This window comes from Molossus molossus, unplaced genomic scaffold, assembly GCF_014108415.1.
Source record: "Molossus molossus isolate mMolMol1 unplaced genomic scaffold, mMolMol1.p scaffold_m16_p_7, whole genome shotgun sequence".
Lineage (NCBI taxonomy): Eukaryota > Metazoa > Chordata > Mammalia > Chiroptera > Molossidae > Molossus > Molossus molossus.
This window is the reverse complement of record NW_023425401.1, coordinates 110,535,817-111,106,615: the sequence shown is the minus strand read 5'-3', so window position 1 is coordinate 111,106,615 and position 570,799 is coordinate 110,535,817. Positions and strand designations below refer to the sequence as shown.

Below are 570,799 nucleotides of genomic sequence, written 5' to 3'. Positions count from 1 at the left end.
TGAGCAGCAGAAACCAACGTCCGCGGACCCGTCCAGGGGACAGTCAGACGCTCCTGGCAGGACGCGCTCTTCCCACCTGGCGGACGGTCAGCGATGCGTTTGGTCGGCAGCCTAAAAGCCCGAGGAGGAAATTCCGGAGCCCTTCTTCCCGGGACCTCCGGACAAGCGGGGTCCCTGTCGGGACCCTCGTCAGAACCGGCGGCGTGGCGCCGCGGGAGACCCGCCAGCAGGTGTCTCCGCCGTCTGTGTCCTCCTGACGCGGTTTCCGTGAGGACTGGCGTGTCACCTGATGAAAGGCCCCTCTGTTCCTGATCCTCCGAGCTGTTTACTCACCTGTCAGCGGGCGGCAGTGGCTTCAAAGGCGTCACAGTCACCAGAAGGGTTTCCGCCCTCTGCTTCCGCCCCCAGCATGCTGCCGGTCTGCCCCCGAGACGTGGGACGGGGCTCATCCTGCCGCGGGGAATCGTGACCGTGCTGGCGTGGCCAGTTGACATGACACCTGCAAGAACACGTGGGTGGGCATGATGGGCGTGGACACTAGACGACCAAGCGGTCAGCGGTGGGGCAGAACCAACTGGCACCGGCAGCCTCTGTCCTCGCAGACGTCCCCTCAGCCTCAGCGACAGCTGCCTTCGCGGTGGTCACATGGACGACCCCGCAGTTTGGGAGGTCCGGCTCCCACGGGGGCCTGGCCGGGGCAACCTCGGGGTGCTGGCAGGGCTAGCTCCGCCGGCACTGCAGTGGACAGTTGTCTCCTGGCCTTTCCGGCGTCTGGAGGCGCCCGTGTCCCTCGGCTCGGGGCCTCCTCCGTCCTGCAAGCCAGCGGCAGCATCCCCAGCCTGCTTCTTCCTGACCTCTCCCGCCGCCCTCCCCGCCCCCCGCCACCCTCCCCTCCCCCCCGGCGTCAGGCCCCTTGCGATTCTGCCCATGGAAGGCCGTCTGATTGGCACCCTTTGTCCCCCGGTGCCGTCAATTCCCTGTGCCCACGAGCCCTACGGTGCTCCGTTTCCGGCATTAGCACGCGGACGTCGCCAGAGGCCACTGTTCCATTGACCCCAGGGAGCAACCTCCTGTGAGCCGACTGGGTCCCTGCTGGTCGGGACAGAGACGCCACGTGGCTGGTGGAGATGACGGTGTGTGGCCTGCACTTGGGGCTCTGGTCAAGCATTTTGTTCCTCCTCCTGGAGCGATCCCCAGCCTCGGGCCTCGTGTTCAATCCGCTGGGCTGAGTGCCTGAGGCCCCGGTGCTCGGTCAGCCGGAGTCCTGCCGCACGAGGGTCTCTGTGGCGGGGCCAGGGAAGCGCCGTGTGCACCAGCTCTGTGTGAGTCCCATGCACAGCGGCGTGTAGGGACCAGGTGGCAGGGTCAGTGCACTGAGAGATGCTGCAGAGCTAACCTGGGAGCGGTGTTGGTGTGGGTCCTTCAAAAAGCCCATGTTGTCCTGGCCACGTAGCTCGGTTGGTTAGAACGTCGTCCCCATACGCCAAGTTGCAGGTTCGATCCCCGGCCAGGGCACACACGGGAATCGACCGATGCATCACTGAGTAGCACAACAGATCAATGTCTCTCTCTTTCAAATCAATTTTGGAAATCCCCCTTTTGTTGGGTCTTTGGGTCAAACGACACATTCTTCCTTGGTGACAACCACACGTGGGAAGGATGGTCTGTGGGTGATGCTGAAATCCACCCGGCGCTGTGTCCCTTGCTGTCTGTGATGGACTGTTTTGGGCGGACACGGTTTGGGACGTGTCAGGATCCCGGAACGTCGCTGTTTCTGTGGAGATCCGCGATGTGAACGCCACCAAGTGGTCCTCTGGGTGTGAATGACAGACGGACGGCGTGTGGGTTGGAGGACACGTTCCAGGCATGGATTTAGTCGAGTGGCGAACCAAGCACAACTCCTGGGGGGACAGCCTCTTAGCTCCGGGGTTGGGGCGGGGGCGGGCAGACTTCTGCAAAGGGCCAGAGAGTCGAAGTGTTAGGCTTTTCTCTGCTTTCCCACGGGTGCACGGTCTGAACAGGGCCCGGCGGGGGGCTCAGCCCACCTTCAGCTCCCCGGGAAAACCACTGGTCCACCAGCATGGCTGCTGGTCGCTGGGCTTTTATTAATTTCATCTGTTTACTTTGTGAACTGAGATGTAATTGCATGTAACATTGTGTTCGTTTTAGGTGCACAGCTGGTGGTCTGGCATTTGTATACTTTGCGACACTAGGTTCACTGGACACCCAGCACCCACCTGGTTACAAATGTAATTTTTCTTGTGACCAGAGCTTCTGCAGCCTCCTTGCTCAACGACGTTCAAATCTACAGTACAGCACCGTTACTATGGTTACGCTATACACACATTCCCAGGACTTTATGGTCTTACACCTGGAAGTCTGTACCTTTGACCCCTTCACCCACTCTCCCCAGAGTCCCTGGGGCGCTCCAGGGGCTGGGAGCTGCCGCGGCAGCGGGACTTGGTGGCGGATTGTTCCAGAGCCCAGCACGGGGCCTGTGATTAGCTCCTGTGGGTGGAGGTGTGAGAGTCTGTTTCATGACTGTCCCCCTTGATCTCCAGAAAACCCCAAATCCCCCCGACAGCCCCGGCTCCTCTCGAGCGTCCACCACGCAGGGAGGCCCGCCCTGCCTCCCTTCGCCCGGCGGGCAAGTCCTCCATACGAACTCGATTTAGTCCCGAGACCTTTGGTTGAAAGGAGGGGACACTCCCCAGACGCCTGGTGGGCAGCCTGTCGCAGGAGCAAGGACTCGGGAGGAGCCTGGGCCGGGAGCTCGCCTGCTGGTCGGCCTGGGGTCAGGGAGTCACAGTGGACCCTCCTCCTCCCCCACAGCCAGCCGTCCCCTCCCCAGGGGCGCTGTCCTCCCATTTCTGGACATTCCGAGGTGGAATGAAGTCTTCCTGACATCTTCCAGGTGATGTTTATTCATGGCCGTGCTGGACGCCTCCTAGGCTTATTGCTGCCAAGCCCTGAGTGACCATCCACTGCTTAATTACCCTGACTAATCACGGGACATCGAGTGGGTAAAAATAGCCTCCAGGGTCGGGGGTGAGGAGGCCGCAGGTGTGGGCTGCGGGCCGGGCTGAGGTCTCCCCGCTCTTGGCAGCAGCCTGAAAATGTGGCTCTAATTCCATAAACCACCTGAACGGCTAGAAGTGTGCAGACATCGTGACACTGTTGTAGCGTCTCCACTTCGAGAGGAGCGGGAAGAACATGGGAAGAAACGTCTAGAAAAGGCTTCACGTTGTTTCTTTCAGAGGGGTGTTCCCGGAGCGAAAAGGCTTCCCTCTGCTCCCTGGCCTCTCCAGTCTCTGCCTGTCTCCGTCCCTCCCTCTCTTGTTCCCCCCCCCTTTGTCTCAGTGTTTTCTCTTACGACCAAACTTCTGAATCAGACTTCTGATCTGGATGACTGCCTACAGCCTCCTCCTCACTTCAAGATGTTCTCCCGAGGCCCACCGCCTGCAGGAAGGCCTCCGGGATTACTCCCGCCTCTCTGAGATGGATGGGGCCTCGTTCCCTGGGCCCTGGGGCAGTCAGTCCGGACCAGTTATTCTGCTCCGACCAGCGAAGCCCTTTGTAACCGACCTCAGAGGCTTCCGAGGTGTGTGTGTACTTTTCCCCGCAGACTGTGCTGTCAGGTCTGAGGCTGTCTTCCGTTTCTCTCCTGTTTCCCCAACCTGAGCTCAGGTCCCCTCCAAAGGGGCACCTTCCCCTGGAACCCTGGTATCAGCCTCTGAAGTCAGTTACAAAGGGCTTCGCCGGTCGGAGCAGAATAACTGGTCCGGACTGACTGCCCCAGGGCCCAGGGAACGAGGCCCCAGGGAACGAGGCCCCATCCATCTCAGAGAGGTGGGAGTAATCCTGGAGGCCTTCCTGTAGGCGGTGCCATCATCTCCCAGTGGCCCAGGCTTGAGACTGCCCTGTAGGAACCCGGTTACCCCTCACTAAGCTAACTCGTCCTGTCCCGAGCACCAGGTCCCGGGGGTCAGGAGCACTTGTCCGGTCCAGCTGGCCCAGGACAACACCTGCTTGTCACACCCCACACGGCTCCTGCCCTTTGAGAACCTCAGGAAAGCTCCCAGCCCTCTGAGAACCAGCGGCCAGAGCGGCACCCCTGTCCCGAGGTAACTGGGGGGCTTGTCTCAGATCTTGTGAGCATGCCGTCCAAACTCGGCCAGGCCCCCAGAGACGCTCCCCTGCCTCCCTGCCCGAGAGCTCTCCAGGTTCCCGAGTCCCCACAGTCCGCACAGGTCTCCTGTGACCAGCCGAACATGAGTGGTTCCCAGGATGTGAGAGACACGGGTCCGGGGCATGGAGCCGACACCCTTCCGGGGGGCCCAAGGGGACGCGGCCAAGTGTCCGAGTCATCGGGGAGAACCACCTCGTCAGGCCACGGGGACGGGCTTGTTCCCGAGATTTGTTTCATCAGCATCTCTCACTGCTGGTTGGAACTGGGAGCAGACGGGACAGGAATGATAACAGGCTGTGCCACAGGACGCCAACCCGGCAGGCCACCGCCCCCGCGGCCAAAGGGACCCACCCACCCACCTGGTCCACACACCTTTCACCTACGGACAGACATGGCACACAGCGTTGACCGGCCAACCGCAGTGCTGCGTGGTCCTTGGCCCGAGGGCACTTCTCCATATTTTGTTCAGACAGAGTGGGAGGGAGGGAGGGAGAGAGAAACATCGACGTGAAAGGGACACATCGAGTGGCTGCCACCCGCATGACCCAACCGGGGACAAACTGCAACCGAGGTACGTGCCCTTAGTGGGAACCAAACCGGGGTCTCTCTGGACCGCAGGCCAATGCTTTAACCGCTGAGCCAAATCAGCCAGGGCTCATGTTTTTTTTTTTTTAATCCTCACCTGAGGATACTTTTTTCTTATATCTTCAGATAGAGGGGGAGGCAGAGAGAGAGAGAAACATCGATGCGAGAGAGACACGTCAATGCGCTGCCTCCTGCACGACCCCAACCAGGGCTGGGGATGAATCGCAACTGAGGCAGGAGCCCTTGACTGAAATCAAACCCGCGACTCATTGGTCCTCGGACAGACCTTCTCACCGCTCAGCCAAACCGGCCAGGGTTGGTTTTCATTCTTTCCATAGGAGGTAGTAGAGTGCTGATCTGGGGTCTGTCTGCGAGGGGCCCGAGGCCAAGGTGAGGTGCGGAGGCTCCATGATGCAGGGAACTTGCTACAGGGGCCAGACATCCGGCTCAAACTCGGCTAAGCAACAAAGCCTGGGAGGTGTCAGGAGGCCTCCTTGGCTCTGGGCGTGGCTGTGCCCAGGGCCCGGTCACCTGATGGTCAATGGCTCGTGTGTGCCTCTTGGAGCCCACCGGGCAGAACTAGGTCTTGGTCACGTTCTATTGGCCAAGGCGAAGCACAGAACCAGCCCAGGTCCACGGTGCGGAAGCAGATACACCCGTGGGGAGGAGCGCCAGGGAGGGCAGTGGATGGGCAGGTGGGGGCTCACTGTTGCAACCTGGCGGGTGTGGCCCAGGGGTCTGGGCACTGGTCCCAGCAGGACGTGCCCAGCACAGAGGCAGCCCCTCGCCTTACCTAGGTTTCTCCCTGCAGCCTCACCTGGGGAGGAAGCATCTTGCTGGCCTGTGTCCGTGGTTAGGTCGGCTCCACGTGTGCGCGTGTCGAAGGCCCTGGTTCCATCTGAGGTCCACGGAGAAGCCTCGCCCACCTCCAACACCTCCCGTTCCCTTCCAGTGGGGTTGCTGAGGCCCGGGATGCACCTTCCCGACCGGGAGGGGGTCCTCGTCCGCGGCGGCCTGTCCCACGGACCAGCGCACCCAGGAAGTGAGCTGGTCATTTGCATGAAGAACATACGAGAGGGACAAGCTGCTGGAGAGAGACACGGACCCCTTCGCACGGTGACCCGCCACTTTGCTGCGTCCCCCAGAAAAGCCGTCTGATCATACCGAGGTTTGAGAGGCAGAGAGCCTTCCACAGTGTTTCTGGTACCAAGTGCCCCAGAACATGACAGTATTTGGAGATGGGCCTTTAAAGAGGTGGTTGAGGTACAATGAGGTCATGTGGGCGGGCCCTGGTCCAGTGTGAGGCCAGGGCACAGATGGCAGGGAGGTGGGGTGTTTGCTTGCTGGAGGGGCCGAGAGCGAGGATCCCCAGTGTGGGGCTCCGACATTCAGTCCCAGGATCCTCCACGCTCGGAAGTTACCGAGGACCCACAGAGCACTCGGCTGGATGGTGGTTACAGTGTGAGAAGTGGCCAGTGAGCAACTCACCACGGTAGGAAATAGAACCCAAAACACTTGAAGATACGTATTCATTCATTTAAAAATAACAATAATCGCCCTGGCCGGTTGGGCACAGCGGTTAGAGCGACGGCCTGCAGACCAGAGAGACCCGGGTTCAGTTCCCGCTAAGGGCACGTACCTCGATTGCAGTTTGTCCCCGGTCCCGGTTGGGGTTGTGGGGGTGGCAGCTCCTCGATGTGCCTCTCTCACATCGATGTTTCTCTCTCTCTTCCCCCCTCTCTCCCTGCTGCTCTGTCTGAAGATAAATGCAAAATTGTCCTCGGGTGAGGATTAAAATAAATAATAATAATAATAACAATAATCTGCCCTTTATATATATTTATTTTTATAGTTGGCACTATTACAGATGTCCCCCCCCACCCTGCACCCCCGTTTCGCCCACCTCCACCCAGGCCCTGCCCACCACCTCTGCCCTGGCCTCACCGCACTGGGTCTGTGTCCGCATGTATGTCCCCTGGCTCATCTCTTGACCATCTTTCATCCACTCTCCCCATGCTCCTCCCCCAGAACATTTGGTCTTTGAACATAAGTATTTTATGACAAACGACTCTACTGACATGTTTGAAAATCTCTTTACTGTTCGGCTGAACAGAAGGTGAGCAGGGATTCGATCGAGGCCGGCCTCGCTCCAGCCCTGGGCCGACCCGCACCCCTGAGCGGGTCTCCGCGTGCCGGCGATGACAGGCAGGCCGGCTTCCCTGCAGCCCGGGTCCTGTGCGTGAGCATGGCCGAAGACAAACACTGGGACAGTTGTCTGATAGCGTTAGACCCCTGGCCCCCGTCCAGCGCCCAGAAAACCCCAGGCTCACACAGACCAGTCCGTGGGCGGCCAGGAGATGGCGCTGGCGCATCTTTTTGGCCGTGGAGGCTGAGCGCTTAGACCAGGGAGCTGAGAACAGCCTGCTGGGGCCTGTTGCGTGTCTGTGCATCTCCCAGGCTCTGCAGAGAGATGGGACACAGGTGTAATTCTGTCGCTGTTAGGAACGGCTCACATGACTCTGGAGGCTGACAGCCTCCGTGATCTGCCCGCCGTCTGCAGGTGGGAACCCCAGGTGTAACATCCAGTCCGGGTGCCGGAGAAGACGGTGTACTCAGGCCCCCAAGGACCTGATGAGGCCCACGCACCCGGGGAGGGCACATGCTTGGCTCAGTCTGCAGATTCAAATGCTGATCTCATCTGGAAAGACCCACCTAGACACACCCCACGTAACATCAGCCCGAACATCTGGGCAACTGGAACCCAGCCAGGTGGGTGTGTGAAATTAAGCCTCACCTGCTGCCGAGGCTGCTCAGACCCCTGCCTGGCCTGGGCTCACAGACTGTGCTCAGCCCAGCGCCAAGGAGACACAGCTGCGTGTAGGCGGCAGGGGCTGGTCCCAGCCCCCACCTCGGTCCTCAGTCTCAGTGGCCAGAGGGTCTGTCCCCCCCCTTCCCCCCCCTACCGTGCTGACCAAGGCTCCTTCTGACTGAGAAGCATTGCAGGGCACTGCCCCCCCCACCCGTGGGAACCCTAACCCTCATCTCCTGGGTCCCACTGAAAGGCCTTCTAAGTGTTTTCATAACTTGCATAAAGTCAGGGCAGACTTCTTTTAGTCCATCCGCGTGCAAAACCGTTTTCTTTCAGAGGGATTTGCACTCGCCGATCCGGGGCAGCTGCCTTCTCCCTGGGCAACGGTAGGCTCGTCACATGGCAGGAAGGAAGGGAACTCGGCACCACACAGGACACTGAGCCCAAGGATGGGACGGAGAGGCCGCAGTCCCAGCCAGCGGGGCTGTGACGTTCCCTCCAGCAGGCCCCTCTCTGCCAGGCTGTCCACGCGAGGTCGGAATGAGAACCCGCGCCAAGCAGACGCCCATGTCCGAGACCGGCTGGGAGCTTTATTGGCGTCAGAGGTGAATACGGACGGTCCTTAAACGCCCAATCAGTCACCTGCAGGACGCGGCAGCCTGCGCGGGCTTCCGTGGGCTTCCGCACACGCACACTCCCGTGTCTGCGTCCGAGGGCCTGGCTGTGCGCTGGCGCCCCGTCTCTGCAGGCCTCAGGGCCTCGCTTTCTGGATGTGCCCAGACTGGTCCTGGCAAGGGTCCTGGCAAGAAGTCCTGCCGCCGAGAGAGGGTTAGTGGACCCTGTGAGACTCAGAATCTGGAAACTAAACCAGCGCGGAACAAACCAGGAGACCGGCTGCTTTTTGCTTTGTTTGTTTTTTTGTTTTTGTTTTTTTCATCCTCACCTGAGGACATTTTTCCATTTTTTGTACAGATAGAGTGGGAGGGAGAGAGAGAGAGAGAGAGAGAGAGAGAGAGAGAGAGAGAGAAACATCGATGTGAAAGGGACACATCGAGTGGCTGCCACCCGCACGACCAACCAGGGCCGAGGACAAGTACGCGCCCTTAGCGGGAACCGAACCCGGGTCTCTCCGGACCGCAGGCCGACGCTCTAACCGCTGAGGCAAACCGGCCAGGGCTGGTTTTGTTTTTTGTTAATCCTCACCCAAGGCTATGTTTTCCATTGGTTTTTAGAGACAGTGGAAGGGAAGGAGGGAGAGAGAGAGAAACACTGATGTGAGAGAGACACATCAACTGGTTGTCTCCCGCACGCTCCCTCACTAGGGCCGGGGATCGAGCCTGCAACCCAGATACCTGGGAATCGAACCCGTGGCCTCCTGTGTGCGGGCCTTTGCTCTGACCACCGGCTACTAATGCGGCGTTTGCTTTCTGCAGAAAGTCCACCTGGGAGGAAACAAAATTTCAGCCGGAAACGCACCTCATACCTACAACCCTGCCAGCCTGCCCTTGGCCGTGGGTGTTGGCGGGGTGTGTCCGGAGCACGTGCCTGACCTCCTGTGTGTGCTGCCACAGCGCCCTGGGGCCCGGGCACAGCCCGGCCACCGCCACCTGCCCTCCAGCCTTCTCGCCGGGAGGGAAGAAAGTGCTGTTGACCATTTGCTTCTGAAGAGCCCTGGCCAGTTTGGCTCAGCGGTTAGAGCGTCCGCCTGCGGTCCAGAGAGACCCGGGTTCGGTTCCCGCTAAGGGCATGTACCTCGGTTGCAGTTTGTCCCCGGCCCTGGATGGTCATGCGGGTGGCAGCCACTCGATGTGTCCCTTTCGCATCGATGTTTCTCTCTCTCTCTCTTCCTCTCTCTCCCTCCCACTCTATCTGTACAAAAAATGGAAAAAGTCCGAGGGTGAGGATAAAAAAAAAAAAATGCTGCAGCAGGTGTCCTGAGGCTCAGGAAAGGATTATCAGCCCAGGCTGGTGTTGCCCAGTGGTTAGAGCATCGGCCAGTGGACCAAAGAGTCTCGCGTTTGATTCTGGCCAAGGGCACCCACCTCGGTTGCCGTTCGTCCCCAGCCCTGGTCAGAGTCATGCAGGAGGCACCATTTGATGTGTCTCTCTCACATCGATATCTCTCTCTCTCTCTCTCTCCCTCCTACTCTATCTGAAGATAAATAGAAAAATATCCTCAAGTGAGGATTAAAAAAAGAGAGAAAAAAAATTAGAAGAAAAAAGCCAGAACTCCAAGTTGGGCTATTCTACCCATGAACCTTCCCCCTGTGATTCAGGAAAAGGTTGACATTACTCAGTTTTTTGTTTTTGTTTTTCTTAAATATTTTTTTCTTTATTAATTTTAGAGAGAGAGGAAAGGAGAGGGAGAGAGAGAGGAAAACATGGATGAGAGAAAACATCGACTGGCCGCCTCCTGCACGCCCCCCCTGGGGATCGGGCCCACAATCTGGGCATGCGCCCTGACCGGGAATCGAACCGGCGACCTCCTGGTGCAGGGTCGACGCTCAGCCACAGAGCCTCACTGGCCGGGCTGCATTCCTCAGCTTTGAAGGGGTGCCCCCCGCCCGTCTCAAGCAGCTCCGGCAGTGTCTCTGGCACCCCCATGCCCTCCCTCCGGGGCAGATGGGCGCTGAGGCCAGGGAGCCGCCCTCGAGGTCATGCCCAGGCCCAGCCTCTGCTCCAGAGCTGTCCACCGAGTGAACTGGAGCCGGGCAAAACCGCTGCCGACCTCTCGCCCAGGGCCTCAGGTGTCCTCGGATGGACTCTTTAGAATGGTCCTCTGACGGCAGGACTCACGGACCCGACCGACGTGGGGACGAGAGCGAAGGTGCCCCTGACCCCGCTTGCACCCCGCCCCGCCCCCCCTCGACCACCCCCGCCCAGGGATAGGCTGTAGTCACGCATGCCTGTGGAGGAGGGTCCCGGCCCACCCAGGAGACGCGGCGTCTAACTGCCTTGGCAGCGTTCCCATAGCAACCGCATCTCCGTGGTAACTGGAGACGGATCTGATGGGGCCCAGTTACAGTGCAGCGGACCTCAGAGGTCATCGGGGTCCACACACCCCCGTTCGGAGGTGAAGCCAAGGCCGGCAGAATTTGTCTCCTCGATGATCGTGGTCACCGGTGGAGCTGGCCCTGCCTGAGTCCTCAGAGCCCAGAGGGTCTGGGGGGCAGCCGATCACCCCCCCCGCCCCGTGGGGCACCCGATCACACCCCCCCGCCCCGTGGGGCACCCTCTGTCAGTGCTCCCGAGGAAAGTAACCCGGAACAGAAGCCCAAGGAGGGATTGGGGCTGGGGAAGGACGGAATCTGATTTATGTTTTTAAAAGACCTCACGCAGGAATTGGGGGACCCACGGAAAGCAGACAGACAAGGAGGGACAGAGAGAATGATAAGGGAGCTTCCGTCCTGGGCCCGGCCCGAGGTGTGGGCCCCGCGTCGGGGCTGCCGCTGCGGCTGGGAAGCGGGTTGGTTTTGCAGTCAGCACCGAAAGGACTTGCTTCTCTGCCCTCGACCTGGAGCGTGGAGGGAGGAGAGACGGGACGCTGAGGTCTGGGTCCGAGCACTCGGCTAAGTGGGGGCGCCTTTGTCAACCGGCTCATCCGTGTCTAGTTTTCGACACGTGTTCCAGTGCATGGGGCGGACAATGTTTCTGGAAGCTCATAGGGCACGGGGGTGAGCGTTTCACATGGAGAGTCGATGTCCTGAGTTCAATAGCACCCCGTGAGCGGTCAATCCGCCCTGACCCTCTCTCCTTATTGGGAAACGGGGTCTTTGCAGGAGGAACCGAGTTAAAATAAGGTCACACGGGGTTCGGGAGGGTCCTAAATCCAATGGCTGGTGTCCTTGTGAAGCAAGAGACAGAGAGACTCAGAGACCCACAGGGGACCCGTGGGGGTGGGGCAGAGACTGGGGTGATGAATCCCAGAGCCCACAGCAGGTGCACGACAGCCCGGCCGCACCCTGATCTCGGACGCCTGGCCTCCAGAATGAATCTCCGTGGTCCACGTGCCCACGTTGTTCCTTCCACCTGTCACAGGAGGCCGAGGAGGCTGATACGGTTGCCTTGGCCGAGGCCAGCTCGTCCCTGCGAGTTCCCGCCAGCCCCTCGGGGGTGCAGTCTGCGCTCCCTGCCGGCTCCGGAGGCTCAGCAGCTCTTTCTGTATTTACTGGGCAAAGGTCTGTTATTTTCTTCTGGTTGCCGATGTGCATCTTTTGGTCCGTTGTTCTTTCGGGTGGTCTGCTGGTTCGTTTGTAAACATTACGTATTCGTCCTCACGCCAAGACGGTGTTCCCCTCTCGGGGATTCGAACCTCCGGAGCGTGTGTTTTATGTGGCGCTTGAATCCGTCTGGAAATGACCGGGGGCGTGCGGGGGTAAGCGGTTCTCTGTTTCATTTTCCAAATGGAGCCCCGTGTTCCCAGTACTGTCGACTGGAATGATCGATCATAATCTCGTTGGGCGTCTGGCAGCAAAACGCCGAGAGCTCGCATACGTTTAATTCTGTTCGACGAGCGTTTCCCCTTGTCCATCTCGATCGACTGAACAGAGGGAGATGTGGGAGCCGGCGCACCTCGTCCGGGCCTGCTCCTTGCTAACCACGTTCCTGCCCAGGAAAGAAGCCCGTCTGCCCTGGGAAGCTGTCAGCGCGGAGATTCGAGGGGTCCGGGACCCCGCGGGGAGGGGCTGAGCTGATCTCACGGAGACAGGCCCTGATGAAGTGGTCACTGCCCGTCTCTCACCGCCATTAGGATGGAGATGTCCCATCAGAGCATCGGGGTGTCAGGCAGACACCACAGGTTTGTTATGGCAGCGGGGACACCTCCGCCAGTCCCTGGCGGTCTGTGAACCCCACCCTCCCACTGGAGATCGAGCGAATAACAATAATGCCACTACCAGCCTGCAGCAGCCTTGGGAAGCGCTCAGCACAGTGCCCAGGGAGCCTCCTCGCCATTACCTGGTCTGTGTTTTTAAGTGTTAACACTTTTTCTTTGCTTGGGGATTAACCAGCTTTTGTTGTTGTTGTTGTCAAGATGGGGTGGGAGGGGGGAGGAAAAGGAAGGGGGGAGGGAGAGAGAGAAACATTGATGTGAGAGAGGCACATTGACTGGCTGCCTCCCAAATGACCGCGACTTGGGCTGGGGATTGAACCCGAAACCCAGGTACGTGCCCTTGACTGGGAGTGGAAACCTGTCGAACTCTCAGGTTTGAAGGCCGACACCTGGACCACTAAGCCACGCCGGCAAGGGCTCAACCTCGAGTTTTGTTCCACTACGATTCGAAACTGTTTTCTACGTTATTCCTCCTTTTCGAAATTAGAGTTATTCTGTGGGTTATCACTTGGCCAATTTTGTGGGTGAACGAAGTTAGAGCCACGGAAATGGTAGACACTTGGGTACACAGAACAGAGTCGTCTTCTTAAATGCATTAGAACATGTATGACCATTAAAAGCAAATATTACAACATTTCCTGGGCTTATTAATTATGTGATGCAATAGATGTGGCAACTGAGACACACACAGGGGAGGGTAAAGGGACCAGCCGGGCCCTGGCCAGTGTGCTCAGTGGTTAGAGCGCTGGCCCGTGCACCAAAAGGTCACGGGTTTGACTCCCAGTCAAGGGCACATACCTGGGTTGCAGGTTCAATCCCTGGCCCTGGTCAGTGTACCTACGGGAGGCACCAATAGATGTGTCTCCCTCACATGGATGTTTCTCTCCCTCTCTCTCCCTCCTCCCTTTCTCTCTCTCTAAGGATGAACAAAAAATGGGACCAGTCTGGTTGTAAACCCTCTATGGTTTACTTGAGATGGTAAACTATTCACTCTCGTAGACTGAAATGTAGGTAATATGTAATGCCTGGAGAAACTGCAAATAAAATACTACAAACAGATACAGCCCAAAAGACAATGACTTCGTGAAATACTAGAAATTATATTCACAGAACCTGAAGAAGGCAGGAAAGCGGGAACCTGACTGGGGGGACACGCAGAATCTCCTGTAAGTCAAGCCGCTGTCTATGCTCTGTGCGTTTTGCTTTTCGAAAGTTTCTCTTCCAACATTTCGTGTGTTCATGTTCACCACGGCGACCTCTTCACGGAGGATTGAACGCGGACCGACGGCTCCAACGTGCGTTTCTGTTATCCCATTTCCCGTGGTTTTTCTTTTTTGGCTGATAAAGCACCTCAGCGCGCATTACGATGAGACCTCTGCTTGTTTTCATGAGACCAGATGGCCCTGGTTGGGAGCCGCTGGCCTGAACCGCTGGCGGGGTCAGAGCCGCCGCGTCCGAGACGAACCACGGTCACACGCATGGCCTGTGGTCTCGTTCTCCCCTCCCGCTGTTATCGATATTATTGCGATGTTCCCACGGTGACACATGTTCCCTGGCCGGCATCAAACACCTGGCTCGGTCCAGGCTGCATTCTCCACACCTGACGCGCCCCCTCCGCCGAGCCCTGGGCGGGCCACGCGGGCGGGACTCGGAGGGGCGTGGAATCCCTCCCCCGGGGTCAGGCCCACCCGAGTCAGCTCTGTTGCCCCCGACGGGACAGCGTCAGGAGGGGAGACACAGTTCTTGGCTTGTTTCTCCAGGAAAAATGAGGACCACCCTCTAAATCGTTCCTGGTTGGGACTCCCCAAAAGAGCAGCTGACCTTTGTGAAGCTGCGCTTCCTCCCGGGGCTGAGGGCTGAGTCCGGCACGCGGGTCACCTGTCAGGCGGTAAGGCACCGAGCAGATGAGTTGTGGTGTGAATAGAAACACTCAGGTCCGGCCGGCCGGTGTGGCTCAGTGGTTGCGCATCGACCCTGCACCAAGAGGTCACAGGTTCGATTCCCGGGCGGGGCACATGCCCAGGTTGTGGGCCCGATCCCCAGTGAGGGGCATAGAGGAGGCGGCCAGTCGATGTTCTCTCTCATCCATGTTTCCATCTCTCTCCCTCTCCCTTCCTCGCTCTCTCAAATCAATAAAGAATAAAAACACCCCACGCATTTCGTCCCCAAGCACTCAGGCTTCCTGAGACTGTGTGGGAGGAGGAGCTAAAGGAGAAACATCTGTAATAAAAATTGATTAATAGAAAAATAAAAATAAAAAAATAAAAGGAGTCTTGCTGCTGGGGGCTCCGCCTCACAAGGTGTCCCCCCAGACTGGCTTCAGGGCCACCAGATTCTGTAGTGCCGAGGACGAGGCGGCAGGACCCAGGCCGGGACAGTGAGAGGTGCTTCCGGCCACCTTCACGCGACCGCTCAGAGCCGCACCATCTGCCTTGGCGACTTCCCTCCGTCACTCTCCTCGCTTGGTCTCTGGAGCGGCTCTGCGGACACGGCGTCACAGCACAGTGTCCCTTCTCGGGAAATGAACAAAATGTGGACCCGAAGAGAGAAAGGCTGGAAGACAGTGACCGTGTGTGTTTGTCAGTCCAGGCTCAAGCCCGTTCCACACGTCTGCGTCCGTGAAGGGGCTGGGGGCTCGGAACTCGCCCCGGGTTTTGGAGTTGAGGACGCTCTGCGGTTTGGAAGGCGCAGGAAGGCTCGGCGTGACCCCCGCGTGGGCTGGTCCGCTGTCAGGGACCACACACAGCCTCCGGTGGAGTGCTTGCTCCCGTCCCCATGTCTGGGCTGGCCTGTTACCTGCTCTGGGCTAGGAGAGATGCATTCGACTTCCTCCTTCAGTGACCAAAGCTGGTTCCCACCAGGGACCCCTCGTCAAGGCCAGCAGCTGTGTGAAGTCTGACCACCCGAGGGCGCCGTGCTGGGAGGGAGCCCAGGCTAGCCACAGGGGCAAGGGGGTGCCAGCCAGCCCCCTGGGGTCCAGCCCACCCGCGGAGGCCCAGGCAGGTGCGTGAGCACATCAGGGTCCTGTGGCTGCTCAGCATGTGGCCACAGACCAGCTCAGGTGTGAAGGGCGTGGGCCTCTGTGGGCCTCACTGTTCAGCTTGCTTCGTCATCCGGACGGACACCTTCACCGGACTTGCATTTCCTACTGATCAGGGCCCAGACGTGGTGAAGTTACATGTTCATTTGTGGGTTTTTTGTTTTTAACAGGAGGGAGAGAGGGAGGAAGAGAGAGAAACATCGATGCGAGAGAGACACATCGAGTGGCTGCTACCCACAAGACCCCAACCGGGGCCGGGGGCAAACCAAAACCAAGGTACGTGCCCATAACGGGAACCAAACCCGGGACTCTGGTCTGCAGGCCGACGCCCCAACCGCTGAGCCAAACCAGCCAGGGCCTTTTGTGGAGTTTTTTCTGTGGTGATACCATGCCTCCTGTCTGGTGGAGAATTTGACTCCAAAGGTTGCCTTCCTATTTCCCTGGAGGTCGGTGGTCACTGTCACCTCTAACTGAGAGGGCACTGTAGCCCACCCAGCCTCATGACATAAAACTCTGCTCCTCCGAGCCTTGGCCAGTTTGGCTCAGCGGTTAGAGCGTTGGCCCGCAGACCAAAGAGCCGAGGGTTCAGTTCCCATCAAGGGCACGCATCTCAGTTGCCGTTCGATCCCAGGCCCTGGTCGGGGTCGTGCGGGAGGCAACCAATCGATGTGTCTCTCTCATACCGATGTTTCTCTCTCTCCTTCCTTCCCTCCCACTCTGTCTGGAAATCAATGGAACAATATCCTTGGGTGAAGATTTAAAAAATAAAAACAAAAAACTCTGCCCCTCCAATGCTCCCTGAAGCAACTGTGCCATTTGACTGGCTCCTAAGCTCGGGTACACGGTCCCCCTGACCCCCGTTTTCTCCTGAGGCCCCAAGAGCAAGCCCTGTGTGCGGATTACACAGTTCTAGCATCTCAATGCAGATGCTAACATCTCAACCCCTCAAGGGGCACGCAGTGCTCCCGAGCAATAAAGGTGCATTCAAAGGAGAACTAACAAGCTGGATGGATTGAAACGAAGAGTTCGGTGCAGCTTTGAGAGCCTGGACCGGGTGCCGGCTCCCGGGACGGCCGAGCTGCGTGTGGGCGCGCCCCCCAGTGGCCGTGCCTGGCAGTGCAGGGTCCTGCCTGAGACCCAACCCGGATGTGAACAGTTGTTGAATGGATATGGATGAACATTTTGGGGGCGGGAGGGTAGAGAGAGTGGGGGACGTAGGGCTGTTGTGTGTGTTCATTCCAGCTTGTAAATCGCTGTCGTGACGGTGGGTGGCGTTGACAGCGATGTCTCTAATGAGCCACCTGCTTATGGTAACTGTGACCCCCTGAACACCCCCAGGCCCCTGGGCTCCCTGAGGGCCGCGAGGGGCCTTCTTTACCAGGATAGCCTGTGCCCTGCCAAGTGCCCAATGCCAAGGAAGGCGGAGGAAGAAGTCACCCCACACTGGGGAGAAAACAATGGCTTCATTTGCCTAATTGCTTAACGTTGTTTTTTTTTAAATTCTCACCCAAGCATGTTTTTATTGACGTTAGAGAGAGAGGGAGAAATATCCGTCGGTTGCCTCCCGTACACGCTCTGACGGGGATGGAGCATGCAGCCTGGGTCTGTGCCCTGGTTGAGCATCGAACCCGAAATCTTTTGTTGTCGGGGATGGCGCTCCAACCAACTGCGCCACCTGGCCGGGGCCCAATTGCTTAACTCTTGATGCCAGGGGCAGTTTTTCTAAGAACCTTTTTGAACAAATATGGGACCTGCTGTTCCCCCATCAGCTGTCACCCCCATCCCTGGGGAGTGTGACTTTGTCACCATGTCGATTTGATTAAAAACCTACCGCCTCAGAGAAAGCTCGTGTCCACAGTGCTGTCACCTGCAGGGTGGCTCTGACGATAGCCGGGTCGAGAAGGCGACCCCGCCGCCGCCCCCCAGGCCCGCTCTCCTGGTGGCCCAGGAGCCTGTTCCTTAGATTCCAGGCGGACCAGCTCCCGACCTTCCTGCCGCCCCTTCGGTGGAGCTCGGCTCGGCGTCCCCCGTGCCCTCTGCAGCCGACGCCTCGGGATTAGCAGCATTCCCGCAATTTGTGTTTGTTAGATGCATGACTACGCGTGAATACACGCGCTCCTCCTGCCTGGCAGGGCTGTCACCAGCCTCCAGGGTTGCGGAAAGACTCAAACAGTGACAAGCTTCTGCTTGTAGGACTGCGCCAGGCTGAGTCATTCTCGGGGGGGATTCTCTGCTGTCACGGGAAGGAAAAAGGAAGAAAGAAACGATGGTGGCGGCTTCTTCCCTGGATCACTCGAGAGCGGGCGCCGCTGCAGGGCATCCTGGGGGCTCCTGGCCCTGCTGGGACTCTCCTCTGAGCCCCAGGGTGCCTGTCTCGCTTTGCGGTGCTGAGTGGGGAGGGGGGACATCTGGGATGGAGACCAAGGACCAGAAGAGAACAGTGGCCACCGCAAGATGCCAGGAGCCCAAGGAGCCCTCTGGGACACCTCCCTCCCTCAGCCCGATGCCATGTCTGTTTTCATTAAAGGGGGTTGTTTGATCACCTCGGAGCAGGCGCCGACGCTGCGCCATCTTCAGGATTGGAGTATTCGTGCAGGTTGGCGTTGGGCTCACTAGGGCTGAGCCGGGCTCACAGGCTGGGCCTCAAGCTCTTGCATCCTCAACTTGGCCCTTGTCAGTGTGCCTTGCCCGCTGTTAGAAGCCACAGCCCCACGCCAGGGTCAGGGCAGGGATGTAGCCATCCGCCGTCTTTTGCCACCTCAGGCATGACCCCTGTGTCATGTCTCTGGTCCGGCTGGACCCAGACTCGGCCAAAGATTCTTTCTCCAGCTCTGTCTCAAAAAGGGGGGCTCCTGGCAGCCCCACCAGCTGAGGGGTGATGGGCTGCAGGCTGAAGTGCGGGCGTCTTGCACTGAGGTTCCCTTAGGGTGACCGCGGCATCCGGGGTGTTTGTGTCCAGGGCTGCCGGGGTAAATACCACAAACCACAGCCACGCTCAGAGCTCTGGAGGCCAGAAGCCTGAAATCGAGAGATTACAGGGCGGACTGCTTTTGGAGGCTCTGAGGGGGACCTGTCCCTTCCACCTGCTAGTTCCGGTGGTGGCCCACAGTCCTCGGTGTTCCCCGGCCTGTAGACTCCTCGCTCCGATCTCTGTCTCCACCCTCACGGGGCCTTCTTCTCTGCCATCAACCTCCTTCCTTGTAAGGACACTTGTCACTGGATTCAGGGCCTGCCCTAGGGCAGAAAAATCTCATGTCAAGATCCTTGAATCAATTGCATCTGCAAAGACCGTTTTCTACATGAGGTCACTATGCAGACTCTGTGTGGACATGTCTTACGGGGATGCCACCCCCTACAAGCCGGGTCCGCGTGCTGCTCAGGGGCAGCGGACCCTAGACTCAGAGGTCTTAGTGCCCTTCTCCCAGGTCTGTGGCTGGTGGGTGCTGGTGTGGCTGGGCCTGTGGGCCCGGCTCCCGGCTGTGGGTGCCACAAATCTCTTCGTTTTCCCTGGGCCAGCATCTTCCCGGGTGTGTTCTCCTAGGGAGGATGGCTTGGTGCACAAGAGGTGAAGACAAAATCCTCAAGCTCATTCGAGCCTCGGCGCTTGCTGTGCCCTTCATATCCCACATGCTGAGGCAAGTCACCTGGACGAGCCTGGTACTGTGCGGGGGGGACCGTCCCACGGGGCAGGGCGTGGCCATGTGATCTGACGACTCTCCCTCTGGAACGACCTCCCAGCCAGACCCCCCCAGCACGCAGGGGCACCCACACTCGGCTTCCCCGGTGGAACTCCAGTCAAGTGGGTGTGAATTGTTATCGCAACATTGTAACCTGTGTTTCTCTGATTGCTGGTGGCGGGAACACTATTCGCTCTGTGCCTCTGGGGTTCCTTTCCCGTTAGTGAGCCTGGGGGCCCTCGGCCCGTCCTGACGTGGGCAATGCCCTTTCGTTCCCACGGCGAGAATTCCTTGCCGTCTTTGTCGGCGGGGTGCTGCCGCATCTTCCCTCTGCCTGCCGCGCCGGCCGTGTCCTGCGCTCGGGGAAACCGTTGCTTTTGATCTCATCACATCGGCATGTTTGCGTGTGTGCTTTATGGTGCTTGATTTGGAAGTTTTGTTTAAGAAGGTTTTCTCTCTCTTTCCGGCTGGAACCCCACCTTCCAGGGACTCGCAAGGGAGAGGGGTCCTTTCAGAGAACAAAGCTGTTCCTTTGGCCGCAGACACGCGGATCTGCAGGAAACCCTACGGCACAGGCCGAGGGGATCGGCGCCGCCCCACAGCCATGCCCCACCCTGTCCCCGCGCGGAACCGGGGCGTCCACGGGGTCCCCCATCAGGCGCGGGCGTGGGGAAGGAACAAGGGTGAGGTCCTGCCAAGGGAGTGAATGTTCGCGTTGAGCACGTGAAACACGCTAAGAGCCGAGCTGGCTTCCCGCAGGGGTGACGGGACGTGATCAGGAAAAGAGGGGAGTCTCAGAGAGGTGCTGGGTTCTGCGGAGCACCGCCTGCCCCCCGAGAGCGCCCGTGAGAACCCAGGGAACAGCCTGCCCCCCGAGAGCACCCGTGAGAACCCAGGGAACAGCCTGCCCCGGGAGAACACCCGTGAGAACCCAGGGAACAGCCTGCCCCCCGAGAGCACCCGTGAGAACCCAGGGAACAGCCTGCCCCCCGAGAACACCCGTGAGAACCCAGGGAACAGCCTGCACCCCCGAGAGCACCCGTGAGAACCCAGGGAACAGCCTGCCCCCTGAGAGCACCCGTGAGAACCCAGGGAACAGCCTGCCCCCGAGAGCACCCCTGAGAACCCAGGGAACAGCCTGCCCCTGAGAGCACCCGTGAGAACCCAGGGAACAGCCTGCCCCCGAGAGCACCCTGAGAACCCCGGGAACAGCCTGCCCCCGAGAGCACCCGTGAGAACCCAGGGAACAGCCTGCACCCCGAGAGCACCCGTGAGAACCCAGGGAACAGCCTGCACCCCGAGAGCACCCGTGAGAACCCAGGGAACAGCCTGCCCCCCGAGAGCACCCGTGAGAACCCAGGGAACAGCCTGCCCCCCGAGAGCACCCGTGAGAACCCAGGGAACAGCCTGCCCACGAGGAGACCCTAGAACCGGGACAGCCGCCCCCGATGGCACCCTGAGAACCCAGGGAACAGCCTGCCCCCGAGAGCACCCCTGAGAACCCAGGGAACAGCCTGCACCCCGAGAGCACCCGTGAGAACCAGGGAACAGCCTGCACCCCGAGAGCACCCGTGAGAACCCAGGGAACAGCCTGCACCCCGAGAGCACCCGTGAGAACCCAGGGAACAGCCTGCCCCCGAGAGCACCCGTGAGAACCCAGGGAACAGCCTGCCCCCCGAGAGCACCCGTGAGAACCCAGGGAACAGCCTGCCCCCCGAGAGCACCCCTGAGAACCCAGGGAACAGCCTGCCCCCCGAGAGCCCCCCTGAGAACCCAGGGAACAGCCTGCCCCCCAAGAGCACCCCTGAGAACCCAGGGAACAGCCTGCCCCCCAAGAGCACCCGTGAGAACCCAGGGAACAGCCTGCCCCCCGAGAGCACCCGTGAGAACCCAGGGACCAGCCTGCGCCCCGGAGAAGCACCCGTGAGAACCCAGGGAACAGCCTGCACCCCGAGAGCACCCGTGAGAACCCAGGGAACAGCCTGCCCCCCGAGAGCACCCGTGAGAACCCAGGGAACAGCCTGCACCCCCGAGAGCACCCGTGAGAACCCAGGGAACAGCCTGCCCCCTGAGAGCACCCGTGAGAACCCAGGGAACAGCCTGCCCCCGAGAGCACCCCTGAGAACCCAGGGAACAGCCTGCCCCCTGAGAGCACCCGTGAGAACCCAGGGAACAGCCTGCCCCCGAGAGCACCCCTGAGAACCCAGGGAACAGCCTGCCCCCGAGAGCACCCGGGAGAACCCAGGGAACAGCCTGCACCCCGAGAGCACCCGTGAGAACCCAGGGAACAGCCTGCACCCCGAGAGCACCCGTGAGAACCCAGGGAACAGCCTGCCCCCGAGAGCACCCGTGAGAACCCAGGGAACAGCCTGCCCCCCGAGAGCACCCCTGAGAACCCAGGGAACAGCCTGCCCCCCGAGAGCACCCCTGAGAACCCAGGGAACAGCCTGCCCCCGAGAGCACCCCTGAGAACCCAGGGAACAGCCTGCACCCCGAGAGCACCCGTGAGAACCCAGGGAACAGCCTGCACCCCGAGAGCACCCGTGAGAACCCAGGGAACAGCCTGCACCCCGAGAGCACCCGTGAGAACCCAGGGAACAGCCTGCCCCCGAGAGCACCCCTGAGAACCCAGGGAACAGCCTGCCCCCCGAGAGCACCCCTGAGAACCCAGGGAACAGCCTGCCCCCCGAGAGCACCCCTGAGAACCCAGGGAACAGCCTGCCCCCCAAGAGCACCCCTGAGAACCCAGGGAACAGCCTGCCCCCCAAGAGCACCCGTGAGAACCCAGGGAACAGCCTGCCCCCCGAGAGCACCCGTGAGAACCCAGGGACCAGCCTGCGCCCCGGAGAAGCACCCGTGAGAACCCAGGGAACAGCCTGCACCCCGAGAGCACCCGTGAGAACCCAGGGAACAGCCTGCACCCCGAGAGCGCCCGTGAGAACCCAGGTACCAGCCCAAGCTGCGGAGCCAGTCCCCGTGAATTCATGGCCTGGTGGGTGTAGAACAAAGAAAAGACCTCTGTGCTGATAAAAACATTTCTCTTAATTGAGTAGGAGTGTGGTATACCTCTCCCCTGCCCCCCGAGTAATTAAGAAAACTTTGTGTCCTTAAAAAGGAGAACGTTTTTCTCCCCTTCCCGCCCGCAGAGGCTCCCGAGACTTCGGCCCTGACCTTGAGGGTTCATCATTCACAGGCAGGTCCCCCATCCGCCTGGCCCACCTGCAGGTGCAGGACGAGGGCGGGGCTCCGCTGCTCACTGGTCTCCAGGAGAATCCATTTGAATCCCCTTTAATTTCTCAGCCGCCCCTGGGGAGAGCGTTCCCCTTCCGATCCACGTAGGTTCATTGTCCTCTGGTACCGTTCTTTGCAACCAACCAGCGTTCTTATAGCCGGTAGCTGCAATTTCTTGCGAAAATACAGTGTCAGCGGGTGACCCAGCTGCGACACAATAAACGAATTTTAAAAATTGATTTCCAGCCTGGTGGTCGGAGGGACCATTAAGCTTGACATTTTGTTCTGTTTGAAGTCAGAGCCTTTATGAGAACTAAAGAAACTTCCAATTCCCTCCCTGCCCTTTGTCCAGGGAGGGTGGCTCATGGCCTACCCACGAACAGGTGCGAAGGAGGCATTTCCCGTCTAATGGCCAGGACGTGATTTTATCACAAGAACCACGGGGCTGCGAGTGACTTCCTTTCCTTCTCTGTCATGGGTCCTTTTACTGCTTTCAGTAAAAATACTGATTTTAATCTCCCTTCTCTCTTTTTTTTCTCCTAGACTCAAACGCTCCCCCATCCCCCAATTTGTAATTAATTGCAGAAAATGGAGAAATGTGGGTAAGCAAATATCTGATTGACTAGTTCTTGCTTTTCACTCCACTCAATTTAATCAAAGTATAGCAAACATACAGGAAAATGCCCAAATTGGGATTTCACAGCTCAGTGACTTTCAGAGTGAACACATTGTGTAACCAGCTCCCAGACGGAGAAACAAAAGGGATGGACGTCTCAGCCGCCGTGCTGGCCCCATTACTAACTGCCCCTCCCCCAGGGGGCGCTGTCCTGACTTAAGCCCCAGAGTTGAGTGTTTCTGCTTTTCCAACTTTATCTAAGGAGAGTCAGGGGCTGTGTCTTTCTTTCTACTTGTCTCCTTTCGCTAAATATGTTTGCGAAATTCACCCATGATGCCTCTCATGTCAGTATTTGAGGGGACATTCCTTGGGTGTGTGCGCTGTGTGTATGTGCTGTGTGTGTGCTCATGTGTGCTGTGTGTGCATATGTGTGCGTGCACATGTGTGCATATGTGCTGTGTGTGTGCACGTGGGTGTGCTGTGAGTGTGCACGTGTGTGCATGTATTGCTGTGCATGTGTGTGCATGTATGTGCATGAGTGCATTGCTGTGCGTGTGCATGTGTGTGCATGTGTGTGCTGTGCGTGCACATCTCTGCAAGCAGGTAGGTTTCACTAGGTTTGTAGGTCGATTTCATTAGATTCTCGGAGGTCTGAGACAACCCTCAGAGTGTAAGGAACACCACCTTGTATAGACACCCTAAATCACCCTCCCCAAGTATCTGTAGGGTGAAATGCTGAAGCAGTCAAGGGTCTGATGAGCCCTTCTTTTTTATTAATTAATTTATTTATTAAATTTTTGTTTTCTTTTTTGATTTTAGAGAGAGGAAGGGAGACGGAGAGAGAGATAGAAACACTGATGAGAGAGAACATCGATTGGCCACCTCCTGCACAACCCCACTGGGGATCGGGCCCACAACCTGGGCATGTGCCCCGACAGGGAATCAAACTGGTGACCTCTTGGTGCATTTGTGAACACTCAACCACTGAGCCACACCGGCTGGACAGAGCCCTTCTTTGTTTAAAAAAATTGATAATTTATTTATTTTTAATTAAAGAATTTGTTTTTGTTTGTCAATTTCAGTTGGCATTCCATATTATTTTAGATCAGTTCAGGTGTACTGCGCAGTGGTTAGGCCTTTATGTAATTTACCAAGTGATCACCCGGTAACTCAGGCGCCCACCTGGCACCGTCCCTGTTATGACAATATTAGTGATTCTGTTCCCTATGCTGGAACGTATGTGCATTTGAACACTATCGCCCTGGCCGGCTGCTCAGTGGTTAGAGCGTTGGCCCACAGACCAGAGTTGCGGGTTCGATTTCGGTCAAGGGCAGGTACCTTGGTTGTGGTTGGTCCCCGGCCCTGGTTGGGGTTGTGCGGGAGGCAGCTGGTTGATGTCTCTTTTTTCCTCTCTCTCTCTCCCTCCCTCCTTCCCACTCTATCAGAAGATAAATAGAAAAAAACAATATCCTCGGGTGAGGATTCAAAAAGAAAAAACAACTCTGCCATTTTACACGTCTCCTTCCTTCTCCTTCCCACCCGGTTGGTGGGCCCTTCTCTACCCATGAAAACCACAGCGGGTATCTTAGGGGTGGGTGGCGTGGAGGGGGTCCTTGATCTCCAACGACCCGACTGAATCGGGCACTCCTCCTACGGGACCCCTCGCAGGACAGGCCCACGACTCGTCCTCCGGACACCCAGAGCACCCAGCAGCCGGAGGAGGCGAGAGGTTGTGTGTCACTGGGGTGAGCGGCCCGGGACAGACCTGGAGCACCTGCGGACTCAGAGGTCAGCGCTGGGGTGGCCGGACCCGGCCTGGGCTGGGGAAGGAGCCACTGAGGGAGCAGGGCAGGCTGTGTGTGGGTGGCGATGTGAGGTCAGGGCTCACCTGGGACCCTCCATACATCCGCTTTCCACACAGAGCTAGTGATTCCGTCACCGGTGAGTCCACCCCACGGGCAGGACCCACTGGGAGCTACATGCCCACGGGACCTCGGCTCACACCGAGTCCTTGCCCTGTGCGGTTTTCCTCGTTCACCCCTTCAGCGTCCTGAGGCTACAGCTCTCACCGCTGCTACTGCTTCTCCGAGGAGGACCCAAGGACACGCCACCAGCCCAAGGTCACCCACACCGCGAGGGCAGGCCCAGGCTGGAGCCCGGCTGTGCCGGCCGAGCCGGCAAGTGGTCGAAAGGCCCCGGGCCCCAGGAGGTGGCGTGTGTCAGCCCGAGGCCCTGAGGTCTGCTTCTATTTTTTGTTTTTCCATCTGTTGGCTCCAGCAGCTCTGGCCAGATGGTGACGTCAAGTCCTGTGCAGGCTCATTTTCTTCTCGGGAAGGGGTGCTGATACGCCGGCGCTGGCCATCGCGGAAGCACAGTGGGGCGGGCACCTGGGGTGAGGGCGGTGGGGCGCATCGGGGGCCGCTGTGGACACACGGTATGCGGCGAGGAAGGAGAGGGAAGGTCAGAGACAGCTGGGATCGTGAGGCTAAGGCGGGTCGGGGCAGATTTAGGATGAGGGACCCAGGCTCCCAAGCCTTTCTTTAGCCCGTGTTCTTCCCCGTGGACACCCGCACGGTCTGCCATCAGCGACACAGCAGACCGCAAGGGCCAGGCCGGGACGAGACTGGCCTGAAAAGATGGCAGAGCAGCCGCCAGCCACACTCCCAACCAGGAGACGAGTCCAGCCGAGAGCTTCCAGCCTGGCAGTGGGCATCCCCAGCTCCGTCCCACGTCCCACATGCTTTGGGGCCTCAGGGAGGCCCTTGCCCAGGCCGGGCCCCAGACGCAGGCTGCGTGGGAGGACAGTCGTGACCAGGGAAGACAGATGCTAGTGTTATAACCCAGTCATTCTCCATCTGCTAGAAGAAGGAACCTCTCCTGGGTTCCTTGAGCCCGAGTTGTTTTTGCAAAAATTCTTGAAGAGGAAGGTATGCATCAGCCATGACCACAAGGGTATTGACCATGAGCTTAACTAATCAGGAGATGCCAGACGGGACAATGAGGCATTCAAAGCTAGGGTTTAGTAAATGTTAAGAAATAGAAAACAAACAACTTGTACAGCTACTAGCTGCTGATATCTGCTTCTGTACACACAGCTTGCTTGCTCTGCTAAACTCTTGAGTAACCCCTGTGCTATATAAGCAACCCTCCCCCTGAGCTCGGGGCTGCAGTTCTCCTCTGTGTAGGTTGGCTGCAGTCTCTGCGCAGGTAATAAAGCTCCTAATATTCAAAATTACTTGATGTCTGAGTGAGGATGACTCTCCTGGGTTACAACACTAGGGTCTGGGGAGGCAGCCGCTCTGCCCACGTGGAGTCTGTACGCCTGACAGTCAGGGAGGTGGGCGTGGGGTCCCCGGCCAAGGGCGTGCTGGTGAAGGTGGACAGTGGCTCGTCCTGACCTGGCCCTCGCTGCTCTGGGTTGGAGCAGGTCCGTGCCCCGAGGGACCCCGAGCTCCCCAGCTTCCTTCTCTCTTCCCTCTCTGAGTCCCTCTGTTACACCTGGCCGTGCCCAGGACTCGGGGTGGGCACCCAGGAACTCGACCGGGCCTGCCTTCTCTGCGGCGTGCCTCTCGGGGAGCCCAGTGAACAGCTCCAGCGACGACCATCTGCCTTAATTATCAAGGACCTCTACCTGTGCCTGGGGCTGGGGCTCACCTGCTGGACAGGTGAGGAGAGACAGGGAAGTCCGAGGGCTGATGGGTCGGTGGGCTGGTCCAGACAGGGCCAGCTCCAGCCCACGTTGCTTCACCCCCTCGGCGTGGCCCCTGCGCGCCGGCTCAATTATGGTGCATTAGATGGTGGGCGGCTCGGGGAGACGCGGTCCACGTGACACCTGGTCTAATCAGTCCTTGTCATTTATGTTCTCTCAAGTGGGGCTCTGGCTCAAAGGCTGTGATGGCCAGCGGGCAGGATTCGCAGCTCCCCGCCCCTCCCAGCGGCAGAGCCGGCCGCCAACGCGAAATCACCGGCTTCGCCCATAATTTCCCACAATCAGCCGAGGGCCGGTGGCTCTCCCGCAGGCGTGCGCTTTGATGGAGCCTGGGCGCTGAAGGCTTAATTTTCTCAGGGACTGCAACATTGTTGCAACGTCGTCGTCTCTGCCTGAGACTATGACAACCGTCACAGTGGCAAAACAGTCACCTCTGATTTGGGGGCGGCGAGGGGGTGCGCATCCGGGTGGGCCTGGGTCAGCGTGAGGGAGGGGGAGAAGGACAGGCCAGCCCTAGGACCTCGGGTTGTTCCTCATCCTGGTCGGACACGCGAGGACCCCAGAGGGGCCACCCAGGAGCCAAAGGAGCAGGTGGGGCCCATTGTAATTGGTAAGAAAATGTTGGCCCCGGCCGGGGTGGTTCAGTGGTTGGAGCATCATCGGGGACATAGAAAGGTTTCGGGTTTGATTCCCGGTCAGGGCACATACTCAGGTTATGGGTTCAATCCCCGTGCTGGGCACGTAGAGGAGGCAACCGATCGATGTTTCTCTCTCACGTCAATGTTTCTCTCTCTTTCTAAAAAGCAGTAAATAAAAATAAGATAAAAAAGAACTTATCGGGCCCCTGAATAAACCACCAGGAACGGTGTTGGGATCAACACGAGGACAATCTGTTAGGGAACCTGTCACAGGACCACAGCGATTCCCACGTATCGTGGTTCAGTGGCACTTTCTCGTACATTTTTTAATTTGGAAACGGTCCAGTGAAACAGGTGGTCAATCCAGACCGGAGGACAGAAACCCGCCAGTATGTGAGAGAGGACCAACCTAGCGACCGGATCCATCGGTCTTAGAGCTGAAGGGACTTTCCACAGGTTTTTATAAAACATACAATGAAGAGGGAGTGGTATTACTTCGATGAGGAAGAAGGACACCCTCATGGTCCTCTGGTTCTGTGGTTCTGTGACGGGACAAACGCAGCAACAGACCTGCTCAGCACGCAGCCCCGGGGGGCCGCCGTCGGCGACTAAACCACGGGCCCTACTTCCCACGCACATGGGTAGGAATCTAGCCCCCATCTGCCATCCTCCGCAGAAGTAGTATCACAGAAAGGAGGCAGATACGGACTGTTCGGTCTTCGCTTTGGAGAGCAGAGAACACCTTACGCCATCAACTCACCGAAGGAAATCAGATTTGGGATTCAGATCTGTTGTGAAAACCCTTGCAAAGCTGTAGAAACATAATGGGCGGTTTCGTCCTAGCAGTGTCCCTTACATTCATTGTGGGCTCAAGGCGATGGTGATGTTTGCAAACTCATCATCAGAGCCGTGGGAAAGTAAGCGAGTGGGTCCTGAAATCAGTTCCGGCCTCAAAGCCGCCGTCATCCGAACAACCGGGAAGGATAAGGTCAGCGGGAACCGTTCAGGAGGTGCGCTCGGGCTGCCGCAGAGACCTGGGCATCGAGGCTGTTTGTCCCTTCCTATCCCGGGTGGTGACCCCTCTGCTCCAGAGGGGCCGGGCTTCAGGTGGTCTCTGCCTGGTCCTGGGTTCCTCCCCTCAGTCATTTGTACCACACGCAAAGCCGGTAAGTGTCACATCTTCTGAGTGTGGTGTCCTGAGCGAAGAGGGGTGTGTGCGTGTGCGTGTGCATGTGAGCGCACGCACGTGTGTGCATGAAGTGGTAAGAAGTCAGTAGTACAGCTAAGGGCGCTGGCAGTGTTATTCTCGTGGAAAAAAACCTCCGCATTCTTTCTGCTATGTCTACTGCTCGGGTCCACTGAGCTGGAGCAGTTAAACGTCCGGGAAACTCTGGCAATGGGGGCTGGGCGTCCCCTTCCATAGTGCTCGCTCCGGCGGGTGCTGAGCTGATGGCTGGCGGTTGGTGGGAGGCTGTGTCCCTCACCACAGGGCGTCTCCACAGGGCTCTTGAGTGTCCTCCTGACACGGCCCCTGGCTTCCTACAAAGCCACCACCCAGGGCAGAGCCAGGCAGAGGCAGCCCCTCCCTGATGGCCGGGTCTCAGAAGTCACACCATCGCCTCTGTCACCTTCTGTTCGGAGGGAGTCCCTCAGTCTGACCTGCCCACCATTGCAGGGAGGCGCGCAGGGGTTTACGGGGGAGTCTGCAGCTCAGGGAGGCAATCCGCAGACAGCTGCGAGCAATTGCGTTGGATTTGTACCGCACTCCCCATACCAGGCTACTTTCCAAACGGATTAAAGACCTAAATGCAAAAGTAAACCCTTAAGTACTAGCAGAATCGGTGGGAGAGTCCTCTCCTAGCCGGGAGCTGACGGAGCCTCTCGGCGCGTTAAACCCAGAAGCCATACAATTGAAGATGAATAAATCTCGGCGCCTGTGGCGCTGATCCCAGCAGAAGCTCGTTCCTTTCCGTACCGCCAAAAAGACAAAGGGGGGCACTCGCGCGAGGATCACCCCGGACAAAGGGTTCCTTTTCCTAAGATAAGAAAAGGGTCTGCAGGGGGATGTCAAGACCCATGACGCAACTGAAAAACGAAAAAAGGCCCTCAGAACAGGGAGACCCACAATGCTTCTGAAATGTCGATCCTCTCCCCTTTGACCTCAGAACTCTACCTCTAAGCGGCGTAGATCATTATTGTAATATACACGCCCACCCATAGAATACACACTCTTATCGTAAAGAATACCCACCGCACACGCGCACATGCACACACTCACACTCACAAAGTTGGAATTCTTTCTGTGCTGATGTCAAAAAAGCACCACATGTATTAAGAAAAAGAAAGAAAGAAAAGAAAAAGCAAGTAAGGTGCAGGTCCGTGTAAAGGGACTGTTCTTTGTAAGGGGGCAGGTGAGGGTCATGTCTGACTGTGTGCGCTCATGGACACGGTTTCCTTGATTTCGTCAAGGATGAGAAGTGGCCCTGTGTCTGTAAATTACCCCTCGTGTCCTCTGCCACTTTTATTTCTAGACGAGTGGGAGGTCCTAATAATGATCTCTCTGTGAGTGTCAGGACACGGTCTCACTGGAGACCTGCCCAGCTCTCTCCAGAATGAATGGTTAATTAAGAAATGTGTTCTGCCCTGGCCAGTTTGGCTCAGCAGTTAGAGTGTCAGCCTGTGGACCAGAGAGACCCGGATTCAGTTCCCGCTAAGGGCACGGACCTCGGTTGCAGCTTTTCCCCGGGACATGTCGCTCTTACGTCGATGTTTCTCTCTCTCTCTCCCTCCCACTCTATCTGAAGATACATACAAGAATGTCCTTGGGTGAGGATTAAAAAAAAAAAAAGAAATGTGTTCACATCGATCTCTGAATTTTATTGGTTTATTTATTTAGTTATTTTTATTCCTCACCCGAGGATATTTTTCTACGTATTATCAGATAGAGTGGGAGGGAGGGAGAGAGAGCGACAGAGAGAAACATTGATGTGATAGAGCCATGCCAACTGGTTGCTTCCCGCACGACCCGACCGGGGCCGGGGATGAACTGCAGCCGAGGTACGTGCCCCTGACCGGAATCAAACCCGAGACCCATTGCTTCTCGGGCCGACGCTCTAACCGCTGAGGAAATCTACCCAGGGCCTATTGGTTTATATTTTGAAAGAAAACAGAAAATGCCTATATTCCCAATACCCAGAGATAATCATTATTAACATTTTGGCCCATCTTCTTCTATTTCATTTTCTACGGTGTGTACATATGGTTTCTCTTTCAGTTTTTAGTTTTCAGTCACAGTGGACATTCAATAGTGTATTAGTTCAGAGGTCCAGCGTCGTGACGAGACACTTCCATAACTTACGAAGCGGCCCCCCGATATGTCTGGCACCTGCTGGGCCCATATCTGTTTACAACACCTTGCCCGTGCTCCCTGTCCCTTACACCCGCGTGTGTCTCCGGGTTTGCGACGTGGCCGCAATGCCAGTGACCGCGCGCTGCCCAGAAACCAGTCCTGAACTGAGGAAATCACCCGCCTCCCCCTTGTTCCCCTGGTGGGGCCAAGGGTCACCTCCAGGGCCCCGATGGCACCTCTCTCCACTGAGACTGGGCTCAGACTCAGGACTGCTGTTACAGGTGGGGAGCACGCGTTTCGTCCGGGGACCTGCCGTCGGAGTCTGGTGTTGGTTAAGTCATCAAGGGTTGGCTGGAGGATTTTCCCCTCTGTGTTGTGATGGACTTGAGACAATGCAAAGGAAGACCCGCTACGCAACAGAAAATGGGCAAGAAATGAGAAAACTCCGCAGGCAGGCGAGCAGGGCCCCGCACCCGCGAGGGGGTCAGTGCTGACCTGAGCTCGTCCCCGGGTCCGTCATCAAGTCTGGTCTCTCAGCCCAGAGCCCCCTTTGGTGGGTCCAGATAAACGGGGTTCCTCCCAGGATTTCCCCTTTCCAGACAGCTTCATGGACAACTCCGCCAGCACAGGCCGAGGGAGGCACTGGACACGTGGGTGTGAGGACTCCGGGGGCTGCCCCACCGTGGCCTGGCCCACGGTCCTTCTGCAATGTGGCAGCCTCAGCCTGTTGGTCACTTTTCTGCAGGTCTCTCCACACCTAACCAGAGCCCCTGGGTGCCCCCCCAGCCCTCACCCACGTGGTCCACTGCTTGTCCATGGCTCAGACCACACCCGAGGGGGCCGTCTGGCCGATGCCGGGTGCCCAGGGCACCCGGAGACTCCTGCAGCCCAACACAGAGACAGATGCACAGAGGCAGCCGGTCTGAAGCCATGAGCCTCTCCGTGGACGAGAGACGTGGATGGGGGCAGAGCGACTCCCTAATGCTTTGGAACTCCACGACGCGCCTGGACTTCCGGCCCAAACCAGTTCACGTGAAACAAATGATAATAAAGCAGTAGTGACACGAGCCTCCCGCTGCAAGGGGACCACGCTTCTGAAGTTAGCGCCTGGTCGGTGAGGGCTGCTGGTCGAGCCCCGGCCGCCCCTGAGCGGACACAGGGCCCACGTTTCTCCTCCTAAGAGAACGGCCTGTCTGTCTGATGGCTGCCTCAGCACCAGGGAGAAGCCCCTCTGGACTTTTCATTGCCCCTTTGGGAGTGAGCCGCAGCTCCCAGAAATGTCACGGAGTCCTGAATGGCCAAAGGAATGACTGATATTGTCAATTTACCCTCCTGCAGCGAGAGGAGCCCTTCACGCTTCAGGGCGGAGCCCAGAGCACTGGCGTTCCCGGGGACATGAGCCGGAAGAGGAGGCGGACGGAGACCGGACCCACGGACGAAGTCTGCGGCCCCTCTCTCCGCCCCGCGCTGGGTGAGAACTTGGAACGTGGATCTGGAACGCCGGCTTCCGCTCTGGTACAAAGGCCAAGGCAGACAGAGACGGGCAATGCCCCTGCCCCGTGCTGTGGGCAGCAATGGACTCTCAGGACAGCAAAGTAAGAGCTTTTTACTTTATTTAATTAATGTATCAATTTCAGAGCGAGGAAGGGACAGGGAGAGAGAGAGACAGAAACATCGATGATGAGGGAAACATCCATCAGCCGCCTCCTGCACGCCCCCTACTGGGGATCGAGCCCACAACCTGGGCATGTGCCCTGAGCAGGAATCGAACCGGGACCTCCTGGTGCAGGGATCTATGCTCAACCACTGAGCCACACCGGGCGGGGCCTCCTTTCCCAGACGGACAAGTACCCTGCTCAGCGGTTAGAGCATCGGCCGTGGACTGAAGAGTCTGGGGTTCAATTCCAGTCAAGGGCACGTACTTCGGCTGCGGCTTGGTCCCCAGCCCTGGTCAGGGTTGTGTGGGAGGCAGCCAGTCGATGTGTTCGCACCCTGAGCCAGGCTGGGTGTTCACGCACTGCGTCCAGGAACTTGTCCTCCTTGTCACGCTCCGGCCCGGGGAAGGAGAGCCGGGGTTGACAAGTTGTTCCGAGCAAGGAGAGCCAGGTTGACAAGTTGTTCCGAGCAAGGAGAGCCGGGGTTGACAAGTTGTTCCAGTCGGTGAACTGTACTTTTCCTGCCTTACACAGAGAATCCGGGAAACAGATGTACCCCCTTGAAAATTCACGGTCTCACAGCTTCCTCCATCAATAATTCATCACGCGGAGGGCTGGCTCCCCATCACGGGGCCTCGCGGGCAAGGAGAAGGGACAGAACCCGTCGCCCTGCCGTCTGGAAGTCGCTGCCTCCGGAGCGACCAGATGGGCAGACATATGCCTTGTGTGGGTCACCCTGGGAAAGAGAACACACGCCTTGTTGGGATTTCCTGTAAGGGACCTTTGTCACCCTAATAAATCACGGGCAATCACCAGGATAAAGGCGTCCAGCCCGACCCCTACGCGGGTTGCTTGGCGTGCTTTGTCCCTGCGAGGCCGGACACTCCCCGGGTGGGCGTGGGTTCAGCTGGTCCGGAAGCTTCCACCCCCGGCAGGTCAGCGTGGTCTCCGCTCCGAGCTCGCAGAGCCGACCCCCTGGTTTCCGGACGCAGAGGGTGGCGGGTTCGACAGGGGCTGCGTTCCCTGGCCTTTGCACACGCGCACAGCGGAATGGCCTCTCGGTACGCCGCTCAGTATTCACACTGCGTCCGGGTCTCCCTGTCGTCGAAGACACTGCTGTGACGAGCAGTCCTGGGGCCATGCGTTGTCACGGGGCTGCTGTCCCTCGTCCCCGTCTGTGCCACAGGTGTGACCTCCCTGCTGTGAGTACGGAGCGAGTCACTGATGGTGGCGGCCACCCAACGCCCCTGGTTTTCCTTCACTGTTCAGACACGGGGCAGAGGCAGCCAGTAGGAACAGAGGGCGGGACAGCCACGCCCAGGCCGGTCCCTGGGGGCAGGGAGCCCTGTGCCAGGAAAGAATGGACCCCCCTCCCCCCCACCGTGGGCACCTCCAGGAACCTCTGGGGTGGGATTGTTTTTTAATTGGGAGTTTTGAGCTTTGGAGTCCAGCCCGTAACCCCTGGATTTTTTTTTTTATCCTCACCCGAGGACATTTTTCCATTTTTTGTTCAGACAGAGTGGGAGGGAGAGAGAGGGGGAGAGAGAGAGAGAGAGAGAGAGAGAGAGAAAGAGAGAGAGAGAAACATCGATGTGAAAGGGACACATCAAGTGGCTGCCACCGCACGACCAACCAGGGCCAGGGACAAACTGGCACCGAGGTATGTGCCCTTAGCGGGAACCGAACCCGGGTCTCTCTGGACCGCAGGCCGACGCTCTAACCGCTGAGCCAATCCGGCCAGGACAATCCCTGGATTTTGAGGTTATAATAAGTGTTCCTGAGGTGGACTGTCTTCTCAAGGACTTACATCAGAGAGAACGCCCAGGACAAGGTCACAGGAGCCCAAGACAGGCCCCGAACAAGCCCCAGCTGTCCTGCCAGCTCCTTCTGCCCGGTGTCCGTCTGAGACACTGCCCCCCAGAGACACTGACCCCCGACCCTGCAAGTCATGGCCACCTCCAGGCTGTGGGCTCCCCAGCCCTGTTCTGAAGGCTTTATTTCCCCCCGGTGTGTTTCTCTTAAAGGTCAGGTCACCTCGCGGTGGCCACAGTGCACTGGCCAGGCACCTGCACACGCAGGCCTGCCAGGGACCAATGCTGGCTGCTTTTCATATTTCGAGGGCGTCCCAGCCCGCACCCCCACCTCCTCCCAGCCCTCCCCATGGGAAGCCTCCGGGGCTAGGGCTTCAGTGCGTGGACGTGTGTGTGTGTGTTTGGGGGGGGGCGCACTGGGGTTTGCAGCTCAGAAAATAACCTGGAAACAAGGCGCAGGAAACAGACGGGGACATACAGGCGGGGGCAGAGGTTTTCCGGGGTGAACTGTGCGCGTCTTTCCTGGGAAGCAGTCCCAATAACCATTACGGAGAGTGGTTTTCAATTCGTGGTTGAAATGTCAGCGGCTACGGTTTATTTCGCTTCTCAGAGAAGGCCGTTGCTCTTGCTCGTGCGCCTCGTTCACAACAACGGACCCGTGGCTTTGAAGGCGGAGACGCCACGGGCGGGCGAAGTCTGCGGCCCAGCGCGGCCTCCTTACCGCCCGGCGCGGGCTGGGTGTGCGGACAAGGGCCCCGGGGGCCGCGTCCCATCTGCAGCGAGGACCCCGGCTCGCGGCCGCCTGCCCTGTTCGGGGAAGTGGCCCGAGGTCCAGCGCGTGGGCACACGCGTGGCCTGCGGGAATGTTCTCCGAGAACAGGGGCGGGCGGGCGGGCCCTGCCAGGGACTCAGGTCGGAGTTGAGCAGGGGTCCTTGGCATGGGTGTTGGCATCGCTGGGCCCTGCCCTCCGCTTTACTCGGACACCACCTCGGCGCTTCCATGTGCTCAGCAGGACTCTGCAGCTTCCGGGACCTACCCCTGTGCCCCTGACTCCCCCCTCCCAGGACCTACCCCTGTGCCCCTGACTCCCCCCTCCAGGACCTCCCCTGTGCCCCTGACTCCCCCTTCCAGGACCTCCCCTGTGCCCCTGACTCCCCCCTCCCAGGACCTACCCCTGTGCCCCTGACTCCCCCTTCCAGGACCTACCCCTGTGCCTCTAACTACCCCCTTCCAGGACCTACCCCTGTGCCCCTGACTCCCCCCTCCCAGGACCTACCCCTGTGCCCCTGACTCCCCCCTTCAGGACCTACCCCTGTGCCCCTGACTCCCCCCTTCCAGGACCTACCCCTGTGCCCCTGACTCCCCCCTTCAGGACCTACCCCTGTGCCCCTGACTCCCCCTTCCAGGACCTCCCCTGTGCCCCTGACTCCCCCCTTCCAGGACCTACCCCTGTGCCCCTGACTCCCCCCTTCCAGGACCTACCCCTGTGTCTCTGACTCCCCCCTTCCAGGACCTACCCCTGTGTCTCTGACTCCCCCCTTCCAGGACCTACCCCTGTGCCCCTGACTCCCCCCTTCCAGGACCTACCCCTGTGTCTCTGACTCCCCCCTTCCAGGACCTACCCCTGTGCCCCTAACTACCCCCTTCCAGGACCTACCCCTGTGCCTCTAACTACCCCCTTCAGGACCTACCCCTGTATCTCTGACTCCCCCCTTCCAGGACCTACCCCTGTGCCTCTGACTCCCCCCTTCCAGGACCTACCCTGTGTCTCTGACTCCCCCCTTCCAGGACCTACCCCTGTGCCCCTAACTACCCCCTTCCAGGACCTACCCCTGTGCCTCTGACTCCCCCCTTCCAGGACCTACCCCTGTGTCTCTGACTCCCCCCTTCCAGGACCTACCCCTGTGCCCCTAACTACCCCCTTCCAGGACCTACCCCTGTGCCCCTGACTCCCCCCTTCCAGGACCTACCCCTGTATCTCTGACTACCCCCTTCCAGGACCTACCCCTGTATCTCTGTCTACCCCCTTCCAGGACCTACCCCTGTGTCTCTGACTCCCCCCTTCCAGGACCTACCCCTGTGTCTCTGACTCCCCCCTTCCAGGACCTACCCCTGTGTCTCTGACTCCCCCCTTCCAGGACCTACCCCTGTGCCTCTGACTCCCCCCTTCAGGACCTACCCCTGTATCTCTGACTCCCCCCTTCCAGGACCTACCCCTGTGCCTCTGACTCCCCCCTTCAGGACCTACCCCTGTGCCTCTGACTCCCCCCTTCCAGGACCTACCCCTGTGCCTCTGACTCCCCCCTTCCAGGACCTACCCCTGTGTCTCTGACTCCCCCCTTCCAGGACCTACCCCTGTGCCCCTAACTACCCCCTTCCAGGACCTACCCCTGTGCCCCTGACTCCCCCCTTCCAGGACCTACCCCTGTATCTCTGACTACCCCCTTCCAGGACCTACCCCTGTATCTCTGACGACCCCCTTCCAGGACCTACCCCTGTGTCTCTGACTCCCCCCTTCCAGGACCTACCCCTGTGTCTCTGACGCCCCCCTTCCAGGACCTACCCCTGTGTCTCTGACTCCCCCCTTCCAGGACCTACCCCTGTATCTCTGACTACCCCCTTCCAGGACCTACCCCTGTGTCTCTGACTCCCCCCTTCCAGGACCTACCCCTGTGCCTCTGACTCCCCCCTTCCAGGACCTACCCCTGTGTCTCTGACTCCCCCCTTCCAGGACCTACCCCTGTGCCTCTGACTCCCCCCTTCAGGACCTACCCCTGTGTCTCTGACTCCCCCCTTCCAGGACCTACCCCTGTGTCTCTGACTCCCCCCTTCCAGGACCTACCCCTGTATCTCTGACTACCCCCTTCCAGGACCTACCCCTGTGCCTCTGACTCCCCCCTTCCAGGACCTACCCCTGTGCCTCTGACTCCCCCCTTCCAGGACCTACCCCTGTGCCTCTGACTCCCCCCTTCCAGGACCTACCCCTGTGCCTCTGACTCCCCCCTTCAGGACCTACCCCTGTGCCTCTGACTCCCCCCTTCCAGGACCTACCCCTGTGCCTCTGACTCCCCCCTTCCAGGACCTACCCCTGTGCTTCTGACTCCCCCCTTCAGGACCTACCCCTGTGCCTCTGACTCCCCCCTTCCAGGACCTACCCCTGTATCTCTGACTACCCCCTTCCAGGACCTACCCCTGTGCCTCTGACTCCCCCCTTCCAGGACCTACCCCTGTATCTCTGACTACCCCCTTCCAGGACCTACCCCTGTGTCTCTGACTCCCCCCTTCCAGGACCTACCCCTGTGCCTCTGACTCCCCCCTTCCAGGACCTACCCCTGTGTCTCTGACTCCCCCCTTCCAGGACCTACCCCTGTGCCTCTGACTCCCCCCTTCAGGACCTACCCCTGTGCCTCTGACTCCCCCCTTCCAGGACCTACCCCTGTGTCTCTGACTCCCCCCTTCCAGGACCTACCCCTGCGCCCCTAACTCCCTTTGGCGTGGCCTCGGAGAGTCACGGAGGGTTGGCACCTTCACCCTCTCCAAGAGCGCCCCTGCTCCCGGACTTCCCGGGCCGTCTTCCGAGGCGCTTCCCGGTTTTATTACAATTACTTTGTCTGGTTTCCTTTGTCCTCAGAACCTTCCAGGGACCACGGAGGCAAATAATGATGACTTGTTGGTGTTTTTGTTTTTGTTTTTTGCAAATGTAACCGTTCAATTAGAGCACGGAGGCGCCCCAAGAATGGCGAATAAAGTCGGTTTATTATTTTTTAAAGGAGTCGGCCCACGCCAGGGAGACAGTACCTGCCCTCCCCACGGCCTTCAGACCCCACAACGACCGCACACGGAGGGGAGAGATGCTCAGTTGTCAGAACCTCATCACCCCAGACGCGTCCCATTGGGGGCTGCAGAGCAGAGACACGGGGTTCGTGCCCCTTGTCACCCAGGAAAGGGAGAGGGAACCCACTGGAACCGACCGTGTTGGTATCTGCCGCTCAGAGTCTTCTAGAAAAACTACGGGCCGCCCGCCTGCAGGGAGGTTCTCAGACTCCCACCGCCTGGCACCCAGGGGACAGAGTGGGTGTGGCTTCCTGCAGGTCCGATGAGTAAATACAAAGTCAGGGACTGGGGTCTGTTGCGAACCAGGTCGTGTGCGTGAGAGTGTTCCAGGCTCTGGTCCCTCCCGTTCACAGGACCCCGCACCAGGGGCTGTTTCAGTGAAACCAAGGACGAGAGGGGCAGTGGTTGCATTTATTTATTTTTTAATCCTCACCTGAGGACACCTTTGCATGTATCTTTAGAGAGAGCGGGAGGGAGAGAGGGAGGAAGAGAGAGAGAGAAACATCCATGTGTGAGAGACACATCGAGTGGCTGCCACCCACACGACTCCAACCGGGGCCGGGGACAAACTGCAACCAAGATACATGACCTTATCCGGAACCGAGCCCAGGACTCTCTGGTTCGCGGGCCGACGCTCTAACCGCTGAGCCAACAGCTGGGGCTCAAGCTTCTTTTTTAAGATGACCGATACTTTGGCCCTCAAGTTCAAGAAGGAACACGTATGGATTGCTGGACAGAAAACTATATCTAGTTTTGTCTCCGTCTTTTAGCCGAGAAGAGGGGTCTCTGCAGGGGGTGTTTGCAGAAAGCAGACAGGACAGGCGCATCCGTGTGCGCGGGGTCCCGGCGGCTGGCTGGCTGCTCCTTAACGAGGAAGGGGAGACCCCAACGGCACCATGTCAGGGGGCGCTGCTTGTAAACCCTGAGAAAAACCCTCCTGATTCCTAGTTCCTGTTTGGAGAGCGCCCGGAACCCGGGTCCCGCTGTTCGAGGTGCCACTCCGCTGAGGGTCTGTTCAGTCTGCGTCTGTGTTTGTCCTTCTGCTTCTCCCGGGAAAGAGCCACGGCAGGGGGAGAAGAGCCAGCGGACGAAGCCGCCCCGTCCAGGAGAACAGTGCCTGCTCGCTGGAGCCGGAGCTTGTCCCCGGTCCAGGGCACGGAGTCCGTGGTGAATCCCTGGCTGGAGATTTGAAGGCTCTGACTCATTTTCTTCGGGGTTGAGGCCCCACGCTATGTTAGGGAGCGGTCAGAGGTGGAGGGGTTAAAATCTCCTAAAAGACACCTTCTGTTCTTGGACAGGATGACCAGCGTCGCAAAGGGGACCCGTCTCCCTCACCTTAACGTGGGCGGTTAGACACTTCACACGGTTCTCATAAAGACGCCAAGCAGGCTGTTCCGGAGCTGGGTGGGATGACCCGTAGTCACCGGGGAACGGCGTTCGGTGACCTCAGGAAACCAAGCCGGCGGCGGACAGAACGGTAGCCTGCGACCGGCCTGCGTCACACAGGCTCCGGGGCCTCCGTGGGGGGAGGGTGCGGTCCTTGCGCATGAAGGGAGAACACCACGGGGAGGAGATACTGGAACCCAGAAAGAGGGGGCACCATGACTGGTGACCGGGTGACGGACAGGCGTCGGCCGCACCTTGTCTTCTGCTTCCAGATGGGGTCCTACAGTCACAGACGCCCGGTCGGCCCTCTAGCCATTGGGACATTCGGCAGCCTTGTTGGGTGAGCACATGATACAATATACAGGTGATGGACGACATAATTGTACCCCTGAAATCTATGTCATTTTATGAACCAGCGCCACCTTAAAGCATTTCTTACACATTTAAAAAGAAAAGTGAAACCACCAAAAAAAGTTGGCAGCCTTATACATCCTCATACATCACACACACACGTACACACACACATGCACACACGTGGACACACATGTGCACACACATGCACACACACATGCACACGCAGAGTCATCTCCGGGCTCCCGTTTTTACCGTATTTCCAGGGACACCAAGAACCCTCTCTCCCGCCTGCCTGCTGGCCTTGTTCAAAACCACGACCAAGTGGACAGGACAGCCGGGCTGCCGTCGCTGCCCCCGAGACGGGGCTGTGACCTGCCAGCACTCGGTCCAGCCACGAGGAGGAGCTAGGTCCCTAGACCAGAGGTTCTCAACCTGTGGGTCGCGACCCCTTTGGGGGTCGAACGACCCTTTCACAGGGGTCGCCTAAGACCATCGGAAAACACACATTTCCGAGGGTCTTAGGAACGAGACATCGCTCCTCTGTCCGTCTCCAGGCGGGCCCCCCCACGCGCAGATGCGCCCACACACAACACGAGGAATGTATTAAAGGGTCGGGCATTAGGAAGGTTGAGAACCACTGGACCCGCCCACTCTTTGACCTCATTGGAACGGGAGATTACCCCAAAACACAGAAACAAATGTCGGCTCGTAAGACAAACTGTCCACTGTCAAAAAGATTCTGAAAGCCAACACTTGGTGACCTTGGGAGGCAGCCCTTGGCCACGGAACCTAAGGGAGCACGCTGTCAGGGGTGTTCCTGTGGCCTGTGCTGACCGGCTGGGACCCCTCCCGGTGGCGCAGCGGTGGGAACACTGAGTGGCCCAGGGAGACCACCCACCTTGAGGGGCCAGAGGGGTGAGCCAGTGAGAGAGGCTCCCTCTTACCCCCTCTGGCCCCTGCTCTGAGCTCCCTGCTCCGTCAGGGGCAAGACCTCCATGCCCACTCACTCCGGGTCAGGATGGTGGGCCCTCGGCGAGGGCATAGGCGGCTGCTGGTGCCTGGCGGGAGGTTGGGTTTGTCTGCCTTTGTGAACCAGACCCCTTGTCCTTCAGCTGACCTTGGAGCTGTGCCTCGCGGCACGTCGGGAAGGTCACCTGCAGGGCTCCAGCCTGCCACCCTTGCCGCTAAGGCGAACCCCCGTATCCGTGTATCACCGTCTCGGCAGCCGTACCGAAGCTCCGCACACCGTCCTGGATTCTCGCCCCGTCCTGGAGCCTGGAAGTGGGAGCTCGGGGTGCGGGCAGGGCTGGCTCCTCCGGGGCCCCTCTTCTGGTGGACACTCGGCCGTCCCTCTGTGAGTGTGTCCTCACCTGCTCTTCTTATCGGGACCCCAGTCAGGTTGGATCCGCGCCCCCTGTGCCCTGGTTGGACCGTTACCACCCCTTTAAAGAAAGACCCGTCTCCAAATACAGACCCTTGCGAGACACTGGGGGGTGAGACGTTCAACGCGTGAATTCTGGGGGGACAGACTGGGCCGTGACTTCCCCAAGCTCGGCTTCCGGTGGAGCTGACCTGAGAAGACGAGCTCGGGGGTCCGAGGTGACCATCACTGAGCGTCATGCCTCAGAGTTCACCTGCCGGGCCTGTGTCCCGCTCTGGGCACAGAGGGCTGTGGGGGTCGACCTACAGCAGCCAGACTCGGGCCACCCACGGAGGACATAACCCTCACCGGAGCCGTTGCCCGCTGCCCCTCCCCCCGCCCCGTGCACACAGAGGGAGCCCAGAAGGGGATCACCAGCCCCGTAACAGAGAACGTGTCAGGAGGGCTCCTTGGGAGCTCCAGCTGAAGGGGCACATGGCTGGTGGCGGAAACACAGAGGCAGAAACTGGGGGAGCAGGTCCCCTGAGAACTGGGGCAACAGGGCCCACTGAGGTGACTACGCTCTCCGAGCTCGGAGGAGGAGCTCAACGAGCTGTCCTGAGACCCCCGAGGAGGAGTGTGCTGCAGGGGCAGTGAGAAGGGGAGGGGGTGTGGCTGCTACCCCAGGCGCCGGGGCCCCTGCAGACCTCTGGGCGGCTGGCAGGTGCTGCATCTTTAAGGGACCTTCCGAAACCAGCAAGCGGAACCCAACACTCTACGGGAATCACCTGGGCGCCCAGGTGAAGGGCCAGGTGTGGTGATGCGGGCAGTCTCAGGAAGCCCCTCCTTTCTCGGGTCTCAGCCTCTCCCTAGTCCCCCAGGGCCGTGCCTGCCAGAGAGGAGGTGGAGGAGCAGAGCTCGGGCTGCGGTCCTGTCCCCGCAGAGGCTGGCTCAGCGAACCTCGCCGAGAGGAGCCGGTCACAAGGCCTGAAGCCCAGCGGTTCCCGGGAGACGGGCACTGTGGCGGAGGTGAGCCGCTCTGCGCGTTAGGGGTGTAGGCGTCGGTCTCAAGTGTCTTTCCTCCTGGGCCCCGGGGGGCAGGTCATTCTACCAACAGTCTCTTCAGGGGTGAACGGCCCGGCCCGTGCGGGAAGCTAATGTTAGAGACCCGACCCAGACACCGGCTCCCCCTGAGCGCGCCACCCCGTAGAGGGGGAACCGAGAGCTGAGCCCTGCTGTGTGTGTGTGTGTGTGTGTGTGTGTGTGTGTGTGTGTGTGCATTGCTCATCCTCCACGGGCGGCCAGGAGCGAACGTGATTCACAGATATTAGAACTGCACCCTCGACACTGTCAGCACTTGCGTCGTGTGATATTTCTTACTTAGTCACAACAGCTCTGGGCACTGGAATGGAAGCTAAGGAATTAATTGCTACTCCTCCCTCCGCCCAGCCCAGCGTTTGGCTCTGGGTGTCTTTTGCAGATGGTGTTTATACAGGGTGTGTGTTGAGCGACATCTGGGAGGTGTTGGATACATGTTGAATAATAACAGCAATGAAACTTAGTTGCCTTAGGAAACTATTAATAACCCCCGTTGGAGATTGACATTAATATTAGAAGACTATCTATCTCCAGTAAGGCGTGCAGAATCCCGAGGGGAGGGACCAAGGGGAATTTGAGGCCAGACACGTGTGACCGTATCTGTGGGACATCTTCCTGGGGTGTCACCGGACTGGAAAATCGGAAGGGACTAAATCCTTCTTGAACCGTAAGACAGACGCTGAGATGATGGAGTAGAATAAATAAATTTAAAAAAGGGGTGTGGCCTTGCAGCAGGAATAGACTGTTTAAAATGTCCCCCTGGATTCTGACGCCATCGCCCCGCGGGCCCCGCGCTGGCCGGGGTTTGTCCGCCGCGCTGGGGCACTGAGTGACGTGTTGGAAGCACCGTTCTTGTTCTAACACCAGGAGGTGGTAGCAGCCTGTTGTCTCCCTGGTCCCTAGAACCAGGGGGGACGCCAACGCAATAGCAAACAGTCTGTGTTTTGAGAAACGGGGGGTGTGGCACTGTGGGGGACAGAGAACTCTCTAAGGTGTTTCCGGAGAAACGCACGGATCAACGGGCCTCCCGAGATGCGCTGCCTGTCTGCACGGCCGTGACCTGTCTTTCCCTGCTCACTGCAAGCCAGGACCACGTGTGAGCACGCTGTTCCGTGTCTGACATCCTAACTGATATGATTTATTATCTGCAAGAGAACGCACAATTACGTGTATGGTCGTGGCCGCGGAGGTCGTACTACCTGATTTTTACGTTCACGCCTTCCAGATTCGGAGGCAGAACACAGACGGTTCTGTCGCGTGAGATCGTTTTAAAGGTGGGTGCCGTGACCCGGGTTTTATACGCTCACACAAACACAGCGGCGTCACTTACCGGCCGCAGGAGTTTCACAGGGGTGTCTGGGCGGGGGGGGGGCGGAGACCACATTTTGTCATGTTTCCGCCTTTCTCCTCGGTTGCCGGTGACCTCATCACTGGCACACACACACCAATAAATAAAGAGCAGTAAGCACATCAGCCCGCTGTCCCCCCAGAGGGCCCGTGTCTGGTGATCGTGACTTTGCTGCCCTCGCTTCTAAAACTGGAGCGAAGGAGTCGACGGTGTTGTGACAACTGCTTTCCTGTGAATTCACGATTCCCGCACGAAAGGTCTCGGTCCGGCAACATCCGAATCCACGTCGTACGACAAAACCACAGCCTGTAGACGAGGTTGACAGATGCTACGGAACGGGTGCCTGCCTCCGTGCGCGGGAACTGTTGCACTGACCTGGAAGGGGGCGTTGGATCTGCCTTCTGGTTCCTATTCCAGGTGGGCGGGTTGCGTTTTAGGATAAATTAGCCAGTGTGAGCATTTGCCTCGCCCATACTTGTGTGTGTGTGTGTGTGTGTGCGCACGTGTGCGCGAACAAAACCACAGAGTCGATGTTCGCTGGTCTTACAGAGAGGCAGCTGTGGACTTTATTACATTTAGAGACAATAGTTTGTGGTCACATACTAGAACACACACGAGAACTACTCGGCGGAACTCATGAGGACCGTGGGAGGAACGTGTGAAATGGGGACTCTCTCACGACACCGCGGAATGATGGTTCCGAGACCCGCCCCAGACCTTGCCATTGTCACTTCCTATGCGTTCTGCAAACCCTCGCGCACCCTGCCCAGATTGTTTTGTTGTCTCCCTCTCTCCTGCCCTGTTGAACTGCTCAGGCACAAGGGTGATGGCCATGCTAGATTTGGGAGAGGGAGGAGCACTTGGCGGGCAGCGGCGGTAGCTGTTAGGCGCAGAGCGGCAAACACGAGCTCAATGAGACAAAGAAGGTCGCCGAACGGCACCTTCCTAGCTAGCGGTGGGGAAGTGGGGCATCAGGGGCCACCCAGGGGAAGGTGAAGGACTAGTGTCTCCTACACGGTGCTGGCTGGGGTGGGGGACACAGACCACACTGGACACTTCACTGAGTTACGGAAATAGCCCTTTGTCATCCCAGGCGCTGGGACTCAGTGCTGTCTACAGAAGAAGTTCTTGAAGGCGGTGTTGTAGTTCTTGTTGAACGCCGTGTAGATCAGGGGGTTGAAGAAGGAGTTGGAGTAGCCCAGCCACAGGAAGATGCTCTTCCAGATGGCGGGGAGGTCGCAGGAGCAGAGGGGGCTGACGAGCTCCGTGGTGAAGAAGGGGATCCAGCAGAGGGCAAACACCCCGATGAGAATGCCCACCATCATGGCCGCTCTCTGCTCCCTCTGCTCCCTGTAGGTGTCGCCTTCCGTCTGGAAGGTGACCGTGGCGTTGCGGACCGTGAACAGCGTCTGGGGCTCCCGAGCAGGGACCCTCTGGAAAAGGTAAGCAGAAGGTTTGTGAGGAGCCAGCAATGCCCTGTCCCACTAAAGTTCCAAGAGGAATGGTCTATATTTATTTTTTATTTTATTTTTTTAATCCTCACCCGAGGACACTTTTGCATTTATCTTCAGATAGAGCAGGAGGGAGAGAGGGGGGAAGAGAGAGAGAAACATCAACGTGAGAGAGACACATCGACTGGCTGCCACCCACACGACCCCAACTGAGTCTGGGGACAAACCGCAACTGAGGGACGTGCCCTCAGCAAGAACCGAACCCGGGACTCTGGTCCTCAGGCCAACACTCTAACTGCTGAGCCAAACCGGCCAGGGCAGGAATGGTCTCTGTTTAGATGCGGAACAACACAGCTTATATGGGTGTCTCCGTGCCTTCCATACAAACAGGGGAAGGACAGATCCTTCAGCTGAGGGTGTTAGTTGTCTAAAGAGGAGAAAGCACATGGGCTTGTAGTAAGTTCACAAAAAAATTCAAAACAGAAAAAATTTATTTTAAAAAACATTGATTAGCCCGGCCGGTGTGGCTCAGTGGTTGAGCGTCGACCCCTGCACCAGGAGGTCGCCAGTTCAATTCCCGGTCAGGGCACATGCCTGGGTTGTGGGCCCGATCCCCAGTGGGGGGCATGCAGGAGGCAGCCAGTCGGTGTTCTCTCTCATCCATGTTTCTATCTCTCTCTTTCTTTTTTTTTTTTTTTTTAATCCTCACCCGAGGATATTTTTCCATTTTTTGTACAGATAGAGTGGGAGGGAGAGAGAGGAAGGGGGAGAGAGAGAAACATTGACGTGAAGGGACACATCAAGTGGCTGCCACCCGCACGACCAACCAGGGCCGGGGACAAACTGCAACCGAAGTACATGCCCTTAGCGGGAACCGAACCTGGGTCTCTCCGGACCGCAGGCCGACGCTCTAACCGCTGAGCCAAACTGGCCAGGGCTCTATCTCTCTCTTTCTAAAATCAATAAAGAAAAAATCTTTGTTTTAAAAAGATTGAGTGTACCAGGAGGCAAACGAAGGACGCAGTGTGTGGTGTACACAGTACATTTTTAAAGGCTTACAGGGAAGTCCATGTTATTTAGTGGAAAACTTCAAGCAGTGAAAATCGTCACCACTCCTGTGCACCAACTTGCAACTGAGATTTCCAGATTGTTATTGGAAGAGCAGATTTTTAGTTTCTGTAACACACCTATGGGTTCGGGGGGGGGCGGGCGGGCTCTGCTTCCACAGAGAATATGCCACTGTTCTGAGACAGGACCCCATTAGCTGAACATACCTACGCGGTGTGTCATTCGAGACATTATCGGAGAAATGGCAACAGCCCTTGAGTCCGCAGGCAGATGCGTGGGAGCGAGATGCATGAGAGCACACATTCATCCTCCGTGTTGTCAGGAGTCTGCCTTTTCGCACACATACCCCCCATTCTGGGCCACGCTCTCGGTGGATTAACTGGACCACGTGGTCCCCGGCCAGGGAGACTAGCCTCTTGAAGCCCACACCTCGAAACCTGCTAATCGAAGCTTTGTCTCCTGGCCTCGGCAAAATGACAGGCCTCCGTGAAATCAGTGCACACGTCCTCAGAACCTACACGAAGCCTTTCAGTTGTCCATTGCATGCAGAGTAGGTCCCCGGCGCTAACAAAACCCACCCGGCATTTTTCTCCTGGTCGGTTCATTGTGACTCATCGCCTCGTCCTGCCTCTCTTATTATCGCCCACCAGTCGAACAGCGCATGAGTCACCGTATAATCCGTGACCAGCGGGGGCGGGGTGGGGGGGGAATCTCATGATTGTGTGTCTGTAATTGAAGAAGTATCTTGGCCCCAAACAGAACCCTGACACTCTGGAACCAAACCCTCCCTTACTATGGTTTGTTGATGGGTATTCTGTTAAAAGCAAAAGGGGTAATACCAGATTTGACACACAGTTTGTCCAGTCTCTCTGATAAAATCCAATTTTTCAAAAACAGAAAGCCAGACTGTTCAGTGACGGAGCCCGTAGAATTGGTAAGCAGGTGGTAAGCACAGACACTAAGAGCTGGTATGTGTCAGAACCCTTCACCTCTTTAACGTGCTGGAGAAACATCATTTTCGGGTATTCTTTAAAAAAGAATGAACAACACATGTATGTTCCTTGATGCTTGGATGCACTCTGAAATAATCCTGAACTGAGGTTCTTCAGAGAGCGTCCCGGAGCAGAAGCATGGATGCGGACAGTTAAACCAAGAACCCTGGGATGAGCAGATGACCCCGCGGAGAGGTGACTGTCCTGACAATATACCTAGACCATACCTGCAACTTTGCCAAAGTGGACCACCTCTCTTTTTTAGAAAATGTGTTTTTATTGATTTTTTAGAGAGAGAAGAAGTGTGTGAGAGAGAGAAACACTGATGTGAGAGAGAAACATCGACTGGCTGCCTCCTGCACGCCCCCTACTGGGGACTGAGCTGCAACCTGGGCGTGTGCCCTGACGGGAATAGAACCGGGACCTCTCAGTCCATGGGATGACGCTCAGTCCACTGAGCCACACTGGCCGGGCTGATCACCTCTTGTTCTGGGTTCTTCGTCCTGTGTTGGAATCGGGCTTTTTCGTGTCTACCCGGAAAGAAGAGTCAGTGTTCAGCAGGACCATCCGTGAGGTCATTCCAAAGACGAACTCTCCAATGCCCTCCGTGAACTACATCTCCTTCCAAAGGAGTCCGAAGAGCCCTGGCCGGTTTGGCTCAGCGGTTAGAGCGTCGGCCTGCGGTCCTGAGAGACCCGGGTTCGGTTCCCGCTAAGGGCACGTACCTCGGTTGCGGTTTGTCCCCGGCCCTGGTTGGTCGTGCGGGTGGCAGCCACTCGATGTGTCCCTTTCACGTCGATGTTTCTCTCTCTCTCTCTCTCTGTTCTTCTCTCTCCCTCCCACTTTACCTGAACAAAAAATGGAAAAATGTCCTCGGGTGAGGATTAAAAAAAAAAAAAAAAAAGGAGTCCAAAGAGATAACCTTCTTTCAGGGAAAAGATCCCCGGGGAAAGTGACCATCGGGGGAGTTAGGTTTTGATGTCAAAGAAAAAAGGTGGAGAGTTACCTGATACAGCTTGAGCTTGGGGGCCTCCGTGTGAGGAGCTCCACCCAAGTGGTCCTGGCCAGTAGGTCTTACCTCGGCCCACCAGGGAGGCGTCTACCCCAGGGCAAACACTTCATGCCTCCTGAATTCACGCTACAGATGAGGCAAAATGATCTCTTTGGGAGCTAAAGAAAAGGCCACCTGGCTACCTCGGGTAGACACGGGGAGCTTGGGACTTCCTGTACTGATCAGCACCGGAAGGTCTGGGCTCGTACCTTGGGAGACCATCAGCTCTTCCCACAGTGCTTGTGGTTTGTCTCGGAGTTGTTTGGAGTGCGAGTGAACCTCCTTCAGGGGGCGCCGCACGCCAAGTCACGCACACTCCGTGGCTCCCTCCAAGCTCCGCACAGCTCTGTCCTGGCCAGTGATCTGGCCGCAGGGCCCACGCGGTTGCTGACCCTCAGCCCTCCCCACGGCAGGAGGAAGAGCTGCCCCATCCCTGGTGGTCTCGCTGGAAGCTTTGGCTGAATGAGGACCAAGAGTGAGGGACTGAGAGCCCTGGCTGGTTTGGCTCAGTGGTCAGAGCGTCGGCCCGCGGTCCAGAGAGACCCGGGTTCCGTTCCCGCTGAGGGCACGTGCCTCGGTTTCAGTTTGTCCCCGGCCCTGGTTGGGTCATGTGGGTGGCAGCCACTCGATGTCTCTCTTTCACATGGATGTTTCTCTCTCTCCCTCTTGCTCTATCGGAATAAAAAATGGAAAAATGTGCTCAAGTGAGGATAAAAAAAAAAGAGCGAGGGACTGAGGACAAAGTGTCCCCACAAACCTAGGGCAAGAATGAGTGTCCTGTGGCCCAGAGCCCATCGAACCCACTCTGTCCCTCAGGACAAGCCATCCCCGTGGACTTGCTTTCGAAAGCCGTTTCCCAGGGCCAGCCCCTCCCCTCTGACAGCCAGGTGAGGGGGGAGGGACCAGCTCCAGTCATCTCCCCGGGAGTAGCGACCGGCTAACAAAGTTGCCCACAGGGGGAGGGCAACCCACTCACACCTCGGGAGGTCCCCCCGAGCCTGCACTCCACTCCTCCCCCAGTGCCACCTAAGAGCTGCAGAGCTCGGCCCAACCCCGGCTCTCTTGTGCTCGGGGGAGCAATCAGTTCAGTGTCCCTTCGGTTCTGAGCTTCAGGAATGGCCTCATCGCCCCGTGACAAGGGCAAGGCCTGTCTGGCTCACGTTTTCCACCCCCACCTCGCTGTCTGACAAGGGTTGGGCGTTCGGGGCGTGTGTGCGTGTGTGCAGAGCTCAGCCGACGCAGAGCAGGAAGTGCTGTGTTCCCCAGGTAACCCAGCGAGTCCGTGGTAGGACTGCATCGGGAAACTTTTGCACCTGCTGCCAGGGTTTGTGTTAACCCTTCCCATGACACGAGGACAGACAGCCCCCTGAGACAGGCAGGGTCCCTCAGTGGCCTTGCCAAGCCGAGGGGTGCATTTTCCCCAAAGTCATCTGGCAGAGAACAAGGGGGAGGGGGAATGAAGCCGAGCTAAAAAATAGATTGAAAAGCACAAAGATGTCACAATGCTTTGCTTCTGTTATCTCCGAAGGAGAGCTGTCTTCCTTCCCAGGGCACCCGGAGACACCACTGACTGCTTTCCCCTGGTAAAGTGTGTTTGGCACAGACCGGACACTGTCTTGACCTGCGGATGGGCAGCCAAGGGTCCCTGGAACAGGGGTCTTGGAGGCAGTGGGCCTCTTTTCCTGACCCGGAATTGGGGCGAAGGGGGGTCTCACACACAGGAGCTCCAAGCACTTCGGTGCCCTCTTGCCCAGTTAGACATCGAACAGATCAGGGTTGCCCACACCTGGCGCTGTGGACATGCTGGTCTGAGTGATTCTCTCTGTGGGGGGCACTGTCCTGGGCCTTGGACCAAGTTTAGCTCCATCCCTGGTCTCCGCACACTAGGTGCTATTAGCGCCCACTCTCCAAGTCCTCATCATCAGAAATGAGTCCCAGGATCCCAAATGCCTCCCCGGGGGGGGGGGGGTAAAATCACCCCTGATGGAGACCACTGTTTTGGATAAAAGGACAGGTAGCTAACCCCCTTTCCATCTTGCCTCTTGAGTGATGCTGTCTCCTTCCTCCCTAACCTCCACCCCTGGTCCCTCTGGGCTTGACTGGCTGCTTAGGGCTGGACCTGACTCCTGACGGTCATTCTGGGACTGGCAGGAGGTACGCACGTCCTTCCCTAGACAACTCTTCACGACAAAGATGACGTCTTCATTCTTCCATCCCTTGCGCCGAGCACAGACGTGCTCAGGGTGCTTAATTGAATGTACCTTGTTCTCCCAGAGCCGAGGATAGGAGAGGGGGCTGCATGGGTCTCGGGTCTATTTGTGTATGTTAATGAGGTTGCAGGGACCATCCTTGGCAGTGAGTTGGGGGCCGGGGGAGGACGGTCCACAGCCACTGGCTTCAGTCCTCGTACATTTGGGGTCCCAGGGTCAGACTGCTAAGAGTTAACAACAAAAATGAGAAAGGAGCCCTCCCTGTGGTGGTTGCAGTTGCCACGTGAAATGCCACTTGTGGAGGGCGGGCGGGTGGCATGCTTTGGCGGCCTTGCGCTCTGCTCCCCGGGGGCACACACAGCCCAAGGGGTCGTGGGGCTGGGCCCAGAGCACAGCCGGGGCTGCGGGATCCCGTAACAAAGGCCGGCTCCCAGTCCGGTGTGAAAACATCTTTGATCTCGCAGCTGGGATACAGCCGTCAGTGATCCGGGAGAGACCACAGTTTGCAAAATTAGTTGCTGTAATTGGCCAAGAAAGAAATAGTCTGGGTCGAAAGAGTAATCTGTGTTGCCTGCTGCATGGTCATCTGCCTGCAAAATCATGTCACCCTCCGGCCCTTCCCTCCTGCTCGGAACCCCACCCCCACCCCCCAAGGGCAGGAAGCTGCCAGTTTACCCAGGATTAGCCCCAGGCACGGACTTCTTGCCCTGTTCTAAACGTTAGAGCCCTGTGGGGCCTGGAGAACTAGGTGGTCCAGACCCCCTGCTTTGCAAATAAGGAAGTGACCCATCAGAGGTGATTAAGGGCATCTATGGCCTTGGGATACTGAGCAAAGTCAGTCTGATGCTTGCTTCTGGTCTTCCACCCAGCCCCCCTCTCTTCCTCCTCCTGCACCCCCCCCAAAAAAAAAACCCTAAAAAGTTCCACTTTCAACCAACTCGAGGGGAGGTGGACTGGGGGTAAAGCCTGCACAGGTGCTAGCAAAGCGTGTTTAAGGGCCCGCAACACCCACCTCCGCAGCCCTCGGCGCGGGATAGACGCTGTTCTTCCTGAGGCTCAGCCGCAGCTTGGCGGCCCTGTAGATCCGGCAGTAGACGAACAGCACCACGCACAGGGGCACGTAGAAGGCACTCATGGTGGAGAACACGGCGTAGGAGGGCTCGCGGCTCACCTGGCACTGCCGGCTGCGCTCGGTGTAGGTCTCCCCCCAGCCGAAGAGCAGCGGCGCCAAGGAGATGACCGCCGACAGCGCCCAGGTCAGCGCGATCATGACGTTGGAGACGCGCTTGCGTGTGCGCAGCGTGTACTCCAAGTGGCGGGTGATGGACCAATAGCGGTCCAGCGCGATGGCGGTCACATTCCAAATGCTGGCGGTGCAGCAGAGCACGTCACACGCGATCCACAGCTGGCACAGCCGCCGGCCCAGATGCCAGCGGCGCCCGGACAGCTCGTGCACCAGGCTCAGTGGCATGACCAGAGTGGCCACCAGCACGTCGGAGAGGGCCATGGACACCACCAGGTTGTACGGGACGCGGTGGAAGGTGCGCACGCGGGCAATGGTCGCCAGCACCAGCACGTTCCAGGCGAACGTCGCGGCCACCAGTAAGCCCAGCAAGATCACCACGAGCACCCCGAAGACGGAGAGGTGCACTGGATTAGGGCGCGAGTCTTCGGTGCCCAGGCTGAGGTTGGTCTCCAGAGGGGACGGGGTGGAGAGGGAGAAGGTTAGGTTCCCAGGCGAATCCATCTCTGGGTCAGGAGACCGGCTCAGGGTGCGTGCAGAGGGGGCGTTCAGGAGGACATCAGGTGGCCACTGCGCACGGAGCCCCTCCGGATGTTTGCAACCTCTGGCCAGTGGCAGGGTTTCTGGGGAGCGCCTGTGAGCATCTGTGGGAGATGGCGTGACGAGGAGGACGGCGTTGGGTTACAAGCAGAGGCAGGTCTGAACCCCTCAGAGGCGAGGAAAGCAGAACCAGGGGCTGCGTCTCTCAACCAGGGTTCGCCTGAGCTGTCACCTGTCCTGGGCTCTTCACCTTGGCGGAGACAGCAGTCTGGTCACCCGCAGCCGAGCATCTCCCAAGTCGGGGAGAAGCTGGGCGCCCCGGAGCGTGTGGGTGTCTTAAAAGAGTGGTGCGTCAGAGCAGGACTTCCAGGAGCACTGCCTGAGTGCCCGCCCCTCTCTCTAGGCGGCCGCCTCGGCGGCAAGCGGGGACTCCAAGCAGGGACCTGCTTTCTGGGACCTGCCTTCTGCTGTTCTCCCGTCCCCGCCCCACCTGGTCCGGGGCTGCAGCTCCGAAGAGGGGACCCTGGCGTGCCCACCGGACCAGCTTTATCAAACTGGGGATCCAGCCTACGTAAGACATCAGCTGATAAGCTCGCCCCTCCCCACCTCTCGCCCGGAGCGCGCGGCGCTGTCCGCGGTGCTGCCACCTCTCCGCACCGGAGCGGATCCCCGCCTCTGGTGCTGTCCATGGTTCTGCCGCCTTCCCCGCAACCGAGTTCCCCGAGGGGAGCAAGTTCCCCGAGGAACTTTCCTTGAAATCGTCCTCTCGCCACCCCCTACCCACATCTTCCTAGGGGTGGTCTGGGAGCCCCGAGGGGGTTCTCATTTTTGCGTAGCCGTTTGTCTTAGTGCATGTGTTTGAGTTTAGGGTCTGAGATAATATCGCTGGCCTTTCTTCTCTGGAAGCTTTCAGTCCATGATTGCCTCCCTCTTACACCATGCCACCTCCTCGGCGCTTCCCTTAAAAGGCTGTTTTCCTTTAAGGAGAAAAGGCAAGATAGTAGTTACTGCTGTTCCTAGAGAGGCTGAGGTGTTGGAGCCAGAACACGGAATCCACTTCCCCACAGAGAACCTGCACACACTCTTCAGTGGGCTCCACTCAATTTGCTTGCAGGGAGGGGACATTTGGGGATTGTCCTGAAAGCACCATCTCACGGAAAGGGGGCGCCTTTAATTCTTACCCCCACACATCTGCACACAACCATGCACACATCCATAATAACTGAGAATATCGGAAGCTCCTACCCAGAAGTTAGGCTCCCCCCCACAGACACGCGATAGACTAAGGTAAAATGAATGGGAATGAGGAAAATGAGAAAACACAAAGAAAATACAATAACCTTAAGCTTTTTTTTTTTTTTTTGAAGGGCATACCAGGGGTGTCATGAAATCCTGTGCATTCACAGTTGACTGGCTGCAAATTTGGCCAGAAGTCTTGAAGCTATTCGAAAAGGAGAACCCTGGCCCGGCCGGTGTGGCTCAGTGGATGAGCATCGACCCATGCACGAGAGGTCGCCGGTTCGATTCCCGGTCAGGGCACATGCCCAGGGTGTGGGTCAAATCCCCAGTGGGGGGCACGCAGGAGGCAGCCAATTGATATTCTCTCTCATTGATGTTTCTATCTCTCTCTCTCCCTCCCCCCCTTCTCAAATCAATATAGAAAAGAAATTTTTTTAAAGTAGCACCCAGTCTTGTCAGAAGATTTGGCTTCTAGTGGTGTAAAGAGAAGACACTGAGGACAGAGGACCTCCTGTGCTGGGACCCAGAGGAGAGGATGCTGTTGGGAAACGTTGATGAGAATGTTATTCCTTAACTACGCGATGATTGGCAGTGATGCTTCCCCAAATATCCCCGAAAAAGAGCGGCTGGGGGCTGCCTGTGGGCACCGCTACTGTGTGCCTCTGGCCAAGGGCAAGTCTTGTGTTGAGTCCCAGCACATCGCCTTCTTGGGGTCACAGAACCAACTGGAATGTGATGTAAACGACAAAACCTCTTCCTGGAAAAAATTAAAATGCTGTGAGCAATTCTGCCGGGGTTCGTGTTCAGCCCCCCCGCCCCCCGGAGGCGCAGTGGGTGAGCCACACATCCGGCTCACAGGCCTTTTCGATGCTCTCCCGGTGCAGATCATCAGTGGCATCGTGAGCTTGCAATTATACTCCCACCTGAGCTGCGTGGTGCAGCAGCCTTATCGACAGTTAAGTGAGCAGGAGTCTCACAGGGGGCCCGGCCAGGGATAACTGAGCATGCTTTGTGAAAATTGGAGTGTCATAAAGTTAACAACTAAGTAGAATGCTCTCATAAAGAAGGCGTGCATGGAGCTCTTCCAGAAGAAACAAGTGTGTGGAGAAATTCTGGTGCATCTCATTACAGTCACAAAGGAAACATCAGATGTTCCAGCTTTGTATCTTCAAGCAGAGCCATCATTTTAGCTTAAAAAACAAAATGTAGCCCTGGCCAGTTTGGCTTAGCGGTTGGAGCGTTGGCCTGCGGTCCAGAGAGACCCGGGTTCGGTTCCCGCTAGGGGCGCGTACCTTGGTTGGTTTGTCCCCGGCATGGTTGGTTGTGCGGGTGGCAGCCACTCGATGTGTTCCTTTCACATCGATGTTTCTCTCTCTCTCTCTCTGTTCCTCTCTCTCCCTCCCACTCTACCTGAACAAAAAATGGAAAAATGTCCTCGGGTGAGGATAAAAAAAAACAAAATAAAAAAACAAAAACAAAATGTAAGCAGGTACCCCCCCCCCCCCCCCCGCACACACACAAGCTTCAAGGGACACAGTTTCTTGGCTTACCACCTCTGGGCTGAATCGGGGGTGAATTCTCCCTCAAAATTCATACGCTGAAGTCCTAACCCCCGTGCTTCAAAGGGCGTCTGTGTTCGGAAATAGGGTCTTTAAAGCGATGGTTACATTAAAATGAAGTGAGTCAAACTAATGGCTTTAAAAAAATTTTTTTTTTTTTATAAAGCATCATTTTTACTTGAAAGAACTCCTGGCAGATAAATGGTCATGATTCAGGCTTAGCTATCTGGCGGGCATTTTCTCAAGATAAACGAAGTGAGCCTTTACTTCAAAGGAGACGACGGACAGGATTGGTGACCTGAACAATTGGAGGCTTTAAGTGAAAATCCGAATTTTGGAAAACTCCTATTTACCGCTGTGACTTGAACATAAAGGCCATTCTGATGAGACCGGTGGTGATGATAACCAACGCGATTTTTTTTTTTTTTTTTTTGATCCTGTACAGGGACGTGTGTCCAGATCAGGAAAGTCTGGATTCTATATTATCTGGGTGATTCAGGGATGCTATAGTACCCAAATGACCAGGGTGTGATGCTACAGCATCACAGAGGATGAGCGATCCATCTCAAAGGGAAAAACAGACCGATGGATTTTTAACTCCACAGAGCACCCCAAAAGTGCATGTGTTGAGATTCCATACTGCAGAAACCCTTGAAAAAATGACCAATTATTATTATTTTTTAAATATGTTTTTATTGATTTTGAGAGAGAGAGAGAGAGGAAAAGAGAGAGAGAGAAACATCCAGGTGAGAGAGAGAGAGACATGGATCGGCTGCCTCCTGCCTGCCCCCTACTGAGGATGGAGCCCACAACCCGGGCATGTGCCCTGACTGGGAATTGAACCGGGACCTCTCAGTCCCTGGGACAACGCTCAATCCACGGAGCCACCCTGGCCGGGTGAAAGGACCAATTACTATGTTTTGAAAAGCCATGCCAGAAAGATGTCTGTAATCATCTGAAAAGACTATTGAAACGCTGCTCCACTTGTCAGCTGTGATTTCTGCGAGGCGTTCTTCGTAAACTTACACGCATCACAGCAGATGGGGCACAGAAGCAGACACCACAGTGCAGCTGTCTTGATGAGACCTGCGGAAACAGACAGAGCCCCTCAACCGTTCTTTGGAAATGGTTATTGTTCATGAAGACGTCACGTACGTAAACATGGAAGGGGTTGGCTCTCTTGTTTTCAACGGATTAGTGCACGAAGACGTTTCGAATGTTCCCGGTTCACATCCATGTTCCAGGAAATGTGTGTCGCGAAAACCCATGGAAACCAACCCTCTTTGTGATGCTCAGTGATCAGGACGAACGAGAAGGAGGCCAGGGAGCACAATGTTCAGTCACCGCTGGGCGGGCGTTCTCCCCACATCCCCCTGGGCCCCTGTGCGGATGCGGGGTGTTCACGGAACTGGCTGAGCAAGTCTGTTGGCGGCCTTGGTAAGACACGTGAGCTTGAAAGGGAGGGAGATAAACCCTGGGGAGATTCGGATTCCAGCACCCGCCACGTCAGTGGAGATTAGGGGCCCCGTGGTCGGGGGCGTGGCAGGGTGTTGCTTACAGTGGAGGAGAAAATGATTGTCCTGGGGACTTCCAGCCACTACAGGGGAAGCACGTGCTCGGCTGTCACTTTGGCTGGCACCGGCAACACAATCCACACGCAAGGATACCCGGTCCAGCGGCCCACTTTGGGTGGAGAAGAGCAGGAGAGGGCTCTGCCAAGGGTCCTGCTTGTGGGGAAGAGCACCCTTCAGCTTGGGCCTGGAGACTTGGCAAACCTCCTGGTTCCAGGGGTGCCTGTGATGGAGAAGATTCTTTGGAGGTTTTATGGTGAACACAGTAAGAGAGTCGCAATACAGACTCCCAGGTTCTGGCTGGAGTCACGCCATCTGCACGGGAAACGTTGCGCCGTGGGCAGTGCCACGTCTGGTGTGCCCGGCTGTGAGGTGACGGTGGGCTGAGACACAGCACCACGATCGGCATCCTCAGCCCTCCCCCCCAAGATGGGCTCCGGGGGGAGAAGCAAACGGAAGCAGTCACAGCAGGGCGGGGGGCAAGGAACCCCACAAGCAAGTAGCCTGGACCACCTGGTCCCCTGTCAAGGGTGAGCCCCTGGCCCTTGGCTCAAAGCGGATCGGAAGCAAGACAGGGTGGGAGGGGTGCCCAGGTGAGCCAGCTGGGGTGCTGGTCCGAGCACAGGAAAGCCGGGGTTGCATCAGGCCCCATCGGGGTGGCCCTGATGGACAGCGCCTCCCAGTGGGCAGGCTGTGGGTGGTGCACCTCATCATCCACTGCGTGCGAGAGAAGTGGTCCCACCAGGACGACATGATGACAGTGTCCTCCAGACAGGAAGGTGGGGTGTCGGCAGGAGGGAGTCTGTGAAGGAGGCGTGTGGGTGATGGACCAAAGGGAACAGGCATACAGTACATTTGAAAACAAAACACACACACACGTATTTAATATCCTCAGGGAGCATCCTCCAGACTAGAACACTTAGGACAGAATGACCAGGCCAGTGGGTGGCTGTCACCGGCCACCCTCGTGCAGGACAATGGTGGCACGTGTGGGTGAAGTGTCCCAGGCACCCTCTTGTCTTCTTCATTTTGTCTAACTCGATGGGTGAAAAGTATCAGAACGTGCACGGCTGGTGAGCGTGTGGCGGAAGGCCCTCTGTCCGTGGCTGGCGGTAATGAGAAACGCTGGTGGGAAGATACGTAATCCGGGGAGGAAGTCGCCTGGCAGGACCCGTCGCAGTGGAGCAGGTGCGCGTTCTGTGGTTGGGCAGTCCTCCGAGGCTCGGGGTTCGAGCCTACAGGACTCCAAGCCCCAGCTCTTGGCCTGGAACACAGCCGTCTGTGCAGCGGTGTCTGTGGTGGCGAAAATCAGGAGCAGCTGCAGGCGGGCGCTCGGGTTCGGGTCCCGCGGATCATGGTAGAGCCACGATGGGGAATCCATGAGATGATTGTCTGTTTTTTGTTTTTGTTTTTTTTTTTAATAATTTTTTTTATCCTCACCCGAGGACATTTTTCCATTTTTTGTTCAGGTAGAGTGGGAGGGAGAGAGAGGAACAGAGACAGAGAGAGAAACATCGATGTGAAAGGGACACATCGAGTGGCTGCCACCCGCACAACCAACCAGGGCCGGGGACAAACTGCAACCGAGGTACATGCCCTTAGCGGGAACCAAACCGGGGTCTCTCTGGACCGCAGGCCGACGCTCTAACCGCTGAACCAAACTGGCCAGGGCTGGTTTTGTTTTTGTTTTTCAGTTAGATGCATTGGTGTGGAGGTCTGGCAGGATATATTCGGTGGGAACTCATCGTGTAATTGCATTTTTTAAGTAGAAGGGGACAGGAATACTTGTGATTCTGTTGGCGTGTGTGTTTGTGTAGAGAAAGGTTCAGAAGAGATGCTGAGTTCCTCTTCCCGAGAGAAGCCCCGTGATCCCGGGTCAATGGCATCCTCCGCTCTGGGCGGTAGTCAGGGGGTGGGAAATTGAGGTGCTGGCCTACACTGGGGTCACTGGGAGCTGCAGAGCCTCTCTCATACCCCCACGGACGATGGGAGGAAGGACACGGACCCGCGGTGACTTTGCCCCTTGAGAGCGAGGTGCAGTGTGGGAGAGATGGTGTCTTCTATGTACGCTGCTGGCTTGCAGGCTGCTTGGATGCTGGCGCCCGCCTCCCCCATTAATTTTCCTCACCTGTCAACAGCTGGCTCTATTCCTGTGCACACCCCGCCTGTGTCTGGTTCCACTGCAGCCGCGTGGGACTCCCATGCCATCCCTGTGGTCCCTGGGGATCCAGGCTGAGGGACGGTTTGGACTTTAGAAGGTGGGCATGCTCAAAAGCTTTTGGGGAGACTCAAGGAAGAGAGGCGGGATCCGTACCGAGACAGAGCAACCAGCAGGCGGGCTCCCGAGGGTGCAGGCAGACGGGATGAGATTTAAGACTTGGGAGAGTCAGAGGTCAGTGTTCCTGTTGGCACATGCTTGTGACTGCGTGCATCCAAGATCCCGATTCTCGGTTCAATCAGAGCAACTGGGCAGCACAGTCTGGGATACACATCAGTCCCTCCTTGTAGGGGGTGTCCTCCAGGAGATGCTGCAGGATGTGAACACAGCCCTGGCCCAGGAGGTGGAGAAGCAGCGGGAGGGCCCAGCCACCGCTGCCGGGGATGCAGCGCACATGCTACAGTGTGAGTGCTGCCACGGGGCCACGCGTGGGCTTCCACGGGGCCACGGGCCCCTGCAGCAGCCTTTGGGGCATAAAAAGAAAATGCCTTCAAACCCTGGGCAAATGTCCCTTGTGGCCTCCGCGAACCCAGAGTGTGCAGGGGAGAGGATTCTGGGAAATGTAGTTTCTACTTTGCTCAATCAAGACAATGCCACCATGCTCCACCCTTTGCCAACTTGGCACCCGTAGACACGCTCTTAACCCTCCTAAACTTCCTAATCAAGACAGCAGAGGAGGCTGCTCCCACTGCCCTGCAGCCACGGAAAGCGTGCTCGACCTCTCCCCGGCGAGGTGCAAAGGTCCTGTATTCAAAGATGTTTCCTGCCCTGGCTGGTTTGGCTCAGCGGTTAGAGCGTCGGCCTGCAGTCCGGAGAGACCCGGGTTCAGTTCCCGCTAAGGGCACGTACCTCGGTTGCAGTTTGTCCCCGGCCCTGGTTGGTTGTGCGGGTGGCAGCCACTCGATGTGTCCCTTCACATCGATGTTTCTCTCTCTCTCTCCCTCCCACTCTACCTGAACAAAAAATGGAAAAATGTCCTCTGGTGAGGATAAAAAAAAAAAAGACGTTTCCTGTGGTCACTGAGCCAAGTCTCACCTCTGCTCTCCTGGAAACCAGACGCTGACATAGAAGGTCAACTCCGCCTCTTTTTGTTGCTGGTGTTAATCCTCACCCAGGGATATGTTTCCCATTGATTTTTTTTTTTTTTTTTGCAGAGTGGGAGGGAGGGAGGGATGGGGAGAGAGACAGAGATAGAGACATTGCTATGAGCAAGACACCTCGATTGGTTGCCTCCTGCACGAGCCCCGCACGCGGACTGGCGGCTGGAGATCGAACCTGCAACCCAGGTTTGTGTCCTTGACCGGGAATCGAACCCGAGACCCTTTGCTCTGCGGGCCGACGCTCTGACTGCTGAGCCACACCGGTGGGGGCTAACTACGCATCTTGTTAGGTAGTAGGAAGGGGAAGGGGGAAGACACAAAAATATCGCTGATGCATAAATACAGTCAGGTCAGAGCGAGGGAGAAATACTCGTAACTATCAGTCCCGTTTCTGCAGCGGGTCACGTGGTCATGGCTGGAATTCACAACCACATCTTCCCACGAGGTCCGGTCCATAAGCCCCTTGCCCTTGGCAGCAAGCGCTGGGCTAGGCACGGGCTGCCCTGGCTCCCACCAACAGGGCACCCCACTACCAAGGGTCCCCTGTGTTCCAGACAGAAGTGTGGACGAGTAAGAAGGCCCATGTGCGGGTCATCTCTAAGGCAGCAGCAGGGGGCCCCAAATTATCACGGGGTGGCACGGGAGAAGAACACGTCTGGGGACACGACACAAGAATAGACGCCCGTCAAGAACTGTGCTGAGTGGCGGCGCGAATACGTAAGAGTCCTTTTTGCCAGTAGAAATGAATCCCTTCGCAAAAACGAGTATCTTAACAACATGTCTCACTGCTGCGAACTGAACCATGATGGCAGGGTGCCAGGTGCAAAGGGCCGTGGATCTGACGTCGACTGCCCGAGCCAAACCTCCCCTGAGCGTGTCGCACTTGGCCAACTGCAGCTTCTTCTGGCCCCTGTCTGAGCACCACAGAAGTGAAGAGCAAGAATAACGCTGAGTCAAGCGGGGCGGGAGAATGAGGAAGAGACAAGGGGGGAAATTTGGGGTGAAAGTATGGAGGAAGGGAGAAAAGATGATTCTGGGCACAGATCAGCCCAAGACCCTGACAGCCCCGGCCGGTGGGGCTCAGTGGACGGAGGGTCCTCCCATGGGCTGAGAGGTCCGGGTTCCATGCCAGCCCAGAGCACGTGCCCGGGTTGCGGGCTCGATCCCCAGTAGGGGGCGTGCAGGAGGCGGCTGATGGGAGGAAGCTGGCTGATATTTCTTCCTTTCTAAAATCAATAAAAACACTTTTAAAACATGAGAGACGCTGACGAAGTCTCTCATTTTCATTTGCCGTTTCGGGGGGGCGGGTCTTCATTTAGCGTTACGGCGGCTGGAATGAATAATTTTGTACCTGAAAAGATTTGATTCAGGATATAAGCACTGTTCCTAAGGTGGGTTCCGGGCAAGGACCCCCGGGAATAACAGGCTGCGGGACGCGGGCGAAATGGACGGACTGACATTCAAGTTGCCCAGCCGGGGTGGATGTGCTCCTACCACTGCTAACAAGTATGAAGAAGCTTCGCTCCGGCTCGGAGGAACCTGGGGTAGAGAAATGGAATGACGTGTACACACATTACGAAGCCTAAAGTAAATGTAAATGTTTCACTTTCACGATGCTACTTTCATGTTCTTGGAATGCGCCCGACCCTCTGATGTATCCAGGCTTCTGGAAACGTTCTCATGATTGTTGCAATCTCTCCCCCTGGGAAACATGTTAGGACTAAGCCAGAACTCCACTGAATCATGGAGTCGCTGGAATGGTCACCCGGGCAAAGCGCTATGAAAATACATCGCGACTGCGTTCCCCGAGGTTGTCTTTTTGGCTTTTCAAGGTCGCTGTCTCCTTTCCCTCGGCAGGTCCGGAACGGGCTCTTTCCTGCACGAGAGTGTGGGGAACAGCAGCGAGGCGACACCAGTGTCTCTCGTTCACCCCAGTGAGACTCCCCGATGTCACGATGGACGGAGCGGAGGGTCCTGGCCACCAAGCCGAGCGTGTCCACGGCTTCCTTCCTTCGCTGTTCTTGTGGTTCGCCCAGTAGCCTTCCTGTTCCCGACTAGGAAGACTTTCCTCATCGTCTTTGGCTTTCTAGGGGGCGGTGTTTTTTTTTTTTTAATCCTCACCTGAGGACATTTTTGTATTCATCTTCAGACAGAGCGGGAGGGAGAGAGGGAGGGAAAGAGAGAGACATGGATGTGAGAGAGACACATCGACTGGTTGCCACCCACACGACCCCAACCAGGGCTGGGGACACTGCAACCGAGGTACTTGCCCTTGGCGGGAACTGAACCCGGACTCTCCGGTCTGCTGGCCGGCGCTCTAACCACTGAGCAACCGGCCAGGGCAGGGGTAGTGTTCTTAAGTTTAAAAAAAAAGAAAAGAAAAGGAGTCCTGGCCAGTTTGGCTCAGTATTTAGAGTGTCAGCCCTTGAGGGTCTCGGGTTCGATTCTGATCAAGGGCAGGTACCTGGGCTGCAGGTCTGATTCACAGCCCTGGTTGGGGTCGTGCAGGAGGCAACCGCCGATGTGTCTCTCTCACATCCATGTTTCTCTCTCTCCCCCTTCCTCTCTCTCTAAAATCAAGAAAAACATATCCTTGGGTTAGGATGAAAGGAAAAAAAATAGTATATATTAGTACCTTAAAAAATGTGTTTTCAGAATTGAGTGACACCCTTTTGGGGTCACAGTCCCTAAATTTGTTCTAAAGTTAAAGTTCAAAATTATTGGTCGTGCCTGGCCAGTGTGGCTCAGTGGTTGAGCGTCAACCCATGCACCAAGAGTTTGATTCCCGGTCAGGGCACATGCCCAGGTTGTGGGCTCGGTCCCCGGGGGGGGGGGGGGGCATCAATGTTCTCTCTCGTCTATGGTTCTCTCTCTCCCTCTCTGTTCCTCTCTCTCTCTAAAATCAATAAAGGAAAAAAATTTAACTATTGGTCATGTAGAAGACAAAAAAATAAATAAATAAGAGGGAGAGAGAGAGGTATCTGAACTTATTTAAGAAACCACACACCTAATTTAGCGACCGTTTTCTGCTGTGAACATCCACAGAAAAGGTCATCGCATGTTGAAATAACTATCTTTTTTTTGGTAATAAAAAGGGTTTTTATTTCAATAATGGCCACATCAAAGACATTTATAAAATGTTAAAAAAATAATTAAAAAAAAGGGTTTTTATTAATACCTTGGAAATATGTCTCTAAAATCCCTACAGTTATCTCAGTAGCCTCTGGGTTGTTTTAACTTGTTCGATGAGAGCTGATGTTTCTTTCCGTGAACATCGCTGCACAATAGGTATTTATATTTGATATGCTACGAACGAGTCTCGCTAAGACTTTATCCATTCTCACCTGTGTGGTTGCTAATAAGCCTCAAATTAAACAGCTCCATCAAGATGCGGCAGCTGGCACGGAGCCCCGCTGCGCATCCAAACCGAGAAATGATTATTTGGGGAGGCTTCGTAATTATCCGAGATGAAAATGTTGGCAGCCAGGAGATCCATACTTTCCAAGATTCGAGAGAAAATTTAATGAAAGTGCCACAAATATATTACTTAGGGTGGTTGTTTGCACTTAATATGAGGCCCTGTTCTCTCCGGATTTCAAAGTCTGGACTAATTAATTAGCCCTAATTCCCCTGTCTTCCCGATGGTCAAGCATACGGACAGGCCTCCCGGGATTAGACTTATCGCAATGAAGTAAAAGAGGGACCCGGGTCAGGTACACCTGTTGGGGGTTAGCCGTGGTTTCTTCCATGTGCGTGTTCGCGACCCTGGGGGCCCCGAGCAGCAACCTGGGGCCCGCAGGTGAACTCTGGCCGCCGCCCGTCTGTGGGAGTCGAGTTCTGGTGGCCGGTATGTGTGTTAACTGTGGCTGTTTGCACTGCGACAGCCCTTCAGAAGCCAGAACAGACACCCGTGAGCCAGACTGCCTGACACATTTTCTGTCTGGCCCTTTACGGAAAACGTTGGCTGAGCCCTGGCTTAACGTCTCTGAACCTGCTGCCCCATTTATGAAATGAAATGCGACAGTCAAAACCCAGCGACTTCGGTAGGAGAGGTGTATTGTTGTGTTTAATCCTCACCCAAGGATATGTTTTTGTTGATTCTTAGAGAGAGAGGAAGGGAGAGGGAGAGAGAGAGAGAACATCCACTGGCTGCCTCCTGCACACCCCTCACCGGGGATCAAGCCCACAACCTGGGCGTGTGCCCTGACCAGGAATCAAACCGGCGACCTTTGGGTGCAGGGTCGACACCCAACCACGGAGCCACAGCGGCCGGACCTGTATATTTTTATAGGGACTTGTCATAGACACATTCTAATCTATGAGAAGTGCGGGTGGTGCTGGTTTCTCCGTGCAGAGGTGTACCCCGAGGGTCCTCAACTTATTTCCTGTTTGTCTTCCATGGCTCCCCCCACGCACCTCCCTCCAGACAGCCTGCTCCCCGGCCTGCCTCTGGCCGTGTTCATCCCCCGCCCAGGTGTGACCTCAGCCTACTCCTCCACGCAGCAGTGGGTGTCCCCTCTTCTCCGCCATCCTCGGGGCCCTTTCAAGACTCACCTCCTCCACGAGGCCCTCCTGAACCACCCGGATCCCCAGGCTGTCTCCCCTCTTGGAGATCCATCACCCCATACCACTCACGCTGCCATTCAACATGCGCCTGAGGAGTGGAACCGTCACTCCGTGGTCCGGCTTGGTGGCCGAGCGTCCCTCTCTGCCGCGCGCCTAGGTGCTCAGTCAATGTCCCATGAATGTGAATTTCCTACCATCAGACTGCTTCAGGCCACTAAACGTGTTATGTTTGGTTTAAAATGGTACCGACACCCACGCTTCCCTCGAGAGCCCCTGGGCAGATCTGGGTTGGTCCCAGGAGGCCCGGTGCTGCGGATCAGAGATGGACACTGTGTGCTGTCTCTGTCCATCTCTGCCCTGCAGGGACTGACGTTCAGATCGACAGAAGATACTTCACAAGCGGGGGAAAGGCAAATGTAGGCATCTTCTACATGCAGCCTCTCTTTTGTTCTCGAAAAAAGTAATGGTTTGATCGTTTCTGTACGTCATGAAAACACAGTTATCCACCAATGTTTACATTTATACATACGTAAACACAAGTGAACTAGACCTGTTTGATTTCCACAAGCCATACAGATAGTAGGCTTATGATTATCATACTAAGTCTCCCCAAAATGTCAACTGTTTAACCCGTGGACAAGTCTGAGGGAAAACTGAGTCTTTTATGAAGCCGTTTATACCAAGTGATGACTTCAGAAAGTTTCCTCTAGTTATAATTATTTAGTGGTTTTCAATGCTTCGTGGTTAGTTTATTGTCTCTGACTAAGATAGTCTGATAGGGCTACTTATTATAAAATGCTGGGTTCTGCCCTGGCCCGTGTGGCTCAGTGGGCTGAGCATCATCCTATGCACGGAGGGGTTGCAGGTTCAATTCCAGGTCAGGGCACATGCCCAGGTTTTGGGCTTGATCCCCACCAAGGGGTGGGCAGGAGGCAGCCGATCGATGTTTCTCTCTCATTGATGTCTCTCTCTCCCTCTCCCTTCTTCTCTAAAAAAATCAATAAAACATATATTTAATCCTCACCCAGGGATACTTTTTTTTTTTTTTTTTCCAGTTTTACCTTCAGATGGAGTGGGAGAGAGAGAGAAACATGGCGTCGTGAGAGAGACACATCGAGTGGCTGCCTCCTGAACCACCTTGACCAGGGCCGGGGACGAACCGCAACCGAGGTACGTGCCCTTGACTGGAATCAAACCCGTGACTCTCTGGTCCACAGGCCAACGCTCTAAGCACTGAGCCAAACCGGCCAGGGCAATAAAAACATTTTTTTTATTTAATTTTTTATCCTCACCCGAGGATATTTTTCCATTTTTTGTACAGATAGAGTGGGAGGGAGAGAGAAGAAGGGAGAGAGAGAGAGAAACATCGATGTGAAAGGGACACATCGAGTGGCTGCCACCCGCATGACCAACCAGGGCCAGGGACAAACTGCAACCGAGGTACGTGCCCTTAGCGGGAACCGAACCCGGGTCTCTCCGGACTGCAGGCCGACGCTCTAACCGCTGAGCCAAACTGGCCAGGGCAATAAAAACATATTTTTAAAAACTAAACAAAATGCTGAGTTCTAGGATGTCTTTGAGCCTTAAATAAAAGGTATATCCATTGGGTTCTAATTTGGTGAAGATGACTGACTCCCAACCCCGTTTTCACAGGCCCCGTGTTTTGAAGCAAATGGGAAGCAGCCCCGGGGTGTGTGCGTGTGACATGTGGCCCGGAGTTCCCTCCTCGCCGCCCGTTCCCGACACCCTCGGACAGCAGCCAGGGAACAACAGGGCGACGTTCCCTCTTGTCATCAGCTTTCCAATTATTGAAAATTAAGTGACTCCCGATAGAGGAGAAATCATTAAATATAGAGTCAATAATGAGGTTAATTAACTTAACCCTTCTAATTAGGAAACTAATTAAATCAGAAAATTAAAACTGACACAAGACATTAAAATCGGGAAGTCCTGAATTTAGATCTAAAAATTATCTCTTGGTTCCAAAAGGGACATATGGGCTACAGAAATACAGAGCGGTGGCCCTGCTCAGCCCGGCGAGGTGCGCGCTCCCTGCCGTACACGCTGTCTGTGGAGAGTCACCCTGTTCCTGCTTCTAGTACACACGGAATTAGTCTGAGGAGGAGGGGAGTTGTCAGTTTATATATTTTTTTAAATTTATTTTTTCAGTTACAGTTTATATTATTATTATTATTTTTTATTAGTTTCAGGTGCACAGCATAGTGGTTAGACACCTTTTCTTCTTTTTTTAAATCCTCACCTGTGGATAATTTTTTCTTCTATCATCAGATAGAGTGGGAGGGAGGGAGACAAGAGAGAGAGAGAAACATTGACATGACAGAGACACATCGACTGGTTGCCTCCCACACGACCCAACCAGGGCGGGGGACGAACTGCAACCGAGGTACGTGCCCTTGACCGGAATTGAACCTGCAACGCATTGGTCCGCGAGCCGACGCTCTGACCGCTGAGCCAAACTGGCCAGGGCTGGTTAGATACCTTTCAATTTTTATTTATTTATTTATTTAATCCTCACTCAACAACGTTTGTGCATTTATCTTCAGACAGAGTGGGAAGGAGAGAGGGAGGAAGAGGGAGAGAGAAACATCGATGTGAGAGAGACACATCGAGTGGCTGCCACCCACATGACTCCAACCGGGGCCTGGGACAAACCACAACCGAGGTATATGTCCTTAGCGGGAACCGAACCCGGGATTCTCCAGTCTGCAGGCTGATGCTCCAACCGCTGAGCCAAACTGGCCAGGGTCAATTATTTTATTTTATTTTTTTAATGAATTAGAGTAAGCCCAAAAAGATGGATTTAGACCAAATTCTGCTCGTGACTGTGAGCTCTCTGGGCCTCGGTGTTCTCGTCCTCAGTATATTCCCTGAGAGAACTGAGGTTCGCCCCCAGGTCCTGGACATGGGAGCAGATCAGAAAGCTGGAGGGAGGGCGGCTGGGAAAATGTCAGTCTGATATGGTCCAGAGCCAGGTCCTAGCTCAGGGTCTTCATTCATCACTTGGCGAACGTCTGAGGCCAAATGAAGAATGTATCTTGCAAAGAAGCCCGATTCTCTCCGAGCCTAACTTCTGAGCCTGCCAGCATGGTCTGGGGATGCGCGTTTCTTCCCTCGGGAAAAGCCTCGGGGAACAGCGCAGGGGAGTAAGGCTGCCCTTGCCTGCGGGGCTCTGAACTTACAGGCCTGTCCAGGCGGGGACCCCGCTAGTTCTCGGCCGTCCCTCCTCGGGACATCGTTCCCACTCTCTGTGCAGAGACAAGGGCCCGCGCACCATGGCTGGGCCCTCTGTGTTCGCTCAGAGGTGGGCCAGCGTGGACTCCCCAAACCCAGCACCGGAAATCGTTCTGCTGAAGAGATCTCTGATAGACAGACGCCTGATCGCACCTCCGCGCAGGTGGGCAGCCCGTGTGCAGGGGCCTCCTGAATCTCGGGGCTCGTGCCCCTGGAGGTACATCCTGTACCTGGCGCAGGTGGACAGGGACAGAGGGTAAGGGTGGCCAGTCTGATCACGGTGGCACACAGTGAGCAGTGCCCGCGGCGGCGCCATGTCACCCCCACATTTGAATGCTCGACTCTCTACGCAGACGTGCTCCGGGTCCTTGGTGTGTGAATGCTGCCGGGTGCTGGACACCCAGTGATTGGTACCACTCGATGCTGATTTTATTTTTACCACTTCAAAGGCCACAAAGGCTGCCCTGGGGCCAGCCTCTGGGATCAGCTAAGCAGTCTACCCCAATTACCACAGCTACGGAATTATCCTGTACCTCAAATCCGAACCGTGCTCCTGGGACGCCCGGATGTTCGCGTTGGGACACACGGGGGGGGGGGGGCTCTTCTCTAAATCTCTGCTGCGTTTAGGACTCATTCCCCCAGGTGTAGGCTTGCAGACCACGCATGGGCTAGTTTTTCGGGGGCAAGCATGTCTTGTTCGAGGGGAAACACTCTCCATGTCCCTGTGGGGTTCCGTGTCCATTAGACGGGTTAGGGTCACGGCTGGGGCAGCACACTCAGGTTAGGGCCACTTGGGAAAGCTGAGGGAGGAGGGTGACCGACAAAGGTTTGGACGGGGCGCGTGGGAAGGTGTGAACCTGGGTCTCAGGGCGGAGAGGAAGGGGAGACAGAACTTCTCAGAACCGGGGACTTCACCCGTCCAAGGCAACCTGACGGGAACCGGGGAGATAAGCCCCTCGCCCGCTCTCCCCTCCCCTCTCACTCTGCTGGGTTCCCTACCCCCTAACTTCACCTGGAAGCCAGAGTCCAGGGGAGTCTGTGTTTATCATCCAGGCTGTTTACATAAGCCAGTGGCTGGGCCTGAGAACAGGTGAAGCTGGACCGTGGAGGGACGGACGGACGGAGAGACTGACGGAAGGTGCCCAGCACGGCCGTGGCAGGCCTACGCTAGGTATCTGATTGCTCTGCATGAAGAACACTATTAGTCCTTTCCATGGAAAGCCAAGCACCCCAAACCCAACAATTTCTGGGCAGCAGCTATGTGCAAACATGGTTTTTGAAATAATCTTTAAGAATTTTTTGTCGTATGTTCTATTGCATTCTCTAATCTTAATTTGTAGATTAAAAAAAAAACGAAACTAAACTAAAAAATAGCAGAAATTACCGAGAAGCCCTCCATCCCATATGCCTTTTCTGGACACATAGGAAGACTACATTTCCCAGCCTCCCTTGCGGTTTAGGTCGGCCCCAGGAGACCAGGTTCTGGCCAAGGGAAGTGGCTGGACCGGGGTGTATGCTGTTCCTTCTAGTCGGGGCTGGGGCCTCCGGAATGGAACGTCCACCTGCTCTCTCCCGTCCCTCGGCTGGAAGCCAACAGCTCTCCCACAGGAGCCCCGAGTGCCTCTTGGGAGGGAAGCTGAGCGGCCACCAAGTTGAGCGAGAAACTGTGTTTCAGTCCAATGAAATGTGTAGTTGGCTCCAACAGCATCCTAAGCCAGGTTTCTCCAGAGCAGTCTCGGTGACATTTTGCACGGGGTGCCTCTGTTGTGGGGGCTGTCCTGTGCATCATAGCTTCGGCAGCCTCCTGGCCTCGACCACCAGATGCCAGTAGTACCCTCTCCCCTCTAGTTATGACAACCAAGTGTCCCGAGATATTGCCAAGTCACCCCTGGGGGCAAAACTGCCGGTGGTTGAGAACCGCTGACGTAAGCCTTCTCAGCTGTGTGCTGGGCCTGTGCCCAGGGGGGAGGGGAGGCATGGGACAGCGCACCTTGCAGCAGGGACCCGTGTGATACATTTCACAGTATGCTTGCCTTCAGAGGACGGCTCATTGCTGCACTGCACTTGGAAACAAAGTGTAACAACAGACTGCATTAAATTAAGGCTCATGAAAAACGGAGCCTTCTGTCTCCATTAAATGATGCAAATCTATTATTCACCGACACGGAAGGACCTTCTTGGGTTTGGTTTGGTTTTGTGATTAATTTGTTTTTAGAGAGAGGAAGAGGGAGAGAAACAGCCATGAGAAACACTGACTGGCTGCCTCCTGCACGCCCCCTACTGGAGATCGAGCCCGCAGCCTGGGCATGTGCCCTGACCAGAATGGAACCCGTGACCTCTTGGTGCCTGGGAGGAGGACACTCAACCAAGTGAGGCACAGCAGCCGGGTAGGAAGGACATTCTTGTTTTTTGTTTTTGTTTTTAAAGCAACAGAAGTATGTGTGGTGTAACCTCTTTTTTAAGGAAAAATATATCAATATTGGAAGGATTTCAATTGTGTTGTTTCTGGGGACAGAACTGGGGTACTTCACTGTTTTGGCCTGTTTCTGTTTTTCTGCACTGAAGAGCCAGATAACTGCTGGCGGCATCTGTACCCTGTGGGTGGTGGCTGCGTGTTTCCCATGAACAACACCCTCGAAGTTTCCAGCTTCTCCTGTGATAAAACCTGGGCCTGTTTATGCCTCTAACATAAGTATTCTTTCCTTGCGTGAAAAGGTTAAAGGCTGTAGCCTGTAAACTCAAACTAAAGGTTTCCCAAGCAGAGAATGTCTAATCTCCAGGGGTGTGTGACCAGCTGACCAGAACAGAACACGTGGGAACAACACTGAGATTGTTGTACACAATACCGGGGTGTTTTCTAAAAAAGCCATTTGGAAATACCTAATAACTGCCTCAGATTCTCAACAGGTGGTACAGTTTAGGTTAAATAACCCCAAGTTCTACTTTTGCCTTTTTAAATTTCACACGTTCCCCCCTCTAGCCTTGGAGTATCTAATTTTGCATGGAAAAAAAAAGAGTATTACTCTATTTATCAAATTAGCTTAAACAGGCTGTTTATCCTCTGAAGGTTGATTAGCAACAAAATGATCCTACTTTGAACTTAGTTGGAAGAAGTGTAAGTGTTCATGCTTAGTGTTACATTTGGGTGTGTCTGCATCAAAGTCAGAGAATGCAAAGCTTCTTTTTAATGAACTGATACTATTATCACCCTAATATGGGTCTTCTCAGTACCACAAAAGTCACTTATAAGAAATACCTGCTGCCCTGGCTGGTTTGGCTCAGTGGTTAGAGCATCGGCCTGTGGTCCGGAGAGACCCGGGTTCGGTTCCCGCTAAGGGCGCGTACCTTGGTTGCAGTTTGTCCCCAGCCCTGGTTGGTCATGCTGGTGGCAGCCACTCGATGTGTCCCTTTCATGTCGATGTTTCTCTCTCTCTTCCTCCCACTCTGTCTGAACAAAAAATGGAAAAATGTCCTAGGGTGAGGATAAAAAAAAACAAAACCCTGCTTATTCATTAATAACACACAGCAGTCTCAATATGGTCTTTTTTCCTGTAACTTTGTGAATGGAGAGTTTACAGACCATCACTTTTTTTGAGTTTTGGTGCTGATTTTTTGTTGTTGTTGGTTTGTTTTTGTTAATTCTCACCTGAGAATATTTTTTCATTGATTTTTAGATAGAGTGGGAGGGAGGGAAAGAAACGTCGATGTGAGACACATTGATTGGTTGCCTCCCTCATGACCCTGGACAGGGCTAGGGATTGAACCTGCAACCCAGGTACGTGCCCTAGACCGGGAATCAAGCCCACAACTCTTCCGTCCACGGGCCAGCGCTCTAACTGCTAAGCCGAACCAGCCAGGGCTGGCGCTGATTTTTAAGAACTGAACTACCATCTTTAAGTCTTCCGGTCATTAATTCTTCATGATGCAGGTTTTGCGGACTTCCTCAGAACACCCATTCTGCACATGAAATTCGGTTTCACCTAAAGATGCTTATTTCTCATCACTGGCAAAGTTGCTGTGTCTGATACACTCTACGGAGTGTTTTCCTGGTGTGAGTCTGCCCCCGGGCCTTCCTAATGCTGAAGCAGGGAGGCCCTCCATGCTCCATACTAACCGTACCCAGTTCGTGGGTGCGTCACACTTTCTGACAAGGGGATGAGATTTTGGATAGCAGATCTCCTAGTCCCAGAGTCTGCCTGAGTTATCAGCACTCACAGCAGGGTGAACCTGTCCTGCTGAAAGTTATGAGTTCTTTTTTAACCTACAAAATAAAATACCCCTGGAGGTAGGTTTTGATAAGTCTTTTAATATAACTTACATACTTAGTTCATGTTTAACCAAGGAAGAGAAGAGCTAAACAAGTGTTCTCACGCAGGTCAACCAAAGAGCCTACTTTCTGTTCTGTATTTAGAACTAAGTTGCTCTGGCCAGTGTGGCTCAGTTAGTTGGGTGCTATCCCATACACTGGTAGGTTCATGGTCAGGGCACATGCTCTGGTTGCAGACTCCGTCCCCAGCAGGAGGCATGCAGGAAGGAGCCCATGGATCTCTCTCAGGGATGCTTTCTTTTTCTTCTCTCTAAAAAGAATCAATAAAAACATATTTAAAAAAAATAGAACTTATTACACTATCATTTCCGTTTTTTTTTTTTAATAAAAACATATTTTTATTGGATTCTAGAGAGGAAGGGAGAGAGAGAAACATTGATTGGCTGCCTCCTGCATGCCCCTCACTGGGGATTAAGCCCACTACCCAGGAATGTGCCCTGACTGGGATCAAACTGGTGACCTCTGACCTCTTGGTGCACAGGACATGCTCAACCCCTGAGCCACACTGGCTGGGCTACAATGTCATTTTCTTAACAGTGAATGTGAAATGTCATAATGGTCAATACCAAATATATTCTTGCGTATTTAAAGGAAGGGGCGGTCCATTCTTCCTTAGGCAATCATTCAATATTTTTATTATCTGTAAAAGAAATTCGTTCGTTTTCGAATAAGGCTATTTCACCCTGTTCAAAAGAAGAAAAATGAAGAACACAAAACATAGAAACAATTAGAACGATAGAACGCAGGTGTAATGAAAGGGCTCCCTGGATGTTCTCTTTCTGCCCATAGAAACATCACTCCTTACACAGGTACAACAGGAAAGGCGACCCAAACCGTGTTCACCTGGTTGATGAGCCAGTGCGGGTCCAGAAAGGACGTGTGAGCTTTCGCTTCCGGAACTTCCCTGTGGGCACAGACTAAAATCGATCACGCCTTCATGGCACCTGAGGATGTCACAGTAATTGTCTTGCAAGGTATTTTAAAGTGACTTAAAAACGGCTTTCTGCTTAGCAGGCGGCAGCAACAGTAGGTCGAGCCTTAGGACACCTGGGACCAGAAAGTGGTCCGCAGGATCCCAGGGGGCGGCTCGGACTTGCTGGGGGGCGGCCCGCACCCCCACTGCCCTCCTTGGGCTTGGGCTCCAGGCGCGGGCAGCGCGCACCAGGGCCCACGGGCTGCGTGCAGGGCTGTCTACGCCTCCTCCAGCGCACGGGATGACGTCAGAGCGGGATCACGCCATCGCCCTGCGAGGAAGATGACGTCAGAGTGAGACCATGAAAACCGCCGTGCGGGCCGCATGACGTCAGAGAAACGTCACAGCAACGTCACAGCGGTGCAGCCGGGAGGGCGCCAGGGAGAACGCACGTCACACGCGCGTACAGGGTGAGGGGCGGCCAGAAATGGAATACATCCCCACCTGGCAGGAGGTGTGACGTTGGAGGAGTGACGTCAGGGCGGGGTGACATCAGGCGGGAACGTGTCACTGCCATGTCGTCTGAAGCTCTGCGGGGAGATGAGCCGGGCTGCCGCCCACCGCGCAGGTCCCGGCAGGAGTGGGGTTCGGGATGACGCCCACCGGCCGCGCCGGGCCCCGAAGCACCTCGGCCGGCCCGTGGCGCTCGGACCCCGACTGGCGCCCGCTCTCCGCCGGGACCCGGCCTTCCTCCGCCGCAGGGGTGAGGCGTTACCTCGGGCCGGTCGGGCAGCAGCGGCGACGCTCCGCTCCTCGGAGCTCGAGACCCGGGTCCGAAACCCGAACAGCGCCGCCGCCGCCGCCGCCGCCGCCCTCCCGGCGCCCCGCCCCCACGCCGCGCGCATGCGCCGCCCGGCGGCCGCGCGTGCTGACGGGAGGGGCCTCGCGGTCCCAGGTTCCCGGACCGGCCCACTGCGGCCGCACGTGAGGGGCGCGCGTTTCCCCGCGTGCCCTCGGCCGGCTCCTGAGGAAGCGGTGGCCACGGAGGCCCCTGCCCCTGGAGCGGCCCGGGAGGAGGCCCTGTCCCCGGGTGCGCGGGTCGCAGCAGAGGCGCTGGGCGGGGGCGGGGGGCCGCCCGGCCCTCGGCGCACCCCCCCGGCGGCCCGCGGATGGTGCGTCCCGCAGGGCGCGCGCGGCTCCCGCGTTTGGGCCGCTCGGCGCGGGCGGGGGCGCGGAGGGCGGGGGCGCGGAGGGCGGGGGCGCGGGTCCGACTTGCTGCACCGGGCGGGGGCCGCGCCGGAGGGGACTTGGCCCCGCGGGCCGGGGCGGGAGCCGCCGCGGAGCCTTCCGGCCGCCGCGACCATGGCGGACCAGGCGCCCCAAGTTCCCGAGGACATGTTCAGGGAGGTCAAGTACTACGCGGTGGGCGACATCGACCCGCAGGTACCGCGCCGCCCCCGCCGCCGCGTCCCCAGCCCGGCCCCGCGCCCGCTCGCGCGCGCGCTCGGGCGCAGAGCGTCGGGCCCCGCCGCCCGGTGCCCGCTGGCCTGGCTGCTGGGCCGCCTGGCGCCGAGCAGGCCCGGGGCGGGCGCCGGGGACGGCGGGCACCTGGGGGTCTGCGGGAGCCCGGGAGGGCGGGCACCTGGGGGCGCGTTCGGGACCCGGGGAGGGCCCCTGGGGGGCGCCTCTGGGACCCGGGGAGGGGTCTTTAGGACTCTCAGGAGGGGACCTAGGGGGCTCTGCGGGACCCAGGAGGGGACTGGGAGGACACTTGCGGGACTCTCGGGGGTGGTGTTTGGGACCCTCGAGAAGTGACTTGGGGGGTCTACGGGACCCAGGGAGGAGACCTGGGAGGATATTTGCGGGTCCCTCGGGGGGGATTTTGGGACCCTCGAGAAGTGACTTGGGGGGGTCTACGGGACCCAGGGAGGACACCTGGGAGGCCATTTGCGGGACCCTCGAGAAGTGACTTGGGGGCCTCTACAGGACCCAGGGAGGGGACCTGGGGGGTGTTTGGGACCCTGGGCTGTGCCCAGACCCGGGAGGAGGGGAGAGCACGTGGGTGGAGGCCAGCACCGGAGTCCCCGTCGGTGCCCCGCGAGTCCCCGCTCGGCCCGTCCTCCCCTGTCGCAGGGCCGGGCCCGGCGCCGCGGCCTCGTCTGCAGCCGCACCTCGCGCGCCTTTCGGCGGCGGCACTGGTACCGGCCCGCACCCCCGCGCTGCCGGTTGGCCGCGGGGCCTGGGCTCGCGCAGCGGCGGGGTCCGCTCGCCCGGCGCTGTCAGCCTCCGCCCCCCGCCTGCGTGCGCCGCAGGAGCGCTCCGCTCCCCGCCAGTGAACTCGAACCCCTTGGTTTTCCTGGCGAATCAGGCAGGCGAGGCGGAGAGTACCCGGTGGCCCTGTCGCACTCAGCCTTTCAACTTTTGCAGAAAGTTAGGGTGGCCTTGCCCGAGCGCTGTCTTAGGAAGGCGCCGGCTCACAAGGCCGCAGTCTTCCTCCGCGTGGGAGTGAATCCTCGTGGAACAGCCTCTTCGGGTCAGTGGTGCGATACTCCCCCTCTTATCTCTGCAGTGTTGCGGCCTGGGCGGCTCCTCCCCAGTGAGGGCTCAGCCTGGAGGAAGGGCGAGAGGAGCCTGTGGAGAGTGGACAGGGGCTCAGCAAAGGGGGTTCAGCAGAGGCACGTGGTGGGGGGGGAAGGAATGCTAGCCCAGAAGCAAGCGGTCTAGGGGCTGTGCTTGGTGTCCTAGTAACTGGACTGGCCTGGGTGACCCCCAGGTGAACCTTCTGCTGTACCCTTAGCTTTGAACATCCACAGCTTCGGAACCCACCGGGAGAGAAGGTGAGCCTTTCTCGGTGCGGACAAGTCCCCTTTCTGTCTCTCCAGCCTCCCCCCATCTCATTTGGGACTGGGCACTTACAAGGGACGGGAACCCATGACTATTTAAAACTGGAACCAGCTGATGTCAAACCCTATTTCCCCGACTGTAAATCAGATCTAAGGGCTTAAAAACGTCCTTCGCAAAACCTCCTGGATTTGCAACAGTTCATTTTCTAAAACGTTCAGAGCCAGAACGTCCGATTCTCTGGCTCCTGTAAGTCTGACTCAGAAAGTTGACGTGCTGGGCTTCCAGTGCCCGGCAGTCACAGGGGTCCAGGCGCAGGAGAGATGGATCTCAGGAGGCGGTGGGCGGAGCAGACCACACACCCGAGGGCGCTACCCTAGGTGCCACCCTGGGTGCTGGGTGCCTGAGGGAAGGCACCACTGAACTGTTTCAGAGCAGGTGTCGTTTCTGGTGGGTCCTGCAATAAGCAGGAGTGGGAAGAGGGTGCACGCTGAGTCCGTGTGTGTGGGAGACGTCAGATGACGGTGTCTGTGGAGCAGGGTGAGCTGAGGTTCGCCTGAGGCTGAGCTGGGCGGTGTGGAGACTGGACAGGCGAGCGCTCTGGGCGTCCTCATGGTCCACGGAAGCCCTGTAAGTACCAACGTGAAGCTGTCGGAGAGGCCGGGAGGGCGCGTAGAAGTGAGGATGTGAAGGCAGAAGGGCTGCCTGTTGTTTCAGGACGTGGGCATTGAAAGGGAGCGCAGAAGGGCCAGGCGTGGATCTGTGTGTGCAGCCTGTGCGTGTACACGACACAGGCGGCTTGGTGCTTCGTAGGCGTGGGGAGAGGACGGAGTCTCCAGACTCATAGCGAAGGCGGTAGGATCCGGAACAGACTGGAGGGTAGATAGGAGACAGGTTGAGTGTGTTGAAGTTAAAGATGCTTGGAGGTCAGGGGGAGACCGTGCACGGGTCTGTGGCTCGTATCCATGGTGTGTTCATTTGTTAAGACGCGCATCGGCATCTCTGCCGGTTCTATTGACCTCCGGTGACGTGTCCTGAAGAGTTTGCCACACGCGTGCGTGAACTCAGCGGTGTGGGCACTGGACCCCTCATGGGTGGCCTCCATCGGGTCCGGGTCCGAGGGCTCTGCTGCAGATCCCTGCCCTCTGGGAGGTCTGGCTGCCACCTGTCTAACCTGCCGAGAACCCAGCAGGTGGGACCAGTCTTCCTAGACAGCACTGGTGTTTGCAGCTCTCGCACAGACACCCGAAGCGGGGCCTCAGCAGACTTCCTTCTCGTCCTGCCCCGGCCTCGTGCGCTGGCCCCTGGATGGCCCTGGGCTCCCAGCACTCCGCTCTCTCCTGCGCCTCCCGCCCCTGGTGCCATCCTGGAGGTCGTGGCCCTGCCTCTTCACCTGGTCACGGAGAGTGGCGGTGACAGTCATCCCGGGAACACCTGCTCATGCGCTTACCTGCTTAAACCCCTCCTGCCTTCCCAGAGACAGCGCCTTCTGTGTTAGAGTAAAGCTGCGTAGCACGCAAGGAGCATGCGCGGTGCGGTGTGAACGCGGCTCTCCCCAGGGTGGGGTGTACCTTTTGGCCTTGCCGATTTCTTTAAATTCACATGGATTCCACTCATGTCTAGTCAGTCCTCAGCGTCGTCAACAGGTTCTTGGACCAGCATCAAAAGGACAGTCATGGAACCAGTTTTAGCACTGGCCAGTTGACAAACCAGTGTCCAGTTCCTGTGGCCTCCCTTCCGGAGCGCTTCCCCCTGGCAGCGAACACCGCGCCAGGCCGGAGCTGGTGTGAGCACGCGGGGCTGCGTGCAGGCGGTGGGTCCCGTGCCCAGTGCAGAGACCCCGTCCTGCCCCTGGCTCACGTGGCCTCCCTCCCGCTCGCTGGGTCCGCGGCCTGAGTCACTACTTCACGTTGTCCGAATGTTCCGCTGTGACTCGGCAGGAGGCGTGTGCGGAGCACAGCGACCTGTGTGAGCAGCGTGACGTGCCGTCTTTCCCACTTCTGTGTGTCGTTTCTCCAAGGTGATCCAGCTGCTCAAGGCCGGCAAGGCCAAGGAGGTGTCCTACAACGCGCTGGCCTCGCACATCATCTCGGAAGACGGGGACAACCCCGAGGTCGGGGAGGCTCGGGAAGTCTTTGACTTACCTGTGGTGAAGGTCGGTAGCAGATACTTCGTGATGCCCCTGAAATGAAGTTTGTATGTGGTAACGTCCCCTGATCTGTCACGTATGTCACGCGTACGTGCGTGTTCGCGCCTGTGTCTGAATCGCCCAGACTGGAAGGTGAAGGAGAAAAGAGGAAAGTGAGTGATGAGCGTGTCCTTCAGCACGAAGTACTTGGCACAGCGACACCAGGGCCGGAGGACCCTCAGCTGGCGCCTCCCGGCCCTGTGACTGCGTTCCATGTACAAGCTGTGTTTCCGGAAGACTCAAGCGTGAGACAAGGCCGTGTACGGAGACCCAGTGCCCAGCCTGCGGTCCCCACCCCTGGGCCCTGCAGCCACTCTGTCCCCCGCCCCCGGCTGTAGGGCTGTGGAACGCCCCAGCGTGCAGTGTCCCATCAGCCTGGGACCCCAGCCCCTGCTCGCTGACGGCAGCACCCGGGTGGCGAGGACGGCCGTGCTGCAGGGGGAGGGTTTCCCAGCTGCCTGGCGTCCTCATGCAGGGAGGGGACCCAGCAGGCCCCGCACGGGGTGCGCTCAGCTGAGGGGCGAGGGCTGCTCACCTGAGCCGCACCCCTGGCCTTGACCTCAGCGTTGCGTCTGACACGTGAGCTTAGAGCAGGCGGCCTTCCGCCTGGGGCGGTGCCCGTCTCAGGACTGGGACCGGACGGGCGTTCATTCAAACACGCTGCTCTAGGCACTAGCACTTCCGTTGTTTTTAATTAAAAATGTTATTTTTTTTTATTGATTTTAGAGAAAGGGGAAGGGAGAGGGAGAGAGAGAGAAACATCGATGAGAGAGAACATTGACTGGCTGCCTCCTGCACGCCCCCCACTGGGGATCGGGCCCACAACCTGGCCATGTGCCCCGACCGGGAACTGAACCAGCGACCTCCTGGTGCTGGGTCAACGCTCAGCCCCTGAGCCACAGCGGCCGGCTAGGCACTAGAACTTTCAAATCATGTTTTCATGGTTTGCTGTGTTTATTAGCATTCGCCTTCGGGCGAAGTAGCTCCCGATTCTTGGGGTTCCCTGGTTCTCCATGTCTGCTTCATCCTGGCCCCTGCGTGAGCACAGGGTGGCCTCAGTCCGGGGACAGTCTCCAGGGCGCCTAGTAGCTTAAGCGGTGATATATGAGTAAACCTGGAATTAAGTTTTTAGTCATGATTGTGGGCTTTTCTCCTGGGACGTGGACATCGAACCTTTGACCCGAGGCCCCTGCGCCTGGACGCCCGGTGCGGGGACCGGGCGCTTCGTGGCGGTCACGCCGAGCCTGCACTGCAGCGGCGCTGGCCGAGCTTCGCCACCCTGAGTGAGCTGGGAGCAGCCGTTGACTGAGCCCGTTCTCTCCGCAGCCGTCCTGGGTGGTCCTGTCTGTGCAGTGCGGAGCGCTCCTGCCGTATCCTTTCTGGGGGCCGGGGGAGGGGGAGGATGCAGCCATCATCACCGGGTGAGGCAGGGGTTGGTGGGACAGTTGTGCTGTGCGCCCCTGTTCCGCTGTCTGACCTCTGTCCTGACCCCGGGGAAGGGAAGCGGCTGAGCGGAGGCAGCTCCCGGCTGGGACGAGCTACCTGACCCCAGCCGCTGCTCTCCTGACCTCACCGTTCCTGTCTGAGACGGGTCGTTTCTGAGGTGTCCAGTGGGGCGGGATAGTTTTAAAATTCTAAGTCTCCGTGAACCACATGGTGGATTGTTTGAAGACGGGACGAGGACGAGAACATGTTGGCTCGACAGCATCGTCGCCACTCTTTGTGGGGGTGTTGGGGCGAGGTTTGCTCGTCAGTGCACGTAGGCTGCCTGCCCGGGCCTGGGCCCTGCCCAGAGGTGGACAGGACCTCGGTCTGCCCTGCAGCCCTTCTCGAGTGGGACGGCACGCAGGTCCGCCCGCACGGGGCCAGCTGCCAGGCCCCAGGCCCTGCTCCTGCCTCACGTGGAGGGCAGGCTTCCCTCTGGGGGCCAGCCCCTCCAAGCAGGGGCTGGCTTTGGAACCCACTTTGAAGGGTGCCTTGGGCGTGTCAGTTAGGATGCTGACACTTTGACCCAGGAAGGAGGTGATGTCCTGCAGCCCCCGTCCCGCCACCGGGCCAGGCCATCCTTGCAGACGTGTTGATTCCTCACTGAGTCGATGCCGACAGAGGGCACACGTCACGCTAAGTGTTTGTGGGCCCAGACAGAGCGGGACTCTGTAAGCCGTTCTCGGACGGTGTAGAGCTTCAGCAGGTCCAGCTCAGACGTTGATCTCTCACTCACAGTGTGAGAGTTAAAGCAGTGGGTTCTGGTCTGCTTGGGGGGAGTTTGCTTTCCCTGTGAACACAGCTGAGAAGGACGGAGTGGGCACTTCCGCAGGGAAGAGGCCAGTCCTGTGAGTCAGACGCCCTTGCAGGCTCTCCTTCGGAAGGCCCACCTTGGAGCCCTCACTAGCCCACCTGGGACGCTTAAAGGACCAGAGAGGGAACACTGAGACCCCCTGAGACACGCCCCCCGGCTTCGAGGGCCCTGGGCTACGGCAGGAGCTTGGGGGGAAGGCTGGAGGCACGGTGCTGGGCTCTGCGGGCCCTGCAGTCAGTGCACGGTCTCGGGTTCTCGGTGGGCCTGGGAGGGAGCCTTCCAAAGAGCAGTCGTGTGTCCAGTCCGACGGCTGAGCTCACCTGGCCAGCTGGTCTGCTTTTCTCCGGAGGGACAGTGCAGACACCCCAGTCTCCAGAGAGGCAGCGAGCTTCGGCTGGGCTGTGCTGCGGCACCGAGCCCGGTGTCTGCTCGGGGACAGCCACGTGTCATGTGGCTCACAGACGCTCGCGTGAGGGTCCGCAGAGCTTTGGGAAGAGGGTTGCAGGCTCCAGTTTTAGCAGAGAGAGCGGAAGCTCAGGTGGTGTGGCCCACGTTCAGTTCGTGGTGGCATTGACCCCGGAGCTCGGGCCTGCGGGTTGCACGAGTGTGTGTGCGTGTGTGTGCGTACGTGTGCGTGTGTGTGTGCGCGTGTGTGCTGGCTCTCGGGCAGGTGCTGGCGAGTGCCACGCCCCCTGGCATTGGTGCCCTCAGAGAGCCTGCCGCTCGCCCTGTGCTGCTGCCTTCTCCCTGTCCCTGCACCTGGTCAGCCCGGTGCCCCTTCTGGTGCCTGGGGGTCTGGGAGTGAGACCCAGGTGGCGCTGACCTCGTGGCCTTGCAGCCTTAACTGTCCACCAGAGTGAACGGCTTTTCTCCAGAGTCCTGCCAGACCTTCTTCGGAGTCACCGCCTGCCTGTCTCAGGTAAGCGGCGGCAGGCCCGTGGGCCCGTGTCTGCGCCCCCCGGGACTGCTCAGCACGGCAGTGGGCACGCGGCTGTCCTGGGTGAAGGGTCTTTCTATCTAACCAACTGCCAAGCTCTACAACTTGAAAGGAAACGAGGTTATAAGATGGCCCGGAGCGTTCATCGGAGAGAGAGGACTCTCAGTGGAGGCTCGTCGGGACCGGGAGCAGACGCAGGCCCGCGGCGGGGGCGGAGGGTTCACAGCCCTGAGGAGGGGGAACTGGGGGAGCAGGGGGAGCGGGCAGTCAGGCCCATGCGCTCCGGCGGCGGAGGCCGGTATCCCTTGGTTTTTAACCCTCACCTGAGGATATGTTCACATTTATTTTCAGATAGTGGGAGGGACAGAGAGAAACATCGACTGGCTGCCTCCCCACGCACGACCCGACCAGGGCCGGGGGCAAACCGCAACCGAGGTCCGTGCCCGTGACTGGGATCGAACCTGCGACTCTTCGGTCTGAGGGCTGACGCTCTCCCACTGAGCCACCCCAGCCAGGGCAGAGGCAACCGTTTCAGTAGCGGTGTGGTAGCTTGTGGCCCTTCCGGTCTGTGACAGTGGTGACAGCATCCGTGCTGGGGGCCGTGTGGCCTCCCCAGCCATGTCAGCATTCCCAGTGCTCACTGCCCCGCAGCTCTCCGGTGGTCAGAGGGTCACCCGGACGTGGGAGCAGGACGGGTTGGTGCACACGGGCTGAGGCGTGGCGCTGCACATCTGCACAGCGCCCAGCGTCCCAGGGAGCCGACTTGGGGATGTTCGCAGGGCTGGGCAGTGGCCCTGGCCGCTGGGGTCGGGGGAGCGTCGGCCTGCGGACAGAGGGTCTCGGGTTTGGTCTGGGTCAAGGGCGCGTACGTGAGCAGCAGGTTTGATCCTGGCCCCGGAGTCGTGTGGGAGGCAGCCAATCAATGTCTCACATCGATGATTCTCCCCCTCCCCTTCTACTCCATCTAAAAAAAAAAAAATCAATGGAACAATGTCCTTGGGTGGGAATTAAAAACAACAAAAAAGACATGAGACGTGTTGTGAGTGGGAGAGGATGCAGGACCCCACATGGGGGCGCACAGCAGCCTGTCAGGTAAACCCAGCGGACCTGCCAGAGGGGGCGGATGTCGGCCCTGAGTCTGGGCGCTGAGGGAAAGGAGGGACTAGGGCTTTCTCCTGTGTTCTGGCCTCATCCCCCCACTAAAAACACCCTCGAGCTGCAGAAACGGTTGTAGAAAATCAAGTTGCTGTTACTTAAACTTTAAAAAAAATTACACAGCGGGATTTGCTTCAAGTGAGTTGTTGGACGGTGACTCCGAGCGGCCCTTGTGCTGGAGCCCACGCCGTCTCTACTGTGCCCGAGGACGGCGTTTCTGAGTCCAGTCCCGTCCCGGAGGGAGCCTTGGGAACGGCGGTCAGGGCGGCGGGCGAGATGGGGAGTTTGGGTTGTAGTCTTGCTTTTTAAGAAATGCCTTTTCAGTAGACGATTGTGGAACCAGGAAATATCTAGTTTGAAATCGTGAGGTGATGGGCCAGACAGCTCTTCGTACAAACTATCTTATTTAAGCAATAAATGAGCTTCTTTATGTAAGTTTACTTATTTATTAAGGACTAAGTAAGCTTAATTATGGTTGTGGTTTTTGTCTGTGTCTCCTGTAAATTCTGGAAGTTCTTAAAGATTATAAAATCTCTGTTTTTTTTACATCAGTTTAATAGAGGTCCTTGAAAAATTGGCTTTCTCGTAAGAAAAGGAATTTTGTTGGTATTTGTATTTCTCGCATTGGAGCTATAAATCTATCTTTACACGATGATCTTCAACGTTGGCTAAAATAAAGCCTTTTAGTGGTGGTTTCTGTGGTCATGTCAATGTTACTGTCTTCCATACATTTCTTCGTATGTTCCAAGTTGACAGTAACTTCAGGTAAGTTTGAGAAGGGCCTGTGGCTTAGCTGGGCAAAGCGCCCGTCTAAGGGAAGGTGAGTTTGTGTCACTTGTCACGCAGACACAGTGTGCCCTAGCCAGGGCGTGGGTTCCTGCCGAGTTGTTTGTGGCGGCAGGTTTCTGGGTCCAGCTCATCACGCAGACACAGTGCGCCCTGGCCAGGGCGTGGGCTCCCGCCGAGTTGTTTGTGGCGGCAGGTTCCTGGGTCCAGCCTGTCAGAGCCCGCTGTCCTGTCCGCAGCGCCTGCTGCAGGGCGAGGCGCCTGGTGGGGGGTGTCGGGTTGAGGGGCCTGGAAGGACGGGCAGAACCCCAGTGAAGATGGGGAAGGGAGAGGGTGTTCCAGGCGGAGCAGGTGGGGCGACAGCAGGGGCCACAGGGCTGGGTGTGGGGGAGGCGGGGATGGAGTGTGCACCGGTGAAGGGGCCTGGGGGCTGCGTCATGATGTTTCCTTGGTGGTTCGGGGTCACAGCTGTTCACTGAGCATCTGGAAACCACAGGAGCAGAAGAGAGTTAAACCCCTGTGACCTTGGAGGGGCGCTGGTCTGGGCTGTGAGCTGACTGGCAGGTGGGGTGGGCACTCACGGGAAGGGCAGTCCCCGTCTCGAGACCAGACGAAGGTTTGGGTTTGGGTCTGCCTGTGGGGCCAGCGAAGATGCGCTCGGACCCGAGCCAGGTGGTCAGGCCTCTGACAGAGTGCTGGCGGGCGGCGGGGGAGGGGTGGCACCCTCCCTGCAGAGATGCCTTGCCCAGGGAATCCTGGGTCAGGTGGCTCCTGTTTGGGTCAGGCTCCGGTCAGGGGTCGCTCCTGGCTGGGTCGCTCCTGGCTGGGTGTCCAAGTGGAGCTGGTCTCTGAGCGCAGACGGGGGCGGGGCGGCCAGCGGTCCGTGTGGAGGGCGGGGCCGTGCTGCCCCCCCCAGAGCTGGGCTAGCGCCCCAGGAGGATAGAGGCAGTGAATGGGTCCTGGAGGAAGCTGATCGGGTCTTTACGACCCAAAGCCAAGTTAGACTTGCAGTTTTGTCTTCACTGCTGGGAAGTAGCAGCCCCAGGTCAAGGTGGCCCAGGACGGGCTGGTGGACAGTGACACAGGGCTGTTGGTGGGCTCGGGGCTGGGGCGCAGGCTGAGGGTCTGGGCTGAGAAGGCGAAGGTGTCACGGACGGGGAGGCCGTGGAGAAGACTCCCTCCTCCCGGAGCAGGCTGCGCACCGCGGTCTGGAAGTGGCCGGCTGCCGGCTGCGGAGGGGGCCACCCGCCCCGACGCTGCCTTAGGCGTTGAGGAGACATCCAGGAGACAGTAGAGCTGAGCTTAGCAAACTGCTTCAGAAGGAAAGAAAGGCGCTTTTCCCAGTCACAAAACTTGGAGAATACAGAGAAGTATGAGAGGAAAGTGGAGACGTCCCCGTGACCCCGTCAGCACAGGTCACGCCGTCGAGTTTGGTGTGGAAAGGCCCTCCTTGTGACACTGTGCCGACACAGACTCACTGAATGGGCCAGGACGGCCGCCTGAGGCCACGACCCACGGTCGTGGAAGGAGAAGTTGTCCAGCCAACATGGCAGCTTCTGAGACCACGGGATGACCCCGGTCTCCCTCCCTCCCATCTGATGTCTGATGTCCTTCCCACAGCGTCTCGGCACCCTGGTGGGACCCACGAGCCGGCCCTGCGGCGGGCCCTGCAGGGTTAGCGTGAGAATCACGGCGCTTGGTGAAATACGACTTCACCCACGTGGCCTGGTGTCTGTGATAAGGGCACCTCTGGGTTATGTTCCTGATTTCATTCGCCTCAAGATCATATACTGACTCAGTGGAGCATCTGTCCTGTCCTGGGACTGAGTCTCTGACGGGGCCGCGGGGTGTACATGTTCTCGTGAACACCTCCAGCAAACATAATCTTTTGATCCAATCTTCTGAAACGTGGTGTGACTTCCTGAGTTAAACAGATGTAAGATAATGAAGTTGAGCGTTTGTGCTACGAAAGTCGTGTCAGTGTGCACAGAGCGGTGGCGAGTGAAACAGCATCTAGAGCTGTGTGAGGCGGTGACAGCGGGAGCAGAATGCAGATTTCGGGCAAGCCAGATAATGGCACTCAGAAGGAAAAAGACATGCTATTTACCAATTCTTTAAAAAAAAAAATTAACTTGAGACAATTCAGAATTCTTTTTGTTCTTTATTGATTTTAGAGAGAGAGGAAGGAAGAGGGGGAGAGAGATAGAAACATCGATGAGAGAGAACATCGACTGGCCGCCTCCTGCACGCCCCCCACTGGGAATCGGACCCACAACCTGGGCGTGTGTCCTGACCGGGAATCGAACCGGCGACCTCTTGGTGCAGGGTCGACGCTCAACCACTGAGCCACACTGGCTGGGCCAGTTCAGAATTCTTAATCATAATCCTTAACTTATAATGAATTATCTAGAAAAAATTGACTTGCTTCAGTGATATTTTAGAATTAACATAAGCACCCTGGCTGGTTTGGCTCAGTGGTTAGAGCATTGGCCTGTGGTCCAGAGAGACCCGGGTTCGGTTCCCGCTAAGGGCATGTACCTCGGTTGCAGTTTGTCCCCGGCCCTGGTTGGTCGTGCGGGTGGCAGCCACTGGATGTGTCCCTTTCACATCGATGTTTCTCTCTCTCTTCCTCTCTCTCCTTCCTACTCTACCTGAACAAAAAATGGAAAAATGTTCACGGGTGAGGATTAAAAAAAAAAGAATTACCACTAGCACCTTTATTTTTCTTAGATGTGCGTGTTAGACTGCGAGGTTCTGTTCACTAGATGCTGTTTTGGTAGCAGCTGCCCTTAGGGAAGCAGCACAGACAGTGGGGATGTCGTCCGGGCCAAGACCTGGGCCGAGTCCTGGGGGCTCACAGCCAGCTTTTCCGATTGTTGTTCGTAAGTCTTCGTCTCCATATCTGTGAAGTGGGGTCACACCCCTGCTTCCCTCAGTGGGCGAGGGTGAGGGACAGGTGGAGGCACAGTCCTGGCTGTTCACGCTGCCCCGTGAGCCCAGCACCAGCCACCAGGCCTGCAGCCCTCGCCCCCCCCCCCCCCCGCAGCCCGCTCCTCCGCGGGGGCAGCTCACTGGGCGCCCTTCTTCTTCTGTCTGTGTTAAAGGTGCTCGCCCCCTGAGCTCGCAGACCAGTGCGTCTCCCCTTTCACTTCCCCGTTTACATCATGTGAGTCCGGCACAGTGACCACGGGCGTCTGGGGCGCAGGCTCCCTGTTCCACGTGCCTGAGGCCACCGGTGGGGACGGAACGAGCACTGCTCCCCCCATGTCTGTCGCAGAGCGGCGTCCTCCGCGCTGGGTGTGGACAGCGCTCCTACTCGGGCCGGGCAGAGGACGTGCTGTCTGCAGCCCCCTGCACGGGGGAGCTCCTCTCCTGTGCGCAGCAGCGAAGGCGCGTGTGTTCCCGCCCGAGCTTGTCGATTCCACTCGGCAGGGAGGAGCGTGGATGAGCAGATTTGTGTCAGGGTGTATGTTAATGCCCACGTGGATGGACAGACGAGCGCAGACGGACTGTGTGACGAGCCTGGTTTCTGTTTGTCAGGTGTCCCCGGAAGACAGGAGCGCCCTGTGGGCCCTGCTGACCTTCTACGGGGGGGCCTGCCAGCTGAGCCTCGACCGGAAGTGCACGCACCTGGTCGTCCCGGAGCCGAAGGGGGTAAGCACCTGCACCCTCCCCGCGCCTGCCGGGACACGCCTTTCCCCAGCTGCTCCCGCTGGAGGTCAGTCTGCCTTCAGTCCCAGCTTGTCCCAGAGGTGGGGGTGACTGTCCGTCCCCTCAGGAGCCGGGTGGGCCCTGCACACACAGTTTGGGTTCATCTTGTGGAGAAAAGAGGGAAGTGCTCTGAGTGCCTGGGGTCTTCACCTGACGCGCCCCTTTCCCCCGTGGGGGTGGGCGTGCTCGGCCCTCGCCCCCTTCCCCCGTGGGGGTGGGCGTGCTCGGCCCTCGCCCCCTTCCCCCGTGGGGGTGGGCGTGCTCGGCCCTCGCCCCCTTCCCCCGTGGGGGTGGGCGTGCTCGGCCCTCGCCCCCTTCCCCCGTGGGGGTGGGCGTGCTCGGCCCTCGCCCCCGTCCCCCGTGGGGGTGGGCGTGCTCGGCCCTCGCCCCCTTCCCCAGTGGGGCGTTGGGGCGTGCTCGGCACTCGCCCCCCTTCCCCCGTGGGGTGGCGTGTGCTCGGCCCCGCCCCCTTCCCCCGATGGGGTGGGCTGTGCTCGGCCCTCGCCCCCTTCCCCCGTGGGGGTGGGCGTGCTCGGCCCTCGCCCCCTTCCCCCGTGGGGGTGGGCGTGCTCGGCCCTCGCCCCCTTCCCCCGTGGGGGTGGGCGTGCTCGGCCCTCGCCCCCTTCCCCCGTGGGAGTGGTTGTGCTCGGCCCTCATTCTGTTTAGAAAGGCCTCGCCCGTGTGTGGCCATAAATGTGTCCAGTGACTTCCCTGTGATCGGGAGTGTGTGGGACCACACATCTGGTTGTCATCCCCGGACACGGGTGGGTCCCCAGGTCAGTGGCGGTGGCCTCCCCCTGGGACTTGTAGACCTGCAGACTGTCCCCCGCCTGGCCTCCTACGTCAGAGCCTGGTGAGGACGCCGGGAATCTACCCAGCCCCCCCCTCCCTGCCCAATAGCCGGTGCAGGAATGTTCCAGAAGGCTCTGCGGTGGAGGTCGGCCCTTCCCTCCCACGGCAGCCTGACCAAGGAGCAGGGGCGGTGTCATGGCTGACGCGTCTTGGACGGGTCCCCTTCTCCACGCACCAGTCCTTCCCTCCAGCTGCTCCGTGCGGGCGCGTGGGGCTCGTCTGAGTGCCTGGCTCGGGAGGCGAGCAGGTGGCCGGCAGCACCCGCAGCGAGCCGGAGGGTCCCTGCGAGAGTCTTGGGGGCTGAGTGGGGCCACCCCAAAATGCCACTTCTCGCCACACTCATTCCCTGGCCACAGACAGAGCTGGGTGCCAGCAGTTTGGTTGTGACTTCGTAAGCCACACTTTGCGAGCAGACAGCTGCCGACACCGGGAAGGGCCGTGGTCCCGTGGTGGGCTCTGCTTGCACCAGCACTGACTGACGGTTTGAGTGGGCCAGCTCACTCCTGCAGCTGGTGTGCTGGAGGATCGCGCTCGGCCAGCTCTTTGGAAGCAGGCGGGTGAAATGGCTCGTTAGCTGACCGCTTTCACAGGCCGCTTGGCCGCGTCCCTCTTGTGTAAGATGTCTACCCCGCCCATGCTCACGCCTTGGTGCTTGCCCTCTGATCGCGGTCCGTGCCCTGCAAGGAGGCTGCCCTGGTCCCTTCCCCCACCGGCCCCATCTGCTCTCGCCCTTGCTGCTCGTGGTCTCGTGGGACAGAGGCTGTGCGTCCTTGGTGCCTCGGGAAGGCGGTCGGTCAGCACTGGAGAGCGAGGAGCCGTGCTGCCTGCAGGCACCCTGCCTGCGTCCCCGCCTTGAGCCACGGAAGCCAGGGCAGGCGGCACGCGTTCACGGCCTTTGTGTTGGAAGGTTGCGCAGGATCCCTGTCTCTGCTCCTGTGCCGGCTCTCCCCCTGCCGGGACCAGTGCAGCAGTGAACTAGCACTCGCTGCTTGGAGTGAGTGGGAGCTTTGCAAGGGAGCAAATGCTTCAGATCTTTGGACGCAGTTCCATTTATTTGCAGATTGGTTTCCCCAGGTTATAAGTGGATTGATGTCAATTATTTCCTTGAGGTGGCACCTCTGCAAACCTTTTTATTCGAATGCAAAAGAAGCACTCAATGCAAGCAAGGCCATCTTCCTGCCTATCAGTCAGACCTGTCTGTCCACACACACACTTTGATCCTCGGCTGGCCAGGTTGCGAGAATGTGTATCACAAGGTTACAAATTGTCCATCTACCAACTCCCTAACCCCACACTCTTGTATCTAAAACGTCCTTTAAAAAATTAGTTTTAGCCCTGGCCGGTTTGGTTCAGCGGTTAGAGCGTCTGCCTGCGGTCCTGAGAGACCCGGGTTCGGTTCCCGCTAAGGGCGCGTACCTCGGTTGCAGTTTGTCCCCGGCCCTGGTCGGTTGTGCGGGTGGCAGCCACTTGATGTGTCCCTTTCACATCGATGTTTCTCTCTCTCTCTGTTCCTCTCTCTCCCTCCCACTCTACCTGAACAAAAAATGGAAAAATGTCCTCGGGTGAGGATTAAAAAAAAAAAAAATTAGTTTTATACAAAACCTTTGGGTGAGATGACTGTCATAGGTGTAAGACTGTCCTGTGGCCACAGATAAGGGGTCGTTGGGGGGGTCACTGAAATGGGGACACTGGGGGTCCACTAGGATGGGGTTGCTGGGGGGTCACTGAGCTGAGATGGGGGCGCTGGGGGGGCACTGTGACGGGCACTGGGGCACGTCCTCTGCAGAGGGGAGTGAGCACTTCTGTGGCGAGGGCCTTGGCGGGTGCTGGACATGAGCTGCAGGACCCCGCTGACCACACGTCCCCACTCTGCTCTGTCCTAGGAGAAGTATGCCTGTGCCCTGAGGAGAGCAAGCATCAAAATCGTGACCCCGGACTGGGTGCTGGATTGCGTATCTGAGAAAACCAAGAAGGACGAAGCGCTCTACCACCCTCGCCTGATTGTTTACGAGGAGGAAGAGGAGGAAGAGGAGGAGGAGGAGGAGGGCGAGAACGAGGAGCGCGAGTCCCCCAATGAGGGCAGCTCGGACGACAAGTCAAGTCCTGCCAGCTCTCAGGACGAGTCCCCCCCCGGGGACCAGCCGTCCTCGCCCAAGCCTCACACCGAGAGAACCCAGGGCGCGCTGATGTTCGACGACTCCTCAGACTCATCCCCGGAGAAGCAGGAGCGGAACCTGAACTGGACGCCCGCCCAGGTGCCCCAGCTGGCGGCAAAGCGCAGGCTGCCCACCGGCAAGGAGCCCGGCCTGATCAACCTGTGTGCCAACGTGCCGCCCGTACCCGGGGGCATCTTACCTCCCGACGGCCGCGGGGGCGTGATGGCCGCGGGGCCACCCCTCCCGAGTTCCGACAGGCCAGACGTGCTCGCCGCCTGGAGCCCCGGCGTGCGGACTCTGAGAGCCCTGGGCGGCAGTGCGGGCGTCCCGCAGGTGAGCCGGCTCCGCACGCGCGAGTCCTCGCAGGTGTGGCCGCCTACGTCTGTGCTCGGACTTCCAGTGCTTTGTGTTGTTTTGGGGTGCAGCACAGTGGTCAGACAGTCACGTGCTGCGCACAGTGGGCCCCCCGGTGTTCCCAGCACCCACCTGGCTCCAGAGTCCCTGCAGTGTCGCCACCTGCGTTTCCTACGCTGTGCTCCCCCCCAGCCCTGCAGCCACCAGTCTGCTCAGTGTGCTGCCTGGTTCCCCGCCCCACCCCCTGGAGCCCGCAGCCTGTCCTCCGTCGGTCAGTCTGTCTCACGCACCAGCTCCTTAACAAGGACGCAAGCATGGCCCTGGCCGGTTTGGCTCAGCGGTTAGAGCGTCGGCCTGCGGTCCAGAGAGACCCGGGTTCGGTTCCCGCTAAGGACACGTACCTCGGTTGCAGTTTGTCCCCAGCCCTGGTTGGTTGTGAGGGTGGCAGCCACTCGTGTCCCTTTCACGTCGATGTCTCTCTCTCTCTCTCTCTCTCTGTCTCTCCCTCCCACTGTATCTGAACAAAAAATGGAAAAATGTCCTCAGGTGAGGATAAAAAAAAAAGGAGGCAAGTGGAGTTTGGAGCTGGTCTCCGGGTCTGTCCCGATGCCGTGGACGCGATCGTTTCTGCTTCAGGACGCTGACCGTGCCCTCAGTGCTCGCTGCGAGAGCGTGAGCCGTGTGCACACGCGTCTCCACGGAAGGGCACGTGTGCCGGGGAAGGCCCAGCCTGCTGGGGGCCGTGGTGGCTGCTCGCCGCGACGGGCTGCCCCTTCCTTAGCGTGAGGTTAGGTTGGTGGCAGGAACGGACTTGGCCGGCGGCCCCTGCGGCTCACGCGGACTGCGTGTGGGTGGGCGACAGCGTTCCCAGTGTCACGACCGGAGCTCGTCCCTGCGGTGGGCCTGGACGCTTGACGGCTGTTCCTTCGGCACAGAAAGGGGCTGGGTGGTCTGTCGGGCCTGTGGGCACCTGTGGACACTGGAGGCAGACAGTGGGTGAGGAGGACATGCTCCTCCTCTCCTTCGGGAGGCGAGAACAGCTCTGAACTGAAGGGCTTCTGATGGGTGTGGGCGTGGGGGCGGGGAGGTCAGGGTTGACCAGCAGGGAGGCCAGGGGAAGCCCCAGGGAGAGCGTGCCAGGCAAAGGGTTGGCCCCTGTGAAGAGAAGGATCGTGCATGTACTGTGTGGTAAGGGGTCAGTGGGCCTGGAGCCGAGGGGAGTGAGCGGGGAGCGAGGGCCGAGGGGAGTGAGGGGGGCCGAGGGGAGTGAGGGGGCAGCGAGGGGGGCCGAGGGGAGTGAGGGGGGAGTGAGGGGGGAGCGAGGGCGGGCGGACCACGTGGTCCACGCCATGAGTGCTATTTCCCGAGGAGTCTGAGGACTCGGGTCGGCGCCTGGCACACACTTCCTGTTAGGAGTCTCAGGACCGCAGTTGGGGTAACAGTGGTGGGGTTCAGTCTTTGTCGCTTAGACACGCGTAAAAGCGTCCTGTTCCTCCCCCTGCCGCGGGTCGGCCTGGGGAACTGACCGTGCGTGTTCTCAGGTGCTGGGAGGGCGGGCGCCAGGTCCAGGGGGCAGGCGAGGGGGGGCGTCAGGGACTGGACGAGAGGAGGGGTTTGGCGCAGTTGATGCAGAGGTTCTGGAGGGTGGTGTTGCCACCGTGATTGGAGCCCAGCGGGCCTGTCGCCATGGCCACCGCCCCTGGCCACAGCAGGGCTGCTCAGGAGGGCTCGGCGGGGAGGAGGGGCAGGTGTGCTCCCCTGTGACTCGGGGGTGTGCTGGCGGGTCCTGCTCTGCCCGCATGTTCAGTTTGGTCCAAGTGTGTTTAGGGCTATTTGCCCAGCATGTGAGACCGTGAAGGGGCCCACGGCCTGTGGAGGAGCACGGGGCGATGGTGCTGTGTGGGGTCGGGTGCCTGCAGGCATACCCCTTCGGGGTGGCCCCCTGCTCCGCCTATCCCTCTATTCCATGTGGCCTGCTGGCCCCGAGCCCGGGAGGGTGACTGGGAACGAGGAGCAGGGCTTGTTGTCCAGGTGGCATCCGTGCTCGTGTGCAGGGGACGAGCACCCGGCCAGTGCTGGGGCCTGGATGCCTGTGCAGGACGGAGGCCCTGGGGAAGTCAGAGCGGAGAGCAGAGAGGGCCAGGGGCAGCCTGGGGCAGGGGCCTGGGGCTCCACCTGCGTGATGTGTCCTGTGGGGGCGGGACGTGGGCTGGGCTGGAGAGGCTCCCTGCCAGTCCCAGTGACCTTGTGTGCCCCCGCCCCGTGGTTCTCGGTGCTGGTGTGAGATCCGCCCCCCCCCCCGTGGTTCTCGGTGCTGGTGTGAGATCCCCCGCCCTGTGGTTCTCGGTGCTGGTGTGAGATCCCCCCCCCCCCGTGGTTCTCGGTGCTGGTGTGAGATCCCCCGCCCTGTGGTTCTCGGTGCTGGTGTGAGATCCCCCCGGTGGTTCTCGGTGCTGGTGTGAGATCCCCCGCCCCGTGGTTCTCGGTGCTGGTGTGAGATCCCCCGCCCCGTGGTTCTCGGTGCTGGTGTGAGATCCCCCGCCCCGTGGTTCTCGGTGCTGGTGTGAGATCCCCCCGTGGTTCTCAGTGCTGGTGTGAGATCCCCCCCCCGTGTCCTCAGTGCTGGTGTGAGATCCCCCCCCCCGTGTCCTCAGTGCTGGTGTGAGATCCCCCCGTGTTCTCGGTGCTGGTGTGAATCCCCGTGTTGTCATGCGGTGTGAGATCCCCCCCCGTGTTGTCAGTGCTGGTGTGAGATCCCCCCCCCCCGTGTTCTCGGTGCTGGTGTGAGATCCCCCCGTGGTTCTCGGTGCTGGTGTGAGATCCCCCCGTGGTTCTCTGTGCTGGTGTGAGATCTCCCCGTGGTTCTCGGTGCTGGTGTGAGATCCCCCCGTGGTTCTCGGTGCTGCTGTGAGATCCCCCCGTGGTTCTCGGTGCTGGTGTGAGATTCCCCCCCCCGTGGTTCTCGGTGCTGGTGTGAGATCCCCCCGTGGTTCTCGGTGCTGATGTGAGATCCCCCCGTGGTTCTCAAACTCTGAGCACCACCAGATGGGCCAGAAACATTATTTTCAAATGGAGCGGATCTCGGTTTGCTCCCTAAATTCGCTCTTTGGATGTAGTAGTAAAGTGATGTCCTTTGAAATGGTGAGTGACCACAGCGGGGGCAGGCGCATCTTTGCAGGCTGATGTCAGAGGACGGACTCGTCCCCCTGGGTGCCTGCCCCCCGTAAATGGGAAGGCCCGTCCAGGCACTGTGCTCGGGACGGGTGGGGTGCTCACGCATGGAGCCGGTTGCAGAGAGGTGTCCTGAGCTCTTTTCAGCAGCGTGAGACCAATAGGACATCTGGCTGCTGGATGTGAAGACGGAGTTTCACAGTGAAAAGCTCTCCCCTGAGCGGTATGTGCCCCAGCGGAGAGTCCGACATGTTGGAGATACCAGACCGACTCGGCATGGAAGTGTGTCGGGAGCCGGGGAGGCAGCTAGTCATGGAAACCCCGTGTGAATGGAAAGGGTTGCTGGTCAGCAGCCGTGCGGTGCAGACCATAACTTTCTGTGTCAAGAGCGCACGTGAAGCCCGGCTGTGACGGAGGGACGCTCTCCGCCTCGTCACACGAGAGTCCCGTTCCCCGACTCCCCAGGACTGACTTGTCTCCAGAGGGGGGCGGAGGGTCGGGGCCGAGTGGACAGTGGTGGTCTCAAGGTCGCCCGCCGCGGGCCTGCGTTCCAATCAGACTCCTGTCTTGAACGGCGGTCCGCTCTCGCCCCCACCTCCTCGGCCCTCATGTGGCCCCCATGCCCGGGGCCGACCCCGCCAGCCCTGGTTCCAGGCACCCGGCTGTCCTGACGAGAGCTCGTTTGTGAGGGTCCACTTAGGTCTGGAGTTGGGGTACAGGGGCGTGGCAGGTGGCAGCCGCGGGTCCGGCCCCCCACTGTGCCTGCTGGCGCTCATTCCCTCGCCCTCCATCAGCTCCCCAGCGCGGGTTGTCGCTTCCGGGGGGAATGTACGGCGAAATTAATAGTTGAGTGGCGCCAAAGGCTGTGCAGCCACCAGCTCCCTCCCGGGATCGGCCTGCACTGGGCAGGGGTGTGCTCATGGCCCATCCGCAGACACGAAGGTGTCCCCACCGCCCCGCGTGCCTTTTCCTGGCAGCGGCTCCGGCTGCTGGGGCCTGGGCTGTGCTAGGGTCACGTCCCCTCTGTGCTGGGCACTGGGGCTACCTCCAAGCCTGGAGAGGAGAGAGTCACCTGTCGTTCACGCTTAGAGCGCAGCAAGGGTCTCTGAAGCACCGACAGAATCTCCGTAGGGGACACCTCACCTGTGAGATCTCCAGGCGGGGGCCCGCCTCCGGGTGCATCTGGGCTCAGTTTTACACCCGTTCTGTCATCACTGAACCCAGAGCTGTCACGCTTGTGGCTGAGCCTCTGCGTGGGGGAGTCAAGTGGAGGGCACATGTTAAGACATGTGCGACATGTTTTTTCAATTAAAAATTGTTTTTATTTTTTAAATCCTCATCTGAGGCTACTTTTTTATTTAGTTTCAGATAGAGTAGAAGGGAGGGAGGGGGGAAGAGAGAGAGAGAGAGAGAGAGAAACATTGATGTGAGAGAGACACGTGGATTAGTTGCCTCCCACACAACCCCAGCCAGGGCCGGGGACCGAACCACAACTGAGGTACGTGCCCTTGACTGGAATCGAACCCACAACTCTCCAGTCCGCAGGCCAACGCTCTTAACTTTTGAGCCAAACCAGCCAGGGCCATATTCAACATTTCTGTATAGCTCTGGTTTGCGTTGAAATTGAACTTCTAGAGTTTTATTTAAAAGACTGGTATGTGCCTGGCAGGTGTGGCTCAGTGGCTGAGCGTTGACCCTGCGCTAAGAGGTCGCTGGTTCAATTCCTGGTCAGGGAACATGCCCAGGTTGTGGGCCCGATCCCCAGTGAGGGGCGTACAGGAGGCAGCCAATTGGTGTTCTCTCTCATCGATGTTTCTCTCTCTCTCTCCCTCTCTCTTCTTCTCTCTCTAAAATCAATGAAGAAAAAAATTTAAAAAGAAAAAGAAAGGTGTTCTTTTTATAGGGTTACATTGTATAGACTGAGTTTCAGTGAACTGCTTGGTCCCCATTGACCGTGAGAAGTTGAGTTGGGACAACCCGTTGTGACGTGTTTTATTCACTGGGAGGATAGCAGAGTCACCTGTCTGCCCCGCCATGGGGCCTGGTGGTCTCCCGCAGTGCACCCCCCCCACCCCCGCGTGCACGAGTCCTCAGCGGCCCGTCATCGCGAGGCAGCGTGAACCCCAGGGATGGCCGGCCCGCCGGGTTCCCTCTGGGCGGAAGCACGTGCCTCAGGCTCCCGGGCGGGTGGAGGAAGGCCGAGGGCATCTGTTCTGTCCCTTGGTGCTGTGCCCAGAGCAGGGCTCTGCTGGGCGCTGGGTCTGGGGAGGCTCGCCCCGGGCTAGGTCTTCATGTTGATTCTCACGGGGTCCGTTTTTCTGTCGGCAGCTGTAGGGAGGAGGCGAGGGGGAGGCTGAGTGGCTGCAGGTGCCTGAGCGTCACTCCGGGAAGCCTGGGGCGGGCGGGCCTGCCGCACTGGGCAGGTGGCCGGCCAGGGGGAGAGGGGCACCTCTGCGTGGCCCCTGCTGCTCGTCCGGCTGTGCGGCCGGAGCACGGCCTCCACGGAGGTCTGTTGGCTCCTGTCTGTAGCTTCGTTCATGTGCTCGATCAGCTTTCGCTCCAGGCAGCGGGACGGGACCAGCCCCTGGCTCTACTGAAGTTGGGGTTCAATGAGACGAGAGCAAGGCAGTGTTGTGTTGTTTTTTTTTTATCCTCACCCGAGGATACTTTTCCATTTTTTGTACAGATAGAGTGGCAGGGAGAGAGAGGAAGGGGGAGAGAGAGAGAAACATCGACGTGAAGGGACACATCGAGTGGCTGCCACCCGCACGACCAACCAGGGCCGGGGACAAACTGCAACCAAGGTACGTGCCCTTAGCGGGAACCGAACCCGGGTCTCTCCGGACCGCAGGCTGACGCTCTAACCGCTGAGCCACACTGGCCAGGGCGGCAGTGTTGTTCTTGAGGCTCCCACGGGCCTGCTGCGTGTCACCGGTGCAAGAGCCGTCCTCACCCTCGATGCCGGAGCGTCCAGGGGCGGTGGTGACTCCCGTCTCTGCTTCCCAGATCCTGCAGTCCCTGGCTGCACCTGCCAAGCACCTGGAGCAGCAGGTGGGCCACGGCCCACAGGCCCACGCGAGCGCCGGTGCCGTGCTGTTCAGCTCCGCGAAGGGGGCCCTGGAGCCGCCGCCCGTGCTGCACCTTCCACCCCAGCAGATCATGCAGCTCCAGCCGCCGCCACAGGGCCCGCCGCCACCCCCGTTCCCGCAGCCGCAGCCCGTGCCGCCACCCCCGTTCCCGCAGCCGCACCGCCCGCAGCAGCTCCAGCCCCTGCAGCACCAGCTGGCACAGCTCCAGCAGCTGCAGCGCCTGCACCAGCAGCAGCAGCAGATGCAGACGCACGCGGCACAGCCCCAGGCCCCGCCCCCGCAGCCCCCGCAGCCCCACCAGCCGCACCAGCAGCACCAGCTGCACCAGCCGCACCAGCCGCTCTTCGGACACGACCCCGCAGTGGAGAGTTAGTAATGGGCTCCTCTCTCTTCCTCCTGCACGGCTCGCACTTGCTAGATGCTCCGAGAGCGTTGAGCGTGGGTGAGGAGCCACCCCAGAAGGTTCCTGCAGCATGGGGACCTGCCAGAGCAGAGTTGTGGTGGTGGGTGTGGGCCGGCGGACGTGTGCGGGAACATTGGTGCCCACGGAATGCCAGGCCACCCCGGGCTCACGAGCCTTCAGCGCCTGGGCTGACTTCGCGGGTTCCTCTGTCATTTTATGCAGGCGGCAGGCTAGTGTATCTGTGGGGTGGCCCACCTGTGCCCAGACTGCTGTGGGCGCCTCCCGCCACGGTGACCGGCCTCATGGTCCACACTGAGCTCACAAGATGGGCCTCGGGCTTCGGTGCTCCCGGCTTCACCGTCCTCTTCTCGTGCGTTCCCTCTAGTTCCCGAAGAAGGCTTCCTCCTGGGCTGTGTGTTCGCCATCGCCGATTACCCCGAGCAGATGTCTGACAAGCAGCTGCTGGCCACCTGGAAAAGGGTGAGGTGCCGGGAGCCCCGCAGACGCTGTGCCGTGCCGGGCGCACTTCCTCCGTGGGCCCCCCCGGCCTGGGCAGAGCGCCTGCCGGCTTCCGTCCACGGAGCTGTGAGGGGCGCGCTGGCCCCGGCCTCCCAGGATTCCCTCCAGCTCTGTCGTCGGGGCCGGTTTCCGTGTGCACGGCGCGGGCTGTGGACTCAGGTTAGCGCTCGGCAGCAGGGGTAGAGACCGTCCCCTTCTCTGCGCAGGGCCATCTCCCCGTCCGCAGAGGCGAGTGTTAGAAACCCCGACTGCGGTGAGAAGGGGCCCCAGTCTGCCAGCCCAGGTGTGGACTGCAGCTCATTCACCCTTTCGCATGGCGGCCCCTGAAGGGACAACAGCAGACACCTCCTGACAACGCACGCGTCAGGCTGAGGGAGACGTTTCTGGGACAGCGGGAGGGGTGACGTCAGACCCCGCGGAGTCCGGGCAGGGGCAGGGCCCGGGGATACACGTCCCGGGAGGGCCCGAGGAGGACACTACCCGGCGGGTGGCAGGGGTGGGTAAAGGAATGCCCGCCGGGGGCTCCGGAGTGCGGTCTGCAAGGGTGAGCCGCTCAGGCAGCTGTGTGCCGTGGGAAAGTGCACGCTGGGGGGGGCGCTCAGGACCTGGGGTGGGGGCAAAGGCCAGGTCGTGTCTACTTGTCCACGTGCCTTGTCACGGAAGTTTTAAGGGGCAAAGGTTAGTCCGAGAGGTCCAGCGTTCAGCGGTGAGGTCTGGGCACTGTAGAAGCAGCACACACCTGGAGGGCGTGGGCAGCACAGGGCAGCGGCTGCAGGGCACAGGCGATGAAGTCCTGAGGGTGCTGAGGGCTGGTCTCCAGCAGCAGTGCATCCGGCAGGCAGAGGGCACTGGGTTGGGGTGTGTTCTGCTTCCGTGGCCATCGCGTGCCTCGCACAGCTGCTCTGAGGACCTGGGCCGGAGTGGGGCCTGGACAAGGGGAGGGAGTCCCAGGTGGACTCTCAGGGCCTGGGCAGGAGTGGGGCCTGGACAAGGGGAGGGAGTTCCAGGTGGACTCTCAGGGCCTGGGCAGGAGTGGGGTCTGGACAAGGGGGGGGGGGAGTCCCAGGTGGACTCTCAGGACCTGGGCCAGGAGTGGGGCCTGGACAAGGTGGGGGAGTCCCAGGTGGACTCTCAGGGCCTGGGCAGGAGTGGGGTCTGGACAAGGGGGGGGGGAGTCCCAGGTGGACTCTCAGGGCCTGGGCAGGAGTGGGGTCTGGACCAAGGGGAGGGGAATCCCAGGTGGACTCTCAGGGCCTGGGCAGGAGTGGGGTCTGGACAAGGGGGGGGGGAGTCCCAGGTGGACTCTCAGGGCCTGGGCAGGAGTGGGGTCTGGACAAGGGGGGGGGGGAGTCCCAGGTGGACTCTCAGGGCCTGGGCAGGAGTGATGCTTGCGGCCTGCAACCCGGCGCTGGCCCCTAGGGTGCCACCTGGGATGGGGGGGTGTCCAGGCTCAGGCATCGGTCCAGGTTCTGTAGTGTGTGGATGCATTTAACATGTCACGTCACATCTGCTGAAGCCTTTGGGGGCGAGAGGGGAAGGTGTGCAGGCAGCGGGGCGGCCAGGGTGGAGCAGAGCCCCTGGGTTAGCAGGGCTGGGCGGCTGTGTGAGGTTGGGGAAGAAGGTGGCCCCAGGGCAGAGGTCGTGGGCGCCTGGAGGGCAGCACAGCACGGCTGGGACGCTCCGCTCTTGGTCAGTGCGTGGCCGCTGGGGGGAGGCAAGCTTTTCCGCGTGCACCTCACCGAACCGTGTGAGTTGCTTCTGTGCAGGTAGATGTTGGTTCAGGGGAAACGAGGCCCGTAATGCGTAACCCGTGGCTGGGTGCCCAGTGCCCACTGCAGCCAGGGCACAGAGCGGCTCCCTCGCCCTGAAAGCTGAGTCTGTTGCCATCATCCCAGGGGCAGGGTCGGTGCCGCTGACCCCGCAGGAGGCCCCCGCACCGCCGGCTGGCCCGAATGTGTGGGGCCGGGCTGAGGAGCCTGTGTAATGGGCTTTCCACCTTCTTCCCGCTGTGAGCAGTCGACGCCTGTCTGTACGCTGGGGAGACCGCTGTGGCGCAGGGCGGCTCCTCAGAGCCCAGCGCCCCGTGCTGCCCTGTGCCACTGACTGTGCCCTGCTCTCCTGCAGATCATCCAGGCGCACGGTGGGGAGACCGCTGGGGCGCAGGGCGGCTCCTCAGAGCCCAGCACCCGTGCTGCCCTGTGCCCCTGACTGTGCCCTGGTCTCCTGCAGATCATCCAGGTGCATGGTGGGGAGACTGCTGTGGCGCAGGGCGGCTCCTCAGAGCCCAGCGCCCCGTGCTGCCCTGTGCCTCTGACTGTGCCCTGGTCTCCTGCAGATCATCCAGGCGCATGGTGGGGAGACCGCTGGGGCGCAGGGCGGCTCCTCAGAGCCCAGCGCCCCGTGCTGCCCTGTGCCCCTGACTGTGCCCTGGTCTCCTGCAGATCATCCAGGCGCACGGTGGGGAGACCGCTGGGGCGCAGGGCGGCTCCTCAGCCCAGCGCCCGTGCTGCCCTGTGCCGCTGACTGTGCCCTGCCCTCCTGCAGATCATCCAGGCGCACGGTGGGGAGACCGCTGGGGCGCAGGGCGGCTCCTCAGAGCCCAGCGCCCGTGCTGCCCTGTGCCCCTGACTGTGCCCTGCCCTCCTGCAGATCATCCAGGCGCACGGCGGCGCTGTGGACCCCGCGCTCTCCGGCCGCTGCACGCACCTGCTCTGTGAGAGCCAGGTCAGCGGGATGTTTGCACAGGTGAGTCCTGGGGCTGCGGCTGGGTGGAGACGTCGTGTCCGGGAGGACGTGTCTACCTTTAAAAATAGTTATCATCGCCCTGGCCGGCGTGGCTCAGCAGTGAGAGCGTTGGCCTGCAGACCAATGAGTCCCGGGTTCGATTCCAGTCAAGGGCACGTACCTCGGTTGCAGTTCGTCCTTGGCCCTGGTCGGGTTGTACGAGAGGCAGCCAGTCAGTGTGGCTCTATCACATCGATGCTTCTCTCTCCCTCCCTCCCTATCTGATGATAAATAGAAAAATATCCTCAGGTGGGGAATAAAAAACAAAACAAACAGTTTTCACCCTGGCTGGTTTGCCTCAGTGGTTAGAGCGTCGGCCTGCGGTCCAGAGAGACCCGGGTTCGGTTCCCGCTAAGGGCATGTACCTCGGTTGCAGTTTGTCCCCGGCCCTGGTAGGTCACGTGGGTGGCAGCCACTCGATGTGGCCCTTTCACGTCGATCTTCCTCTCTCTTCCTCTCTCTCCCGCTCACGTTATCTGAACAAAAAATGGAAAAATGTCCTCGAGTGAGGATAAAAAAAAATTATTTCATCGCCCTTGGTGGCAGGTGACTGGGCACCAGCCTCTTACGTCTTTGCCCCGGAGAGAGGTAGGGTTCGGGGGAGTGTGAAGCGTGGTGAACCTCCCACCCTGCTCTGGGCGCCGCGAGTACAGGGTGTGGCCCTGGACATCCTGCTCCCCAGGGGCCGTGTCCGGGCCGCCTCTTGAGCCCCCTCCTGAAAGGTGTCCTTGGTGGCCAGACCCATGTCCATGCGTAGGTGACACGTGGCCTCCAGGAGACCCTCTAAGGGGAGAGCCATTTCCGGGTCTGGGCCCGTGAGGCAGACACAGTGGCGAGGGCTTAGCCTGAGGGTCCATTCCTCATGAGCTCTGAGGTGAGCTTGCCGGTCGCTGGGCTCCCCCGGCAGGTGGTGCTCAGGCGGTGCTGGGTCCGCTGCCGTAGCGCACGGGCGCTCGTGTGGGGTGACGTCCCGAGTGGTGGTAGACTCGTTTGCTCCTGTAGTGAACAGAGGTAGATGTCACGGGAGTGTTTTGTTCCCGCGTGGGACTGTAGCCTGGCAGCCTTACCATCTGGGGCCCGGGACCCTCTGCTGACGACCTGTTCCGTGTCGCAGGCCGTCCGGGAGAGGAAGCGCTGCGTCACCGCGCACTGGCTCAACACCGTGCTCAAGAGGAAGAAGCTGCTGCCCCCGCACCGGGCCCTGCACTTCCCCGTGGCCTTCCCACCCGGAGGCAAGCCCTGCTCCCAGCATGTAAGGCCACCGTCTGGCTCCGGGCTGTGGGCTCGCCCGGCCCGTCAGCGTCCCGCCCGTAGATGTTTGCCTGGGTCCTCAGTCTGACACTGTTTACGTTCTGAAGTAACCCGAGTGGTGTCCCAGAGGTGCTCTCTGTCGGGCAGAACTTTGTTAGAGGTTGAATGTTCTCCGCCCGAATCATCTGAGGACTGGTCAGCAGAGGGAGGGGAGCCTGGCCCATGTGCGCCCAGGCGTCTCCCACGTCGCCCAGGAGGTGGACGCAGCGTGTCCACGTGAGATGGCGCAGACCTGGACGAGTCCTGCACTAAACTGCACTGTCCTTCTCCGCTTCCCCCCAGATCATTTCTGTGACCGGGTTCGTGGACGGGGACAGAGATGACCTGAAGCTCATGGCCTACCTGGCCGGGGCCAAGTACACGGGCTACCTGTGCCGCAGCAACACCGTCCTCATCTGCAAAGAGTAAGCGCCTGGCGCGGCCGCCTCCCTCCTGGGCCCCGCGCAGCAGCTGGCCGGGCAGCGGGCGGGAGTCGGGACGGCAGAGACCTCGCTCACGGTGACCTGTGCGGACAGAACTCTAGGAGGAGGTTTGATGAGTTAGTGAGATGTGAGCTCCGTGCGCTGGTCACGGGAATAAGGAGACGGAGTTGGTGATGGCGTGATCCAGCGTGACCTTGGAGGGGCGCCCGCTGCCCGCCGCCCGCCAGGGCGTCCCCGTGGTCTCTGACGCGGTGTTTTTACCGGCTTTCGTAAATTGGACCAGTAGCCCGCTCTAACGTGTGACAAACGTGTTCTCTCCATCGACAAAGGCCGACTGGTTTGAAGTACGAGAAGGCCAGAGAGTGGAGGATCCCCTGCGTGAATGCACAGTGGCTGGGGGACATCCTGCTGGGGAACTTCGAGGCGCTGCGGCAGGTCCAGTGCGCGCGCTACACGGCCTTCAACCTGCCCGACCCCTTCGCCCCCGCCCCACAGCTCGTGCTCGGCCTCCTGGGTGAGTGGGTCCCAGACGCCCTCTGTGGGCCGCCCGCCCGCCCGCTCCCAGAGGCCGGGCTCAGCAGGGCTCCTTAGCGACGGAAGGACACTCGGGAGCCCAGTTAGGCCGTGTCCAGTGGTTAGCGGACCTGCGATGCCGCAGGCCCAAAACGTGCCCTCTCTCCCTCCGGTGCAGTTCCAGCCGGGTCTGCTGGGCTCTCCCTGGGCTGACGGTGCCGAGACGGGCCGGCACCTGCGCCCCTGCTGGGCTCTCCCTGGGCTGACGGTGCCGAGACGGGCCGGCACCTGTGCCTGCCGCATGGTCACCGCAGTCAGTGTCAGGCACTCGGGCTGAGCTCCCCCGAGGTCCTCCACCCTCTGCTCTGGGACACTGCTGTGAGGCTCATTTCAGTGGCTTTGACCACGGACATTCGTGTCCAGCCACGGTCTGCTTCCTGAGACAGCTCTGAGGACCGTGGTGCGTCCTGCGTATCTGAGTGTGGCACTACACAGGGACACGTGCTGGGGCCTCGGGGTCAGCCACCTCCCGTCACATGGTCCGCTGCAGGCCACACCAGTTCCCAGAGGGCACAGTGCCCCGCTGTCCCAGGGACGCCTGCCCCTCCCCCCGACTGGAAAGTGTGACTTGGCCACAGTCCCTTGTCTGCCAGCTGAGCCCGCAGCTGTCCTGGCTCCAGCCCCACAAAGCGCCCTTCCCGGGCTTCTCTGTGCAAACGACGTGTCTGCTAAAGAGAATGTGTTTCTTCTCTCTAGACGCGTGGAGGGTCCCCGTGAAAGTGTCGGCAGAGCTGTTAACGGTAGGTCACGTCGGCACCGTGCGTGGGGCGGCACCAGGTGGGCGGTCGCTGCCTGTCACCGTGACAGGCTCCTAGCGTGGCTGCGGTGGTGCCTGGCCCTGGGCTCCTGACGGCTCAGAGGGCACCAGGCTGGCGCTCGGTCGGGGACAGGCTGTGGCTCCCCCCGGCCAGGGCACGTTCTCCGCGGGGCAGCCCTTTCTGTGCAGGTGTCTGGGCTCCGCTGGGAAGTGTGGTGGGCAGGACAGTTGTCACGCTTCCTGACGAACTGTCCCATGTGGCCGTTGTGGTGACTCCCCCGGGCTGTCCCTTTCCCTGTCCCCGAGGCAGCCCGCTCTCGCTGTTCTCGCAGAAGCGTGACTGAAGGTGGAGGTGCTCAGACGCTGTGCTCCATGACGGATGCGCGTGTCCTGTCTGGCTTCCCCGCGTCCCTGTCAGCTGCACAGGTGGTGAGGTGCTGGGTCTCCCACTGACAGGTGGGCTCCTGCCAGGGATCCGGTGCTGCTCACGCTGTGCTCAGACCTGATCCGACCAGGGAGCCTGTGGGCACTGGCTGCTTCCTCCTGCCGTGGCCACATGGGTCCCCTCTGCTTGAACTAGTCACTGGGACAGGGTCCCCTGACCCCCTGGGACACAGCAGTGGAAGGAGACCCCTTCCCCCGGTCCATGGGGCTAAAGGAATGTCCTGGTGGCTTTTACGATGAAGCTGGGGACGTGATCGCCAGAGTTCCCCTCCCAGACCCCAAGCTGCGGTTCTGAGACGGTTCTGAGACGGCCCTGAGATGGTGTCATCAGGATGAGAGGCTCAGCGCCTCGAAGGCCGGTCTCCGTTGCTGGTCCCTCGCCGGCCTCTGTCCTTGAGCCCGTGAGGGGCTCTGAGCCCGACTGACTCGGGGAAGTAGGGTTGAGGGTCGAACCTGCAGGTCGGTGGTGAAGCCCGAGTCTGCATCGGAGGGCGGGAGGTTCCGGGTCTCCCCGCTCTGTGTGCCGTGGTCGGGTCAGCGCGGTGCTGAGGAGATGCGGCTGGTGTGTCGGGTGGGAAGTGAGCTCGAGGGGCAGTTACTTCAAATAGCAAAGCAAAGGGAGTGTCTTTGTGGAGAAGGTGCGGATTCTAGACGGGGACGGGGCGCGTGGTAGCCGGGTTCAGAGAGCAGGGTTCGGGGCCCCGTGCGGGGTCCAGGAGCCCTTCCCCTTCTGCGGGCCCTGGCTCTCACGGTGCCGTCGGTGAGGCTGCTGATCGCCCTGTAACGTCTGGACCCTCGGGTGACATTTCTGGGTCTGGGCTCATGGAGGCTTGTTTTTGAAGAGGGTGTAATCGCATTGAGTGTGTCTTCCAAGTTCCAAGTCGGAGGACGAGGCGAAATGCTCGGAGTCAAAGTGGGGAGGTTCCGAGACGTGACAGGAGGCGGCAGGGTCTGGGCTGCCCGGCCCCCTGGTTCCTCCGGCCCGTGGCCACGCTGCCTTCCCGGCTGTCGCAGGGTTGACAGGCCGCAGCTCTGTCTCGGGTGCTTCACCATTCGGCTTGTCCCTGGGGAGCCACCGCGTTGCTTGGGAGGCTGATGGCAGTCATTGGTGTTCACGTTCCAGGCTGTGAGGCCGTCCCCCAAACTGAAGCAGAGCGAAGGGACCGGCGTGCAGCCGTGCTCCAAGAGAGCCAGGTACGCGTCCCCGCGGCTCCGGGCTGCTCAGAGCCGGCGGGGCCCGGAGCTTCCCGCGTTTCAGGGCGAAGAGGGCTTGGGGTCTGCTTTCTGCCCCACAGCTCGGTTGTCTCTCACCTTATTGCTGGAGACAGATGGTGGACGGCGGGCTGGGCACAGCAGCGAGGGCCCAGTCAGCGACAGGTCGGCCTTGAGGGCCGGCGGCGGCGAGGCAGCCTGTCACCACCCACAGTCTGGAAAGCTCTTTCCTTCCAGATGTGCCAGGGACGCAGGGCGGGGCCCCTCCTCCTCCCTCCCTCCCACACAGCCCGGAGTCGCTGGGTTTCATAGTGAAATCAGAACTACCGAAGTGCACATACAAACTTAACATTTCTTTTTACCTACACTGACTGTCTCAATGAAAAGCTAAAGTAGGATTTTAAAATTTAAGGAAGTGAAAGGTTCAGGTTCAGGTTCAGTGTGAAGTGCCTACATCAGAGCCTGGCTGGGGCTGGGCGGGGCTGGGCGGGGCTGGGGGTGGGGCAGTGGGGCTGGGCGGGGCTAGGGCGGGGCTGGGCGGGGCTGGGGTGGGGGCAGTGGGGCAGGGTGGGGGCAGTGGGGTGGGGCTAGGGCGGGGCTGGGGTGGGGGCAGTGGGGCAGGGTGGGGGCAGTGGGGCGGGGCTGGGCGGGGCTGGGGGTGGGGCAGGGTGGGGGTGGGGCTGGGCAGGGTAGAGCAGCAGCAAAGGGGATGGGGAAACTTGGGACGGGACCACCTTGAACGTTTGCCTCTCTTTACGATCAATTAAATAACTGTCAGTGAGGTGGGGAGGGGAGGGGACCGGTGAGGCAGAGGAGACTCCTGTGAGCCTGGGGGAGTGGTCCTGCCAGGCAGGTGTGGGCTGTCTTTGGGTGAGTTCCCTAAGGGGGAGGAAAGGACAGGCCCCTCCCCGTGCCCCCTTCAGGCAGGGTGCCAGAGCCATGGCCGCCTCCAGACCACTGCTTCCAGGGGGCAGTGGGGTTGGCATCTGTTTGTTCTGCAGAATTGAAGACGTGCCGCCGCCCACTAAGAAGCTGGCTCCGGAGCTGACGCCTTCGGTGCTGTTCACTGGGTTCGAGCCTGCCCAGGTCCAGCAGTACCTCAAGGTGACTGTGCCCGCCCGCCCGCAGGGCTGCTGCTTGCTGGGGGGTGGTGAACGCCAGGCTTCCCTCTGCCAGGAGCTGGTCCACACTCACACGCCCGCTTCCTTCTTGGGGAGAGGGGCTTCGGGCGGGCACAGCCCTCTGCACAGTGCAGGCTGCCCAGGGCCCGTGTGGGGCTGTCCTCCGGTCCTCTGGCCGGGAGCTGTGCCGGCAGCTGTGCTGGTGCCCGGGTGTGCCGGTGCCCGCAGTCCGGGTGTGCCTGTGCCCGCAGTCCGGGTGTGCCTGTGCCGGTGCCCGCAGTCCGGGTGTGCCGGTGCCTGTGTGTGCAGTCCGGGTGTGCCTGTGCCGGTGCGCGCAGTCCGGGTGTGCCTGTGCCGGTGCCCGCAGTCCGGGTGTGCCTGTGCCGGTGCCCGCAGTCCGGGTGTGCCGGTGCCGGTGCCCGCAGTCCGGGTGTGCCGGTGCCTGTGTGCGCAGTCCGGGTGTGCCGGTGCCTGTGTGCGCAGTCCGGGTGTGCCGGTGCCTGTGTGCGCAGTCCGGGTGTGCCGGTGCCTGTGTGCGCAGTCCGGGTGTGCCTATGCCAGTGCCCACAGTCCAGGTGTGCCTGTGCAGCTGGCCACAGCTGGGGGAGGCGGGCTGGGTCTGTGACCACCTGTCCTGCGGCCTTCATGCGTTTCACTCGGAGTTGTTTTTAAGGAAAGGAAATGATGATAAATGCTAGTGTTACGCATTTACTGTGATTTCACTTTTCTACTTTTAATTCTCAGTACAGTGGTCAAGACCATTTGTCATGGTTGTATCTGTTCATGCCGTCGCTGTTAAAATAGAGACGGTCAATGAACTGTGCGTCTCCAGACCACGCATTTCAGCCCAGGTGGTCTGGGTGTGCTTGCCGCTCACCACGGACGAGCAGCCCAGGCCCTCCTGCCCACAGGGCGGCGCTGTTGGCCCGACACAGAATTTGCATTAGGTCCCGAATTATTGAAACGGGTCACAGAGACAGGCCCTGTGGGCCCTCCTTTCACTGCTGAGTGTGGAGTCGGGTGCGCCGGGCCTGGGCCTGTGCCTGGGCCTGGGCCTGGGCCTGGGCCTGTGCCTGGGCCGTGCTCCTGAGCCTGGGCCTGTGCCTGGGCCGTGCTCCTGAGCCTGGTGCGTGCTCCTGAGCCTGGTCCTGGGCCTGGGCCTGGGCCTGTGCCTGTGCCTGGTGCGTGTGCCGGGCCTGGTCCTGGGCCTGGGCCTGTGCCTGGGCCTGAGCCTGGTCCTGGGCCTGGGCCGTGCTCCTGGGCCTGGGCCTGTGCCTGGGCCGTGCTCCTGGGCCTGGGCCTGTGCCTGGGCCGTGCTCCTGAGCCTGGGCCTGTGCCTGGGCCGTGCTCCTGGGCCTGGTCCTGTGCCTGGGCCGTGCTCCTGGGCCTGGGCCTGTGCCTGGGCCGTGCTCCTGAGCCTGGGCCTGGGCCTGTGCCTGGGCCGTGCTCCTGGGCCTGGTCCTGGGCCTGGGCCTGTGCCTGGGCCGTGCTCCTGGGCCTGGTCCTGGGCCTGGGCCTGTGCCTGGGCCGTGCTCCTGGGCCTGGTCCTGGGCCTGGGCCTGTGCCTGGGCCGTGCTCCTGGGCCTGGGCCTGGTCCTGGGCCGTGCTCCTGGGCTGGGCATGTGCCTGGGCCTGGGACCGTGCTCCTGAGCCTGGGCCGGGCACTGTGCCTGGGCCGTGTCCTGGGCATGGTCCATGGGCTGGGCCTGTGCCTGGGCCGTGCTCTGGGCTGGTCCTGGGCCTGGGCCTGTGCCTGGGCCGTGCTCCTGGGCCTGGTCCTGGGCCTGGGCCTGTGCCTGGGCCGTGCTCCTGAGCCTGGGCCTGGTCCTGGGCCTGGGCCGTGCTCCTGGGCCTGGTCCTGGGCCTGGGCCTGTGCCTGGGCCGTGCTCCTGGGCCTGGTCCTGTGCCTGGGCCGTGCTCCTGGGCCTGGGCCTGTGCCTGGGCCGTGCTCCTGGGCCTGGTCCTGGGCCTGGTCCTGTGCCTGGGCCTGGGCCGTGCTCCTGGGCCTGGTCCTGTGCTCCTGGGCCGTGCTCCTGGGCCTGGGCCTGGTGCGTGTGCCCGGCCATGCTCCTGAGCCTGGGCCTGGTGCGTGTGCCCGGCCGTGCTCCTGAGCCTGGGCCTGTGCCCGGGCCGGGCGGGCTCACTCCTCTCTCGTCTGCCCGTGACCTGCAGAAGCTCTACATTCTCGGTGGCGACATTGCCGAGTCCACGCCCAAGTGCACGCACCTCATCGCCAGCAAGGTGACACGCACGGTCAAGTTCCTGACGGCTGTGTCTGTGGTGAAGCACATTGTGACCCCCGAGTGGCTGGACGAGAGCTTCAAGTCGCAGAAGTTTATTGGTGAGCAGCGGTGGCCTCTTCGCTTGTTTGTTTTGTTAATTCTCATCCGCAGATGTTTTTCCATTGACTTTTTTTATAGAGTGGAAGGGGGGAGAGGAGGGAGGGGAGAGAGAAACATCCATGTGAGGCAGACACAGCAGTTGGTTGCCTCCCTCGGGACCACGACCAGAGCAGAGGATCAAACCTGCAACCCAGGTACGTGCCCTGGACTGGACATATACCTGCGACCCTTTGGCGTGAGGGCCGACTCTCTAATTAGCCTCTGAGCCACAGGCCAGGGTAACACTTTAGTTTTTTTTTTTTTATCTTCACCCGAGGACATTTTTGCACTTAATCTTCAGATAGAGCAGGAGGGAGAGAGGGAGGAAGAGAGAGAAACATCAATGTGAGAGAGACACGTCAACTGGCTGCCACCCACACAACCCCAACCGGGGCCGGGGACAAATTGTAACTGAGGTACGTGCCCTTAGTGTGAGGTATGTGCCCTTAGTGGGAACCGAACCCAGGACTCTGGTCCATGGGCCGGTGTTCTGACCACTGAGCCACAGGCCAGGGTAACACCTTGGTGTTAATGACAAAGACACTTGAAAGCTTTTGTCCTGAGTTCATTTCCATGCAGCAAACATCTCTGCTTCCCTATGTGGGTTCTTCCTCTTCCCACTGACTGCCCCTTGGGGAGCTCCCTGCAGCTCCGGCCGGCGCCCTGGCTCTCCTCTGTCCTGGAAGTTTACTTCTGGACCCTTCCCTTCGGGGGCGCCCGCAGGAGCTGCCCAAGGCTCTGCTTGTGCACTTTGTAATCCCCCACTTTCTCCTCCTGCACAGACATTCCCGGCGTCCGCCTCACTGCCCTGGGCTGGCTGGTGGGCTGGTTCTGTGTTTGTAGGAATCATTAAGCTCCATCCATGTGCCCCGTGGTTACAGTGCTGGCCCGGGCACCAAGGGTCGCAGGGTTGATGCCTGGTCAAGGGCACGCACCTGGCTTGCAGGTTCCATCCCCGGCCCGGTTGGGGTCGTGCAGGAGGCAACCAATTGACGTGTCTCTCACATCCATGTTTCTCTCTCTCTTCTCATCTCTTCCTGCCTCCACTCTATCTAAAATCAGTGAAAATGGGGGCAGGATGGGGAGCAGGGTCCCTGACAGCAGTGTCGCCTGGGCGGGCCCCTCCCTGTCGCGGGCCTTGGGCGTGTGCGTGGCCGGCTGGACCCCGCGCCCTGCTCGGTCGTGAGATGAGGGCAGACGTGTTCACAAGGACACGCAGACGTTCGTGGTCTTTAACTCGGCTGTTTGCGTTCACGCGCAAACTGAAACGAGTCCATTAAAAATCCTCAGAAGTCTTCAGAACTCGGTGAAACTGTTCTTTATACATCGCTGTATACTTTCATGTACTTCAAAGGGGTGTGTGTTTTGGTAAATCGATACCATTTGACTAATCAAGTCGAGTGTCCCTGGGGACCTTGGGCCGTTCACAGGCACCAGGACCTGAATGAAGCCCCTCACTAGGCTGGTCTTCCCTGGGCGTGAGGGGTGGGGGGCGGGCGCAAGGAGGGGGGAGGGCGGAGGGCGGGGTCAGGGGCGAGGTGGGCGTGGCTTCCAGTGCTTCCGGGGGTTAAGTAGGCCCTGGCCAGTGGGGCGCGCCTGCCTGTCTGGGGGCGAGTGGCCGCGGGGGGCGGGACGGCGGCGGGACGCGCTGCGGAGGTGGCTGGGCCCTGCGCTCCGCTCCACCCGCGCTGAGCGCCCCGTCTTGTCTTGCAGACGAGCAGACCTACCTCCTCCGGGACGCGGGGGTCGGGACGGCGGGACGCGCTGCGGAGGTGGCCGGGCCCTGCGCTCCGCTCCACCCGCGCTGAGCGCCCCGTCTTGTCTTGCAGACGAGCAGACCTACCTCCTCCGGGATGCCGAGGCCGAGGTGCTGTTCTCCTTCAGCCTGGAGGAGTCCTTGAAAAGGGCGCACGTCTCTCCACTCTTCAAGGTGACTCGGGAGGAGGCCTGGAGAAGTGCGCGGACGGGGCAGTGGCTTGGCGGGCAGCCGGCGCCCTGTGGCAGCCCGGGCCGCGCGCCCAGGGCGCCCTCTGGAGTGGAATCCGGAGGAGGCCGTGGCGCTGAGGAGCAGAACTGGAAATGGCCTTGCGACGTGCAGGGCGCAGAGAACGTGCTCACGACTCGGTGCCGAGGCCGCCCGCCTCTGCCGGGAGCGGCGGTGGGAGCTGGCGCAGGGCCGCCTCCAGCGGGGCAGGCGTCTGGGCTCGTGCACGGCCGCGGCGCTCAGCCGGTCCAGGAGCCAGCTGGACACCCGGATGGCGGGCAACAGGGAGGGTGCGCCGAGCCTGAACAGGCCGGTGCTTCTAGAGCTTGAGTTTCCCCGGGAGTCGCTAAACAGAGGGTACTTTGTGGCCGCCTTAGGAGCCGGGTGCCAGACAGGGGCGTTGTCACCATCGTCACTTCTTGGGAGCCCCCGAGATGTGTAGACAGCAGAGGAGTCCGCCAGCCTCGTCCGCTGTTGGGCGCAGAATCGTGGGGGACGGGATGCCAAGTGGGATTTCATAGCAGTGGACAAAAGGGTCTGTCCTCTGGCTCACGTCACAGAGCGCTTCCAGTCCGTCAGGACCAAGCGCTCGGTTCCTCTCTGTGCCGCCAGACCTGACAGGAACGCGCTTACCTTCCCGTTGGCACCCCGGGTCCCCGAGGCGGGGCCACGGTGGGACATGGTCAGAATTGCCAGGAGAAACAATTACGAAAAATGGTGTGCTCTAAAGGTCAAAGGAGCCCTGCCGTGTGGCTCAGGTTAGGGCGTCGGCCCGCAAGGGAGGGTCTTGGGTTCGATCCCCAGTCCAGGGCATGCACCTGGGTTGCAGGTTTGAGTCCCTGGCCCCAGTCAGGGTCGTGTGGGAGGCAACCAATCGATGTCTCTCCCTCCCTCCCTTTCACTCTGTTCTAAGAATCAATGGAAAAATACACTCTGGTGAGGATTAACTAAAAAATGAAAAGTCCAAGCATGGGAAAAATATCGTGCCCGTATTTTCACTTTTAGGCAAAGTATTTCTACATCACGCCTGGGATTTGCCCCAGTCTGTCCACCATGAAAGCCATTGTGGAGTGTGCGGGCGGAAAGGTGTTGTCCAAGCCCCCGTCCTTCCGGAAGCTCCTGGAGCACAAGCAGAATAAGGTGGGCGCAGCGGAAGGGCGGCCCCCCGGCCTGCGGCCCCGCCCAGCACCGACACCGCTTTTCTCCCCTAGAGCCTGTCCGAGGTCATCCTGATCTCCTGCGAGAACGACCTCCACCTGTGTCGGGAGTACTTCGCCCGCGGCATAGGTACGTGCGGCGGGCGCGCGCGCGGGGTGCGCGGGGTGCGTGGGCACGCACTCCCTTCACGCTGCGTGTTTCCGCCGCTTTCAGATGTCCACAACGCAGAGTTCGTGCTCACGGGGGTGCTCACGCAGACGCTGGACTACGAGTCATATCCTTTGTGGGTGCCGGGCCGACCCCGCCCTGCCCCGGCTGTGGGCGTCCCGACCAGGGGGAGGAGAGCGGGGCCCAGGGGCTGTTTGCAGAGGGAGCCTTGTTTCCACTCGTGTGCGTCTCTGCACACTCCTCCCGCTCACGTTCACAGTGCGGGGCGCTCTGTGTTGCCTTCACTTGGGGGAGTTGCCTTAAGAGGGATTTGGGGACTCGGGGTATCATCTCAGGCCTTTTTCATCCCTGTGGCCTGAACACAGCCAGATGCGCTGTGCCGGGTGGGTGGTGAAGGTGGGGGGGTGGTGAAGGTCGGGGGGTGGTGAAGGTGGGGGGGTGGTGAAGGTGGGGGGGTGGTGAAGGTCGGGGGCCAGGGCCCGAGGCGGCTGCGCCTGGACCGCTGCTGCGCACCGCGGAGGGAGGCAGCGCGCCCTGGGGGTGGGGCGGAATGCGGAGGAGGACGCAGGTGGCCGTCAGGACCCGTCTCGGGAGGTGGTTTTCCTCAGCTGCTTACGTATAAATTCAACTGACTGTCCCCGCGGCGCCCGGTCCGGAGCGCAGGGTTTTCCAGCTGCAGCCACAGGGACAGGCGCGTTCAAGCCGGAGAACAGTGACGATTATACTACATCTTTTAAGATGTGTGATTTTATTGAGCAACATAAATTATGTTTTGTATTAAATGACTTTTAAGAGCCACATCAAGGTTTTACGATTCCTTTGCCAGGTTTTTAAATGTTTTCACACTTGATGGAGCCGAGCTGAGGGTAAAGGGGTGTAAATAAGACTTGCTCTCCCTAAATTATGGATTTGAAGATTCGAAGTGTTTTGTACTTTGATTGTTTTTATTCCTTATAAGCTTTCCTTTTATATTGATGTTCTGACCAGATTTTAAATAAATGTACTTTTGAACTTAGAACTGAGTGATTCCTTGTCATCCCATCATTTTTGCATAATGTATATGACCCATCAGGCCGGATCAGTTTTAAGTAATTTCAAGGCAAAATATTTTCTAGTGACCCTTGTCCTAGGGAAGGGTGTCTGGGAGGGACATTCACGGGTCAGCCGGCACTGCTCCGTGGGAACCGCGCGTCCCGCCGCCCCGCCCCGCCCCCTCTGCCTGCTCCCAACGGGAGCGGCTGCGCGCACAGGCCGCTGAGTCTTCCCGCTGAGTCTTCCCGCATCAGCCGCGCGCTGCCTGTGACCTCGAACTCACAGCCGCTCTGCCGCGCGGACGCGCTGAGCACACTGGACCCGGCTGCCGGGTCGAGCGGCGCTCCCGCGGCGTGGTCGCCGGGTGCATCTCTGCAACTGCATCTGCTTCGTGACCCAGTTTCTGAACCGTCTGCCTCGAAGTACTCATGATCTACGCACGAGTCCGTCCTTGCAGCGCACCCCCACCATCTGACCCCCGAACACGCTTTGGGAGGTGCGCATGTTAGAAATTGTTACAGAATGAATCCCAGGCCGGGAGGCGTCAATGTCCATGTGGGGCTGCGGCGCAGTCGGGACCTCGAAGCTTTGCGTGTCTCTCCCCTCGCTGACGCCCGGGCCACGTGGAGTCATTGCCACAAAGGGCAAGGCAACCGCCACGCGAGATGTCTGAAAAGGAGGGGCCAACACCCTCACGCTTATCTGTCCCATGCTTGACCCGAGCGTGGGGATTTCACGGGAGACAATGACCTGTTGAGCTCTTGAAAATATGCCTTGACGGCAGTTTCTTTCAGTCACCACCTGCTGCTCTTACATGCATTTTCTCCTTTTTAAAAATTGATTTGAGAGGAAATGAGAGAGACACACATCCATGAGAAACAGCATCACTCGTCCGCCTCCTGCCAGGAGGCAGACTCCCTGCTGGGGATCGAGCCCCAAATCTGGGCATGTGCCCTGACCGGGGATCAAACCCGTGACCTCTTGATGCATGGCACAACGCCCAGCCAACTGAGCCACACCAACCGGGCTACGGGCTTCATGCATTTTCAACAAATGGCCTCAAACTGTCTTCTTTTTTTTTAATCCTCTCCACACACACACACACACACACACGCACGCACGTGCTTGCACACACTGTTCTACTCACACACGCTCTCACACTCATAGCCTCAGACACACGATCTGTTTCCCCCAAACCGGTTTGAGCTTTTGGTAGTCTCTCTGCTTGTATATAAAACAGAACAAAGTTATGTTCTGAGTTTGGGTACAATAGTGTCAGAGCTTAAGAACGGGTGACCAGATTGCACAATTCATGGCGAAATTGCGAATGCCCCCTACAGTTACAAAATTAGCTCTGGAAAATTAGCAACGCAGTGGCTTTGGGCATCCCTGAAGCGCTTGGAACCCAAGCAGCCTCTTTGGAATAATCCGAGGGAGCCAGGTAGCTCAGGACGATGCTGCCACCTGCCGGCGGGTTGGCTCCCCGCGCCCCCTGCTCCCGGGCCCAGTGGGGGTGGGGGTGGGGTGCTCGGCGTCTCTGATTGGCTTCTTGCTATAGCTTGTGGACCTAAGAAACGTCCACACCTGTGAAGAACCGCTAACAAGAGTTTATTTGAGCCAAACTAATGACCTAAGCTGGGGAGGAAGACGCCAGTAACATTCACTGTTTCTTTTTTTTTAAATCCTCACCCCGAGGACATTTTCCCATTTTTTTGTTCAGATAGAGCGGGAGGGAGAGAGAGGAAGAGAGAGAGAGAGAAACATCGACATGAAAGGGACACATCGAGTGGCCGCCTCCTGCACGACCAACCAGGGCCGGGGACACACTGCAACCGAGGTACATGCCCTTAGCGGGAACCGAACCCGGGTCTCTCTGGACCGCAGGCCGAGGGTCCAACCGCTGAGCCAAGCCGGCCAGGGCTCACCGTTTCTTTTATGCAGCTGAGACGAAGGAGGAAACGTCAGGGGGTGGGGGGTGGGGTTACGGGGTCGCTGAGGTTGCGAGCGCTCCTGGGGGTGCTCACACCCCCCAGGGTATTACTGTTCGCATCTCGGAGGTGGGTGAACCCAGGTGCCTTGGGCTGGCTTCAGGCAAAGGTAAGCCTTTGAGGGGGAGGGGAAATCCGTCGGGGGGAGGGAGGGGAAACCTCTGTAACCAAAATAAATTAATAAAAAAATAAAAAATAAAAATCAATTAAAAAACAGCTTCTCATATGACGTGAAAAATAAAAAAGATGGAAGAACACACACACACACACATAAGCCTTTGACTCACAAAGTTACAGACCTGGGTGAGACTCCCACCTTGAACCCAGGCGGGAATTTATGAACAGGTCGCCCTGTGAAATGTCCCCTTTTCCGTCCACAAGCTGCAGCCGCGGACGCTGGAGGCGGCGGCCCGCGGGCCTGAGACCGAGGGCTGGGCGCGCGCAGCGGCCGAGGGGCGCCCACGGGTTTCAGTGGTCATTCCAGCCCCTCCCACCGGGACGCAGCTCTGAGCTTCCCCGACCTCCGTCCTCGGTTCTGCCCGCCTGTCACTGGAGTTGTCAGTCGCCTGCCCCTGAGCCCCTTGGCCCCGCCCTGCACTGGGGGACAAGGGTCCTAATGTCCGCTCCAGGCTCCCTGACACTCCCGCATGCAGTACCCGGCCTCCCACGGTGGCCTCACCCTCGCTCCCGGGACCGAGCTCCAGTCCCAGCTGCCGGCTGGACATGGCCCTGCGCTTGCCCTCTGCTGGCGTCTTAGAGAGCAGCAAGGGGACTCTGGGGGTGGGGGTGGGGGTGGGGGTGGGGTGGCCGAGGCCCTGCATGGGACCTGCTGGGGTCCTGCCTCGCTGTGCATGGCCCGGCCCTGCGCCCCTGTCCTGACCCGGGTCAGGTCTCTGTAAAAGCTGAACTGCCAGCCCGCGGGGCAGCATCGGAGGCCCAGGAGGTTGCTCACCACACTCTTGCTTGGCTTTCGAATTTGTCAGCTGGTACCAATCCCTTCTGGGCACTTTCATTCCCTCAAGCGAAGCCAGAAAGCAGAGCAAAGTCCCACAACAGGAGATGTCTTCGCTGTCAGACACCGGGGACAAGGGGGAGACGGGAACGGGACCTCAGCGTGATCTGGTCATAAATCCCTTCCTAGGCAGGTCATGGGGGAGTCATGCCCCAGGCATGTACGTCTCTACTAACGGGGTTCTCTTCGCTCAAACCCGCCCTGCCCTTGCTTCTGTGCACCGATGAGACACTGTAACCACCTCGGGAGAGCACCCAGCCCTGTTAACTGTCCCCAGGTCCAGTCCCTGCCGCCTCCACGTCCCCTCCTTCATCCCCAATGCAGGAGAGAAACCGCCAACTCTTATTCTCGGAGCATTGGAGATCTTACTTCCCGACATTGTTGCCAGTTTGGCTCCAATAAACTTAAAAACATTATTTGTACTTATTGATGTGAGAGAGAGGGATGTTGTTCCACTTCTCATGCATTCATTTCATTGGCTGATTCTTGCATGGGCCCTGACCGGGAATCAAACCTGCGGCCTTGGTGCAGCGGGTCGATGCTCTAACCACGGAGCCACCCGGCCAGGGCCTTAAATAAGCTCCGGTCACAGTTCTCTGCAGGTGTGGATGTGCCTCAGGTCCACAGAGACCCAGCCATCCGGAAGGGCTCTCAGCAAGGCCACGTCTCTCCGGCCGGGGGACACGCTTTTTCCTGGCCTCGTCCCTTGAGGCCGGGGGTGGGGGGCTCACCGGGCTCAGACCTGCCTGACTGCTTTCACCCCACTGGCCCCACAAGGGGGCTCTGATGGCAGCGAACAGGTGAGGCCGCGCCTGCGTCAGGGTCATGGCTGGTTCCTCCCGTCACCGTCACCGTCACTGTCCTCCCTCCCTGTGAGGGTCGTGCCAGATGGAGCCATCGGGAAGACTGGTATCAGGGAGGCAGTGGGTGGCTGGCTGGTGGCGAGTGCAGGGGCTGCCATCCCATTTCTGGTTCTGAACCCCGGACACACAGGAGAAACTGCCTGGGGCTGGGGGACAGCTGGGCACTGCCCCTTGCTGGCCTGGCCCCGCACTGAGGCCCATCGGGGACCCGCGGATGTATCTCCGCTTTTGGGGCTGGAGTTTTACTCTAATAGAAGGCCCCCAGGTCTTAGGACCAGCTCCAGGGGTTCACGGGGCCAGGAGGCCCCCCAAGACAGATGCCTGCGTGCTGTGCCAGGGGCTCAGGTGACCCGCGGTCACACCTGCCCCCCTCCTCCTCCAGGCCTGTCCCTGGGGCAGAGGGCCGGCCCGGGGGGCGGGGATGCGGGCGTGTGAGCACGCGGGGGCACATGCAGGACGGCGTGTGTGGGGGCACTAGTGGGAGGTATGTCTGCCAGAATAAACTGGGACCTAGAGGTTGTGGGGTTACAAGTGGTGTTTAAGGGGTGTGGACCCTGGCCCACGGGAAGCAGGAAGTGGAGAAGCCTCAGAGAAGTAGCTGGTTCTGGAGGCTTCTTTAGTCCTGTAGAGAGTGAACCCTGGATTTAGATGTAAAGGAAGTTCAGGGAGGGAGGGACTGTGGCGGAGGCCGTGGAGGCTGGTCAGGGCTGAGCTGGTTCAGGGACCGGCTGGAGCGGGGCAGCCCCTCTCCTACTTGTCTGAAATGCTGCCATCCAGCGACCTGGGATTTCTTTTCTTTTTTTAAAAATTGATTTTAGAAAGAGGAAGCGCGCATGCGAGAGAGAGAGAGAGAGAGAGAGAGAGACATTGGTGTGAGAGGACCATTAATCGGTTGCCTCCCCATGCACCCCGACCAGGGATCAAAACGAAACCTGGGTATGTGCCCTGCTGGGGATCGAACCTGTCACCTTCTGGGGTGCGGGATGGCGCTCCAACCAACTGAGCCTCCAGCCAGGGCCAGAGGCCTGTTCTTAGCATCAGAAATAGTTGCCCAGGATTCCGAATATTTGGGGACCAAACACTATGCCTTGGGGTCACCTGCTCGGGTTCTGTGGTGCTGGAAGGGGAGGCAAGCTCAGATGGAGCCATGGACTTCCGTGTGGTGCTTCTCGAACACGCGTGTGTGCACGTGTGTCATTGTGCCGGGGCCTGGGGTCTATTTTACAAAGAGCCAGGAGGGGCTGACGCGGGCCCCCGTTGGAGGGCCGTGGGTGTAGCGGTGAGGCCGCTGCGGCCCGTGTCCGCACCAGCTCGCGGGTGCCGCTGGGCCGATTCGCGGAGACGCCCTAGAAAACAGGCCTGACGCCACAGGACTCGGAAACCTCCGCAGCTTTGTTGCTTGTTCACAATCTAGACCCTGACCCCCCTTTCCAGCTAGCCTGGCTCCACGTTGGCCCCGATGCTGGTGACATGAGAACCCCAGGGGGACAGTCTAGACCTGGAGGCCCAGGCTGCAGAGGGAACAGCGCAGCCGGTGGAAGGGACAGGCGGCGGCAGCTTCCTGGGTGATTTGGGCTGACTCCCTGCCTTCGCTGGGCTTTAGAGCTAACCCGTCCGTGTGTGTCGGGGGGTGGGGCGCAGAATTCAGATGGTGACGGCTGGTTCAGAGCTTGTGGTTTGCAGAAGGAGCCAGGCCTCTCAGGACCAGCACCCAGGGGGCTGCCCACCCAGACTCTGTATTGATTCCTGGCTGAGAAGGGGGTACGGTTCGGGTGACCCCAGGGTGGGCACTGAGCCAGTTTCTCCGAGGGGCCGTCCGCTCCGGGTGCCGGTTCCCCCGCTGAGCCCTGCTGTCCGCTGGCTCTGTGCAGAGCAGACTCACTGAACCAGCACCAGCTGGACTGAGTGTTTCCGGCAGGCGCGGGGTGCTGGTGGCGGCTTGGGGGGGCAGTGCCGTGGCCTGAGCGGAGCCCAGCTGTCCTCTGGGGTCGGGACACCGGTCTTCGCCCTAGAACTCTCCAGGCGGAGCTCAGAGTCGTTTTCTCGGACAAATCTGGGCTTCAGGAGGTCTGGCCAGTCCTGTCCTGTCTACAGGCACTCGGGGCTGGTGGGTGCCTCTGCTCGGCTCCGGGGGACGGGCAGCACCTCCGCCAGGGCCCCGCGGGCACCTGAGACGACCCGAGGCTGCGCTCACTCTCTAAGGGGCCGTGCTGGAGAAGAAAAGGGCTCTCCGAGTGGTAAAATAATGTTTTATTCCATGGATGAGCACACGCGCCATGCCACATTCTCACGCCCCTCCCACCAGGTCTCCTGGCCGGAGCTGGCGCCCCCTTCAGACCCACCGAAACAGCAAAAGCACGGCCAGGTCGCTTCCCAGGGGTCCCCAGGTCAGCAGGTCGACGCTCTCCACAAACACCACGGAAGGAAACCCAGACAGGGGGTCGGTCTCTCTGCTGAGGTGCCGAGGACCCCGCGTCAGGACCAACATTCAGGCTGCAGACGAGCCCAGGGGCGCAGCCGGAGTGGTGGGTTCCCCAATAGTGCTTGTGGAGAGCGGACCAGCCAGGGGGGGCGCAGGGTGGGAGCCTGGGAGGGGCCGGGGCACAGGCAGCCATGCCCGTCTTTATGTACAACAAAAGGAACACACAGGGCACCCTTGGCATGTCTGGTGGAGGAGGGCACCGTACAGCATCACGAGGCTACTGGAGGGCGGCAGGACGGACGCCAAAGCGATGCCCACACAGGCCCACGCCTTCCTCAAGGGTTCCCGTCCCGAGCCCAGGGGACAGGCCTGGGGTGGAGCCAGCACTTTGTCTATGTTTTTTTTTTTCATTAACCAAATGGCATCTAACAGACTTGACAACTCATCAGGGAGGAACAGGACCGGTTTAAGGACATTATGGAAACGGACAAGGAGACTAAGCCGAACCCTAAGGCAGCGGGCCGGAGAGAACTTTTATTGAGGCGTGTCCTCGCTGTAGTAAATAGTATTGGATCTCCGCAGTCTCTCCCCGCTGCCTAAGGCCGACCTTGAGGGGCCAGTTAGCTGCTTCCCGTCTGGCTCTCCATCCAAACAGGCGGCGCTCACACACCGGACTGAAGAAGACAAAGCAAAACCAAGGATACAAACCAACCAACCAACCAACCAACCAGACCCACGGGCACCGAAAGAACCCACGACCGCGCACGGCGTCGGTGACAACCATGGAAACACCAGCGGATGCCATAGGCTAAGCATTAGCGGAGCGACAGCCAGACGGCGCGCAACGCCGCAGCTCGGGGCGCGGAGGGAGCGCGCCCCGGAGCAGGAGGAGCCCCGGAGGCGGCAGCGCCCTTGGAACACTTGGGCTCTGCTCGTTCCCAGGCCCGGGTTGCAGCAGGCAGGACGGCTGGGCCGCGGACGGCGCTCCGGGCGGGCGGGGTGGGTCCTCACTGCGCCTCCGGGTTCCCTGGGGCGGGCGGGGTGCACCTGCAGCTCCGCGGCCAGCAGGAGGTGCTGTCAGGCCGGCCCGGGCTCCCTGGAAGCCCTGGGGAGCCAGGGGGCATTTCCACCCGGGAAGGAGCAAAACTGCCTTGGGGACCGCGGCGCACATGCTAAGGACCGGGAACGCTCCCTGCCCCCCACCCCAGCGCGGGCGGGACGGGGGGCGGGGTTCCCAGCCCGACTCTGGTCCGGGGAGAGCCCCGCGGGCGCTGGGCTGTGCTGGGGCTCAGTCCTCCTCTTCCTCCTTCGCCGGGGGTGCTGGGGTTTTGTCCTGAACCCTGAAGCACTCCACGAAGAAGTTGATGATGGCGTGGTGGAGGTGCTGCCTGAGGGGGGCGCTGTGGAAGTAATGGCTTTCGTCCGGGTAGATCTGCAAGGAAAGGGGAGAAGTGAGGGCCCCCCCCCTGCCGGCGGAGCGCGGGGCGGAGGCGGGAGCAGAGCCTCACGCAGCCCGCGGGCAGGTGGGAGGCACCGCAGGGTGAACGTCCCCCAGAGCCCAGCGCCCGCTCCCCCGGAGGCTCAGCCGCGCGCTGGGGCGCACTCGGCGGGCTGCGCTGGAAATCACTGGGTTGGGGGGGCGGGGGCTCCGCACGGTCTTGAATCTGCAACATGAACACGTGCGCGGGACCCAGGTCTCCAGGGACCGCGGCTCCCACACCACTGGCCAGAACTCGGAGCCTCCCTAGAACCCGCGTGGGCGTGGGAAGCCTCCCACTGTCCTGGGCCACGCCCTGCTTTGGCTTCCTGGCTCAGCACTCACGCCCCGCGTGGCCGTGGATGGGTACCGTTCCGGCTGGGCCAAGCGGAGGTGACCCCAGAAGAGAACCTCGCTTGGACAGTCTTGTGGGACTTACACGCTACAGCCCCGGGAAGCTCTGAGCATGAGGCCTGGAACGCGGGGGGCGCTCACAGGGTGGGAGCTACTTCTTCCCTCGCCAGGTGTAGGGACACCTCCGGGACCCTAGGGGCGCTGCGCCACTTCCACAGAAAGGTGCCTGTCCCAGCCGATTCAAGCCAAGTCTAAGGGACCCAGAAGCCCTGTTCTTTCCATGATACCAGGATGCCCCCTGTGTTTTGAATTGTCTTCCTTTTCATGTCTTTGAAGGATGGCCTTCACTTCATTCTAGAGTATCTATTAATGACGTCATGGGGCTATCACATGTCATTTAAACTTCTAAGAGTCTAAGAGGAATATATTAGAAGCAAAAGAGAATTAGTAGGAAGTATGTCTCCTGCCCTGGGTCCCCAGGGCTCCTGCTACCAGTTCACTGAGGACCTGCTACGGTGTCCGTGCCTACGAGTGTGGCGTTGTTGTGGGTCCCTTCCATCACCCCGAGTAGGGTCTGGGGTGTGCACAGCTCAGCAGCTGGCTGCTTTAGCCTCTGTCAAGGGGGTGGTCCATGTGAGCCACAGACACCTCCCTTTCGTCTGCCATGAGACATCCTGTGTGTAAAACCACCCCGGCACCTGCCAGGTCTATGTGACCTGCACATGTCACAGGGACGCGTGTGTAACACTCACCACGTCCTTCCTACCCAGTCATCAACACCTGAGCCAACACCTGGGCGGGGAGCGCTCCCTGTCCCCCAGCCCACGTGGGACCCTGCGCAGGACGGCGACGCAGGGAATGGGGAGCGGAGGCAGGCGGGGGGCATGCAGGGTGCTCCCTGAGGGACAGGGTGTACAGGAGATCCCCCCCTTATCCCTGGACCCAGAAAGACATCAGGTGACACCTGTTTTACCGAAGGAACAGGGTGCTGCGGGAAGGGGCCTGGGCTGTGAGTGAACTTGAGGCCAGAGAGGCGGCTGAGGGTGGTTGTGGGAGGCGGCCGTCTTTAAGGACAGCTCAGCCACAGGGGACTCGGGACCACCCGACTAGCACGTAGTGGACATTGGCCAGAGGGTGCCGGACAGGAGGCTCGGGGCCGCTAAGGCTGCCCTCGTCAACGCTGGGGTCACATGCCAAGGACAGCGCGACCTCACCGTGGGTGGCACGGCTGCTGGCTGGGGGAGGGGGAGGGCGAGGGGCGTTCTAAAGGGGTTTAAACTCCTGTGTGCAGGACCGAACTATCGTAACCACTAGAGCAATAAGCCGGTGCTAATCTGCCTGTGGGATGCTCCTGCCCGTGGCCCACCCGGTGCACAGGTGAGTGGGCGGCAGAAACGGGCTGGCGGGCGTTCCCTCTCCGTGGGGAGGGCGGCCCCTCTCCGAGCGGGGACAGAGCAGGTGGGCGCACTCGTACCTGTAAGCTGTAATTAGCCTTTGCCGTGATTAGCTGCGTAATGAGTTCTGCCGTGTGCTGGAAATGGATTTTTTCTGTTAAAAAATAAAAAAAAGGAGGAAAGTGTTTGTGCAAACCCGGAACACCAGGAGGGCTGCTGCTTTCACGGAGCTCGCGGTGAGTCCCAGCCCTCGGTCCTCACCGTCGGCGGTGGCGTGAATGATGAGAAACTGCTGTCCTTCCAGCGCCGACACCCGATGGGCCACCTTGGTTATCTGCACAAGCAGGGCGAGGGGACAGTGAGCGGGCGCACCGCGGGGGCGGCGTGTGCGCGTGGAGGCCCCTGAGGAGAAGGGCAGGGTCCCGGAGCAGAGTCCCAGGCCACCCTGCTGTAGTGTCAACCTCGGGCCACCCTGCTGTAGTGTCAACCTCGGGCCACCCTGCTACAGTGTCAACCTCGGGCCGCCACTCTGCCCCTCAGTACAACCCTCACTGTGCCCAGGTGAAGGCATGCGTGTGGGATGTCCCCGGAGTCACTGAACAGGGTGACTTAGTGGGAAGCATCACAGGAGTTTTCTGTCCCCCGAGCAATAGTGGGTTCTCCCAAAGCAGAACCAGGCTCCCCAACACCTCCACCCCACATCTGAGGACCACGGGACAGACTCCTCCGTCCAGCTTCCCCACTGTCTCCCTTGTCCTCCAAGTTCCGGAATGGAAATAACACCAACCCGAGGGGTCACAGTCCCTCGGTGCACAGAGTGGTGGAAGGGGGGTGGGAGGAGAGGACAGGACCCACAGGTGGGAGGGAGTGTGGGTTCGGGCTGGGCTGGAGGTGGGGGGCGAGGAACTCTGAGAAGAGGTGACCGACTTGATGAAACTCGCCCTTTGGCCAAGGGCGGCTGCGGAGTGCCTACCTCGTATGCTCTGTTGTCAAGTCCGTGGAGGCCCAGGTACCTCTCGGAAAATGCAGACGCTGCAAACAAGCAGAGGAAGACAAGGTCACCCCGTCTGTGCAGGGCGAGGCTCGGGGTCGCCCCGAGACGGGGTGGGCTGGGCGGGCTCACTGGTTGATGCTTGCAAACATTTGTCTTTAAAAAGGCAAACTCGTCCTCTCGGGTCTTCACTCGGAAATCAGATGGTTACCTTGGTAACATCTAAACACGTTAGCGTTGGGGACTGGGTTTCAGGCGGGAAGGCGACACGTTAATTAAGCAAAACCTACTTAGTCTGAATCCTAAGGAAACAGGACACCCACTTCGTTTCAGCATGTGGGACAGAGAACACACACCGAGCAGATTTCCACCAGGATTTCCTCATGTTCTGAAGTCTCGGCGCATCTCTGTTTCACTCCGAACCCTGGACCCGGTCCAGGCTCTGGGTGAGCATCTGGGTGACCATCCGCAAAGGGCTCCAAAGAGTGCCCACAGGTTTCAGGGACACCCCAGTCAAGCAGCAGAGACAACACGGTGACGTCAGGAGGGGCGGCAGCGTCTGTGTGTGCTCCCAGCCCGCAAATTCGAAACGGCGTGATTACAAATTAAGAAAGGCCCGGGCCGTGTGGCTCAGTGGTGAGTGCCAACCCTGCACCAAGAGGTCGCCGGTTCGATTCCCGGTCAGGGCACATGCCCAGGTTGTGGGCCCGATCCCCAGTGGGGGGCGTGCAGGAGGCGGCCAGTCGATGTTCTCTCTCATCGGTGTTTCTCTCTCTCCCTCTCCCTTCCTCTCTCTCTAAAATCAATACAGAAAAGTTTAAAAAAAACTAAGAAAGGCTCACTGAGTTTGAGCAATGTGAAAAATACTACCTGCGTTCCCATGGGAAAACGAATTTAAAGGAGTAGCGTTTTGAATGGAGAGTTCTCAGACGATCACACGGTGACATTTGCACTGCAGCTCGTGGTAAAGGTCAGCGTGGTGAGCCTTTGGGCTGCTGGGCGCTAGGGGCTGTCTGGGCCCCTCTGTGGGGTGCCCGGGTGTGGGCGTGGGGCACCAGGAGGGTGCAGCATGGGAGCTTTTGAAAAGGGGTTAATATCATAAAACCCCTTCAGAGAAAAGGGGCTGGCCGGCCAGAGGGAGGAGGATGGAGGGGGACTCAAACCTAAGACAGTGCCACATCTGTGCCCACACAGAGGTCTGAGTCCCACAGAGGGAGGTCCGACCTGTGTCTGGTCCCTGCAACAAGGTATCCTGACACCTGTCCCTGGTCTCTGGCCCCTCTTTCCAGGGCCAGGCGGGCCAGGTCCCCGCACTGCCGGGGGGAAGGCAGGCAGAGGGCAGAGAGGAGCTCAGCCCCCAGCTCTGCCCCCACGGCACGGTGCCGCACTCTCCGCCGCCCATCTGCCCACCTGATCCCCGGGACACAGAGCCCGCGGGGGCCTGCCCACAGGCTGGCAGCAGGGAGGCCCTCTGGGGTCTCAGCGCACCTCCACCCCCTGCCAGGGTTTCCTGCTCCCACCCCCACGAGCTCAGAACCGCGGGCTGACCCTTCGGTTGCTGGCCGAGTACGCGGGGACATGGTTCACGGGCACCAAGACAGGCGACTTTGAGGCACCCCTCTCCGTCCCCAGGTCCTGTCTCCGAGCTGTCCCGTGAGCCTTACCACCCCACATCATTCACTATCGACTGTGGGTGCCTGAGGTGGGGGCAGGCGGGGCGGCGGAGCTGAAGGCTTTGGGGTACCCGGGGAGCTAGGATGTGTGTGAAGCAAGAGCATTACCATAGAGCTTGAAGTCCGTGATCGGAGAGAGGGCAGAGCCGCAGGCGAAGATGGGACCTTGGTTCTCACCCTTTGCCGGGAGAATGTACGTGCTCAGGTACCCACCGTAGTCCTGGGAACAAGAGGAAGACAGCTGGGTGGCAGCAAAGTCAGTAACTCAGCCATGAAAACAGCCTCGGACATAGCAGCCACTCAAGGGACCTTCCATGTAGCGGCTTTAAAAAAATGTAAACTTTGCCCGGCTGGTGTGGCTCAGTGGTTGGGCGTCGACCCTGCACCAAGAGGTCGCCAGTTCGATTCCCGGTCAGGGCACATGCCCAGGTTGTGGGCCCAATCCCCGATGGGGGGCGTGCAGGAGGCGGCCAGTTGATGTTCTCTCTCATTGATGTTTCTCTCTCTCTCCCTCTCCCTTCCTCTTGCTAAAATCAATAAAGAAAAAATAATGTAAAGTTCACAGTTTTAAAAGGGGGCAAGAAAAGCAAAGCAAATACCATCCCAGCTCACTATTAGGTGAAGCTAGTCTCGCCCTCTTCGGGCTGAGTTTTGAGCCCCGTGAAGGTGGAGGGGCGTGAACTGAAGCGGACCCACAGCACGGAGGCCGTGCGGCGCAGGCTCTGAGCACGCCCTTCCAAGGCCTCTGTGTCCTGCTTCCGGCCGACTCTGTCTACAGGCGAAGCCAGGCCCTTCTGGGGGGTTCCCGAGCTTCTGAGGGAGGCCGACTAGGACCCGGGTCCCTAGTGTGTGGTGACCCGCTCAGGGGCCACCAGGATGGCTGCAGGTGTCCCGTACTCGGGTAAACCCTCAGATCCCTGCACTGCCCTCACCTTGGCGTCGACATCGAAGATCCCGCTTCTATGTGGGCCTCCCCGAGACAGCCAAACTGACACACTACCCGCCACGCGCCTTCAGACCTCCTCGCACAGACGTGCCCTGGTCCCCTCAGGCCCAGGGAATGGACACAGATGTGGTGTCCTGAGGAGGGAGGGGGCAAAGGCCCAGGACAACCCGGGTATGGGGGCCGTCAAAGGTGTGAGTGTGTGTCTTTGTGTCTGTGTGTGAGTGTGCATGAGTGTGTGCACATGTGTACGAGTGTGTGTGCATGTGTGTATATGTGAGTGTGCACGAGTGTGTGCCCACACATGTGTATGAGTGTGTGTGTGTATGAGTGTGTCTGTGTGTGCACGTGTGTATATGAGTGTGTGTGGGTATCTGTGTATGCATGTGTGCATATGAGTGTGTGTGGGTGTCTGTGTCTGTGAGTGTGTGTGTCTGTGTCTGTGTGTGAGTGTGCATGAGTGTGTGCACCTGTGTATGAGTGTGTGTGCATGTGAGTGTGCGTGTGTGCCCGCACATGTGTATGAGTGTGCATGAGTGTGTATGAGTGTGTGTGTGCATGTGTGTATATGAGTGTGTGTGTGTGTCTGTGTGTGAGTGTGTGTGTCTGTGTGAGTGTGCATGAGTGTGTGCACCTGTGTATGAGTGTGTGTGCATGTGAGTGTGCGTGTGTGCCCGCACATGTGTATGAGTGTGTGTGTATGAGTGTGTCTGTGTGTGCATGTGTGTATATGAGTGTGTGTGGGTATCTGTGTGTGCATGTGTGTATATGAGTGTGTGTGGGTGTCTATGTGTGTCTGTGTGTATGAGTGTGATGTGCATGTGAGTGTGTGTGACGGTGTGTGCTTGTGCGTGTGAGTGTGTCAGCACGTGAGTGTGTGGGTGCTGCTGTGGAGGGCGGGGCCGAGAACCCACACACCTCTGGAGAGGGTGAAGCCGTGCCCACTCCATGCCTGAGTGTCGTATCATAACAGGGTTCCTTCAGCAGAACAGGAATATCTCGTCTTAATGACAATCAAAGATCTTCCTGGTGTCTGCCACATCGCTGTGCAGTCGGAGGGACCCACGGGTCCGGCACACCATCCCGCAGTCGGTGTTTGCCAAGCACTGCCCGACCCCCCCAGTGCCGCGCGGGCCCGGGGCAGGAGGTGCTCCGCTCACTGTGGGCTGCCCGGCCTTCACCCGAAGGAGCTGAAAACGCGTCCACCCAGCTCCCGGCTTGCAGGTGTTGGCAGCTGCTCTGACTCACACTCGACAACGTAAAAGCAGCAGGGGGCGGGTAAATAAGCTGGGGTCCGTCCAGACGAGGGGCCGTCACTCTGCGCCGCCCAGAAATGAGCGGTCGGGCCGAGAAAAGACACGGGGGATCCCGCCATGCCCGCTCCTCAACCCAGCGTGGCGCGGACGCGCCCTGACGTCCGGGGTGATAGAAGTTCATGGCTTTGGCATCTTCATCGGCGGTAACGTTAACAGAGCGAGTCTCCCCAGATTACTGGTGGAAAGACGTCGATTCTCGCGTGTTTGTTCTTTGGCTTAAGTGTGACCGTCTTTTAGGGTCTAGTCGAGAGCAAGGAAATGGAGAAGTCGCCCAGGGAAGGGCCAGAATGCACAAGCCCCCCAGGGGATCCCACCATGTGACTTTCTGGGAAAAGCAAAACCACGCAGACAGGAAAAGGTCAGTGGTTCCCGGGGAGGGGGGGGAGAGGAGGGATGTGGGGGATGTGGCGGGGAGCACTCTATGATACTGTGATGATGGACACGCCATTATACATCTGTCCCAACCCAAGGAAGGAACACCACCGGCGTGAGCCCTAAAGTGCGGCCTTTGGGGGACCATGACGTGTCAACATAGGTTCACCACTGTAATAAACATGCCATCCGACGAGGGTGTCGATAGTGGCGGGGCGGGGGGGAGGCGAGCAGGAGAAAATCTCTGTACTTTATTCTCAATTTAGCTAGAACTGCTCCAGAATGCCAAGTCCACTGACTCTGTTTCCTCGACCACCCCGCGGCCTACCAGGGTTTCGACGAGAGCCCTGTCCCGGGGGCTCCTGCCGCCTGCAGGCCTGAGTCCGCAGACCACACGGGCGGCTGCCCCTCTTCGCCCCTGGACACCTGGGAGAGGCCACAGCTCCACTCACCGGCTCCTAAAACATTGCTCGCGCACCAGCAGACCGGAGACAGTCCCGGCAAACCAGGACCGGCCTGGGGACGGACCCTGCGGGTCACAGTCGCGAGAGGGGTGGCGATCGGATCAGGCGACTCACCTTTCCGAACACGGCCACGCGAGTCTTGTCGATGTACGGCTCCCTCAGCAGCGTCCTGCGAAGCCCAGGGAGAGGGTTAGCCGCAGCGGGGTTCGTGTGCACCCCCAGGGCCCAGGGCTGCGCTCCCCCCATCTCCAGGGCGGGGCCCCATTTAAACCGACGCTGGGATTCCGACGTGCATCGTTCCTGCGTGCACCTCGCTGGCGGCCCACGTGAAAACTCCAGGTGTCCTCGAGGGGACCCTGAAGGAACCCAGGCCTGTAAGCTTGCCCGCTGAGAGCCAGGCTGTTCTGGGGGCCTCCAGGCCCTGCCGGGGTCCCTGCCCCCTGCTGTCGCCGCCTTCACATGGGACTCCCAGCCACCCCAGACGCTGGAGGGGTGCACCTGGGTCAGCAGGGACAAAGGTGTCCCATTCTGTGCCTCAGGGCTTGGATCGGGAGCTGGGACAAAGCTGCCCTCTGTCCCAGCTCCGGGAGGGGCCCCTGTCATGTGCCCGTCGGTGGCAGAGGCACCCCTGCCTTTATTCCCTGCTCCCCGAATTACCCAGTCAGTGGGTTTCTAGCCACACTGACACCTCCCGTCCCCCGACGGCCCACCACACTGCGCCCGGCTCGAACCCCAGCCTGGGCTTCAGCATGTTCTGTTTGGGAATGTGTCCCCCATTTTCTCCTGGTGAGGCCCTGCCCATCTTCGGGAGTGAGGTCCTGCCCCCGCGGCTCCTCGAGGTGGCTGTTCGCTCCTGTGCCCTGGAACTGTGTCTCCCGCACCACGGTTCACAGACCGTCCCTCCCCCCGCGGTGGGACTTGTCACGTGTCGTGAGAAGTGCCCCCACAGGCTCCAGGATGCAGACATGGGGCAGAGGACAACTGGGGGGCCTGAAAGGGCAGGGAGCTTCGGGGAGCTGGGTGCCGGGCCGGCCTCGTGGGTTCTTCAGCGAATGAAAGGGTTTCTGTCTCATGAACGAAAGCTCAGGCCGGGGCCTCAGCCGGCTCAGCAGAGGTCCCGGGTTTGAGCGGAGCCTGGTGGTCCGCGTGTGGACGAACCGTGTTCTTCCCTCAGAGCTTCGGGGGCGGAGCGGTGGCGACACTGATTCTTTTCCACAGCAGGTTCTGCTGTTTCCCAACGGATGGTGGCCCGAGTCCTCGTGTTCCGAAAGCTCCGCAAGTCGAAGAGGCCGCGGCCCTCTTGTCCCGGAGCGCAGAGCTGGAGGACGCCGTGTCCTTGGGGACCGGAGAGGCCCCTGTGTTCCAGGGGGAGGCTCAGAGCAGGGCGAGTGAGGGCCGGACAAAGCAGGTGGAAAAGCCACTCAGGAGGGACAGTCAGCCCTGCGGGGCGACCCCACGTGGCTGCTGACGGGTGTCCCTGTCACTGCTGAGCCTGACTGACATGTCCTCCTGGTGGATACTGCTGGCTGCTGCCCTGGAGTCCACCTGCTCCTCCTCCGTCCTCCTCCCAGGCCAACTTGGACCCACCAGTTTCAGGGTGACCGCCCAGACGTCCCTTGTAGGTTCTGGGTTCCGGAGGGGGCGGGAGATGCAAGGAGAGCTGTGGTGAGTGCCTTGGGGAAGCTCCTCCCTTTCTTTCTGGAAGTGGTTCCTTTCTGAACCTGCTGGCAGTGAATGAAGAAGCATGCGATGACATGCTCCTGGCAGCCACTCTGTGCACATGAGGACAACCAGCCCAAGATGAGGCCGCTGTGATCGGCTGAGATGGAGAAATGCTGAGGGCTTGGGTCTTTGGCGACATCGCTGGGTCTCTGACCCTGCTGCCCCAAGTCCTGACATCCCTCTGGACTTCCAGATCCAACATCGTTCCTTATCATTAAAACACGTTTGACGTTGTGTGCGTTGTCAACGTCCAGGCAAAAGCATCTCACCCATGTGCCTTCCTGGACTGGAGGGTCTGCAGGAATTTCTCCCTCATCTGGGTCTCCTGCCTGGCACGTGGGGCTCTGGACATGCTGCCTGTCCCTCCCCCACCAGCTCCCAATGCCCTGGAGGAGAGGGGGCACATTCTCTCGTGAGCCATTTCAAAATCCTCGCCTCTGCACACACGGCGCGCCACCCATCTTTGTAAAACGAGGCAGAAAACGTTTTGAAAAGCCAGTGATGTGGAATCTTTTCAATCTGCAGCCACGCCAGCAGGAGACGGGCTGCCAGGCTGACCGTCCTCCGGTCAACAAGCACGTCCCCATTGGGCTCCGGGCGCCCTCTCCGCACCAGCCAGGGCCCAGCGTCGCGCTCGGCGGTTCACAATGAAGGTCGTCTTCAGGTCTCTGCTGCTGTGTCCCTGGCCCTCCGTCTTGAGTGGGCGAGTCTGTGGATTCGGTTGAGTGGGCATCTCAGTGGTCGGTCTGTGAGCACCGCCGTCTACGAAGACTCTATTTACCCAGTGAGCTGGCGGCCAGGTGCAGCCCAGCACAGGTGCTTGACGTCTTTTCTCCTGGGCAACAGTAAAACTCAACAAGTAGCTGGGAGCACGTCCCCGGGGGCTAAGCCACCTGCTCTCCGCCACAGTCCGCTCCCCGACGGCCGCCTGCATGTGCATGGTGCTGTTCCCAGGCACGGGGACCCGTCGCGGGCTCCATCCACGCTCACATTCCATCTCCTCGTGGAGGGAGCCAAGGTGTGTGGACGCTGGCCCAGGTCTGACGGTCTCCGCACTGCGTTCGAATCGGCGAAAGAGACAAGCGACCTCGCTGTCGGAAAGCCACGACTGTTTGGGAGGACGCTGCTGGGGGACATACTCCCTTTGGACCATTCTGCCGGCAACACGTGCACACTGACCAGAGGGCCGCGGGGAGACGGCGCGGAGAGGGAGGCGCCTCCCTGCCCTGCCCGGCCGTGCCCGGCGGGTGGTTCTCACCGCACAGCCTCCAGCTGGTCCCGCTCCTCCAGGACGCCCAGCCGCCGCCGCACTTCCTGCAGGAGCTTGGTGCCCTGGAAGCCACTGCCTCGGCCGTCACACTTCAGGACCACCGCCCCGTGGCTGCTCACCATCACCGTCTCCCAGCTCACCCCGAACTTCTCCGTCACGCTCTGGCTGCCCGGGGTGCCGTCCCTGGAAAAACGAACACAGGTGCTGCGGTTCTCGCTTGGGAGGGGCCGCTGCCCCTGGCTGCCACCTGCTGACTCCATGCCCGGTGGGTCCCCAGGGTGGGTGAGCGGCATCGTCGCAACCCGGGGGTGATGAGCCTGAGGCCTCAGACGGCCACTCGAGGCTCGTGGTTGGGAGTCACCAAAGGGCTCTGCGTGGGTGAGAAACTTTCGAGAACACTCCCCTCTTCCTGGGGGCTGCCTTCCCCACAGTGGGTGACCCCTTCCTTCCTCCTGGTCCTGTGCGCCTGAGTGTCCCGGAGTGTCCCCTTCCTCAGCCGTCACCTGAGTGACAAGGACGTGTTTGCTCCTCTAGCAGAGCCCCTGGCTGGAGACATTCTCCTGTTTGGGTAACTCAGAAGAAACAGCGCCCACACCCATCTGGGTGGCCCGTCTCGTTGGCGTGTCCTGGGAAGCCAGGCGGCCTGTCCGCTCGGAGACGGTCTCCGGAGCCACCCCCCGCAGGCTGTCTCCCTGACCCCTGCTGGCTGGCAGCACCGTGGCATCTACACCACGGGCACCGGCCAGCGCCGCAGACAGGCCCTCGTAGGAGGAGGCCTAGAAGCTTGGCACTCACTGCACACGCGTGGGCGTGGGGGTGGCTTCTGCACGCTTTCCTGGGGGCGGGGCAGGACCAGCAGGAGGGAAGGCCAGGGCCTGGGCCAGCTCCCTCCCAGCAACAGCAACAGATGGTGCCCCCTCCCCCGACAGACAGCCTGGGTGGGCTGGTCCTCCCTGCAAGGTGACAGCCTGAGACCATGCTGCCACCTGGGGTTTCTGCCAGGATAGGGGAGGGCGGGCGGCGCATGCGCGTGTGTGTGTTGTGTGTGTGTTGTGTTGTGTTTGTGTTGTGTGTGCAGTGTCTGGTGTGTGTGTGTGTTATGTTGTGTTTGTGTTGTGTGTGTAGTGTGTGTGTTGTGTGTGTGTTGTGTGTGTGTTGTGTTGTGTTTGTGTTGTGTGTGCAGTGTCTGTGTTGTGTGTGTGTGTTGTGTTGCAGTGTCTGGTGTGTGTGTGTTGTGTGTGTTGTGTTTGTGTTGTGTGTGTAGTGTCTGTGTTGTGTGTGTAGTGTCTGGTGTGTGTGTGTTGTGTGTGTGTGTTGTGTTGTGTTTGTGTTGTGTGTGTAGTGTCTGGTGTGTGTGTGTGTTGTGTTGTGTTTGTGTTGTGTGTGCAGTGTCTGGTGTGTGTGTAGTGTGTGTGTTGTGTGTGTGTGTTGTGTTGTGTTTGTGTTGTGTGTGTAGTGTCTGGTGTGTGTGTGTGTTGTGCTGTGTGTGTAGTGTCTGTGTTGTGTGGTGTGTGTGGGGTTGTGGGAAGAGCTGTAACTCGTGCAGACAGTGAGGAAGTGGGTCAACTGCAAAACAGAATTAGATCTGGGATCTGCACCCGGGCAGCTCTGGAAGGAAGCCTTTCCGTCCCCCCCTTCCGTCCCCCCTTCCGTCTCCCCCTTTCCATCCCCCCTTTCCGTTCCCCCTTCCGTCTCCCCCTCTTCCATGCCCCCTTCCGTCCCCCCCTTTCTGTCTCCCCCTTTCCGTCCCCCCCTTTCCTTTCCCCCTTCCGTCCTCCTCTTCCGTCCCCCCTTCCGTCCCCCCTTCCGTCCCCGCCTTTCTGTCCCCCCTTTCCGTCCCCCCTTTCCATCCCCCCCTTTCCGTTCCCCCCTTTCCGTCCCCCCCTTTCCGTCCCCCCCTTTCCATTCCCATCTTTCTGTTCCTGCCGCTGAAGCCCCAGGACCCAGGAAGGAGCTGGGCCAGGTGAGCTGCTTAATCAGGTTTCCTGACACTGACAAGGTGGGCGAGTCACTGTGGTCCCTGAACCGCCCAGGGCAGGCCCGGCCCATCCCTGCCCCTTCCAAGTAAACGGGGGGCTGGCCCTGCTTTCCGGCCCTGAACGACCAGGGGGGAGGCGACGAGATGTGCTCAGCCCTCTGGGCGGCACCTGCTCTGAAAAGTGCTTCCCTGCAGATGGGGGTGCAGGTAGCCCTCGGCACCCTGGGGAGAGCGAGGCGCACGCTCGCTCAGGCGGGCGCCCTCACCCGACGCCACACCTTAGAGCAGCTTCAAGAGCTCTTAGGGAGCAGTTCTCGAAATCGGAGGCAGGGGGCCGGACTGTCCAGAGCACGGAAGCCCGGGCATGACTCTGTGTTCCCAAACGCTCGGGGTTCGAGGCGGCTCCGTTATCTGGCCAGCTGGGCAGGCGGTGGGCAGGGGCCTCCGAGCACACCTGTCCTGCCGGGCGCAGTCTGACTTTGCCCCCCGTGTCCCGGACCGTGTCTGAGCCCGCAGTGACACACTGCCCTGGGGGACACGAGCCCGCCGCCCTTCGACGTGCGGGGTCACCAACAGTCACGGAAGAACCTGACACTGGCTGACGGCTATCCTAAGTTTTCACTTTGCGACATCATTTCTCCCTCTTGTCCTGTTCTTAAGAGTTCAGTATTCGTTTATCACGGTGTCACTGAGGCCCCAGCTGGCACCCCGAAAGGAAGAGGCGGGGATACTCACACCACCAGGAGCAGGGGGTAGTGGGTGGTCTCGGTGAAGGTGGCAGGCTTGAGGATCTGGGCAGACAGGCCTGGGCAGACAGAACACAGGCAGCCGGTTAGGGACCGAGGAGGAAGGGCACGGAGATTTTCATCCCCACGGGGGCTCCCTGTCACCCAACAGCTCTGAGGTTTCATGTCTGCCCCGGGAGCTGAGATCCCGTTTGCAAACAGGAGGGGTTGGGACACCGGGAAGAGCTTGCCCACGGAAGACTCCAGGCTGGAGCATGAAATCCTGAGGGCGGATGCAAGTGTGATTTAGTGGAGGAGGGATCCTGGGGAGTCATGAGGATGAGGACAGACATGGAGGGGCAGGTGCTGAGGCTGGGGGCGGCAGCCTGGGGGGGGGGCTGAGAGCCACGGGACTCTATGCAAAGCCGGGGGGCTCTGCACACCTACCATTTGCAGGCAGGAGTTGGGCGTGTGTGTCTGCCCGTGGACTCATACGTGGATGAGACGGGCGGACGGACACGCACACACACACACCAGGGAGGGAGCTGGTGCAGCCCAAGGCCACCAAGATCAGGTCCTTGGCAGTGTGGCGTCCAGCGAGGGGGGAGACATTTCCTCTCCCGTGCCTTCTGTCCTCCCCGAAACCAACCTCTCCACCCAAGAAAGAAATTGTTTATCGATGTTAACTACAACCCAGATTAGCAATTAAATCAGAATTATCAGCTTTCCCTGTAGAATTACTACAGACGCCCCAGGCTGGGGAGCCTGCTCGGACCAGGGTCTCATTCCGACTGAATGTTAATGGCTTGCAAATTGGATCAATGGCCCGGGGACCTGCAGAAAGGCAGGCTCAGACTTTATCACCGAATATCCATAAAACATGGTCTGGGCTGCTCCCTGCCACTGATGATAAGCCCGGGGGCAGGACTGGGCCAGGGCTGGCAGGTCACTCCCGAGTCTCTCCAGAAGGCGGACTGCTCCAAGCCGAGCCTCAGAAGGAAACCACAGCCCGGCCGAGCTCTGCAGCCGCAGGGACACCTCCCCACCTCCCCGACTCTCCGTAGCAGCTTCACTTCCGCCGGCCGCGGAGGACGACCCACACTGGACACAAAGCTCACGCGGCAGGAGGGGGAGGCTGTGCTGTTTCCAAAGGTCTTTTCCTGCACTTTCTGAGGAGGGGACAGCGTCATGCTTAGTGCCCTGGGCTGTGGGAAATGCCCCCGTGACAGCAGTGTGCACACTGGACCGGAGAAGGGGGCAGTGGGCTGAGAGATGAGGAGGAACCTCACAAAGGTATGCGATCTCTCCTCAGAGGCTGAGGGGAAAGCAACCTGTGTGAGAAAACTGAGAGAGGGTTTTGGAAAACCGGTCGACCAGTGGGCAGGGGTGTGTCAGGAATCTGAAGTCTGGCCATGGAGGTCCACCCGGCTGGCTACCCAGCACGTGACCTGTGCAGACACACATGGCCCCGTGTAAGGGTCTTCTGTGGGCTTACTGCTCTGCTGTCGTAAGAAACTGTGAATGACGTGCCCCGCACTCTCGTTTTCACTGGGCTCTGCTAGTTACGGGGCCTGTCCTGAGGTCTGCAGACAGACACGAACGTATGGGGGTCAGAACAAACATGTGGAAGTTGATTGTGTTATTCAGCCATCTATCTATTCATTCTTCTATCTATTCATTCTTCCATCCATCTATCCATCCATCCATCCATCATCTATCCATCATCCATCCATCCATCCATCCATCATCCAACCATCCATCCATCCATCCATCCATCCATCCATCATCCATCCATCCATCCATCCATCCATCATCCATCCATCATCCATCCATCCATCATCCATCCATCCATCCATCCATCCATCCATCCATCATCCATCCATCCATCATCCAAACATCCATCCATCCATCCATCATCCATCCATCATCCATCCATCCATCCATCCATCCATCCATCATCCATCCATCATCCATCCATCCATCCATCATCCATCCATCCATCCATCCATCCATCCATCCATCATCCATCCATCCATCCATCCATCCATCCATCCATCCATCCATCATCCATCCATCCATCCATCATCCATCCATCCATCCATCATCCATCCATCCATCCATCCATCCATCCATCCATCATCATCCATCATCCATCCATCATCCATTTATCTATCCATCATCCATCCATCCATCCATCATCCATCCATCCATCCATCCATCCATCCATTCATCCACCATCCGTCCATCCATCCGTCCATCCATCCATTAAACCATTAAAACATCCACCCATCTTCTATCCATCCATCTATCCATCATCCATCCATCATCCATCCATCCATCCATCATCCATCCATCATCCATCCATCCATCATCCATCCATCCTCCATCCATCCATCATCCATCCATCCATCCATCCATCCATCCATCCATCCATCCATCATCCATCCATCCATCATCCATCGTCCATCCATCTATCCATCGTCCATTCATGCATTAATCCATCATCCATCCATCCATCCATCCATCATTCATCCATCCACCCATCTATTCTTTCATTCATAATCTATCCATCCATGATCCATCATCTGTCCGTCCGTCCATCCATCATCCATCCATCCATCCATCCATCCATCCATCCATCATCCATCATCCATCCATCCATCCATCCATCCATCATCCATCCATCCATCCATCATCCATCCATCATCCATCCATCCATCCATCCATCCATCCATCCATCCATCCATCATCCATCCATCATCCATCCACCCATCTATTCTTTCATTCATAATCTATCCATCTATCCATCCATGATCCATCATCTGTCCGTCCATCCATCCATCCATCTGTCATCCACTAGCAATCCAACACTGTTTTGTTTTCTGGCCTTTTGGTTCTTCCTTACAAAAGAACAGCACAAAAATACATATCCAGTTAATGTGAGGGTTCTCACAAGTTTGGATCTGAACCTGGCCTCCAGGTTCTGTGTGGTAGTTTGAATCAGTCAAGGACGTCATCGATGGGGGTGGGCTGGACTTTTCTTTGACGTATTTCTTTGGAATATAAAGCCTTACCGATTGGGAAAACACCTCAGCGGGGGGAGGGGCATGGGGAACAGCGGGGCCATTTCAGAGCGGACGTTTGCCCCGCACTTACTATAGTCGTCGATCTTGATCTGCCTGTACTCCACCTTGGGCATCTGTCGGTCGTTGACGGCCCTCTGCACGCGTTCATTGGTTTCCAGGTCAAACAGTTCTGAGAGGGAGAGAAAACAGAAAGCAGTCAGATTCAGCCACGTGTACTGAAGCCACAGGTTTCCATGTTCCACACCGCTCACTCCTACACCGGTCCGGGAGGCGACCAGAGTAATTTCTACCACCTGGCCCAAGATGCGGAGACTTCGATACCTGGCTGACGAGTCAGGAGCCTGGGTGGATGGGAGATACTTCCATTGTATTAAGTTCCCTTTTCTGTTGAAAAATTTTTTTTTCAAATATTTGATTTTAGAGAGAGAGAGAGAAAGAGGGAGAGAGAGAGAGAGAGAAACATCGATGAGAGAGAACATCGATTGGCTGCCTCCTGCATACACCCCACTGGGGATTAGGCTCACAACCTGGGCATGTGCTCCGACCGGAAATTGAACCATTAACCTCTTGGTCCATGCATGGGTCAACGCTCAACCACTGAGACACACTGGCCGGAATGAAGTTCCCTAGTCCACTACACCATAGTCACTATGGGTTAGGGTATGTTTGATCTCCAGACTGCTGGTTTGGGAAAACAAATGACATATATATGTTAGGACAACGTGGTCTCGAAAAACCATGGTCACATTATCCAAGGGAAGAATGGAGAATAGGAATATGATCTTTATTAAATTTTCCTGAAAAATTTAAGATTCACATTTCTTACCTTAATCGTAAGATTACTTGGCATCGGGGTCTCTGTACAGATGAACCTGTCAACTGTCAGACAACCCAAAACGCTAATGTAACCCTAAAGTAACCCTAACGTAAACCTAACCCTACCCTAACCCTACTTTAACACTAACCCTAACCCTAACCTAACCCTAACCCAACCCGACTTTAACCCTAACACTAACCTAACCCTAACCCAAACCTAACCTAACCCTAACCCTAACCCTAACCCTAACCCTAACCCTAACCCTAACCCTAACCTAATCCTAACCTAACCCTAACCCTAACCTAACCCTAACCCTAACCTAACCCTAACCCAAACCTAACCTAACCCTAACCCTAACCCTAACCCTAACCCTAACCCTAACCCTAACCCTAACCCTAACCTAATCCTAACCTAACCCTAACCCTAACCCTAACCTAACCCTAACCCTAACCTAACCCTTCTGCCGATGTGTCGCAGGGCCTCACCTGACCTGTGCCAAGTCTGCTCCCTAGGCTGTGACAACCAGACATCCTATTTCTCCAGTCACAGGAGCACCCCTCATCCCCCCACCTCGTTAATCTCCCACTGAAATGGTCTTTCCACCTCATTGCAACACCCAATATGTAAGAAAACCCCGACTTCCTTCTCCTTTCTCACGTTTAGCCTCCACGTGGGGACTATCTGTGGTCCGACAGGAAAGGGAATTTATCTTCAAGAGACTCTACCTTGGGCTCATCAAATCACGTCGAAACACTCACAAACGTCTTTTTTGTTGTTGCTAATCCTCACCTGAGGATATTTTTCTGTCGAATTTTTTAGAGAGAGTGGGAGGGAGGCGGAGAGAGAGAGAGAGAGAAGCATCGATGTAAGAGAGATACATTGTTGCCTCCTGCATAATCCCAACCAGGGCATGTGCCCTCGACCCGGAATCAAACCCGCAACCCCTTGGTCTGTGGGCCGGCACTCTAACCACTGAACCACACGAGCCAGGGCCACGAATGTCTTAAAGATGAAAGTAGAAGCACACACTGAGTTACAAGGAAGAACCATAGGCACGCCCTGGCTGGTTTGGCTCAGCGGTTAGAGCGTTGGCTCATGGACTAGAGAGATCCGGGTTCGGTTCCCGCTAAGGGCATGCACTTTGCTTGCGGTTTGTCCCCGGCCCTGGCTGGGATTGTGTGGGTGGCAGCCACTCGATGTGTCTCTCTCACATCCATGTTTCTCTCTCTCTTCCTCCCTCTCTACCCCCTCCTGCTCTATCTGGAGATAAATGCAAAAATGTCCTTGGGTAAAGATAAAAAAGAAGAAGAAGAAGAAAAAGAAAATGAACCTTAGGCAGTCACTCTCCAGGGACTTCACAGAGGCCCCCAGCAGCCTCAACCTTCCAAGCCCTGGGGTCTTCACCTCCCCTGTGACATAACCCAGGTGTGACAGCGAAGGGACCTGGAGGTGTACGCGTGTGGGTCACACTCGGGGAACAGAAACTCACAAACATGAGCAGCATCAGCAGGAACACGGGGGCCATGTCCTTACCAACAAGCACAGAGATGGGCCCATCCCCTTCGGGGAACAGCCCCACGCTGCTGGGAAGGCGGCCATGGCCCAGCCGACCCCACCTGCCGCATGTCCGAGTGACAGAGGACTGGACGGGGCCTCGACAGGCCTCGACAGGGTGCCCCTCTCCCCACGCGTGCGTTTGAATGTGCTGCAGCAGCCCTCACCCAGCTACCTCCAGTGTGGACCCCGGAGGAGGATGTGACACTCAGGGGACACGTTGTTCGACTGGCCCGGAGTTAATGAGGACACAGACTTGCCACCGAGATGCCCGTGTGCAATTCCCGGACCCGGAGCCGTGGCGCCGCGTGGGGCGCCGCAGGCTAATTGTTCCCGGACATGTCGCCTGCGCCGGCGTGGCGCGTCCCCCGCTTTGAGATCCCACCCCTCACAGACAGGCACCGAGGCAGCAGACTATTAAATTTAGTTAAATATTAGATTTCTCGTTTAATGATTGCTCACACAACTGGTTTTATCAGCAGAGAGCTGGCTGCCCCTCAGGGGAGCGGAGTTAAGCCATGTTATTTGTCCCCATAATTGCATTCAAAGAGGGCCGGGCTCGGCGGAGGAAATGGGAAGATTGGCAAGTGCCCCGAAGGACCCCGCTTTCGACGTGGGGGCCGCCGGTGCCTCCCGCCCGCAGCCTCCGAGTGGCCACTCCTTAATTAAACGTGAGCCCCCGCGCACGCTGGGTGGAATTAGCTATTAGCGATCCCAGGAACAAAGGCTGGTCCCCAGGCCCGCCTCCTGGACGGTGCCCAGCAGGGACGCCGCGCAGCCCCCGGCTCTTCCCAGACCCCGTTGGTTTGGGCGTTGGGACATCACCACCGGGCTGAATTTTGGGGAAATTAGTGACCAGAGTCTTAGGAAAGCCAAAAGCAAATGAGTCAAGGAGAGGAGGGCGACCTGCTCAGTTCCCTGCGTTGTGTAGGAGGTTGCGTGTGGGACTGTGCGTGTGTGCGTGTGCACGTGCGTGTGTGCGTGTGCGTGAGCCCGCGTGCCGGTGCGGGTGCAGAGATCCCCCGTCGTCCAGGCCCGTCCTGGTGGTCGGACGGCTTCCTCACGCACAGAGCCCTCCCTGCGGAGTCTGGACCCTGCCTCCCGTGTCCCTTGACGGGACACCATGGACGCTGTCCCTGCCCCAGGGCCACGAGGCTCAGACAAGTATGGTCCCAGCGCCACACTGGTGCCCTAGACACCACGTCCCAGCTGGACCCCTCCTGCCTGAACCCCCGCACCGGCTGGCTGAGTCGGTCCACTCAGTTCGGGTAATTACTCTCCTCTGCTGCGTCTACTTCCTCGCTAGCCGGATTTCAGGCAACTTGAAAGGCAGGTCCCGTAAGTTAAGTCCCCTTCGGTCCCTCTCAGCCTCAGGTGTCGTGTTAGGAAGGTGACCTGGTTAGTGACAGGGGGTCTGTGTCCCCATTAACTGAGGAACGGGGCGGTGGTGGCAGTGTGGCCCATCCCCCGGCGTCCTCGGAGATGGGAGGCCCAGGCCAGTGCCCGAGGGGCGGACACGCCGTCAGTCTGCTCTTCGTGTCAGCCGGACGCAGGCTCGCCCACCAGACGCACGGCCTTTGCTCCCGAGTGAGCCGTCTGCGGACCTGCTGTCCACCCGTCCGTCCAGAGGGGCTGCCCGTGCTGGAGCCCTGGGGCCCGGACCTTTCTAGACACAGACGCCTCTGAGGGCTTGAGGGGACCATCGCTCCACGCTGGCCGCCACCTCCGGGCACCTCGTGGGTCCCTTCCTACCTGGGAGAAGGGGTGATGTCTGGTGGGCGGTTACTCAGGAAGACGATGGGGAGGGGCAGGGGGCTCCCCGAAGGGAGCACTGTGGGAGCAGAGACACGCCGAACGGACCACGTCAGGACGATCTCACCAAGGCCGCGGAGCCCCTGGGCAGGGGGAGCTGGTTTTACTTCTTTACAAAACTCGACGGAAGAACATGGGAGGGAGGGACCCTCTCTCTGAAGGTCACATCTTAGCGCTGGTGACCATGCTGACGAGACGCTGTGGGGCTGTCCGTGGGCACCGTCACACCCGAACGCCCAGCCCAGGTGCGTCTAGGGAGACCTCAAGCCGAGCGGTTCGTCCCAGAGCAATGCCGGTCCCCTGACGCCCAGCCCCCGCACCTGCCCGTCCACGCAGGGGGTCACGGGGCCGTGTCGGACTTTCCACCCCGGCGCCGGGCTTGTCTGACTCCCAGCACCAAACGGGGCGCCTGGGTCCCACCCACACTCACGCTCTCCAGGGGCCCAGCCTTTCAGTGATTTGGTCCCAGCTGCGAACACCCTCCGGGCTCTGTGTGTAGGTGAGATTTTCTAAGGGAAAGATGTCCGGCCTTCCCAGGTGGCTCTGGGGTCAAGGGACAGGGCAGGAAGGACAGAGAGTTCTGAGACAGGAATTTCAAATTTCAGGGCAGGGCTGGGGGAGAGCCAGAGCCCTCACCCCTGGGGCCTCTGACTACCCGGAGGTCCCCATGGCCTCTGGTCTCGGGGTCACACAGCACCGGCCGCTCGTCAGCTGGCAGGCAGGTGGCCCCGAGTCCCCTCTGTCCTGTCCACTCCCCAGGGCCAGTCACCACAGCCTTCCTGAGTCACAAGGGGGGTCTGCGCCCTGTTCAGACAGCGTGAGCGTCAGACCCCGTCAGGGACTTGGCGCTGCATCGGCGGAAACCGGGGTTGGTGTGTGGAGCCTTGATCGGAGAGGCTGTGGTCATGGTCACCCGGAGCTCCTGGGGACTGGTCACCGAGTGACAGTTCGATGGCCAACTGTCAAATACTTCTTCTTCTTCTTCTTTTTTTTTTATCCTCACCCGAGGACATTTTTCCATTTTTTTTTGTTCAGATAGAGTGGGAGGGAGAAAGAGAGAGAAACATCGACGTGAAAGGGACACATCGAGTGGCTGCCTCCCGCACGACCCAACCAGAGCCGGGGACACACTGCAACCGAGGCACATGCCCTTAGCGGGAACCGAACCCGGGTCTCTCGGGACTGCAGGCCGACGCTCGAACCGCTGAGCCAAACGGGCCAGGGCTCAAATACTTCTTAAAGACACCTCTTTGTTTAGGGAGCTCCCAGAGAGCACCCCAATGGCCGCCTACCCTCGGTCTGCCGACACCGAGAGCCGGTGGCCGGGTTAACGCTGCTGCCAACCAGACAGGTGAAAACCGGTCGCTCCATTTCCCGGCAGGATCAGGGGCATCTCTGAGGGACGCTACTGTCACACTGCCGGAGGGCATTTGGCGAATCCTCGTGGGAGCTCTCTCAAGCACCTCCTGCCCCCAGCCGTCCCAGGGAATTTTCAGAAGTGGCGCATGGAGCTCCTGCCGCTGCCCCCGGCGTCCCCCAACAGCGACATGGTCTGTCTCGCGTGCCAGCTCTAGACCTGGGGGGAGCGGTTTCGCCACGCGTCATACTCCGTGTTTCGTGTTTCGGGAGAGGAAACACTTCCTCAGGCAACGAGCTACGTAATCCTGAGTTTCAACAAATATTCAACACGAAAAAGACCCATTTTCTTCAGAATAAAAGACGCCCCATGTCCACCTGCGTGGGGTCTCTCCGAGCAAAACAGAGGGCGCGTTCCTCCGCAGCCCCCGGAAAGCCCAGGCCTGCAGTGGCAAGGGACTCCCCTTCTGACACCCAGGTGCCTGCACCCGGAGGACAAGGAGCCTGGAAGGGCCCCAGGCTCTGGCCCTGCCCCATGGGCTGTGTAAGTGAAAACATGCCCAGCAGGCAGGTGCTCAGCGTCAACACAAATACGAGGCAGTGTGTGGCCTGGGACGGCCTGTAGGTGGCGGTGTGGGACCTCCGGCCCGGGACTCAGCCCTCTGCTCCCATCACACCTAAGCGATACTGGCCATGGGCGGGGTGCATTCTGAACTTCCAGGACCCCCTCTCTTGGGCTCCAAATGGGAAGAACGTGGCTGGAGTATCGCACGGAGCCGGCGGTTTGTCTCCCTTCTCCCAGGTGTCAGGAAGGTGTAGGAAAAACCAAAAGGCACTTACTTTTCTTGTCTGTCGTGTTGTGTACGGTCACCGTGGGGACCCCAGGACCTGCACCAGGCGAGGGGAGGAGCCGGAAAAGAAGCAAAGACAGGCTGTTAGTGGATCTGAGCACAAAGGACAATTGGAGCCTTGGTCACCACGCGACGTCCGTCAGTGAACTCTGGCCCGGGGAAGGGTCAGCACGGGGCAGTCGGTTATGCGGCCCCACAAAAGTGCAAATATTTAGAATTACTGAAATAGCATAAAAACATCATTTTACACAGCATCACCCGCGTTCTATCACGATGACGTCATTTCTACTGTCTAGACAGAGATCCTACACGGGCTTCCCTGGGTTCTGGGGAACCCCTCAGGTCTCGGTCCTGAGTCACCTTTTGGCCACCCTGGCCGGCTCCCCCAGGAGACGTTCCCTCCACGGGCCCCTCGGGACACTTGTGAACATGGATGAGGGTAACGGGATGACCCCGGAACGTCGAGCTGAGTCCCAGTTTCCCCGCTGTCGCTGCGGTGACAGCCCTGGGAGTGTGACGGACAGGTCCCCCCGGGTCCAAGTGGCCCTGGTCCCCTTTGGTCTGCGATTGCCTTCTTTAAAAAAACTATTTTTTCTTTACTGAGTTTTAGAGAGAGAGGAAGGAAGAGGGAGAGAGAGAGAGAGAGAGAAACATTGATGAGAGAGAACATGGACTGGCCGCCTCCTGCAGGCCCCCCACTAGGGATCGGGCCCACAACCCGGGCATGTGCCCTGACCGGGAATCGAACCAGCGGCCTCTTGGTGCAGGGTTGACGCTCAACCACTGAGCCACACCGGCCGGGCCTAAATCATTTTTATGTCACCGTGAAAGCACATCAAGAGGCAGGCGTGGTCTCTCTCACCACACCTCTGCCCTCCTCGGCCCTCCTGCTCTAGCTGCACGTTCTGGGGGTCCTCTGGACGCCCCGCTTGTCCCCTCGGGGCCCGTCCTCCCTGACATCTCCTCCCTGGACACCAGCAGGACTTGTCTTTCTCTTAAACAAAGTCTTTGCTCAAACGCCTTCTCCAAACACCCAACCCAGAACACCCTGCGGGGCCGCACCGTCAGCCTGCGCCCCAACCCGCTCGCCTCGCCTCGGGACGGGGGTCACGGCCACGTGCCGTCACGCTGGCCTCGCAGCACGGATCGCCGGTGTGTCTGCTCACTGTCCTCCGCCCTGCGCCGAGAGCAAGCGCCGGGCTGCGCGTGGACCAACTCACGGCCATTGCTCCCGGCATCTGGACTAGCGTCCGGGGCACAGTGGGTGCTTCGTGACATTGTCCCGCAGCAAATGCTGTGAGTGATCACAGGTGCACAGGGAGGAGCAGGGACAGCCGCCCCTTGGGTCCTGGTGGCCTTGGGAGCAGGAAGGGAGAGAGAGGAAGTGGGAGACAGGTGGGCAGGGGGAGAACGGTTGGGGACCCTGTGGTCAGGGGTGCGGCTTATTCTGTGCTTCGAGTTGGGGACTCTGGGATGCCAGGAAGTGACACGGGGGGCGACATCTAAGCTGGAGGACATGTACTATTTGGGTAGCAGGTTGGCTGGAGCTCAGCTTCCTGGGTCCATCACCAGGACTTCTCGCTCGCTTCCAAGGGCCGATGATGAGCAGATGAGTCCAAGCCCCACGGGGTCTGCAGGACCACCGAGGCAGGATGGGGCCGGTTCAGCCAGGGCTCCCCACCCCCAGAGGTCCAGGGCCCGGTCCCCACCATGCGCCCCTCTCCGTCACCCACAGATGGGCTTCCGAAACCAAACGCAGGTACCCAGCGACACTGCACCTTCGGGTAGACAACACACCTCTTTCAGTACAAATGCGGCCCTGCTGGTACTCGGCACGTATTACTAAAAAATTATGTGCCGTTTACCAGAAACCAAACGGAACCGGGTGTCCTGCCTGCTTTTCGCGAAGCCCGGCCTCCTTCCTGGCCTCCCTGAGGGGTCAGGCAGCCGTGAGCAGAGTCGGTGGGTTTAAACTGGAAACACAGCATTTCCTGGGAGGGATTTACACGTGGGCTGCGGGTTTCAAGTATCGAACCCCACTGTTCCCTGCCTCGAAGACCCTCTTTCCCCCAAGGGAGCGCGTGCGAAGAGCAGATACGTTGTGGAGAAGTAAAGAGCGCACTCCGGGGGGCGAGCACATTTGCGAACACAGCGCCTCCTCCGCCCTTATCCCTCGTGGGAGCCACGATCCCCTCCCCAGCGCCTGCGCGAACGCCGTGTGCGGGGTGGGCCGCTCGCGTCATTTCTGCCCTCGTGCAGCGTGACGGAGGGGCCGCTTCCCACCGGGGTTTACGGACGCGGAAACGACTCCGAGCGTTTTCAGACATTTGTCTTGTCCGCACAGTAAGAGCGCGTGGGCCCTGGGTTATTAGTCCCGTCTCATTTTTTTTTATTTATTTATTATTTTTTATTATTTTTTGTTCAGGTAGAGTGGGGGGGAGAGAGAGGAACAGAGAGAGAGAGAGAAACATCGATGTGAAAGGGACACATCGAGTGGCTGCCACCCGCACAACTGACCAGGGCTGGGGACAAACTGCAACCGAGGTACGTGCCCTTAGCGGGAACCGGGTCTCTCAGGACCGCAGGCGGACGCTCTAACCGCTGAGCAAAACTGGCCAGGGCCCGTCTCATTTTTAAATCCACGAACTCGATACAGGTTTCTGAAAAGAACCCGGACACTCAAGAAGGGGACAGAGAGCCCAGAAAGGGGCATTCGTCACCACCTCCCAGAAGCAACCTGGGTTTCTTCCAAGCCGTCCCTTGCCCCTAACGGATGGGATGCGTCGCTCTGGACACGCAAAGCCCGGGTCACTGGCACCTATAAGGCCCTCACTCTGCCTGTGCCCAGACTGACCGAAACCCGCAAACTCTTGCTTTTTGCTTCATGGGTGGCCGGAAACTCGCAGGACCCTCCGACTGCTATTCGGATGTCTTCATTTGCATGCGGTTCCCTTCAGCCATCATATACTGCGACCCCACCACGCAGAAGGCACAGGGTCCGGTCCCGGGGACACAAACAGAAACGCACAAAGTGTCTGCCGGCAGGGAGGGCGCTCGGATCGGGCAGAGGAGCCGTGAGCACAGAGACGGGCTTGGCTGCCTCCAGAACACAGTTGCCGGCAGGTGAAGATTCAGCGGTCAGCCCTCCGGCTCCCGGGTGTAAGGATGTGCTCAGGGGGCTGGCCCCACCACCAGCTCCTCTGTGGTTCCAGCTACGCGACTTCTCGTCTCTGGGTCTGGACTGGAGAAAGCAGGGTCGTTAGGGTGTGTTCCCAGGAGGAGGAGCAGACTCGGCAGGCTCCGCAGCGAGGCCCGGCTGACGGCATTCCCGGTCCCGGAGGTTAGCGCCCGGGATGGACTCTCCCTCTGGAAGGTCACATGGGCGAGGAGGTCAGGCCACACCACCCTGAGGGTGATGCTCCTGTCTCCACAGAGCTGAAGACCATCTTCTGGGCACGGTGGCTTCTCCGCCAGCCCTGCCGGCATCTGAATGTTTCTGTCTAGTCTTGGGACACAGTGTGTCCTTCCCAAAGCATGTCATTGTGCTTCACTGTAAACTGCTTGGCCAACAAGGTCAGATATGAAATTCTTCACTCTGGATGTACATCCACTGGCAGGCTCTCCCGTGTACACCCCACAGGCGCGTGAGCATGCCTATGTACACAGATTGCGCGGACATAATGTCGTTACGACCGTCTTTGCCCCGTCCCGGTGTTCTGCAGTCCCTGGGGGGCAGGCCCGTCTCCGCCGGGGCCTGTGGGAATATCTGAACCTCAGCGCAGACCCTCCTGGTCCCCGACGGCGTAAAGGCGCTCAGTCTGTGCTGGTAAGAAGATGACGCAATAAAAACAGCAGGCCTTGCAAACTTGTCCAAGTTTCAAACACTTGGGTTCGTCACAGAGACGGTTTCGGCTCTATTTAAATATCTGACTTCCACGTTTACCTTGTTCCTGAGCAGGGAATAAGCAAACTGAAGCTAGTGAATGGACAGCCCGCACGGAGGGTTTTTTTTTAAAAAAAATAAATATATGTATATTTTTATTGATTTTTAGAGAGGAAGGGAGAGAGAGATAGAAATATTGATGAGAGAGAACATTGATCAGCTGCCTCCCGCACGCCCCCATGGGGGATCGAGCCCACAGACCGGGCATGTGCCCTGATCGGGAATCGAACCGGGACCTCTGAGTCCACAGGATGATGCTCAATCCACTGAGCCACTGCAGCTGGCTGGAAGGTTTGTTTTGTTTTTTATCAATAAAGACCCTGCAGCCAGACAGGAAACATTCAGATGGAAAGGGGAGGGAGGATTTGCGTTACACACAGACCTGCAGAGAGAAAGCATTCACTCCTGCATCTCTGGTTCTCTCTCATTTCAGAACATCAGACTACACCTGCTGCGGCTGCCCTGGATGGGGAGACCCGGCCGACGAAAATGATTACAAAGGACACGACGCTGGAAAGATGTCTTCGGAATAGATGAAAACTTCAGAGTGCTTGTCCTCAATCCCCTCATCTGGGTCCCCTGAGGGCGTCAGTGCAGCAGACAATTTCCAGGCAGATGCCACACGCAAGGTGTGCAGACATGGAGACCAAGCGGTGTCCTCACCTCCGCACATCTGGGCACTGACGGTGTTAAGGTGAGCCACTGCAGGGTGGGCGAGAGGACGGCCCCGGCCACCCGAGACACTTGGCCAGGGCTCGGGGCTGCCACACTGCAGACCACCATCCTGGTCAGTTCCTGGACCCCGCACGCCTGACCCTCAAGGTCTCGACACCGAGGAGAGTCTCAGGCGGGAACGGGGAGCTGGCCTCGGTGCTGAAACCACTCCAGGGATTAAAATACCATCCCAGAGTCGGTAATTCCTATCAATGCCGCAGACACACACTGTGGCCAACTGATTCTGATATCAGCCTGAGATCTGGGGCTCCCCGCTGCGCCCCCACATCACCGAGTTTTGTGTCAATCCACTTTTGTGTCCAGGGGCCTTGAGAGGGATCTCACGTCCCACGCGGGGGTCTAAGGGGCGCCACGCAGCGGGGTCACAGGAGTGGCGGGTTGTTGGACAAGCTCACGGATGATGATGATGAAGGGTGTCTCGTTAACTCTGTACAGTCATCGTAGGTTCCTGCTCTCGAAATCGCAAATGGCGCACCGGGTGCGTGACAGGCACTTTTTTGTGTTAATCCTCACCCGAGGATATTTTTCTATTGATTTTTAGAGAGAGTGGGAGGGAGGAAGAGAGAAACATCGATGTGAGAGAGACACATTGATTGGTTGCCTCCCACATGTCCCCGACCGGGGCCAGGGGTCAAACCTGCAACCAGGTACATGCCCTTGACTAGAAATTGAACCTGAGACCCTTTGGTCCGCAGACTGATGCTCTAACCACTGAGAAACCAGCCAGGGCTGACAGGCACTTTTAATAAGAGAACCCATTTCAATGTAAAACAGTAAGAGGCTTTGAGTCCTAGCTGGGTGGCTCAGTTAGTTGGAGTCTCCTCCCACGCACCAAAAAGGTTTCGGGTTCGATTCCCGGTCAGGGTATGTATCTATGGGTTTGATTTCCGGTTGGGGCGTGTATGAGAGGCAACTGATCAATGTTGCTCTCTTACACTGATGTTTCCCTCTCCCTCCATCCCTTCCACTCTCTAAAAATCAGTGGAAAAAATATCCTCGGGTGAGGATTGACAGAAAAAATATAATAAAAATAAAGAAACGTGAAAATGTCATGCTTGCAGTCTACACAGCCAAGTTCCCTGCTGCTCCTTTTGACTGAGGTGACAGAGCTCGGCTTTCTGACAGTGAACAGCAGGGGAGGGTTTCAGGTGGGGCTCAGGGGGACTCAGGTGGGGCTCAGGGGGACTCAGGTGGGCTCAGGTGGGCTCAGGAGGGGCTCAGGTGGGCTCAGGAGGGGCTCAGGAGGGGCTCAGGTGGGCTCAGGTGGGCTCAGGAGGGGCTCAGGAGGGGCTCAGGAGGGGCTCAGGTGGGCTCAGGAGGGGCTCAGGTGGGCTCAGGTGGGCTCAGGTGGGGCTCAGGAGGGGCTCAGGTGGGGCTCAGGAGGGGTTCAGGAGGGGCTCAGGAGGGGCTCAGGAGGGTCTCAGGAGGGGCTCAGGTGGGCTCAGTGGGGCTCAGGTGGGGCTCAGGAGGGGCTCAGGTGGGGGCTCAGGAGGGGTTCAGGAGGGGCTCAGGAGGGGCTCAGTGGGGCTCAGGTGGGGCTCAGGAGGGGCTCAGGTGGGGCTCAGGAGGGGTTCAGGAGGGGCTCAGGAGGGGCTCAGGAGGGTCTCAGGAGGGGCTCAGGTGGGCTCAGTGGGGCTCAGGTGGGGCTCAGGAGGGGTTCAGGAGGGGCTCAGGAGGGGCTCAGGAGGGTCTCAGGAGGGGCTCAGGTGGGCTCAGTGGGGCTCAGGTGGGGCTCAGGAGGGGTTCAGGAGGGGCTCAGGAGGGGCTCAGGAGGGTCTCAGGAGGGGCTCAGGTGGGCTCAGTGGGGCTCAGGTGGGGCTCAGGAGGGGCTCAGGTGGGGCTCAGGAGGGGTTCAGGAGGGGCTCAGGAGGGGCTCAGTGGGGCTCAGGTGGGGCTCAGGAGGGGCTCAGGAGGGGCTCAGTGGGGCTCAGGTGGGGCTCAGGAGGGGCTCAGGAGGGGCTCAGTGGGGCTCAGGGGGGCTCAGGTGGGGCTCAGGAGGGGCTCAGGAGGGGTTCAGGAGGGGCTCAGTGGGGCTCAGGTGGGGCTCAGGAGGGGCTCAGTGGGGCTCAGGAGGGGCTCAGGAGGGGCTCAGTGGGGCTCAGGTGGGGCTCAGGAGGGGCTCAGGAGGGGCTCAGTAGGGGCTCAGGTGGGGCTCAGGAGGGGCTCAGGAGGGGCTCAGTGGGGCTCAGGTGGGGCTCAGGTGGGGCTCAGGAGGGGCTCAGTGGGCTCAGGAGGGGCTCAGGAGGGGCTCAGTGGGGCTCAGGTGGGGCTCAGGAGGGGCTCAGTGGGGCTCAGGTGGGGCTCAGGAGGGGCTCAGGAGGGCTCAGTGGGGCTCAGGAGGGGCTCAGGAGGGGCTCAGTGGGGCTCAGGAGGGGCTCAGGAGGGGCTCAGTGGGGCTCAGGTGGGGCTCAGGAGGGGCTCAGGAGGGGCTCAGTGGGGCTCAGGTGGGGCTCAGGAGGGGCTCAGGAGGGGCTCAGTGGGGCTCAGGTGGGGCTCAGGTGGGGCTCAGGAGGGGCTCAGTGGGGCTCAGGAGGGGCTCAGGAGGGGCTCAGGTGGGCTCAGGTGGGCTCAGGAGGGGCTCAGGTGGGCTCAGGAGGGGCTCAGGAGGGGCTCAGGTGGGCTCAGGTGGGCTCAGGAGGGGCTCAGGTGGGCTCAGGAGGGGCTCAGGAGGGGCTCAGGTGGGCTCAGGAGGGGCTCAGGTGGGCTCAGGTGGGCTCAGGAGGGGCTCAGGTGGGGCTCAGGAGGGGCTCAGTGGGGCTCAGGAGGGGCTCAGGAGGGGCTCAGTGGGGCTCAGGTGGGCTCAGGAGGGGCTCAGGAGGGGCTCAGTGGGGCTCAGGTGGGGCTCAGGTGGGGCTCAGGAGGGGCTCAGTGGGGCTCAGGAGGGGCTCAGGAGGGGCTCAGTGGGGCTCAGGTGGGCTCAGGAGGGGCTCAGGAGGGGCTCAGGAGGGGCTCAGGTGGGCTCAGGAGGGGCTCAGGTGGGCTCAGTGGGGCTCAGGTGGGGCTCAGGAGGGGCTCAGGTGGGGCTCAGGAGGGGTTCAGGAGGGGCTCAGGTGGGCTCAGGAGGGGCTCAGGAGGGGCTCAGGAGGGGCTCAGGTGGGCTCAGGAGGGGCTCAGGTGGGCTCAGTGGGGCTCAGGTGGGGCTCAGGAGGGTCTCAGGAGGGGCTCAGGTGGGCTCAGTGGGGCTCAGGTGGGGCTCAGGAGGGGCTCAGGAGGGGCTCAGGAGGGGCTCAGGTGGGCTCAGTGGGGCTCAGGTGGGGCTCAGGAGGGGCTCAGGAGGGTCTCAGGAGGGGCTCAGGTGGGCTCAGTGGGGCTCAGGTGGGGCTCAGGAGGGGCTCAGGTGGGGCTCAGGAGGGGTTCAGGTGGGGCTCAGGAGGGGCTCAGTGGGGCTCAGGTGGGGCTCAGGTGGGCTCAGTGGGGCTCAGGTGGGGCTCAGGAGGGGCTCAGGTGGGGCTCAGGAGGGGCTCAGTGGGGCTCAGGTGGGGCTCAGGAGGGGCTCAGGTGGGGCTCAGGAGGGGCTCAGTGGGGCTCAGGAGGGTCTCAGGAGGGGCTCAGGTGGGCTCAGTGGGGCTCAGGTGGGGCTCAGGAGGGGCTCAGGAGGGGCTCAGTGGGGCTCAGGTGGGGCTCCGGAGGGGCTCAGGTGGGGCTCAGGAGGGGTTCAGGAGGGGCTCAGGAGGGGCTCAGGAGGGGCTCAGGTGGGGCTCAGGTGGGCTCAGTGGGGCTCAGGTGGGGCTCAGGAGGGGCTCAGGTGGGGCTCAGGAGGGGCTCAGGTGGGGCTCAGGAGGGGTTCAGGAGGGGCTCAGGAGGGGCTCAGTGGGGCTCCGGTGGGGCTCAGGTGGGCTCAGTGGGGCTCAGGTGGGGCTCAGGAGGGGCTCAGGTGGGGCTCAGGAGGGGCTCAGTGGGGCTCAGGTGGGGCTCAGGAGGGGCTCAGGAGGGGCTCAGGAGGGGCTCAGGTGGGCTCAGTGGGGCTCAGGTGGGGCTCAGGAGGGGCTCAGGAGGGGCTCAGTGGGGCTCAGGTGGGGCTCAGGAGGGGCTCAGGAGGGGCTCAGGTGGGGCTCAGGTGGGCTCAGTGGGGCTCAGGTGGGGCTCAGGAGGGGCTCAGGTGGGGCTCAGGAGGGGCTCAGAAGGGGCTCAGGTGGGCTCAGGTGGGCTCAGGTGGGGCTCAGGAGGGGCTCAGGAGGGGCTCAGGAGGGGCTCAGGTGGGCTCAGGTGGGGCTCAGGAGGGGCTCAGAAGGGGCTCAGGTGGGCTCAGGTGGGCTCAGGTGGGGCTCAGGAGGGGCTCAGAAGGGGCTCAGGTGGGCTCAGGAGGGGCTCAGGAAGGGGTCAGGAAGGTCTCAGGAGGGGGTCAGGAGGGGCTCAGGTGGGCTCAGGTGGGTGTCAGGTGGGGCTCAGGAGGGTCTCAGGTGGGCTCAGGTGGGGCTCAGGTGGGGCTCAGGTGGGCTCAGGAGGGGATCAGTGGGGCTCAGTGGGGCTCAGGAGGGGCTCAGGTGGGCTCAGGTGGGTTCAGGAGGGGGTCAATGGGGCTCAGGTGGGCTCAGGTGGGTGTCAGGTGGACTCAGGTGGGCTCAGGAGGGGCTCAGGAAGCGCTCAGGAGGGGCTCAGGTGGACTCAGGTGGGTGTCAGGTGGACTCAGGTGGGATCAGTGGGGCTCAGGGGGGCTCAGGTGGGCTCAGGAGGGGATCAGTGGGGCTCAGGTGGGCTCAGTGGGGCTCAGGTGCTGCTGGGCTCAAGCGGCTCCCAGGCCTTTACGCGAGTTCTTGGCAGTAAAAGGAAGACTTGGTTAAAACTGCTGAGACGCACCCACGCATGCTAAACGGGAAAAGACTCATCTGAAATGATGAGAACTCTGATTTCAAGAGATGAAAGATGATCTCTGCCTCTTTCAGACACTGTGAGAACGGCCACCTGCCCAAGGAGGGTAAATCGCGGAGACGGGCGGCCGGAAAGGCCCTGTGTTTCCAGGAGTGGTGTCTTCCGCAGAATCAACACCCCTTCCACAGCCTGATTTGTTGCTTTGTTTTCTTTCAAGAAGGCTTTCTTTTTTCTTTTAAAATTTTGACTCAGCTCAGCCTAACTTTCCAGTAACTGAACCAGGGCCTTCGTGGTCAACGGGGATCAAAGAGAGGCCCCTGATGTCCATCGAGCCACCGGGGGTTTCAGGGTCCTGCATCCGGCTGGGGTCTGAGAGCATTTGCTAGGAACAGTCAGGGGCAAGCGGACGTCCAGGTTCCTCACTCCATTCGTCCTGAGGTCCTTTTCATCCGGTGACAGGTGAGCAGGGGGTGGCAGCTTCTAGCTCGAGAGGCTCCCCCGCGGGCTGCTGAGATCCCCGCTGCCCCACGCCCAGGGACGGCGCACGGTCCTTGACCCTCTAACGGACGTAAATGTCCAGGTCGCCCCCCTCAGGACAGGACGATGATTACACATGAAGGTCCTCCTACCTGAGTCGGGCGCCCAGCTCCGAGCTCCGGCAGATCGAGGCACCAGGGCCCAGGCTCTCCTGGCGGAGGATGGGAATGCCCTGCGGGGGGGGGGGGGTTGCGTTCCGTGAAGGCGTCTTCACGACACATGTGAGCGGCAGGCTCGCACTTTTTCCGGGTGAGCTGTGCGTGCCAAGTCCGTGTTGCAGGCCTTGGACCAGCACCAGGGTTTCCGTCGATGGGACTGCGCCCTCACCTGGAGGGGCACGCCTCTCCTCCTCTGTCCCTTCGCTTTCCGACGGAGAAACTGCACGCTCAAGGTCAAGCAGAAGGTCGTTGTGAGCGTGCGGGAGGTCAGGCGGCAGATGCTGAGCCGGCTGTGTGGCTTGGCCGGCTCCTGCTCCCGCCTGCTCCCGGAGGTCAGGGTGGCTGGGGCAGCACCCACCGCTCGCTTCGGGTGGACCCGCATTACATTACCTCAGGGAGGAGTGCAGGTACGGCTTCAGGGGCGACGTCCACCCCCTTTACAGACGAGGAAACCGAGGCCAGAAAGGCCGGCCTGGGCTGTGCTCCAGCTTCCGGGGGCTGCCACCTCCGATCGGATCTGGATCTAAAATTCTGGGAGCGCCACCGTGAGCGTTCATGTTTCGGCGATCCCGTCTTTTACCAAACGTACGACATGCTCCAGTCTTCGCTTTTCGCTCTCAGGGTGACCCATGGACATGTTTACTGTTCAAACGCCCTTCCATTCGGTTTGGTTCGGTTCCCGGGGTGCGGTTTACTTTTTACTTGGAGGTTCCCCTGCTCGGGAAGCCGCTGCACAGACAGAATCTTTGGGGGACAGGCGCCGGCAGTGAGGAGCCGTGGGGGGGCTTAGGGGGAGGTTGGGGCGGCAGGCTGACAGTCGGGGTGCCCCTTGCCACGGCGACGAGGGGGTGGGTTCCACAGTCACCTCGATCGTGCTGAGTGGCCTTATTTATTTTCAGGGACATCTCCTGTGGGACACAGGACACGAGCTCTCACTTTGCAGAGAGGCTCCGGGCATAGCTCGAACCCTGGCCGGGTGGCGGGGAGGACGTGAATGAGAACGTGACGACGCAGTTTCTTTCCCGCGGGGCACGTCTGTGTGGCTGTCACCGAGGGGCACTCGGGCGCCTGCGGGGGGCTTGCAGGAGGTCTGGCTGCACTGACTGGAGCTCAGCATCTTCCCAAATGTTTGTGTCATTACAGGGACGCAGCCTGGCCCGGGGGCCCTCCCTTGTCCTCGGGACCCGCAGCCTCACAGGAAACAGGTGGGCTAAATACTGTTTTCCAAGGCCCTGGCCGGTTTGGCTCAGCGGTTAGAGCGTCCGCCTGCGGTCTGGAGAGGCCCGGGTTCGGTTCCCGCTAAGGGCATGTACCTCGGTTGCAGTTTGTCCCCGGCCCTGGTTGGTCGTGCGGGTGGCAGCCACTCGATGTGTCCCTTTCACATTGATGTTTCCCTCTCTCTCTCTCTTCCTCTCTCTCCCTCCCACTCTGTCTGTACAAAAAATGGAAAAATGTCCTCGGATGAGGATTAAATAAAATAAATAAATAAATAAATACTGTTTTCCAAGAACACACCGGGGATCCCCAAGGGGCCTCCTAACGGTTCCCGACACTCAGTCGGACGAAGTGGCACTGCCGGGTGAGCACCCCGGACACTCGGTAGGACAGACGCCCAGAGGATTCACGGCTGGTACAGCCTCCTCGGATCGTGTTTCTGGGCACTGCCTCCCCCCGTCGGGAGCTGAGGGTACAGTTTCTGCGCTGAGGGTGCAGTGTGTTCGTGATTTCCCCACTCTAGGGTGGCTCATCGCGCCAGTGACGTGCGGGGTATTTGAAAGAACTTCAGGGGAAGCAGGACACGTATACCCACACGGGGCCAGGATGGACCAGGGCTCCCCTGCCTAGCTGTGCCCCCACAGTGGGAGCCAGGACCACGCTGGGCACTCGGTCGGCATCAGGACCTCTCTCCTCCCCCACCAGGTAGGCGGCAGACGGAGCCGCCCTCCAACAGAAACCTGGGCAACAGCCGTCCCCTGGGTGAGGTTCCGCATCAGAAACCATTTCCACCCCTTCCAGCACAGTGTCCGGTGGCCCCTGTTCTCTGTCTGACATTCTGTCACCGCTTCTCAGCTGATCAGTGTCCTAGGGGTCGAGCCCCCTTTTCAAAAAAATCTGCTTTATTCGTCCTGCAGGACGAGGCGAAGTTGGAATGGCCCTCAAACCCCCCAATACAGTCCACCTCAGGCAACACAGAGTCTGAAATGTCCTGGCGTTTGTGTCTTTATTTTGTATCACTACTGAGAGGCTGGGGGGAGCCCCCCAAGTCACAATCTATGCCTGAAAAGGGGTCTAGACCCAGCGTGGCTGCGGGGTCGCCTCATCCGTTTCGTTGTCTTTGTAAAGTTATGTCTTTTTTATTTTTTATTTTTAACTCCTCACTCAAGGAGTGAGAAACACTGATGGGTGGCCCCCTATCTACACCCTGACTGGGGACTGAACCCGCAACCCAGCTATGTGCCCTGACCGGGGATCGAACCCACAACCTTTGGTTCATGGGATGATGCTTCAACCAACCGAGTCACCTGGCTAGGGCATACATTTATGTCTTGTAAATTTTACTTATTTATCGATTTTGAGAGAGGAAAGAAACATCAATCTGTTGTTCCAAGCTTGGCGTATCGGGATGATGCTCTAACCAGCTGAGCTCCCCGGCCAGGGCCACGTGTACGTCTTTTTAGAAAATCCCTTTTCTTTCTGAAGTGTGGGGTAAACTACCCATGAACTGGGTCGCAGGACAAGGTGCTTCTCCCTGCCAGAGACCTTCCTTCACAGAACCTCGTTCCTTGAAGTGGTTTTGCTGCCTTTAGAGACGGTGTAGGCCCGCCAGTGCGTGAGACCCCCCGCCCGAGCTCACGGGGCATTGATCTCTCATGGAAAATGTAGACAAACTGTGGGATTCACCGACAGCCCTGACGTGGTCACCTGTAACCACGGGGAATATAAAATACAGCATGTGTCAGACTGAGGGGTGACCCAGTGACCCCGCTCCCGGTGGCCGGCACCATGGGCTGGGCGAGGTCCGGAGCTGTTGTGGAATGAGCTCCCCGGCCGCCGGCCCCCCTTCTGCGGGCGTGCCTGCCCTCGGAGCCCAGCGGGGACCCGGACGCGGCCTGTCCTCAGAGCCCAGCACGGACCCGGACGCGGCCCGCCCTCGGAGCCCAGTATGGACCTGGACGCGGCCCGCCCTCGGAGCCCAGTATGGACCTGGACGCGGCCCGCCCTCGGAGCCCAGCGGGGACCCGGACACGGCCTGTCCTCAGAGCCCAGCACGGACCCGGACGCGGCCCGCCCTCGGAGCCCAGTATGGACCTGGACGCGGCCCGCCCTCGGAGCCCAGTATGGACCTGGACGCGGCCCGCCCTCGGAGCCCAGCGGGGACCCGGACGCGGCCTGTCCTCAGAGCCCAGCACGGACCCGGACGCGGCCCGCCCTCGGAGCCCAGTATGGACCTGGACGCGGCCCGCCCTCGGAGCCCAGTATGGACCTGGACGCGGCCCGCCCTCGGAGCCCAGCGGGGACCCGGACGCGGCCCGCCCTCGGAGCCCAGCGGGGACCCGGACGCGGCCTGTCCTCAGAGCCCAGCACGGACCCGGACGCGGCCCGCCCTCGGAGCCCAGTATGGACCTGGACGCGGCCCGCCCTCGGAGCCCAGTATGGACCTGGACGCTGCCCGCCCTCGGAGCCCAGCGGGGACCCGGACGCGGCCTGTCCTCAGAGCCCAGCACGGACCCGGACTCGGCCCGCCCTCGGAGCCCAGTGGGGATCTGGACGCGGCCAGCCCTCGGAGCCCAGCGGGGACCCGGACGTGGCCTGCAGGGGACCTACCTTGGCACTCCAGCAGGAAGAAGTCCGAGCTGTGGCTGAAGGAGGCGCTGAAGTAGGTGCAGTTGCCCACCAGGTCACAGGACAGGCACTGTCTGTTGAAATTGCCCACGGTGTTGGCGCTGGAGGGGCACACGGAGGGGGCGTGAGCGGGGGAGGAGGAAGCCGGCAGAGGTCAAGATCCAGGCCCCCTGCTGGCCGAGCTCTGTCTTGCAAAGGTGTCCGGTGTCTCTGCCCCCCTCACCCTCCTTCCTGTTGAACCCCGCCCGGCAGGGCTGTTTCCCCGTCCCTGGACAGATCTCAGCACAGACCCCCTTCAGCGGCGATTTTCCACCGCGCGCTGCACGATTTCTTTAAAACCTGCACATCTGACTGTGTAGTCGGGGGCTCTGACCTCTTTCCCCTTAGACGGTCAAGTAAGAAAAATGACAACAGCCAACACGATACGAGCCGTCAGGTGGGAGTGAATCAAAATGAGACCTGTTTTTTGGGTCAGATTGGCAAGACGTGTATTTTTTTGGTGTGCGGGAGAATTTGGGAAATCGCTGTATGTGCCATGAGATGACAGGTTGGACATCGCCGCTCTGTGGTGGGCTGGGTCAGCGTGGTCAGGCAGGCCCCGGGCACACCCTGAAGTGAGGACAGGGAGTACTCTGTGTTCACGTCTGTCTCCCCAGCACAGATCGGCTCTTGTTTTGTTAATCCTCACCTGAGGACATTTTCCCATTGATTTTTAGATAGAGAGGGAGGGAGAGAGAAACATCAATGTGAGAGAGAGACAGCCATTGGTTGCCTCCTGCGTGACCCCACTGGGGCCAGGGATCGAACCTGCAACCCAGGTACGTGCCCTTGCCTGAGAATTGAACCTGGGACCCGAGGGCCAATGCTCTAGCCACTGAGCCACACCAGAGCAGCTCTCTGAGGATGGGTGCTTCCGTGTCCCGGAACCCCTCGCGGGGACTAAGGCCGGCAGTGACCAGCAGGATGTCCGGAAACACCGCCGGGCTGAGCTCCGGCTGTTCGCAAAGCGGACTCCCCAGACGGCGAAACAGTGAGACCTCGCCTCACGCTCAGGGGCCCTCACGGAGCGGGGACCTCGGGGCCACTCTGATCAATGATGTCCCCTCAAAAGGGCCTCAAAGGTGTTTCCAAAATTTAAAAGATGCGGCGTGTCTGTTAAAATGCCCGGAGGGAGTTGCCGTCTGAGCGCTTGGTGCGGGGAGGGCCCACTCGGAACCCGTCTACGTCTACGAGAGCGAAGCCATTTCCCGGTGGGGGGAGAAGACGCCCTTCTAACATGAAGCCAAAGAAAGAGCTAGGCATCCGCCCTGGTCGCCTTGGGGGGACTTGGGGACGGACTGAGCTGAGCTGCCCTGACCCGCGGGCAGTGACGAGGAGTCTGTGGAGGGAAGACAGTGACCCTGTGGATTTGCCAGCTTGCTCCCCTCCACAGGCACCCCTCATGCTGGCCCTGACTCTCGTGCACGGACCAGCGGATGCAGGGGGACACAGCCGCCACCTGGGGGAGGGGGAGACCAAGCCTCAGCTCCCTTGGGCTGGGAGTCGCCCGCCCAAGCCCTTAGGTCTACACGGAAGGATGTCCTCTAGGTGGCTATGTGCACGCAGGCGGTGACCAGCTGCCACCCTCCTAGTCTGGAAGGCACCCAGGAGGTGACAGGTGGCCCCATTTCCACCCCACCCACTTCAGAACCAACAACTCGAACTGGCACAGTGACTGGAGCATGTCCCCAGAGCAGGCTGTGCCTCCGAGGACACCGGCTGAGAGCGCCCCCTCCCAGTCAGTATCTGCCTGGCCACAGAAGCCCTCCAGCCTCCACCGGGAGAAAACAGGGGCAAATCCATGTGACAGGAGCAGCGCAGCCTGAGCAGTTTTGGTTATTTCCCTCCAGACTTTAGAGCAACTCATCTCTGCCACCTCCCCGGAGCTGCTCCTGGAAGGTGCACCCCAACAGCCTGCCGCCCACCCAGGCAGGGAGCCCCCAGCGCGCGGGAGGGTCCCCGGTACCTGTAGAGGTGGCGTCTGGTGGGCAGGTCCTCGGTGCTGAGGAAGTAGCTGTGAAGACCGGCAGGTGCACGGGAGTTAGTGGGCTCCGGGCAGGTGTGCGCCTCAGCCCAGGTCCCGCCGCAGACCCTTCTCGGCCCGGCCCCCGCTCCCCGCTCCCCGCTCGGGTGCAGCTGCATTTGGGCGGCTGAGCCTCAGCTGGCTGGGTACCCCGCACCTGCCCACAGGGCTCTGCAGTAGGGGGAGGATGGTGGTCGTGGGCCCCTGGATTCAGATGCGGGGGTTGCTTTGCAGGATGTTAACCTGGAGAGTAAGGACCCCGGACAGAAAGCCTGGGCGGTCACCCTCATGGATGGATGTCACACCTGGGCTCTCCCAGGTGAGCAGGGAGCAGAGTGGCACGTGGGCCTGGCTCCCGGGGCCTGAGAGGACCCAGCCCACCTGGACTGACTGCTCACCTGGGGTGGCTCACGGAGCTCCTTTCCGTCTCAGCTCCTTTATGTCCCAGATGGGGCGGGACCCTCCCTGGGGCAAGAGCCTCCCTCACCCGAATAAGAGGCTGCCCCCAAGGACTTGGCCTAATGCCTGGTCTTGCAAAGACTCAACACACCAGTACTGCCCCTGCGCCCCTGTCCCCGCGGGCTCACCCCAGGCCTGTGCCCCTGTCCCCCGTGGGCTCACCCCAGGCATCGCTCCTGCCCCCCGCGGGCTCACCCCAGGCCTGTGCTCCTGTCCCCCCGTGGGCTCACCCCAGGCCTGTGCTCCTGTCCCCGCGGGCTCACCCCAGGCCTGCGCCCCTGTCCCCCGCGGGCTCACCCAGGCCTGCGCCCCTGTCCCCGTGGGCTCACCCCAGGCCTGTGCCCTTGTCCCCGCGGGCTCACCCCAGGCCTGTGCCCCTGTCCCCGCAGGCTCACCCAGGCCTGCGCCCCTGTCCCCCGCGGGCTCACCCAGGCCTGTGCCCCTGTCCCCCGCGGGCTCACCCCAGACCTTGCTCCTGACCCCGCGGGCTCACCCCAGGCCTGCGCCCCTGTCCCCTGTGGGCTCACCCTAGGACTCGCTCCTGTACCCCATGGGCTCACCCCAGGCCTGTGCTCCTGACCCTGCGGGCTCACCCCAGGCCTGGCTGCTAAGTCAGCTTCACCCCTGCTCCCTCCCAGTCCTGGATCTGGGCTGGCAGGTGGGAACCTACGACTATGTCCACAGAGAAACTAGGTCCTCGGGGCGTCTAAGCAGGGAGAAGGGGCTGCTGGGCCGCAGTCTGTGCCCAGCGACCATGACCCCTCTGAAAGGCGGCCACTGGGTTGGCGCCTCAGGGGGAAGGGCCCTGTCCCGGCCGCAGGGTCCCCCCCACACTCACATCTTGTTCCGCTTCTCGTCATAGGACAGGATCTTGGTGACGTCCCAGTCACCAGACGTGATGGACTGGATGTTGTCATTGCTGCTGTTGGGCTGGAACAGACAGGCCGTGAGCAGCGAGCGAGAACGGGGCCCCCGCCGAACTTCGCTCCCTCACCCCCGGCCCCCCGGGCACTGGTGTGTGGATGGTGCCGCCAGCCCGGCCCACCTGGTCTCCGCTCCCAGCCACAGCCTTCTCCCTCTCCGGGTGTCAGCCCGGCTGTGACGCTGAGCATCCAGGACCCCCTGACCCCCACTGAGAGACTCACATCTCAGGAGAAGGGCCTGTACTTCATGTGCTGTGGATGCTGTTTCTCTAAAATGTGTGAACCAATCAGTGGTCGTTTCCATGGGGGACGGGGAGCGAGGGAGGAGAGAGATATGGGCACGTGGGTGGATTAGGGTGAGGAGAGAGAGGGAGGGAGGGGACACCTGTCACAGGCTCACTGTCGCTACGAGCGTCCCGGAGCCAAGCCGTTCCAACAACCCTGACAGGACAGACACGGACTGTGTGGACCGGGCTGTGATCTGCCGCGGGGTGTGCAGGCCTCGGGCTGGCCCAGGTACCGGCCCCGGGCTGGCTGTTCTGGGTGGCGGGAGCCTGGGAGGCAGGGGCCGATCGGATGGCGATGAAATCAGGCCACTGTCCAAGGCAAACACCGCGGGGACGTGGGGACCACAGAAATGAAAGCTGTGGTGCAGGTGGGTGTAGGAGAAGCTGGGCGTGTCTGAGAGGCTCTTGGGCGGGGTGGGGACCTGCTCGCTGCTGGGCTGCGTCACAGGGTCCCACACGTGCTAAGATGTGGATGGGGCAGGGCCTGGGCCGGATGGAGACACGTAAACATGTCTGAATCTCGACGAAGGTGGTGTGCGAGGAAGCCCAGGGACCTGAGCTGTGGGACCAGGACCACGGGGACAGACACACGACGTCCGCCGGGTGCAGACAGGCATGTCATGTCACGATGGGGCTTGAACACGATATCTGCCCCTCGCTCAGCCTCTGAGAAAACTGGTCCCTGTCAGAGTCACAGTCCAGTCCCCTCCTGTCCACCGGGACCCTCTTGGCACTTTGTTTCTGAAACTGCCTTTTGGGCTTCATCGCAAACACGAGCCTTCTACTCTAGATCCACAGACGCTCTCTGATAACCTTATTTTAAATCGTTGTATGCACCTGCCCTGGTCCCACATAATGTTAGACTGTTTCACAAATGGAACACACAAGGGCATGAGGGTCGTGCTCCTGGATGTCACCCTCAACCTCTTCGTAAGGACAGAGTCCCTGAAAGTTCAGCTCCGGGGGGCAGCCCGCGAGGAGGTGGGAGGCTCCCGAGAGTGACCCCTGAGCAGGACACAGTCACCAGGCTGTCGCGTGGCCCTACACCACTGTATTCAGCTCTGACAGGTGTGCTCAGGGCTGCCCTCGGAACCGGACCCCAGAGTCAGGGTCATGACCATCACTAGCGGCAGTGTGACGGAACAAGACTGGCATTTGGTTTAATGTGAGGGTGGGACACCTTGGGAGGCTGGGGTGTAGGACCATCATGCCCTGGGTCCCAGGACAGAGTAGGGGATACTCCGCAGAAGGAGAGGAAAAGCTGAAAGGTGCAGGACCGTCATACCAAGTACAGTCCTCAGGCTCACGTCCAACAATGCACACCAAAGTCCCCTCTGACCTGTCAGAAGTGTCACTTGTACTTGGGGTGACCACAGAAAGGGCACAATGGGACCCACTACCCACCGGAACCTCAGGCCTGTACCGGTGCCCCACTCTGCCCCACCTTCGGAAACGCCCCCCTCCCAGTTTTAGTATCCAGGGACCTGGAAGATGACAAGTGTGCTGAGATGCTCAGCCACTAGAGGGCGTCCCCGACCGGGCACAGCAGTTGAGGGAACTTGGGGATTTACCTGGGAAGATGACACGGTGATGTGGTAGAACTTGCCCTGCCCTCCCTGTGGGATCGCTCGGACAAAGAAGAACTTCCGTCCATCCCTGGAGAACACCGGCTCTTCATTCTGTAGGCGAAGCAACCCTGTGAGTCCTGGCAAACGCATCACTTGTTTTCAAGAGGCTGAGCCGGGATACACGCTCCTGGCGGGGCCTTTGCTATGTAATTTCTAATCAGACAAGCAGCTGAAAGCATAGCGCTGTGTGGGGGCCCGTCCTTGGATCGGGAGTCCAGCCTCCAGTTTTCAAAGGCAAGAGAAAAAATGAGGAATTCACAGGGGACATGCTAAGCATCACTAAAGAGTGGCCCCGCATGTCACCATGCTCTGCAGGCAGGATGGGAGCCCCACGGCTCAGGCAGCCCCGAGCAGCGTGTACCCCTTTAACTGAGGTCTGTTGGAACTGGGGCGTTTTGCAGAATTCCTCCGGGGCCATCAGTGATCTCTACTAAAGAACAGAATTCTGAACCCCATACCTGATTCTGCCTGAAAATAAATTTTATTCTCTCCTTGCTATCTTTGTTTTTTTTATTTTATTTTATTTTATCAAATCCAGCTTACATGGAACAGCCGATCAAGGAGAGGACAGGAACTGCACACAGAGACACATTGTATCCATCCTAGAACAATGTGTCCATCCTAGAACAATGTATCCATCCTGGGAACATTGTATCCATCCTAGAACAATGTGCCCATCCTGGGAACATTGTATCCATCCTGGGAACAATGTGTCCATCCTGGGAACATTGTATCCATCCTGGGAACAATGTGTCCATCCTGGGAACATTGTATCCATCCTAGAACAATGTGTCCATCCTGGGAACATTGTATCCATCCTGGGAACAATGTGTCCATCCTGGGAACATTGTATCCATCCTAGAACAATGTATCCATCCTGGGAACATTGTATCCATCCTAGAACAATGTATCCATCCTGGGAACAGCTTATCCATTTTAGAAACACTGTATCCATCCTAGGAACATTGTATCCATTCTAGGAAATCGTGGGAGGAAACCTCCTCCCAGGTGCTCACTGTGCTACAGCATCGCTTTTTACTAGAGGAAAGTTGATGAGAAACAAAAGCAACATCCCCAGTTGTCCCTGGGAGAGGGAATTCCAGGCTGGATTCAAAGCCAGTTGCCACTGTCTCCGCTCAGTCCCCTAAAAGCTGAGCAGTCACTGCTCAGCCCACTGACAGCTGTCACTTTGATGGGCAAAACGGGATTTTGGTGCAGCATCACCTCAGCCTCTCGGAAGCCCGGTTTTGAAAGTTTCCACTGGTGAGCACCAATTAGTTGGGTACGATACACATTTTCTGATTCAAGGAGCGCCCCCCTCGCAGAGATGAGCGCGAATAGTAAATGAGCCCCAGCTGGCATGCGGAACCTCATCTCCCCGCGGCGAGCGAACGCATGCAAATACAATGTGCCCAGAGAAATAAACTAACATGTGATTAAAATGACATTTAATCTCCAGGAACATTTGCAATGAAATGAAACCTTTAATCTGCAAATATTTATTTTTCCATTTAGAGTTGGAGGCACGGCATTTAGAAGTGGAGGAAATGAGAAAACAGGCAGGTCATCGGGCTTTTTACACGCACTTCTGTTTGCCAAATGCGGGGCAGATACCGCAGCGGTGCCTCCGTTTTCCTGGGGAAGGATTGGTACTTTTGGCAGAGAAAAATATTCTGGATACAGAGTAAAGAATTAATTCTGGTTAGAAGCATTGTTTTTATCCTAACAAGGCACTGGTTCCAGGAATGTCATCTTTACATGAATCCATGGGACAGTCTGTGCTGGAGTCTCTCTGAGACCCAGTGTCTCCAGCAGCAAATGGATTTTTACTGAGAAAGCGCAAGGGTTAGGAGAGCTGGATATTAATTCTGATTCTGACTCATGGATTTGGGGGAACGCAGTTCTAGTTTCTCTGGGGCTCAGGGAGTTCATCACACACGATGTCTGGTCTCTCCATAGCAGATCTGTGCAAAATGAGTCCTTTCCCTTGGTGAGATTCTTCGTGAACTCTTGTTAGCCTTTCTGCCAAGTCTCTCCATGGTTCAGATCATTCATCTTGGCCAAATTTTGAAACCACAAAACTGAAATTTTGGTTAAAGCAAGACGGTCAGAAATTGACCTAGAGGACCGACTCTTAATCAAAGGGCGATGGGTCTGGCGCAGGGCTGCTAGTGAACTTGCATCAGGACCGACTTTGAAGGTCCCAGGCTGTGGTGATGGGGTGCGTGTGTGTCGGGGTGGGAGGCTGCTTCTTTCTCTGGAATATTCCCCGAGGAGAGGAAAGTTGGTGGGTCTCCACCACGGGGCACATGCACACATTTGCTCTTCTCGTTGGCTCATTGGAGTCTCTGTGGGGGATCCTACTGCCTCAGGATGGACATGGGAGGAAAAGAGAGGGAGACAGAGGTTGAGATGGATGCCCGGGTTTGTTCTAGCTCACCCCACTACCCTGGCAATGAGTAACTAGCAGACAGATGATCTGAGCAGACGGCGTCTCCGGGAGGTTGGTACAAATTCCCAGACTCCAGTCTTCTCCTCAAACGACACTTTGCCTGGGCCAGCAGGGGTGAGCATCTGGGATTCCTTTGTAATGGCTGGTGCTCAGCAGCCTCACTGGCAGCAGATGGCAGGTCCAGCTGCAAATAAGTTCCTAAATCACCTTGTAAGACTTCCCGGTATCTTGAAGGGCGCAGAAAACGACAGATTGTTTTTGAAAAAGAGCACCTGTGGATTCATTTATAAAAGTTGTCTTCGGAAGGGACGTCATGACAAATGGTTGAAAGTGGATTTTCTCTGTGACCCCGGCGCTCCTGTGAAAGCACCATCTCGCTCAGAGGAAAGGACCCCTTTTTCCTTTGGGAGGACTGAGCCTCTGAAACCCGAGACGGCACCACTCGGTTCCCACAGCCGTTTAAAAGTGTTCACTGTTTGCTTGGTGCGTGCTTTCAAGTTTACATTGTAAACGTGTAAACATTATACCTCGTGCTGCTTTTCAAGTGCTGGCTTGATTTTGTGCGGAAAGATTCAGCTTCTCAAATCACACCGAGGCTGCCTGTTGGGTGCTCGCCTGGTGTTCCCACGGGGGCGATAATACAGGCTGGGAAATACAGAAAAGTCTCACCGATGGCTCAGCCTCTGGGGCCACTCTGCAGAGCTGAAGGGGTGAGTGAAGGGACAGCCCCATGGCCTCCACACTGCAGATGACCTGCCGGACGCAGGCCAGGCGTGAGAGCCGCTGACAGGGAAGGGGGCAGACCCTCCGACCCGCCCTTCCGACAGCCCCGCCTCGCAGAAAGATCACTGTGGCAGGTGCTTGGTAAGATTGCCCTCACCTCCTCCTCCTTAGACACTCATCTGCGTGCCATGGAGAGCCGGGTCCCAGTGCGCCACCTCCCTGTCTCTCCATTTTCCCCGCTCCCGCTGCCGACCGCTAAGCACTTGCGTTTTCGGGACTTATTTTAAGGTGATTCCCATCTGCCGAACCCTGACATTCACGTGTACCCCCGACGCCCCTTCTTCACTATGCCGTCCAGGAGACTCCAGGCTCTAGCTGGTTCATCATTAACAAAAGTTGAGATGAAATTCATATAACACAAAATAAAACATTTGCATAACCGTGAGCCGAACAGGGGCACCTCCGTGCATCCGCGAGGTCGTACGAGCACCGCGGGTATCCCGTTGCGAAGTAACCCCACCGGCCGGATACGGCGTCTGCCCAGCTGGCCGGCGCTCCCGCTCCCTGCTTTGCGGGCATCGTGAAACCGCCTCCTGCTTTGCAAGTTCGTGTACCGCGGACGTTCCACGGGAACACGCCATGGCGGCCTTGTCTGCTGCCTTCACTGAGCGTCTCGTTCACGGTGGAAACAACCCCGAGTCCATCCACAGGCCGAAGGTTCTCGCCACGGCTCAGCCTTCACGCTCTCAGGGGGAGCAGCTGACTCGTTTCTAAAGTCCACGAAGCGCGGCACAGGCCTGGTACAATCCGTCAGTGGCGGGCACGTAACTACACAGACAGGGCTTCTCCTGGTCCTCCGCCTCTCTGGCGTTCTGTCCGATGTAAGGGGAACGCCGTGGCATCGCTGCGGGTACCTACGCTTAGACACCGTCGGTCCAGGGGGCAGTCGGGGACTCCCAGCCCAACCCCGGCCCAGTCCCCGCAAAACGCCCCAGCTAGTGTCTCGGGTCCCCAAGCTCTTGTTCTTCATTTTTTCTTAGGTTGGACTTGGCACCGGAACGTGGGCACAGGGAAACAGGAGTGGCCGGAAGTGGGCATCCTGCTTTGGGATCAGATGGGCAGGGATTAGAAGTAGATATGCTTAAATGGATACATTTAAAAGCAACAGTGTCCAATCCTGAGGCCAGCACCTCTGAGGTAAGGGCCTGGAAAGCTGGGAGAGACCGCTCACCCACGGACAGGAGGGGCACGCCACCCAGAGCTGCCAGAATGTTCTCGGAGAGCCACGGGGGACAGGGGCACTGTCCGGCCCACCGATTTCCCGTGAACAGGGCTCAGCACACCTGTGTTCTCTCCACTGCCACGTTCAGACTCAGATCTGGAGGGACTTCCCCACAGAATTCCCACCCCATGGGGTAGGCTGAGAAGGAAGCGAGCTTCCTAAACGCCCCACCTGTTCTTTGTTTTGTTTTTTCGTTTTTTGTTTTTGGTACGTGCCCCTTGCAGGAACCGAACCCGGGACCCCCTGGTCCACAGGCCGATGCTCCAATCGCTGAGCCAAACCGGCCAGGGTGCCACCTGTTCTTTCTAATGTCAGGTATGGAAAGAGAAAAAAAAAAAAAACAGAATATACCACCCTGGCTGGTTTGCCTCAGCAGTTAGAGAGTTGGCCCGGTCCAGAGAGACCCGGGTTCGGTTCCCACTAAGGCACGTACCTCGGTTGCAGTTTGTCCCCGGCCCTGGTTGGGGTTGTGTGGGTGGCAACCCATCAATGTGTCTCTCTCACATCGATGTTTCTCTCTGTCTCTCTCTCCCTCCCTCTCTACCTCCTGCTCTGTCTGAAGATAAATGCAAACATGTCCTTGGGTGAGGATAAAAAAATATATACCAATGTTTAGGGTTTTATTTTTTGTGGAAGTTTAATGCTTAGTTTTTTGGTCATGGAGTGAGTTACTGTAGGCCTCTCCTGACTTCTTGTGATCTCTAATTCTCAGAGCCTCTCTCTGAGACAGGGGCATTTTACTGACTTATTAATTTCTTTATATGATTAAATGTACTGGGTGACATTGAAAGGATCACGTAGGTTCCAGGTGTGGGCTTCTATGTTACAAGATCTGTGTATTGCACTGTGTGCCCACCACCCAAAGTCAGCTCATCTCTAATGGGCATTTCTTTTTTATTTATTTTTGTTAATCCTCACCCCGAGGATATTTTTCCATTGATTTTTAGAGAGAGTAAAAGGGAGGAAGGCAGGGGGAGAGAGGGAGAGAAATATCGATGTGAGAAAGACACATTGATTGGTTGTCTCCTGCACTCGCCCTGACTGGGCTGGGCTCGAACCTGCAACCCAGGTACGTGCCGGAGACCAGGAATCGAACGCGTGACCCTTCAGCGCAGGGGCTGATGCTCCAACCACTGAAAGAAACCAGCCAGGGCTCTAATGGGCATTTCTTATCGGAGTTGAGGATGGCAAAGCCAAGACTGGGTTTGATGTCACGTCCCCAGGAAGGCTGGTGCTGAACCCCAGCAGCATCCCCCACAAATGAGACCCCCCAAAACCACGCGGAGAGAACAGAACTATCGCCCATGTTTTTGTTTTGTGCTACCGTGGTAGGTCACCGCTAGGCAACTTTTATGGACTCACCATTTTTTTTTTTATCCTCACCCGAGGACATTTTTCCATTTTTGTACAGATAGAGTGGGAGGGAGAGAGAGGAAGAGACAGAGAGAGAGAAACATCAATGCGAAAGGGACACACCGAGTGGTCGCCACCCGCACGACCAACCAGGGCCGGGGACAAACTGCAACCGAGGTACATGCCCTTAGCGGGAACCGAACCCGGGTCTCTCTGGACCATAGGTGGACGCTCTAACCGCTGAGCCAAACCGGCCAGGGCGACTCACCATTTTAATTCACCCAAAGGGCATCACGTAACTGAGACCTTAGGTTTCACCAAACACTGTATGTTGTCAGGAGCAGTGACTTCCAAGACAACCCCAGATGTGTTTCGGGGCCGTGGAAGGGAGCAGGGCGGTGGCCGGGCAGCCCCCCTCACCAGCATGCACGCTTAGGTGTCTACTTGGGGTTCCCGTGGGAGTTATTGTGAGATGCTGATCTCTGCGCGCACACCCCAGCCTCCCCGAGGGAGAGTGGGGGCCGGTGTCGTGGGGAATGCGGGAGCCCACCCGTGGGGCAGTTACCTGTCTGTGCAGCCAGGCGTCACTCTCATCCTCGTGTTTCTGAAATGAAATAAGAGCTTCAGAGAAAGGGCTTGGGCGGGATTGCACGTGTGGTCTGCAGAGCAGAAGCCGCTGACTTGCCCTGCATGGCAGCTGTGTGCGTACAGACAGAGAGGTGGCCACTCAGGACGGGGCCACTGCTCAGGACGAGGTGGTCCGGGCCTCTGCTGTGTCTCACAGTGCAGCTCAGAGCTGAACCCGTGTCCCCGAACAAGAAAATGTCCCTCTCCCCAGCGATGAGGACAAATCCACGGCAGGTAGGACTCCTTTGGAAGGTGGGGCACTTCTACCATTCAGTGGTCACCCTGACCGGCCATGTGCCCCGTAGATGGTCACCCCTGACCAGGCACCTGCCCGTGTACCGGCAAACCTCAGGTGCTATTTTGTTTTAGGAATCTGTGCGTGTGTGCACATGCGGACACATGTCAACCTTGCAGCTTGCAGCGCTGAGTGACAATCCTCGTAGGCTAGAGGGGAGGAGGGGGGAAACACTGTAGGGCATCTGTAATACTGCCAACAATAAAACAAAACGAAGCAAACAAGGCTTAAAGAAGGGGGTTAAAAACATATTATGTGGGATAATGCATCATCGAAGATCAAACCTCAGAACCCCAAGGCACAGCTCCTGAGTACAATTGAGGGGACCCAAGGTGCAATGGAGCTGTCCCAGGTGCTGATTTGGCCTCCAGGCTCCGGGGCAGTTGCTGGCAATGGAGTTTCTGTCCCTGGCACCCCAACATCAGGGGCACCGGTAAAAGAATTACCAGCAATTTCCAGCTTCCTCGCGGGGTGTCCATTTCTCCTCCCTTCTCCTCAAGTGAGCCCATCGGATAATCTAGATCTGTTCTACGTTGTGTGCAAAACCCCGGGTCAACCACCCCCCTTGGTGGAGGCCCCGTAACGGATCCCTGCGATTCATGGAGCGCAGGGGGAGCTACTGCTTTGCAGCGCCCGAGTCACAGCAGAGCAGCTTCGCCAGCCTGTTTTCTCTTCGGTTGGGAACTGAAAATTCAGGGTCCAAAAAGACTGCCGGCCGCTGGATGAACAAGCCCTGGGTGTATAGCAGTGCTGCAGCCAGCCACCAGGTGGCACCAAAGCAACGACCTGGAGCCAGGCTGCCACCTTGCCCAGCAGGTGCTGTGCAGTGTGCAGGTGGCAGTGACCGAGCCCAGGGGCTTGCTGCCACCCTGCCCGTACCTTGGTGCAGACCCCGGTGGTGGCGTCGCAGAGGGTGAGGATGGACACGTTCTGCGCCCGGCTCAGCCAGTTGACTGCGACCTTGGTGCTGGTCGCCCACTTCACCATGGTGATGTAGTATTCCCTGAAAACACACACACACGCAGGGTGAGCGGCTCTGCAGGAACCACGGGGCCAGAGACGGCTCGTCCCAGCCCTGGACGCTGACCATGCAGCGTTTTCCAAGTTCCAGGCAAATTAATAAAACACCTAAATACATTCCGATAGAATCCTTGAGTCCTAAGGAAAGCAGTCCGGTAATAAGTTTGGACAAAGGGTAAACATTCTGCCTGCTACCAAGTTTCTCCCCTGTTTCGGGGCTCATGGTATTTAACATTTCAATGTGTTCTTACCGACCAATATTTTCCTGCTGAAAGTACCTCGTCCTGAATACACCGTACACTGAGGTGATTCAGCGCTAAGGGTGCACAGTTACCGGCGTAACATGTATGAAGACACCCTCTGAAATCAATTCTTCCCTATCGAGTCCTCCACTGTTATCTGTTTGATCACAAAATCTGAATGCAAATATTAAAAGTCCTTATTAAGCGATGAACATAATATAAAAGGAAAGAAATAGCGGGTGAATGTTTCATAAGATTATACACATGGAGCCATTTTTGCCCCAGGAAGCTTAAAACCCAAACCACAAAGGATAAAAGAGCAAGACCCCCCTGAAGAGAAAGAACTAGAAACATGCTATGTTCCTGGAATAAGAAACTAAACGTGGTACAGTCTTCAAACCAATCATCGGTTTGGGAAGAACTGACTTGATCATACAGTTCGGCGTTAAGGGGGCAGAAAGCATATTTATCTTATCCATTTTTGTATCTTCAGCACCTCACACAGATTTCCACACGGTAAATACTTAAGATTTGTTAAAGAACGCAAGGGGATTCCGATTGAAAGAGCAAGGAGTTGCTTTTCCGCAGGGGAGGGACAACCAATAAAATAATCCTAAGGTTCCTATGCAAGAACAAATCAGCCAAAATGGCCAGGATGGTCTTAAGAAGATTCAAACCCACACAAGAGGGATGTATGCCAGAAGTTACCAGTGCTGTTCTTCTGCTGGTGTAAGAATCAGGAGGTCTACAAATCGGTGACTTGCCTTAAATCACCACGGTTTCCATAGGAACAGAAGAGTTTATATACTCATCTAATATTTTATGCACGTGTTATCCCAAACCAGTGGGGAAGAAAGATTTATACAATCAACGGTGCTGGGAACATGGCTTAATTATTAAAAAACAAGTATGTATTTCTAGAAAAAAAAATCTCAAAGGAATATTTATTAAAATGCCCCACAGTCCACGGATGGAGAGTGGTTATTATTTTCTGCAAAGCAGATGTTACTTTTTTTTAATCTTCACCTGAGGACTTTTTTTTGGGGGGGGGGGATATTTTTTTTCAGATAGAGTGGGAGGGGGAGAGAGAGAGAGAGAAACATCGACGTGAAAGGGACACATCGAGTGATCGCCACCCACACGACCCAACCAGGGCCGGGGACAAACTGCAACCGAGGTACATGCCCTTAGCGGGAACCGAACCCGGGTCTCTCTGGACCGCAGGCCGACGCTCTAACCGCTGAGCCAAACCGGCCCGGGCAAGCAGAGGTTACTTTTTAAATAAGAAGGTCATTTAGGATAAACTGGAGGTTTCCGATTTAAGTTCCAATATTAGAGGTATCACGTTGGGTTATGTCTTCTCTCTCCGGAAACTCGGCTGTGATGAGGATGAAGGAATGAAGCAGATGTGCTCCACACTAATAAGGACGACAGGACAGGGGCTAAGCGATGTCACCATGTCTCTGGAAGACAGGACGCAGACAGAAGAGTAGGAAAGGGGAGCTGGTTGAAAAAGCAGCACCCTTAAATACTGCAGAGGGGAACCCACAGGGGATTCTGGGGACTCGGGGTCCAGGAACGATATGGCACCCCGCAGGGAAATGTGGCCGAACAGGGGTGTCACTTGGGACACTCTGAATGAGATGCATGAACACACACTTAGAGATGCTGTTTCAAAACCCCCACAGCTTCCAGGAACAAGAACATCCGTGACCCACAGAGGAACAGGTGTCAGAGGAACACCAGGCTTGTCACCAGCAACCCTGAGTTCCAGAAGCACTGACCCCAGCCCCTCAAATGTGAGGGGTCATGGGTTTCGAACCCCGGTGCTGTACAGTTAAAATTTTCAACACATGTGAGAAAAAGACACTTTCTGGGCATTCAAGAATTCAGAAAGTTTACCTCCCACCGCCCTTCCCTAGGAAAGCACCTCGAGGATGTGCTCCAGAAAAAAGGGGGGGCAAGCCAAGGAAGATGACGACACACTGGCTCCCCCAAGGGAAGGCCCAGGATGGCTTCAGTGCAGATGTTTCTCACGAATGACCGTCCAGACTAGAGCAGTGGGGGTACTTGGGGAGATCGAGCTGGGGGAAGGGGCATTGCAACAGTGCCTGATATAGTTTGAAAGAAAAAAAAAAAGTATGATAAAATCAAATAGTCCAAGTGAAAAATAAAAGCAGTGCAAAACTCCAGGAAAAACGAAAAGCTGAACAAAAAAGAGACACAGTCACAGAACACTGCTTAGCTCTGCCATGGATGATTACCTCTGATAAAGTCAATGCTGCCGATAGATTTTAATGCTTTAGAGTCAGCCTGTAGATAAGAAAGGAAGATTTAGTTATGGTGGTAAGACAAAATGCAATGCCATCAATCTCTCTCTCTCTCTCTCTCTCTCTCTCTATATATATATATATATATATAATAGAAAGAACAGAAGTTTCTAAGTGGTAGGGACAAGGGAAGGGGAGGGACCGATAGAAAAGGGTGGGACTAAACTTTCATCTTACAAACTGGGGAGTTATGATTTTTTTATTGTAATATAAGGTGAAGGAAACTTGTAGGAGTATTGTTGAAGCTTATACGAGGAGAAGGTAGAGGGGTGTAGAGGTAAGTGTGCCAATTTCTTGTCTATCATAAAGAAAGTCAACGGAGGCCCTGGCTGGGTAGCTCGGTTGGTTGGAGCATCGTCCCCGATATAGGTTGTGGTCACGGCACATACAATGAATGCATAAATAAGTGGGACAACAAACTGATGGTCTTTTCCCTCTGTCTCTCTCTTCCATCAATAAAAAAGACAATGCAATGAATACATTAAGTAGTCAACAAGCAGTGAAATGAACATATCCTTTACAATACGATGTTGCAGTCAGGGGACCCCGGGGGAAGGAGCTCAGGTTGTCTCCAGTCGGGGTTGGGATGGCTGAGGGGAAGAGGGCGGGACTTGTTTTTCACTGTAGACCCCTCTGTATGATTCTGCTTTAAGCATTGATAGGCATTACTTTAGTAAGAAGAAAATACAAAGTTAAACATAAATGAAAAATTAACCAAAAAAGAGAAATGTGTGGCGCTCTGGAGAAACATTTTAGTGATCCCAGATGACACCTGGCCTGTGGGTTGGCAGTGGGGAGTTGGGGACAGGTGTCCACCCTCTGGACAAGGTATTTTTTCCAAGTTCCTCAGGAACTGAGCCATTAAACGCAAAAAAATCAGGAGACGGCTGCTAGCAAAAGAACACGGAATGAGTAGTACCCACCCATCCTTTTGATAAGTAGATAAAATAAGCGCCCCTGAAGGGGGTAAGATCAGAGTCAATGGGCAATGAATTGAGCACGTGGGTTGCGTCAGGGAGAAGAAAATAAAAGTGAAATTCCACCCAATCGAACCTGCTGCGAATTTGAACCAAGATCCTTGCTGTTCAGTCCAGAGAGGTGTCATGGAGGGGTGTGGTCCCGAGTGGTCACCCACGGGGGCCAGGGATGGGCTGCCCGTAGGTTCTCAACGCTGACCAAGCTCTGAGCCGAATGTTCACCAAAGCAAACAAAAACAGCCTTTACATAGAATGTAGCCAAACACACCGAACACGTATTTCCCCCTCTCCTTTTGAAACAAGAAAAACGGAACCAGAGTGTCGACTTGGCCCTGGACAGTTTCCTTTTGACCAGTGCACGCCAGGGCCCAGCGCCTGGCCGCTCAGAGCTCCCGGGGGCTCGGCCCGGGGGGCGCACCTGTGCTCTGCACTGTACAGGACGGGGCCTTTGGAAGCGTCTCCCCAGGCCGGTGTCCTCCCACGTGGGTGGGGCCAACCAGGGGTCCCGCTGCCTGTGTCCTCACGGGCCCCCAGAAGAATGGCACTTTCGAAGGTGTTAGCTGAATGCCCCCTGCACAGGTGCCATGGACTCAGTGTGCGGTAGACACGGGCCGGGGCTGGCAGATCACACGGCAGAACCCTTGCCTTCGGGGGGGGGGTTGTCATGGTTGGTGGGGAGACAAACTAGCACCCCCTAACTTCAGCCCAGGTGAGGGCAGCTCCCCCGGGAGGGACAGGGGTGCTCATTGAAAAGCCCGGCGTGGCTGAGAGAATCAGACAACATTCCCACGAAGCTCCAGCCAGAGGCGCCTTCGAGTCAGAACTCGGGGCTCTTCCTGGTGAGCAGCGCGTGAATTTTTCATCAGTCCATTTGTTCGCCATAAAATATTGATGGAGCATCGTCTCTCTTGCAGGGATTAATGCGCCATGTCACTTCTTGCTCTTCCGAATTCTGGCAAAGCTTCCCACGGCCGTGTGCCAGTCCGGGGCGAGGGACGAAGGGCTGGTTTGCCCACAGAAGTGAAGAGCCCGAGATTGGCGCTGGCATTTGTAAAGCGTTGTTTGTCCGTGGATCGAGTTAGAGCAAAAAGCACTTTGAGTGACCCGTTTTAACAAAATGATGTTCTCTAATAGAAGGCATCGTTGAGCAAAACGAGCTGCCACCGAATCCCAGTGCTCCCGTGATGGTGCGTGTGCCCTGCTGCTGCGCGCGGCCTCGGGCGGTCACGTGACTGTGTGGAACTGTCTGCAGGCAGGCTGCAGGAACAATGTGACTGTAAGACAAAGTCCTACTCGGTATCAGTTCCCATAATCTCACATTTCCACCTGTCCCAGGTGCTGGCAGGAATGCAGGCGGGCTGTCAGGATGAGGGAGGGGGAAGGGACGGGTGTGCCCTCTTAGGGAGTGAAGTCCTTGCTCAACAGTTTCTATGCTTGGAGCTTGAAGGGATCCATGGGCAGGGAAAGGTGTAGGCTAATCTCATGTTCCCCTTTTGTAGCCCTTCATCTTCACACACTCAGAACACACCATCTGTCCATCTGTTAGTATGTTCATCCATCCATTCATCCACCATCCATCCACCCATCCATCATCCTACACCCACCATCCTCCATCATCCATCCATCCATCCAGCCTCCATCATCCATCCATCCATTCATTCATCCTCCATCATCTATCCATCCTTCATCATCCATCCATCCTCCATCCATCCATCTATCCATCCATCCATGCATCCTCCATCTTCCATCATACATCCACCCTCCATCATCCATCCATCCATCCATCCATCCATCCATCCATCCATTCATCATCCATCCATCCCTCCTTCATCATCCATCTTCTATCATCCATCTATCATCAATCCATTCATCCACCATCCATCCACCCATCCATCATCCACCATCCATCCACCCATCCATCATCCATCCATCCATCCACCCATCATCCTACACCCACCATCCTCCATCATCCATCCATCCATCCAGCCTCCATCATCCATCCATCCATCCATCCAGCCTCCATCATCCATCCATCCATCCATCCTCCATCATCCATCCATCCATCCATCCATCCTCCATCATCCATCCATCCATCCATTCATTCATCCTCCATCATCTATCCATCCTCCATCCTCCATCATACATCCATTCATCATCCATCCATCCATCCATCCTCCATCCTCCATCATACATCCACCCTCCATCATCCATCCACCCATCTATCCATCCATCCGTCCATCCATCCATCCATCCATCCATCCATCCATCCATCCATCATCTATCCATCCCTCCTTCATCATCCATCCATTCATCATCCATCCATCCCTCCTTCATCATCCATTCATCTATCATCCATCCATCCATCCATCCATCCATCCATCCATCATCCACCCATCATTCATCCATCCTCCATCCTCCATCCACTTGACCTTCCCAGTCAATATGGATCAAGCACCTCATGCACCAAGACTCCCGATGTCAGTTGAGGATGTGCTGATGTCTTCCTTGTGACCCTGCAGGTCCCCTCCACCTTTTCCTCCATGCTTTGACTGTACTTGAGAGAGGGGAAAGCTCACCTATACAGAAGGCATCACGGAGCACCCGTATGTGATCGAAGAGTGAGAGAGAGGAAGGGTGGGTACCTGTCCATCAATCCAAGCTCTCAGACTCTGCTGGTGGCTTGCTCCAGAAGGCTCTCTGTCCCCAGGGTCCAGGTACTGCTCCCCCCCGCCTCAGGCCTGGGATGGTAACATAGACCCACCCGTACCTGCTCCTGGGCACTGCACAGTCTCTGATGAAAGTCTCCCTGGATTGAAGCCCAGATTTTTTTTTTTTTGACAAAGTCACACTTCAGTCAATGGGTCCTCCCAGGCAGAGGCTGTCAGTCCTGAGGAGCAACTCCAGTAAGTCAGTGTTTTCGGCAGCACGTGGGCCTTTGCTCCTCAGATGACAGCCAGGGGACAGCCACCCCCTTCCTGGTGCAGAGACCCTTCACAGGCGCTCATCACAGACCAAGAGGTCATCGATGAGAAAGGACTGTGGCGGGTGGCACTCTGGCTGATGTCAGGCAGAGACAGAAGGATACAGAGAAGGGCGTGGTCAACAGATCACGTGTAACTCAGCTCACAAGACAGTGACGCAGCTGTCCTCTGACGTACAGTCAGATCCTGGGGAGAGCGGATAAGCGATTTATCCAAAAACCCAGGAGCAGGGGTAGGAGTGGTTCAGTCCCTGGGAAGCCCACCTGGCCCAGGGGTGCAGGAAGTGGTAACCCCACTTCTCACCACTGTCTTTGTTGGGGGACCATGTCCCGCACCTCCTCAGCTCCCCGGCTGTGGCACTAGCAGATGGTCTGGGATAGAGAGGGCACTCGGAACACTGAAGATGCCAGGTGAGCACACGGGGTAAGTGCGGAAGGGTCTCCTCACAGAGGCCCTGAGAACCAAGGAGAGCTTGAGTGACAGGGCAGACACAGAAGCACACCAAGGACACCAGACAGGAGACCGGGACCCTGGGCCTGGCCTGGAATGAATCAGCTGTGACGCTGTCAGGTGGCCGGCCTTCTGTGAGCCTCTCTCCTCCCCTGTAGCTGCGGAGGAAGAGCAAGGCACACAAGGGACGACTTCCGAGCCCTTCCAGAAACAGGGCCCTAGAGACAGGAAACCGTTGAGAAGACGAGAGCAATGGACACACCTGTGCGGGGACGGCCGCTGTGAGTCCCACCCGGTCACACCTCAACGCACGCCCAGCACGGTTAAAAACAAGGGATGATCAGTTCTGCCAAACCCCATTCTCCTGCAGCCACCATCAATCCCACGCCCCAAACTTGCTGGCTGTGGCCTATGGGGTAAACTATGTCGCCGACGCCCTGAGTTTGCCGTCACCCGGCTCACCCAGCCTTGAGACGTGGCCTTGAGAAACCTTGTCCAGTGTGTTGCTGACATCCTCGAATGTCAACACTGCTTTCCTGGCTGGGAGAGCTCGTTGGCCAACAGAGGTGTCTACTGACGGGGACAGGGAAGGCAGGGCAGTACTTCCTTCCTCCCCGCCTCGCGCTCGCCCGCCAAACAGCTCAGCGTTGCTTGTCTGTCTGTCCCCAGTGTCTTCGCAACAGTCTGGCTGCCTTGCCCACCACGGCCACAGCGATGCGGAACACGCTTTCTTCCCCAGAAACCCAACCTGTCCGGACACCCAAGGCACAGGTTTCCGGCTTCGAAAGCCCCAGCCGTTTCTACTGATGAGAACATCGAAACCCGAGACCAACAGTGACATTGTGAATTCCCTTGTCAGTGACCAACAGAATGAAGACCTGTCCCTTCTCCAGCCTGGAGCTTCTCCATTTCGCAGGCACCACAGGTGCATCCTTGCCCTAGTGGGTAACAAAGGCCACGCCACCTCAGACACTGTGAGCACTAAAGGTTGAGTTGATCTCCTTGAACTTCTCCCCGAGACAGGCTCACCAGGGTGTGGAATCTGAAGTTTCCAGGTCATTGCTTAGACACATGAGGTCGAAGCAGAGATAGGCCATAGGGAGCACTGATGCATTTGTAATTCATACTCAGAACACTCTCAAGAAAACTCGTAAGTCATGTTCAGATAAAACAAGTATCTTCCCAGAGTCATTAGCATAAGGACAAAAGACTAGATTAGAAATACACTGGTAGGAGAGTAGATTCGGGGATGGGGGTGGGGGACATTTGACAATGAGAAAGTCTTCCCATTCTACATGAAACTGTTGTTACTGAGAAGGGCTTGTCCACCTTGGCCACTCTTTAGAATCACTCAAGGAGCTTTAACAAACCCCAAACTCAGGCCACACACCTGGTGACAGAAACCAGGAAGGAAATGTTAGCTGCAATGAAATCTTCCAGTATAGCTTTGTGCCATCTGAGAGTTTAAGCACAAAGTGAAACATGGTAGGTGTGATAGCTCTGGAGCAATGACGTAAATAGTGGGTTAGGTGTCGGGGTCTTGTGTTCATCCTGGTTCTATCCCTCGTTAAGAATGCAACTATAGGCAAGTCAGGTGGTGATGGTGGTGGTGATGGTGTGGTGGTGGTGGTGATTGTGAGGAAGGTGTTGGTGATGGTGGTGGTGGTAGTGATGGTGGTGGTGGTGATGAAGGTGGTGGTGGTGATGGGGGTGATTGTGATGAAGGTAGTGGTGATGGTGGTGATTGTGATGAAGGTAGTGGTGAATGTGTTGGTTGTAGTGATGGTGGTGGTGATGATAGTGATGATGGTGGTGGTGAAGGTGGTAGTGGTAGTGATGGTGGTGATTGTGATGAAGGTGGTGATGGTTATGGTGGTGATGATGGTGGTGATTGTGATAAAGGTGGTGGTGATGGTGATGATGATGGAAATGGTGAGAAAGGTGGTGGTGATGATGGTGGTGATGGTGATGAAGGTGGTGGTAGTGATGAAGGTGGTGATGAAGGTGGTGGTGAAGGTGGTGGTGGTGATGAAGGTGGTGGTGAAGGTGGTGATGGTGGTGAAGGTGGTGGTGGTGGTGATGAAGGTGGTAGTGGTGGTGATGAAGGTGGTGGTGGTGGTGGTGAAGGTGGTGATGAAGGTGGTGAAGGTGGTGGTGGTGGTGAAGGTGGTGATGAAGGTGGTGGTGGTGATGAAGGTGGTGATGGTGATAAAGGTGGTGGTGAAGGTGGTGGTAGTGGTGAAAGTGGTGGTGGTGGTGAAGGTGGTGGTGGTGGTGAAGGTGGTGATGAAGGTGGTGGTGGTGATGAAGGTGGTGGTGGTGATGAAGGTGGTGATGGTGATGAAAGTGGTTGTGAAGGTGGTGATGAAGGTGGTGGTGGTGATGGTGGTGATGGTGATGAAGGTAGTGATGATGGTGGTGATTGTGATGAAGGTAGTGGTGAATGTGTTGGTTGTAGTGATGGTGGTGGTGATGATAGTGATGATGGTGGTGGTGAAGGTGGTAGTGGTAGTGATGGTGGTGATTGTGATGAAGGTGGTGATGGTTATGGTGGTGATGATGGTGGTGATGGTGATGAGGGTGGTGGTGGTGATGAAGGTGGTGGTGGTGATGAAGGTGGTGGTGGTGATGAAGGTGATGGTGGTGATGAAGGTGGTGGTGGTGATGAAGGTGATGGTGGTGGTGAAGGTGGTGGTGGTGATGAAGGTGGTGGTGGTGGTGAAGGTGGTGGTGGTGGTGATGAAGGTGGTGGTGGTGATGAAGGTGATGGTGGTGGTGAAGGTGGTGGTGGTGATGAAGGTGGTGATGGTGGTGGTGAAGGTGGTGGTGGTGATGAGGGTGGTGGTGGTGATGAAGGTGGTGGTGGTGATGAAGGTGATGGTGGTGGTGAAGGTGGTGGTGGTGATGAAGGTGGTGGTGGTGGTGGTGAAGGTGGTGGTGGTGATGAAGGTGATGGTGGTGGTGAAGGTGGTGACGGTGATGAAGGTGGTGATGGTGATGAAGGTGGTGGTGGTATAATGTGGAGTGAAGAGCAGGTCATTTGGATTGAGGACCCTGATTTTCTGTGATGTTTCCATTGCCCGAAGACCTCTGTCTTACCCTTAATCCTTGTAAAGGCTTGCGTTGGATTAGATGGACCAATCTCCCAGGGAGTCCGTACTTTGTACACTGGGAGGAAAGAAGTCTGTGCTTCCTTTCTGGGCCAGCACGGGGTTGAGTGTGGGCCACGACTGTGGAGGAGGATGTGGAGACACAGCCCAGGGAAGGGTACTGGGACACACAGCAGGGGGAGACCAAGGCTGCTGCTGAACACGCCACAATGCACAGGACGTCCCCACAGTAGAGTCACCAGGTCCCACATGCCGACTGTGCCGCCACCACTGTGAAACAGGAGGCTGTAACCCTCCAGATGGGCGGCCCCTCTTCCACACCCCACGCTTCTTTACGGCCTCCTCACGCCTGCGCTTACTCACTTGCTTGTATCATCTGTTCCTAGTCTGTCTCCCTCTGCACCGTAACCTCCACGCTTCCGTCCCCATTACATCCTCCGTCTAGCGGTTGGCCGATAATACATGCTCAACAAACAAACTCCCAGGTGGTGACGATTTCTGACATATCTGTCCTCACCTTGGGAAAGCCCCAAGGGACGGTGGCAGAGAAGGCGTGTGACAAAGTGTGACCACGACGGATCGCAGCCTCACACTGCGGGGAAAAGGTGTCACCGCCACTAGCGCAGGGAATGAGAGCGAGCGAGCCGGCTCCTGCGGGTGGGGCTCGACCGCAGGCTCGGGCGGAGGCTAATTTTTCATTGTCCTTGAAGCTAATCAAGCCTGCAGAAACAGCACCACCAAATTGGCTAAATGAGATTTTCAATGAACTCCAACAGCTGGCTTAAATTTTCCAGGTGACTTTCCGTATTAATTCAGCGGGTCTGCTGGACCAGGCCCGGGAGGCAGGCAGGCAGGGACGGGAGCTGCAGGAAACCGATGAGATCTCTGGGTCGGCAGGGAGAAGATGGAGTGAGGAGTGGAATGGTCTCTATCCCAGCACAAATATCACCGGCCGAGCCGATCCGAGTGCCCGCTCCCCAAGGCGGCGCCGCACGAGACTCAGGCCTGGGGACTGCTGCGTGGGGGAGGAAATCAGCCCAGGGCCGGCATGGGGAACCTTTCACCATCTACACTTCTCTGAAGAAGGAAGGCTGAAAAAACCCCCGTGGAATTCCACAGAGACCCCAGGCTTCAGGGATGTGGGCAGATGGCCTGACCGTGGACGTCACCACCAGAGACCACACCACCACGCACCAAAGACCAGCAGAAGCACACGCTCTCTCATCCAGCCCCGAGCTGGGCCCGTGTGGCTGGGCCCTGACTGCTGCCCTTCTGGAAGCTGCTGGAAGGGCTGTAACTGGAGAGACCCAGGCTGGAGTCGTGGAAAGACTGCGGCTGGGTGTATGCCGAGTCTCAGGAGGAATCACTCTTGGCTTCACGGGATCCATTTATAGACTTACGGGGAAGCTATGAATGCGCGGACCCTGGTGCCAATCCAACGCCCCCTCTCGTTCCCCAGACCCCGACAATATCCTCAACAGAGACCCTTACCGAGGACCAAAGAGGGCTCTGGAAGCTAACATGCCTCCAGGCTGAACTTTGGGACAAGATGAACCGACATTCAGACCACTTCACTTTGATAGATGCTACACAGTTGTTCTGACTTTTTAAAAAAACCCCACCTGAACCACGTTAGTGACAACGGGGTAGTCGCCTGTGTCATGGTGCTCTCCCCGCGCTGCATGGTGGCACCTTGCCATCTGGGAGCTTTGGCTCCTGCAGCAGGACTCGCTGTTCACTCCAGTTCCTGGAGCCAGCAGGGTCCCAGGGTGCCCTAAAATAACGGCTCCAAAAACGAGGCGCCAGAGACAGTGCGGTTACAGGGCCTCGTATGGAGAGGCTGGTGAGTGCGCCCCCTGCTGGACACGTGCGGCCGACCCGACGGGCCCTTCCTGCAGGAGCCCAGCTGGGTGGGAGCAGGAACCGCGGACTCCGGGAAGAAATGGGGAGACTGGTCCGGCTGCCGTTCCTTTCCCAGGACACCGGGGGGGGGGGGGTTATGACAGAAAGAGGGTGGAGACCATGACCCTTCTCATCAGCAGTAAAACACAGCGGAGCCCCAAAACACCCTGCAACTTCAACAAGGACACTTCGTCTTACTGTTCATTTTTTCTAACATGACTCAGAGAAGGAAGCAAACCTCATTCGTGGGTCGTCAGGCGGCATCATCTCCAGGTCGTGGGTGGGTCCATTTAAGCCAATGACGTGCAGGGAAATGGTGGGGTTTTCACAGCCAGCCTGGGGGGGACAAAGGACAGGGATATGAGGAAGCCACCGGCGGTCTGGACGACGCCTGAGCCCCACGGGGTCTGGCGGGGCAGGCACAGGCTCCGGGAGGCTGCGGAGGGCAGGCTGCTCCTGCGTGGAGGGAGGACAGGGTGACTGAGCCGACCCTTCCTCCTGTGCTCGGAAGCCCACCCCTCATGGCTCCAATGCCCCCGTCTATCAGCACCAGGTGCGCACCCTCCACTGGGCTAACCACTGGGAGGGGGAAAGAAACTAGACAAGGAGAGAACATTCTGGAAGTGGAGAACGTCAGTGTGGCCCAGCAGTGGGGAAAATGAAGTCCTTCAACAGGAACTGAACCACCTCCTGCTCAGCCTCTGCTCCCTCTGTCCTGGGGACCAGCGGCACCGGGCTGGAGGGGACCATGTGGCATCGCCTCAGCGGGACCGAGGATCAGACTAATGCCCTCGTGTCCTGGCGCCCTGCAGAGGGAGCAGTTCAGGGTGAAGGAGGACATCCGCCCGGTGACAAGGCAGTCAGGCGGGTCCCCCAGCTCCTAGCTCTGATTTGGGAGGTGTCAAGGGGCAAAGAGATTCTATTGGCCAGAACATGGCGACTTCCCAGGAAAACACGAGGCCGCAGCCCCTGAGTGATCTGGGGTTTCATCAGCCTGACTTCCGAGCACCTGTCCCAGGGCTCACGTAAGATCAAGGTGGTCACTCCTAGATGGAAGGGACTCCACTCCATACGTGGGTGGTCCGCTGAGGGTCAGACAGCGCGGGCTGCCCTGTGTGTGTGTGTGTGTGTGTGTGTGTGTGTGTGTGTTGGGGATGGCACAGTCCAGCACACTGTACTTAGCTGTGTGGAGCCCCCCTGGCACCTTGCTGCTCTAATTAGCTAACAGCAGGTCAGTGCGGGCCCCTCCCACCCTGTCCTCCGCTGGCTCCCCTGCCAGCAACTTGACCGAGCTCACAAAAGCCCAGCGTGGACCCAGGGACCCGGGGGCAGACGGGTCCCTCTGACCTTCAGGGGCCAAACCCAGAAAGGGAACAAGGAGGGAGCATCTTGGGCAGTGTGGGTTTTGACACCGGGAATCACAGTGGAGGGAATGATTTATTTTGGCTCGGAGGAAGCTTAGGCCAGAGATGGACGCGGTTCCGTGATTGAAAAGAAAGGAAATTTGCCAACAAGCTGAACTCCACCGACGGGAGTGAAGAGAAGGTAACGGGGCCGAATCCCTCCGTCTGTGCTGCGGCATCTCCATGTCCCTGCGGGGCGCAGACCACCTCCGAGGGGGCGGGGCACCAGGGCTTGTTCCCACCTCGCCTACCTTGGGGTAGTGGTAGAGCTTCACCGTGGGGTACACGGCGCCCGTGTAGGTCGGCAGCTCCATGACGGGCACCCGGGAGTCATTGATGGTGGCGTAGGCGAGCCTTGTGCCGTCTGGAGACCACCAGTGGGCGATGTGCGTCTTCAGAATCTCCTCTGAGGGAAAGAGCAGAGAGACGGGGGCAGTCAGCACGTGGAGCGGGACCCCGCGGTGAGCAGGCGCTGATCCCGGCACTGCACCCCTGCAGCCTGAGAGGTCTCCCCTGGGCCCGCCTTTCGGGGCTCAGGGAACACCCGGCGCTGACAGCAAGCCCAGCTCCTGAAAACCCCACCGATAGAGTCCAACTGAATGGAGGCTGATTTTTCAGAAACACCCTTTTTTGGACACAAATTTGAGCACTGTGAGTCTAAGTGCTTTTTTAAAACAAAACAAAACAAAACAACTCATCTTTATTGTTGAATGTATTACAGATGTCCCCCCTTTTCCCCATTGACTCCCCTCCTCCCCAATCTGGCCCCCCTCCTGCCTTCCCCACACTATTGTCGGTGTCCATTGGTTATGCACATGTGCATAGGAGTTCTTTGGTTTATCCCATCCCACCCTCCCTCCCCCCTTCCCTTTGAGGTTCATCAGTCTAACAAACAGTTTGTGCTTCTTTTTTTTTTTGCATTTTTTGTTCAGACAGAGCGGGAGGGAGAGAGAGGAAGAGAGAGAGAGAAACATCGACGTGAAGGGACACATCGAGTGGTTGCCACCCGCACGACCAACCAGGGCCGGGGACAAACTGCAACCGAGGTACATGCCCTTAGCGAGAACCGAACCCGGGTCTCTCTGTACCGCAGGCCGTAGCTCTAACCGCTGAGCCAAACCGGCCAGGGCTGTTTGTGCTTCTTAATTCCTTCATCTTTTTCACCCATCCCTCCAGCCCCCACCCATCTGGCAAGCGGCAAAAAGTTCTCTGTATCTATGAGTCTGTTTCTGTTCTGCTTGCTCATTTTGTTTGTAGATTCCATTGTTGAGAGATATGTATGTATTGCTATTTTATTATTTATATTTTTATCTTCTTTTTTTTAAAAGAAGATCCTTCAGCATTTCATATAATACTGGTTTGGTGGTAAGAAATTCCGTTAGCTTTTTCTTGCCTGGGAAACTCTTGATATGTCCATTGATTCTAAATGATAACACTGTAGGATAGAGTAATCTTGGTCGTAGGTCGTCGTTTTTCATCACCTTGAATGTCTCTTGCCACTCCCTTCTGGCCTGCAAAGTTTCTTTTGAGAAGTCAGCTGACAGTCTTATGGGAGCTCCCTTGTAGGCTATGAACTACTTTTCTCTTGCTGCTTTTAAGATTTTCTCTTTGTATTTAACCTTTGGCATTTTGATGATGATGTGTCTTGGTGTGGGCCTCTTGGGGTTCATCTTGTTTGGGACTCTGTGCTTCCCGGACTTGTATGTCTGTTTCCTTCACCAAGTTAGGGAAGTTTTCTGCCATTATTGTTTCAAATAGGTTTTCAATTTCTTGTTCTTGCTCTTCTCCTTCTGGCACCTCTATGATGCAAATGTTGGCATGCTTGAAGTTGTTCCAGAGGCTCCTTATACTATCCTCATTTTTTTTTGCATTCCTTTTTCTTTTTGCTGTTCTGATTGGGTGTTTTTTGCTTCCTTATACTCCAAATTGATGACTTGCTTCTTGGCTTTACCTACTCTGTTATTGATTCCCTGTAAATTATTCTTTATGACTTGCTTCTTGGCTTTACCTACTCTGTTATTGATTCCCTGTAAATTATTCTTTATTTCAGTTAGTGCATCCTTCATTTCTGACTGGTCCTTTTTGATGTTGTTGATGTTCTCACTAAGTTCCTGGGAGGTCTCACTAAGTTCCTTGAATGTCTCACCAAGTTCCTTGAGCATCCTTATAACCTGTGTTTTGAACTCTGCATCTGACTGATTGCTTATTTCCATTTTGTCTAGTTCTTTTCCTGGAGTTTTGTTCTTTTCTTTCATTTGGGACATGTTTCTTTGTCTCATTTTGGCTGCTTCTCTGTGATTGTTTCTATGTATTAGGTAGAGTTGCTCTGTCTTCTAGGCTTCATAGGGTGGCCTATTATTATAGGTGTCCTGTAGGATCCAGTAGCACAGACTCCCTGATTACCCCAGCTGTGCCCTCAAGGTGCACCCCTAGTGTGAACTGTACACCCTTCTGTTGTAACAGAGTCTTGATTGCTGTTGGCACATCAATGGGAGGGATTTACTCAGGCTGTTCTGCTGCAAGGACTGGCTGTGCCCACTGACCACTGGCCTCTAACTACCATGTAGGATCAGCTGTGCAGGGCCCACCACACAGAGCAAGACTTACTGCAGCAGGGCTCTGGTACCCACTGAGTCTGCTCATGGACTATGTCCCTTGTGGGGGTGGTTGAGTGGTGCTGTTTTGATGTGATCTGAAACTGTCCACCAGGTGTGCTGGCTCTGGGGCAAAGTCAGCCACTGCCTGTGTTCTACCCGGGACCACCAGCATAAGCTACAGAGTAATATGCAGATGGCTGCTCCTTGTGCTGGGCTTGGAGGTGCCCAGGCAAAGCCAAGCTGTGAACCAAGGCTGGTTGCTTCTAGTGCCAGGCCTGGGGCTACTTAACGAGAGGTATGGGGCTCGCTGAGTCCAGGTGCTGCTTGTTTGAGAGATTTTAGGAAACTCTGAAGCAGGATCCAAGACAGGCCAATCCTGTGGTAAAGCCTTTGGAGACAGCTTGGGTGGGCTTGAAAATTGGGTGGGGTGGGGCCTCAGGGAGGGCAGGGAAAATAGTATGAGCCAGGTTGCTGGAGTCCCCGATAAGGTGGCATCTGCCACCCTGGGGAAGGGCTCACCAAAGGAACATCAGTCTCTGCCAGCACGTCTGTCCAGGAGAAAGTCCCCTCTCCAGCCCTCGCTCCAGTGCCAAACAGCTCAGTTCTTCCCTGTATGTCTCTGGTGCCTCTCCAGCTGCCTCCCCTCCAAGCTTAGAGGGAGCAAGTTGGGGTAAGTCCGTGCGCGGGCCCTTTAAGGAGCTGCCTGGGGCTCCAGCCGCCTCAGCCTCCCTGAGCCTCAGTTCCTGCTGGTTTTTCCAGCCAGAAGTTACGGGAATTCTCTTCCTGGCACTGGAACCCTGAGCGGGGCGCCTGGTGTGGGACGGGAACCCCTCAGTCCTCAGGGAGGACCTTCCCAGCCGTGGTGTCCTCCTGATTTTTATCCGCCACACGTGGGTGTGGGACCAGCCCATTGCCTCCGCCCCTCCTACCAGTCTCGATGTGGCTGCTGCTTTAATTTTGTAGTTGTAGGACTTCCATTCAGCTTGAGTTCAGGCGGTTCTGAATGTTGGCTGTTCTGTAGTTTAGTTGTGATTTTGATCACAAGTGCTTTTGGAATGGAATTATATGGTACTGTTGAGGGTTACTATTTTAAGATGATCTGAACAACAGTATTAGAGGAAATCAGTTCACGCCAAGGCAGATCACACCCAAGACGACCCAAGTGAGACAGCAAGCTGTGTTGGAGGCTGAGTCCAGGAAATCCCAGCTCAGCTTGCAGATGTCTAGGGGTTCACGTCTACTGTGTGTATAGCAGGTGTATACTATGTGTATGTCATGTATATACTGTGTGTATACTCTGTATATTGTGTGTATCCTGTGTGTATATCATGTGTATACTGTGTGTATACTCTGTGCATATTGTGTGTATCCTGTGTGTATATCATGTATATACTGTGTGTATCCTGTGTGTATATCATGTGTATACTGTGTGTATACTGTGCATATTGTGTGTATCCTGTGTGTATATCATGTGTATTCTGTGTGTATCCTGTGTGTATATCATGTGTATACTGTGTGTATACTCTGTGCATATTGTGTGTATCCTGTGTGTATATCATGTATATACTGTGTGTATCCTGTGTGTATATCATGTGTATACTGTGTGTATACTCTGCATATTGTGTGTATACTGTGTGTATATCAAGTGTATAATGTGTGTATATTGTGTATATACCATGTGTATATTTTATCTGCACTCTGTGTATATTGTTTATATCCTGTGTGTGTATACTGTGTATACTATGTATATATTGCATGTATAATATGTGTATACTGTGTATATATCAAGTATATATGTGTATTCTATGTGTATACTGTATATACACTGTATGCACATTCTGTGTATATTGTATCCTGTGTTTATCCTGTATGCTTACTGTGTATATCTTGTGTGTATATCATGTGTAGACAGTGTGTATCCTGTGTATATACCGTGTTTATACTGTGTGTACACCATGTGTATCCTGTATGTATACTCTGTGTATACTGTGGGTATATATGTGCATACCATGTAAACCTCTATTTTGCCCACACACAGACTCCTGTGTGCACAGCCGTGGGGGAGAAGGAGGTGCTCACGGCCCAGTGCGCCCCGGCTCTTGAAGGAAGGACACAGCTCATCTGTGTGGCACAGAACAAGTGGCCCCACTTTCACCGGAACGAGACGAGATCTGCTCCTCAGGTTCCCGCCGGAAACACCCATCATCCCGCCCCTTCCACAGTGTCGTGTCCTAGTCTTAGCTGCCGGTGAGTTCTGCAGAATCCGTATCTGTTCCAGGAAGGACAAGTCTGCTGTCGTTCGTGTAGTGTTGTATTGCTTGTTATCCGGCCGAGAGACGACACGCCCCCCGCAGCGGATGGAGAGCTGGGACCAGGGGCCCCTCTGGGTGCCGACCAGCTCCCAGGCCCAGGGGCCCTTCTTGGCGCAGCGTCAATGCGCAGTGTCAGCGAATTCCCTCCAGTTTGCTTCTGAGACCATGACAATAGAACTGCACAGTCACGGCGTCACTGGGCGTCGATCCCGACAACCCGGCTGCCTGAGCCTGCAGGGACAGGACGGCGACCCCGGACCTGGAATCCCGTGGGGAGAGCAGAAGGCGTGCGGGGAACACGGCGAGGACCACGCGACGGGGCAAAGCGCGGCGTGGCTGCCGCAGGAGGAGTGGGCACGGGCAGGCCGGCGTGGCCTCTGGGGGCCCGCAGCAGGGCCCACACGGCTGTGGGGTGCAGTGAGGCTCTGGGCCAGGCTGGTGAGACCCCACTGCCATTCTCTCCCCTGGGCCAGGGGAGCCACGGGCAGACTCCTGGGTCTGGGGACGCGGCCGATGTGCGGCTCGTCCCTCCCTCCGTCACGGCCGCTGCGACCAGGTCTCTTGTTGCAAAGTGACTTCTCAGTGGGGTCCTGATGTGTTGTGGGACCTGTGGCCACAATGACAGGAGCCATGCCCTTCGTCACACGTCACCATCCTCATTCCTCTCCTGCCCTCTTCGTGTTCCCCCCGAGCCTGACAGCAGCCTGGGGGACCCCCGCCCCAACGTGCCACGGGCCTGCCACTGGGCTCTGTCACTACCCAGGCAGGTCCACCCACCACGGAGCCCTTGGCCGACTGGTTTTCCACCCAGGACACTCCGCAGGTCTGGGCACAGCTGCTCAGTGGAAATGGATGCAAGGTCCCAGGGTCCTGGCGCCCGGACTGCTCTGCTCCTTCCCAGAGACCTGGACGAGTCCCCCATCTGTCCACCGAGGGGCCACCTCCGACGCCCCCTCTGCCTCCAGTGTCCGGGACCACGTGGCACCCCATGTATCAACACAGAAGCTTTTCTGCAGCCGACAAAAGCCTAAGGGTCTGTTGAAGTACAAAAAGGAAAAACAAAAGAACAGCCCAGCTGGCGTGGCTCAGTGGATGGAGCGTCATCCCACGGACTGAGAGGTCCCGGTTTGGTTCCGGGTCAGGACACATGCCCCGGTTGTGGGCTCGATCCCCGGTCTGGGGCGTGCAGGAGGCAGCCGATCGATGTTTCTCTCACATGGATGTTTCTACCTCTCTCTCCCGCTCTCTCTAAAAAAATCAGTAAAAACATATTAAAATAAGAAAGACAGCCGCCTCTTCGGGCTTGTAATTTTCCAGGGCGCTCAGCAGCCAGCAAGGTGACTTCCAGGTGCGTGGGGATGAGGTGGTTCAGAAGGACCCGCACAGACCCACCTGGCCTGCCGGACGGCCGCGGTGACAGACTCCGGCAGACGGTGCGGCGGGGACTCTGCGCTGCAGGGAGGGAGCCCAGCAGGCCACAGTGAGCCAGCGGCAGTGAGCAGAATCCAGGGGCAGAGGGAGAGGGGAACGGGGTCCACCCAAACCAGCCTGGGGAGCCGGGCCGAGCCTCACACCCGAACTCACGGGCGACCCCGGGACGCCCCAGCAGCAACACGGCTGGCGGCAGCGAGGGCTCAGACGGACAGAACGCACACCTCCCCGCACGGACGCCACGCCTCTGCCTCGCTCAGAACCCAGAGCAAAGCCCTGCCGGGACAGAGGGGACAGACGGACACCCCTGTGCAAAGTCGGGCCACCAAGCCCGTCAGACGGGCTCTGCTTGGTGAGAGGGGCCCAGGCCAGGGAGGGCCCGGCTCGTGCTCATTCCCACCGTCTGTGTCTGTCTCGTTTCTAGACTGGCGCTCAGACCTAGAGGGGACACAGCTTCAGTCTGGCCTGACCAGGATGGGAGAGCGAGAGGGAGAGAGACTGATGGGGGGGGGGAGAGGGAGAGAGAGGGGGGGGGGAGATTAAGGGGTGAAGCCAAGGCCTGGTGCTGGTAGAGAACAAAGCATTTGCTGCTCCCATCAGCGAAGGGCCAGAGTAGTTCCCTGAGCTCTCGGCATTCAGACTAAGGATGACTTCGGACTATAAAATGTGGTGGTTGGGCCCTGGCCGGTTTGCCTGCTGGTTAGAGCACAGACCCGCAGAAGGAAGCGTGTGGGTTCGATTCCCAGTCAAGGGCGTGTACCTGGGTTGCAGTTTATCCCCAGCCCTGGTTGGGTCGTGAGGGGGGCAGCCACTCAATGTGTCCCTTTCACGTCGATGCTTCTCTCTCTCTCTCTCCTTCCCACTCTATGTAAACAAAAAATGGAAAAATGTCCTCGAGTGAGAATTTAAAAAAAAAGTTTTTATTGACTTTTTGAGAGAGAGAGGAAGAGAAGGAGAGAAACACTGGTGTGAGAGAAACATCGATTGGCCGCCTCCTGCACGCCCCCTACTGGGGATCGAGCCCGCACCCTGGGCATGTGCCCTGACCGGGAATCGAACCGGGACCTCTCATCTATGGGATGACACTCCGTCCACTGAGCCACACCGGCCAGGGCCACGTTTCTGTCTGACAATTAAAGAAAGTTGCCGGGGATGGTGACTAGGAGGGCAGGGCTGACCCAAGACCAAGTGCTGAATAAAACGAAGGTGACTTTGGAGTGACATTCCTGGTTCGGAAAGTCATTCACTGTGACCCCTTCCTCTGTCTGCCCCTCCTTGCATCAGAACTCACAGGCGGTGTGAGCGTGTGCGCCAGTCACTTTCACGTAACTCCGAAAACGACCTCTCTACGGGGGCGCTGTCCCCTTAAGGACATTAAAGGGGGGAAAAAAAGGTTGAAATAATTCATTCACATCACACAGCAAGTACATGAAGGAGTGGACGTATGGAAAGTACGAGAAGAGATGACATCTGTTTTCGGTTTCTTTTCCTCTCCATTCTCCTCTGCCTACCTGTCCACCACGACCCCAGCGCCTGTCCGTGATGTTAGCACCAGTGGGTGGCGTGGGGAGAATGAGCGTGGCCGGGTGGGGACACCTGTCTATACCAAGTCATCTCGATCAACACGACCTTCTCCTGGTCACTGCCTGGGGCCAGTTGCGGTTGATACTGGAACCGTCTAAACATCGTTTTAAATTCGGCTCCTGGCCCTGGCCGGCTTGGTTCAGCGGTTAGAGCGTCGGCCTGCGGTCCTGAGAGACCCGGGTTCGGTTCCCGCTAAGGGCACGTATCTCGGTTGCAGTTTGTCCCCGGCCCTGGTCGGTTGTGCAGGTGGCAGCCACTCGATGTGTCCCTTTCACGTCGATGTTTCTCTCTCTCTCTCTGTTCCTCTCTCTCCCTCCCACTCTACCTGAACAAAAAATGGAAAAATGTCCTCGGGTGAGGATAAAAAAAAAAAAAAAAAAAAAAAATTCGGCTCTTGAACCGAGTTCAAGTTAGAAAAAAAAAATCTGCTGTAATACTGTGACCTTGATATTAATTTAATAATCTTTACAGAGGTTGGTTGAGTGTCTTAGGTAAAATATATGGTCAACCCTATTAGGACTTTTAATTTTCTTCCTGGCATTTTGCCAAAGATGATCATCGCGTTAATCGTCACCGGAAAGTTAGAAGGACTGAGGTTCTGAAAAGGGAATTTCCGTTGCACAGGGTCTTACCTACCCACCGAGAGAAACCCCGGCTTGTGTTTACGGGGGGTCCCTTAAAAGTGCTGACTTTATTTTGTCCTTTTCCAACGTTAGACATTTCACCACGAAGCAAAAGTGTGGCCTTGGAGTTCGACGTAACATTTCCTGCACATCCTGGCTTTACTTCGTTGTTGTTGATCCTCACCTGAGGATATTTTTCCCAATTTTTTTTTTTTTAAGAGAGAGTGGAAGGGAGGAAGGGGAGAGAGAGAGAAAGAGAGAGACACACACACATCGACCAGTTGCTCCCGCACATGGGATTGAACCATTGAACCTGCAACCCAGGTACGTGCCCTTGGCTGGGAATCGAACCCGAGACCCTTCCGTGTACGGGCTGACGCTCTAAGCCCGGGTCCCACCAGCTAGGACTGGCTTCACATTGTTTCGGGGGGCTCCTGGTTCCTCTTGGGCTGCACCCGGGAACGCTCACCATCACGCTCTCGGGAGAGACGGTCCCCCAGCCGCGGTCCCCGTCATCGGCCGCAGCTGTTCTGCAAACCTGTGCGCACCCTCCGTGAAAACACGTTTCCAAAATAACGCGCACCGAGGACAATGTGCATCCGACGGGAAACGGGGCTTCAGGGTTTTCTGTTGTTGTGGTTCTAGGAGGAAGGTTAACTGCCTGTAAGTTACCAGCAGCCCGGCACGGTGTCTGCGCTCAGCCGTGTGTCGTGAACCCCGTTGTTGGACGGCAGACACCCTGACGGCAGGGTGGCTCCAGATGTGTGAGGAGGAGGAGGGAGGGGGTCCCCGCGGCCACTCAGTCACGGACATCACCCTGCTGGGTGCGGGGTACTGGCGGAGATTCTGGACAGAGAGAGATGGCCCAGCCGGGCAGAGCCCCAAGCTCAGGGCTAAGCCCTGCCCGACACCTTGTCCCCACCGCTCTGTCTCCGCATTCCCTGTGGCCCCTGCGGGAGCTCCATGGTCACCGCGGCAGGGACACCAGCTCTCCTGCTCCACGCCGGCCTGGGTGCCCGGCTCGCTCTCAGAGTGGACGGCACAAGCAAAGGGGTGAGAGGCGGTCACTCGGTGGAGACACCTGCCCTTCCTTTAGGAACAGCTGCCCAGTGGCCCTCTCCAGCCTGCGGGGACAACGCCTGGGACATTACCGCCGTGTGGAGTATCTTCTGGGTCTCAGCACTCAGTCGCTCCCTGCTTTCAAGTGAAAAACAGATTGAGCGGGGACCCCGGGGGGGCCCCCCTGTGTAGGAGTGCCTCGGGCGACATTTGGTCACCGAGTAACGACAAGTTCCTTTGCCACCCCTACGTCTGCTGGCCTCACCTTAGCGACCCCACGCTGCAAGGCGACGTCCCCCCTCCGGGTGCTCACGAGAAGGTGGCGTGGGCTCTGGGGGCAGGGCCGCAGGGGGCAGGGTGGCTGCCTCGATGGAGAGGGGAGTCGGGTGGTTTGCGGGGTGAGGCGCCCCTGGAGGCCTCCAGCTCCTTCGGACGCAGCCGGGCTGCGGGTCCAGAGCCGCTGGCCTCCATCGAGACACCGAGGGTGGAAGTCACACGCCCGGCCCAGTGAGCGGCCGGACTGGACGGACCACAGGTGAAGATGGCCGAGGTAGAAGGCGGTTCACCGGGGCCACACCTGTCCCATCTGCTCCCCCACCTTTGCCGCGGTACCCGGCAGGTCTCACGATTCACGTGGCCCCTCAGATCCCCCGGCTCGCTGGGCCCAGACGGCGCCACCCTTGTCCCAGGACCACCCAGGAACAGCAGCACCCTCAGCTCCCCCAGAAGTTCCTGTGAGCGGACCCCGTGTGGCCATGCCCTAGCCCGGCTCAGACCCTCACACACGCGCCCCGAATCCCTTCTCTCGGCAAACGCTGCAGGAATAACACTCACCAGCCGACACCCTGACTTTGGGACTACAGTGCCCTGTGTCCTCTGAGCTCCACCACCGTCTCCTGGGAAGGGCTTCTGTGAGCCCATTTTACAGAGGGGAGAGTTGAGGCCCAGGGACACCGGGAACTCGCTCAAAGGACATGTCAGAGCTTGGCTTCGACTCCCAGTGCCGTGCATGGCCACTCGGGCCGTGAGGAGCGGCGGACTGGAGACTTTCCGCCGGAGACGGGTCCTTTTACCGGACCAAGGGGGCAGCGCCCGGCTCAGTCTCCGATGCCTGGTTCCCAGCTGTTCCCAGGACACCGCAGGCCTGGCCAGCCAGAGAAGCCGACCACAGCGGCCTCCCGTTACCCTGCGAGAGCCCGGCAGCTCAGACGACCCCTCAACACGCCGTGACCCCGTCTGCCTGGGCTCACCGTCCTGCCGACTGTCATCTCTCAAGGAGGCGAAGTGCCCGTGGAAACAGAACGCGGACGGCAAGACGGGGCCGAGGAGCACTCCTGAAGGTCACGGCCCTGCGGCTTCTGACGGGGGGTCGATGCCCGTTCCCCGCACCCCCGAGCTGTACCCGTGGGAGCAGGTTCAAAGTGCCCCGAGAAACCTGTGTCCCGGAAGATTGCGCAAGACACAAATAACCTGCCAGATAGAACCGCATCTGGAGAGACACGGCCGCCTTCCAAATACAGAAAACCTGACGTGTCCCCACGTGCACCGGCTGCCGTGTGTCTCCACCAGGGAACATTCCTCCCCGGGGGCCCGGAGCAGAAGTAAACGGGGTGGGGCGTGGCTATGAAAGAAACCAGCGAGCCTCAGGCCGGGGGGCCCACGGAGCCGCGCCTGTGATGCCGGCAGCCTCGCTTGCCCGCCGGCGCTGCCGTGTGTGGGTCACACACCCCAGCATCTCGTCCTCGCCAGAGACTGGCCGGTTTCAGCACACGCACACCTGAGCACAGGGCCACGCGGCCATGTGGGTGGCCGGCCAGCAGAGGGCAGCGTCCCTCCCCGCACCTGCCAGGAGGGGCCCCCGCGGGGTGGGGCTCTCTGCTCCCCGACCCCTCAACCCCTCACACAGATTGCCTTCCGGCTCCTCCGGTGGACCCGTGGTCCCTGACAGACGGCCCTGACTCCCTGCTCCTCAGACGTCACACCCGGGGCAGAAGATACCAACTGCTTCTCTCCGTGGCTGCGGACATTTAAGTGGAACTTTTCAAGAAGCTGCTTTTTTTGGGGGGCAGCCCAGGGCCCCGGAGGGCGCCCCATTAGCACATGAGGTGTGGGCCCACGGGGAGAACCGAGGACGGGCGGCTGGCCCCCCACAATTCCACCTGCTGGTCAAGGCAACTCGGCCACACGCGGTTCAGGACCGGGTCCCTCGCCCTCGTCCTGCATGGATGACGGCCGGTGTTTTAGGGCTCCAGCGACATTGGGGCAGATGCATCAAAGGTCCGACTTTGGTGACGGGGTATTTGAGAGCTCAGCAGGGACCCACCTTTCTCTGTCGCTGTCTGTCTCCCGTTCCGTCTCTCTGCCTCTGTCTCTGTGTGTCTTTCTTGCTCTGTCTTTGTCTCTCTCTGTCACGCGCACACACGCACGTATGCACACACGTGCATGCACACAGACGCACACACATGCACGCACGCAGACGCACATGCACGCGCACAAATGCATGCACGCACATACACACGCACGCAGACGCACATGCACGCACACACATGCACACACACGCACATGCATGCACACACACATGCACACGCACACATGCCATCCCCATGCTGGCTAAGCATCATCCATCCGTGATATCTGCTCTGGGAGATCTCAGTGGGGGGCAGTGGGACCCCTTTCCCCTCCCGGCATCACCGAATCAGAGGCTGCAAAGGCTGTTGTGCTGGGAAGGCTCCCCTCCCCCGACCCCCATCGCCCCAGCCCCCCCTCTCCCCAGCAGCCAGAAAGGTCCCTGTTACCTAGTTTTCAATTCCCCTTCGGCTTTCTTTCCCTTTAGAGATGACTCTTCCTGACTCGGTCGAACGCGACAATGAAATGAAAGTCATTACATAAAACCCGAGGGCACAGAGAGAGCCCCGTCCCCACCCACTGTCCTGGGGTGAGGACAGCAGGGGAACCCATCACAGGGGGCGCGGACTCAGCCACAACGACTCGGCACCATCCCCTCTCATTCCTGGCTCCCTTCCCTTCTCTTTATTGATGTTAGAGGGAGAGGGAGGGAGAGACAGGCACACCGATGAGACAGAACACAGACTGGCCGCCTCCTGCATGCCCCCCACTGGGCATCGGGCCCACAACCTGGGCCTGTGCCCTGTCTGGGAATCTAACTGGGGACCTCTTGGTGCGGGGTCGACGCCCAGCCCCTGAGCCACACGGCCGGGCACTTTCTTTTCCTTTAATGGCCAACAGTGTCCAGTACATCCTGCACCTGGAGTCCGAGGAAGCTGGAATCTGGCTGAGGAATACGGGGGGCGTCGGGCATGCGGAGCACTTGGGGGCGGAGTGGCCGAGAGCTGAGGCCTGTTCTTCTATCTGAGACTCGGAGACTCGAGACCCCACAACGAGGGACGCAAGGCAGGTGGGAGGACGGGGGGTCGGTCGTGCGGAATGTCTGCCCTGCCCGGCGGGAGGGGCGCGCTGTGGGTGTCACCCCGAGATGTGATGTCTGGGGGGTTGGCCACAGATACCCTCATCATCAGCTCCGAAGCCCATCAGGACGAGCTTACACTGGGACCCCGGTTCCGGCTCTGAGTCGTGCCGGAGGAACTGGAAAGGAACTGGGGAACCCTGGACTGGCTGTACCTCGAGGGATGGGAACTTGGGGGAACTGTTTAAAGGATGAACTTGAGAATTGGGGGGTGAACACATGCTCGGTTTTACGACATCTGTGTTTCTCCGGTCTTCACTCGGAATTCATCATTCTTCCCAAAGTGCCTCCACAGCCCTGGCCGGTTTGGCTCAGCGGTTGGAGCGTCCGCCTGCGGTCCAGAGAGACCTGGGTTCGGCTCCCGCTAAGGGCATGTACCTCGGTTGCAGTTTGTCCCTGGCCCTGGTCGGTCGTGCGGGTGGCAGCCACTCGATGTGTCTCTCTCATGTCGATGTCTCTCTCTCTCTCCCCCTCCCGCTCTGCCTCAAGAAAGATGCAAAAACGTCCTCGGGTGAGGATGGGAAAGAAAGTGCCTGAACGGTGTTGGACACGAGGATGTGCAGCCACTGGGGTCCGAGCAAACGCCACCTGCATTAGGTCCCTTCCCGAGGGCCTGTCCCGGCCAAGAAGCGCCTGTTCCCCGGGAGGACCTGGCTTTGCTGCAGAAGGCGTGGTTCCCACCCGAGGGCCACGCAGAGGCTGGGCTCCCAGGGGCACGTTCCACGGGGATTCCCGGGGGAAAGGTGCGGCCCTCCCCGCCCTCCCCCTTAGCAGGTCCCGTGCTGTGTCCCCACGGTGACCGATGGGTGCGGGTGCTCAGCGGACCAGCCCTGGATTCCCTTCCTTATGGGGTAGGTTTTGCCGCGTGGAAATCCCTCAGGTCCCTCCTGTCTGCCTAGCGGTGCGGGCACAGGGCTCCGGGGGTCGGTGGGCGGTACTGAGACCGGACCTTGACTGAGAACCTGGTGATGGGCGGACACGAGGTGAGAGTGGCAGGCAGGTGGGTCAGACACAGAACCGAAAATGGGGGCGTTGAGCAGAGAGCTGATCGCGAGCGGAGCTCCTGGGAGGCCGCGGTCTCGCCCTGAGGGCCGGGCACAGGCTGCTCTGCCGAGGGGTGACCTGAGCCTCCAGCTGGGCCCTTTCTGGAAGCATCTGCTTAAAATCCCAAAGCCACACAGCTGCTCAGTTTCCTTGTTAATAGAACAAGGGCCAGACCCGCTCACTGGTCCCCAAACGGCACCTGTGCGGATGGTTATCTGACCGGAGCCGGGGGGTCACCTCCTCTGGGCACAGACAGCCCTGGACCGTCCCCTGGCGCGGGTGCCACGCCATGGGCCGGGCGAGCCTGGGCCCTGTGCTGTCCACTGTGCACGGGGAGGGCTCACCTGCCCAGGAGCAGGAGGGGGCCTGGGTCCTGTGCCGTCCGTCCGCTGTGTGCAGGGAGGGCTCACCTGCCCAGGAGCAGGAGGGGGCCTGGGCCCTGTGCTGTCCGCTGTGCGCGGGGAGGGCTCACCTGCCCAGGAGCAGGAGGGAGCCTGGGCCCTGTGCTGTCCGCTGTGCACGGGGAGGGCTCACCTGCCCAGGAGCAGGAGGGGGCCTGGGCCCTGTGCCGTCCGCTGTGCACGGGGAGGGCTCACCTGCCCAGGAGCAGGAGGGGGCCTGGGTCCTGTGCCGTCCGCTGTGCACGGGGAGGGCTCACCTGCCCAGGAGCAGGAGGGGGGCCTGGGCCCTGTGCCGTCCGCTGTGCACGGGGAGGGCTCACCTGCCCAGGAGCAGGAGCGGGGCCTGGGCTCTGGGACGTGTCCAGGGCTCAGAGTCTGACCTGTGTGCCTGCCCTCTGGCTCTTACCAGAGTCACATGAGGAGAACCCGACACAGCGGTGGTGACCTCCCTCTGCTTGACCTTCCCAGGACGGCCCAGGACGGCCCGGGACGGCCCAGGAAGGCCCAGGATGGCCCAGGATGGCCCAGGACGGCCTAGGACAGCCCAGGAAGGCCCAGGATGGCTCAGGAAGGCCCAGGAAGGCCCAGGACGGCCCAGGAAGGCCCAGGACGGCCCAGGACGGCCCAGGAAGGCCCAGGATGGCCCAGGATGGCCCAGGACGGCCCAGGAAGGCCCAGGACGGCCCAGGAAGGCCCAGGATGGCCCAGGATGGCCCAGGACGGCCCAGGATGGCTCAGGACAGCCCAGGACGGCCCGGGACGGCTCAGGACGGCCCAGGATGCCAGCATCCCCAGGGCTGGCTCCTTCTCAGTGCGCAAACACTGGTGTGTGTGTGTGTGAGTGTGTGTGTGTGTGTGTAGGGTGGCGCAGAGACAGGCGAACCTGCGGAACCTAAAACCCCTGCTCCCTGGCCCTCGGCAGAGACTCTGCCCACATCTGGATCAGGCTCCCTGGCCCTGGGCAGAGACTCTGCCCACATCTGGATCAGGCGACTGCTGGGCCATTCAGCTCCCACACCCCTAATTCTGCGACCGAAGAACCGACAGCCCCGCGGTCGGTGTTCTTTCAAGAAAACGGCTGGGACACGAGTCAGGGAGGTCACAGCCCTCTTGCACGTGGTCCCGCAGAAGGAGATGGAGGCTCGAGGTTTTGCTGTTTCCCGCAGCCCCGCCTGCACCGGGATTTCTGTCCCGAGGCAGCCGCAAGGGCGGGGACACATGAGGACGCTGTGGGCACAGCTGCAGCTGGCCTAGCGGGGGGGGGGGGGCAGGAGGCCCCTGAGAGCCCCTGAGAGTGGCTCCGCATCCCCCCCCCACGCTCCCGACCCTCCAGTCGGTGCCCTGTTCTCACGCCGAGAGGCACAGAGGCGCAGACCCGACGGCGCTCCCCGGGTCGGAGAAGGCACAGGAGGCACAGGAGGCACAGGAGGGACAGGTCACCTCATCCGTCTCTGTGTCGGAGCTGAATGCGCCGCTGTTCAACAGCGTAGCCCTTTGACCCGTCTCTCTGCCAGGCGGAATGTACCCGCGGCCCGCGCCAAGGTCATTAACACTCTCCGGGGCTGGAGACCGGAGCCAGACAGGAGGCGCTCACTCCGGCTTCATTAAATACTGCAAACATTAAGCGGGCTGCTCAAAGTCACCGCTCTCTGCTCGAGCCAGTGCCCGGTGCCCGGCACCCCCGCCTGGCGGCTCGTCCCGGTGCTGATGAAACCAAAGTACCTCCAGCAACCTGCTCGTGTCCGGAGCCTGCTGTAGAAGTCATGGGTGACGTGCAGTTTTAAGCGTCGTTAACGCCTACCAGCGGTCACAAAGCGTAATTGTCACTGAGCTACGAGGTCTCCGGGGCTCACAGGGGAGAGCTGTGTCCCTGGCAGGTGTCACCGGGGGGTCAGGGGTGTGATTCCAGGGGTGCGGTTCTCACTGTGGAGGGCAGGCCCTGAGGGGAGGTTCCTTCTGTGCAGATGTTTTCTGGGTCGATGTGGGACTCAAAACGCACTTGTTATAGACACACACCGACGACGGTGACTTATGAGTGAGCAGGGACCAGCAGTTTGAGGTTGACATGGGGGCCAGGCAGGCACAGGGTCGGCACGGTTCTCTGGGCACCGGGCCCGTACCTTGACCCTGGACGGTCAGCCTCCAGAACCGTGAGCAACCAGTGTGTGCTCAGGCTGCCGTTCCAGTGTCAGGCCGTGCACCTGGACTGAGCTGGAGGCCACGTGTGCACAGAGACGACCCTGGGCTCAGCATGCAGCCTGGCGCCGAGCGGCCAACGACACGACAGCGGCGGCCTCAGGAGCATGGAGGGGTTATAGGGGTTCAGAACGGAGCTCCTGGCTCGGAGTCCCAGTTCCTTCATAACGCACACAGCTGGGGTCCTCTGGCACCTTAGGGACCCCGTGGTGGGAAGGCTCCCACAAGGTGGGCAGGGACCCAGGACAGCGGCTCACTCGGACTGGCTCCTTTCGGAGGCTTGAACCCGTCATTTCTTCCCAGCTCCGCCCACCTCCAGGCAGAACAAGGCTCTCGGCCGACGGAGTGAGTCAGAAACCTGCGCACGTTCCGGGGGCCCCAGGAGTCGCCTCCTGGTACAATACAGCCCCCCCGACACGCCTCCTGCCCTCAGGCCGAAGAGCTTGGGTCCTGGAAAGCCCCGCACACCTGGCCACCAGGTGAGCGCTCAACACTCCAGCCTCCTGCAGACGGCCCGCCGCTCCCTGACGCTCCAACAGGCATCTTTTCCATTAACTGAACCTCAAGAAGCGGGAGTTTAATTTGTAGTGAAGGTGAAAGGAAAAGACAACGGCCAACACCAGGGGCAGTGGCGACCACACGACCACAGCAACCATGGCAACCACACGACCATGGTGACCACGTGACCACGGTGACCACACGACCATGGCAGCCACAGTGATGACATGACCATGGTGACCCATGACCATGGCATCCACATAACCACAGCGACCACAATACCACAGTGACCACATGACTACAGCAACCATGGTAACCCACAAACCATGGCAACCACACAACCACGGTGACCGCGTGACCACAGTGGCCACGTGACCGTGGCGACCACACGAGCCCGCTCCGTGGGCCCGTGGCGTGTCTCACCTTCGTACAGCCAGTCGCTGAGGCCGTTGTAAATGACGCCCTCCTTCCCAGTCGAGACGACACGGATGGCCTGCTTCCCGACGTGTGCACAGTAGTAGATGTTGTTCTCAAAGATGAATATCTAGCGTGGGAAGAGAAAAACCCAGCGTTAACCCAGAAAGTGGCTATACAGAGGGTGCTCTTGGAAAGTCCCAAACCAGCCACGTGGTTCGCGTTCGCCTGTGCCTTTATCTGAGGGACAGTGGGCGTCTCGGGTCCTGTGGGCTTGCCCACGGCAGACAGAATCACGTTTCAGTTTCTTCGGAGACTCAAACTCCACGTCGACCTGACAGCGCACCCCACGTCATCATCCCAGGACCGGACAATGTGTCCTCTGACCTTCGGGTACGTGGACACCAACGCGCGTTGACTGGTTTGGCCAGCACCCGTCCCCAGCCACGAAGACCGGCGGGCTGGGAACCCGGGAGTCTGGGATTCACCCCGTAACCATCATCACAATTTACCTGGCGGCCCCTGCTTGTGCAGTGATCCACGGGGCGAGACACCGAACCTGCTTTTATTCCGCCTGCAAGCCAGTGAGAAAGACGCACAGACAGGAAGTGTTCCTGTGGGGGTGGGTGGGGCTCTGGGAACAACACGGGCCCTCCTCCACTCAGGATGTCCCAAGACAGGGACAGAGGAAACCTGTCTCATTGTGGAAAGTATACACGGCCCGAAGGGATCCCCTTGCGCATTTCTCAGGACGCCGCTCGGCGGTGCGGACGCAGCCACACTGCTGTGGGGACATCACCACCGTCTTCTCCAGGCCCTGTCGTCACCCCCGAATAAATCCCCGTCCCCTCCTCCCAGCTCCCGGCAGCCCCTCGACTCCCCGTCCCCACGGATCCGACACTCCGGGGACCTCGTGTAAGGGGAAGCGGGCAGTCCTGTCCCGTTGTTCAGCCTCTCGCCCCACGTGCGGTGCGGCAGGTGTCAGAGGTCTCTGAGAGGCGATTTTAAGCGGGGACCTGAATGAGGAGCAGGATGCAGATGGGGCTGGGAGTTGGTCACACAGAGGAGGCAGCCTGGAGAGAGGCAGAGGCTGGTGTGGGCAGGGCTGTGGCAGGACCCGGAGAGCCCCCCGTGGACTGTCCCATGGAGGGGGCTGGACTAGAAGCCAGCAGCACCGGCCGGCTCCCGGGAGCCCTTGCCAGAGGCTTGGGAGGGGGCACAGGAGGGTGAGACTCGAGTCCTCAGAAGGCCAGCCTTGTGGGCAGGAAGACCGTGGAGGGAGGACCGGCAGGAGTCAGTCCCTGTCGTCAGACGTCATAGCCCAGCCAGCCAGGTGAGCGGACAGATCGCTGCCTGTGGGCAGTGCCCTGGGGTCTGGGTGACACCCTGCAACGAGGCAAAGTCTGTCTGGGGCTCTTCTCGCAGGCACCGGGTGACGGTGGCCCAGTTACAGAGTTGGGGTGACTGGAAGACCCTATAGTTCTGACGCCGGGCCAGCCACAAACTCTCTGGGGGACGGGGGTGGCCTTCGTCAGTGGCTCTCGAATTCTGATGCACATTAGAATGATGTGGGGACTTAAAAGTCCTAATGTCCAGTATGGCAGCCTGGCCCAAGGAGCGGCTCTGGGGGTGAGGCCCAGGCATCTGAATCTTCAAAAACCCCCTGGGTGAGACCTGTGTGCAACCAAATTTAGGAACTAGTGGCCCAGGGAAAGTCGGATCCCCTGAAGCTCTTTGGGTGCCGGGCTGCGAGGTGCATGTGTCCTCTGAGGTATCAGTGGGTTTGCCTGTGCCTCCTGTCCCTCTGCCCCCCGCCCCCCAGCTCCGCTGGAGCACCTGCGGTCCCTCTGCAAACACCTGGCGTCCGTGGACTCCGGCTCTGCACCAGGAACGACATTCACACCAACTTCCTTTTCTTAAAAGGGTTTTTATAGGGCCCTGGCTGGTTTGGCTCAGTGGTTAGAGCGTCGGCCTGCGGACCAACGAGCCACAGGTTTGAGCTGGTCAAGGGCACGTACCTCTGTTGCAGTTCGTTCCCGGCCCTGATTGGGGTCAGGCGGGAGGCAACCAGTTGATGTGTCCCTCTCATGTCGATGTTTCTCTCTCCCTTCCTCCCACTCTATCTGAACAAAAAAGGAAAAATATTCTCGGGCGAGGATCAAGAAACTAAATAAGTAAAAATAAAGGGTTTTTATAGATTTTTTACAGAGAGAGGAAAGGAGAGGGAGAGAGAGAGAAACATCAATGTGAGAGCAGAACATCGATCAGCTGCCTCCTGCACGCCCCCTACTGGGGATGGAGCCCGCAGCCCAGGCATGTGCTCCGACCAGGAATTGAACAGGTGACCCTTTGGTGCACAGGATCATGCTCTAACAATGAAGCCACAGTGGCCAGGGCTCAAACCAACTTTTTATGTTTTGTTAGTTAATTTATTTTAGTTACAGATGTCCCCCCCCACACCCTCCTCCGGGTCCCGCCCCGCCCCCGGCATTGTTGTCTATGTCCACTGGTTACGCACATGCGCATGTAAGTCCTTTCGTTCATCTGATCCATCCCCCTGCGCCCCTCCTCTGAGGTCAAACCAACGTTTTAAAAGAAAACCTACAAAACATTGTCAGGATCATCGAAGAGACCATCGAGAGAGGGGATTTTGCACAGTAAGGGAAATGGGCTTATTGACATTTTTATTGACGATGCCAAGGAGGCCGTTGGCCTGGCCTTTCTGTCGCCAGGAAGGACCTAAGAGGACCACCAGGTGCCCCTGGAGCAGACACCATTCTCTTCAACCACAAATGAGCTGGAAGTCGTCCAGACACGAGGATTCCTCCTCCTTTCATTTCAGTAGCTGCCATGACGAGTTTGCCGAAGGGTCGGATATATCACTCACAACTTTGACGCCTTTTATGCGTGCTAAGCCTATAATGCATTTGGAATCAAAGGAGGCGGTAGCCAATTAATATTACGAGAACGTGACTCGGCTGTGACGGTCACGAGCTCCCTCCTCCGCGTGGCTGTGTTTCCCACGGAAGGAAGCGAGAAGAGAACGTTCCGGGGAGGAGCCTGTGTGCTCTGAAGGTGTTCTGCGTGTTCCTCCCGACCTTCAGTTGCGGTGTCCGCACACAGGGTGGCGCAAGAGTTCCGTCTGGGTACACAACGCCAAACCCGGAGGGCAGATGCCCTGGGACCTGGGGCGAGTCCTCGGCTGGGCTTTTCACGCTCCACCCAGGGCTGTGCCCCAGGTGAACACAGGCACGCGTGGTCTGTTCCGGTCCCCTCAGGAGCCCTTCGCCTTCCCAGGTGACCCCTGGATCCGTCCCACTGACTGAGAACGTGGGGGCGGCAGCCCCTCCCCTGCAGGGGACTTCTTTTCATAGTGAGTTTATTGGGGTGACTCCGGTTAATAACATTCCGTCCGTTTCAGGTGTACGGTTCTGTGACACACCACCTGTATATTGTATTGTGTTCACCACCCAAGGCAAGTCTCCTTCCATCACCATCTGTTCTCCGTCTACCTCTTCTCCCTCCCCACCCCCGCTCCCCCCCCCCGGTGATCCCCACACTGCTGTCTGTGTCTATGAGGGTTTTTTTCTTGGCTGAACCCCTTCATCTTTTCCACCCAGCCCCACCCCCGCCCCTCTGGCAGCTGGCCGTCTGTTCTCTGTATCTGTGAGTCTGTTTCTATCTTGTCTGTCAATTCACCGTGTTCATCAGAGTCCACAGAGGAGTCACATCACATGGGACTTGTCTTTCTCCGACTGGCTTGTTTCACTTGACCTCGATTCCCCGAGACTGGCGCCCTCCCTCACTTCTGGGCCTGGAGATTTGTTCCGACCCCCTCGCCGTCGAAGGCACCCCTGGGGGCAGCCCCAGCACGTCCCGGCCGCCGGCCACCCCGCGATTCCCAGCAGAGACGTCACGGAGTGCACCCCGAACGCACCGGAACTAGGCCGTGAAGCATGCGTCACTGTTTGTACAAACACATTCCGCTGTCATGGGTCTGAATGGTTACGAGCAGTTTTGACCCAACCTGGCTCGTGTGTTCACGGGGACAGTGACCCTTAGCAAAGGAGACTTGTGTGGCGCAGACTGTGTAGAAAGACTGCCGGACACAAGGTGCAGTCGGTGTTTTCAGGCCGTAGCCTGGCCTCGCCCCAGATGGCACCCGCGCACTAACGGTCACAACACATCTGCAGGCCCCTGTGCTCCGTGCCCCCCCTCAAAGATGCCCCGAGGTGCTGGGGATCCCACGGGGTGACCACCGGAGGCTATATACGGTCCGCACCTGCTCGTCTGGCTCTGCTGCTCTGTATCTTGGCTGCTTTGCCACTCAGTGGGTAGGGAAGTGTCCCCTTCTCCCCGCGTGCGACTGTATTTGGAAAACGGATCCATGGGGGGTTGGGGGGAGCAATGCCGCTGATGAAGGGGAGCTTCTATGGTCCTTGGTGGTTCTCATCCAGTTCGAGAGCACCGCCGTCCACCCCACAGGCACCCACCTGAGCACCTGGACGTGCGGGCGCCACGCACTCGCTGAGAGAGATTCGTCTAAGCTGCGCAGTGAACGCCACCCCGAGCTCATGCTGCGCGAATTCTGTGCGTTCCCAGCCAACACGGCACCTGGATGCAGAACCCTGGTCCCTGCCCGGGAGCTGCGGGACAGCACCGCCACGTCCCCATGTGGACTCTCCCATCCGGCAAACACGGGTGCCCCCGGGAGGGAACGGGGCCGCTCACGGGAGGGAGACTTGAAGGTCGCGAGGCGCCTTTACAGGGAACACATTGCTAGCGGAGTCGGTGTGATCAGCCCACCCGATCCTGGGCACAGAGGCCACGGTTCCAATAACAGGGTTCGGGGAGCCCCTCACCTGGCTGCTTCTCTCTGCCTTTTCCTTCAACATCAGCGAATCAGGTGTCATCGGATCCCCACTCAGGTGAATGGATGCAGGCTGGTACCAAAGGGCGAGGCCCAGCGGCAAGAGAGAGCGTCTCCTAGATCACGGACAATCCCTCTTCTTCCCGGGGAGACGGAATCTGTCATCCCGTCCACCCGGGGGGCGACGAATGTCCAAAACACAGACCCCCGTCGAGGGGCCTTCACAGGTTCAAGGAAAAGCGTCCTCTCCAACCCCCGCCCCCCGCTCGGGAAAATCTCTCAGTATCTTCCTAAGGTGACCCACACCGAAATGCTACCTGTCCCAGGTGTTCCGGGTCGACTCACCTGAGTCGTTCAGGTGTGTGAAGTGTCACAGTCTGAGGGTTTCTTCACACCAGACGCACCCTGCCTGGACAAGGCCAGCTCCTGGTACCGGGCGCCTCGCCGTGAGGTTCGGGGGGGCTGGTCCGGGAATCTGCTCTTCCCGGAGCTGACGTGATACACAGCTCACCCTCCTCCAGCCGCCAGGGCCTCGTTATCTCGTCTGTAGATTATTCCAGGCCATGAGGCTTCTGTTTCCTGTGGCTCCTGATCTCTGCTCGTTAGCACCTCCCCGGAGGGGGAGCGGGAACATGAAAGTGTGTCTGGCAACCTTTGCACGTGTCGGCGAGACCTCCCCACCCCCGAAGGCCAGCCGGCTCCGGCCAGGCGGGAGCCCTCCGAGAGCCGGCTGTGCCTGTCTGACCGCTCCCTTTTCTATTATTCACACACCGGGACAAAAAAAGACCAACGGGCCCAGAATGAAGCCAGGTAGTCCACGGGGGAGACGTCATGGGCATTAGTTCATGGAAAATAATAGACGTCCTATTAAATACATGTCAATTTAATCAGCCGCGGGATATAATTAAATGTATGCCGATTTAAATAACCATGCAGTGGAATCATATGAGCCAAAAAATTTTAATCACAGAATGACAAATCTCTCTATTTTTTAATTGAGCAAGACTGGTGCTGGTGAGTGAGCATTAAGGATTCAGATGACAATGTGCACTTATTTATTTCACATCGGGAATGTTTTGGGGTCCACGGGGTTCCGCCTCATCAGTTACCATACGGACGGTGATGAAGAGTCCAGGCAGCCGGCAGGACAATGGTGAGTTGCACGGAATGTTCATCGTGTCACAGTAGGCAAAAGGGATGTGTCCGAAACTAATGACTGTAACTGTAAAAAAGCACCCAGTAGAACATGGATAGTCACTGTCTATACATACTGGGCATTTTCTATTCTCTGTATTTTCTACATCCTATGTTCTGTTTTGTTATTATTATTTTTTTATCCTCACCCAAGGACCTTTTTGCATTTATCTTCAGATAGAGCGGGAGGGAGGGAGGGAGGAAGAGAGAGAGAGAGACGTCGACGTGAGAGAGACACATTGAATGGCTGCCACCCACACGACCCTGACCGAGGCCGGGGACAATCCGCAACCGGGGTACGTGCCCTTGGCGGGAACCGAACCCAGGACTCTCTGGTCCACGGGCCGACGCTCGAACCGCTGAGCAAACCGGCCAGGGTTTCCCATTATTTTAATGGGAAAATCAGTAAAGAATGAAGATACATCAGGTACCTACGTGAGCCTGGCACCCAAACTGGGAACTGGGGGTAAAACACTGAAGGCGCCACTGTCTGTCGGGGGGGGCAGTGTTGTGGGGAGGCCCTGGAGACCAGCCTGAAGCACACAGGCGGGTGTGCAGAGCCATGGGGGTGCCCCGGAGGTGCGGGCACTGGAACCGTCCAAGAGGGGGTTTCACCTCCACTGTGACTCTGTCACCTCGTCATCACTGCCTGTCTGAATGCGGGTCCCGAGGTGGATGGTGATTACTATTCAAGGCAATAACCAATGGTCTGTAGATGCAGGGAAGACAGGGACGCCCAGCGCTGGGCCCTCGAGGTATTTGTTCCTCCAGAGGAAGGGACCCCCTGTCTGGGCAGCGCGGACGCCAGTCACCAGCAGGTGGGGCTGTGGTGAGGGCTCCCTCCTGCTCACAGCGAAATCACCGAAATCACCCGGCTAGTGTCTCCTCTCAGAAGGGCACTAATGCCATTCAGGGGGACCACACCCTCCTGCCCTACCCACCCCGAAGGCCCGCCTCTAACATCATCAGCACGTGATGGGGTGTTAGGACTTCAGCGCGTGAATTTGAGGGACACGGACATTCAGAGCCGGTGGCCTTCCACAGGCCCCTCCTCTCCTCTCCTCGGCTCACGAGGCACTGAATTCGCCCCGTGACCCGGTAGGTGATTTGATCTCTGCACCCAGCGACGCCTGGCGCATTCCCCTTGTCTCACAACAGGGAGGCCAGACGTTCCGTTTCTACAGCTCTGACCGCTCCCTTAGCCTACGGCATACCCCTGGGTCCTGTCCAAACAGGACTCCCCTGGAGGCCACGGACTGTCCCGTTTCCTTCTTATCTCGCACAAGCACCGGAGCGGCCCCGGCGAGCACAGGGCTCACACCACTGGTTTGATGCGTCCGCAACCTCAGCTCCCACCTGGTGCCGCAGCCTCTCAGCTCCTGCCGCACCTCCCGCCCAGAGCCGGAGCGCCCTGGGCCTGCGCAGCCCGCACCCAGTCCTCCGTGGGGGACGCCTGCCTGCTCTCGATCACAGCCGCCACGGAGGGCACAGGGGAGCCCACGGAGGGAGGCCATGAAGAGAGCCACGGAGGGGAGTCCACAGGGGAGCCCACGGAGGGAGCCACGGAAGGGGGTCCACAGGGGAGCCCACGGAGGGGAGCCCATGCCGCTGAATCCTCCCCTCCATTCTCCACGCCTCCCCTCATTTCAAACCAGTTCACCTCCATCTCTCTTCAAATACCACTGCTGACCACAGACCCAGAGGATATAAACTTTTGAACTACTGTCCAAAGTGACACATCTCAGTTTCTTTTTTTAAACATATGAGGAGCAGGCAGGGAACAGGTGGCATAATGGACTGATGAGGTGAGATGAGGTGAGTGGACAGGGATCCCACGTGTGCACATGTGTGCATGCGTGTACATGCATGTGCTTGGAAAAGGGTGGAGACATGTTAACTCGTGGCCGAAGCCCAAGGGCAGGGAGGCGGGAGAGGTGGCCCGTAGTCCTGAAGAGTGGACATCATGTGCCTGCGTCCCCAATTCCCACATGTTCTTACACAATCAAACGTCCGAACACAGGTCTTCGAGCATGTGTATATCTATGTGTACACCTGTTACAGCACCATCGGGGAGGGTGTTTTAGAAAAGTCGCTCTGTGTTTTGGCTCAGACTTAGCCAGAACCTTCTGTGTGCATAAGGAGCCCCATGACTGTGACTTGTCACGTGACAGGGAGCTCTGAGCCTGGAGCTGGGGGAGGAGGGGCGGCCAGGAGACGCTGGTCCTCCGGCGTCACACTTCGCGGATCTGCGCCGATGGACAGACTCCTCCCAGGGACAGGTGTGGCGGTCGCTGCTTTGGGAGCGTGACCTGTGAACCCGGCGCTCTGTCTGCTTCACAAGAGGTCCCGACTCTGGGAGCCGCACACCAGGGGGCAGGGGGCTCCCACATCTGGACGGCTGGTTTTGCTGCCGGAAGACGTCTTCAGATCGGCAGGCAGCATGTGCTGAGATATTTTCACACGCAGCCAGCCATCTGCCGGGAGCTTGGGGATGGACAACCAGTCCATCAAAAGCTGAGCAAAACGAGAACGTTCCTTCATAAGGCAAAGTCTCAAACTCCTTAGAGCATCAGGAGACGTTCGAGCTGCACAGTGTCACCGAGTGGTGGGGAAACGTGACTCGGAGGAGACTCGGGAGAACTGACGCGGGGAGGGTCTTCCTTCCGGGCCCCTCACCTGGGAATTAGCTGCTCTCCCCACCGCAGCGACTTTATTACAATTCATATTACATTAGAAGCTACTGTCTTAGGAAAACTCCTCTTAGGAGCCAAATTGCCACCCTTTGATCCTTCAGAGAGACCTCCTGCAAGGTAGCCACTGGCAGAAAGAGAGAGGAGAGAGAAGTTCCTTTTTTTTGAAAGATTTTTTTTTTCATTTCAATATGTGTTTATTGATGTTTAGAGAGAGAGAAGGGGGGAGAGAGAGACAGGGAGAAACATGGATCAGTTGCCTTCCATATACACCCCGACCAGGGATCCAGCCCACAACCTGGGCACGTGCCCTGACCGGGAATCGAACCGGCGACCTTTCGGTGTAGGGGGTGACGCTCCGCCCACTGAGCTGATCTTGAATGAAAGAACCACCCGCAGAAAAGGCGAAAAGGACGGTGGTTCATGAGCTTTACTCCCTGATTCACAAGGTCAGTACATCTCTGCTTAGAATCTGCAGCTGCTCCTGGAACCACACAAGTGATCGTCGGGAACCCCCTATTTTCAAGGCCTGAAGAATGACCCTCGGCACCTTGCTGCTGGTTCACCCCGGCTCTTACGAGCGGCTCCCCTGCCGACGTTTTCTGCGCACGAGGACAAAGCCTGACAGTAAGAGGCAGCGACCGTATGAGCAAGGGACACCGTGGTGAGCCCCAAACCCGGACGGTAACAAATGGCCATTATTTTATTTTATTTTTGTTCATCCTCACTCACGGATATTTTTTTTCCTATTGATCTTTAGACACATACACACACACACACACACACACACACATGCACGCACATGCACATCGATTGGTTGCCTCCTGCAAGGCTATGACCAGAGCCGGGGATCGAACCCACAACCCAAGGACATGCCCTTGACTGGGAATCACACCCGAGACCCTTCAGTGTGCGGGCCAAGGCTCTAACCACTGGGCATACTGGCCAGGGCCCCTTCCACTCTCTTTGTTGGGAGCAGGCTGAGACTTTCTCTGGGTCTGGGACCCAAGGTTTCAAAGACAAGCTAGGATTCGTCTAAATTCATATTCCAAAAGGAGCCACAGGCAAATTATTGGAATTGAATGCGTTTAAGCAAGGCTGCTGGATACAAAAATCAATACAAACATCAACTGCAATCCTATTTGCCAGCAAATATACAGTAGAAAAAATGATATTTTAAAAAGTAAAATGGAGAAAATAGTCCCCAAATCATCCAATACCTAGGGATGAATTTGAACCAAACACCTGCAAGGAATTTATGGAGAAGATTATAAAACTTTTAGTGGCAGACATGTTTGGAAAGAGTTAAACTGGCAACTACGTTATGTATTGGAAATCTCAGTAGCTGAAGTTTATAAATTCTCCCTCAACTGATGTGTATATTCAAGGCAAGTACAACTAACCTCTCAAAAGTGCCTTTAAAAGGACTGAACAAACTTGTTTTAAACCCTGTGATTGTGTGTGCGCACACGCCTGTATGTGCACACACACATGTGTGCAAAGTGCTGGAGACATTCTTTAAGAACATGGTCGGGGACGAACTGCACCCGTGTACACACCTAGTACAGTAGGTACACCGATACCTGGCGTATCGTACCTGTCATGCCTGTTATCAAGCCGTTGAAATCGAGGACGTGTGTTTCTGTCTCAGTGACGGACAAAAGACCAGCGGAATGTGTAGCACAGGTCTGAAACCAAACCGACACAAAGAGAAGCAGCCCTGACGGTGATTGGGAGGGAAAGGGAGACTTTTCCCACAAACGGTCTGTGACAATTGGTTATTCTCACGAACAAATAATTGTAAGGACACGCCGCGCCTTGCCCACCAATCAATGTCCAGTGGATTAAAGAGACCATTTTGAAAGATGAAGTCACCAAAATGTTAGAAGGGCAGGTAAGAGAGCGTCTTTATGTCCTCCGAGCATGGAGGAATTTCTTGAAAAAGACACACAAAAGACAAACCATAGATGAATGTCTTACTGAAAGTAACACCTTTTCCTACAAAAGCATATCAAAACGAGAGTGAAAAGACAAGCAATAAAATGAGAGAAAATATCGGCAATAATAAAATGGACAAATAACTGGAATCAACACATGTGAAGAAATGATCCATATCAAAAAGAAAGAGACCAACCACCCTAAAGAAAAATAGCTGAAAGGCACGGACAGGTGTTTTCCAGAAGAGGCACGGACAGGTGTTTTCCAGAAGAGGCACGGACAGGTGTTTTCCAGAAGAGGCACGAACAGGTGTTTTCCAGAAGAGGCACGAACAGGTGTTTTCCAGAAGAGGCACGGACAGGTGTTTTCCAGAAGAGGCACGGACAGGTGTTTTCCAGAAGAGGCACGGACAGGTGTTTTCCAGAAGAGGCACGAACAGGTGTTTTCCAGATGTGACAGGAGTGGTAAAGGTACTTATAAGAGAGTAACCTCACTAGTGATCGAATATGTGTGGATGAAAGCCCGCATACGCGCACCAGGAGGCGTGAGCAGAAATGGACACGGCACCCAGGCTGGGCGGCCTGGTTGATGGGAGTGGTGTTCTGTACGCCCAAAGGCTGCAGGTTTGATTCCCGGTCAGGGCACCTAGGTTCAGGTTTGACCCTCGGTCTGCTCTCTCAAACCTGTTGTATCATCCCGTCGAACCTACCTTTCATCTCACAACGCTTCTCTCTCTCTCTTGCTCTCTCTCTAAAAGCAATAAAACATATCCTCAGGCGGGAGAAGGGACACGGCGGGGCGGGACTTGGTGCTTCGGTTGATCTTGGTCATGTTTATGTTGCATGTCCAGTCGAGGACATGATTTAATTTAATTAAATTAATTAACTTATTTTTTTGTTAATCCTCACCCGAGATATTTGTTCCATCAATTTTTTTTTATCCTCACCCGAGGACATCTTCCCATTTTTTGTTCAGATAGAGTGGGAGGGAGGGAGGGAGAGAGAGAGAGAGAGAGAGAGAGAGAGAGACATGGACGTGAAAGGGACACATCGAGTGGCTGCCACCCGCACGACCCAACTGGGGCCGGGGACAAACTGCAACTGAGGTACATGCCCAGAGCGGGAACGGAACCCGGGTCTCTCTGGACTGCAGGCCGACGCTCCAACCGCTGAGCCAAACTGGCCAGGGCCCATCAATCTTTTAGAGAGAGCAGAAGGGAGGGAGGGCAGGACAGAGAGAGAAACTGATGTGAGAGAGACACACAGACTGGTTGCCTCCTGAATGCGCCCTAAACGGAGCTGGGGATCGAACCTGAAACCCAGGCACGAGCCCTTGCCCGGGAATCGAACTGGAGACCCTTGGGTACAGGGGCAGATGCTCTAACCACTGAGCCCACTGGCCAGGGCCTGGGTACCATTTTATGTCTCCATCCTTCCCATCTATCCTTTGGTCTTTATACAGACCCTCATTAATAATACGGTTGAGATGTTATGAGATTACTACATAGATTATAATAGTATTCCAGATCATATGATACGCATCTGAAACAATAAATAGTTCAACGCGGACAACGGAAAGAAGGGTGTCGGTCACCCCTGGGGAAGGGGACATTCAGGATTTTCTTTGTCCGATCCTTGTCCAAAGGGGCTGCCCCCGGGCAAGAGCCGTCCCACTGGGCTCGGGACCCAGTCTCCCCCACGAGGAGCATCGTATTTCGATCTGGGCTTGGCGTCTTACCGGGGCCTCTGGCAGCCCCTGGCGGACCCTGCAGGGGACTCAGATGGGGTGTCACAGTTAGTCAGTGTTGGTCCCTGTAGGGTGCTGGTGGGGAGAAAGATAAGACAGTTCGATGAATCCCACCAGAGCCGGATCAGGGAATGGCCGGTTTGTAGATACTGCGTGTGCGTGCGCACACTCACACACTCACACACACTCACACGTTCGTATCGTGGCTAGAATGCAAATACCGTCATTCACAGTGATGATAACGCTTTCTAATCGCAGGGCGTTTAAAAGGGTTTTCAGACTTTTCACAGACATGGACCCACTGGGCCCGAGATAAAGCTTTTCACCTGAGGGTGCCGAGCTCAGCCACACGGTCCAGAGCAGCGCAAAGCAGCCAGGACGTGGCTCCGTCCCGATGCCACCACTAGCACGTGACGCTGGGTGAATTACCGCCACTTTCCGACCTTCTGTGTTCTCGCTGCAGGGAGACGGGGAGAAAGGCCACTCTGCGAAGTGCCCTCGTGGTGCTGGGCGTGGGGCGCCCTGGAGGCAGGGCTGCTTTTGTCCCAACTGACACCGCCAGGCGGTGCCGTCTCGCTGTGTGAGATCCCGCGCGTCTGCCTCTCGGGCTGTCTCTCCGTTATTTACAGGTTTGACTGGAGAACATCCCCCCGAAAGTGACTAATACCGCACAGAACCTCTGTCAACGTGGGCGACGCTCCCCGCCCAGGGCTGAAGGAGAACGACACACGGCTCTGGGACACCCCGACCTGAACTTCCAGGCGAGCTGGGGGCCGGGACCACCGCTGGCTGCAGCTGGCATCTGCCCCTTGGCGCCCGTCGGCCTGACAGGAAACACCGCCTTTGGGAAGCGACCGCTTCCCTGGAAACGTTCCGACGACTGGCCTTCTGCAGGTCACACAGTCCTTTGTCAGAGGCCTGGTGACAAGAAGTGAGAGCTCACGGATGCTCACTGTGTGACGTTGAATCATGACCACGACCTGTGCATGGGGCTGTGGAGTTAATTAAAGAGGCCACGGGTCCCGTCCTGCCTGGCAGCCTCTAAACCCGAGATTCAACTCCCCCCCCCCCCCAGTGCACCTGGTTTAATCTAATGAACAAAACAAACTGAAGAACAAAATAGGGGAGAAAGTGGATACACAGATGCCTGCGCCCTGCCCTCGTCCAGACACACCCGGACCACTGCGCACGGGGCCAGGCGGTGGTCTTGCTGCAGTTAGTGTCCCGAGTCAGGAACCTGCTAGTCCAGACAGTGGCTTCCCGGTGCCCGGTCCACTGAAGGCGAGCCAGCCGCCAGCCAGGCCGGCATCACTGCAGGGTGTGGGAGGAGAGGGTTCGTGCCACCGCGCTGGGCATCACAGATGCTCTGGCACGTTCTCTAGGACCCAGGACGTGCCAGGCACAGTGACCATGGGCTCGGCAGGCTGGCTTCTTGCTGACACCAATTTTCTGTTCAGATCCGATTCCACGGGGACGCGCGGTGCCTGCTGCAGCTGTGCTGCCAAGGGGTGCGCTCCGGCAAGGGTCTTGGGCTCCAGCGAGGGTCTCCGGGCTCCGGCGAGGGTCTCCAGGCTCCAGCGAGGGTCTTGGGCTCCGGCGAGGGTCTGCGCGCTCCGGTGAGAGTCTCCGGGCTCCAGCAAGGGCCTGCAGGCTTCGGGGAGGGCCTCTGCGCCTCCGTGAGGGACTGTGCACTTTGGCGAGCTTCCTCTGTCTGGATGCCCACTTCCCTGCCGCCCCGAAGGGTTACTTTGTTTTTTGACTATTCTGTGCCTTTTGGTGGAAAGGTTTCGGAGCCCACTAATCTCATCAGGCAGTGACCCAGGAAATGTGAAAGGTGGCGCTGGCTGAGCAAGTCCACCGTGCGTGAACCCTGTCCTGGGGTGACTCGATGTACAGGGACTGGCAGAGACCGCAGAGGGCACTCCAGTGACTCCCGGTCCATTGAAGGGCCACACCCCTCAGCCAACTGAGAGAAACAGGAGCCGTGTCGCTATGGAGAAAGTTAGGTTAATTCCATAAGTGCATGCGTGTGCAATTTTATATATACACGTATATGTGTATGTGTATGTGTATGTATATGTATACACACACACACACACGTGTATATACATAACCAGGAAGTTCACTGGCATGTCACGGATCCCGAGCTCGGACATGACCGATGAGCGGGCACGACCGCTTGGTGCCCGCAGAGGTCAGGATTTCAGGGAGGGATGCATCCGTCAGGGTCTACAGCCGGGAGTCGGCTAACCTCTGACTTCTGTGAAAACACGGAAGAAAACGACACGTGCGCCCGAGGTTCGCGATGCTGTCATCACGGTCAGCTATTTTCGCCGAGGGCACGGGCCGAGCCGAGAATGTGCTCCTCCTCCAGCCGGGGACACCCACCCAGGATTGCTGACACTCAGGTCTCTACACGGGGCTGAGACCACCACTGCCCAGGAGGAGTTGGGAGGCCTTCTAGTCCCGGGGCGGCCAGTGCGCACGCGGACTGCCGTGGTGAGGCCGGCGAGCGCGCGGTGGTGAGGCCGGGGAGCGCGCAGTGGTGAGACCGGTGAGCGCGCAGTGGTGAGACCGGCGAGCGCGCGGTGAGGCCGGGGAGCGCGCAGTGGTGAGACCGGCGAGCGCGCGGTGAGGCCGGCGAGGCCGGGGAGCGCGCGGTGAGGCCGGGGAGCGCGCAGTGGTGAGACCGGTGAGCGCACGGTGAGGCCGGCGAGCGAGCGGTGAGGCTGGCGAGCGCGCAGTGGTGAGGCCGGTGAGCGCGCCGTGGTGAGGCTGGTGACGGCGCAGTGAGGCCGGCAAGCGCACAGTGGTGGCCAGCAGAGGGTCTCCGGCCCACGCCTGCGCAGGGGCGAGGACCTGGGGGGTTTCCCCAAGGCAGGGGGCCATGAGCCGACATCTGAAAGAAGGAGGCTGGCACCAGGCAAAGGAGGTTGGGGTTGGGGGCAGGGGTGGAACTGAGTGTGTTCTGGGTGCAGGAACAGGGATTACAAAGGTATGGGGGTAACAGAGGGCCTGGGACGTTTGGGTCCTCAGCCAGGGAGGGGTCATGCTGGAGACGTCAGGGAGAGCCCCCCAGGAAGGGTGAAGGAGTCTGGGCTTTATCCCGCAGCTGGGCAGCGGGGAGAGAGTTTACATAGGAAAATGGACAAGACCCCTCATCTGCAGAACGGAGAAGCTTCTGGGGCAGGGTAGGTTGGGGAGGGAACTCAAGCAGGCAGCTGTCCAGGTGTGAGGGGCAAAAATCCAGGTGTGAGGGGCTGGTGGGTGTGGAGAGGAGAAGATGAGCCCTCATAATCTGAAGACTACATTCCCAGGGCTGGTGGGTGGGTCAGGCTGGGAGAGGAAGGCAGAGGAACCAAGCAGGCCATCTTTCTGACTCCCGTAGCGGAAGAGATGGTGGGCCAGCCCTGGGCAGGGGCCAGAGCAGGTGTGGGAAGTGGGGGTGAGCTCAGGGTAGGGAGAAGCGGAGTCCATGTGCTGCGGAGGGGCTGCGTGGGGGTCCTGGCAGGCACGGCACCCACACAGATGGACGCAGGACAGATCTGGGCTGGAGGTTCCGATGGGCACCTCTGTGGGCAACGCTGAAATGGCGTGCTGGCCTGGTCGTATGTGATTCGCACTCTCCGATCAGGCCCCACCGAGGACACTGTGAAACACGATCCCGTTTGTGAATGGCCGGCGGAGCCATTATGGTAAAAACTAAAACCATTCAGGTAAGTGATTAAGTTTCCAAATTGAAGAACACACAGAAAAAATCAATGCCCTGATTTGCGAACTGCTCGTTATAAGTGAAAATAGCTGACCTAGATCCTGGCCGTGATGTACATTAGAATAAACACAGTCTAAACTAAATAAAACTGGGTCTGCTCCCCCCCCAACGCATCGATTGATCACCGAAGCTCACTTGTGTCCGGGGTCCATCATGAGCAGGCACACATGCTCCAGGAGTCAGACAAGTGCAGTGCACCCTCACGGACTGAGAATAAGCATGTCCAAGGGCAAGTGGTTTCTGGATCAAGAAAGACGATTTACAAAGTGAAGTAACAGGCCTTTCCGGTGTCGGTAATTAACTGGTAATAATCCGTGAGGGCTCACAAAAGGCTACAGAGGACGCGTCCCGGGAAGACTGTGTAAAAGCAGCGTCGGGAGGCACCATTTGCAAATCACCGGCTTAGATGTTGCTGAATGTTCCCAAAGGTCCTGTGTGCGTCTTATTCCAAGAGAGCGAAGTGGTTCCTGGGTTTCCCCTCCTGTCTCCATGACGCTGACCACCCTGGACACCATAAAGGGGTTGCCGGGGGGCGGGATGAGTGAGGGACACACAGCAGGGGTCTGGCTCCTCCCACTCTGATGTTAGACACTCCAGAATCACCTCCGGGGTTGGGGGGGCGGGGGTGCTTTTATCCTTGGAATTCCCACGGAAAAGCGAGGAATCCAGCCGTTTGGCCAGAGTGCTCGTTCAGCCAGTTCTCCCCGACAGGTTTTACGGGGACTCTCACCCCGTCGCTGGGCGAGCCCTCACAGTGCAGCCCACACTTCAGGGACCAGGGTCTGACCCAGAAACCGGGGGCTCCTGCCACGGCGTTGCTCGGACTCTCCACGGCCAGGTTCACCGAGCGTCAGCCGGTGGTCAGTCTCGCATTTCCTAGGTCGTGACGCCAAGGTGTTCAGGTTCCCCTGAACTTCGGACCGCGTGCCCGCAAGTCTGCATCCCTGCCCCGCCCCGACTGCGTCCACAGCAGGTGTGGCTGAGGAGCTGTGCTCTGCTCGGAGGGAGCAGGCGACGCGGGACCTGGGCAAGCCAGGCCCTCGGAGACGTGGCCGAGGAAGAAGACAAGGAGGGTCGTGCGGCACCGGCACGCAGCCGGGACTGACCACGCCGGAGCAGTTTAGCAGAAGAAAAGGTCACGGTGGTTCTACGTGGACCGGGAGATGGGAGCGTCACTGTGACATTTTCCAATTGTGAGGTGTTTAGGAATCAGGACAAAGAGGTGACCCCTCCATCCAAACGGGAAGCGTGCCCAGTGCTCCGATGTAGCCGGCCTGCACCCCACGTCCTGCTGCCTGAAAGGTCATTTTAGTTTCTACCTCCTTGCTCCATTGCAGAAGGGACCTGCCCTTAAGGGCCCCCTCTGAATGCAGGGCTCTGGTGCTGCCTTTAAGTCACCTCTGATAGATGACCCCGAATCCTCTGATACCGCCCAGGCCGGTGCGGGCACCCTTCTAAATTAGATTCTTCAGGAGGAATAATACGCTGCTTCCATCCGGATCCAGTTAGGGCCGAGGTTCTCGACAAGGCCAGGCTGGGTTTCATCCCCAAGTCCGCCTCCCTCCCGATACCGCGTGGCTTCCAAGCGGTTCCGGGACAGCTCGCGGAAGGGCCGCGCAGACACCTTCCCGGTGCCCTGACGGCGCCGGAACGCGAGGCGCTGTCCCCCCCGAGGGCCGTTCACGCTCGGACCCCGAAACCCGCCCTCCGGCCCCCTCTGTGCAGTGGAATTCCTAAGACTCGTGGCTCAGAACAAATGTCCTTTTCTTTGAAATGTTTAGTGAATAGATGATGTGTATTCAAGACACCTGTAGAAGTGGCCAAAACGCCCAGTCTGGCCAGCCCACATAATCTCTTCCCACAAGCCAACATGCACTGAGCCGCTTACGTTTAGTGCTAATCTCATTGCTTGGATGAGCTGGTTCGCATGTGTTTACACGGCCCTACCTACTATGTTGTTGTTGTTAATCCTCCCCTGAGGATATTTTTTCCATTGATTTTTAGATGGAATGGAAGGGAAGGAGGGAGGGAGGGAGAGAGAGAAACATCGATGGGAGAGAGACACATCAACTGGTTGCCTCTTGCACATGTCCCAACCGGGACCAGGGATTGAACCTGCGACCCAGGCATGTGCCCTTGGCCGGGAATCGAACCCCAGACCCTTCAGTGCATGGCCAGAGGCTCTAACCACTGAACCACACCAGCCAAGGCCCTACCTACTCTTTTTTTTTTTTTTTATCCTCACCCGAGGACATTTTTCCATTTTTTGTTCAGATAGAGCGGGAAGGAGAGAGAGAGAGAGAGAGAAACATCGACGTGAAAGGGACACATCGAGTGGTTGCCACCCACACGACCCCAACCAGGGCTGGGGACAATCTGCAACCGAGGTACATGCCCTTAGTGGGAATCGAACCCGGGTCTCTCTGGACCGCAGGCCGACGCTCTAACCGCTGAGCCAACCCGGCCAGGGCTCTACCTCCTCTTTTTAAGGGTGGTGAGGTGGCTCATGCTGTGGGTGTACAATAGCCTGCTGCTCCCTAGACACACGGCGCAGGGTGTCCCCAGCCTTCAGAAGTATGACTGTGCCGGTGTAGCTTTGGGAACCCTTTCGAAGGGATGTGTGTGCTTACAGGGTAGGAACGTCTTCATGGCTCTTACTACACGTTTTCATAATGTTTTAAGAAAACCGTCTCATGCCCCTGCCCTGTGTTTATACAACATGACACAATTTCACTTTTCTCCACTCATTAAAGAAGCAAAAATTAAAAAAAAAAAATCTCCACTGGATCCCAGTTGATGAATTCCCTGGCTTCCCTCATTTCCCCGAGACCCCAATTACAAAGCTGCTTTTGGGGTCTGAGCTCCCTGACCTTCAGAGAGGCTGTGGTGGATGGAGAAAGCCCGAGAGCCCTTCCTAATTTTCCTCATCCCAGGACGAGTGGCAGGAGCCTCTGCTAGGCGGGCCCATCCACCTGGTTAGTTACCAACAACCCGGCTTATTTACCTGCGTGCAAGTGAATAGCAAAGCAACTGATTCCAGCAGAGCCACGAAATGATGCCGCACAGTGTCCATGGAGCCATGAAATGACACAGTACCACGCCACTGCGTTCACAGAGCCACAAAATGACACGCACAGTGTCCACGAAGCCATGAAATGAGGCAGCACTGCGTCACTGTGCTCACAGAGCCACAAAATGATACCGCACCGTGTCCACGGAGCCACAAAACGATGCACACCACGTCCACAGAGCCACGGAATGATGTGTGCCGTGTCCACGGAGCCACAAAATGATGCCGTATTGTGTTCACGTGCAAGGGTGCCCTGGGTGAGCTAGTGAATCACGCGCTGCCTCCGCTCCGTCCATTATTCGAGGATACAGAGGCGATTTCCATCCCTGGGAATTAATTTCTTGGCTACAGCCACGGACTTCAGGGCCCATGATGAATGTTTTTACAATGAATACCAAATTAACCCAAAGTGATTAGAGGCTTTTATGAGTTATTAATGGGATGTCACCTCAGCCGGGTCCTCTCTGTGGAGGCGACATTTCATGAAATGATCCGTTCTTGCTGGAAAAATCAATCTTTCTCCCCTGGCTGGGTTTGTCAGTGCTGATCGGTGCCCCCTGCCCCCTTGGTGGCTTAGAACAGCTGAGCAGCAGTGCCCTTGGGGACAGCTGTGACCGAGGGGACGCAGCTGGGCCCATCTCGGCTCCGATCCCTGGTGGCTTTGGGGAAGGGGAGGGGACCACTGGCCAGCCAGAGGACCTGGGCTGGGCGACCTGCTTCGCCTGAGGGCTGGGAGGAGGAAGCAGGGGTCCGGGGCTCTCTCCGCCCGTGTTAGCCAGGTGTGCGTGCAGGACGCTGTCCGAGGTGTGCGCGCAGGGCGCTGTCCGGGGTGTGCGCGCAGGGCGCTGTCCGGGGTGTGCGCGCAGGGCGCTGTCCGGGGTGTGCGCGCAGGGCGCTGTCCGGGGTGTGCGCGCAGGGCGCTGTCCGGGGTGTGCGCGCAGGGCGCTGTCCGGGGTGTGCGCGCAGGGCGCTGTCCGGGGTGTGCGTGCAGGGCGCTGTCAGAGGTGTGAGTGCAGGACGCTGTCCGGGGTGTGCGTGCAGGACGCTGTCCGGGGTGTGCGTGCAGGACGCTGTCCGAGGTGTGCGTGCAGGACGCTGTCCGGGGTGTGCGTGCAGGACGCTGTCCGGGGTGTGCGTGCAGGGCGCTGTCCGGGGTGTGCGTGCAGGGCGCTGTCCGGGGTGTGCGTGCAGGGCGCTGTCCGGGGTGTGCGTGCAGGGCGCTGTCCGGGGTGTGCGTGCAGGACGCTGTCCGAGGTGTGCGTGCAGGGCGCTGTCCGGGGTGTGCGTGCAGGACGCTGTCCGAGGTGTGCGTGCAGGGCGCTGTCCGGGGTGTGCGTGCAGGACGCTGTCCGGGGTGTGCGTGCAGGACGCTGTCCGAGGTGTGAGTGCAGGGCGCTGTCCGGGGTGTGCGTGCAGGACGCTGTCTGAGTGTCCGCGGCGATGAGCACGCAGCTCCAGCCACCCCCTCCGTCCCACGATCCCCGCTCTTAGCCGGACAGAGAGAGACAAAGACAGCATGGCGCCACCCACATGTGGGAGCTGGAGAGCAAACGGGCAGGAACCGAGGGCCGGGTGGCGGCCACCAGGGCTGGCGCGGAGGCGAGCGGGGACACAGTGGTCGATGGGCACAGCTTCCAGTTCGAAGGTGAATATGTTTGGGATCGAACGCCGGGGTGTTTTATAAGAAGCACATTCTCTCTGTCCAAGGGACGGTTTCTGGGGGTGCAGCACAGCGGGGGGGACACCGCTACCCCCCCATCACAGTCTTTTCCAGACAGACACCTGCGGACCCCCCCGAAGCCGAAGGCTTACAAGAACAGGACTTGCCGATGCGTTTTCCGAGCAGCATCCCTGACCCCCTATGAGCTGGGAAGAGTCGGAGAAGAGACCGACCCCCTTGGGACACCCACCCAGGCCCCTGAGTCATGTCCTGCGTGTCCTGGCTGTAACGGGCAGCCTGTCGCCTCTGACACGCGCCAAACCCTCATCACTGTTGCTTTGCTAATCCCGCTCCCTGCCCTTCCCATCCTGGGGCTGGCTCGGTGCTGCGGGGTGCGGGCACTCCCGGGGCCCTTTGCTATCCCGGGAGCTGACGGTCCCCCAGGGCGGCCAACCTTTCCGGGCGCCACACCCGGAGACGCAGGAGACCCACGCGGCCCTCCGCACACCCGCGGCCTCCGGCCTTTGGTCACCGAACCAGCATCTCGGTATTTGCAGAACCATCTTTTCATCCAACATCTCGTGCCGAATCATTGACATTTCGGCAGCAGGAATTTTTACAACATCAATGGGCTCCTGAAAAAATCGTTTTCTTCAAAGCAGAGACCCGAACGCTTCAAAGACAAGGGTTTTCTTTTTCTGTAAGTGACCCGGTGTGACACTGGAAACTCCCTTCCCCGCAGAGTTTTCGGAACCCTTCACGACTCGTAAGAAATGTGTCCAAATTCTGTCCGGGGTGGGGGGGGCGGGGAGGTGTGCGACGCGGGTGAGGGGCGACGGAACCCTGGCTCTCCCGGCCTGTTGACATGTTAGAAAGAAAAACAGCCCTGGTCGGTTTGGCTCAGCGGCTGGAGTGTCGGCTTGCGGACCAGAGAGTCCAGGGTTCGGTTCCCACTAGGGGCACGGACCAAAAAAAAACAACAATAACCTCTTTCAATAAAATGGTGCCGGCTAGAAAAGCCCTGGCCGGTGAGGCTCAGTGCTTAGAGCGTCAGCCTGCACACAGAAAGGTTGAGGGTTCAATTCCCCATCAAGGGCACATACCTGGGTTGCAGGTTCGATCCCCAGCCCCGGTCGAGGTCGTGTGGGAGGCAACCGATCGATGTGTCTCTCTCACATGGATGTTTCTCTCTCTTTCTCTCTCTCTCTCCATTCCTCTCTCTCTTTAAAATCAATACATTAAATTAAGGAAAAAGAAGAGGAAGTCATTGAAACAGTAAGGAAACAGGTGGATGAATGACGGTCAAACCTGCGCACACACCAAAGGACTGTCCTTCCCGTTTAGCTGCTGGACCAGCCTCAGCAGAGGCTGGTCACGTCGGTCACCCCGAGTTCTGGGCCTGAGTGCTCGTCTGTGAGTCAGTCTGCCTGCCCCGAGACCTTGTCAGGAGGGCCGTGGTGGGGACAACTCAGGCTAAAGCAACGTACATCAGGGTTCCTTGACCGTCCTTCATAGGAGGAGGCCCCTAGGGTCTGACGGGCACCGTGAGGGCAACTCTTCATAAAGTCTGGCTGGAAGGCCCCCGTTTCGGGAAAGGTACTTCATTTTATTCTCTTGTCTCCAGGAGACAACTGACAACTGACAACCGTCGCTGACTGACACCCACACCACGGCCTTTGCTGGGAGATTTGCGAGTAAATCGGCTTCTCCTCTAAGCGGACAGCGAGCCTGGGAGCCCTCCTTGCGTCCTCCGCCCAGAGCTTCCCCCGCACCCCTCCTGCCCTGCTGCGGCAGGGCCCCCGCCTGCGCCTGTGCTCTCCCTCACCCTTCACCTCCCGAAGTCGCTGTGCCCCAAGTCTCCCAGGGGACTTGTTCACTGTCCCTGCAAAGCTGTCCACCCACCGGCGTCCTGGCGGCGCCAGCCAGACAGAGACCCGTGCCCTCTGTCTCCGGTCTTCTCGGGGCACCAGCAGAGATGCCTGCCGTGGTCTCTACGGGGACTAAGGCTGGGTAGGTGTGTTTGCCAATGTTTCCGTGGCACCGGGTTCCAGAGGCAAACACTGGTGGGCAGAGTCAGGGAGGTCCCCGTGCCGGCTTGGGGACCCCAACCCCAGGTCTGTGCGGGAACAACAGAGGCCGCCCCGGCTGCGGGTCCCCAGCAGAGAGGAAACAAGGGCTCTTCCTAAAGCGGTTTGAGCACATTCTAGGTCAGGGGAGGCAGAGCCCCCCAGACAGAAGGAGCGGCGGGGGCGGGGCTGCCCGGATCAGGTGCAGCCACGGCAGAGGCCTGGGGAAGTTCTCCCCGGAGCAGGTTCTCTTTCTTTTTATCCTCACCCGAGGACATTTTTGCATTTATCTTCAGACAGAGCGGGGAGGGAGGAACAGAGAGAGAAACATCGATGTGAGAAAGACACATTGAGTGGCTGCCACCCCCACGACCCCAGCCGGGGCCGGGGACAAACTGCAGCCGAGGTACGTGCCCTTAGCGGGAACCGAACCCGGGTCTCTCTGGTCCGCGGGCGGACGGGGGAGCAGATTCCGAAATGCTGTCCGTGTTCTCTGAATCCTAGGTACACCAACTCCACACAGACCGAGGGGGGGAAGCAACGGAAAGTGTTCATTCCCCAGTTTGCAAATATTTTCTCCTGCAACCCGATTTCATTCAGCCGCATCCACTTTCCCAGGTCCAGGCTCAGTAGGGGACGAGCTGGGGATCCGTCATGAACACCCTGGACCTCAGTCGGCACCATCGTGGGCGCGAACGGAGGTCTCCCCACACCTGGTTCCACCCTGCCCCCGACAGCACACCGGCGTCTGGGCCCCAGGATGGAGTCCACTCTGACAGCTCAGGGGCCCTCACGGGGGCCATCAGAGGCTGGGGAAGCTCCCCGAGCGCCCGTCTTCCTGTGGTTTCTGGGGTCCCAGCCCCGGACATCGCTGAAACCGCTCACACAGGAGCCACAAGGTGCCGGAGCCCTTGGGGGACATTCCTGCGGCTCTGTTCTCCGCTGCTGTCCGGCTGTGTAGCCTCGGGTTCCTTCGGAGACACGGTTCCCTCTTTAAGGTAAAAGGGCCGAGAGGTCTCCGTGTGCGCAGGGCCGGCGGCGGAGGTGAGCGCCAGGAGCACCCACAAGGGGGCGCTGGTCCGGGTCCGCTTCTCCTGCTGAGGGGCCAGGGGCTCAGCGGCCGGCCTGCCCGCCCACACGCGTCTTCACAGATAACGTTGGACGGGAACACCTGTTCTATTTGCTTCTCGCCGGCCCACGGCAGCAAAGGGGAGCCAGAGACCCCGAGCCCGAGGGGGCCTGCCGAGCCTAGGACATTCACTGCCGGCCCCTCAAGGGTCACTGCGACTCCTAGATGCAGGGTGCTCTCCCCACGCCCCGGGAGAGTGTCCGCCCCCCTCAGGGCGCGGACACCACGGAGTTCCTCAAAGTTCAAAGACCCAGAAGGTCCGCCCGCACACCAGCCCTTGCGGGACTGAGCCCAAGAGGAGCAATCACGACCTCGGGGGACTTGCATTTCCCCAAAGCACAGAAGAAACTGAGCCCCCTACCGCTGGTGAGGAGCCCCCAGCTCCTTGCCCCTGCCCAGTCATTCCTGTCTACCATCTCCTGTGAAACTGTCCTTTTCTCTGGGTAATAAGAGAGCTTTTGGGGACAGATGCATTTTTTTTTTCTTTGCTGTGACCAAGGGGACAGATTGGTACCAGCTCGAATGTCCCCCAGCGGCCGCCACACTCTGATCCCCATCAGCTAAGTGTGCTTCTCGACACCGACGGCCGCGTGTTTAGCATTCGCTCTGCGGCCTACATCCCCGTCTTTATACCGATTCCAGGGCATGAAATTAACACGCAGCCAAGAACACTGAACGGTCCTACTGGGGACACAAGACAGGTCTAATCCCTAGGACAGTCGGCAGCCTGTGCAATACAATCGCACACCAAGCTTGTCAGAAGGAGCATCTCTGTGCTATTTCAGGAAAAAAGGCTTAAAAAAAAATTTTTTTTTTTATCCTCACCCGAGGACATTTTTCCATTTTTTGTTCAGATAGAGTGGGAGGGAGAGAGAGAGAGAAACATCGACGTGAAGGGACACATCGAGTGGCTGCCACCCGCACGACCCAACCAGGGCCGGGGACAAACTGCAACTGAGGTACATGCCCTTAGCAGGAACCGAACCCGGGTCTCTCTGGACCGCAGGCCGACTCTCTAACCGCTGAGCCAAACGGGCCAGGGCAAAAAAGGCATTTTTTTAAATGCAGCTTTAGTTGATCAGCCTGAAGACACGGAAGACAAGGGTCGCTTGACGTCGGCCACCGTGACACCTGATCTCCAAATGGTGCGGACTTTCTGCAAGGGGGTGGGGCACGGTACGATCTCGTGAAATAAAGCGACACAGACGATCGAGGTCTTAGACGATGTAAAGCTAGAGTTGGAACGAACGTGGGACGTCCTCTTACCCAGACCTTTCGCTGCGTGAGCTGACCCCCACCAGGACGTCAGCCGACACCTGGGATCAGAACCTCTGTCTCCTTTCGCCAGTTGGAGCGGGAATGCACCCAGATGTTGGAGGTGCAGCCAGAGGCCGCTCCTGCTGGGGGGATCCCACACATTGATGCTACTGCAGGGGGCCGAGCCCCACAATGACCACAGGTCTGCCTTCTTCATCACACCCTCCAAAGAAAGGAGCCAGTTCCAACAGCTACACCAAGGAGACTCCCAGTGACCCCCCGCGTCTGGTGATTCCCATCCACAGGCCTTTCACTGAGGGTACCTCTGAGATGTACCCGGAACCTGTGCCCACAGCGTCCGCGAGGGACCCCTTCCAGACACTGGCTATCGACACCAGGGCACACGCTGTTCCGGTGGTAAGAGAATTCTCCATGGGGACAGAAACAGACGTTCTACACGTGCAGATACCCCCGTGTCATGATCTGAAGTGTGAGCCACACACACAGACCGGGCTGTACAACGTCAGCTTCGCCAAATGGGACACACGTCACCGAATGCGGGGTGCTTACCAGCTGCTGGCCCTTGGGGCCCCACCCTGCATACTGCAGTTTCGCGTTGCTGACCTCCGGGGGGTCTAGACTTTGAGGGTCCCTGGAAGACAAAACACACGAAGCGAATTGGTGGGAATAAAGAATTTAAGAGGCTATAATTTTATCCTCCGCGGAGCCCCCTTCCCTTCCCCTCCCATCACAGCGACTCCAGCAGCTGTGCTGTTATCAAGTGACCGCTCCTGGGACTCCACTAGTCGTCTTCTGCACGTACGCAATTTCCACCACGCCGACTCGGGTCCCTCCCGGCCGAACCCCGGTGGTACGTATCCACCAAGTCAGAACGTGCAGAAGTGGGGGATCCCTTTCCCCACTGGGGGGTTCTCATGACATCTCGAAAAGAAGACTTTTCTAAGACTCGCACGGGAGAATGAGTGACCTTTATTTGCGTGCAGTTACAGCCCGCGGTTTGTCCAAAGTCCCATTTCCTTCAGTCCGGTCCCGGAGGAGCACAGCCGGGGGTTCAGCCGAGCTGGAAGGAGGGCCGGTGTCCAGGGCTGGATCCCCGGGTCCAGCGTGGAATCAGGTGACCACAGGCCATCAGTCCATGGAGGGGAGCGTGCCCCCTCGCGCGCAAGAGAGGGAACCCCTTTGTTGAGGAGTCTGAATGTCTGGAATTTTCCCGCAGTGACCACACCTACTCTGGCCAATGACCTCTGTTCCCCAAGGTGACTGACAGGCCGGCACCTTCCCTAGGTCACCCCAACTTTCCTGGGCATGCGTCTGATCTTTCCTCTGCTCCTTTCCGGTTAATGAATGGCTGGGTTAATGTACAACGATATTAACGTATGGATCACTTTTTCAAAAATATTCAGGACAGTCCGAATGAAAACGGAAAATGCATAGCAACAAGTCCCATAATTTATCTCTCCATCTCCGGCTGTCCTGGCAGATGGTCTTTTTCCTTTGGTGTTTTTCCCCCTATGCATAATGCCGGTCATTCTGACCTTCCCAGACCAGCAGCTTCAAGCACAGATTCCGTCCTTTGGTTTGTGTTGATAGATACCTCTCTCCAGGGGGAGAGAGAGAGAGTGAGAGGGAGAGAGAGAGAGGACTCAGAGGAATATATTTTTCCTTTCAAACATCACCTACAGTTTTCATTCTTCATTTATTACACGCACAATACCACCTCGATAAAATCCTGCCTATGTACCCAAGTCCTAATGGATAAAAGTCATGATGAGAAAACTAAAAACAAACAAACAAACAAAACAAAACCCCAACACTTTTTAAGTGTTGGACACCTCAGCAGGTTTTGTATCTACTGCTGTCTACAACGTGTAGGAAAGACCGATGCTCCTATTTCTTCGGGGTGGCGCCGCTCCCCGGGAAGAAGTCTGTGTTCTGCTGGGGGGGGGGGCGGCTTCCATCCGGGGAGCCCCTGCTGTGTGGCCCTCATGTTTCTCAAGCTGAAGATGCAGCGGTACATGGGCTCCCTCGTCGACAGGGAGACCGTGGCTGATGGTCTTTGGGAAAAGAAGATGCTGAGTTTCAAGGTGTTGCCTGAGTCAGAGAGACAGGCCCGAGGGAAGGGAAGGGGGCTAAGGATCAGCAGAGCATTCTGAAGTGTGCGACCGTCCTACCAGGACAGGGCAGGATACGTTCAGAGTTGAGCACTAGGACAGGTGGCAGAGTCTGCAATGCCCAGCAGCTGTAGGTGGTGTCCCTGGGTCTGCAGCGACCGAGGACCCCTGAACATGGGGTGACAAAGCACCAGGTCAGGGATGGCCGTGAGTGACGGGGGGAGGGCCCGGAATAAGGACAGAGCCACAGCCGTTGCACGGTGATTCGCCTCACTAGCGGCACATAAGAGGGTTCTCACAGACCCCAGGACCCTGGAGGCTGTGTCCCAAGAGGAATGACAGGGCTGTAAACAGATAAGATGCCTCGGAGCCTGGATGGGCCCATTACTCAGAAAAGAGATGCATGTGAAGAACAGACCAAGGACAGGCCACGCTTTGAATTGGCGGCCGTGCCCGGACGCTGACCCCTCCGGAGTTCGCCTCAGGAATGCCGACCTTTCTCCGGGGAAGATGAGCCTCTGTCGTCAGACTCCGGGCTTCCGGAGGCCAGACCGCGGACCCTCCCTCCCCTCTCCCGGTTGTGTTCCCTGCGAGGGGCACAGCTCAGGCTGCATGTAGCCTTCTCTCTCACCCGTGTATAAGCAGCGCCGGGTGGGGGTCAGAGCAGAACTCCCAGGCAGGCTGCACCCCCATACCGCTGGAGCTTTGGGAATAAATGCTCACATACGATTCGACCTCGTCTCTGCTTAGTTCGGCTCAAAACGCGATAGGTGGCCTCGGACCTGCTTAGTGCCCAGTAGCGACAGGACTCAGCCAGGTGCCCAGGCCGTGACGAGAGTGACGGAGGTCTTAACACTCCAGGTTCCCTGTGGACGTCAGCGAACTCACCGTTCGGCGATTCACTCTCTCAAAGTATCCTCATGAACAAGGGTACGTCTGATGTCGTGTGGGGAAAGGCTTGAGAAGGATGGCTCAGAGTCCAGAAGCGATAAAGTGACAGCGCGATACGTTTGAGGACGCCAGAGATTTTGGAGAACTGCACGACAGGCTGTCGTAAGAGAAACTGGGAGAAAACATTCACGATGCACACGGACCCGTGGCTAACATCTGTCACGCGAAGAGCTCTAAAATTGAGGTTACGAAAGACCAAAAAATGATAGAAATAGGAGAAAAAGACACGAGCAGACAAGTCTCTGAAAAGATGTTGAGATAGTCCTTGAACAGATGAGAAAGTACCAAACAGGCAAAATGAGAGAAATACACTTTGAAACTAGACTGGGTTACTTCTCGCCTATGAGACTTGCCAAAAACAAAAAAGGAAGCCAAAAAAGGATGACACGTGCGTCGTGAGGCTGCGGGGAGATGGATGTTCTCATGCTTTGCTGGTGGGGATGCCAAGTGGTACAACCCTTTCAGAGGGAAATTTGGTGATACCTGGTAAAATACACACCTAACCTTTGACCCAGACCACTTCTTAGAAGATACACCTTTACAGATACAAAAATACACACGCAGAAGGTTGTATTCACCACCGCTTTGTAGTTACAACACACGAGGAACAATGTGTGGTTGAGTAAACTATGGTACATCCATACAATGGAATATGATACAGCTGTCAAAAAGAATGGCGGTCCCCATGAACGGATAGGGAGAGATTTCCAAACTGGAGCCACGCAAAGCCCAATAGACTACAGTGAAACCTCGGTTCTCGAACTTAATTAGTTCTGGAAGGCTGTTTGAAAACCGACGCATTTTTCCCATTAGAAGGAATGTAAATTGAATTAATCCATTTTAGACCCCCTCAAATGATTCCCTGTTTTAACCTTTCTCCTATACAGCACATGTGCAATGTTGTGTTTAGTCTATAAATAAACACTTTAAAAACAAAAAGGACACGACATGTAAATGACAAGTTAACAAAAAGGAAATGACTGTACCTATAGCGTGAGATCCGTCATATAAAAGAGGGACATGGGAAAACATACATGGACCTCCTCATGTGAGGACACAGAGAAATACAGGAAGCGTAACCCGGAAACCAGAGACTGGTTCACACCGGGGTGAGTGAAAAGAAGGGGGCTGCAAGCGAGGTCTCCGGGATGAGGAGGGGGCCCCGTTCCTCTGGGTGTGTTATTTTGGTATAATCCCCGGACTTAGACCGCAGCAGGGTTTTGAATACTCGTCACACCCCCAAAATAAGACAGACAATGAAGAACAACCAGGACGTGGGGGAAGTCGGAATGGAAGTTGTGACCACAGAAGAGTCTCTTCCAAACAGAGCGCAGCACTACGCTGAAGGGGGCGGGGGAGAAAGGAACCAACGGAAGAAACTTCTGGAAGCAGCATCTCGGCAGGGCACTACGAAGCTGAAGGCAGGAGGCGCTGGCTGCTGCGGTCTGGCGAGTCTGCTTTCCGGGGTGCGGGTGAGTCGTCCTGCAAGGTCTTAGGTGTGCACCAGGGTGGACGACTGTGCAGACATGCAGAGGTGCCTGAGAACCAGGGCCAGGTTCTCCCTGCTGGGGAATTAAGCTGCAAGCAAGAGGTGGACAAGGGCAAACCCAGGGGGGCTATCTGCTGACCTCTCGGGGGGCTTCCCTCGGGTGTCCTTGCGCAGAACGTGCTTCCATCAGAGGACAGATCCTGGGAGCAGTCTCTGCCCCTTGAGGTCCCCTGGCACTGCGCTCCGCCCTGAGACCTGGTTCATGGTCATTCGGACGGAAATGATCAGTTGTGTGTGTGTGTGTGTGTGTGTGTGTGTGTGACAGAGAGACAGAGACTGAGAACGCATGAAAAGTGTGCGTTTATTTATTTTGGTGTTGGTTCGTGCTCTCTCCCCATTTTTCTCCTTCTTTTTATTTACTCATTTATTTTAAAGAATCCATGCCAGGCTCTCTAAGAATCATCTCAGGGCAGAGATGAATTGGTAATAAAAAAAAAAAAAAGATTGAGGACAAATATAATTATCTGGACTTCACTGTATCTGAAAATAATCACGCGGCCCATTCCGATTGTGCTCATTGGAGCAATAAGCCAACGGGCAGATACATCATGTGGGGTCTTAGGAGTAAATTGGTGTGGCGAGGTTGCTTGTTCATCTTCCGAAGCTGAGGTGAGGGATTGAAAAGCTTCCCAACAAAAACAGCCTCTGGAAAAAAAAAAAGCTGAGACTTGCTGTTCTGGCTCCTAACCTTTCCTGGCTAAAAATATGTGTATCTATATAGCATTTTTAATGTCAAATAATACACGTTTTCTGAATCTTCCTATATGCTTAGCATGGTGGATAATCTAAAAATATAAAAGACCCTCCGAGGCTTAGCAAAGTGTCTGGCACATTGTGGACACTCATACATATTGATGTGTAAGAAATAGATGGATAGATGGATGGATGGTTGGACGGACACATGGAGCCCAGTCTAATCGCCAATGGGCTGTTGGTTGGGGTCAATACACCTTCAACTCAGACAGCATTTATAGAATTGTATTATCACTTTTTTTTTATGTGGATCTTAAATTGCACAGTTAAATGATCAAGGGCGGGGTCCTCCCTGGCATAAATCCTTTGTGTGGCCAACATCTGTGTTAATTCTCGACCTCTCTGTGTCTACGGGTTTCAGCAGTTTCTTTTCTTGGGAAGCAGGATTTGGAGAGAGAAGTCCTGCCGCAGAGACTGATGGGGTGACTCAGTCTGAAATAGTTGTGACATGTCCCTCATCCAACTTACATGTGTGGACATGTGTGGTCACAAATATTAGTACATGTCACAGAGAGAGATGGTTTATTTATTTATATTTATTAATTTTTTGTATTTATTGTGGAGAGTATTACAGATGCCCACCCCCCTGCTTTCCCCTCATTGATCACCTCCACCTGGTTCCCACCCCACCTCAGGCCTTCACCACACTGTTGTCTGTGTCCATGGGTTAGGGATATATGCATGTATGTTCTTTGGTTAATCTTTCCCCACCCCCCTTCCCTCTGAGACTCATCAGTCTCTTCCAGGTTTCCATGCACAAGTGCCCATTGATAGATGACTGGATTAAAAAAAGCTGTGGTACATCTACACAGTGGAGTACTATGCAGCTGTGAAAAAGAAGGCTCTCTTACCCTTTGTGACAGCATGGAGGGACCTGGAAACTATCATGTTATGGCTTATGGAAACTAAATAAGCCAGTCAGAGAAAGACAAGTATCACATGATCACACTTATATGTGGAATATAATGAACAAAATAAACCAATGAATAAAAAAGAGAGAGAGAGATTAAAAATAAAATAAATGGGGACTTGTATCTCATGTACCCAGTGTCTCGATCAGATCAGTGCTCAGTCAACCTCTGCGAAAAGGCAGGCGAGGAGAGGGGTCTGGGGTGTTAGCTGAAGGACAAAGTATATTCTGAGGATGATGTCGGAAGTTCTAACATCGAGTGAGGTGATGGTTGTTCAGCGCTGGGGATCCACTAAAAACCACCGAACTGTACAATTTAAGTGGATGAATTGTGAGGTATGGGGATTATATCTCAATAAAGCTGGACGGAGAGGGGGAGGGGCGGAGGAAGAAGAGGAGGGGAGGGTGCCACCCTGTAATGGCACCTAAGCCTTCTCACCTCAGTCCCCTCCCTCCGGGCCCTGCCAAGAGCAGACATCTATCTGGTCGACGTGATCAATCCCCAGAGCTGTGACGTCACACGGGAGCCGTTCTGAGGACGAGAGAGTGTGGCCTTTGGGCTCAGACCTGGGCTGGAGTCCCAACGCTCTCCACGTACAAGCTGTGTGTTCTCGGGGAAATCGCTCAGCCCCTCTGAGCTTCCGTCTCCTTCTCTGTGAGGTGGGGTCAGCCTCCCAGGTTATTGCGAGGTGTGAACAAGGACACGCTTTGCTGGGATTGGTCCGGAGGGGTCACTACTGGGGTGGACATCGGGGGTCAGAACACCCAGCCCTACAGGGTAGTGAATTTAAATAAAGGGGACTCTACAGCGCAACTGCTTGAATAACGATCCGGCAGCCTATCAAGTCAAACATCCGTGTTCTGCACGACGCAGCAATTCCGCTTCTGGGGGTTTCACCCTAGAAAAGTGAAACCGTCTGCACGAACCCCATGATGCAAAGATTCAAGCACTTCCATGCCCCACAGCCCCAAGCTGGGAGCAGCGCCGTGTCCACTGGTAAACATCTGACCGGATTCTGCTCCATCCACGCGGTGGACCACGCCTCCGCGGTGAGAATGAACCACAGATGCGTGGGGCCGCGTGGGTGAGCTTGGAAATCCGCCACGCCAACGACGAAGCCCGCGGAAGTATGGCTCCATGCAGGAGACATTCCAGAAAAGGCAAAACTGTAGGACAGACGTGTCATTGGCTGCCGGGGACCACCACGGGGTGGGGGAGGGGCGCACGGAACTATTTGGGGAGGCAGAGTGGTTTCTACCTTGGTTGTAGAGGTCTGGGATGGCACCCATTGGAGAAAACTTGTTTAAAATCATCAGTGTTATTATGAGGGAGTTACGCTGCAACGACCCTGTAACTATACACACGTAACCAGGGTGTGCTGGTCTCTCCATCTCCTCCCCACCCCTGTCTAAATCCTGAGCTCTGCTTTCTTGGTCAAGGTCACCCTCAATGTATAATCCGAGCCAACGTCACCCATGGACACAGGGCTGAGGCCTTTCTGTGCAGCCCCCGCAGGGACAGTCGAGCACAGCGAAGACAGAGAGGAGGCATGAAAACGGGCCAACAAGACGGGAAGGGATGCGGTGCCCTTTCCATGGTGTGTCCCGTGGGTCGCATGTTCCTGGCGCAGTCTGGACACTCTGTTTTCTCGTAGCAGGAGCGGATGTGCAGCCCACACTGCAGACATCTGGCCTGCATGGCTGTCCAGGGTGCTGGCCAACGGGCTGGGGCATTCCTCCCCAGGAGAAGGTCTCCAGACAGGTGAGCGGACCTCAGGGATGCAACCGGCCCCTCTCGGGGGACTGGCCCTCACCCCGATTACAGCATGCATGCCTCTAATTCCGTGTGACCTGCAAGTGGCCCTGTGACCCTTCCACCGAAGACCCTGCAGCACGGGGTCCCCAGAGGCAACACAAGTGGCGACCGTGGCCAAGCCACTAGGTGGAGCCCATGTCAAACGCCAGTCAGGGCAGACCCTGACCCAGGACGAACCAGGGCACCACTGTCTGTCCTTCCCTGGTGGATTCGGACGACAAAGGAGCAGGTTGTACCCGGGCTCCCTGGTGCAGACTTTTACCGAATACCCTTAGATAGTTTTCCGAGATCATCGGTCAGCAAACACCTGCCTCCACTCTCAGAGTCTGAGAGAACAGGGAGTTAACGTTTCTGGGGAACATCTCGTCACTTGTTTAAGAGATAGGAGGGTTATTTCTCAGCTCCCACTACAATCCTCATGTCACCGAGTGACGACAAGTGAAGGAGGGGTGGGGCCAGGCCACTTCAGATGCGAACCGAAACCCTCCTGAGTCCCAGCCTCTCTCCTGCGGTGGATCGGGGTGGGGGTGGGGCAGGCCAGCAGCTCCTGGAGTCCGCACTGCTTTGTGAGTTCGGCCCTTCCCTCCGCGACCAGCAGCACCTGGGGAGACTCTCCCACGCTGTGAATTCAAGGGACAGGAGCATGGATTGCAGGATCGGCCAGAAGCCTGGGAAACGATGCATTTTGCATGTTTTTAAACTCATTTTCAAACGGCTTCATGTGTGTGAGGATCTTCTTGATGCACCAGGAGTCCTTGAGAACAGCAGGTGAGCCCGGCTGGAGTGGCTCAGTGGTGGAGTGTCGATCCTGCAGTAAGAGGTCGCTGGTTCAAATCCTGGTCAGGGCACATGCCCAGGTTGTGGGCCAGATCCCAGTGGGGAGCATGCAGGAGGCGGCCAATCGATGTTCTCTCTCATCGATGTTTCTATCTCTCTCTCCCTCTCCTTTCCTCTCTCTAAAATCAATAAAGAAAAAACTATTTTTTTTTCTTTTTTTTTATCCTCACCCGAGGACATTTTTTCATTTTTTGTACAGATAGAGTGGGAGGGAGAGAGAGGAAGAGATAGAGAGAGAGAGAAACATCGATGCGAAAGGGACACATCGAGTGGCTGCCACCGCACGACCAACCAGGGCCGGGGACAAACTGCAACCGAGGTACGCGCCCTTAGCAGAAACCGAACCCGGGTCTCTCCAGACCGCAGGCCAATGCTCTAACCGCTGAGCCAAACCGGCCAGGGCAAAACTATTTTTTTTTAAAAAGAGAGAAAACAGCAGGTGACTCTCGGGGAAAGAATGTGGCTGCAGCTCCCTGATGGCGTTTTTCCTGCTGATGGGTGCGTCCTGTGGTGTGGGACCTTCACACGGGGAGGAGAGGAAGACCTGAGGTGCAGCCCCACTGTGTTTTCATCAGTCATGCCACCTGTGCAAGGCCACCAGGTTCCAGACACAGCCCACGCCCCTCTGGGCCAAGCCCCCGGCTCTGACACCCTGAGTGAGGGACAGGAGCACGTCACAAAGAAAATGCAAATTGAAGACACTTCCAAATGTTTCGTTCAGAAGAATGGTTCATTGGCAATGAGCTCGCTAGCCACTCAGAGCAAGAATAAAGGACAGTGACATGAGAAGCACATTTCCCTAGGGGCCAGGTCACAGAGGAGGATTTTACAGGAGGGGGTTTCGACGTCGGAACTGAAGGCTCAGCAGGGAGTTCCTGGTGTACGTGTAGGTGGTGTGGGGAAGAACGAAGCGTGGAGGTGTGGATGCCCAGGGGCACTGGCGGCCTGGGAGCAGCGCTTGGACACCTGGTCGGAGTGGTTCATGGAAGCAGGACAGGCATGTACAAGACACCACATCGTCCTCCCCTGCTGCAGGCACCACTCACCGATCACGGCCTTTCCTGTGGAGCCTGGGCGTAGCTCCGGACCCCTTTAAACCTCAGAGCTGCAGGAAGCCATCAGAATTGATCAGCGTTGACACTGAGGTTGAAAGGTATTTTCTGTGCAAATGCAGGAGTGTGTGGGAGGGGCTATGAGTTGGACGCGGCCATGTCATGGAAGGGCGCTCAGTCCACCCACGGACGGAGCTTGGGCTGCTTCTCAACACCGAGGTAGGTGTGCACGCACACCAGCTGGTGGCCCCACAGGGTCTCCTCAACCTCCCACAGACCCCACAGGCCGGGCATGTACCTCCGCTACATATGGGCGCGAACGGCACCCAGGAAATTTATCCCCACCTCTCTGCTTCTGAAGTCCGTATTCTCTTGGTAAAGCTCGATGAGAGGTCTTCTTGTTGGTGGTGTTTTCCAGAGGGAGGAAGGGAGAGAGAAGGGGTCGGCAGGGGAAGGGAGGAGGACAAACAGCTGAGCCCCCACAGGCTGATCTAGGAGCTGTCCGTGGTGCTGAAAAACATGTGCCCTGACCGTGGTGCTGAAACCATGTGCCCGCCGGTAACAGCAGGATTCTCCGCCCCGCCCCGGGTGCCACAAGGGAGACACGGTGCCATTTTAACAACATCTCTTTCTTCTGCAGTTTGGCTTCATGTTGGGACTTCCCCAGGGGATATGCACACTCGCATCCACAGGACGTCTGGCAGGACGCCCGCTCTGCCGTGTCCAAATGTGTCTGTGCGGAAGGCCCGGGGAAGGAAAAGGCTGGGCCCCAGAGGTGCTGTCGCCGGCCCTGAGGATTCTCACTGCTGCTTTGACTCTTCTCATGCACCAGGACCATCTCACAACAGGGCCCAGGCTGCCCGAGATTTCATGACAGGGTCCGGGGGTGCAAACACTTTACATCTGTCTTCATTTTCCAAGAGAACACCAGATACCCATAATCTTCATTAGTGTGGCTTCCACACTGACCGAGCAGCTCCACAATCCTTCATTACTCCCCACCAGGCCCCCTAATTGAATCCATGCTCCTAAAGCTCCTCTTTCCTTCCATCCCATCTCCACATGAGCACAGAACTAATTGAAGCCATTTCCATCCGCCCAGTGTTCAGCATGTTCCTACTGTAAACATCCGTCACACCAGGTCCTCCGCACTCAGGCTTACTCAGCCTCATCTCAACCCATGCAGAGCCCCAGGGGAGCACCCCGGCTCCAGCCTGGCACCCCATTAATTCCAGGATGATGCTGGTCCCTTGCAAAGGCCAAGCCTGCTTTTAATGATGTACTCGACCTAGAATCTCTCTCCCCTCTGTCGCCACCTATTAAAAATAAAACAAAAACAGAAAACTTACTCGACCCCAAGGCTGAGCTCAAGCCCATATCTCCCACGGAATCCTTCATGATATGCCTGGTGCTCCAAGCTGTCTCTTCTTCCGTGTTCAGTGTTTAAAATACTCACTTCGGGCACTAAATTATAGATCTAAGCCCAAGTCTTCTCTTTTCAACAAGACTTTGAACTCCTGCAGGATATCATCCATGGCTTAGTACAGCATTTCAATAAACATGTGTTGACTTGTATGTGTCTTTTCTGCTTCCATTGGGGGCAAGACAAGAATGTCTGAAAACTGACAGTAGGAGATCAAATTGAGAGGAGATAAAAAAAAAATACTGAATACTGGAAACTGTGGGTAGTTGAGGCGACAGACATCTCTTTTAAGAGAAAAATGACAAATCACACGTAATTACCTGAGTGTCATGGAACAACCCTTAGCTTTGAAAGATTATTAGAGGAAATTTTATTGCACAGTAGATCATTCCTTTCTTTGTAACAGAAAGGATCTGAGCTGCCTAGAACGTAAAGTCTGATCATTTTTAGTTACGAGACCACAAATATACATTGGGTGCATACTTTAATATTTAAAAAATAGCATTCCCATTTGTTCACTGGAAGCAAAATTCTCCACTGTGCCTTTTGAGTATATCATTCCGCTTACTTTTTATAATGTGCCTGTAAGGTGGGCATTATTATCTTTTTTTAAAAAATGTGGACATTAAGACCCTCAAGGTCACAGAGCCAAACGTCAGCAGCAGACTGGGGGACGTCAAGGCTTAATTTCTTCCCTCCTGCACCATGACGTCAGGCAAGGTGCCGGGTGCTGTGGGCATGTTATCAGAGTAGATCTCTATTTGCTAAATACATAGTGTACTCCTCTATCTCCCAGCCTACCAAGTCAGAGAGGAATTCCAGGCAGAAGGAATCGATCTATGTCTCAGTTTGTTATCTTCACAGGTGCAGAATGTAACTTCCTAAGTCCACCAGAATTCCAGAGAAAGACAATTTCTACATGCTGTGGGCAGGTGCCTGGAACCCTGGGCCGCAGTGTGCACAGAAGACAGCCTGGTGTGTAAGCAGAAACACCTGCCCGCCAGGCCTCCCTGCTTCTGTTCTGACGTGACTATTCGCCAAACGCCAGGGAGGCCCCCAGCATTTTCCAACACCGGATTTCGTTCACGGGAAGAGCGGATGCTCCGTGTGCTTTTCAGGGTGATCCTGAGAGATCTGAGACCACCCGTTCAATATATACTTTCTCTTTTAGAAAAGAACTCAGACCAAAGAGGAAGTTAGGTCAAGGAAGAAGTCATGCCAGGAAGTGTGAAGAAGCAGCTAAGCGTTCAGAAAGTTTGTGTGAATACATGTGCCGGACCCTCCGTGGAGGACGTTGGGCTGACCGGGACCCGACTGCGGGAGATTGCTTCGTTGTGTTGGAACTCTGACATGAAACCTTCGTGAAACACTCTATGTCAAAAATAACTAGCTTTGAATCCGCCTTTCGATAAGCAAATTTGTGTAAAAGATATATGTCCTACAAGAATATAATTTTTGACATTTCAGTATGTGAACGTCAAACAATCCTACCCCGAGGTACCAGAGGGTTGGACAGATGAAAATTCAGCTGTTTTGGCAGCGTCATTATAACTGTAATGGTCACCTGCAGAAAGGATTATATCTGACTCCAGTGACCAAGGTCAGAGCTGGCCAAGGGGGAAGGTCACGCAGGGGTTGGAGAGCGCCCCCTTCTGGTTGGTGATAGACCCAGTAAGTACAGTGCAGGACGGAGGTAGGTTTACAGTGTGAGTCTGCCAAACCCAGAGTTTATTCTCCTGTGGTTGTTTATTAATTATTGTGTTATCTTCCTTACAGATGACTGCAGACCTACTTTTGCCCACCCTGCAGGACTGCAGGCTCACCCCATTCTTCCTGCCTTTGGCAAAGAGGAAGAAAAGCAGAATTCACAGGGCCCTGAAAATTTAATTCGACCCTTTTCTGTGACTGGTTGGAAAGCCCGAAGCCAAAGCAAAACAAGTCAAATGAGAAATGACAAAGCGTGTCCTCCAGGGCCCTGAACAGCCTCTGGCTCAAAGCGGAGAGTTTGGAAGGAGGGATGAAGACGGCAGAAAGGTCTAGAGCCCCATGCAGAGGGCCAAGAGAAGCTCCAGGTGTTTTGGTAACTCTGAACAATGTACATTTAAGTATTTTCATAGACTTGTTTTCATTCTATCAGGGGTGGGGAACGTCCGGCCCGAGAAATCCGCACCAGCTCACATCACAGCCTCACCAAACCAGCCTGAGCAAACAGCAGGCTCTCGTTTAAGTGGATAGTTTTGTGTGGATAGTTTGTCTGGCCCCTGGATGCTGCTATACATGTCCAAACGGCCCTGGGCAGGAAAGAGGTTCCCACCTGTTAAATGGGGCTTTCCTGTGCACCCCACGCCCAGCTGTGGCGCGAGCCGTAAGCACGCGGCCCCTGTCTTGCCGTCGAGTGGAGCACCTGCCGGCAGGCTGTCCAAGGGGCCAGTGGGCTCCCCAAGGGGCCAGTGGGCTCCCCGATGCAGCGAGAACCAGAGGCCTGAAAGCCCCCCACTCAGAAATGCACCGTCTCATCAGCAGAAAGACGCTGCTACAATTTGAGACTCATTACATGAGTCACTTTCCAAAATCGATCTTGAGACAAAGCGGGAGCAGTGGGGGAGGGCGAGGCTACGGCTGGAGCTGCAGTGTGAGTTCACGCGGGGACTGGAGGGGACCGCAGACCCCCTCACCCACCCAACACTGTGTCCAGTCAGCGGAACAAGCCTCTGCCACATCGGCCCGTCATCTGAGTCCTCAGGAAAAAACAGATGAGCACAAGTAAACGCTGGTGCTCAGGGCTACAATGTGATCCAAGGGCGTTGCTTGGAGAGCTCGGGGTCAGGAGTCAGCATGCAGCGCCCGGGTGCCAGCTCCAGGGGGCACTCCCTGCAGCTGTTGGGGGGTCGCTTGCCCGCTGGGGGCGCTCCCTGCAGGCTGTAGATAGGAAGGCTTCTCTGTGGCGCTGGGGTCAAGGTGCATGGACATCAACCAGGGCATGGTGGCAACGGTCATTACCGGGATTACTTTAGAAATACTCAAAGCGGCTCCTCTCTGGGAGACTCTCATCCTGAGACCAAAACCAAGTCACCCACTGTGAACTGTATTGTCCTCAGGTGTGCCCTGGTTTGGTAAGCTCTTTTCTTTGTTTAAATTCATTTTTTGAGAGGCAGAGGAAGGGAGAGAGAGATTTTTTTGTTCCATATATTTATACATTCCCTGGTTAGTTCTCGTATGTGACTGGGGATCGAACCTGCACCCTGGGTGTACTGGGGTGATGCTGTAACTGAGTAACCTGGCCACGGCGGGGTCTGGTAAACTCCTGAGCCAAGTTGTCGGAACTCATTTCTCCTAAATTCTGACGGGCGCAGTAAAACACGAACACCACGTATTAAGCGTAAAACGTCTTTGGAGTTCAGAGTGGCACTGATTTATACAAGACGGCACGAAGGAGCCCCCTCTGCCATAAATCCCGTTGTTCCCAGAAGAGGTAGATAAATCTCAAGGCATAATTACACCCTGCCTGTCCTGACCTCTGGAGATATGTATCTGCTTGAAAAATCACAGGAGGGTCCTCCCTAGTGGAAGGCATCTGAGACACGCTTTCCGTGGAAAACGCCCGCAAGGGCTTGATGGTCCCGATCGGGGGTCATCTTCAGTCCCCCTGGGCTCGGCTTTGCTCATTGTCAGTCCAGTGGGAGCGAGGGACCTCACTCGCTGCGCTTCTCCACGTCTTTCGTTTGCCCGAAGTCCAGATGCGCCACCTTTCTCCGCGATTGCTGGCCGGGGCTGTGTCCACCCTGCGCCAGCAGAGCCAGCAGGCCCGGAGGCTGTGCCCGCTCCTGCTGTGATGGGCACTCCCCTGGGCACCAGCGCAGGTCAGCAACGCCAGCTGTTGGCATTTCTGCGGGGAAAATGAGGGGCCTCCCCCCAAGTAGTCATGGACCTGCGCCACATTTCCTGAGCATCTTGCCTTTCCAAAGCATGTGGAGGACACCATGGAGGGTGCCAGGGAGAAAGGCGGGCGGGGACAGGAAGGTGGGGGTGGGGTTACGGGAGGATGGGGGAGGGGAAGGAGGGGGAGGAAGAGGAGGGAGAAGAGAGTAGAAACGAACACAATAAACAGCCACCCCTGCCCACGTCCTGGGTCTTCGATGGTGTCTCCACGTGTCCCACTCAACCAACAGCTTCGCGGAACTGAGGCAGGTCTGCGGCCTTCGGGCTCCAAGAGCCCCCGACAAGTTCCCGTGCCGTGTGCGGGCTGGTCGCCCAGCACTGAAAACGCTCCCAAGTCACACTGCTCTTCTGTTTCCTTCCCACACACACTCAGGGTCCCCGATGGTGCCTTCTGACAGGCCTCGTGAGCTTAGGGGTGCCGCGCTCTCTGCCGTGTGGGCGACAGGGGGAGCTCTCCTGGGAGGCCCAGGGCCCGTCTCACCCCTCCTGCACCTGGTGACAAGGGAGCCAGGGCAGGGCAGGGTGGAGCCGGTCCAGGAAGGAGGCATCACAAGGGGCAAGTGCTGGACTCAGGTGATGCCCTTGACCCTGGTGTGGTTACCTGGCCGGGGTCCCAGAGGCTGCACCCCGTGTCGTCCAAAATCAAGGTGTCCGTTTCCTGCCCTCAGTTCCCAAGAATCAACCAACCAGCCCGTGTTCGCCTGCGGGGCCGATCTACGGACTCCCCAGTAAGAGAAAGTGGAAAAGCGGTCTTACCCGTGCGGAATTTTGCTCAGGACATAATATCCGGTGTAGGAGTGTTGATGTATCTGCAACAGAGAAGAAACAAAACAGAAGTCGCGTTGAGACAAAGGCTGTGACTCTGGTATTTTTCAGAATCGGTGACGCTAACACACAGCGTAGACCCCAGGTCGTTTTCCAGGGGCCCGGGGAGCACAGCCTCTTCCCTGACTTGGGGGATTCATCTGTGTCCGCTGTTGGTTTTATTTCCCTCATCCGCGCGTGGGCTACGGGGCCGCTGGGGGCTTGACATCACCTCCACGGCTACCTGGCCTGTGACTGAATTAGGCACAAATTTCCACCTCCACTGAGGGCATCTCAGAAACAGTGAGGCCACCGTGGCCGTCAGGGAGACTGAGAGACCCACGTACTTGGGGGGAGGGGTTGCTGTAAATTACAGCAAATTCCATGGGGTACAGAACCCTCCGCGATGGGCATTAAGACGCCCAGCCAGGCCTCACCGGCCGGCTCCAGTCCCCGGTGCGGTGATGTACATGTTTCCGATGATAAGAGCTCGTTGCAAGGGGAGGGCGTAGCTTTCAAAGCGAAGGTGACAGACCGAAGCCATGTTTCCAAGTCCTGCAGCCCCCAGATGGCGGCAGCCCCTCTCAAGCTCTCCAGGACCCCAGGTTGCCTCCCCTTCCCTGGGCACCTTCTAAGAGACGCCCCCTCGGGAGGGGCGAGTGTCCAGGGGCCAGTATTTATTTATTTATTTATTTTATCCTCACCCGAGGACATTTTCCCATTTTTTTGTTCAGGTAGAGTGGGAGGGAGAGAGAGGAACAGAGAGAGAGAGAGAAACCTTGATGTGAAAGGGACACATCGAGTGGCTGCCACCTGCACAAACGACCAGGGCCGGGGACAAACTGCAACCGAGGTACGTGCCCTTAGCGGGAACCGAACCCGGGTCTCTCTGGACCGCAGGTCGACACTCTAACCGCTGAGCCAAACCGGCCAGGGCCCAGGAACCAACATTTAAAGCCGCCTCTCTAAGGACAGCAGGTGAGAGATACCACGAGAAGCATGTCTCACGGGGGACATGTCTGGGACGCAGGGAAATGGGATCTTAGGGAATTTAAGTCCAACCCAGGCGAGATTTGATCTGAGGTGTGTCTGTCTCCGAACACACTGCAAATTGCCTGAACTAAGAGAGTGTGTCTCTGAACTCTGAAGTTCCAAGTCCAAGTTGACGGCTGTGAACCGAAAAAGCGAGGAGACCGACAGGTGGAATAAATACGCAACGTGAGGAACTTTCTTTTTGGGTTGAAGATCTGTTTCTTTAATTCACCCAGAAAAGGTGATCTCAACTTACCCCCTGGCTGTGCCACTCCCAAACACCTAGACTCATCCCTCTGCACCCCTCTTTCAATGTGCGAAGTGACCCTCACCTTCAGCTCTGTGACTACCTTCTGAGCAGAACCAGCGAGAAAGGGGACACGTTAGAATAACCCCGTAAGGGCAGTGGGAACAAAAACGAGATGACCAACGATCGTCTTCAAACCTGGGTCTGCATGGTCAGACACAGAGAAATAAAGTCTACGTGGATGGGAAATGGAATAAAATGTCTGGAAAACCGAACCACGAACTAGGATTCAAAGAAAAACGAGAGAGAGTTAAGAGGTAGAGACAGATAAAACCTGAGACGCTAGTCTGCCAAATGTGGATGGGAACGGAGCCCCCAGAGTAAATCTAGTGCAAATGGGGACCTTAAAAATGAAAGTGCAGGGCCTGGCCGGTGTGGCTCAGTGGTTGAGCATCGACCCTGCACCAAGAGGTCGCTGGTTTGATTCCCGGTCAGGGCACATGCCCAGGTTGTGGGCCTGATCCCCGGGGCGGGGGGTGTGTGTGTGTGCAGGAGGCGGCCAATTGATGCTCTCTCTCATCGATGTTTCTGTCTCTCTCCCTCTCCTTTCCTCTCTCTCTCTCTCAAATCAATAAAGAAAGAAAAAAAAAAAATAAACAAACAAACAAACAAACCTGGCTACACTTTTCTTGAAGTCCTTTTTTTTTAAACCCTTACCTGAGGGTATATTTCCATTGATTTTTTTTTTTTTCAGATAGAGTGGGAGGGAGGGAGGAAGAAAAACATCGATGTGAGAGAGACACATGAATTGGTTGCCTCCCACATGATCCCAACCCGGGCGGGGGACGTGCCCTTGACCAGGAATCAAACCCGTGACTCTTTGGTCCGAGGGCCGATGCTCTCACCGCTGAGCCAAACCGGCCAGGGCGAGCTCCTTCTTTTTATCGATCATGCAGCTCGGAAGACATCTACGCCGTCTCCCTTTCCGTTCACGACTAACCCATCAGAACATTCTCGCACCCCAGGGAGCGTCCAGCTGCCACACGCAACGCGTTTCCCTGATGTCCATTCCGCTCCATCTCTCCATCTCTCGTTCTTATTCGATCCTCTCCTCTGCTCGTGGAGGACGTTAGACATGACAGGGCTTGTGTCCGCCAGCTCAGAGTAAGATTCCCCTGAGCAGCACGCAGGACACCGGGGCTGGACCACAGGAGGAAGGAACTAGACAGGTTGTGTGTCACTGCTGCGCACCGGAGCTACAATGTAACGACTACAGAGAGACACTGAATGTAACCAGAGCTGGAGGAACATTGTTGCGAGGAAGGGGAATAAGAGCGGGTGACTGATGTGGACAGAGGCTAAGCTTCTGGGGAGCACGGACAGGACAGGGACGGTCCAGGGAAAGCAAAGATGTGGAAACAAAATGGTACGAGAAAGAAAGACAGAAAAATCACCTGCATGAGGTGTCAAGGACGATGAGTGAAAACACACACACACAACAGCCACGCACACCTAAAGGAGGAAATGAAACCTCTAAGAAGCAGCTGCAGAATGTGAGCTTTCTTGGCTTTAAAACCAGAGGAAATGCGGGGTTCACCCAGAGTGTCTTTCCCCTCTGAGTCCTGTGCACAAAGGACGAGGACGTTCCATCAGGTGACGCCGGGGCAAACGAAAGACCCCGTGAAGGCGATGCCCCTACATGTCCCTTCTGTTTCCTCAGAACCTTCTTAAAGCAGCCTTTTCAAGGTCCAACTGTTACACGAGGATCAGCATGTATTAAACATGTCCCATTTGCTGAGTTTGGACATGTGTGATCACCCGTGATACCATCGTCACAGTCAAGGCAACAGACACCCCCCGCCCCGCGCCCCCTTGTGTCCTGATACCCTTTAAGAAGGCGGTGGAGATCGCACAGACTGAACCCCACATCCCCCCTTCCGGCGGACGTGGGGAGAGATGAGGCAAAGAAACCGACGTCTCCTTTTCTTAAAAATGTTTGTGAATCGCGACCTTTACATGGCATGTTCCTAGATCTTGGTCTTGACACCTTCTTCTAAAAAACCAGCACCCCAGTTCTCGTAATGAATTCCCTGCGTGTCACGATGTCCCCGTCACCCAGAGGCCGCCCTGCGTCAGGAAGCCCCAACTCGCTCTGTGGCGTGCTGACTGTCGGGGGCTTCAGGCGGGGCCTCGGCTCAGTACCCCCTCCAGGCCCTTCCTCGAATCATGAGACACACGCTCGCACCCTCAGCATGCGGCTGAGACAGGCGCGAACCAGCTCCAACGCCCTTCTGGGAAGAGACGATAAACATCTCGTCTTAGAACGCCTTTAACATGGGAACGAATGGACCCCGTCGAGGGCGGCACCTCCTGGGGAGTAAGACCAAAGAGCCAAATGACTCTAGAGAAGGCGACCAGGTTGGCTGAAGTCTGGAAAGAGAGCTGCCTGGGACCCCGGAGCTACGGCAGGTGGTCCGGCGGGAGGAGAGGAGTCTGAGGGGCCCGGCGAGCTCTGTTTGAGCCCGGAAGGAGCTCTGGGCAGGTGTGAGCAGGACTGTTGTCCTCTGCTCCTGGCAGGAGTGACACTCACCAGCACAGATTACGAGGAAACAGACTTCAGACCCGTGATGCTAACTTTTGGTAACGACAGTATCCGATACTGAAAAGGTTCCCGGCCCCGGTGAACCCAAGTGTGGAAGCTGACCTTCCCGGAGCCTTCAGGAGAACGCAGGGAGTGGTGAAAACGAACCCAGTGCCAGGCCGGTGTGGCTCGGTGATTCAGCGTCAACCCTGTGCCAAGAGGTCACCGGTTCGATTCCCGGTCAGGGCACATGCCCAGGTTGTGAGCCCGATCCCCAGTCGGGGGCGTGCAGGAGGCGGCCACTCGATGTTCTCTCTCATTGGTGTTTCTATCTCTCCCTCTCCCTTCCACTCTCTCTAAAAATAAATAAAGAAAAAAAATTAAAAAAAGAAAATGAACCCAGGGGCCACCAAAATTCTGCCCCATTCTGAGAATTCCCCAAGTCCCACTGAGGACGGCCCCTGCCCTCACCGCTCTGCTCTGGGTGGGCACAAGGTTCACTCTGTCTCCGTGTTGGGCACAGATGTCTAAGCCTGGGCCAGTGAGTGCCAACTGTAGCTGGTCAAACCTGACAGCTTCTGTTGGTTCTGGAATCATTTACGTCCCTCGACACCTCTTCCTTCCCAAGATCCTGCCAAAATCTCATCTCACGACAGAGCGAGACCCTGATGACTTTCAGTCTCCTGTGTCATTCATGTCTTTCCCTGGGTACCACCCCAGGGACCCAACACGTTGCCGAAATCATTCCTGCCCAGTCCCTGTCCCTGCGCCTGTGGCTGCTGGTCCGGCGAGTTCTAAGTTCTGATGGGGAAGGTGAGTGAGGATGGAAAACCTGAGTGAGTTGGTCCGTCCCGGAGAGGTGTCCTTTCTCAAGCTGAAGGTCACGATCTCCCCAGGTTCTCATATTTACTTTGGCACACACATCCACACAGCCTGCCACGTCCTCTTACCTCGTTCTCACGAAGGCAAACCCTTGCTGTCGTGATTAAAAATGGTTTTTTTCCAGAGGACCCCAAGTCTCTAGGTGCACGTGGAAATAGTGAGCACAAAGTAAAGACCTTTGGCTCCTGTGATACACGACAAGAGCAGGGAAAGGCTCGATGTGAATGAGATGTTCTGTGTGTTTCCTGGTCTGCATGAGGGTTTCTTCCTCCCAAGTATAAGGAACTAAATGTTCTGTGTGACAATCCAGGCCGGAGTTGAAATCGAGGAGACGGACCGTTGTCAGTTCCAAAGTACAAGAGTAATTTCCAGTCCTTGGGATTAGGGATTTCTCCTTTTTTTCCCCTCCTAGAACAACTGGTTTTCCATCAAACTTCTTAAACCGGAGGGAGCACATACGGCGAGTTCCTCTCTCCAAACGTCCGCTCTGCTCTCCAGACCTCGCTCCGCCCTGGGCGGGGCCGAGTCCCACCGTCTGGCTCACGGACAGAGAACGTTTCTTTCATCCTCTGCGTCCTTCACGAAAATGCGTTTCCGCGACGAGTTCCCCTGAGAACACCTGTGTATACACGACCGCCCGGTTAACAATGAGGACGAACTAAATGAAGAAATTATCTTATACTCCAGAGATGAAAAGTAAACATTTCAGCTGTGAGTCTAATTATGTTTCCAAATACCCGTTTCAAGTATATCTTTGACATCCAGAAATAGCTCATTTCTTTCTTTCGTCTTTGTTTATTTTTTTTTAAATCATTTTGTCCAGTTTCCACTTGGACATCTCATTTCCAGCAGCCGGTCCAGGGGACTCGGTTCACCTCGCAGACAAATGAAACCCGTCACGGTGTCCCTAGGAAGAGAGCCAAGGACAGCAGTCCATGAGAATGTCCTTCCTAATCCTCAAAGGCACACACCGGCCCCGGCGTCGTCCACACCCGTCGCGTCCTTGTCCTCTGCTTGGCCGGCCACTCAGAACGGCCCGGGATGCTCACCTCCATCCCGACCGCCAACGTCCTCCGCCACGGGGCTGTGGCGCCGGACTCTGCGGACTCGCTCCTGGTTCTTCTTCAGAGCAGACACGTTGTGCTTCTTGCTCTAAGGTATGGTCTTCTTTTCCCCCCCGGCGCATACAGCAGAGCAGGCACGATGAGAATAAGGAAAGCTTCCTCGCGCTGCGGACGTCATCCGAATTTACAGAACGCTCCGCGGTCTCCGTGCCTCGCCCTCACGGCTCCTGCTCCGGGCGCTGGGTCCTCGGGTCCATCCGTGTCGTTGCACATGGTAAGGTTTCGTCTTTTGTGGCTGAGTCACAGTCCACTGTGGACAGGGACCGTCGCTTCTTCATCCGCTCGTCTATTGATGGGCACTTGGGTTGCTTCCGTATCTTGGCTGCAATGAACATAGGAGGTGAATATACCTTTTTGAATGAGTGTTTCGGGTTTCTTTGGTTATGTACCCAGAAGTGGAACCACTGGGTCAGAAGGTAGCTCCATTTAAAAAAAACATTTTTTTCCCCTTTATTGACTTTAGAGAGAAAGGAAGGGAGAGGGAGAGGGAGAGGGAGAGGGAGAGGGAGAAGGAGGGAGAGGGAGAGGGAGGGAGAGATAGAAACATGGATGAGAGAGAACATCGATTGGCCGCCTCCTGCACGCCCCCCACTGGGGATCAGACCCAAATCCTGGGCATGTGCCCTGATGGGGAATCGAACCGGTGACCTCTTAGTGCAGGGTCGACGCTCAACCACGAAGCCACACCGGCCGGGCGCTCCATTTCCAATTTTTGAAAGCACCCACATTGTTGAGTCATCACCTTTGCATAAGAGGTCGTCCAGCTCGCCCACACATGTCTTTCCCGAGCCTCCGGGTGGACGTCACTGGTCGGTTTGCCGGCAGGAGCTCCGTGTCCACCCGGAGGTGGCGGGAGGGCGCTCTGGCAGCGGCGGTGGCTGAGGCTAGACGGTGAACACGGCCGGGAAGAGAACACCTGGCAAGCAGGGGCCGTGGAGGTGTTTCCTCCCCTCGCGAGTCCAATGTGTCCGAAACCAAGGCAGAAAGCAGATACGGAAACAAAGGCAGAGAAGGCGGAGGTCACTGGTCACACGTAGGCTGTGTCCGCTTGTGACGAGCGCGGAGGTTGGGGCACCGGGCGGTGCAGACGCCCCCCGGCAGCCCCCACCACACGGACACCATGAGGAGCCAAGAAGATACAACACACAGCTTCCCAGGGAGGAGAACAGGTCGATGTAAATGACTTCTTTCCGAAAACAATTCAGTCTGGAGTCGATCATCCTTGGGGGGGGGACCCCCAAACCTCTTGCCAGATGGGAGGGGGTGGGAGGCTGAGTGAAAAAGTGAGGGACGGAGCAGCACAGATCGGTGGTCACAGAACAGCCCTGGGGATGTGAAGTCAGCTCAGGAAACAGAGTCAATACTGTTGTAACAACTAGGGATGGTGCCCGGTGGGTGCTAGGCTGATCGAGGGGATCACTCGGTAAATTATGTAACTGTCTAACCACTACGCTGTACCCCTGAACTAATATAACACTGTAAGTCAACTGTAACTGGAAAATAAATACATTTAAATAAAACTCTTGAAAATGCAGGGTATGGTGGGTTTTCCATTATTGGTTCTAAAAGTAGATTTTACTTTCATCTGTGAATGTCCCTATATGTCTCATAGTCTTAGACGATTTCCAAGTATTTATTATTAATAGGAAACATTTTTAAGTATTTATTTTGTTAGTCCTCACCTGAGGGTATTTTTCCCGCTGATTTTTAGATAGAGTGGAAGGGAGGGAGAGAGAAACATTGACGTGAGAGAGACACATCGAATGGTTGCTTCCAGCATGACCCCGACTGGGGCTGACGATTAAACCTACAGCCCAGGTACGTGCCCTTGACCTGGAACTGAACCCAGGACCCGTTGTCCTCGGGGGCAGGAGCGCTAGCCGCTGAGCCAAACCAGCTAGGGTCCAAGTATTTGATTTTCTGTGTGTTGATGGGGCGGAACCGGGGAAACAGAACTGGGGAAGTTCTGCCTGGCATCTGGCTCCCCCCGGGGCGTGAAGACAAAACTGTGCAAAGGAGGGTGTGCAACTATAAACAGAGGGGAGCGGGGTCCCCGACGGCCCTGGGCCCCAGTCACTGCTTTCCACACCGGACGTCTCCGCAGGCAGCCGGAGGAGGAACAAACCTCATTCAGGCGGGCGCAGCCTTACAATGACGCGTGACGCAGGGAGAAAGCGCAGCCCTTGCTGCATTCAAGTCGCCTCCGAGTCTCCGTCCTCATCGGCAATTCTGCGCGCAGCGAAGTTCTGCTCTACACAAAAGGGCTCTAAATATATCTTCTGGTGTGGATGGCTCCAGAAACAACCGAAGAGCCACCTCCTGTGTGGCCTCTGAGACAGACTCCAAAGCAGGGCTGGAAGGGAGGGGGTGTTTCCAGACGCCGTGAGGTCCCAGTGAGGCCCAGTGGGCTCGGGCGGCGCCTTTGCCTTCGCCGAGGTCCTCCTCTGGGCATTAAGGAAGAGCCCTCCCGGACCTGGAGCGGATCGCTCAATTCCGCGTCTCTTCTCGGAGCTAAAACACTGGGGCTCGCTGGCCAGCAGGGCGCACCCCACGCAGCTCAGCGCTGTCCCGAGAGCCGGGTCCACAGCAGGTGGGGCCCAAGGCGCACCCACCCCCCAGAATCCCCGGCGGGCCTGCTGAGTGCATGTTCCTGGGCACCCCGGGTTCTCCGCAGCCCAGTCCTTCCGGCTCAGGGTGGGCGTTTTGACAAAGCTGCGCACACACTCGCAAGCGTGCACGCCAGCCCGGGAACCGTCCAGGGCGCTGTGTCCTGCTCACATCACTGGAGTCCTGGGTCTGCAGCCTGAGCGCCCAGCTGTGGTCGGGTCAGTCCCCTTCTCTGCTGAAGCCACTTGGGGGCAGTTTTCCATGCAAAGAAAGCATGGCACGTGCGAACCACCCAGAGTGCCTTCGCCCCATTTCCAAGCATCGTCACCTCTCTTTCCCCAAACTGTTTTCCCATAGCACGGCCTTGCAGTTCCCATCAGTCTCCGGACAAGAATGACCGCCTCCCTCCGGAGAGGAAGGCAACAGAGTGGGCTCTCCCCTTCCCTCCTCTTCTTCTTTTTTATTTGTTAATCTTCACCCAAGGACATATCTCTATATATATATCTTTTTTTTTTATCCTCACCTGAGGACATTTTTGCATTTATCTTCAGATAGAGTGGGAAGAAGAGAGGGAGGGTGAGAGAGAGAGAAACATCGACATGAGAGAGACACATCAACTGGCTGCCACCCACACGACCCCAACCAGGGCCGGGGACAGACCATAACCAAGGTCCGTGCCCTTAGCGGAAACCGAACCCAGGACTCTCTGGTCTGCAGGCTGATGCTCCAACTGCTGGGCCAAACTGGCCAGGGCCCAAGGATATTTTTTCCCATGGATTTTTAGAGAGAGTTGAAGGGAAGGAGGGGGAGAGGGAAAGAGAGAGAGAGAGAAAGAAAGAAACATCCATGTGAGAGACACACATCGATTGGTTGCCTCCTGCACGTGCCCCGACCAGGGCCAGGATCGAACCTGCAACCCAGGTGCATGCCCTTGACTAGGAATCACACCCTGGACCCTTCGGTGAGTGGGCTGATGCTCTAACCACTGCGCCACCGGCCAGGGCGGCTCTCCCTTCTTCATACACTGCTGTGTGCTCAAGTAACCAATACCCTTCAGGTGTATTCATTTATTTATTTGTTGATGCCTCCACCCACCCACCCAGCAGACATCCACGGAGCATGGCCGTCAGGCAGGTGGGTGGTGGCGGTGAGGTCCACTTGCCTGTCACAGACTGTCTCATCTCAGTCTTGAGCAGCTCGTCTTACCTGCTGCCCCTGACCCCCTGGTCTCCGCCACCAGAGGGCAGGCCCCAACGGCTCACTGCTATGAAGATGGCAGAGCGAGAACACTGGACACCACCATCCAGGACCCCCCAGCGCACGTGGCCACAGTGCCCAAGGACACATCTTGTGTTCGTTCCCAAAGCAGGTTCCTCCATTTGCAGTGTGGGCTGTGGGTGCCGTGAGTGGTGTGGGGTGAGGAAGAGCCTGCCTCCTGTCCCCCGTTATCACAGACGGGGTGTTCTCCATTCCAAAAACAACCCGCTGGGTCCTCCATGCAAGTGCCCAGGCTGGGTAAGTGTGGCCCCGTGGGCGAGCCTGAAACCCATCCAGAGACGCAGCAGAAGGCGCAGGGGCTGCGTGACCAGCACCCGGTGTTGGGCGTGACGTGTGACGTCAGCAGCCCCACGGAGGTACTTTGGAAAGACCCCTGGTTCCAAGACCTCCTATCGCATATTTATATATATGTATATGAATATATATATATTTTAAAATGTGTTTTCTTTATTCATTCTAGAGAGAGAGGAGGGGAGAGGGAGAGAGAGATAGAAACATGGATGAGAGAGAACATGAACGGGCCACCTCCTGCACGCCCCCCACTGGGGATCAGGCCCACAACCTGGGCATGTGCCCTGACCGGGAATCGAACTGGCGACCTCTTGGTGCAGGGTCGACACTCAACTGCAGAGCCACATCGGCTGGGCAATACATACATTTTTATTGTTGACAGTATTACAGGTGTCCCCCATTTTCCCCACCCTGTCTGCCTCCCTCCCAGAGTGTTTTCACTCCTTGGGCCCCATCCTCTGTCAACTGGGAAATAAAGAGGGTCTGGGGGCGTCCTGAGCTCACCGCACCGCGGCCACTGTGCTCACAGCAGACGGCGCAGCTCTGCAGACACGCACGAGGCTCCAGGTGGGAGTGCGGATTCCCGACACCACCCGCAGCTGCTCAGTCTGCGTCTCCAGGGGCAGGACTAGGACCCGGCTGCGGCGACGGCGGCCCAGGGCATTCTTTACGGGTCACTGGTGCCAGACTGGGTACCCCGAGGGGCCGAGAGACTCCTGGTAAAAACCGGAGGCCTCCTGGTGACGGGGACAGATGGCGCCCTGCGAACATGTGAGGTTTCCATGGCAGAAGGACAGGTGGTTATGAGTGAGGATGCCAGTCAAGGACCTCTGGGCGGGGCTTTATCCCAGCACCCTAGGACCCCGAACTGACTTCACTTTTTAAAAATCTTCTTGGAAAGAAGATTCTCTTAAAACACTGAGCTGAGCGACAGAGGGCAGACGCAGAAGGACAAATAGCATATGATTGTTTCCACCAGGCGGCTAGACTAGGCGGGTTCATGGAGGCAGAATGGGAGCTCCTGGGGCCGGAGGGAGGGAGGGAGGGAGGGAGAGAAGGAGGGAGGGAGAGAAGAGAGAAGGAGGGAGAGAAGGAAGGAGGGAGGGAATAAGTTCCCAGCTAGTGATTACAAAGTTTCTGCTGGTGATGAGAAATCGTGTGGATTCAGGGAGCAGGGACATGATGTGCTCAATGTCAAGGACTGATACAAATGGTTACAATGATAACTACTGCATCGTATGTAATTGCCACGAAATCATCGAAGGCTACATTTCAGTATTCCAAAATTCATTATGTAGCCCAGCGGGTGTGGCTCAGTGGTTGAGCGTGGACCCTGCACCAAGAGGTCACCGGTTCGATTCCCAGTCAGGGCACATGCCCAGGTTGGGGGCCTAATCCCCAGTGGGGGACGTGCAGGAGGCGGCCAATCCATGTTCTCTCTCATCAATGCTTCTCTCTCTCTCCCTCTCCCTTCCTCTCTCTCTAAAATCAATCAATAAAAAAAATCAAAAAACAGTTCATTATGTAACCAACAGTCGTTGGAAACAAATTTGAACGTGATCTACGATGACTGCTACGTCTGTAAACAAAGATTTTATGACTTACAGGGGGAGGCATGTGGTGTGTAACTGGTGGGCTCCGAGTTGTCTTACTGTTAGTGACTGCACCTCTGTGGGCTATTCACGGAATAGGTCTGATGGCTGAAATCGTAGCCTAAGAGGGTCGCTGACGACTCATTACCCGCCCTTCTCACTTCACAGGTGAGGAGCCATGTGGTCTGGTCTCTGGTGCAGCGATGATCCTTCAGAGAGACAGCGGGGTAAGGCCCGGGCCCCTGGTGTCCGGCCCAATGGGCTCCGTGCACACTCTGGACAGAAAAACGGAATCGCCCCGTGTTCACAGCCTGGCCAACCATCACCATCCGCGTGGGACCCCAGGGGACCGCAGCGCCCAGGGCGGCCTGACACCCGTGCCCCGGGGGAGCCTCATCCAGCCACGGGGCAGGTCACAGACGGAAGCTGGGTCTCAAGTTCGCACGTGGCCATGGGGACGGGGCCCCAGCAGGACAGACACACGTCACCCAGTGTGCTGTTCCTTAGAGGAGGCGGGACGCAGCGACGCCCCCTCCTGGGCCCTGAGGGGAAGACGCTCCAGCCGCCAGTGCTGCGGGCTCAGGACCCCGAACAACCCTGAACACTGACACTCGCTCCCCGAGGATGGAGTCGGAGTTTCTACTGCCGCCCTGCTGGCGACACTGGGAAGTGCTCCCAGTGACGGGCCTCAGCCTGGGCTCGGAATCACCTTTCACAGGAAGGAGGGGCAGCGTGGTCAGAGGAAAGAGACAGCTGAAGAAGGCGAAACCGCTCACACCGGGCCGGAGTCCCGCCTGGACCAGAGCCGCAGCCGAGCTCAGGAGCGGGGCCCCCTCCTCGCTCCTCCGCGCACTCGGAGCCCCTCCCTGCGTGCTCACGGGCTCGCCTCAGGTCCCCGCAGCAGGACACTACGACCCGGCAGAACCAACAAGTCACAGCGGCTGAGCCCCGGGAGCCCCACGGCCGCCTGCTGAGCTGAAGAGAGAAGGGGGCACAGGCCACGAGGACGAGGTGGACGGGAGGGGGCCCAGCAGAGGGCAGAGACCCAGGGTTGAAGAGGGAAGAGGAGGCCAGTGAGGCCGGAGGTGCTGGTGGGCGAGGTGGGCGGAGGACGGGCAGGAGCTCAGGGAGGCCGATGAAGAGGACGCCTGTCCTGGCGGGTCCCCTGCTCCTGGGCCCGGGTGGGCACGCCCGGCCCTTCCCCCGCTCCCAGCCTCAGCCTGACGTCCACTCCGGGTGGAATGGGGAAGGGGCTGCCCAGTCTGTTCCGAGTCTATTTGAAGGATCACAGCTTTCTGAGGTCGGAAGGTGAGCCCGACTGGGAGCACCTGAGATGGTGAGTCCGGAAGGCAGGGCTCCCCCGGTCAGCCTGGTGACCTTGAATAGCCTCTGATCACAGGAGCCACCGATGTCCATCCAGTGGGGTCACCGCGACTCCGATGCCAGCTCCCTGGTGTGGGTGGGCGCACAGGGAAGCACCACCCCAGTCCAGTGAAGGCCACCACACACGCCTGGGGCTGGAACGGAGCCACGACCCGACCCGAGAGGATGTAGACGCCCAGCCCCTCTTCCGTCCCTGCCTCCTGGAAACAGCCGCAGTTTCTCACGGATGCAGCCCGGTTGCCATGGCAGCCAGGAATTCCTAGACTCTGATCTCTGAGAAATGGAGCTGCGCTCCCAACCGCCTGCCCCGTGACAGCCCCAAACGGAACAACGCGGTGTCCACGGGCCAAGCCACGCTGCAGGCCGCCACTCCGCTGAAACCTGTTCCGACCAAGGAATGGACGACATCGCCTGGCAGCTCGGACCCCCGGGGACGGCCAAGTCGGAAACGCCACCTGAATGGTACAGACTGTGATTCTGTTGGTGGAGCCCTCCTGAGATGACAACATTTTAGAGGCTGACCATAGACGGATGGTCACCAGGAGTTAGGGAGGGTCAGGGGGAGCCGGTGGGCAGCTCCCTGTCCAGCTGTTCTGTGTCTCCACTGACAACACCACACAGCTGTACCCCGGTGGTCAGACAGCAGAGAATTCTCTTCTCTCTCCTCTCTCTCCTCTCTCTCTCTCTCTCTCTCTCATAACTGACGGAATGTGAATAGACCTGTGAATGAACATCTGTGTCAGTCTTGGTTGTGATATTGTACTTGAGTTGTTTTTTTTTTTAACCCTCACCCGAAGATACATTTTCAGATAAAGTGGGAGAGAGGGAGAGAGAGAAACATCGACGTGAGAGAGACGCATCGACTGGTTGCCTCCCGCACGACCCCGACCAGGGCTGGGGACTGACCCGCAACCAAGGTACATGCCCTTGGCCAGAATCGAACCCGAGACTCTTCAGTCCGCGGGCTGACGCTCTAACTGCTGAGCCAGACAAGCCAGGGCCATACTTGAGTTTTACAAGATGCCCCCATGAGCAGGAACTGGGCAAACTGTAAGGGACCTCTCTGCAGGATTTCTCACGACAGCGTGTGACCCTACAGTGATCTCAGTATCAAGTTGACGTAACGAAGAGCCGTGTCCCCTGCAGGGTAAAGCACTGGTGGAGACGGGGTACAGCGCCTCTGGGGGTGACGGCCGGCCCCTGAGTGGGAGTGAAAATGAGCTCCTCCGGGGTGTTTGAGAGAGACAAGGAGGCTAGAACATTTCTAGAACCAAGAGAGTCTCTCTCATGGAAAGAGGTCCAGGTGGTAATTTCAGGAGTGGGGGCTACAGACATTCCCTGAGCCTGTGTTTCGTGTGGAGTGTTCCTGCCGACACTGGACACCAAGACGAGACTCCTTCTGCCCTCATCCGGCGCGTGGCCCGAGGGAGAGCTGGGTGCGTGGGAAAGGCGCGTCGTTTATCGGAATGACCAGAAGTCTCCCTTCGGAAGGATCGCAGCCCCTCCCGCCAGGCTGGACGTGCATCGGGGCGTCTAGGGGACACCTGGGAGCCGGAAGTCAGGAAGCGACAGATCGTTGTGGCCACCACGGCGATCTGCCTACCGTTAATGGAATGGCAGGAGAAATTCGTCTCGGGCGGGTTAGCCGGGGAATCTCCCTGGTGGCCAGCTTGGGGTTACGGGGCCACGCGGATTCGGAGCTTGGAGGAACCGGGGAAGAGGTGACTCGGGGCCCATTTCTCCCACAGGCGGAGGCTGGGCACCGGGAAGTACAGTCCACTAAGGGAAAACCCAGTGCCCCACAGGCTGCGGGACTTGAACTAAGACAGGACGTGTCCGATGGGTGGAAAAGACTGAAAAGCAGTGTGGATTCAGGAAAAAGAGAACCTAACAGAATGGCAAATGGAAGCAAGTTCTCACACACACACACACACACACACACACACACACCAGTGCACAGACACAAATAACATAAAAATATAAGTAGAATAGATGTCACTTGGTTTCCAGAGAAGACTTGACCTACCCCCCCCCACAGTGTTAATTTCACAGGTCAGATTCCGGCTGGAGAAACCCAGTGTCGTTGCTGAACTCGGAGGAGAGATTTTCAGTTAGACAGCAGGCACCCCGCTGCAGGAAGGGACAAAGTCATTGTCAAGGTCGGCCCCTGCTAGCAGCAAGCAATTCACTTCAGCCTGGCTTCGGCTCGCCCCCCTCCCGGGCGCCGGCCAGGCTTGGTGCCCCACGGAAGGCTGGGTATATTATCACCTCGGGGTCCTCGTTCATTCCTTCTCCCCTGAAATGCCAGGACTGGAAACATTGTCCTGAACTGTCAAGATTCAATGTCAAGTCTCAGTGAGATGAGGCCCTTTGGGACCCTGGACCTGCAATGCCTGTTGTTGCCTCTAGAGGGTGGCAGGTCGCATCGGCCCCCCTCCCTCCAGACTCACACGGGCCACTTCCCACTCTCATCTCTTGAGTGGGTTACGGGCCCACAGGCAGGGACAGGACTGTCTTTCTCTTCCAGGGGGCAGGCTGTCTCTTCCGCTCACTACTGTCCAGGCAGCACCTGAATCACCACCTGCAGCAGGGCAACTGCTCAATTAATCGCGGCCGAGCAAAGAAACCCTGGGACGGAGGGACGGATGGGAGCTTTGTACAGCTGTGTCCGGTGTGGGAGACGGAGGCCCCAAGGCTTCCTTTGGACTTCCAAAGAGAATGGAAAAAGCAGTAATAATCTCTGGAAAAACGCCGGGGCGAACAGAACAATGGATCTATGAAAAGTGAAGACTGATACCACGCCCAGGATGGTGTGGCTCCGTGGTTAGAGCGTTGGCCCGTGAACCGAAGGGTTGTGGGTTTGATTCCTGGTCAAGGGCACGCACCTGGGTTGCAGGTTCGATCCCTGGCCTTGGGCGGGGCGTGTGCAGGAAGCAACAGATTGATGTGTCTCTCTCACGTCATGTCTCTCTCCCTCGTTCTCCCCCTCCCCCTCCATTTCCACTCTGTCTAAAAATCAAGGGAGAAAAAGATCTTGGAGTGAGAACTGACAACAACAACAGAGAAGTCAGGGCCGATTCCTGCGATCCTCCCCCTCCACCTAAAAGCTTTTAAAAAGACCCAAACGGTACTTTTAGATATGACACAACTGGTAGCCACTGAAATAAAAAAGCTCACGGGCCCATTGTGCAACCGATGAAACAGAGTTACAATGACACAGATAAACTGGACACGAGCAAAGGGCACACCATGTAGCCTTGGGAGATAATGAGACAGAAACAGACAGTGAAAGACATAAGGTGATAGAAGAAAGCAATACCCACCGGAGACATTCCAGCAAGAAACAAAACGGAGAAGGCATTTTTTTTTTTCTTTCCGAATAAAGAGAATGTGGTATGAATTCATTCAGACTTCAAACGTGGCTCCTCAGACCGAAGGAGCATAACCAGTTGGGAGCAGGGTAAATAAAATAGGTCCGCACGCCCATAAATCACAGTGAACACGCGGGGTGCGTGCAGGAGCGATTGGGGAACAGGGTTCCCGCAGAGCGAAAGTCAGAGCGTACGCAGATCACGATCGGCAGCAACGAGAGAGGCTCGGGAGAAAAATGGATTGTCATCTTCAAAACTGGAAGAAAAAGGAACCTAATACTGTAGCCAGACTATTATCTATATGATGACGGCCAAACAGAGAAGCGAAGTCATCTGTCATCGCAGACGGTCGCCCAGGTGCCCGGCAGCAACGACGCAGCCTAGGCAGGAACGAGGCGCAGCTGTTTGTGGGAGCAAGGAAGTGACTGAAAACTCAGGTCAGGCCAAGTGGCGCGTGTAAAGCAGTAGCAATCACTGGGACTCGTCACAGACAGGTCACACAGGGTAGAATTGAAATACTAGACAGCGAGGACACAGGACATGAGCCCGGAGATGATGGGGCGGAAAGAGCAGCCAGGAACACGGGATCGATGCCCCCCCGCCTGCCCCGCCCACAAATGCAATGAAGGGAAACACCAGCAACACAGAAAAAGCGTGGTGTGTGGAAGGAACAGAATATAATTTCAGAACAGTCCACACGTACCAGAGATCACGGGAATCAAGCTGGTGGGTGGCGTTAGAACCTTGACTTCGGTGAGAAATCCATTATTGCTATGAAACTTGACCAAGGAGGAGACAGACCCACCTAGTCTCCAGGGGCACCCAACACTGATCTCAAACGGAGGCCACTCTCCAATGCGTTGACACCAGGGCCCATGGTAACACCGACCATTAGCCCCACGGGGGCGGTTTCATGGGTTGGTCCCTAAAGCCCGATTCGACCGACAGCCTTTTATCAACTTGATGGCTCACAGGTCATCTCATTCCCGTCTGGGCTCCATCTGCGCCGGTGGGCACCCCAGGGACCGTCTGTGGTGTCAGACTAATTTGTTTTTTCTGTTTTTTTCCTTTTTCTTTCTTTTTTTTTTTTTGGTATGTGCCCCTAGTGAGAACCGAACCCGGGACTCTCTGGTCCTCCGGCTGACGCTCCAACCGCTGAGCCAAACCGGCCAGGACTGGGCTCCTTTCTCCCCCATATTTGAAGATGATAATCCATTTTCCTCCGCAGCCTCCATGCGGCTGGTGGTAATGCCGCACACGGCTGGACTCGTGTTCTGCAGGGACAATGACGCCGAGCCCTGTGAGACATCAGGACCCCCAGACCTCCCCCAGCCTCCTCGCTCACGTAAAGACGCCAGCCGATCGATCGTTCTGGCTTCTTCCCGTCACCGCGGGGCGCAGTCAGTGCCAGGGCGTGGCCGGGAGCCGGGCAGCTGGCCTGTCTCCGCGCTCCCCTCCGGATGACAGAAGGTCTGGCGAGGCTGGGCTGCAACTGTGCGACGGTCCCCGGCGAGCGCGGCCCTTGCCCGTCAGAGCCGGGCAATCTATTTCAAACCTGCTGATCTCACGCACCAGGGTTTTGTTCTTGGAATCAGCGCCATGGCAAGCACGTGGTTGCCGGGTGGAAGGCAGGCGATGTCACCGTGCTCGGCTCCGGGCCACGGCTCCAGGGGCTGTGCCACCGGCGACGTCGGCTGGAAGCAGTGTTTGCCGCGCACGGGTCACGGCGCCACCGAGCGCCACGCTGCTCCTGTCAGCCGGTTTCCGGAACGCGGCCGCGACCTCACCGAGAAGTGTCGGCTCAGCCCTGCCTGCTTCTTGCTACAAAATTTGGGACTTGAAGAGGACGTGTACCTGTGAAACGCAGGCACCGCGGTGGAGACCGACGGACAGCGCGGCCTCTCATCGGCGCTGGGCAAACAAAATCTCACTTTTATTTTATTTTATTTTTTATCCTCACCCAAGGACATTTTTGTTTTTGTTTTTGTTTTGTTCAGATAGAGCGGGAGGGAGAGAGAGGAAGAGAGAGAGAGAGAAACATCAATGTGAAAGGGACACATCGAGTGGCTGCCACCCACACGACCCAACCAGGGCCGGGGACAAACTGCAACCGAGGTACATGCCCTTAGCGGGAACCGAACCCGGGCCTCTCCGGACCGCAGGCCGACGCTCTAACCGCTGAGCCAAACTGGCCAGGGCAGAAACTCACTGTTTTAAAAGGAGTTTGAACAGAAAACAATGACCAAACTTGCTATCTTTTTCCCTTAAGGATTGGTGAGGGGTTGGATTGTGGTCTCCCCCAAAAGATATGTTGGAGCCCTAACCCCGGGGGCCTCAGAATGTGACTTTATTTGTAGACAAGGGCGTTACAGAAATAATCAAGTTAAAACGAGGTCATTCGGGAGGGTTCTGGTGCAACATGACTGGTGTCCTTATAAAAGGGGAAAATTGGACACAGCGACTCAGGACCCAGGGAGACGCCACGCGGAGATGAAGGCAGAGGTGGGTGACGTTCCTACCAGCTGAGGACACAGCAGACGGCCAGTGGCCGCCAGAGGCTGGGGCAGAGACCTGGACCGTGTTAGACAGAAACAAGCAGCAAACCCAGGGCCAAGCACCCCGTGGACAGCGAAAAACAGACTCGGGTGAACCGAGACACACGGGCAGATTTTACTTGCAGATTCTCCTTTCCGTCGACGAAGGGCTCTGTGAGATGAGATTACTCTATCACCGTGTGAGAGCCTCTGGCTCACGAGTGGAGAAAATGTTTGTCCGTCACGTTCCCGGTGCATCCGAGACCCCAGGACAATAAACGCGGGCGATTCTGAGCAGTTGACGCAGGGACAAAGTCCATACAACTTTTACTTAAAAATTATGATGAAAATCTGACTTAGTTGATAAACCATCTTTTTTGTTGTTGTTGTTGTTTTTTTAGAAATACATAAGTTATTCCCTCAGCGAGGCCCACTGATGTTTAGTTTCAAGAGAAAACCTACGTCTTTCATTGAGCTGAAGGCTATTAAATGCCAAGTCCGAGGTAGAGGGTTAAGAATACCCTGGCCCTGGTTTGGCTCAGCGGTCAGCGCATCAGCCTGCAGACGGAAGGGTCTCGGGTTTGAGTCCCGGTCAGGGGCATGTACCTGGGTTTCAGGTTTGATCCCCAGATCCGTATGGGGTTGTTCAGGAGGCAACCGGTCGATGTGTCTCTCTCACATCGATGTTTCTCTCCCTCCCTCTCTTCCACTCTATCTAAAAACCAATGGGAAAATATCCTGGGGTGACGATGAACAAAACAAAAGAAGAAGAAACAAATAACCTATTCTACAAGGTCATGGCGTAAGTCCGAAGTTAATGACTAAGGCTAGCAAAGTCTCAATAATCAGAGCTGGGGTAAGGATGACTTCCCGCTGCACAGCTCTGATTAACTAGGCTAAGAGCTAGTGTGAGGGCCCTGGAGACCCCGGTGACATTCTGCGGAAAGAGACAGCTGGCTAACACCCCAGGGGGGTCAGGATGGAACCGGGGAGAACCAGAACCTTCCAACATCATGCTCAAGAGCCCAGAGACCCATCGTCTCTGGCTCCACCTGGTGTCACATCCCAACCGAACAGCACACTAGTCCTTACGGCCAGACCACTGACTGTGGGCACAGTGAAGGCGGTCAGTCTCCAAAGACGCCCGGGGCTTCCTCCAACAGGGACCTAATATTCTCCCCCTTCTAAAGCTACAAGAACCAGGCATCCTGGAACCCAGAATAGGAGCAGTTCACCGACGACCCAGGTCAGAGATGCTGGTGAGCACGTGAGGCTGGGCTGTTTGGCGTCCACCTCTGGGCCGGCCGCAGAGAGACCCCGAAGGGGAGGATGGCCATGTTCCTGATGCAATGTGACTCTTTGGATTTCCCACTTGGAACGGCAGCCTCGTATACGGACGTTTTATTGTCCACGAGACAAGTATCCTATTAAGTGACAGGCACCTAGCAGTTGGAGTGTTCGTTGATACAAACATATATTTTACGATTGTCTTCTGGATGAAACGTTGAATCCGTTCGTAGAAACGAAGCATCCTAGCTGCCTTGGAAATGCCCAGGAAAGGGTGTGATCAGCAAGGATCCGAGGGGAGAGATCCCTGTGCTGTTACAATTACACAGGAATCACCTGTTGAAACACCTGTCTGGAAAACGCCGCACAACCCTCGTGGCCAGATAAAAACCTTCCCAAAATCCCGCAGTAAAAAAACCAAATACAAAAAAAACCCAAAAACATATTTAACTTTGTTTGTCTGGAGTTCTCAAATTTATCTGAATGCAAAACATTTTTTTATTGTTTTAATACCCAGGGATAATTGTACAGACTCCAAAGACAGACTTAGAAGTTCTGGGGTCCTCCCTTCCCCCAGAACCAGTCCCAGACCAACCCCCTTTTCCTGGGGATGTCTGTGTTTTAGTTGATCTGATTAGGACGTTGATCTGAACATGAATCCCAGCTGTTCCTTCCGAATCCCAAGCCTTTTCTGCTCTATTTCCCCCCCAGCCGAACAGGACACTTGGGTGGTCATTTACATGATCACTGCTCAGGACTTGAAAACTATGAAGAGTTATTTCTTTATATATATATATATATATATATATATATATATATATATATATATATATATAATTCGTTTTTTTAATCCTCACCTGAGGTTATGTTTTTATTGATTTTTAGAGAGAGAGGAAGGGAGAGAGAGAGAAAAAAACATGGATTGGTTGCCTCCTGTACGTGCCCTGATCGGGGATTGAACCTACAACCTAGGTATGTGCCCTGACTGGGAATCGAACCCACAACCTTCGGTGTACAGGATAACACTCCAGCCAACCTAGCCACCCAGTCAGGGCGAGAGTTACGTCTTGATTCAGGTTAAAAGTACCTGTTGCTGCAGATTTTCATTTTTACACAGCACACATCCTCAGTACTTCGATCACGCTGTCACTCGCTAAATCCTCTCCAGACTTCTTACATCTCCCCTCAGGTGGGAAAAACCACACCGTGTTCCTCCGGGGGCCGACGCCCGCCGTCTAGCGAGAAGGCTCCGTTCCCAGCCGGGGTTCTATGGCGAAGCCGCATGTTTAGCCGAACAGTCTTTCCCCGAACGGTCCTCAGCGGTAATGAGGTCCCAGGGGGCTCGTTCGGACGCGACTTGGAGAGGAGGAAGGAGAACCCCCAGATTCCCGGATCAGATCACCAGGCTCCGTCCGCAAGGGCAGGTGTGGGACTCTGCCACCGGACGTCGGAGAACAAACATAAAACTGGGTTTTGAAGGCGTCTCTCCGGGGCGCTCATTACCCAACCAGGTCACTCACCCTGCCGTTGGGGCGCTCCCATTAGCAGAAGGTCCTCGAGGGGGACGACCGGACACCCGTCTATGATGTTCCCACTCAGGTGGTGGCTGTGTCCGTCCCCCCGAGCACCCGAGAACTAACCTGTCATCTATCCCTACGAAGTTCTTTCAAACACCCGTTGAGTTGTTTTTCTCTTACATTCAGGTGTGGATGTCACATTTTTGGTAGTTTCCAAGGGTGATGGAAGGAGATGAAATGCTCTGTCATCCACACACACCAGGTCTGTGCGCTCGGAGCTCGAAGAGGCGAGTACGGGGCCCGGTGTGGGGTCGGCAGGACCCCAGGGCTACCCAGTGCCTTTCAGTCTATCTTCATTCACGTCCTCCAGTCAGGCAGACAGAGGTGACCAAAGAATTTGCGTGGAGGAAATAAAACACCTTTATATAATGGACGTAAACAACAGCAGCAACCCAGAACGTGGGAAACTGCAGACAGAGAACAGACCTGCACCGAGAGCAGTAACATCGGAGTGTCCAATAAATAGCCCAGGTGTCGCTTTGAAAAGAAGTTCTGAAACACCCTCGAATCGGACTTGCATCTCCGGGTGCTGGGAAGGGATGGAAGCCAACAAGCTCGCCCATGGGGGGCCTGGGGACGGAGCTGACACTCACCCGGGGCTGTTCCGACCTGAACACCCGAATCCCGGTGCAGGGGCCTGCCTGTCACACGGACGCGGCAGGAGCCCTGCTCAGAGGGGTCTCCGGAGGACGATCAAGGTGGTGGAAGTCCACATTCTGCTTGCCAGGAAATAAAGTTCCACGAACACACCTTTCTACAGCCGCTAATCTCTTACCCGCGGAACATCTGCCTCACGGATACAAACACATCTCACCTTCTGGCTCCTCATGTGAAATGAAAGAGCCGAAATTAATTGGAAAATATGACGATGTTAAAGGAAAAGAGAAAGGGAGCAAGGAAGAGCTAGTGAGCTGCCCCCAAGCCTGGGATGAGATTTTACGGGCAATTTTGGAGACGTTTTACGGGAGGCTCGTGGATGAAGTGCTCAAAACAGGGATGACACAGGAGGAAAGGGGTCGTGCGACTTATTTCTAGAAGACTGTGATGGCGAGGCGCTAGGGAGCATTTTATTTCGGGTTGGGGAAAACTGCTCACTGCTTTTAGTTCTGGGGATGAAATTGATGGTAGGATTAAGGACATGCAAAACATCAATTGCACAACAGGTTAAGATAAATCTCTACCAAAAGACAACTTCTCACCACCTCTTCAAGAAAATCCTTTAAAATAGACCCTATAAAGAGTGATTTTTCCCCCCATCAAAGGCATTTTCATCCCTTTCTCCTAGGTGGCAGTGTGGCTCAAAGATCGCTAAGCATGAAGATTCAAGGAAAAATACTTCACAAGGCATCAGACTAGAGAAACAATTCTTTGACAGGCAGAAAAACGCAGTACTCACGGGCTCCACGTTATAGGAGAAAAGTGCATATTCTTTATCTGGAGATATTTCGTATCTGATGGCTCGCAAAGATCCCTAAAAGAGAAAAGAATGGAGGGTTTTAAAGCGTCACATAAAACATAACTCGGAATCTTGGAGGGATGCTCTGCCGGCTAGAAGACTCGCCGACCAAAGGAGTATGCGGCCACCTTGCTAATGTCTGTGCTGGTGTGGGTCAGTGGTTAGAGCGTCGGCCCGTGCACCAAAGGGTCTCGGGTTTGATTCCCAGTCAAAGGCATTTACCTGGATTGCAGGTTTGATCCTCAGCCCTGATTGGGCAATGCGGGAGGCAGCCAATCGATGCGTCTCTCTCACATCAATGTTTCTCTCTGTCTCTCCTTCTCTCCTCCTCCCTCCCTCCCACTCTCGCTAAAATGCAATAAAAAAAATATCCTCAGGTGAGGACTAACAACAACAAAAAAATGGCTATGACCTTTGGTTAACTTCATCCTAGTCAGTGAATTGATGCGTTCCCCCATTTTATTTGTATGTTTTCCAATGTCAACAAAATAACACTTACTGCATCTACTGAAACAAACCAATAGAAATAAACATGAAAACCAAAAACCTTCTCCCACAAGACTCCCAAGCTCCCTCTGCCTCTAGCTCCTCTTCCTTTGCTCGTTCTCACTCTGCGAAGCATACAGTGCGCAGACCTCCCCTCGACTAGTCACCTCTACACACTGGTGTGTAACTTGCTCCTTCACCATCACGGACCGACCGCGATCTGCCAGTCAGTGTGTAGAGGACTCTCATGTTTTTCATGCTGCATAGGTAATTTTTCAGAAATAACTTAATGAAAAGTGCTGTTTCCCTCCAACTTGCAGATGCCCGCACCTGCCTGAAAGAGACCTGAGTTGTCAGCCTGGTGTGTATCCCTCGATACAGGGTCTCACAAGCAAACAAGGATGTGTGACCACAGCTGAAAACGACATCAGCCCCACATCTCACTGTAGTTTTCTTTCTCACGCAACAAAAATGGAGCATGACTTTAAAGCAACTGCTTTAGCTTGAATTAATGATCTTTAAAGCTTGCCAAACAGGCTGTGGTGTGGCTATATCTTCATTTATTCACTCAGCCTGTGCCAAAGGGTAGTTACAGAAGATCCTTGCTATTCATGGCAGTTATGATCTAGAAAGTCTCCAAAAATACTGAGTTAGTGAGTAGCGTTCCTAAGGGAAATTCAGGGCTAGGTTCCTAGGAGCCTCTGGTCACCATATTTTTGTCAACCAATTAACATATAACCTTGTCTGCTGTGTGCTTCTGTTTAAAGACTTCTCGTTGAATCTATATTGTCGATTCATGGACGTGCCCTCACGGTGAGCAGCACTGTGCTGCATGCCTAGGCAAAGCTCATCTATCTAACACATGATAAGGCACAGCACAGCCTTCTCACGCTTTGGACAACACTGAGCATTATTTCTGGGGGCCATCTTAAACTGCATAATTACCAACAAAAAAGCCCACAAAAATGTGAAAAACAGGGTACCATGTAGACTCCCCCCCCCCCCAAAGACTTGTTTGCAGTATGAGGGCTGGAACCAGAAGGCAGCAGACAACTCAAATTGTGCCACTCTGCACATGTCCAAGAACGACTGCAAAAGCACCGTGAGTATTAATGTGGGGTCACCAATAAGTTCTAGCACACAGATGAATTAGCAAATGCCGAAGCTGTCAGTAGTGAGGATTGACTGTGATATGCTCCCAGTCTGCTGTTACTATACATAATGTTGCATTAAAGACCCTCACCCATGTATCTTTACTGTGTGTGTATGTATGTGTGCTTACTTTTTCATAGAATAGGTATCTACGGGCGGGGTTGCTGATGTATTGCGTGGCCAAGGAATTCTCTTAAGATTTTTTTTTTTTTATCCTCACCCGAGGACATTTTTTGTTCAGGTAGAGTGGGAGGGAGAGCGAGGAAGAGAGAGAGAGAGAGAGAAACATCGATGTGAAAGGGACACATCAAGTGGCTGCCACCCGCACGACCGACCAGGGCCGGGGACAAACTGCAACCGAGGTACATGCCTTTAGCGGGACCTGAACCTGGGTCTCTCGGGACCGCAGGCCGATGCTCTAACCGCTGAGCCAAACCGGCCAGGGCAGATTTTAAAGTTCTTAATTTTTTTAAAAGATATTTTTGATGTATATAAAAGTCTAAACTGACAATTTTTTTTCCTCCTAGAATCTTAAAGACGTCATTCCACTGTCTTCTAGGCTGCAGTGTTTGCTGAGGAGTCTGCTGTCTTTCTTATGTTTGCTTTTCTGCGGCTATTCAAGTGTATTTTTCACTGTTTTCCAAAACTTGATGGTAATATGCTTTTGTGTGTGTGTGTTTCTGTTATTATGGTTGGGGTTTGAATTCTTGTATCAAATTTGGTAAAAATCCAGTCATCATTCTTCAAATGTTTCTTTTGCCTTCTTTTCTCTCTTCTCTTTCTGGGACTTTAATAACAAGTGTATTAGTATGCTTTATATTGTCCACTAAGTCATTGAGGCTTGGTTCAAGTTTTTTCCCCATAAAATGTATTTTTTCCTCTGTTTTTTTGTTTGTTTGTTTCATCTTGTTTAAAATTTTTAGGCAGTTTGTATTGTTATTAAAGTGCTTTTCTTCTGTGGTGTCTAATCTGCTGTTAATCTTGCCTTTTAAAATTTTCTATCGTATCTTTCATCTCCAGAAATTTTACTTGGGTGTTTTACAATCCTCAACTTTTTTTTCCCACTGTGTTCAGATTTCCTTCATGTGTTTGAGCATTTGGAACATACACTATGTACGTTAGCAGTCTCAATGCATTTTTTTGCTAATCCTATTATTTCAGTCATTTGTGGGTTTGCATCTATTGACTGATTTCTAGCCTCATTACAGGTCACATTTCCCTGCTTCTGCATAAGGTGGAAAAACAAAACAAAACTAATGCCAGATATTTTTAATTTTCTCTCATTGAATCTTGGATTTCTTGGTGTTCCTTCAAATAAAGTTGGACTGTCTATGACAGGAAGTTAATTACTTGTGGATTAATTGGATTCTTTCAAAGTTTGTTTTAAAGATATTTTAAAAAGAGGCGATTCTTCCATAGCCATGATTTTCGAGGGAACTGGGCCTCACTTGTAAGGGGTGGCTTTGCTGAAGTCTCCACTTAATGTCTCATGGCTCAGAGAAACTCAGATGATTCCTGTGATTTGTGAACCCTGGAGATTCTTCCTGTTACAGGATCCTGTAAACATTCTTTACCCGGAACTGTATTTGGTCATGCCTCGTGGTTTTCACTCTTTATAGATATAAAGACCAACAATCAACCAAAGTCTCAAAGGAGCCCTATGCAATTTCTCTAACTTCCTCCTCTTGTATACGGTGTCTCATACATTGTAGCCATCTGTTTCTCCTTTGAAATCTGAAATGCCCCTTTAACTCAGCAAAACTGAAAGACTTGCGTTTTCTTCCTTGTGCTGAAGTTCAGCCAAGACCTGCAAGTAGAAAGCTCAGGTGATACCTGGAGTCATTTAGTTTATTCTCCTTTTTTCCAGGGATCACAAGTATGACCTAATTGGCTGGTTTGCAATCTATGAAAACTGCCCCCCCCCCCATATTTTGTTCTGTATAATTATTGTGTGTGTAAGAAGGATAATTATGATCATCTTATACTCTCATGACCAGGACCGAATGTCACAAAGAGAATTATAATTTTTGTCATGTCTGCGTTCCTAGTGCCCAGCAGCGCCTGGAACATCATAGAGGCTCCATAAATGTTTGCTGAAGAAAGGAATGAACAGGTCCTCTGTTGTTACAAGAATGTCAATAACGGTATTGATATAAAGAGAAGACCAACAGAAACCAGCAAAGAGTGCCACTTTCTGTCCTTAGAAATCATTACAAGTCACTTTCCTGGGTGGAGGGTCAACCGCTAATGATGCCACCTGAGACCGTGGGCATTTCACTGGGCCCCTTAAGCAGGTTGTCCTAAAATTCCTCCACAGCACAATCAGGCTCATCACTTCTCCCTCGAGTCTGGGATGTGTCTACTGATACTGTCATGATGGCCCTCTCTGTGAGGAGGCAGAATTCATGAATTTTTAGAGACTGGGGTGAAAATTCAAATTCTGCAGTCTAGTGATTAAGTAAAATCAAAGGGGGAACAAGGGAGAAACCAAAAGACTTTATTTAAATGTTAATTTAGTCATTTAAATATGTAATTAAAACAAGTAGATTAGTAATTATAACAAGTACAGACATGAAGAGAGAGGAAAACTCACATAAGCCTAACAACAGGAGGCTTTAAAAAAAAAATGTACTCGTTTTCCCTTCTAAGTATTTCTACAAACTGTCTACAGCTCTTACATATTCGTCCCTGGAGGAAGTCTAATCTCTTTGAAATGCGAGGCTGAATTTTTTAAGATGTGATTAAAAAGATTGAATAAGTGGCATTGAAACAGCCATTATGGAAATCACCACGCTGGAAAATAATATTCAGAATTTCACCACCCACCAAGATGAGCTCTTTTCACAGTTCAGTGTTCACTTTGTAGCCTTTTCAATACACACAGATGAAATTTACAGTTGCTAATTAAAGTGTAAGTATCACATGGTCCTCTTCTGTGTTCATCTAACATAACATCGTAACTATAACTATTGTTCATACTACTGCATAGCCTTCATAAGTCTTATTTTCAGCTACATTGTATGTCATCTATTTTTATTCATCTTATTTCTCTAGATTCAGGGTTTTTTGGTGTGTCTTATTTTACCTTTTAGATTATTTACTTATAAAAATTCCCTGGAATGGGTCAAAAGGCACACATATTCATATTCATCATGAACAACTCCACAGGTGCTTTCTGAACACCCCAACACTTTAAATGATACAATGAACGACAGATTTTGGCTTTACCACTTCTTGTCACCATGGGCATTATCAATAGAAAGGGCATATAAAGCATGAATGTCATGCACAGGTCAACCCAATGGGTTGTTCTGAGCAGACCTGTTGGGTCAACACCCATTAAGTGAAGGTCAAGCCAAAGTGTGTCAGTCCGCTTAGTTCCTTCATCCAAGTCAGGAAGAGTTAGAATAATCTCATCCTCAGAGACTATCCCATCTTTAAACGCCCAAATCTCAAGCCAAATCTTCAACACTCCATCCTCCTGAAGTTCTGCCCTTATCACGTCTTTGAAGAGTCGGAGAGATGGTGCCACGTTTCCATAAGAATTACAGCCTCCATGAGACAGAATTCCACTTGGGAAGATGTACACAGACTATTTTAAAGACGCTGCTAATGAAAAGAGAGGTACAGAGAGATCAAGAAAGAAAGAAGGAAAGAGACAGAATAGAAGGAAGGAAGGAAGGAAGGAAGGAAGGAAGGAAGGAAGGAAGGAAGGAAGGAAGGAAGGAAGGAAGGGAAAGGAAGGAAGGGAGGAGACAGGGAGGAAGGGAGGGAGAGGGAGGAAGGGAGGAAGGGAGGAAGGGAGGAAGGGAGGAAGGGAGGAAGGGAGGAAGGAAGGAAGGAAGGAAGGAAGGAAGGAAGGAAGGAAGGAAGGAAGGAAGGAAGGAAGGGAAAGGAAGGAAGGGAGGAGACAGGGAGGAAGGGAGGGAGAGGGAGGAAGGGAGGAAGGGAGGAAGGGAGGAAGGGAGGAAGGGAGGAAGGGAGGAAGGGAGGAAGGAAGGAAGGAAGGAAGGAAGGAAGGAAGGAAGGAAGGAAGGAAGGAGACAGAGAGGAAGGGAGGGAGGGAGGACAGCAGTCAGCATTCTACTCTGTAGAGAAAAATTTCTTGTGCTTTACCGGGAACTGCACAGCCATTGCCGAAACAGCCAAAGACTCAGTCTGAGCATCAGCTCTTCCATTTTTATGGGCTAATAAATGGGATACATAATAGAACAAAGACCTTTTTCTAATTTGTCAAATTTTTGACAAAAGAGTCTTACAGGGGCATACACATAGTATATCGCTTGACATTTAAATTATGTTCAAACGTGAGAGTAAATTGGGGTGTCCTGGCATGCCTGGGGTAGCAGACACGTAATTCAAGTGAAAGTTTGTTTCAGTTAGACGTTTCCTGTTCCCAAGGGTGCCCCTTGCTGTAATTAGCAGTCTTGAAGCCGCTGCCTAGATCTGGTAGCAGCCTGACCCCAACTTCTGTCGGGAGGGAGCCGAAATCGAGGTGGTGGAGACTGCACCCTCTGCTGCACTGACTCAGTCACCCTCGGGGTCTTCCTGCTTAGAACCCCCCCCCCCATCCTGCCTGAGCCCTGAGCGGCCCAGGTGCACACCGTGGGACCACGTGACTTCTGTCCACGTTCCAACATGCTCCATACACCCTCTCGGACCTCCCAACGCTCCCGAGGGGAACCGCAGAGGTGCCAGAGCTCGTACAACTGGCCTGAGGTCCTCTCACTACTGAGCGGAGGGCAGTTACCACCTGGGCAGGTGGGTCCCCAGGTCACACCTGGTGCGAATCCGCCATCCACATCATCAGTGATCTTACAAGCTTTCCGTCTGGGCTGGCTCCGTGTCTGCCTCCCTTCCCTCGAGCCTGCCAGGGAAGAGCATCGGGGGGCCAGCCCGAGGGGCCCAGGAGCTGCCGGCCGGCGAGAGGCTGGGACACGCCCAGGTGACCGCGGCTAAAGGTCCAGGTGGCAGGAGATATTTATTTATTTATTTTTATTTTTAAATGTTTTTTGTTGTTTTTTTCTTTATTGATTTTAGAGAGAGAGGAAGGGAGAGGGAGCGAGAGAGACAGAAACATCAATGAGAAAGAACATCGACTGGCCACCTCCTGGGGTTGGGCCTACAGCCTGGGCATGTGTGCGGACCGGGAACCGAACCGGCGACCTCTTGGTGCAGGGCGGACGCTCAACCGCGGAGCCGCACCGGCCGGGCGGTGGCAGGGAATATGTAAAAACTCTGCTGATGACCACCTTCCCTGCTTCGTCCCCAGCTCTCCACCTCAGACGGTCAGCAGGCCTCACAAGGGCCGCCGGCCTCACAGGCAGCTCAGCTCTCTGGTCCGGGCGGCTCTCAGCATCCACACAATCTCCAAGCATCTGCATTCAAGTCAGAGATCACCTGGAGAGTCATCGAAAGGCCAGAGGACGGAACACGAGAGGCAGGATCCCCTTCGGCTCTCAGCCCAGGTCACGGTCACCCCCACCCCGTCCTCCGGGGCAGAGGCTCCCGCCCTGGGCCGCCACGACCCAGGCTCTTCTCTCGGGACTTCCCATGAAACCACAGAGAGCAGACAGACGCTGGCCGCATCTCCCCGAGGACCCGTGTCCTGGGCTGCTGGGATGATGCCCCGAACCCGGGGTTTCTGTGTTCGGATTCAGGGTGTCAGCCCCTAAACGATGTGCCCCCTCCTCCTTCTGAGGTCTGGTCACAGGAGTGTGGAAACACGGCCTCGAGGGAAGGACACACGCGGTGCGGCCGGGACCCGACCGATCGGCTGTCCGTGTTTGCTGTTCAATCAACGACTGTCACTTTAAGAGGAGAAGGACCACCCTCTACGGAGCCAGCCCCCCGACTTGGAAGAGGAGGTCTTCCCCCTTTCTCCTCCTGACCCGGCTTCTAACGCTGCCTCCTTACTTGGCTAAACCGACTTCAGTTAAAATACACGAGGTGTCACGAGCTATTGATCGGAGAAACAGAAGGGGGATCACAGGCTCCTATTTCATCGCTAAGGACAGCAGCTCCCCCAGCAACCCTGTTCCCTGTGACATCGAAACGCACGTACCCTCAGCGCGCGAGGCTGGAGGGTCCCTCCGCTCCATTCCCATCAGAAAACCATTTCTGCAGCTGCGGGACTTTTAGTGGGTTGAATCAGATTTTCACGGGGCAGTCATTGGACCAAAGATGCTTTTTTTTTTTTTTTTAAACGCGAAAATGCAGACACATTCATTCTTTCTGGTTCTCGCTTTGCAGAAAATGACTGAATTCCACGAAGCTATTGTTTTGGGAACTGTCCCAGGGTGCCGCTCGCCGGGCCCCTCGTACCAGCAGCCTGTCTATGTAAAGGGCAGGATGCGTTCCGTTCCGAACCTCAGGACAGTTTTTATTTCATTATGTTTTATTTTTAACCTCAGAGCTGACTACTTTCTTCCTCTGGTCTCCTGTGACTCCCAGATCCCAGAATCCGAGGATTTCTACGTTTCTCGTGTGCACCAGAGACGCGTGACGACTGCCCGGAGTTTGAAAATGCCTCAGTTTCCCCAACGTATCGGACAAGAATGTGATCAACTGCCTATCCTTGGAGATGTCATCCTTCCAATAATGAGAATGAATATAGTGTAAAAAAAGAAAATTAATTCTCTTTAAATTGACTTTGAATCCATAACTTCAGTCAATGGGTTTTTTTGTTTGTTTGTTTTTTTGTTTTGGTTAATCCTCACCCAAGAATATTTTTTTTCCATTGATTTTTAGACAGAGTGAAAGGAAGAGAAGGAAGGAGAGAGAGAGAGAAACATTGATGTGAGAGAGACACATCGATTAGTTGCCACCCACATGTGTCCTGATTGGAGTCAGCGATTGAACCTGCAACCCAGGTACATGCCCTTGACCGGGAACTGAACCCGTGACCCTTGGGTGAGTGGGCCAATGCTCTAACCACCGAGCCACACTGGCCAGGACATCAGTCAATGTTTTTAATACATATCTTTAACAGAACAGAAACTCCACATCTTTTTTTTTTTTTTTTTTTCATTCTTTGTTCAGGTAGAGTGAGAGGGAGAGAGAGGAACAGAGAGAGAGAAACATCGATGTGAAAGAGACACATCGAGTGGTCGCCACCCACACAACCAACCAGGGCCGGGGACAAACTGCAACCGAGGTACGTGCCCTTAGCGGGAACCGAACCCGGGTCTCTCTGGACCGCAGGCGGATGTTCTCACCGCTGAGCCAAACTGGCCAGGGTCAATGTTTTTAATACATATCTTTAACAGAACAGAAACTCCACATCTTCACACCATTTCAGTCTCTGGGAAGACAGGCACCCCAGATTACGGCGTGGTGGTGACCAAGTGCCTGCCATAAGGCACGGTCATGACTTACGTCATTGGAGTAAGTGCAGTCACTGCCTACGTGAATATTCCCTGTGCAGTTAGAGATTGGGTTTCTCCCTTATTTTATTTTTCCCATCACCATTTACCCCCATATACCTTCTTCCACCCCCACCGAGAACCACTGTAATGAACCAGCTATTAATATCCAGAAAGAAGCAAAAGAGAGGCCGGATATTATAGGCGTGTCTTTGGGCAGCTTCACCAGGAAGCTACAACTTTACACCCCCCGGGGGGCCAACACGGGGGAGAAAGATGCATCGCATGCCCCGTCAAGTTGGGGTGACACTGGGAAGGCACCTGCCTATCAGTCACACCTGGGAACAGGTCACTGGCCAGAGTGGGCATGGCCTCTGCAAGGGCGTGAAATTTGAGATATTTAATCTCCTGAACAATGAACTTCCTGCTCTTGGCTCTCTAGGGACTCTTGTTGCAGGGGTTCGAGCTCTTGGCTCCCCTGTATTCGTCCATGTGGCCCATGGCCATGCGAACCCCACACCTGGTGGACTCACGGACCACACCTAGCCTGATGCTGAAGTGGATCCGGCTGCAATGTGGACGGACACTCTGGACCCTGGGTTTGCTTCTAGCTCTGCTGAAACCCCAGCTGCACTCCTGTGACTGGGATGGGACTTGGGAGACCCAGGGATGTAAACCCACGCAAATAAAAATCACTCCTTCTCCCACGAGCGTCTCAGAAAATTCTTTTCCTCAAGCTGTCGAAAGAACTCCACCCCTAGCACTCAGTGGGGGAAAGAATACCCCAATTTCTCCGATAGCACAGTCACCCCCCTCTCCCCGAGATGAGTTAGTTTGGGATGGAGCAAGTCCTGAACTATTTTCTATGCCTGCTTACAACGCCCTGTAAATGTGGGAAGCCTTGGGGCTTTATCTTTCAATTATATACAATCTGCAACGTTTGCTTCCAACACCTGCAGAGAAGTTTCCGGAACACTGGGAGGGACCGGGCGTTTAGCTGATTAAATTAGTGCGGTTTCAATTTCACATTATCTAGCCTTGCTCAGCCTGGAGTGTTACAAGTTCATTGCTTCTGTCTGGCTCTCCTGAAAGTTGAAACGCAAAGTCATTTTCTGCTTTATTGACTTGCAGGAGAGACCACGGAAATTATTCTGGTCAATGATGAGTACTTACAATTTTTTTGCCTTCTATTAACACTGTAGACAGATTAGTTTCAACATTCCACAGTATCACACTTCCTTTCTGCTCTCTGTAGATGAATTCTTTATCTACGAGAGAGGAAATGAAAAAAAGAAACATGAGACATCAAGGAACTCACCAAGCCTGTGACGGACACGGAGGGAAAATGAATGGACTGCTTCTGAAAAAAAAACCAAAAAACAACTATCCTGCATTTAATCAAAGGGTCCTTAAAACATGGGGAAATGTACTCAGTCCCTCTTAACATAACATTCTGTGAAGCTCATCTCTGAATCGTCTCTCCTCTTCTACACACTGAGGTGCAAAACGCCACGTACACTCACCACAGTTTTAGAGTATTCTAGATCTTTTTTGGGTAGGACACATGGAGCGGGCACAGACAGCAGATTAAGGAAGATGCTACCATAAGGGATGGGAGGTAACTGGCACTAACCGGACCGATTTCTTATATCTGAAACTTCGGGGTGGCGCCCGTGTGGTTGCGCACACAGAGACCTACAGCCGCATCCCCGAACCTGTCTTCATTTTGCTACTCCCGGGGGAACAGGGCTGTTACTCTGAGATCTTTGAATATCGACACTGTATCATCTGCAGTGACACTGATACTTTGTATGATCAATCATCCCCTTAGCAAAAGAATAAAACACGGCTCATCACATTTGCACGCACACCGTGAATGAAGGGAAACTCTGAAGATAGGATTGTTAGGAGAGGCAGGATGCAAAACGGGAAGAAGAAAAAGTACCATTTTTCTGCGCGAAGGTGGCAACAATGAGCCAGACCGATGATAAAGGCATTTTACACAATAACGAAAAACACCGTGCAGACTGGATGAATTCCAAAGGTGTCATCCTTTCCATGGTCTCTTTACAGAATTACATCCTTCTCCTTTTTATTCCCTTCTTCTGCTTGTGAAGACTTTCATTTTCTCTCCTCTTTCTGGTTTGTTGAGGTGACAAATTAGATCTTCGGTTGCGTCTTCCATCTTTTCTAATAACACGATTCAAGATACGCGTTTCCCTCTACGAACGGGGTTCGCTACCTCTCACAAACATCGCCAGGCTGAACGACGTTACTATTCAGTCCAAATTATTTCTGATTTTTCTTGTCAGGTCTGTTGGGGCCCAATGATCATTTGGAAACGTGTTGCTTAATTTCCAGATATGTAAAGTTAACCCTGGCCCTCTTATTGTCATAGATTTCTAATTTAAATTCAGTGGAGCAAAGGTTAGCCTGTACATGATTTCGGTCTTTTAGAATGGGGACATTTTGGGGCCCGTGATATGGTCTGTCCTGGTAGGTGTATCACCTGTGCTCAATTATGAAATACGGGTATCTCTGGGTTTATCTTTTTTGTTTTGTGTTTTTGGCTTTTAGTTTGTTTTCTACTTGTCTCCTCTACTTCTTGTCCCTCCCTTTCATGTTTCCTGGCTTTCATGTCATTGTTGAATAGTTTTAATTTCCTTTATTTTAGCTGTAATTTCTTTGCATTTATTATTTATTATTTATTTATTTATTTTTTTCCTCACCCGAGGACATTTTTCCATTTTTTTGGTCAGATAGAGTGAGAGGGAAAGAGAGAAACATCGACGTGAAAGGGACACATCGAGTGGCTGCCACCCGCACGACCAACCAGGGCCGGAGACAAACTGCAACCGAGGTACGTGCCCTTAGCGGGAACCGAACCCGGTCTCTCCGGACCGCAGGCCGACGCTCTAACCGCTGAGCCAAACCGGCCAGGGCTCTTTGCATTTAGTTTTATTGGTTGTCCTGGGGATTACAGTATATACTCTTCACTGGGCACAGTCTACAAAGAGTTAACAATGTACTACTTCTCATGACACATAGAAGCCTGTCATGTTTTCCAGTCCACGTCCGGTCCCATGATACTGTAGCTACGTGGGTTACGTCAGCATACTTTATACATTCCACAAGATGATGCTACAATTATCACCTAGAAACAGCGGTTCTGTGGGTCTCAACCCCTTTGATGGTCGAATGACCCTTTCACAGGGGTCGCCTAGGACATCACAGTAGCAAAATTACAGTTATGAAGCAGCAACAAAAATAATTTTATGATTGGGGGTCACCACAACATGAGGAACTGCATTCAAGGGTCGCGGCATTAGGAAGGTTGAGAACCAGTGGCTTATAACAAAATAGGGTTTATAAAGAAATTAAGAAGAAAACATCAAAACATGTCTTTTGCCTTTATCCATGCTTTGCCATTTCTCGCGTCTCTTTCTTCGTTATCAGGACCTGAGTTTCCCTTGGCTGTCATCTTCCTACATCACAAAGAACTTACTTTCTGTTGCTTTCCAGGGTTGTCCGTGGTCTCTGGTTTTCAGCAGTGGGACCATGATGCCTCCAGACGGGGCTGCTTCGTGTTGACCTTGGCTGGAGTTTGCTGAGTGCCTTGTATCTGCCAATTCACATCGTCATCGAACCTTCAGCCATTAATTTGCCAAATATGTTCTCTACTCCTTCACGGATGTCTTCATCTTCTGGAATTCCAAGTGCACGTGTGTCACGTTGGTTATATTGTAAAATGCCCTCTTTTTGAGCTCATGTCTGTCTGCTTGACCTTTCCTTCAGTGGATCGTGGTGTTGAAACTTTCAAATCAAAGACAAATCTGGCTTGTGTTAAAATCAAGAATTTTGTGTTAACATCCATCACAATGGGTAGGTTCTCTCCTGCACAGCCCTTAAATTTTTTGTTTCACATATTTTGTGACGACTCTATTTGATCAATGCAAGTTCAGAATTTTTTATCTTCCTGGCAATTCAAAACTTTTATTTAACTACCTATAATGCTTTTTTTTATCCTCACCGAGGACATTTTTCCATTTTTTGGTCAGATAGAATGGGAAGGAGAGAGGGAGAGAGAGAGAGGAACATCAACACAAGAGAGACACATTGACTGGTTGTCTCCCGCACGACCTCGACCAGGGCCAGGGACAAACTGTAACCGAGGTACGTGCCCGTAGCAGGAACCGAACCCGGGTCTCCCTGGACCGCAGGCCGATGGTCTAACCGCTGAGCCAAACTGGCCAGGGCTAACTACTAATAATGCTTTTAAAAAATGATTTCTCACCCTGGCCGGTTTTGCTCAGTGGTTAGAGCATCAACCTGCGGAAAAATGAGTCGTGGGTTCAACTCCAGTCCAGGGCATGTACCTTGGTGGCAGTTCGTCCCCGGCCCTGGTCGGGGTCGTGCGGGAGGCAACCAGTCAATGTGTCCCTCTCGCGTTGATGTTTCTCCCTCTCTCCCTCCCTCTCCCACCCACTCTGTCTGAAGATATATAGAAGAATATCCCCGGGTGAGGATGAAGATGACAGATTCCTCCGTGTAGAACAGGCAACATGTAGTTCGCACCTCGCTTCTTGCATGTGGCATGTGGAGGCTCTGGGAGATGCCTGGGTCACCGCTCTCGGGGCGCGTCGGCTGCAGCTCTGAGGAGTCATCTGTCTTTTCGTTCCTCACCTTCCGGAGGCCTCACCCGCCCTCCTTCCTCCTGAAGGCTCAGGACCCCCTGTCTTCACGCTGGTGTCCTGCCCGGTGTCCGAGTGCCGTGGCCCCCGGTGGCCTCTCCCTCCACTACAGTCTCTGTGCAGACCCGGCCACACCTCTCTTTGCTCCTCTTTTCTCCTCCTGGCTCCTCTGGCAGAGACTTTGGCCAAACTGCTTAGCCCGACATCCAAGGTCCTCTCCCCTCGGGCCCCGGGCCTGTCCCCCCTCGCAGAACACGGCGGCCAACGCGTAAGTGTGGAAGGAATAAGGCAGAACATTGCTCCACAGCCCCTACCCACACGCCCGATTCCGGGAGGGCTCGGCGGCACACGCTGAACCCACGGGGCGGACGCTGAAGGGAGGTTGCCTGGGGCCCCGGACAAACCTGCCCGTCTCAATGGGGAAAACGTTTCTCACGGAGGGATTTGGTGGGCGTGACTGAAGCCCACTAATCGACATCGGAATCCCTCGTGGTGGGACGGCCAGACTCCACGCCGGTGCCAGTCCCTCCACGAGGAATCAGTGGGACAAATCGGGGTGTGGGGACCTCGGCGGCGTGACTGGCCCGAGGCAGGGAGACAGTTCTGTCCAGGAGGAGATGAGCTTCTGCATTCGCCGGAGCTGCAGAGACAGAATGAACCCCTCTCCCTGGGACGCTTCATTTAACCCGAGCTGGGGGAAGGGTCACAGGGCGTGTGCCGAGGCGAATGTGGAAATCTGAGTGCGCCCCGGGAATGTGACGCTGTGAGGGGGCTGCAGCCAGCTCCGTCGATCCGATGACGCCGTGGCCATGAGGGAGAACACGCTCTGGAGGTGCGTACGTGTTCGAATTCGGGGATAAAAGAAAACAGTGTAACTCGTGTTTAAAAATTCTCAGCAAAGAATGTGGACCGAGGACACAAAATTGGAGAAAGTGTTGAAAGCAACTGGTGGTTAGTTAGGTGTTCACTGTGCGGACTTTTTCTTTTTTTAAAAAATATATTTTTATTGATTTTCACAGAGAGAGGAAGGGAGAAGGAGAAAGAGAGAGAAACATCAATGGGAGAGAGAACCATCGATCGGCCGCCTCCTGCATGCCCCCCTCTGGAGACAGAGCCTGCAACCCAGTCACGTGTCCTGACCAGGAATCAACCTGAAACCTCTTGGTGCATGGTTGACGCTCAGCCACTGAGCCACACCGGCTGTGCTGTGCTGTCCTTTTATTTTATTTTTTTATCCTCACCCGAGGACATTTTTTTTTGCATTTTTCTTCAAATAGAGCGGGAGGGAGAGAGGGAGAAAGACATAGAGAGGGAAACATCAACATGAGAGAGACACATCGCGTGGCCACCACCCCCACGACCCCAACCAGGGCCGGGGACAAACTGCAACCGAGGTACGTGCCCTTAGTGGGAACCGAACCCGGGTCTCTCTGGTCCGCGGGCCGACGCTCTACCCGCTGAGCCAAACCGGCCAGGGCTGCGCTGTCCTTTTAAATAGAGAAAATAAAATGACGGAGTCCCTGACTTTGGGAACACACAGGAGTTGGTGGACAGAGACGCTGTTGCCAAAGAACAGGAGCCTGGACCGTTCAGGCAGGGAGTTGAGGGCGAGCAAGGCTCCGCGTGAGCAGCCTGAACAGCGGTGACCCAGTCACAGGAAGCGACCGGCGCCCCAGGGGAAGACCCCATGGGCACACCCCCCAGCCCACGCCCCCCGGGTTCATAACGCGGATTCTGAGCAGAGGTCTGCAAGCTGGGGTGCAGATATGTGTCTTTAGGTTTGCAGAGGCAAAGGGTTCCTTTATTTCCTCCTGTCTGGGTTTTCCTTTCTGGGGTTTTCCATCACAAACGTCGTCAGAGGGAGGCCACGTCGGCTCCGAAGGTGCACAATGGTTTTATCTTTCGGGAGACCAAGCTTTTCAAATTACAGCCCTCAAAGTGCGCAGCAAGCAAGCCTGGCCGAGCTGGCGTGTGCTGACGTCCCCGCGACCAGGTCCTGGGCTCGGCCCCTCCCAGCCCCTCACGCGAAGGGGCAGGGTCACCGGCCGTGACTTCGCTCCCTGCGCTTCAGGGCCCTCCCGCCGCTCCTGGCTCAGGCCTGCCGGCCACTTGCCATGTGAGTCGGGACAACCTGACTGCAGGTCACAGCGTCTTATTGTCCTGTGGGCGCTGGAGACACGGAATCAATCAGAAAGGCAGTCGGCGACGCGTTCCGTCCCCTTTCAAGAACGTGGCCAGGGCTGTCCTTTTATCTCATTTTTTATCCTCCCCCGAGGACATTTTTTTTCTTTTTTGCCTTTATCTTCAAATAGAGCAGGAGGGAGAGAGGGAGGAAGAGATAGAGAGGGAAGCATCAACATGAGAGAGACACATCGCGTGGCCACCACCCCCACGACCCCAGCCAGGGCCGGGGACACACCGCAACTAACCGCGGCGGTTTTCTCGCAGCAGGAGGAGGCGCTGACTTCGGAGAGCCTGAGTTCTCGGGGACAAAGGGCGAGACTGCTGGGCTGAAGTGGCACCTGTGTGTGGATGGGGGGGAGGCCATCACACTGTGGCTTCGACACCACGATCGCCCCTCTCACGACCTGGGAATGACGGGAAAAGGGACCTTCCAACAAACGGTGACCTCAGCTCGGGAATTACTTGGAACGGGGATGATTTCAGAGACAATGTCTGTGGCGCTACAGCTCATTCAGTTTGCCTCGGAAACCCTGAGTGCCCAGTGTTGGTCTTCGATGAATGGACTGCCCACTTGCTTTTTTTTTTTAATCCTCACCCAAGGACATTTTTGCATTTATCTTCAGATACAGAGAGAGAGAGAGAGAGAGAGAGAGAGAAACACCGATGTGAGAGAGACACATTGACTGGTTGCCTTCCGCACAACCCCAACCGGCGCTGGGGACTGAACCACAACCGAGGTACATGCCCTTGACCGGAATCAAACCCGCAACTCTGGTCCGTGGGCTGGGCTCTAACCGCTGAGCCAAATAAGCCAGGGCTGCCCACTGGCTTTACCATCTTTTCAATGTCCATTCTTATTCGTGGGGAGCAATTCTTAGGTTGTTCGCAGGGTCATGGTTAGACTTGCAAGAAGCTTACCATACGGAAACCCCCCAAAACCCACAAAACACTCCCTTCCATATTTAACATCGTCACCATCAGCTTATGTGGTCAAGGAAGAAAAAAAAAACAAAACAATTTCTCCGTAGAATTAGGATTTGTTCGTTTTTAATTTTATTGAATTTATTGGGGTGACACCGGTTCATAAAGCAATATAGGTTTCAAGTATACAATTCTCTATAATACACCACCTGTATAGTGCATTGCATGTTTATGGCAATTTATTTTCTCCACCGGTATCTTCTATAAAAAAAAACCCAAAACATACACAGGGAAGGGGGTTTTCCAATACAAAGGTTTCGGTGGGTGAAGACAAGAGAAAGACCAGCAAAGAAATCCTCTGCTAATAACACTACGAGGTGTGACTGGTTGTTATAAAGATCGAAGATCCTCTGAGGGTCTTTAAGTGACTGTAATGTAACGGCTCTATTATTCGGTAAACCTCCGAGCAAATCAGAGAGCCACCAGCATCTGGGTAACCAGCCCCCCTGGAAATTCCCAGGACTTCACGGGACGCTGTTCAGGTGGGACCAGAAGACCAAGGGTTTCCACAGTCCTTCCAGTTCGTGTGCTCCTACTCGGGCCGTGTGAGTCAGCACCTGAATTCGGACCCTGGGAAGCGCATGGCGTACGTCACACCGCCCGAGCGCACCAGCTGCGCATCGAGAGCCTCGAGTGCGGCGGGTCCGAGTGTTGTTCGTCAACGAACTGGGCCGCATCGGCGGGAACTGGCCTTCATGTTTACCTGGAGGTTTTACTATGAAAGGTCCTGACTTAGGTTGACGGATATAAATCTCACTCTGGCGTAGCTGAAAATAAGGGGAGACGGAACCTGAATGGTTAGGATTGTAAACCTGACTGTTACGTAGGCCACGGACAATGATCCTAGTTTAAGAAGCAGCCAGTCAACTCTCTCCAGAAAGAACTGATCTGCCCGGTAACCTACCAAACAGTGGGCTCAGCTAAGCTTCTGGGTATGTCCCCGTGTTGCCCACGGTCGCTGAATGTGCCAGTGTTCCGCTCAGTTTATAGCTACCGGCGGAGCTGATCGAGTGACCAAGCATCTCATGTATTAGCGCGGCCTCTCTGATTAGTGGAAATGACGGTGGAAATGGTCACCTGCCGAAAAATATGTTTGGTTATTAGGAAGTGGATTTTTTAAAAAAAATGTTCCATTGCAGTTGACGTTCAGTATTATGTCATGTTAGTTTTAGGGGCGCTGCACAGTAGTCCGACATGTACATAATTTACGAAGTGATCTCCCCCAATAAGTCTAGTACCCACCTGGCACCGAGCAGTTACTCCAGTAGGTGGTTGGATAAAGAAGAGATGGGACATATACACAATGGACTATTACTCGGCCACCAAAAAGAAAGAAATCTTGCCATTTGCCACAGCATGGATGGACCTGGAGGGGATTGTGCTGAGGGACATAAGTCAGACAGAGAAAGACAGATGCCTTATGCTCTCACTTCTGTGTGGAATCTGAAGAACAAAATAAACAAACAAAACAGAAACAGCCTCACAGATACAGAAAACAGACCTATGGCTGCCAGATGGGAGGGGCTGGGGGCTGGTGAGACGGGAGGGGCTGAGAAGCACAGGTTGGTGGTTACAGAACAGTCAAGGGGACGAGTTAAATGACCGCGTCCCATGGTTCTCATTTTCCCCATGTCTGTTTGCACCTGCTCTCGGCAGGCGTAGCTGCTGGGGTGTACGCACAGCTGCTGGGGTATACGTGTGGCTGCGGGGTGTACGCACGGCTGCGGGGAGTACACACGGCTGCGGGGTGTACACGCGGCTGCGGGGTGTACGCGCGGCTGTGGGGTGTACACGCGGCTGCGGGGTATACAGGCGGCTGCGGGGTGTACAAGCGGCTGCGGGGTGTACGCGCGGCTACAGGGAGCACACACGGCTTAGGGGTGTACAGGCAGCTGCGGGGTGTACAGGCGGCTGCGGGGCGTACAGGCGGCTGCAGGGTGTACGCGCAGCTGCTGGGTGTACGCGTGGCTGCGGGGGTGTACAGGCGGCTGCGGGGTGTATGCGCAGCTGCTGGGTGTATACACGGTTGCCGGGTATACAGGCGACTGCTGGGTGTATGCACGGCTGCAGGGTGTTCAGGCAGCTGCTGGGTGTACGCGCGGCTGCGGGGTGTACGCGTGCACACTTGGACATTAAACAGGAATGGCACAGCCCCCAGTTGCAAGCAACTTAAAAGGCCAACATCTTCAGTACCACGGAGTGCTCAAGCACAGTTTCCTCCCCAAACATCCGGGTGATGTCACCTACATCAACACAAACAGCTCTCAGGTGAGCGCGCACACACGCACACACGTACCCCTGACCAGTGGCCAAGTACCCGATGTTATGAACAATGGGCGGACCTTCCAAACCCTGCCCAGGGTTTGCTTATTGAATTCAGTCCCTTCACAGCACGTTTTCCAAGGTGCGCTGCGTGCAGACAGTGCGTGGGAGCCCCCGTCCGCGTGCATGCACCCCCGCAGCTCCGGGGTGGGGAGGCGTCTGCAATGCCTGGTGCCCGCCCAGCACCCCTCATGGAGCTATCAGACAGGCCACGATCTCGGGCCCCCCAATACTCTCCACCACGTCTCACCCTCGGCTCATGCTGTTCTCTCCACGACTCCTGCGTCCTGGGTCTGCCTCCTCCGAGGGGAGAGACCCTGTCCCGTGAGGTCTGGGTGGCTCTCCGTGTCGCCAACAGGTCGTGGGATATTTCACAAGGGAAGAATGAAAGCTGAGACCAAGGCGGAGAGCATGAGAGTGAAGATGGGAAGTCAGGTGTCACATTTCGGGGTCCGGGAACAAGCCGACACATTGCCATGACAACAATGAACACCTAAGTGTTGAAATAAACTACACCCAAGAGACGCCCGTCAGTGACGCCACCGGTGACGGTCGGCAGACAGTCGCTTTCCCAGGCCTGCGGATTTCATTTCTGCCGTTCCCGTCCGTGGGGCTGTCTAGTCAAACCATCAGCACAGAGCTATCCCGACTGCATGTCCATTTTTGAATTTCACGCATCTTAATGTTTCTCATCTTGGTCCCGGTGCCCATCCTTACCCCTTGCGCTGAGTCTAAGGACAGGTCTTAGCGGGTGGGTAGGTAATCGCTCCTCCCCAGGTAGGCCCGCAGGTTGCTGCTCCTTCTCACAGGAATCGGGCCACAGCGTTCATGGGGTGGGCCCGCAAGGGCTGTAACCCACGTTATCTGGAATCACCTCACGGGGTACATTTCTCCCGGGCCCCATTGGTGCTGGTCCGGTTCTTAGCTCTGACCCGTCTTGCTCCTGTGAGCGACCCGTGAGCGTCTCCGCGCAGAGGAGCACGGCCGCATCGCGCGTCTGTGGGTCCGCGTGTCTTAGAACATTTCCATCGGAAGCCACAACCCACCAGAGGAGGAAGTACCACCCACTTTGCCGAAATCCTTCCTGTTTCAGCAGGTGACCCCCACCACACCGAGACTAGGATAACTGAGCTCACTCAACACTCAACACAAGAACCACAACAAATCTCATCTCACATCCCAAGGGGGACACGTGGATGGCGTCCTGGTAGAACCCCTCCTGCCGCCGGTGACCGGCCACCCGGCCACGGCCCCGCCCAGGGCTGAGGTTCTGGCGTGGGCTCCTCTGGACAGAAGCTGTTAACGGGGAGCAGCGGCAGGAGCCCAGCGGCATGGCATCGAAGACACAGGAAAGGCTATTTGCAGCAACAGTGGCTCGGGAGGCCCGGTGGGAACCCGGAATAGGACGAATTTGGGTCTTCGGGCTGGATTAGGGAGAAGAAAATGATGAGCACCTAGCAGGAGTGAACACATGTTGATAGCACGAAGGGTTCCTTAAGATGGTGCCATTGTTAAGTGTTGTTGTTAACCCTCACCTGAGGATATTTTTCCACTGATTTTTAGCTGGAGTGGAGGAGAGGGAGGGGGAAAGAGAGAGAAACATGAATGCGAGAGAGACACATAGATTGGTTGCTTCCTGCATGACTCTCACCAGGGCTGGGGATTGAACCTGCAACCCACGTATGTGCCCTTGACCAAGAATCGAACCTGGGACCCTTCGGTCTGTGGGCTGATGCTCCAACCGCTAAGCCAAACCGGCCAGGGCTGAGTATTTTTTTAAATATGTTTTCATTGATTTTTTTTTTTTATCCTCACCCGAGGACATTTTTCCACTTTTTGTTCAGATAGAGGAGGAGGAGAGAGAGAGAGAGAAACATCGATGTGAAGGGACACATCGAGTGGCTGCCACCCGCACGACCAACCAGGGCCGGGGACTAACTGCAACTGAGGTACATGCCCTTAGCGGGAACCGAACCCGGGTCTCTCTGTACCGCAGGTCAACGCTCCAACCGCTGAGCCAAACCGGCCAGGGCTCATTGATTTTTCAAGAGAGAGATTGGAAGGGAGAGGGAGACAGATAGAAACATTGATGAGAGAGAAACACTGACCGGCCCTGCACGCCCCCTACTGGGAGTCAAGCCTGAAACCTGGGCATGTGCTCTGACCGGGAATTGAACCAGTGACCTCCTGGTGCCTGGGACAACACTCAACACTGAGCCACAGCAGCTGGGCAAGATACTATTCATAAAACAAGAACACATAGTGGTTTTGGACTCACTGTTCAGGTCGTTGCCCCCAAACTGCAAAACAGATGGTGGCAGCCCCTCTGCTATGGGTAATGAGGTCACCACGTCGTGCATGCTCTCAGACGCTTGTCACTAAAGTGGTCTCAGACGCTTGGCACTAACGTGGTCTCCCTGGCCCCTGGGAGCTCAACGTCTGCGGCCATTTCTGCCCTCACACAATGTACCGGCTCCCAGCTGAGACTGCGTGCGGACAGCAGGGTGTTTGCTCAGCACGAGGCCATTCAGCTCAACAAGACGCCGTCCCTGCCGAAGGGGGGGACCTCACTCCCTGCCCTTCCCCGTGACCTCTGTAATGTGCCCCTTGAGATCTGGTCCGCAGGACACGGTGACTGGGTGCTGGACTTCCGCCGGGGCTCCCCTTCTGCAGGAAGGACCATCGTCACTGTCACCATCTCTCAACGAGGGTGTCCCTCTTCCATGGACTCACTGTGATGGGAACGAGGATCCGGTTGTTAGCTTAGCTTGTAACTCTCTTCTTCACCACGAGTGAGGAAGGTTAAGCCTAAAAGCGTTGCCCTGGCCGGTGTGGCTCCGTGGTGGAGCGTTGGCCCGTGGACCAATGAGTCTCGGGTTCGATTCTGGCCAAGGGCACGTGCCTGGGTTGCAGACCCTCCCCGGCCCTGGTCGGGGTCGTGCAGGAGGCAACCAGTCGATGTGTCCCTCGCATGTTGGTGTTTCTCTCTCTCTCCCTTTCTCTCCCTCCCTCCCAGTCTATCTGGCGATAAATAGAAAAATATCCTCAGATGAGGGAAAAAAAAGACGGAAAGATTTCGTGATGTGGCCCGATGCCCGAAAGCCACCAAGGGTGAGGGAAAATGACCACTGAATTACCAGTGATTCCACCATGAGAAACGCTATGACGTCCTTTGAAGGACTTCATGCATAGGAGCTGGCGGGGTAGTTCATTCACCAGGAACAGAGGGCCGAGAAACTGCCGTTTCTGGGGCAGGATTCTCTGGGAGCCAGAACACCCCCAGAATGCCGTGCGAAAGACTCTCGCGGATTTAACAGCTTTTCCCACGAACTGGACGAGGTGACATCACCGTCATGTTGAAAAGTGTGCTCGGCTCAGGAGGAAAGTGAAGAATGTTTATGCGTCGGGTGTGATGATTTCGGGGGGGGGCACTTTCTGTCCAAGCCCTTAATGACGCTTTCCCTGTTGGTCCCTGGACAGCTCTGTGGCTCCCCGAGCACCTGGGACCTGCTTGCGTGCGCGTTGATGGCGAGCCGTGGCCGGCACAAATCCAGAAGACTGTGTGGCGTTAATAATTTCAATGTTTTAACAAATTCTATGAGGGTCATTTGCAGCGAAAGGGAAATTATATTCCTGGCTAATGTGTGAATAGAGCCGTTTCATTTGAAAGCATAAAAGCTGTTAGGACAGCCCTTATGGCAGGGTCATAACGGGCCGTGCAAAGCCGGGGAGCGGGGCACCGTGTGGCCGGCTGCTCCCTCCCGTGGCACGTGCCGCGTGCTGACGAATCTGTCCCGGAGTGTTGCTGAATGTCATCCTGTTCGACCACGGTGACCTCCCCGCCTGCGGCTCCCCTCCGCTTGCCCTGGCACTGTCGTGTGCACAGCGCTGTCATTTCCTTGGCGAGTCGGTCGACGAGTCAGGAAGAGCCCCCGAGGCCGAACCTCGGTGATGCCCACTGGGCCTTTCCCCGGCTCCGGGCTCTCCGAGGGGTTCACTGTTCTCACGGAGGAGGCCAGCGACGATCAGTAACCGCTCTCGGGGCCGGCGTTAGATCGAGAGGATGAAGCACGAGTCAAACACCTTTGGGGACGCTAACGGCTGTTCCCACGCGCGGGCTGCGTGTGTGCCAGGAGATTCGTGAGACGCCCTCTGGCCGACCTCGAGACTGGCCAGGCCGGAAAGGAGACCGTGGCCGGGTCGCAGACGCCCTACGGAGTGTGGACCTCGTGCCCTGAGGGGCACACAGCCTGCCGGCCAGAGCTGGCACCGTGACTGGTCCAAGGGATTTGGGGAACCAGTGTTGCATGGACTCCCCACTAAGCCAGCAGCGCCGGCAGGGCCTGTCTGCACTCGGGGAGCAGGCAGACCTTCTTCAGTCGGTTCAGGAAGCCACTGACCAGACGACCAGCAGCACAGACGAGAGCCAGGAGAACCTGACCTGATTTCCAGTCGCCTCGCTCGGTCACTCACACACCTGGTGTTGCCCTGGCCAGTGTGGCTCAGTGGTTAGAGCGTCGGCCTGTGGACCAGAGAGTCCCAGGTTCGGTTCCCGCGAGGGGCATGTACCAAAACAAAACAACACAACAGCTGGTATTGAACCAAGAAACGGGACGGTGGCCCACGCACAGGGCAAACAGCAGTGAATGGAAACTGCTCCCGAGGACGCCCAGACACGTCAGCGGGCACATCTCAGCGAGCTGCTACGTCAGTGAGGCGGGTCCGTCAGAGGAAGACGGGGCCGAGCGATGTCACTCCTCTGTGGCCGCTGATGAACTCAGTGAAGCGGTGAGTGAGACGGAAGCTGACTCACAGACACAGAGGACAGACTGACAGCTGCCAGAGGGAAGGGGCTGGGGGCTGGGTGGAGAAGGTGAAGGGAGTAAGCAAAATAAACACCCCAGAACCTCATAGACAAACACAGTGGGGTGCTCACCAGAGGAAAGGGGGGGAGGGAGAAGAGGGTGAAGGGGGATAAATGGTGATGGGAGGAGACCTGACTCGCGGTGGTGCACACACAGTACAATGTACAGATAATGAGGATAGGATCGTACGCCTGAAACCTATATAATTTCTATGAACTGATGTCAGCCCAATATAATCAATCAAAATTAAAAAAAAGAATTAGCCACTATAAATATGTTCAAAGAACTAAAAAACGAAACAAAACACCGCATCTAAAGAAACGAAGAAAATGAGAACTGTGCGTCATCAAACAGAAAATATCAATAAAGGCATCGACAAGCTTTACAGGGAGGCCAACAGAAATCGAGCCGAAAGCACCATCGTCGACATGAAAAGGTCACCCGGTGGCGCAGAAATACTGTCTGGCCAGGCAGTGACCCGATGGCAAAGGAGGCCACTCAGTCGGAGGAGCAGAAAGAGGGAGGAACGAAGGAGAACGAGGGTCCGAGACCCGTGGACCGCAGGGGTTTCAACAGGTGCGCTGCGGAGCCTAAAGGAGGGACGGGAGGCACTGTGCCTGGAGAAGCGATGACAAGAGATGATGGGGAGCCCGAGCTCCTCCTACGAGGCTGGTGTCGCTCTGATACAAAAACCCACCAAAAACCCGACAAAGACATCACAGGGAAACTGCAGACCAGGATCTCTTACGACGACAGATGCAAAAACCCTCAGCCACGTGGCAGCGAACCGAATCCAGCCACAGAGAGAACCACCCACCAGGACATCGGGGAACGTATCCCCGATACAAGGCTGGCCCGGCGTGGGAACTCACCGCCACGCCACGCTTGTCCTCCGGCGCCCGGCAGAACCCACTCCTCCGTGAAGGCTGAATAACTGTCCACCGCGGGCGTCAGTCACGCTCCGGGTGTCTGTTTTCTGCTGAAGCACTTTGTGGCTGTTTCTGCACTTTGACTCTTGTGAATAATGCGATATATATGTGTCACATATGTATGACATGTGACGGCGAGACTGTTCCGTGTAGAAACATCAACGCGAACTGATGGTGCGCTTACTACACACGTGGTGACCGACACAGAAATACGTGCATATTTCTCCGTCTGCTGTGCGGACAGCGTAGAAGCTACGGTGTCCTAGACAAATAGTGCAGGTTTGGTTCCTAACACCAAATAGAAGGAACTGAACTCCTCGGGGAATGGCCAATTATAGAGCCGGGGAGGGTACATGTAAGGTAAACCGACAGTATCTCGTGGTAGTGGAAGGAAGGAGGGAGGAAGGAAGAGGGAGGGACGGACAGGAGGGGAGTCTGGGAGAGAAAGAGAAAGCAGCCACTGGTGGAGGCATGGGTAACACTACAGGAGTGTCCGAGGCACAAAGCCCGAACATTTGAGATTAAGGAAAAAAAAAAAGGGAGCGTACTGGATTATCACATAAAGAATACAATAAGTATCTGTGAGTCTACAGTGATATAGAGAGACCCATCAGTAAGTGTGGTGGAGAACAGACAAAGCCCCCGTGGAGAAGGCCCCCGGATCCTACACCCTGCTCCCAGGCAGGTGAGCGTGTCCCCCGCTCCTTGAGGGTAGGTTCTGAGCAGTGACTTCCTTCCAACAAGTACAGCGAGCGAAGCTGGGGAGGAGAGAAACCCGACAGAGACACCTGGCCAAGGAGACCTCAGCCAGGGGGCCGAGGAGACCTCAGCCACTCAGCCAGGGGGCCGAGGAGACCTCAGCCAGGGGGCCGAGGAGACCTCAGCCAGGGGGACAAGGACAGCTCCAATGGCCAGAGCTCGTGGGGAGTGTGCCTCTTACGATGCGGGGAGAGTCCCCTCCTGTGCAAGTCCGGCCTAATGACGGGGCAGGAACATTGCCCTTTAAGAACATGCGAGGAGAGATCTGACGTATCCCTCAAAATACCTGACTGCCTCCTCTTAGGGTCATCAAAGTCAGGAGCCCTGGCCATTTTTGCTCAGTGGTTGAGTGTTGGCCTTCGGACCAAAGGGTCTTGGGTTCGATTCCCGGTCAAGGGCACGTACCTGGGTTGCAGGTTCGATCCCTAGTCCTGGTTGGGGTCATGCGGGAGGCAACCAACGGATGTGTTCTCTCACATCGACATTTCTCGCTCTCCCCCTCTCTCCCTTCCACTCTATCTAAAAATCCATGGAAAAATATCCTCAGGTGAGGATTAACACAACCCCCCCCCCCAATAAAACAAACCACCCAGGAATGTCTGGGAAATTATCAGAGCCGGAGCAGCGTGGGAGACTTGGCACCGGGGTGGGACCTTGGAGCAGGAGAGGGCATTAAAACTAAGGAAATCTGAATGAGGTGTGGACTTGAGTTAACAATGACGTATCAGTATTGGCTGCTTAACTGTGCTCAGTGCACCGTCCTAACGCAATCCAAAATGTGGGGAAAAACAGACACAAAAAACCACGTTCCTGGTTGGCAAGGGGTCGCCCCTGGTTCTAACTCTGTGATGACAAGATGCAACTGCTTTTCACAATTCAATTCACCAGATATTTGTGGCCCTAATTTCCCGAAAGACAAAGTCCCTTTCAATGTGCTAAGTCCGACTGCACAGTCCCAGATATGTGTGTCCCGTGTCCCAGGTCACCCGCGGTGGAGGGCTCAAACCTACCAACTACAGATTTCAAAAGCTCACCTAATTTTATTTTATTTTATTCATTGAGAGAGAGAGAGGAAGGGGTGGGGAAGAGAGAGAGACTGGTTGCCCTCCATATGCTCCCTGACCGGGAATTGGACCCCAAACCTAGGTATGTGCCCGGAGGGAATCAATCTCACAGTCCTTGGTGTTGGGGACAACGCTCCAACCAATTGAGCAGCCCGGCCAGGGCAAACTCTTCAAATTTCGATAGAGTTCCACAGCAAACAAAAAAATGAATATTGCATATTTCCCATTCACTGTTTTGCCTTTTTCACTTAAGGCTCCCTACATTTTTAAGGACAGACTTAGCTATTTTTAGCTCAGAAGGGCTGTTTTTAGAGGCAGCATTTAATTTTCATTTTCAGAAATACGGTATTGAGGTTTGGGGCTGTAATGACCCGCTGGACAAAAAAGAGAGGGATGAGACTGGTCATATTTCATAAAAATGAGGTCCCATCCATTGGTCCTTTGACTTATCTATTCCTGGACGCGTCTCTCTTCCACATCACCCCTCGCTACATTAAAAAAATAATTATTGAGGCTCCGGGTTTTGGCAGAAAGCGGTGTTCCTGCTCCAATGATACGTCATGTCGCTCTAAATGAGAGGCAGCTAAATTTACACTCGAGGTGACATTAGATATTAACGAGCGTATTAATAGGTCAGTGATCAAGCGGTCACACACCCAGTTACCGGGCCGAATGGCATCAGTGTCCATGCTGATCGGCTGCACATACACAACACACACGTCGGCGGCAAGAACATACGTCTCTTCACGTGATGGACTTACAATCAATTCCCCAGCTAGGCTGGGAATGGCCCCGCTTTGAGTTGTCATGTGTCCCCTTGGACACTGGAGGGCGCTGTCTCACACAACTCTCCAAGCACCACCGAGGCTTTGAACACGGCTGAAAAATAGCGACTGAGGACACAGCCCTGAATCCATCAGTGTTGGTCAGCAGGGACGGTTCATAAAGACGAATATGTCATCGTTCATATCATCGACCCACGCGTCCGGGGCGTCGGGTTTTAATCCCGGTCCACTGCGGGACGGATGTGTCCCCTCGGCAGGTTTATGGGACACCCCTGACGACCTCCAAAACACAGGTGTGCAGAACTTGACCAGCAAAGCACAGGTGTGCGGAGCTTGTCTGTAAGGCACCAGGGGTATTTTCAGAGAGCATGTGAGGGTGGTCGTACGTGGCGTGGCTGTTAGTTTCACGAGTCTCTGGTAGGTCCCTTTGCTGGGAAGTTTCTGTTGTTGGGCTTGAGTTTTGCTTCCAGCCGAAACGGAGCAGCCGCCTCCGATTCCCAGGCAAGAGCCGTGTTCTTCATCATGATGGGGGGAGGGGGCTGGGTGAGAAGGGGCGGGATGGGGGAGCACAGATCCGTGGTCACAGGAGAGCCCCCGTGATGTGAAGTCCAGCGCAGGGAAAGAGGCAAGAACATCATAATAGCTATGGATGGCCCCATGGGTGCTGGGAGTATCAGGGGGTGCGCCTTGTAGGTTATGTAAATCACCCATCGCTATGCTGCACCCCTGAAATGAATACAGCACTGTGTGTCAACTGAAAAATTAAATTAAAAAAAAATATTTAGGACGAGAAAAAAAGGTAACAGCCAAGGTTGGATCTGCAAAGGGCTCACGGACAAGTGGTCCCATCTTGCTCCAATCAGCTGCGGGTATGAAGATGCAGGCGGGAACAGACAGAAACAGACATAGATGCAAAGAAAAGGATGGTCATGGGGGCTGGCGGGGAGCTGGGGGAGCTGGGGAGACAGGAGAGGGATTAACAAATACAAAGTGTCAGCGACAGAAGCAGTTGGGGTTGTGAGCACAGGGAATAGTCAACGCCACAGGAACAACCCGGCCCGGGGCCCGGTGGGTGTGGGAACATCAGGGGCAGCCCTGTGGGTAGTGCCTGACTACCAATACGGGAGAACTGATACAATACCGAATGCCAACTGTAACTGCAAAATGAAAGAAAGGTTTTAAAAAATGGGCAGTCACACGGCCGAGTTCTGGATGAGAGAGATGGGTGCAGAAAGCCTCCTGCAAAGCCTCCCCTGCAAAGCCTCCCCTGCAGAGCCTCCCCTGCTAAGCCTCCCCTGCAAAGCCTCCCCTGCAGAGCCTCCCCTGCAGAGCCTCCCCTGCAGAGCCTCCCCTGCTAAGCCTCCCCTGCAAAGCCTCCCCTGCAGAGCCTCCCCGGCAGAGCCTCCCCTGCAGAGCCTCCCCTGCAGAGCCTCCCCTGCAGAGCCTCCCCGGCTAAGCCTCCCCTGCAGAGCCTCCCCTGCAGAGCCTCCCCTGCAGAGCCTCCCCTGCAGAGCCTCCCCGGCTAAGCCTCCCCTGCAGAGCCTCCCCTGCAGAGCCTCCCCTGCAGAGCCTCCCCTGCAGAGCCTCCCCGGCAGAGCCTCCCCTGCAGAGCCTCCCCGGCAGAGCCTCCCCTGCAGAGCCTCCCCTGCTGAGCCTCCCCTGCAGAGCCTCCCCTGCAGAGCCTCCCCTGCTGAGCCTCCCCTGCAGAGCCTCCCCTGCAGAGCCTCCCTTGCAAAGCCTCCCCTGCTGAGCCTCCCCTGCAAAGCCTCCCCTGCAAAGCCTCCACTCTCTGGGCAAACTAAATTGCCTGCTTTTGCTCTGGAAAGTGTCTGCAGATCGAAGCCACCTGTCACCGACGTCAGGGCAGGGACCTAGGCCAGCGGTTCTGGACAGGTGGCGGTATTTTGCCCCATGGGACGTTAGAGATGTCTGGAGACATCTGTAGTTTTCACAGTGTGGGTGGTGGGTGTTCCGAGAGGTCGCGGGTGGAGGCCAGGGACGCTGCCAAGGACCCCGCTCTGTGCAGGACAGAGCCCCAGCCAGAGAACGACCTGCTGCAAATGTCAACAAGGCCAGGCTGAGAAACCCTGACCCAGAGAAAGCAAATTCTTAAAAAAAAAGTTTTTTAATTGACTGATTTGAGAGAGAGAGAAATAGAGAGAGAGAAACATGGGTTTGCTGCTCCACGTATCCATGCCTTCATTGGTTGATTCCTGTATGTGCCCTGACTGGGGATCGAACCTGCAACCTTGGCGTATCGGGATGACGCTCTAGCCAACTGAGCTGCCCGGCCAGGGCGGAAGCGGAATCTTGATGACCATTTGGAGGCGGTAACACAAGCCATCCTTCGTCTGTCTCCGCGTGTTCATCCGTCGTCTGTGAGGAAATCAATTTCCTCGTTGGTTAAGCACTTACTTGGGTTGCTACTGCCTTCAGCCCAAACCAGTCCGAGTGGTTCCCTCTCCTTCCATTTGGTTGGAGTGCTCCACGCCTTCTGACCCGAATCTTCAGAGGGGTTGGTTCCGACATGTCAACCACGACCCTCGGGCTGACGCATCCCACCGACCCCGCCTTTCCCTGCAGCCGTGGGCAGAGCGGGTGGCTGCCCCCAACACGGCCCCTGGTCTGTCTCACACCTTCCCCGACCACAGGGCTCCGGGGGCTCCCCGCTTCCCCTGCCTGCTCTCGGCGTGTGCACGACTCACCCTGTTGGCGTCTGAGCCTATCAGCAGGAGCAGCCGGGCTGAGGCCATCCTCCTGTCCCCCACTGTCCCCCACTGTCCCCCGTGACGGGCTCCAGGAGGCACAGGCTCCTGAGGACAAGCACACGTCCGGGGAAGGGGCTGAGAAGTGCTGATGGGCCGTTTCAGAAGAGTCAGCGGGGTGGAAAGTCCAGGGAATCCGGTTAGTAACATTGTAACAGCCCTGGCCGGTGTGGCTCAGCGGTTAGAGCGTCAGCCTGTGGTCTGGAGAGACCCGGGTTCAGTTCCCGCTAAGGGCACGTACCTCGGTTGCAGTGTGTCCCCGGCCCCGGTTGGTCGTACGGGTGGCAGCCACTCGATGTGTCCCGTTCACGTCGATGTCTCTCTCTCTCTCTCCTTCCCGCTCTATCTGTACAAAAAATGGAAATATGTCCTCAGGTGAGAATAAAAAATAAAAAAAGAATAAGAAAAATACGTTTTTTAAAAAAATAACATTGTAACAAAAATGAACGGCGTTGGGTTGGTGCAGGATTAACGGGGTTGCCTCCCTAAGGTATATAAATGTCTTACCACCACCCTGTACACCTGAACTTATATGATATTGAACATCAACTATAATTGAAAAACTGAAATTTTTTTTTTTTTTATCCTCACCCGGGGACATTTTCCATTTTTTGTTCAGATAGAGTGGGAGGGAGAGAGAGAGAGAGAGAGAGAGAAACAACAACGTGAAAGGGACATGTCGAGTGGCTGCCACTTGAACGACCAACCAGGGCCGGGGACAAACTGCAACCGAGGTACATGCCCTTAGCGGGAACCGAACCCGGGTCTCTCTGGACCGCAGGCCGACGCTCTAACCGCTGAGCCAAACCAGCCAGGGCTGAAATATTTTTTTAAAAGAACACACACACAGCTTTCTCCCAGCCCAGACCTACACGCCGCCCTCATCACCTGAGAAATAAAACAGGGCAGGTCTTGCCTCTTGGGGACCTCCTGTCCCTCGCTCTAGGAGGAGCCTGCAGAGGGCACTTGGGGTCTGACCCCAACCTGCACCATGGCCTCACCTCCCATGTCCCCAGTCTCCCCAGAGGTGGACCAGTTCCTGTACCTGCCACAATCCTCGTCTTAGCCTTTTTCCCCTGCGCTGCTAACAAAATCCCATATTCCCCCCTGTACCCTCGAACATTTTACTTGACGGAGTCCTAATTAGGTTCAAATGTCACCCCCTGGGACCCTCCCTCCCTGAGCTCCCAAAGCAAGAGGCCGATGTTCCTTTTACTCCGAGCCCCTCCCCTCTGTGTCCTGGCCTTGGTGGTCTGGGGACAGCCCACACACCCACTCCTAGTGGCCGGGAGCTTCTGCTGGGGCCCCCAGGACGCCAGGCTCCCAAGACGCCAGTGCAAAGGAGGGTGGGGCTGTGCCCTGGGCGCAGCCAAGGGCCAAGCGGATGAGCCACTGGCTGCTCCCGGGAGGGGGAGCCAAGCACCCAGGGGACACCGCCTGGTCTCCAGACACTGCCAGACACCGCAGGAAGGACTCAACCTCGGGAAGACTGAATCGATGCCTCGTTCCGGGTAAACTTTCCGCGGGACTCCGGGCAAGCGCTCGGAATCCCAGAAGGCGTTCTCAGAGCGAGTCGCACAGAACTCCTGCAAAGACCCAGTTCTGCTACTCTGCAGCTGAGCCGTCCAGGGCAAGTGCCTTAACCTCTCTGGCCCCAGGTGCCGGTACTGATTAAACTAGGTGCGTAGGAAGCATTGTGCTGCACTGTAATTTCTGAGGTGTTTCTAGCTCCCCCTCACTTGGTGGGAATGAGAGAGAACTGTGCTGTGGGGGTCGCAACGGTGCTCAGGGCGCACCGTGCGGGAAAGGGGGGTGAGTCCGAGATCGGGACACGTAGTAAGGTGCACGGGATCCATAGATGGCCAGTAAAAAGCACGAGTGGGAACAAACCTAGTGTCAGAGTTTTCTTCACCATCTATCAGCTTCTCCCCAGGAAAGCAAGGAAAACCGGGTACGCAGCAGTCCCTGTAAATACGCGCACAAGTCCTTAAAATTCCCAGTTACAGCAGAGGGACCTGTTTGTCCTCCCGTCGGCCAGAAACTGGGGACCCTCGGTCCTTTTCCACGAACACGCATGCCCAACCGCCGAGTCGCGCATTCAGTCGCCGAGTATTTCTGGGGACCTCCCCGCGCTCCGGACACTCGGGGCCACGAGGGACAGAGCAAAGCCGCACAAGTGAGTCCCCGAGAAGCTCGCTGTCAAGGGGAAGAGAGACGCAAACCACCACCTGGACATAAAATTAGATTCACGGTGGGTGCGGGGCGGCCGGGGCGGAGGGGATTAACTCAATTACGGAACAGACGGAGTGATTCTGCTTTTATTAATTAAGAAGGTGACCAGTGCTTGAAAAGATGTCAATGATAGTTCATTAGCCTCTCGTAGGCTGGTGTGGTTAAGGGCTTGGTGGGATAATTTAATTGAAACGATAAATGATCATGTCAAAGGTGCAGGGATGAGAAGATCCAGGGAGTGTGCCAGCCCGCGGAGCCCGCTGAGCTGCCAGGCCCCAGGGAGGCACTAAACCTCCGCAGGGCCTGCAGCCAGGGTGGGGGCGGGGGGGGGGGGCTGGAGCGCCCTCGGCAGAGGGCCGGGCAGGTGCGTGGGGTCCGGAGGGGAGAGTGTGGCTGGCCACCGTCTTGCCCTGAGAAGCATCCCCAAGGCTGGGGACCCCCTGATGAGGCTGCAGCTGCTACTCTGGTCCAAGTTGTACAGGGTCCCATCGAAACCCGGGGGCGGGGTGGGGGTGAGCAGCTAATTCTGTGCAGAGAATTAGCACACCCAGAGAGAATGGATTCTGGATCAGCCTTTGAGGACGAGCCTCAGTTACTGAAGCAGAGAAATGCGGAACAAAGGTGTTCTCAGAAAGAGGGGCACAGGGACAGAGGCATGAGGACCCCCCGGAACACAGTCCGGCTGGGACATGCTGGGAGAAGCTGTGGTCTAGAGAGGACAGAGGGGACAGAGGGGACCGGAGGAGACCGAGCAGGCACAGGGAGGCAGGACGCCCGGAGACGGAAATTTCTACAGCCACCCTGGGACCCTTGGAAAAGCAACTGCATTTCTTTGGGTCGGAGTTTCCTCGTTTGTAAGGAAAAAAACCAAAGCAAACCCCGACCTCCCTGGGTTTCGGGGAAGACTGCACAGGAGGAAGGGGGTGAGTGAGTAGCTACAGCAACTGTTCCTGCTACTGTGGTCGCTATGAGGGCGCGCAGGGCCCCCCTGAGGGCTGCCCTCTTTCCAGCGTGCTCTGCAGGGCCGCCTACGGGGAACCGGGAGGGACGCTGGGCAGGTGGCGGTTTGAGCGCAGATACTAGGAGGGTGTGAGCCGCATGGAGACGGAGACAGAACAGGACGTGGGCGTGTGGCGTGGACGGTGTCACCGCATCGCAATAGCCCCAGACCTTCTGGGCTTCCTAAAGCCAGTCTGCTGGGCTTTTTCTGACAAAAGGCGGATCTTGAGAACTATACGGACAGAGAGGAGAAAAATCGGTGGTTTACACGTGGGCCCCAGTTCCATCCCTGTCCCTCCACGGGCTCCCGTAAGGCGCTGTGATGTCCCTCCGCCTGGATCTGATTCAATAACTTCAAATAATGACCATTATCCTCTCCACCGACTCACCGAGCTGTGGAAGAACATTTTCGCTCTCTGAAAACCGTCCTTTCTGGGCGTTTCCCCGCGGTGGACGGTGGCCGATCACCATCAGCTGCACAAATGGCCCCCGGGGACTTCCCCACTCCCGGGGGCTCCGATGTTCAGTGGTCCTGACGGGAAACGTGGCCTTCCCGCCGCCCGGAGACACCCAGAGCAGTCCACACCCAGCCCCCCTCCGTCGAAACCCCATGAGCTTTATACAGAAATCCCTCCAGGGTTTCCGCACAACCACAGATGGCAAAGCAAAGGCTGAAATCCAGTTGCTCTGAGCCCCGGGCCCTGTCTCCGATTTCATCTTCGACGACACACACTTTTCCAGGATCAACCAGCCGGCCGATGCTTCCCCACGTTCAAAGGAAGCGGTTTCCTCCGAGCTCAGTGTCCAGCTCAGTGCGAGAGACGCGGAGGTTCTGTGCTCGCGGAGGGAGGACGAATGGAAATGAGCGCAGGCACACACAGCCCCACGGTCTCCCGTGGCAGCCGCGCCCACAGACCGCGGGGAGGAGAGCGCACTGGGAGACACCCCTGTGACACTGCTGGGGGGGGGCAGCGGGGGGAGCGGGGGGAGCGGGGAGGGGGAGGGGGGGGAGCGGGGGGGAGCGGGGGGTGTGGAGGGGAGCGGGGGGAGTGGGGGGAAGCGGGGGAGAGCGGGGGTAGAGCGGGGGGGAGTGGGGGAGAGTGGTGGGGGAGCGGGGGGAGCGGGGGAGTGGGGGGAAGCGGGGGGGAGTGGAGGGGGGAGCGTGGGGAGCTGGGGGGAGCGGGAGGGAGCGGGGGGCAGCGGGGGGAGCAGGAGGAGCAGGGCCAGCATGGGCAGCAGGGGGAGCAGGGGGAGCAGGGAGAGAGCAAGGGGCAGCGGGGGGAGCAGGGGCATCGGGGGGAGCGGGGGCAGCGGGGGGAGCAGGGGCAGCAGGGGGAGCAGGGAGAGAGCAGGGGCAGCGGGGGGCAGTAGGGGCAGCAGGGCCCCTGAAGGGTGCAGGTGGCCTTGGCGCTCAGACCACTGCACCTGGGGCTCATCAGACAGTGTCCAGGGCTCGGTCCAGGGCGCCTTGGAAAAGCTGTCCCCCAGGGGCGCCCGGGGAGCTGCGGCTGCAGAGCCTCAGTGCAGAGCAGACGGTCTTCCTGTTCCCACGTGCACCGAGGGACACGCAGAGAGCTGGCTACACACAAGGAGGACACCGTTTTCTAGAATCACCCTTTCCCCCATTACCACCCGAAACAGGATTAGTAAGCGGAAAATGCCAAACCCCAAATACGAATCAGAATGTCCCGTGACTTTCGGGAAACACTGCCCGGGCCGCGGGGCGGTGTGGAGTGTGTGGCCGCCAAGGGACGACTTCTCTTGGATGAATTCTTCATGGACCATCACCAAATCCTGTCCTTTTCCTCCGAGCCTTCTTGGACAGTGCATCACTGGGGTTCTGTCCCTGCTGTCTCAGGCCCCCCAGGACGCTCCAGGACTCTCCCTCTCTCTTCCCCGGTGAGACCTCCAGCAACTCCCCAGACAGACTCAGTTTCCACGTCGTCCCTCCCTCCTGGCATCGGCAGCTCTTAGGGCTTCAAGATGTTTCCACTTGGTCTTCGTTCGTCAGCCCCCCTCTGAGCGCACCACTGCGCGGAGCCGGCGCCTGTGGATGGACGCGCTGGCCTGGATGACCCGGCTTAGCATCTGCAGGTCATCCTCGGTGGCCTCTTGCCGTCCCTCCTGCTGGTTGGCTGGCGCATCTCACTCGCCTGTCGGTCGCGGTGGCCGCCCCCCTGTGGTTTCGTCCCCACGCACCGCCTAGACCTTCACACCTGAGACTGGCCACACTAAGGCACATTTGTGTGATGAGAGCCCCAGGAGATACGGCAACGAGCATGGGAACACACCGGTGAGCCCCGGGGAAGTGTGTTTCGGATCTACGCTACAAGCTGTTCCCGCTTCACGCACTTCGTATCGCCCCCCAGATCCCATGATCGGAAACACGGAACGGTGGTCGTTTCTGGCTGAAGAATAAGAAACAAGCCAACAGACAATCGCAGGACGTAAAGTACAGCCCAGGGAACGGAGGCGATGATACCGAAACAACTGCAGAGGGTGCCAGACAGGCACGAGACTTACGGGGCGATCCCTTTGTAAGGTGTATCAACGCCTAACCACGATGCTGTGCCCCTGAAGCGAATACAGAATGATAGTGACGTCCCCTGTAAATAAACAACACATTTAAAAACACAGAAAAGCAAACAGAATAAAGAAAAACTCTGAACATGGGCTAGAACTGTGAAAAAAGCAGAGACTTGTTGGCAGATAGAGACCCCGTGTCTGGCTGAGGCTCAGGTGGGCACTGGTACTTCGGGGGGGAGCTGCTGACAGGTCCGGGGGGGCACTGAGGAAGGGCAGAGGGTGACTCCGGTGTTTGGCCGTCTGCCAGGAGAGTGGATTTCTCATCACCCGCACAGGAAGAGCCATGGGGAGAGCAGGTGTTCTGTCTTTCATTTTGGGGGAGTCACACAGAACGAGAGCTCAGATTGGAGATGTTGAGGTTAAGGTTGTGATGCCTGTGAGACACTTGAGGACTTTGGGGGTGTCTGGTCCTCATAGACAGAGAATATTTAAGGTCAGGAGACCGGAGGACAACGCCCAGGGAGGGTGCAGGTATAAAGGCGGGGGGGGGGGACACAAAGACCCAGCCCAGGGCCTACCCACATGAATTGTCGGGATGGGGAGGACCAGCCAGGGACTGGGAGGCGCTGCTGTTCAGGTGGAAACAGGACAAGAGACTGAGGAGCTGCAGGTGGAGTTGGGAAGTGGACCCAGGCGGAGGGAGGACGGGTCCTGTCGAAGAAGAAGAGGTCTGGGAAATGACCCTGGGACCGAGCGAGCTGGAGGTGACTGCTCACCCTGACGGGAGCTCCGGGGAGTGCTGGGTGGACGCCTCCCGAGTGGGCGGAGAGTGGGCGGAGGTCACTGAGCGCAGCTGGTCCCGCTGCCTGTGACAGGGAAGGCGGGGTGCCTGGCAGGGCATGTGGGGTGAAGGGGCTGGGGGTGCGTGTTCAGGGGAGAGAAATGAGACCCCGGGAATGATCTAACACACGGACACACGAAGAACGTTGAGGGAAAGGAGAGGTTTGCTGCACCCATTCCCCGCGAGCTGAAGCGAGTCCACCTGGGATTTCTTTAGGCTGAGCACAGAGGGGTCACCCGCGGAGAGTTTGGAGTCGCTCCAAGTGCGCGCCCCTGCCTTGCAAGGGGGCTCAGGGCGAACCTCCGCGGTCCCCCGTCCTGTTGCCCTTCCCACCTCATCGGCTCCCCCCGTGGCTGCAAGCGTGCACGGACGTGTCCAGGGCTTCAGGGAAGTTGAGAACTTGAAGGCGGGGCTGTCAATCACTTTCAGAAAAGGTAGGTTTAAAAAATTAAGTCTCTAGTACAAAAATGGGTGAGGAGAAATTTACCTCCAACCCAACGCATTTCCTTCTGATAAAGTATATTAGTTGTAGACAATTAACTCCAATATCAAACCCAAGATACATTTATTAACGTTAGTGGTTAATATGCACTTAAAAGAAAGAAAGAAAGAAAGGTCTCTTTCTCCACAGGAAATTACACCATTTTTCTTTATCTCGTATTTTGTTAGTTCGACACAGGTATCGGGGGAATAAGAGATGCTAGAATAAAGAATTTAAGGGATGAAAATAACTCTGAAATATTCACAACCTATAATCTTGGTTAAAACAGACACTGTACCCAGTGAGGTTGTGGAATAAATTATCTGGAGACAGGAGACCTGGCGGAGCACAGTTTATAAAACCCAGGGGGACCCAGGGACAAACTTTGCTACTTGCTAACTTTGTCCTATTGATCAAGTTATTTAAACACCTTAAACCTCGGTTTCCTCATCTGTAAAATGGGAATGACGGTAAGTGTGAGATTTAAATTATTTAGTATGTGTAAAGCGCTTAAGACATGGGAACTTCCCATTACATGGGTGATTATGTAATGATGGTGGTGGTGGTATGATGTGAAGATGATGATGATGGTGATATTGTGATGATGGTCTTGATGTTGATGCTAATGATAATGATGGTGATGGTGGTGATGGCAGTGATGGTGGTAATGGTGATGATAGCTGTGATGGTGGTGATGATGATGGTGGTGATGATGGTGATGATGATGGTGATGGTGGTGATGATGGAGATGATGGTGTGATGATGATGGTGATGATGGTGATGATGATGGTGATGGTAGTGATGATGGAGGTGATGATGATGTGATTATGATGGTGATGGTGGTGACAGTGATGATAGTGATGATTGAGGTGATGGTGGTGATGATGAAGATGATGGTGATGATATGATATGAAGTGATGATAAAGATGACAAAAAGAAAAAGAGGAGGAGGTGGAGAAGAAGAAGAAGAAGGGGAAGGGGAAGAAGAAGGGGAAGAAGAGGAAGAAGAGGAGGAGGAAGAAGGAGGAGATGGTGCTGGTGGTAGGTGGTGACTCCCAAGTCTTCCACCAAGAAACCGTTCCGTTGCTTATTTACTCTGGACCCAGCCATCTGCCTGCTGCACTGTACTCATCCAATGAACAGGAGTTGAATGAATGAATATTCTGATAATTTCTAAAGCTCATCCCAGCTCCATATCCCTCAATAATCCTATGAGTGTAATCTTACCCTGGATCTTAACGTTTACACTTGTTGCATAAAAAGAACAAATGCTTTGTGGTATTTGTAAAAAAAAAAAAAAAAAAGGCAATTATAAAGCCCCAGTTACTCATTGCAAAGTCACTGCATTCGCCTGAAGTTATCACATCTTTCAGGAGCAGGAAGGACGGGACCGCCAGGAAGACAAAGAAGAGAGAGACGGGGGGAGGGCAGCTGGAAGCATTGTGGAAATTCTCTTACTCCCCAGATGGTGCCTCCTATCTTGGGGAGACCTGACACCTGGTTACTTCGTAGCAAAACTTCATGCTCAGTGTTGACCTTTGCAAAGAAAGAACCCTCCTAAGAAAACTCCCGGACACCAAAGACAGGTTTACGTAGAACTGCAGGGGGCTTTAATGCATATATTTACCCCGCCCAGACAGGCAGGGTAGTGTTTCTGCTGGGCCCAGGGCAGTGCTCAACGGTCTGCATTAACCCCCGACTCTGTGGCTATCCAGGAACTCTGCCTTGTTTGCTCCGGCCAGGAGACCGCACAGCTCCGGGCCGCTGGCTCACCCGCAGCAGGAAGGAGCTGGAGACGCAGCGTCCGACACGAGGGACCACTCAGTTCCTGCGGACACTCAGGTCCCCTGCGCCTCCCTTCTCGGCCTGCAAACCTGTTGTTTTGTCGTGTAGAAGGCTGACGAAGGGCAAGTCTGCGACTGTGGCACCTTCCTGAACATATGTATTATTTTAGTGTGTCCTGGTATCTTTCCGACCTGCACTGAACCGCATGACTCCGGTCCAGGGCTCAATGTCTCTGGACGCGTGTTTTATTCCTAGATTCTGCCCCTTCAACAATTTCCTCTCTTCCTCCTCCCGCCCTCCCTCCCTCCCTCCCTCCCTCCCTCCCTCCCTCCCTCCCTCCCTTCCTTCCTTCCCCTCTTTTTTCCTTCCTTTTCTTTCCTTCCCCTGCCGTCGCCCAGCTAACTGGGGCTCTCCCCTCCGGGGCCGAGCACAGACTGACACCTTAGTCTCACATGTCTCCAGGGGTCTCTGCCTTCTAATCAGTAAACTCCAGACCCCCCCTTAAGTCTGAGCTCATGCGCCGTCTTCGAACTGTCTGCTCGGGAAGATCGGGGTCACCCTGCTCCTCCCTCTGTGCCAGGGCTGCTGTCGGTGGCTCGTGGCTCTGTCTGCCGAACCGACTCCGCGCTCCTCCGAAGGCTGCCATCGCCAAGCCCAGGCCCAGGGCCGTGCGGCGGGCAAACACAGAGGGCAGGTGCTCAGGCTCCAGATCAAGGGGAAAATCACCCCTCAGCCACACACGCGAGTCCTGGACCCTCTCTCCATGGCCGGGGTTTCTGTCCGCCCCCCGAGGGGTGTCACAACACACTGCTCTCATCTGTGGACGATTCCCTGGGTGAAATCCCTTCTCTCCAAGAACCACCTGCTTCTTCCACTTTCCCGCAAGCGAATCTGAGGATCGGGGCGTAGACCTGACCCAGAGCGGACAGAGGGCAGGTCTGCCGGGCAGGAGCCGGGAGGCAGGGTAGCTGCTCGCTGGGTTGTGACGGTTTGTGAAGCATCAGGCGCGTCTCGGGAGCAGCGTGATGGCGAGAAGACACAGGACATTGTGTCCCTCGACAGGATGGTCATGGGAAGAACCCTCACCAGGAAGTCGGGAGACAGGCCTGCAGCCACGGCCGTGCCGCATACCAGCTCTGTGACCTCAGGAAAGTCACCGAACCTCTCTGGGCTTCACTCACGGCCAAAGCCAGGATTTGGACTCGATGGCGAGCATTTCAGGACAACGGTTCCCTGACCCGAGAGTCACTTTCCAAGTGCCTTGGCCGAGGCCAAGACTGAACGCAAACCACACTGGTGGAGGCAGCAGGACTCGGGTGCCACCCAGCCTGCAGGGGCTGGCCAGCCGTCCCTGGCATCTCTCCGTGGCTGCTGCACCACCGCCCCACCCAGACAGGAAGTGGATCACGCCCTGCGCCACACATGCGTCGGGAGCATGCCCCTTCGGCCTCCGACCCTGTTCCGTGTTGCTGTTTAAAACACCCCCCACACAAGAAAGGTTGACTGTGTCCAGACTGAGGGACAGGCTGCGTCTGCCGCTGAGCGCGGGGTGCCCTGCTGTGTGTGCTCGGCGACACCTGGAAGAACCCTCCAGGTTCCTGGCCCCAGTGGGGGTCACAGTGGAGGAGAACAGGGGGAAGGGAAAGCTGAGCTGTGTGGCTCCCCGTGCTGGTTGCTTAGCAACGCTCCCAGCTCCGAGGGAGAGGTAATGACTCTGGGAGGTGACACAGAGCAGCCCCGTCACCGGACACGCACGCCCACAGAATGACGATGACATGATCACAGCAAGTGGGAGCTCAGAGGGGCTACGTCCACGGCCAAGAGATCGCGAGAGACCACTGGGAGCCAGGCTGCCGGCCAGGACGGGGAAGGGGACACGCGGGTCCTCACGGCACACGGGACTCACCGCTGATCCACTTAGCCTCGGGGTCGTGAACTCGGAGCTCGTCACTGAAGAGATCGTCCACCGTGACCTTCTTCTTCTGAGACAGGCTGTTGTCTTCCACTAGGGGACAGAGGAAGCGAACAGTTACACCTCTGCCTTTCGGTAACTGCGGACATGAGACATTCTGACCGCCATTCAGCATGGTGACCGACACGCGCGGAGCCAAAGCCAGCCACACTTTGTTTTTTTTTTTATCCTCACCCGAGAACATTTTTCCATTTTTTGTTCAGATAGAGCGGGAGGGAGAGAGAGAGAGAGAGAGAGAAACATCAACGTGAAAGGGACACATCGAATCGCTGCCACCCACACGACCCAACCAGGGCCGGGGACAAACTGCAACCAAGGTACATGCCCTTAGTGGGAACCGAACCCGGGTCTCTCTGGACCGCAGGCCGACGCTCTAACCGCTGAGCCAAACCGGCCAGGGCACGCTTTCTGTTTTTAACAAACCGTCAGAAAGGACAGTAAGGGGGTCGGGGCTGGGCAGCAGGGGGCATCCCTAAATGATCCTACACCTCAGGTCTGGACATATGTACTCGTTTCAACACTGACTGCCCTGGCCGGTGGCTCTCAGTTGGCTGGATCATCACCCCGTGCCCCGGAAGGCCGTGGGTTCAATTCCCAGTCGGGGCGCATATGGGAGGCAACCAATCCGATAGATGTTTCTCTCTCACACTGATGATGTTTCTCTCTCCCTTCCTCCCTCTCTAAAATCAATGAAAGATAAACACATGGAAACGAAAGGCTGATTTATGAGCGACACGGCGGGAATGGTCGAAAGGGGAAGGAGCGGACCCCAGGAAAGGCTCTCAGCTGTATCACGTGACCGGTCACCAGGCAAGAATTAAATGCCGACTCTGGGCAGCATGGTGGGCGCCCAGAACTAAAGGACAACAGGCGTAGGTGCTTCTCCTCCATACGCCTCGCTGTCCCCGGCTGTCTACGGCTCGGGGATGAGGTCTCGTTTGGACGGATTCACACCCCAAACGTCTGTGTGCAACCCCGCCAGGTGCTGCCCTGTCCCCCCCGATCCTACGCTTGGGACAAAGCAGCTCGGATGAGCCTCGAAGGCGCTGGACGAAGACCAGCCGAGGGGAGGCGTGTTGTTAGCAGCACCAGCCCAAAGCATCCCAGAGGGAGACCCCGAAATCGACTTGGCGCTCACAGAGCGGCGGGAGCCCGAGCTGGAGGAAGGGCCACGCCCCAACAGTGACCCCGGCAACAGCAGCAGGACCCGTGCCGACATTTGAGACACGCGGGGTCTCTGGAAGGAGTTCCTCGAGGAAGGAGCCCGTGGCCAGGAGACGAAAGAACATTCCGGCTGGGAGGACCGCGGGCCGAGGAGGTCACAGAACTGGGACGTTTCTTGGAGACTGTGGGTGCGTCGGCGACGGCGCAACAGACTGAGCGGAAGGTGTAGAGGTGCAGGCAGGTTCTCACTAGAGTTGATATTCTGAAATTCCGTTAGAAAATGCTTACTGCACGGCTGGTGTGGTTCAGTGGTTGAGCATCGACCCTGCACCAAGAGGTCAGCGGTTCGATTCCCGGTCAGGGCACATGCCCAGGTTGTGGGCCCATCCCCAGTGGGGGGCATGCAGGAGGCAGCCAGTTGATGTTCTCTCTTATTTTTAATTTATCCTCACCCGAGGACATTTTTCCATTTTTTGTTCAGGTAGAGGGAGAGAGAGGAACAGAGAGAGAAACATCGATGCGAAAGGAGCACATCAAGTGGCTGCCACCCGCACGACCAACCAGGGCCGGGGACAAACTGCAACCGACGTACATGCCCTTAGCGGGAACTGAACCCGGGTCTCTCAGGACCGCAGGCCGACGCTCTAACCGCTGAGCCAAACCGGCCAGGGCGATGTTCTCTCTTATTAATGTTTCTATTTCTCTCTCTTAACTCAATAAAAAAAACTATCGACAATGGAATCTACAAACAAAATGAACAAGCAGAACAGAAACATTCTCATAGATACAGAGAACATTGTGTTGGTTGCCAGATGGGAGGGGGGTTGGGGAATGGGGAAAAAAGGTGAAGGGATTAAGAAGTACAAATTGGTTGCTGGACTGACAAACCTCAAAGGGAAGGGGGGTTGGGGATGTGGGAAGAAATAAACCAAAGAACTTATATGCATAACCAATGGACACAGACAACAGTGTGGGAAAAGGCAGGAGGGGGGCGGGAGTGGGGAGGAGGGGGCCAATGGGGGGGGAAATGAGGAACATCTGTAATACATTCAACAATAAAGATAAAAACATTTAAAAATTTAAAAAAATTGAAATGATTGTAAGTGGAATCACTTCTTAATTTCCCTTCTGACTTGCGCAATGCAAGTATATAGTATTAGAAATGATTTCTGTGTCAAGTGTGTCATTTCCAAAGCTGCTAAGCTCCTTTGTTAGTTATTGTAGTATGTGTGTGTGCGCGTGTATGTGCATGTGCGTGCGCGCGTGTGTGCATGTGTGCGCATGTTTGTGCTTGTGTGTGCATGCGTGTGCATGTGTATGTGCACACGCGTGTATTCCTCAAGACTTTTCACAGACAGACAAGATCGTGTCATCTTGTGAATCAAGACAGAGCTCCCTCTTGCCCAGCTAGACGCCACCCTCTGCCTTGCCTTCCTGCCTTGGGTGACATCTCCAACCCAAGGTTAACAGAAACAGTGCGAGTGTCGGTCCTTGTCTATTATTTCTGCTCTGAGGACCGCTGCGGTCAGTGCTGACCAGTAAGTATGGTGTTAGCTGTGGGTTCTTTCGCTAGGTTGGGGAGGTTTCTTTCTATCCCTAGTATGCTGACTGCTTTATTATGACAAGATTTGGGACTTTGTCAAATGTTTATTCTCACCCATTGTAATGATCATTTCCCTCCTTTATTCTATTAACCCAGGTGTATCCCACTGCAGTTTTCGATGTTAAGCCAAGTTTTCTTCCTGGGGATAAATCCCGATCGGTCATGCCGGATCCAGCTCGCTCGTATTCTGCCCAGGTGTTTGCATTCACTGCACCACGAATATCGCTCTCTAGGTTTCTTTTCTTGTGATAACTTGATCCAGCGTGGGTTTCGGGGTCCGGATTACTGGTTTTTCATTTAACTTTTATGATGATAGTGTAAACATACAGCACAATCTGTCTGCCCTTCTGGTACCGATTAAGGTGTTTTTACGTGGGCTAATCCCTGTGCGGGCTATTTATCGAGGACTGGAGCATGTTGTTGTCCACACTAACGGGCGCTCCACACAACAGGAAACACGGATACATAGCTGCACACCGCTTACAGGATGTTTTCCTGTCACAGCTCCGGTAGGGTTCTCTTCCAGGCCAACCGTCTTCGCTCTGGCTTCTCACAGGGCTGCTCAGACCCCTTCCCAGCTGACCTCATCCTCCCCAAGGATTTCTCTCCTCTGAGCTTCTACTCCCCTGACTTCCTTTTTATTTTTAAATAATTTTTTTCCTTTATTGATTTTAGAGAGAAGGAGGGAGAGGGAGAGAGAAACATGGATGAGAGAGAACGTCGGTGGGCCGCCTCCTGCACGCCCCCCACTGGGGATCGGGCCCACAGCCTGGGCATGTGCCCAGCCACGCTGGCCGGACTACACCCCTTACTCTCAAAGCATTCAATGTCCACGTATATACATGTTTTTGCTGCGGGTTTGTGTGTTTTTTTCCTTTCTTGAGCGGCCTCTGACTCTGTCATCCCTCTTCCCTTTCATCAGTGATATCTGATACGCACTGTCCTGAGTCCACACTCCATATGTGTCCTCTTAGTGATTCTAACTCATCCTGGATGGAATACCCAGAATGCTATGTGACACCTAAAATCATTTGAGTTTCCATGCCGCCGCCTGTCTGGAAGCTCACCGAGCATGAGTGAGTCACTGCGGATCCTAACAGACGCCCCACATCCACTGCGGATTCTAACAGACGCCCCACATCCACTGCGGATTCTAACAGACGCCCCACATCCACTGCGGATTCTAACAGATGCCCCACATCCACTGCGGATCCTAACAGACACCCCCACCCACTGCGGATCCTAACAGATGCCCCACATCCACTGCGGATCCTAACAGACGCCCCCCACCCACTGCGGATTCTAACAGATGCCCCACATCCACTGCGGATCCTAACAGACACCCCCACCCACTGCGGATCCTAACAGACGCCCCACACCCACTGCGGATTCTAACAGACACCCCACATCCACTGCGGATTCTAACAGACGCCCCCCACCCACTGCGGATCCTAACAGATTCCCCCCACCACTGCGGATTCTAACAGAGTCCCCACACCCACTGCGGATTCTAACAGACGCCCCCCACCCACTCCAGATTCTAACAGAAGCCCCCCACCCACTGCGGATCCTAACAGACGCCCCCCACCCACTGCGGATCCTAACAGATTCCCCCCACCACTGCGGATTCTAACAGAGTCCCCACACCCACTGCGGATTCTAACAGACGCCCCCCACCCACTGCGGATTCTAACAGACGCCCCCCACCCACTGCGGATCCTAACAGACGCCCCCCACCCACTGCGGATCCTAACAGATTCCCCCCACCACTGCGGATTCTAACAGAGTCCCCACACCCACTGCGGATTCTAACAGACGCCCCCCACCCACTGCGGATTCTAACACATGCCCCTCGGTCCACAATTGCATAAGCAAACCCAAAGCCTGTGCAGTTGCTCCTACTCACTGACAACCTACAACATGGTCTCACCACAGGGCACCCTGAGAATTAGAAGCCGGGAAACTCAGTTAAGTGTCAGGTAGTTAGTTAATTAACAAAACGGGCCAGGTAGATGAGGCGGTTTCTGCCTTAAAGGGACTTGCTGTCCCAAGGGTGAAGACAAGTACCTGGTGTCAACAGGATGACCGAGGTGACGATCAGGGAGCAGATGACCAGGATGACCAGCAGAGCGATGGCGATACCTTTCCAGTTCCTCTGGGGCGGGTTGCTCCCTACCAGCTCCTGCAAACGACAGCACACAGGAAAACTGGGTGAGGGGCGACACGAAGCAAAGCCCGCCAAACCGAGACTTCCCGCTTAAATCCAGACCCGCCACGCGAGACGGAGAACGAGGCGCGGTCTCATCGCTGCAGCTCCGCTGAGCTCTTCCCTCGATGCTCCGTCCTCCGTGCACCGTGGCTAAACCTGGAGAAAGAATCTGCGCTTTTATTACGTTGGCAGCTTTCGTGGGAAATGCATGTTTTTCCACCCGATAAACTAGGTTCTGCGGCGCAGGGTGATAATGGTCAGGGGCTCTCTTCGCCTCAGCCAACCTAGCCACCCGCACAGAATCAGGCGCCAGCATGTTGCATCTTCCAGCCCTGCGTCCTCTCCTGTCTCTCAGGTACATCGCCCCGTCAACGTCAGGCTCCAGATTCGCCCACTTACTTAGCACGTACGACGTGCCCATGTTAATCAACCTCTGCCCACTGCTCTCCAGCATGAGCCCTTCCTTCTGTAGCCCCTCACAGGTGCCCCAGGTGACAGCTGAGTTACCCGTCCTCATGGGGTAACCCACCTGTCCCTACGCTAGGTTTCAGCTCCCGCCAGGGAACCGTATATGCCTTGCAGCAGGGGTTGGGGGTGGGAGGTGGTGTACGGAGAACCTGCAAAACGGATGCTGGATGCTCCGGGCCGAATACGCCGGGGAATTCAACCAGGCACACTGGCTGCTGAGCCCGAATTTTTAGTTCCTTTCACATGGTTGTGATTATGGGACATAGAGGTCAAACTGGGATCCTTTGAGAGACAGACGAAGTAATACTGATCACTAATAGTAAGTTAGAAATATCACAGTGATATATTAGTAGTTATAGTTGTTAATTATACAAGGGGAGCTGGGGTTCTCCAGGGCCAATACAGACAGACAGTCACACTGCAAATGGAGTATTTCTACTTCACACGTCACAAAGTATTCTGTTACAGCCCACGGGTGCAACTTCTTTTAACTCCAAGTCCAAGGGAGAGGACCCCAAAAAGTAGGTAACGCAACACATAAATACTTCTTCACCAAGACGGCCGAGTTCTTGGGGTGCATCACATTACTGCAAATGTACATAAGAACAGCCCTCAACTATGGGGATGGCAAATAATTAATGCCCGACATCCAAAGATTCAACACTGACTATCTAGATAATCAAATTGGGAAAAGCGAGAGTCCGAACAGTCACTGCTGGCTCTTCTAGGTTAGCCAATTAAGAAAAGTTCAACTCTAAACCGCTAACATTTGCCACCCAGGCTGCCGAGTAGCGAGAATTCTGAGAGCCGTTTCAGGCTTGAAAGGAAATAGTTCCGCCGCGGTTTAGCAATTTCTACCAGAGTCCTTACGTGCCAGCCAGAATTTAGTTTATCTATTGAGGAACGGCTTGTTTCGCACTTGAAAATGAGACTCAGCGTGAGCATGGAATCAGGACAAAGTGTTACACAGACAAGCTCACTCCTTGTTGGACTGGTTTTCTCCAGGAGCCTCAGGACCCGCAACTGGGTCCCGCGGATCCGCCGCTTCTCGCCGTGCCCACGCCTGCAGAGAACAAAGCCCCTTTCATCACGTTCGTGAGGAGCGTGTGTCTCCAAGCAGTACCACCCCGACGACCAGCGCCGTGTGGACAGTCCTCACAGAGACGCTGCTCAGGTGAGGTCCCCGCTCCAAAACGCAGTGTGTGAACTCAACACCAGATCTTCAAGATCGGAGAAGGGCACAAGGGTTACGGGCTCCGCCGGCTCGAACGAGGGATCTAGTTGGACTCCTGCTTCCTGGACGTCGGATCCGGAATTCCAAATTCCATTTCAAACACGCCTGTGAGAGGCTGGTCTGCAGAAAAAGTCGAGAAGTTTTGCTTTCGGTTTCTCGGCCCGCCGGGAGTGGGGTAGCCGGGCCCTTGAGATTCCAATGCTCCTGATTGTTCTAGCAGCTAAAAGTGATTTCATTCTTCATTAGGAGAGAGGTATTTATAGCCCTGGACAAAGCGTTGCAGCTGCTGTGCTGGTCACGTATGAAGATTAAGAAAGTGTCTTGGGCATGCGCGGCCGGCTGCCTGGGCAGCGTGTTCCCGGAGAGGCGTTGAAAAGCACACTTTGCTTGAAAGGCTGGAGAAATATAGCTAGTTCAGCACAGAACTGTGAACAATAGCGACAGTCACCGGAGGTTTACATGCTGCCTCGGGTTTTACAGATGACCTTGCTGACGCATGGTCACGAGACACTGGGGAAATCGTGTCCTCACAACAGAACTCTGTGTCCGTGCCGGCAGGAGGACATGACGCCGGGGCGGCAGGAGGACGATGTGGAGAAACGTTACCTGCGGCCGAGGAAGCAGACGCCTCTCTGGGTCCCCCGAGACGCCCCCTCTTACTCCTCAGCTGCATAGAAACGCCCACGTTTGCTTTTCGGGGAGCAGCGTTTGGGGACGCTTGCTCTGCTGGCTTCCAGCCTCGTCCAGATGGAACCCCCTTCCCCTGTCTCTGAACTCCGGCTCTCCAGAGTGTGGCTTCGCCTGCATGTCGGGCACACGCACTTGAATTTTGGGAGGCGACTCTGCCACAGTGTGACTGATTCATGTAAAACTGCTTTTGAACAAATGGCGAGCCCCCCAGCCCTCTGTGCCCTTCCCTGGCCCAACCGCGCCCACAGTACGATGCCCAGGACTAGGCGGGGCAGCACCAGAGATGCTGACAGAGGGTGAGCCCCCACATACAGGGAGGGGGGCAGAGTCGGGCTACAGTTGTTCGTATGGAAACAAAGACAACAATTCACACAGACTAATCCAAGAATGAACTGTTTCGCGGACTCACGCTGCAAACCTACTTGGGCCCCAGCCTGTGTGAGCAGAAGACAGACGTTCACGAAACAGGGCCCGGGAAGGACGGTTCACGGGGGCCTTCGGACTCAAGCACCAAGCACTCAGTGTCCGTGTGTCTGAATTTCACGTGGCGCGGAGACCGATGCCGCGCGGCGCTGCCAGGCAGAATCGTGTACGCAAGCAGCTTGGGAGGTTCTAACTGTTGCACAGACTCGCCTACTGGCCCACTCAAGGGACAGGACCTGGACCGCCGACGCCGTTGCTAACAGAGATACCGCGCACATTCGTCCATTTACAAAGGCAGCACGGTGAGTTACCCACAAGAAAGCTGACACCTTCATCAAATCGCATGTGCGTTTGCTAAAATTCCCTTTTTGACAATGCAGGTAATTTCTTTTTTCCTACACAAGCAATATTGTAACAAGAACAATAGGAGACCAATTAAAGAAGAAAAACAAATCACAACTATCTTGCTAATTTGAGGAAAACAATGTTCTCCTTGTTTTCCAACTTCCTGTCTAGTCCCGGGCTGCACCCCCCTTTACTGTTTACAGGCGAAACAAGAGCAGAGACACAGTTTCTGAGTTTCAGTGCAGATTAATAGGTGTTTCTTGGAACATCTAATTTGCTCCGACTTCCTCATCTTGCAGGAGCTGAATTATTAAAAATCTGAGTAGAAATGACCCTGCTTCCCATGAAGGGCAAAGGAAGTTAATAAATTATCTCCCGAAACGCTGAGCTTCAGTAATGCATTTCTCAGTAGAATTATAGATTTTTGCCTAGAATGGTAAAAACGAGACTGTAATATATTCCCTGTTCTGTTTGGTACCACATACATGCCATAGAAATCCAGTAGAATGGAAAAGCATGCTTACAATATTAACCATTTCTCTAATAAGGTGAACAAATCTTCCATTCATCCATCCATCCTCCATCATCTATGCACCCGTCTATCCATCTGTCCATTCGTCCCTCCATCACTCCATCCTCCATCCTCCATTATCCATCCATCCACCCATCACCTATCTATCCATCCATGCATCCATCCATCCATGCATCCACCATCTACCCATCACCTATCCATTCATTGATCCATCCAACCATCTATCCATCCATCCATCTATCCATCCACCTATCACCTATCCATTCATTGATCCATCCATCCACCTATCACCTATCCATTCATTGATCCATCCAACCATCTATCCATCCATGCATCCATCCATCCATCCATCCATCCACCTATCACCTATCCATTCATTGATCCATCCATCCAACCATCCATCCATCCATCCATCCATCCACCTATCACCTATCCATTCATTGATCCATCCATCCAACCATCCATCCATCCATCTATCCATCTATCCATCCATCCACCTATCACCTATCCATTCATTGATCCATTCAACCATCTATCCATCCATGAATCCATCCATCCATCCACCTATCACCTATCCATTCATTGATCCATCCATCCACCTATCACCTATTCATTCATTGATCCATCCATCCATCCATCCATCCACCTATCACCTAACCATTCATTGATCCATCCACCCTCCACCCACCCATCACCTATCCATTCATTCATTGATCCATCCATCTATCCACCAACACATCCATCCTTCATCATCCATCTTCCTCCCTTCCTTCCCTCCCTCCCTCTCACAGTTACCCAGGGCTTACTCTTCCGGCCCCTGTTCTGAGAACCTCGGGTACCACAGTGAAAAATAAAAGGCAACAACACCGTTATCAACCCAACAAGCTGAACGGCTCCCATGTTTTCTATATTCCTTTTTCATGTCAGGGCAGGGAGGAGAGGACAGGTAGTAAACAGGTAAATGCATGAAGAGAAGAAGGACGAAGCCACGAGAGGGGTCCCGTCGTGGGTCAGGGGGTCAGAGAGCTCCCCTGATACAGTGCCACCTGACCAGCCACTGAGCTGCGGCTGGGGGAAGGCACCTCAGCTGCTCTAGACCCAGCCGGGTCCCCCCCTATTCACACATGAGGCTCTAACACGAGGCAGTGGTCTTTGGAGACTGCGTTTGGGAGGAGATTAGGGTTAGGTTAGTGCCCTTGTAAGAGAAGACACCAGAGAGCGTGTGTTCTCTTTCTCTGCCTGTGGTGGTGGTAAGTGGTTGATCCCGGCACCTTACAGACAAAGGCCGTCTAGGGTTTATTGGGATACATTACCCCCAGCGGTGAGGCCGCCTTTGGGGCTCCCGTTTGCCTTCAGAGCCTGTGAGGCTCCAGGCTTCTGTCCTCAAGAAAACAGTCCCCTGCACCTCGCCACACAGACGTCTACGCCCTCGCTCTGCCTCTGAGGTGGTGAATTCGCCCAGCCTCTGCTCCCAGTCCACCGCTCCCGGGCCAGTCACCCCCTTGCACGTCCCCTCCCCCTCCGCGGTCAATATTCTGTTCCCTGTGCTTCCTGGCCGGCTTCCCTTGCCTTCTTCAGTTCCATCTTTGACCTCTGGGGGAGCCTGGCCTGGTTTCCCAGACAGAATCATTGTTCTCTCATCCGGGCGCAACTGAGATACTTTGTAAATGCTACTTGGTAACATTCTGGCGGAGGGAACCGAGATACTTTGTAAATGCTACTTGGTAACATTCCGGCACCGTTAAATCATGTAGCTACTCCAGTGTCATCACCGACCGTGAGCAGACAGGTCCGTGTGCTTTTCCGGGAAGTAACTTCGTTCTTTGCCGGCGTGTCCGGCAGGAAAGCGGTCGTTGACCGGGGCACAAGCAAAGCGTGAACACGAGCCCAGCTGCGACACCGAAGCCACAAAGAGCGACTGTCCTGAAAGATGAACTGCACGCGGACATCTGGAGCGGGCCATCGCTCTGTCCCTACCGGCACAGTCGTTGCTCACATTTTTAACTCGGGCGAAAAGAAAGCAAACGGTGAACTAAAACCAGGTTAAACCTTGCCCTGGGCTGCTGATGTTTGAAATGTGGAATCCACCCTTGCAGAAGGCCGTTAGTCGTCTGTGATCAGAGACTGAGAGCTTAGGTGGGCTTGCGCAACAGGAATGCGAGGAACACAGACTGACATAAGCCAGAGGCCACCGTGTTCGGACGTGAGCAGGGCCGTCCCGCCCATGCCGGGGCCACGCAGCCACGCCCTCCTCGCGGGTGAACGGCCGCCCCTGGCAGAGTCTTGCTCCCTCGAGACTATGGGTCCGTAGCAGCGGTTCCAGTGAGAACTCTGAGGGGACGATTTTAAAAAATTAAGAGAAACTGAAAGCTACAGAAGCTGGGGGGGAGGGGAGAAGGGGGGAAGACAAAAGGAGTCACTGCTTTGCTGCTGGGACTCAGGGAGACGGGTCTGAAAGCACGTGGAAATGATAACACGAAAGCACGCCGGGTTCGGCGTCACTCCGCGGGACGTCTCAGGAACTGACCCTGCCACCGGCGCGGGGAGAGCTCGCGGCCCATCTCACTTCCCACACGACTAAGGAGCGGACCCGGAGGCGTCACAAGCTGTCTGTCCACCTGTCATCGCTGCACCCGAAGCCCAGATGGGGGACATGAGCATGTGAGCTTCGGCTGGGTCCCTGGAGCGGGAGCTCGGGCAGCTGGCAGCAGGGCAGCGACGCCCGCGTGCTCCGGGTGCACCTCCCACGGCAGGTCGGCCTGTGCCACCCGCGACCCCCTCCCACAGCGAAAGGGAGGGAAGGAGAAGGGCGGGACACAATTTTCCCCGAGGGAGAGTCGAGGACGATTTTCCCAGTCAGCGGAGGAAGCCACCGGAGCCGGGAGCCGGGGAGATGTAGACAGAGACGGCCAGGGGGAGGGGCAGGGCCGGGCGGCAGGGGCGCAGGGTCCGGCCTGGCGGCCTGGACGGGCAGCTGGCAGCTCTGCGCTTCACTTCCCTTGGCTCAGGGCGGGGGCGGCCAGATGGCCCGCTCACTGGGCAGGAGGAAGTGAATTCACTGCCTCTCTCCGGACAACCCATCTCTGCGCCCGTCGGCCCGCTCCCCCGCTCCCCGAAGGAGGGGCGCCGGACGCGGGCTCTGGCCGCACACTGAAAGCGGCCTTTTCCAGCAGGTCGTGAGACCCGAGTGTAGGGAAGGGACAGTGCAGACATTTCTAGAGGGTCCACGTGGATCCGCAGCGGGCTGGCTAAGAACTCAGGCCAGTGTCCGTGGGAAGGGCGGGCCAGCAGGTGTAGCTGCAGCTGGGAGACCCTCCTCCCGCAGGGGTCCCCCTCCTCCCGCCAGGTTCCCCTCCTCCCGCTGGGTTCCCCTCTTCCCCCTGGGTGCCCCTCCTCCCCCCGGGTCCCCCTCCTCCCCCCGGGTCCCCCTCCTCCCCCCGGGTCCCCCTCCTTCCCCCAGGTGCCCCTCCTCACCCGGGTCCCCCTCCGCCCGCTGGATCCCCCTCCTCCCCCCAGATCCCCCTCCTCTCTCCAGGTGCCCCTCCTCACCCGGGTCCCCCTCTGCCCACTGGGTCCCCCTCCGCCCGCCGGGTCCCCCTCCTCCCCCGGGTCCCCCCCTCTGTGAATGCTGTTCTGCCTGCCGGGGTCCGGGTGCTTTTGCCGGCCGTGTGTGTGAGGGGTGCATGAGGGCTGAGGCCACGAGACAGTCTCATGTGATTCCAGGTCAGCGAGTGTCGCGGACGGCAGGGCAGGCTGGTGGCGGGGGACGGAATCTGACCCTTCACACACTCCCGCTGACGCCACGAATTAGATGTGATCTCTAGCTGCCAGGTCCTATCTTGAAGCCTGGCGATGAAAAGGGAGTCAGCATTACCTCGGTGACAGAGACGACCTCAAGGTCCCTGCTCTGAGCGCCCCTGGGCCCCTGACCCCCCTGCTATGTCTCCAGGGCTTCCTCTCAGGTCCCGCGGGCTCTCCAGCACCCACGTGTTCTTGCCTTCGGGACTGGACTGGCACCCCAGATCCTACAAGCCTGGAAACCTGTGAAGCTGACAATTTTACATAACAGGACTTGGTATTCCCGCCTGCGGGCACAGCCCTCGGAAACCAGGTCTGCAGTGGTGACGAGGGCAGTTGTGAACCCTCAGCCTGCGGCGGGGCAGAACCGTGAGAGACAGGCAAACCGGTAAGGAGACGGGGGGGGGGGGGGCGAGACAGGGAGGGGGAGAGAGAGGGAAACATTGATTGGTTATTGGTTGCCAACCAGGGATCAAACCCACAACCTATGTATGTGCCCTGACCAGGAATCGAACCCACAACCTTCTGGTGGATGAGACGACACTCCAACCGAGTCACACCGGCCAGGGCTTCATTATGTTTTACCTACAAGGGCAACACCAGACCTGGACTTATCTAAGGTCTTCAGTTTCACTGACTGTGTCTGACAGATTCTTTAGGAAATTAATTCAAAATCGAACTTATCCTTACCTTCAGAGCTCAGGCTACGTTGGATCTATGTTGACGTAATATTGTGAAGATCTCACGTTGTCCCATAAACGACAAAAGCCACGGCACGGTCGTCAGAAGACGCGTCACTGCACGTCACGCCGAGAGAAACCGGCGCGGCGAGAACAGACGACGCAAACAGGCGGCAGAATGTCACGCTGAGCCTGTGTCCCTCCCGCATGGCTGGTCTGGAGAACAATGTCGCAAAACCGTCTTTGGATAATGAGCCTCTGCCTGGCCCCGCCGGACCACCGGCAATGCCGAGCCAAGGTGGAGACTGGGCAGCGTTCCGGCAAGCTCGACACGTCCCCTCTCAACACCAGAAGTTCCCGCGGGCTCCCGATAAATATTAAGTCGCTAACAAACAAGTCTCGAAGGCGAGAACCACCAGCAATCTCACGACTCAGACTAAAATAATCTGAGCTCGTTTTTTCCAAAGGTCTCGCCACCCTGATTTAACCGGCGTGGTACAGAGACACCCTGTGCAGCGCCTCGGTCACAGTGAGCGGGGCTACCACCTCCCCGACCCAGGGGAGCCAGGGCCACGTGTCTATTCTGCAAGCCCCCGGAGCCCCCCTCAAGGTCCTGGACCAACCTGAGTCAGAAGCCCGCTCCAGGAAGTCGGGGATGGGATGAAACAGTCCAACGTACTCTTGACGATGCTCATGAGGAAGGAGAAGGAGGGAGGTCGACCGCCCAGGGCAGACACGGGGACTCAGGAGAACCCCGAGCAGTTTCCCAGAAGGGGAAGAATGATTGCGAGAGGAGAAGGAAAGGGACAAGGAACAAAGACAGAGAAGAGACCCTGAGGTTTTCCGTCTCTTCACTCAACCTTCCTCCCGAGGCCCGATGCATTTTCCCTTACATGTGATAAGACATTCCTGGTGGTTGTTTTATGTTTGTTTTTTATATCCTCATCCGAGGACATTTTTGCATGTGTCTCCAGATAGAGCAGGAGGGAGAGAGGGAGGGAGGGAGAGAGACACATCAAGTGGTTGTCACCCACACGACCCCGACTGGGGCCGGGGATGAACTACAACTGAGGTACGTGCCCTTAGTGGGAACCGAACCCAGGACTCTCTGGTCCATGGGCCGAGACTCTAACCACTGAGCAAAACCAGCCAGGGCAAGATATTCTTGTTTCTTTATGAAACATTTTATTTCCTGTCTTATTGACACTAGTTTAAGCTGGTTTCTGGAACTTGAGGACAAAGAAGCTGAACACAGCATGAGAAGCGACCCGGTCCGGCCGCCCAGCACCCCCGCGGGTCACCTCCTACAAGGTCTCCCAGTTCGTCGGCAAAGGACACGCCCCCACCTGCGTGCTGTGTTCAGGCCGGATGTGCACTGGGAAGCCAGGTGGACATCGGATCACTAGCTTGGTCTATGCTCTCAAGCACTGCCGACGGGACACACGATTTCCTTCGGAGTGACGGGCTTCTCCGCTGGTCCAGTTATATTCCCAGAGAAACGCCGAGTGAAATGTAGCAATTACCTCACCAAACCCTCAAGAACCCACACCTGTCACCATCGATCAGCGCTGGAGTCCTGTCCCCGCGGTGACAGGAGGGGCTGTCTCCTTGCTATCCTGACAGCTCACACCACAGACTGTCCGGGGGCTCTTGTGGGCTGTTCCGGAGACCGACGCTGTTTTAGGTGCCAACTGGCTCCACAAGAAAGCGTGAGCACTTGTCGATTCTGGCTGGCCTGGAATAAATCTTTTTTTTTAAACAGCTACATCAAGAATGGTCTAACCCTGCTATTTGCATCGAGTTCAGTCTAATAGACAGGCAGCCTCAGAGAAATGGTGAACCACAGGGTCACGGAGACACGAATAACCGCAGGGTCACAGAGACACGAATAACCGCAGGGTCACGGGGACACAAATAACCGCAGGGTCGCGGAGACACGAATAACCGCAGGGTCGCGGAGACACGAATAACCGCAGGGTCACGGAGACACGAAATAAACCTCCAGGGTCACTGGGACCACGAATAACCGCAGGGTCGCGGAGACACGAATAACCGCAGGGTCGCGGAGACACGAATAACCGCAGGGTCTCGGAGACACGAATAACCGCAGGGTCGCGGAGACACGAATAACCGCAGGGTCGCGGAGACGGGAATAACCGCAGGGTCGCGGAGACACGAATAACCGCAGGGTCGCGGAGACACGAATAACCGCAGGGTCGCGGAGACACGAATAACCGCAGGGTCGCGGAGACGGGAATAACCGCAGGGTCGCGGAGACGGGAATAACCGCAGGGTCACGGAGACACGAATAACCGCAGGGTCACGGAGACACGAATAACCGCAGGGTCACGGGGACACGAATAACCGCAGGGTCACGGAGACACGAATAACCGCAGGGTCGCGGAGACACGAATAACCGCAGGGTCACGGGGACACGAATAACCGCAGGGTCACGGGGACGCGAATAACCATAGCAACTGCACCTGCAACCTCAGTGCCCCAGCCATGACCCTGACGCTCCCAGGCCTGAGACCGGGACACAGACAGCGTTGTCCACCTTGGTGACATACGTTCCCTACGGTAAAATGTTTACACACCGACAAGAATCAATCACAACCTACTCCAACAAGCACAGCCTGGGTGAAACTCTGAGTGAAATGGGTCGGACACTAATATACGCTGAATGACTCCATTCACGTAAAGTTCACAAATGGTCAAGCTAGGAGAACGGGGTCCACACTTACGTCTACAAAAACAAGGAAAAAAAAAGACATTTCCGTAAAACGCAGATGTCACGTAACTTGGCGGGCACAGAGGAGTCACAGTTGACAGGGGGGAGTGAGGTGCAGGAGCGTCCGGGGTGCGGCCCCGGAGGGAGGTGCTGGGCTGTCGCGGGCTGTGTTCATCCGGGAAGCTACAGCTTGCACGCTGCGTAGATTATATTGTGAAGCTCACAGCGGCCGAGGTGAGGCGTGTCTCGGGCATCACAGTCTGTGCCATCGTGGGTGTGAGTGGTGAAGCAAAGGACACTCTGCCCTCACACCCAGAGGGAGAGAGAGGGACATCGGACCAAGGGTGACGCCGTGAGGTTAGTGACAAGGACAGGAGGCAGGTGCAGCGAGGGCGTATTGGACGGGGCGGGTGCCAGATGAGACGGGGTGCCAGGGAGGCGGGCCGGGGCTCTCCGAGGAAGTGACATTTCAGTTGACTGCTGAAGGCTGTGTAGGAACGAGCCGGGAGAACGGCCGAGCCGGCTCTCCACTCAGGCAGCGTGGCGCGGAGGGTGCAGCCTGGTGCCCACGTGGCTACACACCCGGGCCGTGTCTCACCCTGAGGCTGCAGAGCCGGCACAGGTAACAGCAGCGCAGCTCTGCAGACAACAGTCTGTATTCTGCATTTAATCCACAATACAATGGGGGGGGGGGTCGCCAGAGGACTCTGTAAGCCACCTTTGGGAACATCTAGAAGAAGACCCAGCGAATGGTCCTTCGTCTGTACTGACGTCAGAGCAACCCTGAGAACAACCAGGATTGGTTACTGCCCCGCCCGCCCCAGGGCCTTGAAATGTGTCCCACATCAGGCCAGGGTGGAACCAAATACCCTCAAAAGGAAAACATTCACACGGCAACTCTAAAAGTGATCGGGAGAGAATAAATCACGCAAACGCGACCACAGGCTCTCCCATTATCTCGCTCCAGTCTCTGGTCTAAACACATTTTCTTTCTCATATTTATTCCCCGTGAAAAGCTCTGACATAAATTTCTTTTATGTATCATGGACCATTTACGGTCAGTAGAAGGTAGCAGCAAATTACAAAATCAATGGCGCCTGTATCTCAGGACGGCGCAACAGCTTCCTAATCACTGCGCGTCCGCACTGGGGACAGCACATGACTCGACGACGCAGGGACAGGTCTTCAATAACACTGAAGACAGTTGACACACGCCTGTCAGGTTCACCATGTCAGCCTGCTGGACGCACAAGCCCGATTCTGTTTTACTGCCTCGTTTAATTAATTCTTGTTACGGACGGCTCATCTTTTCATAACCGCGCTCAAAGCACTACAGGTCATATTCGGTCAGAGGAACTTAAGAGGAGCCCCCAACAGAAAGTAAAAGTCTGCGTGGTCCCCACCTCAGAGGATGGTGGTAAAACGCTGATGAAGCCGATCCCCACCAGTGGCAGGGGGGGGGATCCGCCTTGGAACAGCCCAGGGGAGTGGTTCCTAGGGACACACAGTGGGTTTGGTGTCCTCTCTCTCTCTCTCTCTCTCTGCCTCTCTCAATGCCCTCCTACCACCATCTCTCACAAACTTAATACCCCGAGAAGCCAGGATTTAAGTGAAAATCTCTCCCCTCTGGCACAGCCGTGAGCACGAAAGCAACAACCACCGACACGTTTCAGAGTCTACACAGGCTCTGATCAAAAAATGCCGGAGAGATGTCAATACCCAGAGGCAGATTCAGTTGCGTCTTCCATGAGTTACTTTGCAGACCAGACGACAGAACCGCTCGGAGGAGAAGATGCTACTAGAGCACCCTGCACAGGTGAGCTCCTCCCGGGTGAGGAGCTCAGCACTAAAGGCAGGATACAAAAGGAAACGGGATGAAAAGAATTTAGAAGGCACTGCGTGGAAAGCAGGTGGGGACATCAGATACAGAGAGCGTGAGAAGCAGGTGACACCCCAGAGTCGCGAAGAAGACGCATCTGAAGGGGCCGTGGTCTGGATCCTTGGGGTGAGGCAACATCAATTAAGATGCCTCTGCTTTAGTAAGAAAAGGGAAAATGCGTCACGGTGGCCTTTTTAGGGTAGCTATTTACATGGCACATCCTCAAATAATTGCTCCTTGAAACTATTCAAACAGATGCTGCCGTTTAAGTGGCAACATGTTACCTAGAGGCGGTCCATGTCGGGAGCCAGCCAGGTGAGTTTCAGCTGTGAACTGAATCGCGAGGAGTGTGTTGCTTCAGTTTTATCAGAGTCCATTAGAAACAAAACGAAACAAAATGTAAGGACACCTTTATGGTTGTTACAGGTGAAACGGATGTTTTAAAAAGTAACCACAGGTTATGGAAACATTGAGGCGTGTGTTTGAACCATGACATGGACACCAGGGAAGGAATATTTATTTTACTTCGGATATTATGTAACAGATGAAGAGGCAGAGAACACAGTCGGTATTTTATTGGAAACCTGGACCTACACAGAGACGGCAAGGAATTAGTGTACCAGTCTGAAGAACAAGGGCTCAGGCCAGAACTTAATTACTGCTTCCATATAGAGTCAGCCAAAGATTTTTGGACCAAAAAAAAGAGAGTAGTTATCTAGTTTTTAGGACAGAAGGGAAAAAAACAAACAAACAAACAAAACAATGGGCATGACAAGAAAGGATTTGAAACAACTTTGCATGTCCCTCCAATGATGCTACAGAATCCCCTGGGCCAACAGGTCCTGATGCTGCCTCCTGTGCCCAGTGCAGCCTACTGACCTGCTGTGTCTGGGGGGAGGAGCAGAGAATGTTCACGTTTTAGCATCTTCCCAGGTGATGTTTGTAGCCTCTGAAGTATGAGAACCACCGTCTATAGGAATGGCTCACCATATCCCTGTGTCTCTAAACACCAGTTTAGCACCTTCCCTCCAAATTGCTTTACGAAGGCAGAACTCAGGCTGCCAGAATATGACGGCTGCTCTGGGACGGGGACTAGGGTTCTACTGTTCAGCATGGGGTCTCTAATCCACAGGGTGTGGCCACCTCAGGCCTTCATCAGATCACCCCTTTCTCTCTGACCTCCTCGTCTTCCAAGAGGAAGCTCCGTGGTACCTGTGCACAGTGTTCTCTCTCCAACCCTTCCCGGATGTCATTCTGCCCCCTCCCCTGACCTGCTCCGTGTCCTTGAAGACTAGCCCTCACCCCTTCAGACTGCCACCCCCTGCCTGGCCTTGCTGGTGGCTTCAGCTTGGCCAACAGGAGGCCCTGGCAGGAGACGGCTGGGATGGGGGAGAGAGGCCCAGGGACTTTACTGGGGTCTCCCTGCTGTTCAGTTTGCCTGGCAGGGGTGACTTCCTTTTATTATCACCCCAGTTAGGGGCTGCCCTTGTCCCATCAGGCTCAGTTCCGGGTAGGTATGAGTTTCAGGGTGTTGCTGTGTGTGGGCACCTCACCTCTCTGCTCCCTTAATCCCGTCCACACCTTCCTGACCGGCTGTTGACCCACCTGGGCAGGACTACGCTTGTCTTTGACATGGGTTTGCAGAGAGGGCCCAGTGTTCTACAATCATAAACATGACAACTCTTCCGTCCTGGGAGGTGATCTTTCCCAGGCCACCTGACATGGCACCTGGGCTCACCTGAGCTCTGCTGAGACAGAATCTGCCTTTGAGCAGCTTTGCTGGATGACCTCTGTGCAGACCGGCGGAAGGGCATCATCACCACCAAGACGGGACCGAGTGCTAATTACGAAATTCCAGGTGTCATTGAGCCACATGGGAAGATGCTTGGTGATGTCCCTAAAATCAAGGAGCCTGGGCCCCTTGCTTCTCTCGTATCCTTGGCAACAGGCTGACTGTTCTGCAGACAGATATAGAAAGTGACCTTCCAGGCTGGTCTCCAGGGATCGGAGGCAGCATGGCTTGACCTGGGTCATGAGTGACGCTGAATCCACAGAGAAGGCGAGAGGGGACCAGGGCTTTACGGAGCCCACTAAACCCACTTCGGAATTGAGTCGCTGAAGGGATTTTGCATGTTATTTGTTTGCAAGAACAGAGACAGCAAAGGGGGACCAGGCACCTCCCGGACGCTGCCTCTGATGAGACAGATTTCCCAGGTCCTCTGAGCTTCTGTTTCCACGGGAAAGCAGGACTTTGACTCTCATGTCTGCAAATTAGTAACAAGGCTAACTAAACGGACAGGCCAGAATGTGGCAGCAGAATAACCACGGCCGTGCTTCTCCCCGCGGGGCTATAAAACTCCAGCGTCAGAGCGGAGGGGCAGAGAGAAGCCCCTGCTCCGTTCCAAGCCCGTCCAGTACCACCCTTGGCCCAGTTCCCTCCTAAAAATCATGATGGTTTGGGGACGCTGGGAAGGAGATGCCAAATTCAATCCAAAAGATAAATACCTCTCACGGGGAAGAGGGCTTTGTGTCTCCAACCCTGAAAATACGTCTCTCTGGCCTCGCCAGGGAATTGGATGTTCGAGACGAGAGAGGGTTGCCCAACCCCGCCATTCAAGCATTTATAACACTAAGCAAGTTCAACGACCAGGTCAAAACGTAACCGTCAAGTCATACTGAGGGTAGATGCAATCTTCTCTTACTGATTCAGGAGGGTGCCGAGATTGTGCGGGGACCCACAGGGACCTGGATGCTGAGTTCACGTCCCGTGCACATTGTGCCTCAGGTCTCAGGACCCGGGGAGCTGGACTATCTGACCAGTTCCCCCCGCACCCGGCCAAGGTGCAGTACCCGCCCCTCGCACCAAGTTTGAGCTGGTGCAACGCGGGCGACGTTAGCCAAACAAGCAGCATCGGCGGCCTTGAATATACTGTGCCGGGCGGAATTACCTCTTGAACTCAGAGTACGCTTCATCAAGGCGTCTTCGTGAATCCCGGACATGTGAGGGGTATTCTGAGTTAGAGCCGGCCCTGAGTCATTGACCTAGAGTATAACTCAGCTCCAGAGACGAACCTTGTCCACGCCAGGGCAGCACAAGCATCAGACTGGTGGAAATAACATGTGCCAATGGGTTTCATTCTCTCTCGGGTGGGTCAGGAAGACCCACAGAGGGAGAGGGCTTGACCTGTGGGTGGAGGGAGGGGATGGGGCTGGGGGGCCGGGTGAGCATCTCTGGTGTCAGGAAGCTCCCACATGCCCCCGTGTGTCCCTCTCTTGTTATTTACCCCCGTGTGGTCCCCTTCCCAGGGAACTCGGCACTGGCAGCATGTAGCCTATAGATTGTGGTGGAAGTGACCTTATGTGACTTCTGAGGCTGGATTACATAAGTTGTCACAGCGTCCGCCTGGGACAAAGCCTCAGGCAATTTCCTTTGGAAGAAGGCCGCCGGCAGGCCCTGAGAAGGCCCAAGTGGGCCGTGGACAGGCCCGCGTGGACCGGGACGGAGCACTAACTTGCCGGCCACGTGAGCGAGCGGAAAGGGGGTCCTTTCCCCAGACCAGCCCCAGGGGTATACGGTGCCAGCCAGCGTCTGACTGCGACCTCATGAGAGGGGTCAAGTTCAAGCCTAGTGGCCAGGCTACTCCCAGTGTCCTGACCCAAAGAAACTAGGACAGATGACCCAGGACTGACACTGTTCGAAGCTGCCAAGTTTAGGAGAGACTGGTTCTGCGGCAACAGGGATGACCCCGAGGAACCGAGAGACGTGTTCTGTAAAGTGTAGGTCATTTGGAAGAGTATTTCTGAAGGGGAGGAGGAGGGAGGGAGAGGGAGGGAGGAAGAAGGAGGGAGGGAGAGGGAGGGAGGGAGAGAGAGAGGGGGAGGGAGGCAGGGAGAGGGAGGAACGGAGGGAGGGAGAGAGGGAGGGAAGAGAGAGGTACATTGGAAGCATTAGAGGGTGGGGTTAACTTAAGATGCTTTAACTATCAAGATAGGAGATTTTTATTGTATCTGATAGGAAATTGAGCACCACTAAAGTGTTTCTAAAGGTGATTAAGTAACAGAAACCTTTGGGAAGATGGACTCAAACTCCATGTCATGAAAGGGGAGAGGTGTTTTTTGGTACATGCCCCTAGCGGGAACCGAACCAGGACTCTCTGGTCCGCAGGCTGACGCTCCATCCGCTGAGCCAAACCGGCCAGGGCTTCATTTTAAGGTTTTAAAATCACGTAAGGGACACGGGAGAGGAAACTCAACCACTGAAAATCATGTCTTTCTGATAAAAAAGCCCCTCCTTCGCCCTGGCCGGTTTGGCTCAGCGATTAGAGCATCGGCCTGCGGACCAGAGAGTCCCGGGTTCGGTTCCCGCTAAGGGCGCGTATCTCAATTTCAGTTTGTCCGCGGCCCCGGTTGGGGTCGTGTGGGTGGCAACTAGTCGATGTGTCTCTCTCACATTGATGTTTCTCTCTCTCTTCCTCCTTTTCTTCCTCCTGCTGTATCTGAAGATAAATGCAGAAAAAGATAAGTCCTTGAGTGAGGACAAATTTAAAAAAAATAAAGAAAAGCCCTTTCTTCTAAGCTTTTCAAGCGCAACTGAATTTTGTTAGTCTGAGGAGTCACATTTCTGAGCCAGGTTCACGGTAGCTTAAGTTATTCGCCTAGAAATCAGAAGCCAATATCCTAGTGACGGCACATCTAAGGGCCAGGGTTCAACTGTCTCTGTGGGGAGCTGGGGGCTGCTGCGTCCCTGTGGAGTCCACAGTCTCAGACGTGGGCATCACGACATTCTCTCCATAAAAATGTTTCACAGGACAGCTTCAGACACCCAGGAAATGCACAAATTGTATGCTTCACTTACTGTAATCGCTATTTATATCTTTATCTACACCAATGTTATCTATATCTATACCAATACCATCTATATCTCTATCAATATCATCTATATCTATACCAATACCATCTACATCCATATCAATATCATCTATATCTCTATCAATATCACCTGTATCCATACAATATCATCTCTATCTCTATCAATATCATCTATATCTCTATCAATATCACCTGTATCCATACAATATCATCTCTATCTCTATCAATATCATCTATATCTCTATCAATATCATCTGTATCCATACCAATATCATCTATATCTCTACCAATATCATCTGTATCTACGGATATATATAAATCCGGTACGAGAGTGATGCTGAAATGAACGTGTTCTACAAGACGTCGTGTGACAGTCAGAACGCTCCTGAACTAATTTTCATGTGAAAGCAGGTTATTTTATCGGGCTCACCAGCCTGCATGATTGTTGGGGGAAAAAAAACATGCTTTACACTCATTTTGATTTTCACTTAATTTTCAATTACGTTACATAATCGGTTATTGAATTTCTCAAGCAGTTGCAGAGAAAGTGTTTGACTCCCATAACCAAGTTCATACGTCGGAAAGTCCAGTGATAGACAGGAAAAAAAAAATGTAACCAGAGGACAGATTCATGTTTGTAAAACGTTTTGTGTATTTAATACAAAATAAGTGTCTAAAACTAGAAACACTTCCCATGTGGCTTCAGGTAAATAGATTCAAATAACATGCCCTGTTTTATTTTCTCTCCAGAAAGATAAAACTGGTATCTGTATAAAAGGGCCACCAGGGAAGAAACAGCCGCACCCCGCCGGCGGTCAGCAGCCTTCCTCGTCACGCGGGCCTGCTGGTCACCGCCGCCCGTGCCACCCCGGAGCCCCTGCATTCCGACAGGCTCCTGGCACGGACCTGCGATCTCCGACTGGCTGAATCAAAACAGCAGGTACAGAAACATCACATGCACTGTTTAGGGAAATGGGTCCCTTGAGGACACCCTGGAGACTTCGGTCTATTTAAACTGAGTGGCGGGGACAGAAAAGGATTTAATGGTCGGCCAGGTGCCCGCAGGACGGGGTGGTAGCTGTTTTTCATTTATCAAGGAACAAGCGACAGCAGACGTAAACATTCGTGAGGACCCGCTGAGGACCTTCAGGAGACTCCGTTCAGATTCAGCGGGTCTGGGGCGGGGCCGGAGGTGGCACTGGTGTTTCTCAGACCCCACTTTGAATATTCTAAATGTCAACCCGCAGGGCTCGGATTCGGGAGATGTGGATAAGGAGGGTTTGTGAGCACAGGACCGCGTTCTGTAAGGTTTCAGGGCAGAGGCCACGTAAGGGACACAGAGCAGGCTGCCCTCGGGCACGGGGCAGGCACCCTCTGCTGAACAGGCCACCTTGGTGCAGCAGAAACCAGGGAGGAAGCGGGAGAAGCCGTCAAGTGGGGAGCTCAAGTCATTCTGACAGGCAGGACGGAGCCAGTGGGGTGCATTAAGGCAGAGGTTGAAAAGAGTTGATGTAAAAAACAAAACAAAAAGATGTTGCATTTGGGCTGTGGGAGCTGTGGGAGACGGAGAGAAAGCTTCTTCCAAGATAACAGAACTCCCATTGCGACAAAGGAAATTGTGTCCCCCACCAAATCCACATGTTGCAGCTCTAACCCCCAGTGAGTCGGTATGTGGAGACCGGGCCTTGAAGGAGGTAATGAAGGTTCAATGCGGTCATGAGAGCAGGTGCATACAGAGGGCCACGCGAGGATACAGCGGGAAGCCGGGCATCTACCAGCCAGGAGGAGGGGCCACACCCCAAGCCCCCCTCGCGGGCACCTCGATCCTGGACCTCCGGCCCCCAGAACACTGCGGAATGAGTTCCGTCTGGGCCGCTGCGGCGGTCACGGCGGCGTGAGCTAAGTCATGACCTGCTTTCCCAGAGGGCCACGGATGAACCCCTGAGCCTCTGAGGATGCTCTCGCTCTGAGTCTAAGCCACCGGCATCACTCACCCCGAAGCACAGAGCTTCAGAGCTTCAGAGGTGAATGACGCAGACAGCTGGCTCCCACAAAAGCAGGGTAAGCAACGTTTCGAAATGAGAAATGACCTATGATCAAATGTCAGAAAGAAGCCAAGAAGCATGAGGCAGCCTGGAGAGAAAACAAAACAAAACAACAAAACAAAACAAAAGAGTTCATAAACGTCTTCACACGCGCAGCTGGCTTTGAGTGGCCGAACTTCTGGGGGACTAGTTATCTCACAGATCCAGGTTTGCAACCCCATTTGGGAAGAACCGTGACAAACTTCCTGGGGAAGGCGGAAACCCACGGTAGCTGCGAACAGTGGGGGGTGGGGGTGGGGGCAGACACCCCGTGAGGTAGTAAGCACGGGAAAGGCATTGAGAGATGCTCCTGATGACCTCTGTGACATTTCTGCTAAGCGGTAGGGGGTGTTCTTTCATAAAGGTCATTCGGGGATGGTTTTCACCAAAGAGAGCGAGGGGTGTCCTCCGTGACCTTTTAAGGACATATCCAGTCCTAGGAATATCTGATTTCATGGAAATTTTAACAGGGTGGGGGGCAGGGGACCTTCTCAGACCAACACTATCTCTGGTGAGATTCTAGACACATAAGGCTTACTCCCTAAGAGTCAACTGTGAAAGGAAACCAAACAGGCACGGATCTCTTATAAAAAGAAAGACTTGCAACGATCCATTGTGTTCCCCACGCCCCCGGGTGTTCAACAATGATTTTAATTGCTTTTTAATCTAGCAAATGAATCAGGCACTAAGGGAAAACACTAACCTTGCTTTTTTTTTTTTTTAAGGAAAGAAACAAAATACCTCACACTCTGGGACTCGGATGCTTATACAAGTAAAATTAAACATCTTCATGTCCGTTGATGAATAATGCCAAGGTGGAAATCCACGTTTGGTTATTTAATTGTAACCAATACCCGTTCTTACCGCCTATCTCCAGAAATGAACACATTAGGAGGATATTGGGAGACAGTAGAGTAGGTCACCATAGTGGTTACCCAAAGGGATGGGGACCCCCTCAAACCTGTGCACAGAACCGGAAGAATCTCATTATTTCATATGCTTCAATGATGGAAAAAGACAAAAAACTTTAAGTCCCGTGGAAGACTGGGTGTGAAAGTTTCATCCCGGTAGACGTTGAAGGCACTGGTTTATGAGCAGAGTTGGGAGAAAAGTGCACACCTCGTTATTGATTTCTCCAAAATCCACTAACCGTGCCTGTCAGGACATGTGAACCTCTAAACCAAACCCTTCACGCCGGGGCTTCCCCACATTTCCAGGCGGGCGTCCCTAAGCCACGGTGTTAGCACAATCGGAGTTCGTGTGATCTTTGTCCACCCGCGACCTTACGGACAGCGCCTCGGATTTTCTTCCCAGAGATGCTCTCTTGTCCTTACCAAGGGTTTGCAGAGACAGGTACTACTCGTTAAATTCTAAGACTTCTGAACTGATTTCATCCAAGTAATATATTTTCCTCCCTTCATGAGCATCGTGGATGTGAACAGGGATAGCGTATTTCTCTCTGTCCCCAGCACCAAAGCCTGTCCAGCTCAGCACCTTGGAGAGCGACCAGGCTGCTGAGGTGAAGAATGTTGGCCTCTCGGGCATCGGGCATCGCTCGAGCCTCCTACGGGCCACTGTTCCAGCTCATGCCAGCCACCAGGACGCAAAACCTGGTACCCTCGGTCTTGCTTTCCCAATGCCATTTTCAAATAAGAGAAACCTACACTCTTTGGAGAAATAGCTTATTGGAAAAGGTTTTGAGAGAAAGGCTCATGTCATAGTTCTTTATGTCTTTCTAGTGCCCAGCCAAGTGCCTGCAAGTCATCATTGACGGGGTATAATTTAATGCTCTTAAGGACATGATTCTGGGGTGCTGGTGAGGAGGGACTCATCACGTTGGCAAAATCCCTTCTATTCCCCAGAACAGCTGTGTGCTCGCAGCCCAGAGAGACCACACCTGGCGTTCCGGACACGCTCTCCTGACGTCCACCTTGCTCTCTCTTTGATTGCTACGAGCTCAGACAGAACTGTGTTTTGAAAACGCACTAAGGGATAGCAATGACCTCTTCTGACCCAGCAGGTCTGGGATGGGAGCTGAGAATCTGCCTTTCTAACAAGGTGCCAAGTGGTGGTGATGATGCTTTGTGAAGACCACTGGCCCAGAGGTCGACTCTCCTCCTGGGTCCTCAGGGAAACGTCTGGTTGACTGTTCATGCTCAATGCCAAGTCCAAGAGCGTGTGTGTCCGAGTGTGTGCCTGTCCACGGTCCACTCTCTGTCTTCCCGCAGGCTGCTTTGATGGCCAGCTCTTAAGAGGTGACTTTGTAGGCTAACGTGTCTTTTATGCAACGATGGCCACTTGGTTTTCTGTTTTACATACTTAGCTGACAAAACAAAAAGCGAGAAACACAGCCATGGCCAGTTTGGTTCAGCAGTTGGAGCAACGGCCCTCAGACCGAAGAGTTGCGGGTTCGATTCTGATCAGGGGCATGGACCTCCGCTGCGGCGTGACCCCTGGCCCTGGTCGTGTGGGAGGCAACCGATCGGTGTGTCTCTCTCACATCGATGTTTCTCTCTCTCCAGTTGCTTTTTGAACACGTCGTGTCTTTGAAGTCTCTATGCCTCGCATCACATCTAAATATTTCCTGCTGTTACTTAGGGCTCTTTCGTCAGCCTTGTGCCCCATGTTGATACTGGGAAACTGTCACCAAATCTGTCTTTTTCATCCCAGATTTTTAAAGGTAGCTGTTGGCTCAGCAGAGAGGACGGGAGTGGAGAGGAACAGACCTTCCTGCCCCTGAGGCTGCACAAGGTCACCAGGACTCACTAGCACAACCCTGGGCACCAGTGAAAACAGCAACAGGAAGCTGGATATTAGCTTCCAAAGTGGTCGTTATTTTTAAATGCATCTGTTTCTCCTCTGAGGCTTCTTCAAATCCCCTACCCCCGCCTTAGAAACGGGCACAGTGTAATCAGTGTAGTGTTTTAAAAGGGGGTGATGCCTGGCCAGTGGTTAGAGCATTGGCCCATGCACCGAAGGGTTTTGGGTTTGATTCCCGGTCAAGCGCATGGACCTGAGTTGCAGGTTCGATCTCCAGCTCTGGTTGGTGTGTGTCGGGGGAGGCAACCAATCCATGTGCCTCTCGCATCGATGTCCACACCCCCCCTTCCACTCTCTCCAAAGATCAATAGAAGAAATATCTTCGGGTGAGGATTATAAAAGGAGGTGAGATGTATCACCTTTGAATTAGCTTTACAACACACTTTACGTAATAGTTCGTGCTTCGTAATATTTTAAACCGATAATAGCGGTAAGGTTAAGAAAGGACAAAATTAACATCGATTAACTCAGGGTTCTTTCCCACGATCCTAAAATGTTTTATCACTCACGATGCAAACTTTCCAAAGCATATAGAATGTCCCCATTTCAAAACAACTACGTGACACGGTAGCTGTCTCTCTGAGGCCGTGTTCCGTGCAGGGACCTGGGATCCCTTATCGCCCGTCTTTATGCTGAACCAAAGCTCCTCCGGCCACTAGGGGGAGATCTAGATGGGATGGAATGATCCTCTGTGTGGTTCGGAAGAGAAAGAGGAAGGTAGCCACGGTGCTGGGCAGCCTCCAAGATGGCCCAGTCCCCCCATCTGGTATTCACCCCCATGTGTAGCCTCCCAAAATTGCATGCACCTCACTCGGTCTGTGCCACCCATAGAACAGGAGCGAGGATGTGCACCACGTTCAAGGTCACAGTATGAAAGTCACTGCTGCTTCCTCCCAGTTGGGCGCCCTCTCTGGGACCACTGGCCTCGGGAGGGAGCCTGGCCCCAGACCCTGCGGGCGCCCACAGCTCCACTGTGACCTCTGAGGACGTCCCAGCCACCTCTGACTCCTTGATCCCCGGGACTGGGAGAGAGACACGCTCGTCCCGCCCCATCTCAGTGATCAGTGACAAACACGGAGAGGAGAACAGCTTCAGGACCTGAGCAGACAGAGGCTTCTAGTTTCGAATGGTCTTTTCTAGAAAAACAGCATGATCTTGATTCCAAGGCAGCAGCCAAGGACAGTGAGAGACAGGACCTCCCCGCTCAGCTGGCTGCTTGAATCCGTGAGTTCGCGAAGCAGCCGGGTGACAGGCCCCCTGGAGGCGGACACGGACTGCCCAGTCCTGATTTCTGGCCTCGCAATATTAGGGTCCGTTTCATCGGGGGTGGGTGCTGGGAATCTCTTCAGAGCTCCGCAGACTGCCTCCTGGTCCGTGAGTGTTAACTAGGAACAGAGCGCACCAGGCTGCTTACCCAGTGCCCTCGGGCTGGCAGGCAGTTACGATTAGACACAAATTAAGACTCAAACTGTGCTCAGAGCTGTGTGGTCCAGGCAAACGGGAGCTCTGTTCCGGCTTCCTTCCCGGGCCTGGGGGCATCTGGCCCTCACTAGGGCACAGATGTCCTCGAGCCGCCGGGCACCGGGCTGGCACGACTCCCTCTCCCTGAGATTGCTTCGTGATCTGTACATTGCAGGGGGTGCCCGACACCTGCCGAAATGCTTCCGAGCCCCCACAGCAGCGGCGAGTGGCGGGCCCTGCACGCCGCGGGTGTTTATAAACAAGCATCCCGGCCTTCCCCAGGATTTGTTTTGAATAAAGCTTCTCTCGGGATGTTCTCCTCCAAGACGCACAGGGAAGCGGGCAGCGTGCGCTCCTCCCGAGAAGCCTGTTCCCCGCTTTGGTTCATGTAAAACAGGGTCAACGGGGGGCAGGGGAGTCGTCCCTGAGCCGCTCAGATACGTCAATAAACGCAACGTGTAAAACCCCACTTCAGCCGCCGCTCCCGCCTGAGCCTGTTCCACCTGGGCGGGGCCGCTCGGACCCCAGCTCTCAGTGGCTCCCCGCCCCCCTCCTCGGGCACAGAGCACGGGGCGCCCATCTCCACGGAGCCCCGGCAATGTGTCCTCAGGTCTGAGGGCACCCACTCCAAGACCCCCACGGATGCCTGACGCCCCAACAGTACCAACCCCACCGATACATTGTTCTTCCTGAACAGACAGACCTGAGATACAACTTAACTATAGGTGAGGCTCAGTAAGAGAGGAACGGCTACAGCTAATGATGAAATGGAGCAACTGTCGCAATACACCGTAACCGAAGTCCCGTGAATAGGGTCCTGGTCTCTCTCAAAATACCTGTGGCCCTGGACTCACCCTCCCTCCGTGACGATGAGCCGAGGAAACGCCTTGTTCTGCTAGAACGTGGACCTTCCCCTTAAGGAGGTACTTGCCACTTCTCTCCGAGGATCCGAGTCGCCCTTGCCTCTGCGGCGGGTGCAATAAAAGGAGGGGAGGGAACCCCAGCACGGGTGCCTGGACCCTGGACCTGAGGACCCAGCTGGAAACAGGGGCTGAGGACAGGATTCACGTCCCAGAGCGGGACACGTGAGATGGCGTCACCTTCCTCAGCAGGGGGCTCAATGGAAAACGTACGGATTGTTCATTTCTAGAATCTTCCAGTCCGTGTGTTTGGACGGCGCTGGACCCTGGGGCACTGAAACCACAGAGAAGGGGCCACGTGCCCAGGGAGAGGTCGGCAGGGAGAGCTGCCCGGCCAGGCACAGGACAAGTTCAACGGCGCGAGGGCATCGAACCCACCACCCTCCAGCTGGGAAAGCCAGCGGCGTCGACCCCAATACGGGGGGCGCTTGGCTTTTTCCGAGGCCAAGACAGCAGGATCTCAACCGCTCCCTACACCACCCACTGCCTGGGCTCCGTTCATTCCAGAATCTCTTAAAACAACAGGTTCTAACAACACTCACGCCCCCTTTTCCCGCACGGCTCTCTGGGGGCCACTCCACGCCCCTCCGCCCAGCGAGCCACTCCCTCCTCCAACACACCCCGCTCCCCCGCCCGCCCACGTCCTCTCTGCCCCGAAGGGCCCCTCTGAGATCTAGGCCTTGTTAAATTATATCTGCCGGCCAAGTCTAAGTTAAAAGTCAGCCTCTTCCTGGAAGCTCCCCCACCCTCCCCTTGGATAGAAAAACAACACCCTCCCCTAAGCCGTCCAAATGCACCCCAAAGTGTGGCCACCCCGGGCCTCCTTCAGGGCCGGTGTCTTCCCACCAGGGTGTCCCCAGGCAGACGGGCTTGGTTCCCACGGCATGATGGACACGGCTCTAAGCCACAGTGGAAATGTTCTGAAAACCTCTCGGTGTATTTGTTGGCTGCACGGCCGGGGTACACACTCCTGCCCCGCTGGCTGGGTCCTTCCAAGTTCTGATAGGGGTGCTGCGTTGTGCCGTCCTCCGGACACTTCCGTGAAGCTCACAGGGGGGATCTGATGTTCCCCCCCTTACAGAACCGATGGAGGTGTCCTCGTGTCCGAGTCCGGCTCCACCCAACACATGGCTGCTCTTGCGGTCAGTGGTATGTAGAAAGCCGCAAAGGGCATGATGCCCGGGAGGCAAACTGTCCACTGGAGAGACCAGTCTTCTTCCTTCTGAAGGAATAGCAACCCTGTCACCTTTTCATCCAGCTCCCCTGACAGCCATCTGTCCGTACCCCACTTCCACGCCGCCGCTTCTGTTCTGTTCATTGGTTTATTTTGTTTATTATAGTCCACAAATAAGTCAGATCATGTGATGTTTGTCTCTCTCTGCTTGGCTTATTTCACTCAGCATAATACTCTCCAGGTCCCTCCATGTCATCTCAAAGGATAAGAGATCTTTCTTTCTTTCAGCTGCATAGTACTCCATTGTGTACATGTACCACAGCTTTGTTATCCATTCGTCTACTGATGGACACTTGGGCTGTTTCAAGATCTTAGCTATTGTAAATAGTGCTGCTACGAACATGGGGGTACATATATTCTTTCTGATTGGTGTTTTGGGATTCTTTTTTTTTTTTTATCCTCACTCGAGGATATTTTTCCATTTTTTGTACAGATAGAGTGGGAGGGAGAGAGAGGAAGGGAGAGAGAGTGAGAAACATCGACGTGAAGGGACACATCGAGTGGCTGCCACCTGCATGACCAACCAGGGCCGGGGACAAACTGCAATTGAGGTACACGCCCTTAGCGGGAACCGAACCCGGGTCTCTCTGGACCGCAGGCCGACGCTCTAACCGCTGAGCCAAACTGGCCAGGGTGGTTTTGGGATTCTTAGAATATATTCCTAGAAGTGGGATCACTGGGTCCAAAGGCAGTTTCATTTTTAATTTTTTGCGGAAACGCCATAGTGTCTTCCACAGTGGCTGCACCAGCCTGCGTTCCCACCAGGTGTGCACAAGGGTTCCCTGTCCTCCACACCCTTGCGGGGGATTAGCCCGTGAACATATACGCAATGACCCATGGACACAGACGACAGTGTAGCGATGGCCAGAGAGAGGGGGTGAAGGAGAGGAAAGTGGGGAACACCTGCAATAGTGTCAACACAAATGAAAATAAACAGAAGAATGGGATGACTCTTTACAAATAGTATCATTTTTCTTGAATGCCAGGACCCAAAGACGCACCATCACCACTGCCTCGTTCTCATCCGCCTAGTGTACCCCGAAAGGACAGGCAGGGGCTCGAAGGCTCAGAGTCACTAACGAACAAAGCCCGTCAGCCGCTCCCACCCAAGCCGGGCGGCTGAGAGACCAGAATGGAGGGTCTGGTGGAAACACTGTGCCTCGGAGAGACAGCATCGCCCTTGGAGAGTGTTTAAACCGCGTCTCCCCAAGTGCTCAGTGTGCTGTAAAAACGGCCGGCCTGCCCGGTCTGGCTGCTTCTAAGAGGAGAACTTACGAGACACGTGATCCGTGAACAAGGTCGGCGAAATGTCATTTTCTCCCCAAGAGAATTACGCCACCCTGACAGCAGGAGCAGATGCCCCGGACAAGAGTGACATGTGGGGGTGTGGAGGCACCTCATTTTCCCTGGTCGGGGGCACCTCCCTTTGCAGAAACTGGAGGGTATTGTCTCAGTACACTGTCACTACCCCCTCAAGGTCACACTCTGACATACGCAAGGTGAATGCACTGATTTTTCCTGATAGTTCTGCCGTGCCCAGAAGGACCATATGTTTTACGGCAACACCACTGTTGGATATCAATCTGGAAATCCACACTCAGAGAAAGATTAAGTTGGAATGCATGTTCTCTCTGAAAGTGTTTAACTTAAAAGATTGACTGTAAAGCCCAAAGGCACCGAGAGCTAGAAATATATGAAACCCAGGAGACAGAAGAGGAGGAGGAGGAGGAGGAGGAGGATTGCTGGTCTCCTCTCCCCACAGACAGAACAAAGCAAATAAATGCCACGCACCTGGCTGCTCAGCCTATTCATCTACAGCTCAGCGTGTTTAAAAATAAAACAAATACATTCACACGCATCCCACACGCAACAGCACCACCATTTCCATCAGAACTAGAGCAGCTTCCCCATCAGAAGAGAATTAATCTTGGTATTAGCAGCACGCGGCGGTGGGATATGATTCATTATGGCTCATTTGCTTACAATTTCTTCCACCGAAATCGTATCACACACGACGTGGGTAAATTTTATTCACTCATGCAGGTGCTATGTTATAAGAAAGACATTCTTTTTCCTTTCTTTGCAGGGGAACCATCATTTCCCATCAGTTTGATGCTCCTAGAATTCTCTCTCCTTTTCCAGTGAAGCTTGTGGCGGAGGCATTTAAACAGAAATGGGGTTCTTGCATTCCTCGCTCAGCAGATCCCGCCTCCGTCCCCACTGTCACCGTGCCGGCGAACTGTGAGCATCACCCAGACATTCCGACGGGCCGACCTAAACCTGCGCTCGCCGCTAGACAGCCGTGAGGAAAACCATCAGGAGTGGCTCTGGTTTGTTCCAAAGTAACTGGATGATTCTGAACAGGCCCGTTTCATTCCTGTTCCCCGTACCTTTCATCCTTTACTGTGAGGAGGAAAGAATATCTTCTGTGTGTCTTGCTAACCGGTGGAAACAGTGTATCAAAGCACGTGTAGAACATCAAGGTCACGGTCCTGGCGGGGGTGGCTCAGTTGGCACGTCGTCCTGTACACTGAAAGGTTGCAGTTTGATCCCCAGTGGGGCATGTGCGAGAGGCAACCGATGGATGTCTCTTTCTCACATCGATGTTTCGCTCTCTCCCCTTTCCCCCCTTTTTCTAAAATCAGCTAAAAGAAATAAAAAGTGAAGGTTATGCTCCAGGCCCTTTGATACATCACACCAGCCCTTTAGGATACATTGATACATCACATCAACCCTTTGGGATACATTGATACATCACATCGGCCCTTTGGGATACATTGATACATCACATCAACCCTTTGGGATACATTGATACATCACATCAGCCCTTTGGGATACATTGATACATCACATCAGCCCTTTGGGATACATTGATACATCACATCAGCCCTTTGGGATACATTGATACATCACATCAGCCCTTTGGGATACATTGATACATCACATCAGCCCTTTGGGATACACTGACACATTACATTGCTCACTGTTGCTACAATTCGTCCAGGGCTACGTTCTGTCCCTGTCCCATATGAGCATCTTTGCACCCAGCAAGGTGCTGATTGGACCATTTTTCTCCATGAAGTTATGAGGCAAAGTGAGTGGTCTCTCTCCTTCTCTCCTGCTCTCTCTTCCCTCCTTCCCCCACAGAAGCGGACCCCTGTCCAGTCTAGACACGGACAGTCACAGGCAGGCTCGGGTTGGATGGATAGAGCTTGAACAGCAGTTTTGTGGCTGGCTGGCTGCCGTGGGCGTGTTACTGCTGTGCGAGCCTGGGTCCCTCACCTGTGCCGTGGGGATGGTAACCTCTCCGCCCCACGGGTATTCTGAGTATCAAGGATAGAACGAGCAAGAACTTTTTATTTATTATTCTTCTTTTTCATCCTCACCCTGGGATATTTTTTCATTGTTGCTCAGACAGAGTGGGAGGGAGGGAGAGAGAGAAACATTGACGTGAGAGAGACACATCGACTGGTTGCCTCCTCAAAGACCCCAAGCAGGGCCAGGGACGAACCGCAACTGAAGTACGTGCCCTTGACCGGAATCAAACCCGTGACTCATTGGTCCGCAGGCCAACGCTGCACCCGCTGAGCCAGATGGGCCAGGGCGAGCATGAATGCCCCAGCAGAGGGCCACCTACGGGGCACACACGCGCAACCACAGCCATCATCATCCTTGTCCGTGCCCTCATCTCAGGGACTGGAGAGCACAGCTCGACTCAAACACTTCAGCTCAGCAAAGCACGTTCTTACCCAAAAGGTACAGGATGCTTCTTTAAAAGCAGTCAATGCAAAACGCAGAGTTATTGCACCCTAAAGGAGAAACGGAAAGGGACGGTTTCCTGGTGCCGGCCCACGCCGGAGCTCCCCCTCCCCCACCGCGTCCCTCCCTGCCCGCACCTCCTCCCCAGTCCTGAGTGCCCCCCATGACCAAACACGAGTCTGAAGGACAACAGCCAGCAGCTCTTCGTTCACTGAACACTCCCTCTGAGACCCGCGAGTGTTTCTGTGGAGTCGTAAACACTACCCGTCCACACCCCCGCGAGGTTCACTCTGCAGCCTCCCACGGCTGTGCGCACACTTGGGCAAATCACTCGACTGTCACTGGTTTCCCGGCGGAAGGGCCTCCACTGGGGATGGTGACAGCTCGATCTCAGGACGCAAACTGCCCCAGCTACATGCCCCAGCCGTGGAGACCCTCCCTGGGGCTGAGACCACCCTCCCTTTGTGTGTTTCGAAGTAAGTCCCGTCCACGTAGGTGGAGACCACGGCGAGTCAGTCAGTGCAGGGAAGAGACACGTCTAGATTTCGAATTAAAAGCAGTTGATGACTCTAACTGCCAGGTTTGAACTTCAGGTTTATTTTCCCCTGATGAAGAGTGGGAGACCACACATCCACTTCCTCGGTTCTCTCCCGAGGATATTCGTCCACAGATGTCTACAGAGAGTGGAAGGGAGGGAGGGGGGAGAGAGGGAGAGAAACATCAATGTGAGAGACACCTTGATTGGTTGCCTCCTACACAAGCCCTGACCAGGGCCAGGGATCGAACCCAAGTACGTGCCCTTGACTGGGAATTGAACCTGCAATCCTTCAGTGGGAGGGACGATGCTCTAACTACCAAGCCACACCAGCCCAGGCAGCGGAAGACCCTTCTCCAGTCGGCCCTTGACCCAGCTCCACATGGCACAGGGACCTGCCTAGCTGACTCCAGGCGCCGTCTTGCCTTGGATCAACCCCACCCCGACACGGTCTGGTCTGCACTGCACGGAGACAGGTACAGCGCCTAGGCAGGTCTTGCTCCTTCTCTGCATGACCCTCTCCAAGGGCTTCCGGCCAAGGGCAACCCAAAGCCATCCTTGGCCCTGCAGGTGTGCCGTGAGCTGGTGCCCAGGTGGTCCCAGGGCCGCCTGCCCTCATTTAGGGGGGAGGCCTTCCATGGTCTCATGCCTCCACCCCCACCCAGCTCCCTTTGTATCTCTGCTCGGTGTAGTCTCTGCTCGGTCACTTCTCTGTCGTTGACCTTCCCCGTATGGACCTAAGCGCCACAGGGTAACGGGCGTAAGGTAGATGCTCAATAAATTATTTTTTGAATCAACAAATAGATGAATAAATACATGAAAGACTCCAGCTTCCTTCCATCGTATCATCACTTGACTACCAAGAAAAGCCCCCAGGGAGGGTTTGCCTCTGAAAGTAACATGTTCTGCTATGCAGGGGAAAAAATTAGACTGTGTTAGACCCACGCGTTGTAAACATACGTGTTTGCCATAATAGCGATTCTTACGAGGCTCGGTACAATGCCACTGTCTGGAAATTCGGTCAAATTGCATTAATCTGGCTTTTGTAATAATCGCCCATCTGACTTCAAAGCTTTGCTATTTAATTCTTTCAGGGAAAAAAAAAATTCAATTCCTGCCTAGGAGAGTTACCATGGGGGATTTGATCACAATAATTTTGTCTGGGAATAAACCTGCCGATAATATTTTGGAAACGTCAGCATGCAAGGAAAATCCGTGTGCTGTCTTTACATCTTCGAGGTGCGAGGCAGCTCAGAGACCTGAGGATAAAACCCTGCTCCCATTTTCTTCGTTTCCACATATTTAGACACCGAGGTAAGTCCGCAGACAGGTGCCATAACCCATCCCTGTCCCGGACACAAAGGTTAACTGTCAAGGGCAAAGAGACCCCGAAATCGCAGAAGGCCACCTCGTGAAATGACGAACCCCGACTACCTGCACTGGAAGAGAATTCAGGTCCAAGTTTCTTGAAATCATAAGCACAGCCCAGGTGGATACAATCACCTTGGTTTTACTAACGTGCTGTTTTCGTGCTGAAATGGAAAACTCCAACTGCCGAGACGCAACTGCAGGAAGATAATGGGGTCCATGGAGCGTCCTTATCTCGTCTGTGTGGGAGGTCCCTGGGAGACTTGCTGGTGACTTTCAAAGTCCTCCCTGTGTCCCCCGTGGCTCTGGAGTTGCTGAAACCAGCAAGAACGCCCCCCTGAACCCTTTGCCAACGTTTCTGTGTACACGGACCCTTCGGGGCGCCAGCTGGGACCCTAGCGGAGCTGAGTGCTCAGGGCAGGACGCTCATCCATCAGCGTGAACAACGGTTCCCCCAACAGCCCACGCGGCGGGGAGTGGGGTTTCCACCTGGGGAGGACTCAGTCACTCGGGGCACTGGGACAGGACGTCACTTCTCAATGGAAACAACTCCCCAGGAAATAAGACCTGAGCCTCCGACACATGGACAACTGCGTGAAATTAGCCGGCACCGTGGTCTCTGCTTCTGTGGCAGCCGGTGTGAGTTTTCTTCAACTGACAGCGATCGACCTCCCAAGACCACTGCTAGTCATGAACCTACATTTCTCTCTCTTTTTTTTTTTTTATCCTCACCCGAGGAAATTTTTTTTTTTGATATTTTGTTCAGATAGAGTGGGATGGAGAGAGAGAGAGAGAAACATCGATGTGAAAGGGACACATCGAGTGGTTGCTACCCGTACGACCCAACTGGGGCTGGGGACAAACTGCCACCGAGGTACGTGCCCTTAGCGGGAACCGAACCCGGGTCTCTCAGGACCGCAGGCTGATGCTCTAACCGCTGAGCCAAACCGGCCAGGGCGCCTACATTTCTCTTAAGAGCCCACTCAAGCCTGGCAGGTGTGGCTCAGTGGTTGAGCATCGACCCTGCACCAAGAGGTCGCCGGTTCGGTTCCCGGTCAGGGCACATGCCCAGGTTGTGGGCCCGGTCCCCAGTGGGGGGCGTGCAGGAGGCGGCCAGTCGATGTTCTCTCTCATCGATGTCTCTATCTCTCTCCTTCTCCCTTCCTCGCTCTCTAGCATCAATAAAGGAAAAAGAACGGAGCCGCCATGTGGAAGGAAAGCTGGTTTGCAGGGAAAGTAGAGGTCTGGCTGCTCCAGACGCCACCCCTGGCTGGTCACAGGGCCGCCCTGTTAGGGGAACAGGGTCTCTGTGCAGGGTCATCACCACCAGGGGACCGCAAGCGGAAGTTCCACACCAGTGACAAACGCCACCCACGGTGCTTGTGGAGTTGATTCTCGAAGGGCGGGGGCAAGTCCTAGAGGCAGCCGGCCAACAGCTACCCTGGTGCACTGTGGATGGAGACCTGGATGCATACACAGGCCTGTGCACACGCACACGCACGCATGTACACACCACACAGGCAAACACCACAAACGCACTCGCAGAGTGGTCCGGACTCGGGTCGGCACCCCAGTTCTGTGGCTTGCCGGATGCTCTAGGTCATCCATGACACCGGAACCGAAGTTTTTCCAACTGCGGGTTGTACCTCGACTTAGGAGACCTCAGCCAGAACCTTCCCCTTAGAGAACGGAGCACATTCACACACATCAAAGCGTACGCGCAAGGACTGTTAGATTAGAGGTTTGTGTCCTAGATGATAGACAGACATGGGCATGTGCGCGCACACACACAGATCCCTGTGCACGCAGCATATACACACATAGATGCACACACACCCACAGATATGTCTGTCTGTACTGGTTGTCACACAAATCCCTGGGCGTCGCTCTCACGGTCGTGAGACAGCGATACGCGGTCTGCTCCCTGCCTTCCTTTAAAATGCTCACACACGCGAAGGGCGTGAAGACATGCGGAGGGGAATGAGGCAGGGACGGGGGTGGACGGCTCTGAGTGGCAAAGGCTCTCGAGTCTGCTCAGTGGCCTTTAAGACCAAGAAGAGTTTGGAAGTGTTGAGCGTGAAAGTAAGGAGCAATCCCCACTAGAACCGTGGATGTTTGGTACCCTCAGGCCACCTTCAGCACGTGGCCCGGGACACCCCAGCACCAGAACCTCCCCGAACGGCCCGCGCAGGTAGGGAGGCGCCACCCCAGGAGCGGGGCATCCCCAGAGGTGAGTGGGTGGAGGTGACTGTGCTGTAGACCCTAAATGGTGGGGTGATTTCAGAGGCTTGACCCTCTCTGCCCACCTCGACCCCTGCAAGGTGAGGGCACAATCCCTACCCCGCCCAGTCACCCAGGGAGGAAGCTGAGGGGAAACAGCCTTTCCCAGAAAATGCAGGGCCAGCTGTGCCCAGGAGCTGGAGATGGTGGCACCAGGCAGGGACGGACCCAGGGCCATGGCCCCAGACCTGGGTCCCACACAGCACACAGCTTGGGAGGAAGCTGCTCAGATAGCCCGCTGTCCCCGCCAAGCCCCCCCGCCCCCCACAACAAGATGTACGGAGAGAAAGGAGAACGCGCGGATGGATGGTGCTTTCTCTGCAGTCCTGGGGCCCGGCAATCCATCGCCCGGGGAGGGGGCGCCCGGGGAGACGGGGACGGGCTTCCCCACTGCGCAGACACCGCACCTCCGCCAGCACCCACACGTCCCGTTTGAGAGAATCACAAAGCTCAGGACAGTGGAATAGACAGTCCAATGAACACCTGACGTGCTCCACGTAGATATCACCCATTGCTAACATGTTGCTGCATTTACGTATTCACTTCTCCCTCTCTCTCTTTCTACACACACATAGTATCTCTACACATATATGTATCCGTACACAAAAGCACATTTTTTTTTATCCTCACGCAAAGACTTTTTTTTGCATTTACCTTCAGATAGAGCAGGAGAGGGGGTGGGGGAGAAAGAGAGAGAAACATCGACGTGAGAGGGACACAGTGAGTGGTTGCCACCCACATGACCCCAACCAAGGCCGGGGACAAACTGCAACCGAGGTACGTGCCCTTAGCGGGAACCGAACCCGGGTCTCTCTGGTCCTCAGGCCGACACTCTAACCGCTGAGCCAAACCAGCCAGGGCCACACACACAATTTTTGTTGAATCATTTGAAAGTCATTCATCAACAATGCCCCACCTCCTTCAGGAGAAATTTCCTTAAGGACATTCCCCAATCCACATGGTCATCCCTGCCTTAAAACACTAAAACTATTCTCATTAATGTCGAGTCCTATTCCAGTTCCCAAACGGTAACCAAGACTGTCTTTGATATCTTTCTTTTTTTTTTTTCACCCAAGAACCGATCAAAATGAACGACTTGCTTCGGCTGTTATTTCTGTTTTATCTCTTTCGCTGTAATATAGGCCCCCTCTGCCTCCCCACTTTTTAGTTTATTTTGTTTTCCACGACGACATTTGCTTTTTGTTGTGTTTAGTTTTGTCTGCATGAATCCAGGCCAGGTGTCCTCTAGCAGGTCCCTCAGTCTGGGGTCACCTGGTTCTTTTCTCAGGTTAGATGCACGTGGGTGGTTCTGGCACAACCCCACAAAGGGTGGTGGGGGCCGCACCCCACTGAGCAGCTCGTAGGCAAGGTCAGCAACACGGAGTTTGGCCATTTGGTTAAGTCGTGTTCGCGGGATCTCTCCACCGGAAAGTTTCATTGTTTTCATTTTTAATGAATAAGAATCCATGAGATTAGACTTCAAGATTTAGTGGATATTTTTTGCCCCCCAAGAACCTGTCACTTCCTGATGTGGGCATTCGTTGGTGATGTCTGCCTGGACCAACCAGGATATGAGGACTTGCAAAGCGTAATTTTCCAAATCCATGATGCTTCCTACGTTTTTTTCTGGAAAGACCCTTCTGAAAAAGAAAGTGTTCCATTCTTTTTACACGTCCCAGAATTGTTAAGGTAAATCTTCGAAGCAAAATTTTATAAAAATCCATCGCTGCCCTGGCCGGTCTGGCTCAGCGGTGAGAGCGTCGGCCTGCGGTCCAGAGAGACCCGGGTTCGGTTCCTGCTAAGGGCATGTACCTCGGTTGCAGTGTGTCCCCGGCCTTGGTTGGGTCAGTGGGTGGCAGCCACTCGATGTGTCCCTTTCATGTGGATGTTTCTCTCTCTCTCTCTCCCTCCCACTCTATCTGAACAAAAAATAGAAAAATGTCCTCGGGTGAGGATAAAAAAAAAAATCCATTGCTGCACCCCAGGCAGCTCTGTTCTGGGGGCGTCTCCCTGACCTGGGAGAGGGTGGGTGGAGCTGAGCTGTCACATCAACGCGTTTCCAAAGGGCCTTCCACCATTCTTACTTTCTGATGGCGGTTCGTCGTACATCTGTCTTTACGCAACCGCCTCCCACTGCTTACTCCTTCCTCGAAGCGGTATAACGGCGCATCCCAGGTTCACAGGCTGAATGAGGCCACAGAGAGAATGTCTCCCCAGAGGAAGGAGTCGATGTAAAGTCTCCTGCAGCTCCGGAACAAAATGACTAGCATTTACTCGGAAATAGGTGAGCGGCCGTTCTCTCCCGGGTCCTGGGACGGCAGCCTGCAGGAGGGCACGGACTCTGCCCTCGAGAAGCCTGCCGTGCCGTTTCCGCGTACACAGGAGAGGGCGCTAAGAGATTCTTCTATCGTGTCCAGATTCCCGCCCCTAGGTTCCCAACCTAGAGTCAAGGTGAGGTTCTCCTTCTACAACGCCCCAAAACAGGGTTGATACTCACACCCGACTTCTCATAGCTGCTCCTGTCACCGGGAAACCCAGGGCAGGTGCCCAAGCGGCTGCGGCGGTCCGGTCTGCAGGGAACCACCCATTCGAACGTATGTTCTAGAAGTTGCATTAAATTGTGACTAAGAGTCCGGACTCCAAACCTGCCGGCTTGGGTTTTCACTCCAGCCCAGTCGCGAACTGTCAACATCACACTCTGGGCCTCAGTTCTTCGTACGGCACGTTCCGTACCTGTCGGTGGTCAATCTTACCATAATGATGAGACTAATTGCTTTTTGAGGAAGAGGAAGTTTGTTTTCTATTTCATTTTCCCACCGCCGTTTGCCCCTCCACACTCTCTGCCACCTATAATGGTTACTATTCATTCGGTCTGCTCGTCACCCCAGGCGTGTGATACAAGACGAAGTCAAGCCCTCTCCCACGCTGAGGGTCTCCTTCCGAGGTGAGGACACAGCGTGGAATTGCGGACTTTCTCAGAAAGCAGAAGGCTGGGGAAGTACTGTTCTCACCGGACCGCACGGAAGAGGAGAAACCCCGTTAGGGGCCAGATCGCATCGCAGTCACGCGGACGCCACACCGCCGCAGGGCAGCCTCCCCGTGGGGCCCGGGCCGCAAGCTGGGTGCCGGGGGGACGAGCTGCGCGGACCCGTGGGCACCCTGACCCGCCCCAGTGAGCCGCGAGGGGGGTGCAGGTGGGCTGCCGTGTGGGCGCCTGAACCACCAATGTCAAGGCGTCTGTGCAGCAGACACAGAGCTGACGGAAGCTTCTCGCCGACGCAGGTGTGTTTCTTACACGCTCCACAGACTCACGGGCGTGGCTACGTGCGATGTTAACCGCGCGGCAACATTTTAAAATTAAAATACTTTTTTTTTTTTTTCTTCATTGATTTTTTAGAGAGAGAGGAAGGGAGAGGGAGAGATGGAAACATCGATAAGAGAGAACATCGACTGGTCGCCTCCTGCACACCCCTCACTGGGGATCAACCTGGGCATGTGCCCTGACCAGGAATCAAACCGGCGACCTCTTGGTGCAGGATCCATGCTCAACCACTGAGCCACACTGGCCAGGCAATGCTGCAACATTTTTGTTTTTGTTTTTGCATTTATCCTTAGATAGAGAGGGAGGAAGAGAGAGAGAGAAACATCGATGTGAGAGAGACACATCGACTGGTCACTACCCACTCAACCCCAACGGGGACGGGGACACACTGCAACCGAGGTACGTGCCCTTAGCGGGAACCGAACCCAGGACTCTCTGGTCTCAGGCTGATGCTCCAACCGCTGAGCCAAACCAGCCAGGGTGATGCTGCAACGTCTAGTGTCTGTCCACGGAGAAAAGTAGCCCGCCGCCCTCTGACCCACACGCTGACCGATGGGAGGGGCGTTTCTAAGCGCTGGGGAGAGTCGCGAACCCGCGGGCGGGCAGCAGCGTTGCCTGGTAGTCGGTTTGTTTACATACCCGCGTGGTCCGTTCAGTGATTTCTCACGGAACCTGCTTGGGAAGTGAGGTCCAGGTGCGGAACCGCCGCCAGCCTCGGCCCTCCCTGCGCCACGGGGCCGGTCGCGTGTCGAGCCCAGGAATGAGCCATCTGCTCAAGGCCGCGGCCGGCCGCCGGCCCCGCGCATCGCCGGCTCCGCAGTCCAGCAAATGGCCTGACGCTGCAGAGTCTCCCCAGCACCATCTGAGCAAAGACAGACGCCCAGTGTGCCCTCTGTGGTGGAGAGCAGACGCTCATGCCCCCCGGGAAGGCTGGTGGGCAGGGCAGCTCTGGGCAGGGGCACGGGGTGCGACCAGCCATCACAGGGGCCACCCCATGACCTCGTCTAACCCCAATCACCTCCCGAAGGAGCCGTGTCCAAACACCACCCCTCGGGGGTTAGGGCTTCAACATATGAAAGCAGGGGACACAGACATTCAGTCTGCTCCCCCTTGGGTACAAAGGGGGACACGATGAGAAGGAGAAAGAAAGCGGATGGTGCAGAGAAAGTTCGGAAAGATGTCCCCGAGGACAGCAGACTGGCGTGGCGTGAACTCTGCCCCCTGCATCCACCCCGGTGGCCCTGGTGGTCCCAGCAGCTTGGTTCTGTCTGGAAGGGCTCAGCACGGGGGCGGAGGAGGTGGCCGGTCACCCCGCATGTACTACGTCTACGAGGGAAGCATTCCGCCGTGGTGGCCTCTGCCTCGCGTACGCCTGACGACGCAGCCTGTCACCTGCGGCGAGTCGTACACAGTGGATGTTCGATCAGACAGGCCAGAGGGGGAGGTGCAGGCTGTCACTGATGTTCCCGCTGCTGTGGTCACACAGCCTAGCGTTCGAGATCGTGAAGTCCGTCTGGTCCACCCTCCAGGCAGCCTCTAAGGCAAGTTCCAGGGAAAACATGAACCTTTTGCTTGCCCTGGCCGGCTTGGCTCCGTAGTTAGCGCATCGGCCTGGGGACCATAGGGTCTCGGGTTCGATTCCCGGTCAAGGGCATGTACCTCAGTTGCAGGTTCGATCCCCAGCCCCGTCGGGGTCATGCGGGAAGCAACCCCTCGATGTGTCTCTCTCACATTGATGTTTCTCTCTCGCTCTCTCCTCATCTCCCTCCTTCCCTCCCACTCTATCTTAATAAAATAAATAAGTGGAAAAATATCGTCCGGTGAGGATTTAAAAAAAAAAGAATTCTTTGCTCGAGATAAAAGAGAAATGTCACTCGTCGAGTGTACAGCAGAGATCCCTGAAACGTGACCGGTGGCCACGCGATGGGCAGTGTCTGCCTGTTGGCTCTCGGACGACGTCACTGATGCCCGGTCCTGGTGTTTCGCAGGGTCTTGGTTGCTCCGCACTGACAGACACCTGATGATGGCGAAGTAGGTTCCGGGGGAGATGAACTCATCGGACTAAGTAAAGCCGCCGGGACCGCACAAGAACTAATCAGTCACCTTTCCCACGACCTCTCACCCCTAACCCTCAATCTTGGCCTTGATTTTACTTTAAAATTGTATTCATTGATTTGAGAGAGAGGGCGGGAGAGAGAGAAACACCGATCCCGGTATCGATGCGTTCTTTGGTTGATTCCTGTAGGTGCCCTGACCGGAGATCAAACCCGCAACCTTGATGAAGCGACATGAGGTTCTAACCAACTGAGCTCCCCGGCCAGGGTCCAATCTTTGCCTTTGAAAACCCCGATTCAAAGCCACAGGAGAGGAAGGGTTTTAAGAGGTAGCTTCCGGTTCTCCCGGCTTTAAGGCCTGGCCCGGAAACTGGTTTCGTTTCTTCATTGCAGAAGTCAGTGTTCACTGATCGGCTGCACTGCCCACCAGGGGACAGACCCCTTCGGTTCAGGGACCCCGCACCACCTAACCATCACCTGTCTACCTGTCCCCTCCTCAGTCCTGTCGAAACAGCTCTTTCTGGGTGTAACCACCGCCTTTGGCGTTTGTTTGTAGATGAAATTCTGACCACTTCAGGGAACGCATTCAGGGGACCTCCGGGAAGTAATTTAAAAAATTTCTTTTTCTTTATTGATTTTAGAGAGAGAGGGAGGGAGAGAGGGAGAGAGAGAGAAACATCCAGTGGTTGCCTTCAGGATTGAACCCGCAACTTGGTACGTGCCCCGACCGAGCATTGAACCGGAAACTCCTGCTGCACAGACGGCGCTGTGACCGACCGAGGAGCCCAGCCAGGGCAACTCTGGCTTCCGTACACCGAGCTGAACCACGACCTGCGGCGTAGTCTTTGCTACAATGCCACAGACCCAGGCATTTCCGGGGGGTCAGTCCATCGTGTACCCTGTTCTACTTAGGTCCATTCTCGGGTAGTTTGGGGTATTATCCATCTGTGTCTGTGAGAGATCATCTGGGACTGGGTTGGAGGACAAGTTGGACCCAGAAATAGGGATGCAGCCTGGGCCTGGCATTGGGCTGTGACGAGAAGAAATGAAGGGAAGTCGTTTAAGATTCTGGACCCTGACAGGCTAATGGGGTGTGGACTCGGGGGTCTGCAGACGGCCCCATTTCCCCAAGAACCCCATGAACTGTGCTCCTCCAAGGGTCCCCCTCAGCTTGCTATCCAAGGGCACCCAGATCATATTTCAAGTATCAGTACAGTTAACATCCGACACCACCCGACGGCCTGGAGGCAGGCTCATGCCTGTCTAAGCTGGGTCCACCCTCCTGCCCCCACCCCTCGCCTCGGCATCTCTGACCCACCGTCCTCGACATGTCTCATAACAGGCATCCTGCTGTTTCAGAAACACACACACGCGCGTGCCTTCAGCTTACAAATGGACACTGTTAAACAGTGTGCACACGGAAGCATAACCCACTGAAGACCTGGTCGAGCCCTAAGGACTGCGTTGGGCCTGCAGAATTAATGAGGCCTCCGCAGCACCCCGATCCCTCGGGGTCCAGGTCCCTTCCCCTCCCTGCCCTGGCCCAGGCCGCCCGCTCACCACATCCACCTCCCACTCCAGGCAGTCCAGTTGCTCTGTGAACGATGACTGTGTGCAGCCAGGGCCGGTAGGGGGGAGCGTGATGTGGTCCACACCGGTCATCGTGAAAAGAGGAAAAGACTGAGGTCACAATCTTTGCAGAGTGGTTCAGTGGCAGCGTGTCTCTTGGTGAGGGACACACCACCATTCCCAGACCCACAGAGGAGGCCCTGTGATCCACGCGTCTCGGAAAGCTCCTTGGGCGACGCCCCTCCCGGGGTCTGCAGAAACGGAGTCTTGACAAACCAGGTAAGAGAGCTGGATCTCCACCTGCTCCGAGCGGCCCGGAGCCGGAATGCGTCGCCAAGAAAAGGAGTTTCTTTCCTGCCGTTTCAGGGGACGCTAGAAACGGGCAACCTGGACCGACCTTCCCAAAGCCTTTGAGGTAATTAACAGCAATTTGGCTAGAATGAAACATCATGCAGTTGACCTGGTTTCATTAGTTTGAAGATTACAAGTGGGGAGCAAGGCGCACGATTTAACCGCGGAACCACGAGAGCTTATTAAGCGAGTCTTACTTGAATTCCAGCGAACCAGACACTTTCTGAGATAATGCGCGCGTGACAGAGACACTTGCATGTTTGGTGCAAGATCGAAGAAGGCGAGTGTGATTTTTAAAGCTTTAATTGCACAGAGAATTTCTCCCTTAGCCTCTCGCTTTACGTATTAAGATCAGGTGTTCCCTGTTCACGGTTCATGTAGAATAGACATTGAGGAGGATAAAATGCAGTATCTGAATTCTTTCCATTTAACAGTGATTATCCTGTTAAATGAGAGGTTTGAGGGAAATGGTCCAATAAACTGTGATTTGCCTTTTAAACAAAACAGAAACAAACTCATGGACACAGAAGACATGTTGATGCCCATCTGAAGGGAGGAGGTGAGAATGGATGAAGAAGGTGAAGGGATGAAGAAGTACCAACTGCTGCCCTGGCCGGTGTGGCTCAGCGGTTAGAGCGTCGGCCTGTGGTCCAGAGACACCCGGGTTCGGTTCCCGCTAAGGGCACGTACCTCGGTTGCAGTTTATCCCCAACCCTGGTTGGGTCGTGCAGGTGGCAGCCACTCGATGTGTCCCTTTTGCATCGATGTTTCTCTCTCTCTTCCTCTCTCTCCCTCCCACTCCATCTGAACAAAAAATGGAAAGAATGTCCTCGGGTGAGGATAAAAAAAAAAAAGTACCAACTGCTAATTATGAAACAGTCACAAGATGTAAAGTGCAGCCCGGGGAATAGAGTCAATAATACTGTGATAACTGTGGGTGGTGTCAGGTGGGTACCAGACCGACCAGGAGGATCACTTGGTAGGGTATAGAAATGTCTAACGATGATGCGGTGCACTAGAAACAAATATAATATTGTATGTTATCTATAATTTAAAAATAAAATGTAAAAAGAAAATAATAAGGAAACAAAAGCATTTCCATTAGCACCAACAATCCCCACACACGTAGGAAGCAACCTCATAAAAAATGTACACGATCTGTTCACGGAAAACTCTGAAATGAAAGATGGAAATAAATGGAGGGCACATTACATTCAGGGGCTGCAAAACTGTATATTGTAAATGTGTCGATTCTCATCTATTTCATATTCTATAGAGGGGATGCAATCTCACTCAAACATTGCAACTGTGTGTGTGTGTGTGTGTGTGTGTGTGGTATGTGTGTGTGATTTCACAAGCTGATTCTAAACATTTTGAGAAAATGCAAAAGGCAAAGAACAGTAAGTGCAATCTGAAGACGCCAGCTATCTGCTGACAAGACTTATTTTTAAAGTCGCAGTAATTTAAACAGTGTGATCTCGGTCTAAGAACAAACTTGTGGAACAGACAGTTCGGAAATAGACCCACATATCTATTTTTTTTAATAAAGCATTAGGTGCTTAAATGATGCCGTTTTCACCACCTGGTGCTGGACTGATTCAACACCCCTATGAAAATAAATAAACCACGACCCCTGCGTCACACCACATTCAAAAAGTACTTCTGGATCAACCACAGACCTAAATAATGAAATAACCAAGCTCCCAGACAGGAACAAAAGAACAGACGGTCATATCCTTGAATAAGGTAAATATTTTGTTACATGGTAACAGAAAGAGAACACTAGATAAAAAGATGGACACATTTACTTCACATTGTAACACTCTGCTCCTCACAAGCTCTTGTTGTAGAAAAAAACAAAGCAAGCAGGCTGTAGAGAGATAATATTTATAATTATATGTCTATGGAGGTCTCAGGCCCAGAATATGTAAATAGCACTTACAAATCAACAAGTGGAAGGGAACATCAGACGACCCAATGCAATAAAAACGGGCAAACAGCTGGTATAGACGCTTGAGGAAAGAAGCCAAATGACATGGAAAACAAACACAGGACAATCTTCTCTAGCTCTTAGCTATCAGGGGAAATGAAAGTTAACACGACAACAAGACTCCATCACAGCTACCCGGATGTCAACAACGGCCTCAACCAGACCACAGCCTAAACCAGGCATTCCAAGTGTTTGGGAGGAGGGGACACCCTTGAAGAAGGTGACGTCCTCACCCATGGCTGACTGGAGCAAGCACTGGAGCAACGACTTTGGAAATCCCTTGTAGAACCATACCCATAGCTTGCGATCCTAAGTAGGAATCCATGGGTCTACGCACTGCACCTAGGTCAAGGGCGTTCGCGGCATTGGGCAGACCAACCGAATCCGGGAACAACGTGAAGGGTTACTAGCAGGACGACCATCAACAGAAGGAGGTGCTGTGTCCATCCAAAAAACACCCTGAAGAAATGCAAAAGGTGAACCCCTGCTACATTCAGGGGGACTCTGAGACATCATGTCGAGCACATTAAATGGGCGTGAAGGAATGTGCATTTTTTATTCCATTTATGTCAAGTTCAACGGAAACACCAGCAGGTAGATGATGAGATGTGGGAACGTGACCCCTTTATTTTACTGGTGTCCCCGAGTCAGGGCTGGTGCTCAGACACACACGGACCGTGGCTGCCTTATGGCTTCTAACCCCTGAGCCTCTCACCGCCCTGGCCGCAGGGCGAAGGCTTCATAAATAATCCCCCTTTTTTGTGGACGTCAGCAGAAATTCCGTGGATGTCAGCAGAAATCCCGTAGACGTCAGCGGAAACTCCATGGACGTCAGCGGAAATTCCGTGGACATCAGCGGGAACTGTGGACGTCCGTGGAAACTCCATGGACGTCAGCGGAAATTCCGTGGACATCAGCGGAAACTCTGTGGACGTCCGTGGAAACTCCATGGACGTCAGCGGAAATTCCGTGGACGTCAGCAGAAATTCCGTGGACGTCCGTGGAAACTCCATGGACGTCAGCGGAAATTCCGTGGATGTCAGCGGAAACTCTGTGGACGTCCGTGGAAACTCCATGGACGTCAGTGGAAATTCTGTGGATGTCAGCAGAAATCCCGTGGACGTCAGTGGAAACTCCGTGCAGTAAAGGACAGACCAGATGTGGAAGGAGCCTTGACGGTGGGATTCACGTCCTCACAAGGGGGTTTCTTTGGGAACTAGCGGCAATCGCACACTCTTTGTCCTCTGAACCAGGGGCCTGCCTGTCATTTTCATACGAAGCCACCAGCCCTCCAGACTGATCTTAACCGCAGGCTCCCTCCACCGAGTCGAGATGCCTGTCAGAGTCCGTTGTCGGTTTGCAGCAGTGAGTCGCGGCTTCTTTGGACGGCGTTCAGCTCTAACGGCCAGACGCCCGGTGTGTTTCTGTCTTTCCCGTGGAAGACCCTGCCATCAGACCGCGGGCTCATCGAAAGGCCCGTCCCTTGCCAGGAGGAACACACAGGAAAATGAAGGTTCCTTCTTCTATCACACAGGTGTCACCAGCATTCTGTGATCAGATCAGAACACGGGCTGGCTCCTTGACGCTCGGGGTCCACCCCGCCCCTCCCCCTCCCCACGCGCCCTTCCGTTTCCCGGGGGGTCACTAATCTGGCCCTGGACACGCTGGCCTGTCCTCGACATCAGTTCAAAACTTCAGTCCAGAGCAAATTCTTGGTCCAGAAAAGTACATGCACTTCAACCAGGAAGAAAAAGAAACGTCACTGAAAAGTTCACCAAATAGACTAGAGTAGCCCCCCCTTATCTGTGGGGGTAAGACCCCCCCCGTGCCTGCAACCACAGAGCATACGGAACTATATATACATAATGTTTTTTCCTACACACACCTTCGTAAAGTTTAATTTATAAATTAGGCACAGTAAGAGATTAACATAATAACTACTAATAAGACAACAATTAGAACAATATGCCTTACTAAGTTATGTGGATGTTCTCTCTCTCTCTCTCTCTCTCTCTCTCAAAATACCACATTGCCCTCTTGTGATGATGAGCCGAGGAAATTTGATCCACTGAGAACTTGGACCTTTGCGCCCCGAGGAGGTACTTTCCGCTTCTCTTCGAGGATCCGAATCGCCGGCATCGCTGCCCGTGCGCCCCGGGGCGGTTACTACGCAAAGGAGGCGAGGGAACCCCAGCACGGGTGCCTGGACCCTGGACCTGGGACCCAAGCCGGCCGGAGTGACTTGCGGGCGGGCAGCGTCTGCAGCGTGGAGCCTCTGACGAACGGCTGAGTCATGTACAGAGCGGGGATGGTTCATTTCTGGAATTTTCCAGTTAAATTTTTCAGACATCAGTCGATCACAGGAACTGAAACCGTGGATTGGGGGGGGCACGTGCATGACACACACCCCGGCCTATTTTCTTTACAGGGTACCTTCTGAAACACCAGTGGCAGGACCCCTGGGCAGCCTGCTAAATGCAGATTCAAATTCAGTGGGCGCAGAGGGGACCGGGGGTCTGCCAGTGGCCACCCCCAGGGCACAGAGACCAGGGCTAAGGGCACCGTTGTGACCTATGGGCACTATATTTCCAAGCTGAAGGGAGAAGGAGCCTGTTCAGTCCTCTTGTTCTTGAAATAAAAATAAGCGAATGAACAGAAACACACCCCTTATCAGTACACCCCTCGACCAGCCCATAAACACCCACAACCTGAGGGGCCGATGGAGGCAGCTCACAGCAGCGACTCTGTAAATCTCTTTCTCTGCCACGGGGTGCTGATGGGGTCAGACTGAGAAGCAGCTCTGTGGTCGGGTGACCACAGGGCAGGTGGCTCAGGGGGTGACCTCAGTCGGACAGGAGCCCCACACACTGCTGGGGCATCACTCCCACAACCACAGGTGAGGCGAGGAGCCACCCAGCACCCTCTGCACCTGAGCCAACAGGTGCTGGGCTGTAGCAGCAACCATGCACCCAGGGGTGGGCAAACACAGCTGGTTGGAAGCCCACAGCACCGCTAGACAACCACGTGGGATAAGTCAGTCCCAGGCAGGATGAAGGAAGGAAAACTCCCAACAACTGGAATGAGGAGCCAACATCACGGGCTGATAAGCCGAATTGTCCGCTCATCAGGGTCGACCTCCACACAATCCAAGGGCCACAGTCATGGCAGAAAACCCCGTGGTTGTCCCAGAAGTCAACAGCAAGGACTGGCTAAAACCAGGTCAATCCAAGAGGGAGGAACACTTGACCAGAGACCCACCCCAAAGCTCATTATACCATCACTGTCAGGGGTGAGGGGAGGGAAGAACGAACCACATCAGGACCAAGATGCCCTGGCAACCGGAAGGCAGAGCCAGAATTTGGCACCACAAACTTTGGGAACAACCCACTCTTGGAAACAGAAAATCCCAAGAACCGGCTGACCACTCGCACACCTCACTCTCGAGTCTGCCTGGGCACCTGTGAGACTTGCCACCTGGGGACATTGGGGGGCAGTCAGCCCCGAGCTCACGCCCAATTTCTGTCCCCAGGAACCCAAGGTCCTAGCTTCTTTTTCTCTACCTGAAGAAAACTTGCCTTGTTCTCACTTGGACTTGTTTTTGAATTCTTTCCTACGCGAGTCAAGAGCCTTAATGTGGCCCATTAACTGTGGTTACCTCATAAGCTGCTGAGTTCTGAGAGCACACGCCCAGGGCTCACGGTGCAGGTGTGCCTGGCCTGGGTGCTGTCACTGCACAGCTGTGAGTGGGCAGGCAGTGTCCTCCAGGTGCAGGACAGGGGTGACCAGGTAGATCATAATTATAACCATGACGATTATTACCTTCCTTTCTCTTCCTGCTATTAGCAGGGATCTGTGAGTGAAAATTCACACCCAGGTGGGAATACACAGGGGGTGTTCTGGGCTCTGAGCTGGCAGCCAGGCCCCGAGAGAGATGGAGGTGCAGGTGTGGGAAGGGGTGTGAGTCCTGCACCTGCAGCGCCTCAGCTACTGGGTCCCACTCTCTGCAGCCCAGTGCTCAGCAGGGTGCACCTGCCAAGGCCCGGCCCCCTGAACTGCAGAGCTGTGACCCCGCCCACTGGGATTTACTTGGGGATGTCCACGCCTCACGCTCCAGGGGACATCACGGGGGTCTCTCCCCTGGAGCCCTGGTTGGTCGTTTCTGCACAGGGTTCATCTGTCTCACTCACAGATCGCCTGCCAGGTTCTGCCTGCACCTTCCGAGGGTGGAGGTGAGGTCTCACTCACCTTGGCGTCCCGAGGTCGGCATTTTGTGTATGGTCAGTACCGAGAATTGGGACCAGAGGCCGCTCTGGCCAGCTCCTGACTCGAGGGCTATCCATGCAAAAAAACACATGCAAGTCTCAAAACGTACTTCTTACTGTCTTCCCAGAATAAGCGGCTGAGCTTCTCATTCAGCTCTTTCCCAGTACATGCCTTTTCTTTCGCCGGCACGAAGGTTTGGAGGAGGAGAGATGGAACAGAGGCCCTGGCAGTGTTAAAGCTGGGCAGGGCCTCCTTGGCATGAGCACGCTGCCTCGAACCCACGCAGCTGTCAATCACCCATGTTGAGCAATAGTCTAAGAAGTTTATTATTTCCCGGAAACCCCGCTTCACACAACAGGGTCCCAGAGATGAGCCCTAATCATAACTTCAGTGACTGTGTCGCTGACGCGTCAGGGCTCAGCACACCGGCCCGGATGAAACTGGCTGTGTCTGCGATGGAGTGTTTGCGGGTATCACTGAAAACGGATCGCTCCTGCTGACATCAAAAGGGAGCACACATCAAATCCAGTCATCTTCTTCCCTGTGGCCTCCGCTGCCCGGGACTGTCCTCGGCCAACTCAGAAGATGGTATTAAGGAGATACAGTCTCTTGTATGGAAATGGAATACTTAATCGAAACTGCTCTATTTTGAAAGATTTTTAAAATGTTATTTTTAGAGAGAGGAAGAGAGAAACATTGATGTGAGAGCGAAACACCCATCGGCTGCCTCCTGCACGCCCCCTGCTGGGGACGGAGCCCACAACCCAGGCATGTGCCCTGACCTGACCGGGAATCCAACCAGCAACCCCCTTTGGTGCACAGGATGACGCCCAACCCACTGAGCCAACCGGCCAGGGCAAAACCACTAACATTCGACCCCACTACCGAGCTCTCACTCACTGGGTGATGCCATTGTCCAAAGTCCCTGAACAAACAGGGCAGAGCCCAACGCTGCTGTGGATTCTATCGTAAGAACTGGGGGCATTGGGTAACTCCAGCACAATCCCTGTCCTCTGTGTAATCTCAGAGCCGACCAGGGGCAGAAGCAACCCCCGAGGCTTCCGGGCCACGCTCTGCAAAGCGCCACAGGAGACAAACAGGGGTGGCGGAGGGCGATGCCGTCAGAAACTCCGGTTGTGCCCTGGCCAGTTTGGCTCAGCGGTTAGAGCGTCGGCCTGCGGTCCGGAGAGACCTGGGTTCGGTTCCCGCTAAGGGCACGTACTTCGGTTGCAGTTTGTCCCCGGCCCTGGTTGGTCGTGTGGGTGGCAGCCACTCGATGTGTCCCTTTCACATCGATGTTTCTCTCTCTCTCCCTTCCTCTCTCTCCCTCCCATTCTCTGTACAAAAAATGGAAAAATATCCTCGGGTGAGGATAAAAAAAAAGAAACTCCGGTTGCATCCTTAACAGATCATTAAGAACACTCTTCTTTCTTTTTTTTTTTTTTCTCCAAATCTCCGCTCGGCAGTTTTTAGAAGTATTGTCAGAAGTTGTGACTTTGGAGAACGTCCAATTATGCCAGGCAAGTGTGCACCGGGGAGAAGGCGGATAATGACACCGGCGCCTCCTGGCACCGGCGTGAAGACGCTGTCCTGAGAGTGTCTTTCATCCGCTCCGTTCCAGGAGCCCAGGATGACGGCTGTTTGCTCTGGGCTCACCTCGGGGCCGCCGCCCTGTAAGTAATTGCTACCTCACAGTGCCCATTGTGCCGTAATGGCCCAGGATGCTCGTCAGGGATGACAGGGACACGGGGACCTCAGGCCTCAGAAGCCCGTTTCCAGATGTAATTAAGACTTGCGCTACTTTGGGGATTTTGGTGAAAACCCGAAATGCTTTTCAGAAGTAGTATTGTAGCCCGATTATTTGTATGCATGAAACTGAACTGCTGGTAGGTTTGGCATTTCAGAGAGGAGGACCCCCCCTCTTTCGAGGAGAACAGCGTCCCGCGACTTCCAGACCGCTTTAGAAAATTCATAGGAGTGCCGTTGACCTTCAGTTGCTCAGAAAGGGAGGTGATTTCATCACACTGCTCTGGGGGCGCTCCGGAGGCCTCCTGTTTCAGCTGCATCTGCCCGGGGAGCTCCGAGGCCCCGGACCCGTGGGTGGCAACGGAGACAGGGCTTCCTGAAGCCTCCTCTGCCTTTGGCGGCACAGTTGTGCCCCCTCCCATGGAGGACTCACTCCAAGGCACCGGCAGATGCCAACCTCAGATGGCACCGAACCTTTTTCTTTTCCTGGACATGATGCCGCTGTAATGAACTAGTTTTAATAACAGCGAAAGAGCAAAGGGAAGGCCAGATGTTTTAGGCATGTTCCCTGCAAAACACTGGGGGAAGGGATCCAACAAAGGGAGATGGAGGTGTGACCAGTAAAGTTGGGGTGATAGAGGGTAGGTACTTCCCCATCAACCACACCGAGGACCAAAAGTCATGGGCCAGAATGGGTGTGGCCACTGCCAGCCCTCGAAGATTTGGGATATATAATCCCAGAACAGAGAAGTTCGCTCTCTTGGTTCCTCGCGGCACATGTGGCTCACCACTCCCCCACAGCTTCCTGGCATTCTCCCGGGGGGCCCACAGCCCTGTGGGCCCCAACACGCAACAGACTAATGGTGCAGCTAGCCTGATGCTGAACTGGACCTGGCTGCAACGTAGCACAGAAACTGCACTGGCTCTGATTTTTTTATTATCATTATTATTATTTAGAGAGAAAGGAAGAAACAGAGAAATAGAAACATCGATGAGAAAGAGAAACATTGATCAACTGCCTCCTGCACGCCCTCTACTGGGGATCGAGCCCGAAACCCAGGCATGTGCCCTGACCGGGAGTCGAACCCGGACCTCTCAGTCCATGGGAAGGCGCTCAATCCACTGAGCCACACCGGCCGGGCACTGGGTCTGATTTTAGCTTTATTGAAACCCCAGCTACACTTCTTCTTTGACTGGACGAAGTAGAACGGGACTTTGGAAACCCAGGGATGTAATTCCGCAGAAATCAAGCTTTCTACCATAGTGCACACTCCCATGGGAGTCGCAGAAGGTGCCTTTTCTCGGGGTATCACAACCGCCGGGGGAGACAAGGCAGGGTCTTCTCTAACAGACAGACGCACCTACGACAAAGTTTACTTTATAAATTAGTAAGACATTAACAGCAAGAACGAACAATCCACGAGAACAATGACAGCCATGGCTGTGATCAAAGTTGTGCAACTGTGGTCTCTCTCATCTCTTTCTGATAACAGTTCTGATAAGGAGAAGGTCACCAGGTGGGCAGAGTGTACAGGTGGGGAAGCAGGACAAAGGGACGATTCCGGTCCTGGGAGGGACATGAAGGGTGTGAGATTTCATCACCTTGGAAGGGAGCTCAAGTCAAAATGATTGTTTATTTCTGGGCATTTTTATTTAATATTTTTGGAGCCCTGTTGACTGTAGGTCACTGAAACTTTGGAAAGTGAAACCACAGTTAAGGGGGGGGGGCAACTGTATTTACTGCCCAGCTCTTCACACCCTAAAAAGGCTGAACCCCAATTAACATGCCTAACAGCGATGCTGAGGTTTGCAGAGGCTCCGGTCTATCAGAGCACGTTTGCCTTGGGGGCGGCGGTGGTTCACCCCGCCCCCCAAGTTGGTTCTTCTTGCTGAGAATAAAAAGAAGGAAACTACTTAGTCACAAACACCCCATTCTGGCTAACGGGCTCTTGTTCTCTGTGAGGCTCTGTCTACCAACACCTGTCTTCATTGTTTGTAAAATACCCATTCTTCCAAGTCGCTCAGTTTGGCAACATTTGAGTGGGACCAAATAAAACCGGTAATTTATTTCTAGCAACGTTCATGTGGAAGAAGAGACGGGAGTATTTACATGTGTGCAGACTAAACACCCAAACCCTAATTAAGTTAATTGAGTTTTTCCTTTAATCAGACTTCCAGGTAATTAGCCATCAGTGAAGATAAATGGCCGTTTATTCCGTTTTTATAGCATGCTTTGGTCAAATAAAGATTATGTGTTCCGGCCAGATTTGGTTGCTAATTTTTCATGCATATGAAAGGGTCTGCAAATATTATCGCTCGAATCTCTTCATGTTCTGCAAACAAATTTCCTCCTGAAGCATCCCTTTTCAACAGCCTCATTCAACGATGATCCGGTGGAGCTTTTCCATTGACTGCACAACCGTGTGGGTTTTCCAAACCTCGGATCAAGGGTGGATCGTGTCTGTGGATGGGTGTTCGGCCCAAGTCGAGACAGGGAGGCTACTGGGGGCCTCCTGCCCTGTGTGCCGTCCTCTGAGACTTGAACTTGAGAAGCAGGTCAGAGGCCCTGAGTGTGGTTGAGAGCGACGGGACAGAGCGACGTTACAAGGACTCGTGTGTGTGAATGACGCACACGGTGGCTGCAGTGGGCTTTGCCGGAGTGGAGGGTGCTTCCTGCCCCATCATCTTTGCATGAATCTTGAGAGAGAGCCACCGGGAAGGGAACAGGTGGCAAACGTTCGTGTACAGTCAAACCTCGCTATCAAAGGTCTCCTGTCTCGAAAGCTTTGCTCCTCACCCGGCAGCCCTTCCTGCGGACCGTGTGGTCACCGTCCCTCAGGCGACACAGAGGAGAGCGCTCGAGTCTGAGCCCGATCACCCTAAACCTCCCAGGAGGCTTCCTGCGGTGAACCTCTCAGGAAACTGGGCCGTGGATATTTTTGTGGGTTTTTTTTTTTTTTTTTGTACAGATAGAGCGGGAGGGAGAGAGAGGAAGGAGAGAGAGAGAGAAACATCGACGTGAAAGGGACACATCGAGTGGCTGCCACCCGCACGACCAACCAGGGCCAGGGACAAACTGCAACCGAAGTACGTGCCCTTAGCGGGAACCGAACCCGGGTCTCTCCGGACCGCAGGCTGATGCTCTAACCGCTGAGCCAAACTGGCCAGGGCTTTCTGTGGGTTTTTTATTTTTTGCTGCTGCTTATTATTGTTAAATTTTCATTTTTTTCCTTACCGTACACTTCACTTTTAGTTAAATTTTCATTTACAGTTCATGTTCCTTTTATTTTTGAAGTGTCTATAGAGTAAGCAGTACATGAGACTGTATCGTATATAACAAAGATTAAAATGGAATCATTTGGGATCTGAAATGGATTAATTCCATTTACATTCTTTCCAATGGGAAGCACACATGATTCGGTTTCCAAACAGCCTTCGGCATGAATTACATTCAAGAACTGAGGTTCCGCTGTCAGTGAAACCCGCCAGGATCAGCGCATTTTCAGGGACTCGCAGCCCCAGGCTCCATATTCAAGGGGTGTTGCTTCAATGTCCCGACATGAGGCACCCCGGTACAAGACGTCCCCGCACACCTGGCTGTGCACTCGACGCTCCGAGGGGCAGGGTGCATGTCGAGCTGCAACGTCACGCAGGTCCCACAGGGGTGTCCCACTGGAAGTGTGAGTGAGCACACTGGCACCGCAGGGAGGAGATGCTGCCACGTCCTCACTTTGTCCGCACTCAGGTGCCAAGACCAGAGACTCCTTCCTTTACCCCGGGAATCAGAGCCCAGGTCTGGGGAAGAGTGAGGTGCACCAGCCTTGCCGAAGACGTCAGCATTCGATATTCAGAGGCTGGCGGATGGGAAGCGTACGGAATCTGGCTGTCGCCAAGGCAATGGTGTACGGAATTCTGTCACCAAGGCGATGGTGTACGGAATTCTGGCTGTCGCCAAGGTGATGGTGTACGGAATTCTGTCACCAAGGCGATGGTGTACGGAATTCTGTCACCAAGGCGATGGTGTACGGAATTCTGTCACCAAGGCGATGGTGTACGGAATTCTGGCTGTCGCCAAGGTGATGGTGTATGGAATTCTGTCACCAAGGCGATGGTGTACGGAATTCTGTCACCAAGGCGATGGTGTACGGAATTCTGTCACCAAGGTGATGGTGTACGGAATTCTGGCTGTCGCCAAGGCGATGGTGTACGGAATTCTGTCACCAAGGCGATGGTGTACGGAATTCTGGCTGTCGCCAAGGTGATGGTGTACGGAATTCTGTCACCAAGGCGATGGTGTACGGAATTCTGTCACCAAGGCGATGGTGTACGGAATTCTGGCTGTCACCAAGGTGATGGTGTACGGAATTCTGTCACCAAGGTGATGGTGTACGGAATTCTGGCTGTCACCAAGGTGATGGTGTACGGAATTCTGTCACCAAGGTGATGGTGTACGGAATTCTGGCTGTCACCAAGGTGATGGTGTACGGAATTCTGTCACCAAGGTGATGGTGTACGGAATTCTGTCACCAAGGTGATGGTGTACGGAATTCTGTCACCAAGGCGATGGTGTATGGAATTCTGGCTGTCACCAAGGTGATGGTGTACGGAATTCTGTCACCAAGGTGATGGTGTATGGAATTCTGGCTGTCACCAAGGTGATGGTGTACGGAATTCTGTCACCAAGGTGATGGTGTATGGAATTCTGTCACCAAGGTGATGGTGTATGGAATTCTGTCACCAAGGTGATGGTGTACGAAATTCTGTCACCAAGGTGATGGTGTACGGAATTCTGGCTGTCGCCAAGGTGATGGTGTATGGAATTCTGGCTGTCGCCAAGGTGATGGTGTACGGAATTCTGTCACCAAGGCGATGGTGTACGGAATTCTGGCTGTCACCAAGGTGATGGTGTATGGAATTCTGTCAGTTACCAAGGTGATGGTGTACAGAATTCTGGCTGTCTCCAAGGTGATGGGAAGTGGGGAGGGAGGCTGGTACCCCCTGAAGAGATCCATTTGGCGAGAGGTCATGGAAAGCAGCAGCTGCCCCTAATCAAAGTGTTTCTATTGCAATGAACAGGTGTGTCTACTTTAACTCACAGAAGCATCTTGTGACCTTGAGAAATGTCTTGTAACCTTGAGAAGGTGCTTGGCGTCCGGAGAAACGATGTACAGGAGTGGGCAGTATAACTTATTCTGACGATCAGAATGCCCCTTTGCCCTTGGCAGTGGGGAACGGCAGCCAGGGACCTGTGGGCAAGACACACATACATCCTGGCTTGGGAATCGTAAGAGGGGGATTCATTGGTGAGCTTGGCGGTCAAGGACATCTGTGGCATCCCATCCACATGGGAGGGACAGAAAGGACAGCCCTCCGTGGGGCAGAAGAAGAAACAGCAAAGCCCAGAGGGTAGTCGGACGGTAACGGTTCCTAGCACATGCCCGGGACGCCTGAGGTGATCCAGTCCACATGACCAGTGGCTCCTTCACAGGACTGCTCATTTTTGTGCCTGTTGGTGTCAAGGATGAAGCACTTGAAACACAGCCTCTCAGTTAGTCCCCACGACAGCCCTGGTTTTCATTCGTCTTCTACAAATGACGAGAGGGACACAGAGGTCCCGAGCCATCGCCGCAAGGTTGCTGGCCCCCGGGGCAGGGAGCGAGGTCTGACCTCAGAAGGTTCTCACCTGATGCCCAGGCCTTCCCGTCGGCATCAGACGGCCCTACAGACGGCAGCAACGCTCCTTTTAAAACCTTTCACCTGCAGGAAATCAACCCCAGCTGGTGACAGACCCCACGGGTCCCGAGAAGGTGGAGGAGAGGCGGGGCTAGAACCCCAACGTGGAGGGGTGCCTGAGGACACCCCAGGGAGTGGCACTTTGCCAAGCGGATCCTCCTTCATAGGAACAAGCTGGGTTCCGGGGAGAAGAGAAGGAACCCAGGACACAGCAATGCCCCTCCCCTCCCCCTCCATCAGTTTTATCTCCTCCCACTCCTGATTTTTGGGTTTTTTGTTTTTGTTTTTTTGGTTAATCCTTACCCAAGAATATTTTTCCATTGATTTTTAGATAGAATGAAGGGAGGGAAGGAGGGAGAGAGAGAGAGAGAGAAACATTGATGTGAGAAAGAAACATTGCCCGGCTGGTGTGGTTCAGTGGTTGAGCCATCGACCCTGCACCAAGAGGTTGCCATGGTCACGACACATCCCAGGTTGTGGGCACGATCCACAGTCAGGGGCACGCAGGAGGCAGCCAATTGATGTTCTTTCTCATCGATGTTTCTGTCCCTCTCTCCCTCTCCCTTCCTCTCTCTCTAAAAGCACTAAAGGAGAAAAAGAAACATTGATCGGTTGCCTCCCGCACGACCCTGACCGGGACTGGGGATTGAATCTGCAACCCAGGTATGTGCCCTTGACTGGGAATCAAACCCATGGCCCCGTGGTGCAAGGGCCAACGCTCTAACCACTGAACCACACTGACCAGGGCGAAAGAAAATATTTTTAAAGCACATTTTTATTTATTTATTTTAATTAAAAAGTTTTTTTTATGTATCTTTATCGCTGTAAGTATTACAGACCCTCCCCCCCCCATTGCCACGCTCCCTCCCCCTGGCTTTCACCCCACTTTGTCTATAAAACACATTTTTAAACAAAGAGATCTCACGACCAGCCGTTTGGGTTTTCCATCTTTAAAAACGCAAGGAAATCTACCGCATTCAAGTCAGCGGGCTGAATGATTCACCACGGCCGGCGACCCAGGAGCCCCCGTGAAGGTCGGAGCAGCGAGGACATTTCTGCAGGCTGGCTCTGCGTCAGCGTCAACGCCGGGGCGGCAGAGGGGACGAGACGCGCGTGGGGCCGGGAGGGCGCCGCTGCCGGCCGTGCCGTGGATTCTTTACTTACACACGGTCCAGCTGCTCACTCGCCGCCCCGTCCACCGCCTATAAATAACGTCAGTGCCGGCCGTGTGTCCATTTCCGTCCCATTAAGACGTTTCTGCGGCTGATTAATAGGAATCTACAGTAGGTTTGTCACAGGTGCCAAGCCCAGCCCTCGGTCTTCATGGGGCAACGTCAGCAACTGAGATGCCGCGAAGACCCCTCGACGCTGAGCTTCTAACGGCCGAGCGCACGAAGCGGAGGCCCCGTCACAGCAGAACAATCGCCACCCGGCCCCAGGAACCGCGCGGGACACCGGCCGCATCCGGGTCAATGCACCAGGTGCAAAGCCCCCAATCTGTTGCGATGGAAAAAATTCAGAACCGTGTGCCAAAGCAACCACTCCAGACTGGACTTTAATCTATTTTATTAATTGCCCGACAAATTACTGCTGAATTCAAACGGGCTGTTACGCAGAGCATGTCTGCAGACGGTTCCTGGGGACTTGTGGGGAGGGAGTTTTTTCTGTCCTGGGGGGTCCTTATCAAAGGCCCCTCGGTAGACGTCAGTTCCATGTGGGGAGCTCAGAGCCCGCTGCCCCGGGGACAGGCGGCCAGCATCACCTCCTCCCGCTCCACATCCGAGCCTCAGACTCATCGGCCTGCTCCTGGCTCCTCGCCCGTCCCCGTAAATTCTGAATTAGCAGCTCCTTTAATGCACCACGCACGGCTGACTCCATCTCAGAAATAGCAGCGCGATGTTTTATTAAATCCCATTTCAGCACGGCCTCTGCGCGTTTATGCCGTCGGCGGTGACCACCGAGGACCGGCCCCGGGCGGCCCGGCAACTGAGCACCGTGTTGAAAAGGAGAGAAAACATGTGGCTGGTTCGCGTCAGGCCGGGGGCAGGGTTAGGGATCCGGAGGGTCGACGCAACTTCGGGCGCTTAATCACCGCGGGAGCAGCTGGCTCCCCTCTGCCAGGCCGCTCGGGAGGCACCGCAAGGGTCGCGGACGCGCGTGAGGGGGGTGTGCCCTGCAGCAGAGGAGTCCCCGCCCTCGGCCTCCGGACCACGTTCAGCAGGAAGAAAACACAGGCAACGGCGAACGGGGAGGCCCGGCGCCACTGTGGAAGCGTGAAGGGACCGGAGGGCGGTGTGGCTGTTCCCCAGTGTCCAGGGGCCTCCGTCCTTCACGTCCCTTCACGCGACTCAACATCCGTGCAAGGCCGAGGGGCAGGGACCCCGGCGCCTCTCAGCTGCTGAGGGAGGAACAGCACGGAGACCCCAGGCTGGCTCACTCCGAAAGGGGCCCTGGGCCCCGAGTCTGGGGCCCGCTCCCGGCTCCGCGCGTCTTCTCGCCTCTCTCCCTCCCGTGGCTCCGATCATCCCGATACCATGACCGCCGTTTCCGCTTCACTGGGCACGTGCAGACTTTAAATGGGCGTGAACCAGACTGAACACAGACACGGACCCACGGAGACACGGACAGACGGACAGCCGTCAGAGGGGCGGGGGTCCCGGGGCTGCGTGAACACGGTGCACGGATTACGCGAAAATGAAAAAACAACAAGTCCTGGACACAGACGACAGCGTGGTGGTCACCAGAGGGAAGGAGCAGGCAGACGAGGGTGAAGGGGATCAAGGGTGATGGGAGGAGACCTGACTTGGGGGTGAACACACAGTACAATACACAGATGGGGTGTCAGAATGGTGCACTTGAAACCTACATGGTTCTATGAGCTAATGTCACCCCAATAAATCCAGTAAAAGAGAAATAAACAAGGCAATGTCTGAACGGTGAGTCACGCCCAGTTTTCCCCGAGACAGTGTCCTTTTCCGGGTGCTCTGTCCAGTGCTGGGACCACGCAGGGATCGGAGAAGCCCCCGGGCCGGAGAGTTCCTCCTTTTGGGGAACATATCCCAGCTCCTGGGGCCGTGGGGGGTCTCAGGTGCAGGTTCTCAGGACCGTGGAGAGAGAGCCAAGGACAGGACCACGGGTCCGAGGGTTAAGGCTGTGACTCGAGCCTCTGACTGCCACCCCGCCTCTCTGACGCGCTGGCAAAGCGTCTCCTCCGCGCAGGAAACAGCCCGCGTGCAGGATAAAAATAAGCGCAGGCCAGAGGGAGCCCCGGCCAGGACGCAGGCGCGGCAGGAAACGCGTCGGGGGAAGAGCCCGCCAGGCTCGCGCTCACCGGGTCGGTGCAGGACGGCACAACCCCGGGCGCCAGACAAGAGACAACACGCGCTTAGGGGGCACCACAAAGCCACTTAGAGCTGGTGCTTGACCTTCCACCCTGTCCACTCCCCGCTGGACAGGGGCCGTCACCCCAATGGCACAGGGGCAGGGTGACCCGCCCCATCCCCACGCCTCCGGGGGTGTTTCGCAGGTGCCTTTCCTGGGCCCCGGGTTTGATGAGACCTGCCGGGGAACACGCCCCAAGGGCCCTGGGGGTCGGCCTGGCTGCGGACACACCCAGACGGGAATTCTGAAGACGAGTTCAGATCCTGTGCCCGCCACCAGGATAATTTCAACCAGCCGTCAGACCGACCACGCTGACGTCGCCAGTCCGCACGGCGCCTCTCGCACTCGCCCTGAGAAGGGTACCCGTGGTCTGGGAAGATGTGGGGGAAGCAGCCTACTGGCCTCTGGTGCCTCAGGCCAGCCGACGAAACCAAGGAGTGTGAAGTCAGCCCGTTGTCTCCGTTCTGTGACGTTCTGTCCGCCGGAGCGAGCGCTTTATTTTCATTTATTTATTTATTTTATCCTCACCCAAGGACACTTTTGCATTTATCTGTAGACAGAGCCGGAGGGGGGGGGGGAGAGAGAGAGAGAGAGAAACATCGACGTGAAAGGGACACACCGAGTGGCTGCCTCCCGCACGACCAACCGGGGCTGGAGACAAACTACAACCGAGGTACCTGCTCTTAGCGGGAACTGAACCCGGGTCTCTCTGGACCGCAGGTCGACGCTCTAACCGCTGAGCCAAACCGGCCAGGGCCAGAGTGAGCGTTTATAAAAGGCTCGAAAGAAATCAGGACAGAACAGAATTTAATGCTAACGACCAACCTGAGCCATTAAAAGTACGTCAAGGGAGGCCTGGCCGGTATGGTTCCGTTGTCAGAGCGCCGGCCCGAGGAACAAAGGTTCTCCGGTTCGCTTCCCGGTTGCGGGCACGTACCTGGGTTGCAGGCTGGATCCCTGGCCCCGTCGGGGTCGTGTGGGAGGCAGACAATGGATGTGTCTCTCTCACAGGGATGTTTCTCTCTCTCTCCCTCCTTTCCACTCATTGAAAACTCAATGGAGCCCTGGCCGGTTTGGCTCAGCGGTTAGAGCGTCGGCCTGTGGTCCAGAGAGACCCGGGTTCGGTTCCCGCTAAGGGCACGTACTTCGGTTGCAGTTTGTCCCCGGCCCTGGTTGGTCATGCGGGTGGCAGCCACTCGATGTGTCCCTTTCACATCGATGTTTCTCTCTCTCTCCCTCCCACTCTATCTGAAAAAACAAACAAACAAACAAAAAAATGTCCTCAGGTGAGGATAAAAGAAAACTCAATGGAAGAATAACCTCGGGTGAGGATTAACAACAGTAAATAAGTAGGAGTACATGATGTGAGATGCCGGGTCCTGGATTCCTGAGTTGGAGGCAGCTTTGTCTTCCTGACCCGAATGTCGAAAGGCGCGGCGGAGGCGGTCGTCCATTCCCGTTGCGTCTTTTCTCCGGGAAAACTCACCAGCGCTGACCAGCGACCTGTGTGCGGCAGGCGAGCGCCCTCCCCCGTGGCCACTGTCTCCCGAGTTGTCAGGGAGAGAAATCCACCCTGAGCTCACACGCGGGGGTGCGGCCAGCAGCCCCGCTCCGAGCGGGACCCCGCGTCACGGCCTCGGCTGGTGATCTCGGCAGGAGGACGCCTACGTCGCGAGCCGTCGCTTCACCGCCTGACTGGCAAGACCAGCCTGGAGGTTGTCACACGGGGAGCACTTCCCAGGAACCCACAGAAAAGAAATGTGTGTGCCGCTCACACTGAACACTGCCTGGAAATCACACACCGCGGTTTCCCAACACTCCGCTGGAAAAACAAAACACCCGAACTACGCGTGTTCCCGCGCCAACTCAAACATGTCATCGCCTCTCCGCACGGGGCTGTGGGGTAGACGACAGACTCTCCTCAAAGACACTGCGAGAGAAGGAACAACAATGTGCCGGCAGCAGAACTATTAAAAGAGCCCAAGGGCACATTTGTGATCTTTCTGGAGGCTCGGAGCTGTCGTCTCTAACGGGACCGGGGTCGGTGGCACCGGCATCCACCATGGGTTCTCCGAGGTCGGGCACTGTCTCCGGCTGTGCCTCCAGCCCCCGCTGCACCCTCCAGGGCCCAGGACCCACATCGGCACCTCCCTCCCGAGGCCAGAGTCTCCGACTGTTTCCAATGACCTGGATGCCAAGGTGCTGTCAGGTCGCCGGAGGGCACCGGAGCGGGGAGGGGCCCCCCACACACTCTCAACCGCGTCGTTTCATTTCGCTTCTCTGCGGAGAAACCCCGGAGTCCCCAGATGTCTGCTCGTCCTGGCCCCCCGGACCCACGCCCAACCCCCGCTCTGAGCTCCTCAGATGCCGCAGGTCCTAGAGCTTCAGCCTCGAAGAGCTTCCCGTCTAAACGTGGACAGCTGCGTCACGGTGGACACACGGACACCGTGTGGACTCACAGACGCCTATCCAGGGTCAGCCGCAGCCTCGGCAGAGAGCGTCTGCAGACGGACAGACTCCAGGCGGAGCTCGCGGTCAGACGGCGCGGAGAGCGTGCTCTTGAGCCCTTCGTCAGCGATGGTCGTGATCCTGGGCCACACGCCCCAGCACACAGACCGCTGGAACCATGCCAGGCATACGTCCAGCCCGCGCCCGCGTAAACAGATCCGCGAGCGGGGGTGTCTTTACGCACGCCTAGCACAAGGAGTCAGGGGGTTTTCCTGGGCCCCTGTCGAGGATCCCTGTTCTGGGAAGTGAAAGAGGGTTTTTTCATGACCCTGAGAACACAGTTGTATCCTTTAGGAAGCTGCTAACTTCCCACTAGGTCTCTCCACTTCACCACACCTGCTGAGTTAACGAACCCACCGTCTGTGAGGCTGTGCCCACCTCGAGAGATGACAGGGACGCCGGTGACCCTGCCCCACGAATCTCTTCCGAAGCCGGAGTCTCCTCCCTGTTCCGTTCCCTGTAAAATTAGCTTCCCCACGGGGGACTGTGACCGCCCTGGATAGACAGCGGGTTCTAGGGACACGTCATCATGCGGACCTGGGAGGTTCAATTACAAAACTAGACTCTTTCTTCTCATCCGCCGTCTGCGGGCGCCGTCCCAGCGAGGTCCCTCGGCGCGTGGCGGGGACTTTTCGTACTGCGCCCGCAGGCAGGTCACCGGGAAAATAGAGTCAGTCTGTTCTTCTCACAAAGAGCCACACACATGGCCTGTGTCCTGGGGTCTGCTGGTGGAGGTCATGGTAGATGAATAAATCCCCAAGCTCGTCCCTCTGCCTGCCGGGGGCCTGTACCTGTCCGTCTTTAGACAGGCTCTGTAGGAAGCCACGGATCTTTGGGGTCTCAGCTACGAGAAAGAGGGGGAACCACACAGCTATGGTGCACGCGCTCAGAGCATGACACGGGGCGGTGGCTGGGGCCCGTCAACCGCCGGCCACGACTCGTCCACCGTCCTGGACAGCCCAGGAGCCCGGTTCCACACCACCCAGCATCCAAGGCAGCACCAAAGCAGGTGGTCACCGTCCTGAAGGAAGGCTGTCACGGGGACCCGCGGATGAAGGGGCCACCTCGGTGGCTGCCTGGCCCAAAGCTAATCGTTTCCAGGCCTGGAGTTTGGTGACTCTACCCCACCTCTCCCCAGGCTTCCAGTCATAACTCCTCGTGTCCTGACGAGGAGCCCGAGGTCCCAGATGGTCTGTGTTGTGGTACGAAAGGGCTAAGACATGCAGGAGAGCTCACCTGAGCTGAAGCTCATTCCCCTCCTGTGGGGGGACAGGGCCCTCCCCTGCCCCACCCCGTCAAGAACGTGCACACACTGTCCCCATTTCCAAGAAGTTCTCCTTCTCATGTCCCTCCCTGACGTACGCAGTGGACACATGATCAGAACTCAAGTATCCGTTGTCAGAGTTGCCCTGACGGCCCCTCCCCACCCCTTTAGAGAACCTGGTGTCGAATCGTACCTCACTCTGTCCCCTCCCCCGTAAAGACCTGTGTGCCCATCTCCTGCCCTCCCGACGCAGGGCTCAGACTCATCTGTTTTCCCCACCCAAGCAACACCAGTGCCTGGAGCTGGCTGCACAAATGACCTGGAACCAGCCACCTGTGGCTATTTCCATCTGAACCAACTAGGAGGAAATAAAAATGGAAATTCCATTTCTCAGTGACACCTTCAGCGGTCCCTCAACAGGGGCTTCACGAGGTGCTGCTGCGGCGGTCACTGTGTCCGTCCAGGGGCCACGCCGACCAGAAAACGCCGTCCCCGGTGCGCAGGGGAGACGTGCTGAAATCGGGCAGCGTCGGCGACAACTGTGCGGCCACCAAAGTTTCGGTGGGGGACACGTTCGTAAATTCAGATGCTAGTGAAACCACCATCCCTGCCTCCTGAAGAGACAGCTCCGGTTCAAACAGCGGTTGTGACGTCCCTTCCCACTTTGTAACAGGAGAGAAACAAGTGCTGGGAGAGAAATTGTAGCAAGTGATAGGAGAGAAATTGTAGCAAGTGATAGGAGAGAAATTGTAGCAAGTGCTAGGAGAGAAACTGTAGCAAGTGACAGACGTTCAGAAAGACGTCTGTGCCGCTCAACAACCCTGGCCGTGCCACCACGGGAAGTTCAGAAGAAACTTCTGGATGAGAAACGGGAAGAAGGGACCTAACAGGGGCTTCCAGACCTTGTTAATGTCCGTGAAGCGACAGGGTTTGCCCGTATTGAGAAACTCAGTCAAATAAAAGGAGAAATGGACGTAGGCACCAGATGGAAGTCCAGGGGACGAGGACCCCAAAACTAGTGTCACCAGATTCCTCGTCTCAATCCGTTGCTGTTTTAGATGCCAACCCGGACGCTGACCATGTGACTTGCTACCCAAACCTAAACGCTCGTGAGAATAAAAGAAACTGCCGTCCAACTCGAGCCAGAAGGAGCCGCATCAGCCAGGGCTGTCCTGAGCACATCGGGATATGTGGTCATCCTACCTACAAAGCACTTGTTAAAACCCTATAATGTGCTTTATTATCCTCCTAATTCTAACAAACTCTGATTCTTCTATGTTGTCCTGACTCCCCTCCTGCCAAGTTTTCCCTCTGAATTCTCCACACTGCCTGGAAGCCGAACTCTGCCCCCCTCCCCCAGAAGTTTACCCATCTTCACACGGACGCCAAGAGCGGCCTGTGGCTACCAGGCATCAAGTACAATATTCAGGTGGATCCGAAGAGACCCAGATGCAGGAATTTCGTCTCTCTCTAAAAAACAGCGTGCAATTCTGGGGAGCAGAGCTCCGACTCACATGCTTTTTTTGCCTCCTTAGCTCAGCCCAGCCTCCCACGGGGTACCATCCCGACCGAAGAGGGGACTCAGCTCCCTCCCTTCCTTGTGGGAAATCAGGAGATTATTCCATTTGCCGTGGACCTTGGAGAGGTCACGAATCCGTGCTGAGCTGCGAATTCTCTAGAGACAGTCACCACGGGAGGACAGAGTGGTGTTATGTCTATGGAACAATGAAACACATTAGATGATGACAGACGCCTGCGACCCCTTCCAAGTGTGGCTCCACGGACAGGCTACCACGAACAATGGAAACGAGGCCAGGATGACATGTTCTTGCTGAACACGGGACACGGGGCAAACCCGAGCCCTTCCGGGTCTGGACAGGAGACACCCACGCGTCCGCTGGTATCGGGCACAGTTCACAGACCTTCCAACTCATGTTTCTGGGGTCGTAGGTTAGATTTCGTTATCGTTCTATCTGCATTCGTGTGTCCTCAAAATGCAGAGATTGAGCTCTGACTTTCAGGCTCCAGGGATGACTTACGCACACGAAAGACTAATCTCGCGTGAACTAGGAACCACCAGTGATGTGACCCCATCATGTTTCCGAGAGGGACCAAAGCCACGGGAGGGTGACACCATCACAGACAGAGCCCCAGGCTTAGATGTCTGGCACAGCCTCCATATATACTTTGATGACCCGAAAGGGACACAATTCATCCCTGTTATTACAGGTCTTTGGAGAGTGACTCAATCCATTCTTGCCAAATCCCAAGGATATGAGATGGCGAGGTTTCATCTTCCCTTGAACCATGGAGGGAAGGTCATCCCTGTCCGAGGAGCCTTCACCGGCGACGCAGAGAGTGTTCCTGTCTGGAAAATAACTCGAGATCTACTGTTCTCAATAACGGCGACAGGCTACGGTTCCATCAGGATGATGCGTGGCTGTTATTTGGCATTTCCCGACTGAAACCTCCAACCAGGAAAGATACTCAGGTAACAGAGAGGTGACATTTACGCCCGTCATTTGAACTCATTAAAAATGTGCTCTTGGCGTCAGCTTTTAGGGACGTGTGTATGATGGAAATATTGGTGTCCTTCCTGGGGTTATTAGGCATGTTTATTGAGCCCCGGCCAGTGTGGCTCAGTTGGTTGGAGTCGCGGGTTCGATTTCTGGTCAAGGGCGTGTACCTCGGTTGCAGGTTCGATTCCCAACCCTGACTGGGGTGGTTCAGGAGGCAACCAATTGATGTCTCTCTCACATCGATGTTTCTCTCTCTCTCTTCCTCCCTTCCTCCCACCCTCTCTAAAAACATATCCTCGGGTGAGGATGAACAACAACAAATGTCATGAACTTGCGGGTACCAGCAAAAGAGAAGACTCAGAAGTGTTAGGAAGTCTCTACCGAAGTGGAAGACAGCAGCCCGGCTCCGCCCAGACGCTGAGGTCCGGAGAAAGAGGGGCCCGCACAGACCCGGGGGAAGGGGAGCTCGAACTGCTCCGACACCCGTGGGACGTTATTGCTGCGGTTCCCCCGTCCAGAAAGATGGTTCCGCCCACTTGCACGAGAGCCAGCGCGTGGGTCAGCACAACGTTCCAGCTGGGGGACCCAAAGCAGCGAGAGATGGGCAGGAGTCAGCGGGTGATGAAACCAGATGTGTATTTTTGTAGAGGGCTCGACAAAACGATCCGTCACCTGGGCCCGAGCTCGCCCCAAACACCGGTCCCGTGCCCAGGGCAGCGCACGCGACAGAACGCGGTCTCCACGCGGCCCTCCGCCCACGGCTCCTGTCCCACGCAGCTCCCTGCCCCGCTTCCTTTCCCACGCCAAGCAGAGCATCGCCGCAGCCACCTGCGCCCGAGGCGAGGGCGAGACAGACACGCCGACAGACTCTCGCCTCGGAGTCACCTCGGGAAAACCAGCCTTGGCAAAGAAACACGATCCTTATAGGTAATCGCCCAGCTTACGGAGGCTCTCCACGCCTGCAGCACTCTGCACACGTGCCCAAGGAGTGCGTGGAACGCACTGCGTCTGCTTGGAATGTCCTCCACGCATCCATCCGTTTCCCCGACGGGGCTGATGGGCCGTCCTTGCCCTGCTGGACCACACGGGAAGGTCTGATGGCGGGTGCGCCACCCCGTCCGCGGGGGACCTGCCGCGTAATAACCCGCGCTCACGTGACCTGCTTCGGCTTCTCTGTGGCTTTGAACCTGGTGGACAACGTCCCAGCGGTGTGGCGTGTGGACAGGCGTCTGAAGTCAGCACACCGAGGTAATGGTCCAGACGCCTCTTTTCTTTTTATTTTATTTTTTATTTTTTTAATTTTTTTGATCCTCATCCGAGGACATTTTTCCATTTTTTGTACAGACAGAGTGGGAGGGAGAGAGAGGAAGAGAGAGAGAGGGAAACATCGATGTGAAAGGGACACATCGAGTGGCTGCCACCCGCACGACCAACCAGGGCCGGGGACAAACTGCAACCGAAGTACATGCCCTTAGCGGGAACCGAACCCGGGTCTCTGCGGACCACAGGCTGACACTCTAACTGCTGAGCCAAACCAGATTGTTACCCCGGTTGGGGTCACGTGGGTGGGAACCAGTCGATGTTTCTCTCTCTCTCTCCCCCCCCTCCCTCCCAGTCTATCTGAAAATGTCCTCAGGTGAGGATAAAAAAAGAATTGCCGTTCCTAAGCACAGAAAGAGTGAGCAAAAGAAAGACCAGGATGAGCCCGACATCATTAAAACCCTCACCCATTCCAGCCCAGCCGGTGTGGCTCAGTGGTTGGGCATTGACCCTGCACCAAGAGGTCCCCGGTTTGATTCCCGGTCAGGACACATGCCCAGGTTGTGGGCCCGATCCCCAGTGGGGGGCGTGCAGAATGGGCCAGTTGATGTTCTCTCTCAACGATGTTTCTGTCTCTCTCTCCCTCTCCCTTCCTCTCTCTCTAATCAATAAAGAAAAGCAAACAAAAAAAAACCCTTGCCCATTCTAAATGCAACCCCGTACCCACAACCCCGGTGAACACGTCCGATGTGCACACAGGTGAGCTGAGGTGAGAGGCAAAGCTTCTGCCACAAGGGAAATGCTCATGAAGTTCCACTTTTTGAAAATTAAAAATGGGATGTTTTTCTACATTTTTCTGTCTCGCCCTGAAATTCAAGACATGACATTAGCTCAGAAGCTACCAGAGAGCGAGAACGTTCTGTGCGTTTCTCTCACGAAATTAAGATCTCAGTGAAAAGCTCACCATTTTATTTTCTTAGTATTAAGTTGGTAACATTTTCCTGAGCCTCCCTGAGCTCCGCGGAAGGCACAGGCCAGTGTCTCGGGGCACAATAACCTTTATTTTCTTTAGTGCTTCTCTTGGACGCAATTACCGAGCGTTTCTTTAAGCACAGTTCCCACACTCGCGCACGGACACCGCCATCCACAGATCTGCAAACTGCCACGGAGGCGCCACATCTCCCAATCGTGCATCCACTTATAGAGACCACGATGCCTCCAAGCCACGGTCCTCTCCCCTGGGAACCTGGCCACACTGCCAGGTGTCAAGACAGTGAAAATGCAGCCGCCACTTGGCACGCGGAGCTGGATCACCCCGGCGGGCGTCACGCAGAAACCAGCTCAGAGAAGCCATAAGCCGCGAATGAACAGACTCCTGACCGCGCAGACCCCAGCAAAGCTCCGAGCCTCCGCACGACCCTTCCGCCAGGCGCCGGAGCGAGTCTAATAGAGTCAAAAACGGCAGACCGATTGCTTCCAGGCGGCATGTCATCTGCCCGATTCTGGGCGCGGCGGCCGTTAAGGGGGAATAAACACCTGTATTCAATGCAGCCAACACGCTTCCTTGGAAATAAACTTTCGCGCGGATCTGTCATCCTCGCTGCAGCAACCAGGCTGGTGGGGCCGCGGAGACGGTGAGAACCTGGGCCCTTGCCGTGTTCTCCTGTCTCCACGTCTTTGCGTGTGACGGCACCGCAGCGACAACAGGCGCAGCTGTTTTGCCCGGAGCACTGACTCGGTGTGGACACTGAGGTCACCCAAGTTGTCCGGTGCCACCTCGCTGCCCAGCGCCCGGGCGGGAACGTAACCCAGCGCTCCCCAACCCGGAGCTGGGCTCCTGGCCCTCCGCCCACTGCCTGGGCTCTGTACCCCCAGTTCCTCTATCATCTGTTTCTTCAGAAGAGACCGTGTCACCCTGCTGGCCACTCTGCAACCCCATCCCCCCTGAGCCCGTCAGTGTCCCACACAGACGGCCAGTCCGTGCCCAGCTGATGCTCTGGACCTCCGCTTCCATTCATCTCGACCCACTTTTCTGCTTTGTTCCCCCAAATCACTTCTTCCACGTCAGCGGTGGAGGACACACCCAACCTGCACGCTGAGTCCTGCCGCCCGGGCAGGCGGTGCAGAGGGGACCCCACCGACTCCTCTCCGTTTCCGCCGGTCAGCCCAGAGCGTGAGCGCACGCCCGCCGCTCAGGTCTGCTCCCATCCAGGCTGTCTCGTCCGTCTACCCAGTTGGCGAGGGAGAGGACGTTCACTTATTTAGTGGACACGAGTCCCCGCAGGCCTGCACGCTGGAGCACGGCCCACACCTGCGGCACATAGCGCATGCCCGTGTGGTGGAGACGAGGTTTCAGGCCGCTTGGGTGTGGGCAGGACTTCCGGAGAGGGGCGCGGCAGGTGAGCGGGTTATTCAGGGGGCTGGGTTTTCTTTTCCTCGAAGTCTCCGAAAATTGGATCTATTTGGTGAATGAAAAAATGAATAAAATCCCAGACCCCTGATCTCTGCAGACCATCCCTGGAGGAGGTTTGGAGAGGATACAGTATGTTCATTCACGGATTCATTTTCTACACAGATTGCCACAGGCTTGGTGTTGGAGAGACTCAAGGAACGGACACGGCGTGTGTCCTTCAGTGGCTCATAGCTGTTGTCGAGGAAGGTCAAACGGACCATCAGGAAGTCCTGAGATGCTCAAGTCCAAGGGCCCTTCGTCAAACCTGCTGCTTCTGCCGGAAAGCCCCGGTGAGCACCCCCGGCTGAGGGCTCCTGCTCTTGCCCGGGACGGGGCCTCGGGAGAACACAGGTGGAAAGTCAGCCAGGACGTGAAGAGTCTGTGCTGACACTCAGCAAAGTTGCCGTCTGGGGACCTGCGCTGTAAATTCCTGGTTCGCCTTTCAGAGCCACCCGGACGATAACGAAGATTGAAATGCCAACCTTCTTCTGATCATGACACCCGGCTCCGGAAACAGTCCTTCCAAACAGCACAGCCTACGTCCTTTCTTCTGACGTCCACAGGCTCGTCCTTCAGACGTCCTGCCCCGACGGGGCCCGCAGGCCCTTCACCCACCACGGAGGGGGCATCCTACTCATGTGTCCTGACCACTCACCCCCCGCCCACCTGCCCTGCCCCCACGCACAGCACCCAGGTGCCACCGCCACCTGGTCCATATTTCCGGAAGGACTGAGCACTGAGCACATTTCAACTAATGCATCCAGAGACCGTGCTAGCTGGCTGGGCAGCCACACTAAGGGAGCAGAGACACTTAACCCGGAGCCGACAGACAGACAGACAGACAGACAGATGGCGTCTGTGAGCCTCACTGAATCCCCAGGTTATGTGACTTTTCCTGGTGAGCAGGCCCCTGGCGTTCGTCATACCCTCCAAAGGCATCTGAAACCCCAAGACAAGGATCAACCTACTGTTGATTCAGAGGAAGCTTGTGAGCAAATAAAGTCTCCGGATTTTCAACACCTGACCTCCCACGGAGCCAAGTCCCCCCCCCCCCGCCCGCCGCCACCCCGGACATGCACACAGGTGACACGGGATCTCTCTCTCCCCCTCATCTGCCAACACCTGCTGTGTAACTACTACCTGCGAGGTCATTCATGTGTAAATGAGATTGGAAATTACCTGCTGCCTCTCCTCAAGCATGCAGCATTTATTAATTGTTGCTTACTTTGAGAAGCCGGGGAGAAAAACATTCGTCACACCCTAATTTTTCTTGTTTCCAAAGCAAGTCATTAAAAAACTGATTGCTCAAATGCGACGTTTCTATGAAAAGCCTAATGTCTCCAGGAATGTTGCAATGAACACAAGAAATAAATGGCTGGCAGTCCATAAATCGTGAGACAAACACGGGCAGGAAACCTGGCCGGGCCTGACGCGTGTGGCTTTTCCCAGCTCATCTCCACAGACGGGCGTTTGTAATGCACCTGTCATGCTTAATTCATGCATTTCCTTTGCATTTCCTATTTAGTACCAGTTTTTGCATTAATCTTCCGAGTACATTATTACTTAGTGAGCCTTCCCTGGGATCGCTGGATTGATCGCAAAATAATCATAACGATAAATGCTGATTTGTGCCGTGAACGTGCCATCTGTCAGCGGTGTGATTCTGGTAGCTGACTCAACCTCTCTGAGCCTATTTCCTGCCGCACAAAAGGAGGTTGTGAATTAAACGTCCGGTTTGGAAGCCGCGCCGGACACGTCCAGGGGCCACGGGGCAAGTGCTTTTACCTGTTTCCCATCGACTTGCCTTATTTCCTTGGGGGAAAAGCTTACTGTGACTAAAACAAAAGTCTAAGTATCACAGGGCAAGATGGGCTACAATATGCAACACTTCAGGGTCTGAGAGAACCACCCCGCCTAGAATGACACAATGTAACCAATCCTAAGCCCTGAAACAGAAACATTGTAGCACGCGCGGGCTTTGCAAATGACACATACAAGACATGAATCCGAGACCTCCCTTGGTCTGATCTTCCTACAGCTCTGGTCTCCCCCAGCTTCCACAGAACCCCTTCTTTCTCAAATGATACCCCTTTCCTCAATTTTCAGAATTCCTGACTGCCAGCCTGCGGCATCTCCCCAAGCATGCAGAATTGATTCATTTCTCGCGGACAGAGGGGGAAGGGTGTCGACGAAAAACCAAACCGGTGACCGCCACACCCAGGCACAGCTCATGAGCACAGATGGTAAGAAGGCTATGCTTCCCCGCGATGCGGCAACGTGGCGACTGCTCGGTCCTCTCGGTGCGGGGCGCCCTGACCCTCTCCGCGGGCGCTGGGGCCAAGGGTGAGCTGGCCAAGGTGAATGGAAGCCCGTCCAGCCCAGTGAGCCTGCCCGGCTCCTCGGGGGACCTGAGGTCTTGCTAAGCGCTCAGCGGCAGTGTCAGCCTGGCCCAGGGACACCCGTCTGGTGCAGAGAAGCATATTTCAGACAGAAAAGTCAGCCGCTCTCCATGGGTGCTGAATCTGGGCTCCGCGCACAGCCCCTCAGGGGTTGCTGGGGTTCTCATGTGTCTCTGAGGTGACCCCTGCCTAGTGAGTGGTTTATGATGTCACGTGACCTGCATCTCAGAAGACTGATAATTACCTACAGACGCCGGACTGTGACAGGTGATGGCTTCCAGGTAGACTGTGTGGCTGCCAGGTCTCTGGCTCCTGTAAGGAGAGCACCCCCTGCCCTGGCCGGTTTGGCTCAGCGGTTAGAGTGTCAGCCCACAGACCAAAGAGTCTCGGGTTCGATTCCGGTCAAGGGTATGCGCACCTTGTGGTTTGGTCTTGGGCCCTAGTCAGGGTCGTACAAGAGGCAACCCATTGGTGTGTGTCTTTCACATCAATGTTTCTCTCTCTCTTCCTCCTTCTCCCTCACACTCTATCTGAAGACAAACAGGAAAATATCCTCTGGTGAGGATTTAAAAAAAACGCACCACCCGGCCACCCTGTTCCCTCTCCTCGTGCCTCCCTCTGCTGCCCCCCCGCCCCCCGCTCCAGGACCCACCCGGGGTTCCCAGGCACAGATTCCTTTCTTGTTCAGCACACGCTCTCTCCAGGGCACCCACGACTTGAGTCCCCCCTCAAAGCCTCACACACCAACCCGCTCTGCAGCCCAGGGCTCCCCCGGCCTGGTCCGAGGTTTGCGAGGACGCCCTATGTCTCTGCACCGTCTTCCCAACCTGCCCCTCGTGGTCACCCAGACCCGTCCAGTTCCTCTCCGTGGGGAGATGACCCGGATCACGGCAGGACAGGACGGACCCTCCCAGCACAGCTACTGACGCCGGGTTGCTTTCTGAACCATGAAAACACCTCTCCTTCGGGAGACTCGTAACAGCCCTGATATCGACCCTGGTTCTCCTGGGCTTCCGCCCACTTTCGGTTCCTCCGTAACACGTTTCCCTGCCCTGAGGGGCCTGCTTGCTTTTTCTCGTCATCAGTTACAAACAGAACTGACCTCTTAGGATGTTCCAGCGGGGTCACGGGGTGCAGTCAGGAGGCCCACCCCGCTCTGACCTCAGTGCCCATGGGGGGTCTGCCCCGGCTCTGACCTCGGTGCCTGTGGGGGGGTCTGCCCCGGCTCTGACCTCGGCACCCGCGGGGGGTCTGCCCCGGCTCTGACCTCGGTGCCCGCGGGGGGTCTGCAGTGCTCTGACCTCGGTGCCCGCGGGGGGTCTGCCCCCGCTCTGACCTCGGTGCCCGCGGGGGGGTCTGCCCCGCTCTGACCTCGGTGCCCGCAGGGGGGGTCTGCCCCCAGCTCTGACCTTGGTGCCTGTGGGGGGGTCTGCCCCGGCTCTGACCTCAGTGCCCGCGGGGGGTCTGCAGTGCTCTGACCTCGGTGCCCGCGGGGGGTCTGCCCCCGCTCTGACCTCGGTGCCCGTGGGGGGGGTCTGCCCCCAGCTCTGACCTTGGTGCCTGTGGGGGGGTCTGCCCCGGCTCTGACCTCAGTGCCCGCGGGGGGTCTGCAGTGCTCTGACCTCGGTGCCCGCGGGGGGTCTGCCCCGCTCTGACCTCGGTGCCCGCGGGGGGTCTGCCCCGCTCTGACCTCGGTGACCGCGGAGGGGTCTGCCCTGCTCTGACCTCGGTGCCCATATGGGGGGGTCTGCCCTGCTCTGACCTCTGTGCCCATGGGGGGTCTGCCCCGCTCTGACCTCGGTGCCCGCGGGGGGTTCTGCCCCCCACTCTGACCTCGGTGCCCGCGGAGAGTCCCACCCTGGCTCGAAATCCCAGTCTCCGTGAAGTACAAGGTACTTTACCCAGAACGTGCTGCTGACAACACCGCGTTCACCGCGCCAACTGGACACAGCGTCACCACGCGTCAGAGAAGCAGTGTCGCCCTCAGGCAGCGCCAGGCCCGGGCCCGTGATGTGACAGGACAGCAGACATGTCGGGGCCACCTGTGAGGGCCGGCGCCGCTCGACAAAAGATGAACCAACGAAACGGAGTGTTTACACGCAGATCAGACGGGCTGGTTCCGGGCCTGCGGCAGTTCCCGGGGCGACTGCGTGTACCAGAGCGAAGGGTCCGCGTCCCCACAGAACGCGGGCTCTCTCCAATGCACAGGCGCTTTCCCAAGACCTTTGTTTTATTTTTCTCTTTTTTATTGATTTGAGAGAGAGAGGAAGGGAGAGAGAGAGAGATGGAAACATCGATGAGAGAGAACATAGACTGGCCGCCTCCTGCACGCCCCCCACTGGGGATCAGGCCCACACCCTGGGCATGTGCCCTGACCGGGAATCGAACCAGCGACCTCTTGGTGCAGGGTCAACACTCAGCCTCTGAGCCACACCAGCCGGGCTGAAGATCTTTAAGGAAAGACACATTCTCGTTTATTCGTGAGATTCCTGAGCCCGGGAGGGCGGACCGGGTCACAGGGGACACCTGTGAGGTCTTTCCAACTCCTCGATTTTGTGATGGACGCAGCCGCTGACTGTGTGTCCCCACCCGCTGCCCCCAAACAGAAGTGGCGAGTAGACGCAGACCCCTGCTCAGCATTGAGCAAAACGCATCACGACTCATGGGGAGCGTGGAGAACCCGTGTTCGTGACGTCACTTTTCTTCCCGGCGGCACTGACCACTGCTTTCCAGTACGACGTCACGGAGGTGAGGGTGGCAGATTTCAAAACAAACTTGTACTTTCATTGATTTATGTTTTTAATCCTCACCTGAGGACAGGTTTATTGATTTGAGAGACAGGAAGGGAGAGGAAGAGAGAGAGAGAGAAACAGATTGATCAGTTGCCTCCCGTCTGCACCCGAACTGGGGGTCAAACCCGAAACCTAGGTATGTGCCCTGGCCGGGAATGAAACCCTCCACTGTTTGCTGCCTGGGATAGCACTCCAACCCCCTGAGCCCCTGGGCTGGGGCTTACTGATTGTGAGGGGTTCTCGAGGAGGGATTCAGAAAGCTCTGAGAATACTCTAAATTTAAAACAAATGAGCATCAGGTTTTCTACTCCCCTTCTGGGCTCCACTCGGGCAGGAAGTAGGGAGGAACCTCGTGTGAGCCAAGGTGGCCTCGGGTTTCACCCAGGGACCTGCCGTCCGACTGGCTTCAAAGCCAAAGGATGAACTCAATCCATTCAGCCTGGAAGATTTATTGTTTCCCAACATTTCTGGGCTGTGAATCCTTCATTTAAAGATCAAGTGGCCTTTCAGAAGCCGGTTCTTCCTCCGCTGTATGCCAATGTATTCATGCAGCGTCCTTTAAAAAAACTCTTTTCACACATTCATCTATTTTTAGTACCTATTTTGGCAAACAAAGCGGAGAAAACAGCCAACGTCTAATTAACAGGTAAAAGCATTGGGTTTTACACCTTTCCTTAGATTTTAAAAAAATGTTATTGATTTGAGAGAGAGAGGAAAGGAGAGAGAGAGAAGCAGCCCTCAGCTGCCTCCTGCACACCCCCTGCTGGGGATCGAGCCCCAAACTCAGGCATCGGACCGAAGACCTCCTGGTGCTCAGGAAGGCCCTCAACCACCTGAGCCACGCTGGCCACGCACGAGATTTTTTTTCATCAACGTGCAATAACCCTCGGCACAAAGAAGTTCCTTCCAGCCAAGGCAGGTCGGCAATGGCACCGTGCCCGTTAGCCCATGAAGAACCAAATGGCAGTCTAGTGAAAAAGCCGCAAGTTGTTCAAGAACGCGGGACATCAGAACCGAGCGCCACCTGCTTCCTCAGAGAAAGGCCTCCCACAGGAGAGGCAGGGTCCCCCACGGGGCTCCTGTGAGCCAGCACCGGTTGGAGACTGGGAGGCAGCAATGAAGGGAGTCCAACGAAACGACCCCCAGCGTACACACCAAGCCAAACCGCTACCCGGCAAATCTGTCTCTCTCTCCCCTAAATTCAATGGAGCCTTTTCCTCTGTCCTGGCCCCCTGTCCATGCCCACCGGCCGGGTCTGGGGCTCACGCAGCTCTGTGTCCAAGGACACGAACTAGTCCGATGCCGTTTAGATACTGATGACGGAGAAGGGACAGTCTGTCCGGGCCGCACCTCCTGCCCCTCTGCGTTCAGCCGCCGGCAGGACCCCCGCGCAGGTCCTAGGTGCACTTGTTGGAGACCTCGGTGCTCTACCCCATTTCGCGTCTCCCACCCCGTTTCTGCTGTCGGCGCTCAGTTTGTTCCCCTTTGCGGGGTGGGCTCCGTGCATTTCCCTGGGTCAAGAAGATGTCACTGAGGAAGGAGGGCCGGGGCCTTCCAGCTGCTCCGGAAGCCACAGTGGCCACCGGCTGGCACGTCACACCTGCCGATGTCTCCATGATTGACACAGGTGCTCGGCCGGGAGATCTCCAGGGATCCAAAGGTAGGGAGTCAAAGAAAAGCTCACACACCCTCCCAAACCCACCCGCGACATCCACTCTCCTGGCCTGTGCAGTCAGCAGAGCGGACGTGTTCGGCGCCGCCCACCTCCGTTTAGGGAACTCAGACCCGGCCTTCCAGGGCCGCCCGAGGGATGGGTGTCCTCTCTCCCTAACCCTACCTGTGCCCGTGGGCAGGAATGCTACCTGAGTCCTCGCCGGAGCCTGGAAGCCCAGGGCACGTCCATGTCATAGCGAGTGAGGCAGGTCCCCAGTCACAGGGTGCTGGGCTAGGGTACAGATGTCCTTACTGAATCAATGTCTGGGGGAGGGGCTCGCGGTGCCTATTGGGAGCTTCTCCGTCTGCTCAGAGCTTTCCCCCCACCCCCGCTCCACCACTGAGCATCTGAACTCGCAGGTTCCTGTATGTACCAAAGCTTCTTCCCAGAAGAAATCAAACTGTATCGAAGTTCTTTAGCTGAGGGTGATGACGGTGATAGCAATAAGATGGTCTTTGTCTTTTCTTTTCCTAATTGAAAATGGGTTTGGAGAAAATGACCCCCCAAAATGCAGCTCGTACTAAATACAGACACGAATTTGCCTTCGCACAGTCTCTGAATAGTTGACAATGGGATTGTCACATGATGTCCCCCAAAGGCTCTGTGCTTTCCTGACAAGGGGCCTCCTTCCTTGGCCCCTGTCCAGCAAGCAGAGCCCTGAAGTAAAGGGGGGACATCGCTCTACGCTGATAATGTACAGAGCCCGAAAACTGCCTTTTGCATCTACAGGGGTCCCCCCGGATCTGTTTCCATGACCTGCAGCGATATAAGGACGAGCACCCTCCAGAGCTTCTGGGGAGGAAGGACAGGAACATGAGTGGTCAAACCCACTGCTGGCTCTGTTGGACTCCGCACCCCTGCCCTGGGGGGCTCTGGGGCAGGGTGAGCCCTGGCAGCCGGCTGCCGTGGGGGACCCCAGTGTAGTCCTGGCCACCCGCACCGGCCCTTGGAGACCTGCTCCCGGGAGCCGGGGCTCCCCCATGGCCCTGACTCCCCATCCTCCAGCTTTCCTGAGGGGGAGCCTGCACTTCCAGACCGCAGGACCGCGGCAGCTACGGGCCATGAATTCCTTCAGAAATCCTTAAGGAGAAAAGGAGGCCAGGGATACAGTTAGCCCAGGAAAAGTCCTTTAAACACGTCTTCTTTTAACTTAAAAGTCCTGGGGGATCAGAATAAGCCGAACTTCGACGGGGGCTACCCACCTCTCCGCGCCCCCCCCCCCCCCCAATTATAAGTGGTTGGAAACCTGCACAGGGACACCAGCTGAGAGGCAGCCCTGGGAGAGGCCTTTGTCCCAAGTCCCAGCACAGCAAGTTGCCCTCAGCAGATGCGCCGGGGCCAGAGGATCCTTTAAAAATAGAAGTGGGGGCGGGGGACGCCTCACCTGCCCCCGAGGCTCAGGTGGCTACAGCCACCACAAACGCGAAACCCACTTCCTCCGTGTCACAGGCCCGCGCGCGCGCGCGCACGGCAGGGTCCCCGCGTTACCTGCTCCTGCTGCTGCACGGATTTGGCCGAAGCGTTGGGCTCCTTGGCCGTGGTCATGATCTCGGGTCCTGGGCGCTCACCGGCTCGGCAGGTGCGATCTGACGGCGACTTCGGAGCCACCCGAGCGCGATCGGGGGAAAGAGCTGGGGTTCAGTCCATACTTCCCAAAGCACACGCTATTCTGGGAGGCTGGGGGAGGAAGGGTGGGCGGACCAGCCTAGTTCCCCCTGCCGGAGCCAAGAGCGGGGAGCGGATCCGAAGAGAGAAGATGCTGCGGTTAGCGGGGCTTCTCCAATTAGCAGCAGCCTCCGCAATCGCCACAGAAACAATGATAACTGCTTAGCAACCGGCAACTGGCGCGCGGTGCAGGAAGGGGGCCCGAGTGTGCACGCCGCTCCCGCCCGCCCCGGCGCACGGCGCATGCTCGGCTGCGGCTCGGCGGGGCTGGAGAGGGGGCGCCCGGGGAGCCGGGGCGCGCCGTGGGAAAGGGGGCTGGAGACGGGGCTCGGGGAGGGGACACAGGGAGGAGGGGCGCGCCTTGGGAAAGGAGCTGGAGAAGGGGCGCCGGGGGAGGGGACACAGGGAGGAGGGGCGCGCCCTGGGAAAGGGGGCTGGAGAAGGGGCGCCGGGGGAGGGGACACAGGGAGGAAGGCGCCGAGGCCAGGGGCGCGGGGTGCTGGAACAAGAGAGAGTCAGGGAGAAGGGGAGCGCCGTGGGAAAGGAGGCTGCATAGGGGTGTCAAGGGGCTGGGAGGAGGCCCTTGGAACCGCGGAGGAACCCAAACCAGGAACCCAGGCGGGTGCGCCCGGCCCAGGCGGCCGAACCCGCGCCCCACAGCACCGCCCACTGAGCGGGCCGCAGGTCGCACCTGGGCGGGGGCACGAGGAGCCCCGGGAGGGGGGGAGGGGTGTTCTTTGTTTTTCCCTTGTGCCAGGTGCAGGCGCCTCTGAGGAGGCAGGTGGTCTATGGGCCCCACAAAATGACATCTTCTCTGTGTGCCCGGTGGGTCGTGCAGGCAGCTAGCGGTGGAAATCTCGGCCTTTATTCTCCTTAAATTTCAGAAAACTTACGTTTCATCTTTTAACGCAGACTCTCCTGTTTGTCTTTAACATCAGCCGGGACCTCAGGGGTGTCTGGGTTAAAAGGCAAGAGCCCGTGGAGGGAGCCTGTGGGAAGGCCAGGGCTGCCCACCGAGTCCCAGCCGAGGGCAAGCAGGGACCCGATCGGAGGTGGCGGCCGACTCTCCCCGCCCAGGCCTGGCTGCCTGGGCCCGACGACGGGCTGCTGCTCCGCTCAGGGAGGCTCAGGTGGGCGCCCTTCTGTTAACTCCTCCAGCGCCCTCGCCTTGACCCTCTGCCTCCCCCACAGGGCTTCAGGTGGGGCATCTGCTGGCCAGGGGAGGAAGCCACCCCACTGCAGCTGGACGTCTGGGGAAGAAAGGCCTTGCACGTGGGTGGCTTTCTCCTCTGCAAAACTCCAAGTAGCTCCTGGCAGAGACCAGGCAAAGCGGATCATTTCCGTTTCCAAGGTGTTGAAAGGAAGTCTCCTCTGGTTCAGCTCCTCCCCGAGCCCCTACCCCAGGCATTTTACACAACACACTGGCAGAATCCAGGGCACTGCACCCTCTAGGGTGACAGACCAACCCCAGAGTGGCAAAGTTGCCTGGTGACCCCCTACCAGGGCCTGAACTACATTCTGGTCCAGCTATCTCCTTGGTGCAGCTGGGGGTGCAGGGTACGGCCAAGAGCACAGACGAGAGCACCCGTGGGAGCCCCCACCCAAGGCTGTGCTGTGCCCCCCCAGGAAGGCTGTGCTCCCCCCTGAAGGCTGTGCTGTGCTGCCCCCCCAGGAAGGCAGTGCTCCCCCACAGGAAGGCTGTGCTGCGCCCCCTCCCCCAGGGAGGCTGTGCTGCGCCCCCTCCCCCAGGGAGGCTATGCACCCCTCCAGGGAGGCTGTGCTGGGCAGGGAAGTGCCCTGGGAAGGAGGTGTGGTGGGAGGATTTCCGGCTCCTCTCGGCAGACCCCCCTCTCTGCAGGCCCCCCTCTCTACAGAGCCCCCCTCTCTACAGAGCCCCCCTCTCTGCAGGCCCCCCTCTCTGCAGAGCCCCCTCTCTGCAGAGCCCCCCTCTCTGCAGAGCCCCCCTCTCTGCAGAGCCCCCTCTCTGCAGGCCCCCCTCTCTGCAGGCCCCCCTCTCTGTAGGCCCCCCTCTCTGCAGGCCCCCCTCTCTGCAGAGCCCCCTCTCTACAGAGCCCCCCTCTCTGCAGGCCCCCCTCTCTGCAGAGACCCCTCTCTACAGAGCCCCCCTCTCTGCAGGCCCCCCTCTCTGCAGGCCCCCCTCTCTGCAGAGCCCCCCTCTCTGTAGGCCCCCCTCTCTGCAGGCCCCCCTCTCTGCAGAGCCCCCTCTCTGCAGACCCCCGCTGGGCAGTGCTGCTGAAGGGAGCGGCCAGGCCCAGCCAGGACCCCCCACAGCCACAGGCTCCAAAGTGAGAAGCGCAACCACTGAGGTGCCCCAGCAACCCTGCCACGGAGTGTCCAGCATCAAAGACTCAGAAAGGGGGCCCGGCCACTGTCCCCTCACACACTGGGGCCTCAGTGGCCCCGGGAAAACCTTGGTGACAGGAGAGGTCAGAGTCTCTGCTACGAAGTATACTCCACCAGCTCAGTCCCATTCTGAGCATCTCAGAAGTGGTCTGTCACCCAGTTTCCTCTCCAGTGACAACCCCTGAGGAGTCAGCCCTTAAACCACGGTCTATTAAATCCCCGCAAGGGTCCCCTGCTAACCCAGAGGCCACGGCCCCGCCCGGGTCAGACGCCCCACAGCAGGGGGAGGGCCCGGGCCCTGGGTCTCAGCCCAGCGGAGGTGCCCCGGGTGCTCAGGCGAGTGTAGTGGGGACCAGGAAATCCCTCTCTGTGGGCACCTCCGGCGTCCTTCCTGTAAAGGCCTGACTGTGGCTTTTGCACCTGCAAGATTCGTCCTGCTGCACAGGAGCCTCCTGCTGGCATCAGATCTGCATCCCTGGGCGCTCGCCTGGCCGGCACCCCGAAGCCCCCACAGCCTCATTCATCACCTCTGCCCTTCAGGAGCCATTGGTGGGACCGAGGGAGCCAACCGGGCCCAGGGACAGGCAGGCGGTGCCACTCAGACCTTTCCCGGGGGCTTCCTGGCACCAAGTCCCAAGGCCAACTTTTCTGCCTACTTGACTTGGACAGCTATTAAAAGAGGAAGGGCGGGACTTCCTGTGAAACGTGATGACACGGATGGACCTGGAGGATGTCACTCAGGGTGAGATAAGCCAGTCACAGGGGACAGATTCTGCAGGATCCCACCTCTAGAGGAGTCTAAAATAAGAAAACCCTAGAAGCAGACAGCATGGTGGCTGCCAGGGGCTGGGTGGGGGAAGGGCAGACCAGAGAGTCCTGGGTTTGGTTCCCACTAAGGGCACGTACCTTGGTCGCAGCTTGCCCCCAGCCCTGGTTGGGTCGTGTGGGTGGCAGCCACTCGATGTGTCCCTCTCACATCAATGTTTCTCTCTCTCTCTCGTTTCCTCCCCCTCTCCCTCCTGCTCTATCTGAAGAGAAATGCAAAAATGTCCTCGGGTGAGGATAAAAAAATAAAAAATTAAAATAAACCCATAAAAACATATTTTTTAAAAAAGGAATATTTTTTTAAAATATGGCAAGCTTCTGGAAAACAGCACGGAGAACTCACACGGTTGTCAGTAGTTACAGATTGCAGGAGTGTGGCTCAGAGAAGCACTGAGGGTGAGTCCAGCTGCGACAGGGCTGTGGGGGGAGTATCTCTGCTCCCCTTTCCCGCACGTTCCCCAGGGGCTTTAACTGCCCTGAGACACACTGAGCAGCAGGAGGTCAGTCAGTGCTTTCTTCCCCACAGTGACGGAATGACAAGGGCCACCAAGGCCCAGCAGCTCTGTGAGGCGGGTTCTGCTGCCCTCCCCCCCCCCCAATTCTGCAAAAGGAGATTGATATTTGGAGAATTGACATAGGAAACCCATAGTTACCCAGCCCGTAAGTAGCCAAACCAGAACCTGAACTTCGGGAGTTCATGCCCCGGGGACCACCCTACTGCCCTGAAATGCCCGGAGAGGAGACTATTGGAAACAGCAAGCTGACTCCGTGCCAGGAACACACTAAGCATGTTATACATTGTATCTAGTGAGTCCTGCAACATCTCTCAGGTGCAGGTTGCATTGGTTTGCTAAGTCTGCCGCAACAAAGTAGCGCAGGCTTGGGGAATGGCACAGAAGTTTACTTTCTCACAGTTCCAGGGGCCAGAGTCTGGGATCAAGGGTCCTCCTGAGGTCTTTCTCCAGGGCGGTGCTCCCCCTGCCTGCTCGCCTGTGTCCCTGTGTGAGTGTCTGCGACCTCATCGCCTCTTCTTCGAAGGGCCCCGGTCGGACTGGATCAGGGCCCACCCCTATGACCTCATTTTACCTCAATCACCTCTTTATTCTACCTGTTTTTTATTTAACCATCACGGACCACTTTGAAAAAAAACAGAAGGGCACAGAATTCCCAGATACGATACATGTTCCCCAGCAAACAGTCTCTTGTTCAAACCCCTTTCGTTACTTTATTTTTCTTATGTTTGGCAGACCCTCTTTATTTATTAAATGAATCTGTTTTTACCCATCACCACCCTCTCTTCTTTGGCAACCACTGCTTGCTCTCTACACCCATGGTCTGCTTTTTTATTGATCTGTTTTGCTTTCTCGTTTGTTTGTTTTTAGATTCCACATGTAATTGTCTTATTTCACTTAGCATCATGCCCTCTAAGACTATCCGTGGTGTCACAAATGCCATGGCTTGGTCCTTTTCGTGGCCGAGTAATATTCCATTGTGAGTAAGTACCACATCTTCTTTAGCCGATCATTCATCGATGGGCATTGGGTTGCTTCCATGTCTTGGTCACTGTACATAACACTGCAATGAACATAGGGGTGCAGCTATCTTTTCAAGTTAGTGTTTGCATTTTCTTTGGATAAATACCCAAAAGCAGGATCACTGGGTCATAAGGCAGTTCCATTTTAGATTTTTGGAGGACCCTCCATACTGTTTCCATGCTGTTTTCCGCAGTGGCTGCGCCCGTCTGCATTCCCACCAAGTGCATGAGGGGTCCCCTTTCCCCGCCGCCTCGCCGGCACTTGTTTGCTGATGTATTGACGGCAGCCATTCTGACAGGACTGAGGAGACATCCCACTGTGGTTTGACTTTGCGTTTCCCCGATCTTAGTGATGCTGAGCATCTTTCCATCTGTCTGTTGGCATCTGTATGTCCTCCTGGGAGAAATGTGTATTATTCATCACCTCTTGAAAGGCCCTCTCTCCAAACACAGCCGTGTTCTGAGGTGCCAGGGTCAGGACTTAAACAGATACACTCGGGGGAAGGACACAAGTCAGCCCATCACACTGAGTATCAGCCCCATTTCACTTACGAGGACACAGCTTGAAATGAACAAGAAGCTCTTCAAGGTCACACAGTAGTGGCAAAAGGTACAGGTAGCAGATCCAGTTCTGCTTCTCCTCCCTCTCTCTCTGCCTCTCTCTCTCCCTCTCTCTCCCCCTTCCTGTGTCTCCTCGGACACCTGCCAAGAGCCTGGGCAGCATCGCGCCCCCGATGACCTGGCTTCAGCGCAGGGACAGGCAGCTCGAGGTCCTTGCTACGGCCTTGCTGTGGTGACTCCCCTCCCTTTGTGTCCAGGGAGAAGCCCGTGGGAAGGGGCTCAGGTGCTTCCTAACATCTCAGCCTTTCCCAGGTGACTGCTGCTAGTGCCCAGGGGACAGGGCAGAGGCGGCTGCCAGTGGACGACCTTCAGCCCGCGACTGCGCATGTTCAGGGCAGTCACAACCCTGAGCAAGGACGGTGCTGGAGGCCGGTTCTTGGCCGAGCCAGCTCCTCACTGTGCCTCCGGGGGCACAGGCAGCTGGAGCCTGGTGGAGCATGGGGCAGGCTGGTCTGCCAGCGAGGACACTGCCAGCTGCTGTCTCGCCATCATCACCGGCACCGTTGTCCAGTTTCATTGAGAAGCTCTGATCCCTGCAGGCCCCACTGAAGGGACCCGAGGCTCAGCAGTCCTTTGCAGGTGCTCCTGGAGAGAGGCCTGTTCCCGTGAGCCCGCTGGGTCCGCCCGGATCCCCTCTCCCCTCCAGGTGTCCGACCAGGTGGCGCAGGCTCAGCTCCTGAGGTTCCTTTGCAGACTCAGGCCGGGACCCCCTGCAGCTCGAGGCTGCTGCTCCCTCCTGGTCTCCACCCCTCTGAGCACCAATCGACTAAAACGGCTTCCCTGCAAGAATCACTCCATCAGCAAGTCTTTTGTTGTTGTTTTTTTTTTATGTTTTCTTAATTGATTTTTTTAGCGAGAGAGGAAGGGAGAGAGACACGGAAACATTGATGGGAAAGAGACATCCATCGGCTGCCTCCTGCACGCCCCCTACTGGGGATCGAGCCCGCAACCCGGGCATGTGCCCTGACTGGGAATCGAACTGGGACCTCTCAGTCCACGGGACGATGCTCAACCCACTGAGCCACACCAGCCGGGCTCCATCCGCAAGTCTTTATCGAGCACCTACTATGCGCACACAACAAAACCACCGACAAGAAGCAGACACGCTGGCTGCCTCGTACCGACGAGGCAGACGTCAAATGTCTTTGGAGTAGGATCGTGAACATCTTAAATTTTTCAACATTACCCATCTGCAAGAAATGCGACTGCTAACTTTCAATTCCCTAAAAACAAAAAAGAGTATGGGCAGAATGGTAAGAGTCCCTGGAGACAAAAACGGAGAGAGAGAGAGGAGAGGAGAGATGTTAACGAGTTGACTCTCTCGAGTGCGGGCTTGCCAGGATTTGCAGGGTAGGGCGGTAGGCTGGAGACCCCGGGAACAGCGACACTGTAGGTCACGTCCAAAGGCCATCTGGAGGCAGAACTCCCGCTCTCTAGTTAACAGTCTATCTCTTTTCTCCTATAACCTTCCACTGATTAGACGAGGCCCACCCACATTTTGGAAGATAACCTGCTTTAGTCACAGTCTACTGATTTCAATGTTATCAGCCCCAGTAGCCTAATGGATAAAGCACTGGCCTCTTAAATGTTAATCTCTCTCTCTCTCTCTCTCTCTCTCTCTCTCTCTCACACACACACACACACACGAAACTTCCTAGCAACATCTAGTTTTGTTTTTTTTAATCCTCACTCAAGGATATTTTTCTATTTATCTTCAGACAGAGTGGGAGGGAGAGAGAGGGAGAGAAAGGGAGAGAGGGAAACATCGACATGAGAGAGGCACACTGACTGGCTGCCTCCCACAGGACCCCGACTAGGGCCGGGGACGAACCGCAACCACGGTACATGCCCTTGGCCTGAACTGAACCCGTGACTCATTGGTCCGCGGGCTGATGCTCTACCGCTGAGCCAAACCAGCCAGGGCGCAACATCTAGTTGGATCAAAAACTGGGTCCCCAGCCAAGTTGACACATGAAATCGACGGTGACAGGCTGGCTGTAGAAGCGACGGGTAGCAGGACCCGGTCCTTCTCCTCCCTCCCTTCCCCCTCTTCCTCCGGGAATGCGTGCTGCAGTCCTGAACCAGGAGACGACACAGAAGGAGCCCAGACACCCGAGGATCTTGTGACGGGCGTCCGCAGCCGCCTGCGCTGCTCCCTGTGATGTCACAGACAGAAAAGAGACCTGAACCCTCTGACAGAAGCCCATTATTTTTGGTTTCCCAGCACCCACAGCCAGGCTGGACGCCATCAAACACGGTTGATTCCTGCTCCTACCGCCGCGTGCAGACTGTCCCCTAACATTCCTGCCGATTACATTCGGAAGGAGCAGGAGCTGACCTGTCTTATTCAACCGTTTCTGCTGATTTCTCGATACAGCAAAGGACTGGCCCGAAAGGCAGGTCCACAGACTGCGTCCCCTGGGCCAGCTCCCGGCCGCGTCCTGTCGTTTAAATAAAGTTTTATTGGCCAGGGCTGCGCCGGTCACGTGCGTCCTGTTTAAGGGCTGCTTCTGCTCTCACAGGCAGAGCTCACACCTGAGGCGACAGCCACACGGCCTATAGCGTGGGGAGAGCGCAGGGCCTGGTCACGGGTGGTTCTGCCACCGCAGTGAGGAGATGACCCTGAAGCCACGTCCACAGAACAGCCCTGCAGCTGCGGGCCGACCACCGCCCCCGGGGAGGTGCTCAGAAGAAACCACAGCCTCTCTGCTCGCTTTCTTTTTTTTTTTTTTAATCCTCACCCGAGGACATTTTTCCATTTTTCGTTCAGGTAGAGTGGGAGGGAGAGAGAGGAAGAAAGAGAGAAACGTCAACATGAAAGGGACACATCGAGTGGCTGCCACCCACACAACCGACCAGGGCCGGGGACAAACTGCAACCGAGGTATATGCCCTTAGCGGGAACCGAACCCGGGTCTCTCAGGACCGCAGGCTGATGCTCTAACCACTGAGCCAAACCGGCCAGGGCTCTCTGCTCGCTTTCCATGGGCCACAGACATGGCGCAGGGACGGGGGTCTCTGTGCCCATGACCACAGGTCCCCAGCCATACTTCATCGGGTGCACGTCATTGCTCGGACGGGGACTTCGCGGGAGCGGAGCCGGCACCACACCCCGATGTGCGCACCTCGCTGGGGGCCGCGATGGGTCCAGCCTCGGGCCAGCGCCCCGGGAGCCGGGACCGCCGACCGGTTTGAAGGACAATGGGGTTGTTCTCACGACTTGCCAAACACACCCTCCACGGCTTCGTGCTCAAAAATACAGCGTGTCCCCCAAAATGTACACACACTGTGAAAGTCCAAAGGCAGTCTAAATACATTTCATTTTCAAACGAATAAAATCTGCAATTGTGTGTGTATACAGTTTGGGGGGACACCCTATGTTTGTTTGGTTAAGTGAAAAATGGGGTGTCTTCCAAGGGGTTCTGTGACAAATCACACCTGGAAGATGTTCATATTTCCCCTTCTCCTGCTGATTACAAACCTACAAGGCAAGGTACTGACAATCCCCCCTCTGGAGACCCGGGGCACAGGAGGCCTGGCCTGAGCCCCCGTGTCCAGCGGCCCTGGAAGCCGGTGGCTCTGTGTGTGGAGAAACTACTGGGCACGTAAGCCAGGGAAGCCACCACCTGTGCCAACTCAGCGCCCTTTGGCCTTGCCTGAGGAGCTGCGAGGGGGAGATGTGGTGGGGGGGAGGAGCTGGGGGCACACTGAGGTCCACCCTGGGGGCGGGGCTGTGGAGACAGCCTGGCCGCACCCCACGCAGTCCTGGGGATGATGAGAAGGACACACACTGTGTGCAGATGAGTCGCCAACACGGAGCTCAGGGCAAAAAAACAAGCAAGCTGAACACTGACACGTGGTTACGTGCATATGTAAATGTATGTTTACACAAACATATGTACACAAAACACATAGGCATATAGACACAAACTCCAACCTTTCAACGGATAACAAAAAACTCATGCAAAAGCTGGGTTTTGCAAAAATACAGACAAACAAAAGCTACCTGTCCAGCACAATCTGATGTTTGCTGATGGAGGGAGGGAGCGTGGAAGAAAGAGAGAGGAGGAAGAAGGGAGGGAGGGAGGGAGGTCTGGACCCTTGGGGACAACGTGCTGTAGAATGTACCTCGGCCAACCTCGTGCGGGACGTAGGGGGAGAAGGGGAAAGTGCAGTGTGTGGGGCCCCGGCACCCTCACAGGTGGTGCCATCCTCCCTGACACGGCAGCCCTGGGCAAGAGCGGTTTTAATTATTTCCTGGCAGATGAGGCATGGGGACGGAGAGAGCAATCTACCACGGACGCGGCTGGAGGAGGGGCCGGGCGGACATCCACGGGCCGCTGGCCTCGCTGCGGGTGGAGCCGCCCCCTCTAAGTCAGCATCGCTGCTCAGCCTCCCGCTGCACAGGCCCGTCTCCGGGGCCGATCGGCACAGCTCTGGTCACTGCGAGGATGCGACAGGACCTTCAGCCAACTCCGGTCCAGGTGTGTCGATGGCAGCTTGAGGACCTCGCTGTGAGATGTCCGCTTTTCCGCCGAAAGCGGCCCCGTGCCCTTCCCGAGGCTCTGCCTGTCTGCCCTGACCCGCCTGGAATGCGGCACACTCTGGTACCCGGGCGGGGCGGCCGCACCCGCTGGCCGGGCACCTGTTCTGTCTCGGGCGCCGCATGCCACCAGGATGACCTTGGCGACAGCGGCCGCCGTGTTTCTGGTTCCAGTGGCTCCGGCGGACATTTCTGGGGCTGTTCACTGGCCTGGCTCAGTGCTGGCCGTGCAGTCAACTCCCAGGTTGTCCGTCCGTGTCACACCAGGCACGTGGGGGGACTCGGACACCTCTGCTGCCACACTGTCTTCCACTGGACAACCATGAAGGAACCCCCGGCGCACCCTCCCGGCGTGGGTGACCCCTCCCTAGTCTCCCGGCTCTGCTCACTTCCCCGTCTCTGGCCCAAAGATGGTTGTTGGTTGAACAATAGGATCAGGGGCAGGACGAGTCTTCAGACCCACAAAGGAGAACACGTCTTACGGCGCATGTCCCCAAACCTGTAAGTTCTCATGGTTCGTTTTCAACTCCGAATAAAGGAATAAGCCAGTCCGTGGCAGTAACTCCCAGAGAAGGCTGTCAGGGAGACCCCCCTATAGTCCGGATGGCAGAACACATCTGACTGGGCTTTGGAGATGACTGTTAATGACACCCAAAGGCGCCACTTAAAATCGGTGACACAGGGAAGCCATGGCCATCTAAGGTACTGAGTATTTTCTCCTGGACGGCATTGTCCAAGCAAGGGCGTGGCCAAAGGAGCGTCAAAGAAACCACGCCTCCCGCCAAAGCACTGGCACCGGCTCCATCCCTAGCCCCGTCCATCTGGCGAGCTCCTATTCATCCTTCAACACCCAGTCCAAGTGGCCCCTTACCTCACCATAGACAGGATCCCTTTCTGCTCTTTATATCCCAGCTTGTGCGAATTCACAATACAGCATCACTGCCCACTGCCCTGCCTGGCTTCCTGGCTGCAGGGTGGGTTTGTCCAGGGCAGCCAGGGCCTCAGTGGTGTGAAATGCTGTCTATCAGTTGAAGGAATGGGCTCTGAGGGCGGAATAATTCCTTCCTTGCAAATCCCAGGTCTGTCCCCATGCTGGCTGGCTCCAGCGGGTAACTGGGCGCAACAGCGGACGGCATGCAGAAACCTTGGGATGAGCTACGGGGACCAGCAGGTGCAGACCAGGGACCCAGTGAATAGGGCTTCTGGTGGCTAGACGGAGGTCACGTAGGGACATGTCTTATCCCTGGTATCCCCAGCACTCAGCACACAGAAAACGACAGCACAGTAGGTACGTCTGAGAGTGTCACCCAGGCTGACATCCGAGCCTCTGTCCACAGGAGGCCCCGGGGACGTCACAACCAGCTCACTCATTTCCAGCACCTCATGATCAGCAACGACTTGGAGGCTGACGGTGGCGCACAGAGCTGTCACGGAGCCTTCGGGCTAGCGGGGTCACAGTGTACGCGTGACTGCGAGAGGTAGGTGGCCTAGGAAACAGGTCCCAGCTGCCCTGGGGACATGGAACGAGACCAGAGAGGCTGTGGGGGTGGAACATACAGAAGCCAAAAGACAGATGTCCCCATGCCGTCTAGGGGGACCCTCCTGCGTGCCGCCAAGATGATGGGGTTGGGGGCCTTCCCTAGGCCTTGGGGATCCCCGCCCACCCCCATTTCAGCCCGCAGCCAGGGCACCTCCGCCGTGTCTCCGTGACGGTTGGGTGTCGCTGGAACAGAGGGCCCACAGCCTAAGGCACTCGGGAACCTCCGTGCCCCCACCACGGGCGACTACTTCCCGAAGGAGGGAGTGAAGAAGGGGCCGACCACGGGAAAGAAGACACTTCTGACGTCCTGGAGATCACAGGACACCCACGAGGCGCGAACGTCTCAGCTCGTCAGCCAGGCTTCGATGGCTCCGTGCGCCTCCGTGAGTCCCGTCGAGTCTCCGTTGCGGAAAGTCAGAAGCGACGGAAAGTCTTTCACACACCGGCCCAGCCTCTCGGAGTGGCGGTAATCAGACCGTCCCCTCCGTGGGCGCCGATGGGAAGCCGGGCCTCCCCAGCCCTCCCCAGAAGCCGGAGAGAGGGCCACTCGGTGGGGACACAGCCAAATGCGGACAATCACCCTCCGAAGAGAACAAGACACGAGATCTCTGTGATGACATGAACGCTTTCTGTCACTTTCTGTGCCCAGCGGCATCGGAAGAGACTGCGGAGAATACCACAGAAAACCCGGTGGACACAGCTCTTCGCAAGGGTGTCATTATCTTGGGAAACGTCGTGATTGGCGCCCCTGTGCCATGTGAGGGCCACTGCACCTGCCCCAGGCCCGGGCCCCTCCACCCCCGGCGCGTCCCTCCTGCTGGGGGAACACGTGGGACCCTTGGCGCATCGTGTCCGGGAAGCTCCTTCAGCAGCCTCTGCTCACACAGAGCGACCGCCCCGCTCAACACGCCCGCTCGTGAAACAGCCCCTGTCCCCGCCAACCACGGTCCGCACAGGAGCGACAAAGAGCCCACCAAGTGTTCATCTTGCTCACGTCTCTGCCAAAGAGACAGGGATCCTGGCCAGGAGAGGCCGCCCTGGGCTGAGCACCCGGACGTGCACCGCATTGGGCCACACCTCAGACAGGACAGAAGATTTCGGGGGGGGGGGGGGGGGGCGGGCAGGAATGTGGTGGAGGAGACCTGACTTGGGCGGTGCACACAAACCCAGTGTACAGAGGATGGGTTGTAGAATTGTGCGCTGAAACCTGAGTAATTTTGTTCAACGGTGTCACCCGATACATTCAATAAGAAGGAAAAATAAAAATAAAAAAGGAAAGGATGCCAAGTTGAAACCTACGGAATGAGGAATGATTTCCCGAGCCCATCCCGAGCAGAATGACAAAGAGACACCATCAACAGGGTAGGGGACCCATCAGGGTATGAATCACAAAACCACCACAGCCCACCCAGTTGAGGGGGACATTAAACGTCCTGTGGGCTACATGAACCTGCTGCTAAGAATCTGTCCCTGGGTCAAGAACAACCCTGCCCTCCCAGAAGGATGAACTTCAAGAAATTCAGGGTAATCAGCCCTGGTCGATTTGCCTCAGCGGTTAGAGTGTCGGCCCACTCGGACTGAAGAGTCGAGGGTTCGATTCCCAGTCAAGGGCACCTACCTGGGTTGCAGGTTCGATCCCCGGCCCTGGTCGGGGTCCTGTGGGCGGCAACACATCGATGTGTCTCTCTCTCTCTCATCCTCTCCCTCCCTCCTTTTCACTCCCTTTAAAAATCAATGGAAAAAATATCCTTGGGTGAGGATTAACCAGAGAGAGAGAGAGACAGAGAGAGAGAGAGAGGTATTATTATCAGATCTCTCTGACCGGTCACTTATTTATTTTATTTTTTGTCTCATTTAATCTCCAGACACTAATTGAGCATCTGCTTTAGACAAGGTCTCATGGAGACCCCGGGGTTCCCAGGTGACCGCCGAGATCAGCGTGGGCCTTGTCAGAGGTGCCGCTGGACGAGGCGGGGCCGGGCTGGAGGGAAGAGAGGACCGGCCTCCGCTGAGTCTAATGAAGGGTGGGGTGTCCCGGAAGGTTCCCCAAGGGGCTGGGAGGAAATCAGGGGGCCCGGCCGCGTGCTGAGGAGGTGGGGGGCGGGAAGGCGCATGTCACCGAGGGTCCTGTTTACCCAGGGTCCAAATTCTACGCTGCACACGACTGGAAACATTTAGGCGATACAATGTCACGTGCGGATTTGCCGTTCGGAAAGGTCTCGTTTGAGTCTGCGGAGAGTGAATGGTGACGGGAGGCCCACCTAGGGGGGTCCAGCAAGAAGGAAGGGGTGCCCGCCCTGACTCGGGGGTTGGGGGCGAAGGCCAGCCCCGCTGCGTGCCAGGGTAGAGCGAGAGGGACAGGTTGATGTGACCTGTTTCGTTTGGGTAGATTTGGCTGCAGCCACACGAAGGATTCTCTGGCAGACCCCGAACAAGGTCCAGTCAACATGAGACGCCCCGGCCATTCAGTGCCCGTGTGGACCCGATGAGTCAGCCATCGCGAAAGGATGGGGTGCACCGCAGAGACCGACCTCATTCACTGCTCAGCCCCCTCTCCGTGTGGTCATCTCCCCACCCTTGTACATCCCCGAGGGCGCCTTGCTCCCTCATCGGGCTCAGGACGGGCTCAGGACTCGGACATGGAGACTCAGAGCCTGCGGAATGCGCGCCCCCGCAAGGTCATCCGTACACTCTGCCGCCGCTGTGACGCGGTTAGCAGGTGGGCCTGTGAGAGACGATTAGGTCACGAGGGTGGGGCCCTCATGCATGGGGTTAGTGCCCTTAGCAGAGACCCAAGGAGCTCGCGTGTGGGCCCAGCGGGAAGACACTGTCTACGAAGCTGGTGGCGGGTCCTCAGCAGACAGTGGACCTGCGGCCCCTTGATCTCAGACGTCCAGCCTCCTCCACTGTGTTGTTTCTGAGCCACGCAGACTGTGTTATCTTGGTGACAACAACCCCAAAGGATGAAGGACCCCGTGCATTGCCCCTTTCACAGTGTCTCCGACAGAACCGGGGCGAGGTCGCTGGGCAAAAACCAGCACCTCAAAATGCCACGTCCGGGACGCTCTCTGGGCTCCAGCGTCGGCTGCTCTGTGAGTGAGCCGTGAGTGGGCCAGGGGGTCACTGCCACCTTCCGGGCTCTATGATGTCACCCACCTGGGCCCTGCCAGGTCTCACTGTGCTCTCGCTCCACGTCACCCACGGCCGAGCATCGCAGGTGCTCCTGGAACACTGTGGCCACGACAGACGGGCTGCTCCCTGGGTCCAGTCCCCTCATTAGCCGGCCACCGGAAATGCCCTTTCTGCCATGACACGAGGTCGGCACTCCGGACACTGGCTCAGTGAACGTCACAAGTAGGAAGATGGGGTGAGACAAAGCCTGTCGATCCCAGGGGAGCAGAGCCTGGTGGCGAGTGCTCCACTCACCCCCAAAATCAATGTTTCCCGAAACTGGTATTGGGGTCACTCTGCCCGTGATTTTTATGATCTGCGTGTAACTGTCCCCCATCGAGGTGGACCTGGGGGCCAACTCCACAGGGGCAGGGACTGGCAGGCGCTCAATAAACATTTGTCGCGACACCCACTGTGCAGAGGTTTCCTCTTCGGCCACGTGCCGAGTGTGAGACATGCAAGGAGCCAGCTCCCCACCGGCCCAAGGTCACCCAAGAAGGTCAGCACCATGGGGCAGCCCCCCATCTGCCGCCGTGTCCTCTAGACGTGTGCCCTCCTGCACTGAGGGCGGCGGCGGGGTGCCTGGGGGGTCTGTGCTGTGCTCACGCTTCATCCTCACTAGCTGGGGTGACGTCCGTCACCGGCTGCACCTGCCAGGCGGGCTCAGCGGCGTCGCCGTGTCCCGTGTCCAGTTCCAAGTCCCTTCACCTGGTCCTGCCTCATGTGTCTCGACTCGTCTGCCGGCCTCCACCTCTTCTCTGTCCCCTGCCTCCTGTCTGGCTCTGGGTCCCCACAGCAGGACTCACAGGCCCCGGAGCCCCCCGTCCCCCTCACGCCTCCCTGATAGGTCAGAGGAGTGAGGTCCCGAAGTCAGAGGGGTTCTCGTGGCCACAGGCGAGTTCGGGGGGCGTGCGGCCCGGAGGAGGGGGAGGCAGGCTGGGCGAAGACCCAGTACGTTCCCCCGCAGCGCACGCTTCACCCCGTAACGGGCTCACTTTTGCCGAAGAGCGCCCCTACCAGGGCAGTGAAGTCCTGCAGACGCCCCGGCAGGTTCTGCCCTGTCGCCTTAATAGCCCGACTCCCCGACGCCCCGGACACACAGAGCAGCATCTTTGCACACACGCCCCCCCCCAACCAGAAGGCGGGGGCCCTCCCCCCAGCATGCTGGGCCGCGTCCCTGCCCTGCGGACCTGCTGTTTAATTAGGGAAGGTGGGAAGTGACAAGGGCCCCGTCTGCCGGCCCTTCGGGGAGTCCAGCTCTCACGTGTGTGGGGCCGAGGTGCCGGCCACCGAGCAGATGGAGCCTGTGGGAAGCAGGCGGGGTGCCCCGTCCCTCCCCGGCTCCAGCGCCCGTCCGCGGCACGGCTCCTGTCTTTCCTTCCCCTTCTCCTCCGGACAGGACGCTTGGGTGACAGGCGACCACAGCAGAGGGCAGGCTGCTGAGAGCTGTCCGTGGGCATCACACCCCACGCTTCCCTCACCCGGATGACGTCGCTGTGGTGCCGGGAGGCTTTGTGCAGGGAGCAGACTTGCTCCAACCCCGCGGATGAGCTCCAGCCACCAGGAAGGAAATCGCCCTCGGCCTGTCCAACAGCGAGACCACCGCTCTGACACCCGCGCGCGACCATCGGCAGGTCGGATGTTTCTGTTCCCATCATTTCAAACGGGTGCCCAATGAGCACCGAGAGGACCCGGGGCTCAGCAAACACACAGCTGTCCTGGGTCCGCATCAGGGCCTCCAGCCCCCGCCGTGCCCTTTGCGCTGCTGGGACCTCGAATTTTCCCAGAGGACAAACACGGGGTGTGTTTTACTTCCCCGAAGTCAAGAAACCCCAGAGGCAGAGCTGGTGGGGGTGGGGACAATGGGATAATGGCCTTGGGAGGCCAGGGAGGGTCAGGAGAGAAGAGCTGTTCCCTTGACCCCGGGGCTGGACAGTTTCCAAGGCCACAGTGACGTCTGGCTGGAGGTCACCGGCCACTAGCTCTCAGTCACCTGGGGAGCCTTCCCGGAACGGTGAGGTCGTCACAATAATTCCTTTGCCTGGAGGGGAAGGTGCTTTGCAAAGTCACTCAGCAGGTGCGGCCCCCAGCTGGACAGATGACCCTGCGTCCTTCAGCCAGGAGCGCACTGTCCGGGCCGGAGGCTGCAGGTGGCCCCAAGCCTCCCAGGCTCAGTGGCATCTTCCACCTCCGCCGGGGGCTAAGCATCGCTCACCACTGGCAAGTGGCTGCTTCAAGGTGCAGCAGGGAGACGATGGCATGGCCCGCGGCTGTTGATGAAACCGAGGCTCACTTGGGACCAGGACCTGGGATCACTTCCTCACCCTCATTACCAGACAAAACCCACCCCGTCCCGGTGAGTGTCCTGCCCGCTCTGTCACATGGGCCAGCTCTCTCTGCCCCCACGGACCGGAAAACTCCATCCGTCCCTTCCTGATGCGCAGCACACAGACCATGAACTGCCCCAGTGCCACCGCTCATGTATATTTTATACAACAATAGTGAGGGATGAGCGATGTTTTCTTAGCGGTCTCCTTCGGCCCGGCAGAGAAGCCAGGCGGCAGAAGGTTCTTGAGACTGGAGGGACAACCGAGTTTACAGAGCTGGCCCCTCGTCCTCCTTACCCCAGTTCAGCTGTCAGAATGGAAAGCACACAAACAGTTACACTGTTACGTTCGTGCTGACTGGGTCTTTTCCGGACTCCGGCCACATCGGGACTCCGCCTCTATCTCATAAATGCGCAACAGGGAGAGTCGGTCTTCGCACTGCTGAGACGGGTCCGCAATGTGACAGAGGTACTTTTTCTCACGGGGTAACGGAAGACGGCTGTCCTCCTCGTAATGTGTAACATTTCTTACGTTGCCAGGGCCTCACTTTTTCAAACCGTGTCCCCACAGATGGTTCCTGTAGCCGTGGCTTTCCACGGTGGTGACATCGATGTGATCGATCAAAACAGGTGCCACTGTAACCAGTTCGAAGTGTGCGACTCTGCGGCTGTGCGTACATTCCCGACGTTGGGCAACCGTCACCACTCTCAATATTCACACCATTTTCATCATCCCATACAGAAACCCCATAACCAGTAAACCTAAATAGGACGCTTTTTTCCTCCCTCATGGCCCCTGGTCACCTCTGCTTCCTTCACCTGTACATGTGCCCGTTCGGCATAGTTCCTATAAGTGGAACCAAACAACCTGTGTCCTGTCTGTCTGTCTCATTTCCTTCAGTATAACTTTTTCAAAGTGTATCCTTGCTGCAGAATGTATCAGACTGGTGGTTTCCCGGTGAAAGGCCGGAGAGCGGCGTTCGCTGCGGTGCCTGACGTCCGCCGCTGAGCCACTGCGCGTGAACCCTTCCCAACAAGCACCTCACGCCGTGCGCCCTCGGTCAAGTTCATTCCCTGCCTCAGCTTCCTCGTCGGCAAAATTGGTTTAATCATTTCCCTCCCTTTATGGGTGGCCGCGAGGACCCCACGTGTATATGTGTATGCATAGACTTCAAGCCTCACCTGAGGACATGGGTTTTGCTTTGTTTTTTATTGATTTTAGAGAGAGAGGAAAGGAGAGGGAGAGAGAGAGAAACATTGATGTGAGAGAGAAACACTGAGCAGCTGCCTCCCGTACACACCGGCTCACAACCCAGGTATGTTCGCTGACCCTGAATCAAACCCATGACCCTTTGGTGGATGGGACAACAGTCCAACCAAGTGACCCACAGCGGCCCGGGCGCGGACTCCATGTATTAACACTGAAGTGCTCAGACCGGGCTTGGCAGACAGTGAGCGTCAGTACGAACCTTCCTGTCCCGTTGGACTGAGGACACGTAAGGGGATACAAAGTATCACTGTGGTGATTTTCCTCACCATCACTTTTAACCTGCAAATACGTTGATGTTGGAGTGGTGATGACCCCACCCACGACCCTATTCATGAAACCCCGATGCACACTGAGTTCATGACTGATTCACGATTAGCAGACATAATCCTGGCCATCATGCATCGGACAGCAACGTAAGCCGAGGACCAGCCCAAGGGCCCGGCGGTGCCCAAAGCCGGGCCAGGAGCTGGATTTCAGCCTCGGAGGTGCGTGGGTTTCAAAGAAAGTCCCCGCAGAGCTTCACGGCGTCCCCGCAGCTCAAGTCTTTGCAGAGCGTGCGGGAACACCGTGGACCTTCACGCTGCGTGCGGGCCACCTCAGAACCTTAGAAACGCTAACCGACAGGGTGATACATATGTTCTCACCGGTAATGACAGCCTGTGACACGGTCACTGACTGCAGAGCGGGGTCCCCCGCTGCCGGCCCATCTGAAAGCGGTTCTGGGGGTAAACAATGACTTCGTCGTTGTCCACGCCAAAGGTAACTTTGCTTTCGAGACCCCCTGCTGGCCGTTCCTCACGTTCACCAGGGGTTCCGAGCTCTGAAGAAGTTACAAGCGCTGTTGTTCAAGGCTCACCCGCCGAGCGGTTATCGATCGGGGTTCCTCACTGAAAGCGAAATCTCCCCAGGACAGAGGACCGGAGGTTTGGACCAAAGGGTGGGGACGGGAAACACGTTCCTCAGCAAGACGCCTCTGAATCGGGGCCCCGCGCAAGGACAGGCTCGGCTTCCGGTCCCACCCCCGCGTTCGGGGGGCACAGCCACAGCTCCCGAAGACTCCGCCAAGGATTCAGAATCAGACTAACGAGACTGCGGTCCGAACGCGATTCTCATCAGGGCCGCGGTCGGAAGCCCGTCCCGGGTCTCTGGTTCCCAGCACAGGCACCTGCTCTGGGGGCTCGCTCAGCAAGCCTGTCACCCCAGAAGCCGGTGCCTGCCCAGGACCTGCCGCCGGAGCAACGCAACACCCCTACCAGGTCCCTCTGGGGACCACAGAGGAGAGTCAACCACAAAATTCTATCATCTCGCACCGGACCTTTTTAACCCTGCACTAAACTATCTAGATTGATCAGCCATGGGGTTCACGGTAGTCACCTGCAAAGGGACAGACACACACCATACACACACACACAACACACACACACACACACACACACACCACACACCCTACATACACACCATATCACACACACACCACACACACACCATACAACACACACACCCCCACACAGACCACACACACACCATACCACACACACCCCACACACCATACACACACACATACACACCCCCCACACACACCATACCACACACACACACCACACACACACACCACACACACACCACACACACACCCCATACCACACACACACACCACACACACACCACACACACACACAACACACACACCCCATACCACACACACACACCACACACACACAACACACAACACACACACACAACACACCCCCATACCACACACACACACCACACACACACAACACACACACAACACACACACCCCATACCACACACACACAACACACACACACAACACACACACCCCATACCACACACACACAACACACACACCCCATACCACACACACACAACACACACACACAACACACACACCCCATACCACACACACACACCACACACACACAACACACACACAACACACACCCCATACCACACACACACACAACACACACACAACACACACACAACACACACACCCCATACCACACACACACACACACCACACACACACCCCATACCACACACACACAACACACACACCCCATACCACACACACAACACACACACCCCATACCACACACACACAACACACACACACACACACACACACACACACCCCATACCACACACACACCCCATACCACACACACACACCACACACACACACCCCATACCACACACACACAACACACACACAACACACACACAACACACACCATACACACACACACACCATATACAAACCACACAGACGCACAACACCCCCTACACAAACACACACCATACCACACACACAACACACAGAAACCACATTCTAATACAATTCACACACACCATACACACATACCACACACCACACTCATACACATGACACACGTACACTGCAAACACACACGCATCCTTTTTTAAAGGACTGTGATGTCATGTCATTAAATATTTTCAGGAAACATGAGACTACGTTCAAACGCCTCCAAAACGTTTGGAGTGACAGTGTCCTTGACAGGATCAGGCGGTGGCTTGGCGGCCGCCCCGAAGGTGAATCACACACTTGGCTGCCTGGGCTCGGTAATGACGGCTGCCGGTCCCCGCGCCTCGCAGCCCGAGTTCTTCCTCGCCCCGATTTTAACGGGAGAAGCGGGTGTGATGCTGTGTGTGAGGGAGGGGCTGCTGTAGGACCCCCACAGGCGTCGGCCACGACACTGTGCCCCAACAGCGCCTGGCTCCCCCCGCTCATGCCCAAGTTCCTCCCAGTGCTGTGGAGAGCCAGGTCCAGGGCAAACTCCTCACTCGGGGCGTCGGAGCCGGCGCAGGCGGAAGTCACGGAGGGTTCTCTGCAGTGTGCAAACTGTTCCCAGCCCTGGCCGGTGTGGCTCAGCGGTTAGAGCGTCGGCCTGCGGTCCCGAGAGACCTGGGTTGGATTCCCGCTAAGAGCACGTACCTCAGTTGCAGTTTGTCCCCGGCCCTGGTTGGTTGTGCGGGTGGCGGCCACTCGATGTGTCCCTTTCGCGTCGATGTTTCTCTCTCTCTCTCTCCCTCCCGCTCTATCTGAACAAAAAATGGAAAAATGTCCTCAGGTGAGGATTAAAAAAAAAAGAAAGAAAAAAAACTGTTTCCCAGAGTGTCCTGAGCTCAGCTGTGTCACCATGTCAGCAGGTGGACACGTGGCTGTGGTATTTCAGAGCCGTGTTTCAACCAACGCCGCTCCCTCCACGTCTAGGGGACGGACTGTCCGTGAACCCCCATCGAATGGAACACAGTGGTCACTTGATCCCCTTACAGGGAGGGTCTGGCGCTTTCTCTGAGATGGCCGAGCCACATTCACCCCCCGCGTAGCAGGAAGAGCCCCGCCCCCCTCGCTGGTCCCTCAGCAGACAGGTGCGTCCCGTAGGTGCGTCCCGTAGGTGCGTCCCGTCACACACTGAGCCAGCAGCCCTGTCTCGCTTGTCCACAGAAAAGCAAACGCACCAAGATCATTCAGGACCCCAGCGAGGACAGAGACGACTTCTCTGCTCTGTCCACCTTTTCCACTTTACTTTCATAACCAAAGGAACAAGTGGTCTCCCCGAACCCATCATTCCTTCTGCTTGTCTTGGACACTTACACCTGGCCCGACCGGTTTTTCACACTGAGGGGAGTTGTGAGAACTGGCAGGAGGCACACACTCAGTGCCGTGTTGTTGACGTTTTTTACTTTCTGGCGGTGCTCATGCTGTTCGAAGTGACTCCGGAAGCTCAGCGCTAGGTGCCGCCCAGGGCCCCTGAGACCGGCCGGCACGGGGCTTAGGGAGGAGACAGGTGTGTTAGGTGAGCTCCGCCCAGGAATACGTTACACTGCTGCTGGCCAGGGGTGTGAAGTTAGTCCTTCAACAACAGACGTTCAACCAAGTATCTTTACACAGAAACACACATAAAAGGAGGCTTTTCGTGGACTGGTTGGTGAAAAGGTGACCAGAGGCTCACAGGGACCCAGCCCTGTAGTTCTGCCGGGAACAAGAGTTTGGCATCGGTTAATTCAGTGTTCGTGGCCACTTTTGGGGGCATAATTATTGCAAATGGTGAGAATGGACCATGTGGCTCAGTCACGATTCTGTGTCTCTCCTCACCTGAAGCTGAGTGGACATCCACTGGGCGCCAACGTCTTTACCCCAGACACCAGAACAATATTCTCACGACGTCATCCAGACGCGGTCTTACTCAATACCCTTCTGGCCATTGAAAGGAAAATGTCCCCCTCTCTTCAGCCATAGCTACACCGTCCCCACTGTGGCTCCAAGTGACATTCACACCAGGGGACCTGAATTTGAATTCAGGATTTGCCCCATCTTTGTCTGGGTGACCCTGGGAATACCTGGGGAGCAATTCTGAGTCAAAGTGGCCTTGTCTCTCAAACGGGACTGGGAACCACCTGCTGGCTCACAGCACACGTTTCTAAGAGAACACCCATGCGTTGGAAACAGAACAGGTGCACCGTCGATAACAGCATTGCACTGTTTCAGCAAACCCACCACCGTGGCTGCCACCGTCATCGTAGGTCAGCCCAGAAGGGTCCTTCCTATACGTCACTGGACCTAGAGCTGACCTCCATTCTCGGTTAAACCGTTGCCTCCAGACACTAGAAAGGTCTTAGCTCAAATGCAGGAGTCGCAGGAGACGAGCCCGGGTTCCTAAGGGTTTTCGAACTGCATCGTGAATTCAGAGCCGGAGGTGGAGAGGGTGGGCCGGGGTCGTGAGCTGGGCTCGAGCACGGCCACAGTCACAGGCCGTGTCAGCCACAAGGGACGTGGGGGCCGCCTTGCTGGCTTCCCTGTTCTTGGAATTTTAACATTTACTGTGAAGGAGCCATTGGGTTAGTTACAACTGTGACAATTCCCCAAACACAGGGCTCAGGGCAGAATGGTTTAAATCAATATGCCTGCTAGAACAAAAACAATACGGAAATTTACTTGTAGAGTCCATCCTCCGAGAGGCACAGTTGCCAGCCATCGGTGTGCCAGTGAGCCCGGGACAGGTGTGCCCAGGACAGGTGTGCCCAGGACAGGTGTGCCCGGGGACAGGCAAGGGGTCTAAAGTCATGCAAGCAAAATGTGTTTGGCGTCTGCTGCAGTCTCCAATTTTTATTCTTGTTCATCCTCACCCAAGGATATTTTCCATTGATTTTTTTAAAAAAATATTTTATTTTATTTATTTATTTTTTTTATCCTCACCCGAGGACGTTTTTCCATTTTTGGAAGAGAGAGAGAGAGAGAGAAACATCGACGTGAAAGGGACACATCGAGTGGCTGCCACCCACACGACCAACCAGGGCCGGGGACAAACTGCAACCGAGGCACGTGACCTCAGCAGGAACCGAACCCGGGTCTCTCTGGACCACAGGCTGACGCTCTAACCGCTGAGCAAACCGGCCAGGGCAGTTTTGTTTTGTTTTTGAGATACTGGAGGGAAAGGGGGAAGAGAGAGAGAAACGATGTGAGACACATCCATTGGTTGCCTCCCGCACGACCCTGACCAGGGCCGGGGATGCAACCTGCAGCCCAGGTACATGCGCTTGACCCTGTGGTGCCTGGGCCGAGGCTCCAACCACTGAGCCACACCCGCCAGGGCAACGGCCTCCTGCCGGTTTCTAAACACGGGTGACCTCCCCAAAGGGAAGTCGAGACAGAAACACGGCGGCAGTTCCAAGCTGGAACCCTTGCCGACACCTCGGAGCCCGAGGCTGGCATTGGAAATGCACAAGAGCCGGGGCACCATCTGACTCGGAGGGGGCGCGTGTTCACCGGAACGGCCCGCTGAGAGCCCAGGCCCCCACCTTCTCATCTGTCCACAGGGATCACTAACCACGGATGAGCCACAGTACGACAGTCTTGCGGTTTCTTTCTGACGTTCGGTGACGGCCTGAGCCGACGGAAGAAAATTCAGCAGCCGCGAGGGACGGCAATGCCCCCGGGCCCAACCCGTCACCGTGTAGCCTGGGAGATGCAGCTACGCGGGTAAGCCCTGGCCCAAATGTCTCGCAAGACCTTGGCAGGAAACGTGTTTTCAAGGGTCCCGCTTCACCTCGCAGCCTCGGTGACGCAGAAGGATCGTGTTCCGTTTCAGGTCCCGCTCGCTCTCGCTTGTGCCCCGACGGGGACGGAACGCCGGGGAGCGGCCCCCCGCCGAGCCAGCGACATCTGGCTGGTGTGAGAGCCCTCCCGTGGCACGCTTTCCGAGCGGATCGGCGCCCGGCATGTCCTCGTGTATGAAACCTTTCTGCTAATCGAGATAAATTATAACCACGATTGGACTTCTAACACAGCCGTCCGATAATGTATTCCACAATTCATCAGGGCGGGCTTTCTCGCCTCAGCCAGACTTTAATTATACGTCGGCGTGCACGGCCGAATAAATCTTCCCCTTATCAGTTCTTAGATTTCGGACGCCACGACAGTTTTGCCTGATCCTTGCCCACAGGTTATAAAACATCCCGGCTTTCCACAGGCCGCGTCATGCATTTCTCTCCTGCGCGCCGCAGACACACCGGCGAAGACAGCAGATGACGCTGCTGACTTCAGGCGGCGAAGCCAACGCGGAGACGGGAAGAGGAGAGGACGGAGTAAGACGGCAAGCCGTCTGGGACACAGAAACCCGGTGCCCTCCTTCACGGACACCCTTGTTCATGTGACCATGTCTTTATTGTATCATGTGGTCTCTGAAGGCATCATGCAACCAGAGAATTTTGAAGTCCCGAGGCATTCAAGTTCTGCCAACACCTAGTGTGCTCTTCGATGGGTAGACCGACCGAGCACGGGTCCGGGAGGCCAGAGGACCAAAAGGAAAAGGATGAGCCCTGGCCAGTTTGGCTCAGCGGTTAGAGCGTCGGCCTGCAGTCCAGAGAGACCCGGGTTCGGTTCCCGCAAAGGGCATGTACCTCAGTTGCAGTTTGTCCCCGGCCCTGGTTGGGTCGTGTGGGTGGCAGCCAGTCGATGTGTCTCTCTCTCTCTCCCTCCCGCTCTATCTGAAGATAAATGCAAAAATGTCCTTGGGTGAGGATAAAAAAAAAAAAGGATGAGGGGACACTGTTCTTCCCGGGGTGTGGGAGGAAGTGAGAGGTAACCACCTGGCCTGCCCCTCCTGGCTGCGGGTCTCAGGCACCCCAGCACTCAGAAGCTGCCCTACCCTCCGCCTCCCTCCAGTGCTCTGGGGGTGCCCCCCCCCTCTGACGCCCACATCTCACCAGCTTTTTCTCTCCGCACTTTTTGGATATAATTCACCTAAGCCTGCTGCCCTGTGGACCTGTAAATAGTGTCCTCATTGTCCACCTGTGCGCTCGGGCATAAAACCTTTTAGCATTTCACACCGGGCCCAGGAAATGGGCTTCAGTGTCCAGACTGTGACCTTCAGCATGTCCTGTGGAAGGCGGAGGCAGGAGGTCACCCGGTTCCCGGTGTACCTCCTCGTCCATCCCCCTGCCCCTGATGCCCCCGGAGGCCTCCCCCGCACCCACCTGAACAGACCAGTCGCCCTAAACACACTGCGAATACGGATCTTGGAGTTTTCGCGCATCTTGAGTGTGTAATTAGAAGTCAGGTTCTCTTCCTCACCTCACCTTCCTTCAGATTTTCCAGGACCTATTCCCTTCTCCGTGACAAGGTGTTCCTCCTCATGCAGGCCTCTCCCGTCTGCTTCCAACGGCCTGTGTTCCTCCCTTTGATCTTCCCGCGCACCCCCCCTCAGTCACACGCCAGCCCCCACGCTCAGGGAAATCTGTGATTCGTGTTGCTCCCCGCGTTGGAGTGTCTGTTTCCAGTCCTAACCCACTGGCGACAGACTCCGCCGCCTCCCTCCTGCTCCGAGGTCTTCTGACGAAGCCCTCGGTGCTCCCACGCACCCAGCCAGCCCCGTGTCCGTCCTTGGAATCGCTCATGGAACTAAGACCACCCCCCGCCTGCCCCACACGCACCCTGGCCAAAGGAGGCCTCGCACGTAACCTAATTAACAAGAGGCATTCAAGTCTGAGGATCTCAGGCCTCCCTGCTCTGATTTTTCTTAGAAACTCAGAACAGCCAGTAAAATCCACGGTGGGCTGAGACATCCGCCCTCACTGCATCAGCAGGAAACTGTAGGCCAAATTTGTAAATAATCAAAGTCAACTGACTTCTAATTACACCTGCACTACATGGCGTTGCAATAAGATGCGGGCCTGTAAAAAGCAAACGATTTAAAAGACATCTTCCTGCCCTGGCTGGTTTGGCTCAGTGGTTCGAGGATTGGCCCACAGACCAAAGAGTCTCGGGTTCAATTCAGGTCAAGGGCACCATACTTTGGTTGCAGTTCATCCCCGGCCCTCGGTGGTACAGGAGGCAACCAATCAACGTGTCCCTGTCATGTAGATGTTTCTCTCTTTCTCCCTCCCTCCCACTCTATCTGAAGATAAATAGAAAAAAAAAATTAAAACTAAAAGAAATCTTCCACTTCAAGAGGGCTCAGGACGCAAGCACAGCCTCGAGCACTTGGCTGGACTGGACATCACTAAGGGCGAAGCTGCCATCTTGGACAGTTTCCCCAACCTCTCCAAACTCGATTTCTTCCACTACAGAAGGGGTCATCACAGCTGCTGAGAAAGATTGTCATAATGAATAAATTAAATCATGTACCAAAATATCTAGAACGATGTTCACCTTTATAGAGAGCAAGTCGTCATCCTCATCATCCTCATCAATATCATCACCACCATCATCACCACCATCATCATCACCATCAATACCATCACAACCACCACCACCATCACCACCACCATCACCACCACCATCATCACCATCACCATCACCATCACCATCACCATCATCATCACCACCATCATCACCATCACCATCATCATCACCACCATCATCACCATCACCTTCATCATCACCATCACCACCATCACCATCATCACCATCACCTTCATCATCACCATCACCTTCATCATCACCACCATCATCATCACCATCACCATAATAATCACCATCACCTGCATCATCACCATCATCACCATTACCATCATCATCACCTTCATCACCATCACCTTCATCATCACCATAATCACCACCATCATCATCGTCACTATCCTCATCATCAGCATCAGCATCACCCCATCCTCATCATCAGCACCATCACAATCACCACCACCATCATCACCATCACCTTCATCATCATCACCACCATCATCACCATAATCATCACCATCACCTTCATTATCATCACCATCACCTTCATCATCACCTTCATCATCACCACCCTCATCACCACCATCATCATCACCATCACCATAATCACCACCATCATCATCATCACTATCCTCATCATCAGCATCAGCATCACCCCGTCCTCATCATCAGTATCATCAGCATCACCATCACCACCATCTTCATCACCATCATCACTATCATCATCATTACCATCATTATTTCATCATCATCATCATCACCGTTTTTATTATCAGCAGGCTAACAGCACATATGTAGTCCTATAAAACTGGACTTCTCGTCACATATATAGTCCTATAAAATTGGAAATGTTTTTTCTAAATAACGATAAACTTCAACTCATTTCCAACCGTACATCAGCAAGATTTAAAGAAAGGTTACCACGTCAGGTCAGTGCAGGCGACCACGTGGCGCACAATCTAATTAATGTGCGTCATCTTTCTGCTTCAAAGACTTCCCTCACGGCTGCCACCTGCAGGTGCCCCCCGCCCCCCGCTTATCTACATCACCTCTGCTCACTTCTGCTTACTGGCATGAGGCACTGAGTGACGTCACCACTACCTGTCTCAGAACAAGCTCTCTGAGGGCACCTGATTTCCTGTTTCCCTTCCCGGTCAACTCATCCGCAAGGAAAATGAGACTATCACCAGTTTATTTTTTCTTGGCAGAGAACAGTTGCTGTGGAAATGATGCTGGCACCCCTTTGTCAGTCACTCCCGTCTTCCCCGAGTTTATTTTACAGGCGGGGTGTGCATGCCGTACAGAATGTCAGAGTGTTTCACTCCGAACCGCCCCCCACCTTTCCCTTCATCTCCTTTCCGCCTGGCTTTTCCCTGGAGGTATTCCGGATTTTTATTCTGTTTCCATTTCATTCGGATCGTGGCAGATGAGCAGCCTCAGGTAGCCTCTCCCCAGCAGGTGCGCTGAGCACTCGTGCCTGGGGGCAGGCAGGTCTCACGAACGGTTTTAACCGCAGCTCAGCCGCTTCTGCGCAAGGGTCCGGGAGATCGGCACAATCGTGCCCCCCGGTTTCAGAAGCTGTTGCCTTCCCCACGAGCACAGCACAGCGCATACATCCAAGTCTTTTTCCTTCGCCTGATGTTTGCTTTTCTTAATCTGGTACAACCTTCAACAGTGAACATTCTCCTTCTTCGAGGAAATGGTAACAACTGACCAGGAATAAAGTTCGAATGAAATTTGTTCAAGAGCGGTTGCCGGGAACAGTGGCGTGTGTGGGGGTGGGGGGGTGTAGAACGGGCTTTTGGGGGAGAAGTCTGTCCACGTGTGGAAAATAAGCAAGCGCGTTGTCTACGCGAATTTAAAGCAGGCAGATCTGCAGATTTTCCTGTGAAGCTGAGCTCCCGCGAGACTCCCCGACACTGGGAGCTCACCCTCCGCCTTGTCAGCTCTCTCCGCTCTGCCGCGAGAGGTGGTCGGTAGCTCCCCGTCACCGCTCAGGGAAGCGGACACAGAAGGAGCATCGTGTCTGCTGCAAGCCACACTTCCATGAACATTTTCTCAGACCAACACTGGGTATTATCCCGTCCGCAAATGGAGAGACGGAGGCTCGGACTGCTGACCTAACGTCCGCGGATCCGGACAGTGTGAGCCTCGGGTTTTGGCGCTCACACTTCCCACGTGGCCTGCCGCTGGCCCTCCACGTTCCGGCACGTCCACGCGTCCTCCCTGGAGAACGGCCGTGGCGTGGGCATTCCTCCCGGTGATGCTCTGCACCCCGCTCAGCCCCCCACTGCCTCGCCACGCGTTTCTGCTCCTTTGCCTCCCTCCCCTCCCTCCCCTTCCCCTCCACACAGACTCCTTTCAGTCAAGAGACTAATTTTTCTTTCTGTCACATGGAACCCACCGGGGAAGACTGTATTTAGAGACAGATGAGGTCATTTCTCCATTAAATAAAGCTGTCTGAATTCATCTCTGGGAAGGCATTTCTTCCTAACTAGCTAGAAACACCCATTTTTCTGTAGCTCCCACGCAGGCTCAGAAAGAGGGGAGAAACCCATTTGTCTCCTACTTGAACTCTCGGGTAGAGGACGGAGCCCGCAGTGAGGGCCTGCTTTCAAAGGCCGGGGATTCAGACCTCGGGGTCCCGCCAGCCTGCCCCAGCGAGCGCACCCCACACCTGACAGCCCACCCCCCCACTCGAGGTCAACACGGGCGGACCCGTCTGCGCTTTTCAGAGGCGACTGCGTGAGAAAGGGAAATTCCGTGCTTTCGATCCAGACTTCAGTAACCCCCTAGAGAAGACAAGACGAAGGTCTAGGGGTCCACAGACCTCCCGCAACCATGCGCAAAGTTCCGAGTGCGTGTGTGTGGTCATGTGTGATGGCCCACGGTAGGCTCGGAGACAGGACACCAATGCCTGAAATCGTGTCAAAGCCCCCCTGCCCCCCACTGCCAAGACAACAACAAACAAAATCCTTGAAACACAGACATATAATCTATATAAGCTGAGGGAATTTGCCAGGGAATTTGCCTCTGATATTTAAATTTCTCAAATATCTCGGAGAGAAAGGAAGATTGGAGGCTGCCTGCAGACCCCATCATCAGTGCAGGAGTCTGGCGGCGGGTCATCTTTTCAAGAGGGGTCTGCTCGGCCGGTGTGGCTCAGGGGACTGAGCTTCATCCATGGACTGAGAGGTTCCGGTTTGATTCCCGGTCAGGGCACATGCCCGGGTTGCAGGTTCGATCTGCCAGTAGGGGGCGTGCAGGAGGCAGCTCATGGATGTTTCTCTCTCACATCGATGCTTCTATCTCTCTCTTTTAAAAAAAAAATCAATAAAAATAAATATATAAATAAAGAGAGATCTGGTGAACAAAATAAACAACAGAGAAACAGACTAGTAGATGCAGAGAACAGACCAACAGCTATCGGGAGGGCAGGGGCTGGGTGAAAAAGGTGAAGGGATCAAGCAAAACAAAACAAAACAAAACAAAAACTCAGACCCAGAGAGCAGTATGGTGATCACCAGAGGGAAGGGGGTGGGGAGGTGAAGAGGATATAGGGGGGATAAATGGTGATAGAAGGAGACTTGACTTGGGGTGGTGAACATACAACACAATATTCAAATGATGTGTTGTAGAACTGTACACCTGAAACCTATATAATTTTATTAACCAAAGTCACCCCAATAAATTCAATAAAAATAAACAATTAAATTAGGTCAATAAAGAGGCATTGACAAGTTTATCAGCTGTCCTGATCACATGCACTCTCTGTTGATTGAAAATGACAGGCCCTCAAAGAACTATCAAGGACAGCAGAGAAAAATACAAGGATGCAAACCTTATCAGCGCATTTCACGTTTTCAAACATCCGATTTCTGGTTTCCTCTGTGTGCCCCAGAAATCTTGGCACATAACAAAACATTTTAAAAAAACAAATTCACATTGAAAAAAACACACACCCACACACAGAGAAAGAAAACAGAATCATAATTTCATCAGAAATTTTTATACCCCAACGTTAGGCTCCGATAAGCCCGTTGACAGTGGAAACCATTGTTTGACAAAGGGTAAAGAAAAAAAAGGAAATAAAAAAGCAATTTGACGCTCTCCCTGGTTAAGAATTCCCCTGGGTCAGCGAATAGGTTAATTGATAGTTTCCATTCTCCATCAAATAAAAGTTGGTTTCCAGAAAAGACTGGCGTGCTGGTCTGGGATGGGCAAAACCAGAAAAATGGCCTCTTGCTCACAAGCTCAGGGAGAGAAAGCCTCGTGTCTCATTATCTACCTTGTGCTCTCAAACTTTTCCAGAGGACACCAGCACCGGGTCTCAGAATCAGAGAAAACGACCGTGGTCAACTTCGCGGCGAGTCTCCAGCGCCCCAGGATCCCAGATCTAAGTCTGTGCCTCTGAGCCGCCTGCTCAGAGCTATGCTCCAGGGTCTGCCCCCCCCAGTGTCATTGAGATCATTAAAGAACCGAGACTCGTATCCAGATACGCGCTATTTTCTTTCCCATCGGGTGAAATTCAGAGTCAAACGCACAGATCTTAAGTAGACTAGCCGTTGCATTTCGACGAGCGCATACACTTATTACGCTATAGGACACTGTCATCATTTCCCAAGTGCCCCCGTTTTCCCTTCCGAGTGAGTCCCCCCACGCTCTCCCTCGGCATCCTCCATGCTGAGCTCCCCCGCCGTTCCTGACGTTCTCCCCACTCCATTAAGAGCACGTACTTTTCAGGTGAACCGTCACCCCCCAGACACGAGGGTCACGTCCGAGACTCCCCTCGCCCAGCTACCCCATTGCTCACAAGTTGTATTGAATTCCGTCCGGTGGACAACGGTCTTGTGTCCACAATGTATAAAAACACCTACACATTAATACTTGGGATTGGACACAAGATTGAAATAGACCCGTCGCACCCGTGGCTGCTCGTGGTTAGAGCACCGGCCCACGCACTGAAGGGCTGCAGGTTCGGTTCGATTCCTGGTCAGTGCCATGCACCTGGGTTGCAGGTTCGATCCCTGGCGACGGTCTGGGTACGTGTGGGAGGCAACCAATCAATGTGTTTCTCACATCGATATTTCTCTCTCTCTCTCTCTCTCTCTCTCCTCCCTCCCTTCCAGTCTCTCTAAAAATCAATAGGAAAAAAGACATTAAAACATTAAACAGGTACTTCGCACAAGAAGACACGGGAACGGTCAGTACGCCCCGGCACGGCGCTCGCCAGCACTGGGAAATGCCAGTTAAACCATTTCACAGCCGGCCGGGATGTCGCCATCACACAGACAGACAACACCGACCGACCGCTGGCAGGAAGGCGGAGACAATCTTGCGAGCGAGACAATCTTGCGAGCGAGACAATCTTGCTGTCATCATCATCCCAGTGGTGAACCGGCGACAGTCCCTGAAGAAATCTGGCGGAAACTTGAATGAGAAGAGCCAGGCCCGAGCCCACATCCCGAATCTAGGGGCCCGGGAGGGACTGTTCGTAGGGAACACCAACCAATACACATCAGGGAGCTGAGCATCTCTAACTTCTGCCACCAGGATTGTAATTTCACAGGAGACTGCTGCTTCCAATATGTTACGATGATTTCGCTCTCTGCCATCTCCCGTCGGGGGAGGCACAGCATGGAGGCCGGGGGGCTTGGCGGTCATTTTCTCTTCCTGTTCTTAACACGGGAGGAACACACATCACAGGACGAAAGCCGGCGGACTGTGCTCGGGTGACAGTAGCATGCAGTGGGGCACGGCGGGCCCACGAGAAGAGAGAGTAGTCACTCCGTCCTTGCTTGTGGTGGGGAGTAAAGAGCTTCCCTCGAGAAACACTCAGCGGTGATGAGCATCGTCGTAGGGAGAGTCTTAGAACATGACTCGAATTACATCATGGGGCATACACTTCGCTAGCTACTGAGACGGACATAGCGGAGTTGAACTGTTTCCTCTTAAAATCTACAAGATAAATGAAGTGGAGTTTCGGAATATTTTGGCACTGCAGAAAAATGCACGTCTACAGAAGGAATTGAGATCGATGGCACTGGAAGGCACACGTTTTGTTTGGTGGTGGTTGTTGTTGTTGTGGGGGTGTAGCACTGTCATTTCTCTTGAAAATACAGGGTCTCGCCCTGGCCAGTTTGGCTCAGCGGTTAGAGCGTCGGCCTGCGGTCTGGAGAGACCCGGGTTCGGTTCCCGCTAAGGGCACGTACTTCAGTTGCAGTTTGTCCCCGGCCCTGGTTGGTCGTGCGGGTGGCAGCCACTCGATGTGTCCCTTCACGTCGATGTTTCTCTCTCTCTCTCCCTCCCACTCTACCTGTACAAAAAATGGAAAAATATCCTCGGGTGAGGATAAAAAAAAAAAAAAAGAAAAGAAAATACAGGGTCTCGATCACCGACAGGAAGTCAGATGCTCTCTAGGAGACACAATTGGTCTAGAGCAGTGGTTCTCAACCTTCCTGATGCCGCGACCCTTTAATGCAGTTCCTCGTGTTGTGGTGACCCCCCAACCGTAAAATTATTTCCGGTGCTACTTCGTAACTGTAATTTTGCTACTGGTCTGTCTTAGGTGACGCCTGTGAAAGGGTCGTTCCACCCCAAAGGGGTCGCGACCCACAGGCTGAGAACGTATCTCCAGCTCAGTCCCACGGGAGGGTGAGGTGACGCACCCTGCTGGGAACAGGCAGACAGTCTCCCATTGCTCTCCGTCCCCAAAGAAAATAAATCCACGGAACATTCTTTCAGGGTTAGTTGGAAAGATCTGGTTAGACCATCACCAGCGCCCCCCAGAGAAATGCACGGCCTACCCGCTCTCTCACGTGTGACCACAGCAGCGTTCAGTAATGACAACCACGGTGGTCATGTTGTGGCCTGAATCACAGAGGGGCATGAATTTGAGAGCCATAACCTATATTTGAGTCCTCATCTGTTGTTAACTACAGTATGACTTTGGGGAAATGTTTTTTTTTTTTTTTTGGTTGGTCCTCACTTGAGGATATTTTTTGCCAATGATTTTTAGAGAGATGGGAAGGGAGGTGGGAGGGAGGGAGAGAGAGAAACATCGATGTGAGAGAGGCACATCGATCGGTTGCCTCCAGCACGTATCCCCACTGGGTTGGGGAGCAAACCTGCAACCCAGGTATGTACCCTTGACCAGAAATCAAACAGGAGACTCTTCGGGGCTGGGGAAGATGCGGGGAATCCTTAAATAACTCTGGGCTTTTAACTTGCGAGACGGCGATGATAATATTGGCCGTGTGCTTCAAAGGTTTCTGTCGGGCTCAGGGCAGAGGGAAAAACCCGTGTGAAATGAAATACTGCCGACACTGAAAGCATAATCATAAAAGAATCAATACACATATAGATTGTGTAAATACAATGATACTGTATTATGCATTATCATATATTAATAACTAGTACATTCTATATATAAATAAAATATGCAATATAATAATAAGTCACGGCACTAACAGTGGTATTTCCTAGTAAGGATTAAACCAGATACTCTGTCCTGACTCAAAGCCAGGGCATGAGTTGGTTATTGCTGTTCTTAGCTCATACTATCGTTTATTTATTTATTTTCTTTATTGATAATAGAGAGAGAGAGAGAGGAAGGGAGAAGGAGAGAGAGATAGAAACACTGATGAGAGAGGACACGAATTGGCTGCCTCCTGCATGCCCCCTACTGGGGTTCGGGCCGACCACCTGGGCATGTGCCCTGGCCAGGAATCGATCCGGAGACCTCTTGGTGCAGGGTCGATGCTCAACCACTGAGCTACACGGCCGGGCTCATCTACTTAATTTGAAAGGAGAAGAAACCTTCCACCTCCCTCGAGTTGTTGGGGTGTTAAAGAAAATATCACTCTTTTTTTTAAAAAATCCTCACCTGAGGATTAAATCTCATTTTTTTTTTTTTAAATCCTCACCTGAGGATTTATCTTCAGATAGAGCACGACAGAGGGAGGAAGAGAGAGAGAGAAACTTCGACGTAAGAGAGACACATCGAGTGGCCGCCACCCACATGACCTCAACCGGGCTGGGGACAAAGTGCAACCGAGGTACGTGCCCTTAGCGGGAACCGAACCCGGGACTCTCCGGTGTGCGGGCCGACGCTCTAACCGCTGAGCCAAACCGGCCAGGGCCAATCTCTCTCTTCACACTCCAACGCGTGTCCACAGTGTTCAGAACTGAGGACGCAGCCCTAAAGAAAAGTACACGTCTTCTTATGTGATGAGAAGCGCCGTTCCTGGCTCGGCTGGCAAACATGACCGGGGCTCGATCACGCAGCAGATGAAAATGGTACCTGTAATCCCCCACATCAAATTATTCCCCAAAGTGACAAGATTGGTCTCCCCGCTCAGACACTCCCCCTCGCTGACACATGTGCCATTTAAAAGCACTGAATAACACATCTCCTTGGTGAGGAGAAGGCTCCCTCAGACGTCCCCAGTGTCCACATGGAGTCCGACCCCCACTTTGAGGGGACAGGCCAGCAGGAATAGCCCCGGGCTCTCGCGTTATTTACCCCGCACACCAGGAGGCCGCTCAGGAGGTCCCCTCCGTGTCAACCCCACCCTGTGAGCAGCGGCCAGCCCTCCGCGAACTCTGGCTCCCGTCCTGCCCTGGGGTGTGACCTTTCCTTCCTACAGAGCATCATTTCGACACTATGGACCCACGCGGGAACGGCCAGGGTTTCTCGACAATTTCTCCCGCTACGTGGAAGGGCAGAGGGATCAGAGCAGGTCACATGGGCCGTGCCTCTCCCCGTCAGAGATGCCATGTCCACGCCCCGACCTGGTGTGACCTGCACGGAGCCAGAGATGCTAAGTGGGGTCCTGAGCACAGAGGACCCCTCCAGGAACCGCGGGGCTCCCGTCTCGGGTCAGGTCCACCGAGGGGAAGACAGCGAATGACCCGGAAGGCTCCCTCCTGAGGCGCAGCCCTCAGATCCCCTTCAACACGCCTTCCGCACGGCGGGAATAACTGATCGGAGTCGCGGGCCCGGACCTGGGGGTGAGAGAGTGTCGCTCTTTCCAGTAGAGCAGCAAGACCCAGTCCCGTTTGGAGAGCCCGCGGCGTTTGGATGATCTGGGTGGAGCTCCAGGTTGTAGCAGCTCTGCTTTGCTTAGGTTCTGCGGCGTCACACGTCTGTGACCTGCACGGGGCCTGGCACTATATACTCACTCACCTGCGTACCGAGTCGCAGGAATGACCCGCACCGGAAAACCCACGGAGACCGCACACTGAGTCTCCGGAAAACCGTGGCCCCTGGTGTGTGTTGTTCGGTGAGCAGTGGAGAGGGACGAGGGACAGAGAGGGGCGACTGAGGGTCCGATGGCTTCTGCCGTGTCCCCAGCTGTTCACCTACCTCAGGGAGGGGTGCCGGCCGCGTGTCACCACCAGTTTCAGCCGCACACACGCCTCTCGCTTGTACAGGGGGCCGGACAGGGACAGTCGAGGTCTGACGGGCTACGGCCTGAGGTCATCGCCTGCAGCTAAGACCCAAAGCACAGGACCTGGTGGGAGGGGGTGGCACGGGCCCTGCGTGAGGAGGAAGCCACGCACTGGGAGGAAGACGGCGGGAGGGCGCCGTGGCCAGCGCCCCTCTCCACGTGGGCCGGGACTGCTCCGCCTGCTCTGCCCTGTGAGCGGTGAGGGGCAGGTTACTGACTGGCGGGGGTTGCAGCGCAAACCCGCACCACGGCCTACTGAGGGCGGGGCCACGTTTTCCTGCTTTGCCACGGAACTTCTCCTGAGCTCGATAGTGGGGGGCGGGGGCGGGAAGAGGACTGTTAACAGTGCAAAGACCTCAGGCTGCCGGTTCAGATCCCGTAACTTTAACTTTGCTTTATGACCTCCCGTTCCCAAACCAGAACTTCTTTTCTTTTTTTTTTATCCTCCCCCGAGGATATATTTATCTTCAGATAGAGTGGGAGGGCGGAGGGAGAGAGAGAGACATCGATGTGAGCGAGACACATCACCTGGCTGCCTCCCGCAGACCCCGACCAGGGCCGGAGACCAGACCACAACCGAGGTACGTGCCCTTGACCGGAACCAAACCCGCGACGCTTTGGTCCACAGGCCGATGCTCTGCCCACTGAGCCAAACTGGCCAGGGCAGAACTTTCTTTCTTTTACCCCTTTATGATGCTAAAACATATTTTTAAATGTATAAAGCACCATTCAAAAGTAATATATGTTGCCCTGGCCAGCGTGGCTCAGTGGTTGGAGCATCAGCTCAGGCACCAGAGGGTCTTGGCTTCGGTCCCTGGCCCCCGTCAGGTCACATTCAAGGAGGCGACTAATCAGTGTGTCTCTCACATCGATGTTTCTCTCTCGCTCCGTCTTCCTCCTTCCACTCTCAAAAAAAAAAAATCACTGGGAAAAAATATCTCTGGTGAAGGTTAACAAAAAAGAGAGTAACATATGGTATTTTCAAAAATCGCTTTCCATGCTGGTTCAAGTTCTCCTTCCGTCCCCAGGGAACCTAGGACAGCCCCTTGAAGGTCTTACTTAAAATGAAGAAAAATGGATCGTTTCCCAGTCCACACTCCCTTTCTCTTCTTGCAGCCTATCTCCCGGGACTATTTAAACCGGGCGGGGCCTCCCCTCTGTAACTGTCCAAGCAGGATGGTGACTTATTTGAAACAAACATTGTGCCAGCCACCTTCATTCCTGACGCAAAGTGAAGGGCACCTTTTCCGTGTCGCCTCTGCGGCAGACATCAAATCGAGAAGCGCTCCGGAGGGGTCCGATGAGCCGAGGACCCCGGTGAAACGCGGAGGGAGCGCGGACTGGCCGGTGACAGACGGAGCGTCAGTGCTCGGTTGAAACTGGCGATTGTTGAAACTGTCCATGTGGCATCTGAAGAGGAACGAAAAAGCCCCTCAAAACTGTCTTTCAAATATCGCGTCAGATTCGGTCCGAGGTGTTCGCTGGGACTCCCCGCACTACCACAGACAACTGGGGGGCGGCTGAGCCGAAGGTCCCGCTCGAGGGTTAATTCCATTAATTCTACTGAGCCTGGGCTGTCGAGTTTATAATGACACCAACGGTTCAATGTGCTGCTGCCGGTGGGATTCGGAGAAATAATCCCTGACGACATGTCTGAATGGGAGACTGTTCACTCCCGTCGATGTGTCATCCGCTCACGTTCCTCCTGCCATCAGCAGGCAGGTTAAATAAACTGTGGCCACTGTGAAGGGGGGGTGAAAGGTGGCCGTCGGCCGTGGGGTGCGCGGCACTCCCGAGTTTTGTCAGATGCATACCTGGGGGTCCCGCTCCCTGAGGTAATAGGGACAGTCTGGCACTCAGTACTCAAGCCCTTTGGAATGACAACCCCACCCCACCCAGCTTCAGCGCCCCTAAAACCTCTCCGTGCACGGTAAGTTGGGGGGAATGCAGTCCCGGTTAATCAAGGAATTATTTTCAGATGAGTAATTACCTTGTTCAGTGTACTTGGCAACTTGAATGTGAGCTGGGTCTTAACGTAATGTCCTGTTGACGAGATGAAGCCCCACAGCTGACTGGAGTCCAGAGGACCTATTCGGATACATTGCAGGTTCACCGTGTCCCCGAGTTCAGTCAGATTGTCACCTTGGGGCCCAGAGCACAGCTGCTGTCCTGGGAGCCCGCCTTTTCCTAGCCCCAGGACCTTGTCACATGGATCAGCACTGCGTCCCAGCACCTCGGCATTGTCGTCATGGTCCAAGCTGTCTGTGCTCCTGGCCTGGGACCTCGGTCGTGGTCACCACTGAGAAGCTCTCTCTCCTGTGCTTTGAGCCCTCTACCCTGAAGGAGAAGAACCTTTTCTCATGTGCAGCTGAGATGTCATCCCCTTCAGGCCGGACACTCTGACCCTCCTTGTCACAGGTTCCCGTCGCTCTTAGGATGCCACCAAACTCTACAACATGGCCCTTGGGGCATCTCCCACTCTCTGGACCTGGGCTTTTCTCAACCTGACCCTTCCCCCCACAGGGCTTGGCTTTCTGCCTGGAACACCCCCCACCCGCCTCCAGTTACCCTTGGCTCGTCTTCAGATCTTGGTGTCAGCACAGTGCCCTGAGCCTGCCTTCGATTCGTGTCACAGGCCCAAAGCAGCACCTGGTACCTTCCTCTTGGGTTCGGGACACTGATCACAGTTACTGTTTCACATTTGGTTGCGTAGTTCCGTTTGGGTCTTATCTGTCTCCCTAATTACAAATCATCGGGCTGTTTGTTCTCAGCCTGGACTCCCCAGTACTCAGCGGATGCTCAGGACACATGCGCAGAAGGCGTCACGGACGAGTGATCCACAACCAGTGAGGTCGCCCCGGGAGCCATGCACGCGCTGGTGGGAAAGGTGTGCATCGGCTCTGCCTGTCCTCGGCCACCTCACCTTCATGACCAGCAGAACCACCTGTGAATGGCAGCTGGGGGCTGGGACTGGGTCTGGGAGCTGGGGGCTAGGGGCTTTGCTTCTGCCAGTATTCAGGGTGGAAACCTAGCTTCTCCTTAGCCCTCCGTCTGCACACTTTTCACCTCAGGCGGCACAACTTCGCTGGATTGCTTCCAATTTTCTCCAGGGTTATCACTTGAAAAGCAATTATATACTATTATTTTTTAAATAATGTAAATGGAGCCCCTTTCAAATGGAGACGGGGCTGCCGGCACAGAGGAACTGCCCTGCACGTCTGAGGCCTCCAGCCTGTGGATGTCTGAACCTTTGCAACACGGTGTCTAAGAGAACCACTTGCAACACTGTGTCCCAGAGAACCACGTGCAACACTGTGTCCCAGAGAACCACGTGCAACACTGTGTCCCAGAGAACCATGTGCAACACTGTGTCCCAGAGAACCCTTTGCAACTCTGTGTCCCAGAGAACCACGTGCAACACTGTGTCCCAGAGAACCACGTGCAACACTGTGTCCCAGAGAACCATGTGCAACACTGTGTCCCAGAGAACCACGTGCAACACTGTGTCCCAGAGAACCATGTGCAACACTGTGTCCCAGAGAACCATGTGCAACACCGTGTCCCAGAGAACCCTTTGCAACACTGTGTCCCAGAGAACCATGTGCAACACTGTGTCCCAGAGATCCGCTTGCAAGGGTAACAAGAAGCAGACAGGAGGACTGCGGACCAGGGCTGATTGACTGAACATTTAAAACATTGTTTAGAATCAGCGTTACTTTGTTGCATTATCTGCGCCCACAGCCGTGCCTTCCTGCGGTGAATGCCACTGTCCCGTCCCCTCCTCTCAAGCCTCGTGCCTGTGTCTCCTCCTCTGAACACCCCTGTAGGCACTGTTTGACCTTTTTTCGGATCTCGGTTCCTTTGTTCCCAACGTGAGTGGTGAGAGTATCACAGGGGACAAGCTGGGCATCGGGAAGCATACAGAGGCCGTGGTTTGAGTTGTGCTTTGGAGCCAATGTGGGCGGAGGGGAGGGTCAGAGGTGGTCAGGAGCAAAGGCTTAACGAGGCAACTGCACACAGAGTGAACTCTGGTCTGAGGAAAGACTGAGCAACCCGGAGGTTCTGACAGGTCCCTGGGAAGGTGGTCACGTACCACGCGGCAGAGGCACGTCCACAGATTGTCCCTCCCTGTGGCCACCAAATTAGGCACAGTAAAGGGTCTTCACGTTCTCTTAACTCATTCCGGAAAAATGGAATTAAATTCTCAGTTTATCAGAAATTAATATGCCTTTTTAAAACGTAATGCAAAAAGACTTGGGTGAACGCAGAGATGCGTCAGGACCACTTTCTCTAAAGGGGGCCTGGCCGGCTTCCAAGGAGGTCTGCCCGCCCCATGTTTAATTTCACGAGGTTAACAGCGAGCCTCTGATGTCTTCCCCGGGCTGGGCTCCCGGCAACGTGGCGACCTGGAAATCTAAGAGTAATGAAGTCATTATTGTCACCGTTTTAATAAAATTTTCAAAGGGAAGCCATCTTTATGAGATTTATTGTTATAAAACACCACGCCACTGAGTCACGGGCCTGGAAAGGTCATGGAATTGGCTGTTTAACAAAAGTAATAGAGGAAGAAAGAGAGGCGGGCGGGAAGGGAGGAGCTGAGCGAGAAGCGGGGACCCCGCCTCGGCCTCCGAGCTGGGCTCGCGGCCAACACTCTTCACGCTCGAGTTTCAGTGGAGGAGTCTCCACGCCGTCCACGCAGATGGTGGGACCCTATCCATCTGCCGATCACGACTTCAAGACCAACCAAGAGATACGGAAGAAGGTACAGCCCACCTCGCTAAGACAAAGGGTCTCTGGGTCTTGCAACGGCTAAGAAAAGCCTTGTTCACGAAACCTTCACGTTCCACTTTGTAGGAAGGAGACACAGTCATTGTTCCAGGGCTTATGTACTCCTAATGGATATATAACACAGGCCCCGCAAGCCCCTCTCGGACCATGCCTGATAGAAGACACCGGTAAAAGGCCAGGTGAGCTCAAGGCAGGCGCCCGGCAATCCAGAGAGAGACCCACGTAGTCATGACGATGCCCAGCAGCACCCAAGAATGAAACAAAATAGTTTGGTGCCCTTGGCTGAGGAAAGTAGGCAAGGGTCTTAAATGGGTTAGAAAGACCACCGTCTACAAATCCTCACACAACAAGTGTTGGTGAGGGGATGGAGAAGAGGGGACTCTAGTACACTGCTGGGGGGAAAGCAGACTGGTGCAGACACTGTGGAAAACAATAGGGTGTTTCCTCAAAAAATTAAAGATGGAACTGCCCTTTGACCCAGTGATTCCACGTCTAGGAATATACCCTAAGAAGCCTGAAACACCAATCAGGAAGGATATATGCACCCCTATGTGTGCATAGCAGCACTATTTACAATAGCTAAGATCTGGAAACAGCCCAAGTGTCCATCAGTATACAAATGGATAACAAAGCTGTGGTACATGTACACAATGGAGTACTATGCAGCGGTAAGAAAGAAAGATCTCTTATCCTTTGAGACGACATGGAGGGACCTGGAGAGTATTATCCTAAGCAAAATAAGCCAATCAGAGAAAGACAAATACCACATGATCTCACTTATTTGTGGAATATAATGAACAAAATAAGCTGATGAACAAAATAAACCCAGAGACATAGAAAGGAGTACAATTCAGACTGACGGATCTCAGAGAAGGGGTCAGGGGGGAGGGATCAGATAAAGCAAAGACCTTATATGCATGTATGCGTAACCAATGGACACAGACAACGTTGGGGGGGGCGGTGGGATGGGGAGGAGGGTGTTTAGGGGAGGAAAAAGGAGACACATCTGTAACAAAAATTTATAAAATAAAATAAAAGGTTTAGAAAGACTCCAATAAAAGAGGTGTGATGTTAAACAAAAATCTGTTACGTGGAGAAACCCGGAAAGAAGGGCAGACGGGGTGTCTGGGGTGCGGCTGCAGGGGTGAGCAAGGCTGCACTGTAGCCTCCATTCCGCCAGGCAGCGCTGCAGGTGCGGGGTCCCTGCCAGGCTGAGCCTGACAGACAGTCTGGACAGACAGTCCCCAGCAGCGATACTTCCGAGATGCCCGAGGCCCGCACCTCCATAGTAAGAGGGTTTGATAAATGGATGTGTCCTTGTTGGGGGGTTAACAGTGTCCCACATCTGCCATCATTCTGAATGGTGGGCTGTGTTCCCCTGACCTGAGAATAAAGGGGTAGCAGGGGGCAGGCAACGCCCTCACCCCACGCTGCGCCCAGGACTTGAGCATCCTCTCCCCTGCTGTTCCGCCACCTCCAAACCCCACCTGGGCAAAGCACCTTACCAAGCAAAATTTCCGAATAACCAAGAGTTAACGTCCCAAGAACTCCGCACACTACCCAGTCCCCAAATCCAGACCCAGCCGCAAACCCGGGTGCGCCCGTCTCTTCGGTCCGCTCGGGGAGAGGCCGCCCCACCGTCGAAGGACCATTCCCTAAACCCCGGCACTCGCTGGTTTCGGGCAGACCTCTCATTTGGGCTCATCTGCCGGGAACCGGAGCCAGCTACGTATATTTAAAGTCCGTATGTTTGCATTACCAGCCCCGCTGTTTAATAGAAAAGTGATTTATGCCGTCGGATGGGCACAAACAGACGCCGCGGCGGAGCGGCCGAGCGCTCCCGGAAGCGCCGAAGGATGGTTCCCGAGTGTGAATTACGGGTCCGCACGCCAACGGGAAGACAAGGACGATGATGGATCATCTCCCACCATCTCCGAGTGCAACACTGCAGACTACATCATTTAAAATTTACTGCCAGCAATCCCCGTCTAATGTGATCATACACGGAGAGTCTATCAAACACCTTAGGAAACAAAAGCTTCAGTGAGGTTTCCTGCGACCCACAGAAAACCCATGAATAATTCACGTCTCTGCGCATCAGGGCCCCGAGAGGTGACCGCGGACGCCGTGCCCTTAATTCTGGAGACGCGTGGAGAGCCGGCGGAATGATCTGATTTAATGTCAGTAAGAGATTTCAGTTACCTTGGACCTTCAGGTTGTCTTGGAAGGGAAGCTAGAAGTCTGGGCAATTTAGGGTGCTGGCGACTGTTGGAAGGCTCTCGACTCGGGCGGGTGGGGCGGCGGGGAGGGCCCCCAAGGCTCGGATTAGGAAACCAGGAACTGGGTGGTAGCGGTGATAATGGTGATTAGGGCCCTTTCTGCCCCCCTTCCACTGCCTGTGATGGCAGGTGGCTGGCTCCCCAGGATCCCACCCGGCCACCTCCCCCCAGTGCAGTGTCAAGGCAGGACCCAGCTCCCCACGAGGGCGCAGAGATCGTGTGTTTCCTGTCGATAAAATGGGGACACCGACGTTGGATGGATTTTAAATGCGAAGTGCTCCTCCATCCCTTGATTTACTCTGCCTGTTCTGTATTAACGGCACGCAGGGCACTCTGCAAACATTAATACCCAGTACGCTGCCGCCGAGAGTAAATAATGAATCAGCTCGCTCCTGCCCGCCCTGCGTCTCCACCTCCCCCTGCACCCACGTGAACTCTGGGGCAGAGGACTGAGCCCAAGCCTGTGGGCGCCCTGTGGCCCTCCGGTCCCTCCCCACACTGCGGTCACATCAGTGCTCTTTGGCTTCTTCCTCCTGCGCTTGGCAGAAGGCAACGGAGCCGATAAAGGACTTCAGTGCTTACTCTGCGAGTGGAAGGACGAGGAAGGAGCTCAGGCCCTGGTTAGCCGGGCACGTCCTTAGGGAACATGCCCCGTTCACACGACCCCGGGCCAGTGAAAGCTGAGTGGACGCCTGTTTCAGGACCAGAGGTTTACCTTTGGGGCCACGTTCACAAAAGCTCTTCTTGCATCAGCAAAACAAAAAAGCAACCAACTGCCCTGGCCGGCGTGGCTCAGCAGGTAGAGCGTTGGCCTGGGGACCAAAGAGTCTCGGGTTTGATTCCGGTGAAGGGCATGTGCTTCGGCTGCGGTTTGATCCCCGGCCCTGGTGGGGGTCTTGCGGGAGGCAACCAATGGATGTGTCCCTCTCACACTGATGTCTCTTTCTCTCTCTCCCTCCCTCTCTCTCCCTCCCTTCCTCTCTCTCCCTCCCACTCTGTCTGGAAATCCACGGGAAATATCCTCGGGTGAGGATTTAAAAAAAAAAAAAAAGGCAACCAACTGAATGAGAGAAGATATTTGCAAATGAAAGCTCCCTTCAGGGGCTAATATCCAATATCCAAATATATATAACAAACTCAAACAACGCAACAACAAAAAACAAACAACCCAAATAAAAAAATGGGCAGAGGACTCGCATAGACAATTGGGCCAAGAAGACACACAAATGGCCAACAGAGATAGGAAAAGACGCTCCGTTTCAGTAGTTATAAACGAAATGACCATCAAAACCACGACGAGCGACCACGTCACCCTCTTAGAACGGCTGTTATCCACAAGACAAGTAATAACAAGTGTTGGAGGTCGGGGAGAAAAAGGGACCCTCATCCCCTTCTGGTGGGCATGTAAACGGGTGCAGCCACTATGGAGAGTGGTCCCGAGGGTCCTCAAACAAGCAAGAATCGAGCTATCATACGACCTAGAACCCTTCTTCTGGGTCTCTACCCGAAACATCTGAAACATTTATTCGTAGAGATCTGTGCACACCCCTATGTTCCTGCAGCATTATTCACGGTGGCCAAGACATGGAAACCACCTGCGTGTCCTTTGATAGATGATGGATAAAGAAGATGTGGTCCACACATACAAGGGAATATATTCAGCCCAAGAAAAGATGAAATACTCGCTTTTGCAACATGGGTGGATCTCGAGAGCATCACGCCCCGTGAGGTAACTCAGACAGAAAAGGGCAAGAACAGTACGATTTCACTCAGAAAGCAACAAACACACAGAGGAACTCCCAGCCGCATACGACAGCACGGGGGTTACCAGGGAGGGAGGGAGATGGGGGGGTTGAAGAGGGGACTGGGGGTCCAATATACAGTGACGGAAGGAGACCAGACTTGGGGTGGTGGGCACACCATGTGACATACAACAGATGTTTATAGAACTGCACACCTGACACCTATATCATTGTATTAACCAGTGCCACCCCACTAAATTTAATTTAAAAATAACAATGTGCCACCCTGGCCGGTTTGGCTCAGCGGTTAGAGCGTCGGCCTGCGGTCCAGAGAGACCCGGGTTCGGTTCGCGCTAAGGGCATGTGCCTCGGTTGCAGTTTGTCCCCGGCCCTGGTTGGTCGTGCGGGTGGCAGCCACTCGATGTGTCCCTTCACGTCGATGTTTCTCTCTCTCTCTCTTCCTCTCTCTTCCTCCCACTGTATCTGAACAAAAATATGAAAAAATGTCCTCAGGTGAGGATAAAAATGAATAAAAAAAATAACAATGTGCCTGTTTATGGTGCACATGCTTTTAGAAAAGGTACTCCCGCCCCCCCCACCGCCCCCCAAAAAAACCCGGAGTATTGCTCTGGTCATTACAACACTAGAATGGCCCATAAACTGGGCCCCATGGTCCCGCACATAGATCGACATTTCAGACCCATGACGGTCGGTTGGCAGGAGCTCTGGAAGCTTCACCCCTGAGTTTCTGTCCTTTCCCACGTCACCCTGCGTGTGTGTGAGTGTGTGTGTGTGTGTGTGTGTGTGTGTGTGTCGGGACGGGAAGTCGGATGATCAGCAATTCCACAGAAAAGTCCCAAGGAGCCCAGCCACTCAGACGCGAAGCCCCAGCGCCCAGGTGTCTGCTGCCGCCGCCGCAGGTGGTCAATGAGCTCCCGAGCCAGGTGCCAGCCACACACCACCTGGGACGGCCACGCCCTCCCTCACAGGTTTGCTTGGTGCTCTTGCCAAGAGGGATCGAAACAGAGACATGACCGAATGGTACTTTGAGACGTTTTTGTTTTTTTGAATTCAATTTCCTTGAGGTGGGGCTTGAGTTTAAACCTTGACAAGGGCGGCGATGGGGACCAGGCTGACCCCCCACCCCCACCCCACCAGGTGTTTGGTTCCTGGGCTGCGGGACATGAAGCTGCCTAAGTGCGGACTTTCCGACCAGAATGTGGACAGACCATTTTTTATCATTTCCTCGGACCTTCCTCCTTCTCTTTCATGGGGGGAGGGGGTTGTGGTGAAATCACTGAGTCACAGTGAATTTTTTTTTTTCCGTATTGATTTTAGAGAGAGAGGAAGGGAGAGAGAGAGGGAGAGAGAGAAACATCGATGAGACAGAACATCAGTTGGCCGCCTCCTGCACGCCCCCCACTGGGGATTTGGCCCACAACCTGGGCATGTGCCCTGCCCGGGAATCAAACCGGCGACCTCCTGGTGCAGGGTCGATGCTCAACCACGGAGCCACACCGGCCGGACAGTCACAGTGAGTTTAGCTCAGGTGTGCGGTGTCTGCAATTTGGCAGAAACAGTAACAACACAGAAAACTGAGCTGTGCTAAAGGCGACATCCACGCCCACCCTAGCCAGGGACCCACAGAGCCCAGGACGACTTTGCGACATGAAGACAGCGTGTCCTTCCCCAGAGCCGGCGCCGTGGGTCTGGGGTGGACCGCCGGGCGATGGGAAGGGGGCATTAATAGCTGTTCCCTGATTTGAAGAGGCCCAACCCTGCTTCTGAAGGGGTTATGACAAACCCTTCCTTCTGGCGGGTGGAAAGGGAGCTGTAGGGATCTCTGTGCCCTCGGCTACGGATTCTTCCCGTTGGACCAAGCGCGGCCTGTGTCCTGGGAACTGGCCCCTGCTCGCCTCAAACCCGACCTTCTGCCCTCTGTGTGGTGACGTAACTGTCTCTGCGGACTCGGGCAGAGGGCTCTGGGCGGGTGGGTCTGGCGGGCCGTGGGCACAGTGCGTCCCAGGGGCCGAGCAGCCTGCCTTGTCCTGCCATTCGGACACTCAGAAATACACGGGCTGCCCACGGGCAGGGCCTCACGCACCACCTGGGGGTCTCGTTACAATGCAGACTCTGGCCCCGGCTGGGTGGTCCGTGGGGTGGAGCATCATCCCGAGGCACCAAGGTTGTGGGTTCGATCCCCAGTCAGGGAACATGCAAGAATCATCCAATGAAGAATCAACCAATGAATAAGTGAAATAACAAACTGATCTCTCTCTCTCGTCTCTCTTTTTTTTCTCTCTTTCTCAAAACGTCAGCCTCCAGCCAGCAGGGCGGCCCTCCGTCTCCTGGCCGGTCAGGACAGCTGGTTCTCCTGGGCCCTGCCAGCTGGACCCGGCCCAACCCTCCGGCCTCGGCCCCTCCCTCCACCCAAACGCCTGGTCCCAGGGCTGAAGGGTGAGTCCAGGTTTCTGGAGAGAACTTAATTAACTAGCTCCTCTGAGAATTTTTTTTTTTTTGCTGCGTTTTGTTTTTGTCCTTACGGTGCCTTCCCGTTGCCAGAACACACTGAGGTCACATAATAAAGATCACTAACTGGATTTGCTTCCAACGCATCGGGCAGTATTTTCGGCTCCGCGCGGGGAATTAACGCGCACCACCGTCCCGGTACCACCCGGCTCGGTCCAGCCGCTGTCACCCAGGACGCTTTGCTCGAAATCCTCCCCTCATGAAGGGGGAAGGCCCCAGCTCCACTCCGAGCTGGCCCGGGGCTCGGCTCCTCCGAACAGAGTGAGCACAGAAGGTTCCAGGCCCCGGGCCAGGTGGGTCCGCGGAGGGGGAACCTTGCAGCATGTCAGGATGACGTCCCCTGCAGTGACGGTGTTACACGTGCCCCGGTGACAGTGTGGACAGTGGAAGGCTGGAGGGAGCCCCCACTGGCTGGGCCGATGGGGCTCCTTTGGACGGACCCTCCTCAAGGTGTGTCTCCCACAACCAGGCAGACGCACAGCGAGAGGTAAAAAGACCTTGGTCTCTGCACCTCCTCCTCACATCATGGGTTCAGAATGGGGAATGATGTTTCTTGCTATGAGGGTTTTTTTTTGTTTGTTTGTTTGTTTTTGCTTAATTTTTTTTCTTTTTTATCCTCACCCGAGGACATTTTTTCCATTTTTTGTTCAGATAGAGCAGGAGGGAGAGAGAGAGAGAGAGAGAAACATCGACATGAAAGAGACACATTGAGTGGCTGCCACCTGCACAACCCAACCAGGGCCAGGGACAAACTGCAACCGAGGTACGTGCCCTTAGCGGGAACCGAACCCGGGTCTCTGGACCGCAGGCCGACGCTCTAACCGCTGAGCCAAACTGGCCAGGGCCTGCTATGTTTTTGAGACAGAGAGAGACAGAGACAGAGACTGAGAGAGAGACAGAGACAGAGACGGAGGGAGAGGAGGGTGAGGGTATTGGATAATTTCCAGGCGTCTCCCTGAAGTCCTGTGACGCTAGAGAAGTGTGTGCCGAGGTCTGAGTGCACATCTATTAATGTTTTCAATCGGTGTCTAAAGGTCAGTGCCATCTGTCTGGGCCCTGCCTTTGACAAGAAGGGCATGAGAAATACAAGGGTGATATTTCCGTTCCAGAGCCACGCGCGGCCGACAGCTGGGCACCGCCGAGCGCAGCCGGCCCTCGCCGCGGCCCTTTCCGACTCGCTGTGAGCACCGAGGACCCTCACCCACGGCGGGGGCTGGACGCGGGTGCTCCACTCGGGGGACGGTTTGGGAGGACGGCCTGAGGCCCAGGGCGGATCCCAGGTCTCCGCAGTCAGAGCTGAGGCAGGTTTTCCTGGTTTCTCCTGCAGGTATTGCGGGGGGGGGAGGGTCTTACCCACTAGACTACCGCCACCCAGTGCCTCGTCCTCCCGTGAGCAGAGACAGAAGGGACCCCAGGAAGACACACCCAGCCAGGCTACATTCCGCAGACACCCACCGGGCCACCTTCTGTGAATGCAGACGCCGTGGCCAGGGAAGGGGCGTCTGTCCCTGCGGACAGCTTGCTGGGGCCGCTCCTGCTTGAGCGGAGAGCACCCCTGCACTGTGACTGTTCCCCCGGGGTCGGACGGGCACCCTCTCCCCTGTGCCTGAGGCGAGATGCCCCCGCACCAACCGGACGCCCGCGGGAAGGGAAGACAGGGCCCTTCGCTGCGCTCCCCGTGGGAGGGGGCATGCAGCCTGCAGGGTCAGTCCCTGCGGGTCTCCCCTTGACTCTTTCGGGGAAATCACTGCTGCAGAACGTTCTCACTCGGTCCAAGTCCGCTCCATTAGACTTGGCGAGATTTCCAAATCCTTCGACTTAAATCATCAATGCCTGACATCTCCAAGATGCGTGTGTGTGCGTGTGTGCATGTGTGTGCGCGCGTGTGCCAGTGTGTGCGCGTGTGTGCATGTGTGTGAATGTGTGTGAGTGTGTGTGAATATGTGTGTGCATGTGTGTGTGAGTGTGTGTGTGCATGTGTGTGAATGTGTATGTGCGTGTGTATGAATGTGTGTGCATGTGTGTGAATGTGTATGTGCGTGTGTATGAATGTATGTGTGAATGTGTGTGTGCATGTGCGTGTGTGGGTGTGAATGTGTGTGAATGTGTGTGCGCATGTGTGTGCGTGAATGTGTGTGCATGTGGGTGTGAATGCGTGTGCGCGCGTGTGCATGTGTGTGTGAGTGTATGAATGTGTGTGCATGTGTGCACGAATGTGTGTGCGCGTGTGCACGAATGTGTGTGCGCGTGTGTGCGAATGTGTGTGCGCACGTGTGAATGTGTGTGAGTGTGTGCCAATGTGTGCGCACGCATGTGTGTGAATGTGTGTGTGCGTGTGCATGTGTGTGCGTGTGGGTGTGAATGTGTGTGTGTGCGCGTGTGCGTACGTGTGTGTGTGAGTGAAATCTCACAATCTGCTAGATTCTGGGCACATTATTTAGGCCAGGAAAGAACCTTTGAAGTCTGCACATCTAACATGCTCTAAATTCTGAGTGCGGCAGCCCAGCACCGGAGGAAGAAAACTGGTTTCTGGTTTCTGGTGAGACAGTTATCAGGACTGAGGCTGCTCCATTTCCTCCGAACTCCTGGACCTGATTGTTTTGGGGTGTGTGTGGCCAGAGATGAAAACTTACTCCCCTGGCCGTGCTACGTGGCGTGTCCCCTCCAACTGTGATGGCTGGACAATAGGTTCCGAACACACAGTCGCCAATTAAACCATTTACCCTCTGCACACAGCTTCCCCTTTCCTCCTGTTGGGGAGCCAGGCGTTTAAAGTCAGCGATCGGTTCCCCCGATCACGCAGGTTCATAGAACATGAATATCTGTGACGCGGGCAGACTGGACTCTGAGTGCAGTCGGGATAGACAGCACACGGCTCACTGCAGACGGGGCGGGTCAGCCGCCGAGGGACGTGGCTGAGCCTGGTGATGGCTGAGCCTGGTGATGGCTGAGCCTGGTGATGGCATTTTCTCAGGCTTGGCCTACCCCGGGGAGGGGTAACTGTGCAGTGTCATGTCGGTGTCCGCTATGACAGAGCCAGCTCTACTTCTGTCGGAGGAGACACACAACAACAAACCGCGTTTTGGCCCCCATTTCCGGACGCACGCAAACACCATGCGGCTACGAAGGGGCAGCCTGAGCTTCCCGTGGGGAGGGGTGTGTGTCCCGCCTGCGTCGATGGCAGAGTCCGGGTTGGGACACTGCGATGCAGGTTTCCCACGTGAGGACGGGCTCAGAAGTGTTTCAGACAAGTGCGGGGGAGTCTACAGCGAGCTCACTCAGAAAGCACAGTGAGTGAACAAGACGAAACGACACCGCGGGGGGACTGCCCACTGGGAAACGTACCGCCAGTGACGACGGGAAGGACGGCGCTGTCTCGAGGTGTCATCGGGGACCTGTGCTTATTACAATATAAACATTCGAACGAGCACTGATCGGAGCCATATTCTAACTCCTGTGACGGACAGAACGGAATTCAGCGCCGCGGAGGAGAGTTACTCAGACTTGTTTAGTGTGTGGCTAAGTATTGGTTACATTTCTCTGTCTCTGAACCTAGCTCTGTAGCTACCTTGTATCTATCCACCTAGAATTCGGGCAGCGAATGGATACAAACCAAGGCAGAAAGGAACACACTTCTCCTCTGCAGCGAATGGATACAAACCAAGGCAGAAAGGAACACACTTCTCCCCTTAATGGTGCCCAGACCTGCCACAGACCAGACCTGCCCCAGGCGCCCACAGCCCGTGGAAATCAGAACCTGAGCACTGTCCTTTGCATGAGACCCATCAGGGTCTGTCACTTGGTCCCAGAGGAAAGGGGAGCCCCAGGAGGAACATTAGCCAGCCTTATACGAGCAGCGCCCCTAAATCGTTAGGTAAACATTCCTTCTGCGTGTCCCTCGGAGCCAGCCCGAAAGGCTCCCCGTTCTGCCAGAGGCTGACAAACAAGCCAGGACCTTGAGCGACAAACAGCATGGAAACTCCCAGGCCCCTTCCCAACTGCCCCCCGAGAAGACACGTGCTCTGCGGGAGCAGCGAAGTCCCCGGCTAAGGTGTCTCCGGCCCGTTGACAGAATTCCCATTTAACAGCCAGGGGCACTTTCTCCGGGGGGCGGGGACCATGGCACAGCGATGATGCCCGAGCCTCTTCGTGTCGACATGGGTCACACCGGACGCCACACAAGGACCCAATGGCAGGGCCTGTGGGGGATCAGACATACTAACTGCTCCCCCAATCTCATCAAACTCTCAAGAATACCAGCCACACAGTTAGCCCAGGCTGTTCCCATACAGGTACCACTTTCACAGAACCCACCCGAGAGCATCATGGCCTCTGTTTCCTTACAACCGGACAGTGTATGCAGCCGGCTGAGGGACACCAGGGCCGCAGGGTCTCGGCGTGGAGCGGCAGTGTGACCCCCGCGCCTAAGGCCATGCGCCGCAGCTCCACAGCCGGGCTCCTTCACTGAGCACGTGGGGGGGCTGGTGGGGGAAAGGGAAGGTCACAAAATAATTTTTTTTTTTTATCCTCACCCGAGGACATTTTCCATTTTTTGTTCAGGTAGAGTGGGAAGGAGAGAGAGAGGAACAGAGGGAGAGAGAGAGAAACATCGACGTGAAAGGGACACATCGAGTGGCTGCCACCCGCACGACCAACCAGGGCCGGGGACCAGCTGCAACCGAGGTACGTGCCCTTAGCGGGAACCGAACCCGGGTCTCTCTGGTCCGCAGGCCGACGCTCTAACCGCTGAGCCAAACCGGCCAGGGCACAAAATATTTTTCATAAAGGAAGCCGATTCGAAGAAGCCTGCTTAAGTGACTTGTGTCAAGGGCCGAGGAGACCGGGAGGTGTGCTCCCTGGGACACGTTCGCTGGACGGCCGTGCAGCTTGGGGTCCAGGCAGACGCATGCTCTCGGGAGCGAGTATCCTGCAATCCAGTGCTTTCCAACTACTGAAGTAATGACAGCAGCGTGTCCATCTTCTTTCAACCTGTCGCCGTTCTTCCAAAGGACACGCAGGGGAAACATGCGCTTCTTACAACCTAATCCGGGAGCAGGAACGAGTTTCTCTCCGGGGTTCTCCCAGGAGACGGAAATCGCGAGTTCCACCGATTGTGAAATGTCCTGAGACACGCACGCCCAGCACAGCCTCGGTCGCTTCGGCGATGACTTTCCGTCTCTGCGTCAGCGAAGGCCTCACCGGCCGCCTTCTCCGCGGCTCGAGTTGTCACTGAAGACCCCGCGTCCTGCAGGGAAGCAGCCCGCTGTTGCCTGGGGAGGGGTCACGCTCGAGGAATCACAGGGGCAGGAGGAAGCTCGTCGGGGTGATGACCCTTCCTGGTCCTGATCGTGAGGTTGGTTCCTGGATGTATCCACACGCCAACGCATATAACATCACACACGTTAAATGTGTTTCCTGTATGTAGCTAATTGTCAATAATTCAACAAGATACTAAGAATTATATACACAGGGCCCCCACCTTTTAATCTTGATTTTTTTTTTTTTATCCTCACCTGAGGACATTTTTGCATTTATCTTCAAATAGAATGGGAGGGAGAGAGGGAGGAGGGAAGAGAGAGAAACATCGATGTGAGAGAGATACACTGAGTGGCTGCCACCCACACAACCCCAACCGGGGCCGGGGACAAACTGCAACTGAGGTACGTGCCCTTAGCGGGAACCGAACCCCGGTCTCTCTGGTCCGCGGGCCGACGCTCCAACCGCTGAGCCAAACCGGCCAGGGCTCATCTTGGTTTTGAATGACAGCTCCCTCCCACTGCACCTCTGGTTGCAGTCCGACACCTTCGCCTCCCGGTCCCTGCCTCGTACCTGCAAAAATGCATAAGCTGCCCCCCGCCCCCCCGTAAGAAAATAATACACATCGGCTTTCAAACGACTCCAGCCCGTGGCACCGGAAACGGGCTGCGCTGGGGCTCCACGGTGACCAGCATCCGAGAAGGCGTGAATCTCGTCAAGGTGAGGCTACGGGCCGCGGGGGACGTGGAGCCGTCTGTGGCCTGGACTCACCCCCAGAGCTCACACAGACTGGACACCATGTGACCCTCGAGGGGAGCTGGTTGTCCTCAGAGGCTGTGGCCAGCACCCCTCGGCGGAGGCCTGTGTTTCCGCTCAGCCGAGGCAGTCCGGCCAGTGTGGGGCCAGGACGCTGTCCTCACGGCCTGGCCGGCAGGGAGCAGAAATAGCTGCGTGTTCCTCCTGGTCTAACAAGGGTGCTGCCTCGTGACAGTGCTCTGGGGACCTTTCCCCTTCCCTCACGATCCCGGTCACCCCAGGCACGGGGGTCTCCCCTGGGGGCTGCCCCCAGGCAAATGGTGTGGACTATGAAGGGGCCACGCACTGAACCTGACAAGCTCAGGGGGACCTGCGTGGCGGCCCTGCAAACTCAGACCCGAAACAACCCCAAAGGGTGGTCTGCAATGAAGACTTTCTACCTAAAAGCAGGTCACGGCAGGTGGTCACGTCCCGGGCAGGTGTTTTCCCTACCAGAGGTCATTCTTTACCTTAACTGAGGCTGCACAGCTGTCTGTGTGCATGTGTGTATGTGTGTGTGCACACGTGTCTCTCTGTGTGTATGCACGTGCATGTGTGTGCGCATGTGTGTGCACATGTGTGTCTGTGTGTGTGCAAGCATGTGTGTGCACGTGTCTCTCTGTGTGTATGCACGTGCATGTGTGTTTGCGCATGTGTGCATGTGTGTGCACGTGTGTCTGTGTGCGTAAGCATGTGTGTGTGTGCGTGTGCGTGCCTCTCTGTGTATATGCGCTTGCATGTGTGTGCATGTGTGTCTGTGTGTGCACGCATGTGCATGTGTGTATGCGCGTGTGCGTCTGTGTGTGCGTGTACACTAACACACCTGGTAACACAGCTGTGCAATGCCAAGGTGTCGCCCTTTGTTTCCGGAGCCCTCAGATCACAGCCAGGCACCAGAGCACAGACCGCAAATCCCCTCACTGTTCTTGTCATGTTACCTGCTAACTGTCCTGTGCCCACGCGTGTAAAAGACGTGCGTGTCTATTCCTGGCACTTGTCACCGGATCTCAGAGGTTCCCCGCCCCCCTGAGCTGTGGCCGTGAATCCACCGCGTCCCGTGCCTCCTCCCTTGATGTGACGCACACAACAGGTGCAGACGTACAAGGTGCAGAACTGCCGTTCCCGGGCCGTTTCTCAGTCCACCGGACTCTGCTTCCTGGTCAGTTTGGCTCAAATAAACTCATATCGATCCTTAAAGATTCATAATAGAGGACACCAGCGAGAAGAACAAAGGGTGTTAAGATCTCTCTCGCGGAGCCCGGCCAGTGTGGCTCAGTGGTTGAGCGTCGACCCTGCACCAAGAGGTCGTCAGTTCGATTCCCGGTCAGGGCACATGCCCAGGTTGTAGGCCCGATCCCCAGTGGGGTTGTGCAGGAGGCGGCCAGTCGATGTTCTCTCATCGATGTTTCTGTCTCTCTCTCCCTCTCCCTTCCTCTCTCTCTAAAATCAATAAAGAGAAAATAAAATAAAATGAAACAAAACAAAATAAAATGAAAAGCTCTCTCACGCTCAGCCCGGCATTCCAAACTTGTTCACGGGACTCGCCAACCCGGAACAGGCTTAGGCTAACCCTCATTCACCCTCCAACGTGTCCCCTCACCTAACTCCAACTCCTCAGTTTATTCCAACATTCCCGCCATTCAAGGCCCCCATCCAAACCTTGCCCCTTTACATTTCACCCAAGTGTGGCTCCAAAAAGTATCCAGCTCTTCCTTCTCCATGAAAAATACAAGCGAGGAGACTACCAAAGGGAAAATATATACGAAATAGTGTGTCCAGAAGGAGTCTATTTATTGCACACGCAAATGTTGGTTTTTCCAGTTTCTCCATGAGCCCCTAGGTTTCCGGCGCTTAGCTGCACACACAGGTAAAGCCCGGTGTGCAGGCTGCAGAGATCTGAAAGTATAATATGCTTTTTATTTATAGCAAAATTGTTCCAACATTTCCCATCTGGCTTCGAAATTTGCAAGTAAACAGCCTCGAAGAAGGACTCCTGCAGCCCATACGCATCATTTCTCAGCTCCTCCATGGCAACAAGAGGGAAGAAAAAATGCCCACAAATCTCTAGTTGTGCTCACCTGAATACATGCATCTATAGGAGGAATCATCTGCAAGTAGTATTTGCTGAACACTCCAAAAAGGAAATGCATGCATTTCCAGGTTTCCTATCGGAAATAATTGCTGGCTCTCGCCCCTGCTCCCTGATAGGAGATGTTGACCACCTGGCCTCGGGACATCTCAGTCACCCCTGCTCCAAATCCCCCTCCCACACCTCGCCCACTAGCTGGAGTGAAATACTCTTGTTGGTAGGACATCCCATACGTTTTCCTGTTTCAATGCCTTTGTACTGTTTTCTCTCCTTGGAATCTGTCTGGTCCACATGGGGATTTCGGTGCTTATTTTTAAGCCTCCAGTTGAAATATCCCCTCTTTGTGTTCTTCCAAGCTCCCTCCCTCCCCGGTGAAATTAATTGCCCTGTTGGAGATGTTCGGGACACGTTATCCCTGTCGCTACTGGCACCTCGCACACTGTGGGGCGCTTCCTGCACTAGGTCCTCGTACCAGGGAGCAGGCTCAGTAAGCGCCCGATGCCTCTGCCCACACTCGTCCTGCGGCCCCTGGTACCTAGAGACAGTCAGGAAACGGAAATGTCCGTTAGCTCGACCAGTGACCAGGTGTTAGCTAGCTTTGGGGGGATTTTAGAGGTAAGAGACGTTTGTTATTTGTTGGTGGGATCGGCATATAGGAAAGAAGAGTTTTCAACAACTTCCGAGATTGCAAAAACAAGAAAATTCCATGACAGGTGCCTAGCAGTCGGAGCATTAATTTTCCCTCCAGACCCTCGCAGAGACGAAGAAGCATGATGATCTAAAAAACCCTTTCCATCCATCCTGACCCTCTTGGTATTCCTGCAGCTGCAGGCAGGAGAGAGACACTCAAGCACTAAGAAATACACACCGTCTGTCCCCTAAAAGGCGTAGGTTAGAAGCTGGTGTTGTACCCGCCTCCTTCTCCTCGCTCGTAAATTGTAGAGCGGAATTCTGCTTCCTAAATCAAAGGGCTGTCTGACATTCAAAGGTGAATAACAAACAGTGCCTGTATAATGACTGTATATATAATAGCAAATAGCCAAACTACTTAATAATGTTCATATTCCTAATGAAGGCCAGGCAAGAAAAATAAAAAGCAGAAGAAAGGATTCTTTCCTCTTGTTCTCAGATGCTGTGGTGATGCTCAGACCAGTAATGTGACAGAAATACAGGCAAACTAATTAAACACAGACAGAGTGTCTTCCTAAGACATTCACTGCCAATCATAAATTAATGTAGACAGAAACAGGATTCAAGCTCACTTCATCCATCCATCCATCCGTCCATCCATCCTCCATCCATCCATCATCCATCCATCCATCATCCATTCATCCATCCATCATCCATTCATCCATCCATCCATCCTCCATCCATCCATTATCCATCCATCCATCGTCCATTCATCCATCCATCCATCATCCATCCATCCATCCTCCATCCATCCATTATCCATCCATCATCCATTCATCCATCTATCATCCATCTATCCATCCATTATCCATCCATCCATCATCCATCATGCATTCACCATACATACATACATCATTCATCCATCCATCATCCGTCTATCATCCATAATGCATCCATCCATTATCAATCCATTCACCATCCTTACATTTATCCATCCATCATCCATCATCCATCCATCCATCCATCCATCCATTATCCATCCATCCATCATCCATCATGCATCTATCCATCATGCATTCACCATACATACATACGTCATTCATCCATCCATCATCCGTCTATCATCCATAATGCATCCATCCATTATCAATCCATTCACCATCCTTACATTTATCCATCCATCCATCCATCCATCCATCCATCCATCCAATAAATATTAGCTTAGAACAGAAACCTTAGTCTGCATGCTGTAGCTAAGTGCTCAAACATGGGCTAGTGTCCATGGAAGGAGAAAACAGAAAAAAAGCATTTGTTAGGAGAGACAGGCTCTCCGCTCGCACATTACATTTGGGGTCTCATTACTGCTCCCAAACCTTACAGGACAAGCAGTCCCAGGCCTCTTCGAGGGATAAGGGAACTGAGATGATTAAAGAACCAGTCAGATAACCTTAACATTCCATCTTTGCACCAGAGAGGGTTCTCTGTGCATTCATGGTCAAAAATAACTATCAGTCTTTTCTTCATTAAGAGGCCAGTAACCATGTTTACGTTGCCATGTTTTTAAAATCTTACAACTATGTTTGTAGTTCACGTACTCATCTTTCCGGGCAGCGACTTGGTCCAGACAACCTTGGCAGGATTAAAGCACAGAATCTCAATCTAGCAAATTCCTCCCCTAACAATGAAATATCAACAGACCCCCCCCCCCACTCCCCCTATTCACATGTCTGTTCATTGGGCTTCTCTGCGATCAATGTAACCTGCTTTGGGTTACTGGCTCTCAAACAAGGCTGAGAATGCACGTCCATCCGAGAATGCTTCCCCTTGTTAAATATTCGATGCATTTTCTTTTAAAATGACTGATACTAGGGCCCTGGCCGGTTTGGCTCAGCGGTTAGAGCGTCAGCCTGCGGTCCTGAGAGACCCGGGTTCGGTTCCCACTAGGGGCGCGTACCTCAGTTGTAGTTTGTCCCCGGCCCTGGTTGGTCGTGTGGGTGGCAGCCACTCGATGTGTCCCTTCACGTCGATGTTTCTCTCTCTCTCTCCGTTCCTCTCTCTCCCTCACACTCTATCTGAATAAAAAATGGAAAAGTGTCCTCCGGTGAGGATAAAAAAAAAAAAAGTGACTGATACTAGGAACTTTGCAGGTTTCTCCACGAGCACAAGATGAAAGATGTTGTTGGCTAGGTACAGTCTTGGAAAGCCCACCCCACGAAAAACACTAAGCGATGATGCTCTTTTCTGCCGTAAGAAGTAGCAGCTTTTGCCGGTGCACAAGGCGAATTCGTGCGCTTTTTAGATCTCTGGAAACGAGAGGCTCTGTTTATCTTAGTTTTGTTCTTCTAGCAGAAAGGTCCACCCATCTGCTTAATCAATAGCAAATCCAAAGAATCTCTTCTGGGTCAGAGGGGACAGGAAGTGGACACCAACGCTGCCGCTGACTCTCCCAACACATTTGCAGAAAAAAGACACAAGGTGAATCAATGTGTACCTTGGCCCTCTCAGGGCAGCTGGCTCGGAGAAAGGAAGGCTTGTCTGCTGATTCTTCCCAGACTGACATCTGGTTTCGAAAGATACAATCTAGCCCAGTAACGCCTCACCTTGGAGAAGGAAGAGCGCCTATGTATTTCTTTGAAGCCGCGATATTTCTGGCAAACTAGTGGTGGGACTATGACGCTATTTTCCTCCCCTGGGGATCCCCATCAACTTCCCCTGGAAGAGGAGGGACAAGCTGACCTCTAGCTACCCGGGAGACCTCCGGGGTGCTGCCCAGCCTTCCAGACAGCACCGGTCCCCACTTGACATCGATTTTGTACATTCTGGAATCGGGAGGCCTCCTCCGTGCCCTCCGTTCTTCAACCCTCGGTATCAATCACATACGCATTTGAGCTTCAGGATCATAAAATATTTATTAACTTCCAGCTTTTAATGTTCATGACTAAAGAGCCAAATTAATAATTTTTGAGTGTTGGTTAAAAAGACACTAAGAATGTTCTCCAAAGGGACAGCAGTCAAGGCCAAAGGAAGAGTCGCGGTGGCTTCCCCCCGACACCAGAATGCCCGCCTGCCGTCCTTGCTTCTTTGACTCACACAGACTCGGAGGAAGAAAATTGTTCGCATGGGTTATATTTTGTTTCTTTGTTTTTCCTCTTGGATCTGGTTTGGGTCGAAAGATACATACTAAAAAACAAGCCAGAGCTCAGAGAGATTCCAATAAGCAGTCAGCCTCATTGGTGTCGGGGATACACGGGAGGAGGGTCAACAGGAAACTGCAGACGTAAACCTAGATGATGACGTCACTTGCTCCGCTATCTTGGGAGGCTATGACGTAGTGTTTTCCTTCCAGAATGCACCACTGCCTCGCCAGGACGGCTCCCACGCCACAGAGCCACGGAGTGGAGACTCGATTGGAGGAGTCAACGCCCCGTGCGGGGTGCACTCTGCCGGCCTCAGCAGCAAGCAGCGATCCTGGGCATCGCCAATCGGGCACCCCCAATGCGCTTGTACTTTCACAGAGAGTATCAGATTTCATCTGCACCCTAAAACACTGGGGCGGCATGAGGGGCTCCACCTCAGGTCGGAGGAGACGTGGGTTCCCAGGGGAAACTTGACCGTGGCGCGCAGATGGCTGCGGCGGATCCGCACACAAACTGTGATGCCTGGGAAGCCAGAGCCTGTCCTGAACCGCGTGGGCAGCTTGGCCCCGGGGGAGAAGGAATGGCCGGCCTGTCTGATTTCCTCCCTGCTTCCTAACAACAGAAGACAGCGGTTCAGGTAGACCCCGCATGTCCAGAACACCCGTGGAGGTCCCTTCCCACCTCACCACATCTCAGCAAAGAGGCCAACGTCCACAGAGGGGAAGTCTCCCGCCCCATTTCACCCAACTCCTGAGGCAAAGCTGGGACTCAAACCCAAGTGCTCAGACCATCATTTATCTCCGAGACGCAAAGAAATCACCTGCGGGTCAGATACTGAGGTCAGTCCGGGGCAGGGAGACTCAGTGTCCTGAGCGGGGGGCTGCCTGAGAGCCAGTCAGAGGTGAGCTCTGTGTTATGCTGGTTTTCTTGCTTGTATCATGACTTATGCAACAGTCCTCTGTTTCTGCCTGTATGGAAATAAACAAATGGAGGTCTGTGTGTGTACACATGTCTGCTGAGCATCAGTGTGACATCATGTGCTATCAGAACACCTGGTGGGGAGGTCTGGGAGTCTGTGTGTCTCAAAAAAATGTGGACAGTCTACTGAAACCTTCACCACGGAACTCAGCTCCCTTTAGATGGGCAAAGGTGGGGGGGAGCCTTCCTTCTTATTCAGGATGGATAGGAAAAGTGTTTGAGACTAGAAAGCTGCACAGTCAGCAACAGCAGATCCTGACACCCCAAAACACTTGCTTCCTCCACCTTCCCCAGACTGTGAATCAATCAAAGCAAGGACTGCATCGTAGTCGTCTCTGTACCTCCCGTCTGATCGGCCCTCCGTGGCAAGCTTCTATTTGAGAGGAAGTATTATTTTTCACCCTTGAAACTAGAGTTCATTGCTCTGAAGACCAAAAATATCCCATTAGGGAGTTAAAAAGGCATATGGCCACTGGATACTCAAAGCCGTTAGCATGAGAAGCCACTCTGGGGGGTTAAATTCTTTGTATCCTCTGCCCTACAGCTTCCAACTCATCATCTCTTGCAGAGCCTAGAATATGAGGAAGAACCACCAGAACCACAGTATAAGCTGTGGAGCCGTTGACCTTGGGATGTAACCATTCACCTCATTAATATACAGTGTAGCCCCTTCACCTTGGGATGTAACCATTCGCCTCCTCGTATACAGTGTAGCACCTTCACCTGGAGATGTAACCATCCGCCTCTTAGTATACAGTGTAGCACCTTCACCTTGGGATGTAACCATTCGCCTCCTAGTATACAGTGTAGCACCTTCACCTGGGGATGTAACCACCCGCCTCTTAGTATACAGTGTAGCGCCTTCACTTTGGGATGCAACCATCCGCCTCTTAGTATACAGTGTAGCACCTTCACCTTGGGATGTAAATATTCGCCTCCTAGTATACAGTGTAGCACCTTCACCTGGGGATGCAACCATCCTCCTCTTAGTATACAGTGTAACACCTTCACCATGGGATGCAACCATCCGCCTCTTAGTATACAGTGTAGCGCCTTCACCTGGAGATGTAACCATCCTCCTCTTAGTATACAGTGTAGCACCTTCACCTGGGGATGCAACCATCCGCCTCTTAGTATACAGTGTAGCACCTTCACCTGGGGATGCAACCATCCGCCTCTTAGTATACAGTGTAGCACCTTCACTTTGGGATGCAACCATCGGCCTCTTAGTATACAGTGTAGCACCTTCACCTTGGGATGCAACCATCCTCCTCTTAGTATACAGTGTAGCGCCTTCACCTTGGGATGCAACCATCCTCCTCCTAGTATACAGTGTAGCGCCTTCACCATGATATACAACCATCCGCCTCTTAGTATACAGTGTAGCGCCTTCACCATGGGATGCAACCATCCGCCTCTTAGTATACAGTGTAGTGCCTTCACCTGGGGATGCAACCATCCGCCTCTTAGTATACAGTGTAGCGCCTTCACCTGGGGATGTAACCATTCGTCTCCTAGTATACAGTGTAGCACCTTCACCTGGAGATGTAACCATCCGCCTCTTAGTATACAGTGTAGCGCCTTTACCTAGGGATGTAACCATTCGTCTCCTAGTATACAGTGTAGCACCTTCACCTGGGGATGTAACCACCCGCCTCTTAGTATACAGTGTAGCGCCTTCACTTTGGGATGCAACCATCCGCCTCTTAGTATACAGTGTAGCACCTTCACCTTGGGATGTAAATATTCGCCTCCTTGTATACAGTGTAGCACCTTCACCTTGGGATGTAAATATTCGCCTCCTTGTATACAGTGTAGCACCTTCACCTTGGGATGCAACCATCGGCCTCTTAGTATACAGTGTAGCGCCTTCACCTGGGGATGCAACCATCCGCCTCTTAGTATACAGTGTAGCACCTTCACCTTGGGATGTAAATATTCGCCTCCTTGTATACAGTGTAGCACCTTCACCTTGGGATGCAACCATCCGCCTCTTAGTATACAGTGTAGCACCTTCACCTTGGGATGCAACCATCGGCCTCTTAGTATACAGTGTAGCGCCTTCACCTGGGGATGCAACCATCCGCCTCTTAGTATACAGTGTAGCACCTTCACCTTGGGATGCAACCATCGGCCTCTTAGTATACAGTGTAGCACCTTCACCTTGGGATGCAACCATCGGCCTCTTAGTATACAGTGTAGCACCTTCACCTTGGGATGCAACCATCCTCCTCTTAGTATACAGTGTAGCGCCTTCACCTTGGGATGCAACCATCCTCCTCTTAGTATACAGTGTAGCGCCTTCACCATGATATACAACCATCCGCCTCTTAGTATACAGTGTAGCGCCTTCACCATGGGATGCAACCATCCGCCTCTTAGTATACAGTGTAGTGCCTTCACCTGGGGATGCAACCATCCGCCTCTTAGTATACAGTGTAGCACCTTCACCTTGGGATGCAACCATCCGCCTCTTAGTATACAGTGTAGTGCCTTCACCATGGGATGCAACCATCGGCCTCTTAGTATACAGTGTAGCACCTTCACCTTGATATGCAACCATCCGCCTCTTAGTATACAGTGTAGCACCTTCACCTTGGGATGCAACCATCCGCCTCTTAGTATACAGTGTAGCACCTTCACCTTGGGATGCAACCATCCGCCTCTTAGTATACAGTGTAGCGCCTTCACCTGGGGATGCAACCATCGGCCTCTTAGTATACAGTGTAGCACCTTCACCTGGGGATGCAACCATCCGCCTCTTAGTATACAGTGTAGCGCCTTCACCTGGGGCTGCAACCATCCCCCTCTTAGTATACAGTGTAGCGCCTTCACCTGGGGATGCAACCATCCCCCTCTTAGTATACAGTGTAGCGCCTTCACCTTGCTAGTAACCATCAGAATGCTGGAGCCAGAAGGGGCCTGCAGACATCTAATTGTTCTCAATCCGGCTGCCCTTTAGAATGACCTGTGGAACCTAAAGCATATATTGGCATCGTGGGCCCCTCCCACCGTGACTCTGCCTTAATTGGCGTGGGGCCGAGTCTGGGCAGGACCAGTTCTAAAAACTTATACCACCTGGACAGACAATCACATGGATTGGTCAGCCTCTCCTTCCCAACTCCCCAGGTGAGGAAACCGAGGCTCAGAGAGGTCAAGCACCCACTTTGGGAAAACTACAAAAACGATGGGAGTTCTTGTGTCCTGCTCCTTGTGCCACTAAATCCCACAAGGCTGCTCTTCAATGGGCAGGTCTGGGTTGAGTCATGTCACTGTATCAACACTAGAAAGACCGTCGCGGGGGAGAAACCTCATCTATTTTGCCTCCTCTGGTAAACTTGGACCAGCTTTGCTGGACCAGAGATTTCTGTTGCCGGCCATGAGTGGAAGCAAAAGGTCTCACACGGTATCCTAGAACTGACTACCAGGCTGCCTGGCGATATCAGTGGTCGGGCTACAGTATGCATGCCGTCTAAATAGCAAGGCCACTGAAAGGCCCCCCAACCCCCCTGGTTTTGACTACCGCAGGTGGACTAGTCATGGACTTGTCCAAACAACACCTCTCCTGTTTCCACTTGTTACCAATAAAAAAATATAATTACACAGAAGCTGCCCACATCGCGGGAGACTGCCATCGTTTCTAACGAGGATAAATCAGCAGCGTCAAACCTTTCATTCAGATTTTGAAATTCTATACCCCTCTCTCAAAAGAAACCCTGACTATGGACCAGCATGATGGGTTTCCCTCAAAGCCGTCCTGACCGTGAGCGGAAGTTCTCGCTGGATCTGTGACCACTCTGGGGTCAGGGACTAAGGCAGAGAGACCAGAGGAAGGTGGACAACTGACTTCGACGCTGGCCACTTGAACGGCTGCATCAGCGCACTTCCGCTCGGCGGGCCCTGTCTCTGAAATTGTTTTCTCTGCTCTCTCTTCTGATTTTTACAATGTTATTACCAAGAGTCTGGAGCGACTAGCATCGAACCATCGTGAGGAAGGAGATGAATAATTCAGAACTGAGACTACAGAGTAATTACAGTGCCCATTGCAACCCCGGTCCCTGAATGATGGAGGGATTCTTTAGACTATTGAGAAGGTGCTGCCCGACCTGACTGTGCTGTTGGCTATAAAGCGCTGGGTGTTGATTCACAGGGAGCTGAGCCTGCCCTGTGGCAGCGGGGCGGCGTGGGTGCTGAGCTTGGGAGCCTGTGTGCCCCGCCCTCTCTTGGAGGATGCCCGGGGGGGGGGCCCCAGGTCTCCCTTCCAGATGCAGCCGATGGAGGGGCTCACCTGAAACCTCGGGGCGTGGTATGCAATACATTTTCAGGTCATCGCAGATGTTAAGGGCTAAAAGGAAGCTTACGTACAAATGACCCCCCTGTTCATCGACAACCCCCCCCACGTGGCTTCAATTCATTGCACCTGACATCCCGGGGAAAGGACTCCTCAGATCCGAGTGCGATTCCGACAACGTTCCAGAGCCCTCTGGCCGCGAGAAGCCTGCCGCTCACCACAGGTGACCGGACTCTTTCAGGCGCCATCTCGATGAGAGCAGGGAGTCAGGGGTTCTCCGGTGCTCAGATGAGATCCCCATGCTGGGGGGCACATCCCTTCAGAGACGGGAGAGGAAGGGCACTGAGCAATCAGGCCGAGATGAGGCGTCTGATGCCGGAGCCACACGGAGGTGGCGGGCGGCCCTGCAGCCGGGTGCCGTGCGTGCGCCCCGGGTTCTCCCGTGGAGCGGCACCGTTCGAGGGACCCCTGCGCGCCCGGTTCCTCAGACCAAACATCCATTTGTGCACCGCACACGCTTCAACGGCGAAGACGTTGTTCTGGTCCTGCTCAGCGGAAGGTAGCTCTTTGCTTAAGAAGCAATTTCAAAATTACTGGCGAACTCATTAAGGAGTATGACCAGTCTGAGCAGGATCTGACGACCCGCTAAGTCTCGGGGACAGAGCGCGTCTGCACCGCCAGGCCCTCGACCTGACTCAGAGCAGGTCCCCTTGCCTCGGAGATGATCGGCTACACCGTCTGCCCGTCATTAACTCATCTAGTGATGCCTGAGGATCGGGGTGCTCACATCAGCACCCAGAAAATCACACAATCCGATAATGTTAAAGCGAGATGGAAATGGGCCATGATTTTAGCCGCCAGAGGGGAGGGGCTGAGGCTGGGCGAGAAGGTGAAGAGGGGCAGGCAGATGAGGGGAAAGGGGGGACCAATGGGGATAAAAGGAGACCGGGGTTGGGGTGATGAACACACAATACGCAGATGACATGTGTAGAACTTTGCACCTGAAACCGGTATAATTTCATTAACCAATGTCAGACCAATACATTCAATCAATGTTAAAAAACAACAACAGAAACTTACCGATGATTTTATCCCGCATTATTGTCGGGTGGGGGTGGGGGCAATGGAAAGTCAGCTTTCGGGACCAACCGTTCCTCCCCAACCCTAACCCTGACCCGTCCCCCATGACCATCCGGGAAAGAATCCTGTACTTGTCCCTCTGAAGGGAGATTCTCACAACCGCAAGCAGGGGCCCCTCGGGGGTGTTTTATCATCCACGGGAAGAGGCAGAGGGGAGACTGCGCACGGCCTGTTCTTGGGCCAGCCCGGCACTGAGGGCCTCGTTCCCCAGGATTACGGGAACAGCCCGCGAGGGCACCGTGCTTCTGAGAGGCTGGGATGACCCTCCCTCCCTCCTTCTAATGCCTGAACAGGGCGGCACAAAGCCGGGGCTTCCGGAGCTCCCCTCCCAGGCGCACCAGCTGCGGACGGACCACTGCTCCCCAGAGCACACGGACTCACTTCCAGGACCTGCTCAGCCGGCACATCCACTCTGCTCCAGAGGCTGAGACCACACACAGGGGAGGCAGCCAGCGTCTTAGCTGTTGGCCGGGCTCCTGGGCCAACCTGCCTTTTCTGGGAAGAAAACTTCCTCCCTGAGGAAACAGCCCAGCTGGACCGGCCGCCACGCTGCTGCTGCAGACCCGTCAAGATAAAGTCTGAGCCTCGGGCAAGGCACCCCCAAGCACGGCGGGGTCCCCACGCGCGGCGGGGTCCCCACGGCAGTTCTCTGTGATCGCCAAGTACCACGCAGCCCACCTCCAACAGCAGGTTAGAATTGGCTGTGGTTTCCCCCCAAATTAAACTTTTTCCCCCCGATAAGCTGACTTGTCTCCTCTTACTCACCTTCCAAATTTGTTTGAATCTGTTCACCCTGGGCAGCCTGGTGGCGATCATGCCTGCTCACAGGTCAGAGCGTGCCCTCCGCTGCGTCTGCCAGGACGTCTGGGCTCCCCTGGCTGATGGAGGTGCACACGCCCTCTGCCCGGGGCGCTTGTAACCAGACACGCTCCTCCCGGCTCTTAAAGCAGCTCGCCAGCCACGGTGTGCGCCACTGGGCACAGGCAGCCAATAGCTCCCCTTGACATGCTACCAGCGGCTGGCTGCAGACACAGGGGAGACCAGGGGTCTGTGGATGCCCCCAAACCAGCCCCCGGGGGACTGTCCTCTCCTCCTGCCTCTCGGGCTACACCCAAGATCACCTCTGCTTTGAGAAAGACAGACACCAACCCGTGTCTCCCCTCAGAACAATCAGCCTGCCTAACGCGGAGGGTCCCCCTCCCCGGACCCGCTGGTCCTTGCTTCTTTGGGGGGACCCGACCACAGACAGTGTGTGTCTGGAATACTGGAGGGCAGGACTTTCTGTTCATGGTTCCGGTGCACCTGATCCCAGCCAAGGGGGAGGATGGATATTCCCCGGTGGTTTAGCCCATGCTGAGGTCTGCTCCAGTACCGCGGGCACCCTCCAGAGGCAGCGGCACGCCAATGCGCAGCCCACCGTTGGTGGTCACCCTCATCCGTCACAGCGATGAGGTTCCCTTGCAGACCGGGGGTGGACACGTGGCGTGAGCAGGAAACACCCTTTCGTTTTCCAGCCTCAGAGCTCTGGAGTTGTTCGTTGCTGGGGCATAACCTGCCCACCCTGCCTGGTACAGTGCATGGTTACCTCCCTGGCGTGTCTTCTCCCCAAGCAAGCAGTACTTGGCCCAATGACTTTTAGATTTTATTTATTGTTTTGAGAGGGAGAGAAAGAGAGAGAGAGAGAGAGATCTGTTGCTTCAGTGACTCATGCCTTCATTGGTTGCTTCTCGTATGTGCCCTGATCGGGGATCGAACCTGCAACCTTGGCGTATCGGGACAGTGCTCTAACTACTGAGAACCCCGGCCAGGGCCCCAAATGACTTTTTTTATCCTCACCCGAGGACATTCTTGCACTTATCTTCAGATAGAGCGGGAGGGAGAGAGGTGGGAAGAGAGAGAGAGAAACATCAACGTGAGAGACACGTCGAGTGGTCGCCACCCACCCGACCCCAACTGGGGCCGGGGACATACTGCAATCGAGGTACGTGCCCTTAGCGGGAACTGAACCCGGGACTCTCTGGTCTGCAGGCCAACGCTCTAACCACTGAGCCAAACCGGCCAGGGCCCCAGTGACTTTTAAAAGATTTCCATGTGCGATGGTACTTTGCAATTTTTGCAGCGAGAAGACGGGCGTGTTCACCCCCCTGAACCAGTGGGACTCACTCCACAGCCCAGACCGACAGCCCAGGGCTGAGCTGGGGACCCCTGGGAGCCCCATGTCCAGACCTCCCCACCCGGGAAACATTCGTTAAGTGGCAAAAGGCACAACTAAACTATGAACGTAGCACCTTGCCTACCACATCTGTCCGTAGAACAAGCTGCACACTTTCTGCCATTGCTGTGAGTGAGAAGTCAGGGTCCGCGGGACGTGTCTCCAGGGAATGGGGCGCGGGGACCTCAGGAGCTGTGGTTAAGGTCATCGTGAAGGGTTACCTTGGGGTGATGATGCCTCACTCGAAACCGACAAAGCACGGGAGATTCCTGACACGGGAGCAGGCAGGAGCAAACAGGCACCCCGGGCGGGGTGAGGGGGGTACACCGCCTGGACAGTGACGTCCCTCTTACCTGGAGGACGGTCCATTACTCTCTTCGCATGGAAAACCCACACAGAGAAATGGCATCACCGCTGAGCTTAACAGCTTTCCTGGAACTCAGAACCGCTCACCAGCGGTTTTCAAGGGTGTGTTCCTGTGCCGGGGGGTGTGGGGGGGGTGACGCATCCCGTCTGCGTGCAGCCTACTGACCACGTGGTCGTGGAGGCCGGGCGCGGGAGCGCAGCGGCGTGGATGGCCAGGAACGAGGGCCGCGGACGCAGCCACTCCGGCCGAGGGTCCTGCACGGGCAGGTGTCCGGGTCCCCTGCAAACAGTCTCGTTAGCGAGACCTGTGGGCTAAGGCCTGGCAAATGCTGATGGATATTTAATGAATGGCAGATAAAAATCACATGAACCTGAATTTATATGGCTTTGCGAAGGGGGGCCTGATGGATTTGAGGGCCTGGAAACAGACCATGGAAAACCTCGGCATCAGGAAAAAAAAAAAGGCAATCATTGGAAAGGATGGATAAGACGACGCACACCCCTGACCCCTCTTTATGCAAAGCATTAAAGGAAGTTGGATTCGGGCAGACTCATCATATTTCCTCCGAGACACTAAAAGTTTCATCAGCCGTGTCACTTACGAAAGGATATTCATGGGCCTCAGTACTTGGGGTGAACGGGACCATTGCTGCCGTTTTATAAACACGGACACGCACGCGAGCATTTTGTCAACAAGCGTATTTTTAACGTATTTCGCGCTTGCTTGTGTGGCCCTGGAACAAGGCGTTTTCAGTGTTTGAGACGAGACTCCTCACCTCCGTGACACCGCTGGCAAGCCGACAACCGTGATGTCATTTTGGTTTACATGGTACCGAAAGGCACACTGACAACGTATTGGTTTCCCCGTACATGGAGGCGAGCACCTGCTTCATCTCGGCTGTCCTGGGCTGGCGGCGCATGGACACAGCCCAGGCGGTCACAGTGGAGTGCGAGGCCCAGTGGAGGGAGAGCGCACAGGAACGGAGCAACTGGGGGTGCCTTGTCTATGCTTCCCAAAAGTGAAGGTGGTAGAAAGCCAGGCCAGCTGCCCAGGGCAAGGGGTGAGCCCTACACCAGTGAGACCGGGTTTTGATTTGGGGGCAAAGACAGCGACGGCCGTCACTGGTGCCAGGTTGGTGGTCGGGGCGTAGGGGTGGCGGGCGTGAGGAACAAACCTTTATCGCCTCCCTGGGTTACAGATAATGACAGGTCATTTACCATCTGACCTTCAGGGACAGCACTCACGAGACACGACCCCTTGTATGTCTCAGGGCTGAGTTCTAGGCAACCAAGAACTCAGCTTCAGAATCTCAATGCCCAGGTGGAGGGTTCCCGATGGAAACCCCAATTTCAGGCCCCCCGCTATCGAATCCGACGCCGGCGGCCACCGAATGCTGAGAGCCCTCATTCTGTTCCCTCTGTTCTGTGTGACGTCCGCACATTCAAGGGTCCGAAACACATCGCATGCTCTGGTTTTCTTCACAGCAGCTAAGGTTTGAGAGCAGGGTTTGTGGTCTGATGGGTTGCTCGCTGTCGGTCACCACGGGGCACCCTCCCTGGCCCACCCCAAGGTCCTCTGGGTTTACGCCGTGACCAGGCACAGGGGAGAGGCCCCCTGATGGCCTGTCATGGGTTGCAAGGCGTCATGTCATTCGGCATTATTCCCGGAGGGATGGTCGTCTTACCACGTCGCTCGAGGCTGGCTTGGGACACAGAGCTCTTTGGAGGGATCAAGAAGCCCAGGACTCAGCCTCTGCCCAGGCACCGTCCAGCCTTCCCCTGGGGTCTCGCCTGTCCCCTTGGGCTCCATCTTGAAGTCACACAAAGACGTCTGCCAGGTGGCCACGTGGTACTGGCCAGAGTGGCCGAGGCACATGGCCGGGGTGAGGGCAACGCCAATCTCTCCTGCGAGAGAAAACAGCCACAGCCGAAGCCCACAGTCGCTGTCTTCTGCTGTGACAAATGACCATGAACTTGGGGACGTGAGTGACCCTCAATGAACACCACGGAGCTGGGGGGCAGGAGCCGGCACCGCGATGCGGGGCTGTCGGTTCTGGTCTGACAGGTGGACAGCAATGTGGACAGGACTACCTTGTCTCTGGAGGCTCGGGGAGGAGCCAGCCTTCTAGATCCTTCTTCTGGAGGAATTTTTTCTGCGTGTAAAGCTTCTTGGGGTCACACCGGGCCCACCTAGTTACTAAGCTTCATTCCATGGGCGAAGTCCCTTCGGCCGTGTACCGTAATGTATCCGGGGGACAGAGATCATAGGAGCCCAAACTGTCCACTACACGGGTCAGTCACATCGTGTGTGTGTGTGTGTGTGTGTGTGTGTGTGTGCCCAGAAGGCAGAATTAAATATTAAGGATAATTCAAGCATAAGATATTTTAACGGGGAAATAACTCCACATTACAGGATATTAAAAATAAATACAAGTTAAATTAACGAGGGTTTGCCCTATTGAACATCGATTCCTCTGGAAGTCTTTCCGCAGCCGAATAAATGACTGGAGCCCTGTTTGGTTCGCTTCAGAGGTGGGGAGCCAGCGAGAACCCTCGCCACGGCCTGAATAATTTATCCCACCGCCGGGCTGGCCAAATGGAAGCCGAGCGACGGACAAAAGCGCTGCTCAGCACGGAGGTCAGCCCAGCGGCCACCCCGGCTCTGCCGCTGCCCGGGGCTGTTTTTTATTGAAAAATCAAACCCTAAGCATGTGCAATGGGCCAAAGCGGCATCAATGTCAACCTCACTGAGCTGGACGTGAAGCAGCGACTGAAGAAGGGAGCCTGGAAGAGATGAGAGGAGGGGAGGAGAGGGAGGAGAAATACACAAGAGAAATTAGGGAGAAGTTATGATGAGATAATGAAGCTGGTAGAAAGGGGGAGGGGAGAGGAGGGGAGGGAAGGAGCCAGGAGGGGAGGGAGGGGCTAAGTGGGGAAGGGAGGAGCCAGGAGGGGGGACCAGGGAAGAAAGGGGTCAGAAGGGAAGGGGCCAGGAGGGGAGGGAGGGGCTAAGTGGGGAAGGGAGGAGCCAGGAGGGGAAGAAGAGGTCAAAGGAGGGAGGGGCCAGGAGGGGCGGGGCCAGGAGGGGAGGGAGGGGCTAAGTGGGGAAGGGAGGAGCCAGGAAGAGAGGAAGAGGTCAAAGGGAGGGAGGGGCCAGGAGGGGCGGGGCCAGGAGGGGAGGGAGAGGCCAGGAGGGGCGGGGCCAGGAGGGGCGGGGTCAGGAGCGGAGGTGAGCCGGAGCTTGAGAAGTGGAAAAGGAACCCCTTGAATTCATTACAGACATCAAAACCTCCAGGGAGACAGACACAAATAGGTTCTGTGACTTCGCGAATGTTGATCCATCTACAAAGAAGCAGGTTTACAGTCATGGAGAAAGGGTGGGACAAGAAAATTCCAAACGAAAGAACAAATTCTTTCCAGGCAGGTCTGTGACCCCGGGCGGGCTCCGGCTACAACCCCACACGTCTGGGCTGCTTCACCGCCGGTGAGGAGAGCCTGTTTCTTAGCATGTACACAAGCCCACGGGGGCCTTTGCTTGACCAGGACGCACCGGCCCTGGGGATCTGTCCAAGGACGTGAGCGTACTCCACGCCCCTGCGCGGTGCACGGGAAACGGCTCCGATGGCGAGTGTCATCGTGTGTCATTCCCCAATTAAAAAGAAAATGTGCCCTGCGCTTTCAGTGGGTCGGCTCATCGACTGCTCCCCAGCCGTGGACTGTGGGTGTTCTGTCTCCTTTCCCAGTGGGAACCGGAAACTCGGGAGGTCGGACACTGTCCAGACTCAGGCGGCTCGTGGGCGGTGCGCCGGTGTTCCGAAGGGAACAGGACAACCATTTCATTCCTCTCTTCCCGAAGAGGGCTTAAATGAGACGGGAAAATGAATATATATACACACACACACACTTTTTGTTCATCCTCACTGAGGATATTTTTCCAATACTTTTCGAGAGGGAGGGAGAGAGAAACATGGATGTGAGTGAGACACATCAATTGGTTGCCTCCCACACATGCCCCAACCCGGGCCGGGGATCGAACCCGCAACCCAGGTACGTGCCCTTGACCGGGAATCGAACCGGAGACCCTCTGGTGTGAGGGCCAACGCTCTAAGCACTGAGCCACACAGCCAGGCTGAACTTACATGTTTGAACAACGTCTACCAGGAACAGGGGGCCTGGGTGGGACACCGAGCGTACGCAACACGCCGACGTCTCTCGGAGAACAGGCTGTCGTAGGAAAGGACTTCCACCTGGACCCTGCGAGGGCAGGTTTCCACAGGCACCCTAAAACAGCTCATGTGGGGAGCAGCCCCCGGCACCTGGGGGCTCCTCAGTGAGCTCGAAGGAAGGGGTCAGCCTGCCTTCAGCAAGATGTGGATCTGGGTCCCCCCGTCCATGGGACAGACACGCAGACAGAAGTTTAGAGAAGCATCTGTCAGAGTCACCGAGAGGAAGGGGTGGTGGGGAGTGAGGGAGACACAGACAGGCTGGACGGGCTGCTGGTGACGAGCGAGGAGAGCAGACGGAGAGAAACGCTGACGGAAGAGCAGGCATCAGGACGTTGGGGACAGAGGGAAAGGAAGTACAGACGGGACAGGAGAGTCTTCTTCTTCTTTTCCAATCCTCGCCCAAGGATACTTTTCTATTTATCTTCAGATAGAGGGGGAAGGAGAGAGAGAAACCTCGACATGAGAGGGACACATCGACTGGCTGCCCCCTGCAGGACCTGACCAGGGCCGGGGACGAGCCGCAACCGAGGTACGTGCCCTTGGCCAGAATCAAACCCGAGACCCACTGGTCTGCAGGCCGACGCTCCAACCGCTGAGCCAAACTGGCCAGGGCGAGAAAGTCTTTATGTGAAAAATAAAAGTCGGCTGGGTATCTGGGGTCTGCCCACGTGGCCCCCACACCCCGACGGGGAAGCTGCGGCGAACCCTCGACTGTCGCCTTCATTTGACTTTTTAAAGAGCAGGAGGAACACAAGCCTGTGAGTTGCTCTCACTGAGAATTTTCTTCCTCAGTCGCCTGGGTGGCGGCCCCTTCACACCGGGTGGGGCCTGCCCCTCACCCAGGCCGGCGTGAGAATGACTTCCCTCCTGCAAACACCGCTGTCTCGCTGGGACACAGCAGAGGGACATCACTCGAGCCAGAAGCAAACCATCTGCTGGTGCCCCTCCGAAGGCAGAGAGCCGGTCAGGGTGTGGGGGGCATGGCCACAGAGCCACCGGGAGTCACGCCAACGCTGTCAGAGCCCTGGCCACCACGGCCTCAGCACTTCAGCATGGCCCGTCAGGTCCGCCGGAACCATGTCCCGGGCTGTGGTCCCAGACGCAGACCGGCACTTTTCCCAGGAGGAGGTCGAGAGTGGAAGTCCCAGGCACCCATGCCGGCGGGCACGGCTGGGTGCTGACGCCCACCTGCGGAGGCCCCGAGGTACCTTCCCTCCGCCGGAAGGCTCTCTGTCCGTGTCCGCACGTGGCCGGCGGCTCGGGCCCCCTGGCTGACTCAGCCCTGCCGTCCTCAAGTCACCTGCAGTGTCACCGCTAAGATAATTGTTTTCATCAGGTTCCTATCACGCCTAGAGACTTTCTTGATTCTGTATCAGTTCTTTACTTTTTGCTTACATTGTTTCCAACCCATGGCCCCTGGCCCAGAGCTGCGCTTTTATTTTTATTTTATTTTTGTTTATCCTCACCCAAGGACATTTTTTGATATTTTGTTCAGACAGAGTGGGAGGGGGAGAGAGAGAGAAACATCAACGTGAAAGGGACACATCGAGTGGCTGCCACCCGCACAACCCAACCAGGGCCGGGGACAAACTGCAACTGAGGTACATGCCCTTAGCGGGAACCGAACCAGGGTCTTTGGGGACCGCAGGCCGACACTCTAACCGCTGAGCCAAACCGGCCAGGGCCAGAGCTGTGCTTTTAAATATCTGGGGTATGAATGGATGGGAATGAATGAATGAATGAATGAATGAATGAATGAGAAGGAAGGGAGGGAGGGAGGGAGGGAGGGAAGAAGGAAGGAAGGAAGAAGGAAGGAAGGAAGGAAGGAAGGAAGGAAGGAAGGAAGGAAGGAAGGGGTCTCGTGTCCTGATAATTTTGGAAGTAGCTCAGTTAGAAGGAGGCACAACCTTTCTAAGAGGAGACAGAAGCCAAAGGAGACTTGACCTTGGGCCCTTTGGGGGTCATATGACCTTTCTGGATCCCCCTGTGTTCCTTTGTAAAATGAGAATAATAGTGTTTGCCGTGTTTCATCCATTATGAGAGTGAGAGTGAAAATAGAACATAATTTACCAATGTCAGATGTGTCCACGGAGGGATTGCCGTCCCAGGGGCTCTGCATTATAAGCAAACAGGGACAACATTTACTTTCAATTGTGTGTGTGTGTGTGTGTGTGTGTGTGTGTATATAGAGAGAGAGAGAGAGAGAGAGTTAGCTATCTACAGGATGGGAAGAACAGGAAATGGTAGGCACTGTTCCAGGGGTCACAGGCTTTGGTGGGGACTCTCGGACTCTTTTCTGAGGATTATGAAGGTGGACCGTGAGGGTGAACGTCCCAGGTGTGATGATCCCCCCATTTCAACCTTGACACAAAGCCCAGCTGTAACTTTGACTCTATCAGCTGTCGGAGGGACCTGGGACAAGACGCTGGTCACGGTCACAGGAATGACTGTGACAATCAGATCAGCTCAGGTTAACGAGGACCTACTTTGCACCGGGCACCGATCGATGGAGTAAAATCCCCTGAGCTCCCCCAGGAATCCCCTAGGTTAGGTGTGAGCGTCACCACTTCAAGGTTAAGGAAGCGGAGACGCACAGAGAGAAAAGTTCTTTTTCCAGTCCCATCGCTCGTAGGTGTCGGCACCGGGACCCGAACCCAGTCCCTTCTCGCGTGGAAGGGGAGACGGAAGTGACTGATTCACACCAGCTCCCTCTGTCCGCCTGTGACCTATGATGGGCTCTGCCCGCCTATCCGAGGGGGAAACACACTTCCTGTGGAACCGGCTCAAGGGGCGGGCACAGGATCTAAGCCAGGAACTGGGGTTCTTGCCCGAGATTCTTCCCACTGTCCGCCTGTGACCTATGATGGGCTCTGCCCACCTATCCGAGGGGGGGACACACTTCCTGTGGAACCGGCTCAAGGGGCGGGCACAGGATCTAAGCCAGGAACTGGGGTTCTTGCCCGAGATTCTTCACACGGAGCAGAGAAAGCCTCAGAGACCCCGGGAAATGATGGCAAGACGCCAGAGGAGGGGCAGGGCGGGGCGGGGCGGGGAGTCTTAGCTGCCCCCGAGACTTTGTACAGCTGCCCCTAAGACCAGCCGGACTGTTGCCCAACCCATAGATTTGCCTATTTTTTTTTTTCCAGCCAAGGGTAGTTCAAGTTGAGTCTCATCGTTTGCTGCAGAAACGCACCCAACAGACCTCCCCGACCTCAACCTGGGCTTCCTCACCTGCACATGGGGACGGTGACCTTGACCTCCTTGGGAAGTGATGATACTTAGCTAATACCCGGTGCTCCGTGCGGTGCCTGCTCCCCGGCGAGTGCTTAAGAAGTACCCCCATGGCTACCACCACGGTCACGAGAGAAGGGCACTGCCCAGCCCCCGGAGTCACCTCCGTCCCCACCATCTGACCAGGCCCGAGGCCAGTGGAACGTGAGCCGTGTCAGACTCAATGACTGAGACACTGTGACAATCAGGACCTGCATCACCTCTGACCAGCTCCTCTGTCCAGAGGTCGGAGCTTCCGCCTTCGCCTGTGACACACCACCAGCCTTGGCAAGACCACAGCCTCCGCCTGTTTGAAAGGATGATGACAGTCCGCACGGCCCTTCCTCCGAGCAAAGGGGGCGACGGTGGTCAGATCCGTGGCCCACGCGACAGGCGGTGTATTTTCTTTATCTTCTCCCCACCAGCATCTTCCTGGAAGGGTAGACCAGCAGGCCCTAGCGGGCATTCGCTGCATGTCTGTCTGTCTGTCTGTCTTGGCTGTCCTGCATTAGAACAGCTGGCCTGGACACCACAGCCCGTTTATTTTATCGACCCTGAGCATCTCCCTGGAGCCGGATGACAAGGTCCCCAGCTCCCCTTCTCCCCCCTCCGTCCGCTCTTCAGTCCTGAGACCCGGGCAGCTCTTCCGTGGACGCCACCACCTCTGGGTAGAGCGACTGTGTCAGCCACGGCGCCTGGCTCCTCCGTGGAGGCTGCCTTCCTGCTGCCATCTGCAGCCGCCCACCCGTCTGCGTCCCTGTCCCTCTGCGTCCCATCCCTTGGCCTCGCTGAATCTGACGGGAAGACACAGCCTGGCTCACTGACAGAGCAGACTGGACCGAAGCCCAGAAAGCAAGCCGTCAGGGGCCCCGTGGCCTGGCAGGTGCGAGACAGGCCGTCTGTCCTGGGTGGGGACGGACGGAGGTCGTGGAAAGGCAAGGTCAGCCCCCGCACGCGTGTGCGCCGCTCCAGCTGCAGGCCCTCGGGCTCGGACACAGGCTCATCCCCCTGGAGCCTCAGTTTACTCTTCTGACAATTAGGGACGATAACCACCATCTCGCAGGCATTTTGCGGAGATGAGAGGGAAGCATCTGTGCCGGGCACTTCCGGGAACAGGAACTGCTACTTAACAAACCGACTGGGACGGAATTAGCTGGGAAATCGACCCTTCCTGCTAAGTCACACAGAGCTCGAGCTGTAGGGCCCGAGTAGGGAGCTCGAATGTCCCCTGGAAACCGCTCCCCCGCGCCCCGGGAAGGGGCACAGCCCCGGAGGGTCTGCATTTGCTGGGAGGGAGCGGATGTCACCCCTCAAGAAAGCTGTCCTGGGAAGCAGCGGGCGGGAGCAGCTGGGAAGACCCCTCAGGGTGACGGTGGCTTTTCAAAGCTGTAAAAGGCGGATGCGGAGTTGAGCTCCTCCCGTCGCAAGATCCCCCTTAAAACACGGAGGCGTTTCCAGGGGATCGCTGGCCTGGGCACAGCAAGTTACGTCGGGCAGGTTGGCGCACGTAGGCAATGGGAGCCCCGGACACGGCTCACTCGGCACTCACTGGCACCCCGAACCCGTCTTCACGCGGACGTCAGGTTCTCGCTGAGCGGCTCCCCAGAAAACCCGCCGGCTGAGAAGTCGTTTTCCTAAGCAGCTAAGCTCTGAAGCCCAAGGTGATTGACGGCATCTGCTCTTCAGCTGTGCGCCCAGAGCCCACCACCCCAACGCCGGGTGCCGGGGAAGGATCGCGTGGTTCCCGGTTGTTAAGAACCTGACACGAAGTGGGCTCACACCACCAGAGACGGGCACGTACCTCGGTTGCAGTGTGTCCTCAGCCCCGGTTGGGGTCGTGTGGGTGGCAACCACTCGATGTGTCTCTCTCACGTCGATGTTTCTCTCTCTCTCTTCCTCCGTCTCTCCCTCCCTCCCGCTCTATCTGAAGATAAATGCAGAGGTGTCCTCGGGTGAGGATTAAAAAAAGAAAATCAAAAGCTGACCCACAGAAAGAACAAAGCAGACCAGGAAGGGGGCATGCCAGGGAAAGGAATAAAGAGAGAAGCTCGGAAGGCGAGTCTCCTGGTGATCTGGAAAACGCTTCCCATTGTTCAAACCCACACCCAAGCCATGAAGGCTTCTGCAGGGCGGCTGGCAGGTGACCCTCCCTCCCCGCACACCTGGCTGCGGTTGTGACGTCCACCACAGCGAAGGAAACGGGAAGACGGCCACGCTCTTCCTCCCAGGGCCACAGGCTGGGCGCGTGGACGAGATCAGTGCTGCTGGGACCTAGCTCCTGCGAGCCGATCGTGGTCCCTGTACGTTTCCTCGTCGAGTGAACGAACGAACGAACGGGACCCTCTAAGGGCAAACTCACTGTCCACCTCTCACGCCAGGACTTCTTGGTAAACAATGTTTAAAACTTGTATTGATTTTTAGAAAGAAAGAGAGAGAGGAAGGGAGAGAAAGAGAGAGAGAGAAACAACGATTTTCGGTCCACTTATTGATGCATGCATCGGTTGATTCTTGTAGAGGCCCTGACCATGGATCGAACCCGCAACCTTGGCGTATGGGGACGACGCTCTAACCAACTGAGCGCTCAACTGCTGGGTCTCCAGACAGCTCTCTTCTTCCCCGGTCACCTGGAAACAGAGGGTCTTTGCTGTCCCTTGACACCTTCCATGTACGGACTTGTGTCTCTAATGGGTGTACACCCTCCCCGGCCGTAACGAGATCGCACACCGTGTACCTTCTCACACAGAGCCTCACCTTTGACCTCCAGCCTTGGGGGAGGGCCCCACCAAGGCTCGTGCCAAGTGGCAGAAACCTACTTCTGAGTCAAATCCTAACGGGTTCCCATGCTCAACTTGCAGAGAGGATCCCGACCAGGGTGCGAAGTTCTGTATCAAGACTCACACCTGCATGCCACCCTTGGCGCGCTGGACTCTGGGGGTCAAGGAAGATGTCAAGGTCTGTATTCTCAAAAGTCCTTCGGGTAGCGATGGGTGCCCAGGTCCATCCCGTGGTATACCAGAACTCCCTGCCACTTGCCCGCGGTTCAATGTTTCTCCTTGCCCCACGTGCTGCTGGAATGTTCCTTCCCAGCTCCCGAGTGTGCATTCCAGCCTCCTGATTCCTGCCTTGCTAATCCTCTGACAATGACCCCCTCCAAGGGGCCTCACACCCGGCGCCCCCCAAGCACACTCAACCCCTCGGGAAGACCTGAGTCGTGAGGCAATGATTCAGCCCGAGCTTTGCTGCTCCATCAGCACTGAGCAGGGTCTTTGCACGGACGTACTTTTGCAGAGCTCCTGCGATGGGCTGAGACGTGCAACGAGACCGTCTGAAACCGGAGGGGTCTCATACGGCTGCAGACTGGAAGCATGATTACGAGTGGAGGACGGGCCAACCCCAGGGACAAGGCAACAGTGCAGAAGGGACTGCTCTGGGGGGGGCTGGGGCAGAGACTTTGAGACACACACACACGAACTGACCACGAAAAACACCAGCTGAGGCAGCCGCTGGCACAGAACCCAGGGTCTGGAAATTGCTTCTTGGAACCGAGTGTCGGACGCCCGGAGAAGGTGGCGCCGCTATTCTCAAACACGATTTACTCTCGGGGTTTAAAACGTTCCCTCGCTGAGGAAGAAAGTACACCCGCTTTGGTGTAAAAGCATAACCGAGGTGAACTGAGGGAGCTCCAGAAACTCATCAAGTGCCCGGCAAGGAGGGTTCACTGTTCACCTGCTGGAGAAATGAATGAAGGAAGCGAGGAAGCAGAGAGGAGGAGACACAGGGCGGGACCCAGAGCCTTTAAAAGAGGGAGAAGCCCTGGCCGGTTTGGCTTAGCGGTTGGAGCACTGGCCTGCGGACCAGAGAGTCCCGGGTTTGGGTCCCACTAGGGGCACATACCAAAAAAAGAGAGAGAAGCGTTTCACAGTACCAACCTCTTGCCCCGAGACTCCTGACCTCCAGGACCCCAGGCAGCCCGTCCCCAGAAAGACTCAGACACGCCTGCTCACAGATGCTTTTCACGAGTCACCCAAACGGCCACCGAGTGACAAATGAGTGAGCACAGGCTGAGCTACGCCCGTGCAAGCAGGCACCGCCCAGCCGTAACAGCGACGGAGCCAGATACACGCCGTAACACGGACGGGTCTATGAACACCACCCTGCGTGAGCACCAGTCACACGAGACCACAGACCATCCGACTCCATCCACGGCGCGTGGCCGGAACAGACAGACAGGCTGCCGGCAGCTGGGGGAGGGTAAGTGAGACGTGGCTGCCCGTGGAGGGTTAGAAAACGCTGTGCAGTTAGACCGAGGTGACGGTCACGTGACTCTGTGAACACAGGAGCCCAGCGAGCGTCCCCTTGACGGGTGGGCCTTGGGACTCAGCGACGCCTCCAAGAGGCTGCGGACAAACGTAAGGATCAGTGTGAAGGGCACGGGGGGTCCGGTAACTGGGGACGTTTTCAGCAGGACACAGCCACTTGCTGGCTCTCCGTCCACAGAACAGGGACTCTGTCCTGGAGGGGAGAAAGCTCCGTGCCCCCCCCCCCGGGGAAGACGGGTCCCCATTGGGTGTTTTCCTCCCCAGAGGCCAGCAAATGCGCCGTGTTGGGCTGATCAAAACAGGCCTTTGGTGTTAGACAGGAAGCCCACCCGGTGGGCAGGGACCTCGGTTCATCTGCTTCTGGAGAGAGAGGTGAAGGAAATGGGGCTGTGGGCCCTGCTGCCTGATTCTAGGCTTCCCGGGGGCTCTGAGCGAGCCCCAAGATCAGCCCTGGTTGCTGCCAGGGGGACCCCTGCTGAGAAATACGTGGGCGACGGAACCTCCCTGTGTGCTGGGGACATGAGAGCCTCAGTTTCCACTGTCGGGCTCCCAGCTTCCGAGGACGTACCCTCCATGGGGAAAAGGTGGGGAGCGGAGACTCGGTAAATTCCCACGTGGCCCACGTCTCCAGGAGGCCCTTCGAGATGACGACGCACCATGAACGCTGGGGAGGGTCCCAGAGTCTAACGCAGAAGCAAAGGCATCTTCTAGGGAAACCAGGGTCACCTGCCGGGCGAACAGCAAAGAACAGCAGGGCCTGGAGACAAAGGGCCGGCAAGGCAGCTCTGGTCACGAAAAGGCAAAGGGAAAAGGGGGACAGCGCACCCACTGGGAGCTAGGGGGCGGTGCGGAGCGGCCGCATTGTTGGGGACTCTGCCCTCTGCCCCAGTGGACAGGACCCCATTGGCCAAAGCAACGCGTGTCTTAACTCCTGCAATTGTAGGCTCTTCCTGACGCGTGATCCTCTTCCAAAGAACGGGCTTCTCGAGCTCACGTGACTTCATGTTTTTGGCACCCCCTCCGCTCCCCAAGGCTTCAGCAGAGAATGAGCAAGTCCTCTTGTCTTAGGATAGTCACCCCTCTACCAAAGTGATCAAGAGAAGTAGGTTTCGGGTTCATCAACTCCTTGCCTTGAAGCCCCTTTCCAGGTCCTCCTCCCGCCTGCTGACCGAGCCCAGCGCGTGTGCCCCAGACGCCGACGGCTCCATTGAAGCCACAGTCTGGTGTTGTCTGGATGTGGGTGACGACGTCTATACCTGTCCCAGCGTCCCCATCGCCATTCAGCAGTGACAGCCAAGCCTGTGACGGACAGGGCGTCTTGGGGACAAACTCCGTCCTGGCTACTCGTGCGTCAGAGAACCAGGCACCTGGAGTCCAGGTTGCCATGGCAGCCTCTGCGTGGACCAGACAGGCGCCCTCGCTCGGGAAGACGCTGTCAGGAAAATCGATGACTTCCCCTCTGAGCTCAGAAGCCTGAGACGCGGACGCACCTGTGGAGATGGGCTACCTTTCCTCAGCTCAATAAAACAGCGCACCGAGTTCACGCACGGCCTTGGAGGTTGTGGCTTCATTGCCGTCGCGTCAGACATTGCAGCCGTCACGGTAACAAGGGAGCATGTACCATCCTGGGTGAGCCACCCAGTGAAGCCCACCCAGCACCTGCCCTGGGACTCTCAGGAGCGAATGAGCTCTCCAAGGAACGTCTAAGGTGCAGCTGTGGTCACTGCATCTCCAGACGAGGGTCGGGACCCATTCACGGCCACAAGGAAGGGGCGGAGCCTGCCTCAAATCCTGTGACCTAACCACTGCTTCACCCCACACATCTCCCTGCCTTCCCATCCACCCCCTAAGGATGGTCTGCCTACCCACCCTAACCCTAACTATATACTAACCCTAACCCTAAGCCACCCAAACCCTACCCTGTACTATATACCAACCCTAACCCTAACCCTAACCCTAACCCTAACCCTATACTATATACCAACCCTAACCCTATACTATATACTAATCTTAACCCTCACCTGAGGATATTTTTCCAATGGTTTTTAGCTAGAGGGAGGGAGGGGGAGAGAGAAACATCGATGTGAGAGAGACATGTCCACTGGTTGGCTCCTGCACAAGGCCAACCGGGGCCAGGGATCGAACCTGCAACCCAGGTACATGTGCCTTTGACTGGGAATCGAACCCACAACCCTTTGGTTGGAGGATCGACGCTCTAACTGCTGAGCCAAACTGGCCAGGGCCTGATCAGGGGAACTTTTAATGAATGTGCACAGGTGTCCCGACGAGAAGGCTAGGTGCACCATTGCTAGTAAGTGGGGACCACCCAGGGGTTAAATCTCTCCAGCTCTCACCCCAAAAATGAGTGCCGAGCAGCCATTAGGAACGGTGACGGGTGTGCCGGTCCGGGCCGCGAAGCCATCGTCTATAATGTATTTCTATGCACAAAGACAGGTGACCGAACGCAGGACACCGATTCCGTAAGGAAAGCGCACATGCGCGCCCATGGGGGCAGGGGGTGGGGGGGCGAGGTCTGGATCCGCGAACGGCTGCAGGTGCCAGACAAGCTCTGGAGGACTGTTTGCCAGGCTGCTAACGGCCATCATCGCGGAGTGATTACATCGTGGGTCACTTGTGTGTTTTCCTGCTTGTTTTAATTTACTTGATGTTCTGCCTTTTCCGTTTCTTTCCTCCTTAACCCTCCCCTTATTCGGAAGTAAAATGTTAAGCAGCTCCAAAGCCTCTCCGAGAGCAGAACTTCCCTCGCCCAGTTTCCTCCCCCAGACGCTCCAACCACCTGCCTGCGTGGCCTCTGCGGCTGGCTCGAGGGGTGCGTCACCTGGGCGGTGATCGGGGAACCACGGAAGATGTGTGGATCCACAGAGCATTCTGTCTTGGGCGCCAGCTGACCCCTGGAGGGACGGCTCTCCTTCTCCATCCCCGTCCACGGCGCAGCACGGGCTCCACACCCAGGGAGCGGTCGGGAGACCACCCTGGCATCACGAACGAGCCACAGACCACCACGGCCGGCCACGAGACCCCCGGCCCCTCTCCCATGCCGTCTCCACCCGTAGGTGCCGACTGCTGTTTAACACAGACTCCTAGAAAAGAATACGTTTGGGAGGGTCCACCTGACCTTGGACCCATGCACGCTTTGACCCGATCGAGGTGTGTCAAACCCGTGTTCATGGCCGGCCAGCAAACATTCGCTGTGCTGCTGTCCGTCTGACAGGGGGTCATTCTTAGCAACACCTATGCTTCCCCACCCTGCACGAGTTCTTACGTGATTTTTATGTTCACGTTCTGCCCACTTTGTAAAAATGGGCAGACAATTGCAAAAACCTAAGAGATGATTCCAGTGATAAGGGGTACAGGTCACCCACTTATTTTCTGTAGGTTTCTCGGTCACATGAGCAGACATTGTCACACTGGTAAACGACCATGGGGGTCCAGCCCCATGAGTCAACTGTATATTCATTTGAGCAGGAAAAGAACAAAACTAACTAACGTGTGTAACCACCGCAAATATATTGAATACTACGTCTTAAAGATGAGATGTCATGAGGGACTTTTCAATCCTTTGTAGCTTTTAGAACTGTCTTCCGTTCTCAGAACACGGAAAGTTACGGTGTATGGTTTCCACATTCTGCTTTTGTACCTATTTCGAAGAACATACTCTACAGAATAAACACGGAACTGCCTTTGGTGACATCCGTGTTCACTGTTCATCTGTTTGGAAACCCACATATTGTTTGGAAACCCAGATCTCAAACCAAGTAAATTACTGAATGCCAACCAAACACCATTCTTGTAGCCATTATCCAGCGCTTTGTGCTAATCTCCCTTAAACGCAGACGTTCTTCTAACAACGTACTTGGAAATAATGACCCGTTTCACGTACTGAAATCACCTAATTGAGTACGTGTGGAGGGAATTAAGGGTGAGGTCATTATCAATTCGTCTTGTGGTAATCTTCGTACACTTCTTCGGAGAGTGGTATCTTGCCATCCTAAGCCACTAGGAAGAGTGTGTTCTGACTAGGGGATGCTTAATTAATTGGATAAACTCAGCTAGAGCCCTTCCAACATCTTGTTCTGGGCTTTAGGTTCAGATATTTTTATTTTCGGTGCTGCCGGCAAGCAGCTGGCATGAGCTACAGGCCAGTAATCAATACCCAAAGCCATTTGTCACGTGAACCCATCGCTGCATCAAACCCATAGGTGCTCATTTCTCTGGTCCTTTGTTTATCTTGAGCTGCTCTTCCTTCAGGGTTGCCATGAACGTGGGTCTTCATGCTGAGACCACTGAGGCATATTCTCCTGGGGGTGTCTTTTCATGACAAAAAGGATAAGCCGCTTATCTTGAATGGTCCTGGACAGAAACCCTAGTTGGGTGCAAATGTGATTTTTTTCTCCAGTTAGAAGCACATCAGCACGGGTTCTGCAAAAGCCATGCAGAGCCCAAAGGAATTTAGAAACACGCTTCATTCATTCATTCATTCATTCATTCAATCAAATGCCATCTATTGAGCACCTGCTAGTGCCAAGCACAGTTCTGGGTCATAGGGCAGTAAACAACCCAATTAAAACCACAACATTTCTGGAGGCTCAAGGTGAGCACTGCAGAGCCCTCGACTTGTCCGTCTGTACAATGAGGGGCGCTTCGTGGGTGGAACAAGAGAAGAAAGAGTCAGGAAACAGATCTGGTGCGTCCACAACAAATCACACTTTCTCAAAGGACATGTTTGGTGAGAGTCTAATCTGTCGGAAAGCAACGAATGGGGCTCTTCAATCGAGGAAGAAAATAAACAACTAATTACGGCTTCCTAAAATGGAATGTCATTGTCGGCGCACATGGTCAGCGCACATTGTCAGCCCACAGGTGTGCGGCCAGAAACAGCCTGCACGTTCCCCAAAATGAGAGGGTTTGTCTGTGAATGACCCCAGAGTCCTTCAACGCCTGGACATGAAACATTCATCCCAGCTCACTGGAACGCGGCAGGAGAGCGGATTCTACTTTCACTAACAACTGTCAACACACACCACAGCCATCTGGCATCCAGTGTAACCTGGATTCGCAGGGAAGTCACGGAATTCCACATCGAAGGGGCTTTGGAGATGACCTGGAGGGATCGGTCTCCACTTTGACCTACAGAAACCTGAGAACCAGAGGGCACAAAGCTTCAAACATTTTATTTAAGGTTTAACCAATTTATTTATGTTCTCCTTACTTTCAAAACACATTTTGAGGCAATTCTCCAATCATTGTGGTTAAACACTGTGTTATGGTTAGAAGGGTGCCTTTAAAATTTGGTTTCTACAACTCCAGGGGCTCCTTATTGCACCACAGGAAGTGTGGGCTCATAGGAAATGTGGGCTCACAGGAAGCATATGCTCTGTGCACACAGGAAGTGTGTGCTCACAGGAAGTCTGTGCACACAGGAAGCATGTGCACACAGGAAGTGTATGCTTACAGGAAGTGTGTGCACACAGGAAGTATGTGTACACAGGAAGTGTATGCTCACAAGAAGCATGTGCACACAGGAAGTGTGTGCTCACAGGAAGTCTGTGCACACAGGAAGCATGTGCACACAGGAAGTGTATGCTCACAGGCAGTGTGTGCTCACAGGAAGAGTGTGTACACAGGAAGTGTATGCTCACAGGAAGTGTGTGCACACAGGAAGTATGTGTACACAGGAAGTGTATGCTCACAAGAAGCATGTGCACACAGAAAGTGTGTGCTCACAGGAAGTCTGTGGACACAGGAAGTATGTGTACACAGGAAGTGTATGCTCACACAGTGTATGCTCACAGGAAGTGTACACAGGAAGTGCATGCTCACAGGAAGTGCATGCTCACAGGAAGTATGTGTACACAGAAAGTATGTGCTCACAGAAAGTGTGTGTACACAGGAAGTGCATGCTCACAGGATGTGCGTGCTCACAGGAAGTATGTGTACACAGAAAGTGTGTGCTCACAGAAAGTGTGTGTACACAGGAAGTGTATGCTCACAGGAAGTGCATGCTCACAGGAAGTGCGTGCTCACAGGAAGTATGTGTACACAGAAAGTGTGTGCTCACAGGAAGTGTGTGCTCACAGGCAGTATGTGCTCACAGGAAGTGTGTGTACATAGAAAGCATATGCTCACAGGAAGTGTGTGTACACAGGAAGTGTATGCTCACAGGAAGCATGTGCACACAGGCAGTGTGTGCTCACAGGCAGTGTGTGCTCACAGGAAACGTGGGCCCCCAGGAAGTGGAAGCTGGAGATACTCAGGGGCCAGACCCTACAAGGGGCCCTGCGGGAGAGAATGAGCCTCGGCTCACACACCTCGGGGTTCTACCCCTCTGGCCACATCGTGAAGAGGAAGCTGTCAGCATGGAGGTGCCGGGGCGTGTCCTGGACCCGAATGGAATCGGACCACGAGGAAGGGAGCTCACAGGAGCCAGCCTGGGATCAGCCCTTTTCTCGCAGCCTCTCCTTTCTCCTCCGGTCACCCCAAATCACACGCTGCTGCTGCCCCCACTGCCCCCCCAAGCAGGCTCCTGACCGAATCTCCATCATCGCCATCAGGGCGGTGAGCACACCCTCAGAATCCTGACCCTCGGGCACGGGGACTGACTCCTCCCTGGTCCCAGGCCGGAGGGACAGGCGTGGCCAGGGGACCGGCAGCGAAGGAAGAACCGGCCTGTGACCTCGCACCCTGGGCAACGCCCTGGGAGACTCGGAAACCACACACGTCATCGAGTCACAGCCGAACTGCCACGGGTGGAGGAAACGTTCCCACGTGCAAAGACTCGCCGAGTGGCAACACCACCCGGCGTGACACGGACGGAGTGGTTTGACATCCAGGCGTGAGAGTCCACAGGCTGGGGCTGGAGGCTCCCCCGCGGGGGGCGCGTCTGGTTCCATTAGCAGGCCGCTGGGAGGAGGCGGGGACCTAATTAGCAGAGGCCGTGGGAGGTCCGCACAGCCTGTGGGGACTTGCGTGGTCCTGCGGGCACCACGGAGTCGGGCCGCTGCCTCCCTGGGGTTATGCCAGTCTGTGCCCAGACGATGAGTCACGGAGCAGATGGGAGGCAGCCCCACCCCGTCCTCTTCCCTGCTTCATCTGCTCTTTGGCGAGCTCAAAACAACAAAATCCATGAAGTCAGGACGCGGAAGGAGAATCCTTTTCCTGGCGCCTCCCAGCGCTGTTATGCTCAGGGCCCGACAGATACCATCCCGTGTCCACCTTCACAACACGCTCACCTCTCCCGCGCTCTGGCCCGTGACCCCCGTGAGGACCGCCATCCTGGCTTCGATGCCCGTGGAGTGCCCCCCATCTCCTCGCCAAGGACTGCTCCTGAGAACAAGCCCTTCGGTTGGACCCAGAACCTTCTCGGGACCGATCTCGGGAAGACGACACGATCGGGCAGGTTGGCACCGGGGAGGGAGCCGGAAGGGACACGTCCCAGGGCCCCAGCGGTGCGGTGTGTAAAACGACATTTTGACAAGGAAAGAAAATACCACGTGGGAGGAGCCTGAATGCTTCTGTCCCGGGGCTCCGTTTTCGGTGTGTATTTCTACCAGGGGTGCGAATGATTGTGATTATGACTATACTCTGTCTCTATCTCTGTGTGTGTGTCTGTCTGTCTCTCTCCCCGTCCAGGGTTCCCAGGGACAGCCCGAGATGCGTGAGTGAGCACAGTGCTGCACACGACATGGCGTGGGGCAGAGGAGGGGCGCGCGTGTCCCAGGAGGGCTTCCCGCGGGGCTGACATGAGCTGGGACTGCAGGGCCAGCAGAGAAGTCGGGAGAATCCTCGCGGGAAAGGAGAACGTGGAACAGGAGGCACAGCCACATGCACCAGCGCGGCGGGCTGTCTGCGGCTGTGTGCGCAGCGCAGGGCGGCGCGGTGCGGGATGAGGCTGGGTGGCTGCGGCCACATCACCGAAGGCTCTTGGTTGCTGCCTGAGGAGGGGAGACCTGATCATTCCGGCAGAGGCAGCAGGAGCCTCTTATGCTTTGACTGAGGTGGAAGGAGGGCCAGGGGCGGGAGAGCGGGAGGAGAGGCACCCAGGGGTGGGGACCACGCGACCTCAGGGAAGAGGTCTGGGGGATGGGAGACGGAGGGGCAAGAAGCGCATCAGTAGTTTGCAGCTGAGAAGTGGGGACAAGGGGGCGCCGTTCACTGACCCGCTGGAGTTCCCGGGGTGGTGAGCCTGGCTGCGTCCGGGGCCTCGGGCATCACTACAACCTGCTTTCCTCCTAAGACATTAAACCTTGCTGGACGCATGGTGACAAGATGCCGCAAGCCAAGAGGGACACTTAATTCAGTGACGAGCCGGAGGTGAAGCCAGCCGACCAATCAGCTGTGCACCCCAAGCTCTCTGTCATCGATAGTTGACGGACACGTGAGGCTACTGATTTTTTCTGTCTCAGTACATATGGTGACCAGGTGGAATGTCTAGAATTCCACGTATAAAATCTGAAACATGCCCGGCCGGTGTGGCTCAGTGGACTGAACGTCGTCCCATGGACTACGAGGTCCGGGTTCGATTCCTGGTCAGGGCACATGCCCGGGTTGCAGGTTCGATCCCCAGTAGGGGGCGTGCAGGAGGCAGCCGATCCATGTTTCTCTCTCCCTTCCTCTCTAAAAAAATCAATAGAAACATATTTTTTAAAAAACTGAAACTGTTTCTTCCACCCAAGTCACATGTAGGAAAAAGTGATCCATTTGCAAAATGCTTCAGCTCACCATATTTTTCCTTCAGGGATGTTGTGTTTTATTTATGGGAAGAAAAAGAAGGAAGTGTGTGTGTGTGTGTGTGTGTGTGTGTGTGTGAAAATGCAGGACCCGTCTATTTGTATGGTTTCAGGCTAATGTTTAACTTTCCAGAGGAGTCCGCAATTGATACTTGAATTCATTTCCGTTATAATTAGAATGTGTGTCAAGTTCATGAGACTGTATCCCCCTCTCCGTTAGACACATCTAAGCCACAGTCCTAAGGGCACCTTCTGCAAATACTTCCTCCTCGAGTTGCCTTCATTTCCATGACGACCAGGGTTCCCGCTCATCCCCACAGACCGCGTGCGTTCCTCCAGCCGCGGTGAGGCCCAGGGAAGACCCCTCCGTTCCCGTGATTGATTTGCTCAAATCTGCGGGCCCGATACTCCCCAGATAGGATTTCGATCCCTCCCCTGAGGGACACTGTAATTACACAGCACAAGCTCGGAGCAGCGGAAGGCGATGACCCCTCCCAACGGGCCTGACCACTACACCAAGCTTCCCATGGACCGAGGGGAGGACCTCCGGCCTGACCCTCGTCCCGGCTCCTCCGCGGGAGGGAAAGGCCTCGGGTGGTCTCTTCCGCTTCCCTAACGTGGCTCTCGTGCACCGCCGGCCACGACAGACAGTCCTCGGTAGTGAGACGCCGTGGCCACGGCGCTGGGGGCCACGCTCCCTTCTGGAAGTTTCCTATTTCTCATCGGACTAAAACAGGTCCTAAGTCTTAGGGTAAATGAGTGGACTGAATTGTGCGGAAGCAGAACTCCTCATCGCTTCTGGTCGTCTTTCCCCACCAACCCCACACCAGTGACCACGCTGTGCACCCGATGGAAAGTAGACACCTAACTCTCCCCCATTTTTTTTTTTAAAATGTGCTTTTATTAATTTGAGAGAGAAGGGGGGGAGGGAAAGGAGGAGAGAGAGAGAAACATCGATGTGAGAGAGAAACATTAATGTGAGAGAGAAACATTGATGTGAGAGAGAAACATTGATGTGAGAGAGAAACATTGATCAGCCGCCTCCTGCACACACCTTGATTGGGGATGGTACCCACAGCCTGGGCATGTGCCCTGACCAGGAATCGAACCAGCAACCCTTCATTGCCCGGGACAACGCCCAACCCAGGGCCAGCTCACCATCAATAGCCATAGTCTACAGGACACATGGGTGCCGATCACGCAGGTCCTCTCCGGAGCCTTTCAGGACTAACAGTCTGTGCACTTCAGTCAACATCGGGGGGAGGAACCGAGAGTGGCTATCGAGGCCAGCTAGGCAGGGGGCAGAGAAGGCAGACGGCAGCGCGAAGCTGGCCAGGCAGCCTGTTCGAATCCCGCTGTGTCCCTCCGGGAGTCCTGCTCCCTTCCTCCTTGTCTCCTCATCTTCTCTCCCGCTCCCTCCTGTGCCTCTTACACGCCTGAGCCCCCGATCTTTGTGGGAGAGGAAGGAGGACCCCCACACGGCTCAGCCCCTGATCTTTGTGGGAGCAGGAGGGAGGACCCCACACGGCTCAGCCCCTGATCTTTGTGGGAGCAGGAAGGAGGACCCCCCACACGGCTGAGCCCCTGATCTTTGTGGGAGCAGGAGAGAGGACCCCCACACGGTTGAGCCCCTGATCTTTGTGGGAGCAGGAGGGAGAACCCCCACACGGCTGAGCCCCTGATCTTTGTGGGAACACAAAAGGGGACCCCCACACGGCTGAGCCCCTGATCTTTGTGGGAGCAGGAGGGAGGACCCCCACACAGCTGAGCCCCTGATCTTTGTGGGAGCAGGAGGGAGAACCCCACATGGCTGAGCCCCTGATCTTTGTGGGAACACAAAAGGGGACCCCCACATGGCTCAGCCCCTGATCTTTGTGAAAACAGAAAGGAGAACCCCACACAGCTGAGCCCCCGATCTTTGTGGGAGCAGGAGGAAGGATCCCCAAACAGTTGAGCCCCCAATCTTTGTAGGAACAGGAAGGAGGACCCCACATGGCTCAACCCCCAATCTTTGTGGGAGCAGGAAGGAGGACTCCCACACAGCTGAGCCCCGATCTTTGTGGGAGCAGGAAGGGGGACCCGCACACAGCTGAGCCCCCTATCTTTGTGAGAGCAGGAAGGAGGACCCCCACACGGCTGAGCCCCCAATCTTTGTGGGAACAGGAAGGAGGGCCCCACACGGCTCAGTCCCCCATCTTTGTGAGAGCAGGAAGGAGGACCCCCACACGGCTGAGCCCCCAATCTTTGTGAGAGCAGGAAGGAGGACCCCCACACGGCTGAGTCCCCAATCTTTGTGGGAGCAGGAAGGAGGACCCCCCCATGGCTCAGCCCCTGATCTTTGTGGGAGCAGGAGGGAGGACCCCCACACGGCTCAGCCCCCGATCTTGTGGGAGCAGGAAGGAGGACCCCACACGGCTGAGCCTTAGATCTTTGTGGGAGCAGGAGGGAGGACCCCCACACGGCTCAGCCCCCGATCTCTGGGGGAGCAGGAGGGAGGACCCCACACGGCTCAGCCCCCGATCTCTGGGGGAGCAGGAGGGAGGACCCCACACGGCTCAGCCCCCGATCTCTGGGGGAGCAGGAAGGAGGACTTCAGCGTCGCCTACGCAGTGGAACTGACCTGGACCCCTTCCCTGGGACAGGCAGCGGTGCCAATGGAGAGAACAGCTTCCTCCCACCCTTGGGAAGAGCTGTTTCTGGGGACACTGCCCATGTCCCTGCTCCCCACGAGCACAGAAGGGAGGCAGGAGGCAAGGGCAGACACCGTCCTTGACACTGCAGGACCCCCGGGGTCACCCACGTCCACCCTGGGGCACGGGCAGCAACCAGAGGGCGAGAGGGGCCCGCTGGGGACGCCCTTCAAAGCCAGCAAAGCGCTTTTATGATTCAATTTCCTCATCAAAGGCTGTAATTATATTCTTATCTGTCGCTTACATAAATGTCCTACGTTCCTGGCACAGGAAAAATATGTGTTATACTTGATACCCTTTTCTCTTGGCGTTTTCTTAACACGTGCCCAGCCCAAGGGGACGAGCTCTGTGCCTGTCGGTGGCTCTGAGCCTCGTGTGATGGCGTCAAGCAGCCCCAGCGAACACCCGCCCGCGGCAGTCACGGCCGCAGGACGGCGGAGTCGGCGCGGGTGGCTCCCCGGCGCGGCGCAGGAAGTCAGGCAGATGCGGCCCAGGGGCCCACGGCGGAGGGCGATTATCTCCTCTGACTGCACCGTCTCGCGTCAGGGCTCTGAGCCAGGGGGTGCGTCTTGGCATACAAATCCTTCTTTTATTTCTTTTCATTTTTTCAGCCAGGTTTGAAACACCACCGTTCTGCACCAAATACATGTTGACCAAGCAAAGACTGGAGCACGAAGCAATAGGAAAGGTAAAAAATAGAATTAAATTAAAATAAAAAAAGCAGCCCCGGCCGGTTTGGCTCAATGGTTAGAGTGTTGGCCCGTGGACCAGAGAGTCTCTCGGGTTCGGTTCCCGCTAAGGGCATGTACCTCGGTTGCAATTTGCCCCCAGCTCCCATTGGGGTCCTGTGGGTGGCAGCCAGTGATGGGTCTCTCTCACGTCGATGTTTCTCTCTCTCCCCTTCCTTCCCACTCTATCTGAAGATAAATGCAACAATGTCCTCAGGTGAGGACACATAAATAGATAAATAAATAAAAGCAGAGCCTCTACAATGTGCATAAAATCGCAATGCAAGCTACAAACAACACTCACGTTGTTCTTGGCAAGGACATCCCAAGGGCATGCTTAGCTGATGTACGGAGGGGACAGCCTCCGGGGCTCCTTCTCCTGCAGGGCAGGGAAGACCATGCACAACTGTCCCTAGCAAACGAGAAACCTCGGCGAGGTGACGGTACACCTGGCTCCTCCCAGGGCTGAGCAAAGTCACGCCTGTTATCTTCACCCAGACATTCGCGGGTCCCCTCCCCCTCCGACGACCCCCGTCTGGATGCTACACTGTAGGGTTACCTGCACCTACAGGTCAGTCCCCCTCATAGCAACTCAGCTTAGCTTGATGGCACCGTGTTACTTTTAATCAGCTAAAAATGTAAATTCTGCTCGCATACTGCTTTCCAAATTGACAATTTCTAGAGAGTTTTGCTACCTCTCCCGGAGCCAAAAAACCATTTCAAAAATGACACCAATGTCTAGCTGCTGATACTAGAACAGCCCCTACCAGGTGTGCATCTCTGTAACAAAGGGCTCGTCCACTAATACGCCCCCGGGTTTGTTTTCCGTGGTGGTACAGCCACTTACAGAAGGTTAAAGAATTGGGAAGCCTGAATTCTATCCACGTAGAAATCACAAATAAATAAATAAAGTTTCACTGAGTTCCTGGTAACGTATCTAATAATCAAGTCCCACAAAGGCAGAAAATTTGGGATCTATAACGTGGCTCTGCAGACAGAAAGTATAACTGGATTATTCCCGGTGTGTTGTGGAGCTGACACAGTACGGACACGTGCCGGCTGGAACGTCTGTCAGGTGTTGGAGACGCAGGTCCTTTATCACATTGTAGCGCTTCGAACGGCTCCCGCCAACAGCGGCGGAACACGCCTCTCGAGCACGCGGGGCGTGATCCAGGCAGACGGCGTGGCAGCCCCCACAGGACGCCAAAGCCCTTTACAAGGTTAAAATCACAGACAGCATCTTTTCTGATCGAAATGGAATGAATCCAGACAGGTGAAAACTGCAAAACTCACACACCTCTGTGCACATTGAACAACGCAAGCATAAATAACCAGCGAACTGAAGAATAAACCACAAGGGAAATTTAAAAACACTTTGAGCTGCATGGAAATGAAAACACATGGCAAAAGTCTGGGATGTGGAGAAAGTAAAGCTGGGAGGGGAAATTATCCTTAATTAGAGCTGTAAACACCTATGTTAAAAAGAAAATCTCAAATCAAGAAGCTAACACTCCGCCTTAAGAAGCGTGCAGAAGAATAGCATACTAAACCCAGAGCCAGAAGAGGAAATGAAGAATTAAGAATAGGGAGGAAGAGGATGAAATAGAAAATAGAAAACAACAGAGTGCATGAACAAGGTTAAAAGTTGGTTCTTGGAAAATCTATAAAGATGACAAAGCTTTAGCGACATTGACCATGACGAATTATTCAGGGACTCACACATGTCTGGTTTGGTTTGCATGAGCACTGTTGGGGGACCAGGGTCATGGGTGGCTGCTTTGGATGACCACAACACCCAGGACAAGTACTCAAGGCACCCTCATTGCAGACAACATTGTGTGTCCCCGTGCTTGTTAAATTGTCAAAAGGCATGTAGCCCCTTCCAAAAGACATTCAAGAAAGTAAATGTCCACCTGTCCATCCATCCAACCATCCATCCATCTAACCATCCATCCATCAATCTAACCATCCATCCATCCATCCATCCATCCATCCATCCATCCATCCATCTGTCCATCCATCCAACCATCCATCCATCTAACCATCCATCCATCCATCCATCCATCCATATAACCATCCATTCATGCAAACGTCCATCCATGCATCCATCCATCCATGCATCCATCCATCCATCCATATAACCATCCATTCATGCAATCATCCATCCATGCATTGATCCATCCATCTGTCCATGCATCGATCCATCCATCTGTCCATCCATCTGTCCATCCATCCAACCATCCATCCATCTAACCATCCATCCATCCATCCATCCATCCATCATCCATCCATTCATGCAAACGTCCATCCATGCATCCATCCATCCATGCATCCATCCATCCATCCATCCATATAACCATCCATTCATGCAATCATCTATTCATGCATCAATCCAATCATCCATCCATCCATCCATCCATCCATCCATCCATCCATCCAATCATCTAGCCAGCCAGCCAGCTAGCCAACCACTCTTTATTAAATTCTTCTTTGGAAACATATAGTGAAGTGGACCTCTATGAGATGGGTTCCCTGAGATAAAAGATGAATTACATCATCCATATCGAGAGCCTTGCCCCGACTCTCCGCACCTGCTGTGGGACCCCTGGGCCCCAGGAGAGAGCGTGGGGCAGTACAGTGAGGCCTTCTTGGGAAGATAAAATTCGAGTTCGAGGTTCACTGGGAAACGACCTCCATGCTTTGACCCCACTCTTTCTCCTTTGAGCTCAACAATTACATAAAGGTTAGCTTCTATTATCACGGTCAGGCTGGCCAGGTGGCCTCACATGACCCTGCTTAATCTGTATGACGTCCCAGTGGTGTAGACACCATTTCGCCGATGACAGAACTGAGACCTTTCTGAGTTGAAGGACCTCACTCAAGGTCACTCAGTTAGTACATGACGGCCAAGAAAATCCAAAAGGCACGGTTCTGCCACAGATGACAGAGTTTGCCCCGGAACTAGAAACCACCTGGTATTCACTGAGACCTGCCGATGGGCCCAGGGCTGGGCTAAATGCGGATCAGGGTGGGACTACCTGTTCTGTATTTCAATGTACTCCTTGCCCAGAATGCTGCATACATTTTTTTTTTCCGTTCTTCCTCTGTCGATAATGGAATATTTGATTTAGATTTACCAGCGGATTGATCTCTCCTTGACAGAGAGTCACCCGGTGTCGCACGAGAACTCAATGTTGGTGACGGTTTCATCATCACACTCGGGACAATATCTAGCGTCCACATCACATGCAACCTGAATTCACTTGACTTCGAAGATGTGGGAACTTCTAATTCTCCGATTGGGGGGCAGCCTTCCTAGTCTTTGCCGTGCATTACCTCCCGAATGCAAGCAAGACTTTTTGGAGTAGACAAGGGAGTACACCAGTCCCTGCTCATTCTGGTTTAAATGAAACTGAAGCAAAACTTTTTTTAGAAAGTTTGGGAATATGTGCACGTCACCATTTTTCTGTCAAGGAAAAGGATGCTGCCTTATGCCTAAAAATATTCTAATGAGGTGTGAAAATTACCCTTAATTATGCCACCTGCCTACACACAATCACTCTGAAGGTTCCTCCCACCCTCCCCCTGAGAGACCATGAGTGGAATCGTTCCATGAAATTTAAATGGGATTGTATGGCCCAGTGCAGGGACACAGGAGAAACAGATCAGAAGAGACATCCAATCTCATCAACTGAACCATGCTTGCAAACAAAGAAGAAACAAAACACTGCCTTGTTTTTATTTTTACGTTCCTCGCTAGCCCTGCCCGGACAAGAAAGTAAGTGAAATAAATATGTCCCATTAGCCTCTGGCATTAAATCATGATTCACTCTGACAGGTGCACCGGAGTAGACGCACCTGTGAGAACCATCACGGCTGGTGTTTACTGGGGGCGTATTTTGCGCCAGGCCCTGTCGGGAGAGCCTGACATAGGCTTTCGTAGTGGATCCTCACCACGTTTTGGGGGGGGGTGGTACAGATGAGGACGCTGAGACACGGAAGGGTACGGTGGCTGAGCCCATGAGACATTCTATCAATTCCACGGAATTCAGCTTCAGCTATTGAAGCCCGAGGGAGCTCACTCCCGTGGGTGATAAACACTGCACATCACTGCACATCACGCCAGCACGCGTGGCTGTCCTTCCAATACGCTTGTCTGTCCTCCCAATCGAGCCTAGCGCTCGACACCGTCCGACCCTTCTTGCTGTCCGCACCCAGCACCTGTTTCCACAGTTGAACTCGGAGCCCTCGTTCTGAACGGGCTGGGCTCCTTCTGTCCCCAGATCACGGCAGGTCCACTCAGGTCCTCCTCCTGGACTTGCCCTCCCCACCCACTCCTCCCTCACCATCCTCCGCTCTACAGCTGAGCCCTGCAGGCCCTGCTTTCTCTGCTGCCGCTCTTCCATGCGGGCAAGCGGGTGCCCCTGGAAGGTTCCCGAGCTCTGACGACGAGAGCTGCTGTCCTGGGACCCTGGTCCGTCTGCTCCGTGACCACCCGTCTATGGACAGCTCCCTGCCTTCACCTCTTGGTGGGATGAGAGCTAAGAGAGGGACCTTCTAGGAAACCCCACCTACAAGTGCAGTCTGGCTACTCCCGTGGAAAACCACTCCTCGCTGCCTCAGCCCCCACCTTTGATTCCATCCCGAGTATTATCGATGTGCGGGGTCCGCCTTCCGCCCGACGGCAGGCACCTCTATGATAGGGGCCCTTGCGGTTCTCGCTCTTCTGTCGTCATCTGTTTGCCAAACTCCGGCTGTTGTTCAGCCACGGTGGGGTCAACACAGGTTCAAGGGGCAACCAGGACTGCGTCCGGGCTGCACAGGACAGAGGCTCAGCCAAGGACAGCTCCACGCCCCGCCCCTCGACCCCTCACTGGAATTCGGGGTCGTCACCACAACTGCCCCCACATCTCCTGCAGCCGCCAAGGGGCACAGGGGGTGCTCGGTGAGCTCGGAAAGCGTCCCCGCTCCTCGTTCTGCCACCGAGCACGCCCGTCTGTTCGCCATTGGCTTGTCTTCTTGGGGGGAGTGTCTGCTCAGGTCCTTGGCCCTTGTTTGAACTGGGGTTTTTGTTTTTGATGTTGAGGGTTTTATTTTTTTTTTACATATTTTGGATTCTGGCCCTTTATCCAAAATATCGAAGGCATCATTTGCAAATATCTTCTCCTACTGGGTTGCTTGCCTTTTGGTTTTGTTGATTGTTTCTTTTGCTGTGCAGAAGCCTTTTAGTTTGACGTAGTCCTGTGCGTGTATTTTTTGCTTTTATTTCCCTTGCCTTTGGGGTGAGGTTCACAAAAACCTCTCTGAGACCAAGGCCCGTAAGTTTTGTACATGTTTTCTTCTGTGTGTTTTATTGTCTCAGGCCTTATGTTAAGTCTTAAAACACTTTTTTAAATGCCCATCCAGGGCCTTCCTTTTCCAGGGGTTTAGTGTCCTCTGATGGGTTACGATGGGCGGTTAATAGATTGCTAATCAGATCCACTAATCCTTATTATTCCTCCTCTAAGGAAGGGCCAGGTCCTACTGGAAGTAAGATGCACATCTCACCAATAAAATCTGCGCCGGTAACTTCGAAAACAACTATCGTTTTTACTTAGAAAAGTCGAAAGCACCGTAGAGCATCATCAGGGTCTACAGTCCCCTCGTCCAGATGTCGACGGTCATCTGTGTTTAAATTATTTCGAGCCAGGACCTGTTTCTCCTCTTGCAACCAGCAAATGGTCACGATGACGTGATACTTCAGCCCCACGGAAACACCCGATGTGACTGTTTTATATCCAATCAGGACATGTGACGTGAGCGCCCTCTGGGCTCCCGGCGCCGGGGAGCGAGCTGGCCGGCCGCACACGGGCGGCACCAGGGCTGGGTCACAAGGTGCCCGGGGCTGCGTCCGGGCGAACACATCTCTTCCTTCCCCTTCCGCTCATTTCCCAGCCTTCATGAATTATTCATCCATTATTCACTTCAACCGAATGAGATTTCAAAGGCAATGAAAACCGCTGAACTTCAGACGAAATCAAATTACCATGATGAGCTCCGGAGGACGCGGGACTCGCTCAGCCCACGTCCGCGAGGGGCCCGGAGGCGCTTCTCCAGGGCCTGGTCTGGACGGCACCGGGCACGTGAGGCCCCCAATCCGAGTGATGACAGAGCCGAGCCTGGAGGCCACCTTACCAGTGCCTGGAACCACGTCAGGTGTCCTGCCTGTGGCCCTCATGTGCCACGGACAGCGCCAGTCCCCTGCCGTGTTGGCGCACGCTGTCCAGGGACTGTCCCTGGACTCCACGTCCACCCTAAGGCCAGTCCATCCAGGGCCCCCGGACTCAGCGTCTGTGCGCGGCCCCCAGCCTCGCAGGCCTGCGATGAGCCCTCATTCACAGCCTCCGGGCACCCTCTGCCCAGCCACGCCAGCCACACGCCCGTCCCCCGAGTCCATTTCTCTCTCCCTGCAGGACCCTGCTGGAATCTGACCTCTCCCTGGGGGACAGCTGGCTCCGTGTCACCCTTTGGTCTCAGCTCAGGCATCACTTTTTGGAGAAGAAAGCTTCCCAAACCCCTGACCAGGGCTCCCCACGCAACGGTCCCTCTTCACGCATCTCCAAGTCACAGTCACTCCGTCATTCACGCTTCTCGTTCATCTGGGGCCTCTGACCCGCACCCCGACACAGACGGGTTGAGTCACTGCCGCGTGGCCAGCACCCCGCCGTCCAGGGACACGGCCGATCCACCCAGAGGATAAAAACCTACAAAGAAACGACTCTAACAATTAGAACATGTTCTGTGTCACAACCAATTGTAAGAGGTGCCCCGATTCATGATTCTGGGTTTTTGTTTGTTTGTTTCCCTCTTGTGACAATTGCTACGGTTTTTAATATACTCTTGATTGTGTCAGTGGGAGCCGCTCCTGGGAATGAGTCACACCCGTCTGCTCGGCCCGGGGCAGTCTGTCCGCCCTCACGGTCAGTGACCACGCGCCACAGAACTAACGCCTCTCGGGGCCGGCACGCGGACCCAGACGGTCCCTGCTCCTGCAGGGACGGGACTGCAGCCCTGGCAGGAACACACAGGCAGCAGCCCACGAGTTTTGTGACAGAAGACAGTCTCCATGGGGCGAGGATTTGGGGAGTCAAGGTGTTTTCTGAAAGCAGTAACTGAGCACGGGGGAGGAGGGGGCACCCAGAGAAAGTCTCTGTCCCCGTCTTCGTGGGGCGGTCGGGAGGGGACACGCGCAGGCACAGACTCGGCGGGGGCTCGGCAGGCTCGGGGCTCATCCAGGCGGGTGGGTCACAGCTGGACCTTCGGGTGCAGAGGGCACGGGCCAGGGCACCGGACACACCCTGGACGGCCGGCTGAGCTGTGATGAGCCAGCGGGACTTACCGCGAAGATGGAGCTGCTGCAAACTCCGAGGCCAGAGGCCCCCTGGACAGGGCCGGGTGTTTGCCGAGACGGATGATGAGGGTCAGTGCCCTGCGGGCCAAGCCTCCGGTCACTTGGAGTCGGAGGTCGGGCTCGGCGATGATCCGACTGGCCGGGACCGGGCGCCCCAGACGGACACTCCTTTGACTAGTTCTTTGATTACAGCTCTTTCCACTTTGGATACTTTGTTGCTGTTCATCGTCACCCAAGGCTATTTTTCCACTGATTTTATTTTACAGGGAGTGAAAGGGAAGGAAGGAGGGAGAGAGAAACACCGATGTGAGAAAGACCCATCGACTGGTTGCCTCCTGTACGCGCCCCGACTGGCGCCGGGGATTGATCCTGCAACCCAGGTACGCGTCCTTGACAGGGAATCGAACCGGCGACCCTTCCCCGCTGTGCTCGGGCCGGCGCTCTAACCACTGAGCCCACCGGCCAGGGCTCCCCCGTGGCTTTCTCAGATTCTCCACGTTCACGAAGCCATCACACAAGGACACCCTCCCACCGCCGTCTCCTGTGAGTGCTTCCGACGTACCCGCGTCTGCCGGAGGGAAGCTGGGTGCGGAACCGGGTCCCACTCTGTTCACCCTGACTCGTGTCGAATGAATTGTTCACAGGTTTGGCCGCGGCGTGTAGAACCGACAAATGAACAGCGCAGGCACAAGGCGTCTGGAGCCCAAGGGCCCTGGCGGAGTCCCCAGTGTGCCCTGCACCAAGCGAATGCCGGTCGCAGACTGTGGAGGGGCCCCGGGGCTCCGAGAGGGGACCCGCGTGCTTGGTCACCAGGAAACAGGTGCGGGCCCCTGACTTCAGCGAGTTCCCACCTGGGCGTCGCCCTGACTTGACAGAGCATGGGAGACGGCGCCCACCTGCCCTCCCGGCCGCGGATCAGACACACCTCCTTCCCTAGAGCCTGACTAATGAGCTTCATGAATATGACTGACTCGTCCAGGAAGCAAACTTTCTTTCCCAGGGTCTAACCGAAAAATAGCGTCAGGAAAGCATAACTCCGCTCGCAGCCAGGCGCACGGATGGCCGCCCCCCACCAGCGAGGCATCTCCAGGCTGAGGGTGGACCCGGGCCGAGAGGAGTGTGACCCCAGGCCACATGGAGATGTGGGGGCCCAAATGCTGGGCAAGCGACGCAGTGGGAAACAGAGTCGGGGGCTTGGGCCCTGGGCCCTCCGCAGACCGAGAACGGACTGCAGACCGGTCACCCGATGAACAGCGTGTTCGCGCAGGGGGCTCCACCACCTAAATCCGCCGCGGTGTGTTTCCCCCTCAGGGAAAACCCAGACGTCTCAGGGACACGGTGGCCCCGGTCTGTAGCCCAGGTCAGCTTCGTGCAGTGGGGCTCCTTCCCGCCATGACGAGGGTGGGAGAGGCCACGGAGAAAAGGGCTTGCTGAGCGGGGGCGCCTCTCCGAGAACCAGCTTTATGCGAGACACCCCCCTGCAGCCTTGGTAACTCTCACCGCGTGGTCCCGGTCGGGTGACCGGCGTGGGGACAGGGATGCAGGTCTGCTTGGAGAAATCAGGCCGGACGGGGCCAACCAGGTGGACACACCGACCCCAGGAGGGAGGCCTCTTGAATTCTCGCTGGTGCCTGAGCCGTGCACAGTACACCCTGATCTCTGGTCACTTCACCCGATCGCCTCGTATGAAAGTCTGCGGATGGCTGGGCATGGCAGGACATTGGGGTGACGTCTGGGGTGCAGGCAAACAAGAAAAGAGGGGCGGCCGTGATGAGAACACTGAAGCAGGGACCAGAGGGGAAGACCAGGAGCGGTGGGGTTCACCACGGAGCAGAGAGGGGAGGGCGCAGGCAGGCACGCATCCACGCATCCGCTCATGCACCCCCCTTTTATCGTTTGGGAATTAGAGGTGCACACCGATACGAGATTGCCCCTAAGGAAGGTACCAAACATTCTGACATTCAAGCTGACGCGATGACTCGGGAGCAAAGAGAACCCTCACGTGGACAGAGCCCATGACCCGCCAACCGGCACAGCTGGGGCTGTGCATGCGGCCCCTGGAGGCCCAAGGAGAGAGCAGCTTCTGACCCCACACTTCTTATCTTTGTGACGGCGCTAACCTGTCGGCCACCCTCCTACCTGACAGGTCATCCCTTCCCTCTCATTCTCCCTTCCAAACGTCTTGCTTTGTGGAGTCTTCTCTTCCCAGTGTCCGGGGTGCTACACGTGCATTTTGGAGGAAAAAAAGAAAGAAGGAGGGAGGGAGGGAGGAACTCGGGAGCCCCGCGGGGTACCCACGCAGTCACTGCCCGGCCCTCTGGGACCTCCCTGGACTCAGAACCCGCACAGACAGCTCTGGGTCAGCCACGGTGCTGGCAGAATGGAGCAGCGGCCCTGCCGGAGCCCACTGGGTGGTCGATCAACCCAAAGTCCAAGGCCAGAGGAAGCTTCCGGAAAGGGCATCGGGCTAAGACCTGGGGGTTGGGCAGCGTGTGCCTGGGGGGTGGGAACAGGCTGCTCCGCTAGGCCAGAGGGTGCACACACCCCCGAGACAGGAGGCCGAAGGCGTGCAGGGCAGGGGTGTGAGCACACAGACCCCAGGACCTGCCATGAAGCGGGGGGCAGAGCGCCGCCCTCAGGGAAGGAGCCTCCTGTGAGGCAGGACGGAGGGGAGGGCCCCGGTGCACGGAGCCACGTCCAACTCACCCCTGCAGACGTCTGCCATGTCTGCGCGACCACCTCGGCGGGCTGGAGCCAGGGATTCCGTGAGGTGACAAGAGCTTAGACGTTGATTGCTCACGCTGATGTTTGCAAGTGGACATCCGGGAGCACACTGCCACCAGCAACCCCTCTCAAGGCGTCGGGACCCGAGTGCCGCTCCCAGCCCAGGGCGACCTTCTCCCCGCCGACTGCAACATGTAAGGTTCCAGACGGGATACCAGAGCGAGCGTTCTGTGACCTGCTCTCACCCAGAGACAGCAGCATGGACAGCGTCCCGAGATACACTTTCCTGATACTCTGACTCATTACTTAGAGTACTTGGACTCTGTATCTCATTTCAGATTTTATTTTCCCACAATGCTGTAATATAGACATTTTTTCCTTTATTGATTTTAGAGCAAGAGGAAGACAGAGGGAGAGAGAGGGAGAAACATGGATGAGAGGGAACATCGACTGGCCGCCTCCTGCACGCCCCCCACTGGGGATCAGGCTCACAACCTGGGCATGTGCCCTGACCGGGAATCGAACCGGCGACCTCTTGGTGCAGGGGTTGATGTTCAACCACTGAGCCACACCGACCGGGCATAAAATAGAAAATGTTGATTGACTTGAGAGAGAGAAGCATCAATTCATTGTTCCACTTATTTATGCATTCACTGGTTGACACCTGTATGTGCCCTGACCGGGATCGAACCCGCAACCCTGGCGTATGGGGACGACCTTCTAATCAACTGAGCTACCCAGGCAGGGCCTAGGGATTTGGTTTTATAATGAATAATTCTTCCAAAAGATGATTTTCATGCTGACACAATATTTTATTATGCGGACAGAGCGCATACCACGAGTTACGATGTTTATTCTGCAACCCGACGCGTACAGCAGGTTTGTCTCGTAACTCCCACCTTAACGAGCCCATTTCTGCATCTCGCTTAATTGATACGCGATCATTCTCGTGTGGATACCCCTGCTGGCATGTAATTCTTCTCATTTCCCGAAACTCGAATTGCAGGGTCGATGACGAGTGTTTATCGACGCCCGACTCGGGGATTTCCTGACCCGGAGACGGGAACGTGAAGACACGGACAGCTGCTCACCACGCCATGGACGCTGGGTCACCGCACGGGGGTCACGGTTTTGTGCCCGGGAAATGCCCCAGGGAGAGCCCGGCCCCGAATCTCATCCTCACCCGCCTTCTCGTCTCGCTGATACTCGTCATGAAAGGTCTTTCAAGAGGTTATCGCTACAGCCCCAGCCCCAACCAATGATGACAACGGAAAACTCCCTCGGCAGCCCTCCTCCCTCCATCGCCCCGGGACCGACCACCTGCACTCCGGCCACCGGCCAGGCGAGCTCCCACATCACCCCCCGCCCAGCACGCCGGCACAGCTGAGTCAGCCACACGGGACGCTGGACCTCCAAAGACAACCTTGGGACACGACCCACCCACAACTGCACCCGCCTGGCTCTGCCAAGTCCTCCGCCACTGCCCTCTTGACACCCACGAGATCATTCCAAAGGGAATTCCCCACCGAGCCCAGACCCCGATGTCCGAAAACACGCAGAACACACGGCTCTTCCAGGACCCGAAGGGACCCCACTGGCTGAGCCCTCGACGCCGGGTCAGCAGAGGTCACACCCTCAAGCAGACCTGCCAGGGGGGGCATCTCCCCTAGGAGGAGCCTCCTGCCCCGTGGCAACCAGCCTGTGGAGCTGCGTATGGATGGGAACCCCTGCACCCCTCCAATCAGCGTCTGTGGGTTTGGATTCTACAGCACCCCTGGGCCTGGCCGGCGTGGTCAGTGGTTGAGCGTCAGCCCAGGGACTGAGAGGTCCCAGCTCAGATCCCGGTCAGGGCACACGCCCGGGTTGTGGGCTGGCTCCCCAGTGGGGGGCGTGTAGATGGATGTTTCTCTCTCTCTCTCCCTTCCTCTCTCTCTCTAAAAAAAAAAGTCACTGGAAACAAGAAAAAGAAGTAAAGCATCCCTGAAACCCTGCCCAGAAACAGACCCGAGAAGAATCTTACATCTGTGTGATGCAGACGGCCCATCTCACACACACACACACGCACACACACACACACACACTACATGTAACACGAGCACCATCTTACCCATCCTGCCCCTTCAGGATTCTCATCTTTCCGGAGTTGGAAATAGCCCGGGGAAAACTCATTCTTTCACGCCAACGGGGATCCCAGGAAACGACCACCCCCAACTGTGAGGGGCCGGTTAGCCAGGGACACGAGGAAGTGGGGAACGAGCTGGGCGTCGGGAGGGTCGCCCACCGCCCCGCGGTGTGAACTGGGCAAAGTGCATGAGCCACCGGGCGACTGTCTCCTCATCACCACAGCAAAGAGATTGACGTGAGTCTGTACCTCAGTTTCCCCGTCTGCGAAACGGGGGTCCGTGTGTCTGCCGCACAGGTCTGAAAGCCTGCCGAGAGTGGGCCCCCAGAACGACCCTGAAACAGAGGGTACAAGTGACCATGACGACGACCACAGCTACGTCGGGGCCGCTGCCAAGCGGAGCAAAGCGACCCTGCTGGGCATCGAGAGGGAGGTCCGTCTGCGGCAAACCCGCGAGGCCGGCGCCCTCCTTCCCTGCACACGTGCCCCCCCCCCCCGATGCCCCGTGCCCGCGAATCACCCAGAACAGCACCAGAGAGGGAGATGCTTCTCCTGGGCGCATAGGCGCCGCCCTGCTCCGCCCGGCCCACGGGAGAGAGCAGCGCAGGCCCCCCTGGAGCTGAGCACGTGCAGGGGTCTCCCAGCCCTGCGTCCTGCACCCCAATCCTGGCAGCGGAGCGAGCAGCCCTTTCTGGGCCTGCGTGTGGGGTCTAGAAACCCCATGTTTGGAAGGGGCAGAGAAAATTGTCCCCCAGAAATCTAGGGAGGCCCACGTGTGCTTCCAGAACAGTCCGTTGGGACTGGTGGGGGGATCTAAGCTCCCGAGGAGGCGGAGAAGCGGGGCCCACACCAGCGTGAAGGGGCCACACACCACCACGGTCCACAGAGGGCCGGCCGGCCCGAGGGAGCATTTCCACAGGAGCTCAGCGAGCACGGAGAGGGGCTGGGGGTGCAGAGCGCGTGCAGAACCAGTGCGCCCCACTGGGCCTCCGTGCCCCCGCCCACCGCCGCCGTGCTCGGCCCTGCGGGCACCTCCCCGTCTCAGGGCCAGCGTAGGGCGGGCCGGGCCCCAGGGGCTCGGCACTGGGAAGGCTCCGATGGGGACATCCTGTGCGCTTGGACGACAGCGCTCTCCTCGGGGTGGGTGTGCCCGGCTGGCGCAGTTCCACACTGAGCGTCCCGGTTCCCGCAGTGACAATGTCTCACCTGCCTCACTTGCATTTGTTAACGTTGGGAGAGGACCGCCGGCCAGAGGGAAGGGATTGGTGGAGACAGGGAGGTGTCGTGGCTGGTGGTGGCTGCCACAGTCTCCACAGAGCGTGTCGGTGTCCGTGTGTGTGTGTGTGCGCGCACGTGTGTCCGCAGCATCTCAGGCGAGGGTGGCACCTGCCCCAGCAGCAGGAAGGACCTGGAGGTCCGGTCAGCGGATCAGCCCCCCCCCCCCAGGAGGGTGCCATGCAGATCCGCGCTGGGACGGCATTTCTCCAGAACGCCAAGGCACAGAGGTAGACGGACAAACAGCCGGAAAAATTGCCACTCGGCGGCCCTCATAAAAATGCTGGACTCGGGCAAGAATCATCCAGGGATGTGGAAGCCGGCGGGGCGGGGGGCGGGGGGGGGGAATGTGATGAAGGAAACGATGAACACAGCCTCGGACAATGTCCACCCAGCTCCTTGTCCCTCTCAAATGGCAAAGAGATTGACAGTCGAACAGCCTTCCAGACCGAACCTCCGATGACGCGTGGAGTTGGGTTCTCCAGTGGGACAAACGGACGCACCTGCCTCCCGATGGAACGTGGAGAGGGCAGCTCTCCTTCCCATGGGGTTCCGGCCCAGATCTTGACCATGGGGGGTTCCGGCCCAGATCCTGACCACGGGGGGTTCCGGCCCAGATCCTGACCACGGGGGGTTCCGGCCCAGATCCTGACCACGGGAGGTTCCGGCCCAGATCCTGACCGCACGGGGTTCCGGCCCAGATCCTGACCACATAGGGTTCCGGCCCAGATCCTGACCACGTGGGGTTCCGGCCCAGATCCTAACCACGTAGGGTTCCGGCCCAGATCCTAACCACGTGGGGTTCCAGCCCAGATCCTGACCACGTGGGGTTCCGGCCCAGATCCTGACCACGTGGGGTTCCGGCCCAGATCCTGACCACGTGGGGTTCCGGCCCAGATCCTAACTACGAGGGAGCCTCGGACGAACCGCAGTGACAGACAGCGTGCGGACAAACCGGTACGTGCTCCTCCAAAATGTGAAGGTCATGAGCGCCCAGGCAAGATCGCGGGACGACCCAGCTGAGACCAGAGAGATGTGACAAGTAGACGGCACCCCTGGATGAGACCCAGCGCCAGGAAACAAGCCCCCTCCGCACCGTGGGCACAACTGAGCCCAGACGGTGGGTTCTAAACTTGGCACTAACGTCACACACGCGTGTTGCCGACCAGGGAGCCGTCTGAATGAGGATCCCCGCCGTAGGGTGGGCAGTGGACAGGAGAGGAAGGAGAGGAAATGAGCCCACGTGAAGAAATGAGTGCCACCCGGGCCCCGAGCGGCCACACGCGGTCCCTGCGCACGCGCCCGGTGTCTCCCCCTCGGGCTGTCCTCCTCCCTCAGCAGGCTGTCGGCCTCTGTCCTGCAGGCGGCAGACAGATGGATCCTTCAGAAGCACATTTCAGATCTTGTCTCTTTCCTGTTTAAACTCTTTAGTTCCTCGATGGCTAACTGTGTGCGTCGACCTGACTGCCCAGGGCAGCCCGCGTCCACGGGTGCTCCCAGATGAGGTCCGTGTCTCCAGAGGCGGGCTCAGGAAGGGGCTGGCCCCCCCCCCATGCGGATGGGCCTCATCCGGTCCGCCCAGGCCCAAAGAGAACGCAAAGTGAAGGGAGAAGGACCTGCCCTGGTTTGTTTCTGGCCTCGCCGACCGAGAGGACTCGTCTCCCGCCCGCAGACCCCATCACACCACAGGCTCCCTCCCGTGCCTCCAGCCTGCATGTGGCAGGTGGTTCTGACTCTCCAACAAGTCGCCCTTCCCTGTGGGTCAACGTCTCCTGTGTCCCCGGCGTTTCTCCAAGCTGCCCAGACCCGCGGACTCCTGGTCTCTCGGACCTCCCGACGCGCGGGCAGGTCCGCACACTTAACGTCCGCGCATCTCGCTCTGCGTGCAGCAGCTGGATTCCGGGAAACAGAGAGTCAGTGTATCTATTGATACATTGTATCTATTTCCAGATGAGTGCAACACTGTCTCCAAGCTGTAACCACAGCTGTGACTTTGTTTCGGGTGGGGACCCAGAGCTGGTGTGCCATGGAAGCTGGAACAGAAAACCACGGCCCGGTTTTCAAGTTCGACCTAACGCGAGGGGCCGGTTTCTCAGCTCCTCTCTGCCTTCGCGTGTGTCCCTGTCATAGGAGGCAGAGCCCCAGGGGACGGGAATGCAATCCCAGAACTTACCGGGTGCGTTCAGCCAACTCTCCAAGCTTATTTAGTCGGAACCATATGTGGGTAAAAATAATAGACAGTAAAAGCAGACATAAAATGTTCGTCTAGTTAGTAAGACACGTGAAATGTTAGTCACTCCACGAGAGATGTCACGAGACCGTGTGACAGAGGCCACGTGAGTGGAGCGGACGAGAGATCTGGGTCAATGGGCAGAGAGAGCTGCACACCGCTGGGGAGGCCTCGGGCAGAGGTGGGGTTCTCCTGGGGATGGAAGGGACGCTGGAACTCAGGTAAAAGGAAGTGTCCACTGTCAGAGCCCGCTGACCTCAGGGCCCAGGCCCATTCTCCACGGAGGGCCTCCGGGGCCCCTCGCTCACCGCAGGCAGTAGGAATCAGATCCCTCCCGGGGAGGCGCACAAAGTCTAACGGACCCTGAGCCGTTCCAACTAGTCGGTTACAAACAAATATACACACAGCAAAACCCTAAACGGGCGTGAACACGTACCACCCCCTTCTCTCCCCGGGCTTGTGGGCAGCACCCTCGTTAAGAAGGGTTTGGGACGGGAGCAGGAGAAACAAGCCCGACGAGATCAGGCCTGGGACACGGCGCAGAAGCCTGGACTCTGCGAGAAGAGGTGCGGAGAAGTGTCCACGAACAGTGGTCACCTGTCCACGGGCCATGGTCAAATGTAAGGGCAATGCCCGCTGACAGGGAGTGGATGGCTCTGGTGGGCGGGGCCTTCCTACACTTCCGGTCATTTAAGGGACTCAGCGCGTGTTTTTCCAATGACTGTTGCTGTGATTCTGCGAGCTCCCTGCCGCTCCTCACTTGAATGGCTGGGACTTGAACCCCGGCTATATTTCTCCAAAGCCACACTCTTTCCTGCACCACATAAACTCACTGCTCAAACTGAGACCAAGTTTCCAAACCTCCTGAGATTCTGTTTTCTCCTCTATAAACTTGGAAGTCTAGGGACTATCAAAACTATGCCCACAATACAACTGTAATAAAGATGAGTGCAGAAGAGATATAAAAGGACTTTTTGCAGAGTTCTGCAATTCAAGCAGGTACTCAGCATACATTTAATAAGGTTTATTCATTCATCCATCCATCCTTCAACCACCCGTCCATCCACCTATCCATCCCTCCCTCCTTCATCCATCCATCATCCATTTATCCTCCATCCATCCATCCATCATCCACCCATCTATCCATCCATCATCCATCATCCATCCATCATCCACCCATCCATCTGTCATCCATCCATCCTCCATCCATCCATCCATCCACCCATCCATCCATCCATCATTCATCCATCATCTATTCTCCATCCATCATCCATCCATCCATCCATCCATCCATCCATCCATCCATCATCCATCCATCCCTCCTTCATCATCCATCCATCCATCCATCATCCCCATCTATCATCCATCCATTATCCATCCATCCCTCCATCCATCCATCCGTCATCCATCCATCCTCCATCCATCCATCCATCCATCCATCATCCATCATCCATCCATCATCTATCCATCCCTCCATCCATCCATCATCCATCCATCCATCCTTCATCCATCCATCATCCATCCATCATCCATCCATCCATCCCTCCTTCATTATCTATCATCCATCCATCCCTCCTTCATCCTCCATCCATCATCCATCCATCCTCCATCCATCCATCATCCATCCATCTAGTTGTCGTCAAGGGCAAGAGTCTACATAGCTCTTTGAGGGGACAGGGCTCCAGCTCTGACTGGCACCCTCTTCCCAAGACAATTCAATCAACTATTTTCTGTGCTGCTCAGTCTTCTCCCACAGAGTGAGGTCTGTGCTACGTCCCCAAAGGCCGACATCGTCCAAGGCAACAAGGAAATTCACGCCTCGGTGATTTCCAATATGAAGCGATGCAAAGACCTGTTTCAGAAAAGGTGGCCCCAGGAAGCCCTCAGGAACGATCTTAAACATCCATTTTCCATTATGGTCACCAAATTGCTACGTGCGGCCAGATCTGCTGGCCTCAGGCGCCGTCCTTGCTGCGGGGAAGGAGAGTAGGAGACAGACACGCGCCCTCCTGTGGCGCACATTCCACACCGAAGACACTTCCCGCGGGCTTTGGTCTGTGGTCACTCACCCCAGGTCAGTCCCTGGACCTGAGGCCCCAAGTCCCACCTCCTTTTCCAGTCTCTCTGCCCACGTCTCCCAGCTCTCCGCCCACCCGGCCACGGGCTTTCTCCTGCCCACACAGGCCACGTTCACGCGATCCCTTCCCCCTCCCGCCTCCCTGGAGTCCTCTGGGTGAAAATCTCAGGCTCCGCCTCACCCCTCATTGGAGCGTCCTTCCTGAGCGAGCCCTTGTCCATGAACAGCTCCTGCTCGTCCCTGCTGAGTGTCCCCCTTCCGCCAGGTTCCCCAGCCCTGATTTCACTCAGCCACACGGGGACCAGGCAGAGCCTAGGCCACGGAGGCCTGTCCGTCCAGAGACGTACGGAGAGGCCCCGGTGCCACGCAGAGGCCTCCGTGGCCTTGACGGACAGCTGCCCTCCTAGCGTGTCAGGAGCCAGTCCAGGGGCCTGTGGGCGGAGGGCAGGGCCCGTCTAGCTACATTGTTACACAACAAGCCAACCTGTGTTCATGTCCCGCGGGATTCCCGCCAGCGTTTTGAAGTTTACAATAGAAAGAAACATTTCTTCTATAATAATTTGGGAAGGGAGATGAGAAAAGAGTTTGTTCTCTAAACCGCTGCAGGCGAGTTTCTCTCGGCAAAATTAAAGTCTCCGGCTGGCTAGGTGTGTGCGCAACCCTTCCGTGTTCTCCTGCCCGGCCTGAGAAGGCACCGCTGCTATGGCAACCACTCATTAGTTCCCAGGAGTCGGCGCGATAGTTGAACAACGATGACATCCCCACACTGGTTTCTAAGGTTCCCAGTTCCTTCACTAACCGTTACGTGGCAGCTTTCACAAGCCCCAACCAGCCCACGACTTGGTCCCTAAAAGAGCTCTGGGGACTAATCCAACCACCTGAGACATTTAAAATTTCCTGGCACTGTGAAATCTGTCTCTGTCTTCAGAGTGGAGGCTGTGTGAAGGGTTAGCGACACCCAGGAAGCCACGGGCGTGCACAGGTACCTGGACGTCCAAGGCAGTTGCAATATAAAGTCAAGGAAAAAAGAATGTGTTCTTTAACCATCCTGCCTACATACCGCCCCCTCCCAGAGCATGTATCGGATTCTCCGCAGGGTGCTGGAATCTCTACGGGATCCGAGAGAAGCAGGTGGCATCACCTTCTAGCTCCAGCCCTGAGCACCTGGTGGGAAAGACATTTAAACCAGGTCACAGTGGAGACAGATGAGCTATTTCGCGGAGTCAGAAGCTCGTTCCCCAGGAAGTCCCAGGGACAGCTGAGCTCCCGGAGGGCAGACCTGGCCAGGGCCAGGGTTTTGTCAAAGGCAAAACAGAAGTATTAGGTCTGTGGTCTACTTAGGGTTCACAAGGGGGCATTTGGAAATTTTTCTGAGCACTGGTATCATCTCAGCGGTGACTTTGATTTCATTTGTTCACTGAGTTAGCTACTCGGTCAGTTACAGTTGGTGGTCAATGTTGTTTTGCATTAGTTTCGGGTGTGCAGAACAGTGGTCAGCTAATTACGTCATTTACAAAGTGACCCCGCCCCCAAGTCTAGTGCCTACCAGGCACCATCTCCAGTTACTGCAGCATTACTGACTATTCCTTGAGCTGAACTCCACATCCGGTAACCACGCTGTAGCCTCCGATCTGGACTTCTGAATGCCCCCCGCCTTTTCCGCCCCGTTCCCCAGCCCTCCCTCCAGTGTAGTGACCTCCGAAGGCATGAGTCTGTTTCTATGAGGTCCGTTGGTTTACTCTGTGCTTTAGATTCTACAGAGAAGTGAAATCCCATGGATGGTATTGGTCTTTCTCTGCAATGACTTTTAAAGGAGACCACATGGTCAAGTGGTTACTGTCCAATTGACTCAATAAAAACAACTTGGAGAACCCTGGTCGGTTTGGCTCAGAGGTTAGAGAGTCGGCCTGCAGACCAGAGAGTCCCGGGTTCGGTTCCCGCTAAGGGCATGTACCTCGGTTGCAGTTTGTCCCCGGCCCCGGCTGGGGTCGTGTGGGTGGCAGCCACTCGATGTGTCCCTTTCACGTCGATGTTTCTCTCTCTTCCTCCTTCTCTTCCTCCTGCTGTATCTGAAGATAAATTGGGGAAAAAAAAAAAAAAAAACTCGGAGAAAAGTTAAATGCTCTGCAAACACAGAGGCATTTCGGGAAGAAGGACCTCTTGCAGCTGATCCAAGGAGGGCAGGACCCCGCCGGCGGCCTCCCTGCACCACGCGGGGTCCCTGTCAGCTAGCTCCCAGGAGCTCCCGGGGGTAAACCTGCAGCTACAGACCATGGCGTCTCTGCACAGAATAAAGCTACGTTCTCACCAGAAGACTGGACACGGGAGTGATGGGGATGGACGCGGGCTCCCTCCTTCTGCACATCTGTTTGTGGTCAGCACATGGGAGCAGGTCCCACCCACCACGCAAACTGGGAAACCACGCAGAGCGCGGCACAGGCCAGGGTCAGGCTGGGGGGGCCTCGGGCAGCCGTGCCTCTCGGTGCCTCACTGCTCCGCCACCAGAGAGGACGCCCAGGCCCCTGAGCTCCTGAGCACAGGGAGCCCGTACAGGGGATGGATAGTTCTCACGTCCCTCGGGCTCGGGCTCAGCCCCGCGGCGTGGGCACAGGGAACGCAAACAGCGCACTTGCCGGCAAGAACGCGTCCCCACCAGGAGCATCGGAGCGACGGCCTGTGTTCCTCCCACTTCCACTGCTGTGTTGGATCAACACTGAGAATAACGACCCCCCCCTGCCCTGTGAGCCTGGCGCCTGGCAGGCCCCCATCACCCAGGCACAGCCGGGGAGCTTCCCACAACTCCAAGGCATCACCCTGCGGCCGTCGTGACCACTCAGGGGTGCGGCGGGTTCCGGGGGTCCCCGCACCACCTGGCTCGGCTCCGTTGAGCTGCGAGCATGGTCTGGGACAGCGATGTCAACCTTTCTCGTCTCGTGGCGCACACACGAACCACTACAATTCTGCGGCCCACCAAAAAATACATTGTTTTGCCGACCTGACCAAAACAAGAGGTATAGTTTTGATTGCTTTACAAAAATATTGATAACAATAATAATGGTAATTACCTACCCTTCTTGCTCCAAAGTGAGTTTTTTAAACCCCAGGTGCCTTTACTTGTATATAAGGATTTCCGATACCAAGAATTAACCAATCAGGTGCAACCTTACCATGCGACGTAACTCTATTCTATGACCTACATACTCACGGCTGAGGACAGGGCCTGCACACGGGGCGGCGATTGTTGAGTTGGCCGTTGTCATTTTTTATTTGACATCATCTAAGGGACACGAGGTCAGTGTCCCAGACTAAATAGTCAGGTAAGCCTGTTTTTAAACACTCTGGTGGCACACAGGTTGAAAATTGCTGCTCTTAGTGTCTGGCCACGGGCCATGGTTTTTATTTTTATCATGAAATAAACAAACACCTTTGAGAAGCACTGACTGCTCCAAAGACCTCCCCGCACCCAGTCCTGAAAATCCTGAAATGACTAGAATTTAGCTGAAGCACCAGCAGCCCCCCAGAAGCACATCCGTCTCCCCAGCGTTCCTACGTAACCATTTCTCTCTGTTGGCTCAGGGAACATTTCACAAGCCGCCACTTTGTGCCTCCAGCCTCCCAACAGATCTGCTGCAAATTCCAACAGCAGAATCCAACCAGCAAGCTGCGCCCTCTGCTGTCCGGAGGTGAGAAGTACATGACCCTCTTTTCCCGTGGATGGAAACCACACAACCCCGGGATTCCACCTGCTTCACGGTGCTCATTTTCCTGTTTTCAAGGGACGGAGATTTTTTTAGACTACTTTCACTAGCTGGGTCTTTCCTTGCGGTACCGTGGGAAGCTGAAGAGAGAAGGAAAACCCATCCCCTTTCCTGCTGAGCCTCCTGTTCAATGACCCCCCACCGCTTAGTAGCATGGAGGCATCAAACGGACCCAAACGGGACCCAGGGCCAGTCACGGGCTGAGGCGTGTCCAGTGCCAACTGCACAGCGTCTGGGATTTGCTTCCAGAGAGCAGTGACCTCGATGGACGGAGCAGCATGGACCAGTGTGAGAAACTATCAGGCTGCGTAAGGGATGTAAAGAGCTCATTGCGTGACTCCCTCCATGTGTGCACGTGCGTGGACGTTTCGGGGAGCTTCACTCCCTCCCCCCACCCGGGTCTGGTGCAGACACAGCAGTTGGAGCTGAAGGTAAAGATGAGACCATCTGGTGGACGCACCAGGGGGACGTTAGAAGCGTGGAAATCAGAAAGTCCAGGTTCTCATCACGCTTCTGCCTCTCGCGAACCGCGACGCCTCGGGCAGGTCAACTCTCCTCTCTTAGACTCAGTTTCCACATCTGTGAAATGGGGATGATAAGACCGACCGCACGAGAGTCTCCTGAGGGTACGAAAGAGGACACATGTACGCGCCTGGTGGCGAACCACAGGTCCTCCCCTTCTCCAGCAAAAGCCCAGATGGATTCCAGCGGTCAGTCCATACGACCAGGACAAAGAACTCCCATGTTGGGGTGACCCCGGCGCACCCTGATTGAGGCCATTCCGTTGCTTGATGTCAGCCTCTCCAACGGAAATTCCTCATAAGCTCGTTGAACGTGTAAATGACAATGCACATGTACGACCGGCTACCACCGGAGACGAACCATGATCCTTGATGGGTTTAATTTCCAAGCCCCCCTATTCGCTACCCCGAACCTCTCAGGCCTCCGGCGGGTCAGCGAGGCTGGTGGGGAGCTCTTGGGGAATGACTACCGGGAACACCACGGTATTATCTTTCTCTGCTACAGATCGCTGGTCTGTTTTCAGAGATTAGTCCAAGGAGAAGCCGCTTCATCGGCTCTGGTCGGAGCACCCCGAATACGGTTTCCGGCCCCCTCCACTAACCAGGATGCCTGGGAACGCGCGGAGCCGCCGATGTGAATTTTCTGTAAACAGAGGGCCAACCTTGCTTCAAATGGGTCTTAATGAAGAAAACCGACTTGGTTGTTTTCTTTAAGAAAAGAATCGAGCCTCAGCCCCTGGGCTCTTGGGGTGCTCTGAGCAGAACGGGCCCGATTCAAGACCCTTCGGAGCCCACGGGACGGAGGGCAGTGCCTCCCCGAGGAATTCGGGGCTGATGGTGACGGGAGGCTCGCTCACCCCCTGGCCCGGCCCTCACGTGTGCTCTTTGTCATCGTCATCAGGTCTGATCTGCTTATCAATACTGGCCGGTGAGGGAGAAGCTGCACTCCTGTGTGTGCCTAAGTGGAAGTGTCCTGCAGGCCCGCCTGGGCCCCCCTGGGGAGGAGAGGAGACGGGGCGCCTGGTTCAGGGCCTCTGCTCTCTCCGGCCTTCCTGCCGGTCTTCCTCAGCAACACGTGGAATCGGATGCAGTGACCGGTGACAGGGGGTGTCCTGTCCCTGCCACTGCCCTCCAGCCTGCCTCCCTTCTCTCCGCTCCGATCGGTGTCCCCTCAGCGGGGTTTGCTTTCGACGTTAGCGGGGACTCCCTCCCCGCCGTCCCTCACGGAGCACTTCGGGTGGAAGGCAAACGGGAAGGGACTGTGGGCCCTAACAGCGCGGCGGGAACGCAGACGCCGGCCCAGGCTCCCGTCTGGGGCGGGACCGGACATGGGGTCACGCTTTCGGAGGGGACAGCGGAGAACAGGACCTGAAAGGGTAAGTCTGCTGCCAGAGGGGGAGGCAAGGGACTGGCTTCTGCAGAGCCATCTGTGCTGCTGAAGCTTCAGCCCCTCCCCGCCCCGTCCAGGGGTGGGTGCCTGACGCCACCTGGACAGGGTGATGGGGCTCCGGTCCTGGGGCCCGCGGCCAACGCTGGGCCATCAGAAACCGCGGGGGATCGCAGACGTGGGGAAGAGCGCCTCTGTCTCCCTCTCGTCGTAAACTGATGACACACACCCCGGACACAGCACCGTCAGCCTTGGCGATCAGCCCGAGACCCCACGAACACACAGGAGAGTTGGGGAGATGGTTCCGGAAACACCTGGTTCCAGGAACAGCGGAAGCCGTGACCCACCGGGTCCCAAGTTCCGAAAAGAAACAACAGACGGCCTCCGGTGGCCGCTGTGCCGGTGGCTTGCGACAGTTGGTCGCGGTTCTGTGTACGTCACTTCGGAAGGTGTCTGCCCCTCACGAAAGATGAGCCCGCACAGGAGCGGCGGCCGTCCCCAGGCAGGGAGAGCCAACGGCAAGGTGACGGCGGGGACATGAGCAGGGACGAGGGGACACAGACACGGCATCTGTGGGAGGACAGATGGACGCAGGGCAACCCCACCAGGAACCACAGGATGGGCACCTGGTGACGGGGTCACAGGCGGAACGAGGGCTGGTTATTGTACGCCCCCACCCCAAGGTGGTGCTCCATCAGCTCCTGCGCCTGAGCACTGTGCCACCCCGGGCAAGGCAGTGGGAGCTGGGAGGAGGGGCTCTGGGCACCAGGAGCAGGTGCAGCCCATCCTGAGAACTGAGAGCCCAGGTGCGTCCACACAACAGGTGCGTCCACACTGCAGCTCCGGGCAGCTCACGGAGGCCCAGACATCTCGTGAAGAAGGAAGACACACCAGGTCCATGAAAGGTTGGGGAGATTTTAAGTCAGAGACCTATGGGGCCCTGGTCAGTGTGGCTCAGTGTCTGGAGCGTCGGCCCACACACCAAAGGGTCTCGGGTTCGATTCCCGGTCACGGGCATGTATCTGGGTTGCAGGTTCCATCCCCAGCCCCAGTCGGGGTCGTGCAGGAGGCAACCAATTGTGTGTGTGTCTCACATCGATGCTTCTCTCTCCCCCCGCCCACTCTCTGAAAATCCAGGGAAAAATATCCTCGGGTGAAAATTAACAAAAACAAACCAACCGAAAGCAGAGACAGCGGGCAGTGCTCGGGTGGCGGAGACGGGGAGCCGGCCAGCAGCGCCGGGCACGCCCCGCCAAGCGTCTTCGGATGCGTCTCCATCCAGCTCCTTAATGAAGCCACGTGGGAGCATTTTGGGTTCATTATGCAAACAAGCTTGGAAATTGCTTAGCTCGGGATTAATATGCCCTTGGAAACGCACGGTCCGGAGACAAACCCCCTCTCTCAAAGCTGCCGCTTCTCTGTGACACGCGGAAGAGAAATCCGATTTACCCACGCCGTCCACCCAGCCCGGCCTGACGGAGTGGGGTCCTGACTCTGCGCCCACTGAGCTCCACGCCCTGGGCCTCCCTGGCCCTCAGCTCCTGTTTTCCTGGGGCGCCTGCTCCATCGTGGGACCCCGAACCATCCCCACACTGGCCATTTTCCCCTCCCTGACCCCCACCTTCTTTGTCACCTTTTCTCACAAGACCCAGGAGCCCGAACACCCCCACCCCTGCCCCCGCCGCGCTGGCACCAGCACCCCTGGCTGGTCCCCCCCCACTATTCATACCTGCCAGGAGAGCCTGCACTCGCCGGGTCTCCCCTCGGATCTAAGGGCCCCTGCGAGGGCGGGGGTCTGCAGACAACGCCCCACCCCCACAATGATGTCCACACCCCATTTTCACAGTTCTCGGTACCCCCACTGAGGAGTCTGCCAACTGCACCCCAGGGACTACGGCCGGCCCGCTGCCTGTTCTGTAGAGAAGTTTGGTGGGAACATGGCCACGGCCCCTGCCCACGTGTGGTCTGTGGCTGCTTTCCGGCCACGTGGCCCGCAACGCCGAGAGCATTTATGACCCGGGCCTTCCTGAAGCATCTGCCCGTCCCTGGACAGACGGACGGGCCAGAAGTGGGTGTCACTGCATCTCTGCTAGTCTCACGGGGACCTCTGTTTGAGAAGACAGACAGCGCGGGATTTAGAAGCACACGAAGAAATGTCCGTCTGTCAGGAGGGTCACTGTGCTGCCCTCGCTCCCAGCATGACCTTGACGTGGGCGCAGCTTCCAGCGAGGCTGACACCCCTTAGCTCCGACCCGGGGGCGGACACCCCTCAGCTCCGACCCGGGGGCGGACACCCCTCAGCTCCGACCCGGGGGCGGACACCCCTCAGCTCCGACCCTCCGGCTGACACCCCTTAGCTCTGACCTGGGGGCTGCACCGGGCCTGTGAGCGGATCATGTGAGGGACCGCCTGGTTCTGTATGCGCTGTGGGGGTTCTGTATGCTCCGAGGGGTTCTGTAGATGCCATGGAGTTCTATACATGCTGTGAGGGTTCTGTATGTGCTCTGGGGGTTCTGTGTGTGCTGTGGGGGTTCTGTACATGCCGTGGGGTTCTGTACATGCCATGGGGGTTCTGTATGTGCTGTGGGAGGTTCTGTGTGTGCTGTGGGAGGTTCTGTATGTGCTGTGGGGGTTCTGTACATGCCATGGGGGTTCTGTACGCGCTGTGGGGGTTCTGTATGTACTGTAGGGGGTTCTGTACATGCTGCGGGGGTTCTGTACATGCCGTGGGGTTCTGTATGTGCTGTGGGAGGTTCTGTGTGTGCTGTGGGGATTCTGTACACACTTTGGGGATTCTGTATATATCATGGGGTTTCTGTATGCTCCGTGGGGTTCTGTATGCACCATGAGGTTCTGTAAGTGCCATGGGGTTCTGGACTTGCTGTGGGGTTCTGGACTCACTGAGGGGAGTTCTGTACTTGCTGAGGGCGTGTGCCCGGGGACAGAGAAGAGGAGCTGCTGGTCGGCCTCTCCTCACTTCTGAAGCGTAGCTCAGCGGGTGACACTGTGCTGGGCTTGGGGGTGACTGGGTTTCCAGAAGGGAGGTGACCCGGGGAGCAAGGGGTAACCTACGCACCAAGGCACACGGGCCAGACAGAGCACGGAGGCCGGACAGAAGACCAGAGGTCAGGCCGCGGGCAGGGACGGCCACCTGACAGCGAAGTGGCCGGAACGTCCCCGAGGCTCACATGCAGTCGGGGGACGGAGGCGGGGCTGCTCTGTCACAGTCTGCGACATGTCACATGTCCCCTTCCCTGCCGAACGCGTCCCTCTTGCTCTCCATCCCCAAACTGGATTTATCCGCTGCCCGGGAGGAACCCTGACACCCGAGGGAGATGTTGTTGTTGCTTTTTGAAAGGACACGGCTTGAAAATGACCCATTTCTTTTCCACTGGACGCAGCGTGAGATGAGGTGTCTGGGAAGGAAATAATGAGCAATGGAGAAATGTCAGGATCGGGGGTGGAGGAGGCGCCCGGGGAAGTCCCCACCTGACTTCTCCATGCTCGGCGGGGGAATTATTATCCACCGACCGCTCGTTTCCCCGCCTGCGCTGTCTGCTGACGGACGGACGGACAGCGAGCAGCCCAGCAGAGGAAGTCAACACACACGGGGGTCACGGCCACAGAACAGGCTGACCCCAGAGGCCCCTGCCCCAGAGGCTCGGATCCCAGTGGACAAGAAAGAAAAGCAGCCCTGGCCAGTGTGGCTCAGCGGTTAGAGCGTCGGCCCACGGACCAAAGGGTCTCGGGTTCGATTCCAGTCAACGGCACGTACCTGGGTTTCAGGTTCAATCCCTGGCCCTGGTCAGGGTTGTGCAGGAGGCAACCAATTGTGCGTCTCTCACATCAATGTTTCTCTCTCTCTCCCTCCCTCCCTCCTTCCCTTCTGCTCTCTCTGAAAATCAATGGAAAGTATCCGTGGGTGAGGACTGACAAAAAGAAAGGAGGAAGGAGGGAAGGAAGACAGATAATTTCCTCTGAAGTATGACCAGCACTGCACGCTGGGTGTCCTGGGAACCTGTCACAGCGATGAGGGGGTTAGGGTGACTTTCAGGACCAGGGGCCATAAGATGAAGTTCCGTCCCCTGAAATCTCCCACCGAAACAGCAGAGGCCGGACTGTGACCCAGACGCAGGGAAGAGGGCACAGCACAGTTCAACCAGGACACCTGCTCCGAGAGGGGCGTGCTGATTGGGGGGACAGGGATGGTCACAAGGATCAGCACCAAGGACAGAGGCTCAGAAGGGCCCTGGTGCTTCTCCTCACACTGTCTCCGACATCCGGGTGGCATCAGGCAGCACCCAGCCGCTCCTCTGAATGGGTTAGGAACAGGCAGACTGGGACTGGCTTCCCCAAACCTCCACTGCTCACCTGAGTGGTGAGTACACGTCTCCTCCCTGCCTCGGGCTCTCGGGAGCCCATGCCCCACACCTGAGGGGCAGGAGAGAAATAAGGCCAACAACATGGCCCACTCAGGACCCAGCCTGGTCTAGGCAGTGTGATGGCGTGGTCTGCACACCTGAACAGCGTGGCCCGCACAACTGAACGGCGTGATCTGTACACCTGGATGGCATGGCCTGCACACCTGGACGTTGTGTTCTGCACACGTGAACGGCGTGGTCTGCACACCTGGACGGCATGGTCTGCACACATAAATGGCGTGATCTGCACACACGGATGGCGTGGCCTGCACACCCGGACGGCGTGGTCTGCACACCTGGACAGCCTGGCCACCTGCACACTGTAACAGCACCCATCACACAGAGGTTTGCTAGTTGTAGTCTGACGACTGTCTACCTTTCTTTATGTTCTAATTGCCCAGCACTCCTGTGTACAATCTAGTTAAGGTGGGAAGAAAGGAGGAAAGAAATATAAATAAGACCTTCCATCTCCAGCCAACGGCGACCCTGTCAGAGGCTGGCTTGCCAGTTCTCGGAACCACAGGGTGACAGAAACAGGTGTGTGTGACCTGGGGCTTCACTGTCACACACTCAGCCATGCCCTCGGCCACAACACAGCCGCAGCGCCCGGGAGAGGCCAGTCCGAAGTCTGCAGAATGAAGGGAGCGGCCACGGGGTCGGGACTGCTTCAGACACCGCTGGGCCTGGAGGTCTCGCTGCCGACCTCCGAGTCCCAGCACCCCGATTCATCCGTGACACCCCCTTCCTGGTTAGCGTGCCCAGCTGTGAGGCACCCCTGCCTGGCTGCTGTCCTCCGAGTCCCAGCACCCCGATTCATTTGTGACACCCCCTTCCTAGTTAGCGTGCCCAGCTGTGAGGCACCCCTGCCTGGCTGCCGTCCTCTGAGTCCCGGCACCCAGATTCATCCGTGACACCCCCTTCCTGGTTAGCATGCCCAACTGTGAGGCACCCCTGCCTGGCTGTTGTCCGAGTCTCAGCACCCCGATTCATCCGTGACACCCCCTTCCTGGTTAGCGTGCCCAGCTGTGAGGCACCCCTGCCTGGCTTCATGTCCCCACAGTGCTGTCCTGACCTCAGACTCTATGACCTCATTTGGAAACAGGGTCACTGTCGATGTCACTGGCTGAGGTGCGGTCTAGCTGGGGTGGGCTGAGCTCCGATTCAATGACCGGTGTCCTCAGAAGAAGGAAACACACACGTAGAGAGAAGACGGCCTGTGACCACGGAGGCAGACCTCCAGGCCACGCAGCCACGAGGCAGGAGCCCCTGGGGCCACCAGAGGCTGGAAGGGGCGTGGCCCGGCCCACAGCTTGACCTCGGACTTGACCTTCAGCACCACTGGCCTAACCCGCCCACGTTGGGCCTTTCATCGGCAGCCCTGAGACAACAACCCAGCCGCAGGTGAGCGGAACTTTCAACCTGGACACGACGTAAAGTCACCTGACACGAAGATTCCCTCGTGCTCCCAAAAGAGGGAGACGCTCCCTCTGTCCGCACACACTGTCGCTAGCGCAAAGCGGCTCACACACGAGAGAGGTCCTGCCAGAGACACCTCCGCGTACCAGGCGCCCAGTCCCCTGCGAGACTCTCGGAGCAGACAAGACGACCACTGGGAATGCAGTGTCTCCCAAACTCTGACCACGACCTCCCTCCTGCACGGGGCCAGGCGACACCCGGCTCGTTTCTGCCCTGAGAGGGTGCTCGGTGCTCGGCTCTGCGGGCGCCGGGCGCACCCCTCCCTCGAGTTCAGGGCGAAGCCACAGAACCACTGCAGGGGCTCAGGGCGTCGCAGTGTCTTCAAGCGGAGGGGCAGCTGCTCCCGTCACAGCCAGTAGAGAGGCAGGTGGTTCGACGCCGAGGACGATGCGGAAGGGACACTGCAGCGGGCCCCTGGCTTTGTGTGTGAATCCCTGTCCCCGGATCCATGCCCGGGCGGTTTCACGCCGAGCCCACACTTTTCTTCCCTCCTGCGACGTCTAGGGCGTGTCTGTGGCGAGTCTTTTCATGCTGCGTCCCCGAGGTGTCTCCTGTGACATCTCCCTTCACCCCCTCCGGGGGGCGGCCCTGTCGGCAACAGTCTGAAAACCGGGACCACAAAGTCCACCCGGGGTCCGGCTGCTGAGAGCCGGGTGACATGGGCGTCAAGGGTGGACCCGGCACAGAAGAGGTGCTGTTCCACAGAGACCTCTGGCCTTCCCGCCGACGGCCGTCTGCCCCCCGAGTCGTCTGCTCTGTGAGCCGTCTGCCCCCCGAGCTGTCTGCTCCCTGAGCCGTCTGCCCCCTGAGCCGTCTGCCCCCCGAGCCGTCTGCCCCCGAGCCATCTGCTTACTGAGCTGTCTGCTCTCTCAGCCGTCTGTCCCCCCAGCTGTCTGCCCCCCGAGCCATCTGCCCCCTGAGCTGTCTGCTCTCTCAGCCGTCTGTCCCCCCAGCTGTCTGCCCCCCGAGCCGTCTGCCCCCCAAGCCATCTGCTTACTGAGCCGTCTGTTCCCCGAGCCATCTGTCCCCCCAGCTGTCTGCCCCCTGAGCCGTCTGCCCCCCAAACTGTCTGCCCCCCGAGCCGTCTGCTCTGTGAGCCGTCTGTCCCCCCAGCTGTCTGCCCCCCCGAGCCGTCTGGACCTCACTGCAGCCTGCGAGGCTGAGTTCCGGATCCTCTCCAGACCCCTACCCAATGCCCAGGGGCCTCGCGTCCCCCTGGCAGGCATTCCTGTCCCCAGTGACCACAGGTGACTGTACTGACAGTGAGCAGCTGAGCACCGTGACCCGGGATCATCCCACGGCCCCCGAAATCACTCGCCCTGACCCCTCAGAGACACAGGGAGGGACATCAAGGACCTGCTCGGGGACCCTGCCTGGCTGCTTGCAGGTGGCAGCGCCCCGGGCTCCCGGGGTCCCCCTGGGGCAGGGGACGAGCACACCAGTCCCCCCTCCCCTCCCTGGACTTGAACGGATGCTGAGCTCTGGAACTCGAGGTCCTTATTCTTCGTGTGATCACCACCGAAATCGGGCTTTTCTGAGTCTTCTGTCCTTAGCGTCCGAGGCGCTCTGGTTACTTACATCCGAACCCGGTGGTCGGAGCGCGGACCGTCCACGGCCAGGCCTCTCCTCCCCATCCACGGCTTCATCTTATCTAACTGCGGGCACTCGGGCACCCGCTCACATACTCATGACGGCACCTGGCCCTGAGCACGTCTTCCGGGGACCCACGGGGCCTGCCCGCCGTCCCTGGTTACCGTCAGAGCGACAGAGACTGGGTCCCACGGGAGGGAGGGTGCGGCCCCGCAGCGTGGGCTCACGCGGCTCGTGTGGTGGAACACACAGCACCCCACATTTGCATTCGCCCCGTCTGGCGACAGGAAACGAAGACTGCAAATCTCTCCTCTCAGAATGTCCTGTATCTGGAGCCCCTCGGGAGGGGCACCAGGTCATTCTGCAGAGAGCGGGGCGGAGGCGAAGTCCGGGTCGAGGCTGCCGAGTTCGGTCCCGTCCTGGCTCCTTCCCGGAGCCACAGGACCCTCGTGTCCTCACCACAGTGTGCTGGGGGCGCCTGCGGGCCTGGACTTGACCTGCAGCGTGACAAGCCAGATGGGGGCCGAGGGAGGCATGTCGTGGGCAAGGAGGAGACAACTCCTCCTGGGCACCTGTTGGAGTCGAATAGGCTTCTTGGGGGGCTGACAGGGGGCGGCAGATACCAAGGGCTGTAGAAGACCTGCTCAAGGTCATCTCCGGCCAGAGACCCCGTGAGGAGCCCGGGAGCCACACGAGGCCGAAGGGCGAGCCGGCCCTCCCTGCAGCGGCGGGGGCAGGAGGGACCGGTCACAGCGCAGGCGGCAGGACCGGGAGGATCCTGGCAGGGACATTAGGATTCCGCTCAGGTGTTCTCCTTGAACCGGCGGAGCACAGGACAGTGGGGAGGAAGACTGCCAATGATTGCGTGTTGGGTAAGGCCGGCGCCCGACGGGGACCAGATGGCCCTGCTCCTCGGTCAGCTCCCGCTGTTTCTATAGCAACAAGGCCCCTGCTGCGCCTGGCTTTCCCTCCCCTTGTATAACCAGCCGTTCCGGGGCTGAATTTCCTCCCCACTCAGAGGAATGAAAGATCTGGAAGGAAGGAACAGACACCCGGGGCTCCTTTCCACAGACAAACTGGGGACGCAGCGTCACAGGCAGGGTGCTCGCGGAGGCAGGAAGAGGACCCTGCTCACGGCAGGGGGGTCTGTGACATTTCCTGTTATTTCCACGAAGACGCGTCCCTTTCCGTTTGTACACAAATAACCTTGTCCCGAACGCACGCAAAATACAAGGGCAGAGCGCCCGCCAGGGACGCGCGCTCAGGGGCGGAGACTCTTCTCAGGTGACCTTCAGGGCCTCTGCCTGGGACCGGCCCTCGACCTCTGTCACTTCACGGGTCTCCAGGCCCAGCAGCCTCGTCTCGCAGGCTGCCCTTGGCAACGCTCTGAGGGCCGGACCGCCCGCCTCCGTCATCGCTGTCTAGCGACACGTCTGCTCACTCCTGGGCCCCTGCTGGGCCCCTGCACCTGCGCCCTGACCCCCACGGAAGGAAGGGATGGAGCTGCTGAGGCCGCTGAGCTCCACCTGTTCCCTCCACGGGAACGCCCCTCACAGTCCCCGGAGACCTGAAGGTTTCAGGTGAGATGCAGGAAGGTGGAGAACAACTTCCTGCAGAAGCTCAGAAGGAGCCGATTTTTACTCTGAGGACACCACCGAGGTCCGGTCATAAAGAACGGTGACTCGTCATGTTCTTGTTGACCCACCCGCTCGGGGTGGGTCACGCTGTCGTAACACGATCTCAGTGGTTTACAGACCATGGAACAGGCACCATCTGAAAGACGGGGTTTCCATGGCAGAAGGGAAGGGTGCAGCCCCTTACAGCACCCCCTCTCCTCCAGCCCAGGAGGCACACAGCCACACCGGCGTCTTAGGGACAGAGGAGCACAGTCTTGGGGGGGTACCCACAAGACTGCAGAGCCCCACCCACGACCCTACACACGAGAAGCAAGCCCTCTCCAAACGCTGAGCTTGGGTTCTAGTGATAACACTTGGCTCTGCCCTGCATTCCTGCCCCTGGGGTCCCCACGCGTCCCTCCGCCTAAGTTGCAGCTGAGCCCGTCTTCCTCCCAAAGGGGGTGGGAGCCAGTGGTGTGCCCGCGGCGGGAGGAGGCACCCGCGTGGCACTTGGATTCAGCGGAGCCCCCGGAGCCCATCGGTCTCCCTTGGCAGTGGACAGCGCACGTCTGTGAGCCTGTGAGCTGGACAGACGGATGGCAGGCTGAAGACCTAACACCTCACCCGGGGAAGCAGGCAGCTGCCCTGCAGCGGAGCCCACCAGTACCCCATGGACGCTCCTGAGGACACGGTGCAGGTGGGCGGGGAGGAAACCAGCCGAGAGACAGCGCGAGAGGAGGGGGAGGGGGGACCGGGGACCACGTATGTCACACACTTTGGACACATGAAGGCAGCTCGGAATTGGTGGCGTCGGGAACCACGAGCAGAAGCCACCGAGGAGCAGGGAACGGGAAACGCCCCCCGGTGACCAGAGCTGTCCTGACTGGGGCGCAATGCCTCCCGGGGGTGAGCACTCGAGGGGCCCCCTCTCCAGACTTCTATAGAGGTGTCTCGTCCTCATTTGGTTTTGTTTTTTCCTTCACTTGATTTTTTTACTTCTTTGTTTTTTATTTTTCAGCCACAGATGGCATCCAATATTATGTCTGTTTCAGGTGTGGTGAGACATTTAAATAACTTACGACGTGATCTCCCCCCGATATTTCAAGTACCCACCTGGCACCATACAGTTATCACAATACAGTTGACTGTATTCCCTACACTGTACCTTACATCCCCGTGACTTGAAACTACCAATTTGTGCTTCTTTTTTTTTTTCTTTTTTTTTTAATCCTCACCCGAGGATATTTTTCCATTTTTTATACAGATAGAGGGGGAGGGAGAGAGAGGAAGGGAGAGAGAGAGAGAAACATCGACGTGAAGGGACACATCGAGTGGCTGCCACCCGCACGACCAACCAGGGCCGGGGACAAACTGCAACCGAAGTACGTGCCCTTAGCGGGAACCGAACCCGGGTCTCTCTGGACCACAGGCCGACGCTCCAACCGCTGAGCCAAACTGGCCAGGGCTGTGCTTCTTAATCCCTCACCTTTCCCACCCCCGCCCCCAAGCCCCTCCCGTCTGGACACCCTCCTCTGTCCCCTGTGTCTATGGGTCTGTTTCTGGTGTGTTGGTTCATTTGTTTCCTTCTTTAGAGTCCACATATAAGTGACATCACACGGCATCTGTCTTTCTCTGAGTTATTTCACTCGGCCCAGTACCTTCCAGGTCCTTCCACGTTGGCCCACACGGTGAGATTTCCGTTGTCGGCCGCGGTGACGTGCGCTGCACACATGGACCACACCTGCTGGAGCCAGCCCCGTGCGGCGGCGGGGTGGGCCTGCGGGTACTGTGCTCATGAAAGAGGCGGTCGGAGGAAGTACCACATGATTCCCCTCGCGCGGGGACTCTAGGGAGAAAACAAGCTGATGAACAGAGTGGAACAGACTCGCAGACACAGAGAACAGCCTGGCAGCTGACAGAGGGAGAGGGATTTCGGGGCGAGGGGAAGAAGGGGAAGGGATTAAACAAACAAAACAAAAAGGAAAGAAAAGAAAAAAATCCTCGTAGACACAGACAACAGTATGGTGATCACCAGAGGGGTTGGGGTGGGGGAGGCAGAGAGGGTAAAGGGGGGTACATGGTCATGGAAAGAGACTTGATTGACGGCGGTGAACACACAACACCATGTACTGATGATGTGTTACAGAACTGTACACCCGGAACCGACGTGATTATATTAACCAGCATCACTCCAACCAATTCAATCAAAAGGAAAATATACATATATTCTGTTACTCTCCTGCTTCAGACCTCCTTGAACCTCCAGGTAACACACAAGCAAGTTGTTTCAGAAGCCTGCGTTGGGACATCAAAGGCGTGCCGCGTCAGTAGGGCCCCATGCCCACCACAAACATCTCCCTGAGACCAGAGCTCCAGTCCGCGGGGAAGGCAGACTTTTCATTTTGCACCAACGCCTCTGGCTTTAAGCAAACGTACTTTTTGAGGCTGGCGCTGGGGAGCGAAAGCTTGCTAACGCCCTGGAATCCCCGCGTCCGAATCCACAGCAGATCACGCACTCATCCACACGCAGGCAGCTGAGCCTGCGCCCGATTAATTTTTCAAGCCCACAGATTAGCCCTTCGTTATGGTTCTCCCCCCTCGGGAGGTAATCAAAAAGGTGAAACGAGACCCGTGTAGCCTGAAAAGACTACAAGATGTGCCCGGCCGGTGTGGCTCAGTGGACTGAGCGCCGCCCCATGGACTGATCCCGGTTCGATTCCCGGTCAGGGCACGTGCCCGGGTTACCGGCTCGATCCCCAGTGTGGGGTGTGCAGGAGGCAGCTGGTTGATGTTTCTCTCTCACATCAATGTTTCTCTCTCTCCCTTCCTCTTTCTCTAGGAAAGTCAATAAAAAACATTTCCAAATAAAAGGAGATGAATAAATAAAAGACCACAAGGCGCGATGCCGGGGTTCGGATGCTGCGGTTGGGTTCGCCCCTCAGGCACCTCCCACCCTCCCAGTTCTCACTGGTCCTTCCTGACTGTGTGTTCTGTGCTGAGAGGAGCGGAACTGTGTGTGATTTTGTTACAGACGTAATTTCAGCAACTTCTTAATGGGTATTGAATTATATTTTAAAGCCGACGTATATTCCCGGGGCTGCAGTTCACAGCCCCGTGACTGTCCTGTAACTGCCACAGAACCCATGAAGGGCAGTAACCACGACGGTGCCAGGGGGTCCCGGAAATATCGGGGGGGCACTTGATGTATAGGGGTGTCTCGCCAGTATGCTGTACACCTGAAACTAACACAAAATGATATTGAAAGGAAACTGTAATTGAAAAATAAATAAAGGGAGAAAGGAACGAAGGAGGAAGGAAGGAAGAGGAAGTGAGAGATGGAAGGAGAAGGAAGGAAGGAAGGAAGGAAGAGGAAGTGAGAGATGGAAGGAGAAGGAAGGAAGGAAGGAGGAAGGGGAAGTGAGGGAAGGGAGGAAGAAGGGGAAGTGAGGAAAGGGAGGAAGGAGGAAGGAAGGAACAAATGAGGAAGGAAGAAGGAAGGAAGGAGGAAGGAAGGAGGAAGGAAGGAGGAAGGGGAAGGGAGGGAAGGGAGGAAGGAGGAAGGGGAAGGGAGGGAAGGGAGGAAGAAAGGGGAAGGGAGGGAAGGAAGGAAGGAGGAAGGAAGGAACAAATGAGGAAGGAAGAAGGAAGGAAGGAGGAAGGAAGGAGGAAGGAAGGAGGAAGGGGAAGGGAGGGAAGGGAGGAAGGAGGAAGGGGAAGGGAGGGAAGGGAGGAAGAAGGGGAAGGGAGGGAAGGAAGGAAGGAGGAAGGAAGGAGGAAGGAAGGAGGAAGGGGAAGGGAGGGAAGGGAGGAAGGAGGAAGGGGAAGGGAGGGAAGGGAGGAAGAAGGGGAAGGGAGGGAAGGAAGGAAGGAGGAAGGAAGGAACAAATGAGGAAGGAAGAAGGAAGGAAGGAGGAAGGAAGGAGGAAGGGGAAGTGAGGGAAGGGAGGAAGGAGAAAGGAAGGCAGAAGAAAGGGAGGGGAACGAACGAGGAAGGAAGGAAGGAGAAAGGGAGGAAGAAAGAAACAAACGAGGAAGGAAGAAGGAAGGAAGGAAGGAAAAGCAAATAAAAAAAAAAAAAGAAAAAAAACACAAAAAAGTAAACAGTGATTGTTCACTTTACCCAAACTGGCACAGCGACTGTTTCAGGCAGTGCGCACGCCCGTGGTTCTGCCTGCCGGCTGGGCTGGGGTTTCAGGAAGACAACCAGCCGAGCGCTGCGCACGGTGCGGCGGGGCCGTCAATCCACTCGGGCCTCGCGGCCGTCCAGGGAAACAATGTTACCAGAAAGGAAGCAGCTCCTGAGACGATGTAGCTTGTGCTTACAGACCCTGCACCTGCCAGGAAGCGCAAGGATTGGCAACAAGGAGAAATAAGACGAGGCCGAGAGTTATCCAGACTGAGCAGAGGAACAGGGAGCGGGAAAGGACACAGTTAGGGACACATTCCCTGTGGATATCTTGTCGCCACCACAGGAACGATCCCGTGTCGAGGTGCTTGTCCTGGGGAGCAAAGGCCTGGAAGACAGCTCAAGACAGGGATCACCAAGGTCCTTCCAAGGCCCCGAGTTACCTTCGGAGAAGCGCGTACCTGCGGGATACAGCGACATCCGTGACCAGGACATTCTGCATCAGAAGCGGCAGAATATCCTCGGCACCCTCCATCCTCACTCTGCCTCACCTCACTTCTCCTTCGTCATGAGAGGGAAGACTGGGATAGTGGGGCCCCAGACTGGGAGTGAGGGTTCTCTCCCCCACCCCCACTAAGGGTCGGAAGAGGAAATGATTTACCTAAGAATCGGAGGCCACATTCAGAGAGAGAGAGCCAAGACCTGAAGTGTAGGGAGACAATCTTCGAAAGCAAAGACAAGCCAGGACCAAAGACGAAGCAGCAGGCCATTCCACGAGGGAATTGGGAGGACGGACACTGCGGTGATTTTGGGGTGAGGGGGTGGGTGCAGGTGGAAGAGGGCATGGAGGGCACACACGGTGATGGGGGAAATTACATTAAAATTTTAAAAAGACACTGACGCCCTTTTGTGGGCAGCTTCTGCAGGGGAGACAGTAAGAACGCAAGTCTGCCGCCCAGACACATGAGGGGCGGAGGGTCGCGGGGCCCGGGTGAGTGGAGTTGGTTGTGGAGAAGAGTCGAAGAAGAAAGAAAAACAAGACCGCAGCCAGAGGGAGCAGTTGAGACCGATGGAGATGGTCTCTGTTTCTGTTTAGACAGAAGTGGGGGAGAAAGGAAGACCCGGTACCATTATCACTGACGCAGCAACACGTACCCACCGAGCCCACGTCCCGGACCCGCTGTGTGGGGACCATGAGGAGGGGCTGTTGGGCTTGCAGGGCGACGTCCCGACAGCGCTGCGCCCCCCTTCGCCGTTCTGTAGCGAACACCCTGAGTACGGCCAAATGAGTGGTGGGGTCACGGGATCACGCAGGTGGTGGGACGTTTTAGTCTTTTCCTCAGATGTTAGGAAAACAGGGTGAAATTAAAGATGTGACAGTAACAATGAAAACCAGACAAGAAAAACGAATAAGGCACAGGGACAGATGTGCGGAGCCAGGCTGCCTCAGAGACGCAAAGTCGGTCAATCCCACGGAGAAGTGATTAGGACGCTGCCTTCAGACCAAGGGCAAAGCAGGGTGCAGAGGAGGGAGGCAGGCTGGCTGGTTGCTGCACGGCCAGGGAAATGGCCCCATCGGGCCCACAGACATCACAAGCAGGGCTTCCTGCTCAATCCAATTGTGCTGTTTAAAATTCTGTTGTCATCACATTTGCATGGTTAGGAAATCACGTGTCACCACAGATGAAGGCTGCAGGAACACGCTGGTGTGACCTCGAAAGCACTTTGGCCCTGCCAGGAGCCAGCGCCTCCAACGTCCTTTAAAAAAAAATTTTTAAAATACATACGCCAGAAACAAATACAATACGGTGCGGCAACCATATCTTAATTTTAAAAAATTTAAAGAAGAAATGTTCGAGAAAGGGGCATGACAAAGTTCGGTATTTTACTTATTATTTAATCCTCACCTGGGGATATTTTTCCATTGATTTTCAGATAGAGTGGTAGAGAGGGAAGGAAAGAGACATCCAGGTGAGAGGGACACATTGATCGGTTCCCTCCCGTAGGACCCTGACCAGGGCCGGGTATTGAACTGCAGCCAAGGTGCGTGCCCTTGACCAAGGCACATGCCCTTGACCGGAATCAAATCCCAGACTCTTTGGTCCACGGGCTGATCAAAGTTCAGTATTTTAACATCAGTCACAGTTCATTCCTCCCGAAGTGACCAAATTCCATTAAAAGTCCCTTCCGGCAACAGTTTCCTTTAGGCGCCAACTTATCTTTAAACCTACGAGATGAATTTTAAATCAAAGTAGCTCTGGACGCCTCCGAGGGGTTGCTCAAGTAACTGACTTTGTATTTAAATAAACCGAAGGCTGACGAGGAAACGCGACAGAGGGCACGCTGGCTCTATGTCCATGTCAAAGTCAAACTGGACATCTTAGAACGAACCCACCCAACAGGCTTCCTGCGGTGCTCCCCAGGCACAGGTCCCTAACAAGTGTAGTTTGCGCAGAAAAGCAACACCTTGCTAGTTAAGTCCCTGCCGTGCAACCTCAGCATGTGGCTTCCCTCTGCTAGACCTTGTGACGACCTGACATTTTATGTCGGCGGGGAACACCCGTTCTCGGTCATCTTCAGGCTTGTACATGTCCGCACACACATGTACGCACACACACAGCTCAAGAACTCCGATTTCAGATCCCCTTTCTGGAAGGAAGGACGGGAGGGAAAACAGCACCCCGGATTCTAAAGGTGTGACGGTTACCATCCTCTCGGCGGGTCAGGAAGGAAAGCTGTTTCTGTGCCGTGAACATCTGACTGACAAGTCGCAGAAGTGCCATAAAGCCACCAGCCTCCGCCTTGGGAGGCTAGAGACTGCCTTGCCCAAAGGCAGAGAGCGCGTCAGCACCTCGGACAGCTCCCACCTGAGCGAGGGTTCGCCAATGCATACACAGAAGGACAATATGTTCCTAAATTAGATGTCAATCTTTGGGTCGAAATGTGGGCAGTAAGCCCAGCCACTGTGGCTCTCTGGCTGAGTGTTGACCTTACACCAAGAGGCCACCAGTTCGATTCCCAGTCAGGGCACATGCCCAGGTTGTGGGCCCGATCCCCAGTGGGGGGCGTGCAGGAGGCGGCCAATCGATGTTCTCTCTCACCGATGTGTCCATCTCTCTCTCCCTCTCCCTTCCTCTCCCTCTAAAATCAATAAAGGAAAAAATTTTGAGTAAATTGATGTGACCAGTGAAATGACTACTCAAGATTCTTTATCTTGACGAAGGCCGGTATCAGAAAAGCAGTATTTATAGCTCCTGTGTTTCTTTAACTCGTACCTCTAATCTTTAGCTAATCACGCCCTATTGGTGGAGAAAAGGTGATTAAATGTACACCTACCGCCGAGTAAATTTTTAGACATAACTTTTCCAACCCTGAAGAACTTTTCTGAGAAAAACCACATCAACGTTTTAAGAAACTGGTGGTACATTAGCCTTGTGACATTGGTTCATTCACACATTTTTACTACGTTTACATATATTTCGTAGGATACTACGTATACATACACTATATTTAAAGCTACATCACACACACACACACACACACACACACACACACCACCTCTGTGATTTCCAGGGAAAACATGGATGTCTGGACTTAATGGAATTAGGTTGGATGTGCTGTTCAGAGCCCTATCCGTAGCAATCATTGGCAAATTGTTAAACTGCCAGTGTGTTCCCTTTGCTTATCTGAGAAACAGTCCTAGGCAGATGTGAAACGGAACAGAAGAAGTACACGCTCCAGACTAAGAGAAAGAAAATAAGGTGGAGACCATGTGAGACAAAACCCCAACCTCTCACCCACCTTTCTCCTAGCGACACCTAGAGTCCGCCGAGGAGAACGCACAGTCGCCCTCACTCCAAACCACACAATTCCATGGTGTTAAGTTGGGTTTAAGGCAAAAAAAAGGCATCATTCTTGTCTGCATTGCAGCTCAATTGTCTTTCCCAAGATCCTCAGTAGTTTAATCCCCTGGAATGTTCCCCCAACCCCAACAGAAGCGGTCCTTACAGACTTCCAGATGTGTGAAGAATTCCTGCATTTCCCTGGGGCCCTGACCATGGAAGGGAGGGTCCTCTCTCTGACAGTTCCCTCTGTAACCAGGGGTGTCCGCAAGGGATCCCAAAGAAAATAGAAGAACTTCATGCAAGATCTGATACAGTTGTGCGTGTGTGCATGCGTGTGTGTGTGTGTGTGTGTGTGTGTGCAAACCACATCTCCATCTTCCACAAACTTTCATCATCTCTATCACAGTCTCCGGGTCCTCTATTCATAAAACAAAACAAAAGGGACCAACAGCAATGAAACCTCAGTGGTTTTTTTCTTTTTTTCCAGAATTGTCCCAGCAAAAGCATGTACCCCCGCCCTGCCCATGCACACGCCTTGTACTATACAAGAAATGCCGAATGGCAACGTGGCAGGACCCACGTAAGGGCACGTTTAAGGACCACCACGGCAGGACCCACGTAAGAGCACGTTTAAGGACCACCACGCGGGGGCCTGTCCGGCTCCGGGTGTGTCAGGGGAGGCTGAGAGGCATGTGGGGGACCGGTGCCCAGGTGGGACTGTCTCAGTGGCAGCAAGGTGGCTTCCACAACCCGACACGCCCTGCACACTTCCAGGGGCCACAGCAGCCACACAAAGCCGCTGCCTGTCTGACAACTTGCCCGGGGTTTTTCATTTTGCTCTGGGAAGAGAGGTCGCTAAAAGGGGCAGTTTCCTGTCTCTGTGGTCCCCCCTGGCTGGGGCCCTCCAAGGAGCTGGACGGGACCCACAGACAGGCTGCCCACGGCCATCTCCCCCTCAGCCCCAGGTGTCCCTCCTGAGCGCCAGTCCCCACGTGATACGCAAATGTGACCTTTGAAACCAGGGCTTCGGCCCTGAGATCGGGGCACCTGCTTCTGGAGAAGTTTTCGGCCAGAGTCTCAGGCACAGCTGCCCGCAAGGCCGGGCGCAGGGCACAGGCAGGCTCGCGCCCTCCGGAAACCCGGGCTCGGCCCTGACACAGGTGGTCGGGCCTCGGAAGCTAGTGCTTTCCTTTCTTTATTTTTTTTATGTTGATTTTTTGCTGCTGTTGTTAAAGCAAATGGCCAGGACCAGCGGGGGAGTGTGTGGAAGTGAGATGTAGGGCACAGAGTGAGGGGACACCGTGGAGGGGAGGGGAGCAGGAGGAGTGGGTTCCAGTGACAGGCGGGAGGGGAGGCAAAGAGCGGGGCATTACCTCCCTGTCTTACAGCAGAAGCGGACAGAACAACCTACTTGTCAGCACAGCCAGACGGAACTCCCTGCTTGGGATCCACCGCCCCGCGCCATCAACAACAGACCTCCACACAGCCCAGACCGGGCAGCCAGATCCTCGTGCCGGGGCGCAGCCCCCCAAACACTGCTCTTCCCATCCACCAACTCCTGGCTGCAGCCCGGCAGACGCAAACCCGCCCAGGACAGCAGTGACCGAGATCGCGGCTCGCGAGTGAATCCGGGGGCGCTCCCAGGAGCAGTGGGGGAGGGGAGAGCAAAGGCGGGTGGCTGAAGACCATCGGAGACACAGGCGAACTCGGCTCCCCTTCTCGCTCTGTGCTGCGCCCCACGCCCGCGCCGCCCCCCACCCACCAAGATGCTCTTACGTCCTCGTCGTCACAGTCGCTCCGCGCCTGGTACTGGAACCGGGGTCGGCCACCCGCACCACTGCCGCCGCCACCGCCTCGCTCCCGGGGCACCACCGTGGGCGCCTGGGCTCCCAAGGGCTTGGGCCCGGTGCCCTCATCCTCGGGCCCCTGGCCGCCCAGGAGGCGGCTGGCCTCCGGGGGCGCCGGGAAGGACCGGGAGGTGTTGATCCTGCCCGTGAATCTCTGGTACAGCGAATCCATGGGTCCCCGCGCGCTCTCGCTGGCTGTCTGCGGGGCGGTTTGCTATTTCGCTTTCTTCCTCTCGTCCCAGCTCCCCACCCCCTCCCGGGAAAAGAGAAGAAGATGAGGATGGAGGGAGGCCAGCGGCTGCCTGCGCTCCTCCGTGCGCCACTGTCAAGTCCCCGCCGGGTGACCGCCAGGCTCAGCCGCCTCCGCCCCCTCCCTGGCGCTCCGGGAGGCCAGGGTCTGGGGGCGTGTTCTCTTTCTCTTTCTCTTTCCTGTTCTGTTTTTTCAACTCCTCCCTTCGGCCACCACGGAGGGCCTATCCAAAGCCACTCAAGGAAGGAAAATACAAAACAAGATAAAGGGAGGGAAATGCCTAGGCCCCGGCACGGGCACCACCTACAGAGCAGCGAACCTCGGAGCGCATCTCCGCGCTCCTGCCCGGCCCCTACGCGGCTCCTCCTCCCCACGCGAGGCCTGCCACCCGCTGGGTAATGGCGCCTGGGTGGCGGGGGGCTGGTGGCGAGGAGGAGCGGGCTCCTGGGGTATATGGGGCGCGGTGGGGGCAGGGGAAGCTCGCAGGTCATGGGTGCCTGCTGGGAGCTCTGGGTGCTGGGCCCCACCGGGTGGCACTGCACAGCGCGGGGACGGAGCGCCTGAGGAGGGCGGATGGCGAGGAGGGTGTAAGGGGACGGGAAGGGGGGCAGCACGCTGGGGCGCCTGTCCTCTGCCCCAAGCAGCACAGCCTGCTTCCCCACATCTGCGTCCCTGGCGGCAGCAGCCTCGACTCCCTCCTGCGCGCGCCCCTAACTTGAAATGGCAACAGCCAGGGCCCCTGGGGCGCGTGGGGTGAGGGGGGCGCACTGTAGGGCTTGGAGGGAGGGAGCTCCCAGTCGGCTTTCCAAGCGCCCTCTTTCCTTCCCTAACCTGGCTCCGCTTGGAAAATCACCCATTTCCCTTCACCCAGCCTCCAAAGGAAGGGAAGGGAAGGTCAGAGAAGGCAGGGATGGGGGGGCCCTTCTGGAGCCCCCAGAACAACCGGGTTCAAGCTCCCCCCTACACGTCCCCAATCTGTGTACGTCCCCAGCCCGTCTCCGTTTTCCATAAATACAGGCAGAGGCCGAAGCAGTGGTATGACAGCAACTTTTCCGGAGCTTGTCCCGCCCCCGCCCTGGGTGGGCAGGAGAGGAGAGCAGGGACCCGTCCGGGCGCTCGGGTCAGGGCTCCGTCTTTCTCTGGCTGCGATGGAGCCTGCTGCAGCGCCCTCGTGTGGGGGGACGCGGCCTGGCCTCCGCTCAGCGGGCGCTCCAGGCCGCAGGCGCTGGGGTTTCTCCCTCCCGCCGGCCGGAATCTGAGCCTTTGTCCCTGCGGAGACTCTGGGCGCTCTCAGTCTCCCCCACCCCACCCCACCCTCCCTGCAAGGCCCCCTGCCTCCTGTGTGCGTCCTTCAACCTGGGGTTTTCTGCCCAGCCCTAAGGGCCCGCCAGGACTAGGACCCCAAACTCCGGAGGAGGGGACAGGAGGGGGAGGGCACCTGCCGGGACCCTGCTCCTTCATGCAGGGCCAGCTGGGCACAGCACCCTCCTCTCCCGGGGCCCAGCGCGGCTCCCTGCCCCTCAGAGCCCTAGGGCTACTGCTATGAGGAAACAGGTAAAGCCCCAGCTGCCGGCTCCCAGCCTTTGCTGGGTCCGAGCCCAAGGCCATCTCCTGGCCCCGCTGCCCAGAGACCCCAGAGACCCCGCCTGGTCCTGAACCCTCCTGCGCCCTCTGTCTCCGTCACCTGGAGGAACAGTGTCTGCCGGTGACTACAGCTCCGGGGCAGGACACCTCCGGGTCCCGTCCTCAGGCCCCCAGCTCTGAGCCCAGGGGCAGTGCTAATCTAAACGATGCCGCGCCCATCACGTTGGATCCTTCGCGGTCGCCCCTCACTGTACAAAGAGCCATCGTGAAGATAGTCTGAAATCCCGTTTCCTTCACGGTGACTCGAAAAACTAGGCACCAGTGCCCCCGTGGTCCAGAGGCTCCCTGGGTGGCCAGGGCCCCCCACGAGGCAGACACCCCACCACAGGTCTGGGGCGGGCGGGCGAAAGCTGACCGCCCTGCATCCCTTTGACTACCGAGGAATGAAACTAAACTTCTAAAGTCATCTCGTTTAGACAAATAGACAAGCTGGTGCTCCCTGCCCCCCGGACTCCCCAGCTGTGCCCCCCGTTTGACCCCAGGAAGCTCCCTTTCCTACGGAGGACTTGAAAGGCCCATTTATGCTGCGGGCTGTGGCCTTCACTCCTGACATTTCAGTCAATGCAGAGGCCGCTAGGGCCTCCCTTAGGGAACACGCGTGTATATGTGTGACATACCCCACACGTATCACACAAGCCGAGGACAAGACACGCTATAGGTACTTTGTGAACTAAGGTATTTTATACAAAGTAGAATATTTCTATGCAGATTGTTGACCTATCGCCCTCCTTTATAGACCCGTGGGCGTCAGCACGCATAGATTACAAGCGAGATAAAGGCACAGGTGTCTCTAACTTTTAAAAATGATATTCTCCAGTGAGCTTGCCAGTGTTCAGATGACAATCTGGGCAAAGTGGAAGTCCTCTCCCCATCCCCCGCCTGGCCTCCGGGAGTTACGTGCATCGTTGTGAACTAGGTTGGCTCTCTCTGGGTAATACGCCCTATACTGGCTCAATCAAGCCCGGAACCACGGGGCAATCTGGTGGCCTCAACCCTCCCCCAGGGAGGCAGGGGTGAAAAGCCAGATTTCATCTTCAGGTGGTATGCCTGTGCGTGTGCCTGTGCGTGTGCGTGTGTGTGTATTTGTGTGTGTGTGTTTGGAGGGTTTATAAATTGATTTTTGAGGGGTTTATGCGCAACCCATGTTCTGTTTCAGTGCCAAAGTTCAGAAAGCCTTCAAAACACAATCATTCAGACAACAGGACGAGCGATTTCTATTCAAAATTATTTAGAAAATGAGAACAACGATGAAAGTCATAAACAACCGGAGGGAAAGCAGAGATACACATTTGTGTTGAGAAAAGCAAATCTGATTTTAAACGAGAAAAATGGGGGGGTTCAAGACAAGCAGGGGCCCCTCAGAGGCTGGGGTGGGGGACACCAGGCACCAAGAATAAAAGGGGGGGCAGGTGCAGGCTTGGGGAGGCCCATGAACAAGCTCAGCAACAGCTGGCTGGGCTCCGTCCCTCCACCTTGCACACTGAACGCAGCACATCTGGAAGGCTCTTTGGTTTTTTTAGTGTTTGTTGTTGTTTTTAAATCCTCACCTGAGGATATTTTCCATTTATCATCAGATAGAGTGGGAGGGAGAGAGAGAGAGAGGAACATCCACGTGAGAGAGACACATCGACTGGATGCCCCCTGCACCACCCCAACCAGGGCTGGGGACCGAGGTGCATGCCCTTGACCAGAATCAAACCCATGACTCTTTGGTCCGTGGGCAGATGCTCTAACCGCTGAGCCAAACCAGCCAGGGCCGGAAGACTCTCTTGAACTTGGTGTGCAACCCTACCCATGCATCTCTGCCGACATGGGCACGGACACCTGAATGAACCCTGAACTCCGAAACCTGGCTGCAGCATTGCTTCAGTTACACAGTGGGGACTCGACGCCCCAAACGCAAAGAGCAAACCGGTTACCATTTCAGGATGAGTGACGTGGGGGACCTGCAGAAACCCGCAAGCTAGGGCAGCCAGTGTTTAGACACATCACGGGCTCGCTGATCGTCTTCAATAAACTCTTCAGGACCCTCAGCCCCCAACTAGGGGGACACAGCTTCGGAAGAGGAGCAACACTGGGCAACGGGCCCCAGTCCAGCTGGAGCATTGCAGAAGGGGGCGTGTCCGTGTCCACCTCCACCGGCCTGTGTCTGCGCGCCTCCGAGATGCTCCGTGGAAGTGGATGTCCACTCCTGCTTCCTGGGCAAGTGTGCGGAAGTTATTCCTTTTGTTGATGTTATTGTTAATCCTCACCCGAGGATATTTTCCCATTGATTTTTAGATAGAGTGCAAGGGAGGGGCGCGGAGAGAGAGAGAAACATCGATGCGCCTCACATCAATTGGGTGCCTCCTGCACAACCCCCACCAAGGGCCTGGGTTGGACACTGCAACCCAGGTACCTGCCCTTGACCGGGATCAAACCTGAGACCCTTGGGTCCTCAGGCCGCCGCTCTAACCACTGAGCCAAACCGGCCAGGTCTGCGAAAGTATTTCTGAAAATAGTCTATGGGTGAGCTCATCTCCACATTTTAATTCCTTAATACGGAAATCAACAAAATAAATAAATTAATTCATTTTTAAAAATGAAAAACAATAAAAAAATATAAAAATAAAAATCATGTCCACAGACCCTTTTTCCTACCTAGGCATGACTGGGTGTTTATTTTTCCTGGAATCAATCCACAAAACAAATGCGATCAGTCATTGGGATAAGGCAGATGCCGCCAAACAGGACGACGGGTAGTCATTTTTCCAAAATGACAGCGAAGGCCACGCACGCGTCCCCTTGCACGCCCAGCAAAAATACCGAAAGCCAGTGAGTTCAGCCACCTGCACATGATTCTTATTAGCTAAGAGCTTTTCCTATTTCCAGGAGGCAATTATATCCGGTAATTTCTTCCCCTCTCTCCTCCAGGGGAAGGAGGAGGGCAGGACCCCGTTCCGATTTCTTAATTCATTTCCAATAAGCGGTGTTTGGAGAAAAGAAATGGCCAGCTTCGCATTCCCTGCAGGGAGGGGTCCCTAAGACGCTGGACACCAGTATGTCCTGCACTCACATGAACGGGGAGAAATCAGACAAATAATTAGGCAGCTTGAGAAAACCCAGCGCTAAATGCAGAAATACAAAGCGTGTTCTCAACTCAGCGCTCTCTCTCTCCACCTTTATCTCTCTTTGCAAGATGACGACCAGTTAGGGTCTGGGCAGCGTGACGTCTTGACAGACCCACCAACACGAGGGAAAAGAACGTCCCGCCGTTCTTGGCTTTTAAAAACCACAGCATTAAAGTATGAATGGGGTCAGTTCAAACAGACAGACAGATCAATGCGTTTTAAAGAAAGACATTCGTTTTAACCCAACAAGAGGACTTACTGTAAGCATTCCGCTAAGGTCACGTCACGGTGCCACGTCTGGTTGTCACTGTTCAGGACGGACGGACCGCGAGCTGCCCTCGTGAGGAGCCCACGCGGGTAAGCAACGCAGGTACTAAAGCTGATCACCAATAAATTAACAGCCATGGATCCCGCTAAATGGCTGCTGCCCACACAGTGGACATACTTTATCCCCAGCCTGGGGGGGGTCAGGACCTCCCGTCCCTTCCGTTAGGGATTCGTCCTCTCCACGTCCCCCTTTGGAAACTGGACCCTTAAGGGCTCTTAAGATTTGGGGGGCTTGAGATAGAGAAGAGTCTGTGTCTCTGTCCCCGGCGACCATCTGGACATCACCACGTCGTTACCCGAAATGTCTCCATTCGTACACGGAGCACATTCGCCGGAGATGCTCCGAGAGCCCTTGTCCCCTCCGAGCTGGCTTCTCCGAGCCAGCGAATTAGGTGAAGTCTGCGTCCATGTTCACGGGACACTGATTAGCGTCTGCCACTCGGCTTCCTTTTCTTAACCAACAGAGGTGACGGCTGTCCTGGGGGAAGAGGACCCTCGGATCCGCGCTGTTGTGGCCAATGGCGAGCATTTCTGGAGACGGGGGCCAGGTCGGCCGCGAACTGCAGGTGAGGCCCGCGACGGAGGGGCGCTTTGTTGTACAGACGACGTCCCTGAAACAGAACCCCCCCCACGCGGGGAAAATGGGGACGCTTCTGTGGGCGCCGACGGCGGGTACTCCACACGCTTCGTGGGGAACGATCCGAACGCTGCTTCGTGCCCGGCACTGGCTGCGTCCGGGATGAAATGAGGAGCGCGGACGGACTCTGTCCTCACCTTCATGTCCAGCGCACCAGGACAGCCGCGTCAGGGACTCGGCCGGGTTGGGAACACCTTCCTTTTGTGAACAGATGGCGTTTTCTCAGCTTCTTGTTCATTTCGCCACACTCACCGCCCTGCTCATGTTAGTGGGAAAAGACTCAGAAACCACGAGATCCCAGATGTGTTCGTCATGACGCCCCCCGTCCCGTGGAGCACGGAGGAGCTCGTTCTACCCGCGGACGGTGACCCTCGAGGACTTGGCTCTGGACGTCCGGGGAAGGGGCACGTAGGACCTGGTGAGACACAAAATTTCGGGGACCCATCCCGCTCCTACCAATCAGGCTCCAGGGCTCGCCCCCCAGGGGAGTCTGATGGGCACCCCAGTTTGAGAATCACAGTGCTTTTCCAAAGGGCTCCCAGGTGACCCCCAAGGTTCCTGAAACATTGGCCTATTGTCGGGAAATGGCTTAGTGACTGCAAGTATCTGGCGAGGATTCTGCGGAGGGCACGGCCCCTCTGGGCAGACACAAAGGCCGCCGTCCTCATGTAGACAGAGCGGCGCTTTGGGAGGCCGAACAGGATGGTCGGCAGCGGGTCCCTGCAGGGCGTCTTCCGGACGGTTCCGCCCGAGAATCGAGATGTTTGAGGTAGCGGCCAAGGGACAGGCAGGACAGACACATGGTCTAAGCTCAAATCCTATCCCCACGGGCTGCTCCAGACACACCTGGATTGGGCACCGGTGGCGACCAGAAGTGCCCTTCCTGGCAGAACCACGAGAAAGGAAAGGAAAGTCTCGTCTTCAAAGGTTGGTTTTATTAAAAAAGAAAAAAAAAATCCTCATCGCTTTTTTCAGGCAATTATAAAAACCTTCTCGTGAATTAAAAATCGATGAAGTTCATAAACACGTTGAAGCCGAGAAGTGACCCGTGAACTTCATTTCCCCGCGTCGACTCCTTTCGGGGACACTAAAAGGCTCATTATACAACCCATTTCATTATTTCCGCCGCTGTGGCTCAGGAGTTCCTCCAGACGTCCGCGGGACGTACCTGCACGCTCCGAGGTGGGCTGGCGTCCCTTCAGGGGTCTCAGCGGCTTTCCTTGGGTTTTCATTACATTCTCTGGACCGTACGCGCACCGTTAATATTTATGAGCAGCTGCCGACGCACACACACACAGGAGGTCCTAAAGGGGAAGTATGAGGCTTGACCCTGGGAAAGACAATAAACTTCTGGCCTGAGACGCTGCGTCTTCACTCTGCCTCAGGCCGATACACGAGGGATCCGTGCACAACCCTGGTTCATGCACACAGGGTGTCAGACCTGAGACGCGGTGGTCTCACTGATGCAGCATTCAAAGCAGTAAAGCTGAGCCCTGGCCAGTTTGGCTCAGCGGTTGAGCATCGACCTGCAGGCCAGAGAGTCCCGGGTTTGGTTTCCGCTAGGGGCATGTACCACCAAAAAAAAAAAAAAAAAGGCAGTAAAGCTGAATGAAGGCACTTATCTGATCGTGCAGGTGATTCAGTTCACTGTGCACGGTGACTCCCCCACCCACCGTACCCCACTCTGCACACTCTCCTTCCCCTCGAGGGGAAAGACAGGTTTGTCTATATCACTAATTGCCTCTGCAATCATTGTAATTTGGAACTCACAGACGTATTGCCCCCAACAATTACTTACGTTTCTATTTTGCTTGACAGGTAAACAGAAATTGCCCGTTGGCTAAATCGATGCATGAGTCATGTAAGCTTGCGGTTCAGACACTATTTCTCGCTCACCGTAGACACAAAGGGGCTTCTTTGCTACAATAGGCTGAGGTGGGTCCCCCTGTTCCTCAGGCGGCAGTTTGAGTCCCCAGTGGGTCCCATTATCCCGATCCTCTGTATTGCACCCCCAGTCACCCTCATCTCATTTTTTTATGACCCAACAATACCCAAATTGCATCCTTCGCACAGAATCTTTGCAACCTGCATGAGAAAGGACGGATATATAGATCGATGCTTTGGAAGAACTCTAACGGGTTTCTGGGCCGACCTGCAGAGGCGGCACCCTGGGCTGCATTTCCATCTGTCTTGCGGGACCCCTTGGTTTCTCTCTCTCAGAGAAGTCTCCGGCATCACACACGGCCTTCAGTGCAGCTCCGACTGAGACGTAAGTGCCTGTCCGTGCTAAATCAATTCCGAGCTTCCAAGTGGAGACAGTCAGATCCATAAGATAAATGTCTTTCCGGAGGACTTCATTTACTCAGAGAAAAATAATACATAATCATTCAGTCCAAATATACTACGAGACCGAGCACAGGATTCGGGCGTGTGCCAAGATAAAACGCAACACTTCATATGAATCACCCACTTAACGCCGGCCACTCTCGGGGGTCCACTCGGACAGGACGGGTGCTTTCGCCGGAAACGCAAAGTACGTGCCGGCCTAATATTTTATCCGCTGATGACACCGGCCTTGTATTGTCTTCCGATCAGACACTGTGGGCGTGAGGCCTTGAGCTCAGCGGAGTCCCCGGGAGGCAGCTGCTCGGATTTACCCCACGGAAGGCAGAACAGCCTCTTCACGTGACGGCGTCCGTCTGGCCAGCTCAGAGCGTCCGGCGCGACGCTGCACCCCGCCCTTGGCTTCTATTCTGACTAAAGGTGGGTCATCTTTTGGCCCAGAGCTAAAGGAAGAGAAACAAATTAAGCGGCCCGTAGACTCCTCCCTGTCCCGTTCCGTCACGGGTCTTTGAGGGGAGAGAGAAGCCGTTACTGGGAGGACTATGATTGGGGTTCTCAATAGTCTTCTTAGGGGAAGACCTGGAGAACCTCATGGCGACCGGCCCTCACCTGGCCCCAGATTCTGTGACCTTGACCTTCTCATCATGTCCCGAGGTGGGATGGGGTGGCTCCAACTCCTCGAAGCGGGAAGGAAGCTTTCTACAAAGATATTTCCTTCTGGATCGTTGACTTCAAAAATAGCCCCAGCTTGGGACGGCACAGCATGCTGAGAAGTAACTCCATGATTCATTGAACCGGTGCTTTGCAGAAAGCCGAAACAGCTTTCACTGGTTTCCCGGAAGGAATTAGGTGAAATTTTTCTGTACGCATATATTTTTATTATTATTATTTGGTGGTACGTGCCCCTAGCAGGAACCGAACCCGGGACTCTCGGGTCCACAGGCTGACGCTCAATCGCTGAACCAAACTGGCCAGGGCTGTGCGCATGTGTTAACACGCGTCCTAGGCTCTCATGATGAGGACTGTGACCAACCCTCCCTTGGTTGCCCAAAAGCCAACCCCCACCCCCCTGCCTTCGCACGTTTTGCCACCAAGAGCGGTTTTCTGTCCTCAAGTTAAGGGTGTGCACGTGGCTAAAGATGTAAACTGTTTCCCGGCAGCTACCGGAAGTGTTTCCTCCCTGGTAACAGAGCAGTAAGAGGAGGGACCCTTGTCTCCCCCTCGCATGGCCCCTCTGGCTTCCTGTCTCTGAACCCAGTCGTGAGAGGAGTTGATGGCCATGCGGGTGGAGATGCCGACCGACGACCCTGCACCAAGAGGTCGCTGGTTCGATTCCCGGTCAGGGCACATGCCCAGGTTGTGGGCCCGATCCCCAGTGGGGGGCGTACAGGAGGCGGCCAGTCGATGTTCTCTCTCATCCATGTTTCCATCTCTCTCTCCCTCTCCCTTCCTATCATCCTAAAATATCAATAAAGAAAAAAAAATTTTTTTAAATGATGCCAACCTAGAGTCCTACCAGTGTGGACCTGCTGGACTGACCCAGGACCCCCACCCCGAGAGGAACAGTACGGAGCCACGACTGTCCCTGGCGGACACGCAGGACCCCTGGCTCCCCCACGACGGGCTCTCTGAGCGGGGAGAAGGCAGGAGGCTTCCTCTTCCCACCAGCACCCGCAGGGTGTTCTGGGAGGCTCATCCCATCGGCGGCACCCAGCACGCCGTGCCCTGGAGAGCTTCCAGCGATGTGCTGTTCGTGGGGGGAACCAACCCTCTTCTGCATCCTCAGCCTCCAGGAAGACACAGCCGCCTCTAGTCAACAGCCCACAACCCGCGCAGTAGGCTCTCGGGCTCTGCGGCGCTGCTGTCCGTGGTTCTGGGAAACGCCTCAGGCTGGGACCTCCTGAGCCCTTCGCCCCTTCCTCCGGCAGCAGCACCTGGAGGGAACCGGGACCACAGTCCCGCGAGATATCCGCCATGTAGGGACGCAAAGCCACAGAGCAGGAGTGCGTGTCCCAAGCAGGGGGGCCCAGGGGGAGAATCACTGCTTCAGCAAATTAAAAGCAATAAAACTCTCAGATCCATCAGCTCCTCCAGCTCAAAGGCTTCTCCTTCTAAGGAGGCCACCTCGCTGCCCCACACAGGCCCCTGCGAAGCAAGGTTGACCCCGCATCAGAAGCACCGGCTGGGAATCCCCGGGCAGCCCTGAGCCCGAGGTGGCAGGAGCCAAAGCCTGGAGCCCGGGGGGAGCAGCACCAGGCTGCACAGCAGGCGGGCTGAGCTCCTGTGCTGGGCACCAGCGATCGGCCGTAGGACCGAGGACACAGAGAGACAGCCCAGCTCCGTGAGCACACGGGACCCTGGGAACACCTGGGAAGGACCTTCCTTTCTGCGCATCGTGCATTTCTATCACCTCACAAACGAAGATGTCGTTTTGGACTCGCACAGGGCGGGGCAGGCCCTGCAGAGGGGCGCCCCCGGCACGCTGTCCGAGTGTCTGAGTGTGAAGGACACGTGTCTGCCTGCGCTGCCCTGAAGGCAGCCCCGAGCTGCCAGGCGGTTGGTGGGGGTCGCAGGAGCAGCAGGGAGGAGCAGGCTGGGACGGCGTGTTCCCTTCACCTGGCAGCCGGTTCTGACTGTTCGGACTGTGTTTGCTGTCTCCGCCTCGATGCAGGAGACGAGGACACGAGACATGACTCACAGCCTCACTGGCTGCTCTTATCGCCGTCGCCCAGCCCCACCCCGCGGCACCAACAGCACCCCTGTGACGGCGTCCTCCGCGTTTGCAGCGACGGCACATCCTGCTCCTTGGCGGCTTTGTCTCCGACGCCCCTCCAGCGCTCACCCACCCGACTGCAAACACAACAGCAACAAAACAAACAGCATCTTGTGGTCTTGTGGCCGGGCTGCCCTGCAGCCCAAGGACGGAGCCGCCGGCAGCCCGATCCGGCCGCTAGGGGGCGCTGCTGCCGTTCGGAAACCCGCCTGGCTCGGCCTGCAGACCCAGGGCGGCCCCGTGATCACAGCTCTGCCCTCAGGAACCGCAGGACACCAGGCGGCCTGGAGCAGCCGCTGTGGGGTCGACGTCTGCAGTGTTACCGCCAAGCCGTGGGCCCCCCGCAACCCGGCTTCTCCTTTAGTAAAGACGGCAGGGATGTTCCTGAGGGTGCGTGGTGTGGGGGGTGGATGATGAGCTAAATGCCCGTTCACTGTGCAGGACGGGCACAGCACCCAGGCGGGCTCCTGCGCCAGGAACATCGGGGTTCAGGGGGACCCTCTGCGGGTGGGATACTGAATGGGCGTCAGTGAAACTGGAGTACAGCAAGGGGCCCACGGAGACAGTGGAGGCTCAGTGGTAAACACACTGGGTTTGGCCTGGGTTGGCTAATGCTGCGGCTGCCTCCTCCTCCTCCTCCACCTCCCCCCTCCTCCTCCTCCCCTTCTTCCTCCTCCTTCCCCTCCCCCTCCTCCTCCTCCCTTCCCCTCCTCTTCCTCCTCCTCCTCCTCCCTTCCTCTCCTCTTCCTCCTCCTCCTCCTCCTCCTCCTCCTCCTCCTCCTCCTCAACCTCCTCCTTATAGGAGAAAGAGACCTTCAGAGACTAGAGACTGTGCTGAGCTAGCTAACACCCTTTCCAAGGAAACAAGAGATACATTGAGGACCACAGAAAGCAGCCCAAAGATGGCCAAGTCTGCACACGTCTTCCCAGAGAATACAATCGTCACGCCCGTTGAAAAGCTATGCGTTAATTTGGAAAACTCAGCTTCCCCACTTATTTTCAGTCCTGTTTTCAAACATGCACGTGTTGCTACAAACAGGCAATGGGTCTGGGAAGCGAGGGTGTTCAGTGGACCCCCCCCCCCTCCACTGAGCTGTGAATTTACCGTAAACTTTTGATCCACGAAGCGCTCGGTAATGAATTATCGCTGTGTGTTTGTCATGCATCCTCTTACTTGATCATTGTGCAAGTCCTGGGGTGTGGGTATGACAGAGCGGCTATTCCAACCCGGGTCTGTCTGAGGGCGACGGTATCCGGGAACGTCCCCACTGGTGTTCCAGACACTCTGGTGTCACTCTCGTGAGTCACGCACCCACCGCACATCCAGGGAAGTTGTGACGTTGAATCTCCTGCTGACACGACCATCATCTTTCTTCAAAAGCCACTACTTCCAGGAGGCCTCCCGTGATTTTGTAGAAGTGACTACGGCCTTGCTGAACCCCCCTAACGACTGTAGTACCTGCTAGTCACTCACTGATTCGTGCAAAGCACATTACTGAGCCTTCCCGGTGGCTGGTCCTGTCTTCTCTCCCCACCGGAAGCCCCTTTGTAAAAAGGTGCATGTCTGCCCTGGCCGGTTGGGCTCAGCGGATGGAGCCTCAGCCTGCGGTCCAGAGAGACCCGGGTTCAGTTCCCACTAAGGGCCTGTACCTCGGTTGCAGTTTGTCCCCGGCCCTGGTTGGTCGTGTGGGTGGCAGCCACTCGATGTGTCCCTTTCACGTCGATGTTTCTCTCTCTCCCTCCCCCTCTATCTGAACAAAACATGGAAAAAATGTCCTCAGGTGAGGATAAAAAAAAAAAAGATGCATGTCTGATTCAAGGTCATACGGGGACCTCTCTGGTATACGGAGCAGGTGTTGGAGGGAGGAGGAAATTCATGTCACCCATTCTCACCTCCTGCCCATCTTCACACAGGCGGTCTCTTGGGAGACACCGTGTGAGGCTCTGTTTGGAGGTGCTCTGGCCAGTGACCACTCAGACACCAGTGGCACCAGGATGCCCTACTGTCCACAACAGTGCCTTTCAGAAACCATGGGCCATGAGCCACTCCTGGGTCCTGACAGTTATGACATCCGTGCATGATTTTAAAGAAACATTTGAAAAATGTGCCACCTTGTGTGTGTTTGTCCTGCAGGCACCTTGGACTCCCCCCAGACAGACAAGCTGTCCTCCTGGGTGCTCCTTTGAGTGTCCCCCGACCCCCGAGGAGAAGCTCCGTGAACGGAGGGGCTGCTGTCGTCGCCCTTGCTGTTCATAACCAGCGTCCGGCACGGATCCTGGACCACTAGAGGGGAGAAATAATCCCGGTGGTGTCAAATGCTTATTTTTTTCATCCTGTAAATTGTTGTGAAAGCCGCGGTATTGTTTTTCATCACAGCGTCCGTGATGCTTTAAAAAACAACTCTATAAAAATTGGTTTGAAGGGCTACCCGTGGTCCTCAGAAAAATACAAGCGTCTGCAGGCAGAGCCTTTGAATGAGCCTCCTGGTTTCCAACACGGGTTCCGCTCCAGCGAGCACCTGAGGACATGCGCGGAGAAAATGGATTCAAGAATGTAAACAGACTGAAATCTTTCCTCCCAGGGACCGGTCGGGCCGAAGGTGGCCATAGTCAATTACCTCTGTCCTCTCTGGAAGGCTGCCTCCCTACCCAGTACCCAGCTCAACACGGCTCACGCGCTGATTCTGCAGTGATCTTGAATTTTTTTCATTCAGCCGAGAGATTCCCAAATGTCTGCAGCAAGACTCACAGGTCTAAATCAACCTCGAAGTGGGAAGACGAAGAAAGATGCAACAGAACAGTATCGCAGGTTTGAGTGTTATTGTAAAATAAATCGCTTCTTGCCTTCCTCCTGCCTTTGGATATGATTTCTACTGAGTTTGCCGATGACCAGGTACACGGACCACAGCGGTGCCTGCTGGGTCTTTAGATTCCAAGGAATGTCACCTCTTCATCGAAATCTAATGCTAGATTATCAGTACAGTTGACCCTTGGACAACGCCAAGGTTAGGGGCACTGACTGCCCCCCACCACCTGCTATGCAATAGAAAATACACATATAATTTTTGACTCCTCCAAAACTTAACTACTAATAGCCTACTGTTGACCAGAAGTCTTACCGATTACATAAATAGTCGATTAACAGGTATTGTGTATGTTATGTGTATTATATTCTGTATTCCTACAATAAAGTAAGATGGAAAAATAATGTTATTAAGAAAATCCTTTCCAGCATTTATCGAAAAGAATCCACGTGTTAGTGAACTTGAGAGGTTCAAACCCATGCCATCCGTTCAAGGGTCCCCCGTACGTAAAGATGAAATCTGTACACCAGAAGCCCGACACCTCAGTCCCTAGCCTTACGACCACGAGCACAAGTAATTCTTATGAGGGAAAAGGAAAGACGTTTAGTCATCTGATGTGAGGCAGAGAGGAAATAAAGCGGATGAAGAGTGAGGGAGACCCCACTCCAGGCTTCTGTTATTGGCCCATGATCTGTGATGAATGGAAGAGTCACATGATTTAACATTAAAAGCCAAAGTAATTATGGTATCATTGCTGTTATAGCAAAGGTGGATTCCAGAGTGTAACCGATTTACTCTATTGATCTATTTTCAAGTCTTAAAGGGAATCCATTTCCTTTTTTTTAAATCCTCACCTGAGGATATTTTGCCATTGATTTTCAGATAAAGTAGGGGGGAGGGAGGGGGAGAGAGAGAGAGAGAGAGAGAAAGAGAAACAACTATGTGAGAGAGACACATCCCATGGCTGTGCCCAGCACAACCCAGACCAGGGCCCAGGATCGAATCACAGCCGAGGTATGTGCACTTGACCAGAGTCGAACACGCAACCCTTTGGTCTGTGGGCCAACGCTCTAACCACTGAGCAAACCGGCCAAGGGGGGAGTCCATTTCTGGACCACCCCATAATTCTTTTCTCACGGAGCCTTTTCGTTCTCCTTGAGGAAGGACCTAGAAGATGACCTAGAATGACCTTGTTCAATGAAGCCACTGAAGAATGCGCTGTTCACTGATTAGGTGGTGAGCAAATTCTCCGCAAAGGAAGGGTGAAGACGTTACCTCCAAAAAAACCAGCAGACCCTGGGAAACACCCGTAAGCTTGGAAATCTTAGTGTGCATGGAGTTGGCTGGGTCCAGAGGGCTCACATTGGTGGAAGGTTGTTCTAGCAGGAAACCGAAGTCTAGGAGCAGGTCAAGTTGAAGATGTGGACCTTGGCCACTCTATACACATCTCCGCTTCGGAAAAGGTTGGTCCTCTCAATTTGAATCGGATGAGTGTGAGACTTGGGATCCAACTAATGATGAGGATGAACCCCACAATCTCGTAGATAAGTCGTCATGAAGCAAGAGCCACCCTCAAGCATGTTGATGATAAAAGGCAAAGGAGAACGGAGATAAGAACATTGAAATGAACCACAAATGCCAAGATCACTGAAGAGACGGCTCCAGCTATGGCCAGACATTGGCGAGGACAACTTAGCTACGTTCGTGACTTGAGATGACTTGGTCGTGCCGTGATGTGTACTGACATTCGGTGAAAGAGTGGAGTCATCACTTATACTGCTGCGTGATGGATGTCACACTCCAAAAACAGACTGCATGTTGACAGAAGTCAACAACAGGACCAAAGAGGGACAACTGATCTCACAGCTACATACACATGCACACGGAGAAGAAATGAGGGGAAGAAGGAGAACAAAGGAGGAGGAAGGAACATTCCCAAATTCGCTTCAGGGACCCTGTAAAGGCGTGGTCAGGGTCTGGGGTGAGGAGGGTGGTACGGGCTCCACTGCCTGTCTGCATGACCTTAGATGAGTCTCACATCTTCCCTCGATTTCTGATGTTTCAGCTCTAAATTCAGAAGATTGGACCAGTGGGGCACTTGAGTTTCTTCTATGCCATAACCTTTATGAAATATCCTACCAGCAACAGAAACACCTTTCTTGCTGGGAAACACTCTGACCAGGTATATCTCTGTCTTCAGATAAGAATTACGAGGGCACAGTTCCGCCCGGCCGGGGTGACTCAGTGGTTGAGCGTCGACCCTGCACCAAGAGGTGGCCGGTTTGATTCCCAGTCAGGGCACATGCCCAGGTTGTGGGCCTGATCCCCAGTGGGGGGCGTGCAGGAGCCGACCAATCAATGATCTCTCTCATCGATGTTTCCATCTCTCTCTCTCTCTGTCTCCCTTCCTCTCTCTCTAAGAAGTCAATAAAGAAAAGAATTTTTTTAAAAAAGGTGGCACGGTTCCTGGGAAGGAACAAATACAACCGGACAAGAGTTGCGTAGGAAAAGCAGGGTCATTCAGGCGCCCCCACAGTTAAGAGGTCATAATGTGGTTCAGCTGTAAACACTATTACTAGAACTGCAGCATTCACATCCTTCGTCCTGATCATCTCTGTGAACTTTCTTACCAACATCACGATGGTACGTGTCTCCAGAAACTATTCTGTTTGATGCCTGTGAATGATCTCTGAGGGATCAAGCACATTCAAGTCGCAAAGGGGTCTAGAAACGGTGTCATACTAGAATGAATGGAAGCAGCAGCCAATCGTAATACATAGGGCTTGCTCTTGTTAGCCCGGGAATGGGCACCCGGTAAAACAGAGGCACTGGGTGCGAGGAGGCAGGATACACAGTGAGACGTCGCTGGTTTTCAAAAGGGAACTGTGACCATGAAGGGGCTCTTACTTCTCTGGAAAATGAATCAACCAAGGAATATGGGCAATGGTGGGTGAGCGTACGAAGTCATTCGAGGAGACAAAGACAACCCCACTAAAGACATGCGAAGATAAAGGGTGTGTCGATGCGAGGTCACCTCTTCACGGGGAAGATTTAGAGCCTCGCAGGAAATTCTGGTGCACTGTGGTCAGTATGAAGAATGACCGTTTCTCCACCAGGTTGGGAGGCCACTGTAGGCAGGGGTCCCAGCTCACGGCGAATTTAAATAAGACCCCTGATACTGGAAGAGGCCGTGGAGATTAGTTTGACCTTCTTCATCTGGAGACAGAGAGACAGCCTGAGGATGCAAGAGGCATCTCTGCAGGGTCAAATCCCAGTGCAGAAGGACAAAAAAAGAACAAAAGAGAGAGAAAATATTTTCTTTTTTCTTCTTAACTGCAGATATGTGCACATTCTAGGGACAAAGCAGAAGACAGACAAGTATATATGTATTTATTTCTAAAGATATTTCAATGAGTACAGAGCATACTTTCTCTCTGTGAGTCTATCTCTATTTTGCTTGTTCGTTCTGTCGGGGTAGGGTGGGTGGGAGAATTGTACAAAAAGGAAAAAACTCATAGACATGAACAAAAGTGTAGTGATTACTAGAGGGGGTGGGAGGTGGAGAAGGGTGTAGGAGGATAAATGCTGATGGATGGAGAGACTTGACTTGGGGTGGTGAACACACAAGACAGTGTCCAGATGATGTACTGTAAGTTGTGCACCTGAAAACCTGTGCAATTTTGTTAACCTGTATCACCCCAATATATTCAATTAAAAAAATAACAAATGAGTACATAGCATATGAAAGAGTAGTTAAGCCCTGGCCAGTTTGGCCCAGCAGTTAGAGCGTCGGCCTGCGGTCCGGAGAGACCCGGGTTCGGTTCCCGGTAAGGGCATGTACCTCGGTGGCAGTTTGTCCCCGGCCCTGGTTGGTCGTGCGGGTGGCAGCCACTCGATGTGTCCCTTTCACATCGATGTTTCTCTCTCTCTCTCCCTTCCTCTCTCTCCCTCCCACTCTATCTGTACAAAAAAAATGGAAAAATATCCTTGGGTGAGGATAAAAAAAAAATGAAAATAAAAATGAAAGAGTAGTTAAAATCGCACACCCTAAGCCCAAGGGCCAGAATCTCTGGATTCAGACTCCACCTCCCTCACTGGTAGGACTCTAGGCAAACGATTTATCGACTTTGTGAGATAATCCAGGTAAATCACTTCCTACACAGGAACTCTCTCAAGGTAGCTGTGATTAGCAATGTTATTGGTTCCCCTGGGAAGGCCTCGTGTACAGGGCAAAAAACTTTAAATTGTTTCACATGAAAAAGTGACCACCAACTGGAGAGAGGGCAGAGATCAATTTTTAAGAGAACAGGAACTGAGGCCCTTAAATTTAGAAGAGAGACGATAAGGAAGATGTCTCTTCAGCACAGTGATTCTACTTTTCTTCATCCATTTAGGCATAAATGAGACAAGAAACAAACCCCTGAGTCACTCTGGTAAAGCCTATGTTTCTTAGCTCAGAGCTGATATGCAAATATATTTAAAAAAAAAACAAAAAACCGACATTCGATTATAAAGAAAACCCTTATTTTGAAAAGGTTATAAAAGTATGCAAAATATAAAATCTGTTTGTGTTGGTTCATGAATGATCACAATATAATACCTTTAAGAGATAGTCAGGTTAAAGCAAATTTTTGCTTTTAAAGATGTACGAGCGTGATGGCTGTTTTGGCTTAGATGAATGAATAGACTGTCACTGCGGGGTTGGTTTGGACAAGGAAACACGCCCTTTGAGCTGAAGAGCCGATTCTGACTTCTGCGTTTTTACGGTCGAAAGAATGGAACTCCTGTTTTGCAAAGATACGTGGTTATAAACAGACTGGAAGTTTCACAGCTTCCTAAGGAAGAGAGATCTGGGTTGCCAGGAACACGACTTCTCCCAAGGACTTTGAGTTGAACTGCAACTGTGAGAGGGAGAGCATGAGGCTTGAAATCTGTGGCTGACCCCTCCAGTGACCAGCTGTCAGGGACTGAACTTCTGTGACAGTCCCCAAGGCTAGGAAGCAGGGCAGGGCCCAAAACAAGCAGAGCTGTGCATTCATGGTGAGAGTGACCTACACACCGAGATATCTTCAAAGGTCCCTTGAGAGGGAAACATCTAGAATGTCTAGGAGGTCACAGGGACTATCAAAGCTTCTGTGTTTTTCTACAGACATATTGAAGGAAGCTATGCTTCCGTTAGACAATGGTAACAACAATGATGAACTTTCTCCCTTTCATCCCTGACATCCCCTGTGAAGAAATCTTGCTTGAAAGTCCAAGATGCAGACAGATCTGAGCCTAACATACAAGAAAAAAAAAATTCTTTGGAAGGCAGGAGGCACCGAAACCCCAGGAACAGAGAAGCCCGTCCCTCGGGGTTACGATGCGCCTCTTAAAAATCGTTTCTTCCACACTTCCACTGGGGGAATTGGAAGAAGGCAGGCAAGAGGTGAGAACGTCCAGTTGTAAGGTGGACAAGCGTGAAGGACCTCACGCAGAGTGTGGCGGCTGTGGTCACCATGCTGTGCAGGGGGCAGAAAAGCCACTGAGAGGGAGAGAGACCCGGGCGTTCTCATCCCAAGAAAATGAACACGTTTTTCCTTTTCCATTTGCCTCCGTGCGATCGTGCATGCTAGCTAAACCTACGCGGTTACCACTCCCCAGTACACAGTGATACCTCGGTTCTCGAACGCCTCGGTTTTCGACCAAATCGGTATTCGACCAGGAGATTCGAGAAACTTTTGTCTCGGAATCCGAACAAATATTTGGAACTCGAACTTCCGAGATGAGCCGAGTTGAGCCGAATGGCGTTCATTCGGCCCAGCGCGCCTTGCTTGCGTCATCAGTGTGAGTGCAGAGAGAGAGTCACGCTTTCCTATTGGGTTTCATTGCTTCGGTTCTCGAACGATTCGGTTCTCGACCGTCCTCCTGGAACGAATTATGTTCGAGAACCGAGGTATCACTGTATATGCAAGTCTAACCGTTCACGATGTACGCCTTAAACGCACACAGTGCTCGGTGCCAATTACATCTCCATAAAACTAGAAAGAAATTTGGAGAAAAGCCCTTTAGTTGGTGAAACCTCGCTGTGTGAAGAGCGAGGGGGTGCTGTCCTTTCTCATCAAGCAATGCCGACAGCCAACATGAACTGATCCCAACCTCGGGAAGTCAGCATGGCCGGCAGAAGACGAGAAAGTTCCTGTTGGCATAGAAAACGGTGACGAGCCCAGCGCAGTGGAGAAAAGTCCAAGCCTTTGAAGATCAGGGTGGATCCTTCCGAGCAGGAGTATCTCATGGAGGCCGAAGGTCCACCGATGTCCATGTCAGGACGCCCCCCCGCCTCCCACGAAGGGTTTCACACACTTTTTTATGGAAACTCCTAGCTACTCTGGGTGATGCCGAAGGTCAGAGGAACAGAGTTTGCTGTTCACTGTCTCTTTCTTCTCTTCCCCTCAAAATCCCATCTGAGCTGGGGCCTTCCCTGGAGGACTGGGGCTGTCCGAGTGCAGAAGTCGGGGTCCTGCATCTGTTCAAGAACTACGTGCTGTCTGAGGGTGATCGGGCTGACACGGAAGACCTGGGCGCAAACAATACGTGGACATGTTTCGAGAAAGTGCAAGTGTCCTAAAAACTCAGACACTCTTAGCAATTAGTCAGAATTCTCAAAAATCCATTCCTACCTCCTGAGCGGAAGGGAGTGTGGGAAAGGCTGTGATTTTTATAAAGAAGCTGCATTGCATTCATATTTCTCAAGAACGACCAACTATGTTTAATTCCCTTCAGAACGCCCACATCACAATCAAATCTCAAAGTTTTTACTACTAATCTCTTGCATTGTTTTCCCCAAGCAAAACAAGAAAACACAACAGCACGCCCCGCTACGGAGACCCTGGATTCGCGTTTTATATTGATTTTCATTCGCGTGGATGCTGAAGAGAGATCTCTCTCATCGGTTCACCAGATACCATAATTAAAACTCGTTTTTAAAATGAAATGTCGCTGCGGTCATTGCTTACGAGACGGAACAGACCCAGCTGAAACGTCTCGCGACAGGAGAACCACTCGAGATGGCGTTTCGGATAAGCCCTGCTAATCGGTACCAGGCTCCTGCCAGCGATTCCCTCGACGGAGACAGACGGGGTGACACGCTTAGGTTCTACCGCTCTCACCTGGTGACAGCCACCCGGTGACATCTGAATAGCAAGCAGTGTCCAGGGATCACGGTCATTACGAATGGAGAAAACGTCGCGCCTTCCTACGGCTGCGCCAAAAACCCAGGCACTCGGGGTGGCCCCTCCTCTGACCCGGTGCCCGTGGTCTCCTCACAGTCCAGGCTCCAACCGGGCGTGTGTCCCAGCAAGCCATTACTCCCCCGGGCCTCAGTTCCTACCGCGGCCTCGGGGTCACGGCCCCCAAGCCCACCCTGAGGCGAGACCGTTCGCCGGAATCCACAGAACTCATAAGAGCTGTTGTACTCGCGGTCCTGACGCATGACGGCCACAGGGTACGGACCAGAATCAGAAACAAGGACAGGTGACCCGGCGGAGTCCAGGTGAGCAGGTGTAAGCTCCCGGCTGTCCTCGGCTGGTGGAGTCACCCGGACACACTCCATTCTCCCAGAAACCATGTCAGGGTGGATCCTTCCCAGGGTGGACCGAGGGAAGCTCGCCCAAGCCCAGTGCCCAGCATCATCACTGGGGGTCGGACACGTAGGCACACCTGGCAGGCTGCACCTACTCAGACTCCCCCAGAGCAAAAGAGGCTTTGGCCATAAATGACAACTTTAGGACACACTAGCTGGTCCAGCTGGTACCACGTGGCCCAGGCCTCAGGCAGAAACGATCGTACGGAGCAGAAGGTTCCCACTACTGGGAGCTCACTTCCCGAGAACCAGCCCGGGGCCAGTCCTGAGGACGGGCCTTCCCTGGGAACGCGCAGGGTTTGCGGACTCGGGCCTGCTGAGGAAACTGGGCCCTGGTCAGCGCCCTTGGTTTCCATGGTCAAAACGGGCATTCAGCCCTGGCCGGTTTGGATGAGCGGTTAGAGCATCGACCCTCAGACCGAAGGGTCATGGGTTCGATTCCAGTCAAGGGCACGTACCTGGATTGCAGGTTCGATCCCCAGCCCTCGTCGGGGTCATGCAGGAGGCAACCAATCCATGTGTCTCTCTCACGCTGATGTTTCTCCCTCTTCCTCCCCCTCCCCCCTTCCCTTCCGCTCTCTCTAAAAATCAATGAAAACATATCCTTGTGTGAGGATTAACCAAAGGAAGGGAGGGGTGTTCAGCCCTGGCCCGTGTGGCTCAGTTAGTTGGAGCACTGTCCTGTACACACACCAAAAGATTGCGGATTTGGCTCCTGGTCAGAGCACGTACCTGGGTTGTGGGTTCGACCCCCAGCTGGGGTGCATACAGGAGGCTACCAATCGATGCTTCTCTCTCCCTTCGATGTTTCTCCCTCTCTCTCCCCCTTCCTCCCTCTCTTAAATCAATAAAAACATGTCCTCTGTGAGGATTAATAAAGGGGGGGATGGGGTCAAAAACATCTCAAGCGGTTGCGACTGCAATCGATTAGAGGACTAGGTTTGATAAACGAACAAACGAAATCCATTCAGACTGACACTCTCATAGACGACGTGACCGTCCTGCCAGCTGCCACGCACCAGGCACCGGCTTTCATCGCCGCATTTTGGTTTTTAAGCCGCTCACACCCCCATTAGATTCATTTCCTAACTTCCTCACAGTCGCCCCTACGTCTGCAGACACGACTGTGCGTGAGCGCAGGCTGAGGTCTCGGGAGCCCGGAGCCCTCACCGTAGGGAGGGGCAGCCAGGCTGCCTCTGTGCGGGAAGGCGGGTCCTTCCTCGGGAGGGGGATGGGAGCGCGGGTGGATGAACAGCGCTACAGGGTGCGCGTCCGGCCCAACCTGCGGACACGGTCTACGCTGGTCCAATTTTCGTGAAGACAACGTTTTCTCTGGCTCCCCGCAAACCGTCCCTCGCACCCCCTACCTCCCCACCCTTCTTCTCCAGTCTGACGGGCTCGCACACTCAGCACAGCCTGTTCTGTCTCCCAAGATATCGCTCCTTCCCTCAAGACGTTCATTGGCTCCTGTTCCTCCGCAGAGACCGCAAAGGGCTGTCACACAGGATGCACCGCGTGTCACACAGGATGCACCGCGTGTCACACAGGATGCACCGCGTGTCACACAGGATGCACCGCGTGTCACACAGGATGCACCGCGTGTCACACAGGATGCTTCGATCCTCCCTGCTCACGGGTGTTCGCGGTGTGCGGAGTCCTCCCAGAAGCACCGCTGTGTTCACAACGCCCCACGTGACATCGCGACTTTCGCTGGAGTGTGGCCAGGCTGAGGGGGGGTTTCCACCACGTGGGGAAGGCCGCGGACCCTCGAGTTCTCCCACGCGCGTTTACAACCCAGAAAGAGCTCCGGGGAGAAGGTTTGAGCACAGGAAACCAGAAGCGGGAAACCTCGATGTTACAAAGTATCAGCCTGTAGCTTGTCCGACAGGCTTCTAAGCAAAGTAAGAAAGTAGACAACGGAGCTGGCTCTCAGGCTGCAGGGACACAGCCCGGGGAGATCCACGGAGAGCGGGACACGTCTGCAGGTAAGAGTCGGCCAGCAAACCCCCAGCAAGGGCTGCACCGCCAAATCACAAAACGTGCGCGCCAGGAGGGAAGTCCGCAGCCGGGGTGCCGTCCAGAGAACGGGCCCGCAAGGCGGATTTCCTGCGCTTCCCTAACACGGCGCTGCTCTCCAAAGCCAAGCTTCCACACCGCAGGCTGCGAGCCCTGGAGCGGGGCTCGGCTGGTTGGGCGCTGTCCCGTGCACCGAAGAAGACGGGTCGCCGGTTCAATTCTTGGCAGGGAATGTGCCCAGGTTTTGGGCTCGATCCCCACCAATCAATGTTTCATCACTCTCACATCAACGTTTCTCTCTCTCTCCCTCTCTCTCTCTCTAAAATTCAATTACAAAAATATTTTTTAAAACCCCTGCAGCCTGTGTTTGTAACTCCCTGTGTTTGGAGAGCGGTGTCCTGATGAGCATTGGCATAGAGGGAGAAATGAAATTGACCATCCCATCAATCTGTTCCGTCTCCAGCAAGCCCAGCCTTTAAGTACACAGGGCAATTTATTCAATTACCATCAATCTTTTCGCAACATGATTTGTGAGTGACAGGAAAAATAATACACCTGAAAGTCGCCTGGATGCTTAGAATGCTCGCATATAAATATATCAACTCATCAAGCTCTCTGAAGTAAGCACCCAACCACAGGTACAACTCGTCGATTAATAGCTGGACTATCGGCCAGCTTTCGTCTTTTAATTCAAATGATAAATGCCATCTTGGCTCCCATAATTCCTTCTCCTCCATCCTTTTTTCAAAAGTATTTTGCAGCTGAGAAGGAAATTATTCAGCCTGGCAGCTTAACGTCCTCTCCGGGCAGATGGAGTGAATAGAAGCTCAGAACATCAAAGGTCACAGGTAAGCATTTAGAAGTAGGACTCCACCTCCGGTCAGCACAGGGGAGGTGTGTGGACAGCCCCCGGGTCTAATGACTGGATGTATCCTCAACAGACACAGACACATCTTTTCTACTCGTCTTCTCTATTTTTAGAGTAACTATTAAAAAAAATAAAAAAGAGAATATCGTTGGAGGAGCCCTGGCCGGTGGCTTGGTTGGTTGGAGCGTTGATTATCCTGTGCACCCAAAGGCTGCTGGTTCAGTTCCAGATCAAGGCACAAACCGAGGTGGTGGGTTCGATCCCCGGGTGGGGAGCGTGAAAGCTGAGGGCGCATTGGACACAGAACTGTACAGAGTTTACTTCCTTTTACTAAAGAACGAGTGAGCCGATGGAAGCAAGGGGATAGGGGTCCTCATGATGTCACCAGCCCCACAGTCACGAAGGGGTCAGTGTTTCCCACTTATATGTGAAGGTGGATGAAGGCTGGAGGGGAACTGGAGACCTGGATGTCCTCCCTGGGGTGCATCTGAATCCGAGGGGGAGGGCACAGGTGGGGGGGGAGGGAGACGCTGCTGTGAGCCTCTCCCTCGGGGTCACCTCGCTGGGGGTGCCCTGGGCCCTGGAGAAGCCGTCCTCGGGAATGAACTCCTGAGTACCAGCGCTCGGCACGCCTGGAGGACGCACGGTGACCGTGCCGAAGGACACGAGGGGGACGTGTGTACGGCTAGAGGGCCCCTCGAACTGTAAGAGCTTAGACCCACTTTGTCACTTCCTGTCCTCACCATGACAGGGACAAAGGGCAGCAGCCCCATCTCCCTCGCTGGGCTGTCGGGAGGCTCCTGGGTGATCGATGCATAGTCACAGCTCCCTGAGTGCCGAGCGTCCCCGGGAGTGGAGGCCCCGGGACCCTGGGCGCTGCCCTGTTGGTGGTGGGGGAGGGGTGGCGTGGACCGATCTGCGGGCTGGCTCTCCCGCCCTCCGCCGGGCCTGGCCACACGCGCCTGCCATCTGTGCAGACCACGGCTCCTTCGGCCCCGCACACCTTCCTTGCCCACACAACTCCCCGCTCACCCTGGCTCCTGCCCACATGCCACGTGGGAGTCCTCTGTTCCTTTTGTTCTAATCCTCACCCAAGGACATCTTTCCATTATCTTCAGATAGAGTGGGAGGGAGGGGAGAGAGAGAGAGACATCGATGTGAGAGAGACACATTGACTGGTTGCCTCCTGCACAACCCTGACCAGGGCCGGGGACAAACCTGAACGGAGGTATGTGCCCCTGACCAGAATCGAGCCTGTGACTCTTTGGTCTGCAGGCCGGTGCTCTAACCACTAGCCAAACCGGCCAGGGCTCTACTGTAGTTTTATCTGAAGAAAAATAATGAAATCCTGTGGATACAGAATTCAGAATGTAAACAAAACCCTGGGTCGTGGCATCTTAGAATGTAGAAATAGTATATGGGAGTGTAGGGGTGTGTGTGCATGTGTGTGTGTGCATGTGTGTGCATGTGCGTGTATCTATAAAAGGTCATGAGGTTTCACTGAAAACCTGGGGGTGTCAGCTCAGCTGCGTGCCCAGGCTGTGGCCAGCAAGAGACGAGCAGATGGACAAGCCACGCGTGCTGTGGACAGAGGGGTGTGGGCATCCGCGTGAGCATCCTCCGCCACCCGAGCAGGTGAACGCCACCTGGACTCTTCCACGAGGCCCCGAAAGAGGCTTGTGTGACCTCTAAAGAGACTGAGTTGATTCAAGTATCATCTGTCATCACCGGCAACGGCTGCTCAGTCACGGTTCCGTGAAGAGGGAAAAGCCGTGAGCTCCGACCAACCAATTCTGGGTCATTCATGAGCTTTCCTAGATCCAGGAGAGCGCCACCCCCAGGACGGCAGGAGCCACACTGAGAGTGTCTCCTCTTGACACGGGCTCTCGGTGGCTCGCTCGCAGACGCAGGCGTGTGAGAAGCACGGCGTCTCCTCCGTGGGCTGTGCGCCGCGTGACGCACCGTCCCCCGAAAGGACTGGCCCCTGCAGCTCCGACACGGCGCCTCACACACAGAATTGGCACGGAAAACTTCAGTTAAAAACCCAAAACAGAAGAGCCCTGGCCAGTTTGGCTCAGCGGCTGAGCGTCGGCCGCGCAACAGAGAGTCCCGGGTTCGGTTCCCGCGAGGGGCACGTACCACAAAAAAAAAAAAAGAAAGAAAGAAAGATAAATAAAGTGGCAGAGGAATAGTTGGTGGAGCTGGGAGGGAATGAGGAACCTCTGGCTTTAGACAGGATATCTGTTTTCCTCTTGGAAACATTACATTAGTCCCAAACCTCAATGGACAGGAGCTAAACCCTTAGCAAGATGGGACCAGCAGAAACAGCAGCTCATCGGGCTCTGCGGCTGAAGGCGCCCCGCGCTGGGAACAGCAGCAAGAAGCCCGCTTCTGGGCGCATCATCACTGTTACATGTTTGCCGCCACCGCGCACCCATGATGACGTCTGCATTGTTCGTCCGCCTGGGAATCGTCTGAGGCCGTTTTCTCCCCTTACTGAATGTGTCTCCAACTTGCTTTAAGAGCTGAACAGAATGCTCTGGAGACGGAAGGACGTGTGCGGGGCGGAGAGGCGGCGGAGAGACCATCAGGAACTCTGTCTGATCCCCAGAGGGACCCTTGAGAACAAACAGGCGCAGAGGGGTCCCCCTCACCCTAACGCGTCCCTCCTCGGTTTCCATGCGTCTGCATTCACCTTGATGTCCTCGGAGTATGAAGAGCAACAGATGTTTCTTTAAATATCACCATCACCCGTGCCCTTAGCACGGGAACCGCCTGGAAGGTCCTCCCCGGCGTGAGTCGGGGGATGTCAGGGCCGCCGCACTTTGGGGAAGCCAGCCGCCGGGGTGCTGTTTCTTCCCCGAGCACGGGGCAGCTGCATGTGTTTAGACTCTGCAAAGAGAGGGATTCCACGCACGCAGGTGAAAAATAAGGCTGGGACCTTGAGACTAGTTGAGAGTGGATGAAAATTCTACCAAATGGGCAAAATATGATCACTCTCAACCCCTCTGGGAGCCTCCTCCCATTTCTCCCACCAGCCACCACTTCCTGCTCCCTTACTGAACTTTATCCTCGAGCATCTAGCCTGTGCCAGGCGTGGTGTCGGGCTCTGTGGGCACTGCAGTGGGCCGCACAGAGATGGTCGTGGTCAGTGCCAAAAGGAGGCAATGTCTCATGGGACGAGGAACAGCTGGAGAGAGAGCACGCCAGTGGTGGCACCTTGGTGGGTACGGGCATGGTGGTCGCAAACCACCCTGCTTTGGCCACTACCTGCAACACCGGGCACCCAGCGGTCCTGTGGGTATACACAATCTTGCCAGGGCCCTAAAAATGAGGCGTTCCTCATTCACGCGAATCTCACCCTGTTCGACACTCTGCCCAAGGAAAGCTCTCAGGGGGCTATTTCAACGTGCCATACACAGGACCCCCACACTGGCGAGGTGTTTTCACTCTTTGTATTTGACGACGCCTTATGCCATCTGATGGTCTCACAACTCGGTGAGGAAGACGAGGAAGATATCAGGAGTCGCTGACATGAGCCCATGGGATCGGGGTCACCCTAGGTAACGTCAAAGTTTTGCCTAAGTTCCAAGCCATCCGATCCTTAATTCAGAGGTCGTATTACTACGCACACCGGCTCCTTGGCAACTCTGACACAAATAAGCCCACGTTCAAAGCTGCATGTTTCAGTTTTTTAAAATTTAAATATACATCATGAATATTCATGGCGCCCGGGTTTCAGAAGATTAAACACAATAGGCCCTCTGTACTCTCCTGGGGAATGGAATGATAATTCAGGATGACTTCCTTGTTTCATGTTTCAACAGTGACACACGCTTAGAAGAAAATGAAACAGGAGGAATGGGTGCGACCGAGGGGTGGGAGAGAGACTTCAGCTACGGTGGGGGGCAACAGCTTCTCCCAGGAGGCGACCTCTGAGCTGCCAGATGACGGGAAGGACAGCCACGTGGAGATCTGGGAGAGGTCGCTCCAGGCGGAGGGAATGTCGGAGAGGGAACCTGGACTGCAGAAAGGAACTTGGCACATCAGAGAAACAGGAAGAGGACCAATCAGGCCCGAGCTGGAGAGAGCAGGGCAGACAAACAGGTGTGCGCACCTGCAGACCCCGGCCCGGACCTACGGCTCTGGTGTCCACACAGAAGCCGGACAGAACACAGGAGTGATCTCACCCGATTCACAGTTCCCAGGGTCACCCCAGCTTCCTTGCGAAGAGAATGGATTACAGGAGTGAGAATGAATGAAAGCGGGGTCCTCTGGGGAGTCACCCGGGGCAGCGATGATGGTGGCTGGAATTCGAAGGGTAGCATGAGCACACGGTACAGTGAACTGTATGGGGACAGAGACTGAAGATGAGATGAGCAGGAATTGTCAAATTAGATGGGGTGTGATGAAAAAAAAAAAAGAATGGACGATAGCTTCAAGGTTTCTGACCTGAGCACCCGAGCAGTTGGGCGCACCAGTTACCGAGATGGGGAAATGTGGCAGAGGAACGATTTGGGTGAGCTGCAGAGGTGGGGGGTTGCATTCCGACTGCGTGAGGAGTGCAACTAGGGTGTTAAATGGGCACTTTGAAAACTGAGTCTGGGGTTGAAATGTGGAAACAAGGCTGGGGGCAAAAACCTGGATAATCATCCTTCTATCGTTGGGCATAGAAGACCAGGAAATGAGATGCATCAGGGAAGAGAAGGCATGCAAGACTCGAGCTCTGTGGTGTTTTGATATGAAGAAGTCAAGCAGAGGGGATGGAACCCATCGAGGAATTCGAGGTGTCCAGTACGAGGGAAAATCACAAGAGGCTGTTCCGGATGGAAGTCAGCGATGTCAACGTTGTTGAAAAGAAAGACAGAAGGAAGTCAGAGAAGATGCTGAGGGCGCAGGAAACCGTGGGTCTCGACACGCCCGCAACGGCACAGCTTTGAGAAGAATGACCCATACTAATGCTTCTTACGTGCTCGTCCACTAAGGCAACACCTTAGCGGGAAAGCATCCTCTCCAAACTCTCCTTTAACAACCTTCAGGGGTGCACGGAAAACCGGACTATTGCAAAAGCACACGCCGCACCCCGTACGGAACGCGTTTCCCAGGTAGACATCATCCGCACGCCGGCGTCGTGCGATGGCGAACTGGGCGGATGGACCTGGGTGGGTTCATTTGTGACCACTTCCATCTGGTTCTTTCAGGACCGGAGCTGCGGCTCCTGTGGAGACACAGGAGAAACTCGAAGGGAACGTCCATGTTTCGCACACCCGGGCATGTAAAATAAGAGTGTGAGGGAACGGACAGAGGTCGCAGAATAGCTTGTGTAACATTTTGATCAAAACCATGAATACAGTCCGGCTGCTGTGACTCAGTGATTGAGCATAACCCCTGCACCAAGAGATCACCAGTTCGATTCCCAGTGAGGGTACATGCTCAAGTTGTGGGCCTGATCCCCAGTTGGGGGCATGCAGGAGGCGGCCAGTTGATGCTTCTATTTTCTTCTCCCATCCTCTCTCTCTGAAATCAATAAAGAAAAAAAATTCAAGGAAAAAAAAAAATATATATATATATATATACACACACACACACACACACATACCTCCACAGACAAGATTGGCCTTAAGCTAGAATAAATTGGAAACAATGTATCCACAGCAGGGGCAGACCCTGGAAGAAGATGTGCTCCTACCGCGGAGACTGTTTGTGCTGGCTCAGAAGTCCCGCAGTGCTCATCACTCTGAGACCGCGAGCTCCGGCCCCTGCTGTCTATGGCTCCCTTCATTTGAGCTGCGCTTTCCCAAACACGCCGAGTCAGCCTCGGCCGTCAGCACCCGCCTGAACGGATTCATGAGCTCTGGAACCTGGGGGGCGGTGCACAGGCCGGAAACGGAATCAGTGATGGAGAGAGACCGCGACGAGGAAGGAATCTCAATGGCAGAGGGAACTCAGGGAAGGATGGTGAGCCCGTGACCCTAAACCTCTTCTCCTCCACGGTTTGACGAGGATCAGATGAAAACTCAGACGCCCCTTGGTTAAAGCCAACAGAGGCGCTGTTCGCACGGGGCTTGGAAAGGAGCTTAGATTCTGCCACTGGCCGGGTCCTACCGAGTGGTCTGAGGAGCGAAATCGCGAGGGAGCGGGTGCCCGTCCAGCCAGGAGGGTGGACTAGGAACATCGGAAGCCGACTCTAAGTTCTGGCACTTATAGAATAAGGAATCTACAATGTTTTTTTTTTCTTTAATTAAAAAAAATATTTTTTTCTTTATTGACTTCAGAGAGAGAGGAAGGGAGAGGGAGAGAGATATGGAAACATTGATGAGAGAGAACATCGACTGGCTGCCTCCTGCACGCCCCCCACTGGGGATCAGGCCCTCAACCTGGGCATGTGCCCTGACCGGGAATCGAACCAGCAACCTCTTAAGCCACACCAGCAGGTTACGCTATTTTTCAAAACATTACCGTCTGATCTAGTAGAATGGTATGAGGTTAATGCAAACAGATATCCCTTGTTTTTAACTATATTTGGTTTTAACAAATGTTTAACTTTAAAACATATATATAAAAATTTGTTTAAATAAACCTGAGGTTTCTCTGCAAAACGCACACAACTCCAAAAGTCTTGCTGATGTTATTTGTCCTCAACTGCTCCCCATAAAGGGACACAAGCAGTAGGAAGCTCTCGGACCAGGCCGCGGTTCTGGTCATGACCATGAGTCACACACTCACCCTCCCATTAGGAGAGATTCCGAAACTGGATGAAATACAGAAAACCACCGTTTTCAGGCCGTGCGGGGCTGAGACCCTGGGGTTAAGGGAAGCCCCAAGCATGCCGGGAGACCCCACCTGGCTGTCGGCACAGGGTCACTTTCCAGCCTCCAGCCTCTCTGGATGGAGAAGGGACACTGTCCGAGACAGCGGCCTCGCTGGCGGGAGGCACAGGACTCAGAGGCTGAAGCCCCTGCGACATGCAGGGTGGTGACCGGACCTGCTCTGACAACGCCCCGAAGACAAACAGGACCGGAGGGACCAGCCAGTAACTTAACGGCCTCCCGGCCCGAGACCGAAACTCTTTCAAGAAATTGGAAAACTTCGGACGCTCAACAACGTCGAATCCACAGAGCACTCCACCCCGTGAAAAGTCACCAGACGCAGAGAACCGGGACCCACACCCAGAACCAGGGGGAAAGAGTTCCGTGGAAAGAACTTTACAACGGCTACTGTGGTCAGTTCAATGGGGTCAGTGAAAAGGGCTACGTAATCTGTGCCCCTTATTAATGGGGCTATTTTCCTGCTTTGTTACTGAATGACAGTCTTCTCTATAGGTTCTGGATACAACCCTCTGGCCTGATAGGGCCAGAAATGTCCTCCCATTCTGTCTTCTCTCTTCCCTGATGCAATGAAGTTTTTAATTTTTTTTAATTTTTTTTTTTTTATCCTCACCCGAGGACATTTTTCCATTTTTTGTTCAGGTAGAGTAGGAGGGGGAGAGAGGAACAGAGAGAGAGAGAGAAACATCGACGTGAAGGGACACATCGAGTGGCTGCCACCCGCACGACTGACCAGAGCCGGGGACAAACTGCAACCGAGGTGCATGCCCTTAGCGGGAACCGAACCCGGGTCTCTCTGGACCGCGGGCCGACGCTCTAACCGCTGAGCCAAACCGGCCAGGGCTTAATTTTGTTTTAAAAAATAGTTTCACTTCCTTGGCCGGTTTGGCTCAGCAGTTAGAGCGTCGGCCCGTGGACCAATGAGTCTCGGGTTCGGGTCCAGTCAAGGGCACGTACCTCGGTTGCGGTTCGTCCCTGGCTCTGATCAGGTCGTGCAGGAGGCAGCCAGTCGATGTGGCTCTATTATGTCGAGGTTTCTCTCTCTCTCTCTCCCTCCCTCCCACTGTATCTGATCATTAGAAAAAATATCCTCATCTGAGGAATAAAAAATATTTTTTTGAGAGAGAGGAAGGGAGAGGGAGAGAGAAGAACATCCATGTGAGAACAAAACCTTCATCGGCTGCCTCCTGTACACCCCCTACTGGGGGATCAAGCCCACAACCTGGGCACGTGCCCGACTGGGAATCACACAGGCAACCTCTTGGTGCAGGGACGACGTCCAACCAACTGAGCCACACCAGCCGGGCAAAAGCTTTTGATTTTGATAGAGTCCAATTCATCTATTTTTCCCTCTGTTTTGTGTGCCTGGGGTTTCACATCGAAGACACCATTGCCTAATGCAAGGTCACACTTAATGATGTCTCTGTGCTTTTCGGATATTATCTTTTTTCTTGTTCTAGAATTTCCATGCTTACGTTTCTATCTAAGAGTGTCACTGTTTCAGCTCGTACAGTTAGGTTTTTGATCACTGGTGCCTTTGGAAAAGGTTTCTGCTTAATAATCATCATCATAACACAACAATAAAAAGACGGTCTCGTGTAATAGGGGAAAAAAGAGACACAGAGACGAGCTCACTGTTGCCATCATTTTGTATAGTTTCAGCCCAAGAACAGTCACTTGAGTAGCACTGTTCGTGGGTAATAATCCTCCCACTTTCTGGCTCCCCCCTCACAGAAGGAGAACGTCCTTTCCTGAACCCCGGTTTCCTCATCTGTGAAGGGAAGGGTGCGTTAGCTCATCGCTCAATTCCTTTCCAGCCCCGACTTCCTGTTAGCATCTCAAGTGTGCACTCGGCGAACCGGCTAGCTTCACCCCGCGGGGAATAACCTTTTGTTTAAAAACCTGCTCTTTTTGTTTGATGGACTTGGCTTCGCAGCACCAACCGCAGCTTCCAAAAAAAAAAAAAAAATGTTTGCCTGAAGTGAGGAGACTCCTTGGGCAGAAGGGATCATCTGCGGCACCGGCATCTGCCGCCTTGGACGGTGTTTTCTTAGCGAAAAGACGAAGGCGATTTGTATCACGTCCGTGTTTTTCAAGCTCACGAGCTGAGGCTTATTTTTCGGGTCTCAGCCCACTTTAAAGATGATTTATTTCCTGACTCACCAGTGAGACAAGAGTCGCTTTGGGCTGTCCGCTGTGCCCGCTCGGAGGGAGAGTCCAAAACACCACGGCCGAGCCTGGGTTCCCGGATAGGACACCGTGAAGGGACAAGTTCCCACGATCGTGGGGGGAGAGGCCCCTGCATTAATTTCTCAGGGCGAGAAGGGGGGGCTTTCTCAGGGTCCCCATTACCCCGCCTCCTGGGTGGCAATTCTGTGATGCATCCCAGGCCCTGGGGACCTGACTTGGACCAGGGGACCTTTGCCAGACCCTTCTCCGGGGACAGAGCAGTCATAGCCCACGGGAAGACGACCCCATCAACGGGAAGACCATGGGGGACCCAGAGGCACCGTGGGGAAGGTCCTTCTGCACTTAGCAGCATTTTTAAAAATCTAGTTTTATTGTCGAAAGTATTACAGATGTCCCCAACGTTCCCCCCTCCACCCCCCCACCCCAGCCCAGACCTTCCCCACACTACCGCCTGCGCCCAAAGGCTATGCGAATATATACACAAGTTCTCTGATGAACCTCTTCCCGCCTTCCCTCTGAGATCTGTCCGTCTGTTCCCTGCCTCCATGTCTGTGGTCCTACTTTGTCGGTCAGTTTATTCTGTTCCTTAGATTCCACATGTGAGTGAGGTCATGGGATGCCTGTCTTTCTCTGACTGGCTTATTTCACGTAGCATGATGCTCTGCAGGTCCATCCATGCTGTGGCAAAGGGTAAGATTTCCTGGCTGCGTAGTACTCCACTGTGTACATGTACCAGCTTTGTTATCCACTCGTCTACTGATGGGCACTCGGGCTGCTTCCGGACCTTAGCGACGGTGAATAAGGACAGCACCTCGGAGGTCTCGTCTAGGTGTTGTCACACTCACAGGGTGCCCCTCTGCCTGCGACCACTGACCTATTTCTCCTGCCTGCTCCTATTTCCAACCGGGATGGGAGCCAGACGTACCAGCATTGGAAATGCCAAAAAAACAAAACCAAATACCAATCTTCCCAGATTTTGTGCCAGAAACCCAATGAAACTCGGCACGGGAAAATGTGTTCTCAGCACAATTTCAGTCCAACCGCCTGGCTGGGTTGGATAAAAATGTCCAAACCGTGGGCAACTTCAGGGACCTCCCCCTGAATCTCCCCACGCCAAGTTCCCTCCATTCATCGCAAACACAGCCCAAGAGAAAAGCAGAGAAAATTCAAGAAAGAATCCACCGTGCGCTTCAGTCTTCAGTCGCTCCCCGGATCGATGAAATAGAAAAACAGACGTTGAGAACCAAATGAATCCTGCATTTTCCTGTCTGGTTGGGAAGAAGACAAGAGGTGGACGCTCAAGCCGGCAGGCTCATCAACCCGTGAGGAATTCCTCAGGCCCCCAGCGTGTGATGGAGAAGTGACCCTGGTCTCATCGATGGTTCAGCTCGGACTCCCATCATCTCGTGATCCCCGAATCGCGGGTGGGGCAGCGAGCCGTCCGGTCTCTGTCCGATGCTGGACCAGGCCAGGGCCCCGGCGGTGGTGGCGCCTGTCTGCCCAGCACCTTCGAGGGACAGCTGCTGTGCCCTGTCTCCGAGGGCTTCGTGGCGAAGCCAGACCGTGGACAGATTAAGCTCGTTTGCAGTCTTCACTTCAGGGCATCTGACTGAGACAAAACCCGATTTTTCTGAAGCTGCACTAACCTGCTCAGAGTCAAGCCGTCTCAGGGCAAGAAGGTCAGAGACGGAACAAGGCTTGGACGGACAAGGAGGTCACCCTGCTCCCTTCCACAGAGCCCCCAGCTGGGCGGGGCAGCAGGGAGACACACCCTCTCCCAGGTGTGTCTCACTTTCGCCACCCAGGTGACCTCAGGCGGGTGGGATGTCACTTCCTTCCGTCGGTGGGAAAGTGGAGGCAGATAAGCTCATCATAAAGCCCTAGTTTTAACGAGTGTCTCAGGACGTGGTTTCATACACTTCAAATGTTCGCACGCTCGCGTTGTACGATCTAGCCGCGCCCTTGGCTGTTGTCGTGGGCGAGAGGCCAATTCTGGGGCAAAACAGTGGCCGCTCCCTCTGCTGCCGGGCTGAGGGCCGAGGGGCGGGGCGGGAGAGACTCACAAGCGGGCACGTGGTCGCCGTGGCGGGGGTGTCAGGAGAGGCCCTCAGGATCCCCACTTCCCTGCTCAGGGCAGCGCCGGCCAGGCACGGAGCCAGGGCTGGGTCAGGGGTGGCTCCCAGGGACCCAGAGACCCTGTCATTGTCCGGGTTCCAAGCTCACAAGGCCAAGGGGAGCTGGCTCAAGCCCACTTCCTTCCGAGGAGGGTGAGCTCACAGTTCGAGGCCCCAGGCTGGCGGGTCGGGCGGAGCTGCTGGGCATCCTCGGACCATAGGCTGTGACAGGTGGTGGCTTCCTGCCGGTGCCGGGCGCCTGGTCCCAGAGGCACTGGTTCTGCTGGGCTGGCTGGACCCAGCCCTACCGCCAGGTGGACGGGAGTCTCAGAAACGAGACTCAGGGGACAGAGTCCTGGACCTCCGGCTTCCAGAACCTTCTCTCTGCAGTCAGCTCACAGCGGGGGCGAAGCGGACGACAGAGGGCCTGCGCGTGAGAAATGACATCCCGGTCACCGCACCTCCCGCAGTGGCTAAGCTGGGCACCTTCTGCGACGCTCTTAGGAGCGGCCCCGGGAAAGGAGCGATTTCTAGTGGTGGCAGCAAAGCCTTCCTGCGGCGTCTGCTGCAGTCCCCGCCCCGGTCAGCGAAGACGTGCTCCAGCCTACGTCCACGGTGCGCTCAGACACGGACGGAAAACAGAACAGGACACGGCAGTGGTCCACGCCAGGCGGGCCTGACCCCCGAGGCCACAGCCCACGTTTCTCGGCCCCACGTGCTGTGGGTGGAAGGTGTGGTCTGGCCAACTCAACGGGATCCGGCGCTGGGGGTGACTCCGGTCACCAGCTCCCCCCTTTCTCAGGGGCGTGGCCTCGTATGAGTCACCTCTATTTCTGAACCTGTTTGTTCATCCTTAAACATGGTGGAGCCCTGGCCAGTTTGGCTCAGTGGTTAGTGCGTCCGCCTATGGACCAAAAAGTCTCGGGTTCGATTCCAGTCAAGGGCACGTGCCTTGGTTGTGGTTCAGTCCCCGGCCCTGGTTGGGGTTGTGTGGGAGGTGACCAATCAATCTGTCTCTCTCACATCGATGTTTCCCTCTCTCTCTTTCTCCCTCCCTTCTAACTCGATCTGAAAATAGATGGAAAAATATCCTTGGGTGAGGATTTTTTTTTAAATGGTGGAGTCTGGCTGGTGTGGCTCAGTGGTTGAGCATCGACCCTGCACCAAGAGGTTGCCAGTTAGATTCCCGGTCAGGGCACATGCCCAGGGTGTGGGCCTGATCCCCAGTGGGGGGCCTGCAGGAGGCAGCCAGTCGATGTTCTCTCTCATCCATGTTCCCATCTCTCTCTCCCCCTCTCCCTCACCTCTCTCTCTCTAAAATCAATAAAGGAAAAACAAACAAACATTTTTTAAATGGTGGAGATAGAGAACTACCTCATGGGGTTATTGTGATCACAGATAGAATGCCAGGGGCCACGCAGTACTAACAAACAGAACGTCCCCACTACTTTGATTCCACCGTCCAAAGGGCGTTAGTAATGGGAGAACCCACTCCACCTGTTCCGCAAACTGGGTCATTTCTTCTGCACACACAGGGACACTGCAGCTCCCGGGACCCCTCCCTCCGGGTGGGCAGCAGCTGGAGTTCTGGTGGAGGGCACGTGGGCAGAGAGGTGCCCACCACAGCCAGGCCGGCGTAGCGAGCCCTGCCCTGCCTTCCGCCCTGAGATGTGGGCTCCGGAGAACAGGACAGGGACCTGAGCAGGACAGAAGAACCCCGAGACCAGGGAGCGTCCGGGGAGCCACCTGCAGGCGGCTAACTGTGATGTGAGAGACACGTGTTCCCGGTCAGCCACGAAGATCTCCGAAGTGCTGGCCTAAGACTGGAGCTGAGTCACGCACCAACGAATCCGGCGACCTCAGACTAGTCGTAACCTCTAGGTACTGGCTTCCTAATCCATAAAACAAGGACAGAGACGTCTGTCCAAGTCGCTGTGCCAGCGCCGTTGTGAGAGCAAACCAGAGACCTGACCGGAGGTCCTGCCCCTGGCGGCCCATCGGAGGGATTTCCTAACACAGAGACAAGTGAGGTTCCCTGGGACACCCACCAGAGCAGCCGGGAAGGCTGGGCCTCCAGGGGACCTCAGACGGGACATTCGAAATGCTCCCCAGTGACTGGGAAGAGCAGCCAGCGTGGAAAACCACGCTCGTAAGTAGGAAGAGCCTGAGACGTCGGGAGAACAACGGCAGCGTCACGGTCCTGCATTGAGCTGGGCACGTGGGCTGTTCCGCAGGAGGACCGACGCCCTCAGTCTGAGGGAAGCGTGGAGAGATGGGGGAGCAGACCCCTGCTAAGCGGTCCCCCCACTGCTTCATTACACCTCGCACCTCCAGGGGGCGCCACTCACATTCCCCCCCATGGAGCACCCGGTGTGGTCTTGTCCAGGCTGGTATGAAGCGTGGCCCACAGGACGACATACAAGAGTCCGAGCAGAGTCACCCGCGAAACCTCGGGTCACTTAGGAGGAGCTGAGCACCTTCCCGAGGAACCAGCTGCAGTGAGGCCGGAAAAGACGGGACTGAGGTCCCTGAGGTCCCCGTTGGGAGAGGCAGTCGCCTGTCTAAAACTCCGCCTGGCTGCCCACTTCCGTTCCTGGCACCAAATATCCAGGGCAGCCGACCGGGGACAAGCAAACGTAGCCGCTGCTGCGAGACCCTCCCGTGAGTCCCCTCGTTTACCCCTCTCAGCTCCACGAGGTGCAGGTGCGCCCGGGGCCTCTGCTTCCGCGTGAACTGCGGCTCACAGACGGCATGAACCTGGGCGAGGTCGCCCGCGGTCCGCGGGAGGCTGGGGTCGGGCTGTCCCGGCAGCGGCCAGGACGGGATTCCACAAGCTTCCGCCCTGCTGCGGGGAGGGACCGTCACCAGCGGGGCCCGCTTGGTGACATCAAGGGCGGGATTTAACACTGAGCTCAAGTGGACAGTCAGACCCTGGGGGGATCCCCGGGCAGCAGAACCTGGAATAAAACCTATTTCTGCCGACAGCCACTTAACAGCATCTCTTACTCCAACCAAGGACGTCCTCAGTCTGTAGACAGGACCAATTCCGAGTCTGATCAGATATGATGAACCATGAACCCCAGCACCATGGGGTCCACCCAGCATCGAGGGAGACCACCCAGCGTGTCCGCCCACTGTCAGCTGTCGTCTTGTGGTGGACAGGATGTGTGTTCCAGGGGACCCCCTCCTGCCAGCTGTCACTGTGCCTCACACTTCAGTGGGGACCCTTGGCACTCACCCCTCAGACAGGACTTCAATAGCCGGGTTCTCCCCGAGGTCTGGCTCCCCCCAGCCCAGCCTCTGCTCCTGTCCCACCCAGGGCCAGCCTGCCCAGACCCCGCGAGCCTCCGGGCCTGCTCACTCGGCGGACGTGAGCGGGCAGGGCCTGGGCTTCTCATCTGCGGCCGCTCCAGTGCCCATGGCCAAGGCCTGGCCGCAGAGAGGACCTGGCTTCTCCTGGGAATGTGAGCAGCAGAGAGGAGGGTGCGGGAGTCACAGGGAACCTTCACCCCCCTCCGTTCATTCTTCCCTCCAGGTGCCTGCAGGCCACGCTGCACACCCCGAAACCATCCTCCCCTGGCAGGACAGCCCCCCGGGGAACAGCTGCTCCCACGGGGTCGCCCTGCCGTGGCCCCCGGAATGTGCCCTCCGGAGTTCCCTTCCTTAAGCCTCTTTCTAGGTTCTCCCAGCCCCCAAACCAATTCTCGACGCGCCACTCACTGAGGTCAATAATTCATACGCTTCCTCCCAGACGATCGGTTTTCATTTACAGAGGTTCCGGAGCCGGATCCCAGGTCCGACCACGATGACTAACCACCAAATTTCCTGCCACTTGCCTGTCGCGCTCCCGTCAGAACACACACAACCGGCAGACAAGGGTCTCTGTGCAACCCCGGTGGCCCTGGACGGCCCCGGACAGAGCTGGCCTCCTCCCAGGGCCCAGGCGCCGTCTCAGACGGTCCCGTCAGGGCCGAGCGGAGTTCCGCCGGAGTCTAATCATGCGCGGTCCTTTCTTGGGGTAAGAATTGTAATCGAAGGCCTCCAAGATGCAACCCAGACAACAACAACCAAAACCAGGACTGCACATATGATCTCCATCTCTTCCGTTTGGCGACATGTATGCTTGGAGAACGAGACTTTGTATCAGGCCTCACACTGCTCTTCTGAGGGTCAGGAACTAAAGTTACTGTTTCAGGTCTGCTTGTAGCTCATTTTGGAAACCATGCACACACAGAGACAAGCAGAAGAAAATGACACCTTGAGACATAACAGACTATAACGTCCCTCGTAAAAAGCAGGGATGGTGTCACAGGAGACAAGTGTGCAGAGAGCCTAGGTGAAGAGAAACACACCTGCCCTGGCCGGCTTGGCTCAGTGGTTGGAGCAGGTTCGATTCCAGTCCCGGGCATGTGCCTCGGTTGCGGCTCGGTCCCCAGTCCTGGTCGGGGTTGGACGGGAGGCAACCAGTCCATGTGTCTCTCTCACATCACGATGTTTCTCTCTCTCTCTCCTCCCTCCCACTCTATCTGAAGATAAATGGGAAAATATCCTCGGGTGAGAATTTTTTTAAAAAGAGAAACACACCTTATTTAATGCATTAGTTCTATATGTGTTCCCATTAAGGAGCAGAATTCTAACATGTTTTAAAAATTGATTGTGAGCCCTGGCCAGTTTGGCTCAGCAGTTGAGCATTGGCCTGTGGACTAGAGAGTCCGGGGTTCGGTTCCTGCTAGGGGCATGTACCACCAAAAAAAAAAAAAAAAAAAGATTGATTGTGAGAGAGAGAGAGAGACATCAATTTGTTGATCCACTTATTCGTGTCTTCTTCAGTTGATTCTTCTATGTGCCCTGATTGGAGATCAAACCCGCAACCTTGGCCCATCAGGACAATGCTCCAACCAACTGAGCTACCCGGCCAGGGTCAAATTCTTAACACTGTGAACAAATAAAAAGCCGTTCCGAGTTCTCCATGTAAAGCACAATCACTTACGCCCTCCAGAGCTGCTGGGCACAGCTCAGACAGTCTCACAGATCCAGGGAGATGCCTTCTCCGGCCTGAGAGCTAGCTCTGTGGGTTCCAACTCCGCACGCAGACCTTTAAATCAATTCAGACCTGGGAAGACTATTCATCATCATTTCCTGCGGGTCAACACTGCAGCCACCACCAAACCACAGGCAGCTCTCACCACACACCTTCTGCGCACAGGGCCAGACGCTGGGAACGCCCTCCACTTGCCCCAGCCGGGGTCGGGGTGAGAAGGCGAGGGACTGAGAAGACACATCGGTGGTCACAACACAGTCCCGGGATGTGAAGCCCAGGACAGGACACAGAGTCGATGATATAGACTGTGCATGGTGCCCAGCGGGTGCTGGAGTATCAGGGGGAATCTCTCTGTAGGTTATATAAATATCTAATCACCGCGTCGTACCCCTGAAATGAGTACAATATTGTCTGTCGACTGTAATTGAAAAATAAAAAAATTATTTAAAAAACAAAAGGAAACCAACCAAAACTAAAGTGTATGCTTATTATTATTATCATCATCATCAGGAGGAGGAGGAGGAGGAGGAGGAGGAGGAGGAGGAGGAGGAGGAGAAGGAGAAGAAGAAGAAGAAGAAGAAGAAGAAGAAGAAGAAGAAGAAGAAGAAGAAGAAGAAAGAGTAGTAGTAGAAGTAGCAGTAGCAGTAAGAGTAGCAGGAGTAGCAGGAGTAGCAGGAGTAGCAGTAGAAGTTGCCTTCGCCAGGTGGCTCAGCTGGTTGGAGCACCATTCTGTACACCAAAGGTGTGGGTTCAAGTCACAGTCAGGCACGGAGCAGAGGCAACCGATCGATATTTCTCATTCTCTCTCTCTCTCCCCCTTCCTTTCTCTCTAAAAATCAATGAACACGTATACTCGGATGAATAGTTTGTAAAAAGAAAAAGAAAAGACGTCAATGGTATCACTTGCTGGAATCTCAATCCTCTATGACATTGTTTGCATGAATCCATCTACGTCTAATAGTGTCGAGAACTTGCAGGGTTGGAAGGGACAGCTCACCAGAGATTCCTGCCGGAAGCAGAGTTCAATGCTGCGGCATCTCCGTGACTGAAGAGAGGCTCCGGGGTGGGTCTGTGGTTTCCTGCTCCTCGCCCTGGCTGACCACCTGACGAGCCCTTTCAAGTCTGCACTGCGATGGGGCCGTTCCAGCCTCTCCGCTTGCCCAGCCTTTCTAGGGTACTTTCTCAGATCTGCAAAATCTACGCAAGTGCCTGGCTGGACCACATCTTAATTAAAGACACCAAGGCCCGTTTGGGGCCTGCAGATGAGACCCACAGATCTTGAAAGGAGTTCAGAAGAAGCCATAAAAAAAATCAAAAAAAAAAAAAATCAGGAAGATACCGTATTTCTCTACCTGGACAAACAGACCGGAGGCAACGAGAATTTCCGAGGAAGACGCGACTGCGTGGGATGAGTTTAAAGGCCATTCCTTCCATGAAGACATCTTTACAGAGGGACTAATGGCTTTCTATTTTGTTTCCAATGGGCGCTGGGAAGAAAAAGAGCTGGATTTGATTTTCAGCAAAAAGCTGGAAGGTCAGATGCGGGAATGTGCAACCATTGTAACCAAGACAGTCTCTCTCTCTCTTTAAAGAGTGTTTAAACAATGTATCCAGTGTTTGCTTTGTTTCCAAGGAGAAGGGATACAGTTGACCCTTGAACAACACAGGGATTGGGGCGCTGACCTACCCTGCAGTCAAAAATATGCCCTGGCCGGTTTGGCTCAGCGGTTAGAGCATCGGCCCGTGGACCGGAGAGACCCGGGTTCGGTTCCCGCTAAGGGCACGTACCTTGGTTGCAGTTTGTCCCTGGTCCTGGTTGGGGTCGTGTGGGTGGCAGCTGCTCAATGTGTCTCTCTCATGTCGATATTTCTCTCTCTCTTCCTCCCTCTCCCCCTCCCACTCTATCTGAAGATAAATGCAAAGAATGTCCTTGGGTGAGGATTAAAACACACACACACACACACACACATAAAACGTTTGACTCCAAAAAAACTTAATTACTCAAAACCTACCAGTGACCTAAAGCCTCACCAATAAATAACGTAGTCAATCAACACATATTTGGTATGTTATGGGTGTCATATACTGTATCCCTAAAATAAAGTAAGCTTGAGAAAGAAAACGTTATGAAAAAAATCCTAAGAGAGAAAAACACATTTACAGTGTTTCCTGAACAAAGTCTGCGTACCCGGGGGCCGCACCCAGGGGCTCGTGTGCTCAAGGTCAACCGCATCTACCTGTGTGACTCACCAGATGTGCAGCCGAGACAGCCACAGATTAAGCCGCCTGTTCCGGCCTTTCGTTCCTTCTTCCTCAAAGGTTTTTCCTCACAGGACAATTACAGACTTGAAATAAAGGGTTTTCACACTCAGGTGGCTGCAGAATCCCAAGTTCACCCATTTCAAAGAGATAAGAAAAGTGCACTTCGTCCACCCCAAACTCTCCACGGGCCACGTCTCAGAATTTAGTTGTTTGATGTCCTAAGAGGTGACCTAGTCTCTTTTCCGTCATCTCTGTTCCTCCGTCCAGTGATTCCACCTACACCGGAACGCGGGGTGTTCCGTTTTCCCACTAACTCCGGCGAACGCCTGCCCAAGTCACCTCCAAAGTGGAAATGAAGGGACCAGCCACAACCACCAGCCCCTCCTGTCTTCCCGCCGCTACCACGCGGGGAAAGAGCGATCCTCTCCTCTCTGGCCCGGGAGAGCGCCTGTCCGTGAAGCTGTGACTGGTGGGACACTGATGTCCCCACAGCCATCGGTCACATGTTCGGCTTGGGGACACGCTGGGCCGCCGAGGGGCCTGTCGCTTCAGTGTTCTCAAAGTGTTCCCGTCTAGTGGAACAGAAGAGGCCCCTCCCGTGTGCTGGGGAGGGGGACGCACGGGGACCGTCAGCTAACGCTGTCCCAGAAAGCTAGTGGGGAGCGAAGAAATGGAGACTGAGGCATGTTTCACCCCAGACAGGACGTGAGCCGGGTCCTCACAGTTGCCACCCTCCCCGGGTTGGTTTTGATCCCTTTCCAGCCTCAGCCCAGTGGTGCCAGCTGGTCGGGCAGGGCAGAGCGGACTCGGCTGTGGGGTTCCCACAGTGACCAGATGCTGCGGCAGCAGGTGCGCGAGGGAACAGACCGGCCTGCACCTGTGCCTCCCACGAACACAGAGCACAGGACACGGGCGTCCACGAGGGCAGGACGGATGAGGGCGCATTTTCCATCGTGAAAGGAAGGCCCTGGCCCGTCCTCCCCTCCCCTGTGCACAGAACCGTGTCCACCCCTCCCAGCCCGGAACCACGGCCGAGGTCAGACCACAGGCGTCCCTCTCCGACGTCCTCGCCTCAGACCCACAGAGGCCAAACGTGACCTCGGAGCTCCCCCAGCTACCGGTTCCCATGGAGAGAGCTGGACGTTTTCAAACAAGAAGCGTCCTCGTGCGGGATGCATGGAGGAAGCAGAGTGTGGACGGATGTGGTGTCAGGGCTCGGGACCGTGCCCGTGGGCCCCTTTCCTAGCTCAGCTGTGCGAACCCCCGGGGAACAAGCCTGCATGTCCATCCCGTCTGCTCTGCCGCACGGAGGAAAACAAGTCAGCCTCAGACAGCGGCCCTGCGCGGGGCGCCCGGTGCTGCGGTGCCTGTAGCTTCTCAGGGCCTCGGGGTGGACCAGGCCAGCAGCCACGCAGCTCAGCTTCACCCCCCGTCCACCGTGCCCCCGCCCACAGTGTCCCCGCCCACCATGCTCCCCGCCCACCGTGGCCCCTGCCTTCATTTTTGGCTTGATTCTGGCTTCTCTCGTCTAGATATGTGGTTCTAGGGCGAGTTTTTTCTCAGCTGGCATATGAAACAAGGTGGAAGGAACCACTTGGCAGTAAGGAGTCCCCGAATTCTGAAACTACTACCTAACTTCGTGAATTCTCGAATGACGGTGCAGATCAGACGGTGACCACAGACCTAAGGAGACATCACTCTGACCTAAGGAACGGGCGACCCAGTTCCTAAAGCAGCAACAGCGCCGACAGACTGCGTGAGTGATGTCCAAGAGCTTTCGGAGGAGTGCCCACAGCACGGGCCTCCTCCGCCCCGGGTGGGCCCAGGACTGCAGCCCCCAGCACCGCTTGCACAAAGGTGTGGCCCAGACCAGCTCAGTGGCGGCAGCATCACGGTACCACCTGAGCACTGCGACGACCTCAGGCTTGGGCACGGAGGGACAGAGAAGGGAAGGGAAGTCCATGATCGCTCTCTTTAAGGCACAGGTGACATGAAGAGGCAGAAACCACGAGGCTGGGTAGGAGAACGAGGCTTGGGCGGGGGCAGGTTACGGGTCCAGCTGGGGGCGCTTAACTCGGACAGCAGAGGGGACGCGCTGACGCAGGGACCAGCTCAGAGGCCCAGGGTCCCTTCTGTCCCCTGAGGATGCTGTGAGCGCCCCTGGCCCGGCCCGTGGTCCTGCAGCGAGGCCCGAGCTCTTAAAAACGCCCTCCGTGGTGTGTGTGCGATTTCACTTCCCGTGAAGATTGGTCCTCGCCCTCCCAACCCGGTTGAGCCCCAGACCTCCCTCTCCCGTGATGTCATTACTTCCCGACGTATCTCCCGACAAGCTTGCTGTTTTCAACAAGATTGATGATCCTCAATTGGTGGCCCAGTGTGTGGGGGCACCTCCCCCAAAGCGTGGGCGTGGCTGCCTCTGAGGGTGGGGGGGGGGTCCCCCTGGGCCCTGGCTGGCTCCTGGCCGGGAGTGAACCGGTGTTGACGATGTGGTTGGTTAGATTCGCCTTCCTCATTGTTGTCTGTTACAGAAATGCCCCCGAGAGGCTCAGTACAGCAACACCTGAACATTCAGGACCCGGGAACCCGGCAGGCACTACGGGGCCTTCATTGGCTTGTCTCCTCCTCAGCACCCCGATCCCGCTCCTCCTCCTTCCACAGAGGGTGACGCGCACACGACGCCCCCAGGCTCCCAATCCAAGCGCCCCGTCCCCCACACTTTGCACAAGGCACATCACCGGCGTCACAGGAATGAAAACAAGAACAAGCGTCACCGGAACTGACTGAAGTCTCTGAGCTAGCACTTGTTCAACAGCTGCTCGCGTCTTCACCTGCTCACTTCTCATAACCACCCTGGGGAGCAGAGGCTGTTATTGTCCCCGTTTCTCTGACAGGAAGACGGGGGCCAAGAGGAGCTGGAAACGTACAGCCATGATGGGCCTCAGGCATCTTGACTTCGAAGCCTCCGCTCTCCGCTCGTTTCTATGCTATGGTGTTTTCCTTGTTGTTTTCTTAAATCCTCGCCTGAGGATATTTCTTTCACTGCCTCTTGGAGAGGGTGAGGGAGAAACGCCGATGTGAGAGAGACACATCGATTGGCCGCCTCCCACACACGCCCCAACTGGGGCAGGAATTGAACCTGCAACCCAGGAATGTGCCCTTGACCGGGAATTGAACCTGTGACCCTTTGGCGCAAGGGCCGACGCTCTAACCGCTGAACACACCAGCCAGAGTCCTGTCTTTTTAAAGGAAATGCAATGAGACTTACAGGTAAGTATTATCTTCACTCCTGTTTCACACTGTCACTGTTTGGATGTTGCGCCAAAGTGGTAAGAACACTTACTCCGACAGGGAGGTGACAGGCATCACTTAGTGCGTGAGCCGGGTAAGGAAACAGAACTGTCCGCCCAGCACTGTTTCAGGAACTGCCCCGCACCCCCTTCTAGTTCCAGCCGCCGTCACCCCCTGCAGACCCAGGAGACGGCGCTGAACCCCACTTGGCCTCTGGGCACCGTGATCCGATTCTCCTGAAACAGAACCTTCTGGTAAAACGTCTCCAACAGTCTAAAAGCGTCCCCGTAGGCTCAAGTGCCCAGGCACCTTGTTAGTTGACTTTTTTTGGTCCTATTTCCAATGATCTATCCTCAAAATGTGTGCTCCAGGGCCGTCTCCCAGAGGACTCCTGTCGTAAGTA

General features: G+C 56.1%; 3 protein-coding genes and 1 long non-coding RNA gene across 5 annotated transcripts; 1 reads left to right on the top strand and 3 right to left on the bottom strand.

Annotated features, from left to right (window-relative positions):
- Nucleotides 1-44,095: 44,095 nt before the first annotated feature.
- On the bottom strand, nucleotides 44,096-52,040 carry HTR5A (5-hydroxytryptamine receptor 5A). 2 transcript variants are annotated; one of them, XM_036247336.1, is made up of 2 exons: nucleotides 51,300-52,040; nucleotides 44,096-44,954 (listed from the first exon to the last, which is right to left on the bottom strand). In XM_036247336.1, the coding sequence occupies exons 1-2, from the start codon at nucleotides 52,038-52,040 to the stop codon at nucleotides 44,625-44,627; spliced, it is 1,071 nt and encodes a 356-aa protein (XP_036103229.1). In that variant the 3' UTR covers nucleotides 44,096-44,624. The 2 variants fall into 2 exon arrangements, with proteins under 2 accessions (XP_036103229.1, XP_036103228.1); XM_036247335.1 differs by having other exon boundaries at nucleotides 51,306-52,040.
- Nucleotides 52,041-71,914: 19,874 nt separating this feature from the next.
- LOC118620230 lies at nucleotides 71,915-73,139 on the bottom strand. Its single transcript, XR_004957383.1, has 3 exons — nucleotides 72,752-73,139; nucleotides 72,475-72,548; nucleotides 71,915-72,158 (listed from the first exon to the last, which is right to left on the bottom strand). It is a non-coding gene; the product is annotated as an uncharacterized LOC118620230 (long non-coding RNA).
- Nucleotides 73,140-74,183: 1,044 nt separating this feature from the next.
- On the top strand, nucleotides 74,184-112,363 carry PAXIP1 (PAX interacting protein 1). The gene is made up of 21 exons (XM_036246369.1): nucleotides 74,184-74,264; nucleotides 77,683-77,817; nucleotides 79,177-79,220; nucleotides 81,005-81,068; nucleotides 86,568-86,681; nucleotides 89,474-90,079; nucleotides 96,278-96,728; nucleotides 97,149-97,243; nucleotides 99,932-100,027; nucleotides 101,181-101,318; nucleotides 101,660-101,781; nucleotides 102,129-102,313; nucleotides 103,069-103,112; nucleotides 104,697-104,767; nucleotides 105,787-105,889; nucleotides 108,079-108,247; nucleotides 110,117-110,217; nucleotides 111,277-111,411; nucleotides 111,483-111,558; nucleotides 111,643-111,703; nucleotides 112,214-112,363. Exons 1-21 carry the CDS (start codon nucleotides 74,184-74,186, stop codon nucleotides 112,227-112,229), a joined length of 2,907 nt encoding a protein of 968 aa, XP_036102262.1. The 3' UTR covers nucleotides 112,230-112,363.
- A 7,603-nt stretch (nucleotides 112,364-119,966) lies between these two features.
- Nucleotides 119,967-524,453, bottom strand: DPP6 (dipeptidyl peptidase like 6). The gene is made up of 26 exons (XM_036246681.1): nucleotides 524,211-524,453; nucleotides 312,061-312,175; nucleotides 307,161-307,259; nucleotides 276,219-276,313; nucleotides 265,984-266,058; nucleotides 242,754-242,806; nucleotides 227,206-227,287; nucleotides 201,253-201,373; nucleotides 183,852-184,006; nucleotides 182,436-182,533; nucleotides 170,065-170,188; nucleotides 168,829-168,867; nucleotides 162,397-162,504; nucleotides 160,454-160,545; nucleotides 159,100-159,147; nucleotides 157,077-157,195; nucleotides 143,059-143,106; nucleotides 136,750-136,848; nucleotides 133,604-133,673; nucleotides 130,879-131,073; nucleotides 128,013-128,067; nucleotides 124,912-125,023; nucleotides 123,113-123,171; nucleotides 122,401-122,473; nucleotides 122,220-122,293; nucleotides 119,967-120,346 (listed from the first exon to the last, which is right to left on the bottom strand). Exons 1-26 carry the CDS (start codon nucleotides 524,451-524,453, stop codon nucleotides 120,203-120,205), a joined length of 2,595 nt encoding a protein of 864 aa, XP_036102574.1. The 3' UTR covers nucleotides 119,967-120,202.
- Nucleotides 524,454-570,799: the final 46,346 nt, after the last annotated feature.

Excerpts from the sequence above, each read along its gene's own strand:
- DPP6 (XM_036246681.1), bottom strand. The coding sequence starts at position 524,453 with ATGGATTCGCTGTACCAGAGATTCACGGGCAGGATCAACACCTCCCGG. Across the intron at positions 266,059-276,218 it reads TAATAGAAGGCAAAAAAATT|GGATCTTTGCGAGCCATCAG; the intron begins GTAAGTACTCAT and ends TTTCTCTTTTAG. Across the intron at positions 162,505-168,828 it reads ACGCCTGGCTGCACAGACAG|AATGAAGAGCCGGTGTTCTC; the intron begins GTAACTGCCCCA and ends CTTCGCCTACAG.
- HTR5A (XM_036247336.1), bottom strand. The coding sequence starts at position 52,040 with ATGGATTCGCCTGGGAACCTAACCTTCTCCCTCTCCACCCCGTCCCCT. Across the intron at positions 44,955-51,299 it reads CGAGGGCTGCGGAGGTGGGT|AGGGTCCCTGCTCGGGAGCC; the intron begins GTTGCGGGCCCT and ends TACCTTTTCCAG.
- PAXIP1 (XM_036246369.1), top strand. The coding sequence starts at position 74,184 with ATGGCGGACCAGGCGCCCCAAGTTCCCGAGGACATGTTCAGGGAGGTC. Across the intron at positions 74,265-77,682 it reads TGGGCGACATCGACCCGCAG|GTGATCCAGCTGCTCAAGGC; the intron begins GTACCGCGCCGC and ends CGTTTCTCCAAG. Across the intron at positions 102,314-103,068 it reads GCTCGTGCTCGGCCTCCTGG|ACGCGTGGAGGGTCCCCGTG; the intron begins GTGAGTGGGTCC and ends TCTTCTCTCTAG.